Below are 576,716 nucleotides of genomic sequence, written 5' to 3' on the forward strand. Positions count from 1 at the left end.
GTCTCAGAAGAGAAATTGAAAATTATAGATAAAAGTGATGAAAACTATAGAAAGCTGAGTTCAGTTTATTGCAAGAAAGAACTTTGGAATCAAATCCCTGTCCTACAGGGTCACAGGCTCCATATGATTAGCTGGTTCAGAGAAGGACCCCAACCGACTTGCTGGCTATTCTATTCTATGTGGGGCATTTTGCTAAGTATTTGGCAGATGGTGGTAAAAAATACAGTTTTATCAAACTGTGGTGTAGTACTACTGGAGATCGTGTGACTTCTGCAGGATAGTTAGAGAAGGGACTATGTCAAAAATTTTAGACTGGCCATTTCTGAAGACTACTGAGGATGAGAACACTGTCACCCACATTCAAGTATTTTATCCTCTGCTGAACCCAAGGAGGGGTGATACGCTAACTCTCATTTACCCAGCAGGCGGCGCTCCAGCACTGGGGATCACATAGAAAGTCTCACTAGCGAAATGAGGACTTTTTAGTTAATGTTTGTTTTTCAGGCAAAGAAGGAAAGCTGTTAGGAAAAATAAACAGTTTATCAGGCATTGCGACAAAGACACTTGAGTGGAAAGACAAGCTGTCACTTCAAGGATAGGAAGAAAAATCCTTGCATTTGTAGAGGCATCAGATGCTGCGTGAGTGCCTGGTAAGGAAAAAAAGTCATGAAATGAGGAAGGAGAGAAAAACAGCTGAGATAAAAGAGAAGATTAAGAACACAGAAAACAACTGAAATCATCTGCAAGCAAGGATGGATGAATGCAGCCTTGGGAGTGGGATGTGGAGGAGGGCTGTACAATTGGAAAAAATTAAAACTCCTGAAATATAATTGAGAATCATTCTAAGTACTCAGCTGTACCATTTACTTCAGATGCCAAATTTCCTGTGTAATTGGTTTCAGTTGCCCAGCCCACATTCAGTTTTTGTTTCATAGCTTTCAATATTTTGAGGTCTTCAGAACAGAAACTTTTGCACCTAATGACAAGTGCCTGATTTCTGAGATAAGATTGCTTTACTGTTTTCCAAATTTTCAGGTAAGGAAAACAAAACAGCTGAATTAGGAACTAAGTTTCAGTTAAAGAGATTGGGGCAGGAACAGTAAATTAAAAGAAAAAAATACTCACTGTGAAAATAGTTGGATTTTGAAGTGTCTTGTGCTAACCTCTGACTGGGATTAGAGAAGATGCTCCCAATTTAGTCTTCACTTCCTCCCCTGTGCCATTAAAATATTTTTCTCAAGGAGAACTTCTCTACGTTTATCTTTTTGTATCAAATCAATTGTTTTGAGAATCTTTTTATAAGGTTTTTAATGCAACCTTGTTTCACTTCATTTACTTCAGTAGAGAGGTTTAATCAGCAGAATACCTTAATATTATTATGTTCACTTAGTATGATCATCTCTAGGTCCATCCATGTTGCTGCAAATGGCATTATTTTATTCTTTTTATGGCTGAGTAGTATTCCATTACATAAATATACCATAGCTTCTTTATCCAGTCATCTGTTGATGGACATTTAGGTTGCTTCCACGTCTTGGCTAATGTAGATAGTGCTGTTATGAACATTGGGGTGTATGGATCTTTTCGAATTAGAATTTCCTCCAGATATATGCCCAGGAGTGGGATTGCTGGATCATAGGGTAACTCTAGTTTTAGTTTTTTGAGGAACCTCCATACTGTTCTCCATAGTGGCTGCACCAATTCATATTCCCACCAACAGTGAAGGAGGTGGGGAACTTTTCCAAAGGCAAACAGCTGGCAAGTGGCTGAACTGGATCTGAACCCAGGTGGGTATGACTGTAAAGACCACCCACCACAAGAGGACTTCAGAACATTTGTCGCAGTTTGATTTGTTGAATTTTTGCAGATTTCCTTCAAACTGATCTTACATGACTGACCACAAGCAAACTTCTTAATTTCTGGATGTGATTGTTTCCATTTCTAAGGAGATAAGTGTGTCTCTCAGGCTTGTAGAAGAATTAAGGGAAACAGTGTATGTCACTGTGCCTATATAGTGCCTGAGCATAGTATGTGCTCAGTAAAGCTTAACTGCCTTTTCCTTCCTTAGAAATACAAGTATTTAAATCCAAGTTCATCTTAGATGTAAGTAAGAAGCTGTTAAGTAGAAGAGAGACACTCAGATTCCGGTTTGTCCCAGGGAACTTGAAGTATCTTAGTAGGAAGGAAGGCAGCCATTCTGTTTGTCAGTCAACAAGACCTACACAAGCCTTCTGCATTTTTTTAGGGAGTCTGCCACTATATTTGCCTCACGTCACCCAGCCCCTCTGATAGTGGATGTTGTGTTGTGTCTGTTGTGAACAACTTTTTCTCACTGGTACAACCAAAAGGAACTGGACACTCTCCAGGTGAGCCATTCAGAAGCCCTGTGTATTCCAATTACTCTCTTGGTTTGGAATTCCATCATTTTCCTACACACCTTCACGTGATAATTCCATTATCTGCTATTTCTGAGTCTTTTTTGGGGGGGGCTAATCTATCTCCTGCATTGGGTCACATTTTTCTGCTTCTTTGCACGTCTAGTAATTTTTTAGATGTTGACATTATAAATGATATTTTGTTGTGTGTTGAGATCTTGATGCCTAAGCAAATTGTTGATGTGTGTTTGGTAGGAAGGAAACTCACTTGCCGATCAGCCTGATCTTCCCTAGGCTTGCTTTTAAGCTTTGTTTGGTGTAGTCTACTCTACTACTGAGGCATGACAATTTGGGGGCCCCTCTGAATGCCCATGTATTCAATGAGTCCTCTCCACTCTGGCTGGGGGAACTCAAAACATCTCCCAGCCCTAAATTGGCTCTGGGAATCGCTCAGCTTTTAGCTACCCGGCAGTTGTCCTTTAGCTTTCTAGACCTTTACCTAAGTGCTTACAGATTAATATTCGGTCTGTCTTGAGAAGACCTCTATGCAGATTTCTGGAAAACTTTCTTTGCACAGCTCCCTCCTCTGATACCAACTCTGCCCTATAAATTCCGGCTGCCTCCGCTTCTCCAAGTGCACCTTTGTCTCCTCAACTTGGCGAGTCTCCCAGGTTCAGTCCGGGTTTACTTCCCGGTGCCAAAGTCCAGAAATTGCCTCTAGGCAGAAAACTAGGGCAACTGTAGGAGAGCTCACTCTGTTTACTTCCTTCCTCTCAGAAATCACGGGCCCGCCCTGTCCTGCCCGCTGTCAGCTCGCTGCTCCCAGGGGGAAGGCCTGTCCTGGGCCACTTACTACTCCCTGGGATGTAACGGTCTGCACACCCTCACTTGGTGGGGTCCTACTTACTCCACTTCTAAGGCTCAGTTCAACCAGCATCTCCCCTGGGAAACCTTTTGGATTTCCACCAGTTAGACTTAAGGGCTACACCGTTGTCTGCTTATTTATGCTCCATTTACGCCCCATCCCACCCCCACCCCGGACTGCGGTTACTTATGGCGTGGATTGCACTATCTCAGGGTCTCCCGCCCCTAGCAGGCCCTTCGGACACAGCAGGTGCTCAATAAACGCTCATCGACGAAATGGGTAAATTGCACGGAATTGTGTTTTTTGACTTTAAGTTTTGCCAAGAGTGCCCCTCACTCATCCTCTATGTCTAAGGCTCCTCTCTCCTGGTCCCTCTAACTCAGACACAAGTTAGCATAATCCTTCCCTCTTCGTCCGGACTCCATCTGCGCCTGCGCCAGGAGGTGGCCGCTCAGTCGGGGACTCTCCGCTCCGGCGGAACGTGGTGACGCAGGTGCAGTGCGTGATGCGTCACTTCTGACTGGCGGGGGCCCGGGGGGTTCCCCCCGGGGGGGGGCGGGGGGGGCAGGGAGCAGACGGAGGCGGCGGGGTCCTCTTGCTGCTCTTGCTCCTGAGCTGCTGGCAGCAGCCGCCTCCCAGGCTCGTTGGGGGCCAGGCCCAGTTCGGCGGTGTCAGCGTGGCCGTGGGGCTCCCTTGTGAGTGCAGTAACCGTTGCTCCATCCCACATCCCGTTGGAAAAGTGAGGTGTGAGTATTTTCCCTCAGTTTCCATACTGCCCTCTTGAGAGCTCAAATCCTGCACGGGAAGCCTCAGCTCATGGTTTCCCCGCTCGAAGCTGGTCCTGTGCTCCTTATCCCAGCGAGTGGTGTAACTGCCCGGCCGTTCTTGGCACCTCTCGTTCTCTTTTCCTCAGCATCCAATCCACTAGCAGCTCATGTCCATTTTACCTTTTAAATATGCCATTAATCATTCTGCCTCTGTTTTCATTGCTGCCACGGTAGACCAAGTTGTGCATCTCTCTTGTGAAGGCTTTTGCCACCCCCCACCACGTTCTGAATTTCCCCTGACCACCTACTGCCTTTTTTTTTTTTTTTTTTTTTACATTGAACTATAGTTGGTTACAGCGTGTCAACTTCTGGTATACAGCACAATGTCCCAGTCATGCATGTGCTTATGATGCAGGAAAACAGATGTGGGGCATGAGGAGGGCTGTGTCCCAGGCTTCAGTTGAGCTCCTGGGATGTGCCCTGCCAAGTGTGGGTCCTTGGCTTCACGCAGGAGAGAATTCAATAGTGAGCCACAGTTGACTAAAGGTAGATTTATTCAGAGAGATACATTGAAACGCAAGAGAAAGGCCACGAAGTGTGGGGGGTTGGGTGCTCAGATTAAAAGTAGGTACACACTCCATAGACAGTGTGGGCCATCTAGTAGGAGGAAGAGAGAGAGAGAGGGGTGGCTGCGGGGCACCATGTTGCTGGTTTTTACGGGCTTGGTGGTTTCATATGCTAATAAGTGGAAGGACCAGTCTAAGGAGGAGGGGCTGGGATCGGCCGTTTCCCACTCTTTGACCTTCTGTGGCTAGCCTTGGGACTGCCATGGTGCCTGTGGGCGTGTTATTCACCATGTTAATACATTACAATGGGCGTACAATGAATCTCAAGATCTCCGAGAAGTTAAGTCTCTTCATTCTGAGCCTCAAGGCGTACTGGGGGTTGAATCTTTCACCATTTTGATGTTAATTGCAGTGGCCTTCCTTGAATGGCTGTGGCCTGCCTCTTTCCATCCTACCTCACTTAGATATATTTGTTTTCATATTCTTTTTCATTAAAGGTTATTACAAAATAATGAATATAGTTCCCTGTGCTATACAGAAGAAATTTGTTTTTTTAATCTATTTTTATATATAGTGACTACTGCCTTTTAAACAATCCACTTTTCTACCTTGCAGTCAGACTTGATCTTTTCAAAGCCCACATTTCCTCCTAAACCCATTTCTACTCTTCTGAGTCCTCATAACAGAAAGTAGCACTTTTTGGTAGCTCTTGCCACGGTAGTAATTTTTATTCACCGGTATGATTCTTTGATTTAATGTCTGTTTTCTCACCTATTAGTTCTATGAGAACAGGAAATGTTTCTTTTTTGATGCTTATCACTAGATCTTCAATAAGTATTTGTATCCAATTGAAATGTTTTCTGAATGAGTATCCAATTGTCCCTAAAATATATCTTGAATAATTGTTCCTTTCTTTTTTTGTATGTGTTTAAAAAATTTTTAGCTTTATTTGCTTGTATTTATGTAAGTGTACCTATATATGTATTTTTAAAAATCACTTATTTTTTAATTGAAGTACAGTCAGTTACAATGCATCAATTTCTGGTGTACAGCACAATGTCCCAGTTATGCATATACATACATATATTAATTTTTATTTATTTTTTCATTAAAGGTTAGAATAATCATTCCTTTTTCTACTGACCCTAAGTAATTTTTTCTCATCCAGAGGATATTTATAATCAGTTTGTCAAATGTCATTAAAGAATCATATTAGGATTTTGGATATATTTGCATTGAGAATTTATGGATTGATTTGGAAAGGAAACGATGTCTTTACAAGAATGAGCTTTCACATCCAGGGGTGTGGAAAGTATTTCCCTTTATTCAGACTAACTTAAATTCTGGAGTAAATTTTTATAGTTTTATTCATGTAAGTCTTGGGCATTTCTTTTCAAGTATATTCTTAGACATTTAATAATTTTTGTTGCTACAGTGAGTGGAATTCTTTAAAATTACAATTTCTAATTGCTCATTGCTGGTATATAAGACTTTTAAAAATATGTTGTTTATTTAAATTACTGAATTCTATTATTTTCATAGTTTTTTTAGTTGCTGTGTTTGGGTTTTTCTAGGTTGCTTTCTGGAGTCTTTTCTTCTAGATTTTCTATCATTGCTTCTTTATTTCCACTGTGTATGCATTTTGTATTATTTCTTGTCTTATTAAGTTGGCTACCATCTCCATCCACACAATGTTTAAAAACAGTGGGGGTGAAGGAGCCAACTATAGCATGGTAGATATTTCTTGATGTAGTGAAGCTTATAGCATATATATTGTCCCCTCCTCTTCACCTCTTTCCTGTTTTCAATTTCTTCTCTGGTGTCTCTTCCTTTTCACTGTCTTATTAGTGTGAATTCATCCTAGTTTGCCAGGGATTTCCCCAGTTTTAGCACTAAAAGTTCCATAATCTGGGAAATCCCTCAATCCCAGGCAAACTGGGACATTTAATCTTCTTTGTTCTTAGCTTGTGTAATTTCTAAGGCTTAGCCTGAGGCAAAGACTTGATGCAGGTAGTTCATTTGGCAGGTACTGCCAAGGAACAGAGGTGAGGGGCAGAGGTGAGCAAGGGAAGAAGGAAAAGGTGCATTAATGAGGTCAACAGTGAGAGCCACTGGGACATGGTGCTGCCTAGAGCATTCTGACCAGTTTCAAATATCTCTCAGAATGATCTACCAAGGGATGAATGGAAGACTATTTACCCATCAGCTTCTCTCCCCCATCAGTTGAGCCTTGTGTGGGGTTGATAACTGCCCTGTGTGAGTGCTTGATGATGCCTCTGGGGTTTGGAATGTTGGAGCCCCAGAGCTTTCTTGAGGCCAGACACCCTCTGTGTGAAATGGGTAAAATCCCACAAGGATCTGAAATGAAGGTGAGGCTGAGCAGTGTGAGCTGGGCCCTGGGGGGTGCCTGGTACGTACACTAACCTCTGGCTTTGTCTTGAATCTGGCCTTTTACAATTCTGTCTCTGGTGTCAGTTCTCCTTGTGTATGCACATGTATGGGCTAGTCCCTGCGATTCCTTCTGAAAGTGGAGCGCAGAAATAGACGCTAACTTGCCCACTCCAGCCTGTCGTCTTCCTGTGAATCAAAGTGTGATTTAGATAGATTTCTCACTGGCTGATACATTGCTTCTTTTCCTCTTCTTTGCAGGGTGGAAGTAAATGTGTACAAGTACATGCAGAGCCAGAGAGCAAACTTTGGCCCTGAGAAGGCAAGCTAAATAATTGTGAGAAATGAGACGTATGGATTCAAGTGCAATAGACCGTGTCATTAATGACTTTGAACCTGAAGGAGCCACGTGAATACAAGTCTGTGCCAGCACAGCCATTAATCTGAGGCTGGGCTTGTTTTAAAGGGAAGGTGGCAATGTTGCAACCAGTCCAGAAGACAAGCTGTTTATAATTGGGTTGCCTTGATGCTACCTTCCAGGCTCTTTTGGGTTGAACTGGGGTAGTGGTGCCTTTTTTCCTTATAAAGAACTCGTTCTTTTTCTGTTCATTATTAAAAATTAAAATTACTTTATTACCAAAGTTAAGGAAATCAAATAGGACCAAAGGCTTAAATAACGATTCCCTGTCTTATCCAACGCCCTGATGCTGTGTTCATGTTCCTATATCCTGTCTTGATTTGTTTGTCTCTTATAAAAAAAATTATTTATTTTTATTTTTTTTGGTGGGGGAGGTAATTAGGTTTATTTATTTAACAATGGTACTGAGGATTGAACCCAGGACCTCGTACATGTTAAGCACATGCTCTACCATTGAGCTATACCCTTCCCTGCTCCATTTGTCTCTTGATTAATCAGTTTTAGTCATTACCTTATTGATTTACTGATTTCCTTTTAGGGTGGATGAGCATTTAGCTCTGGGAGCTGATGAGTCCTATCCCATCCCATCTTTCCTCTGTTTCCCTCTTCTGACAGTCTAGACAACATTTCTGGTTCCAGTAACATCAGTGTTTACGTGACTATGCCTATGTAAATATTGTTTACCTGTACATGTTGTTTACTGCTAAACCAAGTACTGCGCCAAGAGTACAGTTCCTTTCTTTTTAGTTCTTCCAGCTTTGTTAATTGCATCCATGTATCTTGCTGAGTTTTCTTTGTACCTCTTGCTGATGGGCCTCACAACCTTCAGCAGACAGCGCACTTAATCCCAGACCTCCCTCCTGGAGGCCACCACCTTCCCGCTCAAGCCTGGACTCTGTCCTCCTTGGACTTCCTTTTGTCCTACCAGTTTCCCTCCTCTCTTCTCTGCTGGGTCCTGTTTCCTGGATTCTGTGGCTTCCTCTGCCTTGATTTTCCTCCATGTCTCTCTGGAAGCTTTTATCATCTCGTCCTCATTCCTGGTGTTCTGAAATTCCACAGTGATGTATTATGGGGGTATCTTTTGTCATTTATTGGGCTGGGTTATAAATAGCTGTTTTCTGTCAAAAGATTCACATGCTCCAGTTCTATAAGTTTTCTTTTACTTATTTTTATATTTCTTTCTCTCATTTTTTTCCCCTTGTCTTTATTTCCAGAATTCTACATATTTGGATAGAGAACCTCACAGATTCAGCCTCTGATTCATTTACTCCTTTCTTTCCTTTTTGCTTATTTTATTTCCTCTCCTTGGCTTATTTATCACCCGGGCGAGCTCCCTAGTTGACTTTTCTAACCCTCCCATCACATTTTCAGTTTCGACTGTCATAGTTTGAGTTTCCAAGGGCTCTTTCTCTTTCCTGTTCTTTGTTCCTTTCTAAAAATAGCAGCCTACTTTTGGTTTATGGACGTGACAGTGCCTCTGCTGACTCTGTGTGTATCATTTTTAAGTTTCCTTTTCTACAAGTTGCTTTTTCAATGTCCTGCAGAGCTCAGTTTCTTCCAGTTTCTTTTTCTATGTCTTTGCTGTGTTCTCTGTGTTCAAGGCGTCCTTTAAATGTTAGGTACTGCTGAGCCAAGGATCTGTTAGAAAGAAGGGTGAGGCACTGAACACTGGCAGGGGGGCCTGTGTGCTGGGGCAGGCTTGTTCCCTGCTGGCACCCGCTGTAGGGTGACTGGGGGTGAGCTGGCTTTTCCACTGGGACATGTTGAGACATGTCTCTGGAGCTGTTCGGTTTCTCCTGAGAAGGCTCTTTCTACCCTTGTGTTGCAAGCTTTTGTCCTTGGCTTTGAGGGTTCTGGAAGTTGGTGTGGGAACGGGTGCTTGGGAGGAGCTCTCATCAGTCAGGTTGCAGAATTTCACCACATCCTCCACGGCTACCCCAGCACCTCCCCCCACCTCCCCCTGTTCCTGGTCTTCCAGAGTCTCATCCTCTCTGGGGCATTTCTCCAGAGGGTAGAACATTCTTCCCCTGCAGGGGTCAGGGAGGGGGAAGATCCTGAGATCTAACTGTGCCCTATGTAGCCTTTCAATCAAAACTTGTCTTTCAGTCTGTTATGTCCCCTGTGATGCACCACCCAGATGCCCTTCAGGGAAGGAACTGTTGCCCCAGGTGCTGTTGGCAGGCAGCCTGCAGCCTTCGTCCCCTTCATGGATTGCCTCAGCTTAAGGTCATGCCCTTCCCTGGTGGCCCACATCCAGTGATGGATGGAGGTGAGACATGAGGGCTGGCCATGTTAGCTGCACGTGGGATGGCTCTGAGGGGCTGGCTTGGCCCCAGAGCTCACTGTGGAGTTGACGAGGCCGCTGTTGGGTCTGCCTCTTGGGCTCAACATTCCCCTCTGCATGATCCCTTCTGCTGCTGTCGATCCCAGAGATGCTCTAAACTCCACCCTGGACTCTGTGTTCTGCAGAGGCAAACTGGTGACCAAAGCCTATGCTCCTCCGTGTCCTCCTCCCTGACCCTCTGCTGCAGCTCTGGGCACCTCCGGCAGCTGGGCAGCAAGTCCTTCCTTGAGGGGCACAGGGGAGGCACATCATTGGTCCATGCAGCTGCATCTGGTTCTCTCTACCCAGGTTACAGTATTGGCCTGGGGGCAGTTTACCTAAAGGTCTTTGTTGCAGTGATGGGGCAGGGAGTGGCCTATTCCACGGGAGGAATGGAACAAGCTTTGGAAATCAAAGAGCCAGGTTTGAATAATCCCCGACGGGCCACTTAAAAACTCTGATTTTGTACAAGTTACTGCACCTTTCTGGGTTTCATTTTCTCACATGTGAAACGTAAAAAATGATGCCTGTCTCTTAGATCTGTTGTGCCGTTAGAGTCAGTGATTCATGAAAGGGTCCTAGAACAGCACCTGGCACATGATGAAAGGCTCTTTTCCTACCTGGATGGCCTTCTACCAGTCCGTGATTCCAGAATCTTCCTGAGAAAGTATGAGGACTAAAAGCATGGTGAGGTATCTGGCTCAAAGCAGGGCTCATCTTGTGAAAAATGCTTTTGTGTCAGTTTATAGGAAAGTTTCTGGCAGTGTGTCATAGATCTCTGTCCTTGTCCTTAGAATGTTTTTATTTGTTAGTTTTAATTTTAAAAAGGTTTTTTTCTTACTTACACAAGCTATAGAAGAATATATTCTCTAAGTAATATATTCCATCAGATAAAGCGAAAATTACTCTTGACCATTGCCCTGGAGGTGATGGCTGTTACTGGTTTAGTGTCTCTATCTGTCTGTCTGTCTGTCTATCTGTCTATCCACTGTTGATCATAACCTAAAATTTCTTTACTTAAGGACATGTTCCACTGGTGGTACAGAAGATAAATTTTAGGTGGTATATCAACCCAACATAAAATAACTTTGAATCAGAGGGCGAGAAAGTTATTCCCTTTTTTCAACTCCCCCTTCTTTTTTTTGGGGGGGGGTAGGAACATTTAAGTTCTACTCTCAGTAATTTTCAGTTATTCAATACAGTTATCAACTGTAGCCACCATTTTCCATGTTAGATTTGCAGACCTTATTCATCTTATACCTGAAAGTTTGTATCCTTTTACCAACCTCTCCCTATTTACTCCATCCCCCAGCCCCTGGCAACCTTTTTTAAAATTCCACATACTAGCGAGACCATGCAGTATTTGTCTTTCTCTGTCTTGCTTAATGCCCTCAAGCTCCACCCATATTGTAAAAAATGGCAGGATTTCCTTCTTTCTTATGGCTGAGTAGTATTCCATTATATATGGTGTGTCTTTTATAGCACTTTTAAAATGCGTTTACATAATATATGGACGTATAGAAATGTATAGCTTTTGCTTTTACGAATACGGTATCGCACTTTATATACATTCTGAAAATTGCTTTATACTCTTAACTCAACCTCATATTAAAAAAAAAACCTCCCTCCCTCCCTCTCTCCCTACCTTCTTTCACTACAGAACTATTGCCCCCATTGCTTCCATTAGAGGAGGCAACAGGGGAGTAACATCCAGTGTTTCCTCCATCACAAACAGTGCTCTGAGGATGGCCCTCATCCCCGCTGTCTCATGGACCCAGGCTACCGCTCCTCTGCTGTAGGTACTGAGCCATGGAATTGCTGGACCAGAAGATGAGCGCAGCTCACATGTCAGTGCATTTTGCAAAACGGCCTCACCAAAAGCCTGTAATTTCTTTAGAGTGGTGAGTTTTGCCTCATCTTCTCTGACATTTGATATGATAAAACTTTTCAAATTTTACTAATCAAATGGGCCTCAAATGGTTTTCCATTGTTATTTAATTTGCATTTTACCGATTACTAGTAATTCAGTGCCTTTTCGTGTGTTTATTGCTTATATGTTTTTCTGCTTCTATGAATTGTTTATTCATTTATCGTTTTCCTGTTAGGTTGTTTGTGTTGTTTATCTATAGAATATTCTTGATATTGCTCCTTTGTTAGAAACATTGCAGTTTCTATAATCTGTCTCTTTTTAACCTCAATTATGATGTTTTTGTGGTATAGAAATTTAGAATTTGTTGTCAAATTTATGAATATTTACTTTTCATATTTTATATTATTATTGAGGTATAATTGACACATGACATTATATGAGTTTCAGGTGTGCAACCTAGTGATTCAATATTTGGATATATGGTCAAATGATCACAGTAGTTCTGGCTAACATCTGTTGTCATATCTTGTTTCAACATTTTTTTTTCTTGTGACGAAGACTTTTAAGATCTACTCTCAGCAATTTTCAAATACATGATATCATATTATTAACTGTAGTCACCATGCTGTACATGTCACCCCTGTGACTTATTTATTTTATAACTGGAAGTTTGTACCTTTTTACCCTCTTCACTCATTTCACCCACCCCGTAACCCCCTCACCTCTGCTCTGGCAACCACCGATCTGTTCTCCGGATCAGTGAGCTTGTTTTTATGTGTTATTTTTCTTGTGTTTGTTTTGTTTTTAAAATTCTACATATAAGTGAGGTCATAGGATATTTGGCTTTCTCTGTCTGACTTATTTCACTTAGCATTCCAGATTTAATTTACCTAAAAATCTTGTTTAAAAGAGACTTTTTGAAATCAAGGTTGTAAACACACTCTAGATTTTTCTTTTTCATTTTTTTAAACTTTAAATCTTCAATCCACTTGGAATATATTTTTGTGAATGGCAGGAAATCCAATCTTTTTTTTTTCCAAATTGATAGTCATTTGTTCTCAGAATTATATATTGCATATTCAGCTTTTTGCTACTAATTTTATATACCACATTTAAAAAATCATATACTAAATCCCTGTTACACATGTAGGTATCTTTAGGGTTTTTCTCTTTTTATACCATTGATCTGTTTGTCTATTTCTGCTCCAATTCCCCATTTTAAAAAATTTACCAAAAGTTTTATAATATATATTTGACAGTTAGTGTGGCAGATCCTCTTTTGGTGGTCTTTTTCAAAATTGTGTATTCTCGGACATTTTCTTACAGATTTTAGAATCATTGTGTCTTTTGTGAACATCTTTTGGGTGTTTTCATTTAGATTTCTTTGACTTTGTAAGTTATTTTGGGGAGCTATATGAGGACTGCTTTCATACAATAAATTCAGTAAATTTTATAGGTTTCTTTATATAGATATTATATATTTCTTGTTTATTTACAGTGATGATAGTTTTCATTGCTGTTGTAAATGCGGTGTTTCTCTTTTTCTCCGCCTATGGATTATTACTGATCTGTAGTAGTGCTATGGATTTTTGTATCTTGTATCCAGCTACCTTGTTGCAACTTCGTCAGTTAGTTCTGGTTTTTTTCATGTTACACAGTTATACTACCACAGAGCTTTTCTTCTTTTACTTTTCTTATTGAATTGGCCGAATCTTCTAGTATAGTCTTTAAATAGAGCAGTGATATTAGACGTTGACCTGATCCGAGTGGGAAGGCTTCGATTTTCACCATTAAGTATAATCTTTGCTTTGGTGTTTGATATTTCTTTCTGTTCTAAATTGCTGAGTCTGTCTGTCTGTCTTTCTTTCTTTTAAGAAATAGGTATTAATTTTTATCTCCTACTTTCCTGTCATCTATTGAAATGTTTATATGTGTTTCCTTCTTTGAATTGTTAATGTAATTCAGTGTATAATAGATTTAAAAAATGTGATTTAACATTGAATTTGTGGAATCAGTCATATTTTTTTCATTATTTAAATATTCTGATATGTATACATTCTGCATGTATGTTCATACGTGAGATTGGCCTATGTTTTCTTTCCTTGTATATTCTTTTACTGGTTTTGATATCAGTGTTATGCTAGCTTCATAATATTCGTTAAAAATTTTTCATCTTCATCTGTGGTTCGGACTAGTATAACATAGAAATTATAACCCTCAAGGTTTGACAGAACCCACCTATAAAATCATACAGACCTGACGCAATTTCAGGGCAGACATTTGGTTTTCTTTTGGTTGGTGTTCTATTTAGGTTTATACTTTCTATTTTATTTCTTCTTTTACTCAGGCATTTTGTAAGAGTTTTCATATTTATGTGGATCGATTTTTTAACTGGAGGAGGAGGAAGGGACTACCTATTTTTTTGTTTTGTGAATTTTAAATGGTGTTATGATAAGATCTGCATGATTGTTGCTTTTTGGAGTTTTTGAGGTTTTCTTTGTAGCCTGATAGGTAGTTTTTGTAAATGTGCCACATGTGTTTGCACACAAATTGTTGATTACAGAAATCTCTTTTTTGCATTTTTAGTTCAATTCTGATGGTTTTGGTACTTAAATCTGGCATATTGTTAATTATGTTTTATTTACTTTATTTGTAGATTTCTCAGTTTGGGTATGTAAAAGACTTCTGTTGAATTATGTTTTCCTTGTTCCCCTTCCCCCTAATATCTTGGAAGTTACATGTATGACCTCCGTTTTTCTGGAGGTTATCCTTACGTTGAAAACAATCAATTTAATTTTTTTAGAGGTAAACCCCAGATGGTCCAGAACTATCTTTAGAGCCAGGTACCCTGACTCTGTCCACTCTGGATAATTGCAACAGGAATAATTTAATTCCGCAAACATTTAGCAAGCACCTGCTGTGTGCTAGACCCTGAGCCAACCCTTGTGGATGTGGAAGATGAGTGAGCTAGTTCTTGCTCCCATGGGGTTTAGAGTCTAGGGGGGAGGCTGACAAGTAAACACATTATATCATCACATGGGAGGTGATAACAGAGGTACGTGCAGAGTAACGGCGGTGTGGAAGGGTGGACATTGCAGTGGTGCCCCCAGTGGACCACACCTCCCGTTCTGTGTGGTCTCCTCCCCTTGACTCTGGGCTCAATAACTAACCTGTGATTCGTTTCTTACCAGTAGAATACAGCAGAAATAGCACTGTGACTTCCATTTCATATTTTTGATCTCTCAGAAAATTTGGGCTGCGTTCTGAGAGAATTTCTTGATTTATTCACTGCTCCTCAGCTGTATCCATTGTGCTGTTTACTTTTATGTTTTTCCAAGAGCTCTGCTTGGTTCTTCCCTCAGTGCTTCTTTTAGTGTTTCTGTTTGTTCCATTAACTTTGTTTCCTTACGTGTTACTTCTGTTTGTGGGATTTAGTACCTCTTTTTCCAGATGCTCGCTTCCTATGTGTATTAGAATATTATTCCTTCTGTACTCATCTGAGTATTTGTGATTTCCTTTTTTATATGTCACATTGCCTTTAACCGAGAGGTAAGATGGGGTGCTGCTGCGATGCTAGTGCCCAGTGGTGAGCAGCCACGTCACTTCCGGGTCTCTCCAGCTACCCCAGGCACTGTGTGGCCTCTTCCATCCAAGCATCCATCCCTCTGTCGCACTCTGCTTGGCACAGGTAGTGTGTGGTGAACCACCTGGCTGCCTTATCTCTTCACCTCACCAGGCATGTGCTCAGTCGCCCCCTCCAACTCCCAACTTTCTCACTTTTTTTTGGCCACCTCCGAGCATGAGCCAGCCTCTCCTGGGGCTGCTCCCACCTTGATAGAAGCCCCTTCTCATGCATGAATTGTGCTGGAGTTTCCTTCTTTGATCTGACTGCATCTGCCTTCTGCCTTTGTTCCTGAGATGTTCATCTTTAAGAAAAATGACTTGGGAAAAAAATATAACCCGGAATTGAGAGCTGGCATGACAGAGAGGAAATTTTGATTGTTAATTTCAGCCCAGAATTCAGACCTGTTAAGATCATTTTGAAACTTGAGTGTAATAGAAATAAATGTAGTCCTTGGAATTTAGCTTCAAAAGAGCAATTACACCAGCATAGAATGAAGAAAACCCTGTTTGGTAGTAATTCATGAAAAAAAAAATCTAGAGCCCTTAGTTTATTATATGAAGTGAAAGAAGTGATAAAGGCCTGTGAGTGTGATTACTAAAAAAAGGCGATGCAGAACATCATCAAGATGGTGAAGTCGGGACCCCAGCCTCTTCTTCCCACAAAAGGCTGACAATTAGATAGCTGTCTACCAACAAAAATAGCTCTGGGAGAGATCAGGAGTCCATTTAAGAAACTCCAGCATCACAGTGGAACAAAAAACCCAGGAAAAACTGCACAAAAAGGGAGGGAGGAACGGCTTCATTTTGCCAGCATCATCCTGTCCATCCCCCAGGCTGGCACTGCTCAGCACCCAGAGGGAACTCCCCACCCAAGAAGAGGTTCCCTTGCCAGGAGGGGGAAAGCTGGTAAGCCACGAGCTTCCCCAGTCTTTTGGGGAAGTGGACCCACTTTAGTTTCACCCTATTCAGAACCGGGCAAAACAGAGAGAGACGGCTGGGAACAAGGAAGAAAGGCAGAGGCCACCAGTATCAGTCACACCGTGGGAGCCACTGAGGTTCCCAGGGCCCTGGTCTGCAGAGGACACCAGAAGCTTTGACGCTAAGGGAACCAGTGGCTGGCACAGTCCCCATCGGCCCCTGATGATTTCACTGGTTTTCTCCCTCCAGCTGCTTGATGTCTTCCACTGCCCCTTCCTTGCCTCCCCACTGCCACTGGAGCCTGGATCTGCTGATGGCCCTGGGGCAGCCCAAGTGCAAGACTCCAGCCTAGACCCCGGGGCTGACCTTACTGCTGTGTGCACACGTGGGGCTTGCGTCTTCAGCTGTGTACCTGTATGCTGCTGGCCTGACTCCCGTCACCAGCCCGTATGCCGTGTGTGTGCCCATGGTGTGTTCCTGCAGCCATGGACGTGCACACGGAAAGCCAAGGCCCCCACAGTTGCTGTGGGCCTGGATTTGGCCCTGTTCCCAGTCACTGATCTGAGCCACTGGGCTCACCTGCAGCCGGCAGCCAGCCAGGGCCCCTGTAATTGACAGTGTGCCTGCAGTTGGCCCTGGACCTTGCTGCTGGTCCTGCCCTCACCCCTTCATGTGTGTCTCCGCCACTACACAGGCACCTGTAGCTGGCTCGTAGAGCCTAGTGTGTGCACAGCCCTGGCTCTGCCTACCCTGGTCCTGGCCTCTGGACCTGGAAGTGCCACCGAGGACCCCAGCAGCCCTTGCAGCCACTGCAGACCGCCCATAGCAGTTTCTGAGGACCACGCGGTTGTCGATGCTGTGGACCCCAGCACCGAGCCTGAGACAGCAGGCCCCGGACCTGGAGCTGCCACACGCCGCTACACTTGGCACCCTGACCGCTAGAGCCAGGGCCACAGCACATGCCAACACCCCCCTCCCCCAATTGCAGGTGAAGGTCTTTTCTTACCAAAGTCAGCTCACAAAGTCTAGAAGAGGTAATACTTCTTCAGATGCACAAACACCTACACAAGGGTCCAGGGATCACGACAAATCAGGGAAACATGGTTCACCAAAGGGGTACAGTAACTGTGTTCCATAACTTCCAGTAACTGACCCCAAAGAAAGGTAGACACATGATTTGCGTGACAAGGAATTCAAAATAATTGTCTAAAGATTCCCAGAAGGCTAAAAGAAAACATAGGTAAGCAATTTAACAAAGTCAGGAAAACAATACAAGAACAAAACGAGAAGTTCAACAAGAGACAGAAAGCACGAAGAAGAACCAAACAGAAATTCTGGAGCTAAAGAATACAAACCGTGGAGACAGCCTATCTATCCCTCGATGGATGAATGGATAAAGAAAATGTGAGATATATATATGTGTAAAAATATATAAAATGGAATAGTATTCAGCTATAAAAAGAGGGAAATCCTGTCTTGAGTGCATTATGCTAAGTGAAATAAGTCAGACAGAGAATGACAAGTGCTGTGTGATCTTACTTATATGTGAAATTTAAAAACACTGATTTCGTAGAAACAAAGAGTAGAGTGGTGGTTGCTAAGGGCTGAGGGTGGGGGAAATGGGAAGGTGTTGGTGAAACGGGTAAGCTTTTAGTTATGAGATGAGTGAGTTCCAGGGATCTAATGTACAGCATGGTGACTGTAGCTAACAATGTTGTATCACATGCTTGAAAGGTGCTGTGAGAGTAGAGCTTTAATCTTCTCACCATAACAACAGCAACAACATGGTAATTATGTGAGGTGAAGGATGTGTTAACTAACCTTATTGTGGTAAACATCTGATATATATATATGTGTGTGTGTGTATTAAATCATCACATGGTACACTTTAAACTTACCCAGTGTTATATGTTAGGTATATCTCAATAAAGCTGGGGAAAAAAGAAATAAATAAAAATGGTAATGCAACTTTAGGTTCCATTTTTAAAGGTGAAACATCTTTTTTTTATCTTTAATAACATTGCTTTGTATGTCTTTTACTGAGAAATATTTGTTCATACCCTGGGCCCTTATTTTGTTGGAGTGTGATGTTAAATCTTTTTCATGTTGATTTGTGAGAGTTTTATATGTATTGCCACTTTGCTGTTGCTTTGTGTATGTTTTCCTAGTTGTGATCTGAAATTTTGTGTATGGTTACTTTTGCCTCCTTAGATGCTTAAAATTTTAACTGGTAGTCAAATCTGTGAATATTTTGTGTCATGTTTAAAAATGTCCTTCCCCTCCAAGATCATAAAATATTCTGCTATATTTTCTTCTAGTGTTTTTATTTTATTTTTCTATTGAAATCTTTTATTCACTTGAACTTTATTTTCACTTACGTGTCATACAAGGCTCTGTCTGTGTTCTCTTCTGAATGGGTAACCAGTTGCTCCAACGTCATTAGGATTTTTGTGCCTAGGGAATATTTTGAGGTTCTTTTGTACTTCCTGTTTGTATGCTCCTGTGTCAGATATAGTAAGGGGACTGTGCTAGCCTTGAAAAATGACAGGGGATTTTTATGGAAGAAACAAAGGAAAATTTGCTCTGGAACAGAGTGGTATGGTGTAAATGTCACATACCTCAACTCTTCTTAAAATCCGTGGTATCCCCGTGTTCTCAACATAAGCCAGACTTTTCTGGCTGCGCTTCCAGGCCCTTTATCCCTGGGCCCCTTTTCTCGGAAGCCTCATCTCTCTGCCCCCTGCCTTGCTCCTTCCTCCCACCAGCGTAGGAAGCATTGTGAGGGGTTTTTGTGGTGTTTGCTTTCTGCTGTACCTCCAGCACCTAGAACTGACACCTGGCACATCGTAGGTGCTGGTGAATATTTGTTGCAGGACAAACTTGCAATTCCTGGGGAAAAAACAAAACACTGAGCCCTCCAGACTTCCGCATGAGCTCTTCTCGCTCCTAGGCACCTTCTCCTCACACTCTGTGCTTAGATAAAGCTACGTGTCCTTTGGGACTTAGATCTCAGCTATTCTGGGGAAATCCTCTCAAGCCTGGGCTGGGTACCCATGGAACATGTCTAGCGTGGTGCTAATCACGCTGGTTTTATATGTGTTCACTTGTGTAACGGAAAGCTGAGAGGATCTTCCTGTCTAAAACTAGCAACCGGGTCCAATGTGGGTTTGCAAGTAATTCTTTCGCAGCATAAGGAGGGCTCCCAACAGTTGGGCCTCATAAGCCTCCAGGGCTTGTTGAGGGACAGCTAACTGGAAGTGCTACCACCAAGCACGGGTCTCCAGGTGCTCAGGGACCTGGAAGGGCAGAGGGGCTTCATTTTTAGACTTGGGGTTGTCAGCCCCGGAGGCAGTGCTGTGGCTCTCCCATCTTTTCCCACGGGTGCTCTCTTCCCTTCAGAAGCCACATAAAGATGCAGTTCCCAGAGGTCCCAACTCAGCGATTGGAGGCACCTGCAAGAACAGGAAGCTGGCATCCGTTCCCCGGAGGCGGTACTGCCGAGGCAGCAGGTCAGGACTTGGTGGCGGGCCTGGGCCTACCTGAGCAGGGAAAGGAGACCTGGAGAGAGACAATAGTGTGGCTTGAAGCCGCTTGCTGGTGGCCAGGGTGAGAGGACTGTCAGCCGGGTGTGGGACACCGGCAGGAAGCTGCTGTGGGACACTGTCGGGGGCAAGGACTGAGACGGGGTCTGAAAGAGAGTGAGCTAGGGCTGGGTGTCCCATCAGGAGCCCTGTAGGGCAGAGGCCCTCCCATGCTAAAGGACGTGCCCCTTGAGATGTGGAGCATCAGTTGTAAGAGATTCTTTTCTCTTTCTTCATCCTCCCCATCCCAGCACTCGGGTGGGAGAGAAAGAAGGTGCCCCAAAAGCTGTACCACCTCTCCTCTGCCCCTCACAGTCAGTCCTGCCTCGGGGGGAAGAGAGGCACCATTTATATTGGAGTTTTAAAGTGGGATTTTTTTCTTTTCTTTTCTTTTCTTTTCTTTTCTTTTCTTTTCTTTTCTTTTCTCTTTCTCCCTTCCTCTTTCTTTCCTTCCTTCTTTCCCTTCCTTCCTTCCTTTCTTTCTTCCTTCCTTTCCTGAATTATATTTGGTTTACAATGTTGTATCAATTTCTGATGTACAGTATAATGTTTTTGTCATCCATATATATATATATATATATATATATATATGTATTCCTTTTCAGATTCTTTTTCATTATAGGTCACTACAAGGTACTGAATATAGTTCCCTGTGCTCTACAGTACAAACTTGTTGTTTATCCATTTTATATATATGGGTCAGTATCTACAAATCTTGATCTCCCGGTTTCCCACCCTCTTCCCCTAGTAACCATATGTTTGTTTTCTATGTCTGTGAGTCTGTTTCTATTTTGTAAGTAAGTTCATTTGTGTCTTTTTTTTTTTTGATTCCACATATAAGTGATATCATATGGTATTTGTCTTTCTCTTTCTGTCTTACTTCACTTAGAATGACGATCTCCGGGTCCATCCGTGTTGCTGCAAGTGGCATTGTTTTGTTCTTTTTTATGGCTGATAGTATTTCATTGTATAAATATACCACAACTTCTTTATGTAGTCATCTGTTGATGGAACATTTAAAATGGAATTTTAATAGCTGAGAATGATCAGAAAGCTATGAGATCTGCCCGACATGTTGTGATGGGAAAGAGCACTGCGACATAACACAGTGGGGGAGAGCGTTTGGAAAACAAGAAAGCCATTTCATCTTTGTACTCTGCTTGGCCCACACTTACCAGTGAACTGATTCTACTTGTTCTCACACTTGTGTCTCTCTTGCTGTGGTCTGTAGGCTTCTGGAGGGCAAGACCTTATGGCCCCAGCACCTACTAACCTACTACATAGTAAGTAGTCAACAAATATTTGTGGGATGAGTGAATAAATAAATGAATGCACAAATGAATATAGCAGCATGGCAAAGGGAAGTGAGTAACCTGTGTAATTAATTATTTTTCATAATGATATACTAAAACTTATTATTGAGGGATGAATTGGTGTGGGTTCAATCAAGAGAGAGAAACCATATAGCAATTTGAATAGGGAAACTTTAGTATAAAGAATTATTACTATAACAGAGGATTGTGCAACGAGAGATCGGCTGATAGGAAGTAGAGAGACCTCTAAACAACGCAGGACTAGCAGATACAAGGAGCAGCCCCCACCCCGGGGCTGAGGCCCTGTGACTGAGGATGGGCCACCCACCCGGGCCTGAGCTCCAGACCTGGTCGGGGAGGCTGTGGCTCACAAAACGGTTGAGAGACTGGGGCCTCCCTGTTGGAACCTGCTGGAAATCTGCCCTCTAGGTGCCTGGCAGAGCTGCTCAGGGGAGGTTCACGGAAAGCACGCAGCTACAAAAGTGCTGAGGGGCTGCCGGGGGACCCGGCTGCTGGGTGCTGCAGGTCGGCCTTCAGCGTGGGAGTTGGGTGCTGGGAGTCAGCTGTACCGCAGGAGCGAGAGGCTGGAAGAGCTGCCCCTGCGGCCGGAATCAGACCCTGGAACCGCACCAGAACCAGGGAGGAACGCACCTTCCTCCTGCTACCTCTCCAGTGCCCTCTACACACAAAACTTAACATCCAGCCAGCAAGATGTTAAAGGGCCCAGATTCATTTTCACAGAGCAGGAAGGGAAGAGTGAATTTCCAGCTGAGAGGCAATACACTGATAACCAATGCAAGGGGGAGTTTATACATACACATTTTGCTGGCTCGCCCTCTGAAGCAGAAGCTTGTGAACATTTCTTTTTTGTCTTGTAGTTGAGATCACAGACGGTACTTTTTGGCAATGTCTGCACTTCCTAATTTCCTGAATTCTAAAGGCAACTTTCTCTTACCTTTATTCCCCTAGCCCCAGTGTTTTTTTTTTAAGCTTCTAATCTCCAGTATTAAATCTCTTCCTGTTCAAAATATCTAGAGTGATTTCCACTTTCCTGAATTAAATCATTACTGACAAATGTGTAACTTTACTTTTGTTAATTACTAGGATTGTACATTGTGAGGCGGGAGGAAGTTCTGTAGTTACATGCAAAATTTTACATCCTTCCCTTTAGGTCAGGTCCTCAGCCATCTCTTTTCTTGCCTTGAAAACCACTTCCCCTCCTTCCTGTAGAGTGAAAACCACGACAGTTGACTGAGCTCTTTTGAAACACTCTGTAATTTCCAAAGCACGTTCACGTGTTATCTCATTTGATCCTCAAAATAGCCCTATTGACAGAGGCAGGAAGGCAATAATTCATGTGCCCATCCATCCTGTCGACTGAAAATAAATGCACAACGTGAGAGTTGTGAGTTATGTTTTCTTTAGGGCAAAATGAAGACTGTAGTCTGGGAGACAGCCTCTCAGAAAGCTCTGAGGAACTCTGAAGACAGAAGCAGGGAGGTCAGTGTGTATATGATTTTGGTGAAGGGGAAGGGTAGCGTGCAGTCAGGTACACATTTGGCAGAAAGTTGCTGCTAGTCACGAGGAGCAGATGTCTCCATTCATGATTTTAGTGCTTTTCTAGACACGAGAAGATGAAAGAATTTGGGCTCGTAAAATCTTCTCCTTCTAAAAATATCTAACTATCTGAAGACCTGTTCTGCCAGTTTTTCCCGGAGCCCAGAGCGCCTCACTCCTGATCTCCACCCTGAACTCCTTTCAGGAAGTGCTGGAGGTCAGCGGCGGCAGCGGCTCGTGACTCCATCCTTGTAGAGGCAGATGGCGAGGGGCAGTTTCTAGCTGGCAGTCTATCTGCTCAAGAAATACTTATTGAGCCAGCTCAGTGTGCTCCGCATTAAGGTAACGGACATGAAAGATACCATCTTTGCCTTCCAGAATGTGCCTTGCAGAGGAAACTAGACAAGTGTGTTCTTCGACCCCCTTAAGCACATTTTCAGTGGTGTTCATAGAGCCTGACCTAGGCAAAGTTGAGTTTGGAGGAAATTGAGCTTTATTTGTAAAGCTTTTGGATTGGTTAAAAAAAAAAAAGGCACGAAATTACATGTGACTCACCGTCACCCTGTACCCGGGCATTGTGACCCCCATAATATAGCTGGGTAGACTGAGGCTCCAGAGGGATGAAATTTACTCAGTGACACACAACTAAGGTGAAATGGCAAGGCCTGGGTTAGAACCTGGCCTGTTTCTGCAGGTTTTGAAGACATGTTCTGTGATGGCACAGTAAGTCTTAGATGTGCAAAGCTTTTTTTTTTTTTTTTTTTTTTTGATATGGGATCTCTGAAACAGGCAAATAAGTTACAAGTGACTTTGGTTTTCTGTGTTACTTTTTGGTCTCTCATTGTTCCTCTTTTTCCTATTTTTGGCATGGTTACCTGCACTTGGCTTCTCATCTGCCTACACGAAGGTTGCGGAAAGCTTATCCCCTTCCTCAGGTTTGACTCAGTTGAGCTGAGATCCTTTGTCAGACTGCAGGCCTAATGGCCTACCAAATACGTTTCTGCTTAGGATCCTCTCTACTGCAGAATTTAAGACACTCTGAGCTTGTCTTGAAATACATACATATAGAAATGTAGAAATGCATGGAGATACTTTTATGACTGTGAAAAGAAATCGGGCCTAAATTAGCCTTTGCTGGCTTATGTGAACAGGAAAACACTTGAGAACAGAATAAACTGTTGTTAATCTAGCGAAACACACAGAAAGTGTTATGTTTTCTGAACAAGGCTTTCTCCTTGGTGTCAAGTAGATACTGAGTGCATTTCTTTTCAAAAAAAAATTGCTAAGAAAAGACAAGAACCCTCCCTTTGCCCGCTGAATGCAAAGTCTGCAGACTGGAATTTTGCCTAAGCAGCCTTGGTGTCTAAGCTTTCGTACAGTCCGTGGTGTTGGCTTCTTCCGAGGCCTCATCTTAATCTTCATGGGTTTCTGGAAACTGAAGCTTTGCCCAGGCTGAGGCGAGCGACTCTCCCCTTTCAAACGTTAATTTATTTCTTATTTTGAGTGACTGTTTCCAAACATAGACCACTTTCTGTGCTGCTTGTCCTCATACAAGGGATTATAATTCCCTCAGAGAGGATTTTACATGAAAATGTCCATATGTTGTAGTTTTAGAAAAAAAAAATATTTTGAGCAGTGAGCTGAGACTGGGTTATCGCCAAGTCCTTGTGCAGTCTGAGAATTCCACTTAAAATACAGCCAGTACAGGCAGTAATCAGGAGGGCTACACGTGTGGGCTCTGTTGTCAGTCTTTTTTTTGTTAATTTTTTAAAAATTAATCTTTACCAAGTTACCTTTCCTCCCTGAGACATAGTTGCAGTGTCTGAAAAAAGAGTAATCGAATGACTGCATTCTGTTGATTCTTACTTTGTGGTTGGCTTTATTCCTTTGATAACTATGTAAGTTTAAAAAGCTAAAGCTCTAAACCGTTCTTAGAAACAATGATCAGGACATATACGTAAATTTAAAAATGTGTGCAGTATATTGTATATATGTATTTACATGCAATATATTGTATAGTTGCCATCAAATTGTAACAATTCTACCTAGTAAAACTGAAAAATGAAAAAAAAGATTAAAAAGTAAAAGTTCTAGCCTCACACGCACACACACAAAGAAAGTAAGTGGTGTCTCCTGTTGGTCTTGTTGATCTAGGTTTCACCGTGGGGTAAAAATTATTTTACAAATTAAATGGCTTTTTAGCACCTTCCCCTGCCCTCCATGTGAAAAGTATCCTTGGCTAGTACCTGTTTGCCTTCCCAGACAGGCTCCTTGTTCCTCTCCGCCCTGCTCTGCCCTGCACGGCTGACAGTCGGGAACTTGGAGGGCTTGGTTGGGTTCAGTTGATGGGAAGCACCAGGGAGATTTGCAGGGTGGAGGGAAGTGAGGTCAGGGTGGTTTTTTCCTGCCCTTCTCTCTGGATTCTGATAACTGCTTTCTTCCCTTGCCCCTCTAGGTGTAGTAAAGGTGTCTCCGGCTAATCTGGGCTACTTACCCTTTCTTAGTTTCCCTTTATTGGTGGGGCGATTAGGATTGATGTCCATCTTTGTAAATAGTGCCTTTGTTAAACTCTGCTCTGCTACTCCCTGGAAGGGACCAGCTTCCCGCTGGGAGCGTGGCTGATGGAAGGAGTCCAGAGCATGCTTTCTCCAGTCCAGGTGTGAGTCCCGCTGAAACAGGGGACCTCCTGCCTTCCTTCTCTGTTCCTCCCTGAAGGTCGGGAATGAACTGCATCCAGTCCATCCCTGGTGCCTGCTCGTCCAGAGCCTGATGTGACCCCAGCCCACACTGGTGGTGTGGTCACCTCCACAAGGGACTTTAGTGGTGGGGGAGGACAGAGATTCTGCCCAAGAACCAGGGACCAGACTCACAGTGGCATTCTGCCCTCCTGGGTCTCTGGCCCTTGGGCGTCCAGGGCACATCAGTGACTCGGGCCTGACCCACGCCAGCTGCCCAGCTTGTGGTGTTCTTCCTCTGTCTCACACACTCTGCCGTCTCCCCCTGTGCAGGCCTGCAGGGCCGGGATGACTGTGACGCGTGCCCTTTCTGGTTCTCAGCCCTGCTTTGTGCAGAACCAGCCCAGCCTCTCCTGGAAATTCTTTACATGTTCCACAGAGCCCCTGGATAGAACTGTGATGCAGTACAATTGGTTTCTTCTATCTTATGCATTTAAAACATAATTCTAAGAAGATGTCTGTAGACTCCATGAAACTGCTGAAAGGGGCCATGGCACAGACGACCATAACCTGCTCCCTAGTGGGCAGCATCCGCATCGGATGAGAAACCTCTCCTTCTGGAGAGACAACGTGGGCCTGGGCATACTGCGCAGGATGGTTCGATGAGATGATAAATGGAAAGTGCTCGGTTTCCACTTGCTCACCGTCACTGGCTTGTGCTGTAACCTAGTATCTTACAAATTAGACACACCTCAGCTTCTCCATCCTATTCAAAGAAATAGTCTCCGCCAAGTGTCAGAAAATAGGAAAAAAGATCCTTTTCCTTCCCCAATTTTTCCCAGCTTCCCCCTCCACACACTGATATACCCCCGCCAGGGATTCTTTGGTTTCCAGGAGTGGGTCGGTATTTACATTGTCTCTCCTCTCCTTTCTCAGTCCCGACATATGATCCCCAACCTCCATCCCTGCCCTGTCTTCCAAGACCCAAGCTCACATCTGCCAGAAGCCAAGTGAGTAAGACACCTGACCATGAGACTGGGCTTGCAAGTTAATCTTGCTGTCATGCATTGGTGCCTGCTCTGTGCTTGTTATGAAACACCTGATCCAGGTTTGATTATTGCAGTTTTATCCATCTGAATTAAGCTGCCATGGAATGTACTGTATTTCTGACTTCTTATTTCAAGCCAGAATGAGATTCTAAAAAGTTGATGAAATATACTCAGAAGAAAACTGATCAGTAGCTTAGGAGAGAGGATAATGAGTTAATAAAAGAAGGAGACAAAGGAGAGGAGAGGAAATTGATTTCAACTTGAGTTAGACAAGGAATAGAAAAAACACATTTTGAGCCTTGAGTAAGTTTGTCTGTTTAGAATTTTTGTAGTAATTATAGTCTTGAGTTTTGTTTCCTAGAAGTTAAAGGATGGATTGAACAATGTATTATGAATCAAGAAAAGGTAAACAGAGTATTGTTTGGATAGTTGATACTTTAGGAAGCTGATTTTTGTTGTTTTAAACTTGGTCTGAAGCACATTTCTTACGAGTGAATAAGAGACCTGTGGGGATTGGTGGAACATATCTGAAAAGTGTTTTGTCCTTAGAGCAAAGCCTTTTATTGGTGGAGAGATTAGGATTGATGTCCTTTATGTAAAATTTTAGCTTGGACCCATTATATTAATATTGTCCTGAGAATCCATCATGCTGGAATCTCCAGTAGCTTTTACGTAAGGAATGTTAGGGCTTAATGAGCTTTTGACAAACCTGGCAGCTTTCAGAGGTTCAGTACCCCTTAGCCCTTCGGAATCTGGGCAGCACTGAGTCCATCCGCTCAGAGAATTTCCAGCCTGCAGTAAGATTTTTCATGCTTTACTTTGAGCTCCACAGTATAGTGACACATGTGTGGACTTTGGCATTAATGAACTTGGGTTCAGACGCTGGTTCTGCCACTTACCAGCTGTGTGATCTAAGAGGTTTACTTAAGCTCCTTGAGCCTTTGTTTAGACATTTGCAATAAGGGGATAAATAATGGCAACCTTGAAGCCTCTTTTTAAGGGTAAGAATTAATGAAAGTCAAGCTCTTCCTATGATGCCTGGCACAGAGTCAGCACTGAATATATGGTAGAAGTCATTAAGATTATCTTTATCTCCTGTTTCTCTACAATTTTTTCAACATTTAAATGTGTCTCTAAAAGGAACAAACACTGTGAGGACCAGGTTCTAGGTACACAGCTGGCAGAGAATGAATAATTGTTGAATTGGATTGGATGCGTTCCTTCCATTTTCAGGTGATCTCCAGCATCCCATCTAATGTCAACTTGTAAGAGTCTATGGATTGCCCCTTACGGACAAGTGGTGTTGCTTTTGGCAGCGGGAGTGTTGTGTGTGCAACCTTGTTTATGAGTACAGATCTGTCTGCAAGTTTCTGGGTGGGAGGAGGTCGGGTCGCCAAGGACAGGATGGGGTTGTCTTTCAGGAGAGTGTTTCGTCCTGAGCTCTCTTCTCTAAGGCTTCTGACACTGTTCCTCTGAGCCTGACCCGAGGAGGCTGCTGGGAGAGGCCGTGGGAGGGATCTTGAAGACTTTTCTGCCTCTGAACAGGGAATGTGTTTCACAAAGGGAGTAGATTCTGTTTTCTTTTTTAATTGAAGTATCGTTGACTTACAATATTGTATTAATTTCAGGTATATAGCATAGTGATTTGATATTTTTACGTATTATGCACCATGCAAAGTTACTACAACATTATTGAGTATCTTCTCTGTGCTGTACACGACATCCTTGGTGACTTATAACCAGCAGGTCATACCTCTTAATCCCCTCAACTGTTTTGCCCATCCCCTCACTCTCTCCCTCTGGCAACCACCAGTTCACTGTATCTAGGAGTCTGTTTCTGTTTTGTTATATTTGTTTGTTTTGTGTTTTAGATTCCACATATCAATGAAAACATATGGTATTTGTCTTTCTCTGACTTGTTTCATTAGCATAATACCCTCTAGGTTCCTCCATGTTGTCACAAATGGCAAGATTCCATTCATTTTTATAGCTGAGTAATATTCCACTATATATATGTATATATGTATATATCTACATGTCTTCATCCATTCATGTATCAGTGGACACTTAGGTTACTTCCATATTTTGACTATTGTAATCAATGCCACAGTTGAACATTAAGATGCATATATCTTTTCAAATTAGTGTTTTCATTTTCTTTGAATAAATATCTCCAAATGTAATTGCTGGATTGTGTGGTAGTTCTGTTTGTAATTCTTTGAGGAATCTCCATACTGTTTTCCATAGTGGCTGCACCAATTTACATTTCCACCAGCAGTTCACGAGGGTTCCTCTTTCTCCACATCCTCACCAGCACTTGTTATTTGTTGTCTTTTTGATAATAGCCATTCGGACAGGTGTGAGGTGATATCTCATTGTGGTTTTAGTTTGTATTTCCCTGATGATTAGTGATGTTGAGCATCTTTTCATGTACCTGTTGGCCATTTGTATGTCATCTTTGGAAAAATGTCTATTCAGATCCTCTGACCATTTTTTGGTCAGGTTTTTTTTTTGTTGTTGTTGTTGAGTTGTCTGAGTTCTTGTATATTTTGGATATTAACTCTTTACTGAATATATTGTTTGTAAATATTTGCTCCCATTTACTAGATTGCCTTTTCATTTTGTTGATAGCTTCCTTTGCTGTATAAAAACTTTGAAATTTGATGTAGTCTCATTTGTTTGTTTTTGTTTCCCTTGCCTGAGCAGATCCCCAAAAATGTTACTAAAACTGAATCAAAGAGCATACTACCTATGTTTTCTCCTAAAAGATTTATGGTTTCAGGCCTTACATTTAAGTCTTTAATGCCTTTTGAGTTTATTTTTGTGTGTGTGGTGTGAGACAGTAGTCCAGTTTGAATCTTTTGCATCCAGTATTCCCAACACCATTTATTGAAGGGGCTGTCTTTCCCCCATTGTATATTCTTGCCTCCTTTGTTAAAGATTAATTGACCATGGAAGCATGGGTTTATTTCTGGGCTCTCTATCCTGTTCCATTGATCTACATGTCTGTGTTTGTGCCAGTTCCATAGTGTTTTGATTTTTATAGCTTTATAGTATAGTCTGAAGTCAGGGTGCATGATACCTCCAGCTCTGATCTTTTTTCTCAATACTGCTTATGGCTATTCAGAGTGTATTTTTTTTCATTTCAGTTATTGTCATCTTCAGCTCTGATTGGCTCTTTTTAATTTATATTTATTATTATTATTTTTTGATTGCTTCTCCTTTGTATTTTCTTACACTATGTTGAAGTTCTCACTGTGTTGCTCCATTCTTCTGCTGAATTTGGGGAGCATTTTTATTACTGTTGCTCTGAACTCTTTATCAACTGAATTACTTATTTTCGTATCATTAAGATTTCCTCTTAGGGTTTTATTTTGTTCTTTCGTTTAGAACAAATTACTTGATCTTCTCATTTTGTTTGACTTTCTGTGTTTGTTTCTATAAATGAGATGAAACAGTTACCTGTCCTGGTCTTGAGGTCGTGGCTGTGTGCAGAGCATCCCTACACAGACTGCCTGTGCCTGGCAGCTTCGGCGTGAGGCTGGCACTGGGACTGGGTGTGGGCTGGGGCATTTCCCAAGGCAGGCAGCAGGCTGCCAGCTCATTGGGAGGACTGGAGCTTGATCTGGGCATGGGCTCGGGGGCTGCTGAGGCAGTCTTGGCAGGACGACGAGAGCCCCAGATGATTTTCAATCTGCTGCCTTTGCGCTAGGACTTGGGGTGAGTGACTTTGTGTGTGACCCCTTTGAGAATGGCGTCTCAGTTTCCTCCAGCCCCCAGGCTCTCCTGGATGTAAACCGCACTGGTTTTCAAAGCCAGTTATGGAGGTCCGTCTTTCTGATGCTGGACCCTGTGCCCCAGGTGCCCAGTTCGGAGCCAGAACCCCTCGCTCCTTAAGGAGGACCTCTGAGGTTGTGATATCCCCTCCTGTTTGTCAGTTGCTGTGCCGGGGGTGTGGGTCCTGACTAGATTGTGTCTCTGCCCCTCCTGCGGGTCTCAGTGTGGTTTATTCTTAGTATCTTTAGTTGTAGCGGAGCCTCTCTGCTAGTCTGCAGGTCCTCCGCAGAGAGGCTTGTCCTGTGCACAGCTGTGCTGGTGTGTCCACGGGAGGAGGTGAGCTCAAGATCTTCCTCCTCCGATACCTTCATCTCCTCTGGGAATAGCTTCTTGAATTGAGAATCTGTTATGAAATAATGATTTGAAATTAAAGAATTAAAACACTCAGTGTTGGTGTGGATTGGAGAAATAGGCACTTCCATGCCCTGCACGTGGAAACGTACTTCCTGACAGCCTTTTCTGGAGCCGAGCTCCACATCAGTATGTACATCCCTTTTGGCCCAGCAGCTCTACCTTTAGGCACTTATCCTAAGCAGGTATTTAAACAGGTACAGAAAGATACAAAGATAGATGTATGTGAGTACACCCCCCTCACATACATGTATGTCTATAATAATAAAATAATAGAAGCAACCTTAGTTTCTAATAAGTGAACATTAAGATTCCTCAATAAATTAGGATTTGCTCATATAATAGGATACTGGACAACTGTTTAAATATTATTGTCCATTTATACTTACTGACATGTAAAGAAGTGAATGATAAAGTTGTACCAGTTACAGATATTTAGCCTTGAACTCAGGAAGGTGAAAACACGCAACACTTTTGAAAAATAACTCAACTTTATCTTGGCTTTGAGCCTTCATCTCACCAACTTTAAACAATTTCGCCACTGATTATTTTCCTCAAACACTGAAGTGTTTTCTCAGCCATTTCAGATTTGAAGGTGGTAAATTCTGAGGACAAGGGAAAAGTAGAAGGAAAAGCACAGGCGTGATCAGTATGAAATTCTGAGTGGCAGACCTGGTTGGTAGATGGAGGATTGGGTGAGGCACGATTTAGGGTGAGACACACAGAGTATTATATTTTATTTTTAACCTGGGTTTTGGGTGCACAGGGACTAATTTTAGTAATAATTTTTGCAGAAGCCAGGCTGCAGGGAGTTGAGGGCATGAATATGGAGACCATGAACCTAAACCACTTTTTCAAGAGAAAAAAATCAATGGCCGAGGGGCTCATGGTCAAGGGAAGGTTGTCTTGCCGTGGAGGGGCACTGTCTCAGGGCTGGAAGGAGCTTGCAGTGGGAGTTGCCAGAAGGACCTTCAGGAGGCGACTCTGAGCTGCTGCTGGAGGAGGCAGCCTGGGAAAGCGGTAGAGACATTTGTGGTGAGTGGAAGTGCCGTCCTTACTGCTGTGCGAGATTTGGAGGGAATCAATGCAAATCCTGAGCACAAAATTCCTAATTTTTATATAGTAAGGCTTACCAAAATTTTCCTCTAGAATGAGCAGATTTCATCTTACTTAAGAAATCTTTTCCAGATCTGAGGCTGTAAATTGACTTTTCTGCATGGTCTTCTGTATGTTTTCTAGTTTTGCTTTTATCATTTAAGTCTTTCATTGAGCTAGAATTGACTTTCCTGTATAGTGTGTGGCAGTGACCTGATTTCACTTTATTCATTGGATTTATTTCCAGCAGCATTTATTAAATAGCCCATCCTTTCCCCACTAACTTGCATGGTCATTTCTAGTCTCTCCTCTGTTCCGTTGGTCTGTTGGTTCAGCTTGTTCTATCAAGGTTAAAGGCCATGCACATTTTATACTACCCTGACTTAGGTAATGTATGTTTGCTATTATAAGCCCTATTCATGTGGACAGCTTATCTGTAGATGTGGATGGAAGTTGAATTTTATTAGATGCTTTTGGATGCTTTTGATGTAACTATTGAGACAAACATGATTTTTCTTTTTTCATAGTATAGTGTAGCAAATTACATTAATTTGATTTTGGAATTTTAAACCAACTTATTGCATCCTGGGATATATCCAATTTGTCATTGTAAACTGTCTTTCTTATACATTGTTGGATTTGGATTATTAATATTTCACGTGGGATTTTAGCATCTATTTTGACAAATTTTCCCTCTCTTACTGCCCTTCTCAGATTTCTGTATCAAGGTTATGCCAGTCTCTAGAAATGAGTTGTGGAGAATTCCTTCTTTTTCTTCTTCCTGAAAAATTTTGTGTAAGATTTCCATGATCTATTCTTTGAAACATGAAAGAATTTGTCAAAAAAGTTTGGGGGCCTGATATTTTCTTCCCAGGAATGTCTTTTCTTTCCTTCTTTCTTTCTTTCTTTCTTTCTTTCTTTCTTTCTTTCTTTCTTTCTTTCTTTCTTTCTTTCTTTCTTTCTTTCTTTCTTTTTTAAATAGGTTTAGAGGGTTTTTAGTTCTTGTTGGATTAGTGCTGGTAAGTTTTATCTTAGTGATGTACTCATCTCAAATTTCCAATTTATTGGCATAAAATTATTTATAATATCCTCTCATCTGTTTAATTCCTGCAGCATCTGTAGTTAAGTGTTCTATTTCATTCTTGAAATTATTTATCTTTGTCTTCTTTTTTCTTGGCTAGGCTTGACAGACGTTTGTCTATTTTAGTATCTTTTCAAAGAACTGATTTTTAGTTTGTTGTTTCCTTCTCTCTATATCTATATATATCTGGATCTAGATATATAGAGATATATATGGAACAAAAGTGGAAAAGTTACATAACATATATTTATATTATATATACAAATGTATAATACACATATGTTCCATTTTACCTCATTCCATTTTTCCCTTCTGTTTAGAAGTTTTAGGTTTTATGTATATTATTTTGGTGGTTACCGTTTATATTTTAACATGCCTATTTAACACAGTCTAAAAGTTTGTATATATTTTTGCCCTCTTCCTGACAATATACATTGGTCATAGAATATAATAATACTGGTCATCTTCTCTCATTTTATATGTTACTGTTTTTCAGCGTTTTAGTTTTGTCCTGCCTTCTCTCTCGTTATCCATTATTATTATTGCTTTAAGCAGTTCATGTTTGTTTAGATTTCCTCACATATTTGCTCATATCTTTGACCACTCTCTTGAGTCTCAGATCTTGGATCTGTTTCCTTAGGTCTGAAGTACATCTTTTAGAATTTTCTTTATCAAAGGTCTGTTGGTGGTGAACTCATTCAGTTTTTGACCTTAATTCTTTCAAGAGACTGACTTTAATTCTTCCTTTTTTTGAAAGAAGCTTTTTGGGTATAAAAACCTAAGATGACATTTATTCTCTTTATGCACATTAAATATGTTGTTTCATTGTCTTTCAGCTTTCATTTTTGCTCCTGTGAATTCAACTATAATTGTCATTCCTGTGTAGATGATTACTTTTCTTCCTTTTTATGATATTCTGTTTTTCCTTGGTGTTCTGAAACTTCACTGATTGGTCTCAGTGAGAATTTCTAAAAACAAAAACCCTTGTTGTGAGGATTGCTGACTTTCACCAATTCTGCAAAATTCCCAGTCATGGCTTCTTTGAACAGCACCTCCTCCTATGTCTCTATTATTCCTCATGAGACTCTGGTTGGACATAGGTTGGACCCTTTTATGTTCTCTATGTCTTCAAACCTCTATTTTTATATTTTGATCTCATTGTCTCTCTGGGATGCATCCTGGTTCATATTTTCAAAGTTGTCATTTTCCTTAAACCCAGAAAACACAGTTACTTTTCATTTTGTATTATATTGTTCCAATAGCTGAAGTCTTTGTGGCATTAACTACCTGGTCTGTTGTTTTTCCTGGCTCTCACTCATGGTACATTGTTTCTCTGTGTTTTGTACTTTTATACTGGGAGCTGTTCGTTTTCCTTGAAATTTTATGGTAATTTTTTGAGGCCTGGGATGATGGTGTTACTCCAGTGAGGGTTTGTGTTTGCTTCTACATTTGCCTTAGCATATTGCTAATCCTGGGCTGACTTTCAATGTAATTCTGTACTTGAGGGGGGTTTGTGTTTGTGTGCATCACATATTCAGTGTGAATTTGGACCACAAAGCTATGTGAGAGCTGGTCTGTGGTAGTGAATTTTTTAAAAATCTAAAAAATTTTAGGCAGATAAGGATGAAACAAGCAAGTTTGCTTTATTCTCTGTTTATTTGCACTGAAGGATGTAGTTAGGCCCTTTACTTGGGTGGCCCTGGAGGTTTCCTCTCTTGTCTGCATCCCTATAGCTTTGAGCACCAAGGCTTTCTTTCCATTTAGGCTGTTGCTTCAATTCAAATGTTTATTATCTTTCTCGAGTACTACTATAATCGCTGCTTTGTTTCTTGGTCCAAGCCTTTCCCCCTCTTATTTTTATACTGCTCTTGCTACTGAGTCCAAACTCATTCTGCTTACTGCACGACAGGCCAGTGAATTGAGAGATGAGTTGTTGGAACAAGGAATAGCAACTTTATTTGGAAAGCTGGCAGACCAAGAAGATGGCAGAGTAATGTCCTGGAGAACCATCTTCCCCAAGTCAGAGTTCAGGCTCCTTTTATACTAGAAAAGGGAGGAGTGTGGTTGGTTGTTGCAAACTTCTTGGTGCAGGAATTCTTTGTTCTTGGAATCCTTCGTTCTTGAAGCTGTCCACGTGGGTCAGGTCATGGTGCCCCTGTAAACCTCTAACAAAACAAACGTTATTTTCTATTCTGCAACTTATTATCTTTATATGAGTGCAAAAGTGTTAATATCTAAGGGTTAGAGCCTTGAGAATAGGCTGTCCTGTATATTTCAGGCTATAGGAAACATTATTTTACAAAAGGTGTAGAACTAGCAACACTAAGCACCAGAAACAGAGCACAGGGTTAAAGCCAAAGAAACAGATCTAACATGGAGTCAGATTTGTTCTTTTCTATTAACACTGTCAGAGTGATCTTTCTAAAAAATATAATGGCTAATATGATCATCAGACAGACAGAGAAGAAACATTCGACTTGCAAGGCACTTCACAACTGTCTGTAGGCTGCAGCTGGAGTCTCCCCTCATCCACGGCAAAATCTCCAGCCCCTTATCTACCCTGTGTGTTCTATACTCAAGCCACGTAAGATTGTTTATCATTTTCTAAATAACCTTGAGCATCTTCTTGCTTTGCACATGCTGTGATTCCATCTAGGACACCTCCGAACCTCATGACTGGGACTAGGGTGAAGCAAGTGAGGTCTAGGCTGCAGAATTTAAGGAGACAGAGGCTCATGCAGGTGCTATACTGCTTCTGCCTAATGAACCACCCGATGAAGATGTCAGAGTCAAGCCCATGTGTCACCTGTTCGCCTTCCTACAAAAGGAACGTAGACTGTGCTAAATGCCACATTGCATGAGGACAGGAAGCACATCTGTGTGGCAGCATCACCAGTCTCTAGAACAGTACCCGGTGCATAGTAGGTGCTCAATTAGTATTTGGTGAATGAATGAGTAAGTAGGATCCGAGTTTCTCGGTGGCAGAGAGTAAGTCACATTCCTCTGTTTCCTGCCACCTTATAATTCATTCATGCTGGATCCCTGAGAGATGTTTGTTACTTGAACAGGTGGAGGGAGGGTCTGTTTACTCCCTCCAGGCCTGGGAAGTTTCTGAGTGGGCTCTACTCCTGTGACTCACACATTGTCTGCTTGTTTACAGCGCCTTCCTCTTGATGTTTTTAAATTTTTAAAAATTTTTAAATTTGGGGGGTCTTTTTTTGGGTGGGGAGAGTAATTAGGTTTATTTATTTACAGATGGAGGTACTGGGGATTGAACCTAGGACCTTGCGTCTCGTGCTGTTTCATGGCAGGGTGTGGGTACGGCGAGGCTGAGACTGTACAAGCTGGCTGGCCGTCAGATCACTTGGAAGATTTTAAGATCTACGTGAATTCTTGAACCCCTTTCCCAGAGTCTCTTTCTCCATTTTTCTGAGGCAAAATCCGGGAGTCTCCACTTTTACCAAATCACTGTGTGGTTCTGGTAACCAGTCAAGTGTGGGCAGCGCAACACCACAGCACCAACAGTCTAACTTTAATTTTCTAAACATTCGCTTGAGTTCTAACAGAATAGTGATAGCCACAGAGATTTCAGAATCCCTAATGTCTTACAAATACTTACACATCTGCAAATGCTTCTTAAACATGCCACGAGACATCGCAGAGTATGGAGTAGGAGGAGAAGACACGGCCATGGATAATACTTGTGTGGTTCAAATCTGATCTCTGTTTCCATCTTTGGGAGGATTCTCATGCCATCCCAGGTGATACCATCCTCAGTGGATGGACTGGAGAGTGTTGGCCAGTGAAGAGAGGAGGAAAAAGTTGGAAGTTAAGATAATTCCAGTTCCTACAGAAAATAACTTCCTCCTCAGAGAATGAATTCCACAAATAACTGAGATTGCTGATGGAATATTTCAAATATCTGAAGGAGAAACACAGATATCCAGTGTGACTCTCGACCCCACAGGGGTGTTTCGATCTGAGAGGCATCTTGCTGGCGTTTGGAAATAGTAGCTGTCACAGACGCACCACATTCAAAGACGTTAAAAATAATCCACCCCCTGAGAAGTAAACACCTAACCTCAGCCATTAGGAATTCCCAGTGAGAGACAGAAATAGCTCCTGTAGTTCCTGTTGCTTTTTCATTTCTGTCTCTACCATTTCATTATTCATCATTGCTGAGCAGTTTACTTGGTCTGTTTATTTAAAATGTGATTCCAGACGACAGGCAGCCGCCCCACTGTTCCCTTGTCTCCGCCCTGAGAAACAGAAATTATATAACTTGTTTTCAATTGTGCAGCCTGGGGAGGATTCACATGTTGGGCTTGGTGAGCTTCCAGGAAATAATTTTAAGTGTTTATCTAAAGTTTTATTCAGACTTTCTTGATCTCGAAGTTAGACGGGAAACCTCGCAGAGAATTGAGAGAAACGAGGCTGGGGGGGGGGGGCTCCAAGTGGAGCCGGCAGGGCTGAACTTGACACCGCATGGCGGTCACAACCTTGGGAAGCCGGAGGCTCGATTCCAGGGCTTATGTGGCTTTGAAGCTGCATGAGTGTCAGTGGCCGCTACCATTTACTGTTGCTGGCTGTAGCTGTGTCACAAACTGCCCTAACATGTCATGGCATAAGCTTGTGATTTTGTGGTCAGGAATCTGGAAAGGGCTCAGCGGGGTGGCTCTCGTGCAGGTCGCAGTCTGATGTTTGTCCTCCGAAGGCTTTACTGGGCTAGGTGTCTGCCTCGCCAGAGGGCTGGCTCCCTCACGTGGCTGACAGGCTGTTGTCTGTGCCCTGGGAGCTCTCTGGGGTTGTTCCCTGGAGCACCTCCATGTGTCCTCTGCATCGTGATGAGCTTGGGTTCGTCAGACTTCCTACGTGGGAGCTGACTTCTCCCAGAGCAAGTGTCCCAAGAGAGCCAGGCAGAAGATGATATCCTTTCCTGGCCCAGCCATGGAGAGCATTTCCATTGCCCTCTGTGGGCCAAAGCAGTCACAGGTCCACCCAGACTCAGTGGGAGAAGACATGTGCCTCACCTCTTACTGGAAGGAGTGGGAAGGAGTTTGTGGCCACTGGGGAAAAAAAACCCATTCACGTAAAAACCAGACATTAAATAAAACATACAGCTTACTTAATCCTCACAAAACCACTCTGAGGTAGGTACTACTATTATTCAGGTTTTTTGGAGAGGAAATCTAGGTTCAGGGAGGTTAAGTAATTTGCCCTCAGTCACACAGCTAGTAAATGGTGGAGGTGGTCTGTGAACCTACAACCATCTATAGTCACATGTTTGCTGCCTCTCTTAAGTTGTATAGTGTTTTAAAGGCTCAAACTTTGTCTCAAATCTGAATCGTTGCAGCTGTTCTAGGCAACTGGAAAATTCCACCCAGTATAGCGTCTTAGTACATGAAGTGCCAATTTGGGTATCCTGTTAGTGCATTTGAAATGAGGAGCATTCATTTGAGGAGGTGGTCCTTTGCCCTTAGGTAGAGAAGTGTTCAGCCCCTTATCTGGAGAGGGAATCTGGGCTGTATGACTCAAGTAGTCCAAGACAAGATTAGAATCTTGTGTGATACTGGGGGAGGAGAGGGGAGGTTACGGGGACTCCTCTGAGGCTAATAAAGGTGAAGCAGGTGTGATCATTGCAGGAGGAGGGCCCTGCAGCAAAGATGTGAACTGGTTGTTGTCCTGTCCAGTGTGAACCATGTCAGGTGTCCACATGGACAGATGGACAGATACGCCAAGTAGACACATCAAACCACAGAGAGTGTTTGGGGGTCTACCTGGCTGAGAGCAGATGCTGTCCTGAAGGACTCAGAGATAGGCAGGCCCTGGTTGAGAGGGGAGGAGGGCAGAGCTTGACCCTCAGAGAAGGGCAGTGAGCAGACATCAGGGGAGGGCCCCACAGAGCGCCTGTTATGGGAAGCATGGAGGCTGGAGGGTAAAGACCTTAGGGAAGTAATTCTCCTTTTCTTCCTCAATCTTTCCCTCTCTTCTTTCCACAAAGGTTTATGGAGTATTTGTGGATTGCATCCTGGGCCCTGGAAACAGAGTGATGACCTTGATAGACATCTTCGCCCTCAAGGAGCTTGGAGCCTAGGTGGGGGAGTAGAACCATTAAATTAATAATTACTCAACTAATACCCAGTAACCCTAGTGGTACGTTTTGGCAGCGACTTCTAATTTCCCCCTCCCCATCCACTCTCCTCTTCTTTTTAGCAATGACAGAGTAGCTCTTGCCCTAAAGGAATCCAGTAGTTGTATGAAAGAGTATAGTGTGAAACCACAGTGAGACCACTGCACACCTATCAGAATGGCCAGAATCCAGAACTGACAACATCAAACTGGCAGGGATGTGGAGCAAAAGGATCTCTCAGTCATTGCTGCTGGAAGTGCAAATTGTACAGCCACTTTGGAAGAGAGTTTGGTGTTGTTGTTTTTTTTTTTTTTAACAAAATTAAACATACTTTTACTATATGATCCAGCAATCATACCCCTTGGTATTTATATAAAAGCATTGAAAACTATGTCCACACAAAACCCTGCACACGAATGTTTCTAGTAGCTTAACTTATAATTACTAAACCTTGGGAGCAACCAAAATACCCTTCAGTAGGTGAATGGATAAATGAACTGTGGTACATCCAGACAATGGAATATTATTTGGTACCAAAAAGAAATGAGTTATCAGGCCATGAAAGGCCTTAAATGCATATGACTAAGTGAAAGAAACCATTATGAAAAAGCTATGCACTGTGTGATGCCAACTACATGACATTCTGGAAAAGGAAACTATGGAGACAGTAAGAAGATCAGTGGTTGTCGGCGGTCAAAGGGGTGGGGAGGGGTGGATGGGTGGAGCACGGGGAATTTTTAGGGCAGTGAAACTGTTCTATATGATACTGTAGTGATGGATACATGTCATTATACATTTGTCTAAATCCACAGAATGTACAACACCAAGAGTGATCCGGAATGTAAACTGTGGACTTTGAGTGACCGTGATGTGTCGCTGTAGGTTCATCGCTTGTAACAAATGTCTCACTCCAGTGGGGGATGTTGGTAGCAGGCGAGGTGATTCATGTGTCAGGGCAGAAGGTATGTGGGACATCTGCACCTTCTGTTCAGTGTTGCTGTGAACCTAAACTGCTCTAAAAAATAAAGTCTACTGAAAAAAAAAAGGCACAGTGTGCTATATGGCCAGGTGACTAGTAAGGCTACCTGATTAAAGGCTGGTTAGGACCAGCAGGTTCTGGTGGAAACAAATAAAGAGTTGGCAAAAACTACACATTTGCACAGTTTGTAGTTGTTTCTTTTACTACTGGCTTTACAATGTTCTTTGGCCAAGCCCTTTTCTTGCAGACCCCCAAAAAGCCTGGAATAGGGTTTCCAGATAAAATACAGAGGGTCCAGTCAAATTTGTATTTCAGACAAACAGTGAATGTTTTATAGTATAAATGTTCCATGCAATATTTGGGGCACACTTATACTAAATTTTTTTCTTTTGTTTACCTGAGTTCAAATTTAACTGGGCCTCCTATATTTTTATTTGCTGAGTCTGGCAAACTGAGCCTGGACTCAAGTCCCTGTGGGGCTCAAGGAGCTAAATCCTTACTTCTTGAGGTCTTTATATCCACAATGCCTGGCACATAGAAGGAACTCAATACATGATTAATTTAGCCTCTGAGATGAATAACGGTAAGTCTCTAAACATCATCTGAAATGTGAAACCAATGGAGGGTCAAAACTGTACTCTCTTTCAATAGTTTTAATTTGCCGTGATCAAAAATGCTTAGAGTTTTGATTTGTCCACACATTTTCTGAGATTATCTGTCAGTTTAGATGATCTTTAAAAAAGTAGATAAGATGGCAGAGTAGGAAGTCCCTGAGCTCATCTACTCCCACCAACACACCAGAATTACAGCTATTTACAGAGCAACTGTGAGATGAGAAAGACTGGAAGGCTAAGTGGAAAAGGTCTTGACAACAGAAGATACAAAGAAGGAATCACACTAAGATGGGTAGGAAGGGTGGAGATGTGGTATAGTCAAGACGCACACCTTTGGGTGGGTGTCCCACAAATGGGAGGATAATTACATTTTCAGAGAGTCCACATTGGGCTACCCAACCTGGGAGTCCTGCATCGGGAAGATGAACCCCCAGAATGTTTGGCTTTAAGGCCAGTGGGGCTTACTTTAGGGAATAACTCCACTTTTAAAGGATACGCACAAAATCTCACACGTTCTGGAACCCAGAGCAGAAGCAGTCATTTGAAAGGAACCTGGATCAGACACACCTGCTGATCTTGGAGAGTCTTCTAGAGAGGCAGGAGGCAACTGGAGCTCACCCTGGAGCCGCAGACACAGGCGGCATGCATTTTTGGGAGCTCGTTCTACCACGTGGACACTGGTGGTGGCAAGTGCCCCTGTGGAATCCTCCTAGCTCATTAGCATTGGGACCCAGCCCCATTCACCAGCCTGCCAGGACCAGTACTGGGCTGCATAGGACGTCTCCTTCAAAAGGCCACTTCTCCAAGGTTGGGAAAGGTAACTAACCTACCAAATACATAGAAATCGGAACAGCAAATTAAGCAGAATGAGGCAACAGAGGAATATATACCCAAATGAAGGAACAAGATAAAGCCCCAGAAGAAGAACTAAAAGAAGGGGAGATAGACAACCTACACCATAAAGAATTGAAGGTAATGATCCTAAAGGTGTTCAAAGAACTTGGGAGAAGATGGATGAACAGAGTGAAAAGTTAGAAGTTTTTAACAAAGAGTTAGAAAAAGGAAAAGCCAACCCGAGATGACAACTGCAATAACTGAAATAAGAAATACACCAGAAGGAATCAACAGTAGATGAGATGGCACAGAGGAATGGATGAGTGAGCTGGAAGACGGAGTAGTGGGAATCACTGAAGCAGAACAGGAGAAAAGAAAACAGAAAAGAGATGAGGACAGTTTTAGAGACCTTTGAGACAAAATCAGGTGTACTAACATTTACATTACAGGCATCCCAGAAGGAGAAGAGAGACAGAAAGGGGCAGAGAACACATGTGGAGACATAGTAGCTGTAAACCTGGGAAAGGAAACAGACATCCAGGTCCAGGAAGCACAGAGAGTCCCAAACAGGATCAACCCAAAGAGGATCCCACTGAGACTCGCTGTAGTTAAAACGGCAAAAGTTAAAGATAGAGAATATTAAAAGGAGCAAGGGGGAAAGCAACAAGTAACATATAAGAGAACTGCCGTAAAACTATCTGCTGACTCTTCAGCAGAAACCCTGCAGGTCAGAAGGGAGTGGCATGCTATATTTAAAGCGTCAAAAGGGAAAAACTTACAACCAAGAGTCCTCTAGCCAGCAAGGCTTTCGTTCAGATTTGTTGGAGAGATCAAAAGTTTTACAGGCAAGCAAAAGCTAAGAGTCCAGCACCACCAAACCTGCTTTATAAGAAATGTTAAAGGGACTTCTGTAAGTGGGAAAGAAAAGGTCACACCTGGAAACATGACAATTACGAGGACAAATCTCATTGGTAAAGGCAGATACACAGTAAAGGTAGTAAATCAACCATGTACAAAGCTATTAGGAAGTCTAAAAGACTAAACAGGCTAAAAGTAGTAGAATCATCCATATCTGCAATAGGTAGTTAAGGGATTCACAAAACAAAAAAGAAGTAAAATATGATGTCAAGACAGAAAATGTGGGAGGAAGGGAGTAAAAATGCATAGTTGTTAAAATGCATTTACACTTGAGGGATCAGCAACTTAAAATAATCGTGTGTGTGTGTGTGTATTGCTGTATATACACTTTTAAGATTCTGGTGGGTGTAGAGATCTGCTCATCTTGTGGAACCCAAGACAGGCCCCCTGTGTGAGTTCTCTTGCCACCTTCCCATCTGGAGGGGTCCCCATCTTCCATCTCTCCTTGCCCTCCATGTAAAAGAGGCCAGCTTACAAACCAAAAATGATCTTTTTCCTTGCCCAACCTCCTGGCACAGTGTTAGGTGACTCTGGCATTCTTTCTGGTGGCTCCTTTGCACCCACGAAAGCTCAGTTTTGTATTCTGTGCCCTGTATCCTCCAGGTCAGTCTCATCATCACTTGAAGTGGAGTTGCCCTCAGGATCCAGAACTGAAGTTGCCTGTTTTCCACTCCTCTCATCCTCACTTCCGCTGGCTTTTCTTTGCATCCTCATTGTGACGTCTTCACCTTTGATTCTTTGATTCTTTCCTGCTTTGCTGGCCCATTACATTTCCTACCAGTGTACCAAGCTGCCCGTTTTACTTACGTCACAGTGCCCAGGCATGGCTGCCTCTAGTCTTGGCGTGGCTGGACAGAGACTTGAGAGCAAGCAGATTGGTCACACTGCAAATGGCTATTCCTGTGCTCAGGGGAGCTCACTGGTCCAGCGGTCTTCCATCAAGACCGCTGTAGTATGACATTAAATTTTCCGTCTTGGTTCTTAATCTCTCTTCTAAGATGCAATCTCACTTCCATAATTTTTTTTTTTTTTACTCTTGAAATCAGCTGTCTTTACTTCCTCATTTCTCTTAAACGATGTGTTGAATGGGCACCCGTGTAGAGTACATATCTAAGACTTATTTTCACCACTTAATGTTCCTTTTAAGCCCTTCAAAAGGGGTATCCATCTTCTGCCAACAGATAAGGGAGGTCAATCATTCTTCCCTTCATTCTTAGATAATAGAAAGCCCTAAGTTACAAAACACAGCTTTGATACAGAAATCAGAACACCTGGTTATTAACATGTCAGTTTCATTCACGCACTTCTTCCCCAGGGAGGGCCAGCTCTGGGTGGGCCGTGTGGGTCAGGGGTATGCTCAGCTTCCCCCTTTCCTCCCTCACCTCCTCCTCACTGCACCAGCTGCTGTTCCTGACTTCGTGAGAATGGAAGGAGACCGGTAAGGAGAAGTAAGCAACAGGTACATGCGTACTTAACAGGCACTGCGTGAGGTGGCTTCCTGCTTTCTGGGTGGACAGATGTTTAAATCTGGCTCTTCTCGTGGGCACTCTGTGGACTCCTGCAGATCCCTTCTGGGCCCCACTGTTACCCTGTGATGCGAAGCTGCTTCTCCATAGATTGGTAGCTACTGGTTCTATCTTGACTTCTGCCTCCATGGTGTATCCTCTACTCTAGGCTTTCTGGGCGACTTTGGCCTGGAAGGCCACCCTCTAGGGCAAGATTCCTTTTACAATGGCCCCAGGCTCAGGTTCCTGCTACAGGTTCCACATCTGGTCCCCAGGACACACATCTCTGATCTGAGGAGGGTCAGTCATCATCCAGCTACGACACTACTCTGTAGCCACAGGATGCTCTGATTTGCTTATGCAGAATCTGATGCTCAAGCTCCGTGTCTTTTACCTGCCAGAATCACACGTCAGAGTCTCTGAGTGAGACCCTAGAAGTTCTGGTCATTGGGCTTTGGATGAAGGGTGTCTTCCCTTCCCACATTCATCCTCAAAAAAGTCTTCTCAAATTTCCACTCTCTTGATTCTTTTATATTCTTGATCTGAATGGCGATTACCCAGTTTTATAACTGCTATTTTTTTTTTTTGAAAGTGTGTGTCTAGCTGATCTGTTTCACACGTCTACCTTTGGCATCTGAGAGCGCCCACAGCTCAGGGTCTCAGTCACAACATCCAGTTTCACATGTTTTCCCTAGCCATGCTGGTTTGAAATCAGAGTCATCTCTGAGTCACCCTTCTTTTTTAACTCCCACATCCCATTCGTGAGTAAGTTGCACTGATTTTACTTCTCAAACCCTCCTGCTCTCCGTCACTGCCAACTCTCTACCTCAGGCTCTTGTTGTATTGTGCACATCAGCTGGTGGAGAGCTGGCAGTATGGCCTGGTGTGCTGAGCCTTGGTTAATCGTGTTTGAATTCCAGCTCAACCTCTTCTTACCTTGGCTAAAGTTACTGAGTTTCTCTAAGCCTCAGTTTCTTCATCCGAAAAATGGACATAATAATGACTACTTCATAGGGATATGTGAGAATTACATGTGATAATACATGTAGAGTGCCTTGAACATAATAAATGCTCAATAAATGTTAGGGGATGTGATCCTTATCACAACTGTCCTTGGATTGTTGTCTCCATGTCTAGTCTTATTCCTTCAGATCAACTCAGACACTATTACTTGTGGTGGAATGTTTACAGAATTGCCAGCAAAATTCCCCTCCCTCCATCCAGGCTGTGAGGGGTCCTCTCCCACACTGACTCTGGGGTTCGCTATGTGACCTGCCTTGGCCAGTGAGTCAATAGCAAATGCACCCCAAGTAGAGACTTGAAAATGGCTTGCTTGTTGGGACGTGCCCTCTTTTGCTGCTGGGACCCCTTCTGCTACCATGGAAAAAAGCTTGGCCAGCCTATTGGAGACGCACAATTCATGGGCATGCAGTACCACCACCCCCAGAGCTAGGCTAGTCTAGACTCAGTGGCAGGTGCAGCTGATGACAGCCACAGGCATGAGGATAGGCAAGAATAGAAGACCTGTCCAGCTGGGTGTGGTCCAAGTTGCCAACTCACTGAATTTTGAGCTAATGAACTATTGCTGTCTTAAGCCACTAAATTTTGGGATGGCATGTTACACAGCAGTAGGTAACTGATACAGTATCATGTTAATTATTTTAAAGAATGGCTCTCATTTCTTTGTCTTTCTGCTCAAATGCCTATTCTGGTTTGCATGAGGTAGTCTTGATGGTCTTGGTTTATATCTGTTGTCCTGGCATAGTAATTAATAATAACCTCTTTAACTCTCAAAATAATTTGGATGACAAAATAAATAGTTACCCTACGTCTGCTCAAAATCATTCCTATTGTCTGTTGTTTTATTATTTATTTATTGAAGTATAGTTGATTTACAATGTTGTGTTAGTTTCAGGTATACAGCAAAGTGATTCAGGAATACGTATATATATATATATATATATATACACACATATATATACAGATATATATATGTGTGCGTATATATATATGTATTCTTCTTCAGATTCTTCTTCATTATAGGTTATTGTAAGATACTGAATATAGTTCCCTGTGCTTTACAGTAGATCTTCGTTGTTTATCTATTTATCCCTCTCCCCCACCCCTTTCCTCTTTGGTAACCATAGTTTGTTTTCTATGTCTGTGAGTCTATTTCTGGTTTATAAATAGGTTCGTTTGTGTCATTTTTTTTAAGATTTCATATATAGTGATATCATATGATATTTTTCTTTCTTTCTGGCTTACTTCACTTAGAATGATAATCTCCAGGTCTATCCATGTTGCTGCAAATGGCATTATTTTATTCTTTTTTATGGCTGAGTAGAATTCCATTGTATAAATATACCATGACTTCCTTATCCAGTCATCTGTTATCTGTTGAACATTTAGGTTGCTTCCATGTCTTGGCTATTGTAACTGCTATGAACATAGTTCATAGTCATGCTATGAACATTGGGGTGCATGTATGTTTTCGAATTAGAGTTTCCTCTGGATATATGCTCTGATGTGGGATTGCTGGATCATATGGTAAGTTTATTTTTGGTTTTTTAAGGAACCTCCATACTATCCTCTATAGTGGCTGCAACAATTTACATTCCCACCAACAGTGTAGGAGGGTTCCCTTTTCTCCACACCCTCTCCAGCATTTATCGTTTGTGGACTTTTTAATGATGGCCACTCTTACTGGTGTGAGGTGATACCTCATTGTAGTTTTGATTTGCATTTCTCCGGTAATTAGCAATATTGAGCATTTTTTCATGTGCCTGTTAGCCATTTGTATGTCTTCATTGGTGAAATGCTTGGTTTAGGTCTTTGGCCCATTTTTGGATTAGTGATTTTTTTGTTTGTTTGTTTGTTATTAAGTTGTATGAGCTGTTTATATATTCTGGAAATTAAACCCTTATCAATTGTATCATTTGCAAATATTTTCCCCCATTCCATAGGTTGTCTTTTCTTTTTCTTTTTTTTATAGTTTCTTTTGCTGTGCAAAAGCTTATAAGTTTAATTAGGTCCCATTTGCTTATTTTTGCTTATATTTCTATTGCCTGGGTAGACTGCCATAGGAGAACATTGCTAAGATTTATGTCAGAGAATGTTTTGCATATGTTTCCTTTTAGGAGGTTTATAGTGTCTTGTCTTATGTTTAAGTTTTTATTATGTACCTTTAAAAAGTCTACCCCAACCATATTTGCTCTTGGTCTAGTCAAAACTGAGTCAAGTGTCAGGGGAGGGTATAGCTCAGTGGTAGAGTGCATGCTTAGCATGCATGGGGTCCTGGGTTCAATCCCCAGTACTTCCTCCAAATAGAAATAAATAAATAAACCTAATTACCTCTCCCTCATAAAACAAAACAAAACAAACAAAAAACTGAGTCAGGTGGATTTCTAGCAGTTCCCTACCTCTAGGCTTTCTTGAGTGTGCTTTATGATTTTTGATAAATACCTTTAATCTCAGGGCTGCAGTAGCCTGAAGATAGCGTCTGATTTTCTAAATCGGTAGAGAAATTAGTATTTCTTTAAATTTCCCCCTAGATTTTGTCGTAAGTAAAGCCATGAGAAATGGGAAGATTTTTGAAGAGTTGGGCAGTATGTAACAGTCCTTGTGACAGAGTCTCCTTGGCTGCTGTTGTATGGTAGTTCTTTCTCCCGTAATATGTAGAATTGGACCCTACATCGGAAGGTTAACTGAAATATTTCTTTTGCTTTTGTGCTTTTTAAAAAGCAATATAGTAATTCCCAATTTAAAGAGAGCAGAGTAAAATATTTCAGTTCCATCCTCTCTTACAAAATCACCTCAAAGCAATAAGGAGAATAAGAAATGGGCAAACTCCTTTATGTCGGGACTAGGAGAAGCAAGTTGGTGTGTCCTGCAGGTCAAAAAAATTGCAGATCTTTTCAGGAGGTCCAGAAATTGATAATGAAAATTCGATAAGAGTTTTAATGGGAAGAAACCTATAAAAGAGATAATTCAAGATAGTTTCTCAGAAGTGAAGGGCATAACGTGAATTTAAGCACAATCCTGACTGGTGCGTATCATTATAAAATTTTGAAATATCATGAATAAAGAGATGATCCTAGAAGGTTTGAGAGATTTTAAAAAGAAGTCACATATAAAGAATTGGGAGTAATATTAAACATTTTTTAAAAAAATTGGTGAGAGGAAGGAGATAATTAGGTTTATTTATTTATTAAGGGAGGTACTAGGGATTGAACCCAGGACCTCATGCTTGCTAAGAACATGCTGTACCACTGAGCTATACCCTTCCTCCCAGGAATAAGATTTCTGGAAACTAGAAGACAGTGGAGGAGGGTCTTCAAAATTCTGAAGGAAATAACATTCTAACTAGAATCCTATGCACACCAACGCTTCTCAGTCAATTGTGAGAGGGAGGATAAGGTCATTTTCAGACACGTGGAGCCTTAAGCATTTTATTTCTAATGTATAATTTCTTAGCAGGTATACCAAAGCAAGGGAGTGGACCAAGACCATGGACCCAGGAAATGTGGGGTTCAGGATAACAGATCAATAAAAGAATTTCTAATTTTATAATTAATGATGTCTTGAGCTTACAGCTGTGCAGTGGCCTTGAAAGCAGCCAGCACACTTTTGAGCAGGAGGCTATGGAAGATGTTAGGAAGGAAGTTTCTAAGCAAATAAAGTTGGAACTAATAAGTAACCGTATGCATCTGACTATGTAAAAAATACTATTGATAGAGGTTTTATAAATTTATTGGGGTGCTTCAGGGGGGAACTCATAAGAATAAAAATACATATGTAAATGAATAATAAGTCATTTATTAACGGCTGGAAAACTAGAAGTTGTACATGAAAGGAATTACAGTACAATAATTGGCTCAGTAGAAATCAATATTCATATAACCCTAATAAAATAAACCCTGAATGTTGATTTAACCATGTATTGGTTGTAACTGTTCTATGAGAGGAGGGAAAGGAATGAAGGATGTGAGAGACGTTTGCAAGGCAGGAAAGTTGAAATTTCGAGAGCTGAAATTGTGTCAACCGTAATAGGAGGTCAATAGATAGTAACTAACATGCATAAATTCAGAAATAGCAACATGGGCACATCATTTGAGAACATGGAAGTAAATATTAGAACAAAGAGTTGAAAGTGTTTAAAGTATTTCTTTGGGATGCAGGATTCATTAGTGGATGGAGTGGACCAGATGTCTCCTACTTTATCTTTATGTTTTATTTTAAAGCCCGTGACTGATGACTCTGGTCTCTGGATCATCTGTTGGTCTGTTTCTCTTGCCTTTTTTTTTTTTCTCGTGGGCCTGTCTGTTGGCATACATGAAAATTTTCATTTAATTGCCAGGCATTACATATAAAAAATTATAGCTGCTTGATTGATGGTGTCTTTGTCAAAAGTTTTTTTTTTTTTTTGTTAAAATAGGGGTACATTGTTTTTAGTCATTAGTTGACTTGAGGTTGGATTTCAGTGTTTGTAAAAGCCTTGGTAAGTTCAATTTTTACCTTAGGGTGTAAGCCTTTAGAGGTCCTAATTCAATTTGGGGATGTTTACTTGATAGTTGTGAATTCCAGGTTTTATCTTCCCGATTTTGTGAAACTGTTGACAGGTAGCTTGTTTTCCTTTCTCTTACAGGTTTCCCCTTGGAGAATTTCCTTGATAAATAACTTGCACCTGTATTCTTGGCTTGGGTGCTGCCTCTGGGATAATCCAAGTTAAGACAACATCTATTAATAAAGCAAAATTAGATGGACAGACAAAAATAAGACTTAGGGAGATGTAAACCGATCTCTCAACTATACTCAAGCCCAAACCAGCCCACATATTTCTGTGTTCTATCCTGAGGACCATGAAAAACTAAGCTTTATTTCATTTTACTTTTCTGATTTATTTTATAGCAGCTCATTTATTTCTGGATGAGCAGAAGTTGGGAAAGAAATAAAGGAAGAAATGCAGACTTAAATCCAATGTCAGATACTTTGGTTTTCGTTTGGCTCAGCTTAACTCTATTACGAGAAGCCGCAGTTAAGGACTTCCTTCGAAGTGTTTCCCGAAAGATAATTGACTTCAAAACAGTTGAATGTCTTACTCACACTTTCTCAACTTGCTGTGCACATCTGGAGTTTGCTTTTATATTAGAGAAATTTTTTCTTCCTCGTTTGTGCCCAGTTTCCTGTAGGATGGGCTTCCTGTAGGGTATGGGACTGATTATGATCTTGAAGCAACACTGGGACTCCCATAAATTCTGGAATATTTTCTTTATTATCCTTAGAGGCAGAATAATTTTAATGACTGTTTTACCCATACTTCCATTTTGACCTCAAGAAAAGCAAAATAATTTCCCTGAAGATTCGCAAATCTACATTCAAAGAGATGTAGTATAGAAGACCTATATGCAATTTTAAAGAGATTTAAAAATTGATTTTACACAGAAAAATATAGAAAAAACTAGTTTACTGTGCAAAAATCTTAACTTTGGCAAGGTGGTTCACTTATACATATACTTACTATATGTATTTTCAGATTCTTTTCCATTGTATGTTACTAAAAGAAATTGAATATAGTTCTGTGTGCTATACATTAGGTTCTTGTTGTTTATCTGTTTTATATATAGTAGTGTGTATCTGTTAATCCCAAACTCCTAATTTATCCCTCCCCTGCCCTTTCCCCTTTGGTAACTGTAGTTTGTTTTCTGTGTCTGTGAGTCTTTTTTTTGGTTTTTAAATATGATTTGCTTCATTTTTTTTTTTTTTTAGATTTCACATATAAGTGATATCATATGATATTTATCTTTCTTTGTCTGACTTACTTCACTTAATATGATCATCTCTAGGTGCATCCATGTTGCTGCAAATGGCATTATTTCATTCTTTTTCATGGTTGAGTGCTATTCTGTTGTATATGTATATGTACCTCACATCTTTATCCAGTCATCTGTCAATGGACATTGAGTTCCTCCGTGTCTTGGCTCTTGTAACTAACTAGTGCTGCTGTGAACATTGGGGTGCCTGTGAGACAAGTTATTTTTATAACCATTTTGCAGATGAGGAAACTTGGTCCAAAGAGTTCTCTAAGCATTTGTCTGTAGAAAAGCGAAGTATAGAGCCCAAGGTTTACTGACGTTTAATCCAGCTCTTTCTACCATTTCATAAGCTAAAATGTGGAAGCGGTGTGGTAGGTGTAGTGGCTAGAATCTGGGCTTTGAAATCAGTCTGCATGGCTTTAAATGCCATCTTCACTCTTTACTAACCATGGGGCCTTGAGAAAGTGACTTAGACTTTCTAAACCTAGAAAGTTTCCTAGTTTTAAATTGGGATTTATCTAAAATTCTTATGGAAGAGAAAGGATAAAGACCAGGTTTATCCTACCTGATAGTAAGACTACTTATAAAACTGTTGGATGAGAGTGGTGTAGTGTTGGACTCGGGATAGATAACCAGGCTGAAAAAGCAGCATTCAGAGTCTAGAAGTGCACCCGCAACGTGTGGGAACTTGTAGTAAGTCAAAGGTAGCAGTGAAAACCAGTGGGGAACCCACAGATGAACTATCTGTAAAGGGGCTCATGCCAGGTGAGATAAAATTAGGCAAATACCTCACAGCATATGCAGAAATAAATTCCAGATGCACGAAACCTAAATATTGAAAGGAAACATTTGAAGAAAACATAGAAAAATTTTATGATATTTGAGTAGGGAAGGATTTCTTACATAAAGTGTAAAAAGGACAGATACCCAGCCAGTACCAACACCCACACTCACACTCACACACACACACGCCCCACCCCCCAAGGAAGCAATAGTACATCCATGTGCATGAAAGCAAATAAACCAATGATTCTATGAGCAAAGGCAAGCTTGTACTAGGAGAAGTTATTTGCGATGCACATAACCAACAGAAGAATAGAATCTAGACTATACAAAGAGCACAAATTAATAAGAAAGAGGCAAACAACTCAGTAGAAGAGTAGGTAAAGAATATGAACAGGTAATTCAGAGAAGAGGAACAAGAATAGCCAATACACATATGGAAAAGTTCCAACCACGTTTGCAAATGGACTTACGAAAATTGAAACATTAATAAAATACCATTTCATACCCATCATATTGGCTGAAAATTAAGAAGTTTGATAACACCTATTATCGACAAGGATGTGGAGAAACAGTTACTGTTACACGTTGCTGAAGGGAGTACAAATATATATATATGTATGTATGTATGTATGTTAGTTTGGAGAAAGAAACTGGTAATACCTGACAAAGTTGAAGATGAACGTACTCCTGGAAGTGGAAAATAGAAAATGAACACATTCTGTTTCCCACTTCTAGGTATGCTCTACACCAGGGGTCAGCAAGTGATGCCCTCCCACACCCCCTGGCCAAGACTGGCTCACCACTTGTTTTTGTAACTAAACTTTTATTGGAACACAGCCATGCTCATTCATTTTTATGTTGTCTGTGGCTGTTTTCTACAAAAACAGAATAGTTCCAACAGAGACCGTTGGCCCACAAAGCCGTATTGACTCTTTGTCCTTTCATAGAAAAAATTTCCTAATCCTTGCCCCAGACGATAGAGGAACTTGCGCATATGCACACAGAAACGTGCATAAGGATATCCATTGCAATGGTTTTTGATAAAAGAATAGGATCTATCCTCTTTTTTAAGAGAATGGATAAATAAAATGTGTTTTCTTCATGCAATAGAATACTATATACTAATTAAAATAAAATAACCAGATGTGTATGAAATAACTAATGTAGGTGTCAGCATTGATAAATCTCAACTCACTGGTAAGTAGAAAAACACAAGTTACAGAATATACTCATTTTTACAACCACTTGCCCCCACCCTTCATGCATTGATCATTGGTGGGTGGAACTGGGACCACCAGACACTGGGCACCTCCCGATGTAATGCTTTAGGAACTACAGTCCATCTGTGAAATGTTCTTGACAAAAAAGATGAAACTGAATCTAACAAATTTCTAAAACTACCTTCCAATTACAGGAGATATGGCTGATAGAGGAATGGATTCATGTGACACTTCAGGGGAACAAATGGACATATTTGGGATTTGAGGCATTTGACAGGATTACTATATGGTTTCTACAAATCACAGGGAGAAATCAAAGGGAGAAATGGTGAGTATGAATGTGTGTGTGTGTTCCCTTTAGATTAAAAGAAACTCAAGAGAAATAACAACGAAAAGTAATGTATTGAAACTGTTTGCACTCTGATTCAAACAAACCAGCTGTAAGAGGAATTTTTAAGACAACTAAGGAAATTGGATTATGTTCTGAGAGTTATTGAGTTTTGATAGTTTTATTAGGAATGATACTGTAATTATGTAAGAAATGTTCATTTTCTTTCAGTTTTTTTGAGATATAATTGACATACAGCACTGTGTAAGTTTAAGGTGCACAGCGTAGTGATTTGACTTACATACATCATGAAATGATTATCACAGTAAACTAAGTGAACATCCATCATCTCACATAGATACAAAATTAAAGAAGTAGAAAACAAATTTTCCTTTGTGTTGAGAACCCTTAGGATATGCTCTTAACAGCATTCATATATAACATGTAGCAGTGTTAATTATATTTACATTACATCCTTAGTACTTATGTATCTTATAACTGCAAGTTTGTACCTCTTAATCTCCCTCACCTATTTCATTCCTCCCCCACCACCTCCCTTCTGTAAACTAGTTGTTTTTTCTCTGTGTAACTCTGTTTTTGTCTTGTTTTGTTTGTTCATTTGTTTTTTGTTAGATTCCACATATAAGTGAAATCACACAGTATTTGTCTTTCTCTGACTTATTTCACTTAGCATAATATCCTCTAGGTCCATTCAAGTGGTCGCAAATGGCAAGATTTCATTCTTTTCATGGCTGAGTAATATTCCATTTTGTATATGTGTACACCACATCTTCTTTGTCTATTGATCTATTGATGGGCACTTGGGTTGCTTCCATACAATAGCCAAGGCTATCATAAATAATGCTGTAATGACTATAGGGGTGCATATATTTTTTTCTAATTAGTGCTTTTATTTTCTTTGAGTAAATACCCAAAAGTGGAATTGCTGGGTCATATATTAGTTCTATTTAAAAAAATTTAAGGAATCTCCATACTGTTTTCCAGAGTGGCTGCTCCAATTTATATTCCCACCAAGAGTACATGAGAGTTCCCTTTTCTCCACATCCTTGTCAACATTTGTGATTGCTGTCTTTTGGATAATAGCTATTCTGACAGATGTGAGGTGATATCACATTGTGGTTTTGGTTTGCAGTTCGTGATGATTAATGATATTGAGCATCTTTTCATGTGCCTTTTGGCCATCTGTATGTCTTCTTTGGAAAACCGTGTATTCAGATCCTCTGCCCATTTTTAAATAGGGGTTGCTTGTTTTTTTAAATAATGAGTTGTATGTATTCTTGTATATTTTGAATATTAACCCTTTATTGGATACCTTGTTTGCAAATATCTTCTCCCATTTGGTGGGTGGCTTTTTCATTTGTTAATAGTTTCCTTCACTGTGCAAGAGCTTTTAAGTTTGATGTAGTCCCATTTGTTTATTTTTGCTTTTGTTTCTCTTTCCTGAGGAGATACATCCAAAAAAATATTACAAAGACTGATGTCAAAGAGCTTACCGCCTATGTTTTCTTCTAGGAGGTCTTTCTTCTTTCAGGTCTTGCATTTAAGTCTTTAATCCATTTTGAATTTATTTTTGTGCATGGTGTAAGAAAGTAGTCCAGTTTCATTCTTTTGCATGTAGCTGTAAGTCTTATTGTAGAGGCTGTCTTTTCCCCATTGTATATGCTTTCCTCCTTTGCCATAGATTAGCTGCCAGTAAGTGTGTGGGTTTATTTCTGGGCTCTCTACTCTGTTCCATTGATCTATTTGTCCGTTTTTGTGCCAGTACAATACTGTTTTGATAAGTGTAGCTTTGTGATATAGCTTGAAATCAGGGAACATCATGCCTCCAGCTTTGTTCTTTCTCAAGTTTGGTTTGACTATTTGGGGTCTTTTCGTTTTCCATAAAAATTTTAGAATTATTTGTTCTAATGCCATCAATATTTTGGTAGGGATTGCTTCAAGTCTGTAGGTCACCTTGGTTAGTGTGGTCATTTTAACAGTATTAATTCCTCTAATCCACAAATATCATATATCTTGTCATCTGTGTTATCTTCAATTTCTTTCATGAGTGTTTTGTAGTTTTCCAGGAGCAGATATTTTACCTCCTTAGTTCGATTTGTTCCTAGAGATTTCATCCTTTTTGATATGATTGTGAATAGGATTGTTTCCTTTCTTTCTCTTCCTGATAGTTCATTGTTGTAGTAGTTCATATAGAAATGTAACAAATTTCTGTATATTAATTTTGTATCTTGCAACTTTACTGAATTCATTGATAAGAAGTTCTAGTAGTTTTGTTTTTCGGTGGCATATTTTGGATTTTCTTTGTACACTGTCACATCATCTGCAAATAGTGACAGTTTTACTTCTTCTTTTTGCAATTTGGATTTTCAAAATTTCCTTTTCATGTCTGATAGCTCTGGCTTGGACTTCCAATACTACCTTGAATAAAAGTGGCTGGAGTGGGCATCCTTGTCTTGGTCCTGATCTTGCTTTAAGTTTTTTACTGTTGGGTATGATGTTAGCTGTGGGCTTGTCATAGATGGCCTTCATTGTGTTGAGGAATGTTCCCTCTATACCAATTTTGTTCAGAATTTTTATCATACATGGATGCTGAACTTAGTAAGAAGCTTTTTCTGAATCTATTGAGATGATCATATGATTTTTATTCTTCAGTTTGTTAGTGTGGTGCATCACATTGACTGATTTGAGGATATTGAACTACCATCGCATCCCTGGGATGAATCCCGCTTGATTATGGTATATGAAACTTTTAATGTATTGTTGGCTTTTGTTTGCTCATGCTTTGTTGAGGATTTCTGCACCTGTGGTTTTTTTTTTTTAATTAAAAAAATTTATTGAAATATAGTCAGTTTACAATGTTGTGTCCATTTCTGGTGCAGCATAATCTTTTCAGTCATGCATATACACACATATATTCTTTTTCATATTGTTTTTCATTATAGGTTACTACAAGATATTGAATATAGTTCCCTGTGCTATATAGTAGAAATTTGTTTATCTATTTTATATATAGTAGTTAGTATCTGCAAATCTTGAACTCCCAGTTTATTCCCTCCCACCCCCTTTCCTCCCTGGTAAACATAAATTTGTTTTCTATGTCTGTGAGTCTGTTTCTGTTTTGTAAATAAGTTCATTTGTATCATTTTTTTTTTTAGATTCCACATATGAGTGATATCATATGGTATTTTTCTTTCTTTTTCTGGCTTTCTTCACTTAGAATGATGATCTCTAGGTCCATCCATGTTGCTGCAAATGGCATTATTTTATTCTTTTTTAGTGACTGAGTAGTATTCCATTGTATATATATTCCACAGCTTCTTTATCCAGTCATCTGTCGATGGACATTTAGGTTGCTTCCATGTCTTGGCTTTTGTAACTAGTGCTGCTATAAACATTGGGGTGCATGTATGTTTCTGAGTTAGAGTTTCCTTCAGGTGTGGGATTGCTGGATCTATGGTAAGTTTATTTTTGGTTCTTTGAGGAATCTCCATACTGTTTTCCATTCTGGCTGCATCAAACTACTTTCCCACCAAAGGTGTAGGAGGGTTCTGTTTTCTCCACACCCTCTCCAGCATTCATTGTTTGTGGACTTTTTCATGATGGCCATTCTGACTGGTGTGAAGTGAGACCTCATTGTAGTTTTGATTTGCATTGCTCTGATAATTAGAAATATTGAGCATTTTTTCATGTGCTTATTGGCCATTCATATGTCTTCATTGGAGAAATGGTTGTTTAGGTCTTCTGCCCATTTTTGAGTTAGGTTGTTTGTTTTTTGTTATTAGGTTTTGTATGAACTATTTATATATTCTGGAAATTAAGCCTTTGCCAGTTGCATCATTTGCAAATATTTTCTCTCATTCTGTAGGCTGTCTTTTCATTTTGTTTATAATTTCCTTTTCTGCGCAAAAGCTTATAAGTTTAATTAGGTCCCATTTGTTAATTTTTGCTTTTATTTCTATTGCCTGGGTAGACTGCCCTAGGAGAACATTTCTAAAATTTATGTCAGAAAATGTTTTGGCTATGATTTCTTCCAGGAAGTTTATAGTGTCTTGTCTTATATTTAAGTCTTTAAGCCATTTTGAGTTTATTTTTGTGTATACTGTGAGAGAGTGTTCATTGATTTACATGCTGCTATCCAGTTTTCCCAACACCACTTGGTAAAGAGACTGTCCTTTCTCCATTGTATATTCTTGCCTCCTTTGTCGAAGATTAATTGACCATATGTCTGTGGGTTTATTTCTGGGCTCTCTGTTCTGTTCCATTGATCCGTATGTCTGTTTTTGTGCCAATACCTGCATTTTTGTTTACCAGTGGTATTGGCCTGTCATTTTCTTTTTTGTGTGTGATATCTTTGTCTGGTTCTGGTATCTGGGTGATGCTGGCCTTGCAGAATGAATTAGGAAGCATTCCTCCCTCTGCAGTTTTTTGGAATAGTTTGAAAGGGATAGGTGTTAACTGTTCTCTCAGTGTTTGATAGAACTCACCTGTAAAGTCAGCATCAATGTCTTCATGGTAAGAACCAGCTCCACAAAATGACTGCCACCAGTGTCTCTCCCCAGAGTGAGCTCCAGTTGCCTCCTGCCTCTCCAGGAGGCTCTCCAAGATTAGCAGGTGGGTCTGATCAGGCTCCTTTCAAATTTCTGCTTCTGCTCTGAGTCCCGGAGTGTGTGAGATTTTGTGTGTGTTCTTTAAGAGCGGAGTCTCTTTCTCACAGCCCTCTGGCTCTCCTGCAAGTCCGTCCCACTGACCTTCGAAGCCAAGTGTTTTGGGAGCTCATCTTCCCGGTCCAGGACTTCCAGGCTGGAGGGCCCGCTGTGGCTCGGACCCCTCGATCCTTGGGCTGAACCTCTAAAATTGTGATTATGCTCCCCTTTGTGAGTCACCTGCCCTGGAGTATGAGTCTTGACTATGCCATGTCTCCACCCCTCCTGCCCATCTTGTTATGGTTCCTTCTTTATGTCTTTAGTTATAAATAAGATCTTTTCTGCTAGTCCTCTGTCCTTTCTCATCATTTGTTGCACTGTCAATAGTAGTAATTCTGGTGTGCCCATGGGAGGAGGTGAGCTCAGGGTCTTCCTCCTCTGCCATCTTGGCTGCACCTCTGGAATGTTCATGTCTTTTAAAGATATATGTATTGCATGGAATACATAGCAGTGAAATGATATGACATATGCTATTTACTTTTAAACAGTTCTGAAAAAAAATGCTGGTTAAGCCAATGTGGCAAAATCTTGAAAATTATTGATGCTGGGTGATGAATTTATGGGCGTTTTCTGTATTACTCTCCCTGATTTTACAATGTTTGAAAATTTTCATAATGAAATAGGATCTATCCAAAATGTGGCCACTTCTTAGTCCAAGCCACCAGCCTCTCTCTTTGGCAGCAGTCTCCTAACACATTTCCCTGCTTCTCCCCTTCCCTGCCTAAAGTCTCATCTCAGTACGGCAGCCAGAGCGAGCCTTTGAAATAGAAGTTAAACCATGACATTCCTCTGCACAGAGTCTTCCAGTGGCTCTCAGCCTTTGGAAGAATGCTCTTCACTGGGTGGCCACCAGCGCTCTCCTGCGTTACCTCCCTGCCCCCATCCCAGAGTCCCCTCTCCTGGCTCACTCTGCACCCACCTTGCTGGCCCCCTTGTTATTCTTTGGACATCTCCAGCAGGCTCTCCCTTCAGGGCCTTTCCGCTTCCCGTTCCCTTTTCCTGGGTTGCTCTCCTGTAGGACGTCCATCTAGCTTCTCCTTTCGCCTCCCCAGATCTTCACTCAAGTGTCACTTTCTCAATGAGGCCAACCCAGGTGATCATCTCTAAAGCTGTACCCTTGTCTTCGAATCCTGGGCATACCCTCGCCCCCTTTTCCTGAGCTAATTTTATTCACAGCGCTCCCCTTTATTTGACATACTGTGTGTTTCATCCATATGTTCTTCTGTTGATTGTCTTCACCCTCAAGAATGAGAACAGAGATTTTTGTCTGTTTTTTTCTGTTGTTGTTGTTCCTGGCTTCAGCCTCAGTGTGCTTAGAACAGTGCCTGGCACCTACGAGATGCTCAATATTTGAAAAAATATTGTTGAGTGAATCTCATTTATTTTGCATCTTTAATGCAAGGAAGTATGTATTACTGGAGGAGGGGGCATGACCATGGGGCAGAAGAAAGGTCTTGACTCAGAGTGGGTTGCTCTGAATTTCAGATCTGCTATTTCCTAGCCAGAAATGTGCCTTTGGAAAAGGCACGTATCCTTTCTGAGCCTCAATTTTTTCATCTTTGCTTTTTTTTTTTTTTTAATTGAAGTACAGTCAATTATAATGTGTCAATTTCTGGTGTACAGCACAATGTCCCAATCATGCATTTACATACATATATTAATTTTCATATTTTCTCCCCATTAAAGGTTATTACAAGATATTGCAATTTGTTCATCTTTGAAGTGGGGAGGACACTAGTCACTTCTACTGTCTATGATTATTATTAGGATCAAAGTGCAAATAACTACTCAAGTGTTCAGAATCATTACTAGCAGTTATATATCAATATTTATCACTTATTGAACACATAATATGCTCCAGGCTCTGTGATGATAGTTTAATATATAGAGTATAAATATACAATTTCATTTAATTTTTGCAACAACCATGTGAGCTGAGTTAAAAAGAATTATACAGATGAGGAAACTGAGACAGGGGAGTTAAAATGAGTTTGTCCCAGGTCACATATAGTTAAGTGGCAGATCAGATATTTTATTTAGAAAGACATTGTGTTGCCTGAATCTTTTACAAGTGTGTTTCCAGGCACTACATACATAATAAAAGCAAATAGAATAAAGCCCAAAGCTTCCCCAAGGGACCCATTGAGCTGGGGTGAAATCCCTCTAGATTTCTGACTCTCATCTAAAACCTTGTGCATCCCTTGTGGGTTGGAGCAGAGGTTTCTAAGCAGAAGGTCTTATAAAACACCCCTGCCCCCAACCCTTCTGACTATCTACTGCACACAGAGATATGTGCAGCAAATGATGTATGAAAAACGTTTGTCATGGGTCTTTGTTTTCAATGAATGTGCAATTGGAAAGGCAAAATATATAATACAAAGTAAATATTAATATACTTGGATGAGATCTTAGCACGGGAACTTTACCAGCCTTTCTTCTCTGCTGTGTAAAATGTAGAATTTGGACCAGAAAATCTCTAAGGGGTCTTTAGTTTAGATATTTAGGAATTCTGTTATTTTTGTTGTGGGCTGTTCAAGATTCTAAAAAAATCATGAAGGGCCAGGCCTGGTATTAGACACCAAGTCGCAGGGACCCAGGATAGAATTCAACATACCTTTGGATCACTTGGGAAATATTTCTGTATATACAAAAGTACATGTATTCTCCTTGAATATAAGATTAAGGAAGGTGACTGGATAATTACATTTTTATATAATTCTCAGCTTAAAAGCAGGAAGTACCAATGGAGAAAGAAAAGGAACAAAAAAAACAGTGAACTCTGAAAAGCTTACACACAATCAAGGCAAATGCACTCTGCTGACTACAGACTCTCACTCTCTGACTAAATAGTCAAACACTTAGGAGAGACTCAGGGCCAGCTGCACGTAGAGATGGCTTTTTGCCTACTCGGTTGGGCTGAAAGCTTTCGGACAAGTGCTCAGGGCTTACAGATGAGAGGAAAGCAATGGATGGAGCACATGAGGGAGTAGTTAAAAGCAGAGGCATGGAGTAAACAAGTTTTCAACAAGACACTCTCATTGTTGAGAAGCCACTCCAGGCAAACCCTGCCTTTTACTTCCAGTGCACCACCGTGGGACACTTTAGGAAATAAAAAGGACCAGCAAAAGTAAACATTGAACCACAGCGCTCTTCACATATACCAGCTTCCTGTTCCTTTCTAGCCATGAATTTTTTTTTACTGAAGTATAGTTAGTTTACAATGTTGTGTCAATTTCTGGTGTACAGCACAATGCTTCAGTCATATAGGAACATACATATATTCGTTTTCATATTCTTTTTCACCATAGGTTATTATAAGATACTGAATATAGTTACCTGTGCTGTACAGTATAAGCTTGTTGTTTATCTCTTTTGTGTATATTAGTTAGTATCTGCAAATCTAGAACTCCCAATTTATCCCTTCCCACTCTCTTCCCCCCACTGGTAACCATAAGTTTGTTTTCTATGTCTGAGTCTGTTCTGTTTTGTAAATAAGTTCGTTTTGTCTTTTTTTTTTTTTTAGATTCCACATGTAAGTGGTATCATATGGTATTTTTCTTTCTTTTTCTGTCTTACTTTACTTAGAATGATAATCTCCAGGTCCATCCATGTTGCTGCAAATGACATGATTTCATTCTTTTTTATGACTGAGTAGTATTCCATTGTATAAATATACCACAGCATCTTTTATCCAGTCATCTGTCGATGGACACTTAGATCTTGCCATGATGTTTTAATCTACAAGGGCTCTGTGTTATAACATGAAAATGATGTTCTGCTTCCCCATTGTAAAGTAGCGCAAACTTGAAGAAGTATCTCTGGAAGAGGCAGGACAGCAAAGGAGTGAGTAAAGGTCGGAACTCTGGCAGGCTTAGTGTGTACCCTTGGGCATAAAACTTAACCTCTCTGAGCCTCAGTTTTCTCATCTGTGAAGTGGAGATAATAATGGTAACTACCTTGTAGAATTGTCATGAGGACTGAGGATAATACATTTCAAGTGTTTAATTGCAGACCTGGAACACTGTAATACTCTCTGAGTCAACAATAGATATAACTACAATTTTATAAATAATGGTAACTTCAAAACATTTTTTTTATTTTGAAAATTGCTTTGGTATAGAAATACCAGACAATTCTTCTTCAGCAATTGTAGAGAGTAGTTTTTGGTTCCTTTCCTCTGTGACTTTGGGAATCTTTAGATGTAGTCTGAAAATTACCCTTGGAAGGACTAACTCATGGATGGCTCTCCCCTGTCCCCCTGCCTCCTGTGGGTGCAGCCACCCTCCAGCCCTCCACTTCAGCACCATTTCCTTCAGCTCACCCCTACTTCTTTCATAGCTCTTACCATAGTTGTAATTGCATGGTGATTTGTGCCATGATTTGTTGAAAGTTAAAAACATGACTTTCATCGAAATGTACAGTGAGTATATGTCAAAGATTTAACGCAGGAGACTAGAAGCACGACGGGGCTGGTTCTCAGAGGTTGGTCAGTTGGGAAAGGCGTGTTGTAGCAAGTTTGCTACACTATAAGCAAAATAGGCTAATGCTAAACAGGCCAGTACAACTAGAGCCTCTGGAGTTATTTTTTGTACCAGACAAAAATCATTTGCCTCTCCACCAGACAAAAGTCTAAGTCTACAGGTTAACATATAGCTTCACAGGGGTGGCTTGTATCAATGGTAAATAATAAATCAAATAAAGGTACCTTCTACTAAAGAATGAAATAACCCCTGGGGTGGGGGCAGGGGCTGTTCAGCAAAGCCTCCATAGGACTTTGAGAAGACATGCCACCATCTTTATGCCTTATTTCCAGTATTTGGATTACTTTTCTTAACAAATGCCTATGTGCTCATTTTTATTCTTTAAAGCAATGTACTTACTACTTTTAATGGTGAAGCATTTCTCATGAAAACCAAGAATGAGAAAGCCCATTTACAAAATCATTATTTAGGAGTTCTGGCCAATACAATAAAATTAAAAATAAATGCAGTTGGGGAGGGGAGAGGATAGCTCAGTGGTAGAGCACATGCTTAGCATGCATGAGGTCCTGGGTTCAATCCCCGGTACCTCCATTAAAAAAAGTAAAACAAAATGCAACTGGCAGGAAGACAGAGTTTTCATAGTGGTGCTAAATAAAAATTAATAAAACTAAAAATACGCCATGTTATTGGTGAAAAGACAATAAAAGAAAAATACTGTTACTATAGTTGCTGTTTTACTTGTAATTTTATCTGAAAGAACAAGCAAGCAAAGTAGACAAGAAAATTCACAGAGCATAATACAAAATAGTATTTTATAAAAAAATTTGCTTTTGATTGAAGTGTAGTTGATTTACAGTGTTAGTTTCATGTGCACAGCAAAGCAGTTCAGTTATACATATACATACATCTATATATTTTCTTTTCAGATTCTTTTCCATTATATGTTATTACACGAAGTTGAATATAGTTCCCTGTGCTAGACAGTAGGTCCTTGACAAAATAGTATTCTTGACAGATATTCAAATGTTTGTAAACAAAACAAAGTGACGTTGCCTTAAAAATACTGAGATAACAATAGAAAGACAGAGAAGGTCCCTGACAGGGCTCACCTCCAGCAGCACGTAAGCTCCATGAGGCTGGGACTATGTGGTCTTGTATTCCCAGCCTTGCACAGCGCTTGGGGGTCTAAACCAAGCCTCTGGGTTTGGGTGAGGCCTGTGATGTCTCTGTTGTAATGTCTTGCTGGCTGTGCCCTCTGGGGTGTGCCTGGGTCCCCTGACCGGAGCCAATCCCCACAGCTGAGTTGCTCCTCTAAACCCACTTCTTGTGTCCTAGATTTTATTTTGGATTTTATTTTGGTAATAACAAAGGAGTAAATTTTTTTTTATTTAGGACAATAATCCAGTGATTCCTTTAGTACCATTATTAAAAAGTTGAAGTATAGTCAGCCTACAGTGTTGTGTCAATTTCTGGTGTACAGCATAATAGGTCAGTCATATATATACATACATATATTCATTTTCATATTCTTTTTCAGTACAGGTTACTATAAGACATTGAATATAGATCCCTGTGCTTACAGTAGAAAGTTGTTTACCTATTTTATATATAGACTCACCTTACTGTCATGATTTTATCAAGATTTACCAAAAACAGTTAAGGAGATGTAAATAAGAGGTTAAAGGGAAGATGTCATTTGTGTTTATGTAGTGCTTTATTTAGATAGTCTCATCTGATATATTCGCAGCCCTGGAAAGTGTCAGGTGTGGCATTTTATTTTACCCTGCTGACAAGTTAAGGCTGACCTGTTAATGTTTAAAATGAACTTTCCAGGGAGCATTAGTCTCTTATTTCTGATGCTAGCTGATGGGACTTCTAGGTCAGAGACAAAGGATTTTATTACTCACATTGCAGGAAAGAGCATACGCATCAGCACTTTGGGTCAGTTCCTTTTGCTCCCCGAGATCCAGCAGGGCCAGTGGATGCAGCACCAGATAGATATTGGATACATTGGTCTGGTGGGTTTGTGTCGTAGCTGGGAAACCCTGAGCTCTGGGAACCTTCACAGCAAGTCATGAGCAATCATGCTCTTAGTTCCAGAGGGAGACCTGGTCACCCCTCAAGGCTGGTCCCTGCAGGTACAGGCCTGGGAAGTGGCCCAGGTCAAGAGTGGTCAGGGTCTTTCCTTCTTGGCACACTCTGCATGCTGTGTGAGAGGGCAGAGACTCGTGGAGAATTGTCTCTCCCGACACAAAATACATACTACTATTCCCATCTCACAAACGAGAAATGTGGGGCAAGAGAAAGTCAAACAAATTGTCCAAGGACACAAGAGGCACTAAGGCGTCAAATTCATGTATATATTCAGAAACCCATGGTCTTCCCACCATATGCTGCTGCCCGCTGGGAAGGCTGTTGGCAAAATAATTATAACACCACATTGATTTTTTTACTGTGAATCAATAAGATAACAAATGCAAACTTGGTATTAAAAAATTACCAGGAGGTGGTGGGATCTCTGATGGATATGTAAAGATATTTATTCATCCAGTCATTTATGAATCTTAGTACAAGCATTCTATGTATCTACTCTATGGTAGGAAAAGATGCAGAGAACGAAGGAGGAGAAAAATGAAAAAAAGGAATACACTGCTGCTGAGTGGAATGTCTCAGTGCCACTTAGCATGATGGTGTTCTAAATTTTCAAAGTCAAAATTTAAGAACTTTGACATCCAGAAAGGGTATTTTTCCTGAAGCCCCCAATCACTTGCAATTGAAAGTCACTTCAGTCTTTTGCTTGTGACCTCTCTGGATCTTTGGTTTTGTTGAAGTTTAACTGAGGCAGTGTCTGTGGAAATTTATTACTGCATTAAACAAGGAGATACATTTTGATTCAGAAAAAAACTTCATCTCTTTTTTAAGGTCCAAAAGTTAAAAGACACTTTCGAATAAATTTTAACGTGATTCATCAGAAAGAGTCTTTCAATGTGAACTCTCTACTCATATAAAAGGACAAACTTGTTAAGTTCTCAAATGTCTCCAGGAAGATGGTTTCTGGTACAAGTTGAGAATGAAAAAACATTTAACCCTTTTGACATCACTTATCTAAACACAACATGTATCAAAAACAATTATGGTTGTAGGCCTTGGAGCAGAGAAATTCTCAGCTTCCAGAAAGCCTAGGGAAAATGTTATTTAAGTGTAAGACTCATCCATCTGCCCCATCCCCATCTCTTCTATTGATCTGATCTTAGGATTTTATATTCCTTTTGGATTGACCCCTAGAGATCTTTGTCTGGAGTCAAGTCTATGTTGAAAATTGAAAAGCGATTAATATGCTTGTGTGTCTCTGTGCACATGAACGTCTGGAGGGGTGTTTATCCACCAAATGTTGACCGTGGTTGTTGGTTCCTTTGGTCTGCTGGGCCTTTCTGCTCATTCATTCGACAGTTATATCCTGAGTGATGAGATATGCCAGGCACTCCCTGACACTAGGGATTTAGCAGTGAACCAAGTAAATTTCCTTCTTTCATGGTGTTTACCTCCTAGCAGATGATTTAAAAAAAAGACAAAAAAATGAAAACTTATTATGTTAGATCATGATAAGTGAAGAAAAACAAACTAGAACAAAGCCGAAAGAGAGTGAAGGAAAGTGATGGGGAGGGAGCTATATTTTATCAGTGAAGAGCGAGACTCTCCCTGATTGGGTGATGTTTGAGAAGAGACCTGGAGGAGGGAGGGCAGGGCCAGACAGAAGGGCACGCAGGTCCTCAGGTGTGGGTGGCCTCCAGCTTTTCAAGGAGCAGAAGCTTGGTCAGTATGTCCAGGCAGAGTGAGTGAGCTGTGGGCAGAGAGGACAGGGGGGACCTGGGCCCCAAACCACAGAGAGCCCTGCAGGCCACGGTGGGGTGGGATGGCCTGTCCTTGAGGGACATGGATGCTACTGGGGAATTCTGAGCAGGGAAGTGAATTGATATGATGTATTTGAAAAGAATCATTGCCGTCTGGTCTACAGTTTGTTTAGAATACACTAGACAGTGAGTTCCAACACCAGTGACTTTTATTTCATTAAGGGTTGAAGAAATAAATCACCAGAGTGTTGCTGGGTATATTTAAGAATTATATTCAGTGCTACAATAGAGTAGTAAGTGACACTTTCCAGAGAAGAACATAACCAAGTAGAGATTTAGGAAGCTTTTTGCCTGTATCTCCCTGATGGTTGCAAATCTCTGTTCCCATGTGCAGGTGTATGAAAAATGTAAACATTTTCCCATACGTAGACTCCTAGTGTGAGCTCTGTTCTGCTGGGAGTTCCCTCTTATTTCTGGGTTTCACATAAGTTAGGTGGCTAGGATGCATTCTCCCAGTGATTTTCCAAGGGTGGTGCCCAGACCACATCAGCATTACCTGAGAACTTGCTGGAAACGCAGGTTCTCAGTCCCCATCCCAGACCCAGGAACTCAGGTGTGGGGCCCAGAAATCTGTACATCAGCAAGCTCTCTAGGTAATTCCAAGGCCCATTTTTATATATATATATATTTTAATGGAGGTATTGATATATTTTATATATATATATATATATATATACACATACACATACATACATACATATGTATATTTTAATGGAGGTACTGGGGATTGAACCCTCTACCTCATGCATGCTAATCATGTGCTTTACCCCTGAGCTATACCCTCCCTGCAAGTGCCCGTTAATATTTGAGAATAACTCCTTTATGGTGTCAGGTCCTGGGTGGGGCAGCTGGTCTGTGTTGTCCTCAGTCACTGGGTCAGCTGAGACCTCCAGTGCTCCGTTGTTGGGCCATGCAGGACCCAGCACGGGCCCTTATTCCTGACTGCAAGCTGTCTCCTGTCAGATTCTCTCTCTCCCTCTTAGCTAATTTCTGTGCCATATGCTGTGCACGTGATGACTCTGCTGCTCTTGTTTCAAATTGGGCTACAGGAGGTTTTGTGGCATTGTCTCAACTCCAGCTACCTTGAGTCTCTCTGAACCTCACAAAATTATCCTATCACTTCTTTGTTCCTAGGAGGCTTGGGGGAATGCGTCCACACATGTCCATTTCTCTTATGGGGTCTTGCTGACTTCGTAGCCTTAGTTCAAGAATGGGAGGCCAGCTCCTCTCTGCTCTGACTGCCCCAACCTTAACTGAAGTTTCTCTTCCTACCATGGGCTCCTAGACAGGGCAGGTGCAGGCTTTCTTCTCAGGACCTACTGAAATCTGAATGCATTTCACTTCCCATCTCCCCTCAACAATCAAGAGAATGTTTTTTAGTCTCAGGCAAGAAAATTTGCCTTGTTTTAGAATGACCTCACCTATAGCACAAGCAATCCACCATCAAGGTAGAAAAAAATCATCTTGGGGAAAGACTGCAAATAATATCTTCTCTCCTTTTCACTGACAGAGCAACCATGTTGTTTTTAATAATTAATGGAAAAATATAATTAATACTGTGATAAGCCAAGAATTGGAAGCAACCTATATGTCCATTGGCAGATGATTGGATAAAGAAGTTGTGGTATATTTATACAATGGAATACTACTCAGCCATGAAAAGAATGAAATAATGCCATTTGCAGCAACATGAATGGACCTAGAGATCATCATACTAAGTGAAGTAAGTCAGACAGAGAAAGACAAATATCACTTGTATGTGGAATCTTAAAAAATGGCACAAATGAACCTATTTACAAAACAGAAACAGACTCACAGACATAGAAAACAAACTTACAGTTGCCAGCGGGGTGAGGAGGGAGAAGGATAAATTAGGAGTTTGGGATTCGCAGATACAATGGGATTAGCAGATACAAACCACTAGGTATAAAATAGATAAACAACAAGGTCATACTGTATAGAACAGGGAACTACATTCAATATCTTATAATAACCTGTAGTGAAAAAGAATGTATGTATGTGTAACTGAATTACTATGCTCTACACAGGAAACCAATACATGTTGTAAATCAATTATACTTCACTTAAACAAAAAGGACTGTGATTCATCTTCTTTTAAGAATTTTACCTGTATATGTGTCAAATGCCTCTCTAGTGGTTCCTAGATGCCCCACATCTGGGAAGCCTGGACTATATCCTTTTTTGGGGTCCTAATTATCTTACAACAATTAAAGTATTATTACCTGACATCAAAGGCACTATAAATATGAGTGCAAATGAATGATTGAAACTTTGTATTTGGTTTTGAGTTGATCTGGATGATCAAAACTAGGCTTTATATTAAGTTCTGAAATTACTTCTGCAATGAAACCAGAAGTTCAAGAATTTAAAAAAAAATTTATGTATTCTTAATTGAAGTATAGTCAATTGCAATGTGTCAATTTCTGGTGTACAGCACAATGTCTCAGTCATGCATATACGTACATATATTCATTTTCATATTCTTTTTCATTAAAGGTTATTATAAGATATTGAATATAGTTTCCTGTACAAGAGTTTTTAAATAAAAATTTTGTCTACTTCTGAGAATATGTCCTCAGAAACCCCAGGGATACTTGGGTTCAAGTTAAGAATATGCTTTCTCTGAATGTCTGGGGTCAGTGGTTTTATATTTATGTGCCACAGACACCATACTTTTGAAATTGTGGGGCCAAGTGCTCCCTCCTCCCGCCCCAGTTTCCCCTTCTGTGTGAGATAAATTTGTGCATGGTTTCCGGGAGACAGTGTGGTCTTATTTCTGGAGAGAAAGAAGCTGGCACTTGGACGTGAAATGAAGGAATTCCTGAGAATGATGAGGCTGATTGCAAATGAAATGTTTTTATGACAAGCTAGATGTCACCCATTGTTGTAAATATGTGACTCGTAATCACTGTTTTGGAGGAAAGAATTGCACCCGCACAGTTTTAGTCTTGCTTATAATCCGCAGTAATGTAGAGTGGCCAGAATCTAATCATGCTCGCTTTTGATAGACATTCAAAATCAGCTTCTTCTTGGCTGTAAAGTGTCACAAGGACACCACACAGAGGAAACAAAGAGGCAACAGCAGAACTTCACAATAGTACAAACCTCCTGCCCCGACTCTTTGTCCACAGCGCTCTTTTCATTCCCCAGAATCCTTCCCCCAGGGGACAACCATGACTTTGGCTCACACGAATCAGACTGAGTAATGTTGTTCTGAGATGCAGGAGAGGGATCAACTTCTTGCAAAATATTTTTTTTAAAAGTTCTGTTCTTCTCTAATCTATGAATTGCTGGAGAAACTTTTCAAACTGTCTGTTGGCTCTGATTTTTGGCTACATCATTACTCAAGCCGAGCTGATTAAGACTAATTTGGTCAAAATAAATTTGTGCTTGGGCAAACAGCTTGTGTGCAGAGTCTCAACAGATGCAATTAAACCAAGATTCATCTAATGATGGAGATTCTTAATAACGACTTTGGGATTCAACATAATTCTGATGAACCACCGGCAACATAATGTTCCCAGCATGTCAGGCAATCTGAGAATTTATTTGCTATATTTTTTTTCTCCCTTTAGAGTTGCTTTTTGATTCTGGCACATTATTCTCTCTGGTAATGGTTTCAAATCAGCCTGTCTGATTCGTGGCTGCACAGAGACGTCTTTCTCAGGAATTAGTAGGATGATTGTTGGAAAAAAACATCGAGAGACAGATGGTAGACTTTATTTTACTGGCTCATCTGCTCTTGCAGGGAATGATTATACATTCAAAGTACATGGCACCAGAAGTCGCATCTAACTGAGGTTCCTCTCGCATGTTTCCTTGGGGAGAACATAAAATATAGCATCAGGACCGCTTAAAACCTGGGAAAGTGCAGGGAGCAGGCCCCCGAGGACATGGTCATGATGTTGCCTGGGGCTGGAACAGAGGTCTGCAAGGTCACCCACTTTGGCACTTCTAGTCTTTGTACCACCTCGTTGTCAGGTGAGATGTAGTTTGTGCTTGAACACCCCGAGTGATGGGGTCCTCTCTACTTCCACTTTAGACAGTGCGACTGTGACAGAATTATTTCTTCTTTGGGGCTGGTATTAACATCTGAGTCATTTCCACTCATTTATTCTGGCTCGTGTGCTTTCGAAGCAACCCAGAACAAGTTGATTTCCTGTCCCACCTGGCAGGTGTCTTGGAGGTGAGCTAGAATGCCAATTCTTCTGCAGGCTGAATGTTCCCATCCCTTGGATCATTCCCATTTGCAGTGGATTGGTTCCTTGTTCACAAGCTCTCTGAATTAGAGGAACTCAAAAGAGAAGTAGTTTAGTTTAAATTTGCTTTACCTACTTACGTGCACAAATAGGATATTCGGTTTCGGGCTCATAAAAATGAAAGAGGTGTGTTAATTTGGCTTTAAAGTCTAGGGCAGGAGTAGTGGCCACAGAGGCCATCTCTCAGGTTTCCCATTCCTGTCCCGGGCAGCTTACCCTTGGGTCCAGGCCAGTCTCTCTGTGGACTGTTGACTCACGTGAAGGAGACTCAGTGGCTCTGCACTGGCCCTTTTAGACCTTGCATTGTCCTTCTTGCTCATCACAGACTTGGCTTATAAATGCAAGGGTTTCTAGAGAAGAGGTTTCCAGAACTTTGGTGGAGATTCAGGGAATCTTTAGAAGCAGATTTTGCTTTGAGGACTTCGGGCTGGCTGAACGGATAGACCCATTCCACCAGAGCCTGGTCTCTCCTCTCATGTTTTGGAGTTTCACATTAGGTGCCGTTCCCCGGGAAAACTGGCTTGGCAGCTCGAAGACCATTTATCACCCAGGACCTTTACCCTTTTCTCTCGTTCCTTCCCCTGGTCATCTCCAGGCTGTTCTGCTTTCATCCCCCTGGTTCTGAAGCCGTAGGTGGTGTGCCTCACCAGGTACATTCATCATGTAGTGCCCACCAGCCACACGGGAAATACTGTCATGGGGTGTCTTAGGGAAGAGACAGGGAAAAGATAATTAAGACTTGGTAGTTTTTTAGGGGGAACCTCAGGTGCAGGACTTGAGATAATCATCCTCCTCACTTCATGATGGTTAAAGCCACAAGCCTGTCATGACCCTTCTCCTGCTTTATTTCATTTTCTCTCTTCGTCTCTTCCATGTAGGTACCCAGTCTAATGTGCTTAGTATACGTCCTTGGTTACATATGGTTCGCATAAAATATATGGTGCTCCTTTGCATGCGGTTGTGGTTTACATCAGGAGTATGGTGGTGTCTTGTTTCACAGACGTTTCTGTAGGCAGGTCTAGTTCAGCGTTTCTGTTGCTACAGTGGTTTCCGTGGTAGGAAGCCCTGCACCAGGTGCTTTTCTCCTCTTCCCTGGTTGAGCCTGATTTCAGCTGCCTGGTACTGCAAAATCTGTGATGCTAGGATGACCTGTAGATCTGTGTGAGAATCTGGGGTGTGTTCCCAGGAATGGAGTCCTGGTTATGCAGAGTCATTGCCGGGAGGAAGAATGGAATGAAGCAATTTACACTCTCAACAGGATCTGAGGTCGTCATCTTCTAATATTCTTATTAACACTTGGTATTTTCTGTTTGCCTAATTTGTGGGTGTAAAGCGATGTCAATTTGCCTATTTCTGATTGCTAGTGAGGTGGGGTTCTCTCTCTCTGTACTTGTTAGCCATTTGGGCTGCTCCTTCTGTGAATATTCTATTTTTCTATTGTATTTCATGTCTTTTTCTTGTGGATTTGGAAAAACCTACCTGTATATTCCTGGTATTAATCCCATGACATTTCAGACATTGCAAATATTGTGAAAAATGTCTCCCTAATGTATCTGAGCTTGGTTGCTAATATTTGTCTTCAGACTTTTGCTGTCTTCCTTTAATTGCAGGTGAGAGTGAAAGTTGGATAAGAGAGGCTCTTACTGCTTTCCTGTGGAAAATTCCACAAGGACCTTCCATTTAGTAACTGAGCCTCATGTCTATGTGCAGTCTTAAATAAATGTATCTTCCAGATGTCAGCTAGAGCCCTATCTTCAGAGCCGGGTGAAATTGCATCGAAAAATTCTTCTTTCAGGTTTTGAAAGCAAATAAAGGAGGCCCCCCTGGATTCTGGGATAATGTATCAAGATCCCCTTTGCTCTGGAGTTCTGTGGTGCCATATCAGGACGCTAGCTGGAGATTGACACATTGTGAACTGACTATACTTCAATAAAAATGTATACATATACCAAAAAAAAAGATGATAGCTGAATATCTCCTTTAATTTATTTCTATAAGAAATTCACGTGCACCATACATTTGCCAATTTTAAGTTGATTATCTACAGCTGAGGGAGTTGTAGCATGCTGTCCCTTCTTGAAACCTAAGTGTTTGTTTTTATCTTCTCTGTAGCCCCTCAACCTCCATTGCTGTAATTTCTCCTTCCATTAAGTAGAGCACTTTGGCTCTCCCCAAACTTAATGACTCAGACCCCAAAATGCTTAGTGAAACAATGTGTCCTCCTGTTAGACTGACACCACTGGAAGTCAGTTGGGTTATAAATAGGTCGTGCAGAGAGAAATCACTCTTCATTACTGCAACACCAACGAGTGGTTTTGCCATAGACACAACCTAATGAGAGGCGAGGGAGCTGTTCACCAGGATGCACGTGTGCTCTGCGTTAGGGTAGGGGAGTCTCTTTGGAAGGGGAGTGGTAAACATTTCCAGAGCAGAGTTGCCTTTGCTCATTCTTCAGGCGCTACGTCTTTCTTCTGGTCTTACTGGTGCAGGTTGTGGAAAGGTACATGGATCTTGGGACCCTGTGTGCCCTGACACTTGTCAGCTATGTGATGTTGGATACGTTGCATATTCACATTGAGCCTCCACGCTCCCACTGTCAAATAAGGGTGCTCACACCTACTCCACGTGTGATGGATTAAAGGCAATGTAGAGGGTCCAGTACGATTCCTGACTTTGAGCTGGTGTTCATTACATGGTGGGCTCTTACTACACACTCCACTGTGGCAGTGAGGAACTCTGGAAGGGAGCACAAACACCCAGCCCAATCTCTGGGGTGGCTGCTGGGACTCTTGAGTGGAAACTAAATCCTGAGTGGTATTTTTGTCAAAGTGCTGGAGAAAATGAAGGTAAATTTCCTGAAATGTTCAACCGAATTCTCACAAAGCAGCTTATTTACCAATGAGTGTTCCTTGCCAGTTTTGGGGTTCTCTATCTTTTGAAATAATTTATTGTTACAAATACTCTATTTGGCTTTGACTTCAGGTAATGGAAAGAAATCCTAAAAGCTTTCTTCAAGGCTAAAAATGCTCATGCAAAACATTATAAAAGCCTTAGAATTCAAATAAATGTGCATATCTACAACAAATACGACTGTAGCTTCTTTCTGGGATTCAGGGTGAAAAGTAAGAAGTGTCTTTCATGTCTCTGTATCTGTTGGGATTTGTGGCCACAGGAATTTTCAAATTTGCTAACTTGAAGATGGTTTACTCTATGCGTCTGCCTCCCTCATTGCAATTAGTGCAAAAAAAAAGTCTAAAGAAAATAAAGATGATGTTTTCATTCTTTCCTAAAAAAGAAGAGTGTTCATTACAACACCATCTGACTTGACATTTCATAGTACTGATTCCAAAAATGTTTGCACCAAAGTGAAGTTTTGTATGGAAAAAAAATTTTCTATTGGCTTCTACAAAATTTCCAGCCAGCTGTTTATATGGAAAAAAAAACTTGCCCTTGACATGAGTCACCTGTAAGAAAAACTAATATCGTATAATTAAATGAATAGTCTTATTTAGTTGTTTTCAGCTACTGTATGAAAATGTATCCAAGTGGACAATTTGTATGACCAGTTTATACTACATGAAAAATTCCTATACATACAAATTCATGATACAGTGAAATATAGGTCTGGTTGTTGAGCTCTGTGATTCTCTGGTATGTGAGAACTGGTGCCCCCTTTTCCAGACAATCAGTAGAGCTTGTTGGTTGGAGGAACACCTGTATCAGATCATTGCAGGTCCTCTAAGCTCCATTTATCTGCCCAGGGTCTTTGGTTGTACCTCATTGCCACCTGGGCTGTCACCAACCTGTGGGAGTGGAGATCAACTTTCCCCACTTGGGGAGTTGCTTTTGCTCTGAAGCATGAGACACCACAGGAGCTGCCCTGTGGCTAGGCATGTACAATCTAGCAGAGGGGAGTCAACCCCATTTTGATAGTGGGAGGTGAGAGCTGGTAGGTAAATTCGTATTTCCCCACTCCCGCGTGAGCCATCCTGAGATGCAGTGGTTCATGTGGCCCCGGGAAGATGGCTTTGCAGGATCAGGCAGTCATTTGTGCTCAGTGTGGCCAGCTCAGCCATGCACCCTGATCTTTACTCTCCTTCCCTGCCTCGTTCTCTCTTCCCTCCATTCCTGTTTCCTTTGAAGCTGTTATCTCCAGTAAAACTATAGTGTATAAACTCTGCTTTCTGGGGAACCCAGGCTAAGACAGCTCTCTTCTCATTTTAATGTAACATTCAGGCAATACCATTTTACTGATACAGACTTCATTTATGATTTCCCAGTATGTGGTGTAAATGGATTCTGTCTTTTAAGAGTATAACATGGAGCATTTTCATCCAATAGTTCATGGATCCTTAGAGATACACACCCAAAGTGTATCTGTAGCACTCTACACTTCAGTAGTTAGTACTGCTAAGCTTTGCTTTGAGTTGAACAACATTTAATGTGTCAGAACTTGTATGCATGAATCTAATGATAACTCCACTTATTTATAAAGCCCTGAGTAGCTAAATATGAAACCAGGATGAAATATGAAACCAATATGAGCCAACTTTGGCCTCAGGCTTCTCTTCCTTCTAGGTTATTAGAATTGTCCAGGTTTGTGACATGACACCAACTCTGTAACCCAAATCAAGCCATTAGTTTGGGGTCTTCTTTGCCTGTGTCATGGGGTTAAGAACCAGACCTAGCTGGAATGTATGTGTTAGAAACTCTCCAAAAGAAAACGAATTAAGTAATTTGTTGGGGGAGGAAATGTGTTCATTAGGGTGGAGTTGAGAGGTACATAATGTAGAGAAGAGACAAATATAAAATTTATACGCAGTCCTTTGAGCAGAGAGTGGGAAATCTCAGAAAATGGTACTCTGAACAGATCTAGCTCAGGGAAATAATAAATGCTTGCTCTGTCTTAACCTGTCTTGGCCTCTTTCATGAGCAGGGTAGGATATAAGCAAACACTTCCTTTGGAGCGTTTATTTGGCTCATGTCCTGGCCAGTTGTGCTGAGCTTCCTCTCTGTTCAGGAGACTCTGTTGCTGCACAGAAAATGGATGTGCTTTCAGACTTAACTAGTGGTGTGGACATTTGTTCCTTTGCTTGCTTGCTGTTCCTCCCACTTCTTACAGTAGCAAGACTTAGAATTTTCTTTGAGGACCCATTCCTGACTCAACTCTCAGTCCAGTTTAGGTGGGGTTGGTCATCCCTCCCTTCCCCCACCCAGTTCCAGGATTTCAGAAGATGAAGCTCATTAGCATATCTGTCCTCCTCGGCGCAATGATTGGCTCAGGAGTGGGCACGTGACTCCATCTGGGCCAGTGAGGAGTAGGCTCAGGATTTTTACGGGAACCGTTGGGGAAAGGAAAGTCTCTTTCCACAGGTTTGGAGCTGTCAAGCTAATCTTGGAGCTACTGGGGGTTGCCATAAGATGAAAGCGTATGTGAGCACTACATGCAGAAATTTGTACAGAGGAAAATCTGTATATAGAGAGAAAAGGGGCGTGTTCTGATGTGCTGAGTAACTGCCCCCAGCCATGCATGACGCCATCTCACCCCTGGACTTTCCAGATATTAGGGACAATAAATTCCCATCAGACTTAAGCCACTTCGACTTCCAGCTTTCTGCTCCCTCATCACAGAAAGAGTCCTAACTAACGTGTTCAGGGAATTGAGGATTGAGACATATACTGATAGCTGGTGTTAGTATAATTCCATGTATACTATTCTGTAACATTTTGAGATAAAAAGATGAATGTAGTCCCTTTGGCTGCAGAAACTTCACTCTTCCCTCCTCATCCCATTTATGTGGCCCCTTCCAAAGAGATAGTCTCCCATTAGCCTTTTACTTCTCGCCCTCCCCCCATACCCCCTTCCTAGGAAAATTTGCTTATTCTAGTAGATGTTAATGAAACAGATGCCTTTACATTCCTGTTTTTCTTCCTTTGGAAGCAGCACGATGAGAGGAGCCGGCAACACTGTGCCTATTCTAGAAAATAATAATTTTTAAAGAAAGAGACAGGAAATTATGTCCGTTATAAGCTTTTTCTTTTTTCTTTTTTAGAATTGTAGCTTATGAGTTTATCTACGCCCGCGATAGTCATAATTACAATTTAATATCTGCATACAAAAGCTATGTAAAAATCCATTTTTTCCCAAATATACAAATTTTCTTTTCGGATAGTTTAAAACATTTTGATCACAGATTTCAATAGAGTTTTAGGCTGAAAAAAATATTTCCAATCTAGCAATATCACTTAACACTGTTTGCAAAACACAAATCTTCCGATGACGATAAATCTTTCCCTGTTCTGTTGTAGTTTTCTGTTTCTCAGGGCATGAAAACACAACGGGGAGAAGGGTGTTTTCTCTGAAGAAAGCCTTGATAACTAATTTAGCTTTGTAATCAAATGAAAAATGCCAATTAGAAAGAACTGAAAGAAAGAAGTGGCATACTGTCAGCTCATTCATGCCCTGATGTCTTCTGTGACAGCAATACACCTGTAATTAAAGTGTCTTCTTTCATCTTACATTGTGCTCCGTAATTTACATGCGTATTATCCGCATCCTGAGGACAGATTTATATCTGATTGTCTTGTGCATAAGGTGGGTCAGCTTTAACTGTGCAACAGAAAGCCACAGACAGCATTTTACCTGCACGATATTGCTCTGGAAGGCGGCGTTAATTAAGGTAGAAACACACTAGAAATGCACACTTTTTGCATTTGCAAACATTTGTACAGCACAGTAAAAATTCTGTGATAAGGCCAAACCTTTTTTTCCCCCTAGTCTCTTTTTTTTTTTTTTTTTGTGTATGTGTGTTTTTAATGTATTTTTTTTTTAAAGATTAAAGTAAAATGTTTCCATTGTAAAAAATACACACCGGGCAAATCCTTACCTGGATAATAAATATCTACATCACAGTACAATAAAATTTCTTCTCTATAAAATTTAAATATGGATTATGGTCTATCACTATCAAAAGAAACACGATGCTAATATTTCCATATTATTAAAATAACAGGAAAAATTACAAGCTTATTTTAGAACCTGATGCCATAGCCACTGGAAAGAGGCAAAGAAATTCAAATGTCTGTGAGCACTGTCCTTTTGAAGAGGAACTGTGACTTGGTTATTCACTGCCATTCAGTTTATGAAAAAGGTTTAGCCTTACAAATGCTGGCTACATTTCAAAAACCGTTAAGACCAATGTCATATCTTATGACTCATGCAGCAAAAGGTCAACGTGACACAAAGGGGTTAGAGTTCCGCAGAATAAAAATGGGTCATGGACAGTGACATGCTTTGAGGGCGTCAGCAGTTCATGGAGGCTGCGTCTGCAGGGGACTTAGTGTCGAAGAGGGAGGGGCCAGGCCTGCCCACCTGTTCACGGAAGGGCAGGGAGCAGGTGATGCCGGAGCAGAGCCGGGCTGGCAGTCCACCTGGATGGCTGCACTGCAGGAGGGAGGAGGGGCCACTAGGGCACAGGTGAGGGGCATCACTGGGCTGAGGCATCAACACGGCAAGTGTGTCATTGAAGACCGAGGCTCCTTTGACTAGGAGAAACTCGGAGGCGGCACGTGGTGTTTTGAGCAGAATCATAAAGACGAAAAGATCTTACTTTTTTCACTATTTCTAGAAACACTGCACATCTAATTGAAGAGCAAAGTACACTTGAGGGACACACACACACACACACACATACACACACACATACACACACACAAACACACACATACACCACTCATCCCCAAAAGGTAAGTGATTTATAAATAGGAATCCCAGTTGTACGGCGTGTTCTCTTCTGCTAGGATGTCTCCCCACGGTGAGGGGTTTCAGTCAGTCCACGTTTGATTTGAAAGTCTGGACAACATAGGAAAACATATTAAAAAAAAATCCAGAGCAAATCTCTCCTGATCGCGTCTAATGGGATGGAGGCTTGAGATGCATTGAGTACCTCAGTCAGTTCTGGAAGGAATGAGTCACTTTGACCACTGGGGCTGTGATCCTTTCAGTCCTTACAGCCTTTCCTTTCAGCCTGAAGTACTTTTAAGGCTTGTCCTCTTCAGCACGAGATAGCCAGCTTCAACAAGATTTTGAGATCCACAGTTTGCCTGTTTCAGGCACTCATGTAAGGAGGCGAGGACCCATACACGCATTTGGGGCTGGCTGGGTCATCAGAGGTCTGCCATGCCATTTGGCCAGTGGCCAATCATGGTTCATCCCTCAGGCTTTCTGATGCAGCTTTAGACCAGACTCTGTACTCACACTGAATCTGGGGGTGTCCGATTCCGGGGAAATCTCTGTCAAACAAACTGAGCAGCCTCTCCTGGGGAGACTTGCTGCCCGAGGGGTCTCTGAACCTCCAGTGCCCGCCTGCTGGCCTTCCTCTCCTTCTGAGGGAAAATGTGCCCCACAGCGGACAGCTTCTCAGAGTTACCCCGGGGCAGAGATGGTGCTGAAGCACTTGTGTTTCAGAGAGTACTTCTCCAAGGAGAGTCAACAGAGGGAGCTGAGATGTTACCAAAGTGAGGACCTTAAAGAGGCTGCTAGAGAAAACCAACCCCAAAAGTGTCTGTAGATAAGTCAGAGCAGGTTATCTGCCCGTGAACTTCATGCGCACAATTTTAACATCTTCACCTACTTCCTGTCTCTGGTTAGCAAGTTCCATAGCGCCGTTCTTGTGTTCTTTCCCCAGAAGCCAGTATAATTGCTTTAGCACATTAAATAGATACATTTCCTCCCAGGTTATCTCCGGTCACACTTGGCATTTTTTAATGCTGTTCCTCTCCTTTTTCCAAGGCCTCCCTGCCTTCCTCTAAATAACTGATGAGTACTATGTCAACTCCTGATTTTGAATCAATACAGAAATACACTTTCCTTAACTGTAAAGAGGGCGTAATCTCTGTCTAATGTAAAGTCACAAATCTGAATATGAAAGCGACCATCAAAAGGACCTGATTCCACTACCCTCCTCCTGAAATTGGTACAATATTAAGGATGGGAAAGATTTTGGAGTTCATGACTTACATATTTCAGGTGAAAAAAAACCAAGAATCAAGGTCATAAATCTACCCGTTGGCAGCACAAACTAGAACTCAGGCATCCTGACTTCTGGGCCAGTTAGAAAAACAGAATTAATCCATGTGGTTTTTAGGCAAGTTTCACTGATATGGCTTATTTTCCCACATAACTTCCAGGATAAGGCAGTACAAGGCGGGCAGAGGAGCAGTTTATGTCCCCCATGCCAGTGAAGAATGAGATACATTCAATTGCATGGGTTTATTCTTTGCCCATTTTCTGACACTGAAGCGATCAGGGGCACCATCTGCTTTCTGGACACACACCTCTCCAGCGTTTGTCACTGGAGGGGTGGGCTGGGCAGGGAAAGGAAGGTGAGGGAGGGAGGGTTCGTGTGCATGGTCTGCAGGTGTTTTCTGTTGAAGATCTGTCAGGGCAGTGCTGTCAGAGGGACGGAGTGGGTCAGTGGCTGGACCAGGCTTTGTTTAGTGATAGTCAACCCTCAGAGTCAGAGGGAAAAGGGGCCGAGGAAACACCTGTGAGTACAACAAAGAGCCTGGGGGGCTATGACCAGAAGGAAGCCACCTCAGACCATCAGGACGTGAGGAAGCTCTTGCTCTTCGAGCAGTGTCCTTCTGTGCTTCCTTCGCTGTACCACGTAACCGCACTCCTCTCTCCTCAGAAATCCACCAGAACAAGGCTCAGATTTCAGCTGGTTATCTCTCCTGGATTGGACTTAATCCTTAGGGAGATCTGTCGTCAGCTCAGCAAAGATGCAATCAGGTTGAAGAACTTCAAAGAGTTCGGGACGTAACGAATCTGGTGTCACCGAACAGTGAGGACATGCTGTAAACAGGTTTGATTCTTGTGGGAATTTTCTCTGAGCCTAACCTGTAAGAAGCCTTCTTGCAGTGTGAGGTAATACTATGTGAATTTTTGGAAACTGTTGAATCGCTGACATTAGTGAAGATGTTGAATTTCGTTGGGCTCACTGGAGGAAACCGTTTTCTTTGCTGGCTTCAGCCAGTCAGACATTGCACATCTTTGAGTCACGCCCTTGTTATGATTTGAATTAAGTCATAGGATTATAAAAATTATAGTGAAAGGACAGCTGATTTGGGGGAAACATATATTCCTATACATTCTAGGTTAGGCTGCTAGGAGAGAAAACAGCATGCTTTTGTACAGAAAAAATATGTTCCGATCTTTCCCTAGGAAGCCGAAAGCCACATTTAACCAAAGGCTGTCTGCGCTGTGCTAACTTGAGCCTTGCAAAAATCAGTATTGGATCAAGATGACCACACTGTCTTGGTTTTAAGTCTTTAGTCTTCTGCCGTGCCATTTTGCTTGCTCGAGTCTCTGACCAGGGACAGATGGGAGCTGGTGATGGCTTGGTGCTGGTGAATTAATGATTGTCCCCACCTGACCTCCACGACTGTAAAACCTTCAAAGCATCCATGTCAAAGGACTGGAGAACAAAATGCAATAGTTACAAGTACCCGCATTCAAGGGGCAATTTCATCCATGTCTACGCCAAGGACTACCTCCCTTTACCCCCAAACAATCCCTCCCAACACAAAGAAATAAAGGAACAAAAAAAAAAAAAGGGCTAGGCAATGGAATGACATGACACCCAGTAGTGCTGTTGGAATTATGAGAATGAGTCGGTCAGTCTAATCCTCAAACACTTCCAAGAACAACGGGGGGAAGAGTTCCGTGGGGCATTCCACCTTCATGTGCAGGAAGCGGCTGGCGTGGCAGGCTCCGATCATCCGCAGATCTGTCACCTTCATCAGGAGTTTTGGCCAAAAGTGAGTCACGTGGTGTTTTCGGTAATTGATATAGTGTTCAAAGGCCAGCAGGAAACTGTCTTGGTATTTTTCTATTCTCTCAACGCAGGCAAGCCCTGGGCGATCTGAGGGGAAGAAAGAGGATGGATGTCAATTCACAGCTGGAAAGGAGATGGTTTGCCTTGTCCAGTTCAAGCCGTTTGATCTGGGGACTTCCAACTCCTAGGAGTGGGCGTGGATGCAGTACGAACTCTGGGCCGTCAGGGACCCAGATATCAGGGAGTGGTGTAATTTACATGAGGGAGGCAATGCTTTGTTTAGATAAATGTCTCTGGTTTAGACCAGTCACCTCCTTGGGTGTGAAGAGCGATGCCTCCCTCCTGCGGGCTAGTAGGAGAAGCCTCACCTAGAGAGCTGGGATTCTCTGCGTCACGAGGAAGGATTTTGACACGTATGCACATGCATTGAAGGGAGGGATGTGAAAAGAGATTGGGAAGGTCCTAGGAGGCCTGGATGCCAAAGGAGGGATGTCAGATGGGAAGAAGCCCCAGTGAAGACAAAGCAGCACAATCTCCAGTTTGAGTCGTTCACGGGGCTGTAGCTAACCACTCTTTCCCTTCCCTTATGCCTTTGGTTGCTACTGTAGCAGCCTGGTGGTGGTGGTGTCTGAGGAAGTTCAAATGAAAAGAAAAGGGAATGTGAGCCAAGCTAGCATCACCCTGTGCAGGGAAGAGTCACAGTGGGAAGCTGGAGTTAGAGGATACCATGACGAGGTACAGCCTAGAAGATCTTCCCAGGTTTTGGGAGGACCACTGATCATCCCACAACACGTAGGAGAGGACTTGAGGCGGTTTCAAACAAATGATGAAAGGATATCATTAGAGGGCTGGATGGTTGGGGAACACCTAGGCTGCAAACGCATGGGTTGAAAAAGTGAGTACAGAGGGAATGTACCTCAACATAATAAAGGCCATGTATGATAAGCCCACAGCTAACATCATATTAAATGGTGAAAAGCTTAAAGCTTTTCTTCTAAGATCAAGGAACAAAGACAAGGATGCCCACTCATGCCACTTTTGTTCAACATAGCATTGCAAGTCCTACCTAGAACATTTAGGCAAGAAAAGGAAATAAAAGGCATCCAAATTGGAAAGGATAAAGTAAAACTGTCACTATTTGCAGATGACAATTCCAATTGCATCAAGAAGAATAAAATACCTAGGAATAAAGTCAACCAAGGAGGTAAAAGACCTATATACTGAAAACTATAGGACACTGATGGAAGAAAATGAAGAAGACACAATAAGTGGGAAGATATCCCATGCTTCTGGTTGGAAGAATTAATATTGTTAAAATGTCCGTACTACCCAAAGCAATCTGAAGATTCAATGCAATCCCTATGAAAATTCCAATGGCATTTTTTCACAGAAATAGAATAAACAATCCTAAAATTTGTATGGAACCACAAAAAACCCCAAATAGCCAAAGCAATCTTTAGAAAGAACAAAGCTGGAGGCATCACACTCTCTGATTTCAAACTATATTACACAGCTATAGTAATCAAAACAGTATGGTATTGGCATAAAAACAGACCTATAGATCAATGGAACAGAATAGAGAGCCTAGAAATAAACCCATGCATACATGGTCAGTTTTTTTAAATTCATGACAAAGGAACTAAGAATATACAATAGGGAAAGGACAATCTCTTCAATAAATGGTGTTGGGAAAACTGGGCAACCACAAGCAAAAGAATGAAACTAGCTCCCTATCTCATACCATACACAAAAATAAATTCAAAATGGATTAAAGGCTTGAATATAAGCCCTGAAACCATAAAACTCCTAGAAGAAAACATGGGTAGTAAGCTACTTGACATAAGTCTTGGTGATGAGTTTTTGGATTTGACTCCAAAAGTAAAGGCAACAAAAGCAAAAATAAACAAGTGGGACTACATAAACCTAAAAATCTTCTGCACAGCACAGGGAACCATAAACAGAATGAAAAGGCAACTTACTGAATAAGAGAAGGTATCTGCAAATCATATATCTGATAAGAGGTTAAGGTCCAAAATATAGAAAGAACTGATACAATTGAATAACAACAAAAAATCCAATCAAAAATGGGTTAGGGGATCTGAATAGATATTTTTCCAAAGAAGACATACAAATTGCCAGTAAGGACATGGAAAGGCTCCCAGCGTCACTAATCATCAGGGAACTGCAAATCAAAACCGCAATGAAGTATCACCTCATACCTATTAGAGTGGCTGTTATCAAAAAGGAAAGAAATAACAAGGGAATCCTTGCACACTGTTTTGGGGGATGTAAGCTGGTGTAGCCACTATGGAAAACAGTTCTGGAGGGTCCTCAAAAAAATTAAAATAGAACTACATATGATGGAGCAATTCCACGTCTGGGTATTTATCTGAAGAGAACGAAACCACTAAATTGAAAGCATATGCACACCCATGTTCTTTGAAGCATTATTACAATATACAAGGTATGGAAACAACCTAAGTGTCCACTGATGGATGAATGGATGAAGAAGATGCGATACACACACACACACACACAAACACACACACACACTCACACACACACACTGGCTGGAATACTATTTAGTCGTAAAGGATGAAATCTTGCCATCTGTAACGACATGGATGGACCTTGAGGGCCTTATGCTAAATGAAATAACTGAGACAGAGAAAGACAAATACTGTATGATCTCACTTATATGTGGAATCTAAAAAACGAAACAAAAACCAAATAAAAGCCACCAAGGTCATAGATACAGAGAGCAGACCGGTGGTTGCCAGAGCAGGGTGGGGGGTGGGCAGTGGTTAGGAGGTGGGTGAAATGAGTGAAGGGGGTTAAAAGGTACAGACTTCCAGTTACAAGATAAATAGGTCCTGGGGATGCGATGTACAGCATGGGGACTGTAGTTGATAATACTGTTCTGCATATTTGCAAGTTGCTGAGAGTAAATCTTAAAAGTCCTCATCACAAGAGCAAAGAATACACAACTCTGTATGGGGATGGATGTTAGCTGGACTTATTGTGGTGATCTGTTGGAAATATATACAAACATCCAATCGCTATGTTGTACACGTGAAACTAAAGCAATGCTAGATGTCACTTATACCTCAATAAAAGATTTTTAAAAAGAAATTTGTAAACCTGGATGAATTCCTCCTACAGCTCCAGGGAGCAGTGCCATCCCCCTGCCCAGTTCTCCTCAGCTTGTGGCTCTGATCCAGTTGACACTTCAAGTGTCCAGTTATTGAAATATCTGTATTCGTGAAACTCTATATGGGGTTCTGCTTAATCTGAAAGGAAAAATCAGGGCTAATGTGTCAATCCACCCTTCTGGGTTTAAACAAAATATCCTATTGTTTGGAATTCCCTGTCCAGTGCAATGTGCAATTTTGTACATTTTAATTTCGTGCTTTTCTTCATATTTGCTGCTGCTGCACTGTGGATTTACTCAACCCCTCTCTCATATACCCGCCCTCTTTCTCTTTGAGCATGCCAGAAGAATTCACCACAGGACCCTGTAACTTTTGATCCAAACAGAAAGTCAACATAGTATTACTCTGGATGTATTCCTTCAAAGAGGAAAAGTAGCCTGGATTTTGTGGCATCAGAACTCTGTCCTTTGATGAGAGGTAAAGATAAGGTGGTTATATGAACAATACAGAGAAAACAAAAGGACATTTTGATGATGCTCACATCGAACTAAACATGTTCACAAAGAAACATTTTAAAGGTCACAGACGGTGTTTAACTCCCTAAGTCAAAATTTCTTAAAGGTGTGTCTTTGGATCATTTCCATTTCACTCTCTGCTGATCACTCAGGACCAAGGCACTTACAGTGGTAACTCCCACAGAAGGCTTTGAAGGAAAGGCCTGAGAGATCGTGTAACTGAGATGCAGAACTGAACAACAGGGCTTAGAAGACGATGCTGAGGAGGTCGGGGCCTCAGAGCTCAGATGTGTAACTATAATTTGCCAAATGTCATGTCCTGTAATATTTTTTCATTAGTCATTAGGGTGGAGAAAATTTTAAAAAGTTAGTAAATATGTCATGTGATGGTCAGGCAGTGACAGTGTCATAAAAATAAGAGAATTGGGAAGAATCATTCAGTTAAGTGTTTGATACTTAGTAAATCAAAATCCATCTGCCTTAAATAGAAGATAATCACAAAAATGGATGCGTGGGAAAAACCTTTATTAAATTTTAGCTAAAGGTTCTTGCTGGAGACCTTGCCTGAGATCTGTTCTCTCTTTGTTAAAAGGGGAGGTTAGCAAGTGTTAGAGAGGTGTTAAGGACAGACTAGCACCAAACTGCATCTCTCTCTTTGCCTTACTTGGGAGGAGGTATAACTTGAAAGAAAATTATAAAAGAAATAGCTTTCTCCCCTAGTGTTCATAGCAGCACTATTTACAATAGCCACGACATGGAAACAACCTAAATGTCCACTAATGATGACTAGATAAAGAAGCTATGGTATATTTATACAATGGAATACTACTCAGCCATAAAAAAGAATGACAGAATGCCATTTGCAGCAAGATGGACGGACTTAGAGGGCATTATTCTAAGTGAAATAAGTCAGACAAAAAAAGACAAATGCTGTATGAGTATCACTTATATGTGGAATCTAAAAAATAATACAAATTAATCTATATACAAAACAAAAAGAGACTCACAGACATAGAAAACAAATTTATGGTTACCAAAAGGTGGGGAGGGATAAATTAGGAGCCTGGGATTAGTAGATACTAACTACTATATAGAAAATAGATAAACAACAAGGCCCTATGGTATAGCACAGGGAACTATATTCAATAACTTTTAATAATCTATAATGGAAAAGGATCTGAGAAAGAATATATATGTATATGTATAACTGAATCACTCTGCTGTATCCCTGAAACTAACAGAACATTGTAAATCAACTATACTTCAATCAGAAAAAGAAAAAGCTTTCTCACTATGTGTTTCAGTGTTACTTAAAACTGCCACTAACATCTCAGCCCCAAAATTACCTTATTGCTCCCTCCAGGAATAGAATTTCCACTTATTTAGTTCCATTTCTTTATTTTGAAGGACACTGAAGCCCAGAGATGCTAGGGGGTTTACTCAAGGTCACACAGGGAGTCCTTAGAAAAGTTCATGTTTTCTTTCTTTAAGAATAATTCTACGGAAGGGCCGAGGGCCCTGGTTTCTCACTGGCTGTCGGCTGAAGACTGCTTTCAACTTCGAGAGGCCACAAGCAGCTCCCTGTCACGTGAGCTTTCCTGACATCAGGCCAGCAAGGAGGGTCCCCGGAGGAAGTCTGCTTCCAAGAGGGAACCGTGTATAATACAACGTCATGTAATCATTTGGGGTGACCCTGAATTCCCCACATTCTACTGAAGCAAGTCACTGATTCTCAAACACTCAACGTGGGGGTTGGTACACGGGTGTGAACATCAGAAGGGAGGGGGGATGGGAGGGCCAGGCTGGAGCCTTTCCACCACAGCGTGCAAGACGGTTCCTTATTCTATTCTATCTACTTTTGTTTCTGTCTGAGGTTTTCCATAATAAAAAGAATTATTTCCTTTTTAAAAAGTCTGCCATAGCTAAATTTTCTGTAGCAAATACATTTCTAGAACGGCTTAAAACAGAGGAATTCTACTGAGTTAATCAAGAAGCATAACGTTATAAAAGATTCTCCTTGTACTTGTGACTGATATTTTTCCGTGTCTAAGTCAGTCATTCATGCAATGAACAGTTCTCGAAGGCTGCTGAACACTGGCCCGAGTGCTACGTGCAAAACAGGACACATCTCTGTCCCCGGAAACTAACCAGTCCCGAGGGAGAGGTGGGCGAGTTAAGCAGACAGCCATGGTGCAGGATGCCCAGTGCTGAGCACAGCTAGCCTCAGGGTTCTCTGAAAACGCAGGGGATGAGTCTGAAACCATCTCTGTGTCAAGACTGGCTTTCCTTACAGAGTTTGATGTACGCTGCATTCCCTGTTTGCTGTGAGGTGATCCCTGAAGAAAAGGTGTCATCATTATGACCCATTCTTCCCCAGTGGGCATCGGAGGCCGTGATCATGAGCTCCGGCAGGGGAAGATGCCTGCCGGTTCTTTACCCTCCCCCCCACCTAGGGGTGGACTCTGAAACCTGGGCTGGTGCTGGGACTTGTTGGGACCAAGAGAATGTGGCAGAAAGTGATGCTAGGTGACTTAAAACTGGGCCTTAAGGCATCTGCAACTTCTGCGTTTGTGTGCATGGGACCCTCCTTCCCAGGGCAGAAGTCCAGCTACCTGGCCAGAGGAGAGGCTGCCCGGGGAAAGGCCTGGCACTGCTTTGATGTCTCAGCCCCAAGCCTAGCCACTTGGATGTTCTAAGCCACTAAGGTTTGGGGAGCAGTGCTGTAAAGCTATAACCAACTGGAACTTAAGTGGAGGCTGAGCTGTGAACAAATCCTAGCTCTCACTCACGGCTTCCTCACCCAGAACTTCCACAGAATGGTGGTGGCCAGGGTTGGGGGGGCAGGTAGAGCTCAGTGGTGGAGTGCATGCTTAGCATGCATGAGGTCCTGGGTTCAATCCCCAGTACCTCCTTTAAAAATAAATAAATAAATAAACCCAGTTACCGTCCCCCTCAAAAAATTAATAAAGGAAAAAAAGAAAACTAGACCGAAAAAAAAAATTATTTCAAAAAAAAAAAAAAAAAAGGAAACCAAGGAAGGATTCTAAAAAAGAATGGTGGGGTCACTCCTACCCCTATCCTGTGCACACAAAACCGGAAGGGGGCAGGGTTGGCCACTGCCCCAACGCAGGCCGGGCAGTGGCTGTGGAAGGTGGACCGTTTCATGGGGACTATGGGGACCTCAATGTGGCCCTTCTGGTTCCTTCCCACCACACTGGGAGACTGCAAGAGCAACACACACCAGACAGCCTCCTTCAGGTCCCCGGCCCCTGGCAGACCCCCACTCGCTTGCTGGGGGAGCATGAGACATGATTCTGAAGGTGAAGGGGGATGGAAACTCACCAAGTGAGTCGAGTCAGCACCAGACAAGCCAGAGCTCTTCCGATGCCCGGGACTGAGTCCGGGCACACTCACCTGAAGACATCAGCAGCACGGCCTGAAGGAGGGCGACTTCCGTGTCATCCAGGTTGAAAGAAGACAGCGACATGCCCAGGTCGAAGATGGCATCGGACACCACCCCAAGACCCCCGTTCTTCAGCTGGCCCCGCGTCACGGCCATCTCCCCGTTCAAGGTTAGAGTCTCACTCTCCGGGTCGTAGCGCACAGCAGCGCGAAGGGACATGATCTCCATGCAGCAGCCTTTGAGGAGGATGATCTGGTCTTCACATGGCAGCTGAAAAGAAGCGGCCACATCAGCAAAGAGCAAGTGGACAGACAGATGACAGTGGGGAAGAGCACGTGGATGTTAGCAGCGACAGTAAGTGGTTCACCCCCCGTGATCAGCACCAGTCCTGCGCTCCGTGAGCCATGGCCTTTCCCTTCCTACTTGGCTGCAGACTTTCAACAACCATTCTTCATACTCCAAGTTGGTCGGAATCTTCACCGACGTGTATAACTGTCACATGTGAGACAGTGCTAACAATCCCTAACTCTGGGGGTTTCCATTCTAACACCCACTGAGACCTGCTTGCACTGAGCACCATTTTTGTCTTGTAGCTCTAGGAGGCACAGCGGACTCGGCTGTTTAGCTGGCAACTCTGCTGCTCTGTTTTCTGCAGCAAGTTGGCCCCTTGAGTCTCCTAAAAGGCACAGACGGGGTGTCCCCACCGGCACTGGTGATCCAGTCAATGGGATGATATACAAGAAATACTTTGAAAACAAACGCTGCACGGATCTGTGAAATCATTTTCCCTATGGGGGAGGCTCTGAGCAGAGGACCATGGTGTCCCTCAACCAGAGGGGTGCTACAGGAGCCATCGTGGGAGTTACCTGACCAGTCCTGGGTGGGGCTGGGTCAAGCTCTTGTGCTTACAAGACCCAGGAATGCACTGCCTGCAAGCTCCTCCCTGGGGGAATGGTGGGGTGGGGGGAAGGGGACACTAATATTTCCCATGTGTATGTTTCTTGGAGATGTGGGGAGGGGTCCACTGCCTCAGTGGAATCCTAAAAGCATCCTGCCCTGAAAAAAAAAGGCACAGAACCAGAAGGTTGCTTACAGATGCATGTGTCCCAGGGGGCCCAGAGATGTCACAGCTTTGCTCGAGGTCCCCCAAGGAGTTGAAGGCAGAGGTGAGAACAGAATTCAGGCCTCCTGGCTCCTAGAGTTATGTTCTTCTTGGTACCTCAGGCACCAGAATGACTCTACCCACTGGATCTTTCTGCCAGTGTTGTAATCTCAGTTTAAACTCATTTGATTGTCCTGTTAATTAGGATTTGTGATAATGAGATAACATTATGATAAACAAAACTTTGTCAAGAGAAATAAAAAAAAAACAGAGTTTGATTTTCTGGAGGAGGGAGAATGTTTAATTAAATGCCATTATCAAAACAGTTTGAAAGGCTACTAGTTAACGGATGTTTCTGATGAACTGGGCATCGTGCTAAGATTTACATGCATCAACTTATTTAATCTTTACAGTAATGCAATGAGGTCAATATCCCAATTCCAAATGTATTGACAGGTGTGGAAATCCAGGCACTGCGAGGCTGAGCGGCAGGCTAGGGGGTCCCGTGCGTGTTGGTGGGTGAGGTGAGGGTCGGAAGCTAGGTGTGCAGAATCCACAGCCAAGAGAAGAGGGGGGCTTGCTCTTTGAAGGGCTTTGGGTGTAAGTTCCCATAAACAACGAATATGTAATGACACATCATTTCTATCTCTTCATTAAAGCAGGTACAAATACTTTTTTGGGAAATATTCTTGACAACACTCGACTAGTTCCATTTAGGTTGCTATGTAAGCCTGAAAGTAAGACTACTGAATGACCTTTAGAATATGGGCTATTGGGTAGGGAGGATATAGCTGGTATAGCTTAGTGGTAGACAGGATGCCTAGCATGCATGAGGTCCTGGGTTCAATTCCCAGTACCGCCATTAAATAAATAAATAAATAAATAAATAAATAAATAAATAAATAAACCCACCCCCCACATCAAAATAAGTTAAAAAAATTAAAATATGGACTATTTCATATTTTTTACTAAAATAAACCTAATTACCTCTCCCCCCAAAAAAGTTAATAAAACAATTAAAATATGAGCTATTTCATATTTTTTACTAATTCAACCTACCCACCTTACTGTTTAATTTCAAGTTGCTTAGCTTTTTCTATAGAATAGAAGTCATTTCGTATTTAGTTCTGGAATCCATTCCTGTAAATTCTCTCCTACTCATTAAAAAAAAAAATGACTATTTGCTTTTCTTTAGGTTTGAATTTGTACTCCTCAATTACATCCTTGGGTTCCTGGCCCCGGGGTCTGGTAGGAGATAGGAGAGCAGTGCTTGGCTGGGTCGTCTCCAGGCAGAATGGGGACTTGGCTGAAGTGGGCAGAGGCGGGCGTTACTGCCCGGGCGGTGGTCCTGTCTGCAGCCCAAAAGCCCCACCAAGGGCTTGCTTAGCACCCGTTGCCAGCCCCGCCCTCTGAGTCTCTGCATTCTCCACGTTCCTGGGTGATGCCCACGTACCTGGTTCAGGGACCTCACTCTTAAGAACCACTGTTATCGAACCGCAAAGAATAATTACTAATCAGATAAAACCACTGATCTATTTTTTTAGCCATCACAAATGATGCAAACTTTGGCAGGCCCCTTCTTTGTAGCCAAGTCTGATTATAGATGAAGTGGAAGTTTTCCTTTGAAAATTTATTGATTCTTGATTAGTTCAAATTTAAATAAAAGCAGAAAAAGGATTAGTCAAGGATGGCTAATGGTTTGAAAACCAGGCCAGATGCCTTTCCTTTTAAGAGGGGTTTGTAGGATCCTGGTGAGATTTGTTTCGCGCTTGTGGGCAAATAATGTTTTAGCCACCTGCCAAAATGCTTCCATCGTGGTTATGCTCCAAGAAGGGTCTGCTTGGTGGAGAGGCGGGGGGGCCTCCCACAGGCTCTGCCTGCCTCCTGGGAGCGTGTCTCTCAGCTTGATTGGCAGGGATGACAGTGCCCTGAACTCTAGACGTGACCTTATGTGTGTTTTTGGTGGCTTTGCCAGTAATGATTTTAGATCTTTCGAAGCCCTTGGTTGGTAGGTTGGCGTGGATGTGAGCAGAAAATTACTGGGAGTGCAATTTGAACAGCAGGTGCATCAAACTGCCTCTGGAAAGAGACTTCTGGTTCCTGAGACCGCCTGGGATCTCCAGCCCATGCCACAGTTCATCTTCCTCTTTGGGGTTCCAAAGACAGTGTCAAAAGGCTGAACGTCCTCAGGAGGCCACAAACATCAGAAATATATGTATCTCTGCTGTCAAAGTAGCCATCCTTTCCCCACCCCTGCCAATTTGGAGATAACAGAATATCAGGGCTGAAAGAGAGATGGAATCATGACTTCGAAGCAGGCTTAAATCCCTGAGGGAAACATGAAGGGAGGCGCTTGCCACAACCCAAGCCTAAAAACCCCACGTGGAGCCCTCGCCCTTGTCAGGGACATGGCTGCCCTGGGTGTTTGTTGCTGGTGGGGGCGATGGCTTCTTTTCCTTCTTTAACTGACCTATCTCTCCGTGGCTGCTTTCCATGAGCTTTACATTTTCGATGGGTGTTCAAAGGGGAACACATGAGTTGATACGCTAGCTGAGTTGTTGGCGTAGCAAACTCAGAGGAGTTTCTTTTCAGACACTAGGGACTGAGAGATGAGGACTCAGCCCAGGGGGAGAGGACCAAGAACTGTCCAGAAAAACAAACTCAACCCAATGCACAGAAACGCAAGATGACACCCGGGGTGAGAGGAAACCGGTGTCCTCAGCACAGACGAGCTGTGCACAACTTCTAGAGGGCCCCAAATTTGGCAACACGTATCAAAAGCCTTAAAAGGTGTATATGCCTCGGTCCTTAAATTCTACTTCTAGGATCTGCCCTAAGAAATAGTTTTTTGAACAGGGCCTAGGTACCAGGATGCTCACTGCAGAATATTTATATTAGTGAAAAACTGGAAATGAGCCAAAGATCCTGTGAAAGCAGGTAACCTAGGTGATGGGGCAGCGATCCTTTGGAATACTATGTGGTCATTACACATTGTTTTGTGAGCGAATACTTAAATGACATGTTCTACAGTTGAGGGTAGAAAGTTCGGGGCTGCAGGCTGCACTCTTTCTTTAACTTGGTGCTGATTAGGTGGGTGTGTTGTCTGCGCCCTTATGATATGCGCTCCTGACTCTTTAATAAAAAATTTTACAAAGTAGTTTCACAAGTAGAAAATTCATTATGGCACAAACCATGTGATGTATTTCATATACATGTGTGCATATATGTGTGTATACACATGTATGTATCTGAAAAGAGAAAACTGACTCTGAAACGTGAGCATTGTATCTCCTGGTGGTGCTGTCGTGAATCATTACCTTTATGGTGCTGGATCAACCTCCAATGAATATGTATTATTTCTGTAATATCCTCCAAAACTTTAATAAATGTTAATTTAAAAAGAGACAGTCAAAGGCATGGGAAAGTCTACACCAAAGACAGATGCAAGTCCAAATTCCTTCTCTAGGACTCACCAGCCCCTCTAGGGTGGGATGTGAGCGGTCCCCACGGCAGGGATGCTGGCCGGCACACGTGGTACCGGGCCTCCAGCACAGTGGAGCCGGGGGTAAGGAGGAGGCACACAGTCTCTCTCAGAGAGGTCTGGGGGTCAGCTACCCACATCCTGAAGCCCTCTGCTCTTTCCCTCCAGGTATGGCTTCTGTGGAGGCTCAGGAATGGCCATGAGAAGGGTCCCCATTGGGGCCTGGGGTCTCTCAGTACCCAGCTGGGCTCCCATTACTGCAAATTCAGACACATGTGAACTGGAGGCCGAGGTAGGATGGGATCATTCCAGGGGAGGACACCTAGCTTCTTTCTGGGTGAGACCAGATTCACTCATCACGCAGGCAGCCTACGTAGGGGGCTCACAGTCATATGTGGCCCTGTCTGTTTGGTGTCTGCCTGGGTCGTCTTGGGCGTATGACGAGCAGGAGATTGGCAAGAGATTTCTCAAAGGGGAAAAATTCTCCAGATAACATAACCAACCCCATTTGACTGAAAAAAGGAAGGTTAGAGGCAGGATGGTAAGGGAATAGATGAAATAAAATTTCATCTAGCAATAAAATAGATGAAGCTAAAATGTATGGAACACCTACGACCCAGGCACTGTCCACATACGATCCCACTGAAGCCTCTCAAAAGCTCTAAGAGGTAGACACCACAATGACTCCCATTTTAAAGATGAGATAATCAAGGTCTGAAGGCATGTGACAATTCAGCGAGGACCCTGCCCATGCAGCTGACCCCAGAACCTGTGCGCTCAGCCCCTACAGGGTAGGACTAAAGTTAGGGATGGCGTGTCCCCAGGGGAAAGTCTCTGAGCTCTGGTAGAGGGAGGCGCTTCAGGGTGCCCTGAAGATGGGACAAGAAAGGGTGCGCTTATAAGAAAAGAGAGGCGTCAAGTACATTTGAAGATCTTTGCTCTAGGAGGGTCACTTCACTCATTCTTGAGGGTGAAGAAACAAGCACACAGCCATCTTGCTGGGATACGCCGTGGAAAGAATGGAGACTGAGACTCAAACCATGGCCCCACTCTTGAATAAGTGAACTTACTCTCTTTGATTTTAATTTTCCCCATTTGTAAAATGGGGTTAATTAAAGCTACCCTGCTGATGTTGTGCTAAGGACTGGATTTAAGGTGGCAGACTTGAGCACAGTATGCTGAATGAATGGAGGTTTGGCTGTCAAGTGTTCTGTACCTGGAGTCAGGTGGTGGCTAGGCTCTTCACCGACCTCACGTGGACAAGCTACATGAACGACGACTGAATAGAGGTGGGGAAATACACACGCAACCATGCATTTTCATTTTGTACTGACCTTGCCTTCACATGACTAAGTCCCTCCTAATTAGTATTAACTTACAAATAGTCCTCAGTATTCCTGGAAATCGATGGAACTATAAAATGAAAAATAATGAAGAAGGAAAAGCAATCTCCTCACCTCACAAAACATAGGCAACTTTTTGGCAAAATCCACCACTCTGGTAATTGCTGGTGTGATGATTTTTGTAAAATGGCTGAAGGCTTCCAAGTCGACCTTTCCACCTTCTGGGGCGTTTACTATTGGTGCTTGTCCAATGTCTTCCGGCTGAGGAGGGGAAACAAGGGAGATTTAAATGAAGAGGCTGAAGGGATCTTTATTTATCATCCTTCTCACGTGGCAGAAAATCTCTTCTGAACTGACGTACTACACAGTTTCCGCATTGTTTCTTAACAGACCGAAGTGTTCTGTTAATAACACTGCATTAACAGTGTCACATCCTTGGAGTTCTCTTGGCAAAAATACATGTCTTGGCTGTTGCTTTAATTGGCCCCCAGTGATAATGTTCACAGGATTGTTGCTGCAGAAATTGAGAGAGAGAGGGAGAGAGGGAGAGAGGGCGGGAGGGCAGGGGGGTAGATACAATAGGAATTTGGGTTCTGCTTCTGAATGCACAAAGGTGGCATCCATTCTGAGGGTTCTGGGGGGCATTCTCAGAGCCCTGCACACTCGGTGGGCGTCCTTGCATGCGAGGTGGGCACCGTGTGGGCGGTGATGGGGAGCCCTGGCAAACAGCGCCTTGGGGATTCACTCTTGCTTTTGATTCATTTTGCTTGGCTCGAAGTTCCTGTCTGCCCCACAGACTCCAGTTGGAGGAGGGCTCGCAGGTTGGGGAGGCTCCCTGCTACAGGCTCCCTGCAGGAACGGACAGGTGTGCACTTGGCAAGCCCGAGCGCAGAGTGGGGAGTTTGCCAGTATTACTTCTCTGCGCTCACCTGCCCAACCATCCATCGCCTTGCTGCTCAAAGGGTGGCGTAGCAGCGTGGGTGTCGACTGGGGACTTGTTAGAAGTGCAGAGTCCCAGCCCCCTCCCCAGACCTCACGGTGCCGACCCATCACGCCAGCAAGGCCCCCCAGAGACCACCTGGTGTTCAATGACCACCACGGTGTGGCCTCTCTCATGCATCTCCTGTGGTCACCATTGCTTCCTGCCAGGAACAATGCTCTCAGCCGCCCCTTCTTGTCCTTGTGATGATGATAACCACCATTTATCTGCAGCCTGCACGGGGGCCAGCCCCTCCGAGCTTGTGCATTGCCCTAGGTGGTTCTCACCGCATCCCCGACTGGCAGATGAGCAAAGAGCACTCAGGGAGGTTAAGGATGGTCCCCTGAGGCCAGGGTTGATTCTCAGTCCACCAAGAAGTTGTGAATAGGATCAAAGGAATTGGAGACTGCCTGACAGTGGCCACCTTTGCCGAGAGCCACCATGGACAGACAGACACAAGGTGCCTGGGGTGGGAGGCACGGGAAGGTGGGTGGAGAGGGCAGGAGGAGTTGGCTCTGGGAGCCGATGAGCAAGGCTGACCCCTCACCTGCAGGGTGGCCAGTGAGGGCACCTCCTGCTACAAGACTGTGACCTACCACCGAGGTCCCCAAACTTCACTGCGCATCAGAGTTACCCCAGGCTTTCTGATTTAGTAGGTCTCTGTCAGAGAATCTGGGTCTCCAATAACCTCCCAGGATGTGCTGATGCTGCTGGTCTGAGCCCACACTTGGCAAGTCACCAGGCTAGCAGTAACCACGTCCAGCCCAGAGGAATCCAGTTCCCATTTTTCTTCCCCCATCTCCCCTGTGGCTGCTCACGTCTAATTTTCAGCACGAAGAAAAGCAAGGATGACTCTTTCACACTCCTGGTGCCAGGGCACCAGGGTCAACCAGAGCAGCCCAGGCCCTCCCTCCAAAGGTGTGGGAGGACTTGTGGTCACAGCCTGGGGGAAGATTTTTAAATTGATTACATAACAAAGTCTGGCAACATTGACCTTTTTTTGGATTATCCGGGAGGTTCTTCTGTTTATTTTATTTTACTTTTTTAATTGTTTGTTTTGGGACCAGTGAGTGGATGGGAAAGAAAGCTGGTTTCTGTCTGTGTTTTCATAATCAATGACATTTTGGGGCAACTGTTGGCTTAGCCAACCCATGGGAGGCTACTGCTCTGCTGGTCCTCAGGATGCAGACGGGACTGATGGAATAATCACACGGACAACTTCCTCTCCCTTCCCTTCTCCCAACCCTGTCCTTCTCACGTAGACGGGGCTTGGGGGAAAGGCACCTCATTTCCTCCTTTGGGCAATGCAGCTCCCTACATTCTTCAGACTTCCTTGCTGGTCTTTCTAATTCCTCCCCCCCCAAAATGAGGTCCCTCTCACCTACCTTGTCCACTTGATAACTCTTTTATGAAGATCAGCTGATAAAAGAACAAGGTCACCCCCTCGCTGCCCCTAACCAGCACCCTCACCAAAGGCCACCACAGTGATGAATTTAGTGCGATCAGTAAGCTTTGCCTACTTTTGAACTGCCTTTAAACAAAATCAAACACTTAAAAAACAAACAAAAAGAACATGGTCACACATTAAAAAAGGTAAGGATGTAGGGAGAACTTTTTAAAAAATAAACATAAAATAAAAACATTTTAATAACAGTTTTGGTCTGGTTGAATCCAAACATTTTCTCATTGAACACTGATAGATCTAATCTGGTTGTATTGAATGGTATTCAGTGTCCTTTGAAATGTCTTTGGCTTCATACTGATGTTAATAATTTCCATTTAATCTGTGAGTCTGTGGGGTATTTGAATCACCATCTGTGATACTTCTAAAGGGTTGAAAAACAGGAGGGAAATTGTATAAGGAAATATGACCATTTTCTTTAAAATTAAATGCCCAAATGTAACAACCTCACAAGCTTCTCTGTTGACAAATAAACATCAGGGTAGGAAAAAAAAATTTACTTTTAAGCCTTTAGGTGTTTAATGGAAAATATAATTGCTAGAAGTAAAATTATATTCAAAGTAAAAGTCTTCTATTGTATCATTAATGTTTATATCCATAACAGATCTTAGATGCTAGGAAAAAATACATATGAACTGACACAAGTTAACGCATCAGGTATTAGAAATAAAAGTTGAGCAATGCAACCTTGTTTGTGACATCCCTGAAGATTTTTCACCCAGAAGGACAACACATTACTTGCTAAAAATAGTTGGAAGATATTAAAAATAGAGAACAAATATTTGGCATCAGTTGAACCCATTGGCTATCTTCTCAAAGCTGGTAGCCCAGTGATCCACTGCATGAACACAACCGCTCACACACACATGTATGTGTGTGCGCTCACTCCATCAGACTTGCACACTAAGCATGGGTCTCTGGTCTGGGGACTCACCAGTGGAGACTGTGGGGAGGCTTGCTTTTTACCCCTGCGGCTCAGACTGCCTGGGCTTCTGGCTGGGTCGTGTGCCCGAATGGACCTCCAGAGACGGCCCCGCCCAGCTCTTCACCTCTTGCACTTTTCCATCTCTGGGCTGCCATCCATCCTGACTTGTTTTCTTCAAAGCCCCCACTTCTGTCTCATCTCTGCCAATTCCAAATCCCACCCAATTCAAATTCTGTCCTCTCCTCGAAGCCTTCTCTGACGGCCTCAGTGTGAAGTGATGTCTGTCTCATTTGAATACACATGGCGGCCCATGTAACCACTCATCTGGCATTCAGGCACTTACTAATATTACTTTTGTTGTAGTCCTGTAGGTGCACATCTAAGTCAGGAACTTCTCAAGTGGAGGAACATGCCTCAGGTATCTTCGCCTCCTGTGTAGAGGGCATTGGGCCAAACGGGGTCCCCGATGGGCTGGATGCGGGGTGAGGGTGGAGGACTGAGCGAGTGAGTAGATGTCTGTCTATGCATGTACTCAACCAATATTCGTTGAGCAACTACTGCCGGGTCAGGCTTTGCTCTAGGTGCTGAGGTTTCAGCAATGAATGATGTATCCTCAAGGAACGTTCATGTCAGGAAGGAAGACAACAGATAAGGAGACTACTCTTTGGAAGACTTTAAGTTTGTGATGAGACTGGAGGTGGACATAATAATACGTGGGGATCAGGAGACAGGGTGGTCAGCCAAGGCCCCTTTGAGAAGTGATGTGTGAGCTTTAGCTCGAAGGATGTCAAGAGGGCAGGCTTCTGCAGGTGCAGAGGACATTTAAGGCAGAGGGAAAACCCAGTGCAAAGTCCCCAGGCCAGAAAGGAGGCTCACGTGGTTAGGCCCAGAGATGGCATGAGATGAAGGATGGGAGGGCCAGGGCCCCATAGTGATGGGCCTTTGTGGTCCATGGAGAGGCAATGGGCAGTTTTAGATGCGACAGGGCACCACTGATGGGCTTTAGACAGGGACGCAGCATGAGGAGATCTACGCTTTATTTTTACTACATGGAGAAGGGATGTGGGAGCCAAAGGGAGAGACAGGTGAACAGCAGCAGTGGTTTGGGCAGGAGCTGGGGTGGGTGGACTACAGGGGCGGTCATCGAGATGGAGAAAAGTGGGACTTTGAGACACATCTAGGGAGCCAAGGACAGAGATTTCTGATGGACTGGATGTGGGGTGAGGGACAATAAGGAATCCAACATGTCTCCTCTGGGGCTGTGGAGGGGATGCAGGCAGACGTACAGAAGGAGAGATTCAGGGGCGTGTGCAGGTGTGGGCTTCAACCCTAGCTCGGCTCGAGAGGAGGGTGTGGTGACACAAATTGAGAACTGGCTTTCTGCTTTGACTGTTTCAGCAGAATGGTTCAATGTGAGTAGGAAACGCTGCTGCCAGCTGACCTGTGCACGTGGCTGCCTCAGAGCTGAGGGCTTCTTGGCTTGAACCTGTAGCTCTGTGGCCCAGGCGAGGGGAGGGGGCCAGAGGGACTCTTCCTCTGAGTGATCACAGGGTGTCTCCCTGCACCTTTGTAATGGTGGACAAATGGCGATTCAAGGTCCCTGGGATATAAGGTGGTCCCTTCTGCTGGGATGAGCAGGGGCAGGACGGTGAGGGTGGTGGTGGCAGGGATGAGGCACACAGTAACCCTGTATGAAGTTGCCAAGCCCTTACATCTGTTACTTTTATATCACTGGTCAGGGCATAAAGGCAACTGAGCCTTAGGGCGGGGAAGTAACTTACCCAAAGTCACGTAATTAAACAGCAACAGAGGCAAGCAGTGCACTCAGGCTGTCTGGTTCCAACGTCTATCACATAACGACCAGACTATGCTGCCTTCTCCTCCTGTAACTGCAATCATCCTGGGCGACAGAAGCCTTCCTGACTTGGCTGCACCTGTCTGGTGACCTGGCCACGCAGACCACACGTGGCCAGGGAGGCAGAGAGGGCGGGGCCTTACCAGGAACTTCCGCTTCTGCTTCCAGTGGCTGCCCTGGGCGTTGGTGGCCACGTGGGCCTCGGTTACGGTCTTGATGAGCTCCCACTCCTGGTCGGTGGGCTCGGGCTTGTGCCCGATGGACCTCTGCAGCTCCTCCCGCCGCCTCTTCTCCCGGTTCTCCTCGATCAGCTTCCTCTTGGCCAGACGCTTGCTGTCGTCCAGGACCACTGCGGGCGGAGGGGGACACAGAACCGACACTCCCCAGACACCTGGCAGACCTGCGGGAGCCTCGGGCGGGACCGCCGGTGCGCAGACGGCGCAGGGGGTCCGCGGGGGCATCGCACGGGGCCGTCTCCTCCCTCGGCAGCAAAACTGCCATCGACCCCAGCGCCACCACACTCCCAATGCCTAGCCTGCTCTCCAAAACAAAGCTTGGTGTTGGGGGGACTTGGAACTGGGCATCCTAGCTCCATAGAGGGTGACCCTAAGTAAGAACGAAGCAGAGACAGGCAAAGCCCACCTTTCCACAGGTTCACAGGTTCACAGGTGGGTCTGTCTAGCCAGTCATCTGAATTCGCTCTTATGGTTTCTGTTCCTCCCCTAGGCCCCACAAATGATTCTCAGTAAGAAGAACTTCAGGTTAAAGAAAAGTTCTGCAGCAAGAAACCGGAGGCAGAGGATCCCTTCCTCAGAGGAGAAAGGAGTTTAACTCTTTATTAGTTTCCTGAAGGTAGAGTGGAGTCTGGCCTCAAGCCTTATGGGCACTCACTTTGCATTTCTCTCTACCTGGTCAACCTTCAAAGGTGATTAAAGAGCCCAGGCTATGGAACTGAGAAAAACCTGTGTTTGAATCCTGATACTACCTCATTCTAGCTGTGTGACCTCTGGCAAGTTACGCAGGCTCTCTGAGCTTTCATTTCTTCCTGTAGAAAATGGGATCAATAATACCTACTTCACAGGGTCTCAGTGCGAAAATGCACTCACTCCACATGGTCAGGGAACAGAGCCATGACTTTTATCATTTACACAAAAGGGAAATAAGAAAGGCAGGTGACAAGAAACCTGTACTTCTGTGCTTAATTTCCAAAATGAAACTCTTCTGCCAGACTCTCAGTAGCTCTCAGTGGCATGGACTCAGGTTTTACACTACAGAGTCATCATGTTTTACGACTGGAGGGGCCTCAGCTCTTATCTAGTGCAAATCCCTCCTTCACAGAGGAGATCATGACTTGCCTGAGGTCACACAATAAGTTCATGGCAGAGCCAAGGCAAGAGCCCCGACTCCTCACTGCAGTCCTACAACATCACTGTCCTAGGGTCATTTCTTGATGAAGGTGTGACCTGGTAGGAAAAGAAGAATAAAAGCAAGTGTAGTGGAAGAAGAGAACCAAAGATGCCCTGATAATCCACAAACCGAATAATGAAACCCCAGGTCACGCAGATGTGACTGGATCACCAGTCAGGGGAGCCCTGACGATGTGAGCAGTGGGGATGAGCCCTGTTGAGTCCTCATGGGTCACCTGTTAAAGGCAGAAGGAGTGGGGCTGTGCTCATAGACCCACTCCCCACGTGCTTCCATGGTGCCAGAGATCGTGATGTGCGACATGCATTATTTAATTGAATCCTGAAAACCACCTGTGGGGTTGGTGATAATTTCACACAAAGGAAACTTGAGGTTAAGCCCATTGGTCACACAGCTAGTATGGGGCAGACCTGGGACTCCAACAGGTTTTCTGATTATAAAACCCGAGCTCTTATAATGCCTCACCAGCGAGTAAGGTGCACTCAAAATTAATTTCCACCCAGTCTAGATTAACGCTGAGTTTTTTTTTTTTTTAACTTCATCCACATTCATATCTTTACCTTCTCAATAAAACAATGCAATGGACACAGCAGGTCCAGCATTTCCACAGAACCTTAGCAGGCGATTTGTTGGCAACAGATAAAAGCCTTTAAAAGATAAAGACAAGGAACTCAGCCAGAGGTGCGGACTAACCCAGGGTTTCCAGCCTAACGCCCTGACACAACCCTCCTCCTCTTGAGATTCCCCTTCCGTCTTCTTTAATGGGCAAACCAGGATGGTCCACAGATTTTTTTTCCTTTTTTTGGTTCTAGCTGAAAGAACTCTGTTTACCACACAGATGTAGCGGTGACTACATCCTCTTTGTGAGGAAAACTTCCATTGCTTTCTTTTTTTCCTTTCTCTCCTTCCTTCTTTTTCTTTTCCTCAAACTAAAAGCTGGAATCCTTCACTGATGTGCAAAAAATTTTATGCCAGTAGAAACCATTAACCCTGATGCCTGGCAAAAGAGAGGACACGCATTCTGAATGACATGATTCTTATTTTGTTATTAGATTAATTAAAGGGACTGGTGTAAATCCCTTGCACAGTGTGGGGAGAAGAGACTCTGACGGCTAATCTCACCACCATATGCTGTGGCACTTTGAAAACCGGGTAGGGCGACTTCAGCTTGGAATGTTTTTATGGCTAAAAATATAACAAAAAAACCAACTGCAGAATGAGTCATGCAGTAGCACTCAAGTTCACATTCTTCAGAAATTTCTGAACAAGATGTTTTCTGCCAGTGCCCCGACTCCACAAATGTCCACAAAATAAATCCCTGCCTCTGCTTTTTATTTAAACAACTAAAAAAAAAAAAAAAAAAAAAGGTGGGGGGGAAGGTAATTAGGTTCATTTATTTTTTTAATGGAGGTACCGGGGATTGAACCCAGGGCCTCGTGCATGCTAGGCATGCGGTCTGCCACTGAGCTATAGCTTCCCTGCCTATCTTCACTTTTGAAAAAATATCAGGATGAGTCCACGGTTCTCACCACATGGATGCTGTGTGGACAATTACACCATATTAAGGTGGATGGACAAGACATCTCATCTGTGACCTCTGTGCAAATGGAGTATTGCTGACTGTCCTGCAAGCATGACGGGGACAATTTAAGTGCTGTCCCTCACCCATCATCTGGATGCCTTGGGAGTCAGGAGTTGATGGGGAGGGTGGACTGGAAACCGCCCGGCCTTGGCTGGGAGTGGAGGTCCCTGAGGATGCTGGTGCCCTCCCTCTGTCCACCTGGGCTCCTGCCTCCTTCCCTGCCTGGTCGATCTCCTGGAACCAACGTTTTCCCTAGTCAACACTCCCTGAGTGTGAAGCCAAGGAAGAAGATTACTTACAATCTGTTGCCATGCCAACGTAGATGCATTTTTTAAAGCGACACTCCTGGCACTGATTTCTTGTCACTTTGTCTATGACACATTTTCCTTCATATTTACAGGAATAGGACGGATGGAGATTTTTCTGAATGGTTCTTCTAAAGAAACCCTACGTGAAAAAGAGAGACCCAAGACAACAGTTTCATATTTTCTAGAAATAAATGGCTCCAGCATTTTGTGTTTTCCCAACTGTGATGGATTGTTTTGGGCCCTGCCTGTGTTTGAGCTCGGCACTCAACCTATTCAAGTACAGGGCAGTCAGCCCAAAGGGGATCTAAGGAATTCTAGGTCTAAGGTGAAGGCGATGTCAGAGGCTCCAGAGTCAGCACCTTCTTGGCATTTATTCAAGGCTAATGGGAAAATCTAGTGTTTGCTTTTATGTTTTCTAAACGTTGAGTAATGCAAATAAATTCTATTATTTCACTTCATAGAGTGCCACAATTGTGTTGCTAATTAAGCTAGGAAGAGATTTGGTACACTTCATACTGGAGAATAAAAGCGGATACTGGTGATGCTCTATGTATTAATAATTTAATCGTTTAGTATTTAAATGGATGCATTAACTGCCTGTAGAGATTTAGTGTCATTCTTGTTTTTGACTCAAGATGGCCATGACCAGCTCAGCTAGCTCTTGAAACAACAGTACTTGGGGAGTAGAAAATTCCAGAGTCTACCAAATGCTTCCCAGAGCTCAGCGCACTGGCGCTTTCATTTCCTAGCTCTGTTTTCCTGAGTATCCACAGACATGCGCCCTAGAGTTCCGTGGCTCTTCGTCTCTCAAGGCACGGGAATACGCCACCTGAGGATGCCATGCCATTCCAGGCTTCAGCGACTTGCATGACATCCTCAAGGCTGTGTCCTCTGAGAACCTTTCTGGGCACAATGCTTAAGTCTTAACTGCCCTAATGTCTTGTAGGACGGCGGAGAGCACTGACCGCGAGGGGTGCGCTGCAAGGTGCCACAGACCAGTCTGTCTCTCCTACAACCTTGTGAGGTAGGTACTCTTAATATCTCCATTGTGGGGATTGAAAAACTAAGCCTTCACAGGTTAAATCACTTGCCCCAACTCACATGGGAAGTCCATGCTGGAACGCGACCTGGAACCCAGGAGGTGGACTCCAAATCGTACTTACTCCGCTGCTTATAGGATAGAAACTGAGTCCAGTTTTACTGTATTATTTAAATATTTTAGATGAACATATTAGAAATAGGCCTCTCCCACCTACCCTTCCAAAAAAACACACTGTTTCATATTTTAGTAGACCAGCAAGGCAAAACAAATGTTGGAGGATGCTGTCCACCAACGCTGAAAGGGACCTCTAGCTTTGTTGCATAAATGGGACTGAAATGCTGGTCGGTCTAGATGAAGCCCAAATGTTTCTCCTGTTTAACCTGCCTTGGCTTCGATTACGTGTGGATACCATGTGCACAGTCCTCGCTCAGACACAGGCGCTCTTCCTTATAGTGAAAAGATCAAAGGCAGGGTCTTATATTGGGCAAAGCAGAATAAAAGGGAAACGTGACAGCAGTAACTGAAACTAATGGACTTGGTTTTGGGGCATGTGTGCAAATCCCGTGCCATTTCTGTTGCTCAGAAGAACTGTGATACTACATTTGGCTTTGCATCCTTAAACACCGAGTCCTTTAGTTTGAATGATGTTCATGTACTGCCATGAGATTCCCTAAAGCACATACGGGGAAAGCTGTTGACATGTTGGCAGTGTTTCCTAGGTGTTCAAGGAGGCCAATCCTGCCAAAGCTTGGCTGTCTTGGCCTGCACAGAGTGAGAAATGAACTTTCCGTGGACCTCCCTCCTCTACCCCTGTTCCCCTCCATCCATCCACTCTTCAAGGGTTATACTTGTCTTGAAAGACAGAAGAAACCCAGAGATTCTAGCAAGAAGACATATGTCACAGACAGGGAGGAGGCGGGGACAGGGTAGCATCCTCCTTCTGGAAGAGGCAACGTTTGCCTAGAGGTAGAAACACCAAAGTCCAGGGCCTCCAGTGAGCACGTTGACAGCTGCTATGAAGACGGAGAAATTATTACTTTGTCTAAAGTCAGGAGACCTTTTCTCCCTCATGCTCTGGCGCTGGCTCATGTTCTGGGGGCTGGAGCGTAGTGAGGGTCAGACAACACTAGGGAGAGAATGAGGTGATACACGGAGGTAAGGTTCATCTCTCCAGAAAAGATGCTCTGCGAACTCGCAGAAGAAATGAATTATTGGCTTATTTTGAAACCAGTGTTGTAGCAGCCCTGCTAGTTGTAGTGCTGTCTTTTCTGTGGCTTATCTTGGCTGACTTATCTCGGGCACTTCATGGACCAAATCCCTTTTAAGATGTTGGCCTCCTCTAAGCCATAATAAAAGCATATTTTGACACATGATGAGGGACCACCTCATTTGAGTATATATTAAAGATGGTAGGTCCCTCAATTTTAAAAAATGACAAAAATTGACTTTTGGACGTGAACTCAGAGAGAAAATATTTCACACAGTCTACTTACAAAAAAAAAAACAAAAACAAACAAAACACACACACACACAAAACCCCAAAACTTTCCAGAGGTGAGCTGACAAAAGAGAACTGAATAGGGACATGTATTTCATTGATGATTTGTCGGTGAGCGGAGGTTTGGCTTTTATAAATCAGCATCAGACATGTTTCCTTGCATTTTGAGAAGAATTGGATCCCTTTGTTAGTGGTCCAAAGTGATGCACTAATCAGGGCTACAAGAGGCGGTCACCTTCCTAGTTCATTATTTGGGCAACTGTTACAAAAGCTTGGAGCCTGTCTTTAAAAAATGGTTTATGGTAGGGCAGTGTCAACATTCTTTCTACAAAAGATTCATAAAAACTGGCCCATCACAACTGACAAAGTACCTCCAAAAGATTTCCATCGTTTTCAGGGCAAACAGGGACAAAAAAGATTCTCACCCTACACAGTTGCAAGTCTGGGGTAGAAATACTTTTAAATTACAGGGTTGAATAAGGATGTGGAGCGTAACATTTTTCATCTTTGACCACTTTTGCAAACTGTGTTTCACTGGAAAACCTCTTTCGTCTTTTTCCAAGACATTGTCCTTACATTAAATGATCTGCATAACTGCCCTAGAGAGACCTTTTGATTTCATGATTGGGGTAGTCCTGGGAACAGGATTCTGATCTGAGACAAAGGTACCTCGGCTGAGAACTCTAGCTTTCTGCTCCCTGATTTATTCTTTCAAGTAAACCTCATTGAATCAGGCCCCAAACATCCTTGGGAGAGGAGGCTGGTGGATTTCTTGACCATCATGAAGACATACGTGAGTCAGGGACACCGGCTAATAGGCTTGATTCTCCTTTGTTTAAGTCAGTCACTAATAGGCATTAAGCCCTCTGTGAGGCACATGTGGTCTTTAGCGTTACTTTGGGAGCTGAGTTTTAAATGGAATTTTCATTAGAGCCTCTCCTAGAATTCAAAATTTATCATTAAAAACTGATTTGAAAGAATCTCAATGCTGCATAATCAGGTAAGTTAAAGCCTTATGAATTGGGGCTAATTTAGGGGGGAAAAAAGGCCCATTTGAATTCCTGAGCTTTTGGAATGAGAGAATGTATCAAAAATCATGCAGTTTTATTACTTTCAAATCAAGCCAATAAAATTGTGCTTTCAAGAGACAGTCTGCAAGTGTCTTAATTAATAAACAGGTGCAACTTATTTGTAATTAATTCCATTAAGCCCCTTAAGACATTATTTTCATAGACGTAAAAGCAACCTTTAGCCCAATCTTTGTTAAAAGATTACAAACTCTAGATCGAAGGGGTCTGGATGAATGAAAACACACTACACCACATTCCAAAAAATAGTTGCCTTAGGACCTTAAAATTGACCTCTTTCCAATGGGTATATCATCTGTACACTTTAGCCGGCGGAGCATTTCCTAATTTCATGACAGAAAGTAGGGAATTTGCATGGAAAAACTTCCACTAGGGAAATGAGACAGACCAGCATGAAACCGAGCTAACATGTTGAGTTTTGGGGTTTGGGGTCAAAAGTTAGGAGAAAAGGCGGGTAGTTGGAGGAAGGAAAGGAGAAGAGAAGGTGTGAGGTGGGTGACAGAGGAGGGCAGACTGAATTGTTTTATAAATCTGAATACAATTTGTGCTCTAGGGTATGCATCTTGTGATAATTTAGTTTAAAATATAAAAGGCAAATAAAATGTTTTACACAAAAAAATTGAAGTCTTCTCTGACTTACTACCCTTTTTTTAAAACATTAGCTGAACGCTGAGTATAGCATTCCTCGGGTTAAGCTTTGTTTACCTTTATGGTAGACTTTATTTTCTAGGCTAGATTGTTGGACCAAAGGATGTTTGCTAGAGACTCATCTTGCCCTTGACAATGAAGATGTCAGCAGGCGAGCTGAAGTTCACATTCAGGAAGCACTCTGACTGTGGCTCGGGGGTGGGTACTTGTCAAGTGTCTCCGGAAGGTGGGTCTGCAGAGCATGTAATTAGCTGAAGGATGACGGGAAATTACTTACTGGCTGCAGGCTGTACACAAAGCCAGTTTGGATAATTTCAGAACATAATTGAATCTAAGTAGCCTCAAAGATATATTCCCTAATGGAACCCTTAAAAGCGAGCATATTCACTCAGATTAACACGGGCAGAGCCCCCTGTCTCCTCAAACGCTGGAGATAAAACAGGGGGAGAGATGGCTGTTTCTGGGACAATAACATGTTCTAACATATCTATGCACTTTTTAACTCAAAGTGAGAATTGTATTAATTTCTTTTCATTTGATCAGTTTTCTCCCTGTCTAAACAACCAGATGTCACACTCTCACAAAATTTCATTTAGTTGTTTTCGACTTGGGGAAAAACCAAAAATAAATTCAGTTCTTGAACATGCCAAAAAACGAAGAGGACAACCAGACACCTGATCACAGGCCTGTCGGAATGTGGTTCTGATTTGAACTTAACATTGTGGAGGAAGCCGGGGAGGGGCTGGGTCTGGGCTGAGCTCTGCGCTCACGGCCCTGGGTGGTTACCTTGCAGCCTTCACACGTGATGCAGCGGTAGTGGTAGCCGGTGGCCTTGTCACCACAGACGACACATAGCTCGTCCTTGTCTAAGTAACTGGGGATGTATCCTGTGAAGGAGGGAAAGAGGAGGAAAGTGAGAAAATTATATGTTAATGTCAAAGACACACCAGGGCCAGGAGGAAGATCAGGTGAGGGTAAGAGTGAGGTGGATGAGGGAGGGGCAAGATCAAATTGTTTTATACCTTTTAATCCAATTTTTGCTTTAAGGTTTACATCTTGTGATCATTTAGTTTTAAATATAAGAGGTATTTCAGAAGTCCTTCCCTGACTTAATACACTTCCTCAGTATCTTATGTTTCTCTAGGATCTTCTCTCACACCTACAGAGTTCCTAGTAGGCTCAGGATTTCTGAATGCCTTAGAAATAGGTGTGCTCACTCTTGCTGTGCAGGTGGGAACAGGCCCGGAGACTGGTGGAGCCAGTGGGGGCAGCAGAGAGGCCGGGATTTGAGACACCTGGGGTGCTCTGGATCCTGGATAAGTCTCTTTCAAAGGCGTATTTCTGAATTTGTTCTTAGGAGACTTGATCCACTTTGGAATCAGTAAATTCAGAAAACTTTACAGCTGGAAAGGCCCCCGGGAGAGCAAGGACTTCTGAGGTGCACTGACCCTCAGGGATTTGGCTCACACTAGAAATTAGCAGCAGAAGCTAAACCCAGATCTCCTGACTTCTATCCCTGCAGCGTAAGTTATGGTGGTCTTTCTCTACAAATAGACAGTTAGCTTCAAGTAGAATGAATAAGTCCATGAAAAAAGAAAAGTTTCGGCAAGCTTGTGATATTATGATAACACAAAACAACAGCCCCGAGTAGTGTGAAATAATACCGGTTCCATTTATTAAGAGAAAAAGGAAACCCAACCATGGTAACTCTCTGTATTAGTGTACTGTTAGTTTATTAGTTTCAATTCCCTGACCCAGGAAACAAAGTTTAAAAACACAAACAGAAACTGTCTGCTGCCCCGCTGTCTTTGCCTCCTCCCTCTCCCTTCGACATCACGTCCAAACACAAGAGACTGATTCCGAAGGGCAAGTTCAGTTTCACAGGTATCCACAGTTTACCATAGAAGCCCAGAGCTTTAGATAAGACCGAAAAATCAAAGCAAGGCCTGATTTGTTGGAATGTGGACAGGGAGAGGCTGAGAAAACAAAACCATTCTTTCTCCTGATGGTGGTCTTTACGAAGTTCTTTGACTCAGGAAACCCTTGCTGGTTTCAAAAAAGATTAGCCAGGCTGAGATGACGGATGAGTTGCTATATGTTTTACCATGACATTTCCATAGATCTTTCATTAAACTAGGTCACAGAGGGCTTACTTTTCAGGAAAAAAGTCATTAAGAAAACAGAAGAAAAATGAATCCTCTTCACAAGGACTTTGCTCAGACTCTATTTTAGAAAAATGTCCCTTTTGGGAGGGAGGCAAACGAGATCAAAGTGAGATTTGGAATGCACAGGATTATCTTTTTAAATATCACAGCTTTTCTTAGTTTACTTTTGCATCATGCAAACCATGAGTCACCTGTTGAGTGCACTTCAAGGGTTTCAAGACTCTCATCAGACATTTTTAAAAAGAGAATTCTGAGAGGGATGTGGGCAGAGAAAAAGGGGTTGGAATGATTTGTGTGTTCATCCAATCACTCATCTTCTCATGAGTTTAGAAAACATTTACTTAGAATCTACTGTGTGCTCAGTGCTGTGCTTCGTACTGAGAATACAAAAACAAATAAGACCTGGTTTCTTTCTTTGGGAAACATATGTGTACATAACTAAGTTCTGTATTTCAGTGAGAGAAAAAAAGGTGAAGATGAAGGAAAGAACATGGAAAGATGCTCAACACCGTTGCAAGGAAATGCAAACCAGGATCACACCAAGATACCACTGACCATCCTTCTAGGAATGGCTATAATAAAAATGACACACAATAACAAATGTTGGTGAGGATATGGAAGAACTGGAACACTCATATATTGCTGGTAGGAATGCAAAATGTGCTTTGGAAAACAGTTTAGCAGTTCCTCAAAAGGTTAAACATAAAGTGATATATGATTGAGCAATTTGACTCCGAGATATAGACCTAAGAAAACTGAAAACGTGTCTGTACAAAAACTTGTATGTGAATGGTCAGAGCAGCATTACTCATAATGTTCAAAAGGTAGAAATAACCCAAATGTCCATCAAATGATGAATGGGTAAATAAAATGTGGTATATTTGTACAATGGAATATTATTCAGCCATGAAAAGGAATGACATACTGTTATATGCTACGAGATAGATGAACCCTGGCGGAGGAGTGTATAACTCAGGGGTAGAGAATGTGCTTGGCATGCATGAGGTCCTGGGTTCAATCCCCAGCACCTCCGTTAAGAAAAAATTTAATCACCTCCCTCTCCAAACAAAAACAAACAAGAACAAAAAGATAGATGAACCTTGGAAACATGCAATGAAAGAAGCCAGAAACAAAAGGCTACATATTACATACTTCCATTTGTATGAAACATCTAGAATAGGAAAATCCACAGAGACAGAAATGAGATCAGTGGCTGCCAAGGCCTGGAGAGAGGGGAGAATGTGTGTGGGGGTGACTATTAAAGGGTACAAAATTATTTTCAGGGTAATGAAAATATCCTGGGATCACACAGTGTTAATGGTTTACAACTGTGGATATACTAAAAACCATTGAGTGAAAAATCACTGTTTTGTATGAACACATTTTGTCCACTTTAAATGTGGGAATTTTATGGTATGTGAAATATGCCTAAATAAAGCTCTTATTAAGAAACAAAAAAATGAGGAACTATAAGAGGATGGTTCCCTTCAACACACATATATGTGGGTAGACTATGTGCCAAGGATCTAAAGACAACAAAGTTTTAATTTCTGGGGAAGCGCTTGGTGTTTTGGGGGAAAACAGATAATAATAGATCGTCTGCCTATAATGTGGTAGGCACTGGGACAGGGTATGTCCAAATCCCAAGGGGGAAGCTCTTTGAGAAGCCTTCTTGCCCCAGTCTAGGCTGGCTGCTCCTTTATCATCTACATCATAGCAACCTTTGAGCTTTTTCCTTCCTTACACCCCGATCTCTGATTCTCTCTAGGTTTTACAGTTCCAGCCAGAGGACAGGGATCATATTATCCGTGCTGAAGCCCCAGTGTTTAGCACCTGCTTCCTCTGACGGATGGCACCACAGTTTCTCAAGATCTCTGCTATCAGTTAATGGTGAAGAATGCAAGGAAGGAGAGTTACATCTGGAACCTGCAGGTGGCCAGACTTGAAGTCTGGAGGTCTGCCTGAGGAGGTGAAGATCTTGGCAAGGGTTTCTGAAAGAGGGGATAATGCAAACACATGGGCCCCAACTTCTGGCCTAATGAGAACTGCATTTAAAAGTTTGAATTTGGGGCCAGAAACCAAGATTCCACCCAAATTAAGACTAAGACATCCCCAAAGTTCATAGCAGCAGTATATACAATAGCCAAGACATAGAAGCAAGCTAAATGCCCATTGACAGATGACTGGATAAAGAACCTGTGGTATATTTGTACAATAGAATACTACTCAGTGTTAAAAAAAAAAGTGATAAAATAATGCCATTTGCAGCAACATGGATAGGCCTGGAGATAGTCATTCTAAGTGAAGTAAGCCAGACAGAAAGAAAAATGCCATATGATATCACTTATATGTGGAATCTAAAAAAAAAAAAAAAAAAAAAAGAAGAGGACATTAATGAACTCATCTACAAAACAGAAACAAATGTGTAGACATAGTAAACAATCTTATGGTTACTGGGGGAAGTGGGTGGGAAGGAATAAATTTGGAAGTTTGAGATTTGCAAACATTAAACACTATATATAAAAATAGATTAAAAAACAATTTTCTTCTGTATAGCACAGGGAGCTATGTTCAATATCTTGTAATAAGCTTTAATAAAAAGAATATGAAAACGAATATATGTATGTATATGCGTGACTGGGACATTGTGCTGTGCACCAGAAATTGACACATTGTAACTGACTGTACTTCAATAATAATAAAAAAAAGACTAAGACATCCAGATTCAAGCTCATGTAAGACTTAGTGATCTGGGCAGAAATGAAAATCACTATGTTGGGGCCAGTTTGGTTAAGGTGCCATCACCAAAAGAAGAGATGTGAAGTCTGAATTTTATACAATTTGCTCACTTCTCTACTTTGGGCTATGGAAACCACTGTTCATTACACTCGAAAAGAGTTTTGGTTGCTGGTTAGGTTCCTCTTTACGTGATCATAAACCCGAAATCTCAAGGTTGTATACCACTGTCTTCTATGTAACTGACGGTGCTGTGACTCAAATTTAATGAGAAATACTAACAAAAGCTACAGGAAAACTCACCAGGCATTAATTTATTCCAAATACGATTTTGGGGAGTCCATCCATAAGAAGAAACAACATAAAAATTCCACGAGGGCTATGTGTCCAGAGAACTAACTAGTTATCAAGGGTGTAGAATTGGGGCGAGAGTCATAATGAAAATGGTCAGAAATATTCTGGATCTAACTAACATTTACCAATGAACTTCCAAGGTCAGTTGTTAAGAATCAAAAACAATGTGTATATTAGTCCCTTACAAAGTCCATATTTTTAAAAATAAAAAATGACATAAGGAATAGGATTCATTGTAGAAAAACTGAAAGACATAAATTAGCAAAAACCAAATTTACCTATCAACTTTCTACCACAGAGATAGGAAGCAGCATTTTGATGTTTCCACATCTTAGATTAGTATGGTTGTGTGTGCACATGTGCTCATGTGCGTATTGAAACACAAACTTACGAAACACGAAGGAACTTTTAAATAACAAAGTGACCCAATTACTAAAACATGCACCTTCCTGGTAAAGGCAGATGGAGACTATGTCTTCATGTTGTTGGGAAAGCTACATCTTTTTTTCAAATTAAATTTTTTATTGACGTATAGTTGATGTATAATATTATATAAGTTACAGGTATACAATACAGTGATTAACAATTTTTAAAGGCTATATTCCATTCATAGTTATTATAAAATATTGGCTATATATTCTCCACATTGTACAATATATCCTGGTAGCTTACTTTATATCTAATAATTTGTTCCTTTTATTCTCCTGTTCCTATGTTTGCCCCTCCCCTTTCCCTTTCCCCACTGGTAACCACTGGTTTGTTCTCTGTACTTGTGAGTCTGCTTTTTTTTGGTTATATTCATAAGTTTGTTGTATTTTTTAAGGTTCCACATATAAGTGATCTCATCCAGTGTTTGTCTTTCTCTCCCTGACTTATTTCACTTGGCATAATGCCCTCCCAGTCCATTCATGTTGTTGCAAATGGCAAAATTTCATTCTTTTTTATTGCTGAGTAATAGTCCATTGGTACACACACCACGTCTTCTTTACCACTCATCTGTTGATGGACACTTAGGTTGCTTCCATATTTTGGCTGTTGTAAATAATGTTTCTATGAACATTGGGGTGCATGTATCTTTTAAAATCAGTGTTTTTGTTTTTTTCAGATATATACCCAAGAGTGGAATTTCTGCATCATATGGTAGCTTTATTTTTAGTTTTTTGAGAAACCTCCATACTGTTTTCCACAGTAGCTGCACTAATTTGCATTCCCACCAACAGTGAACCAGGGCTCCTTTTTCCCCACATCCTCACCAGCACTTGTTATTTGTGTGTTTTTTTTTTTTTGATGATAGTCATTTTAACAGGTGTTAGGTGATATCTCATTGCAGTTTTGATTTGCATTTCCCTGATGATTAATGCTGTTGAGCATCTTTCTTGTGCCTCTTGGCCACCTGCATAGGAAAGCTGCATCTCGACCTATGTGTGATAGTCCCAGCATGATGTATTTTCCCCAGCTTTCATCTTTGCAGATACATTTTTTTTAGGCTAATAAACTATGCTGTCATTTTATCAAGCATATTATAATGATAGCAAACTCTGTCTGTTGGTCCAACAAAGGACTTGGAAATTTTTTTTAGTTGACACTTGGCAATGTCTGATTAATTGCTAAGTATTATTTTGCACGTGAAATAGGTCAACACGTTATGTAAAATAGGTCAACATGTTAAAATATTACTAACATTATTTTTTTACCTTTTTTTGCTAGGAGCTTAATTACGATATAATTCATATCATACAAGTCAATGTTTTTTGATGTATTCAGAGGGTTGTGAAATCATCACCACACGCAATTTCAGGACATTTTCATCAACCCCAAAAGAAACCTTTGGAAGTCACTCCCTATGCCTTCTGTCCCTTCCACTCTTTCTGCTCTAAGCAAGCACTAATCTACTTTCTGTTTCTACAGATTTGCCCATTCTCGGATGGAATTATACAATATGTATTCTTTTGTGACTGGCTTTTCACTTAGCATAATGTTTTCAATGTTGATCCGTGATGTAGCTAACATTAATTTAAAAAAAAAAAACGTGATTCTCAGAGGGACTTGGTATGTGGAAGGGGAAAGTTGTGTACATTTGCGCTAGGAATCACACAACAGGCCGTAAGCTTGGCTTCTTGGTTTGCGCTGAATGCAATTCACTTGGTTTCCCACGAATGGGTAAAATCAGAAGGCTGGCTAGTTTAACTCTTCTGAGTGAATTATGAGAGCATCTCAGGTCCTAGGAGAAGAAACACTGGCACCGCTTGTCACCTCGGCAGACATGGTCCTCGGGCCTAGAATATACGGCAGATCGATCTTGATGGCTGCTGTAAAGTGGAAGGAGCAGCCCAGGCGGGTGGTCCGGGGGCAGGGAGCGGAGCTGCACTCAGAGACCATTTCCCACCTGGCTAATCTTACCGTCCGTGTAAGACCACGAGTCTCACACAACCTGTCCCGGAATCTAGAAGGAGCAGTGGTTACCACTGGTGGTGGGAAATGCTTTGGGCAGTTAAGAGAGGTGCTGATTCACGGTGTGGAACTATCAGCTTAGACTCAGCAAAAAACCCTGAGTGGTTTGGGTCAGGTGATCGGATGAGAATATAGTCTCACAGCCCTAAGGAGGCTAGACCATTAGCATGTTTAGTTATCCTTCCAATTTTATGTGGCACGTCCTCAGCTCATCCCACAGCTCAGGCCCTTCTGATTTAAGTCCCCCCTGTCCCCCACTGGCACCTTCTTCCTGATGTCATTTCTTTATATACTTAAAAAATCTTAAACAACTCATCTCTTAGCCTTTTCTCAAGATACAAATCATGATTCTTTTTACTTTTAATTCTTGGTATTAGATACCAAGTCTTCCATCAGTTAATATTTAGCCTTCTAATAAATACTATTTTCATCCATCCATCCATTTGTTTAACAACCATGTATGACCTACTGTATAAGACACGGGGTTCAAACTCAAAGCAGCATTAACTTTAAAGGCATTCTTTCATGCACCTGCGAATCTCCAGCAGAGCTGCCCAGAGGCTCCCATTCATGAAATCTTTCCTCAGAACAGCACCGTCTTTCTGCTCCCTGCCGTGTCCTCACTGAGCATCTCTGGTTTACACCTTGCCCTCTGGCTGGCTGGGGGGTGAATACACCCAAGTCCCAAGCCTTCAAACTCTAGAGCCCTGAGGGGCTGGAGGGAAAAGGAGGCGGAAGGAGAACCTGGTCAGAGGTGTTGACCCAGAAGAGGAGAGACAATGTGATGACAAGGAACTCTGGGTTTCTTGGGGCAGAAAATGGGGCAAAGCAAGTTTTAGGTTATTTCTTCTCACTCAAGAATTCCTGAAATTAAAATATATGATTTTTAGGGCTAGGCTTGGGCATAACACAGGTTCACACACAGGAAGTCCCTTACTAACCTTGCTTCTCCCTGTCCCGATAGACTCTGACCCAGAGGAGCTGACGTAACCTTTCAATCTACAATTAGAGGTAAAACATTTGAAGATGCAAATTACTAGGAAAGGGAAAAGACCGGCATGGTGAGTCAGTCAAAATTTTAATCAAAAGGCCACACACACAGTCTGCAGTGTTTAGCTATCAGAGTGTTTAAAAATCTGAGCCAATTTTTAAAACCAGGATTTCATATAAAACCCAGATTTCTTGCCTCGTGTGAAAAGAAATGGGAAGATCTGGCAATACTGAGCCCAGATTCTCACAGGGCGACAATCAACTGGACTGACAAGGGAGGCCACCTCTTAGTAAAGAGACCTGCTTCTTACACCAGCACCACGCCCTGGGGGGCCCCAACTCTGAGCCCAGAGGTCAGTTGCCCTTTACATTAATTCTTGCATTGTCTCTTTACACGTAAAGAAATATTTCACAGAATTTTTATCTTTGTCAAAAGGGGGGAGGCAAAAGTGATTCAAAGAAAAATGAAATAATGTATTTCTTTTTGGAGGTGAAAATTCTTACAACATATAAACAATGTGTGATGGTTGACAGATTTAATCAAGTGGTCCTTACAAAACAACTGTGCCTCTCTCGTATTCATGTCAGCTCTCTGGTGCTTGTAAGCACTGGAGTTTCAGACCTCTGGTACTAATGAGATCATTTCCTGTTTTAAAAGAGGGGCTGGGTTAGCAAGAAGGAAGGTCAAGTGTATTAGAAGAGTGGGTATGGGGCAGGGAGCACAAAGGGCACCACAGCTGCCTCTGATTTTGCTTTCAGAGTCAATTTGTGGCACTGGGCTTGCACAGAAGCACCCAGGGTTATTTCATGCCCTGCATGTTTGAAAAAATGGGCGTCTTTTCTTTATCTGAGAATCCATTCGGAATGAGGTTCAAGGCTGTGGCTCTAAAAATGTGGGCTAGCGGCTCTTCAACCTGGTGTCACATGAAGAGAAGGGGCAGTTGCATTTGTCACCAGGAAAACATCACTGTCATTACAAGCTGTGCTGGTCTCCCCAAAGGTGTCCCTGCAGGCTCGGTAGATATGCACGTCACAGGGTGGGAAGACAAGGAGGTTACTGCCTTCACATGCTTACGATCTAGACAAGAGTGGATATAATCAAGTCTCTATGATGAGGAGAACCCCATCCAGACCATGGGAATTATCCATGACACACACATGTAACTATCATGTTGTGTGTGTATATATATACACACGTATGTTCAAGCATATTCCAATTTGAAACAACTCAATATAGAAAAATCTAAACTTTTCAGTTTGAAAGCTGAGGAAGGATTTTTCACATTACAAAAAATCAGTTAATTCAGATGTTCTCTAAATATTAAGCTCTTTTAATGCAGTGGTTCTCAACTGAGGGTGATTTTTGCCCCCCAAAGGGACACTTGGCAATATCTGCAGATTACGTTGGTGGTCACAGCCGGGCGAGGGGTGAGGGTTGCATGCCACTGGTGTGTGTGCGTAGTGGCCGGGGTGCTGCTAAACACCCCACACAGCACAGGACATCCTGCAACAGAGAATACCTGGCCTCAGAAGTCATTAGTGCCAAGATGGAGGAACTCGGTCTAATACACATTATATATGATTTACTTTCTTCCAAAAAAAAAAGAGGTAATTTACACCAATGATTCAGCACTATTGTATTAAGCAAGGGATACCAGTCTTTGAAGTCAGGTCCAGTTGGGAGTGGGGCTTTTGTAGTGAATATGGTGCTGGTTAAAATAGAAAAGGCTGATGGGATGGGAGATGAGTTGGTCACCTGAAGGGATGCCGGCTGAGAAAGGCAGGGCACACACTGGGGTGCGGCTGGCAGTGGGTGGTGGCTGGGAAAAAAGTGTCATTGGTTCCGGGATGGGGCAGAGGGCAGTATGGCAGAGAGAGGAAACTGGCCGACATTTCTGGAACAGACAGTGTGAGTGGAAGCACAAAACCAGAATCAAAATGGGACTCTCTAGGGTAGCAAAGAGTTGTGGAGTTAGTGTTTGATCCAACAGGTCATGAGCTTTGAGGAGGAGCCCTGTGGTGGGTGGAGAGGGCAGGCAAGAACGGAGTGCCTGGAAGAGGAAGACCTTGTGGGTGGGGATCTGCAGAGAAGAGGACAGGACAGCGTGGCAGGAAGAGTCTGCAGACAAGGGACAGGGCGGGTGGAGCGAACCCTTGAAAGCATGTTCTGGGAGTCTCCTGGAGACCTGAGGAAATTCTCTAAAGCAGCTGGTCCAGAGGGCGCTGAGCTGAGCGTGGTACCAAGGACAGCGCATGGAAGGGCAGCAGTCACGGGAGTGGGAAAGGAAGGATGCTGATCCCGAGTGAGCACTGGCACGTAGTACTGTCGCCAGAGACTAACAGTTTCTTGCCTCACGCAGGAAAGAATTCAAGAGTGAGGTTTAGTAAAGTGAAAGCAAGTTTATTCAGAGAGATGCACACTCCACGGATCATAGAACGTGGGCCAGCTCACTCAGAAGGGAGAGCGGCTCAGGAGACAGACACTCCACAGGCAGAACGCGGGCCATCTCCAAAGGTGAGAGGGAGAGAGACCGAGAGGTGTGGGGGCTTTAGTTTGCAGTAAAAGCAGATCCACACTCCATAGACAGAGTGCGGGCCATCTCAGAAGGCAAGAGAGAGTGACCACAAGGTGGGGAGTTGTCAGTTTTTATGGGCTCAGTAATTCCATATACTGAGTAGGAGGATTACTCCAACTGTTTTGGGGAAGGGGCAGGGACTCTGGGTGCTGAGAGGCACTTGCATTTAACCTTTTGAACAGTCAATGTGTTTTGTATTAAAAAAAAGTTTCTAAATGGTTCTATTGTTTCCTGGAGTGGTGTTCGCTCTTAATACTATATGGGTGGCAGTGCCCGTTTGAAATCCTAACCTGATATCAGCATCCTTACAATTACAGAAGCATTGCAGAAACACCTGCAGTTGCATTAACCTCGTAAGTATTACATTTTAAAAACATGATGCCTGCAACACTGAGTTCTTTGAATGGACTGATCAGATATGTGTTTAAATTAAACCAGTTCAAATAGAGAGGAAGACTAGGGGTGGGAGAGAGTGGGGAAGGAAGAGGACGACCTAGGGAGGGAGCCGAAGAGGGGAAGCCCTCAGGGGAGAGAGACAGAGAAATTGAAACACTGCGATTGTTTCATATTCAAGTTCGTGGTTGGGAGTGATTATGGCAATGGACTCATAAAATTTCCCCTTTTTTGTTTCCTTTCCTGCCTTCCTCTCACTGGTCTGAGTGTGATCCTAGGGTTTAAGGATAGTTGTTTCTTGGGTAACATGTTTTTTTCCCCTGAGCAGACTTTGGAACCTCCCATTCCCAACTCTACTGTATAGCAAACCCTTCTTTAACTTTATTTTTTATTATCGTTTTTTAAATTGAAGTATAGTCAGTTATGATGTGTCAACTCCTGGTGTAGAGCATAATGTCCCAGGCATGCATATACATACACATATTGGTTTTCATATTCTTTTTCATTAAAGGTTATTACAAGATATTGAATATAGTTCCCTGTGCTCTACGGAAGAAATTTGTATTTTATCTGTTTTTATATATGGTGGTTAACATTTGCAAATCTCCAACTCCCAAATTTATCCCTTCCCACTCCCTTTTCTCCTGGTAACCATACGATTGTTTACTATGTCTGTGAGTCTGTTTCTGTTTTATAGATGAGTTCATTAGTGTCCTTCTTTTTTTCCTGGATTCTACATATAAGTGATATCATATGGTATTTTTCTTTCTCTTTTTGGCTTACTTCATGTAGAATAACGACCTCCAGGTCCACCCATGTTGCTGCAAATGGCACTATTTTATTCTTTTTAATGGCTGAGTAGTATTCCATTGTATAAATATACCACAATTTATTTATCCAGTCATCTGTCAATGGACATTTAAGTTGCTTCTATGTCTTGGCTACTGTAAATAGTGCTGCTATGAACATTGGGGTGCATGCATCTTTTTGAATTAGAGTTCTTTCCAGACATATACCCAGAAATGGGATTGTTGGATCATATGGTAAGTCTATTTTTAGTTTTTTGAGGAATCTCCATACTGTTTTCTGTAATGGCTTCTTTAACTTTAAAATAGGCCAAGGAAATTCTAATTAGAGATCGTATTTCTTTGGGGCTTAGCTCTTGTTTTTAATCCAATGCTCTTGATGTGGGTCACTTCAAACATCCCCCACTTTACCATTTCATTTCCATTTCTAATGTCTACACACTTATTCACATGCAGTCAAGAGAGCTACAGAGTGTGAAAAAAATTTAGATTTAGATTCCTGACAAGAGACAGAGGGGGCAGTGAAAGCAGATACAGAAAGGACAGCTCTGTGTGGAGTTTCTGCTTTGGTTATTAGTTTTTCTTTCTGTAATACTAGGAACGTGGCTGTCGAACAAGCACATGTGCCATCGAAACCCCGAAACTGAACAGGACACACATACCCCATCCTTGATCTTGGCTCAAAACCAGGAAATACTCTCTCTCTTGGACATGATAACCAGCTTCGATGCAAGCATACGAGGTTACTTTTTGGACATGCAATTCCTATAAAGATGGTACGGAGGATGTCAAGCAAAGGGTTCTGTTAAAACAGACCCAGAGACGAACTGGCCAAGCTGCCCGCAGTGCGGCCAGACTCAAGCTGTTTGGGGACTTTGGAATGTAATTGGAATTTCTGGTGGAAACAGCCAGCATCCCCCGCCAGAAAAAAAAAAAAAAAAAAGAAAAAGATATCAGCTTTTAGCTATGCTGAAATCTCGGCCACAAAGGAGAAGACATAGCACCCTGGCTGCCAAAGCCCTTCCCCTTGGTCTCATTTCCAAACTGCCTCTCCCCTGACTCCTGAGCTGGGGCCAGGGAGGAAGTGCGGGGCGGAGCCCACTGTGTGGGTGATTTTAACGTAACAAATCACCGCTTCGCTACTTGAAAGACAAAAAAAATTAGGAGCTCCTATCTTCTGAGTGATTTGCTAGAGTGCTTTTTATTTGTCCATCACTTTTAAAAATTTAAAAAAAATGTGTTTTCTCGCCTAGTATAAGAAAATTGACAGATATCACATTCTGCATTCCAGCCCCTCTCAATGTGGAAATTACACTGCCCCTTCCTCCACCCATTCTTAAAGTCTTTTAAACAAAAGTTTGATTCAAGCAGCTGAATTCTGACTCTGAATTCATGTTCTTAATACTTCAGGAGCTTGGTAACTTTCCCCCCTCTGGGCTATAAATGTAAAAACATCAGAAAACAACACAAAGAGAATGCAGTCACTCCAAAATCTACTATTAAGATAACCAGTCTTGTCACTGGGCTTCGTAGCCTTCCTTTATTTTGTCTCTGTGTACTTCTAACATACTTTTTTTTTTTTAAAACAAGATTACAATCATTCTCTACATACTAGGAAACTCCAATTAAAGGCTGGAGAATAAGCCACCCTTAAAAAAATGATGAAAAAGTTAAGACAGCTGCATTATTGAAGAGTTTACAGAGCAGGAGTGACAGCAGAGGCGCAGATGAAGCAATTATGAATTTCATGAAAATGGATAAAAATCCAATTGGAATAATGAGGCCTGCCCCACTGAACACCTGTTTATAGTCTTAATTTTGCCTTAAGGAGATATTACTAATGTCCGCCAACAACAACAAAAATCAATGATGGATCAATATGGATAAATGTGTTGGGTACGACCTTTTGTCCTAAGAGACAGTTAACAGCTGGGTTTAGTTTTACTGGGATTTACTTAAAGACGTGTAACAGTAAATAATGGCGCGTTTAAGAATATTTGCCTGCTTTGATTTAGTGAGTTTGGCAGGTGGCAGTGGCCTTTCAATGGCATATGGCTTTGAGAAATTACATCAATATATGCATACAATGTGTCTTAGCCTCCAGTTCATGCGTCAAGTTAATTAGGAGAGAATCGCTCGTTTAACATTTTATAAGTAAATATTCTCTAGGGCTGGTGGAAGAAAACGTGGTGAAATGACAAAAGAAAAAAGAGTAAAAGCTTGCAAAGTTTTGCAAGAATTTTTAAGAATAGCATAATGGCCAAATACAGAGACGGACCAGTATTTTCTTGACATCCTGCAACATTATGAACGGCATATTTAGGCATGTCCAATGAGGCAATGTTAACTTTTTTTCAAAGGTAAATTACTTGTAAGTATAATATTAAATGAAATAGAAAGCACATATTCAATCTGTCTGAAACGTTCCCATTAGGGGTCTGATATGGTGTGCCCCTTGTAATAACGAGAAATTCTGATGCTTTTTGAGAGGGTGTGTAGCTCAAGGAAAACGCAGATGGACGACTCTGAATATGTTTTATGTTGTTGTAATTCCCTTCACATTCCACATGTGAAAGTTACAGACTAGCACAGAAAATACAAACACTGCATGTGATCAAAACTAAAAGGGATATTAGTTGTAGTTTGTTTTCTTAGATTTGGTTTAATTGTTTTCAAAACTGGCTACTTTTAATTGTGGCGTCACAGTTAGAAAAGCCAATGATAATTTTTACAGGAGCCACAAGCAAATAAACCACATTATGTTTCAGGATAATTTCACAGAGAAATTCATCTTTGAAGATCAAAGGGCATTGCATTCTTGCGGATTATAGGAACCTATACATTTGGTTTCCTTTGCAATATCCTGTAGACTGTACACAGAAAACAAACAAACAAACAAGCAAAAAACGAGGTCCTGGCATATTTGCACTAGAATTTAAGCTATTTTCCAAAACATTTCTATCTGGCAGTTGCTTTTAAGTTCTTTGAGTACTTCCTGTTTGCCTCTTTTATTTTATTTTCTGGTAATACAAGACAGGCTCTACTGATAGAAAATTAACAGCACTGGAAAGCCACAGTGCCCATTAAAATAAATGGCTATTGAACTTGTTTGAATATTGGATATTTTGAGAGATGTTTCAGTTTCCTTTGCTGTGATTTGCAGACACGTTCAACTTTAGGGACACAATGGCAAGACAAATGCATCAGTTTCTTTTTGAGTTTTATATTCTTACAGCATGTACAAGCAGCTTCCTTCCAGCGTACGTGGCTACGTAAATATACTAAAAAGAACTTTTACAAATCCCGACATATCAGCATTAGTGCACTGGCCAAAAACAAAAAAAAATCGCTAAAATATTTTACCAGTTGGCTACAATAAACTTTTAATATGAAGTGCCAAGAAATGGTCAGATGAGTTTTTAATCTGAACCCGAGCTGAGGAGAATGATTGCACTGCAAATGCCACCGTGCCTGTCCACCGAGCAGCAGCCTTTGCATGTTTTCTTTAGCAAAGAAGCTGCCGATCTTCACTTTGGGCAGGTTATATCCACACACGCATACACGCAGACTACCTGGATGTGTCTACACACAGCTTCCAAACCCAAACCAGCTTGCATCGAGGAAGGAAAAAAGTGCTTGGAAATCCTTGCCGGCCACAGACCCCTTTCAATCACTTAGCAACCTCTCTTTACTTCTATTTTAAATGTCAAACGTTCAGCCTTCAAAGTCAACGATTTGACGAAGCCCATGCAAACCGCAACTTGAAAACACCACGGAAAGCCACCCGGAAACTTTGACCAAATGGAAGGAAAATGGTCCCTACCTTTTTTTTGAGAGGACGATGGCGACTGCCCTTGAGAAAAAGTAGGCTTTTCTTCAGGGAAATATTCAGGTTGGCTGTATTGATTCAGGGCCATGTCCAAGTCAGAGTCCTTGCTTTTCAGCAGGTTTCCAGGGTAACTACAGGTATAAGGCTGATTCACTGCCCAGGCCTGTTCCATATATATGTTGTTACTGGGCACAGCCTGAGCGGTGCAACCACTGTAACCTGGACTATCTTCGAAATACGCGTAATAATCAGTGGCCTGCATGTAGCAGTTGCTGCCGGCAGCTGGGTGTACCTCGTACAGTTCTTGCAGGCAGTAGTTCATTTTGCTCCCCTGGTTCAGTTTCTGCTTTACGTACACACGCACGCTATGCATGCATCGCCGGCCCATACACCCCGGGAGCCGGGCATATGCAGCGAGAAGCGTGCATCCATACACATGAAAGGAGAGGACAGATGAATAAACACCACCAGCAGCACGGCGACCCAGCCCGCGGTACCCGGGGATGGCACCTGATGTGCTAAAATCCTATTTAGATCGAGGTGTCTTTGGAGCTCTCCTGCCATTCAGACATATCGGAAAGCAGATTTCTGACTCTCCAAGGTCTTAAGCTGCGAATGCAGCTAATTCCTGGGGAAGAGGGCAGGCAGGTAGGGACGACCTCCGCCCCGGCCCGAGGAGGGACAGCAAGGAAGTCCCTGTTACTCCGAAGCTGGGAAGATTTGTTTTATATGCTGTTTTTTAACCCCTTTCAACATGATTAGAAAATGATTACTCACTGTTATGTCATTTCAGCTGACAACTTAAGCATGAAACATTATAAAGACATCTCAGAGAATATCCTTGGATACACCGAAAATCCTAAAATCAATAATCTAGTTTATTAGCACGGGCCAGAGAAAATCCAGCAGTAACAGGCCTGATGACTGACTCCAGGATATTAATCTAGTTGCACAAATGGTAGAGGTTACATCTGTTGTTGAATGTCACCGATTGGCTTCTTCTAAAGCAGGATCCGACCATCTTCCTAATGACACACAGGGCCCACAGGTTTTTAAAACACGCCAAGGAACAAAGAGAGAAAGCAAAAAAACCGGGCCAAGGAAGGCACGTCTGAAAATGCCACTGGTGCTGGCAGGCGAGTTCTCTTCCGCTCCCTTGCACTTGATGATTTGCTACATCATTAGCCTAATCGACACGAGACCCTGAGCTTAGCCTCCCTTGGCTCATTCTGTCTTGGTTGTGTTTATAAGCACGAGGGGGAGAGCGTGCCACCCCCTTAAATAAGAACACCCCTCTGTCCGAGCAGTCCCCGCCTTCTCCTCGAGGTTAACAGCAGTCCTCACAGTAGCCTGTGGGGCACCGTGTACGATTATCATTTTATTCCCATTCAAATCTGCTTGTGAGATGATCTCGCGCTTAATTGTGGTTTAAGCAGCATTCACGCGTTTGACATTTAAAGAGAGTGATCCAAGAGGGAAAAGGAAAATCGCCATGTCTTTTCACTAAGTTCGAGCATAAATATCAAATATCAAGTCAGAGCACGAACGCCTGCTAGGACAGTGACTGACGGGGTTTCCTCCATGTGGATCAGCTGAGCACATGTGTTCTAGAATGTGATTCAGAAAGGGTGGAGGCTGCTTTCTTTGAAGGTAGAGGTTCTTTCTCTTTCCACTGGAGACCCGGTTTGCAGGGCTGGCCTCAGAGCAGGGGCGGGTAACATGTGCATTTGGGTTCCCGCTGGTCCCCAAGTGTGTGACCTGTTGGTATTTCCCTCCTCAGGGATCACAGACATTGTAATATTGTAATATTCAACAGTGAGACCTCCGCTTTGGACTCAAAGTTCCAGTCAACTGCAATGTGGAATTTTGGGGCAGGGACATAGGACCGGAGAAAGGAGGGTATTACAGTCATTCAGCAAACATCTGTGGGGCATCTGGTAAGTACAGAGTAGGGAGGTGGGTGGGAGCAGAGATGGCGATTCAAAGGGTCAACCACTGTCCCTGCCCCCGAGTTGCTTCATGGCAGGTGTATTCCATATACAGTCAGGTGGACCATTGCCACGCAAGGGAGCCTGTCAGGGCTGACGATTTCAGACCTGTAGCAACAGGGCCATCGATTCAAGGGAAGAAGGTTAAGAATTAGAGAACAAGCAACAGATGAGACAAGGTGACGGAGAAAAACCCAGGCAGACCCGCTGGACGTTTAGTAATGAGACTCCTTGAAAGACTGCAGTGGAACAACAAAGCAAGTAAGGGAATTTTCTCCACTTTGCTACATCTGAACCCAGAAAATGAAATGCGCCATCCTAGAAAGCATAAAAGTTACCATGAGGAGTGAAGATCACAGCTCACGTTATAACAGTGTCTTTACTCTCTGGTTACTCTTAAAACAAATAAAAGATTTATTCAAAAGTGTTTTTAAGAACACACACACATCACATTACAATTCACATTTTCTCCCTACTGAAAATGTCAAAACATTTCATTGGAAGCAATGACTATTTTCTGAAATACCCGGGAAAAAGGATCCAGGCCTTATGTTTTTTTTTGCCTGATCTCATTTATTTATCTCCAATTTCCCCAAACTAATCTGAAAATTAACCTTTCAATAAAACAGTTTTCTTTCCTGGCAAACACATATGTTCCGAGGTCTCGCTCTCTCGTTAGAAGCTGCGTGTCAAATCCATCCAATTTTGCAGCTTTGCCCAGTCAGTGCATTTCCTGGCTCCTGATTTCACCGAAGGCACAAATCCAAGCAATTTCTCGCTTTTCACCAGTAACAGTATCCACGAAAGCCAGAGTCTTAAGTTCCCTTACAAAGCAACACTTAAAAACAATTCTCTGAAATCTCTAAGCGGGCTGGAAAAGCCAGTGTTACTCTGTCCCAGACCTGGATCTACACGCTGCCGTGGAGAATGGCCCTTGCAAAATCTTTTCTTCCTCTCAGTTTTCACCAAACCTTTGAAAGACCCGCCGAGAGCCAGCAGCATTTTTATTGAATTAAACAATCCTGAATTCCCTCAGAAATCTTTGAGTAGGAAAAAAGCTTTGAAACATATGTAAGAGAACCCACTCCTCTGCTAACTTTTATCTCTTGGGGAAGATAGTACAAACGTTTCTGAAATGCACTCTTTCTTGTACCCATTGGGGATTACTCTTAAAAAAAATTTTTTTTTTAAATTGAAGGGTAGTTGATTTACAATGTGTTAGTTTTGGGTGTACAGCAAAGTGACTCAATTATACACATACATATATATATTCTTTTCCATTATAGGTTATTACAAGATCTTGCATATAGTTTCCTGTGCTACACAGTAGGTCCTTGTTTATCTATTTTATATACAGCAGTGTGTATCTGTTAATCCCAAATTCTGAATTTATCCCTCTCCCCCCACCCCTTTTCCCTTTGGTACCGTTAAGTTCGTTTGCTATGTCTGTGAGTTTATTTTCTGGTTTGTAAATAAATTCATTTGTATCTTTTTTTTTTTTTTGTAGATTCCCAAGTGGGGATACTTTTTATAAAGGTGTGAAACTCTCATTACCGTTAGCTGGAAATGAAGTTCAACGCTCACACTGAAGTTGAAATATAGCCCCTCACACCCTGCCAGAAGCAATCACACGGCTGCCACTGGTGATCGATCTGGCCTGCTTCTTCGTGAAGTCGATAAAGCAATTTAAACATATTCTGGGTCACAAATGAGGTGAGCGTCAGTAAGGCTGTTTTCTTCTTTCCCTGGCTGACTACTCTAATTTGGTTACTTAGAAGACGCTTACGAGTTATTTGACCCATAGAGCATCAAACCGCCTGAAATAAACTCAGGAGGGCTTTAACAATTCTCATTAGAAGTGTTTCAATCGATAATCATTTGTTATATAAATACACCTCTGTCCACGGCTGCGAGGAAATAACCTAAAAGGGTGAGACTAACAATCTTGTTTTGAAAACCTCGTAGGTAAACAACAAGCTGTCAGTGTCTCTCAAGGAGGAAAATTGTTTCTCTCTTTTAATCTCTTTTCTTCTGTTTTCAACTGTGTTAATTCTCAAATAAGGCTGCACACTGGAATCACCCATAAACTTTAAAAACACTGGTGCCAAGAATCGTCCCCATGGGAACACAGGATGACTCCACCTCAGGAGCCGGGGTGGGCTTCCCGGAAGAGGTACCCTGTGAGCTGGCATTTAGAGAATACAGAGACTTCAACAGTGGAGGCCAGAGATGGGAGGCAGCTGAGCAGAAACGCCTTCGGGGGAGTGTCATCAGCTATACTTGCAAAAAAGGTGATTAAGTAAGATAATGAACATTATGCCACTGGTCCCAGACTTCTAGCTTCTACTCTAGTGATGGTTCTTACTCTGCTTTAGTAATAGAACCTCTAAATTTTAGTTGGCCCTTGTTTCTTAGTCTCCCTTACACCTGGGTGTGCCTGTGTGACTAACTTCTAGCCAATGAGATGTAATAAAAAGAAATATTGTAAGGCAGAATCTAAGAAATTTAGAAGACAACTTGAAAAGATGACTGGTGCATACCAATTGCTTCTCCTTCTTTTTTGTTATTTCTTCCTGCTGCCTGCAATGTGTATGTGATGGCTGGAGTCCCAGCCACCATTTTGGTCCATGAGGATGAAAGTCATATCTAGAGATGGCAGAAGAATAAACTAGAAGGAGTTTAGGTTGCAGAAATCCATAGGATCATCATACTAGCCTTCAGTGCCAACCTCTGAATTGTTTTTTTTTTTTTTCCTCAAGAGAAAGAAATCAACTTGTTATTTAGGTCAGTTTTTTTGTTTGTAAAATAGAAATAACAGTACCCACCTCACTGGTTATTGCAAAGATTGAGTTAAATATAAATAAGTAAAGCACTTAGAACAGTGACTGCATAGTAAGTGATATAATTATATATACATAGTAATAAGTATTATTGAAGTGCCTTAGTTCTATCTTGGAATATTTCTCTTCTCAGTCTACATTTTCACTAGATCAGGAGTCAGAACAAATACGGCCTCAGGACCTGCTTTGTAAATAAAGTTTTATTGGAACACAGCCGTGCTCACTTGTTTACACAGTGTCTGCTTCTGCATCTACCCTGCGCTACAACAGCAGCATGCCATCGCTGTGACAGAGACCACGTGGCCGTGAAAATATTTAGCATGTGGCAATTTAGAAAAAAATCTGCCATCCCTGCTGTAGGCGATCTCACCCCTCCTGATAGCTTTAAATAACAGTTACATGCGGATGACAGAATCCGAAAATCAGAACCTAGTGTCCTGCTATCCACTGACATCTCATCTTTGCAACAAGCAGACATCTCTGACTTCATTCTTTCTAAAACCCATTCCTCCTGTGGTCTTTCCATCTCACCACTACCCCCCTCCTGGGGGCTTAAGTCCAAAACCTTGGCGCCCTCCTTGACCCTCACACTCCCTCTCTACCTACATCCAGTCCATCAGCAAGTTCTCGGGTTCTCCCTCCAAACTATATTTTAATCCAACCCCTTCTCTGTCTCTACTGCCATCACCTTAGACAAAAACATCACTGCCTCTTCACCAAACTCCTCACATGGCCTCCTAACTGGCCTGGCCTCACTGTAATTCTTTTCTTCTTCTTCTTTTTTTAAATTGCAGTGTAGTTAGATTTATAATGTTGTGCTAGTTTCTGTTGTACAGCACAGTGATTCAGGGACATATATGTGTATATATATAAAACACTCTTTTCAAAGTCTCATTCTTTCTTTTTTTAATTTATCTTTCTAATTTTTTTGTGTGTGGGGGGAGGTAATCAGGTTTGATTTTATTTTTTTAGAGGAGATACTGGGGATTGAACCCAGGACCTTGGGCATGCTAAGCACGTGCTCTACCGCTGAGCTGTACCCTCCTCTTCATTCTTTCCTGATACAGCAACCAGAGCCATGGTTGAAAAACTGCACACTGGATCATGTCACTTCCCTGCTTAAAACCTGCCATGGTTTTTCACTGCATTTAGAGTAAAATTTAAACTCATCACCAAAAGATGGCCTTTCCCCGCCTCACGTCAACCCCTCTGCCCGCTCTCTCTCATACCGGCAACAGCAGCCAGAATGGCATCCTTGCCGGCCCTTGAGCACCCCTGCTCTTCTTGTGTGACTCAGGGACCCTGCACGTGCTCTTCTCTGTCTGAAACGCCTCTCCCTCTGTCCCTCCACAGGGCAGGGCCCTTCTCATCCTTCAAGACTCAGCGTACGAGTCACATTCTCTGGGTTTCAGGGGCCTTTTGACTCCATTGTAGGCTGAGGGCCCCTGACGCTCATCACATATGTGACATTAGTTGTTCTCCCAGAAGAAAGATGGGGGACTCTCCGGGCATCAACTATGTGCATTTTCCAAAACAAGATCAAATGTTATCTGTTGCAATAAATGGACTTTCTTAGGCTTGGAAAGTTCTGGGGAGACATCTGTCTGTCTCGAGTTGAGCCAGTTTGCTCTTTTATATTTTGCTGCTGGAGAACAGAGATAGACTTCTTTTTTTTTTTTTTTAAATTAATTTTTTGGTGGGGGAGGTAATTAAGGGGAAGTAATTAGGTTTGCTTATTTATTTATTTTAATGGAAGCACTGGGGATTGAAGCCAGGACCTCACGCATGCTAAGCGCACGCTCTCCCACTGAGCTATAGCCTTGCCACCCAGACCGGCTTCTTAAACCTACCTCCACTGAGCCTTGGAATTATGAATGGAGGTCACAACTACCAAACATCTCTGCTCTCAGAGAGGTTATAGAAAGTGTAGAAACATGGCGTGCCCTCTGAAGGAGCCACTCACATTGAGGAACGATCCTTTCACAGACATGGGGGGTGGGAGCCCAGGTCTCACCATATGAGTGCTGAGAGCGTACCTTAATGTAGGCGACATATTTGGGGGGAAAGGAAAGGGTGCAGAATAACTTCTTGAGCTCTGTTGCTCTTTGGATGTCTGGAATCTTCTGACTTGTTTCTTTTTAAAAAAGATTCCAAATTAGTTCAACTCCAGAGATGAGCGCAGGGCAAGCTCCTGGCACTTTGGGACCACTTGATCTTAAAGTCCCCCCCACCCTCCAAAGACGGAGGTTTCCCCCGGGATCCTCAGATATGACAACTGGAACTTCTGAGCTGTGTATTCCATATGCACTTTATTCGACGCAGAGGAAACCCCATCCCAGAGGGATAAGGTGGCTTTTGTCCCACCGTAGACGGTCGTTATTGGGACCAAAATGTATTCACACTTTAGGGCTGTCAGGTCCTCCTTTCCAGGTGGGACCTTTATTTTCCCAACTGACTTTAGTGCTTTAGGCTTGGGGGGCGGGAGGGAGGGAATGAAAGGAATTTGTCCCCAGCCTGAGGACTGACTCTCCTCCTCAGGACTTCTACTAAATGGTGCAAAACCTTGAGTGGCTAGGATCAGGTCAAACTAACCATTTTGGGAACTTTTTACTTCCTCTGTCCTAGATGTGTCAATTAGCATGACTGACTCTCCCCTTGATTATTGTGATTTTGGGGTCCTTATTAAATGAACACCATGGCTACTGGGTGAACACCCAGATGGTGTTCCCAAAGTGGTCCAGAATGTCAGTCCCAAGGGATGCTTTGAAGAAAAATCAGTAAAAAAAGAGGTTCTATGGTCAAGTGAGTCTGGTAAATTGTGTGTCCTTCTCTTGGAGATTCGCAGAAGAAAACTGCTGAACTTTGTATGCCTTTGCATAGCTCAGCATTTCCTGAACACCTCTCATCATGGAACCCTGTGTATCCGGTAACATCTGTTACAAGCGTTCCATGAAATATTCTTTGAAAAACACAGAACTCTGTTCTATTGCATATATGCTGGGGGTTGCTTGCAGGGCTGGTTGGACCCATGAAGTGCAGATCCTCAGGGGACCACATCAAGTCTTTGGGCTCTGGGATCAAGTTTGCTTTGGTGGGAATAGAAACTCAAAGCCTCCCTCTTTGAAAACATCTTGTGCTCTGAATTTGTTTTTCATTTTTCTCCTTCAATAACAAACAAAAACGTCTTGATAGTTCCAGCCGCTGATGGCTCTCTCAAGGATACAAGGGGAGGCTTTTGGGTTAATCCATCACCAGGCAGAATTTGCTTTTACAAAAATGTGCTAGAAAATGTGGCAACATGGTTTGACTAGCAGAAAGGGAATGGATTCTGATCTGGTGCAGTGGAAGAGAGACAGCTCTGATGAGAACACTGATGTGAGAACAGGACAGGCTTGGGGCCCAAGCTGATGGGAGCAACCTCAGTAATTGAACTGAGAGATTTTCAAGGAGAAGGAGGTGCTCATGAAGGCAGTCCTGTGGGCTTCCTCGACTTGGATCTTCATTCCAGGTTTGGAGGTTGTGTATTTTGTTTCATTAAGATGGAATGGTTGGGGGCGAGGGTACAGCTCAGTGGTGGAGTGCATGCCTAGAATGCCTGAGGTCCTGGGTTCAATCACCGGTACTTCCATTAAAAAAATGAATAAACGTAATTACCTCCCCTGACAAAAGATGAAAAAAATTAATAGAAGTTAAAAAATAAAATAGTTGGATAAAACAATTTAAAAAATTAAAAAAAAAAAGATGGAATGGTTGCCTGACCCATTCATACAAAAGATACCACCAACCCAGCTACAGCAGCATTTTACTAGATGAAACAGGTGAATGTATACGATGAATGAGTTAAAGAAAACAGCCTTTTGAAGTTCCACAAAGATTATAAAATAGACTCCAAAAGACCCCTTAGGTCAGAGGTTCTTAAAATGTGGTTCCTGAAACCAGCATTACCATCTCCTGGAACTTCTTAGAAACACAAATTATCTGGCAGGAATATGAGCAGGAACTCTGGGGGTGAGGCCGGCAGTGCGGGTGTGGACGAGCCCTCCTGGGGATCCTGATCCAGGCTGACGTCTGAGAACCGGGGCCCTCAAGGAAGGCCCGGGTGGTCCGTACCCTTAGGGCCCTGCCAACTTTCCCAGGCTCACTGCCCGTCACCTGGAGCCCTGGATTCTCAGAGCCCCTTTCTTCTGTTGCTGTTTCCTGCTTGCCCTGGAAGGGGTATTGGCTTTGTCCTTGATCTGAAACCTTTTAGGCTTAATTAACCCAGGAGAAATCTATGCTCCACGTGGCCAGCCCCACTCCACTTTTCCAGCCTCTCCTTTGCGTTCTGGTGACCAGTCACTACCAGCATAATAGCACTTTGCATACTTTAGCATTGCCACTCAGCAGCCGTAAGGAGCAGTGACTTCCAGTGTCTTTGGAATCTTTCAGTGTCTCTGGACATGATGCTGTCCTAATACCATAAGCGCTTCCCCTCACCCACCCCAGCCCCACAGCCTGCTGATGGTGCCCCAGGATCCTCTGCGTCCTGATGCCTGTCTCAGACACCTCCTCCATCTCTGATGAACTCTATCCAGTCTTCTTCAAGAGATCTCCCCTCTGCCTGCTTTTACAGTAGACTCTCCCTTGGCTTTATCCTTAACCTTCTTCTAACCACACATGTTCTCACCAAGTGACCTCATCAATGCCCACAGCTCCGACTCTTGCCCTGTTTGCTTGTGGTGCTTAATTGTGCTCCCCTAGACCTGCAGGTCCAGCCACCTACCCAACATCTCCCCCTGAATGCCTCTGCGGTGCCCCCCACGCTGAGACTGAGCTCATCTCAGATTCCGTGCTGGGGGTGTATAAACATTATCTTATTAATCCTTATGGGTGGTCCCTCAGGGCAGCCAGGACTATGCATGTTAACAAAAAATGGATTAAAAAACCATTCATTTGTCCAAAGTGGCACAGCTGGTAATTGGAAGAGTCAGGATTCAAACCCAGATCTGTTCCAGCAAAACCTGCCTGCTTTGACTTTTCCTTTTGCAGCTTATTTCTCTCTCTCTGGCTTCGTCACAATCTGGTCCCAAAAAGCTGACTATTCCAGATTGCCACTACCTTCATGAAACTCCTCACTTCTTCTCTTTAAGAGAAAAGTCGGTGAACCCAACAGGTGTCTATGCCTCTAACCTTACTCTGACTTTCCCTTCGTCTGCCACAGAATCCAAAACATCTCACCGATTCCTTCTCCCAACCCTCATCCCAGATTGAAATCACACCTTTTAAGAAAACGTTTAAAGCCTTACAGGTCCTTCAGAAGGTGGCCCTGGATTGTTTTTTATCCCTATCTCTTGCTGCTTGCTCATATAACCTGATCTCTGGCATTTCTGGTTTTGCTGAACAGCATCTCTGCATCTGCCTTGGTCACACATGGTCCCCCTTTCTGGCCTTAGCTCTCTTCCACACGGTGATCCAGGTTCCACGAAATGGCCTTCGTGTGGACGGTATCATTGAAACCTCAAACGATCTGGTAGGTAGACAGCATCATTCCTGTTTTAGAGATGAGGACACTGGGAGCTGGATGGGTTAGGGAACTCACCCAAGATCATAGGGCTGATCAGGGGTGATTTCAGTGCGGGTTTATTTGGCCGCAAGCCCCAAGCTTATTTCCAAAATATTGCATCTCCATGAAGAATCTTACCTTTCCATGCACTGAAGCTGAAATAATTATTTATGTTTATACCTTTGTTCTCTTAAAGTCAATGCATAAATTACAGATAAAAGTATAGTGCTTATTTCCTGGATATTTAAGTTATTTTAAGGATTCACAATAAGCATATAATAGTTGCTTAACACATGAGTGAATGGGAGTAGACAACGGCTGAATGCCCTAAAAATTATAATCCTCCAGATTGTGAGTTATGATGTATTTTCTCCATGGAAACAGGACGGTAAGTTGGAAAACGGGACGTGACTATAAGATATGCCTTGAGTTCACTGTCCTTATACCCTCGGTAGCTTACAGTGGGGTCCGGGACACCGCAGACTGTGATGAGCTCAGTCTCATAAAGAATGTCGAGGAGGCTCTACATCTCTGCACCTGACCTGCATGCCCGAGCTGCCTTCTGGGAAACTGCTTGAATAAATCAATGTCATTCTAAGTGAAGTAAGCCAGAAAGAGAAAGAAAAATATCATATGATAACATTCATATGTTGAATCTAAAACAAACAAAAGATAAACAAACTCATTTACAAAATAGAAACAGACTCACAGACGTAGAAAACAAACTTATGGTTACCCGGGGAGGAAGAGGGTGGGAAGGGATAAATTGGGAGTTCGAAATTTGTAGATACTAACTACTATACATAAAATAGGTAAACAACAAGTTCATGCTGCATAGCACAGGGAACTATATCCAATATCTTGCAGTAACTTATGGTTAAAAAGAATATGAAAACAAATATATGTACGATCCTCTATGACTAAAGCATTGGGCTGTACACCAGAAATTGACACAATATTGTAAACTGACTATATTTCAATAAAAATATATTTTAAAAAAAGAATCTTTAGGTTCTTACCACTTCAAAAAAAAAAAAAAAAAAAGACACCCTGACATGCAGTGATTCTTCACAGCTTATTAATTGTCCTCCTTGCAGGGCCTAGAAACTTAACTGTGTCAGACAGGGGAATTTTATATGCTCAAAATATTTCTAAACATTATTTTTTTGTGGGGGGTGAGAGGGAGGTAATTAGTTTTCTAAAATTTGTTTTGTTTATATTATTTATATGGAGGCACTGGGGATTGAACCCAGGACCTCATGTATGCTAAACATGTGCTCTGCCATTGAGCTATACCTTCCCCCTACAACATTCTTGATGGATGCTTAGTTCATCAAATATTTTCTTGCATATTGGAAAATAATGTATAGTCGGCTTTCAGCCTAAAGTCAAGATTTGTTCCATTTAAGTTTTGAAGTAATGGGTTGTAATGCTCAAAATTCCCAGAGACATTGGCGCGATTTCAAAGCCTCTTTTCCATAGCATTTCCAACGGATGGAGGAGTGTTGATGGATGACTGGCATTCCAGCACAATGTCTTGCTTACTAGAGCTCCCAGGTTGAAGGTTAAGGGTTATATTCTGTCCGATGTTTCCTAAGACCAAAGGCAAATCCGTAAGTTCTCTTTGTGCTTAGAAAGAGTGAGATAATACTCAAAAAGAGCTTGGGGTGGGGAGAGGGGTGGTGAGGGTGTAGCTCAGTGGTGGAGCACATGCTTAGCATGCACGAGGTCCTGGGTTCAATCCCCAGCACCTCCATTAACAATAAGTAAGTAAATAAATAAGCCTAATTACCCCCCTACCTCCACCCAAAAGAGGTCAGAATCCAGACCAAACGAAAAGCTTATGTACACAAAAGTAAATACAGACCAGCACCCTTAAGGCTGGAGATTGAGAAACAAAGTAAGGCTTTTAAAATAGATTTCAGACCCCCCTGTTATCAGCACTGAAGTCTTCTCTTTTCTAAGGTAACAGTGGAATCTTTGCTCTTTTTTTGACGAATAAACATTTGATTCGAAAGCAAGCCTTTCATGACTCTACTCTATGAAGTATGACCATCAGAGTCTGGGAAACATACCCTAACATTTGAGTTTTGGTGTAGCTTTAATTAGAGCATGGGCTAAGTAACGATGATGGGGTCTACTGTGCGTTATCTTCACAACCAACTAAAAAGGCTCGCGCAGGGGTAGGCATTTCCACTCATCTGACAGCAGGAAACTGAGGAGAGGTTTTCTCACCCTTACGTAGCTACTAAGGGAAGATGTAAGTACTGAAACTTCAGCTCTTGAATTGCTATTCTAGAACGTGCTTATCTTGCTTCCCCATATTGTTTTTTAAGATTTTTTTTAAAGATTTTTTTAATACTTCTTAAAAAAATTTTTTTAGGGGGTGGTAATCAGGTTTATTTATTTATTTTTAAATGGAGGTACTGGGGATTGAACCCAGGACCTCATGCATGCTAAGCACTCTATCACTGAGCTATATACCCTCCTCCTCCACACTGCTTTTCTAAATAGAGAATTATTTTAATGTTTTGAAAGTTCTGGACAACTAATTATGTGTTTCAACACACATTCTAAGATCACTGTGATGATTTATCCGTTTTTCCAAAGATGTGCCTAATTTAATGCTACTTCATATGTGTATTTTGATCAAAATGTTTGTTTCTCTACCTCGAGGAGAAAACAATGCTCTTCAACATTTTACTTTTTTTAAAAAGGATATCATATATGCTTGGCATGTATATCACATAGTCATTCATTTAATGTATTCTTTAATTTCTAATTACTTCTAATTTAATCACCCACACCAAGTAGATCCATTTCCTACTAATTTAATGTGTTAAGATGATTATTTCACTGTAATTCACACTGATGGACTTGATTTGAAAAGTTGAGTGCTTATTTGAGTAGAATGACTTCGACATTTAACAGCTATAGTATACTTTCTTTATTCTAGAATAACATATCGGAGATTAATTTTATGACAGATTTCCCTGAATAACAGGAAGAATGAATGAGTGATTGAGTCATCTGCATTTACTCTGCTTTTTCACCTTTAAGAACAACTAATGCAGTATCTAGACCCTGCCACGTTTTCAAAAGATGTATTCTTTGTTCATTAAAGGCTCCAGTTCCCCACTTACACTTGAAAGTATCATGAAGAATAATTAGAGGTAAAAAGTTCAGACAAAGTTCTCATCCATGCTACATCATGGATGAACTTCAAAAGCAGTATGTTAAGTGAGAGACATCAGTCTCATCGTATGATTCCACTTTTGTGTAGGGTCCACGAAAGGTAATCTGTATGGACAGAAAGCAGGTGAGTGGGCGCCCAGGGCTGGGTACAGGAATGAAGGGTAACTGCAAGTCAGCTTCTGGTTTCTCTGGAGGAGATGGAAATATTCTAAAATAAGATTGTGGTCATGGTTGCCCAACTCGGCAACTATACTAACAATTAGGGAACTGTACACTCACAACAGCGGAATTTCATGATGTGTAAAATACATCTCAACCAAGCTTTGCCAAAATAGATGTGAGATTACAAATAGCTCGAGGTAATTAAAACTGCTTGTCAAGCTAAGGAAAATTAGGAAGTTCACATCATTTATACACCAATACTACGTATGTTAGTTTTCTAGGTCTCATGGAGGATACACCATAGGAGGAAGACATGACTTTCCCCTGAAATTTGCAGCCAAACTAAGAAAGCATATCAACAAACAGAAGCCAGTATCTGACACCCTAGTACCCCCGGTGTTAAGTGAATGTGGAGGAAAATGGAGTTATTATTTGTGGAACAATGTGAGTTAGATTCCTTTTTTTAAGCTTAAATAATTATTTCTTGGCTTTTTTTTAAAAAAAATTGGGGGGTTAATTAGGTTTATTTGTTTGTTTATTTTTAATGGAGGTACTGGGGATTGAACCCAGGACCTCATGCCTGCTAGACACGCACTCTACTACTGAGATCTACCTTTCCCAGCTGCTTCTTTATTCTTCTCTAAGACAAATGCCAGCCAATAGAGCTTTCACTATTGCTTGGCCATCCACAGGGTTGCTGCTCATTTCAAGTCTAAGTTCACAGCTCTTCCAGCATTTCCATTTGGAAACCCCATGCAGGAGGCAGGGTGTCTCCCCCAACTTCCTTCTCTCAGCACCCAGCACAGCACTGGGCAGGTGGGACACACTAAAAACATTTCTTTTGTTTTTTGTTTTTGCTTTTCTTTTTATTTTTTAACATCTTTTATTGATTTATAATCATTTTACAATGTTGTGTCAAATTCTAGTGTAGAGCACAATTTTTCCGTTATACGTGAACATACATATATTCATTGTCACATTGTTTTCTCTGTGAGCTACCACAAGATCTTGTATATATTTCCCTGTGCTATACAGTATAATCTTGTTTATCTATTCCTCATTTTGAAATCCCAGTCTGTCCCTTCCCACCCCCTGCCCCCTTGGCAACCACAAGTTTGTTTTCTATGTCTATGAGTCTGTTTCTGTTTTGTATTTCTGTTTTGGTTTGTTTTTTTTTTTTTAGATTCCACACATGAGTGATCTCATATGGTATTTTTCTTTCTCTTTCTGGCTTACTTCACTTAGAATGACATTCTCCAGGAACATCTATTAAAAACATTTCTGATATAAATCACAATGAACTCACAGTCCCAGGGAATCTAACAGTCATGTTCAGAAGCCACAGGAAGACAGGGCAGAGTACAGTAACTCCTTTAGTAAAACTTCATGACAGTGTGAAGAAAGAAATTCATCCTGACGGGGAACAGAGAATCACGGCGGAAGTGAGATTTGAACTGGGCCTTGAAGCAGGAGGGGAATAAATGGGGATTTGTAAATGTTTTCAAAAATAGGATCTACTTCATGCTGATACCCTGAGACCCTTGAGATCTAGGACTGGCGAGGGGAAATTCTTCACTCTATTTCAGGTGTCAAAAACAGTCTAGAAAGATGCACAGCAGATACCAAGATTCACCTAAAATCCACTACAACCTTAGTTGTTTTGTGATTTACTAGATTGTGGAAAGAAATGAACGTCCAGGTCACAAGCGACTATTTTCTCTCCTTAGGAAAGTCCTCAGATGGCGGGGAATCTGCTTTCTCTCCTGCTACAAAGAAACGTGGCCTCCAGGTAAGCAACACCCTGTCACTCACACCTTCCTTAAAAATGTCACAGGTAACAGAGAGACAAGTAACTTTCATTCTTGAGACACGCGCCCTTCCAGCACTGAATGGGTGCCTCAGAGAGACGTGGGTGGTTCGGAAGATCGGAAACTATTTCTGAATCACACACTTAAATTCAGATTTTTATAGGAACAAACATCATGCGAGACAACATTTTTGTTGTTGTTGTTGTTCTTGTATTTTTGCCCAACAGGCATGATCTGATTCTAATCATGAGGAAGCATCCGTCAGACCCACACTGTGGGACATTCTGCAAAATAATCAGCCTGCACTCTTCACAGATGTCAAGTGCTGTGAAAGTGAAGGACAAAGAGAGCTTGTGAGCTGGTCCAGAGTAAACAGACACAGAGACGAAATGGAAGGTCCTGGCCCAGAAAACAAAACCGGTATCGGGAGCAGCTGGTAGTGGCCTGGCCCAGCCTTGCTTGGGGGAAATGAAGTCGAGAGCCAGAGACGCGTCCTCTCTCTAGCCCTGGTCTCAGCCTTGACCTGCCCTCCGGGGGTGGTGGGGAGAGGGGTGGGGAGGGACAATTTGTGAAAATTAAATAAAGCAGGTAAAGTAGATAGTAGTACGCATCCATGTTAAGTTTCCTGACTTTGATGGTTGTACTATGGTTTTCTAAGAGAACTTCTTTGCTTTTAGGAGACACAATGATGTATTTAAAATGGCATGATGTCTGTAACTTACCCTCAAATGGTTCTGAAAGATAATATGTATATACGCAAACACACACGTAGTATTCACACAACCAGAATGATAAAGCCAACGCGGCAACATGTTAACACTTGGTGACTCCAACTGAAGGGCATATGGGAGTTCTCTGCACCATTTCCACTTTTTGGTAAAGCTGAAATTGCTTTAAAATCAAATAGAAAGGAATTTGTAGGTTTGCGTCAACAGATCTTCCCAGAAAACACACAGCTCACTCAAACTTGAAGACATGATAGTCCCTTGCCACCAATTTTTTTCCAGTTCAACTCTTAAAAACAGAAACCAACTCAAAAAGTAAGCAGATTTTGGTGGTGATCATTTTGAAATATCTAGAAATACTGAATCACTGAGTTGTGCACCAGGAACCAGCATAGTGTTGCAGGTAAATTATACTTCCCAAACAAACAAACTCATAAAGAAAGAGATCAGGTTTGTGGTTACCAGAGGCGGGGGTGGGCTGCAGTGTGGGGAGGGGGAATTGGATAAAGGTGGTCAAAATGTGCACACTTCCGGCTATAAGATACGTAAGTACTAACGATGTAACATGCAACATGATCTGTATAGTTAACACAGCTGTAGGTCATATATGAAAGCTGTTTAGAATCATTACACTGTGCACCTTAAACTCATACAGTGCTGTATGTCAATCATACCTCAATATAACTGAAAGGAAAAAAATTTAAAGGAAGCCAATTTGCAGGCAAACAAGCAGCAAAGTTAAACAGCCTGAGATTCATCTAGGTAAGAAGGGTATGTCAGATTGACAAGTATTATCTTCTTACTTTTAGTGATTACCACTATTCTTAATATTCTTAATTCTTGAAGGCTTATATTCTTAATACTACAAAATATTGTAAAAAAAATCATAAGAATGAGCATTCACTTCCTTTGTTTGTGGAAGAAGAAAGACTCAAACATAGAATGATCACTGTAAAGTTAAGAATGAGCATATGTGCAACCAGAAAGAGAGAACAGGAAAGCACTACCCCCACGTTCGGCCCTAAATGTTAAATGAGATGGACCCACTGCAGACACTTGTCTCCTTGGAAACCCGGTCAATTGAAACTCCTGCCAAAATTAACATGTATTTCTTTTTCCCCCTTAAAGGCAGGAGCTTCTTTTACTTACAGTTTTGACCTTTAGTTTTATATCTTAGGCTTATTATAAGACGTTCTTTCCAGAGCTAGGCAAACAAGGGACCAAAAAAGTATCTTTTCATTAGTTCTGAGGCTTGGCTTACAGTAGCATGACCTTTGTAGCGGCACATTCTGGGACACACGTTCTGGGGATGGGTAAAACCTGCCACTGCCTGAATATTGCCAGCTAGACTAATAAACCATCAACCCACACAATATTCCAACTCATGTTGAGTGACTTCACATTATAGCTAATTGAGTTGAATAGTCATATTTGCAATACAGTTCTGTATTTTAAGAGGCGGTAAAGTTTAATAAAGGCAAGTCTTTTATGTAAACCAATACTGACAAATGCCACAGGGATAGTGGTTCACCAGAGATAATGGTTCTGTTTCAGATCAGTGCTCTGGACCATGGAGGACTTCCTACTCTCTTTTCCAAAGCCTGGCTGGTTCTGGATTTCTGGTATCTTTGCAGGTCAAGTCAAGAAGGCTGAACTGGTCCAGAACCGAGGCTAATCTCTAAAGACAGCTCATCATTAGCATCCGGCACAGAAGAGACTAACCATCCCTGAGTCAATACAAGTGACAAGGGCAGGTGAAGTGGCCCCCGGGAGACCTGCTGGTCCGTCTGCAATGCCACTGCCAGATGTGTGCCTGGCGTGGGGTCTCTGCATCTCTGAGGTTTTCAAAACCCAAAGCCTCTGCCCTGCAGAGGTAAGGACAGAAGGTGGTACTCATCACCAACACCTTCGGGGGAATACGTTTATTATGGCATGTGAGAACATTTTCAGAAGCTGACGGGGGACGAAGCCTAGACTTTCTGAGAACTGAGAACAGCCTGGAGACTCCGTTCCTGGGGGAGCTGGTCCAGACACTGAAGGAGGCAGCATAAGGCGACTGATTTCCCAATTTATCCTGGAGCTGGTGCTCTGTTTTTATGACGATCATAGGTTTTTGGGGCCAGTACTGATTCAGTGTATTTTCCGCGCAGGGGGAAATACGGGTATCGTATTGAAGAGCTACTTTAAAGTGGTGCCTTGGCGGATGTCCTTGGCTTCTTTGTGGCCACCTAATCTCTGATTACGGTATTTGTTGGAGAGAGTTAGTGATTTGTCCCAGGTTAAATAGCGGGAAAGTTTAGAGGCAGAAGCCAATCATAGACTTCTTTTCTAAACATTCCCTAGGTGTCCACTATGTGCTGGGCACCATCCCTAAGACTTGACACAGCAGGCCAGCTGTGTAACATCAGGATTATTGGAATGTCTTTTTTTTTTCAGCTTTATTGGGGTATAACTGACAAACAAAATTGCAAGATATTTATTTAAAGCATACATTGTGATGCTTTAATATATTTATACATAGTGAAATGTAGTTAATTAGCACATCCATCACTATATATATATATACATACATTTTTTTGTGTGTGTGAGAACATTTAAGTTTTACTCTCTCAGCAGACTTACATCATACAGAACAGTGTTACCTGTCTTGGAATATCTTGATAGACAACCATCAATATGCCATTCAAGCATTTGTCTAAATTTGAGTGGAACTTTGTATTTTTATCCTGTGTTCCAGGTTAGCTCCTGGCAAGCAGTGAGGTAGGTGATGTTAGTTTTCAAGGCACCGTGTCTGAGGGGAACGTCATGCCTATTGCTCAGCGCACAACCTGACAACCTGCACAATGCTACGTGGGAGTCTCGCTCTTTATTTTCTCTCTCGCTCCTCCATTTCCCTGTGATGCTTACCTCTTTCCTGGCCTCCTTCCGCTTCCACTTCTTCCATAGCCTTTACTGGATCTTGTCAAAGAGGAAAGGAATCTGACCCAGTTCTCCACTTGGAGATGCTAGTGACTTGGTCAGAGACCCAGCCAGGAGGTTTGCATTTTGAAAGACCACAGAGAAAGGGCCATGATGAAATTGTAGGCATTCAGGGCAGCCCGTGGGAGAAGGGAAGGACTTCGAATTCCATCGGTCCCCTATGCTGTCTCTGTAAGGCTGACTCTCCCAATAACACGTGTTCAACTTCAGCACAAGGTCAGTAAGTTAACTAACTCATGTTGTACCTGATTTTGGATGAAAACTACCTGTTGGGAGCATCACGGGATTTGGCTGCCGGGTCTGCTCCCACTGCATCCATTATATTCCCGGCTTTGGAGACTTCAGTCCTGCCAGTATCGACTTAGTGATTATTCTGACATGGGCGTTCTGCAGCTCTAGTACCTTATCTGCTCCAGGTTTCCAAGCTTCATTATGAGAAAATAACTTATTTATTGAGCACTCACCGTGTCCTATGAAATCATCTAAGAGCTTATTTCTTTCTACAATTCTGTGAGAGAGGGTCCCCCGTTTTGTAGATGAAGAAACAGGCTCAGGCAGGGCAAGTGACTTGCTCAAGGTTCAATGGCAGGTAAGTGGCAATTTGTGGCAGAATTTGACCTAAGGCTGAAAACTAGGTATGTGCTAAGACCCACCACTCCCATCTCGGCGGGTCCCACTGCCCTGCATCTTGCCCTCAGTGTAGACCAGTGTCTCCTCCATGGTTTGAGATTTCTTCCTTAGGGTGCCTGGAATTCTCTTGCCCTTTTGTGTTATAATAATATAATGGTAATATCTGGAGAAGATTCTAATTTGAAAAGACACATGCACCCCAATGTTCATAGCAGCACTATTTACAATAGCCAAGACATGGAAGCACCTAAATGTCTATTGATAGATGACTGGATAAAGAAGCTGTGGTATATTTATACAATGGAATACTACTCAGCCATAAAAAATGAAATAATGCCATTTGCAGCAATATGGATGGACCTAGAGATTATCATAGAGTGAAATAAGTCAGAAAAAGATAGATATCATATAATATAACACTTATATGTGGAATAAAAAATGATACAGATTCTTTTTATAAACCAAAAACAGACTTATGGACATGGAAAACAAACTACAGTCACCAAAGGGGAAAAGGTGGGGGAGGGGTGAGTTAAAGGTTGGAGATTAACAGACACACATTACCGTACATAAGATAGATAAACAACAAGGATCTACTGTATAGCACGGGGAACTATATTCAATTTCTTTCTTTTCTAATGGAGATTTCATTTCATTTTATTTATTTATTTATTTTTTGTGGAGGAGGTAGTTATGTTTACTTATTTATTATTTTCTTTTATTTAACAGAGGTACTGGCAATTGAACCCAGGACCTCATGCACGCTAAGCACGTGCTTTACCACTGAGCTATACCCTCCCCTCCATGTCTTGTAATAACTTATAATGGAAAAGAATCTGAAAAGAAAAAAAATATGTGTATATATAACTGAATTGCTTTGCAGTATACCTGAAACCAACATTGTAAATCAACTACATTTCAATGAAAAAATAATAATTTAATGGTAAAGAGCTCTGATGCTAGAGCCAGGCTGCCTGGTGCAAATTACATTTCAGCTCCTTCGTACTTTTCTTAGTTTCTTATTTAATTTCTTAAACTTTTTTTTCAAAGGTTTCATAATAGCTTGGTTGTTGCTGCGGATTCTCCTTCTGGTGGCTCACGCCTCTCCTGCAGCTGTGTGCGTGATGGTTTGCTCTGCTTCCCTTCATGAATGTTTATACCATTTGTCAACTGGTTTCAAGGCGCAAAACGGTGACAAAAACTGGAGGAAGGGGACACCAGGCTAACAGACTGTTCACATTTGAGGAACAGGTATCATTTAGTCTCTAAGTGGCAGGCACTGTGCTTTACATACATTATCTTTCATCTTTACAACAAATCTGAAACCTGGGTATTATTACCTCATTTAATATTAAGTGGACTCAGGGTCAAAGAAGTTAAAAAAAATTTGCCCTGAGTGTGTAAATTAAAGAGTATAAAGCCAACCTAAGCTTGTCTGACTGTAAAGCATAAGATCTTAACATAAAAAAAAGACACAAGTTATTCACTAATACACTCTTACTGTAAAAAATGTCTGCCGCTGTGTGTCGAGTTAATATTACCATCTTTTTTCATTTCACTCTTTCCTTTTTAAGGTATCTACTGTCACAAGGGTGATGTGTATCCGGGAAACTTTTTCTGTGTGTGCACACGCAACTATAGACTTTTAAAACTATATCTGGGATCATACTAAATGAATGGTTGCTTTTCCATTACATTTTGCTAAAACCACCCTTGTTGAAAAATATGTTTTCTAGTAGCTGCTTTAAATAGACCATCATTTATTTGAGCATTCCAATCTTTCAGTAATATAAACAAAGGTGCAAAGAAAACTTTTGAACACAGATCTTTGCGCCCTTGTGTGAGTACTTCCACTGGACGGACTATTCTAAGAATGACAGCTGGGTCAAAGCATGTCTGCATTTTACATTATAATAGATGCTGCGGAATTGACCTTGCAAAGCTCGTGGTCCCCCCACCGCGCCATGATGCATCTCAGTGAAAACCGAAATTGGGTAGAATAGAGCCCTGAATTGCTGAGGTTTGCCTTCCTTTGACATTGCTGTTCCCAGCTTCCCCTCCCCTTCTCTCCAACTGATGGCTTTTTTTTTTTTTTCTTTTCTTTTCTGGCCCTTCTATTTCTACCTGCCCTGGGCTCCTTATGGGCGCACCTCCCTGCCTTTGAAGGATCAAGTCTCAGTGCTCTCTAGCATATCCCAGAAGCTGGTGGAGAGCACTTACTCTCCCGTTGACGCTAAGGCTGCTCCCCAGTGCCTTGAGGTAGACGAATCACACCTGGCGCTCTCAGTAGGGACCGCCCTCCCTGATGGGTGGGGAGCAGGGGGCAGAGAGAAGAGTGGAAATGGATGGAGCAGATGGTCTACTACTGGAGGGCTCAAGCTTTTTAATCCTCCACCTTCTAAAGTACTCATTTACCTGAAGATGTCCTTGTATTTTTCTCAAGGACAAAGATAGCAATCCCCTGCTGAAAATGTGACTGTCTAACTTGAAAGATTATAATGCACACAGACTTGACTTTGCGTCTCTCATTTTGAGAACCCTTTGTTATTTGGGTAAATGAGAATTTACATCATTTAAAACGGTCATTGGTGATTTGATTCATTTGTTTTCTTCCTTATGAAGACCATGAGTTAATAGTCTGTGCTTTTGCTCACATAAGATATTGTTTTAAAAATTACTTTAACTCATCTAAATCTTGGGGACAGTTTTAATAAACTATAGTATATCTATAAGCAAGAATAATCTACAGCCAATAGAAGTCAGGATTCAGAAGAATATTTAACGACAAGGGAACAGGATGTATGTTTAAGCATTAACAGCTGGTTAAAAATGGTATGCCTAGGGTGATTCCAAGTTTGTAAAAAACAGATATGCACAGAAAAAAAGACTGAAATATAATAAAGATTTTTATACCGCTTGTCTTTGGAGGATGGAATTACTGATGATTTTAAAAAGTTTCCTTTTTTTAAACTTTTGGGAAATTTTCACTCTTTGTACATGGGAAGCTTTTATAGTGAGAAAAAGTAACTTTTTAGTAAGATGATTTTGACTATCTTTTCTTGCCTTCCTGGGCATCTGAGATGAAATTCTCTTGGTTTTAACCACAGAGCAGACCCACGGAGAAAGTTCAGTGCAATCACCAGATTGATCTTTTTTCTGATGTAACCAGGGAGGTGGGTCATTCCCTGCCTTGTTTCTCCCACCAGGTTCCAGTGTTTCAGGAAGGTCCCTGGTTGACCTCAAGGGCAAACGTGCAAGTGTGGAGGTCTGACTGCCTGGGTTCAGCAGGGCTGAAGGTCCAGCTAGCTACAGGGGCACGTGCATCTGTCTCGGACCCATCCTTGTGGGACTGGTGGGACCTGCGGTTCCTGGAGAGAAGACCAAAAGTGCATGAGAGGGTTCAGTGGAGAAGCTTTGTAAGAACTTGGATGAGGAACAGGGATCCAGCCAAACAGAGTGGGAATCTCAGAAGAGCTCAGGTCCCAAAGGGATGTGTCACTAGGCTAAGTGATTAAGCAGAATACTCATTTGGCAATTAAAATAAGCCAGGCCTAAAGGAAGGGCTAATCAGGAATAGGGAGACACAGAAGGCTCCCCAGGTGCACTCAAGGAAGGGAAGAAAAAGGGCACATCCCCCTGTGTCCACTAGGTGGCAGACCCCTTCCTTTACCAGTACTAAGACTTGTGCATATTCTCAGGCACTTTCTGATACTCAAGAATCACTCAGATTCCTGGGCCCCTTTCCAGAGCTTCCAATTCAGTAGTCTGGGCTGGGGCCCAAGATTCTGCATTTCTAAGAAGGTCCAGGAGCTGCTAGTGCCCCTGGCTGGTCAACTTTGAGCATCATCTCAGACTCTGGGAAGAGGGGAGGTGGGCCGGAGTATGGGGATGAGCAGTCAGTTCAAGTTGTGACAAAAACTCAAGGGAGGGGTGGCGTTGTGGTAGGAAGGTGGCTTGGGGAAGGGAGTGGGGTCACTTGCTTCCGGTTGGAAATAGCCTCTGGTCCTAGAACAGATTTGAATTGTGGGATCTGCAGCAGAATGTCAGGGCTCTAGGGCTCTCCATTCATTGAAATGGGTTACCAGTTAATTTCCTTAGAATGACTGGAGCACAGAGGAGCACACGTATATGCAGACTAAAATGACCGCGGTATTCAGATCAAAACGAAAAACAAGACATTAGGTACACACCAAAAATCAGTCTAAAGAAAAACATTAAGAATGCTGTAAAGAGTAAATCAGCAAATCTCAGACAACTTGAAGTGAAGGACCATTTAAAAAATAGCCAGTCCATCATGGCCCAATACGCGGGATTTGCTAAACAAGACTTTTGCATAGCTCTGGCCCTCAGTGGCTGACCAGGCGGGTTTGACAGTACCCAGCTGGACTCTACCCTGTTTAGTGAGATGAAACCACAGATCATGCATTTGAATGCCAGTGGCAGTGCTACTTGCCTAGGACACTTCTAAAGCTTCCTCTCAGTTTCTCTACCTGCATCAACAGAGAGAGAGAGGTAGGAAGTAACAGTTTGCATAAGAGCCCCCAGCCATGCTTGGAGGTGCACTGGTCTAGACCGGGCAGATTACTGATCTGGGAGATGGGCTTTTGCACAACTTCAGGGAGTCTATTTGTTCTTTGAGCTCCCACACTGCAGATTCTTTTTTTTTTTTTAATTGAAGCATAGTTGATTTACATTGTTGTGTTAGTTTCAGGTGTACAGCACAGTGATTCAGTTATACATATATATGTATATTCTTTTTCAGATTCTTTTCCATTATAGGTTATTACGAGCTATTGAATATAGTTCCCTGTGCTCTTCGGCAGGAACTTGTTGTTTATCTATTCTGTATATAGGAATTTGTATTTGCGAATCCCAAACTCCTAATTTATCCCTGACCCCCTGCACTTTTTGTATCCTTTAAGGGTCATTTTAAGAGTCCAATTATATTTGGGGGGATCCTTGAAATGGGGCTACTTGGAGATATTTTTGGTTCTGCTGCTATTTCTTCCAGGACATGAAGGACGATGTCCTGCACAGAGTAGGCACTTAATACACAGTGATGGGATGCATGCATGGGATTGTAGCCCAAAAATAAGAAAGCAGATGTGCTTGGGGGGCTGGAGAGAGGGCCAGGAAATAAATGCCCAGCAAAACAGAGCTCTGCTCACAGAGAATGTATGGAGGTAGCATGAAAGCAGAGTAGATGGAGGGGGGCCAACACCAAAAAGAAAAGAGCAATCAGTCAAGTTGTTTCCCCTGCCTCACTGCTCCCTCACCAAAGGCAGGTGTCCACTGGGAATGAGTGAAATGCAATTAATGAGGTTTTGGCCATGACAGCATAGGTTCCGAGCATCTTCATGCTGAAATAAGGCACCTGCCTCACCTCCTTGCCAACGTGAACCCTGGTTGCTCTGGAAATTACCTCAGTTGTTTTCCTTTTTTTTTTAATTATTACTTTTTTTTTAATGGAGGTACTGGGGATTAAATTCAGGACACTGTGCATGCTAAGCACGTGCTCTGCTACTGAGCTATTTCCTTCCCTCTGTTTTCCTTTTAAAACTAGAATCCTGTGGAAGGACTTTAATAATTTCATTATATTTTCGTATTAAACAATTCTCTGACTTTCAGCAAAAGAGAGCTAAATGAATCCAAAGTGGATTATCAAGCCTAACCTGCCCGAAACATCACCTCTCACCCCACACTCAACTGTCCTGGTTTCCTTTGCCATCCTTTACCAGGTGCACAGCGCAGCCAAGGGAAGATTTGTGATTTAATGATGCATGGCTAATAATAATGATCACAGTAAGAAGAAAGCTGCTGTTTAGACAGCATCACGTGAGAAGTAGCATGCCAAGTGCTTAAATAAATACATTACCTTATTCAGTTCTATCAATAATGCCATAGGTTTGCTCAAGGACAGAAAGTAGAAGGGCTTGGGTTCTAGCCCAAATACGTCAGACTCAAAAATCTGTGGTCTTCCCCACTGGATCATACTCAGGGTCTTGAATCCAAATAGCAACTCTTTCCTTTTGCTTTCAAGGTGAATCAACAAACTGGAAAGTGTAGAGTGTCGAGAACTCTAGATACCCCAGGCCAGGGAGGGTATAGCTCAAGTGGTAGAGAGGATGCTTAGCATGCATGACGTCCTGGGTTCAATCCCCAGTACCTCCTCTAAGAATAAAGAAAGAAATAAATCTAATTACCTACCCCTGGCAAACCCCTCCACAAAAAAAAAAAAAAAAACCCCAAGGCCAAGATTTCTCACAAAAGACGGAGACATAGATGGGCCCTAGGAATGAATGAATGAATACCAATTGTGAATAAATCAGATTTAGCTTGTGAGGTCTTTAGATCATGAGGACACTGCAGTTTCCTGTAAACCCAAGACACTTCACTATAAACCAAAGAGTGACATGGTTCTGATGCCAGCTCATAAAATCTAAAGATACAACCTGGTTACAAATTCTAAGACTCACTCTCAATTGTATTTGAAGTAAATGTACGCACACACACACACACACACCCCTGTACTATATTCTGACTCCTTTGAAAAAAACTTGTTTTACTCTTTTTCTAAATATCCTTTTCAATTTCTCAAATCTTTTATATAATATAGATGAGGGACAATTCCAACACAAACCCTCCCGAAGAGAACATAGTTTTGACTGTGTTCAAATCAGAGCTCATACCGCTATTTTATTATTATTTTTAGATAATCCTATCTTCATCGGAAACAATCTGCACATGCAACTTCCCAGGTCAACTGCTGGTTCCAAGGAGCCTTTGAAGTGTCTTTGGGAAAGCTCAAGGACCAGCAGTTTTTTGAGATGGATAAATTCAGTCATGTGTTTATGTTCAAGTTAGAACAGTTTGCAAAAGTCCTTCATGGGTCCTATATAGAAGTCCTTACAAACTTTCATGAATGTATCTTGGTATGTGATTGCCAGGTTTTTATACACACCATTTAAACCTTTATCATGAGTCAAAGTCCTTAAAGAAAATGGACAAAGACCTTACTTTTAAAAATGCTAAATTGAAGAATGGGGAGTCGCATGAACTTGGACTTTTAAAGACACAAATTGATTTAAGAAGCAAAGATTTTGGGGAGCCCTAAGACAATAAAGCGATCAGCACCAAGACATCTGTCAGGGCGGAGGGGACCTGAGGTAAAGACCAGTTAAATCTAATGCAATCAGGAACTTAGGCCAGTTGAACATTTTGTCATGAGGTGACAACCCCCTAACACCATAATCTTGCCTTTCAGGATGATGACACAGGACTTAATGAGTAAAAGAAAACAACTTCAGACCTCTCTTTTGAACATGAATTGTCTACTTAGGTTAAAGGTGGACTGTGAGATCCCATTAGCTACAGGCACAATTGGGAAAAGTAATGGCCACAGACACACATACACACACACACACACACGCACACACGCACATACACACGTGCGCTGCAAAGCAAGTAGTTATGCAATGATAGCAATGTCTGTTTCTACTCAGATTCGAAAACAGAATTAAAGCCAAAACTAACAACCCTCCTGCTAATTAGAGAAATAAAAATGTCTCCCCAAGCACCCCAACACAATATGAAACTGAAATGAATTGCTTTCCTTTGGAACCCACTTATTTATTTACGTTTAAAAGAAGATTCGGGGATAAAGAAACTTGGAAAGAGAGCAGCTGGGGAGCCCAAAGACACCGCGCACGGAGTCCAGGAGTCGAGCGCACACACAACAAGAGCTCGTTTCCTTGCTGCAACCCTGGATACCGTCTAACAAAAATCTTGTTACCTTTACACTTCTTCTCTTCCGTCTGGAAGGTCTGGGCACTTGGGACACTCGGATCGCTCACATCGTCCTGGTCCAGATGGAAGATGGAGCTGGTCCAGGGCGCCTGGATGAGATGCGGCGACGACTGTTCATTCTTCAGCGAGCTGCGCCTCTCCGGGGGGCTCTTCCTGCGCAGGCAGCCTTCGGACATGCCCACCAGCTTCCAGTCCTGCTCGCGGTCCGGACAACGCTTCGGCTTGTCCCAGGCTGGAAGGCCATTTTCTGGAGGGTTGAAACACAGGAGATGACGAGCTGTTGGCATGGCCAAGACTGGGTTGAGTTGGAGAGCTTTGGAAGGCAAGTTGTTTCCCAATTCTTTCGGGCTGACCGGGTTCACATGGCCCTCCGCTTGACGGCAGTGGTAAGATGCAGGGGGTACCAGCCTCGGGCATGTGGCCACCGCAGCTGGATTGCCTGTCGGAGTAATCAACACCTCCCCCCTGGCTTTTAGTGCCTAGAAAGACATCAGCATCCCCACGGGAAGGCTGCCCTCTTGCCCGTCCCGCTCCAACAGCAATGACCCTGGAGCAAGTTGACACCCATTTATGTGACTGCTTAGATGACCATTTGAGGTCTTGAGGGTCAGGGCTGGCCGTGGACACTTTTCAGAGCCTCAGGACATAAAACGTGCAGGGTTCGGCCTGGTTTGACTTGGGTTTTATCACAGGCTGACCTGAGGGGCACCCTGTTCCTTAAGTGGGACATGCCACGTGGCTGCGCAAGACTGACAAGTCCATTCTCCTTGCTACCCTCCACTCCCCAGAGCCTACAACAGCGGGAAGAGAAACTGTGTGGGTGGTTTCAGTGTCGTCCCAAACAGGCGGTGAGATCAGCTGAAAAGAGCAGATAGTGCTTCAGTGTGGGGCGATTTACAACCCTAATCATAGAATGAAAGACCCCAAATCTCTTTGGTTGAAGTAAAGGCAGTCAATGGCTTATGTATATAGTATTGTTTTCTCTATTCAGTTTATAGGGGCTTGAAGGTCTGCTCTCTAGAAAATGAGGAAAAAACCAGAATAATATAATGAATATAACTTTCTCATGCTAACCTTCCCTGGTGGCATGTTATACCTCCCTGAATATCTTTACTGAACGTGGAAATGAAGTAGAGAGTGAAAACAAACAAGCTAATATATAGACTTGTAGATGCATTCACATTAAAACACAGAGGTCATCTGGCCATCTGTATTTCCAGAAATTCTTAGGCTAAGGTCTGTCAAAATGCAAAAGCAAAAGAAAAAAACTAACATAAATAGAGTTCTACTTTTAAAGTGATTATAAACAGTGATCGAAAGACAGCAATTTATAAGTGACATTTTCTTTTACGTTGAAATAAAGGACCATACGTATGTGCATCAGAGAGACAAGTCCATCCTGCTCTGTGCAGAGTAACTGGGAATTTAAAGCTGCTTTCCAACATTTAAAATGAATTTTAAATTATTTACTGCAAGGCTTAAACATGTTTCAGGTTTTCACAAGCACCCTCTGTAAAGCTACTAGATGTCTCCAGGGATGTGGGGGAGGGTGGTTTCTCTAAGCATCTCATCTGTCCTCAGCCCCTTTTGGAAGCTGCATTTATCCTTCCTGGTCTTTGGGTTACTGGGTGGAAATCCTGGTACCCATACACTTGATTTCTAGCACAGGAGAAGACTGTGAGCGACTATGACAATAGAGGAATAGCTAACACACGATTTCTCCATCACAGTAAGTGGAAATGCTGCAATTAGCAATATCCTAACTCGGCCAGTAAGCAACGATCCCCTTTAAAAAAAAAATCTTACAATACTTTTGGAGGTAATGTTTGATCTTATTCAGAAAAGAGCCATGAAAATTCACCCTGTGTAAGGGGCATCGGGAGAGGTGAGTTACCCAGACCTGGGATCTTTCTCCTCAGTTTACATGCTGCTGTTTGATGCGTGGCGAATCAGAAAGGTCTGGACCCAGCTGTGCCGGCTACTGGTGCAATTACAGACACTTAGTCTCACTTTCCATGAAAGGAAAACAACAGATTAAGATCTTGGGAGACTGGATTGCATTTTGGACTACACATATCTATGTAGAATCCTTGCAGGTACCTATTATCCAGGAGGGGTTGAGGTTTTCATGATCTAAATATAAAGCCACTGAATGCAAGGGTCAGTTCTGGGCCCAGAGAGATTTATTTTGTTTCTACAGACGTGAAAAGCCTTCTCGCCCATGCGTGCTTCTATGGTGTCTACTCTATTTTCAGGGACTCTAAATCTTTGGTACCTCGCACTGTGTAAAGCTCCATTTTAAGTCATGTTCAGGTTATCATAGTATTTTGTAGAGCCTCCAACATTTGTTTTTTCTGCAGAAATTCTTAATATTTGGTATTCATTCCCCTGCCTGAACAGAAATTAAGAAATACAGCCAAACTGGGTAGTCGCAGCTTCCTAGTGAATGGAGCTGGGCAACATGCGTGGATGAGATGCTGAGAGTGACTCCACCCAAGGGGACAGTCATCCCCAAAGCTCAGCTGGTTAAAGTCCACTCAGCCTGTCCCCTGCGCCAGCAAGAGCAGGGATTTCTTCTAAGCAAGGGAGGCTATGTGTGGGGTGAGGTAGGGGATAGGATCGCCCTCTGTTTTCCTGAGAAAAGAAGCTGTGGTGGTTTGGGGAACGGGCTCCATTCGTGGGAGGCATTTATGAGCTCAGAATTACTGTCTGTAATTACATTCATGATAATGATATTCAGTTGCTTAACGGCAGGTTTATTGGTCGGGGCTCTGCTGGAAAATCTGGGGACTGAAAAGCCCTGGCTGGGTCATGGGAAAACTCAAGAGGGGTTTGTTTAAGGAGGATCCTCCCGGGAACAGCGGGCACATGTAATTCCTACGCCATTCCCAAAGAGGGATGAGACAGGCTCCTTAAATTCTGCCTGGGAGGCTGTGAACTGTCACCTCCACATTTGCTTGGCAGTGATGGTTTTCAGGGATTTTCTGCTATTTCTTTTTTTTTTTTTTTCCTGCTTTTTCTATGTCTAATGTCCATATCCTTCCATTCCCCCAAACTCAAACCAATGAGATATGTCTTTTTAGAGGGATTAAAAAATCTCAAAATATTAAATTTTCAAACGTTGGTGAGCATCAGAGTCACGTGAGATGGTATTAAAGGCAGAAAGACCAGGCTTCCTGAAGCCGGATGGGGCCAGGGCACTTGTATACTGAGCAAGTTCTCCAGGTGTTTCTGATACCCAGTGGAGTTTGAGATCCACCCAGTTAAGAAAATCTAAGGTTAGAAAACAAATTATTGACATGTTTCAGATAAGAGTGCAATCTCCTTCTCAGACTCTCACTGTTTTACTCAGCCTTGGACTAAATTTGCATTATAATTAAAACTTTCATCAATTGTTTTAGAATCTACTGCGTGAGGCATTAGAAGTCAGCAGTTAATTGGATGTTATCTTGTTGATTGCAGGCATGAACGTAAATAAATATTCATTCAAAAAGCCTGCTGCTCTGAGGATTATACGGGACACAAATGTGCACAGTAGTAGAAATACATTTTTATTTCTAAAGGAAGATTCTGGAGATGATCATATCTTCTGTCATATGAAGTATGGGTCTTTCAAGGATCTCAGCTAACATGTGGTTTTTAATATTTCATATTCTAGACATCAAGACGATTCATCAATTTAATTTGTCAGTTATGATGCAAATGAATAATTAAGTAGAATCAAAGGAAATGACATGTGAACTGTTACTAAAATAACCAGACACACACTGGCCTGTGTGTCTCCAGGGAGTTTAGATTTGAATGACTGAGTCTGTGTTCGATGACCATAATTCTAGCGATTGACTGACCTAAAGGGTTCTTTTGCAAAAAGAAACAAACATAAATCCCATTAACGCGACTACCTATATCTCATCTCTGGAAATTTCCTTAAAGATGATAAAAACCAAATCCATCCAGCAGAAAAGGGAGAATGATATGAACAGACTCAAATATTTCAGGACACAAAAGCAAGCTGATACCTTAGAAAAGTAGAAGGCAAAAGAAATAAGATTATAATAAAGTGTTCAGAAAGGGTCAGTGGAGCAGGCTGGGATGTCATGGCACCAACTATGAGTGTTTAGTTTGCATTAAAAGACCATCAAGATGAGGCACTGGGTCCCCACACCATATTCTGCATTCGGGGATGTATATATAACGTGCTTTGCAAACCCAGGGACTGGGTAGAATTACCACAGCCTGCTAAGTAGGCTGTCTCTCATTTCCATTTAAATATTTGCTTCATTGAAATGTAGTTGATTTACAATGTTGTATTAGTTTCTGGAGTACAGCGCTGTGATTCAGTTATATGTATACCTATAAATATATACATATTCCTTTTCATTACAGGTTACCGTAAGCCACTGAATATAGTTCCCTGTGCTCTACAGTAGGACCCTGCTGTTTATCTATTTTGTATTTAGTTGTTTGTACTTGCTAATCCCAAATGCCTAATTTATCCCTCCCCCGCTGCTTTCCCCCTTGGTAACCATAAGTTTGTTTTCTATGTCTGTGAGTCTCTTTCTGTTTTGTAAATAAGTTTGTTTGAGTCATTTTTTAAAAAGATTCCAAATCAACTATACCTTCAATTTAAAAAGAATGGGGAAAGTAAATAAATTAAGAAATAAATCCTTATAGCAAAACAAAAAACCAAAACAAACAGAAAAAACAACCTCCTGTCCCATAAGTTTCACCTTGTTGAATTCTCAGACTATGTACACATCAGCTGATTTACTCGTGGGGTCACGTAAAGCAGGAGACTAAGATTTGGCTGAGCACCCACTGTGGGCCAGGTACAGAGCTGGACGCTCGGACTCATCTTCATAGCGTCCCTGGAAGTACACAGAGCTATGCTGCTCGAGGGACAAGGAAACTGGAAGTCAGAGAAGCACCTTCATCTGCCCTTTCATGGCCTTTGTACGGTTACCTGATACGTTCTCATTGTTTGCCTTAGTTGGGTGAGTTGCCACAGATCTATTAATAGCTATCATTTGATTACTACTTTGAAAGTTCTTTATAAACGATGTTTATCATCTTGTTCAGTTTTTCCAATTGACTCATTTATGTTCACAGCGGGTCTCCCGGCTTTTACTCTCCACCACCTACAACCTCCCGTCCACTCAGCAGCCAGAGTGAGCCTTCAAAGATATACAACGGAGCTGATTTCTCTGCTGCTTAAAGTCTTCTGGTGACTTCCCATCAATACGGGAATGAAGACCTCATTTACCAGCCTACCCGGCTGAGCCCTCCTGGGGCTCTGCCCCACTCTCTGTCCTCTGGCCAGTGGGCTTCTGACCTGGGAAGCACCTTCCCACCCAGCATCTTGGCAGAAACTCTCCCCTGTGCCTTGAGTCCCCTTTCCGGATCCTTATGTAACCACTTCCTATTGTACCCCGAAAGCTGCAAGGATCCAACTCCCTCTTTCTTTTATATGAAGGTTAGATTTCCCCTTTTGAAGAACCTGTCAGGGTTGCATTTCTCCATGAAGACAACCAAAAATGAAAAGCCTGATGGGTTGGACCCATGTACGCCTTGGTGGAGGGAGGAGGCAGGGAGGCTGGAAGATCAATGTCCCAGCTCTTCTATACAGTGCCTGGAAGGTCTCATCTCGGGAAGATCACTTCTTGTCTCCAGGCCTCAGTTTTTCCATCTGTAAACTGGCAATGTAATATTGCCCATGGGATTTTTCTAAGGCGCAAATGAAATAATGCATGGGAATGTATTTAGTGATTAAGTGCAATTCAGGGTACCCAGTGCTGTAACTACCTAATCAATGCCATGTGTATGACCACATGGGTCTCTTTCTAGCCAAAGGGAAAAATACTATTAATAAAACAGTATGTTACTTTTACTAATAAAAAATTCCATATTCAATGGATATATCGACACCACTACCGCCGTCAAACACCACTGCCACCTCCACTCCCATTACCACCTGGTCCTAAACAGAACATTGTGTAGGCGAAGTTGTTTTTGGTGACCTCCCACTTCCTTTTGACCCCCTTTCTTCTTCCTTCTCCCTCTTCCCAGGTATTTGCTATTTCCATGCTGTCCTCTGGGTGCTCAGTCCCCACTGTGGGCGGATCACTTATTCACAGATCTCTTAGTAGCCTTGGGCAAGTCACTTCACTTCTCTGTACTTCAGTTTCCTCCTCTGTAAAATGGGAACATTCTCCTCTAGTAATGATTAAATAAGGTAATACACAAAAAGCTCTCTAAACAGTGTATGGCACATTGTAAACACTCAGTAAGGGTTAGCTCTTTCCTCACGCCCTGAAATGATCTCTGCCTTTGCCCCATCGTCCAAACTCAGGTTCTCTAAACATGATTTCCAAAGAACATCTCCAAAAGAAAGAAGTTTGACAGATGACTTCCCACTACCATGTTAATGGCTGGGAATCTGGGATGAGTCACCCCTCTCAGCAGATTGTGATTTTTTAAAGAGGATGCTTGAAAAGTGTAGGGCTATGGCCCAGGAATGAATGTCTAAAACTGGATTCCTGACTGCTGTGCAAGGCAGGTGGGAGAGACAGTTTGGTGAAGTCCATGTTCAGAACAGGATTAAGGCATTTCCGTTATGGCTGGCCTGACCGTCTTCACACCTGGCTTGCTTAGCTTGGTGGGTCAAACAGCACAATAGTGAAGACACAGATTTGATCCCTACGCAACCTTCAAGACCTACCTCATTGTTTAAGCTCTCTTGAACCAATCCATCCACCCTCGAACTTTTATAACACTTCCCCTGTCTCTCCCACCCTCCACGTGTGACTTTTTACCTTGTGATATAATCATTTACATACATGTATAAATTTTTTTGTTAACACTTTATTGCCTAGCACCATGTCCTATTTAATATTTATTGTCCCCTAATAATCTGGTAATTGCAAAGAGGAAACTGTCTCCTAGGCACAGACTCTATGCTTATTTTCTTACCCAAACGCTACTGGTGGCTTCATTACTATTAAAACCAAGTCAGTGCACATTTTCTACTACCAATAGTACTATCGGCCCCAAAGTGCTGGTGAAAATGAAAACTGTTCTGCTTTTTAGGGGCAGGATAGGAGAGTGGCTAAGACTCGGGGCTCTGCTAGTCAAGGTTCAAATTGTAGCTCTTCCACTTTGCTGTATGACTTTGGGGAAGTTGGATCTCTCTGCAGCACACCTGTACTGTCAGCTCTATCTCTTCTGTAAGGGAGGACTTACTGTGGCCTCCTAGTGTGTCAGTGGTACCCACACCTCTTCTTCCATTACTGGACTCTAATGGGCTTATCCATCTCTGAAATCCCGTAGCGCAAAGCACGGTGACTTAACATGACAGGACCTCAATATATATTATTTAGAAATAATTGAACATAATCTAGACAGGACAAAATACCCCTGAGTCTGAGCAGAGCACACACAGACTCTGATCTACCCAGGAATTTCTACCCACAGAACATCCATGGGAGACAAGTTAGCCGACTGCTCAGCGCTCTGCAGCAAAGGCAGTCCCACCAGAGACAAAGGCTGCAGCCCAGGCTGAGGTGTGCCCTGCGCACAGAGAAGACAGAAAGGGCAGCTAGGTGACTCCGTTCCTCCTGGTCCCAGGCTGGGTAATCTCACTGTTTTTATTTTGGCGTTTGTACCCCGTGAACACTCCGCCGAAGCCACAAGTGAAGTCCACGGTGTGCTCCCCAGACCACGTGTGTGACATTGCTCCGGAGAGATGCCACCGTGTGGCTCCGTGTCTCGGGCCATCTTCTCAGGATCTCTCCTGGACCAGCTCCACTAGTCTAGGTGCATCTGGAAGTGGGTGGCCGGCCACCAGGGGACAGGCTGCGGGCTTGACTCCCTGGGCCTTCGGATCTGCCTAGGGTGGCATCACCTGGCCTGGGAATCTTCCAGAGGGGCCTGAGGGTGCGGGGTCTGGGCCGCCATCTACTTCCATTTACAAAGGTCTCACGGGTGGCGCTTCCCCACTGGAAGCCATGAGACTTGTAAACTTAGAATATGTGGGCAAGAAAGGGAGATTTCTCTGAAAGAGAGGAAAGTCAAATAGTTGACTATTTTTAAAGGATATTCACCAGCACTGCCTTTGAGATTTGTGAGGGAAGGGTTACACAAATTTGCTGAGTCTCATGGTAACTACCCCACAGGGTCGGTGTAAGTATGACATGAGCCCAACATATGGACAAGGTCTAGCACTGAGCAGAAATGCAGGTGCTCACCGTGTTTCCTTCCTATTTTACTACTGATCATTATGGATCAAAACCACTGTTCCCAGTAGGCGAGAAGGGACCCAGTTCAGCGTGGGTCCTTGCCACACAGCCAGTCTGTGGTGACTTCCTCCTCCTTTGAAGAACATTGGTTATTTGATCTAATAACACACAATTGTGTATGTTTCTGAGATCTTACTGGTATCTGTTCATATTCCCAACATGAAGACTTGGCTAGCCCTTGAGATGGTGACCAGATACTGCTTTGATACTCTCCACAATTTAAACCTGCAAAATGGAATGAAATGTTCTGGTCACTGTAAGACGTATAAAGGAATGGGTCCCAGCAGGGAGGGGGTCTTCCAGGCCACTAGCTTCTAAAGGAATTGCGGCTGGGGAGAAGAAGAGAGGAAGGAAGCCACACGTATTATTATCTACATACACAATAATAGCAATAATACTGGTAAAATGTACTGAGCACTTACTATATGGACTAGGCACCATAAATAAAAACTATTCCTCATTGAGCATCTCCTGGGTGTCAGATAGCATCCTGAGTGCTTTTCACATTATCCCATTTAAGTTGCATAATGATATCAAGAAATAGGTATGGCTTCTGTCATTTACTCCAGTGAGGAAATAAGGATGGAGGGAAGTGTCTCTATTTAGAATGTTACAATGTACGGTAATTCTTAGCTCACCATTTACACTTGTGAGCTCCTTAACAGCTGGGACCACGGCTGGTTTAGCTGTGTGCCCGGCACGCAGCATGGAGCCTGGTCCCCCGACTGCTCATTGCCTGGAGTGAAACTGAACTGAACCGGGCAGCCTCCGCATCTCCCCGCTTCCCCTCCGCAGCCCAGTGGGAACTGGGCATCGGTGAGAGCGTCCTTCTCCCCTTTGTGCCTGTGCTGTTTTCCCGCTGCTCAGCTAGGTACCCTTCCCTGGGGTCTTCTCTCAGGCTCCACACTGTTTCCCCTCAATTCTCTTCCTGTCTCCTCCTCCTCTTTCCAAGCGCTGCGTGTCCGTGGTTCTCTCATGGTCTGGAGCAGAGGTCTCTAAAGAAACTGGATGCTGGGGTTTGAGAAACAAATAATGACCTTATGTTTATATTTTAATTTGAAAATTTAAAAAGAAAAGCTTTTCCTGACGTTGTACTGATGTACTTACAGAATGAATGAGTGAATGAACGAATGAATGAAATACCGAGAGTGAGGTAATAAATGTGCTCCGGCAACCCAGTCAGGGCGTATTCCTCTGGAGAACAAACGCTGCTGCACTCCTGAAATTTTACAGACAAGGACTGCTGAGGCCCTGCTCAGCCTTTGTCTAGCTACCTGAAACACAGCCTCGAGATATCTTCTTGTAGGCAGAGTCTTGCAGAATTGGCCTCTTTGTTCAGATGCTGCCTTCCGTTGCTCTGTGGTTTTGGTTTTCCTTTCCTGAGCGCCTGCCTATTAATTTTCCCTCTTGCTCAGCTTGGCCCTCTCTGCCCCTGCGTACTGGTGCACTTAAGTTTGCTATCGCAGAGGTTTTTCTCTGATTTCCCTGGCAGGGACTCTCAGTCCATTAAGTGAGGGAGATCTGGGACCTACTAAGGGAGAAACACATTTCCCCTTATCTGGCGGTTCCCACCTCTCCAGTTTTCTTGCCTATTCCATCAGGCAAACAGTATCCCAATGAAAAACAATCAACATAGTTCTGGAAGTCACAAATAATTATTCTGAAACTAGAAACTACGATGACCATCTCTTGATAATAAGTTAAAACCATGAAACACCTTTACAAGTCTGAGTTTAGAACCTTTAAATGGGACGCACATGAATCTCTTTTCAAGTTTAGCCTGAAACAAAGGTAAAGACCAAACAATGAAACACGTGCTCCACCCCGGTGGAGCTTCACAGCGGGAAAACATGGCAGTGACCAGGGCCACCTCATGAGGACTTCCCCACAGGGGGGCAGGCTGACCACTGGAACACGGACCAGAGGCCCCGCAGACTGGGAAAGGGCTTTCCGGAAAACACAGTGGAATCCTCCCTGAGGACTGGTCATTGGTTTTCCATAATTCAGATCGGATCTCATTAGAGAATCCTCAGGTCAGATGACTCAAACTTGGAGGTAATTACTCTAAAGGCCACAGAGATTCCATTTAGGATATTAAGAAAGCTACAGCTGTTGCAAAACAATTCATATTAAAAGAGCCACAAACACATAAAAGGGAACAGATGTTTGTTGTCAGGATTAGATTTTTCCTGCGTGAAAGTTCAGATCATCATGTTTATTCTTCTTGCCAATCTGAATTCGCTTTTTTATTTTTAAATTTTTTTATCAAAGTGTAGTCAGTTACAATGTGTCAGTTTCTGGGGCACAGCATAATGTCTCAGGCATGTATATACATACATATATTTGTTTCCATATTCTTTTTCATTATAGGTTACTACAAGATACTGAATGTAGTTCCCTGTGCTATACAGAAGAAATTTATTTTTTTTTAATGTTCTCTATATATAAACCCACATTTTTAAAGAAAACAGAAGGTAGCTTGTAAGTTTGGCCCCATTTTATGTTCCCAAACTTGAAATACACCTTCCAAAAGTAGGAAATACATGTGAATCTGTCCTAACTTTGGAAATTAGGGCTGGGATATAATATGCGGACATAGAACACATTTTGAAATTTACCGTTTATCAAATAGAGAGACACAATGTAACTCTTGGGTAATCAGGACGATTTTATTTCATTATTTATTTATTTCTGTAGTTTAAAAAAAATTTTTGACAGTATTTTTTTGGGGGTTGGGGAGGTAATTAGATTTATTTGTTTTTCTACTGGAGGTCCTGGGGGTTGAACCCAGGAACCATGCTAAGCACACACTCTACCACTGAGCTATATGCCCTCCGCACTAATCAGAACTATTTTATATATCACACTTTAAAAGAAGTCATTACTTGGCAGCAAAACACACCTATTCTATCAATGAATTACACTCAGGGATGAACAAAATGGACAAAAATATATCCTGGTGCTAATAAACTACAGTAACACGTAGGCCTATAGAGTTCTCCTCCTCTGAGTTTTCATAGGATCTCACTACCACTTTCCAGATATCGTTTTGTGCAAATAAGTAACTGGCATCAAGAGCAATGCGGATATTCCCTTCATTTACGGAGGAACCTTTTCTACCTGGAGAAGTTGGGTTTTCCCTTTTGTTCAGGAACAAGACGGCAGCCACGGGACCCACATCCTCCTCACCTATGGTTATGATGGCAGGCAAGCTTCTTCAGGGAGGGCAGGGCTCCGTGAGGGCGGGCACCTGGGAGATGTGCTCAGGCCCTCGGGATACCATTAACGACATGGAGGCCATGTTTCCTTAAGTGGCCCTGTGTGGAATGACACCGCTACCAGCAGGGTCTGTGATCTTCCCAAGGAGGATCTGACTTCTCTGCGTCTCACAGTCTCGTACCAACAGCAGAAACTGAGGGGAGGATGAAACTGCTTCCTCCCTTCCTGTCTTGTGGAAGATAATTTAGCCCTGCAGATGGGTCAAACTGCCTGGTGCAATCTGCTCTACAATGTTTTTCCAGTTCAGGAAAATCAAGAGAAGAAGGTGGAATTTCAACTGCCTTTTTTCTTAGCTCTTTGCCCTTCTCTTGAACTTTCTGATTACTCAAAATAGAGCCAGCGAAGTTGGAGCTGGAGAGGGTGTCGGACAGTGAGTCCCGGTAGGTCTGTCCCTCTCCAACCAGCTTGCCCCCAGTGAGGGCCAAGCGTGCCCCACGTCCCCTCTGTCCTCAAATGGCTTGTGAATATCTCAGGCCTTGTTACCCTAATGTGTTAGCATCACTGGGAGCTTGTTAGGAACGTGGGATTCTGGCCCCAGAACTGATGAATCAGAATTGGCATTTTAACGAGATCCTTGTGTTATTCACATACACACTGATGTCTGAGATACTCTGTCCTAGGGCACAGTCTCCGTATAAAGTAGCGGGGATTGGTTAAATGTGTGGTTACCCAATTTAAACTTTGGGTGGATTTAATATTTACTAGAGGGACAGAGAGAGAAGATTTTCCTATCAAGGAATCAGAGGGGAAGCTAGTATTTGATGGATTGCAGGTGAGGGGCAGTAAAGACATGTGCATTTAAGGTCTTTATTTCCTACATGGTGAGTTGGCAAGTTTGGTTCTTGAAATGGGAAAATCCAAACACAAAGATTTCTGATTATGAAATTTCCTCTCTAGAGACATCCAACAAAATAATAAAAGTAATAGCTCACACTGAACACTAGTGTTTACTAGATGCCAGGTACCCATTCTGAGCACTTCGCATTTAATCTTCACGATAACTCTATGAGGAAGAAATAGTGTCCTCATTTTTTAGATGAGGGAACAGGGGCACAGAGAGGATTAACAACATTAACAACCAGGAGTTAGTGGCAGAGTTGAGGTCCAAACCCAAGGAGGTCGAGCCAACCATGCCACACCTCTGCTGGTTGTGGGAAGCCAACACCAGATGACTGAGGTGATTGCCACAGGCCAAAGAGCTAAATTCTGTGGACTTAAGAGATTTGAAATAAAGAAACAAAAGCTCAGAGAGGTCTTGTTCCTGCTCAAAGTCACCCAGACGAGGGAAGTGCTGGATGGCACTTCTGATAATTCCTCCCATGATCTTGTAATTGAAAACATACATTTTTGGGGGGTCTACACCAAGGATTTATTTCTCAATCTCCACGCTGTTGCAAATTCTGACATTTTCACTCTATACCTCAAACAGTAAGAGCTGTTTTTCTCATTAAAACTTTTTTCTTCCAGTTAATTTACCAAACCAAAGACAGCTGTGCGGGGAGCGATTCCGAGTTCCCACACTGACTGCTGTGAAGATGTCCTCAAGAGGCTGATGTTTATGGTGGCACGGGTTCTGCCTCCAAGTGGCCCAAAAACTTAGGAAGAAGACAAAAACAAGCAAAACACCCAAGGTAAGGAAGAACTGATTTGTGTCCTCGCTGCCCAGCATGAAAGTTTAAAAGGCCACCTAATAATTTAAAACTGACAACAGAACAATTTCATTTTGAGTTCATGATATGTGAGGTGAGCCTTATAGAAGGCCTACTGTGTGCCAGATGTGGTGCACACAGTGTTTTATTTATTCATTAGAACAACACCATGAAGGAGAGGCTGTTATTTGCCTCATTTTGTGGATGAGGAAACTTTTGGCAGAGAGAGCAAAATATTGCCCAAAGCTATAAATAGTAAATGGGGAGCTCTTCTCATACCCCCTTGGTCACATTCTACAGGTGCGGTGATGGTAGCCCAGAGAAGAAAAACATTTGCCCACAGTCACAAAGCTAGTTCAAGGGCAGTGCTGTGTCTGGCATCTTCCTCAAGATGGACCACGCTGGCTTACTGGCAAGTGGGAAATCCTGTGGAATAACAGTGGACCATTGCTTAGCATAAACATCGCTTTGAGAGGGGCTCATTTATTTCCTCAGGAAGTATGGCTTCAGGAAGCAAAATCTCTCTTCAAAAAAGGATAGAATCAAATCCCGTATTTCTTTGGAAATGTAGGAAGGACATCATGTCCAAATGAACAGACTCATCTGATTCTGACCACAGAACCACAGATGCTTGAGATACAAACATTCCCAGCTTTATGAAAGTCTGGCCTGAGATATTTTCTGATCAAACAGTAACCAAAAGAAGAACAAACATTGTGCTGTTAGCAATTATCCCAGCTGTCTGGTATATGTCCACAGACGACAGCTTCTGCAGGAGGAGTCGAGCTACCAAAATGGTGGTGCCAAAGCAACCTCCAACCAAATAGGGCTGTTGGATTTGTGTGGGACAATGTGGCAAGTGACATGGAAGGTGTCAAAAAACGATCCACATGTGCTCCCCTAGCCGATGGATGGCTTTCTCCCTGGGGTTTCTCTGCCTACAGCTGCCTCAATTCTCGGAGTCCATTTGCCTGGAAAGATGAGAAAAGGCACAGTGGAGGAAGGAAACTGCCAGAGGGAGGAAGATGCTCTGAAGAAAAGCCCCATTCTGCACGTTACCTCCATAGGAGGGTTACTCAGTGGGTCCGTATACTGACCCCAGACAGACAGAGAGACCGAAGTTACCTCGAGCACCTACAGGGCTGCCCCTAGGCTGGCAGTCCTCATCCAGGCTTTTTGCCTCCCTGGAGACAGTTGGCAATGTTTAGAGACAGGCCAGGGACACCGCTAAACATGTCACAATGCCCAGGCTGGCTCCACAACAACTAGTTATCCACACCCTAATGTCAATTGAGCAGAGGTTGAGAAACGTGCCTGCAAAACTGTGAGGTGAGTGAGATGCATGGCCTCTGATTCAAAGTGCTCTTCCTCTGACTCCGGACACTGCAGTTCCTCCTCTAGGCCTCCTCCCATCTCCTCCCCGCCAGGAGGAAAAGCCTGATTGAATTAATACACACCAAGGTATGAATGACTGATGGATCCTGCACTAGCAAGAACGCCTGTATTTTAAGTGACTCGCTAATTTAATCTAACCTCGACTCCAATCCATGACATTTTAGCGAGGATGCCGTAACAACACAGACCCTTAATTTCAGTAGATGAGGAAGATGGTGAAATCTGCAAAGCATGGCTCACCTTTTTAAGTCACAATCTATAGAAACAAATCAGTGATGTGTTCCTATTGGGATACAATCATGACTACTTTGTTTTATTACAAGCAGTTATGTGCACTTGGTATTGATCACAGTTGCTTTCCAGCCAGGGAAGAAACACTGGAAAAAATTTCCTGTGCCCCAAACAAAGCTTATTTACTTTCTCTTCATTTCTAATATTGACTTGTGGATTTGATACCATGGGTCCATCCGTTAGGTATTTGAACCGTCCTTGTTTCCGTAAGTCCCAGGCTGTCTTCTCCTCCCTGGACTGCTGCGGACCTGTATCTGGATGACGTGCTGCGTAGGCTTTTATTTAAAGCAAATGAAGCAGACACAGCGTGAGCAAAATCATCAGAAGTGAACATGAGCTTCAGAGTCATTTCTTCTCAATTTAAGGTTTAGAAATGGAAGGCTTTGCAACTCCTTATGCCAGTGTGTGACGGTGCCAAGTTGAAGTACTCCTCCCGTGGCAAAGCCACACTGGTGTGACTTCCCAGGTCACTTTTCTTTGCTCTCCAGATTCCTTGTCCTCCTGACCAGCAGCTAGGGACATGTATGGTCGATTGATGTGCACCAATATTCCATGCCGAATTTCAGAGGCAATTAACTAGCTCAATTGATCCTCATCTTACGGGCTCTAAATGGTAAAATTCAGAGAATAATTGGGGCTAAAAGGGACCTCAGGGCTCACGCCAGTTCAAACACATCATGGATAGAAAAGGAAATTGGAGTCCGAGAAGGTGGCCTGGTTCCATCAAGGCCACTTTGATTGGTTACAAGCAAAACCAAGCTTGACCACCCACAAGTGTGCTGACTCCTAACACAAAGTTCCACCAGGAGCCTCCCACGTGGCACAGGGAGAGTAGAGAAGTCTGGGGTGAAACCGGGGGAAGGCAGGTAGCCCTCACCCAGATGGAACAACCTCCTTGCTCCCAGAACCTGCAGGCCCTGTCTTCCATATCTCTCATCTGGCCTCAGGACTAAGGCAGCTGCTGATCGTTAAGGATGAACTAATACTGGGCTGAAGCATTCAGATGGTTCCTTGTGCCAAGATAATCAGCAGAATTTCTAAGCTAGTACCCCCCTGGGGACTGACAAATGATGGTATTCTATGGAGGTGGGGGGTGGGCAACTCTGGCAACATGGTGTGACGTCAACCATGGGCTTGGAGGACAGCGTGAAAGGCCACAAGGGTGCCAAGCAGACCTGACCCCTAAACAGAAAGAGGTCCCCCAAAAGAGAGGGCGACAGGGATGATTGGGAAGTATGGTGAAGTGATCATTGGACGGACAGCCTGTTCCAGGCCCAGGAACCCCATACTCTGGCCAATTTAATTCTTGCCCTCTTGGCCAGTGCATGTGGCCTTTCTTCAACTAATTTGCATCTCATGGGAAATTCTTGTGATGGGTTAAGGCTTGACAGGGTCAGGAAAAACAGCATATTCTTAGTCTTGGCAATGTGGAATCTTGAGCATGCCTCTATTAATGAAACATGCTGTGGACCCTGTGGTTTGAAAGGAGAGAACATTTACCATGGCTACAACTGCCCTGCCTGAAAGCAGAGATTAGGCTCATCACAGGTCTGGTCAATATTTCCTGAGTGCTTGCAAGAGAAGGGACTGGGTAAGAAATCTTTGTCTGGAAAGGAGAGAATAGTTGGATGTATTATGCCAGGGAGGCCAGCAGTGAAAAGATTCTAGAAGTTTTAGTAATAGATTTTCAGTGATGTTTTCTTTCATAAACATCCTAAAAGGATATTTAAAATGAGTGGAATAGCCAAGACATGGAAACAACTTAAATGTCCATCAACAGATGACTGGATAAAGAAGCTGTGGTATACTTCTACAATGGAATACTACTCAGCCATAAAAAAGAATAAAGTAATGCCATTTGCAGCAACATGGATGGACCTGGAGAATGTCATTCTAAGTGAAGTAAGCCAGAAAAAGAAAGAAAAATACCATATCACTTGTATGTGGAATCTAAAAAAAAAAAAAAAAAAAAAAGACAAATGAACTTATTTACAAAACAGAAACCGACTCACAGTCATAGAAAACAAATTTATGGTTACCAGTTGGGGAAGAGGGTGGGAAGGGATAAATTGGAAGTTTGAGATTTGCAGATACTAACTACTATATATAAAATAGATAAACAACACGTTCATACTCTATAGCACAGGGAAATATATTTAATATCTCGTAGTAACCTATAATGAAAAAGAAAATGAAAATAAATATATGTATGTTCATGTATGACTGAAGCATTGTGCTGTACACCAGAAATTGACACAACATTGTAAACTGACTATGTTTCAATTACACACACACACACACGCACACACACACACTAAAATGAATGGGCAAATCTCAAGGATCAGGCCTGGAAAGTGGGCCTGGAAGACCCGTTTCTGAGTCCCACCCATGACTCTTTACTTCTTAGACTGCTGAACGGGTTGTTCAGGAAAGCTGGATGGCGTTTGGTCATGGGGTATATCAGATGTGCTTGAGCGAGATAACAAGACAGCTGCATTTGTCCCCTCACACTTTCCTGGCAGGGGTTGGGGCATTGGGCCTGGAGACATTGAGGTGGTGATGGTGATGATAATGGAGTGTATTGTTTACTACTTGAGCTCGCAATGGTCCAGCCATGGTGCTAAGCACGTTATTTCTTTTGACCCTTACATTAGTATTGAGACAAATAATGGTCATCCCCATTTCACAGATGAAGAAACTGAGAATTAAGAAAGGGCAAGCAACTTGCCCAAGGTCACAGCTGAAGAGGTGGAGCCACACTGGATCCCAAGGGGATGTGACCACAGGACTGTGCCCTTGGCCCCTCAGCGGCATTGTAAGGGGTGAGCAGTGCAGATATGGTTTGAGGCATTAGAAATGGTTGGCACAGAGCTAGCGGGAGTAAGAGGGTATAGACTTTCCTGGTTTGGAGACATATCATCCTCATATTTTGGCTGCCCCTCTCCCCTCCATCCTTGTCCACATTTAAAAGAATAAGATAAAAGTGAAAAAAGAGAAATTAAACAGAGCTTCATGGAAAGAATGAAGCAAGAGAGTGAAAGCCAGGCAGGTTTTCAAACAAACCAATCTAAAGTTCCCCTTGTCTTTTTTAGAAATTATCCACAGCAGTAAAACAAAAGCTGGGAGACGAGGAGTCAGGGAGGACCGGCGGTGAGGGCTCCTCCACGTGGGATCTCAGGGGAGAGTCTCAGCCAGAAGACCAGGCCTCCATGGGGCTGGGATGCAAAACCCCAAACTTTCCCTCTCTTGGGTGCCTGGCATGCTCTTCCTGACCCATCCACAAGAGGGACGGGCCCCTGCAGCCTCACTGCCCTCAGGGACCCACTTGGCAGCTCTGAAGACCCTCCTTCTCTGATCTGTAAAGGATGCTTTGTGATGTAAAGGCCACCTCTGTTGTTTCTGTTTACTCTTGTTGGAACTGAAACAGGATTTGTAAATAGCTCAAATTGTAATGTTTAAGCCCTTGCACCTTCAACACACCTCATGGAATCCTCACTCCATTAATTCCATTCCAAACAACAGGAACTATATTTCAATAATAATAATAAAAAAAACCCAAGACAAATGAAAACAAAAAGAAAACCAAAAAGCATCTGTGTTGTGCACTGCTGCGTAGCCAAAAATACGTTCCTTTAGGTTCATGGCCTTAGTTTTTCCACCTGTAATTTCAGGGTGTTGGATTAGCTGGCCTTTAAGATTCCTTCTAATTCTAAAGCTCTTGTAAGTCTTCTTAGATGTTCAAAAAATACGCATTGGTGTGTCCAACACTGACTTCTGGACACTGTGAGCTCCTCATAGGTAAGAACTCTTTCTTTGTTATGTTTATGTGCTAGAATCCAATCTCTTAGATGCTCTAATGTAAAATTTAATTAGAATTTTCTGTTGGGAAAAGCTCAGAGAATTTACTAATGTTCTGATTTATGCCAATGATTTCTTGATCGAATTTGGAGCACGGTATCAAATGATTGAAATTCTCATGAATATTTCCATTATGCATTACTGAGTATGATCGGCTATTTTATATTCATTTACATAGACTTAATCTTTGAAGAATGATTTTTGTAATAATACTGAAAGGCTTTTTTGATTGAAGGTAGTGCCAGCAGTAATTGGTATTCTGATGGCTTCATTTATAGTTCTATTTCGCTGAATAATACAGGAGCATAATTCCTACTTAGAGGTGAGAAAATTGGAGTAGAGAATATTCAGAATTTTCTCATTCAAAAGGTTCATAAAAGGAGTATTGGGCGAACTATGAGCAATTAAAAAAGTTTGAAAAGGCCCAGGGGAAATTATACAATGATACGAGGCAGCCTACGCCACTTTCGTGAAAAATCTTATGCCTTCTGGTTTTTGAAAAATAAGATTCTTTTCTGTGTATCTGTGTAGTGTGGGAACATTGGTCACGCCATCCTGCTTCTTAGAAGTACCAGATTATATGTGTTGTACTGGGGACTGAACCCAGGACTTCACGCAGGCTAAGCATGCGCTCTACCACTGAGCTATACCCTCCTCCCTAACTTTAAAAACACTTCTCTTTATTAGTAGCTACAGGGGGCTGTGTATCTCCTCCCGTTTTCTGCTATCACTCCCCGCCTCCTGTGATTACATCATGCTCCATCCTACCTCCTGGGGGGGGTGTGGAACCTCCAGGAAGATGCTGTGTGGTGTGAGCCCTTCACCCTGCCTGGCATAGGAACTTCTGCCTATTGAAAATGAAGTAGTAGTAATGCCAGCAAATGTTGTACGATGCTTATTTTATCAGAGGTTGCAGAAGGGAAGAGGCTGTCTTAAATATGACCTATTTCCTTTTGCCTGAATTATTTGGTTCATATGTTATATTTAGAGTACTACTTCATTAAAAACATCTTTCCATAAAATAATAAAGAAAAACAAAGGTACTTCTTGTCTCTCACTTTTTAGAAAAAGAAGGGCCTTACACAGTACAGAAAATTCTTTCAGGAAATCCTTAATAGGATGTGGAATTTGAATGTGACACGGAAGAGAAGGCATGAATTATGGGAACGCGCTGAGCAAAGCTGTGAGAATGTGACCTCACCTGCAAAACAGACTTTCAAAAACCTACAAACACTCATTTACATCTGTTTTTTTTTTCTCCATTATGGTTCAGTAATTCTATGGGCCATTTCTCACCGTTAAATTGACATCAGTGAGGGCCCGCCCTGGGCCAGGTACTCTCAGAGGAGGGCTGGTCCAGGTTGAGCCCCAGGGCGCCCCACCCTGCGTTAAAGGATTTACATACAGCCTCCACCCTCGCCGGGTCCTTTGGGAAGAGTTCAGTGTTGTCAGCACTGGGAGTTTTAAAAGCTTCCCAAATGGTCCAGACTGGGCACCATAATGCCCTGGGGACTGCTGACCAGAGAGTTACAGTCTTTTGTGCCTCAAATGGTAGTCACTTAATTTATATATAAAAAAATACCTCCGGGGTAAGGGGAGCATCCTCCCATCACCAAAAGCTCCATTCAACTGAAGCTATTCACTAAAGAGGCGTGGGATGGCCTTCTAAGCTCAGTGTCTAATGCAATCATTTGCAAAACTTGCAGGACAGAGAAACAAATTTCCTCATGACCGCTCATTCCTTCCACCAAAAACGCTGCCCTTGGAGCACATTCCTGAAGGACTCTGTGATAGTTCGATCTGGAGAGGCTCCTACGCTCACGGGCCTTTGCGGCGAATGCAATGCTGCAGCCCACCAGCCAGATGCCTGACTGCAGGCACGGAAGGCTCGTCATCCCCAGGGGAAAGTGACGACACACACCAGGTCGTCAAGGAGAGCAGAGCGTCACTAGTTACATCTGTTCGTCTCAGACGGCTGGTAGGTTCGATGTCTTTTCTAGGCGCTCAGATGAAATGTCAGAATGTTAGAATGAGAGTTAGAAAACAAATATTTCCTCAAACATATCCAATATGGGAAAAAAAGAAAAAAGCCAGAACACCAACAAACCCTCTAGATCAGTGGTTTTCAAGCTTCTGTGTGTATCAGAATCACCTGGAGAGCTAGCAAGGCTCCCAGAGCCCCAGCTTCTTAGCATTAGGTACGACTGTAAAATAGAGCTTCTTTTGCCTTTTTTGTAACCAAAAGTCTTGCTAATTCTGATATTCATTCCCCAAGTTTGAGAACAACTAGTTCTTTTTCCTTTTGGTCGGGGAGGTAACCAGTTTCTTTTTTTTTTTTTTAAATGGAGGTCCTAGGGATTGAACCCAGGACCTCCTGCATGCTAAGCATATGCTCTACCACTGAGCTACAGCCTGCCTACGAAGAACAGCTGCTCTTTTCTCAATACTTAGATGCACACTAGGATCACTTGAGGCGTTAAAAACAAAAACAAAGATGCTAGAGGCTCTGAGACCATCTCAGCTGGAACCTCTCGGGTGGGAGTCTATGGACTCTTGAGGGGTTCTACTGTCGCACCTAATGACAAGTACCGGGGCCCTGGTGTTTTTAAATCAGTCCCGAGGTGACTGTACTGGGCAGCCTAGAACCACTGTGTCCGGACCATGGTTCTCAGACTGGGTTATCCTTCAGAATCACCTGGACAGTTTTAAAAGAACAGTGAAACTTGGCTCCACACCTGGAGATTCTGATTTAACTGGTCTGGGGTGACACGGGCATCAGGGTTTTAAAAAGCTCCTGGGGCGATTATAATGTGCAGGCAGATCTGGGCAGAACAAGGCTGGGTCCTCCACCAGAGATGGGGCTCGGCTCTGATAAGCTGAGGGAAGACTGCTTCATCCACCTCCCTTGGGGACTCAGCATATACAATAGCATGATAAAGGCTAAGAGCTTCAGTTAAGAATGAGGAAATGAGACGTGATCACTATTTAAAGTCATTTAACCCGCGGCTTTGGGAACGGAGAGTCCAAACACTCAGCTGTTGGCTGCAGGGCCCTCGGGCAGGTCACTTCATGCTCACCTTCGCCGCTGGCATGTACAACGTGAGGATGGGAGAGAAAGGCTCCCGGCTCAGCATCAGCACCTGCGTGGGCTGCACCTGCCCTCTGGGGAACTGAACGCCCACACCAGCCTCCCTGCCAGCGTGGGAAAGTCCAGAGCGAGAACATCAAGATGGCCAAGACTTTAAAGTCAAGAGGGACAAAGCCCAAGCCTGGGACTGTCAGCTGGTGGGGGGGTGGGCGGTGAGGGTGGCACAGGAAAGTATCTCTTGGCTCATTGCAAACAAAAGAACATCACATATTCATTAGGGACTAGATTATTTTTGGGAAGAATTACGTTCATTTCCTTTGAAGGACCTTGGGAAAATGGAGAGGAAGGTGCGTCCTGACATAACAGAACCTGTCAGGTTATGGTTGATATTGGTGACTGTCAGCAGAAGTTCAGTAGAGAGTTGAGGGCAAGTCTCGGTTCCAGCAGGCTCGAAGGAGTAGAGCTGAGTTTATGAGAACGGTGGGTACTGAGGGGTGAGGATGATGGTGATGGCAGTGATGGTGGCGACAATGGAGGAGGGGGTGTGGGGACAATGGGGCCAGGTGTGAGGGTCTAGGAGAAGCCTAATATTGTAAAGGGGGCTTCTGGGAGGTACACAAGGGTTGTTGATAAGGAAATACATTTTTTCCCTCACTCTTGTGTTCCCATCTTCCACTCCACAAAGCCCTGTTTTATTGACATGTCAACTTCCCGACCACCTGGCTACAGCTCAAACTTGGAAAGTGATATTTGGTCTAGAAGCAATTGTGTTAGAGACCCCAGGAGTTTTGAGGGAAGAGTTTGACTAATCTGGCTGAAGTTGGTGAGATCTCATGAATTTGGTCTCTTTCAGAAAGTCCTTGACTTTTCAGTAGGAAGTTTCTCTTCCAGGAGGAGTTCAGGAAGCTAAAGAGGTGAGGACAGGGTGGGAGAAGGACAGAGACAGTCAGAGTCCAGGAGGCAGCTCCCTTATGCAGACTATGTGGCAAGGTCTGGCATCCTTTACCCATTCGTGTTATGTAAAGGGTCATCGTTCCTTCCGTTTTCTGAGGAAAAATAAATATTTGCTTTTGTGCTAAAGAAAAGGGTGATGTGCTAGTTGCAGAGGAATTCTCTGTTTTTGTGGTTTTCTTGATTTCTCCCTGTTATGACGGAAACTGGAGGAAATCCTGAACTGAGGGGCTGGTCATTTCTCTTCCCCAGACTGGACACCACGCAGGGACTTTCCCCCTTCCAGCCATTTGTGTGTGATTGGGGGGGGGGGATGTAATGGTAAGCATTTATGGTTTTCCTTTCCCTTACTTTCTAAAGTGAGTTCCTTAGAAAGGAGATCTGTCTATTTTGCTGAGTGGGGTCTTAAAAGGGGATGCAAATGAGAGAGGTAGAGCCGGGGGCCACCATCTCCAAGGGGCATGAGCAGGTGGAGTAGGGGTGGGAGGAGGGAGCAGAAGAGGGGGGATTCTGACTGGAGGGGGGAGGGTCTGCAGAGAGAGGAGAGGACCTGAGGTTTCAGCAGTTACCTGAGTAGTGATGAGGAGAGATGTCTGAGGAGGAATTTAAAGATTATCTGTGTGTTTTCTATGTCCATGAATCTATTTTTGGTTTGTAAATAAGATTTGTATCTTTTTTTAAGATTCCACATATAACTGATATCATATGATATTTGTCTTTCTGTGTCTGAATTACTTCACTTAGTATGATCATCGGTAGGAAGATCCATGTTGCTGCAAATGGCATTATTTCATTATTTTTATGGGTGAGTAATATTCCATTGTATATAAATACCACATCTTCTTTATCCAGTCATTTGTCAATGGACATTTAGGTTGTTTCCATGTCTTTTTGAATTAGAGTTTTCTCCAGATGTATGCCCAAGAGTGGGATTGCTGGATCATATGGTAAGTCTACTTTTAGTTTTTAAAGGAACCTTCATATCCATAGTGGCTGCACCAATTTTACATTCTCACCAACAGTGTAGGAGGGTTCTTTTTTCTCCACACCCTCTCCAGCATTTATTATTTGTAGACTTAATATGGCCATTCTGACTGGTGTAAGCTGATACCTCATTGTAGTTTTGATTTGTGTTTCTCTAATAATCAGCAATATTAAGCATTTTTTCATGTGCCTGTTGGCCACCTGGATGTCTTCTTTGGAGAAATGGAGATTCACGGACATAGAAACCAAACTACGATTCCCAAAGGGAAAAGGGCAGGGGAGAGATCAATCAGGAGTTTGGGATTAACAGATACACACATTATTATATATAAAAGAGGTAAACAACAAGGACCTACTGCCTAACACAGGGAACTGTATTCAATTTTTTGTGGAAATGGAAAAGAATCTGAAAAAAAAAGTATATATACATATAACTGAATTGCTTTGCTGTACACCTGAAACTAACATTGTAAATCAACTACATGTCAGTAAAAAACAAAAACAAAAACAAAAAAGATTCTCTGTGTGATTTGTATGCCTCCCTCTTGCCCTCAGGGCATTTTGGGGGAGACTGGTGTTTCTTTTCTAGCTTACCTGCAGTGAGATTTTTGTTTCTTTTTGAAATGCTGAGGAGGAGGCAAAGGGGCCACATTGCTTTGTGTGGTTAAACACCCAAGAAATGAAGGCAAAGTTCCCTTTTGTAATTGGCTCCACCAATGGTAGAGCTAGCTATTTGGGCAAGCTGGTATTTTTCTTCCTCCAAAACTATTTGTGGCAACATTGTTATGTATAAAGAGGGCTCTGTGGAATCCGAAGCCACATCTTATTTTTGGCCACAACTGGGGAAACAGGAACCGGGAATAACGTGAAATAAGCCTCCAGATGTCCTTTCAGAGTAATGATGCTACAAGTGTGCAAAGTGACGCCGAGCTCCTGGTTCCTGGAGCAACGTGGGGAAGGAAGCAGAAGTGCATCTGGCTTCTGGGGCACGTCCCTTGCCAGGGTGGCCCATCCACAGACCTGGGTGTGGCTGTCCTGCCTTTCTCAGGAGGCACAGGAGGACGGCCAGCCCTGTGGGGCTTCCCTCGTTGCCCTCTAAGGGAGCGTGGTTGGTGCATAAAGGGTGTATGTTGAGACAACCTTTGACCTTCACCAGTCACCCCTGTGTCTAAGTATAAAAGAAAACAAAGATGTGTTGGAATAGAAATACTAGCTGATCCCTGGGACCTGCAGAGCCCTGTCCCCCAGTGTCACCAGAAGACATTTCTCAGCTTGGAAACAAAGACAGGAATCATAAAACGACACCCAGTAGAGCTCACTACACCGACACTAAACATTTCTGTATGTCAGAAATGCCGTAGGTCATGTTCACAGTTTATCTGTAAATGGTTCAAAGTCAAAATTATATACCACAGAGACAGAAAGAGCCAGGGGGAAAAATTAAGCAAACATGATAAAAATGTTAACATTTGAGGACTTTGGGTAAAGAGTATCTGAGGATTCTCTGAACTCATCTCACCAACTTTCTTTGAGTATGGAGTTAGTTCCAAAGAAGAAAAATCTTAAAAAGGTCAGATACCGCCACAAACAAAAAGGAGAGACGTATACTAAAGTGGGAAAAATATTCGTAGCATTTATAATAGACAATGAATTAAATCCTTAATATACAGATTATAAGGAAAAGACAAGTAGGGCAATAGAAAAGTTAACTAACAGGTAAATTGCAAGAGAAGACATTTAAGCAGCCAACCGTGTGTGCACACCTGTGAGTGTGGAGTCAAATTTATTATCAATGATAAATATGTAAAGTTTTGGAAAACGCTGATAAAACCTGTGATAAAACTTTGCCTAATGAATTGCCTTTCTCAGAAATAAACAAACTACCCCAAACTCCAAAGTCAGAGGGTATATGATTACATGGACACTGCACTGCTGATTGGTCCAGTAATCTGGTTACAATTTGATAACAGAGAAGGTTTTTAAAGATGTTCAGTACCTTTCACCCAGTTTTTATTAAATTTTTTTTTTCACTTAGTAGAACTTATCCTGAGGAAATAATCAGAGAGGTGCCAGATTATGTACATGGTGGCTCATTAGAACATTATTTATAATAATATTATTTTAAAAGCTTGGCCCTCAGGGACCGTATCACTGTTGGGGAGGTTATTAAGTGGCTGTGAACAGAATCCTATTTTAGAAGAGCGTTTATGATGGGAAACGTTAACAACATGCACACTGGTGAACATCTGTTGTCTCTGAGTGGTGTCATTATCCTGCTGTTAACAACCTCTGGCCTTGTGAGGACCTGGTCTGCACAGGGTGTAAGACAGGAACACAACTGTGGTCCTGTCTCTGATGGAATGAAGTGGCCACGAGGAGCAGCTGAGAAGCTTCAAGGACACCTGAAGGGCCACCGTTGACAATGACATGGGCTTCATTTTTTAATTTTTTTTTTTGAGATTTAAAATGACATATTACTTTCTAAAAAACTCATCAAAGGGTAGTTTATTTAGTCCTTGCATTCTTAAAAAAAATTTTTTTTTAGGTCTTCTGCCCATTGACATGGACTTTACAATAAAATATTAGCTTTCCCCACTCGGATGTTTTGCTTGACTTTGAAAAATCTGTACATTAAGATAGTCTTAAAACACAGAAAACCTCTCTCCAGGGTGTCCTTTTTCTTTACATCCAACCATTAATGTACCCATGACCCTACTTTATGAAAATGTGATTTATAAATATTCAAATTTGAAATATAACCTAATCTTTAAAGTGGAGGGAGAAGTGGAGATGAACTAGTCTCAGTTTCTCACTTAGCAAATGAGGAATTCAAGCTTGAGAGAGATTAGGTGCCTTGATTGGTTATTATCCTTAATATGTAATAAATTGCTTCTACAAATAATGAGAAAAATATAAAACCCATAACAGGCATCTGGACAATGCATACGAACAGGTAAGTTATGGATGAAGACATAAAAGTGGCAAATAAACATGCAAAAGCATTTCAACCTCAGGAGTAGCGAGAAATGTGAATTTTCACCAGGCTCCACAAATGAGGACAAGTGGCTTTTATACAAAGTATCTATATTGGATTCTTCTACATTGTACAGGGTCGGGTGTGAGCCCTCATCTCCTGCCTTTTCTGTGGCTCCCACCCTCCCACCCTTACAAGATGTTGGGGAGGGTGAGGAACCCTCCCCTTCGAGCCCTCCTACCAACAACACAGATTTGCTTTTTATTCTCTTTGCAAAAACAAAAAGAAAAAACAAGCAAGCAAACAATATGAAGATCGCACAGAGAAAACACTGGGACAACTACTGAAAGCACCTGTCACTTCCTGCAGACACTCCTCCCAGGCCCCTGGGACATACTCAATATAATGCCTTGAGAGAGAAAAAGGAGAGGGCAAAGGTCACAGCCGGGAGGTGAGATGAACGACTGGGTCGCACAGAAGAGGCGCAGGTCACACAGCTGAGTGAGGCCTGTGGATTCGTAACAGTGTGACTCTATGTCACACCCTCACTCCCGAGAGCCAGGTCAGGGCAGACGTAACAGAACCTTGCTTCTACCTCTTCAGGCACATTTATAGGAGTCTGAGGTCTTAGTTCCTTTTTCGAACAAGGCTAAAAGCCTCTAACTTTGGTATTTAGAATTGTAGGCGTTCTATCTTAGCACAAACTCTCCTATGCTGTGAATCATGATTTTATGCAGACTGGAGCTCATTATAATGACATAAATGCTAGCAGAACCCCTCCTAGGAAGCAGTGCTCAATTCCAGACCAATAAAATACTGCATTAAGGCATCTTCTTCCTTTCCTGCAAGAATCAGTATTTTCTTTTCTTTTTTGGAGAGGGGAGGTAATTAGGTTTATTTACTGATTTATTTTTAATGGAGGTACTGGGGATCGAACCGAGGACTTTGTGCATGCTAAGCATGTTCCCTACCACTGAGCTCTGTCCTCCCCACAAGAATCAGTATATTCAATGAGTGACTTCACACAGCCTGAATTTCAAATTAGGTGGGGGCAAAGCAATGAGAACATTTTAGCAAGACCTGACTCCACTGTAGCTGATATGAAAAAGCCCCAGAAAATAAACGATTCTCCATTTGAGTTAATGCAGAATTTATAAATTTAATAAGAGCATGGCTGAAGGCTTTTTTATCTGAAAATACGGGTCTGCTCGGTTTTTGCAAAACAGATTCAATGTTCTTACTCCTGTTCATTGAAAAATGAGTTTTCTTTTCATAAAGGTTAATTGATTTCCTGTATTGCCTAACAGTAATATTACCTATTATGTATTTCAGAGAAGAAAATATGCATATTTGCCCTTTAAATTATGCTCCCAAAGCAAGCAAGCACTTCTGATGACTTACAGCTTTATCATGGTCTCCTGTTAGGGTTCTTAAAATAACATGCAGCCTGAGACCATAGCAAAAAATAGAGAGAAAAGGACACTGTTTTATTTCATCTACAAACAAGGAAGTCTAAAGTAATGATTTTCTCAGCTGAGCCCATTAACATATACTGAGCATATGTGTGTTTTGAGTAGATTTCTTTTGAAAATAGGACCGTTAGTTTCTATGCTCTGAAGCAAACACTGGGAAGCCAGAACTCCCTCCTCCACGGGGAGGCAGCTGGTTCCAGCCTGGGCTGCAGGGATTACATCCCGCACCCACAGGCTGGCTGACAGCTGGCTTCGTCCAGAACCGTCCTAGAGTTAGCTCGGATTCCTAGCTCGGTCCTGGAGATGAGCTGCCTCGGCCTGGGGTTTCTGCTTCACAATAACATGGTCTGGACTATCTGGGACTCTAGAACAGGGCTTGGCCAACTACAGTCCTTGGGTCAAAGCTGGAAATGTTCTAAAACTGGATTGTGCTAACGGTTGCACAACTCTATAAATTAGCCAAACACCATGCATTGTGCACTTAAAATGGATGAATTTTATAAATTATACCCCAGTAAAGCTGGATTTTTTTTTAAAGCACATACCTACAAAAGTAACAGAAGAAAACAGAGTAGGAAAGGCCTTAGAGTAAGAGAGGTCTTTTTTAACTGACCTGAAATCCAGAAGCCATGAAGAAAAGATGGGTAAATTTGACTACCAAAACAAAATCAAAGAGCAAACAATAACCAAAAAAAAAAAAAAAAAAAAAAAAAAAGAATCTGACAAAAAAATCATGGCAAGTTATACTATAAGCTAAATCAAAAGGCAAATGACAAACTAAGAGAAAATATTTACCATATATATAAAAAAAGACCAAGCTTCCTAAAAAGAGTTCCTAGAAATCAATAATAATAATCCAAAGGGAAAACAGGCAAAGGGTTATGAACTGTTTGGTAAATAAAGTTTTACTGAGACACAGCCAAGTCTATTTGTCACGTGTAGTCCACGGCTTTTCAGGCTACGGTGGCCGAGTTGGCAGTGGAACAGAAATGGGAGTCGGTGTGTTTTGGTGCCTGTTACTAAGAAATAAGATGAGATGTGATTCCGAGGCTGATTCACTTCTTAAGGGTGTGAATTGTTCTGGTTTGCCTAGGTGCTTTGTCTTTTAGCTGCATCAGGAACTCAAGTGTAGATGGGTGTAGAGGCAGGGCAGTGATGCTGGGTGATGTAACATTATGGTCATTATATAAGGCTTGTAAACTTGCACAAGGCTGAGGTCTATGGGTACCTGCCCTGTTGCCGTGGTAACCAAAGCAGAGGTTGTAAACTGCTAATTCATGGTTGATTCCAGACAGCAGACGTATTTGGACTGGCCCATGAGTCTCTGATCTTTTTATACATTAATTGCTTGCATTTAGAAGTGGGGATACTTCATTCAAAATTCTGGATTTCCAGCTTCATTTAAAAATTTGAAATCTCTGGACATACTGGGTTCCCTCCCTGCTTGTTGGTGATTGCCTAGAGTGGAGGTGTGATTTCTCTTCTGAGAGAACCTGGTTCTCCTGTTTTGTTTCAGGCATTGGTGTTCTCTGCCTGGTTCCTGGGGGCCTGTGAGTTTGCAACACTTACTCTGCGTGTTACAAAAAGGATTTGTGCTATGGCGACCTTAGGTTCCTTGGGGGTCATTCTGTCTCTCCTCTGTCCCCTGCTAAGAGTTTCTAGCTCACGTTACCTTACATGCGCTAATCATATTCCATTCTGACGCTACTGCTGAATGGAATAAACAGCCCACCTTGGACAATGCCTGGACGGGGGGTCACTGAGTACATAGAGCCGTTTATTACATTGATCTGAATCAATGTGAAGAGTAAATGTACTGAGTGTGTGTGTGTGGAGTGACCTTAGGATGGCTGAAAACTAGCCTTTCACTCTGAATTCTCATTTCCTCCCGTCATGTTTCTCGTGATGTTGCATCTCACGGTTTCAGAAGAACCTAGAAGCACATTTGTGGGGCTGTCGTCACAGGAGATGCTTGCATTTAGTAACACTCATTGGTTTGGAAATAATTGTTGCTGATTCTCTCAGACTGGTCTTTTAGGAAACCTGTGTTTCTATTTGGAGGGGACAAAAGTGGAGGTACACAAAGAAAAGAAAAGAAAACAGGTACCTGTCATACTGTTGGGAGTCATGGGTTAGTAATCATTCTGGACCCTTTTTTTCACTGACATCTCCTACAGAGAAAAAAGACAAGAAAAATACCGTGGGTTATAACCTGCATTTTCCATAAAATTTTGTTCCAAACAACATCACACGCATTAATTAGCTCGAGGTGACTTCTTACTTTCAACTCAGAACTGGGAAAACTGAAGCCCAGGTGGGCTGTGTGATACACGTAAGTTTACAATACTCCAAATTTTCATCTCAGATTTCCTTCTATATCTTTGTCTTTATAACAGTATTTTATTCAAGATCACATGTCTACTTTCCAATCCCAAGTTTTTAGGAAAGCACCAGTCCACTGACTTGTTTATCTCGAGTGGCTGAGACGTGTTAGCATCTTCTATCCAGATCCTTGCTTATTAAAATATGGTCTGTGGGCCAGCGGTTTTGGCATCACTGGGAGCTTACTAGAAATAGAAAATGAGGGTCCTGCGTCAAACCTACTCAATCAAATCTGCACTTGGACGAGACCCAGAGGTGATTCACATGCACGTTGAAGTCTTAGACACACTGCTCTAGAGAACGGAATCTGTATTCTCATCTTATTTGTGACTTTTTCTTGGTCCGTGCTGAGCAGCTCCTCCTGACCGCTGTATCAGTGAGATCCAAGGGTAGCAGACGGACTTGGCCTTGTACCAGGACCGATGCTCTGTGCAGGTCAGTGACCAGAGGCACCCGGAGGAGGGCAGAGTGTTGAAAGACACACACACAGATAAACCAGATGGCTGCTGATCATGGGTCGGAGTCGTTCCACATATGGCTGGGGACAGATTGGGATGAGGTTTCTTTTTATAGATGGGCCTCTGTATCCAGTGGTGGACAGTGGCAGCGTGGTGACTCAGGCATCGTGCTGAAGCCCAAGGCATGGGTTCCAGGGCCAGTGCTGTTACCTACTGCCTGTGGGATCACAATTTCTTCATGTGCAAAATGCAGAAGACACGACTTGCTTTACCTACTCCATAGGGCTGACGTTTCTGAGGTTTAAAGAGGGTGTGAGTGGAAGTGCTGGGTAAACGATAGTTTTCTGTGCACATAAAAGCCATTGGGTGAGGGAGGAAATACCTTTTTTTAAAAAAAAAACGTGTTAGCATCTTCTATCTAGATCCTTGCTTGTCCTTGTATAGTCAGTTACAATGTGTTAATTTCTGGTGTACAGTGTAACGTTCCAGTCATGTGTTTATATACACACACACACACACACACACATATATATATATATACATATATATATACACACACACACATACATATAATCATTTTCATTTTTTTCATTAGTGGTTATTACAAGATATTGAGCATAGCTTCCTGTGCTATACAGAAGAAATTTGTTTTTTATCTATTTTTATATATAGTGGCTAACATTTGCAAATCTCACACTCCCAAATTTATCCCTTCCCACCCCCTTTTCCTGATAACCATGAGATTGTTTACTATGCCTGTAAGTCTCTTTCTTTTGTAGATGAGCTCATTAGTGGCCTGTCTTTTTTTTTCTTGTTTTCTTGTTTTTTTTTTTTTTTTTGGAGCCCACATATAAGTGATATTATATGGCATTTTCCTTTCTCTTTCTGGCTTACTTCACTTAGAATGACAGTCTCCAGGTCCGTCCATGTTGCTGCAAATGACATTATTTTATTCTTTTTTATGGCTGAGTAGTATTCCATTGTATAAATATACCACAACTTGAGGGAGGAGATGTCTTGATGCTAAGTAATTGATTAGAGATGAGGAAGCATGTAGATTCTATTTTCTATATGGCCATTCCTGCTGTGTCTCCACATCGGGACCTACAGCACTGAGTTCATACCTTGATTATAGTTCTTGTCACACCTGCAGAAATCACATGTTTACAAGGCTGCCTTTCCCACCAGACTGTAATCTCTTTGAGCCAGGGACTATGTCTTTGTCATTTTTCTTTCTTCTACGTTGAGCAGAATGTCAGATACAAAATAGGCACTCAAGAAATACATGCTGAGTAAGTGAATAAAAATAAAATTACTGAGGGTCGGGGGAGGGTATATCTCAGTGGTAGTGTGTGCTTAGCATGCACCAGGTCCTGTGTTCAATCCCCAGTACCTCCATTAAAATAAATAAATAAACCTAATTACCCGCTCCCCCCTCCAATTTACTGAAGGTTGACATGGCGTGGTATAAGCTGCCTGACTTGGCATCTGGCAGAAAGGAGGAGTATTAACTACTAGCAAATGCATTCTTGCTACCAATGAACATTTCAAGGGTCACCAACACAGCTCCATTCTCATCTGACTGTCCAGCTGGGTTGTGAGTGAGAAGCCCAGGCTCTGAGACCCCCAGGGTGAGAGCTCAGATCACACCTCTGGTACGGAGTATCCATACCCCTCGTTCTTGGAGTCTAAGCCGCCATTAACCCCCTCTCCCCAACCTGTGGGTGCTGTTACATCCTTCTGAATGTTCTGGAGAGGATGAGGAACTTGGCTCGAACTGGGCCAACCACAGTGCTCCACCTTTGGCCAAACTGGGCAAGACCGGAGGTGGGCTAACATGATGCTTTTTCAGGATGTTTGGAGAAGGGAGGAGAGAGAGAAGGAGGCAGGAAGAGAAAGGGTTGGGAGGTAATTTATTCTGTCTCTGGTGGCAGAATTTATCAGGAGCTAAAACTCTCAAACATGTCTCTCTCAGCCACAAGGAAACAGCCTGTCTGAGGGTGAGGGAGAGGCGACCCTAACACTCCCAGAGGACTTGAGGAGAGGAGGGAGTGCTGTGGCCTCGAAGCCCTGCCTCTAGTTCTCCCTGAGGCCCAGCTGTGACCCCTCTGGCCGTCCTCAGCGCCCCCTGAGCAAAACGGTGGATTTTGCTGGGTCCGGCAAAGGAGGGGCCAGTCAGCTGTCGACCCCCTGCAACCGAAGAACCCCGACTGACAGCACCAGTAAGAAGACACAGTAACACAAATGTGCCGGAAGAGCTCTGTGCCCTTTCTATCATCTTGAAGGTGAAGCTACAAAACCCCAGTTATGTTCTTGCTACACCGACCATTTAAACATATCTTTATTTTCAAAATTTCACTTAGAACAGGCATGGGAACCATAGAAGGGCAGAGTGCGTGAAGCAGAAAGTATCCAGGGGCAGGAGGAACATCTTTCAAGGCTTTAAAAACACCGTTACCACCACCACATTCAGTACCGCCCGCTTCCGCTGCAGCCGCACAGCACCGCAGCGCTGCCACGCCGCGCCACGCCGCTGCCAGCGCCGTGCGTGAACCGGGAAGCCCCGTCACCGCCGTGCTTCAGCCTTGCCGCGCTGTGCGCTGCTGCTACCGTTGCTGTGGCATTAACGGTACGCCCCTGTTCCTACCGCCGCAGCGCTTTAGTGTTACTGCGCTGTGCTACGCTGTTACCGTTCCCACAGCGTTTATAGTGCCGTCCCGTTCCTGTCCCGGCAGGGCTCTACCTAGTATTTCGTATTATTTAGTGCTGGTTTCCTTCCACGAGCTCTCGAGTGTTAAACCATAGTTAAGTGCTCCGAGGCGCTGTGTCCCAGGGCTGTTTTAGGGTCACCCGGGACACGGGGCCAGGGTGTCAGCCAGTGCTGTGTGCGTGCGGAGGAGGGACGCACAGAAGGTCTTCGCTGGAGCCACCGCAGGGTCACAGCGTCCAAAGAGGAACAAAGTCTCAGCAGGTTAAAAGGAAAGGAAGCTGAGGTTTTCCCTTTTGGGGAGAGCGCGCGGGGAGCGGGTCGGCGGAGGAGCTGAGGGTGCCGTGAGCTGTGCTCGCGGAGGACTGACCGCCCCACCGTCCTGCTGTCCCTCTGTCCCGCTGTCTGCAGGGCAACAGCCAGCCTGCATGTCCTGCGTTGCCGCAGGCCCACTGCTCCTGGCAGGGAAGAGCCCACAGTGACAGTCTGCATCCCGGCCCCGAAGAGCTGAGGGTCCTTTAACAGTTTCACCATTTGAGCACCAGCTGAGGGGAGAGTGGCCTTCAGTTTCGTCCCCTGGGAAAGTGTTACTGAACCCAGAACATTCCTTTGACGTGAGTCATTCGTTGATTTGGTTGGTCAGTCCAGAGCCCTTGACGGAGGGCCTAGTCTCTTTGGGCACCGTCCCAGGCTTTGTCCAAAGACAACACTTGGGCCTGCCCACATGGGGCTTCCAATCTAACAGAGGAAGAGAATCACGCTAAAAAAAAAATGCAAAGTGTGTGCAGGTTTCACCTGAAGAGTCTCCTCCAAGCAGACCGGGAGCCACAGGAAGGAGACGTCATTTCCACCTGGGGCAATCTGGGAAGGCTTCGCGGTGGAGATGACCCTGCATCCGAAGGCTCTTCTTTCCAATATGCCTCTCCCTGGGGAATGACTGAATGCTTTATTCTCATTCTTGTGCTCCTGAGGGCCAGGGACCACTCTACAAGAAACGAGCCTTGTGTAGAAAAACTAGGCAACTCCCTCGAATGACGCAGGTTTTAAGCAGGGAAGTGATCCAATCCGATTTGAGTTTTTAAAGCTTCGTAGTGGCTGTGGAGTGAAAGCAGCCCAGTCGGGGAGCTGTGGCAGGTCAGGCAGGGAGATGAAGGGGGCTGGAACTCAATGGTGGTGACAGCGGAACAACTCTCATGACATTTAGGAGGAAGAAATAATGACACGGTGATGAAGTTGATTGGAGTATTTAACACGGGGAAAAACACTGGGTTTGCAAATCGATTCAGCCCAGAGGCTCTCGGCCCTCAAGGAATTTACAATCCATTTTACAAGCTGGCCGGAAGGCAGCGGCTGTTGGCGGGGAGCAGCTGAAAATGCGAGCTGCATAGACGGTGTGCCAAGAGGTGGTGCCGAGAACCAACAGCTCAGGGCGGAGACTTGCTCCACCCGCTCCGTCCTTCCCCGATGCCATCCGTGCCCCTTGGGCGAAGCATTCCCCTTGGAGGTGGGCATTCACTCCTCAAACATATAAAATGCATTTCTGTTTTAAAAATACAAGTGATGGAAAGTTGTTCTCGAGTACTCTGAAAAGGAAGTGGCATTATTATGAACTCTTAAGAAATATATATATATGAATACATAACTGAATCATTTTGCTGTACACCTGAAACTAATACAACATTGTAAATCAACTAGACTTCAGTAAAAAGTTGTTTGTTTTGGAAAAAAAGAGCAATAGGTCTAGGGACTTTGGGAGACATTGGGTTCATGCAGCCCCCTGTGGGCTGTGTGGGCAGATGGACAGTGGCCGGGCCATTCTACCCTGGGCTGTGACACTGAAGGGAGAGTGCCATGTAGAATGTCTGGGATGATGGGAGTGTTGAGGGGGGCCAAAAAAAGGGAGGGGTCACAAGGAGGTTTGAGAGTGATCTGCAGATACCTGTCACGTGCAAGAGACTTTCAGCGTGTCTGTGGATGGAGGATGGGTGGAGAGGCACTGCTGGGGACTGCTGAGGGACGGGGACTCTCCCTGCTCTGCCTCAGGTCAAAGAAGATGCACGCCTGGTATGCAGAGCAAACACACAAAGGAACACACCCTTCCTACCTTGGGCTGCTTTTGGTTCTCAGGGCATGTGAAGTGTCTCTAGGGCACCAATGTCTTTACTGTGCAACAAATCAGGGCCCATGCATGGGATACAGTTCCAGGGACAGGCCACTATGCCCCCTTAAAGTTCTCCTCTGAAGCTTCATCGCTTTAGCTTAGTGGATCTTAGCTAGTTGGGGGTGTGGTCTGCTCAGGGAGTGTAATGAAGGATCCAGGCAAGTGATCGGGCAGATACTCTTGTGGGATCCACAGACATCGCATGCGCCCAACCCATCTGCAGATGCCACTTTAAGCTTCAGCTGCAGACCTTGATCACTGTCAAAATGCAAAAGCTCATTGAAAAGACATAAGCTGATGTGAATATAATCTATTGAATAGAATGAAAGAGAGAACCAAGAGCTGTTCTTGGCAGGGGGCCAGGAGAACTACACCTATAAGCAGCAGATCCTTTTGTAGGCGGAAGGAGAAAGGTTTCTGAGAAGCAAGGCTGGAGGCCGGAGAGGCACCCACTAACCCAAGGGTTTGGTCCAGGGCTGCCCCGTTCACACCATCAGAAACCAACCCAAGCTCTGGCTCATTCGAGATGAACTGTTCGTGGTGCCTGGCTTTGGGGAGCTTAGGTGAAGAACCAACCTGAACCCTATGGGCAGCAGAGCTGAACAGGAGGGAGAAAAGGCGTGTTTAGAGGCATCGAGGAGAATTCCATCTGTATGAGGGGACCCGTAGTGACCTTGGAACTTGGCTTAGAAGAACAAGCCAGGTACCTTCCAGGCAGGGGATGAGACGTGTGGCTTATGAAATGACAGGAGGAGAAGGCACAGCATCCTGGCCAGGGGGTGAGATTCGGGGTGGGGAGGGGCAGGAGGTGGCCGAGCGTAAAGCTGCAAATGCAGTTTGGGGCCGGATGGTGGGGGGTCTGGAGAGGTTTGCTATAGAATTTGGACTTCATCCCATGGGAAATGGGGAGCCATGGAAGGTCCTTCATGGAGTGACGTGATTTGAGAAAGATAACAGTGCCTCCGTGAGAAGGGGGACTTCTCGGGGGGATGACCCCTCTGGTGGCACCTATTGGCATGGGGTTGTTGCTACTCTCCTGTCTTAGCGTTCAAAGTCACAAAGCTAGACTAGGGTCAGAGAGAACCGTCCTAACTCCACCTTGTCAAACACCAGTGCCCTGGCCCGGACCACATGCCCTCTGTCCCCTCATCTCTCCATGTCTCCTTTTTTACCCGAGACACTACAACATTGAAGGGACAGCTGTAAAAATTACCCAATGGAAAATCTTTCCATGCAGACCTAGTGAGTTATGGTTTAGACAATCTGCACATAATTAAAATGAAACTCGAATGCCCCTCGTGTCTCTACATCTACCTTTTCAGAGGAGGGCGTTTGTGGTCCTAGCTGGCTTCTTCTCCCTGGTTCTCAGGAGGAAGGGTCCGAGAGCATCTGAATGGTGAGATGTACAGGGGTCATCTGTTACCTTGTCAGCAGGTGCTCACAGGCAGCCCAGGAAAGCCATGGCGGGTGCCGGGTTGGGCAGGTGGGGGCCACTTTCACAGGCAAATCTCTTGTGTCTTTTTACAAAGTCAGATGCTCCAGCCCTGGGCTGCTCCAGGCTCCAGGCTGAGACTGTTAGTACCAGGCGGGACCTCGGAGGCAGACAGGCCCACCGTCTCACCTGGCGTCCAGCACACGTGGACACCCCGGACTTCCTAAATAGAAGGATGTTAGAGGTCGTGGAGATGTGAGTGGAGGGTGTAGCTCGGGGTGTGTCTTGAAGTTGTGTTAACATAACAAGCACTCTTTTTTTTTTTTACTAAATTTGTGAGGCACTGGGCATTGCTTGGGTTTATGGGGTGGGCCCTCGCCCCACCTTGCCCCCACGTTGGCCAGGCCACTGCCCTGTCTGTGCATCTGGAGACACAGCTGGGTGGAGGCGAGTGGCTGCACCCACCTGGGAGGGCAATGAGGTCATAGGTCTCCATTTTGCCCTGCTTTGAAAGCACTCTTCTACCTCCTGGAGTGTCTGTTTCTACCCCTTCTCATCAGAGCTTTGACCCTGACGTTTGGGAGTCCTTTGTAAGAACAAGTTCAACCCCAGGTATAAAGGACGGACGTCTGGGTCGGGAGACAGTCTGGACAGGTTTGAGTCTCAGTTCAGTCATCTGGACATCTTGGGCGGGTTTCTTAACTCTGAGCCATGAGAGTTTGCAATGTGAAATCACAATCCCCTATCCTTCAGCTACGATGAGGACCAAGGAATTTGAAAATGCTCTGTAAAATTACAAGCAGGACACCGACATTCGGTATTGGGAGATGCCTTCATTATTATGATCTGCTCATCTCATGGCCAGCCCCAGACATCCCTAAGGGGTGGGGAATTGGAGCTATTGTCTGGTCTCAGTCTTGAGATGCCCTGAGGTGGTTTAAAAGAATCATAATAGCACAGAAGCCCATGTCCCTAGACCCCATCATCACCAAGATCAAGTGGAGATGGGATTGCTTCTCTCTTCTCTGCCATTCTCCCCTTCCCAGACTGAATTTTACCTTTTGTGAATTTTTTTCCCTTTCAAGTTTATTTAAATTTGTTATGAAGAGCAAGGAAGATTAGGTACACAGATGAATTTGTACCCAATTCTATAGCATCCCAAATTCAGCTCAAGGTGTCCTTCGGTGAGGTCTTTGCATCTTAAAAGTAAATCTGGGATCCAATGAAGTGAATATATAATGGTTGAATTTCTGATGATAGAAATAACTTGAGAACCCAAGTAGAAGAGAACAGAGACAAGGGGTATTCAAGTCATACCACACTGTGATCTAACTTTTCCACTTGCTAAAACTAACCCTACTTAGGAGCACAGTATCAAAAATCAGTAAGAGAAAAAAAATTTAAAAGCCAGCACAGCTGGACTAGAGATGGGGCTGGTTAAAATGGACCATAAGACTGTGCGTTAGTTAATAGAGATGTGAAGAAGTAGTAGTAGCTCTGCCCTGTGTTGTGGCCCAGGTGTGAGTCCCCGTGGACCACCGGTCAGAGTGGAAGGCAGGGGCCGAACGCCTCTGCTGGGCGTGGTGGGAGCCTGGGGCCTCACATCAGAGGTATCAGCAAACTTTTCCTTTTCAGATTTTTGGCAGTCACTGTAAGTGTTTTGCCTTCAGGAGTGAGACAATGCAACCAGAACCTGTGGCTGATTTTTTGGTTCTTGGTAAAATGATTAGCTTTTTACTTCCAGCCCATCCCACCTCACCCTTTTTATTTTTACTCTAAGGTTTTAGTTCTTTTTTTTTTTTTTTTAAATTGAAGTGTAGTTAATTTACAATGTTGTGTTAGTTCGGGTGTAGAGCAAATTGATTCAGTTATACATACACACATATATATATTTCAGATTTTTTCTATTATACATTATTATGAGATATTTAATATAATTTCCTTTGCTATACAGTAGGTTCTTGTTGTTTATCTACTTTATACATAATAGCATGTACTGGCTAATCCCAAACTCTTAATTTATCCCTTCCTCCATTCCTTGCCCTTTTGGTATCCATAGTTTGGTTTCTATGTCTGTGAGTCTGTTTCTGGTTTGTAAATACATTTGTTTGTGTCATTTATTTTGATTCCACATATAAGAGATATCCCACCGTTAGAGGAAGCAGATAGCTAGATATGAGCAGAGAAAAGGGGATGCAGGCCAAATGGCAGAAATTGGGTAAAAAGGAGAGGCATAGGGCCAAATGCAGGAATCCATACATCATGTAAACAACAGGAGTCCCTGGGTAGAGAAAGAGAAGCGGGAACCTCTGGGTGGATAAGCGATCACACATTTTGGTGTGACAAGTGCTCTGGAGCCCGACAAAGAAAGGTGGGAAAAGACAGGAATCTCCAGTGTCCGAATGTAACCTTTTGCTCATTATGCCCTCATTTCAATGAAATTAGCCTTGCAGATTAGAAGTACCCATCATGCACCGAGGCCATGACACTTCTGATCCAAACTAAATAAGGACAAAAATCCCTCCTCCCTTCAGGAAGGTGGAGTTGGGATGAAAATCAGGGAATGTGAACCCAAGCCCTTCTCTCCCAATTAATATTATGCCCATTCATTTTTACACTCGATGTAACCAACTTGCCAAAGAAACTCAGGGCAGCCGCTCACCTGAGCCTGCCTGCTCTCCCCTTAAGAGTGTACTATCCATCCTTTAATAAATCCTCACTTTACTTTCTTAACCTCCACGTCCCATCTCTGAATTCTTTCTGCAGCAAGACAAGAACCTAGTCACCAGCAATAATTCCACCTGCCCCTTTTAGTTCAGGTTCAACTATCTCCTCTTGGGCTCATTTTCACTCTTCCCTTTAACGTATATCCGTGCCAAATCATTGCTCCTTCATCTTCTTCATCCCTGCTCTTCGTCCTCTTTCTCGGACAAAGTCACCAGGGCTTGGAAGGAGCATGCACCCTGCCACTTGTCAGCAGAATGACATGGGTGATGTCAAGTCACATCCCCAGATGGACCAGGTCATCCACCTCAGAAGGGACGGATGGATTAAATAGGAAAGATGCACTTGGTAGCATTCTTCCATTCTCACGGGTGAGGATCTGGGGCCACAGCCTGAGAAAAATCCTGTTTCTGCTTCGAGTACTGCGTCCTCTGGGGTAGGAGTGGGCTTCTTAGGGTCACAGTGGGCTTTAAAACAAACAGTCCAGCCCTCTGTGAATCTGAAACGATCTACCACGTCTAATTCAGTGTCATACCAAGTGAAACTTGGAACCATTTCTAGCCACATAATGTAGTGATAGAAAAGTCAAGGAGAAACCAGCCAGAGCAAGTTTTATGAGGCCAACTCTGGAAGGATCGACTGGACCGCTTGCTGTGTTTATAGCAGACTTCCCTCGTAGCTACCTTTCCTCACAGGTGGACCAGCACCTCCGAATGTTTCTAAGAACTGGAAGCCAGACTCTTAAGAGGAGGCAGATGGGTGGTTTGGGGAACAGCAGGAGAAACAACAGATGCCCTGTTGGCCACAGTTAAGTGGTTAAAACTGCCTCTGCTGACACCTGGTGGAGGGGAGAGCAGCTTCTCTGTGCCAAAGACAACAACGTGTGTGTGTGTGTGTGTGTGTGTGTGTGTGTGTGTGTGTGTGTGTAGGGGCTGGGAAGCACCCCTCATAACTATGGAGGAATGAAGGTGCCACACAGAACCACCAGATGCCGAAGAGTTTACTTGTGGTTGGGTGACTCACCAAGACACCCGCGTGGAAAACAACAAACACGAATGTGAAAATAAAACACTGGACCAAAGCAAACGATGTATTATTGACTTCTTACAAGTGTCTCATGACGAAGAAGACAGCAACAAACAAGAACCCACTCCATCCCCCTGCCCCAGATGGCTTCCTAAGAAAAGACTCTCCTGCTTGACCAATGATGGAGGTACCATCTACGTCCCGGGAAGACAGCGGCACCCAGACTGAGCCCAGGCTCTGTGGCCTCTGGAATCTGCAGGGAGCTCTCTGCAGATTTTTAACCCTGGGATGGAAAGAATAATCTTCCAAATGAGGAATCATGAAGGCTGCTTTGCCCTTAAAATCCCCTGAAAATGAAAATGAATTTCTCCTAATATATGTAGTTATAATTGTTTACTACTTCTTAAATACAAAACGTGGTGGTGGGGGGTCTGTACTGCAGAGGTCCGACAGAAACGGACTCTGTGAACCTTGTACCGTCTCCATTTCCCTTTCCATGCTGCCTGATGAAGGCTGACTTTATTGGCAAACTCGGTGGTTTCCCGTGAGGTGTGTGCCTAGCCCAATGCACACACAGCCTAGATTTTATCTTCCTTTCTTTCTTTTTTTATTCTTGGCTGGGGGGGAGGTAATTAGGTTTATTTATTTATTTTTAGAAGAGGCACTGGGGATTGAACCCAGGACCTTGTGCATACTAAGCACATGCTCTACCACTGAGATCTACCCTCTCCCCTAAATTTTGCCTTTCAACAATCTGTTTCAAAGGTGATTTCTAGGCATGCACCAGAGCAATTATTAGCCCAAATTCATAAGAATTAATCCATTGTGTTTAAGTCATGAAGAAAAGTTTGTTTTTGGGGTTTTCTTGTTTTTGTTTTTTAAAATCACAGGAACCTTGGTGAAGGATTGAATCAGGTAGTTAGGAAGAACAGATGGTAAGAAAGAAAAGAAGCCCCTAAAAGACTCATGTGGGTGCAATTTTCTTACAGTTACCCCGTCCTGGACTTTTAAGTTAAATTTAGAATGTGTATTTCCTTAAATGTGCTGGCTCAAATGTATGATTCTGACCAGAAAGTACAGTCAAGATACACCTCCTCCTGGGGTCGGTGATTCTAGAACACAGAAATTCTTTTTTCTAACACCTTTATTGTGCTATGGTTCCTGTACAGTAAACTACAGATGTACAATTAGGTGTACAATTTGATGAATTTTGATAGATGTGTACACCCATGAAACCACCACCACAATCAAGATAGCTAACATCTCCATCACTCCCCAGAAGGTGCAAATTTCGAATTCCCAATTTATCCCTTTCCACCCGTTTAACCCCTGGGTAGCCATAAGTTTGTAGCACACAGAAATTCTTAACTTTCATGGTACTCTTGGTGTGTCTAATTGTTTCACTGTGACCCCTCGTGAAAGAAATAAACATCCTGTTTACTAAGGAGGTCCAAATGGCCTAATAGTAGTATTTGCAGGGTGTCTGTGTTTTCCTCAAAAATTAAAGACATTCCATTGTGTTCATATGGGTTTGCTGTGGCAATCCCAGGGTGCCTGGGTACAGAGTTTGGGAACCATAGCTGCTACAGTGCTGGGAATCAGGGGGAAGTCTGAGGTCTACATGACCTCTTTCCAGCCCTCACTCTTTGTAAGCCCATGGCTACAAAATCTGGCCTTCCCTTTTCATCCTGCTGAGTAAGTCTGCCTGGTGTACGCAGTGGAGTAGAGAATAGAGAACGAAATCTTTGCTGGATTTAAGCTTATCTTGGGAATAAACAAGACTTGACCATCATTTAATAGTGTTTTCTGAGCCCCCATCATATGGGGAAGTTGTGAGGGAGTCTCTAAAAGTGAAAGAATGCAGCCCTGCCTTAGAAGGGGGAGGCGATAAGTCACATTATTCCTGGGAGCTGCGGGAACACCAAAGGGAGCCGAGCAGGGAGCTGGATGCTAATTCTAGGTGAAAACATGACACATGAGCCTGGGATGTTAAACACGCTAGGATACCTGTAAGAGTAGCTCAACAAACCTATAAATGGCTGGTTGCTGGCTTTTCTATCCTGTGCTAGTTCTGACTTATATGCAGCAAGAAGCTACATATAAAATAAAGCAGCAGTTCTCAGAGTTTGGGGAGCACCTGGAGGGCTCCTTAATACAGATTGCTGGGATCTGTCCGCAGTGTTTCTGATTTAATCCATCTGGTGGTAGTGTGAGGCCAGGGTATCTGGGAGTCTGCGTTTCTAACAAGTTCCCAGGTGATGGACTGTACTTTCCAGAAACCACATGTTGGGAGCCACCAGCCTACACCATTTGGGAACCTGTTAGGGAAACTGAGGTGCCATCTTGGTGAGCTACACAAGACACTGGGCAGGCCCTGCCTTGCCATTCCTGACCAGCCTAGTCAGCCTGGTCTAGAACATACCAGTGAAGAGGTGATTATCAAGGCACCCGGCACTATTGCTGGGCAGTTTCCTTCCCTGAAGGTCACTTGCATTTTAAGTAGGTATCCTGAAATTTGAGACCCTTAAGTCCTGTAGTGAAAACAAGACACAATGATGTGAAGGAGTTTTGCATTTTCAGAGAAGTTGGCTTTGTAAATGTCCATTGACAGATAGCTGGATCAAGATTCTGTGGTATATTTATAAATGGAATACTATTCAGCCATAAAAAAGAATAAAATAATGCCATTTGCAGCAACATGGATGGACCTGGAGATCATCATTCTAAGTGAAGTAAGTCAGAAAGAGAAAGAAAAATACCATATGATATCACTTATATGTGGACTCTTAAAAAATATACAAATGAATTTATTTACAAAACAGAAACAGACTCACAGATATAGAGAACAAACTGGTGGTTACCGTTAGGGAAAGAGGGTGGGAAGGGATAAATTGGGAGCTTAAGATTTGCAGATACTAACTACCACATATAAAATAGATAAACAACAAGTTTATACTGTATAGTACAGGGAACTATATTCAATACCTATAATGAAAAAGAATATGACAAGGAATACATGTATGTATATGTATGACTGAAACATTATGCTGTACACCATTGATGCAGAATTGTCTTCAATTAAAAAAGGAAAAAAAAAAAAAGCAAAGAGGTTGGCTTTGCAAACTGCTTACTTGTAAGTATGGGGTACAACCCTGGAGGCTCAGGAGAAGCTGTCCTTAATCTCCAGGAAGGGGTTCACAGCGGAATCAGAGGGGAGGCCTTGCTCCAGGGCTGGGCCTGGTCACATGTACTTAGAAAAGGCTTCCCCACTGATTCTGCTGAGAACTTCTGCTCTGGCCAGAAGTACAAGAAGAACTTAAGTACAACCTGAAGGTGGGGATGGGCCACCCTCCCAAGCCTGTTATCCTGAAGTCATCACCTGCTCACCCCTGCCCACAAACGTGCTCAGTGATTCGGAGTCACTGGCCACGCCCCTGCTGTCCTTTGTCCGGTCTGATTGCCACAGGCCTGCAGAGAACTTTTTTTCCTCCTTCTTGCCATGTTTCCTTGGGTAGCAACATGACAGCCAGTGTGGTTTATCCTAAGCACTCTGCTAATCAAAAACCATTAGCTACACACTAAAGGACCCGCTGTGGCACCAGCACATCAGCTGCACCTTACCTGGATTTCTGCACTCCTTCCACCCTCCCCCGCCTCTCCTGCCCCATGCACCTATTTCCTTGAGCAGAGTTGCCCCGTGTGGTTTCAGATTAGCAGCATCAGCCTCACCTGGGAGCTCATCAGAAATGCAGGTTCTCAGGCTGTACCCCGGACCCACGGAATCAGAGCCTCTGAGGGTGAGGTCCAGCAGGCTGTGTTTTCACAACCCCTCCAGGAACATTCATTAGGTACCGGAACCAGGGCAGCTCCACCTTCTGCTCACCAGAGACCATAGACACTCACTTGGCCTGCCACTGCTGAGAGGTGGCCAACGCTGCCTCTCAATCATCTCTCATTTCTTATGGGTTGTGGGTTGTGTTTTCCATATTCACAAATCAGCTTTCCCTAAATCCTCTCCAAGTTTTTTACATTCCTTTCAGTTCAGGAATCCAAAAACAAGAAGTGATGTTTTACCCAGTGTCTGTTTCCTGCTGGGGGTGGGGGGTGGGAGGAGGGGCATTTCTGCACAATTCTTAAATTCCCTACTCCTAGCATTGCGATTATTTTCTGAACAATAGGAGATTGCTGAGTCATGTTTGGCTCGCGGCTCCAGGCATCTTTTTTTCCTGCTGTACTTGTGCCGGGGAGACACAGTAATGTTCTATTCACCCCTCCGAATTAGAAATGCCAACAGCTCAGATATACAACCAAAGTCCTCCCGCCCCAGCCCCTTTGGCTTATTAAAGCCTTCCCACAAATAACACCTTTGGAAATATTATATGGTGTTGACCCTGAGTCATTTGGCTTTGGCCAGGGCAGTCAGACCTTATCTTTTTATTAGCCGCTCCTTGCACAATGCCTGGCACACTGTCACGATGATTCTTTAAAAAAAAAAAAAAAAGATGCCTGTGGAGTGAATCACATATCTACTTCCTGAGGTTCAAATCTTATCCTTCTATTCTGCCCTGATATAGTACAGCCAGCCCTCTGTCAGGAGTAGGGAGGAGCCTGGCTCTCTCATCCAGGCTCATGTTTGCATCCAAGCCAAAGAACAGGGCTTGACCTCCTCCAGGTCTGATGGTCCAGGAGCCCTATCTGGCCCCTGGCCCCGTTTGCGCACTGTCTGCGGTACCACTTCAGTCCCCGCCGTAGCAGTGAGGCTCTGGTCGCCTCCTAGCATGGCTCTGCCTGAGTTTTTGTCTCCCAGCTGCAAAGTCAAACCGGTGGGACCGCTTAGCTCGCCTAAAACTCTAATGGTCAACCCGCGCTGCTCGGTCGCATCACCCGGCGGCTGTGCTGAGTCCCAGCGCGCAGGATGCACCCCACGCCGCGTGGTGTTTGAGAACTCGGGCCTCGGTTTTGTCAAGCTGCTTGGGCCATTCGGAGGTGCAAGCGATGTTAAGAACCCCGGCCAGAAAGTGGATCTAAAATAGCACCCGGGAGGTCTGCCCACTCTGCTCTTGTTCCCTCCTAATCTCTTCTCAACAAGCAGAGTGGCCCTTTGGGGATATAATTCAGCTAGTTGCGGCCTCGCATCAAAACCCTGGCATGATCCCTGAGTTCTGCCCTGCTCGCCTCTCTGTCGTGTTCTGCTTCTCTCCCCATTTCAGCTCCACCAACCTCCTGGAACATGTCATCCGTGCCCCCACCAGACAGCCCTGGCACCAGGATTGTTCCTCTGCCTGAAATGCTCGTCTTGCAGATACCTGCTCAGTCCCTCCCTCACCTCCACTAAGTCTTGCAAACCTTAACTTCTCATGGATGTCCACCTTGACCTCCTGGTCCCTGCTGTAACCTGCCCCTTCCCTGTGCACTGGCCTTCCCAGCATCCCTTATCCTGCCCTGCTCTTTCTTCTTTCCACAGTATGTAGCATCATCTTTTAACACACTGCACAGTTTACTTCTGGTTTTATCGCTGTTTGTGGTTGCTTATTGTTTTGTCTCCCTCTGCTGGGAAATAAACTCCTTGAGGTCAGGGGTCTTTGTTTTGTTCACGGATTACCCCAAGTGCTCAGACGGTGTGTGGCTCTTAATATACACTTGTTAAATGAAGAACAATGGTCACGCCTGAAGGTGGTGATGAAAGGTGGGGGCTGAATGGAGGAGGGAAGGCTCAAGGATGCATGAAGAACATGAATTTTCTCAAAAATGACAGATTTTGCAGGAACACTTATCATTTGATTCTAATTATAAGTCAAGGGAAAGGACTGCCAGGCAATCTCTAGGTTAAAAAAAATTCACACCTTTAGAGACAGAAAGTGGGTTAGTGGTTATGTGGGGCTGGGCAGTAGGGGTGGGGCTGGTGCAGGGATGGGGAGTGACTGCTAGCGGGTTTTTTGCAGGGTAATGAAAATGTCCTCAAATGAGACTATTGTGGTAGTTGCACAACTCTGTAAATGTACTAAAGCCCACTGAATTGTGCACTTCAAATGGGTGAACCTTGTTATGTAAATTATGTCTCAATAAAACTTAAAAATGCTCACTTAAATGAAGCATCACAGATTGTCACATTTAAAGCTGAAAAAGAAACATAGGCTATTATTATTTCCTATCAGGCAGGTGGATTTTTTCTGGCTTGGGTTTGGACTCAGAGGTGGGAGTCTTCCTTAGCCCTTACTTGCTTCCAGAGACGTCTATTAGTCAATAATGTAACTTAAAACTCTTGATCAAGGTTTAAGTCAAGAGTAACTTACTTGGACTAAATGGCTTTCTCTTAATAATTTCAACACTTTCCCAAATTCTGGTCTTTTTTGGGACTAGCTGTTTTGGGAAAGAAGCAGCCACTTCGTATGAAACTGGTCTTTACATAGAACTGACACTTTGGAAGTTAGAATGCCAAGGAAAACTTCAGCCGTGCTGACATCTACCATCTACTGATGGGTGGCCAGCTGTGTTGCACATCGCAGAGGTGGGTTTGTCTGCAGCTGTGACCTGAGATCCTGCTTGGCTGCAGCCGTGTGAACCTCCCTCCAACTCGCTGATGCTCTGGTTGTCTAACCACAGGTATGGGCCAATAACAGCATGTTGTGATTAAAATGATGGAGAGCAGCAACTCTAAAGGACCATCCCCCCCCTCCCCAGGAGCTCAGCAGCACACCCCGTTAGGCTACCAAGGGGGGAAACCTTCCTCCGGCTCTTCTGCCCATTTCTCTGCTCATAGCCTTGACAACATGCTCACCCAAGCCCAGAGCGTCTGGTCCAATTAATGTCAGGAAGCTACCTGGAGTCCTGGCTTCAACATCCTCATTAGGGAATCTCTAAGATGTGAGCGATGCTGTGATACAAGGACTCTTGGGGACCGCTGTGTGTCCAGAGAATTCCCAAGGAGGAAACGGGCATTATGTCATTAATCACAGGGCTGTTTGAAGGAAGGGACACTCAGGGTTGTTTCTGCTCATTGATGAAACAGAGGGTTAGAGGGATGGAGAAACTTTGCCCTCCAGCTGGTGAGAGGAGGAGTCGAATGTCAACCCAGAGCCAGTGCTCTTAATCACTGAGCCATACTGCTTCCCGCCCACGCATCCCCGAGCTGGGTGCCTCGATGGGCACAAGGATGACTAAGCTGTCCTCCTTCCCGTCCAGTAAGCTCGGCCTGGTAGGGACGACAGAGCTCACACAGGCAGTTGTAACCGGAGGAGGCTGTACCTGGCACTGTCAGAAGCGCGGAGGGCCGTGGAAGTGTGCAGGAGGGAAAGAGCAACTAAAAAAACCCAACTCTACCAAACACAGATGCTCTGCAAATCCTCCCTCCAACCTGCACAGGGGTTACGCCGTCTTGCTGGTCCAGACCCAGGTATGAACTGAGTGTGTTTCTGAATGGGGCTTGTAGAAAGTGTAGGTGACTGGGCTGACAGCATTCTGACCTTGCAATCTGGATACCTGGACAGAATACCTACATTGGCTTGTTTTTATGTTATTTGAACAATTGTCCTACAAAAAGAAGGTAATATGACCTTTGCAGAGATGTTACGAGGACTGACTGAGTTCATACAAGGAAAGTGCTTAGGGTGGTGTCTCACGCATAGTAAGTGCTCGATATCTGAGTTGTTACTGTTATGCTTGGTTCATCAAGGGTTCTGGCAAGTTGAGGACTGGCTACTAGAGACTTAATTGCATGGGGTCCTGGTTATTTTGTTGTGCAGGAGAGAAGAGCTGGCAGGGGAAGCTGTGTTCGCTTCTCAGGGTAGTTGGGGTGGGGCATCGGGTGGGGAAGGGGGTGGAGTGTTCCCCAAGCGTCATTGCTGTCTGCTGAGAACTTGGTTTACTTCCTGCAGGGGGAGGTCTGTAAAAAGGGCGTCGTACTAGGCATACATTTGTCAGGGTGCAGTTTTTTATAAAATAATTCGTAACATTAGGAAAGCCTGGAATTTCCATCCTGTAGCGTGACACCATGTAAAAGAGATTTGTTAAGGGGACAACCTGCTTCTCTGGGGACAGGAGCTTTTGTAAAGTGGACTCTTTTAGGCTGTGTTGCAACAGTTAATGGCGGCCATTTGAATGGTCTCTGTTGGGATTTTAAGTGGTGCTTTCTTAGTGAGAGATCATTTAAATCAATATTTTTCACATCTACTTTCCCTCAAACACCACGTTTTCTTGGTCCAAAAATGATTTTTATAGATGTGAGATGGAACATTTCAATTGAACCATCCCCAGAGTCATCGTTTATTGTAAACAAGACCCACTTTCCTACCTGTTTTCTTGTATGAAAAGGAAAGAGAGTGGGCCTTGGTCACCAACTTGTATTGGTGGACTTACCTGCCATAGATAAAAATGAATTGTGTGATTTTTGGGGGAAAAACAGATTCATGTGATTTGAAAAGAAAGATTTCCAGGGAAAGGGAAATCAGCTAGTTTCTAAAAAAAAAAAAAAAATCAAAGAAATAATGCAGATCTCACCTGAAATGAGTATGAATGTGTGCCTGCAACTGCCTCTTCTTAATTCCAAGGCAGGAGCCACCACATGTGGCCCTTGGCTTTGCAGTAAGATCTACAACAAATCTAAAGGGTTTCTACTTGTGGGTTCAATAAAATTGAGCAGAGGAAAAAAAAGACAATAAGTACTTGGGGTACTTGGGTTAACACATTGCTGTGTTAATCACCATGTATCTTGCGCATGTGCATAGGGTTCCCTTAAAGGTGGGCTAATAATAATGATAATCATAAAGGCAATAACAGTCATACATCTGACATTTACTGAGTGCCTACTATGTGCTTTCCATCCTGCCAAGTGTCCTACATAAACCACCTCCTTTATTATTCTCAGCAACCTATGATGTAGGTGGTACCACCTAATCATAAAAGTTGGAGGATCTAAAATTAGGAGATGTGACTTCTGCTTTTTTTCCTTTTGTTTTATGAAGCGGAGGTAATTGGGTTTATTTGTTTATTGATATTTTCAAGAGGTACTGGGGATTGAACCCAGGACCTCATGCATGCTAAGCATGTGCTCTACCACTTGAGCTATACCTTCTCCACTAGGAGATGTGACTTCTTTGCCCAAGGTTGTAAAGATTTTCAAGTGGGAGGGCCAGGAATTGAACCCAGGTATTGTGCGTCCAGACATTTTGCTCGAAATGACTGCACTTGACTGCCTCTCGCAGGAATAAAGGTTACGGTGCTTTTTCACATGGATCATTTCATACAATGCCCACAACTTCAATTTATTATATCTTTTACAAATGAGGACACTGAGACTCAGATGTTAAATGTCTAAAGATGACCATTGGTAAATGGGAAAATCGAGACTCAAAGTTATGCCTCTTGACCTCTAAGCCAAGTGTGTTCTTGAAGAATCTGAGCTTCAATCTTTTCTGAGTGGAAGGTCCTGACAACTAATGGTCTATGTCACTCTCTGTGAAGGCAAAAACTGAGCAACCCTTGCACCTATGAGATATTTTTGAAAAACATGGTATTTCTAGCTCAGAATATCAGGTAGCTGAAATTTTAACATATAGAACACAAGGTCTGGTCAGGCTGACACAAATTATTTGCAAAGTCCACTCCTGGTGAATCTGAAACTCCCTCCCCTGCCCAGCCCAGTATCAGCGAGGCACATATTACCTAAGTGGACGCAAACATTTCTTGTTAGATGTGAGACATTTTCTGAGTTCAGTACAGGTTATGTGAATGTTCATAAAATTAGAAGTTCTATTAACAATCCATTTGATTGAGGATATTATTCCCATTATTTTGTGGTTGAGCTCATGAGACTAAGTCTTGGAAATGTACCAACTGGGTAGGAGGGTGTGAGAATGAATGGACCCTCCATGTACCACCAGGCTCAATCTTGTATTAATGCTCAGAAAAGTTTATAAAGGGATTACCAATGAATATTCTCTTAATAAAGAAAAGCTAAGGGATATCTGGAAATTTGGGACATCAATAGTTGTTCAAAGGAAAGGTGGAATGGTACAAAGGATAAAGCTGGCTGACTGTGACTTACCAAACCACAGAATTTCCAACCCCCAAACTGAGTGCCAGTTTGTTACCTGTCCCGTCCTCCCCACCCAGGTCCAAATACACCCTTCTACTCTCTACTCTGTGATTCTGGGACAAACTCTTTCCCACAATGCCTCCCCTGAGGGTGTTCTATTTGATTCTGCCAATAGGGGGCACTAGAGGGTGACTGCAAGGTGGGAAGAGAGGGGGCCCTTCCTTCCCTCTCTTCTTCGTGCCCCTGTGAGTCCCTGCCAGCAGTGGCTGTGGGCTGCAGACTCAGGTCTCTTTCAGCATTTCCGGAAGCAGTCTCTGCATACCACAGGGGTTCCAGCACAGCTGGTTGGAGCCCTTTCTTAGCACTCTGAGTCCAACGCCACAGGACTGCTCCTCTGAGCATGTGTGAGAAATTATAGTCCTCAAGCTGAAGGGTAGTCAAATGGAAGACTTCAAAGGATTGAATTAAAAAAAATACTTTTCAGCATAAAAATTACACCTGATCATACAGAAATGTTTGTGAGCACAGATAGTATAAAAGAGGAAAACAATTAAAATTAAAATCTGTCCTCCTAGATTTAAACCCTGATATTTTCGCATATGCTTTCTGTTTTCTCCCCTTCTATATTTTTACATATTAAAAAAAAAGGATTATTCTTAACCAGTACTTGGTTAGCATTATCACATGACAATATGAGAAACTTAACTCTAAGAGGGATGTGACCTGCTTCATCACAAGAACAACTTGTCTCTTCCACTTTGGGACTCGACCTCTTTGGCAGGGCTGCTCACCTCTGACCCAGAAACTAGAGAGTGGCCAGGCCTACAGGCGCCCATCTCTGCTATGCCTGTCATGCCTTCTCTGTTGGGATCATAAATTAAACAAGAAATCTGTACATATTCAAGAGGAATGATCAGTATATTATGAGCTTGCTCCTAGGGTGAGTCTGAAAAATGTTGAAGAAATATGGAACACAACAGACTGCCTTGTAAGGAGTGGCATGTTTGGCCGAATAGTGGCACAAATACTGTACTAATTACCCCAGTCTGCAACATATTTTGCTACTTCTACACTCACTCATTCATTCGTTCACAACTATTACCAAAATATCTACCAAGAGCAAGGGCAAAGCACTGTGCTAGTTGCTGGATTCATAGACAAGATACATTGCTGCCTTTTATCACATAACCAGAAGAACCAAACTCTGGGAAGAAGGCATTAAAATACCAAAAAGCACATATATCCTCTTAACATTTTTCCTAATTAATAAAGCATCTTATTACTACATACATTTGTTCTTGGCTCACTCACAAGTACACTTTCATCAGCTCCTTGTACCCCTTGAGAAGTTTTCAACTATGAGATTTTCTCAGATAAAACTGCTTAGAAAAACTGCTTGTTGGCCCAATTCTTCAGTCTCCATCTGCCTTAAAATTATTTATGAAGTAGAAAATATGACTGTTATGAATTTTTATGCTCCAAGTAACACAACACAGTAACATGAAATTAAAGTGAAGAATGTTCAAGGCAAAATAAATGGAAACACAATAGAAGATGAAGACCTTAACATACCTTGCATTCCTTGAAGGATTAAATAAATATAAAATAAGAAGGAATATTAAAATGTTGTTAATAATGTTAATCTAGAATTACATATCAAATGTCATAACCAAAAAGAGAGTAATTAGAGAATACCAAAATAAAAACAAAATAATTATAAAATGTGACTAGTGTTTTCTGAGAAAGAAATTTTTCAAGGGTAGAAATTAAGTAAAAATCCTAGAGACAAAATAATCTTCCCATAATACAATCAACTTAGAAATTTAAAAAAGAAAGAAAAGCAGACATATATAAAAAGAAAAACTGCAATTACTTGGAAATCAAGAAAATTATTTCCTAAACAAAACAACTCATCAAGCAGATATAACCACTGTAATATATATGCACCCAACATTGGAGCACTTAAATATACAAAGCAAATATTAATAGACCTGAGGGGAAAATTAGACAGCAATACAACAAAAGGAGGGGGCTTTAATACTTTACCTTCATCAATGGATAAATCATTCAGACTGAAAATCAGTAAGAAAACAGTGGACATGAATAATACTATAAACCAAATGAACCTAACAGATACATACAGAACATTTCAACCAATAGCAGAATACACATTTTTCTCACATTCTCCTGGAAAGATCATTCTCCAGGAGAGATCATATGTTGGGCCACAAAACAAGTCTTAACAAATTTAAGAAGGCTGAAATCATATCAAGTATAATATCTGACAATAATGCTATGAAACTATAAATCAATAACAGGAAGAAGATAGGAAAATTCATCAATATATGGAAATCAAACAACACATTCCTGAACAACCAATAGGTTAAAGAAGAAATCAAAGGGAAATCGAAAAGCATTTTGAGACAAGTGAATATGGAAATAACAACATATCAAAACTTATAAAATGCAGCAACAGCATTTCTAGGAGGGAAGTTTATAGTGATAAACAACTATATTAAGAAAAAAAGAAAGATCACAAACAACTGAAATTTACATTTCAAAAGACTAAGAAAAGAAGAACAAACTAAACCCAAAGTTATCAGAAGGAAAGAAGTAATAAAGATTAGAGCAGATATAAATGAAATAGAGACTAGAAAGACAATAGAAAAGATTAACAAAAATAGAAATTAAAGAAAAAGATAAACAAAATTGACAAATCTTTGACTAGACTAACCAAAAACTAAAAAGGAGGACTCAAATAAAATTATAAATGAAAAGAGACATTATAACATATCACAGAAATATAAAGGATAAGAAACTGCTGTGAACAATCATACACCTACAAATCAGATCACCTAAAAGAAATGGATAAATTTCTACATAATTACAGTTTACCAAGATGACTCATGAAGAAATGGAAAATCTGAACAGGCCAATAACAAGTAAAGAGATTGAAACAATATTTTTAAAACTTCCCAAAAAGAAAAGCTCTGGGCCATCTGGCTTCACTGGTAAATTCTACCAACTATTTAAGAAAGAATTAACACTAATCCTTTTCAAAATCTTCCCAAAAACTTAAGAGGAGGGAAAACTGCCAAACTCATTGTATGAGGCCAATGTTACCCTGATACCAAAGCCAGATAAGGACACTGAAAAAAGAAAATTACAGGCCAATATCCCTAATGAGCATAGGTGCAGAAGTCCTCAACAAAATAAGAACAAACTGAATTCAACAGCACGTTAAAGGACCATACATCTTGATCACGTGGGATTTATTCCTGTGATGCAAGTATAGTTCAACACCACAAATCAAGACATGTGATACATCACATTAATAGAATGAAAGATAAAAATCATATGATCATCTTAAAAGAGTCAGAAGAAGCATGTGACAAGTTTCAACACTGTTTTATGACAAAAACTCTCAACCAATTAGGCAAGAAGTATCTCAACGTAATAATGGCCTATAATGGCAAGCTCACAGCTAACATCTGAAAGCTTTTTCTCTAAGATCAGGAACAAGACAAAGGTGCCCACTCTCACTAATTCTATTCAATATAATTCTGGGAGTCCTAACCAGAGCAATTAGGCAATAAGTTAAATTGTCTCTGTTTGCAGATGACATAATCTAATATAAAAAGAACCCTAAAAACTCCACCAAAAAACTGTTAGAACTAATCAATGAATTCAGTTAAGTTGCAGGATACAAAACCAATATATAAAAATCAGTTGTATTTTATACACTAGCAGAAAACTATGTGAAAATGAAATTAAAAAACAATTCTATTTATAATAGTATCAAAAAATAAAATATTTAGAAATAAATTTAACCAAGGAGGTGAAAAATCTGTACCCAGAAAACAATAAAACATTGATGAAAGAAATGGAAGAAGATACAAATAAATGGAGAGGTATCTTGTATTCATGGATCAGAAGAATTAATGTTGTAAAAATGTTCGTTCTATCCAAAGCCACCTAGAGATTCAATGCAATCCCTATCAAAATCTCTATAACATTGTTTCAAAGAAATAGAAGAAATAATCCTAAAATTTGTATGAAACCACAAAAGACCCCCTCAAATACCCAAAGCAATCTTTAGAAATAAGGACAAAGGTGGAGATATCACAATTCTTGATTTTAAATTACATTACAAAGTTATAGTAATCAAAACAATGTGGTTCTGCATAAAAATAGACACATAGACCAATGGAACAAAAAACATAGCTCAGAAGTAAACCCACACATATATGGTCAACTAATTTCTGACCAGGGTGCCAAGAATACACAATGGGGAAAGGATTTATTTCTTCAATAAATGGTGTGGAAAAACTGATATCTACATGTAATGTGGATATTGAAAGAGATGGAAAGAATGAAATTGGACCCTTACACCACTCACAAAAATCAACTTGAAATAGATTAAAAACTTAAATATAAGACTTGAAATGGTAAAACTCATAGAAGAAAACAGGGAAAAATCTCCTTTATGTTGGTCTTGGCAGTGATTTGTTTGGATATGATGCCAAAAGCACAGACAACAAAAGCAAAAAAAAACAATACATGGGATGACATCAAACCAGAATGTTTCTGTACAGCAAAGGAAATCATCAATAAAATAAAAATCTATCTATGGAATGAGAGAAAATATTTGCACACTATATATCTGATAAGATGTTAAGATCCAAAATATATAAGGAACTCATATAACACAATAGCACAATAGCAAAACAAAAACAAAAACAAATAACCAAGTTAAAAAAATGGGCAGAGGGGCTGAACAGATTTTTTTTTTTTCCAAAGAAGATGCAGAAATGGGCAACAGATGTATAAAAAGTTTCTCAACATTACCAATCATCATGAGAATGCAAGTCAAAACAATGATAAGATAGCATCTCACACTTGTTAGAATGGCTATCAACAAAAAGACAAGATGACAAGTGTTCATGAGGATGTGAGATAAGCAAGCCCTGAGAATGTACATTGGTGCAGTCACTGTGGAAAACAGCATGCAGATGCCTCAAAAAACTGAAAATAGAAATACCGTATGATTCAGCAGTTTCACTTCTGGGTATATGTTCAAAGGTAACAAAATCACTATCTTGAAGAGATATCTGCACTCCAATTTCAATGTTATTGACAACAGCCAAGACATGAAAACAACCTAAGAATCTGTTGATGAATGAATGAACACAGAAAATATGATATGCATACAATGAAATATTATTCAGCCATACAAAAATCCTCTACTGTATGGCACAGGGAACTATATTTAATATCTCATAATAGCTTATAATGAAAAAGAATATATATATATGTGTAACTGAATCACTATGCTGTACACCAGAAATTAACACAACATTGTAAACTGACTATACTTCAATTAAAAAAAAGAAGCTATGGCTTGAAAAAACAAAAAACAAACCAAAAAAAACCAAACAGGAAACAAATCCTGACATTTGTGACAACATGTATAATACCTGGAAGATACTATGCTAAGTGAATAAAACCAGACACAGAAAGACTTTCACGTGGAATCTAAACATGTCAAACTCAGAGAATTAGAGACTAGAACGGTGGTTGCCTAGGGACGGATGTGGGGGAAATGGGGAAATGCTAGTCAACATGTACACATTTTCAGTTATAAGATGAATAAGTTCTGGAGGTCTAACGTACAGCGTGGTGACTCTAGTTAAGAATACTGTGTTGAGTGGGGAGGATATAGTTCAAGTGGTAGAGTGCATGCTTAGCATACACAAGGTCCTGGGTCCAATACCCAATATCTCCTCCAAGAGAAAAAAAAAAAACTAAATAGGTAAACATAATTAACTGCCCCATAAAAAAAAAAATAAGAGGGGAGGGTAGAGCTCAGTGGTAGAGTGCATAGTTAGCATGCAGGAGGTCCTAGGTTCAATCCCCAGTACCTACATTTAAATAAGAAAAATAAATAAAACCTAATTACTTCCCCCCCAAAATTAAAAAAAAAAGAATGCTATGTTATATACTTAAAATTTGCTAAGAGAGTAGATCTTAAGTGTTCTTGACACACACACACACACAAATGTTAACTATGTAAGGTGATGGATGTGTTCATTACCTTGATTGTGGTAATCATTTCATGATGTATACATATATTAAGTCATCACATTGTATGCTTAAAAATCATATTGTAAATCTAAGTATATATAATTTTTATTTGTAAATCATACCAATAAAGCTGGAAAAAATTCAAATGCACTATGCATTTGACATTAGATATGTTAGAGAAAAAACACAAAGAAATGCTGAGAGAAGAATTAATAACATCAGAAAGCTTATAGAATTAAAAAACATAACAAGAATGAAAGATATCCAAAAGCTGATTCTTTAGGAAAAACAAAACAAAAACAAAACAATATATAGATGAATTACCAGCTAACTTAATTAAGAAAAAAAATCTAAAAAGTTCATGTAATTAGGAATAGAAAGGGAAATTAGTTACAGATGCTGAGAATTAGAGCAATGATAATAGAGGAATAACTTTGTGCAAATAAATAAAAATTTAATTAATTGATTTTATTGAAATACAAAATAGCAAAACAAATAAAAGACAAATCCATATACAGTAATAATCGTGGGGAAAATAAACACCATCAAGGAATTCCCCTATTCCTTCTTTGAAAGTATGAAATCCAAATGATTTCCTGTACGGGTTATTTAATAGATTAAAAAAATGCTATTTAAACTTTTTGATAGCACAAAGAGAGAAGAAACAATCCCAAAGATTTTTGTGAAACCGGTGTAATTATGATACAAAAATATGAAAAAGACAGCATAAAAACAAACCAGCCCAGATCATTTGACTATATTTATGCCAAAATCTTAAATAAAATATCAAAAAACTCTTGAGAACAATTAAAAGATCAACATTTCAGACAAAATGGAGTATTTCCAGGAAAGCAAGGATGGCTCAATATGAGCAACACGAAAATTGCTCATCATGGTAACAAGTGCACTGAGTGAAATGTATCTGATTGTGAAGGATGCTGAAATGGCATGTGATAACATTCACTCTTTGTTCTCGATGACTTAAAAACCCACAGGGAAGGAACTCTATATGAATATTATCTTAACATAATAGTAAATGTATGGAAAATTTTGAAAAAAGAGTAGTGAGAAGAAATTAATCCTATTAGATAGTAAAATGTAGTCCAATCCCTTAATATTGAAAACAAGGCAGTATTGGTGCATGAACAGATACAGATCAATGGGACAGCACAGAAGTTCAGAAACAGACCCCAATATATGCGGAAATTGAGAATATGGTAGAGCTGGATTATTCAATTCATGGAGATGGGACAACCAGTAAACCATCTAAAGAAAAGCCAAAGTTGAATCCATAACTTTATAAGATAAATTGGTTAATTAAGTAGATGAAAGATTTAAATGTAACAAATCAAAGTCTTAGAAGAAACAATAGGAGAATCCTTCAACGTAGAGAAGACTTTCTAACTATAGCACAAAATATAGAAAGTACCCACAATCTCACTTCTCAAGCAGCTGTAAAATCCATATCTTGAACATCTCTAAAAGGAGATATATAACGTCTAAGTGTCCATTAATAAGGCCAAGGTAACAGACCATCTGATTATCACCCAGTGGAGTGCTTTATGAATGTGAAAGAAGAATGACAAAACTCCTTATGAGTTGATATGGAATAAACGTTAGGAAATATTGTTACGTGAGAAAAACAGTGTATAACTGTGTATATGGTATAAATCATCTGTGAATACAAAGGGAAAGCAGAACATATGAAAGTGCATGCAAAGAATGTCTATGGACGGACACACAAGAAACGAACAACATTGCTAGTCTATGGGGAGGAAACCGGATGAACTGACTGCAGACTTTTCAATGCATTTTGAATCCTGAACCATGTACAGAGTTTAGTAATCTGTTCAAAAGGATAAAATGAGTACAAGTGACTATAACACAAAGGTGGAAAAATTTGAGGGAAAATTCAGACTTTACAAAATTGAAGACCAAATGCAATAATGTGATAGTGGCAGAAAATAAATCATACAAAAAAGAGAATGAAAAGCACACATGCTCTAAAACGTGCTGGATCTATATAGAAAGGTACACATCGGTCATCTTGTCTGAGTAGGACTCGAGGAAGGGCTGTAGCCTCAACTGCCCACAGGGGGTACACATTCATTCATTCAACAGATATACGTTGGTGCCAGCCATGCGTCAGGCACTGGGGACAGAGCTGTGTACAAACACGGGAAAAAAATCCCTGCCCTGGTGACTTTTGATCTAGAGAGGTGCACAGGCAATTAAGCAAACGTCACATAGAGCAAAAGACAGCCAAGGGGGTGGGAGGTGAGTCATAAATAGTGAAATCAGGCAGGTGATCATGGCAGTGAGGGTGGGATCGGAGGGTGATAACAGGCACCTTTATAAAGGAGGTGGCACGACTTCCCTCCAGAAGGGGATTCTCATGTAGAGTTGTGGGAGCAGTTTTCCCAGACCTTTCAGTTTTGCCAGAGCTTCAGAGGACACCACAAATCCAAATTTGTACTGGAAATCTCCTGATTCTAAAATCTTGACTCAATTTTTAAATAAACCGCCACGATATCCAAATAAAACACATCTTGCTGGCCAAGGCTGGCCCCTGGGAGAGCCAGCGCAAATCTCTAAAGAAAAGAGATTGACTTTTAAAACAAACACATCAAACTTGTAAGCCCTGTCATCTGATGAAAATATGCATGGTTTTCGTTTCTTGAAACATTTCTGGAACTCCTCACTGAAAACCAGTTGGCTCTTTAGAGGTTTTTATTTTTTTTTAAATTCTCACCACATAAGAAAACCTGTATCATTTTGGACTTAAATCTTGTTTGGACCAAATGTTATTACTCAGCTTGATGCCTGATTTTATTCACCAGATTTGATTCTTCATAACATTGGGTTTTCAAAAAATCATATTTACACTCAAAAGCCCAAGGATGTGTTTAATAATAGTCTCTTGGCTTTGAAGGCAGTCCCAAAGAGGAGTAGCAAGTATTTAGAGCAAGGGCAGTGCCACTAAAATAAAAATGTTTTCTTCTTTTCCTTCTCCAATACCTATTGAAAAGGATGTACTTAAATCTGTAGGAGTCAACCCAAGCGTCCCAGTTTCATAGGCATTTAGTAAAAGGCTCAGTACTTTGGAGTCAGCTGACTGCAACAGCGTGCTGAGTTTCTGTTTTCTTTTGTTTTTGAAAAAGGGCTTGACTCCTTGGACAGGACTGAAGGCAGTTCATTCCCGGGATCCTCAGCATGCAAATACATATCCACCCAAACAAAGGCTTTGTGCCAAACACAACCAGCACAACAACATTTGTACGTTCCTGTGACCCATGGCTTAGTTTCTGTGGTCGTTTGATGACATTAGTCATGTAGAATCACAGTGAGGAAGAATGCAGAGCTTTTTAGAAGCCTGTGACAGCTTGGATTTTCCTCCCTAACAACCTGGATGAATCAGAAGCCACAAGTTTGCATCTGAGAACTCTTTGTGGTTGTTAAGACACACACGCTGCACTTGGTACTCCTGCTACATTCCCATAAAAATAGAGTGTCCCTGGGAACAGTGTTAAAAACAGCCTGGAGATGTCTGAAGTCTCGACTTCAACGACTGTCATTGTCAAACGCTTATGTTTTCCTTGCTCTTAAGGGAGAATTTGCACAACGTTCATCCCATCTGTCTAGTGCCTCTGCAAAAGCATGTGTCTTAGAACGAACATGTCATAATGGTCCATCTGTCCGTTCACCCTTCTTCCCTCCTCCTCTCTCCCTCTGTCCGTTTCTTTCATGAAATATTTATTGAGCAAGTACTATTAATCATCCACGATGCCAGGCACACAGGATTGCACAAAACAATTTGGAGTATCTGTCCTTGTGGTGCTTACTGTCTTTTGACAGAGAACAGATATTAATCAAGCTAACTCTGCAATTCAACGTAAAATTATAGCTGTTCTATTATTAATTCAATGTCAAACTCCAGCTATGCCATGTCATGTAACATAAGGGAAAGACTGAAATGCAGGATTTGACTTACGCCAAGTCTTAGACATGGTGAGTGGGACGAGATTCCAAGAAGCGCCCACTGGGATGAGATCAAAAAATGAGTAGGTGCTGCCCAGCTGGAATTGGAGAGAAAGACACCCCCAAAACTCGGGACAGGATGTGCCCAGGCTCTATCAGGAGTGAAAATGGCTACGGTGTGATAAAGGCTGGTGCCCGCAGAGGAGGGTGGGGGGAGAGCGAATCACTCTGGAGTCAGGGTGGCTGAGAGCGCCCTGAGATGGAGCCGGGAGGCCACTGAGGACGTGGGACTTAAGCACATCCCAGCCTGGAGGGAATCTGACGTTCTGACTATGGATGAAACACATCTAGAACATCTGCCAGAAAATCTAGATTCTTCTGGGGCCCTGACCCTAACACAGCTTGTGACAGCCGTCCTGTAAGGACAAATACTTCCGTTCCTGCGGCAGAATGAGCCTCGTGGTTGTAAGTCCTTTGTAAGTCCTTGCCTCTTTCCCTTCCCTGGAATGCTCTTCCGGTTTTACCCGAATCTGTGTCTCTTTAATTGCATTTTTAAGACCCCCAAATAAACTCTTTTTTCTTATTTGCAGCCTCCTGCAATTTTTTTTGTTTTTTTTTTTTTTGGTTGACAGAGGGTAGGGAGCACAGGATGAGACAGGGTTGGGAGGCAAGTGGAAGCTGGGCCAGGCAGCATCTTTCAGGCCTTAGACAGGATTTTATATTTATCCTAAGTCGAAATAGGTTGAAATATCTTAAGTGAAGGAAGTGGGAAAGATTGGATTTGCCTTTCAAGAATCGATTAGATGGGGGAAGGATACAGCCCAAGTGGTAAGAGCGCATGCTCAGCACCCAGGAGGTCCCGGGTTCAATCCCCGGTACCTCCTCCAAGCGGAAATCAATGAAGTAAACCTAATTACCTCCCCCTCAGAAAACAAACAACACAAGAGTCGATTAGATTTGTCTCTCAAGAATCACTGTGGCCATCTGTGCTGAGTCAGGAGGCCTGTGTTTGCACGTAGGTCAGTGGTGACTGAGGGTGTTGACACGGATGAGATTGCCTTAACACTGCAAAGACAGCAAGAAGCCGAGTGCCTACAGCCAACATCTGCGGGACCCTAATATTGAAAAGTGACGAGGGAAAAGGGGGCTGGGCAGTCAGCGAATCTGACCAGCAAACAAACTAGCAAGAGACTCTGTGAGGTGCAAAAACATCTCGGAGGGTTTTGTGCCATGAAGTCTCAGGGAGGAGTAACACGTCGAGAAGGAAAGGGTGGTCAGCGGTACCTAACGCTGCTGAGAGTCAAACACGATGAAGTCTGGGCAGGGGTCACTGGGTTCAGCAGTGTGAGGGTCCTCAGTGACCTTAACCAGTGTTATCTGGTGGGTGAGAGGGGACCTGGAGCCAGACAGGCTAGGTTGAAGAAGACGGGAGACAGGGACAAGGGCTCGAAGTCCAGCGGTGCAGGGGAGGAGATGTGTGTGGATGACGGCCACCCCCGTTATAACAGAAGAGGTGCACATGTTTAAAAACTGACGAAAATATGTAATATATGAGTGAGAGAGGGAAAGAGGAGGAGAACTGATACTGAAAGATTCCTGGGCGGGGAGCCCATCTGGAGAAGAGACGACTCTTCTACTGGAAGGGAGGGACGGCGGGCGGATGAGCACAGAGGTGGGTGGATTCGTGTGTTTGGTGTCAAGACAACCAGAGGTCCTGTGTGATGGGCTTTCTTTTCTCTGAAGTACGAGGTGAGGTTATTGTTCGAGAGTAAGGGAGGACCAGGGACTGTCAGAGGTTTATGGAAGATTAAGAAGTCCAAGACAGTCTTTACAGAAAGTGGAGGATTACATTGGACAGAGATGCTCAGTAGGACTAGGCAATATTGATGGCCCATTGGCGCTTGGTCATCTTCATTCATAATAGCACCAATCAGCTCTGTTCAGTGACTTTTTAACAGGGCCGGCAAAAGCCCTGGGCGGGAAGCTAGGAGCCCCAGGTCATTGGTCATGACAGCCATAAGTTGATCTCTAAATCCTCTTTCCAGCTGTAAACTTCCATGAATGGCCTCAACCGTCCCAGAGAGACCCCCTCAGTTTACCAAGATTTTTCTATTAATACCTTTAGTTTGAATAAAACAATGAAATAGATCTCTATAAAATTTGCATAAAAACACATCTCTGAAGGAAAAAAGAAATATAGGTCATTTATATGGACATCCTCAACATACCTGGTGTCTTAACATCTGAATCAGGGCTTGGCAAACTTTATATAAACAAGGCAAGAGAGTAAATATTTCAGCCCTTTGGGGCCAAATAATCTCTTTGGCAACTACGTGGCCAGGCCATGCAGTGAGAAGGCAACCACGGACCACGCATGAGGGAATGAACACAGCCCAGTAAAACGTTTATAGAATCAGGCAGCAGGCTGGATCTGGCCCCCAGGCTGGGGTTTGCTGACCCCTGATCTAAACAGTGGGATTCCAGTTTCTTTTATTGGGGAATGTTCAGTCCTCTTAACTGATCTGAAGAATGAAGTGCTTTCCACAGTTTACATGTGATGAATTACAAGGGCGGGGGGGGGGGGGGGATGCAGGATGTTAGGAAGGACTAGACCCAGAGACGATGTGGGGGAGGAGGGAGCGCTTACAGGGGCACCCGGAGATGGAGGTGACATTGCAGGGACAACAGGACCCTGTGGCTTGGAGGCTCAGAGGCTCAGAGGCTCGGAGGCAGGAAGAGGCTGAAGGATCTGCCTGCGGTTAGCTCCCCTGGGGCGGCCTAGTTTCAAAACTAAAATAAACTTGGGAGAGCCAGAGGGGAGGAAGGAAAGACAGAAACAAACAAGGAGAGAGCCTCACTGAACGTCTTCTCCCAACCAGTGGTCCTGGCCCTGGACTCTGGTGCCTGAAACTCCACGGTGTCGTCTCCCCCTTTCCCGGCCTGTTGCTCTGTCCTCAGTGTCGTGTGGTTAATAACCTCACACGTGCGAGCCCTGCTCCCCGAGGAGCCTGGAAGTGTGTGTGGGGCCACCTCTTTGGCTTTTGTGTTGAGTACAGATGCGTCGTGGCTGTGAATGCCTGTGGCCTTGACCCCATCGCTGGTCCTGGGGGACGGTCACTCACAGGCAGGACCTGGGCAGCAGGTGTGAGTCGGGAAGGAACAGGCACAGGGAGGCTGAAGAATCAGACTGTGGTTACCAGCGAGCAACAAACCAGAATTCCAACCAGCTCGTTTGGACTCAGGGGTCCTAGCTGTCTACCTCCCAGAAGGTCATGGAGGTTGGAGTTGGAAAGACCCCCACAGGTCTCTTGACTCAGCCCCTTATTTTTAGAGGTGGAAGTGGGGAAGAAAGAGGCTTGCCAGAGCCACTGGCTGAAAAGCTGTCTTGGCCCCTGATGCTTCCTTCTTGCTGTAGCCACTGAGTTCTGTGCTGCTCAGTGTCCAAATGCGCCCACCAAAACCCAGCGACTGAGCCACCAGTCACCTCAGAATTCCATTTCCAACACTGGGAGACAGGTCTGGGTACTCTTCCTACTCAAAGACAAATTGGCCACGATGGATGATTAAGGAGTCACTCTAAATCACCGGGAACAACAAGCAAGTGCCTGCCAGGGTGTTTTAAAACAGACACGTTGCACATTTCAAGGATGCCAGGAAAAGGAGTGTGGTTCTTTCTCTAAGCTTTAGAGCAAAAAAGCTTAAAGCAAAAGTAAAACAAAGGACCCTGTGAGGGAGGGCTCAGCCCTGAAGTGGACGGAAACAGAAATGAATTTGTCCTTCACTGTAGCAGCCGCTTGGATGCAAGAGGAACGTTATCACCTTAGGACTCCTGGGAGCATCTGCTTTGATCGGTCAGAGAGGACCTAGCTTTGAAAAACTGAATTAACAGCGACTTTTAGTCCAAGTTTTTCACGGCAAAGCACCCCAGAGCAGGACTTTCTCACTTTCCTTTTTTTTTTTTTTTAAAGAAACAAAAGCTTAATTCCTGGAAGTTATTTTCCATATCAGAGACTATAAGTTTAAGCTCTTCTATTTGTCTAAAGATGGGTGCAAAAGAACTGAGTTATATTTTTAAATGATTTGGTTTATTTTCAATAACAAGGCCTTGATTTTCATCTAAGCAGATAAAGTAATTAAATGTGTGAGTGTGTAAGTTTGAGATCTAATTCATCCACCATACAGTTTACCCATATTAAGTGTACAAGCCAATGGATTATAGGACATTCACAGACACACGCACCACAGTCACTTTTGGAACCTTTTCATCACCTCAGAAAGAGACTCCATATCCCTTACTTCTTACCTCCTTACCCCCAACCCCCGCGCCCCCGCCCGAGCTAATCAGTCACTATTTCCTGTCTATAGATTTGCCTATTCTGGACGTTCCTCCTACATAGAATCATACAATATGTGGTCTTTCATGACTGGCAAGTCTTTGTTTAAATGATAATTTTGTCCAGGTAGGAAAATATGGTGGGCAGGGGAGGAAATGAAGAAACAGTTCTTTCTGGGCACCTTGGGTGCCCGCTTCTGCCCTCACTGGTTTGCCATCTGACCAGCGAGGCGTCCCTTGTCACATGTGCTCTCGGGGCTCATAGACTGTGCGGTGGAGGCAAGATCGCAGACACGTCTCCTCCACCAAGAAGCAAAGAGGCCAGGCCTCCAGGCTGGACGCCGGACCTTAAGAACAAGAGGTCAGCTGGTCTCTAGGAAATGTACAGTTTCTAAGCTGGAAAGCAGTATTTATTTATAAAGCTCACATGTGTATGATAGTAGTCGTTTTATTCATGTATTCCTCCTCCAGATTTGTCTTTTATCTTGTCAACTCCAGCTGGACATGGCTGGAGAAACGACACAATCAAATGGACTGTCTCAGTGTAGACACATGACCGTGAACCTCAGAGGGTATTTAATGTTCCCAGGCGCTCGCATTGTATTCCCTACATCACGAACCCTCCCATTCTCCTGGATAACACTGATAATGCTTCAGACCTTCTCTGTCTCCTCCAACCTCCAACAACTTGTCCCTAATCCTCACGCTCAGCGAATGTCCTTCCAATTTCCCTGAGAAAACAGAAGCAGCCAGGAGAGGATTTCCTTCAAGCCCAGGACCACATCTACTCCTCAACTAACATATGGACTAGATGGGCCCCAACCTCAGAGCTTCTGAATCAGGAGATTTGCAGAAGGGCCCAAGAATGTGCACTTCCAATAGCTCCTAAGTGAGGCTGATGCTACTGGTCTGGGCCCACCCTTGAAGGACCACCCAAATGTGTCCAAAACTAGATCACAGACTTTCCACATGCCCTGCTAAAACACTTAAACGAACTTGTTCCATCCTCTGTCTTCCTCATCACTGTAAATAATGTTTCTAATTGAATCAGAATCAAAACATTCTTCCCACCTGGATCATTACTGTCATCTCTCACCTAGATTGTTACAATAGCCTAGTCTTCCTGCTTTCATTCTTGTCCCCAGCATTTTAGTCTCAACATGCAGCCCAAGGTGATCCTCTTAAAACATGCATTGGTTAACTCCACTGGTTGAACTGTATATCAGTTCATTTCACCCCTCTGCACAAACCATGCAATGGTTTCCTATCACACTCTGGATAAAAAGCAGAGTCCCGATGACCTCTGTTTTATCTCTTGCTGTCCTTCCTCACTCAGTTCACTCTAGTCTAGCTGACCTCTTAGTAGACCTGAATCACACCAGGCTTGTTCCTGCCGCAGGACCTTTGAACATGTTGTCAATTTCTTTCTTTACATTATTTATTGTCTGTTTCCCCCCTACTAGATTGTAAATGCCACGAGGACAGGCTTTTCCCTCTCTATTTTGTTCACTGCTCTATCTACAGTGCCTAAAACAGTGTTAGACACATAGCAGTTATTTCACATATATAAATTTGTAGAATTTATTTCTTGCAGATCTTTTTTTCAGCCAATTTAGCAGGTGGGTTAAAATTGAACTTGTTTTCTGGAGTATCTGAGCCCAGGACAGAAAGATAGTGGACACTAGTACATAGGGGCAAAGCATTCCATCTTTAGTTTCAAACATAGTAGAAGATGATTTTACTCTTCAGCTTTTTTAAAAATGAATTCCAGCCATTTATGTATAATATTAAGAAACTCTGCCACCTTCCAGTTTTCCTCTCTTTCTTTTGTTATTCTTTTCCACTCAACGGCTGTCATGACTCTTTGTGCACATTATTTAATCCTTACAGAACCACTGCATATTAAGGAGCATTATCTCTGATTATTAATGGAGGCACAGTTGAACAGCGATGTAAGGTGGCTTGCTCAAGATCACACAGCTAAATAAGAGGTTGAAAAGAAATCTGTCAGACCCCAAAGCAGACACTTTAAAATCTATATTATGCTGCCACCAACATGCATACTATAACAAATTATCCAATTTCCTAGCACTTAATTTTGGCCTTTTATCTCCAATTTTAATTATTTTTTTTAAATTAAAGCATAGTTAATTTGCACTGTTGTTAGTTTCTGGGGTAGAGTAAAATGATTTCAATTATACATATATATTCTTTTTCAAGTTCTTTTCCATTACAGTTTATTACAAGATACTGAATTTAGTTTGCTGTGCTCTACAGGGGGACCTCGTTGTTTATCTGTTTTATGTATAGTATATATAGTAGTTTATCTGCTTTATCCCCAATTATTTTTGAAGATGATACTGGGAATGATGTCATGACACACTAGATAGTAGATTTCATAAGAATTGGGTTACAGTTATCTGTTTTGCTGGTATTTCCTCCACACCAGCACCAGGGCAGGGTAGGTACTCCATACATGTTTACAGAATAGATTTTTCTTGAGTTAAACATGGACACAAGTTATAGGAAGAAATAAACAGCCAAGATAAATAAACTTTAAAATTAAAAACATAGACATGGATAATTATATTAATACATAGTTAATTACACTCAAAACATAGCTATCATTCGTGAGTTAAGACTTACCCCTGAAAGCTCTAAAGAATTACTGGGTCGTAAAGCAAGAATTTTCAGGTGTTAACTGACAGTTAACACGGCAGGTAATAAATACACACCAGGGATGTCCTAGTTCTTAGGATTTTGGAGCCACCATTCCCGGGAAGGTTGAAGAAATGTTGTTTTGTGCCCCCTTGGCACTGGCTGAGCATATTTACTGACAGCATTTCACACTCTCACCTGGAAGGGCCCTCTGCCTCATTTTACTTTTGGGGAAACTAAGGTATGAAGAAGACAAACGAATCTCTACATGATACATAGTAATTAGCATCAGAGCTGAATCAAGAACTCAGGCCCCTCTGGTGCTGGAAAAAAATGAACTGTTGTCCCACCTTTTCATTCTTTTTTTTCCCAAAAAAGTTGCAGACAAAGCTTGGACACAGAGAACCAGCTTTATTCTAAGACAGACTTGGGAAAGCTTTCTTTAAATGTCTCAGGTGAGTGCCTTGTTTTTCCAGCTAAGGATGCTTAAGCTAAAAGAGACAATGTATGAAAAACCCTTAGCACAGTGGTGGGTGCTGAGAAAACACTCACTGAACAGAAATTATCATTATTACACCAAAGTTGTTCTGCATTTTAAGTCATTCCTGTTTCATGTAGATTAGAAATGTACTAATCTGCCCCCTGAAAGTCAGTAAGTTTTAGATATATGATGCTTGGAGACCAGCCCCCTCCCCGCCACCTGGTCCCCAGGAAACAACAGACCTGTGGTTGCAAAAATGAAACCACTGTGTGCCTTTAGTAGCAATATCCTAAAAGTCCACAAGAGGGCAGTCCCCCTCAGAACAGAAGGGCACCAGGGCTGCAGGTGCTGAGAGAAGGGAATTGTGGGTGCTGAGGTAAGCTAGTAAAACCCATTAATCAGAGCCATTATTTTATATTATTATTTTAGGGCTATAATTAAGACACTTTAAAGTGATGAGAAGTACTATGAAGGAAATAAAGCAGAGTAATAGAGAATGACTCTACGGGAAAGTTAATAGAAACATGATCTGAGCAGAGAACCAACCCTTGAACGAGAAAGGATCAGCTACGAGTAGACTGGGGAAAGAGTGTTATGACCAAAGGAATCAGGGCCAAGTTGAATATGGTCTTGGCCTCCTTGAGGGTCAGAAGGAAAGCCACTCTCATTGGAAGGTAATGAAAGAAGGAGGTGCAGACGGAGGTGTGGAGGGGACATCAAATCCCACTGCAGACACAGTTGGGACCAGATACCAGGTCCTTCTGACCCAAGTTTGTGCACTGAATCCCTATGCTACTCTGAACTCTGCAGAAAAAGCCAAAGGGCACTGATCAAGGCAGCAAAAATGATACTTTTGAAAACAAATGAAAAAACAACTTAGGAAATGCTTCAGTGGCTTTCATTAAATAATGCACTAGAATTCACATGCCTTTAGAGGTTAAATTTATGAGGAACAAGCACTAAGAGACATATACCTAAATTTATTCAAAATTTTATGTCCCAAAAATTAATCTGGTACAGGATTTCTCTTTATCTCCCTTACAGCACTCGATAATAATCAGGGTTTATAATGATTATTAATAACATATTTAAAGGAAATACAGCCAGCGATTTATATAAAAGGATGTTTATCCCAGTATTAATGTTAATGAAAATTATAAATAGTATAAATGTCCAACAATAGGAGATTATTTAAATATATTAGCAAGCTTCCAAATGATTAAAACTTTTTTCCCCCAAAATACTTAAGACCATGCTAAGTGCTCATAGTGTACTGCTGGAGGCAAAACAAACAGCAAAATAAAAACCCAAATATGTAGTGTAAATCCAATTTTTAAAAACTATATACAGGTAAACAACATACTAAAAGAAAATACACCAAAAGATATGAGAATGAATGTGTTCTTTACAGTGCTTTCCTATATTAAATGTTTCCCAAAGAATACATTCTCTTATAATCAGAAAATCAGGAATGAAATTAAATATCTGCCGTGGAATTTTTAAACTTCATTTAAACTTCTCGAAATCTGTGTAGTGCCACTTATGTAATTTTTGAGGTGATGTAGAGAAAAGGCCATGGTGTGAAGTTGGACCAGGGGGGTCTCCCTCCTTTGACACTTAAAGGATGAAAAAAAAAATATGTTAAAGCAAATCAAAGCAAAAATTTTCCAGCAGCCACAAAACAAGGAGAGGCATATAACTCCATCCCCTCATCTTAAAAAGTGTGGTCCGGAGGACGAGAGCAGTGCCACGCCAACATTTCCAACCTCTGAGACAATACAGAGGGAAGAAGGGGACGGCTGAAGGCAAAGACTCTCTCGTCATATCTTTAGATTTGGAAAGTAGGGATCTGAGGGAGGTGCAGAGGGAATCCTGGGAAAAGCCAAGAAAAATGCCTTAGAAAAGAGTAGCTCTTGGGTATGATCACGGGACGTTGGCAAAAGCAGGGCTCTGATCTTAATTAGGGAAAGAGCTGAAGCTCGCAGCCTTGGAGACCCTGGTTTCTGACATCTAATGGGATTTGGAAGAGGGAGCTAAGCCCAGGGCCCCAGCAAAGGCGGCGTGCTGTACTGGTGCCTCCACATTTGCACGGTCGTGCTTTAGAAAAGACATTGGAAGCCAATACTCAGCTCACAAGCTGTACTCAGGGAGGAAGACAAAGGTAGATGATGTGGGACAAATATTAAGAAAAATTCATCTACACTCTACGAGAGTAAAAAGAAGGTCCAGACAGAGCTTCCTCCCCAAGCATCGAGAAGACTGAAAGATCCAGCATGAACCTATGGAGGCGGGAGGGAGGGAGGGACAGGGACAGTCTCAGACCCTCAGAAGGACAAGGAATTATGACAACAGTGACGTGTTGCTTCCTGACCGGTGGACTGTCTCAGTCATTTCCCCACAGGCATGACATGCTGCCTTCTTGCTAGTAACTGTTGTTGATTTGAATTAAAGTAGCAGAAACATAATGCAAGAGGAATTAAAGTCTTAATGATCTACTAATATCATCCCCAGGAAAGAGTCAACATTACCCCTTAGTCAACAGGGCAGAACTTCCCACAGCTTATTCAAATGAATATATATGAATATATATACACAGAAAATATAATACGACAAAACGTATGTATGTGAATTATATAAATGATATGATAAATAACACAATATATATGTTATATAATATAAAAAAATTAAATTATTTCTGATGAAGGGGAACAACATAAGCTTCTGTGTTCCAGCTCTGGCTTATTGACCTTGACAAATAATTTGAGCACAGATGCCAAATTAGTAAGAAATTAAGTGTAAATATTTAATTTTATATATATATATATATATATACACATACAGTTATGATTTATACAGCAATTTTGATCCTTCTTTGGTTGGCTTTTTCGGAATTATTTTCTGCCAAACACTCCTGTTTCTCTCTCTCTTTTTTCCAACATCTGATTAATGCTATTTAACTTCTTCTAAATGGGTGGTATTTATTCAGATTGGAAAATGAAAAGGAAATATTTTAAAAAATATGATCCATAGACTAGAGTTTTATATTTTGGAAACATAGAAGGTAGCAGATGGTTCTGTTGAAAATGGCAAGAAAAATTTAAAGCTGCAACTCTGAGGCAGTACTGCATTCTCCTTATTCATAGTTTGTCTTGCTTCACATCTTTGAAAAGCAAACAGACCATTAAAAGCCTCCATGATGTGCTAGACACCTCACCCGGTTTATTACTGCGTGGGGAACAATTTTATTAAACTTGAAACACATTTTAATGAGCGACAGGTATAGTTTGTTCTGCAAAACTACAATGACTTACTCACTCCTGACTCACTTTAAAGATGAAATACGAGTGTAGGGTCAGAGATGAGCTGGCAATCCCATCTAATTATCAAAATAACAAGAATGTAAAGGGAGCCACGCTGCCGTTTAATCACGGGAGCCACGCTGCCGTTTAATCACGGGAGCCTGCAGTCTTGGGTGCTAACATTATGAACGTCTATCTACAGGCTGGCTAGAAATTAGATACTTCCTGGCCCTTCCAGCTGGGGCTTAATAGAAGCATTGCTAGCATCCATGCAATTCTTGCAAGGGTCTGAAAACAAGGAACTGAAGTAGCAGCTAACGAGGGGACAGTTCATGAGGACATGGAGAGAGGTCAGACGGAGTCCTGGAAGTTGCACGGTGCTGGGACATTGTGTGAAATCTAGCCTCACCTCTGACCCAGGGGCTCTTGGGCAAGTCTCTGTGCCCTTTGGGTCTCCTTGTAAAATGCAGGGTCTTGACTAGTTTATTTCCAAAGTTCTTTTCTTCTTTAACATCCTTTGAGTATCAAACGCATGAACGTTCATCTAATCTGGCACAGAAATGTTTACAATTCTACCTATTTGAGACCCCTAACAAGGTTTACTTTTGATTCAAGAGGGTCAGGAAGTCTCCTTTTTTCAAAATACCTTCTCCCCTGGATGCTCTTGCTTAAGACGTTTTTCCTTTACGTCCTTAAGACGTTTTTTGAACGTGTAGAGATACACGTTCAAAACATAGCCCTCCCCAGGCATGTGTGGATAATAACTTGCCACGATTTCCTGTGAGTAAGTTTTATTGGATATTTTAGTTAATTAGTATACTTGAATATGAGTCATAAAAAACTCTATATACTGGGAGGATATTCAGTGCTGGAGCCAACGTGCAATTCTCTCTTTTATAAAATCAAGCTATAATTTCTTTTTAAAACCAGGATATTTACATGAAGCTGTAATGCATGTGGCTTATGAAGCAACCGAAGAAATCAATCTTTTTTCCCATTCTACTTCCCAAGATTTGCAGCCCTAGACAAGGAGGGAAAGGACAGTTAATGAAAGCAACGTTTGGATCCTTCTACACTGTCCATTCATGAGCTTGGCTAAATTCAGAAAGCAGACAGCTGTGGGAACCAGTGCTGTGGTGTGAGGTTAAGAAAGGGCTTTTCCAGGGCAAAGGGAGCCCATCTCTGATGCCCTTTAAGAAGCCACTCTCTGACCTTGACCTGGGAGGAACAGAATAGCTCTACTATTTCTTCCCAAACAGAGGTTCTTGTGATAAGAGAAGACATCCAACTGGGCCCAATTTGAATTCCTGGAAGCTCCTTACCAGTATCTTACCAGAATTGGTAAAAACCTAGTAACTTTTGAGTCCAAATGGGTCTAAGTTCCCCATAGCCTAATTTCTCAATCAAGTACACACTGTGTGTCTCAATGCATACTATGGTTACTATGACAACAACACTTTTTTCCCTTGAGAAATAAGCTAATTTAATAGTCAAAGTACAGGCATGTGGGTGGGATCTGGGGAATTTTGTTTCCCAGTAAAAGGTGGCAGGGAAAATGTTGATCACATGCTAAATGACACAGAGAAAAGAATAAAGGTCTTAAGTTAATGTTTGTATTTTAGCTCAAGATCTGTAAATGAAGATATATACATTCAAATACATCAAAAATTATAGAATACTTATGTTCAAAGCACAGCTAATAAAAATAAGGTCTACTTTCGTATTTCGAGCGGTGTGTAAATGCTAGCTTCATGAAACACTGGAGAAAATTTTCTCCTGGTAACATCCTGTTCACAGATACCAGGTGAGCAATTACATGAACTTAAAGTGTTCATTTAATATTTAGGTATCCTCCAGTAGTAACTAAATCAGTTTACTCATTGGAGTTTTTCAAGGGGACAGGCACATCATTAGAAAGATGCCCAGTGTTCAGTTTCTCAGCGATTAAGATTCTTTTTCGCTGTTTTGCCCATTTCATTCTAAGCCTGTGGTTTTAAAAGCTGTTTTTCTTTCCTTCATGTGAAAGCTACGGGAAGCCCAGTCAGTGAAGCAGAGTCATTCGGAGAAACATCAAAAAATAAAATATGTAGGAGTAAGCATAGCCAAGAATGTAAGAGACTTTTATGCTGAGGACTGTGAAACATCGGTAAAGGAAACTGAAGGTGATTCAAAGAGACAGAAAGATAGCCCATGCTCTTGCACTGGAAGAATTAGTATTGTTAAATTGGCCATTCTACCCAAAGCAATCTACAGATTTAATGGGATCCTTATCAAATTACCCATGACATTTTTCACAAAATGAGAACAAATAATCCTAAAATTCTTATGGACTCATAGAAGACCTGAATTGCCAAAGCAATACTGAGGAAAAAGAGCAAAACTGGACGCATAGTCTTTCCAGCCTTCAGACAATACTACAGAGCAACAGTAATCAAGACAATGAGGTATTGGCATAAAAACAGACGTATGTGTGGATCAATGGAACAGAATAGAGGGCCCAGAAATAAACCCACTGACTTATGGTCAATTAATCTTTGACAAAGGAGGCACGAACATACAATGGAGAAAAGACAGTCTCTTCAGCAAGTGGTGTTGGGAAAACTGGACAACTGCATGTGAATCAGTGAAGTTAGAACACTCCCTCACACCATACACAAAAATAAAGTAAAAAATGATTTAAAGACTAGTATAAGACAGGACACCATAAAACTCCTAGAAAAGAACACAGGGAAAACATTCTCTGACATAAATCGTAGCAATGTTCTCCTAGGTCAGTCCTCAAGGGCAATAGAAATAAAAACAAAAAGAAACAAATGGGACCTAATCAAATGTGTAAGCTTTTGCACAGCAAAGGAAACCATAAACAAAAAGACAACTTATGGACTCGGAGAAAATATTTGCAAATGATGTGACTGACAAGAGTTTAATTTCCAAAATACACAGCTCGTATAACTCAATAACAAAAAAATAAACAACCTAATCAAAAATGACCAGAAGACCTAAATAGACATTTCTCCAAAGAAGACATACAGGTGGCCAACAGGTACATGAAAAGATGCTCAATATTGCTAATTGTTACAGAAATGCACATCAAAACCACAATGAGGTATCATACTGGCCACACCAGTGACCTCATACTGCTCAGAATGGCTGTCATCAAAAAGTCTACAAATAATAAATGCTGGACAGGGTGTGGATTAAAGGGAAGCTTCCTATACTGTCAGTGGGAATGTAAATTGGTGCAGCCACTATGGAAAACAGTATGGAGGTTCCTTAAAAAGCTAAAAATAGAGCTACCATATGATCCAGCAATCCCACTCCTGGGCATATAACTGGAGAAAACTGTAACTCAAAAAGATACATCCCCACCCAATGTTCACAGCAGCACTATTTATAATTGCCAAGACAGGAAAGCAACCTAAATGCCCATCAACAGATAAATAGACAAAGAAGATATGATATATATATGCAATGGAATACTATTCATCCATAAAAAAGAATAAAATAATGCCATTTACAGCAACATAGATAGACCTAGAGATTATCATACTAAGTGTGAAGTCAAAGAAAGACAGATATCATGACATCACTTTTATGTGGAATCTAAAATATGATACAAATGAACTTCTTTACAAAACAGAAACAGACTCACAGACCTTGAAAACAAATTTATGGTTACCAAAGGGGAAAGAGGGGGATAAATTAGGAGTTTGTGATTAACAGATACAAACTACTATATATAAAATAGATAAACAATAACTTCCTACTATACAGTGCAGGGAACTATATTCAATATCTTGTAATAAATGACAATAGAAAAGAATCTGGAAAAAAATACATCTAAATCACTTTGCTGTACTCCAGAAAGTAACACAACATTGTAAATCAACTATATGTCAATAAAATTAAAAAAATCAATAAAATAAAAAAAAGAAAAATCTCAATTCCTTCATTTTTAGCAGAATAAATTTAATCTGGGATGATTCAGGGTCTTGGGCATTCAATAAATATTTATCGAACCAAAATTTTTGAGCATCAGAATAACAAATGATGTTTCACCATAATCATTGCACATTATCATTGCACTTCCCAGTTCTCTAGAATAAATCTGGTTTTTATACACTTCTTCTATGTGTATAAATACAAGGAGTACGGAGTGGTAGGTTGAATTTTAGTTCTTAGGTTTCCATCATTTGCTTCTCATAAAAATTCAATAAGGGAATTTACGGTTACATGAGGGTCCTAGCTATTTTAATTCTAGGTAACTAAGGTTTTACTCTATATTAATTGTGCCTTCTCTATGGTAGCCTGAATTATGCACAGAAAATTATATTCAATGGCTTGTAGTAACCTATAATGAAAAAGAATATATATATATGTATATGTGTGTGTATGTGTGTATAATATATGTGTGTGTGTGTGTGTGTGTGTGTGTGTATCTGAATCATTATGCTGTACACCAGAAACCAATACAACATTCTAAATCAAAAAAAAAAAAAAAAAAAGAGGGAGAGAGAAAAAACAGGTTGAAAAATTTAGGCACATGATTTGTTATACTACTAGGAGGAGGGGACCAGGGACTATTTGTATGAATTCTTCCTTTTTTAACTGGTTGGGTCATCATATTTTAGATTATATCTCTGAATATATTTTTGACAAACTGCAGTGCAATCTACTTGCAGTAAAATGTAGGGAAGGACCCAGCCCACAGCTGGTCCAGACAGAGGGGGTCCTCGGGAGAAGGAGGGGAACATGCAGTGACCTCCGTGGCTAGTTGGCACTGGTGCATCCGTGCCCAACGCGGGATGTGCTGGCATGGGGCTGAAGTGCCGCCTGTTAGCTTTCTCTCTCCCACTGGGTGCCTGTGTTGTTCCAGCTTAACCAAGGGTCACACACCAGACCCGATGCAACCTCCTAGAATAAAGTGTAAATAATAAGACCGGCCATAGGTATCTTTGTCACGAATAGTACCTGGCTGTAAAGTCAAGTCCTTCAGCAAAAAGGCAAAAGGCATAGTGAGGGGCAGACTTCTTGGAGGGCTGCACTCTGCTTGTTAGCATCCCCCCTCTCTGTCGGAGTGGGTGTTTGCCTCTAGAGATGTTCAAAAGATGTGCTTCCACTAAGCCAATATCCAAACAGGTGCAGTCCTAGGGATACCCAGGACAGCATGGTTTGCGGTCCGCTCAGCAGGGAAATAAAGGGGCACCAGCAAAAAGAGAGGTGACCCTGAGGAACATCAGGTGCACAGACAGTGCAAAGGACAGAGGAGTAGATACTAAGAAGGGTCCACAGGAGCTGTATCAGTGGGAGGCAGGAAGGAGAGGGGAGAGGGAAGCACAGGGGAGTAGGGGCTCTGGAAGTTCTGACTTTACACAGCCCATCTCATTTCTGAAGGAGCCAGAGAACGCCCTACAGCAAAAGAGAAGATGGGAATTATTTTAAAGTGTGTGTGGCAGAGCTAGGGTTTAGAGGAAGGCATGACATCACAAAGTTGATCTGCATTTTACTAGCTAAGATTAACACTGAGCAGATATAATGGTAAAAGACAACTTTCTAAAATGTTATGAAAAGAAACGGGGAAGTCCAAAACAGATAGAGCACAAGCCCTGGGAAGCTTGTTTTCCTGTCTGCAGCACTGGAGGGAGTGGACTGGGAGTCACAGGAGAGCAGGCGATACACCTCAGGCAGCCTCACGGTACAGACTCCCGTGACCACATTGTTAGTCATTTTTCCTTAAATAAGAAGTCTATTGTTTTATTCTTTTTGGAATTGAGGCATTCACAGTTAGAAAACAAACAGGCTTAACTGTTGTTTAAAACATATCCAAAGGAACCCAATGTCATTCTGAGGGAATGAATTCCCAGCCTGCAAGGAAGGTCTGCTCAGTGTTTCCCATGGCATGTCAGGCCTGGGTCATCCTCAGTTTGGTCACCACCATAGGATTTTGGACCTGGAAAACTCTTCAGGTTTATCTGATTCAACTCTCACACCTTCTACGAAAAAAAAATTGAGGCCTTCAAAGGGTGAGCGAGCTGGTACAGCTTAGATGGTTGGCTGGTGGAGGACAGAGGGCAAAGACTCTGGTTTCTCAGCTCCAGTTCTTTAAAATGAACATTTGCAGATGGTACTCATTCAAGTATAAGTTTCATCATTTTGGATAACAACTGTGCTTGATATTTCCCTCCAAATCAACTTACACTTTAAAAAAAATTAAATTTGTTGAAGGAGACCTGTCCATTGACAGATAACTGGATAAAGAAGCTGTGGTGTATATATACACAATGGAATACTACTCAGCCATAAAAAAGAATAAAATAATGAATTTGCAGCAATATGGATGGACCTGGAAATTGTCAATCTAAGTGAAGTAAGCCAGAAAGGTACGGAATTTAGTTCCCTGTGCTATACAGTAGGTCTTTGTTGTTAATCTGTTTTATATATAGTAGTGTGTATCTGTTAATCACAAGCAGCTCTTAATTTATGTCTCCCCTCCTCATCCCTTTCACTTTTGGTAACCATAGTTTGCTTTCTATGTCTGTGCATCTACTTCTGGTTTGTAAATAAGTTCATTTGTATCATTTTTTTAAGATTCTACATTTAGAAGTGCTATTACATGATATTCATCTTTCTCTGTCTGACTTACTTCACTTAGTATGATCATCTCTATGTCCATCCATGTTGCTGCAAGTGGCAATATTTCATTCTTTTTATGGCTGAGTAATACTGCATTTTATATATATATATATATATATATATATATATATATATATATATATATATATATAATGTAAATGTATATATATATTTACACACACACACATATCCCCCACATGTTCTTTATCCATTCATCTATTAATGGACACTTAGGTTGCTTCCATATCTTGGTTACTGTAAACAGTGCTGCTATGAACATTGGGGTGCATATGTCTTTTTGAATTAGAGTTTTCTCCAGATATGTGCCCAGGAGTGGGATTGCTGGATCATATGGTAACTCAATTTTTGGTTTTTTTTTAGGAGCCTCCATGGCGTAGAACCCTCCCCCAGACCCCCAGGGGTGCAGAGCTCGAACCTGGGGAACAAACAATACAGCAATGTTCCGTGTTGCACGTATTTTGTGACTGAAGGAAGAATCTCTAACCTTTGTGGTCTTACCTCAAAACTCAGTCTTAACAGGATATTTTAAAGGCTCCTTTCACTTTAAAGACTCAGCATCCTTTTTACTAAATCAAATTTAATACACCCCAAAGCACCTATACCAATTTCTAACACACACTAGGGTGCTCAATACATTTGTTAAAGGAACAAATTGATGATTTATAGTTTTAATTAGGCTTGACTTCTATGACAATAATTTCCTCCTTTGATTTTTTCACATGGAGAGTCTTTGCTTAAAATAAATTAAGTTGCATTACAGAAATTCTTTAATTCTTTTCTGAGGGTGCCTGGCAAAACTAAGTTTCATTATCTAAGACATCACGTAGTACAAGAAAGCAATTACTTGGACAATTACAGTCCCACAAATCTATTTCAGAATGAACAATTTCAATAACTAGGTAAGACAATGATGGAGACTTGAAAAGACTGTTGGCTGAGATGAATTCCCTGGACTTTGTGTCTTGAGCATTGGCAGGAGATGAAAGCACAGGACAGAAAAATGCACTATAATAATTGGAATTGCTTCTTGTTGGGTGTCAGTTACCTTTACCCCAGAGAGCCACTGATTGTTCTTTTTTAGGTTTAATTCTATTTATTTCTTTTTAAATTGAAGTATAGTTAATTTACAATGTTGTGTTAGTTTTGGGTAGACAGCAAAGTGATTCAATTATACATATACATATATACTTATTCTTTATCAGATTCTTTTCCATTATGGGTTATTACAAGGTATTTAGTATAGTCCCCTGTGCTATACAGTAGGTCCTTGTTTATCTATTTTATATATCGTAGTGTGTATCTGCTAATCCCAAACTCCCAATTTATCCCTCCCCCTCTTTCCTTTTTGGTAACCATAGTTTGTTTTCTATGTCTGTGAGTGTATTTCTGGTTTGTAAATAAGTTCATTTGCATCATTTTTAAAGATTCTACATATAAGTGATATCTGTCTGACTTACTTCACTTAATACAATCATCTCTAGGTCCATCCACGTTGCCACAAATGAGCCACAGATTTTTAAAGTATTTCCTGTGACTGATGTGGCTGGAAGAAGGCATGTGGTACAGTGGACAGTATATGGAACAGAGGGGTCTGGACTTCAATCCCCTCTTTGCCTCTGACTGTGGTATAAACTTGAAAGTTATTTATTCTGAATTCCGACTTCCTCCACTGTAAGATGGGAGTGGGGGCAGTGATGCCAACCTCATAATTCTGTAATACTGCTGATTGTACTGTCCCTGGCAAATAGCAAACAACACGTGAGGCATCTGCTTATGACGTCCAAGGGCTTGCTGGGGTTAATAATGAATAATTGAGCCCTAAAATTTTTGGATAAGTAGAATCATGGAGCATTTAAAAATTTACTCTACACTGTCCTTGGTAAGTGCCTGCAGGATTCTGTCTTAGTTCTGAAGAGAATTGCCACTAATTTATCATGCGCTAACAAGTTGCCTTCACTTAAAAGTGAGTGATACTGCCTTACTCGTAGTTGGGGATACATTTTTCCCTGGCAAAGAATTTTTGCTCATTTAATCACACTTTTCTCAAAACCATACCCATATGAGTCAAGGGAAGAGAACCAAACCAACTTCTTTTCTGGCAGAATTAAGCCGTGATTACATAGTTTCTTTTCTGCCATCGCATCTCATCCAGCTGCAGTCATATCTTGTTGTGACCGTGAAAGTCAACTCAGATCCTTGGTTGCTAAGCAGCTTCTCTGTAAGGAATTATTTTCTTACTTATACTGAAATGTTTTTCTGTGCTCATGGTCTTGTTTCCTATTAAAGTTCATTGAACTCTCATTTATTTTTAGACCATCTGGGTCCAAAACAGCAAAGAAAATTAAATGTTCCGTCTTTTAAAAATAAACCTCAGTACCAAATACTTGTTGGTGTTGACTCAGTTTCAGATGATTCAATAGATGATATCATCACATGGAACTCACTCGTCCAAATTCTGCTTACAACCGAAGAACCAGTGGGAAGCACTCCCCTGTATATGCATTTTGCTTTTCATAGAAAGAATGCAACGGTTTGCTCTGAACTGAACACACAGACACACACCTACCCCATAAGTCAACTCTATCCAGGAGCTGGCAATGGTAATTTTAGGATTTGCATGGGTGGTTAACTTGCAAATCTTTCGTTTATTTAACAAATACTGAGCACCTGTAAAGTATCAGGCACATATTCAAGTGCCTGGGATACATCAATGAACAAGACAGACATCCCTTCCTCATGGAGTTGACATAGCAGGTGACCATTTGGGAACCTCTTCAATAACTATCAAGAAGAATATTACATGAATTAATAGATCTCATCGCCACAGGCTATGGTTATAACTGGAGAATGAGAAGAGAACTATATGATCAGAGGCCACACACAGTAGTCATCACTCTCAAACCTGTGCCTGTCAGTGGTGGAACCCTTCCTGCTTTGCAGCAAAATGAGAAGAAAAAGGGGTGACACTCTCTATTGGACATGAGCACAATTTGTTATTTGTAGTTTCAAAATCCAGGAATGTCAGAGAATGGAAAGTTTTTTCATAACTTATTTGGGGGTAAAAGCTGCCCTGGTTTCATAAGGTGTTCTGTTAAGTCTTCATCAATTCAATTTAGTGTGAATATTCACGTTTCACTGCAAAAATGTGCATGTGTTTGATACAGTGTGGGATGTTTCCTCTGATGCCACAACACTACCTTCATACCTTTCTAGAACCCCATCCCCCCAAAAAATCTGAATTCTGAGATCTGTCTGGCAAGGACTTTGGATCAGGACGGTGGACCTGTCTGGAAATAACCCTTGTAAGGTTGCCCACCATATTTTCTTGGAAAGCTTATCTTTTTCTCCTGATACTGTCTTTCTGGATTTGGGTTTTTTTTTTTTTTTTTAATGCTCTTTCCTTTATGTGGTGAGAGCCAATAGTAGCTGTTGGTTTGCTCTGGTTTCAAATATCTTAATTTGGCAACATAGAAAGGTTGGCAGTCCCCTGTTTCTTTTTAAGTATGGTGCTCATCTGTGAAATGTGAAATTCAGGGTGAGACTGACCTAGAATAGCAAGCCTGCTTCCTAGTCACTCACATTCCACCCGCAATCCATCTGCCCTATTATTGATGATAGTTCTTTAAAGTGACCCACTTACAAAAGCTGAAATAAACTTCTTGAAAAAAATGGAAAAATCTGTATCCTTTGCCATCAAGAGGAGGTCACTGAAAAATGAATGTGGTCAAAACAAAACACTCTCTCTTGGTCCACCTAAAACCACCTGGGGATCTCACACGTGTTTCTGTCCTTGAAATGGGCCAGCAACAAAGCATTTCAGGTTTCTTTCTGACAGCTAACCTTCATCTCTACCAAGACAATTTAATTTCCTTTTGTTCTGACTTGGAAGGGAAAATCATCAACCTCTTTCCAAGTATTTCACATGTCCCACAATGATCATCAAGTCACATCGTGGATTTTTCCCCGCAACCTGGATCTCCATTGTTCCAGTGTAGCCCTGGATTCCCTTCCTCTTACAAGGGTATAGCCCGATGCTTCTCAAACTCTCACAGGCGCTCAGCTCCCCTGAGGTTCTTGTCAAAATGCGGACTTCGATTCAGCAGATCTGCAGGCAGGGGTCTGAGATAAGCTTTTCTCCCAAGCTCCCAAGTGATGCTGCTGCTTCTGGTCCCAGGACCACACTCTGAGGAGCAGTGGTGTCCATGGCAATGAGATTGACGGGACTGACTGGAGGGATGGGATGAACGAGGTTATGTTTGGAGATTTTTGCTGTTCTTCTTTGCCCTATAATTTCCAAGAGTGCTTTCCTAAGAGTGATTGGGAGAGCACAGCCTTAAATTATTTTTATTTCCATTCCGTAATTGAGTCTGCGGCAAACTGACTTTTCCTAATCTCTACTTCTCTGCATCTGATGGTACTTACACTGGCCTAATGGTATACATTGCACTGAAGCTCTGCTTACACGGACTGAAATTGTTTAGAGCAAAAACCAAAAGGATAAGCAATTAAGGTTAACTGGGGAAGCGAATCAGTGTTAACTCCTTTTAAGTTCCTACAGATTCATCCATAAATTAAGTTCTCTTTCTTTGTCAATTATATATGTGCATAATATTATCTTACTTTTCCAAAAAAATTATCTCAAGAAATCAGGAATGTATGTGGGCACGAGCAATTTGTAAGGCCTTTGTAACGACCAGTTTAATGACTCTCATTCCTTGTCTGTTTCCCTTTCCTTCCTTTCTTTCCAACATGGCCATTTCTCTTTTTTTCCACTATCATGATCAAAAGCATTTGTATCCTAGTTCTGACATACAAACAAGCTGAAATTCACAGGGTACCTGCCTTGAGGAAGTGAAGCAAAGATTCATCATATTTAATTCACTGCAAAAATACCACATTGTTGCTTTCCCAGTTAGTGGTTTTGGTTCACTGGATTTTAAGAAACACAGAGCTTAACAGGAAATTGCATGGCCAGCAAAGTTTTCACTCAAATATCTTACACTGTTTGCTTTTCCATTTATTTTTCTCTGAGACAGTTTTTATTTATTCAATTTTCCTTATTAGAGTATAGTTGATTTACAATGCTGTATTAGTTTCAGGGGTACAGCAAAGTGGTGTGTGTGTGTGTATATATATTCTTTTCTCTGATTCTTTTTCATTATAGATTATTACAAGATAGTGAATATAGTTCCCTGTGCTATAAAGTACACCCTTGTTATCTATTTTAATTGTGGTAGTGTGTATCTGTTAATCCCAGACTCCTACTTTATCCCTCTCCCCTTCCCTTTTCGTAACCATAGCTTGTTTTCTATATCTGTGAGTCTGTTTCTATTTTGCAAATAAGTTCAATTGAACTATTTTTTAGATTACACATATGCAATTTCATATAACATTTATCTTTCTCTGTCTGATTTCCTTCATTTAGTATAATAATCTCTAAATCCATCCATGTTGCTGCAAATGGCATTATTCCATTCTTTTTAATGGCTGAGTAATATCCCATTCTTTCTATCTATCTATCTATCTATCTATCTATCTATCTATCTATCTATCACACTTTCTTTATCCATTTATCTGTTGATGGACACTTAGGTTGTTTCCATGTCTTGGTGATTGTAAATAGTGCTGCTATGAACTTTGGGGTGCATGTATCTTTTCGAGTTAGAGTTTTCATCTTTTCCAGATATATGGCCCAGAGTGGGATTGCTGGATCATATGGTAGCTCTGTTTTTAGTTTTTTAAGGAAACTCCATACTGTTTTCCATAGTGGCTGCACCAATTTCATTCCCAACAGCAGTGTAGGAAGGTTCTCTTTTCCCCACGCCCTCTCCAGCATTTATTATTTGTAGACTTTTTAAATGATGGCCATTCTGACTGGTGTGAGGTGATATCTCACTGCAGTTTTGATTTGCATTTCTCTAAGAATTAGTGATGTTGAGTATCTTTTCATGTGCCTACCGGTCATCTGTATGTCCTCTTTAGAGAAATGTCTATTTAGGTTTTCTGCCCATTTTTTGATTGAGTTATTTATTTTTTTTGATATTGAGTTGTATAAGCTGTTTGCATATTTTGGAAGTTAAGCCCTTGTCAGTAACATTGTTTGCAAATATTTTCTCCCATTCCATAGGTTGTCTTTTTGTTTTGTTTACAATTTCCTTTGCTGTACAAAAGCTTGTAAGTTTGATTAGGTCCCATTTATTTATTTTTACTTTTATTCCTTTTGCCTTGAGAGACTGACCTAAGAAAATATCGCTATGATTTATGCCAGAGAATGTTCCGCCTATGTTCTCTTATAGTTTTATGGTGTCATGTCTCACATCTTTATTTCAGTCTTTTTGAGTCTCACAGCTTTATTTTCAGGCCATTTTGAGTTGATTTTTATGACTGACAAGAGTTTTTATACTCTCTTTTTGACCAGGTTAATACTTTTAAAATCTATACCATCTAAACTCTCTATGTGTACCTATTAGAATTTGGGCATCAATCTATTTTTCTTTATCTGTCCATCTGTTTACAAGTTGAGGAGAAAGTGAGAAAGAAGAGCAACCAGGCAAGTGAGTTCTAGCCCCACATTCACACAGCAGCAGCCTTTCTGCTTAGTGGAGTGACTCCAATCTCTGTGAGCCTCTGTTTACTTACCTGTAAAAGTGGACTACCTGCCTTATTGTGGGAGAATGGAATGATGCAATTCATACAAAGCACTTAACACAGAGCCTGCTTCATTGAGCTCAGTAAAACTATTCTTCTTCTAAGATCCCATGGGAACAGATGCAATTGTTCCTCCAATAAGCCCTGGGGTTTTCTTCTAAGGAAAGTTCGTGTCACTGTTTGTCGAATCAAGGCTTGTGGAACAACTGAGTTTTTAAAGGGTAGAGTTGATTTTTAAGAAGTTATTCTCTCAACTTACATTAAAAAAAAAAATAGTGCAACTTTGCCATGTACTGTCTTGTGGCCTAATCTTCTTTTTCTATCTAAATAGTGAAGCAATTGGACTAGAAGGTCTATAATAAGAAATATATTTTGCATTGCCAGGCCCCCCAGCCACATACCCCCAAACAGGGTCAACAAACGATATTTACTCTTTCTGTGAGAGACGTTTTATGGTAGCTTCTATTCTGATCTACTGTTTTGCATTTTAAAAAGCTGGATATGACCCACTTTGCTCATTTCATGCTCACTTGTCACAACTTGCAGTTTGGGAGCCCTGGACCAGATGACCTCTACACCTCTGCTTCTGCCAGCAGGTGCCACCTCCAATTCCAGCAGGTGGCTGTGAATAGAATTCTTTTGAGGACCAAAGTAGCCTTCAAGTCTAACATTCTATAACCAGAATTTTAGGACCAGCTGTATTTTCGGTTTAAAGCACTCTGTTTTTCCTGCTGTCATATAGTACTGTTTATGGATTGTACGTATATATATAATGGAATATAATTCAGCTATAAAAAAGAGTGTAATTTTGCCCTTTGCAGCAACATGGGTGGACCTGGAGATGATCATACTAAGTGAGGAAAGCCAGAAAGAGAAAGAAAAATAACATATGATGTCACTTACATATGGAATCTAAAAAAATGATACAAAAGAACTTATTTACAAAACAGAAACAGATTTACAGACACAGAAAATAAACTATGGTTACCAAAGGGAAAAGGGTGGGGGCTGGATAAATTAGGAGCTTGGATTAACAGATACACACTACTATATATAAAAGAAGTAAACAACAAGGACCTACAGTAGAGCACAGGGAACTATATTCAGTATCTTGTAATAACCTATAATGGAAAAGAATCTGAAAAAAATATAGATGTGTGACTGAATCTTTGTTGTACACCTGAAACTAACACAACCTTGTAAATCAACTATACTTCAATTAGAAATATATTTAAAAATTTTTAAATGTGATCACCATTTTTAGGGTAAAGAACTTTTATTAAAGGTGAAGGAAAAAGGTAAAAAAATAAACATATTTAAAAAATGCTCTGGCAGTTTGCTCAATGCATTAATAATCACTTCTAATTTTATGAAACTTTTAAAGTTGAACAATGCCAACAAGTCTCACCCTCTTAATCTATTAATGAGGTCGCTGAAATGGATCCTCCCCGAGGACACTGCTGGCCCTCTGAAGAGGGCTCTATTGTGACAGGAAGGCACCCTTGCTGCTACTTTACCTGCTGCTGAGAACATCATTGTCTGAGAGTTTCTCTTATGAACGGGAAGCAGTCAGGGAAAAAGAAGCCGCCAGTGGTCCTGAGAGCCTTGTTTCATGGACAACATCATGTACTGTCCATGTGCTTTTGGTCATATTTCTATTTCTGATTTGGCTCTGACCTAGCAGGATGGAAGTGCATATCTGGGTTCTTGAGAGCAGCCTAACTCTGTGATCGACTCCTGAGGGCTTCTTTTCTGCCACCTTCTTTGGACTTCCAGAACACCCTGGGAGAAGACAGTGCAGTGCAGTGATTCTCCACCTTTGACGTGCAGCTGAGTCCCCTGGGGACTTGAAAACAAACTCGCAAGACCAGACCCTGCCCTGTGATATTCCATTCATGTGAAAGCTTTCATCATTAGCGTTAAATAATCAAGTCAATTATTCATTCATTTATTTGTCCATTCATCAAAGAGTAAACATCTTCACCAGACATTTATGAGGCACTTAAAATAGTGCAGTGATTAACAGCTTGAGACCAAGGATCTCCCTGGGGTCAAATCCAGCTGTGTCATTTCTCAACATTTTGACCTTGATCAAAGTATCTAATGTTATACGCCTCAATTTCCTTATCTGCAAACAGGAATAATGATGGAACCCGTCTCATTGGTGGTGACGTGAGAAAATAAACTTAAAAACACCAGATACTAACTACTTATATATAAAATAGATAAACAACAAGTTCATATTGTAGAGCACAGGGAACTATATTCAATATCTTGTAGTAACTTATGGTGAAAAAGAATATGAAAATGAATATATGTATGTTCATGTATGACGGAAGCAATGTGCTGTACACCAGAAATCGATACATTGTTAAACTGACTATACTTCAATTATATATATATAGACACTTAGCACAGTGCCAGGACATGACAACCATGCAGTAAAGGTTGGCCATTATTGTTAGCATACTCTGTAGGGACCTGGGCTAGTCCTGAAGGTACAGAGATGGAAAACACTGCATGATTTAGAGCACAGACGTGAAGAGTCCAGCACCAATTAATACACAGAGTAAACGTGCAGGGCACACCTGGGTGAAACTGATGGCTATGGTGGGTGGTCAGGGAGGGAGAGTAGTATGTGCTCAGAGAAGCCTGGATGATAGATGTTGGAGTAAAGTTCTGAAGAAAGATTAGTAATCAACCACACTTCATGTAAAAAAAATTCATGATTTTCTCATGGAATTAATTATAAAAATTGTAGATACTGACAGGCATATGCAGAATAGATAAACAAGATTATACTGTATAGCACAGGGAAATATACACAAGATCTTGTGGTAGCTCACAGCGAAAAAAAATGTGACAATGAACATATATATGTTCATGTATAACTGAAAAATTGTGCTCTACACTGGAATTTGACACAACATTGTAAAATGACTATAACTCAATAAAAATGTAAAAAATAAAAAAGAAGAAATTTAAAAAATATATATGAATACTTTCAAACAAAATAATATTGAAAATGTTTAAGTTTTCAGTAATCATTGTTTTTGGTTGGGGGTGGGATGAGTTACCAATTCCATGGCTTTTAAAGGGAGAAGTTGCAGAAATATCTGTCAATCAAGGCTGGAGGGTGGTCTAGACTATTGGTCTCAATAGGGAATAATGTTGCCCTGCAGGGGACATTCGGCAGTGTCTGGAGACATTTTTTTAAATTGTCATGACTGGAGATGGGGTGCTACTGGCATCTAGTGGGTGGCGGCCAGGGATGATGCTAAAATCCTGCAACACACAGAACAGCCCCTGTAACAAAGAACCCCTGTAACAAAGAATGATCTGGATCAAAACGCCAATAGTGTCGACCTAAACCAGCAGTTCTCAAAATACAGTGGTCCCAGGACCACGTGGAGAGCTTGTTAAAACCCGCGTTTCTGGCCCCCGCCCCCAGAATTTTTGGTTCTGTAGGTCTGCGGTAGGACCCAAGAATCTGCATCTCTGACAAGTTCTCAGTGATGCTCATGGTGCTGGTTTGACAACCCTGGTCTGTATGCCCTCTGTATTCATTTTCAAATTTAAAATCTCTGAGTTACGTGAAGTTTTTTTTTTTCCCCATTTATATAACTTTTTGAGTGGAAAGCTGCCAAGTTTATATTTATGTCATTTGCCAACAAGGCTCAGTCAGTTAGTTACAGACGTGTAGAATTAAGACATTTACAAAATGTTCACAGTCATAAATGTGCTGCCCCAAATTTCAGCTTCTGCCTTTTCCTCAGTGGTTTTCTTGGTCCAAAGAAATGTCACATTTAAGTTCTAGGTATAAGGAACCCCTGGCACGTTCTCTGAAATTTAAGTTTGTTACAATAAGTCAGTCCTCTGCCATTTGCCAGATAACGATGCTCTCAAGGGATAACGTCATTAATAATGGATTCACTTGCCAATAACTGCCATGACATTTGTACCATGCATGGATACATTTCTATCCAGCTTGACTCTTCTTCTAAATAGGCAGAAGTCTAGTTGTATTCTTCTAATCTTAAGAGCGGTTTGGGGATTTCAGGTGAGTTAAAGGGGTCCATCGTGATGCTGGAACACAGAAGGTAAGCAGAACAGCTACGAGGACCAGAATCACAGAGCACAAAAGAGAAAAGCTTCGTAACACTTTGCAAGTACACTTACTCACCCTCTTACTAATTCATTCATTTTTTTATTTGAGAAAATATATGAAATATATCAAAGCTATTATGGTGTCTGGCTCATCTCCATTTTCAGAACTGGAAAAAGGTATGAAGTATACTATAAAGAAACAGGATAAGTGAAATGAGAAATAATTTGGGCATTGTGAGAATGGATTAGATTTGCTAAGAGAGGCTATGTAATGTACAAAAAAACCAAGCAGATTTCATTCTATTCATGGAATCTGAGAGCGTCCTGCCCAAAGGCAAGTAGGATGGAAGACTTGGCCAGCATCTCCAGGAAAAGCCCATTTTCGCTTCTTGAACAGACAGCATAATATTATCTTTTGCACAAAAGGATGACATATTTTTCATACGAAAACAACTCAGAATTGTGGAAAAGGAGGACATATTATATCACGACCCTCTATTTAAGTTGCAACATTTGTGCAAGCAAGTTTTTAAAAAATCAGTACCAGCATTGTACTGAAATTGTCTTTTAACTTGTCTCTCACCGCCTCCAGATTCTTAACTTCTTGTGGGCAGGAACCTCATCTCAAAAGGCCTATGATTCCAGCAGCCAGCACACAGCTGGTCCAGCAGATGCTCAGAACTGCTCACTAAATGAAGACGCACCGTCCATCCCTTATATCGACAGGGAGACTTTCAGCTTTTCCATGATGTAATTTGATTGGCACTTTGATTCTCTAAGTAGAGAACTAGAAATATTTATACTAGGAAAAGTAAACATGTGGACTTGTCTCAGAGAAAAATAAAAACTTCCAATATTGAAAAACATCTGGAAAGCTCATAGAGAAAGGAGAATCAATAAACACTGCAGATTCTGCAGACCCAGTTTTGCCTGTTCTCAGGCACTCTCTCCCTAAACATATCACAATGGGCTCTCATGCTACTTTTAGATCAGTCAGAACTTGGCCTTGTAGAACAGTCACTACAATGCACTGAAATGTTGCTTCTGTTCACCTTCACCCATCTCCTGGGCTTCAGGGATGCGGGGCTGTTAATCTGTGATCCATGGACCACAGTCCCTAAGGGGTCCAGAGATGAAGCTCTAATTCAGTATAATTAGTTTCCTTGGTAATCCTATGTATTGTATTTAAAAGCATTATTCTGAAAAGAAGTCTTCAGGATTCACCAAGATAGCTAAAGGGGCCCACGGCACAAAAACGGTTACAAACACCAAGCTGCCTTGGCTGACAGATGTTTACTTATCACCCTTCCTCCTCATAAGCCACAGAGCCAATTTCTCATACCACATTTATTTTATTTTCTTCCTGGAAGGTTGACTATCTAACCTTAACGACCTGATTATTTCCTAGGTCTCAAATGGAACCAAAATGCCCCAGAAAACAGTACTTCTGCCATCATTTAAGCAATTGTTAAATTATCATCCACAATTTGTCTAGAGTACAAGGAATTTTGCATTACATTGATCATTGAGGTTAGATGATTTTTAGCATTTAAAATTTTCCATTTTTAGGGCTATGCCTTGTTATGGGCTGAAGGTTTGTATTCTCCTCCCCCACACAATTTATATGTTGAAGCACTAACCCCAGGACCCTCATGATGGGATTAGCATCCTTACAAGAAGAAGAAGACAGAGAAACCTTACTATTTCTGAGCGCACACACCAAGGAAAGAGCACAAAGAGAGGACACAGCGAGAAGACAGATGTCTGCAAACCAGGAAGAGGGCCCTCACCAGACATGGAACCTGCCAGCTCCTTGGTGATGGTCTTCCCAGCCTGCAGAACTCTGGGAAATACATTTTTTGTTGTTTAAACCACCCAGATCCATGGTTGTTTTGTTATAGCAGCCAGAGCTGACTAAGACATGCCTCTTGTCATTTACAAGACTTTCTCAGTTTACGAGTACCTACCTGCTTATACAAAACAGTGACTCTAGAAAGAAAGCATTCCTTTTTTAATATACTATTTTTAAGCGTGGTTCAAGAAGATGCCGTGAGATGCAAAGAAAGAAATCCCACATGCTCCATTTCTTCACAGCCAGCCCTGTCGCCATCACTAGCTAAGAGGCAGGGAGGAATTTTGCATGCAGCCAACTTAAGAGATTTGGTTTAACATTCCAGTCTCAACTATTAGGTTTCTCTCCTCTAAGCATCTCAGAACTCTGAATCTGGACAGATAGCTAGGCAATTTATAGATCGAGCTGAAGACTCTCGGTCCCCTCCTGGGCTGAGCTCAGCGCCTTTCACTAGCAGCTTTGTCTATTCCTGTTGAAACCGGAACAGGTTCAAGTCTTAGTACTATGGTGTAATCAGAAGAAATAGAAATTTTATATCAAAACAAAATTTCCTCAGCACAATATCTCTCTCTTTCCAGGAAAATACTGTTCTTTATACCTTTCTTTACCTTTATTTCTCTGGTAAACAGTCATGTTTGTATCAGGAAATGCACAGTCACACTGCCAGCGTGGGATGGGGAGGAGCCAGGAGGAGCACGAGGCTGGAGCCTAAATGGCCCTTCTTACTCTGCCTTCAGTGCTCCTGCAAATTGAGAAGGTGAAGGTCAAGTTTGACAGAAGTTAAAGTTGGGTAAATTCCAATGCACAACACTCAACATTGATGAGATGTAGGCACTCAAGCAGCCCTTTAAACGCCCTGAAGTTGGTGGTGGAAATCCAGGCTCTTCTTGAGAGCTTCTGGAATATCCAGTGTAACGTGCAGACACAACGATGGGGGGGGGTGTCACACAGCCACCTTAGACGGGTTTCCTTTTCTTTTGCTTCCCTTTGCCACTGAACCCCTCTGCTTGGCTTCCCCCCATCCGGTACCCTGGGTTTAACCCCTCTCTCCTTTATTCAGATCCAAGCCCTGCATGTTTACTGTAAAAATCAGACTCCTGGGGCCACAGGGACTTAAACAGCCCTCCCACCTCACCACAACCCTGCAGAATGCCCAGGATCTTTTTTTTTTCTCTCTCCTCCTGACAACTTTCATGATGTTTTCTGGATGGTGTGGGGAACACAAAAGTATGAAGGAGAACACCATCGCCCCTTTCAGATTAAAAATGATGTTGCTTCGTAGGAAACAAAATTCAGGCTCCCAGGCGGAACTGATCGGGTCCACTTTCTGTTGTCACTCGATAAGTTCCCATACTACTCTGACATGAGCTTAAAAAGGAGACGTCAGTAGCCCAAGACCCAGAGGAGAAAGAAACATTTACTCATATAACAAATGAGAACTGCCAAGCACAGAACTCACTCTGCGCTGGTCTTGGATTTTCTTGACACTTACAGCTTTCACAAAGCTGTGCTGAAAAGGATTCTGAGTTGGGACTTGAACACATCATGGTATCAGGACGACCCGATACATGATTTCCTTCAGGTTTTAAGAACATCTTTTAGTTTGTTCCAAATCTACAAAACAAGTCTTCACCTAGGTGGCCAGAGCAGAGCAAGTTGTGGTCCAAGGTAATAAAAGGAAGGCTGGGGGAGGCCAGAGAAGGCTCAGTTCCTGGTCCCGGCAGGAAACGAGGCACGATCGGCAGTCAGAGCCGGGCTTTCTAAGTCAACATCGTGAGTTTTCTCCTCTACTGCTTGTATCTCAGTATCAGCATTCCTAACGACCTGGAGGGCAGGCCAACTCTCTTTTGAAAGCCATCCTGGAAGCAGAGTTCTAGAGCTCAAGTTTGTGGGATTCCATCTACCTCCTGAGAGCGGGCGGCAGCAATGTTTTTAACCCCTTGTTATTACTTGGTTGAGGCACTCTTCCATTAATAGACTTAATACCTGTTTATCCCACTGCTATTCAAAGTCTTCTGCAAGCTGCCAAAGGATGTTTTTACCGTGTTCCTAGCGATGAATAGCCCGGCTTTTTTCTGCCGATATAAGCAAGCCTGTGGTTGACTGCCAAACTTAAAATTCCCAGGCGGAGGCAAGTACACTAAAGCAGTGTTGTTCAAACCATGGGTCCCAACCCATCCGTGGGTGGTGAAATCCATTTAGTGGGTAGCAAGAAGCACCTTTTAAAAAATGAAATAGAGTAGACTGGAAAGCAGCAGGGCTTCCTGCGTTGACTAAGAGTAAGGATTGTTTTGTGAAGCTTTGGTTTTGAGTTCACAGACACACACCACTTGTTGGCTGCGTAGTTATGTAAAACGTATTTCTTACTGTGGACTGTGGTCCTCGTTTTGAAAGCCACTGCGCCAGAGCCTTGCCAGAAACGCTCAAAGAAGTGACTTGCTGAAGGAAATAAAGCCCTTCTGATTTCTGACCATGGTCCAGAGTGCTGGCTCGGAAAAGGGAGGGGACCAGGAGACTCACGAAAACTGGATGAGAGCCCAGTATGGGGTTTCAAGCCAGAGGCTGGCTGGCCAAATGGGAGGGTTGGCAAGTGGACAAACAAGGGTTTATTACTGCTGCTTATTAGCCGCATGAAGACAAGGAATTTTTAAAGAAATCCAGCACACAGACTTCAAGCACCAACTAGATCTCCAGGTATGTGACTTCCCTTGGAGAGAGATATTTCATCAGTGGCGTGGTTGATGCTTTGCACAGAGCTCTGAATGCTTAGTAAATGCAAACAAAAGTGTAAGTGTGCTTGAGATGTATATTCTATTAGGGTGAAATGTAAGACATTGCCATGATCTGGTCATTTTTCACCTACAGAAATTGCAATATTATAAGGTCCCACCTTCAAACAAACTGCATTCCAATTTTTCTTAGGGTAAAACAGCTAGTGTGTGTATATGTCCATCTATCTACCTATCCATTATCAATCTTTTTTGGGAGGGGGATGGGCAATAAGGATTAAAATGCAAGTTTAGAGAGGAGGGTACACCTCAGTGGTAGAGCTTGTGCTTAGCGTGCACAAGGTCCTAGGTTGAATCCTTAGTACCTCCATTAAAAAATAATAATAATAATAAATTTAAAAAACCAATTACCCCCGAAAAAACACCAAAAATAAATAAATAAAATTTTTAACAATGATTTAAAAAAGCAGAGGAGGTATAGCTGAGTGGTAGAGCACATGTCTAACATGCACAAGATCCTGAGTTCAATCCCCAGTACCGCCATTAAAAGTAAATAAACAAAAACCTAATTACCTTCCATCCCCCCAAAAAATAAATTAAAAAATGCAAGTTTGCTTTTCAGAAATGAAGCAGAATGTAAATATCACTTAAGCTGCATTTAAAGAAACAAACACTCCGAGTTTGGGGCTTTTCCCTCTCATGCTGAAAAATCTTAAAGTTTCTGTAGCTTCACCTACACATGTCCCCATCCCACCCCCAGTGAGGACCTTCAATGTCTTTCATAAACAACATCCTCATTTTTTCAAGGCAATGCTTATCTTCTCCCTCCTGGTTTTTAACTGTAGCAGACAGCATGCATTTTTCTGGAGATTACCTTCCTAGTAGAAAAGAAATGAACCAAGCCGTGCTTCCTTTTTATTTCCTCAGCCGCCCAGAAACGTGTCCACAAGGCAATAAAGTTTTCCACAATGTCTGAGCGAGAAAGAAACGAGCCAAGAAAAATCCTAAAACACTGGCAGGAAGAAAAATATTTGGTGCTTAGTTTTGTTTCTTTCTAGCTGGGAAGGAGGGGAAAGGAATCTTCAGAAAGTTTGCTAAGAGGCTCTAATTACATGCACTGCACGTGTCTCTCTTCGTGGGCCATGCGGCTCTTAGTGTGAGGGCTGCCTGTCTGCTCCGGGTCCTTCTGAAATGTCGAAATCGACACAAGAGACATGTTGTCAACAAAATGTTCCTTGAGGTCAGCATCATCCTCTAGGCGTGCTCCCTGTAAACCTCCAAAACTATATTCAAAGCCATTTTGAAACAAGATTATGAATCAAAGTTCCTCCTTAGATCCAGTCAACATAGTTTAATCGTTAAAAGTGTGATTTTTCTGACAACTCAATTCAATGCCTACTCTAGGAGACATGGTGCACAAGGAAGTGGTTAAAATACTCTAATTAATCAGAAATTGAAAAAAAAAATTCTTTCTGACTAGAGGAGCCTGGTTTTTCCAGCAATTGTTTCTCCTGGGCTGGTGTTCAAAACACTCAACAGCGGCAGAATCGCACAGCAATGACTAACCCTGAAGCCTTCACTTGGGGATCCCAGAGCGTCATCCGGCCCTAGAAGTTAATATTTTTCTATGCTCTTAGGCATGAATTAAAGGACCCTAAAATGGTGCTTGAAATTTTTCTGGCTAACTGACTGTAGGGAAACTGAGCTTAGCCCTTTGCACTGTGTGAGAACAGAGTCGGGGTGGTTACCTGTCCTGCTCACTGTGATTAACTGAGGAAAAGACATCAGCTGGTCACCTGCGTTTTCCTTACACATCACCACTCTCAGCCTCCCTCTGGGGGACCTCGCCTAACTCGTAGGGAGATCCACAAAATCATTTTCCTCCCGTGACAGGAGGTTAGAAGCCAAACTGTACACGAACACAAAGTTCAAGGAGACTCTTCAACTAAAACCCCACCACACAGCAGTTCAAGGACTTTAGAAGAAAGTCATTTTAAATACTGGGCTCTGCCACCTGCTTTTATTAGCAAATGACACAGGTCTCTGCTTGGACCCGTCTCGAAAATGAGGTGCAAACTTGCTCCCAAAGCTCCATCAGTCCCCCTGTGAACACATGGATTATTCCCTCGTCCACTGTCAGTAAGATGCAAATTAGTCCAGCATTTTGGCAAAAACTGTCAGAATTCCAAGTGCATATAGTTTTTGATCCCACAATCGCACCTCTTGGAATTTATCCCACAGACACATTCATTCATACGCCTGCAATATACATATATAATATATTCATTCATGTATATAGAAAATACGTGTTCACTGTGGCTTGTGTGAAATTACAACAGTCTAGAAACAAATGCTTATTAATAGAAGAACCAGTGAATAAGTTTTGGCACATCTAATCATTCTGTGGCTGTTAGAAAGATGAGAGAGAGTAACATGGGGTAAAGTTGTATCGAAAGGTACAGAAAGGTATCAAAGTTCCGTTGTTTAAGGAAAAAGTAAGTCATAGCACGATATGTATATATAAAATGATTCCATTTGTGTAAAAGATATAAGTAAGATCTATCTGTCTGTCTGTATCTCTCTATCTATCTATCTATCTATCTATCTATCCATCTCTGTCTGTCTATCTATCTACCTATGTAGCTATCCATCCATCCCTGTGTGTGTATGCAATATCTACCTACATCTCCGTCTGCAGGCATACCTATGGCTATGTAATGTAAGTTCTATGCATAAAAAATTTCTGGTAAGGTATATAAGGAAATGTTACTAGTGGTCACCTAGGGAGTAGGGCTGAGAGAGAGGGAGGGGAATTTTATGTCTTACTTACATCCTTCTGAACCCTCAATGTTAGTATTATTTTCACTATAAGCATACATTACTTGTATTAAAATACTTTTTACAGAGCTCCATGGTCATAGTTACTACAAAAATTATGCCTTTCAGCCCCCAGGGGCATTCAACATACAACTAAGTCTAATATTTGTATTTTGGGTGGAAGCAAGGCTCTGACCTGAGATGAAGATGTTGGTCCCTCCTCTGAGCTCCTGTGTTCTGCACCGAGTGCATTGCCTTGTTCCCAGCCCTCCTCCCTGGCTGGACAGGAAGCCTCCTGCTCGGGGCCAGGAACTGTCTTGCTGTCATTAATGAAGCCCTGATTCTCAGCACAGCACCAAGCAAATACTGGGCAGCCAGTATATCTTGTTGATAAAAAGCCAGCAGCGTCATCTCAACTACAGTTCTATCAGGGGCATCACATGTTAGGCTTAACGATCGATAAAGGAAAGAGGGCAACTGGTTTTGAAGATATTAGCAAAGTTTGTCATAAACCAAAAATTCACTAAACAAGGAGTAAGCGCCGAAGGGCTGCAGGTCCTTGAACCCACTCTTTGGAAGACTTCTGAGACTTGCGCTCTCATTGTCAGAGCGCTCTGGTTGTCAGAAGCCTTCTCTCCCTCTTGTTAAAGGTCAGCTACTTGGGCAACATGTGTTTCATTGAAATTTAAAGCTGTGCTTGCTGGAATCCAACCGTTTTGCTGAGAAATTCCGGGAAAAGAAGGATCTCGGGAAAATGCTCTTCTTGATTAGTTAAATTACTCCCTTTGCAGAATTGGATGGGGGGTAGGGAGTAGGGAAGGGGGAATCGAGAACACATGGCAAACGAACTAAAGAAAACAACTGCTCTCTGGAGTTGAAAACCAACAGAAAGCTGTGGAAAAGGGATTTCTGTCTTGGTGGAGCAAACTCTTCTGAAGCCCTGAGCCTGCCAAGCCAGGGTTAAGGGCTCTCCTGGACTTTCTTTGAAAGGCAGTATCTTGTAGTGGCTTTGAAGTCGGGATGTTTTGAGTTACTTACTAGCTGGCTGTGCAACCTCAGGCAATTTACTTTACCTTTCTCAACCTCAGTTTCCTTATCAGTAAAATAGGAATTATCATAGTCTCATCTCACACAGGATTTCTGAAGGTTGAATGAGACATTATCTGTAAGAAATTCTTCATAGTGCACCATAACGGTAACAGGTGTTATGGTTTTGTTTCTATAATACTGCAGGACACTCTGATAAAACAATACCAGAATACTATAAACGTGGGGTTTTAGTTGCAAATTTGGACCAGTTCCCTCTGTTTCCTGGTCCTCTCACTGATCTATGGTTCTCAGACCATGAAAAACTTGTGTCCTATAAATTACACTGAGGCATCTCAGTGCAAAAACAGATATTTGGCCAAAGTTAAATATTTTACTTTATTTTAAATTCAGAAAAATTTACCAGTTTTCTAAAAAAACACCATTTGATAGAATTTCTCAGTTGCAAAGTTTCTCTGTGTTTGTTTCTCATAATTTTTTTGTACCTTCTACCACTCACTGGTCTGTCCCAGAGTCAAGTGCAACATCTTAGTTGACTTTATCCTAAATAGGTTCATTCCTTTTGAAAGTGCTCTGCATCATTACGTTTCGGTGCTCTAGGAGTTTGATGACCTTCAGATATTCTGACAGCTGCATGGATTTGAGAATGTTGAGACATGACGTTGACTAAGTTATTGAGGTTTCTCTAGACTCTGGAACCTCTCTCACCAGCATTATGTGACCACACGCAGGGCCCCCCCCCCCCCCAGTGGGGCTGTGTCCTTGGGAAGAGAACCTTCAGTCAGAGAGAGAGCAAGGAAAATCAGCTAGAAACGCCCTTCTCCTTCTCACTAAGGACACCCTGCAGTGCTCTATTATTTCAGTTTAAAATTATGTATTATGTTGATGACTGGGTAAAGAAGGTGTGGTATATTTATACAATGGAATACTATTCAGCCATAAAAACCGACAACATAATGCCATTGCAGCAACATGGATGTTCCTGGAGAATGTCATTCTAAGTGAAGTAAGCCAAAAAGAGAAAGAAAAATATCATATGAGATTGCTCATATGTGGAATCTAAAAAACAAACAAACAAACAAAAAAAACCCGAAACAGAAACAGACTCATAGACATAAAATACAAACTTGTTGCCAAGGGGGCGGGGGGTGGGAAGGGACAGACTGGGATTTCAAAATGTAGAATAGATAAACAAGATTATATTGTATAGCACAGGGAAATATATACAAGATCTTATAGTAGCTCACAGAGAAAAAATGTGACAATGAATATATATATGTTCATGTATAACTGAAAAATTGTGCTGAACACTGGAATTTGACACAACATTGTAAAATGATTATAAATCAATAAAAAATGTTAAAAAATAATAAAATAAAATAAAATATTAAAAAATTATGTATTATGTTAAACATACAGAAAAGTATGAGAATCAACATAACAAAACCCAAGACACGCAACTTCAATTGATCAAATCTTATCTTTCTGCCATATTGCTGAATTTATTGTTTACCACTCCCATGTGCTTTCTTATTCTGTTTAAATATATGGTAATCTATTCTTTTACTAATTCAACTTTAGAGAAAATGAGGCCAGATTAATTCAGTTCTCTCAAACAGAATTTAGGCACATGGTACCGTTTCCTGAGCCTGGCAAGGCTGGTACTGTATCCTCAGGCCATTGAAAGGGCTGAGCTGAACTAGGCTGTGCCCAGGCTATGGCCAGGGCAGTAAAGCAGATGCTGTGGTAACGTTTAAAGCATCAAGTTCAGTTTACACTAACTGCTGATTCCCCACAATCCCTCCCATCCTACATGTTTCGGGCGATCTGACTTTGCCCTTCCTTGCATCAAGAGAAGAAGTTTGGCAGACACAAACCACTACGTATGGAACAGATAAACAACAAGGTCCCGCCGCAGAACACAGTGAACGATATTCAGTGGTTTGTAGTAACCCGTAATGAAAAAGATGTATATATGTGTGTATAACTGAATCACTACACTGTACACCAGAAACAAACATAACATTGTAAATCAACCACACTTCAGTTTAAAAAATGGGAAAAAATTAAAGAGATGGAGTTGATTTTCCCACCCTCTGAATTAAGGTGACCTTGTGTCTTGCTCTGATCCGTGGGTGTCTCAGTGACGCTGTGCAGCCTCTGAGACTGCCCCTTTGGAGGCCTGCAGCTCCTGCTTCCCCATTGTTTTGGAAGTCAGCCACTGTGTAGGAAGTCAGGCTACCCCGAGATGCCCATGACATGAGGAAGCCCAAGCTGGCCACGGGGAGAGAATCACAGGAGGTAAGAACTTGTTGTTTAAAGCCACTGAGTTTTGGGGTGGTTTTTATACATCATTGGATAAATGAAACACACTGCCTCTCTTACAGTTAAGATATAAGCATATAACTCAGCTCCGGCCAATGAGATGTCAAGGCAGCTTCCCGGAGGTAGCTTGTGTGTGTGTTGGGTGGTGGTGGGGAGGTATCTGGAAGAGGTAGTTCTTCCTGTAATGAAGACACATGTAATTACTCCATTTTTAGTTTTTTAAGAAACCTCCATGCCGTTCTCCATGGTGGCTGCACCAATTTACATTCCCACCGACAGTGTAGGGGGGTTCCTTTTTTTCTAATCCTCTCTAGTATTTATCATTTGTGGACTTTTTAACGATGGCCATTCTGACTGGTGTGAGGTGATAACCTCATTGTAGTTCTCGTATGCATTTCTCTTACAATTAGCAATATTGAGCATCTTTTCATGTGCCTACTGGCCATCTGGATGTCTTCTTTGGGGAAATGTCTATTTAGGGCTTCAGCTCATTTTTTGATTGGGTTGTTTTTTTTTTTTATATTGATATCTAAAAACAGAGTTACCATATGATCCAGCAATTCCACTCCTGGGCATATATCCAGAGAAAACTCTAATTTGAAAAGATGCATGCACCCCAATGTTCACAGCAGCACTATTTACAATAGCCAAGACAAGGATACAACCTAAATGTCCATTGACAGGTGACTGGATAAAGATGTTGTATAGATATAATATATATGTATATATACAGTGGAATATCACTCAGCCATAAAAAAGAATGAAATAATGCCATTTGCAGCAACATGGATGGACCTAGAGATGATCATATTAAGTGAAGTAAGTCAGATAGAGATAGACAAATATAAGATGTCACTTATACATGGAATCTAAAAAAAGATACAAATGAACTTATTTACAAAACAGAAATAGACTCACAGACATAGAAAACAAATATGGTTACCAAAAGGGAAAAGGGTGGGGACGGGTAAATTAGAAATCTGGGATTCACAGATACACACTTCTATATGTAAAATAGATAAACAACAAGGAACAGCATGTGTGTACATATATAACTGAACCACTCTGCTGTACGCCTGAAACTAACACATTGTAAATCAACTATACTTCAAAAAATGTTTTTAAAAAAGGAGAAACTACTTCTCTTCTTGGCTTTGGAGGCAGCTGGGCGGGCATGAGACCTGGAGATGTGACAGCTTGTGTGGCTCTGAGGGGACGAGCCTGGGATGAAAGGTACTGTGTGGCACACAGCAGAGCAGCAAGAGGTCATCTGGATGATATAGTCACGTTGGAGGATGAATAAACTCTAAAACCAACCACCTCCATGGTTCCTGCTTTGTGAGATAACACACCTCAAAGTTGTTTTTAGTCTGGAATTCCGTAATTTTCCATCAAAGAACTCAAACACTATTGATATGTGACCCGGTGAATAGAAAGGAAACTTCCCCTTAACACGAGCTGTAAATTGCTTTCTAACTAACACTTTGGCTCTCAGCGCCATCATCCAAGGTGCTAAAAGAAACAAGATAGAGATGTCTTTGCTCAAATGTATGAAGATAAACTGCCTGTGAGTTCAGGAAAACCCCTGTTAGCTTTCTGAAACACCATGTCCAAAATGTGTCCCTGTAACCATGACACCAACTCACATTCCTTACCTACTGGTATTTTAAATGTTGCCCCAGGTCTGCAGACTCACCATCTTTGGTTTCTGGAAACCCAATTTAAATGTATAAAGGAATCTGATATTCTCTATAGGGGGTCAAACCCAAATCATTCTATTACTGAAACCAGCTCAAGATATAAGAGACAAATTTGAAATACATACAAGAAACATTTTGAAAAGCCAAACAATTCACATCCATGAATGACGTTTGATGGTTTTAATTCTAAGTATGTATGCTAAGAAAATGCAAACGTGCATTTTTACTTTGGGAATATTTTAAAACACAATAATACGTAGTTACTGTGCATAGCAGGCAGTTAAATGGCTACAAGGGTGTGCAATGAGGTACTGATTAGCACGCAATTTCCTCCCCTGATATTAAGTTGAGTGATTAGATGGTGCTTTGATGGCCACATAGCTTAGCGTTTTGACTTAGGTATAAAGACAAGTTTTGTTCAGAAGTTAAGTTTTCCATTTAAGATAATTACCATGCCATGAACTTTTTCCTCACAAACTTTATTTCAGTCAGTTTGCTTAGGATAACCACACTGAATGGCTAGTTTTTACTTTTGAATTCAACCGAAATTTGCTAGCCTTCCTCATTTTCTTTGACCCACACAAACAAAAGCAGTGCGAGTGGGCCAATCTCACAGCACGGAGTGTTTGCTGTAAGATCAGCTTGAGGTTCCTGAGGTTTGAACTCCAGGCCTAGGCCTATCGTGTGACCTTGGGCCAGTCACTGAAGGTCTCCAGCTGTCAGATTCCCCATCTGCAGAAGTATCCAGGGCTGTCCAATAGAACTTACTGTGAAAATGGCAATGCTCTGTATGTGCTCTGTCCAATATGGTAGCCGTTAGCCACACGTGGCTGCTGAAATGCGGCTGGTGTGACCAAGGAACTGAATATTTGATTTTGTTTCATTTTATTAACTTACATTTAAACTACACAGCCACCTGTGGCCAGTGGCTGCAGTACTGGGCAGCACAGAGAGATGACCTCGGTCCCTTCTTATGTCCTCCTACCCCCCACCTTCCACTTAATTTTCTCTTTCCTACATTCACCCCTCCAACTCTCCACTGTCTTCAGATTTCACTTAGAATTAAAGGTCAGATACGCCTCCAGTAACACTCCAGCTTAGAGTCAAGAGCTTAGAATTAACCTGCGGCATTAACTCGCTTCTTGAAATGGAGAAAAGGACCAGATCTCAAGAGCTCTTTGATCTTCCATTAGAGCCCCGTTGGAGAGTCAGGAGTTATTTGGATGGGATGAGAGCTGACATTTGTCGAGTCAAAAGGCAGCACTGATGTGGCTTCCTATTTTAGGGTAATGTCAGCTTCAAGTCAGAAGCTTTACTGTCCCGAAGCTTCTGCTAGTAAAGATGGCCGTGTGGTCAGGACGGGCAATCCATTTGCCAAACGCCATCTGCTGTAATTACGTGGTGTGATTCCTACCAGCTAAGGCTGAGAGCGAGTCTGAAGCCAGGAAGATGAGTTAAGATTTCCTCCTCTTTTAGGCAAAGCCCAGGTCTCGCAGAGGGGCCTGGCCAGAGGTGAAATATTTATAACAGACTGTGCCCATCGTACAATCAATGTGCGAACAGTGTGCTGTAAGACACAGAGGAGAGAGGAAGCTAGGGGAGGTCTCAGAAAGGAGGGACCACGGGAAAGGTGGTAACGAGTTTACTCAAAAGTGTCAAGGACGGAGGAGGGTGTTTCTGACGGGGGGAGCTTGGCTCCTTCCGGGATGTGAGTTATTCAGGCCATCCACAAACTTAATGTTTGAGCTTCAGAGAACAGAGCAAGACCTGACTGCCGATGCTGCCGCCTCTCCCCAACGAGCTCATTAACTAAGTAATTTCTCACGGAGGGAAGACGATTCGAACTTTGGGTTCTGAATTCTGCTTATTTCCAGAGGAAACTTCCCTTCCTTGGTAAACGAGAGGCCCACCCCTTCCAGTGCCACTCAGCTTGACCTCCTGGATGTAGTAAAGGAAGTTCTAAGGCCAGGTGAAAAAAAGAAGTGTTCCAAAAGTACTGAGAGCCAGGTAGAACCCAGGGGTTAGAAAGGAGGGGAGGAAGTAGGAAGCTGTATCAACAGCCAGTCCAGTCATTTGCAATGCTGATTTCCCTATCAAAACAGAACCAGCTAGCATCACCAGAGTAACTGGATCCTGGCATAGAAACCTCACTTCTGAGAGTCTAACGCTGACCTCTGGAAGCGGAGACATCGCGTCTCTGAGAAGTCTGTTTGCCCGCATTTCCTTTTCCTACAGTGAAGTCACTGGGGGCAGATGAGAGCTACAGGGCTGAGTCTGCCTCGCTGGTGGGCTGCGGAGAGGAATTTCTGCATTGCTGTGATCATGCTTTTTTTTTTTTTAACACCTTTATTGTGGTATGGTTCTTCTACAGTAAACGACACATATTTCAAAGATACAATTTGATGATGTATACACCCTTGAAACCAGCACCACAGTCAAGATGGCTAACATTTCCATCACCCCCCAAGAGGTGCAAACTTGCTCATGCTTTTAATTGCAGCATTTGGTACAAGCAGTTACGTTACCCACCGCCCCTGCCATTTAGTAATTTACAGGCTAAAAAGAGGATGATGACCCAGATGGGATATTAAGGCCCTATAAACAAATACATGCTTATTATAGAAACATACAATAATATTTGCCTCCTGTGAAAGCCACAGGCCAAGGTAAGTGGGGGGTGGGCACTGGCGGATCTGGCTCCAGGCAGGTAAGTGATGCTCAAGTTCCTCACTGTTCTCACCTGCTGCTGATAAACACCTATAGGAGGTTTCCAAGCACCTTCCCTCTGTTTTAGGCAGCTGTTCACAAATGTTGCTGTACACCTGCATCATCTGTGGAGCTTTTAAAAATCTGAGTGTCCAGGTCACTCCTCAGAGCAGTTAAATTAGAAACTCAGGGGTAATCCAGCCCTCAGTATTTTTAAAACGCCTTGGGTGATTCCAGCACGCAGCAAAATTTAAGAGCCTCTGCTGTAGACTTCAGAGCAGTGGTTCCCAATTTTGGAGTTGAAAAAATACATATCCCCAGACCTACTGAGTCACCATCTCTAGGGTCAAATTTTGACCTTCAATTAAAAAAAAAAATCAAAGCCAATTTGATGCCTGCCCTTAGTTGAAAACCTCTGATGTGCACATGAAATATGAGGAAGATTAAAAGAATAGGGTCGATTAAAGACCAAGTAGAGGATATTTACTTTCTGGGAGATCTCTTTTCCTTTTTGCTTTTCTTTTCTTTTCTTTCTTTTTTTTTTTTTTTTTTTTTTGGTTTCAACTTTTTACTAAAGTGTAACACACTCATAGACACACATGCACAGATGGTAAGTGTACAAACCGTGGAACCAGAACCCAGATCCGAACCCCAAAGCTGCCCAGTCACCTGGGACCCTGTCCGCAGGTGACCCCCACCCACCAGGCACCACGGGAGCCACACGCCTGATTTCTAACATCGCTTCTTTGTTTTAAAGTTGTATTTGTTTCCATCATCAAATTGCAGGAGACTTGGCTTACTTAGATGCAAATAATTATTGAGAAATAATTAGGATGGCAATAGTAGTTTGAGGGCAAATGCCGAGTACATCTAATATCACTCCTGTTTTTGGTTATTTAAAACAAGTTAGAAGAAAATGAGGAAAAAATATTTTCCTGGATTGTCATAGATTGTTAGTTATTGGGTACAACCTCCCAGCACTTTGTAAAATCCACCCTAAACCTTGGGACAACTCTGCAGAAGTAAGAACCACTGTCACCTCCACTTAACAGATGAAAGCTCGGAGACTTAAAGAGCAAGTAAATAGCCAAGATGAGGCCGCAGGCCACTCTTACTCAGAAGGCCTCCCCGTGCTGCACAGACTCCCAATCTGTAACCCACTGGGAATTTAACCTCCTATAAATATCAGCATGAAGAAAGCTCTCTAGGTATTCGCAGTGTGAAATTCTGATCATGGACTGTAACTAACGTGGCTGCTGCTTTAAAAATCCATTCCAGAAATACTTTATGAACTGTAATTCTCATGTCACACAGATGAGCTTTTAGTAGGATAAGATGAAAATATAGAAAAAAACTAAGAATTCTGCCTGATGCCTAAGGGTTCTTTAAAAGTAAGAAGCACCTTTAAGAGCCCAACTGGGCAGCCTCTAGCCTTGCCTGGAGGAAGGAGTGTGAGTGACTTGATCCTTGGATGCTTTTGCAGAGATCTGACGTGAATAACTCATTTCTAAGTATTCTGGAATTGGTATAGACCTGATGCTCCATTCTATACAGGATGCACACAATTCAGAAAGGATCGATAAATCTCTAATCCCAGGTTTTCATAGATTACCAGGTAGACTGCATTTCCCCACAATTTTTTACAAAACAATTCCTATGATCAAAGAAACTTTCCTCTTTTTTTCCTGCTTGTTAATAGTATTGGCTGAATTAACGGCATTAAGAAATTTATCATCAGTCCATCTGAATTCTACACCAAGATTCCAGGAAGCCTTGAGGTTTCTGGGCAAGAGAGCTTTTATTTAATTTTTTTTTTAAAGCAAACATACCAGAGTTTATACCTTTAAATGCATTTTTTTTTCTGGAGGAGGAAGCAGTGTACCTTTTTTCAATGTGTTCCCATTGCTCAAAATATTCTGGGGGAATTACAGGAAGCAGGGGGCAAGGCAGCTTTAAGCAGCACATCCCAACACTGCCTCTCAGTTTCTGGACCTAAACGGCACAGGAATTTTCTCAGTCAGCAGTGACTCTGTCAAAAGCTACTGATTACATCTCTAAATCTGTCCAGTCAGATCACAAAACAGTATTCTCACTGTGCCTCAGGGAGGACAGAGCCAAAACACTGTGCTATTCTTGGATGGCAGCATACACCCACAGGATCCAGGAGCTTGAGAAAGGAGCAGGGGGACCTCCTGCCTGAGCCTGAGCGATGGAGACCAGGGCGGCTGGGGACCCGCGGCTGTGCTCTGTGACCACGAATCAGGGCATCAAGACGTTTCTACAGGATCCCAAGCGGCATGGCTCAAAGAAGGCAATCTCTTCCACTTAAACCCTCAAGCATGAATTCTGGTGTGATCCACCTACCAATCACTCCGCCCGTAACAAAAGCTGGCACTTATCCTTCCACAGACTCCTCAAAGCTCTTACATATACATGTCCATGTGGTAGGTGTACCACAGTTTTTTTCAATCATTCCCCAGTTGCTGGGCCTTCATTTTGTTTCCAGATTCTTCCGTCCTTCACCGCAACGATGATGCAAGAACATTCTTGCACACAAAACCTTGCGTATGGGTGCTTTTATTTTTATGGGCTCATTTCCCAGAAGCTGAGTCATGTAATACATGGTATGTGTGTGTTTTTACATTAATAGTTTGCTTTTGGAAAATTCACAAGACCACAGCAGGGTACACACCCACCCCCTACCATCGCTCCATCTACCACGGAGGTGGATAACCAATTTGATGGGAGGGACAATAACTCAGGGTAGTGGCTGAAAAGTAGCCCCCCCAAAGGTATGTCTATGTCCCAATCCTCAGAATATATAAATATGATCTCATTTTAAGAAGGGGTCTTTGCAGATCTAACTGAAGCTATCTAGATGAGCTCAGCCTGGATTACTTGGGGGGCCCTAAATCCAAAGACAGGTATCGTTGTCCAAGAGACATGCAGCGAGAAGAGGAAGGGACCCTGTGAAGAAGGAAGCAAGACTGGAGTTACGCAGCCATAACTCCAAGGGAAACCTAAAGCCACCAGACCCTGGAAGAGAAAGGACAAGTTCTCCCCAAGAGCCTTCGGAGGGAGCACGGTCCTGACCTTGATTTCTGTCTTTTCACCTCCAGAACCGTGAGAAGAATATATTTCTGTGGTTTTAAGCTGCCAAGTTTGTGGCAATTTGTTTTTGGCATCCCCAGGGGACCAACATACTCATTGTTACCATAAACTGATGTTTTTCTGAAAACTACTGAGGTTGAACATATTTTCCTGTGGTTTTACTGGCCATTTGATTTTGCTTTCCTGTAAATTGACTATTTGGATCTTTCCCCCACTTTTCAAAGGTTGTTTTTTCTATCAGTCCTTATGAATGCAGTGAAAATGCAGACATTCACACTCTGTCTGCCGCATGTTGTTAAGAGCTCTAGTTTACATCCGTCGAGTTTGTTTATGGCACGTTCGGTCACAGGATGAAGACTGATGACATGGTCCAGCACACTCATCTTTTCCTTTTTCCCTTACGAGTTACCTGCCTGCTGATTTTAAACATGTCTCTGACATCTGAGTTATACAAATATTCTCCAAATTCTCCTTTCAAATGTTGGTGGCAGGCACAAAGATATTTCCCAAGGATGTCCAATGTCCTCGTCCCCGGAACCCGTGAAGATGCTCCCTTCCATGGCAAAAAGGGCTCTGCTGGTGTGATGAGGTGTACAGGTCATAAGACACGGAGAGTTTCCTGGATTATCCAGTTGGGGGGGGGAGCAATCTAGATCTGAGAGTTCTTGAGAGGGAGATCCTTTCCCAGGTGTGGTCAGAAGGAGGCATGACTATGGACGAAACATTAGAGAGATGCAGTGCTTCTGACTTTGAAGATGGAGGAAGGGGCCACAAGCCAAGGAATGTAGACAAGCCTTGGGCATGGGGAGGAAAGGGGTTCTCCCTCAGAGCCGCTGCAACAGACTACAACCCTGCTGACACCTTAGCCCTGTGGAACCTATGTCAGACTTTTTACCTGCAGCACCGTCAGGTAAAACATTTGTTTTCCTTAAGCCATGGATTAAGTCAGTGAGTCAGTGATTTGTCATGGCACCAAGAGAGAGAGAACACATATTTATTGCTCAATTTAAAAAGGTGCACCCTTATCCATCTATAATTTACTCTACTTTTTTTTTTTATTGAAGTATAGTTGATTTACGCTGTTGTGTTAGTTTCTGGTGTATTGCCTAGTGATTCAGTGATACATACATATATATCCATTTTCATATTCTTTTTCGTTACAGGTTATTACAAGTCATTGAATGTAGTTCCCTGTGCTGTACAGTAGGACCTTGTTGTTTATCTGTTTTGTATACAACAGTCTGTATCTGCTAAACCCAAACTCCTAATTTATCCCTCCCCTGCCCTTTGGTAACCATGTTTGTTTTCTATGCCTGTGAGTCTGTTTTTGTTTTGTAAATAAGTTCATTCGTATCATGTTTTTGGATTCCACGTATAAGTGATATCATATGATATTTGCCTTTCTCTGTCTGACTTACTTCACTTAGCGTGCGCATCTCTAGGTCCATCCACGTTGCTGCATGTAATTTACTTCAGAATATGTTAGCAAGTAGGAGTACAGCTTTGTTTCTAGATGGACTCTCCAATCTGTTGTACCATCAATGTGTTTATTCCTTTGCAAATATCATGTTGTCCTGATACAGTCCCTCCAATATGTTCAGGTACCTGGTAGGCAGATTAGCCTCCTCTGTTTTTATTCATTTTAAAAATAGTTTCCTTGGGTTTTTACAGTATTATTTTATGTTCTTCAAATTATGATTTCTTGTTAAAGTTCATTCCGAAATATTTTATAATATGTTGTTAGGGCGACAATTACTTCTCCATTTGTAATTGAGAGCTCTTATAAATAAAGGGCACCAACTTCAGCCCTGTCTCAGGGCCTTTGAATGTGCGATTCCCTCTGACTAGACTTATCCCACTCCTCTGCATGGCAGGCTTCCTCACGGACTTCAAGTGTCTGCTCAGATGCCAACATATTTTCATCAGGGAGGCCTTCCCTGGTCACCCCACAGAATACAGCACAGCCCTGCCCACCAGCACCCCACCTGGGGTGCACTTACTAACTCCCTCTCCCGCTTTACAGCTTTGTCCATAGCCCTTGTCACCATCTGTCTTATCATTTCCTCATCTGTGGTTTATTTTCCATTTCCACCCACTGAGATGTCAGCCCCATGAGGGTATTTTCTCTCTTCCATTCACTACGACATCCCTGGGGGCTAGATGAATGTGTTGGGGTCCGGGGGGGGGAATCCCCCAAATTTGCCTCAATGGCATATTGATTATTTTGAATTAAAGTTACTTAAGAAATGGTCAATGGAAGAAGAACACTCTGACCTTCCTTTCTAAAAGCAAGTTATAAATCTCTCATATGAAAGGTGCCCTCCCTGAATCTAGACACAGAAGGACACCCTTATCATCTGAGATAGGGAATTCTGGGCTGAGAAGTCTGTATAAACAAATCTTGTTGCTTCTTTAATTTACTACCTCAAGCCCAAACTCTGTGTCAGCTCCTCACTAATTAAGCACCCAAAGCCTAAGTTTCTTAGTCTTGTCAATTCTTTACAAATGTATTTGCTTCTCTGTCTAAAAAATAGAAAAGCGTCCTGCTTTGGCCACCTCTTAGATCCCATTTCTACGGGCCCTCCAAACACATGAGTTAGAATTTGTTTCTTTTCCTCCTGTTAATCTGTCTCAGGTCGATTGTGTGATTAGTCCAGCCATGAGAGCTCAAGAGGGCAGGGACGGAAATTTGCCCTCCCCAGCAAGTCCTTGGCATTCATTCAGTCAGTGTCCGATAAATATTTGTTGAATGAACGTCTATAAGGAAGACCTATTGATTTTTCAACATTTATTTTTAATCCAATCACCTTGTCAAATCTATCATTACTAATAGTGGTAGTTTTTATTTTTTACTGGAGTCTCTTGACTTTTGTAGAAGTACAAATGCGTCATCAACTAAAAAGGGTACTGTTACTTTTCTGGTTGCATGCACTATACTAAATAGCCCTTTTCCCACTAAATTCACTGGAACCTTTGAAACTCTGATGAGTAATGTTAGTGGAAGCAGGGATCCCTATCTGCAGAAGACTGCAAGGACAGTCTCAGTTATCCCCACACCCACGTCCTCTACCACGAAACTGAGGTGCCCTCATTCTCTGAGTCTAGGCTGAGCCACGTGGGTGCTTTGGTCAGTGGGATGTTAGCAAGTATGATGCAAGAAGAGGCCTGAAAAGTGCTCTCTGACCCTGGGCTTGCTCTTGTTCCTGTCACTACCATGACAGCGTGCCTGGGCCAGCCTGCTGGAAGGTGAGAACACGCTGTGCAGAGTCAAATTTTCCCAAGTATTCTAGCAGAGGCCAAGGCAGATCAGTCTGCAGCCAGCCAGCCAGCCAGCCCCAGATATGTGAGCAGCCCAGTCAGGGTCCCAGAACTGCCTGGATGACCTGCACCTGACCACGGTCCTCGCGAGCCCAGCTCAGAGCCCCGATCTCCACGACTGTGAGCTACTTACATGGTTGTTATTATTTGCCTCTGAAGTTTGGTAGTTGTTTGTGTTATAGCATCATTGTGACCACAGATCACTCTCTTAGGCCTGATTTTCATAAAAAGACCTTCAGAGTTTCACCATTTAGAAGTTTGTTGTTAGTTTTTGGTGGATAGTCTTTCCCAAATTTAAGTAAAACAGAAAAGGAATTAAGGTTTTTTTATGGAAAAAGGCTGAATTTTACAAATGCCTTTTTCACATGTATTGATACAATCTTTTATCCTTCAATTTAATGATGAGACAAATTATCTTGATAGATTTCCTTATGTTTAACCATGTTTATATTTGGAAACGAGTCCCCCGTGGTCACAGTATATTATCCTTTTGAGATGACTTTGGACTTCACTTGGTAATATTTTATTAAGAAGTTTGCACCTACACCTATAAGTGAATTGGTCTAGGGTTTTTAAAAAAATTTTTTGTCTGTATTTTGTTGAACAGATTTAGGAAATGATTTGGGAATTGATGCAGAAGCTCAAATACAAGAAAGAATATAAAGATTTGAAAAACATAAGCCACAGAATCTACATTTGTGCACAGAACTTGCATCATAATGGCATATTAATAAAATACAGATCACAAGGCTAAAAAGACAATTTTAACGGACTTTAAAAAGTAGATTCTTTAATAGATCATAATCTTAGATCATAAGCAAATAAATTTGGTATTAAATAATAAAACATTAGCTAGTCAATCTCAACTACTTGAAAAAGAATCCTTCAAAATAACTCTAGGATTAATAGGGAAAGAAAAGTTAAAAGTGTAAACTAGAACCAATGCAAAGAATATCTATTTTTCTACCAAACCATGATAGCTTCAGGACTGAAAGACTTACAATCAATGAACATAGTACTCAAGCTAAGAAATTCCATGAAGGACAAAAGAACAAACCCAAAGAAAGTATGAACAAGAAATTAATAAAGATAAATACTGAAGTAAATGTAGCAGAAAACAAACTTAGTAGACAAAACAAATACATTCAAAATCTGGTTCTTTTATAAAATATATAACCACCTCATAAGTATGACTGAGGAAAAAAAGAGAGGAAAACATTAGAACTGAGGGAAGAGAGAAACACACACACCCCGATTAAAATAATTATAAGAAAATACTATGTTTAACTCCATTTCCATGGATGTGAAAATCTATAGGGAGTGGATTATTTCTTAAACAAACAAGGAATTAACTAACCCAAGAAGAAGTAAAAAAAAAAAAAATCAATTAAAAAAAGATTTGAAACAGTAATTAAAAGTTTGTCATTTAAAACATCATTTAAAAGGGGAGAAAAGTACCAGGATTAAATAATTTCACAGATGGAGTCCAACTAACTTTAAAAAAAACAAATAATGTCGATGCTATTTAAACTATTCCAAACCAATGAAAAAGGTAAATTCCTAAATTATATAGATCAGTGATTCTTAGAGTATCTTTCTTAGAGCAGTAGCTTCTGGAAACTTGTTAGAAATGCAAATTATCTGGTCACACCCCAGACCTACTGAATCAGAATCTAGGGGCTTGCAGGGGTAGAGGGGTGGGAAGGTGGGGAAGGTCCTGGAATTTAAGGCCCTCAAAAGCTGAATTCTGAAAACCACTGCTGTATATGTACCTGGCATCCACTTGATACACAACAGGCCACAAAAGTTGCTTCATTTTCAGGAATTTGCCTCCTAAATTTACCTACTCTCTGTTCTTTTTCTCAACATCGATCTATCTTCCAAGCATAATATAATAAACTTTTTTTTTTAAATTGAAGTATAGTCAGTTACAATGTGTCAATTTCTGGTGTACAGCACAATGTCCCAGTCACGTATATACATATATATATTCATTTTCATATTCTTTTTCATATCATAAACTTGCTCACAGAATTCTTCCCTCCCACAAAATACATTTTTTTTTTGCATAACAAATTTCTTCCATGTATAGATACATCCAGACATTTATGATTACTGAGAAAACCATTTCTTTGGCGTGCAAAGCGGATGGAGGTAAGAACGGGTAGATGGGATGTGGGTGGGCTGTGTTGGTGGGAACCGGCACGCAGCACCTACTCCCTGGTGCGGGGGTTTCTGCTGGCAACAGAGGTTGTGCCTGTGGGGTGAGGTCAAGGGCAAAGGTTCAAGTATCAGTATTAGTATCTGCTTAGGTGTTGGTAGAAATAAAAGGTGGTATTCCGAACTAAGACAGGCACGGGCGTTGGCATGTTGCATGCTAATTACCAAGCAAGAAGAAGTACTTTTTCCCTGTAAAAGTGAACAGGCTGCAGTGGGTTGGAAGCATTTAATATGCTTTAATAAGGAGATGAAGAGGTATGTGAAACGCATACCACAAAAGCCAGGCATTTCACATCCATGTATATCATTTCCCCCATATCTAGTGTGAAAATTATTTATTATGAATTGTAGTGGTTTTTTTTTTTGATCTCAAGAGAGAACAGAGTTGGTTCTTTTTTTATTGAAGTATAGTCATTTTACAATGTGTTAATTTCTGGTGCACAGCATAGTGATTCAGTTACATATTCTTTTCATATTATTTTTCATTATAGGCTATTACAAGGTATTGAATATAGTTTCTTGTGCTATACAGTAGGACCTTGTTGTTTATCTGTTTTATATATAGTAGTGTGTATCTGCAAATCCTGAACTCCCAGTTTATCCCTCCCTCTTCCCGTTTCCCCGCTGGTAATCATGTTTGTCTTCTACTGAACTCTCGTTTTTTTTAAATGTGGAAAGAAAGGGCTAGAAAATACTGGGAACTTGCCCCAGGACACCCGATTCTCTACAGCATTCATAATCAGGTTTGCCTTGCTCGAATCCTGCTTTGGCTCCTTCTAGTAAACCTCTCAGAAATTTTTTTTCTTAGTCTGAATTGTCTCCCAAGAAATCTGAGTCCATCTCCTTTCCCAATGGGCTAACTCCTTCAGACGAGTCTTTTCCAACAGATAACACACTTCCTCCCTCTGTTCAGTTAGATGTGCTTCAAAATCAAAGTCTTTCAATGATGTTTTTATTGCGTTGGCCCAGAGACTAACACAATCATTACACATGCCATATAAAAGAAACCATTTTAATATTAACACCCTTTCATTTGGGGATTAAGAGTTTGGGGTTTGCTTTGGCGTGCAGAGGGAATATTGGTTACCTGTAATTCTGGTTTTCAGGAAGCTCATAGCTGTAACAGATAGCAGCTCTCTGAATCTAAATTTCCTGGCACATCAGAGGCCGGCACTGGAAAGCTCAGGTTCCCTGCCTCTGACCACCCACGGGAGGAGGCAGGAATTTGTCAACAGTGTGGTCACCTCTACAAAGCGCCCTTCCACCCGAGGCTCTGGGTCCTCACCCTGAGACCCAGCGCACAGGCCAAGATGATTCGGTTGTCATAAATAGAGACTCCCTGAGAGCAGAAATTAGAAACGGGGCTGAGGAACAAGGGAGAAAATCCTCCAAAACAGAGGTGCATACGTTTTCTTAGTATTTGTCTGCTTCTAACCGACTACCTTGGCCCCTAGGGATGGAAGCGGCTGGGTTACCAAATTTTCAAGGTGATCAGAATAGCTGTTTTTTTTTTTGTTGTTGCTGTTGTTTTTGTTTTTTTAAGGCAAAGCAAATGGTTTGACAGCTGGGGAAAGACATAAAATGTTTGTTAGGCTTAAACCCTCTGCTTCTGGTCCACAGCTCAGAGTCCTTGAATTGATATATTACTCGAACCTTGCAGATCATAACACATAACCTTGCAACTTGTAATCCTGTAGGGCTTTGGGGCTCTGATGATACTTCTAAAGAGAGCTAAAATCTATCTGCATGCAAACAGTTCTCTTTACTTTCCTACAGTTAATTGACAAAATTTAGTAATCAAATAGGGAGGCGCATTATTTCTTGTGAGCCAGTTAATTACCCTATCATATCTGGTTCTAAGAAAGGATCACATTCTTAAAGCAAACTATGATTACAGATTGTTCTCCTTTTCCTCACAATAAGGAATGAAAATCTCCTATAAGAGTTCTTGATTGTTTTGTAAATACGACTAACAATTAATTATCAAATACGTACGTTGCTTGTACAAGAAAAAAATGATGAGTAATATACCTAAGGTCTCTCAACTCTCGTTTCTTTTCTAGTTTTTCTATGCATCTGTTTTATATGTGGATGAAACTGCACCATAAATTCTGATTTTTGTCCTTTCCCTCTAACATTAAGCATTCTGTTATGCTATACTCTCTTCCTGAATAGCACTTTTAATGTCTTTAAATAGTCCACCACATAGATATAGCTTTTATATATTTAACATTCTCCTATTGAAAGACACTTGGTGGATTTTCAAGGCCACAAATAACATTTCTGAGTCGAAATCTATTTCTGAATCTGAATTCTTTTTTTAGGAAAAATTTCCTGCGTATTCCAGGAGATGCTCAAATGACTGCTTCAAAGAACATGAACATTTAGTAGGCTCTCGATAGGACTGCAAATGACTGTGTCTTCAGCTGTTGGTGGGAAGGATCCTGTGGAAATTTCCCTGTGACTGTGCTCTGTCTACACTCAGAGTTTTCCCTGGATTCTCATTGTTTTGAGCTAAAGTCTAAATATTGTCTCGAGAGTTTCCAGACCACTGGCCAATGGCCTGGGGTTCCACAGTCCATTGTAGTGAAGGCAGGGCCCTGAGTGTGGGTTGTCAACCGCCGAAACAGCTTTTGTCACCACTGCCGCAGCCTACGTGGATCCTGCCCACCTCGCAGGGAAGGCGGGAGGCTGAGTTCTGAAGAAGCTGCAGGCTGTAAGTTGGCAGGAAGGCAGAGTAGGGGCAGCTCAACAGGACTGTAAAAGGAGCTTCGGCAGTTGCACTGAGCAAGATGGCAAGGAGATAGAGGACGTTAACATAATAATGATCACATCAACCACACTAATAAGTTTGTTACAAACAGAGGCATAATTACACTCAAAGTGCTGGCTTTTGAATTTGGGGTTCTATGAGAAAATTCGAGAGCCTCGGGGGTGCAGGATTAAGGTGGTGCAGAGGTCATAAATTGCAATGCTTGGTTTGAGGTCCTAGACTATAAAATCACCATTGGATACAGAACACCCCTATCTTTTGAAATATATATCAGAGCAGATATTCTAATTAGGCAGAAACCACTCTGTTTTAGATAATTAGGCAGAAACTATTCGGGAGTGAATGAAGTCTTTGTTATAAAGCCAAGTAGAGGAAAATAAATTTCAGGCATGTGGAATCGATATTCTTAAAAAGGAGATGGCCGACTGTTTTATTAATAGGTAAATCGTAATCTTTGGCTTTTGTGTATCTGTGTATTAGGAACCCCACCCTTACATCTTACAATTCTTTCTTATCTTCAAATTCACCCCAGGGTAATTATTTGCCCATGGTAGAAACTCAATACATATTTGCTGAATTTTAATTGAAGGTATGTTTTTCTTTCTATGAGTATTTGAATTGGGGATTTTTTCCATGTCTTTGAAGTGAGACCTGTCTGTGTTAATGGACTAGGTTCATGTTCCCCTGTTGTTTCTGTAACTCTATTAACCAAGTTTTCCAGGGGTGGGAGAAGGGTACAGCTCAATGGTAGAGCGGGTGCTTAGCATGCACAAGATCCTGGGTTCAATCACCAGCACCTCCGTTAAAACAGAGAAAGTTCAAGAATTTTCCTTCCGAAGGAGGAAGGAGATGGACTGTCCATTTCCTCTGCCATTTAGGTGGTATCGAGGTCCCACAAGAATCTTTGCACTCGCTGTTTCCTTTGTCTGGGAGGCTCGGCTGTCCTGCCAGCCCCCTCCTCTTGGCGGGTCCAGCTGGAAGGGTCCTTCAGCAGAGAGACCAGTTCTGACCACACAGCTGACTCTGGTTCTCCCTCCCTGCACTTGACATTTTTGGTTATTTTTCTGTCTTAGATCTTTAGCCTGTTCACAGCATGCATTACAATTAAAACCATTTCATTGATTCATTTAGGTTAAAAATGTCAGTATTTTTCAAACTTTTAAAACTCGTAACACGAAATGTCTGATTTATACCCTGGCATATACATACAACTGGAATGACAGTTTGATGAACTAACACATTTAAGAGCTACAGTGGAACAAGGTCCACTTTCTTCATTCTATTCTAGCTTGTTCTTTAAAGAAACAATCATGAAAGACGTTTGTGACCAACTGAATTGATCTCATAATCCAATAACAGGGTTCAACCCAAAATCTGAACTGTTGGATTATTTGCTTTCTGTCTCTTTCATCTGACTACAGAAAAAGTACGCTCCATGAGGTCAGAGAATAAATATTTGTCTTACTCACTTTTATATGGTTGACACTCCATAAATATTTTTAAACAAATCAATACATGAAAAAAGAATAAATAAAGTCTTACTAAATTTATCTTCCTTATTTTGGCATACTTGACTCTTTAAAAATAATTACTTAAGTGAAAGCTTCCTTTCTAATAAGATGATTTTTGAAATCCAACCTAACGTTTGGGAACCCAATAGGTATTTCATAAAGATGTCAATATCACTGAGTTGCTCCGCAATCCCAGAATTTGAAAAAGCACTTGAAGAATAGAAGTTTTATTGGAACTTTTGTAATTTGTAAGATGTGTTATAAAGCCGCTGTTTAAATAGATCAGAAAACTCCAGCCCCTTATTTAGTACTGTTCTGGGTGGAGAAGGGATGAGTCAATAAACAAGTGACAAGAGAAGCTACAGAGGAAAACAGAGGGAAGGTCTCCCTTACAGACACCTGCCTCTGCTTCCCAAACGCTGCAGGGTGCTGGACAGCGAGCCTGCTGCCCTGAATGAAAGCTCTGTATCACGTTTCTAGTCTACCTGCAGAAAGTTTTTCCATGTGCCTATTTAAAATCTCTCTTTGTCAATCTGATACCCAATCACGCTACTATTGTTCGATCTTTGGTAACTAAGGAAAAAAGAATTCCGTTCCAGAGTAACAAACTTTTCATGTGATTTAAAAATTGTTGGTTTCTGTAAGAATTTTCCATGATAGAGAACTATGTATCAACAATCTTTGCAGAAATGAAATAGAAATGAAATAATGTGCTTTCACTTCCTTTCTCAAAAGGGAAAGCAAAATGGAAGAGAGATCTTCCCTCACCCAAAAATTTTTTTTAATGTAAATAACTATTTCTGGTGAAACTTTAGTGAACATTCGTTTGCTCTAGAGCAGTGCTTTTCAAACTTCAGCGTCTCTCAGTATCACCTGGCCTGCTTCTTAAACGCAGGTGACTAGCCCCGCACCTAGAGTCTCTTTCTCCCAGAAATCTGCATTTATAATAGGTTTTCACATGATGTTGATGCTCTGGTCTGAGCACAATGTTTTGAGAAACACTGCCCTGAACAATGATTCTCAACTGGGGCAATTTGGTCCCCACCTCCGTGGACATGTGGCGATGTCTGAAGACACGTTTGATTGTCATGATTGGGTCTTTACTGGCATCGAGGAAGTGAAGCCAGGATGCTGCTAACTATCTTACAATGCACGAGACAGCCCCCAGCAGCAAAGAATTATCCGGCCCCAAGTATCCATAATGCTGAGGATGAGAAACCTAGCTGTACAGGAACTCGCTTTCTCACGGAAACACATTTAATACGAGTTTAAATAACAGGTAAAACAAGAGCTACTCATTTCAGAAGGCTTCAACTAAAGTGGAATGATGTCACAGAAATTAAAGTAATTGGATGGAGTCTCAGGAAGGTACCTACTGTCATCTTCCTCTGTGTCTGTCTGTCTCTCTCACATTCACATGTCCGTGAAGCTTATAAAACACCTGACAGTCCAGACATTTACTCATCCAAAATGTAAATGAGACCTGAGTAGGGCCAAAGAGGGATGTGAAGCCAAAGGGGATGAGGAAACACTTTTATCCCCCAGGGGGCTGCAATCACCTTGTCCAAAGCAGGTAAGATTCCCGACGCACCTTGATGGTGGAAAGTATCAACACAGGTGTCACAGAATAATGGCGTTGGAAAGAACCCTGCTGTTATGTAGCCGACTCAGTCTTTCTCTTTAATATTGTTTATTGATGACAGAAGAATTGCTTGGTGTCTCGGCCAGGGCTTAAGCAACATTAAGGAGGAGGCAATGATTCTCTGAGGAAAATTCTCGTCGCTTCTCTCCACCTTTCATAGACTTCCCACCATCTATTTTCAGAATTTACAGAGCCCACATAGCAAAGAAAACATGCTCACACATTAAAAAAAAAAAAAAAAAGAAAGGTATCTACTCTCTAGTGTGACTTCTCCCCATCTTCTCCCGAGTCTCCTTTCACACCTGAGCCCATCTTAGCCAGCAGTGCCCTGGGAGAGGGTGCCCATGGTGGAAACACGGGGAAACATCCTTTTTGCTCCTGGAGATTATCTCCAAGTCTTTCAGATGATCCTTTCTACATCTCTCTTCTGAACTTTTCTCAGTTCTTCTTACCTCTCTGTTGCTTCACACCACCATCATCTCTCTTCTCGATTACAGAACAGCCTTCTGGTTACCCTGCTAACCTCTCATTTGCCCCTCTCTTCATGCTCTAGCCAGAGGGAGCTCTCTAAAACACACATCAGGGGATGTCACCCCGCTGCTTGAAACCTTTCATTTGCCACTGACAGGGAGGAAGAACTGAGGGTGACTTGGAAGGCTCTCGGTCCGCAGGCCACCGCTTCCCCTTCATATCTGGTTCCCCTCCCTCCTCTCCTCCTCCTTCTTATCATGGCACCACCATCAAGAATTTTTCTGGTTTCCATGAACATGCGATGCCATCCCTAAGTCCTTTCTCATGTGCTGTTTCCCCTGCCAAGAATATCGCTCCCTTGCCTCTGCCCTCTGTCCCACATCCACTGTGTCCAGCCTCAGCTAACATGGCTTTTTCCCTGGGAAGCTTTCCTTGCCCTCCCAAGTCAGAGTTAGGCAGCCCCCACCTTGGGTTCTCAGGGCATCTTGTAAAACTCCTCATTGTGATTATTTTCTGTTGTCATCGTCTGCGCCCCCTGGTAGCCTGAAAGGTCGGTCTCCACATCTCCTTATCTTATAGCATTGCAGCTCCAGGACTTGGCACACAGTAAACACTGGCCGTACTTTTTGGTGGGGATTTAATAAAATATATTATCCTGGGAAAGCATTTCATGAAGCTGGCGTGGGAGGTAAATTCTAAAATACACAAGGAGCCTTCCCCGGGGGTCCCTGAAATCAAACCACGCTGACATTTCCTACATCTATGCCCACGTTTGTGTGGCCGAATCATGACTAAATGAAGCTTTCTTGTGGACTGTGAGCTGATCTCTTTTTAGGGCCTTCAGTCACTTGCACATGCTTTTTTCTCTGTTGTACGTCTAACTGGATCACAGCATCGCAGAAGGCAGTGTGGCTGGACCACGGTGAGCTAAGGGGAGAGGGATGGGGGTGGGATCTGTGAGGCTGGGCCTCACAGGCTGTGGTGACGAGTGAAGACCTCATTTTCTAGCTCAGTGGGAAAACTCCAAAGAGTTCAAATCGCAGGGGCGACTTGATCACTCTGCCTGCTTTACGGAAAACGGGTTTGAGGATGGGCCCCAAAGTGGAAGGAGCGAGTTGAGTTAAGAGACTACTGATGCGTTTCAGGGGGATGATGGTGGCCTGGTTCCGGGTGATAGCAATGGAGATGGTGAGAGCATGCAGGCTCCAGATACATTCTGGAGGTAGAAGACGCAGGAGTTGCTGAGAGTTTGGACGTAGGGGTGAGGGAAAGAGAAAACAAGGAGAGAAAGCAAGGATGACTTCTAGGTGTTTGGACTGAACACCCAGATGAATGATGCTGCCACACACTGAGATCGAAAGGCAGCAACTCCTACGAGTTTCCAAGACCCAGCTCAGTTCTCACCTCCTCCATGAAAGATGCCATCGACTTCAAATACAACCTTCCCTCTCTCCTCTCAGCGACTTGGGGAATCCTTGCCTGTACCACTCACCCCTGCAGGAGCGTGTGCTGAACTCCCAGCCTGGCCTATGGTCCTTGTAGGTGAGGGACAGCTCCGCCGTCCCATCCAGCAGCGCCAGGAACAGAGCTCTGGATGTAGCAGGTGCACCACACCAATTTGCTCCTTGGTGAATTAAACATGATTCACATCGCAGCAAATACTCTGGACCAGTTCCCTGGAGCCGCCAGCTGCTAAGAATATCCTGCCTCCCATGGGACTAAATGTTCCTATCCTCTCGTTCACACCCCACTGGATGTTTTAAGATGCCCATTACCAAAGCGCTTTGAAAAAACTCTGTTCTTTTCTAGAATCTCAAAGATAGGCATTTAACAGCTATGACAGACTCTGTGATGGTTTAGTATTATCACTTTTCACCCGATGTACAGTTGCTTTTCTTTCCCATTATTAAGTGTTACCTAAAATTGCAACCTCATTTCCTCTTCTATGAAATAGAAATTCAGGATAAGTTTCTTATTGAAAACTCTTTGAAATACCCTCAAGTACCTTTCATTTTCTACAACGTTCATTCACACTTGGGTTAGAGTGCTTTCTTTTTTTTTTTTAATTTTAAGATACCATAATACCACCTTTCAATTCATCTGAAAAGTTTTTTTAAAAAAATATAAATCTGGTACATGTTTGGAGCTAGACATTTCTGGTTACTTCCCACACAAAGCGAGAATGCGGTCCCGCGTATTCTTAACAGTGAAGAAGGAACATAATTATGAAGAATGTATGCACAGGAAGGAATTAAGCTTTCTCCTGCTCTTTCTTTCAACTCATAATCTTTGAGAATTACTTAGAAAAGTTCTTTTTGGCTCAGCATCCACTCTAGTACTGGGACAAGCATCTTATATACCCTTTGTCACTGAATGATCCCAACCACCCCGAGGCAGCTGTGACCTGCACTTCCCAGTGGAGTGAAGGGATAGTTAGCAGAATAAATAATTTGTCTGAGGATCCACATCTAAAAGCAGCACCGCCTGTATCCAGGCCCCGGTCTTGGTGAGTCTGAAGCTCCCCCGATCATTCACGCAGATTCCAGGGGTGGAGTAAATCCCCTGATGAAGAGCCCGGTTCCACTGCAGCACCTGCCAGACTCTCTAAGGATTCTTTCTTATATCAAACCAAATCCTGAAATTTCCATTCACTGTCAGTCCTACTGTTGGAAATGGGAGTTCTTTCATAAGGTTCCAGGAAATCCTCAATATTAGGTGCCAGTTTTGTGTTTATCTAAGTGCACTTTCTGGGAAGAAAGCCTACGTGTTTTTTTTTTTTTTTTTTTAAATCAGATTGTCAAAGAGGTCTGTCCTTCCCTTCCCCAAAGGATAAAACCCTTTTCCTCGGGGAAGAGAGAAGAGGCAGTCTCCTCACTCTGGTCGTCCTCCTTCTACCCAAAACAGCTGTGATCCCTTCTGCAGCCCTTTCTTTCCAGACTGAACACCCCCAGGCCTTCCCACCTTTCCTGTGGAACATGGAGCATCTCCAAAGCCGCACCTTCCCTGGACCACTCTCTGTTCCCTCAGATATGCCACTTGGGGGAACTCAGTGCCCCTCCAAGTATGGCCCTAGAAACTGACTACAACTGTGCATTCACACATGCATTCAATCTTCTAGTTAAGATCATTTTTCTTTTACAAATCTCCTTAAAATTTTTAATGTTTAGAAAACACAGCAGTATAATCTATATCCTTTTATTAACCTCTTTACCCGTCAATCCTCCACCAAGAAAGCCTGAAATCCAGGGCTTATATTTTCTTTGCCTTGTCTTTTAACTTCAAGAGAAATGAGAAATCTTGGAAAAGCACATTTGTGGAATCTCACCCTTAGCAATGATATATTAGACTTTTCAGCTAAGTTGGCCACTGGAAGCCCACACCCTGAAGATGGACAAGCCTTGACCCACACATAGGAATGGAAACAAAACCCTCTTCAGCATCCACACGGAGGGCGTCACGGTGACACTTACCCTGCTCTTCTACCGGCTGTCAGGACCTGCTGACATTTCCACACCCTCGGCATAATCTGCTCCTACTCTGCTCCCAAGCCAGGAGGAAGGAAGGCTTTCTAAGCAGATAAACTGCTCAGAACCCACAGCCACATCCCACACTTATGTGGCTGAGAGATCCCAATTAGACGCCCTTGAAATGCATCTCAGATGCCAGTGCCGACCGACGCTGAGCTGGCGTCATGACTGCATGGGTTTTGCCACATAACACTCCCCCCGGACAGACAGCTCATGACTTGGGGCTGTTCTCCGCACCTGGGATTCCACACCATGCCTCCAGCCCGCTACCAGGAGCCAGGCTTGCAGAGGAAGATGAGCAAGGCTTGTGGTAACCTAAGCCCCGGGTGAAATGAGACTCCTATAACACCAGGAGGCTGCCTGGACAGCTAACAACTGACATGCTACCTTATCCACGTCCCTGGGCTGCTGCTGTGACCATGAGACCCTCTACCCCCCTCCCAACTCCAATCCACCGCCAGCCGGCGCAGCCTGATCAGCAGGACTGCTAATCCACTAATGATGCTGCTTTTACCTGGCAAAGGGGACAAGAAAAATGTGGTTCAAAATAAAGCTTGTGATTCCCGAATATCTGAGGCTTCCTTGGGTTGGAAGCCATCGAGATTCAGGCTTGTGAGGCTGAATTTCCAATGACCTTTTTTTTCTTTAAAAAAAATGAAAAGCATTATTCTGAAAATGTCCCATACTGCTGCACTTGTTTGCTGCTGGGGTGCTGAGCAATGAATTTAATTTGCTTTCTTGCACTCTTCAGAGAACATGTTTCTGCTGGTGTGTAAAGTCTAGAAGCTGTCTGCATGCCAAGGCAATGCCCCTTAAATGAAGTCTTACATAAGCCTGACAAATTATCTGTGGATAGAAGGAATCTCCATGGGCTATCACAGAGCCATGACAGCAACTGCCAGGGAGCCACCAAAACAAAAGCCGGCCGAGAAAATTCTTCCAAAAGCCTCAACCGTATGTGGACTTTGCCACTAACATTTTACCATGAGATATTATTATTATTATTATTATTATTATTATTATTTGAATTGAAGTATAGTTGATTTACAATGTTGTGTTATTTTCTGGTGTTCAATTATGCATATATATATATATATAATTTTTAAATTCTTATTTTTATTGAAGTGTAGTTGATTTACAATGTTAGTTTCAGGTGTACAGCAAAGCAATTTAGTTACACGTATACATACATACACATATATATATTTTCAGATTCTTTCCATTAGAGCTCATTACAAGAAGTTGAATGTAGTTCCCTGTGCTATACAGTAGGTCCTTGTTGTTTACCTATTTTATACATGGTAATGTGTATCTGTTAATCCCAAACTCCTGATCTATCCCTCACTGCCTCCCCCTCCCCTGACCACAGTTTGTTTTCTATGTCTGTGACTCTATCTCTGGTTTGTAAATAAAATGTGTATCTTTTTATATATATTCTTTTTCATCACAGGCTATTACAATATCTGAAGTAAGGCAGAAAGAGAATGACAAATACCATGAAATACTTTAAAGGTACTGACATGTTTTCTGTTTTTTCCCCTCCTTCCGTGCTTTCCCCTTCTTTCCCCCCTCCTCCCTTCCTTTTGGCAAACATCACTCTCTCTCTCTCTCTTCCTTTCTTCCTCCTCCCCTCCCTTGCTCTCACCTGTCCCCTCCCCTCTCATGTCCCCTCTCTGCATGTTTATAGTTCACATGCCATAATTTATTGTCAACTTCTCCACCTACACCATCTTCCTAGATTCCAGATGCCCCGAACGGCTAGCTTTCTTCCTATGCTGGGTTACAGCAGTGACAAGTCTCCGTCAGCTCTCTTCTCTATGCAACACCGCAGTGGCGTCCCAGTGGGTACCAGATGAAGCCCAGCTCTCCGGTCTGCAAACGGGACCCTCCGCCCCCGCCCCCACTGCCGCTCCTCCGCCAGCCCCGCCCGCAGCGCCTCGGGAGCCCGTGCTCCTTAACGCCCCCCACCCCCGGCACACCTGACCCCTCCAGACCCCTTCCCCTCTCGGGCCTCGGACAGCTGCCCCTCCTGTTCACACCTTCACACGGGAGCCGAGCCTGTGTTTGAGACCCAAGCCCTCCCGCTCCCTTCCCCAGGCTTCGTTACTGCCTCCCTCCTCCTGGAGTTAACACTGCATGGCAAACTGTTTTTTTATTTCCCCTTGTTTCCTCAAATAGGTTAAGAGTTCCTGGGGCAAAGGTGCTGCTGACTCACCCACCCGGCAGTTGCTCAACAAATGTTTGCTGAATGAACTTTGTTTCTTTGAGCTTCTCCTCGCTATGTCACGCGGAAGAAGCCGCCGCACGGTGGTCACCAGAACGAATGTGCGGGTTCGAATCCCGCCTGTGACTTGAGCGCGTCACCAAACCTCTCACTGCCTCAGTTCCCATCTGTGGGTGGAGATACTACGCTCCGGCTCTGGCGTGGTGGTGAGGATTAAATGAGCTGCTGTGTGTCATGTAGAGGATACCGCCTGGAACGCGGGAGGGCATACATGTTACATGAGAGTTTGTTAAATACAGCGGAGGTGATTCTGATACCCTACGTGCTCCTCGGCTGTGCTTGACCGAGAAGGTTTTGGACGTTATCAGGACTGACTTCGTTTGGATGAGAAGATCCTTGATTAGGAATGTAAATGTCTCACTCCCTCAAACAAAAAGACAGATGTTAACCCCTAGAATAAAATTCCAGTCCGCAGGAAAAGTAAAAGTGGGCATATGCCACACTCAGGGCTCTTGCACGGGCTGGGGAGTTGGGTCTGGAAGGCACATCCAAAAACAAAAACAAAAACAAAAACAAAAGACTACCAGTGGAGAAAATACAATAGTTAGGCTATCACATATGAGAACGCAGACATTGGTTGCAAACTGTTTAACAGAAAATGTGTTCGGGTCCAGGTAAGAAGTTTGAAACAAGTCAAACATCATGCAATTTAACTTCAAAAGATGAGTGGAAGTCCCAACTCAGAGACAACAGCCAAAGGGAAGCCTTTTTGCTTGTACGTAAACTGAGAAGGAGAGTCTCTGGGATGAAATTCTGCAAAATATATCTTCACCTAAGTACACCCTCCATGGTCTTGGCTGCATCTCCTGCCAATGTCCTTCCACACAAGCCTTACACTCTAGCTGCACTGACAATCCTGGGGACCCAGACAGAGGCTCACCTCCACGCCTTTGCATTGTAGGTACCTGGCCTGGGATACCCTCCGTCTGCTTTCTGAAACACTCACTTGGGTTCTCACTCTTCCTGGGAAGACTTTGCTCTTTTCAAGCACCTTTACTCTGGGCTTCAAGATCCTTGAACAGACACATGTCTCAAAGCACTCATTCCTCATGACACTAGTCTGCTCACTTGTTCTCTCCCTCACTAGACTGTGAGACGTTCAAGAGAGGGACTGTACTGAGGTCCCTCCCCATTGCTTCCTCAAAGCTCAGCATAGCTCTCGGAATAAAGTCAGTGCTCCATAATGGTTCGTTGGGTACTTATGGAACAGGCAGACCGCCCTGTGTCTTTCGGGGCAAACTCATTGCCTGGTGCATATGGCAGCAATGTGGGGTGTCCACTGGGCACTATTGATCAGGGCTGTATCCTGGGGATACCACACAAGGGGTGAGGCTGAGGGATTTCTACATTGGACAAAGTTGGAATGATGCACAGTTCGGCATCGTGTCTCTCAGGAAAGAGAAATAGTTAGGATTCCTGAAAAGGGTTAATAACTATAACATGGGTGGTAGATGGAGCTAAGAATTTAAAAGCTTCATCATGAACTTCAATACTTTTTATGACTCATTTGTTTTAGGTGAAAATGCACCTTAAAGCCACAATGAGACACCACTAGACACCCATCAGAATTACTAAATTAAAAAGACTGACATTACCAAGTGTTGGAGAGGCTATGGAGCAACTAGAAATCTTATGTGCTGCTGGTGGTACAACCAGTCTATACAACCACTTTGGGAAGTTGTTGGGAAGTTCCTAGTAAACATGCACCTACCCTACGACCTAGCATTTCTACTCCTGGGTATTATCCAAGAGAAATACATATGCTCATCAAAACTGGAAACAACCCAAATGCCTACCAACTCGAGAATGAATTAAAAAATTGTAGTATATTCACATAACCAATGCTACTCAGCAATAAAAAAGAATAACATATTGATACCCAGAACAATATGTGTGAATGTCTCAATTCAGCAAAAAGTGTCAAATACAAAAGAGTGTTTATGTAATTTCATGTATAAGAAGTTGAAGTGGAATAGGTAAAAAAATGAATCAATGCTGATGGAAATCAGAACAGTAGTAAACCCTGAGGTAAGAGTCATGTACTGATGGGGGAGCAAGGGAGGCATGAGAGAACATTCTGGGGCGTGGAAATGATCTGTGTTCCCTTCTGAGTGGTGGTTACATGGGTGAACATCTATTTAAAAACTCATCAAGTCTACATACATTATTAGTATATGCATTGATATCTCACTAAAAAGTTGTAAGTGGATTGACATATCGATGACAGCTCACCAGAAGCCTAGATGAATGTTAAGGGAAAAAAACACTCTGTCATTCATACGATCTCAGACAATGGATTGGATGGACCCTCTTTGGTTCAGGGAAAGAGATCATCACTGAACAAACCCTAACAAACACCTCGGCTGAACTGGAGTGGCTGTGGAACAGAGAACTGGGGTGAATTCAATTTGTTCAAACAAGGGAGAGTGAGGCTGTGTCTTTCCCAGGAGATGGTACCTGGAGCATAACTCCTTTCGGGAGACGAGTAAATGAAGAGTTCAGCTGAACTCTCTATAATGGGATTTTTGCAGCAGGGACCTTTTCTCAAACATAAACCTTCAATCATGTCATTTCCTTGGGGGAACACCGTGTGAAAGTCATTTTAAACAGAAAAGTTACAACTATCTGGAGAGTGTAAGCATGCTAAATCCCCAAAAAGGGGAAATAAAGCCTTTCTCTAAAGTCTTTTTGCAAAGATTTGCAAGGATGTGAGATGAGCCAAAAGTGGTCAACAACCTGCAGTCCTTGACACCTGCTATGTCTGCCTACCTGTCCGACCAAATAGAAATACGTGCCCCAGGAAAACTCATTTTCTCCTCATTACCAAACAGGGTCTTGGCCCCAACCCCGAGTTGAACTTGACACCATGTGGTGAACTAGAGAATTCCCACTTTTTTTTTTTTTAGCATTTCTCAACTGGGGTGTTTCAGCATTTGGGGCAGGACAGGTCCTTGGGTGCAGAGCTGTCCCTTGTACTGAAGCCCTAAAGGCATCACAGCACCCACTTCATTGTGAGGTCAACAAAATGCACAAAGGCAGTTCCTGACGAAGAAGCTGGTGTTCTGGCTGAAGACTTAACTGGCATCTTGTTGACCTAGTCCACCCTGCATAAGTGTTCTGATTGGTGTATCGAGTGTTAAATAAAATAATAATAACAGTAATAATAATAATAAATGAGTCAACATTTGGAAAAACAGGGCATTTCACTCAAAAGTTCAAATTTCCAGTTCCTTGAGAAATGACTCATTTAAGTCACCTGCCCAGCTTTTGCTGACAGTTGAATTTGTAGCCTGGGCTTGAGGTCTGTGCTGCAGGAGGTCAAGTGGCCAGTTACTGGCTGCTTCTTCCATCTGTCCACCTGGCCTCACCAAATGGACTGTGATGCGGGAAGCCAGCAAAGATGGTGAGAGGAAAAGCCCATGGATTGAAGGCCTAGAGCAGACTCATCTGAGCCATCCCCCCCGGGTCTCCTTCCTTCATCCCCACATTTCCAGCCCTATTTCTCCCAGGAAGACCGAGCTTAAGATCTACCTCCTGGCAAATAGAGTCAGGGAAGAAAATTCATCAGCAGAGGCAAAAAAAAATCACAATTCTATTGTCCATGAACCATGCCAAAGAGAGTGACTCTGCCCAATTTTATGCTGCCAACCCTTATGCACTGCACAGACTTAACAGCTCAATCAGTTATGTTACTATAATAATCCAGTAGTGTGCTCTGTTTCATCCCTGCACCCTCCCAGAGCAAGCTTTAGAGCAAGTGTTCTCCATCCGGTCTTCATACCCCTAAGTAGTGTGTCCCAAAGAGTGATAGGAAAGATGAATTTAGGAGGTAGGTCTATGGATGAACAATCAAAGCAAATTAATAGTTAAATATTTTTTACAGATAACTTTTACTTTTGGCAAATGGCACAGTTTTTGTCTACAGAAATGATTTAAAATTTTCTTTTTAAATAATTTATGTAACCCTCAAAGGTCAACATTAAGTAAAATTATGAGATTAGTGATGGAATTATGGCAGTTTGGGTTTATTTTATGACAGGAGGTCCACGGTAGCTTCAAGGAGTTCATGAGTCCCCTGAAAGTTTATGGGGAATGTGTGCTGGTGTGAATTTTTCTGGAAGAAGACCATAGTTGTCATCAGGTTCTCCTAAGCCACTAGCCACATGTGGCTGTTGAGCACTTGACATGTGGCTGGTTTGAAGTGAGAAGTGCTGTCAGTGTACAATATACACAGGATTCCAAAGACTTTGCATGAAAAAGAGAATGTAAAATATATCAATGATTTTTAAAATTTTTATGATTTTATTTCTAAAATTGAAGTATAGTTAATTTACAATGTTGTGTTAGTTTCAGGTGTATAGCAAAGTGATTCAGTTATATATACTTTTCAGATTCTTTTCCATTATAGGTTATTACAAGATATTGAATATAGCTCCCTGTGCTATACAGTAGGACCTTGTTGTTTATCTCTTTTATATATAGTAGTGTGTATATGTTAATCTCAAGCTCCTAATTTATCCCTCCCTCCAACCTATTTTCTCCTTTGGTAACCATAAGTTTGTTTTCTATGTCTGTGTGTCTATTTCTGTTTTGTAAATAAATTCATTTGTATCATTTTTTTCAGACTCCACATATAAGTGATATCATATGATATTTGTCTTTGTGTGACTTGATTTTTAGATTTGTTCCTTGTTGGAATGCTATTTTGGCTATTGAATTGTATAAAATGTAATATTAAAATACATTTCACTTGTTCTTCTTTTTTGGTGTGGCTACTAGAAAAATTTAAATTCCATATGTGCTTGCATGCGGGACATATTTTTAGTGGACAAAACTGGGTTACAGCATAGGGGCAGGGAAAAAAATCTCAGAAGTCTATGAGAAATTACAACTATGAATATATTTTAGAGTATATTTATAAAGTAAAAAACTAGAGATGAATTTGGAGAAAAAAATGAGCTTTTATAAAATACTGGTTTAGACAGAAACAATGATATAGGTATAAATTTCACTTTGTCCTCTTAATCACTTAGCTAGAAAAGGAAACCCATATTAGAAGCTTAAACCCTTTTATCTTTTCAAATCAAAACCATAGTTTTCAAAGGTTCAAACAAAGGATTTTAAAAAGTTCATGGGAAAAGTAGGTAAATGAGTTAAGTATCATTTTTTACTAATCTAATCTACATGCACCAAATAACAAAGAGTTTATTGTATTTGCCTTGGGCCAGGGCCAGCTCCCACCTCTGTCTTGCGACCCCTCCTAGAGGTAATTAAAGTGTGTAAAGTCTTTTAGAGTAACTGTTGAAGCTCCTTTTTTGCCTGAAGCTCCAGGAAGGCAGCTTTCTGCTCTGGGTCTTCAGACCTTGGGGGCATCAGAATCTGGCCTCTGCTTTTCCTTTTGAGCTGAAAGCTAGCTGCTTCAAAATACTGTTGCCCAGGAACAAAGGAATATTATTGTCAGTTTTTTCTCTTCTATCATTATTATCAAGGTTTTGATTCATCTAGAACATTCTACCGAAAGACAATTTTTTTTTTGGCGGGGGAGGAGGTAATTAGGTTTATTTACTTCTAGAAGAGGTACTAGGGATTGAACTCAGTACCTTGTGCGTACTAGGCATGCACTCTACCATTTGAGCTATACCTTCCCCCTGAAAGACACTTATTATAAGAGTTTGTATTTTCTGAACAAATATCAGTATAGTCTCACATTCATTTGATTACATAGTCTTGCATATAATCTATTACAGAAAAGATCAAAGCCTTTAGCTCCATCTCTTTTTCCTAATACTCTGCCACCTTTTGCAATGCAAGCACTGTCTGTGTGCTATTTAATGGATCATTCCCAGGTACAGATATGGAACTCATCAGTGAATTTAGCCATAAGTACATTTTTCTTATGAGCATTGCATTCATGCCCACTTGTCTCCCATTCACTCCACTTCCTACTCCCCCCAAATCTTTTAAAAGTCATGCTATTGGTGTCTAAGATTTCCACAAAATAATGCCATTCATTCGGATGAGCGTTAAGTGGCCCACAGATAAAGTTACCACTGTGTTTTCCTTAACAAGTTGCCTTGTCCCAACAAACTCAGGCCCCAGGCAACAGAAGTTCCTAAGCATAATTTTTGGATCCTGTTCTCTTTTTGTTTCCCGGGAACAGCATTTCTGCCCTTTATAACGACAACTGCTCCCCTAGCCAAGACAGGAGCTGGTAATGACTCTGTTTCGTTTTTGAATGTTCTTAGGGCAGCAGCAACAACAACCGCACAACGTGACTAGCCACGTGGGTTGCAAGAGCACTGAGGGGGGACTCAGCTTTCTCCCATTTTTCTGTGTGTAAGAATCCCCCGGGTATCTTGTTAAAGTGCAGATTCCGATTTACTAGGTCTAGAGAGGACCCTGAGCCTCTTCATCTCCAACCAGCTCCCAGGTGGTCCCAGTGGGATGGACCATAACCACACTTTGAGCAGCAAAGGAGTGCATTGCCAGGAAATCTTCCATCTCCAGGATTCAATAATCTACATGACCAGAGACCAAGAGCTGATATAAATAGGGGCAGATTCCCCTGAGGACCTCTGCTAGATTACTCTAGAAGTCATAGTACCAGCTGTGGAAATTTATCTAACTAGGAGGATTTAGAAATTAAGTCTGAGAGTCTGCCACCAACCCACTTCGGAATCTTGTAGTGGATCAACTTACTACCTAGTAGTTCTGTCAGACGTATATTTAGCTACTTCATTCCCAGAATCTCTCTACAAACGAGCCCCTCTCCACCCCAGCGGTACTGCTGATAATGCTGGGCGTGAAACCCATCCAAGTTTATTCAGTGACTAGTTACACAGAGTAGCTATCTTGAATCCTTATGCAAAGAAGAATTTTGCTAAATAAATATTTGCTATTCAATTTATCTGCTCTGCAAATACAAATGCTCCCATGTGAAGTTTGCTTAAAGTGGAACATATCTCTCTCATTCCATATCTGATAAGTATGAAAAAAGTAATTTATATTCACAGCAAACACAGAAATTTACGGATCCTTCCATCACATCAATTGTCTATCAATTCCAAGTAAGTACGTGTACTGCCAAGTATTTGTTGCTGATAATAAATTCCTTGGTGTAGTTAAATTCTAAAAAAATGATGAGGTAGCCTGAGTGAAAGTCAAAATGAAACAAAAATATGATTTTTTAAATGGATGATTTTTTCCGCCTCTCTTGACTACAGGCAGATGATTTCTCGCTATATTAATTGAGTGTTTCACACAAACCATGTGCCAAACTCTGGCCAGGTGCTTACGGGGAGGGAGTAAGGAGTGAGAAGATAGATAATTCCAGCCTCTGCCCCAGCCAGGCTCGACCGAGTTGGGTGAGATAGGCATCTAACTAGGTGTCTATGACCTAATACTGCTATAAAATAGAGATATTTGCAAAATGCAATGCAGCTCTGAGTCCTAATGAAATGCGCTCTTGTATAGTCTATAGTTTTAAGGAAAAAAATTAGCATGCATGCATAGGTAACTTTTCAGCAGATTTTGGAATTTAAACTAATTTACTGCAAGAGTAGAAGGGAGTGAATGGTCCAGGTCATGGAAGTGGAACTTGATTTCTTTTTTTTTTTTTTCGCACATTAGCAATGGGGTAAACTTTTATTTAAAGGGCCAGTGGGTCAAACACTGTTGCTCGAATAGCTCTGGTAAATGTAAAATGTAGTGGGCTTTGTCTCACATTAAAGTCCAAGTTTGTACTGCTGCAGTGGACCAAGTTTTAAGACATCCTCAACTCTTTGTAATATTTATTCCACTTCCAAGTAAGTAAGTAATAATAACATTACTACTAAATAATAATAACTATAATTGCAGCTGAAGCTAACATTAATACAGTTCCTTAATCTGCCAGACACTCACTATTCTAGGCATTTTGCATATATTAACTCATTTAATCTTTATAGCAACCCTATGAGGTACTGTCTTCATTTTATGGCTGAGAAAACAGGCAAAAGAGGGTGAAATAATTTCCTCACAGTCACACAGTAAGTACGTAGCAAAACTAGGAGCTGAACCTGTGAAACCTGGTCCTGGAGCCACTTTGCCACTCAAGGTGTGGTCCGTGACCAGCATCATGGGCACCCCAGGGCTTTGTTAGGAGCACAGAGTCTCAAACCCTGCCTAGACGTCTTGATTCGGAATCGGCACTTTTAACAAGATTCCCAGTTGACTGCATGATCATTAAAACTTGAGACAAACTACTCTAAACCACCATAATATACAGCATCTGTTGATAAGACCAACCCCCTACCATCTTCCAATTTAACATGAGCCCACATTCCGAAAGGTTTCTACCATCACTCTACCCATCTCAGTTACCTGTGGGCATCTGACCTGCCTCCGCTTCACCCCGTGGCCTGAGTCAAAAGTGGGTTCTTTCTAGAACAGATCTATTAGCACCAAATATTTCAGCTTCTTTAATGAAGATCTGAGGAGTCATAGAGAGGAGTCACTTCACTTCTGCTATCTCTCTGGCCCTCTGTCCACTGTTGTTCATTCCTTCATTCATTCCCTCTCTTTCTGCCTCTCTCTCTGTCTCTGTCTCTGTCTTCTGTCTCTATCTTCCTCCTCTCCCTGGAGTCACGGCCAACTCTCCCCTTGCCTCCAGCAACACAGTTCCACTCTCACCCAGATCCCTTGGAGATTTATCTTTTTACTTCCAAGTGCACTGGTCAGAGCATTTCCCCAGATAAACACAGCTCCCTTCCTTAGAGGAATTCTGCTATTAGTTGTTACTAGACACAATTTTCCCATCTTCTTACAGTTACTTCCGTTCTACCTCCTTTTTTAAATTGTGGAATATGATATGCATACCAAAAACTGCATATGTATTAACTTTTTTGCCTTCAGCTTCTACACTCTTTTGAGTTTTAATGGAGAAAACAGTTGCTTTTCATTAATAGCACATTCAATAAAAATCTGAACCACATCATTTAGTAAAATGGCCACAATTAGCAGCTCACAGATCCAGGATACAAATGAACTGAGGCCAAGCTTAAATGAGAAAAGTAAAAGTCTCTGTTGGTTGCTAAAAGGCACATACTGACTCTCTGTTTCTTACTGCCAATCATCAGAAAATCGAGTAGGTTAACGCTCTTACAATAAGTATGCTCCAAAGTTGTGCCTACCTTACTGCAAAATATGCATTGCATTATTTCTGATTAAAGGAAAAATACAAAATATACCTGATCGTATTTTGGATGAAATGGGGACGTCTAGATAAGACGAATAAAAGGATAATTCCAGCAGCATCCTTTTCCGTCATGGTCTGTGTCTTAATCCACGCACTGTTTTTGGCTGTCTGTCTCTGATCTTCTTTCAGGCAGTAACAAGAAGTAGCAGAAGAGAAAGAAGTCAAATGTGTAATCTATCAGGTGAATTCTGTTATTTATGAATCACTGTCATAAAAGATTTGCTCAGAGAGAAAAGTTATGCTTCTTACTAAATGGTGGTCCCTAGACTGTGCGCTCATCACAGCTCCCTCTGACCCTGTTCTCACTGCACTGATAACTGAGGGCTGGCATGACACCTGTCATATCAAATGCTTTCCCTCAAAGGAAGAAAAACAGCCCTGAAAAAAGTGACGGGCCCATCCTCCAGTGATTGCTAATGGTTTCAAAAGAGCTGAGAGCATGCTGGCTGCTGCCTTTGGATGACGGGTCTAAATCTTACTATCCTTGCTAGATTTTCCTCACTGATTAATTTCAACTTTCAGATTATGTTAGTGCATCAGATATTTAAAGTAGAAATAAAAATGTTCAGACACGTATTAAACCATAATACAGCAACTGTCCAGAAATGAAAACACCCACTGCCTACAGCAACAACAAAAACATGAAAAAATCCGAAACCAACTATTAAATGTTGGAAATGAGTATTAAGACTCTTAAGCCTCCCGCTCCCTTTCTCCTCGTCTATAAAAGAAGTCAAATTCTGCTTATTCTTCTGGGCCTGATTCAAATTCTAGTCCCTTCAGTAAAGATTTCATACGTCACTGCAAGCACCATCACCTCTTTCAGTCCTTCTGTTTTGAATATGTAATCTGCCCCATTCATTTTGCCAAAAACATAAATACTGAATTGCTGAAATTATTGTTTACCTTTTCCTGCATATGTATGTTGACTCCCCAGTTAATTTTAAGTGTCTTTGGGGAAGTATAACTGGCGGTACTTTTTGCACCTGCAGTTGGCATAGCATGGTGCTCTGCATGGAGAAAAGCTTAATAAATATTTTACAATATATTTTCCCAAAGGGTGGTAGTAACTCACTATTCCACCTATTATTAACAGGAAGCACAGTCCCAAACCAGAAATTATTGTGCTTTGGTAGGATCTCCTAACATCCCAAGAAAAAGCTGTCTAATCAATGTGGTCCTCTTAAGTGGCTGGCATTAAAGGGATTCATGACATAAATCAGCACAACACAGAAATCAACAACTGCAAAACTTGTGTTTAAAGTAAGTGAGGTAGTTTGTACATTTTGTGAAAGAGGCGAACATTTTTTGATGAACAATTTTGTTCGTCCAAATAAATGTTAAAGGACCTTCCTCATTCTCTGACTTCTAATGGATGCATTTAGGGATTAAGAAATTTGAATATTGCTTCCAGTTCAACGAGAAACTTGTTATAAAACTGTTGGTAAATTCTAGGGGCAAAGGTTTAAAATATTCATTAGTAGATAATAGAATGGTCTAGTTTCCATCAAGCTGTTCTAGGTTCTCGTCACACCCTACTGTATGAATTTAAAATAGGATTATTTAAGGTAGACTTATAAACTAATGATACAGGATTGAAATAGTTTGAAAAATAAGATGAAATTGACAGTTTTGGGGAAAATACCTAGTTGGAGCCTCATCTCACACTATATATTCTAGTGAATGCCGGACCACGTAAAGAGTTCCTTTTAAGAAAACTAAAAACTCAAGAAAATACAGATTTGTTGGTCTCTCCACGGGGAAAATATTTAAGCATGAAAATAATGATAGCGACTGCAAAGAAAAGACTGAAATATTTATATGGATTATATTTTGAAACTCTAGGACAATAGATAAAAATATAAGGGCAGTCAATACTTATTTAACAGATATTTATTAAGTATATGCTATGTGCCAGGCATTATTCTAAGTGTTTAGGTATCTATCTATCTATCTATCTATCTATCTATCTATCTATCTATCTATCTATATATCTATCGTTCTAAGAGACAAAAGTCTGTACATCCTTGCCATCAAGGAATTTACATTCCAGTGGATAGAAACTGACATTTAACAAAACAAATAAATTATATTATGTTCCTGGAGAATGTCACTCGAAGTGAAGTACGCCAGAAAGAGAAAGAAAAATACCATATGAGATCGCTCATATGTGGAATCTAAAACAAAAACAAAAACAAAAACAAAAACAAAAACATAAATACAAAACAGAAAGAAACTCATAGACATAGAATACAAACTTGTGGTTGCCAAGGGGGCAGGGGGTGGGAAGGGACAGAATGGGATTTCAAAATTTGTAGATACTGACAGGCATATGCAGAATAGATAAACAAGATAATACTGTAAAGCACAGGGAAATACATAAAAGATCTTATGGTAGCTCACAGTGAAAAAAAATGTGACAATTAATATATGTATGTTCATGTATAACTGAAAAATTGTGCTCTACACTGTTATTTGACACAACATTGTAAAATGACTATAACTCAATAAAAAATATTTAAAAGATTATATTATCTGCAGGAAGGTGGAAAGTGCTTTGGGAAAAAGAAAACTAGAACCAAGAGGGAGGATCAGAAGTGCCAAGGGTTGTGCTTGCTGGGTGGCTGAAGCATTGAATAGGGTGGCCAGACATCACTGAAGGATAAGATTCAGATAAAGACTTGGAGGCGGTGCGGGAGTGAGCCCAGTGGATACCTTGGGGGATAGGTGAGGTGTTCCAGGCACAGGGAATAGCCACCTACTGCTAGAGTAAAGATGAAGGAAAAAGTGGAAAAATGCAACTGTGACACACGAGCCAGGAAAGAGATGATATCCTTAATAGAGAAGAGAGTTCTTGAAAATCAGTTAAAATCAGTATCTTGTAGAAAATGGGCAAATGACATGAACAGACAATCTTTGGATAACAGTCAACAGTGAAATATGTCCAATCACACAAGCAACCAGGACAATATGCATTGAAGTAACCTCACTATTGGGCAATCCAATTTGTGAGGATTAAATAATGTCTGTAAGGAGGTGATGAGCTGGCCTCGCTTCTAAATGTTAACGGAAGTGTCAAATGACACAACCTTTTCTAAGATAGTTTGGTTACATTTATCCCCAGACTTTATTCTAGAAATATTTCCTATGGAAATAATCAGATATTAAGACAAAATTTAGGTGAAGGTATATGTACAGCAGCCTTGTTTATAATGACATATATATCTAGATATCATTCAAACTGGTTTCTAGCCCAGGATATATCCGTGAGCATTTGATGCTTCCCAATAAATGTTCCATAAACACCTCCAACTCCCAACATCCAAACTCATTTTCTCCAGCCCCAGTACCATCCCCAAATCTCCTCCTCTTGTCTTTCAGTGAATGGTACCGATGGACATCCAACACCTAAGACACAAACCTGAGAATCATCCTTGATGGCTTTTCTCTCACTTCCTGAATTCTATCATTCCCATGTTTTATCAATTCTCCTTTTGTATATGTATATATATTTGGTAATTTTTTTCTCAAATCCATTCCCATAGAACTGCTTTGGTGCAGCTCTCATCAATTTACACCTTGGCTAATTAATGGCTGCTTACCTGGCCCACAAAAGCCAATCTCAACTCCATCCCATCTGTCACATCATCGCCATAGGTCTCTTTCTAAAATATTAACCTGGATCAAATCACTTCCTTGTTTCAATTTTTAAATGGCTTCCTACTGCTGTCGGGTTAAAATCCAAACACCTGAGGCAGACTTGTGTGAGCTGACTCCTGGGCAGCAGCCCTCTTGTCCTGCCAGTCTGAATTCTTTACTCTGTCCATCACCATCTACTTGCAAATTACATACCTCAGTTCTTTCTCTGTCTTTGTACATGCTACTTCCTCTCCTTGCGCCCCACCTCAACTTTACTGTTCCCCAGTTGACTTCTCTTCACCTTTCCAGATTCAACTGCCAAAAGACAAAACCTGGGCTTTTAGTTTTGGTCAGTCTAAGTCAGTGCATCTCAAAGTCAAGCACGCATGAGTCCTATGGAGGACTTGTTCAAGTTTCCTGGATTCTACCTCCAGAGCTTCTGATTTGGTAGGTCTGGGGTGAGGCCAGAGAACCTGCATTTTAACAAGTTCCCAGGTGATGCTGCTCCAGGGGCCACACTTGGAGAACCACCTGTGTGGAGAAGTCTTCCTTGAGTTTGGCTGATGGCTCGCTTTTTCAGTACTTTAACAAGTGTTTGCTATGTGAGTATGCATCTATTCCAGCACTTGCATTAGGCTAGGTATTCTGCATAGAGGTACGCAGATGGTCTCTCTCTCTGGTGGGAAGGAGGCAGGGCTGATGCATACAGTTTTGCAGGCTGGACACCGTGTAAATGGTACCCACTGTGATACTGCAGCTCGGCCAGAGGTGACGATCCTGGGAGTCAGAGAAACAAGCCTACGGTTTACAGAGCAGTATAATATGTGCCATGATACAAAGATGCATGGTTTTCTTTCAGACATGAGCAGAACCTCCAAACGCAGATATGAATGGGGGGCCGGGCATCAGACAAGACTTCCTAGAGAATGAGATACCTCCCTTGAGTCTGGAAAGGTGCTGAGACGTCATCTGGGAAACAGTAAAGGTAGAAGGGGGCAGGGAGGGGGAGTAGCAGGTGCGAAGACACAGAAGCATCATATGTGAGTACAAGCAGATTGTTATGAATGGAGGAAAGAATTTCAAGGGCTCTCATCATGTTACCTTATATGAGGGGCATTTGTTTGATTTTTAAAAGTTTTAAAAATTCTGTAAGATGGCACACATTCAAAGGGTATATAAAACAATATTACAGACACATATGTACCCACAATTCAGATTTGCTCTATTTGCTTCATCTCTTTCTTTATAAGAAATAAAACATAAGAAACCCTCATGACTTATCTCCCTCTCTCTCCCTTGTCTTCACCAAGCTAGCCACTATTTTACAGTTGGTGTGTTTTTCCCATGCATTTTTTTTTGTACTTTTATTACGTCAGTGTACAGGCATTTACTTTTTAATGAGAGACTCTGTCCAAGATGTTACAGCAGAAATTACAGCGCTTGCCTCGGCAGGCTTCCTGAGAAGACACGGGGAATAGCAGGCAGCCAGTGCCCAGGCAGACCCACCCTCTCTGATGTGCGGTGGGAAAAACAGAGCTCACACTAGCTTTGCAAAATGCCATCAGAGGGGGTTAAATCAGAAAACTGAGTTCTGCTTATTCAGCTGATTTTAAAAGCTGAAATGAAAAGTTATTTTGCCTCGCAGCCAAAGATGTCAAACACACAGTACCTAGAAAGTGGTACTGACAAACTCCATCATTTTTGCCCAGCCTCGTGGGGAACATACACAAGAAGCATGTATATACGTGAGTGCACCGTGTACCATGGATGAGAGGACTTCCAGAATAGCCATGCTGGGGGCCTGGTTCTCTCCTACCAGCAGCACAGATGGGCTTTGATTTTGTCACCTGCAAAATGGCCCGGAACGACTGGCTGCCCACCGGCTTAACTAAAGGGATGTGACAATGTTTGGAGCTTAAATTCTTTCTCATTTGGGAACCCATAAAGAAAGTCTATGAAAATATGGCTATCAAATGCATGATGCTACTCCTCCTAAAATTAAAGAAAGGAGAGAGAGAATGTGAGAGATCGAGACAGTGAGAGAAGGAAAGAAAGAGAGAGAGAAAGGGGAAAGAAAAGCTGGTTTTCTTCTCCATCCTGACTTTCTTGCTTCTTCTGGCTTGGTTTCTTATGATAAGATCTTAGTTATCTTTCCTTCGCCTCTTATTTCCCTTAAAAATCTATAATTTAGCCCCTTTTTACTCTCCCTTTTTCTTTTATTCAGGGATGCCAAAGTTTGAAAATCCTTGCAATTGGCAGTATGGGGCCTTAGAAAAGTTTTATGCTGTTTGTGCTGTGTGTATTTATTTCTGTATTATTTATCTATTGTCAATAGACTACATCATTCAATTTTTTCCAGCCAATTTTCTGTATGGAAGAACACTACAAAACTGTTTTTGTTTATCTAGATTCTGTTTCCTAGAAGATTAGCTGAATGTCTTTCTTGGGTTGCCATTCATATATAAGTGCATGTATATATATGAATATATACATGTATATGTGTATATGAATATATATGTACATATAATGTATTTTATACACATGCACTCACTCCACAAACGTACACATGTGTGTGTGTTTGCTGAAACATAGTTTTGAATTGCACAGCTAATTAATGAATACATTCTCCTTGGTCAATGCAGTCTTCACAAATTCTGCCACACGGATCTCTTCTCTCCTGTCCCTAATGCCACCTCAGTAATACAAAGCTCAGTACCACAAATTGGCATCCTCAAATCTGCTTCCCATCATGCTGTTCCCTACAAGACTTGTTCCTGTAAAGCGCCACCCTGATCATGCCTCTCCAGAATTGAAAAGTCTTTAATAGCTGCCTAATTGTGACCCATCTGCTAGATGCTGCCATGGTATTCTTTTATAATCAAATGTTACTTTACTTCTGGAGGGTAAAGTACCCAAGCTACATTTTCCAGATTCTTTTGCAACCAGGAGTTGGTAGATGCGATTGTAGGTAGAAGCTGTGAGGTGGGAATTCATGTTAAGGCCTCCTAGACAGGAAAAACAGCTGGTAATGGGTGCCTTTTGTCCCCCTCTTTCCAGCTTTCCTGCTGCTGAGAATTAATGTGTGAGGGCTAGTGCTCCAGCAGCCATCTTGACCCAAGAGGTAACCTTGAGGATAAAATATACATTTAAGAGTAAAAATACAGAAAGATAGAAGGTACCTGAGTCCCTGATGATAACAGAACCACCACTCACCTCCCTCACAACTGTCCTGGGCAGAAAAATAAATGTTTGTGTGTTTGTCACTATTATTTAAGACTTTTTTTGTTATGCACAGGCCCAAAATAGTAGTCTACTCTCTCCACAAATTTGGCTATTTCTCCTCTCCATCCAAGGTAATATAATGTTTAGTTTCAATCCATTGCTTCTCTTCTTATTCTAGACAGAAAGATGTGTGTTCAAGCCCAGCCCTGCCATGGTGACAGCCACCTCCTCGGGCACTGCTCCTGGCCTTCCACCCTCAGTTTCCCTGTCTGGAAAAGGAGAAGAATCATAACATGCACATTAAGGTGTTTGTTATTTTTCTCTCTCCCAGTTTTTTAGTTGTGACGAGCCCAGTTGTACCAATAGGAAAAAGAGTTGTGAGAAGGAGAAGGAAAATATCAAATCAGGTTATTTCCCACTTGTTCACAGCCCTTGGAAGCAGTTTAGTGGCTGAAAAGGTCCAGGTTGCTGATTTTTAAGAGTCAGTGGGAAAAATATCAATAGATTGGACTTCAGTTAGTGACATTTTACTCTCATTCTCATGAATAACTGAAATCTGACTACATATATGCTACATTTTCCTAACACCCCTTGCCCTGTAGCTTACATGTATTTTCACACACGCACATTTCAAGAACATTGGCCCTAGGAGACTCATGTGCCCCAAATCACTGGATTGGAGAAGTCATACAATTTGTCTTGGTCCTTGCCATTTGAATAAATTGACTCTTAATGACTTGAAGAACCGGTGCCTTTTCAATAGACGATGAATTGCAAAAAAGCAAATTCTGTTCAAACTCTTCCTACGTTGTGCAATTTCATTTCTGTTCTTGTGCACATTAAATTGAATTGGTTGGATAAAAATCTTGCTAAATTAAATTTGATTCGATGGGGACTTTTGCATGCATGTGCGGGCCAAATGCGGTATGTGTGGGTTAAAACATGTCCTGGTTACTTAAAATGATCTTTTTACAGCTGATTCCGTTTTTCCATAGCCTCATTAGTGGTCTAAATTTTTGTTAATGTGGATCCATCTTATGAGTGAAATAGGCCTTGGCCTTTTTTTTTTTTGGAAATCACAGAAGTAGCAGTTAGTTCTTTCTGAAGAAAAGTCACACAGCCCTGAAGTTTGGAACACTGGTGCACAGCCCGCCCCTTGGGTCCATCCGGGGCTGGTTGAATCCACGGATGCGGGACCCGGGGAAGTGGCGGGTTGACTGTCCTGCACCATTTTATCTACATGAGGGACTCGAGCATCTAGGATTTTCATATGCTGGGGGTCCTGGAACTGCTCCCCCAGATTCCCAGGGACGACTGTATCTTTAAAGCCTTCCTGCTCCTGCTTCACGTGACCCTTTCTTACCATTTCCCATCACTGTCATCATTTCCTTTTCGAGAACATTCTCCTGGCTCTTCCCAGCCCAGTTTTCTCATCAGGATCTAAAATGCAGGGTTGGCCTCTGGGTCCTCTCTGCCTGGGCCTATGACCTTAGCAGTATTTCAACCCAAATCATAACCTTCGATGTTCATGCCAGACTTCTAAAACGTGCACACTGAACAATTTAAGTAGAGTTGGTTCCAAGTATGTCGGGGGAAGGAAAGTCATTTAAAATTTTTTTTTTTATTTTTTGAAAAGTGACATTTATTTACTTTGGGTTTTTTTTTTAGAGGAGGGGTAGGTAATTAGGTTTATTTATTTCTTTATTTTTAGAGGAGGTACTGGGGACTGAACTCAGGACCTCGTGCATGCTAAGCATGCGCTCTACCACTGAGCTCTACCCTCCCCCAAGGAAAGTCATTTTTAAAGGGCCCAAATGCCTTAGTGCAGGGATGTCAGTGTCCCTTCAGGCCTGAATTCCACTCTGTCACCAGAAGTTCCACTCCAGCAAGATATGTGACAAGAAAACTTCCATTTTATAGGTCATAAAAAAGCATTCAGAGAAGGAACAAAATATTTAAAAAATTATGAGCAATTTCCTGGAGTTTACCAATAGTACATGTCAAAGTCATGCACGAATCAAGCAGCGTACTTGCAACGTCTACTCTCAGAACACCAGTAAACACACTTCAGCTGCACGATGGGCTAGAAGACCCCAAAAGGGATTCAGTGCATTGTTGTCTGAAATTCTCTGAGATGTTTTTTCTGTTTTTCATAATTACTGAACCAAGAAAGGGTTGGAAAACCATCGTGGTCTCCTGTCTTCTGTAACTTTGCATAATGACCATAGACCCCATTCAATAAACAGCCACGTAGCTTTAAGAAAGACCATCAGAATTTTCAGTATTTAAAGAAGTTCTCAGCATTTTCATCCACAAATCAGCTAATATTTTGGCCTTATCCTCCTTCTTTGTTTTTATTACATATGGTAAAAAGCACAGGAGAGTTTTGACAAATGCCAGGCAGCCCACACTTCTGTTGAGATAAATATTTCCATCACCCAAGAAAATTCTCCTGAGCCCATTCCCCGTCAACCCCTCCTCTCCACGAAGTAACCACTCTTTTAATTGTTATCACCCGAGATTAGTCCTGCCTTCTCTAAAACTATGTAAAAAATGAATCCAGTATACTTTTTTAGTGTCTAATGTCTCATGTGCTAAGCATCTATAAAATCACCTCTTAGTTTCCTTATCCGTAAACTGAGGGGCTTGCCCTGTAAAAATGGTGGCAAGAATTCTGGGGAGGTGTAGGTGAAGGTTACCTGGAGAGGGGGTGGTGAGGGGACCTGAGAAGTCACCTTGGTTAGGGGTGTGGAGGGAGAGAAGGCTAAAGAGTGGCGTTTAGGGCAAGCTTCGTGCCTTCAAACAGAACGGCTGTACTTTTGCATGTCTTACAAATCGGGTTTCATTGAAAGATTGCATTTGGGTAAAAGTTCTTTGTAAAAAAAAAAAAAGTCAGAGACCTGCAGGTCTAGACGATCCTTACTGATCCTTTTCCCTGGAACATTCTATAAATTACAAATAGTGTTTCTGATATGAGAGCTGTGACTGGTCCCCTGGAGAGAGGGCTGGGAGACAGAGGCAGCCAGACTGGGGGCCCCCAGGGAGGGCCTGGGCACTGAGCCCTGTAATATTAGCACTGGTTACAATCAGATAGCGCCACCCCAGCCGAGGCGGCCGGACAATAGGCCAGAGGCCCTGGCGATGGGAGACACAAAGACAGCATTCAGAAGACCCGACTCCCTCACCCGCCAGCGCTGCTCCAGACGCCACAGACCCTGGCCCAGCCGGAACGTCCCCTGACCGCCAGAGAGCCATTTTTCATGCTTAGCTTTTCAACTGCTAAAAATAATAAACACAGAAAGGGAAGTGTTGATACAACCTTAACGGCGGAGACAAACTGAAACTGTTGTTATAATAATGTAAACAAACTTGGTTCCAAATGACATCTTCGTGCTCCCAACAGGCGGCTTGAGACTTCCAAACATCTGGAGACCAGAGGGAGGCCCAGTGGGCTGGGCAGTAGGGGAAGAGGCTCTGCCCTGCACAGGTGCTCACATCCTATCAGACTTGCTCTAACCAAGGGTGATCTCATCCTTTTGCCTTTCTTTTTTTTTCTTTTTTTAAACCATTTTAGGACAGAGAGATTGGAGAGGACTATTGCTTCTTTATCAAGCAGTTTTCCATATAACAAATTAAAAATGGGCTCCTTTCACTCTGACCAATTATGACTTTTCTTCCTCCAAGTGAATTCATAGCATCCTTTTCTCCATTATGTTGATTTTTGATCCAGTTCATGTTCTATATTTCTCCCAAATACCTACAGAGTTCAAAACTGTGTTCAGTAACAACAGTAGTAGTGCCACAAATGAGAAGACAATTCCCATAATGTTAAAAAGCGACAATCATAAAGACCACGAATCTGCAAACAGCCAAGTCAAGCCTGGCATCTAACCTTCCGATCCATGAAATCCAGGGAGGAACTAGGCACCCACGCAGGACGGCCGACGAGAGGGGAACTGCAGATCTGGAAAAAACGAAACACAGGAAGATAAATAGAAGTGTGGTTTTTTTTGTTTTTTTTTTTTAAGTTCCCCAACATTTGCTTAATCTGCCACTGCTCTTCCTTCTATGTTTAAACAGAATCTGGTTTCAGGGCTGCCTCTGATTTTGAATAGATGCAAATAGACTTAGACAAAATCTCATTCCCAAGGGAAGGCGGCTTCAGAGAAAGGGGCTTTAACATAAGGGTTGTTATAATGCATTATAGGCATTGGACAACGTTTGTGGATCCCAAAGACCTACTTATCTGTGCACAGGACTCCAGGGTTTTGGATTCCCAGGCTGGGAAGATGGCCAAAAGGTAATGGTGAATCTTAAACATCTTAGGAATTTTGTGCTAAATAGGGGTCCAGCTGGGTGTCAGAGGGCAGTTCCCAGGCTAGGTCCTAACAAAGACCAGCGTGGGTCGTGCCTCTGGCGAGACGTCAGGGTGTGTGGCTGAGAGGAAGCTACGGAGCTGTCCGGAAGGGATCAATGCGATGATGCTGGGGACACTTCCCACGGGTGTAAAGCATGGAAGACACAGTCAAGCTGGCCCCAGCCTCGGTTCCTGCAGGAAATGACGTCGCCAGGTGTCTCTCTGCACAGCCAGTGAGGAACTGCGTTTTCAGTAACTGTGGTTCCACAATTGTTGTTGTGGGGAACTTAGACATCACAGAGGAGCAGAGGTTGGCGGAACAAATGTCTGGGTCCCCGCTACTCAGAAGGGACCACTGACAATATTTTGTCCTAATCAGCTATTTTTTTTTCTAATTAAACAAAATAGAGCACATAATCTTCTTGACAACCTCACTCCAAGGCCAGACCATGAATTTGTTTGTATCTTTCCAGAACACAATGCTTTTCAACATTTACAAATAATATGTGTTTCCAGGACAATGAACAGTGTTTGCATGTTTTTAATTCACCTAGGTGATCCAAGTCTGTGTACCTGTATCTGGCCTTCTACACTTCGACTCAGTGTCACGTGTGTGAGCTGGCCACTGTGACGGCAGCAGCTCGTGCCCTCTGCTGCCACACTAAGTCTCCGCTCAGTCACTGCCGCTCTGCCCGGGACCATCAAAGCACTTGTCCTGTCATTAAAGTGTGTGCTGGCAACGTGGATGGACCTAGGGATGATTGTACTAAGTGAAGTAAGTCCGACTGAGAGAGACAAATACTATAATGATATCATTTCTAGGTGGAATCTAAAAAGAAAATACAAATTTTGCTTACAAACCAGAAAAGGATTCACGGACATAGAAAACAAACTGTGATTACTGGGGGTGGGGGAAGAGGGGCAGGGATAGCTTAGACATTTGGGATTAATAGATACACTTTACTATACATAAAATAGATAAACAACAAGTACCTACTGTCTAGTATACGGAACTGTATTCAATTTCTTGTAATGAGCTGTAATGGAAAAAAATCTGCATATATATGACTATATATATATGTATAGCTGAATTATTTTGCTGTATATTTGAAACTAACATTGTAAATTGACTACACTTCAAATAAGAAATAAGAATTTTTAAAAAGTGCGTGGTGGTTGTGTGTGGATGCGCACGTATGTGTGTATGTACGAGTTTCTTCTGCAACTCCATCCAGAGCATCTCAAAGTGCTGTTCTTCTGCAGTGTGACTCCATGCAGAGTGGACACTCAGTGTGTTAAAGGCAAAATGGATTTGTTAAAAATTGATTGGCTTATTATTAATTTTCCTTTTCTTTTTAAAATTTATTTTTCATTTTTTAAAATGTCTTTCCTTTTTTTAACCCTCTTTTTTCCCCCTCCCCCACCCCTCCCTTTTAAAACAACATTCAGGAAGACTTTGGGCTTGTATTGATCTATTTTCTTCCAAGTCTCTCTCCATTTGCTTTTGTCATAAATCTCAAATCCCAAGTGTGTCGATATCATCTCATTGTTTGCTAGACAACCAGAAACTCTGATCGTGAGATTGAAGACCACGGCATTTAAGAAGCACATTCTAAAAGCATTCTCAAAGACCATGTTGGCAAGGCCAGGAAGAAGCTTGTGTTTGTAATTGCTGTGGCTTTAGGGTGACAATGAGGAGATATACACCACTACCCTTGACACTAATATCTCAAAACAAACAGTGCCTTTGTATGAAAAACAATACTGAACCGCAGTGTACTTTTTGAGGGTACAATTCTGATTAAGACTTTGAAGACTGTATGTGAACCTGACTCAGTGAAAACCACCTAAACTTTCTCACCTCATAATTAATAATAATGAGTATTTTAATATAACACTTCTGAAACACATCTTGTGGGCAGGCTAGGCTAATCCTCTTACCTAAGCTCACTTAACTTAATCCTCACACTGATCAGATGAGGTAGGTATTATTAATAACCCCATTGCTCAGATGAGGAAAGGAGAGGCAAAGAAGGTTCCAAATTTTGCCCAGACAGTGAAAAAGAGGCTAGCCAGGAATCTCGCTCCGGCAGTAGGTGGTCAGAGGCCTCATTCTGAATGACTGAGAACAGGCTCAGGTTTCAGGAGAAAACTGCCGAGGAGAAAACTGAAAAACAGTGTCACGGAGGTGGCTTCCAAGTTTTTCTATAATACAAACAGACAGCATCTCTTTCATGGTGTGGCTCAAACCAAATTAGAGTTCTCCGCAGAGACAAATTCAAAGTGACTTCCTAGTGATGAAGGAAATTTAAAGTAGCAAGGTCAAGGCCCAGACCTTTCCAACTTAAACATCCCCATTTTTAATTCTTCGTGTCTTTAGAAAACAGGGATCTGTGAATTTGCTCGTGGCTCAAAGGAGGTGGCCTGGTTTGTTGACACAAAATTCAAGGCAAAAATGAGAATCGCTCCCTGGGACAACTTTAGCCCAAAATGTGTGTTCTTTACACATTTTTAATTGGGACACAAATATATTAACAGTGTGGTTATTCTGTACTTTCAAAATTCTGTTTTGTAACTGATTCCTATTTATATTTGGGATACATTAATTTCTGGGCATGAAGCAGTTCATTTTGTTAAGCCATCTGACCTGAGGTAAGGTTGGCACCATTTCCCAGGACTGCTCCCAATTAATGCAAATTGAAGGTTAAAGTATAAATAAAGTCCCTTTAACTCGGTTTATTAATATGTTATTTATAAATGACTCTTTACTCGGTCTATTTTTTTTTTCAGTCTGTAACTATGTACAAATGAACTCTACAGAACAAACTAGCAAATACATAACGTGTATTTTATTGCAAAGTTTTCTTTTAAGAAGAGTTACTATGATGGCAAAAATTTAATGTCATCGTTCTATTTCTTTGGTCTCAGGTCTCTCATCAAATTCTCTGGAGCCTGGGATAGACTGATTGCATTGCATTCACTGCCTACAACTTCAGCCCCCCTGGCAACTACCCTTTTGCCATGTAACTTCGCAGCTCCTCTCACTAAAGAGGTGGAGTCGATTTCCCTGCCCTCTCTGATGCAGCTTTTGGTCACATGACTTGCTTTGGCCAATGAACTGTTAGCAGGTATGCCGCATGTTGAAGTTTGAAAAAGTTCTTGTTATGTTTCTGTGTCTTCTTTGCTCCTCTAACTGCCATGAGGACACGCCTGGACTAGCTTGTCATGGCTCAGAAACGTGGAATGGCATTGACTCATGTCTCAGCCACCACTGTCCCAGATCAGCCTACGGTAGCCAAGCCCCACACATATTAATCAGCCCAGGCAAGCTGGGCAGGGCCACCCAGCTGACCCACTGCTGGACACAGATGTATGAGTGTATCCAGCTGGAACTCAAAGAACCACCCAGCCAATCCTCAGACTCGTGAACTTATAAGTGCCAACTATTTCAAACCATTGAATTTTTTTTTAATTGCAGTATAGTCAGCTTACAGTGTTGTGTCAATTTCTGGTGTACAGCATAATATTCAGTCATACCTATACATACATATATTTGTTTTCATGTTTTTTCATTGTTTAAGTTACTACAAGATATTGAATATAGTTTTCCCTGTGCTATACAGTATGAACTTGTTGTTTATCTGTTCTATATATCTATCAGTTAGTATTTGCAAATCTCTAACTCTCAATTTATCCCTCCCACTCCCTTCCCCCTGGTAACCATAAGTTTGTTCTCTATGTTGAGTCTGTTTCTGTTTTGCAGATAAGTTCATTCATGTCTTTTTTCTTTTTATAGATTCTACATATGAGTCTTATATGGTATTTTTCTTTCTCTTTCTGGCTTATTTCACTTAGACTGACGATCTCCAGGTCCATCTATGTTGCTGCAAATGGCATTACTTTACTCTTTTTTTTGTAGCCGAGTAATATTCCACTGTATAAATATACCATGACTTCTTTATCCAGTCGTCTGTCATCTGATGAACATTTAGGCTGCTTCCATGTCTTGGCTATTGTAAATAGTGCTGCTACGAACATTTTCGAATTAGCGCTCCCTCTGGATACATGCCCAGGAGTGGGATTGCTACATCGTATGGTAATTCTATTTTTAGTTTTTGACAAACCATTGAGTTTTGAGGTAATTCATTACTCCTCCAAGTCACGCCCTGCAATGTGACTGTGCACTAGATACAACTGATGCAGGACCTACCACTGGTTTACCCAAAAGACAGATGCCCACATAGAAGAGAGTTTAAAATTATGTAATAAAATTCATCAAATAGCCACCAAATGCCAGCTGTTTCAGTCAGGTTCAACCAGGAAAACACAGAGTGATCTAAGTATTTAAATAGAAGGACTATAGTGCCAGGAACTGATTGCCCAGGAGAAGGAAAGCTGTGAAGGCAAACGGGAGACTGAGGCATCTGGGAGCTCAGTACTGCAGAGAATCCCTGAGCTACAGGAACAACAAGCATGGATGTGTTGATGCTGGAGCCCAGGAGCCAGGGTCTGCCCCCTGCCACCACCTCTGCAGAAGCTGAATGCTCCAACGGCCTCCCTGGTAGGTTTCGAATCCCCAGAGGAGACGCAGCTGTTATTAGAGAGCCTGCCTGGGGCAGAGAGTGTGAGAAAGGAACGGCCCAGTTTCCCCCTCTGCCTTCAGTCTCCTGTTCTCCTTCCAGGGCCACCCAGATGGAGGCCCCTTGACTCCAGAACCTGGACAGCCCAGGCCTTGATGGCAACCTTTCAGTCACACAGGGGACGGGCAGGGAAGGGATCTGAGGGCAGACAGGCAAACCCACCACCAGGATGGACGAGACACCACACAAGGTGCTGAGAGCTCCGCCTGCACAAATAACTGAGAACCAGAACACACTCTGGGCTTGAAGTTTAGAAAATCCATCAGCAGGCGGAAGTGAGGGAAAGGGTGTGCAGGTAGCAGCAACCGTGGGACCAGAGTACAAGCAGTACTGAGGGAAACAGCAAGTGTTCTGGTCAGGCTCAGAAGGCGGTGTACTTGGGAGGAGGGTTCAGTGAGGCTGCAAAGAGGGGGCTTGGAAAGTGTGGATCCCAGTCCAAGCACACTGGGCTTCCTCCTGTTCTGAAGGCAACGGGAACTGAATAGGTCCTGAGCAGAGAGTGGTATGATTCAAACTGTGCATTAGAAATATTACTCTGATAAAAGCTTGAGGGGTTGACAGGAGGGAGACAGCTAGACCAGGGATCTGTAATTAAGCGTAGACCTCAGGGAATTAATTCACAGCCCTCCTGAGCAAACTGGCAGGAGTCTGTGTAAGATTCAGTTTTCTGAGAGATGGTCCATCGCTTTCCTTTGGTTTTTGATGGAGCCCATGACCTCTTACCCGATCCAACAATTCTAAGCACCAGAAGCAGGGGAGCGATCTAGAGATCTCCTATACTAATTCTTTTAATGAGGATCAAAAACAAAACAGGGGCAGTAGGAATGGAAAGGAGGAAACAGATAAACATTTGTAAGGCACTATCTGAAATAATCTCCATGAATGTGAACAGAAATGAAACAAGAGCAAGAGATACTAAAAGTTTTAATTCTATTAAGTGAAGTATAATGTATACAAATACTGAATCACTCTGTTGACCACCTGAAACTGATATAAGATTGCAAAGCAACTTTACTTCAATTAAAAAAAAATGCACAGGAAAAAAAAAAGTAAAAGGTTTAATGCTGGGCTACACCTGTCTACTGTTCCTTTCCTTCACCCTATAAAATGGAGAAAGTAACTCATGTTTCCAAGATACCGTAAGATTTACTGAATTGAAAAGTTCCAAGATAAACGCATGGCTTAATGTCACCATTGGCCCGTTCCCATGCTCGTCAAGGAAAATACTAATTCAGCACAAACTTTCCTTACTGCCGAGTCCAATGCCAATCTCTAAACCCCTTTCAAATAGCACCCCAGGAAGCCACTGCCTTTCTCTAGGGCGACTGTCTTTATTGATTGTATTGACTGTTCTTTGGTTTCATAAGGATGAAGTACCAATGAATGGATGCTCTCGCCAGAAGGTAGGTATTGTATATAATTGGGCCCACCCTCTAGATCTTACCCTAGTTCATAAGTCCTCTTAGTGTTAACTCAGAACAACTAATACAGATTTGAATTAAGCTGAATTAGGAGGAAAACTGCATACATGAAAACTTATTCTATTATCAAATTATCAGGTTAAGTTTTTAAATCCCCACATCACATCATCACAATCCACCATTAGTGACTTCATTGTCTGGCAAAGTCTTAACTTCAGTCACAGGCAAGCTAGATGTACAGTGTCACCATGAGCCATCTTTTAGTCAGAGTATGATGATTCTTGGGTTGGTATTTGAATGCCACCATGGTCGCTTTCTGACTTAGGGTGCTTTCCATGTGACATTTGAAAAGAAGTGTCATTATCAGAGTTGCTCCCTATACAGGATCATAATACAGACAAATTCAGATAAGCCAAGTTTTGTTCTACTTGTTGTTTTGATCAGCAAGAAGATAACTGCTGTCCATAACAATACAAAGATTTTCCATTCACCTCAACCCCAGACCCCCAAAGTTTGATCTGTTCAATTCCAGAGAAACAACTTTTGAAAAATTGTCTGTATTCAAAAATACTCCCAGAAAGAAGAAAAAGAAATCTCTAAGGTAAAAAAAATTCCCAGCAGTAATTATTTGACCAAGACCCACAATAAGAAGTTTGTTTTAGTCCATAACACATGTCCATATATTTAGATGTGTGTATGTGTATCTAACTAAAACAAAATTCCATAAGACATTATTCTCGCTCACGTGACGTACTCGGATATTTTCCATTCCATTCAACACTATTGTATTCTATTCTTTTTTATATACTCTTCCATTAAAAAAAAGGTTAGTAATAACCTGCTAAATTGATTTTATTACCCACTAATAGGGCCCAAGCCACAGTTTGAAAAGCGCTCCAGTAGCAAAATAGCTAAAGTACTCGGACTTTATTCACCAACGTAAACATATCCACAAAAGACCAATCTTGAGCAATTTAGCAGAGAGAAAAATCTATTGGCTCTCTCTCTAGTATCCTGGATGAAGCCAAGGTTTGCTGAGCCAACCTTTGTACTTCGTGGTTGACAATGACCGAACACTGAAAGGCAGAGATCAAATCCTCAGTCTCCTTCTCAACATAGCTCTTCCGCTGGGTAATTTATACCGTGCAAGTATCAAGCTATTCAGTTCTGCTGTCACTTACTGTTCTTTTTCCAACAGCAATGGAAACACAGGATCGGTTTACTGTCTTCTCTCTTTGGTAGAATTAGATTATTCTCTCTCCTGCCCCTTTGAACAAAGATTGCATTCATCCCTCCAGAGAACCACCCCCGGGGGATCTGCAAACAAAGCATGGCAGGGAAACCGCTACCCACAAGGAGCAATAGCAGAGGATGTCCGTCCGGATTACAGACCAGAGCGAACTTCGTAATGATTCCTTTGACTGAGTGCGTACAGTTGGAAATTGGAGCAACATAATTAACTGGAAAAACAAACGTTTAAAGGCTTTATAGCGCCAAAGTCAATGGTACCTACCCAAACAAGGTTACTTACTAAAAAATTAAAACTTTTCCCTCTCTCTAAAAGGAAAAATAAAATGAACAGATGGTACAGAATCATCCTATCAGAGTATCTTTGGAGGCTTTCTTGTGAGTACTCTGGTACTGGAATATTCTTTCTTACCTGTGACTTTGTGACATTCACCCACGTTACTGTGTACACTTCCCCACGCCTCTACTCGCCCAACTAGTAAAACATTAGTGAGTGTATCATTCACGTTCTTTTATTCAGCATCTCTTCTTCCCAGAATTTATCTTACATAAATGATGATAGCTATATCCAAAGCCTCCTCAGTGACAAAGATGCTCCTGGGGTGGTATCCATGGTGGCAAAGGGCTCAGAGGATGGACAACTAATTGCTAAAAGTCATCATCTTTGGGTGGCTAGGTTATTGTGATGTTCATTTTATTCTGTATACTTACCCATATTTTCCCAAAACAAAAATAAGACAAAGGAACTGAAAGGAACACAGCTGTGCTTGTACTTGCTACTGAGACACTGGGGAACCTCCAGGTAGATTTCCACCAGGCCAAAGGCTGCCCAAGTGTGATCACGCCCTGAGACACACTTTAGGGATCTCTAGGGTCTATGTCAGGTTCCTCAATGGTAAAATGGGGACAGTAATAATACCTAATTCACAGAGCTGTGAGAGGATTAAGTTAAAGTAATTAAATACTGAAATGTGTAAAGCGTTTAAAACAGAACCTGGCATGTATAAGCATGATGTAAGTGTCACTGTTATTTTTACGCTGACCCAGGAAATTGGAAGATATTTACCTAGCTCTATACTGAACCCAGTGCAAAGGCCCAGGAAAAGGTGGGTTTGTTCCAAGGGCCCTCAAAGTAAAGCTCTGCATTTGGAGAATCAAAATGGAGCATAAAGTAACTTTGGGGGTAACGGATCTGCCCACTATGTAGATGGTGGTGCTGTTTCAACAGTGTATATGTATGTCAAAATTTACCAAGTCGAGTATTTTAAATACATTTAGTTAATCTTATATCAAGGACACCTCAATAAGGCTGTTTAAAAATGAAGATGAAATGAAACCTTTTCAGACAAGCGATGATAAGAGAATTTTCACCAGCAGATCAACACTAAAAGAATATTAAAGAGCTGTACTTCAGGTGGAAGGAAGAAGATCCAGACCGGAACTTGGAAACACAGAAAGGAATGATGAGCAACTGAAGTGATAAATACGTAGCAAGTCTAAACAAATATTAACTGTTCAAAACAATAATTGTAATGTCATGTAGTTTTAAAGTGTATGTAAATTTGAAATGTAAGCAATAATAAAAGGGTAGGAGTAGTAAATAGAATTAGAATGCTCTAAGTCTGTTGCATTTTCTGGAAAGTAGTCAAAATCCTAATTTGTATAATATTCTAATAAATTAATGGTACAATTTTAATTTCAGGGTAAGCATTAAAAGACAGTAAAAGAATATATGACTAAAAACGCAATTAAGCAAAGTACTTCATTAATTCAAAATAAGGAAACAAAGAAGAAGAAAAGAAACACTGAACAGTTGGGGCAAATAAAAAATCAAATAGCAATATCATAGATTATAATCCAAATAATAATAGTAATTGCATAAAATATAAGTAGACTAAACACTAATGTAGTTGCACTCATTTTTTTTTTAAATCCCAGTTAAGCGTTGCTTAAATGAGACACATTTTGGATATAAGAACACCAAATTTGAAAGAATAATAGGATTGGAAAAAATACATATAAATTATATTAATATCAGACACAGTGAACTTAATGATAAGAGATATTGCAAGAGGTAAAAAGGGATATTTCATAATGACAGAAGAATCAATCCATAGGAAGACGTAACAATTCTAAATCTGAAGGTACCTAATAACATAGTTCCCAAATACATGAAGTCATCATTGTTACAACTAAAAAAAAGAAGTAAACACATCCACTGTCAGTGTGGGGGATTTTGATGAACCTCCCTCAGTAACTAGCAGAACAGTTAACTGAGTTAGTATTTAGATCTGGATAACGTGATTAACAAATGTGACTTACTCTATTTAGAACATTGTGGCCAACAGCTACAGAATATACAGATGGCACACCGGCCATTCACCAAAATTTACCATGTCCTGGGCAACAAATAAATATGGAAAAATTTCGAAGATCAAAAATCATATATAATATGTTCTCCAACCACAGTGGAATTAAGCTAGAAATCAATAATAAAATAGTAACCAAAAAATACACAAACGTTTGAAGTTAAGCAATATATTTTTAATTACCCCATGTGTTAAGGTCAAAGCACAATGAAAATTAGACAATATTATGAACTGAAATGTGAAGAAAACGTGGCATAGCAAAAGGTGTGAAATGCAGGTAAAAGTGTGATGAGAGGGAAATTTATGTAAGTAAATGAATCTGTCACCTAAGTATCTATCTCAAGAAGTCCTAAAAATAACATCAAATTAAAGTCAACTAAAGTGGAAAGAAGAAAATAGTAATTAGAAGTTAATGATGTAGAAAACACAGAGTTGAAGGAAATAACCCAAGATGAAAGTTTCTTCTTGGAAAATAGTAATAAAATCTATAAGCCTCTAGCCAGATTAATCAAGAAAGGCAAAGAGGAGTCAAAAGTTACAAATATGGAATGAAAAAGGGAAATTATAGATTCTACAGACACTAAAAAGATAAGAGGATTTTTAAACACTTTATGGCCGTACTTGAAGATGTTGATGAAATGGTTTAACCCACCCAAAAATATTTACCAAAATAGGAAAAAATAATACAAATGTGAATAGTCCTATATCCATTAAAAAACTGATTTTGTACTTAAAAATGTCCTCATAAAATATTCTCCAGGGCTAAACTGCTTTACTGGTGAGTTTCATCAAACACTTAGGGGAGAATCACACCAGTCTCACATTGTTCTTTCAGAATATAGGAAAAAAGGGATCATGTCATAACTCATTACATGAAATTTTATGAGGCCAGCGTCACCTTGTTCCCATAATTGAACAAGACATTACAAGAACAGAAAATTACAAACTAAAATCCTTTATGAACTTAGGAGAAAAATTCTAAACAAAGTATTAACAAACTGAGTCCTGAGACATTTTCAAAAGGATAACACATTATGAGAAAGAGGGATTTATTCTAAAAATAGAGGGTCGGTTTAATATTGGAAAATTAATCAATGTAAAGCATCCTACTAACAGAAAAATGAGAAAAAAAGCACATAATTATTTCAATGGATGCAGAAAAAACATTTGATATTCAAATCTCTTTACTGTAAAAATTCTTAGCAAACTGGAATTGGAAGTAAACTTTCTCAGTCTGATAAAACCTACAACAAATATTATATGATGAATATTGAAAACTTCCCTCTTAGATTAGGAAAAATTCAAGGTTACCTCTATAACCATCTATATTTAATACCATATCAGAGGTCCTAGCCACTGATATAAGAAAAAAAGACTGAAAAAAAAAGAAATAAACTCATATTTATTCCCCAACATCATAACTGTATAGAGAAAAGCTAAAATAATCTACACAGAAATTATTAAAACTAGTAAGTGAATTTAGCTAGGTCACTGTATATATAAGATAAGCATACAAAATTCAATTGAAATGCTATATACCAATAATAAACAGTCAGGAAATAAAATTTACTAAATTATAACACTTTTTTAGCATAAAAATATAAAATACCTTAAAAAGAAATCTAAAAAATGGTATGTAAGACCTTTACACAGGAAACCACTTAATCTTACTAAAAATAAAGTGGAAGGCAAGGATATATGATTACAGATTGGAAGAACCAATATTGTAAAGATGTCAATCCTTCCCAAATTATTATAGATTCAATATAATCCCTACCAAAATTGCACAAGTATTTTTTAGTGGAAGTTAGTAAACTGATTCTGAAATCTACGTGGAAAGCAATGAATCAAGAATAGTTAAGGCAACACTGAAGAAGAACATGAGTGGATGCTGCACCACCAGTTAAAGTAGTATAAATCAACATTAATTAATAGTGTAAGCCATTGATACAAGGATAAACAAATAGATCAAGAGAACTCAACAGAGAGTCCAGAAACAAACCATCCCATATACTATCATTGATCATAAAAGGTGACACTGCTTTGCAGTGAGAAAAAGGGTAGAATTTTGAGTAAATGGTGGTGGGTCAACTTCACATGATTCAGAAAAATCATTCCAGACGGAGAGTTGGTCTAAATGTAAAAGGCAGTGTAGGTGAATATGTTAATGATTTTAGGGTAAGCAAAGCTTTCCTTAAACAGAACACAAGGAGCACTAACAATAAAGGAAAAAGAAAATAAAGGAAAGAAGAAACAAACAAAAAAGGAAATATATAGCAATAAAGAAAAAGTTAAAAATTACGTTAAATTAGGAATTTCTGTTCACCATTATGAGTGAAAAGTACAAAATAATATTTGCAATATACATGGCTGACAAAGGAATAATTTCAGAATATATATATAGAACTCCTCTAAAGCAATAAGAAAAAGACAATAACCAAATTAAAAATGTCCAAAAGACTTGGATAACCTCACATGAGAGAATATTTATGTGCAAACAAACATATATAAAAGAGCTCAATCTCATTATTTATCAGGTAGATGCAAATTAAAAACACAAGGAGTTAGCTGTACACACCCACACCACCCCCAGATAGCTAATGTGAAAAATACTGCCAATACCTAGTGTTGGAGAAGATACGGAGAAACTGAACTCTCATATACTGCTCCTGGGAGTATAAACAATGACTGTTCATAGTATCTCTTGAAGTTGAATACACACACACAAACACACACACACACACACACACGTATGTATATATTTAGGAATCAGCAATTTCATCTTCAAATCCATCAGAAATTTGTTTTCATGTTCTCCCAAAGACCTGAACAAAAATTCCATAGCTGCACTTTTTAATCATTAGCCAAAGCTGGAAACAATTAAAATATTCATCATCAGTAGAATGGATATATGCATACAATGGAATATAAGTCAACAGTGATGGAAAAGTGATGAAAAAGTCTCACAAACACAATATTGAGAAAATTAAGTCAGACACAAGACGTACATTCTACATGAGCCCTTTATATAAAGTTCAAAACGAAGCAAAATTAATCTGTAGTTTTAGAACTCAGGAGAGTTCAGTCTTTTGGGGGAGACACTGAAGGGGGCATGAGGAGATCTCTTTCCTGTCAGTGTTTCATTTCCTGATCTAAATGAGTGTTTGTTTATGCTTGGTGAAAATTTTATCAAGCTGTGTACTAATGACTTGTAGACATAGCAACCGTCTTAGTTAGTAACCACCATTTTTAATGGAGCAGATGTCTGTGTTTTACTGGAATGTTTTAATGGAATGGATGTATGTTTTGCCTCAAAAAATGAATTTATTTATAAAACTTTAAGAAATATCACATACTTCCCAGTTAGCATTCATAAGAACATGGACAACCATGGTAAGGAACTGTCACAGGACTAAGGTACCCATCAGGGTGAATTTCAGACATCTTCTAGAGTGTAGAGGGGATGCTATCATTTACATGGGGCAGAGGAGGGAGGAAGGCTGAAAGAAACAGCCTTAAATTACTAGCGTTTTATGTAAAGAGGTTGTTTAGCATGTTTTCATTTTTCTCGTTGTGAAGAATAGCAAAAACTTTTTTTTTCTTGTGCACTGTCATAGGAGATGAGCAGTAAAAATTGTATAATGTTTCCTCTCTTCCCATTGGCTTCTAGAAAACTCAGCCCTAAATGTGTGCATACCTGCAGGTCAGTAAGAAATACATTTTATATTATCACCCGATATACAAACACACACATAAATTTGAAACATACATTTTAGTAAATAATACTTTTACTTGGTGCAATGCTCTCCGATTCTTTCTATTAAATTAAAATGATGGTCACTCAAATGATTTCACGGGCCATTAACGTCTTGCAACTAACTTTGAAAAACGTGTTCCAGAGCCCTGGCAAATATCAGGCACTCCGTAAAAAGTTATTGAATGTATAATGGTATATATATGCATATTAACCTAATCTCCAGATCATTATTAGTATCTATCTTTGCTTTCCTTTGCTTCTTGCTTTTTCTTTTCCTTCCTTTTCTAATTTATGTTAACTTATTATAGTACCTGTATCTTTATAAGCTGTCATAATCTTATCCAAAACAAACCTTCAAGAAATGCTTTCAAAGTCACATGATAAATCAGCCAGCGCAGAGCCAGGAGAGAAAAGGTCCTCCCAAGGTCTACGAGAGACACTTCCTGTCCCACCACCGTAACAGTGTCTGCAGCACTAGAGCAGATGGCTACAGCAACCGAGTGACGGGAGCTCACCTCTAACCTCACCAGGAACAATGTACACTCCTGCTTTCCATGAAGTTCTCTTGCATTTCCGATAGCTGGGAGAGAGCGAGCCAGCTCATTCTGAGAAACACAAAGACACTTTGTGAAAGAGGAATAAAGGGTTCTACAATTGACAATGAAGAACGGTGTGAGCATCTCCGTGCATCTCTGTGATAAAGGCGTTCATGGTGTTGAGTTTCCTTTATCTCTCCTTTCAGGGTGTAAAGTCTTTCTCAGGTCATTGAAATGGTGTGTCTACAAAAGAACTAGCAAACATGTTGGAAGGAACCAGTCCAGGCATGTGAGAATAAACCTTATCTTTCTAACACAGGAACAAATTTCACCTGAATGAAACTTTTATTTTAAAACATTCTCTCAGGTCCTATCGGACAAAATTTCCCCTAGAAAAGGTTCTTGGATCACTTTTGGGCAAGCTGCCATCCCGGCTTATCTTCCATGTCCAAAGAAAGGAAAACATGTTTTGGGCCAAACACCATGGTCCAGTTTGGTGATGCTGTTTTTGTGAGGATAAGGTTGTAGGCTAAAGAGGGATGTAAACATGACTGGTCATTCCTTTAGCAAAAAAGGATCACGATGGATCAGTTCTTTCCTGGGACGTGTAGCCTAGCTAGGCTGTGTTTCTGCTTTAGCTCCAAGAGATCACGGATGCTCCCAAGGAAATAACCAAAAATGCAGACCAAGATTTGAATGCACAGACATCTACACAGTATTTGCCTTAGTAGCATGAAATCAGAAGCAGTCTATAAGTTCCAAACTGGAGGGAACACTTTTAGAAAGGAATTGTGCAGTCATTAAAACTAATACTTACAAATCACAATGTGAGAAATAACCACAACGAAATGTTAAATGTAAAAAAACGGGATGAAAACCTATATATATACAAAATACGAATTCAACCATTTTTAAGCACATATATATTATATTTGCATAGAAAAAGGGTGGGAAGAAACACTCCAAAACGTTAAGAGGAGCTACAAACACTGGCTAGTGAAATCAAAAGTGAATATTAAATATCTTTTTTATTCTTTTCTTTTTTCCCCTCCAAATTTCCACTGTAGGCAGGGATTGATTTTAGAAAAAGGCTATTGTACAAAATGTAATGATGTACTTCTTTATAAATTCTAGTTTGTTCATTCACTGATTTATAGATATCTGGAAACTTTATCCTTTTTTTTTAATGACAACTTTAGGAGTTAAGTTTCTAACTTTACACGGAGAATAAGAAGATTGGGTGCATTACTGAATCTTATGCAAAGAAATTTTATGCAAAGAAAAGGAAAAGTGAAACTTGGGTTCTTACCCTCTAAACATATTTGCATGAAGGACGACCAACTTAAAAAAAATCCCTGTTTCTCTAATACAGATATTTTTCATGTGGGTTCTGCGGACTCATGTAACACTGTAGCTTATAAATAATGTTAAAGGCTTAGATGACCTATCTGAAAGCCCACACGCTTAATGTGAATGTCACCCATGCTCATGAGTCCCTTTGGCATAATTCCCCCGTCCTACAGCAACTAGTGTCGTCCAGCTGGCTACAGACAAAAGTGAGCAACAGAGTAATCTCTGCAGCTACTTGAAAAGGAAATGAAGGTGGTACAAGGAGGCTGCCGGTCTCAGGCTGGAACCATAGGAGAGTCACAGTTCAGTTAGTAGTCATAGCAGGTCAGGATGGTTCACCACCGATGGCTGACTGGTTCACCGGCAGATTCAGGGAGGAAAAAACTAGGTGAATCTGTTCTATCAGTCATTTCTCTGACTTTGTCTATTTGACAGGTATTTCCACATGGGGTAAAAGAAAACTCTTAAGACCTTGCTACTAGCAAGCCACCTAACTGATTAAGAAATTTTTTTAATCCCTTAATTTAAGTAAAACAAAATCTAAAAAAGCAAGTCCATAACGCAAATTATAAACACTGAGACTTTGGTGACAAAGATACCTCAATCTCTTGCTAAACTCTGCTAGATTTTGGAAAACAATTCCTTAGCATTGTGGATGGGTACACGACCTGTAGTTTGGCAGCCTTATGCCCTACCCTCTGTTAAGGTTTCTAAATAAAGAATCTTTATTTTTAATTACCAAAAGGTTCACTGTATTTGCTTTTTCTTTCCTAATGGAAGTGTAGTCAATTTACAATGTTAGTTTCAGGTGTACAGCAAAGCGATTCAGTCACACGTATACATACAAATATATCTTAAAGGAACTTCAAGCGTCATCACAAATTGCATAAAAACTCATCTATTTTGGGAAAACATGAGGCATAGAGAGTCACTAGGACCTACCCACTGGGTCTTCTGGTCTATCATGGGAAGGCAAACTTTTCAGCACCTCGGGACCTTCTCCAGTCCTCAGGCTGAGACACTTACTACTGACTTTGAAACAGACGCTTGGGCCATTGAGAGAAAAGGGAGGTTGGATGCAAGAGAAGAGGGGGGCCACACTTGTGTTCCGTCTGGTTTTCTGCTCTCAGGGAAGGGGTTTCAGTGTCAACCTGTGAGTAAAAGTGCAGAAAGCCAAATTTGCAGGTTTGATAAGAACTTTGGGTTTGGAAACAAGATTACGAATGATCGCCTGAGACTGTGAAGACTTTCCTGAGCAATCCCACATCCCCAGGCCCACCCCAGGCAGCGCCAGGCCTGGAAGCTCTGGCTGGTTCTCAGTGACTCTAAAGGGAAGAGCTCACAGAAGGCTCAGAATCTAAGGGTGAAGCGTTTCTCCATAAGTCCTCACTGGCAGAAATAAATCCATGAATACATCAATAGGAGAGAAATGAACGTTCTTTCTCAGAGTAGAATGCCAGCCAATAAACACAGAAGGAACAATGCAGTCAGAAAACCATCAATGGATGTTAAAACTAGTGGGTAAAAATCTGTGGAGGAAAATGGTCTTTTTATAGTTTCAAGGTACTTCCTCCGAAATAACATACTAATTACAAAGAGGAAAGCAGTAACCCTGCAGGGGGAAGACCTCACAGACGGCACTTTAAGGGATCAAAACTAACATTAGCACTCGTGGAACAAACTGACATCGTGTGTCCTGAGAAGCATGCAAGCTCACTACTGCGGTTTTCCTTCCAAAAAAGGCACCGCCTGAATCTAATATAGAGGAAATATCAGAAATCCAATTCTACAAAAGAACTGGCCAGGAACCTCCGAAAACATCAAGGTCAAGAAACTACAAAGAAAGTCTGAGGAGCTGTTTCAGAAGAAGGAGACTTGACAACTCAATGCAACAGGATATTGTGGAACAAATCCCGACGGGGAAAAAATTGCTACCCAGAACATTCTTGGACAATTGACAAAATTTGAATGCAGAATGTAGATTAGCTAATAGTATCATATCGAAGCTGAATTTCCTGGGTTTGATAACCATACTGTGGTTATGTCCGGGATTGTCCCTGTTCTCAGGAAATGCATGCTGAAGCATTTAGGGGTGAGGGCGAAAAAGACAGCAAGCTGGAGAATAGAGATTTGATGATACAAAACCAGCGTTTTCTCCAGCCTGGAATTCTTCCCCAGCCCTGCGAGAGCTAGGGCCCCCTGGGGGAGGTCATCTGGGGGGTGATGCTCAGAACACTCGGCTGGAGGAAGAAAGGAGGTACACACCCTGCATAACACACACTACACATACCACACACACACACTCCAACACAGACACACACTCCAACACACACACACTCCAAACACACACACATATACACACACACCACAATACACTACACACACCACACACAACACACTCCAACACACATACACACACCTCACATACACCCTGCATATACACCACACACACACTCCAACACACACACACATACGACACACACACCACACATACGACACACACCACACACATGGACCACATACACACACCACAGACACACATACTCCAAATGCACACACCACACACACTCTACACATACCACACACTCACCATACACAACACACATACACACACCACACACACACACACACACACAGACCCCAGGGACAGCTTGGGGATTTGGGAGAGTTTCTGTAACCTCAGGAATGTTAATGTCTACAGGAGCTTGGTTTATCCTGGAAACTCCTCTGCCGTAGCTTTGTCATGGTATTGCTGCTTTCTGGGATGAGGGGAGGGCTGATGTTTCTCATAAATTCCTTTTATCTGTTTGCTTGTTTGTATCTGATACTTGGCTTGAAGGTGTCGTTCTGGTGACACCTGTCCCCAGGGTTTGTGACGGTGAAGGGCTGCTGTTCCCAGCTCCTCCCACGCCACGTGCCCCCCAGTTCTCTCTCACTCAGCCGACCCCCTTTGGCCTTGTCGAGAGGGCTTGTTTAGAACAGGTTGCCGGTGCTGGCACAGTTTGCAGCGTGCATGTGACTCCTTCTCTAAACGACGCCTTAGGAAATGAAAATATTCCTCCTGATCACGGCCACCTCCAGGTGAACCAGTCGGAGGAGCGGGGCTGCGGCCAGGAAGAAAACCAGGACTGGAAACTTAATCCACTTGGAATTCCAGACACATAACCGTCAGCCTTATTTTAGACAATAATTTAAATACCAGTTAATCTAGACTACAGAGGGATCTTGCTAAAATCCAGATTCTGACTCAGTCCGTCTACGTGGAGCCCGAGGGCTTGCATTTCTAATAAGGACATGCCTGCGCTGCCAGCCTGCTTCTCAGAGACCAGGGTCTTACTAGCACTGTTTTAGCAACTTCTGCCAGAGCAGTGAAGTTTTCTTAGGCCAATTCTTTTTTTTTTTTTTTAATATTTATTGTTGTTTTATGTAATTATTTTATTTTGGCAGGGGGGAGGTAATTATTTATTTTAAGAGGAGGTACTGGGGATTGAACCCAGGACCTTGTGTATGCTAAGCATGCGCTCTACCACTTGAGCCGATTCTTAACATGAGAAAATGGAAGCGTAGCATGAGCAGATCACTGTCCCAGGGTAACAAGGCAAGTAGGTGGCAGGTGGCACTTAAGCTCTGGCCTCTGTCAGATAGCCCTGCCCTAGACTCAGTTTCCCCTCCGTCCCCAGGTGTCCACAGTAAAGCCTGGCAGGAGGTATCTGAGCTGATGGGCCACATCTTCAGCCACGTGGACGTGGACAGCAAGCGGGTCCCTGATCCTTCCTAGGGGATCTAATGAGGGCAATTCTGTGATTGCTGCTTCTTTGATTTGTTTCCAGAAGATGCTCTTGCATACTTCCACGATTGCACTTACACAGTCCCAGGAGGTTTCTGAACCCCTTGAAGTCCCCTGTGGGCTCCTGCGATAGGAACAGGTGGTGTACGGGCTGCAGGAGGATGCCTGAGATCTCACAAAACTTCAGTGCTCCAAGAACATGACAAGGAATACATATGTACGTATAACTGAACCACTATGCTGGACACCAGAAACTGACACATTGTAAACTGACTATACATCAATTAAAAAAAGAAAAGAAACATATACACACACACACACACACACATATATATACACACACACATAACTGAACCACTATGCTGGACACCCAAAATTAACACAGCATTGTAAACTGACTGTACTTTAATAATTAAAAAAAAACTTCAGGACTCCAGAAATGGTGGCCATTTGTCCACCAAAGTCCCTCTGTGTCCACCCACCCCTTCCGGAGGGATGTATAAAAGGGAGTCCTTTCTTACTTGCTTTTCAAGCACCTCTCGGCTACTGGGACTGCTCAGGTAAATAAATTCTTAAAAGACATTTTTGCGACTCTATCAACACCTTGAACCCTTATGCAGTTAAAAAGCTCTGATCCCAGCATTTTAAGGTGACATTAGCAATAAAAATCCAACCCAATGTGAATTCATGGTCAAAGTCATTAGAAGGGCTGAGTTAGATATGACGGTGTCACTTGAATATGCAAACAGGAACAAACCACCATGAAAGTTCTTGAAAGCTTTTCTCATCCTGTGCTCATGTCAGAGTCCTTACGGCAAAGACAGGCTCCGACGGCCACTGTCCTAAAACACTTCTTGTCAGGAGATGGAGTAAAGAAATGTGGAGACAGAGTAAATGATCCTTTGACAATATAGGACAGTTTCTGTTTTTCAAAATGTCAGCACGAGCTGTTAATTTCAGTGACCCCCCCGCCAAGAATGTAACCAAAACATAAGGCTCTTCCTGGGTTTGGGGGACCCGACCTGAAGGATAAAGTAAAGAAAATGGGCTTTTAGTCCCGAATCAATTCAGTCTTTCGTGTTCCCCCTCATTGCTTTTCCATTTTCTTTTTCCTTTGGTAGAAAACAGTACACAGAAGAACGGCAATATCTCAGGCTTGAAATCTCAGTACCTAAGGGGACGTTTAGGGGAGATTTCCAAGATGGTGGAGCAGAAGGACGCACAGTTCACCTTCTCCCATGAATTCACCCAAAACTACACCTACACATGGAACGATTCACATAGAAGCCCAACTGCACTTTGGCTAGAGTATCTCTTTCATCTGAAATACAAGAAGAATCCTCACAAAACCAGATAAACAACAAGGACCTACTACAGCACAGGGCACTATATTCAATACCTTGTAGAAACCTATAATGAGAAGGAGTATGAAATGGGATATGTGTATGTAAATGGACGACTGAAACATGATGCCGTGCACCAGAAATTAACACAACACTGTAAACAGATCATACTTCAATACAAAAATAAAAACTAAATTAAAAAAAATAAGATTTGTTTCTACGACCTGAAAGAAAAAAAAAAGGAATGTTTAGGCATAACGGCATTCAAATTCCTCTTTTCATAGTTGAGGGAGGGAGGAACAGAAGGGTGAAGTCATTTCTCGGTCTTGGCATTGTGCCAGTGCTGGAACCCTTGTCGCTTTTATTGTTAGAACAGATATAAAACCTACGTGTAGCTTAAAAAATACCATGGAGAGTGAGCCTCCCTAAGCTGGCCGCCATCGCTAGACCTGACTCATCCTCCCAGAAACATTCCTTGCACACACACGCAGAGACATTTGTCTGCTTTTTTTTCTTTTTTTTTTCGTAGAAGAAGGATCATAGGCTAATCTATCTGGCTCATTTTGTTTGGCTCTTGGTTTGAACTTTCTTCTTTCATATTGATATATTCAAATGTCCTTCCTTCTTCTAAATGGGTTACGCAGTGTTCCCTCGTACTTTCTCCATGTATGCTGTACTAAACACTCCTCTAATAATGTACTTTTAGGTTGTTCGCTGTTCTTTAACACAAGCAAGACTGTGCTAGTTGAGTGGATTTTAACTGCCTAGCATCTTCCCATATACGTCTCTTCTTTTTCTGAAAACCTCCTACATTAGCGGCCACTCCTCATCATCCTTTGTCCCCTCACCTTGCTTTTGTTTCCTCTGTGGCATTTATCACCACCTGAAACAGAATGCATTTGCTTGTTCATTTTCTGTCATCTGTATCTGCTACTAGAGAACAATGTCTGGCTTTCGGCAGGTGCCCAGGAAATACTTAATGAATCGATGAATGAATGCTTTGCATTTTTTACTATTGGGTTAGTGGTCTTTTTCTTATTGATTCATAAGAGCTCTTTAGCTAGTCATTAAATAAGTCTTTGTTTTTCGTTTGTCTTACTAATGTCGGTCCCAGCATGGTGCTATTTGCTATTCAGCGTTGTTAATAGTATTCTTTTTGCTGTAAAGAAATGTTTATTATCTACTCGAACATAACCTGTCCGTCTTTTATAGCTTTAGAGTTTTAAGTCTTGCTTAGAAAGGCTCTATATACACCAGAGTTATTTTTAAAAACTTGTCTGGTACGTTCATGGTTTGTTTTTATGTTGGAATCTTTGATTCATTTGGAATTTATTTTGGCATAGGTAGTGGCTATGTAATCAGCTTTGTTATTTTTTCCCAAATAGTCAGCCGGTTGGTCCAACATTAATTAAAGAACAATTCATCCTTTTCTCATTGCTCTGAATACCATCTTTATCATATACCAAATTCCCATAAATGTTTACGTTATATCTGATTTCTATCCTGCTCTGCTAATTTGTCCCATCTCTTCCGGTGTTTGTACTAATTCATCTTCATTCCCCTTGCATTATGGTGATTTTTAACATCTCTTTGTCCTCTTTCCACCAGAAATTTCCTGTCAATTCTCATGCAGTTATTTTTTTCATAAGAATGTCAGAAGCCACAGAGCCAGTCAAGCCTCCGTCCAAAAAATTATCTCACTATTTTCTTGAGATCAGGTTATTTTATGGATTAATTTAGAAGGAGATGACATCAATACAAGAACTCTTGACTCCTGAATGTTTTTGATGCTCTCCTGAATTCCTTGATATACACAAATGAAACGCAATTGTCTTCAGTGGAAGGACGACAGCTCCCCCCCTGGGCATGCCACCTCGGCAGGGATGCCAGGAAGGCTGGGCTCTGCTGGGATTATCTCGCGAGACCCTAGATGTGGCCTCTCTCATGTGCCAGCTTCAGGGGAGTCAGACTCCTTAGATGGCGGCTTAGGACCCAAGAGCAAGTGTCCAGAGAACAAGAGGGCAGCTGCGTGGCCTCAGAAGTCATAGTGCCCCTTCTCCAGTATGTTATTGGTCAAAGTGCCCACATGCCCACCAACTTCAGGGGAAGGGGACATAGATCCCCACCCCACCCTACTTTTGCTAGGAGAAGGTCAAGGAATTGGGGCCATGTTTTAAAACCTCCATACCTTCCGTTAGAAGAAAACTGGGCGGCTTTCTAATTAGTTTAATTACTTGTGACTTTTCTACAATTTTTCTTCCACTTCTGCCTCTGGAAACATTGACATGATTCAGAACTGGAAAGGAATTAATTTTTGAAATGAGAGTGTCAGTTGAGTTACATTCTTTGCCAGGTACCAGGGGACCGCCATGTTCTTCACCTGACACTGGCTTTCTCCGTCCACTCTTTCTGCTCCCCACCCCTATACCCGCTGTGCAGCTTGCTGGTGGCCCACTACCCGAGGGTGGCAGGAGCAGAGAATGTCAACTCTAATTTGTCAATTTTTTAAAACGTGCTATTTGGCACCAATCTCGCATAAAGTTGGAAAGGGAATTAAAATGAAAAGTAAACGTCTTGAGGATGAATTGTGAGATTCAACCACTCGTTACAAAGAACATCAGAGCTGACTCTTCCTTCTACTGGTCCATGGCCTTATTCCAAAGACCCCTAAAGACATGACCCAGTAATTCCCCATGTACTTTCCTGGTCCTCTTTTCTTCTAAATTTCAGCAACATTTACTGAATACTCACCGTGTGGGTAATTTATACAGGTTTATGATTGCATTTAACCCTAACTTCAAGGGTGGGAACTGGTAAGCCCATTTTAGAGCCGACAACATTGCTGCTCAGAGTGATTCACTGAATTGTCCAAGCATCACAGAGCTGAAATGTAGCAGAGCTATTCCCACATCCTCGCCATAAACAATGCGGCCCCCCTTTCAACAGCATCACCATCACCTGGGAGCTTGTTTGAAATGCAGCACTAACCAGACCTACTGCATCGAGAGCCGCATTTTAACAAGACCCCCAGGTGACGCAGACTCACCTTAAAGTTTGAGAAGCACCACACCCCCACAATATTCCTGCACATGGAATCCCATGGAGAGCTATGAAAAATACTGATGCCTGAGTTCCTTTCCCCCGTAACAATTCCAGTTTGATTGGTCTGGGGTGCAACCTGGGCATCGGAGTTTTCAAAGCTCCCCAGGGGGTCCTAACCTGCAGCCCAGTGAGAACCATGGCTTGACACGGCTCACTTGGGACTAAGCACATCTTATATCTTGACTGCTTGCTTATTATCATCTTTATACATGGCCTATGCCCCCAACACGAATGTATTTTATATGTCAGCTCTCTTTCCAGGGTAATTTCTTGCACAAAATATGCACTCAGTAAATATTCGCTGCTTTTGCTGTTACTGAAAATGGTGCTTTAACTGGTCTGCTGCAGGGGCTTGGGCATCAGTATTTCTGACAAGGTGCCTCGTGATTCTATTGTGTAGTCAAGGTTGAGCACCACTGGGTTGGCTCCTGCAGCTCCAGCTGATGGTTGCTATGGAGAAGTTTGGGTGGAGGAGTGCCAAATGTTCTCATTTTTGAAGACGAACCTTAAAACCCAGATTTTATAATGTCAACAAATTTAGATTTTCGGAAAACTTGTGTGCAAGGAAAATAATCCATGCCTGCAGGCTGCTCCTGTGAGTGCCTGTATGTCTGTGTGTGCCTGTGCAGGGATATAGGAAGTTCAATAGACGGAGTCATTCACTGGGGAACCATGACCCCCTCAAAGCCTGAGGATCATAAATGCCACCCCTACTGCTGCCATGAAAACAAAAATGCCATCATCATTGCATAACCATCCTAGCTTCAAAAAGAGTCACTATATTGTTTCCGTCAACGCACATAATACACATCTGAACTGGAGACTGCTGAGCCTTTTGGAGAATAATAATTTGTGCCTAATTTTGTGTTCTAGCAGTGCCGAGATGTGCCAACAGAACCGGGGAATGTGTGACAACAAGAGGGGGCAGGAGGCACTTTGTGGTTCTGGAAAGAAAGGCGCTGTGTCACCATGAGGCACGATTTCCACCCACTGCCAGAGCACCGTCTCATGATGAAGCAAAACCAAGGAAAAGAGACCCAAGAAGAGAAGCCGGGACCAGAAATAAAGGTGTGCAAAGGAAATACCACAGCCAGAAGAAAAGTTTTCCATTGCTTTCCACCCCGCCCGTGGCTCCCTCTGTCTGGATTTGTTTGCTTGGATAATAAACGGCAGGGCTTCTACTGAAGCTGCAACAAGGAGGCTGAAGTACTGGGGGCTTGGACCACGGAGCCCACAATGTTGAGAGAAATGTTCAAGGTGTTGGATTTGCTGGCACCAGCACTTTTTGCTGATTCGACTTGGGTGCGAGATGGCAGAGGGCCCCAATTCTAGTACTAATAGCCCACATTTTTGTGTTTGTCTCATGGTCACTACGGAGCCAGAGGCAGCGCCAGCATCGAGTTGAGTGATGAGGAGGAGGAAGATACCACCATCGCCATAATCGCAGCAGCTGTCAATTACCAGCCGCTCACGATGAGCCATGCACTGTGCTAAATGCCTCCCCCGTTACGTCTCATTTACCCTCAACACGACGGCCACAGAGACTCTTTTAAAAGACAAGTCAGATCTCGCTCTCTTCTTAAAATTCGCAATTTACTCAGCGTAGGGGGCAAGGTCCCTTCCACAGCCTGCAAAGCCCCACATCCATCAGCTGCCTACCTCCCCCTCTACTCCTCAGCTCTCGGACCTCACCTCCTGGTCTTCCCTCTCCATCCATTTCATCCAGCTTCAAGCAATGCCAGCTATTCTCAGACACGACGCCTTTGCACCATGGGCCCCTCCGTTAGGAACCTTTTCTCCAGATATCACGTACATCGTTCCTGCCATCTTCTTAGTGAGCTCTTCTCAGACCAACCTGCTTAAAGTAGTGTCTCCCCACTCTCACTCCCCCTTTCTTCTTTATTCTCTCCATAGCACTAACCACCTTCTAACATCCAGAACTTTACTTATTGACTTTTTTTTAATTGTCTTTGATCTGCTAGAAGGGAAGTTTCATGAAAGCAGAAGTTTTCTTCTTTTGTTTTCACTGCTGTATCGCCAGTGCCTCAATAAATGCTAGGCCCGTAATTGGGACTCAGTAAATATGTTTAGAGTGAAGAAGTGAATGAAGTGATTCCTCATAACAATCCTAAAAGAGAGGTACTATGATTATTCTGTTTTCACAAACGTAGGAAGGTGAAAGAGGTTGCTTTTGCCCAAGATCACGAACGAGAAAGCGTTAGAAAGAAGATGTGAACCTAGGGCCATTTGACACCAAAGCTCATAATAATTCATGGCCTTGTGTGTTGTTGTTTTTACAGTTTTGGGCCTTTTGGAGGAAGTACTAAACGCAATGATTAACATCCGGAAGTGGAGCCGTATTTGGTGCAATTGGCAATCAATGGAAGCTGGTGAGAGAAGGAAAGACTATTCTCGTTCCCTATGATTAGGGTCATTCTTAATTTTTAGAGCGGCCGAAGCTGTTTCTTGAACGACCACTTGTTGAGAAGTTGGATCTTCCAAAGTAATATAGTGGTGGGAAGTAAATCATGTTTCCTTGGGGTGGGTAAGCCAAGGGCCACTTTGAACCTTAAATTGCTTAAGAATTTCATCCAGTATGAGCCAGCTGCAGGAATGTGAGTCTAGTGACACTGTAGGAAATTAACACATGTCATGCAAATGTGTCCTCAGGGGTCTTAAAGGATTCTGCAGAAGGCACGTTCACTCAGCCTTGAAGACCACTCCAATACGCCTTCATCCAAGAATAAATTGGATAGAATCCAACTCGTGCCAAACACAGGACGCCCGAGGTGGCTGCATGTGCCTGAATCCTTGGGGACACTTGGTAAACATTAAGCAATCTACTTGAGGCTGAGCTTTCAGTGGGTCAAAGTACTTAGTGCATGAGGCATTCATTTCTATGGAGTTTGCTCAAAACAAAAAGTGAAGTTCAAGGAAGAGAAGAGGAAACAAAAAGAAGTTTTCAAGCACTTTTTGAAAATTGTCTGCAAAAAAGATGTACACACAGAAAAGACCTTTTGGCCAGTAAGTGATGAACTAGATGGATGAGCTGTTCCTTAAGTTTCTAACAGAATTCAAAGACAGGAAATAAACTGGTGACTTGACATTTTAAGCTCACTAATTTCAAGTGAGGAATTATAGAATTTCTAGAAAAATCATGTGTGTGTTTTGCAAGCAGAAAAGTCTGAACTTCTATGCTAAGAACAAAGAAATTAGGACAATGTGGCATCATTCTGCCTTCTAATATACATAAATACCCTTAAACAATTGAGATTATTTTTCATTCCTTATATAAATCCCTAACTGTCTACTTTGTTACTAAGAATGGATGGAGCCAGGAAGTAGCAGAAGATTGAACCCATGTAACCAGAATGACTGCTTGGATTGCAAACATGAAAATCCCACCTAAGCCTTATTGAAACAAAACAGATACGGGGTTCAGTGCTTGCACTCTTAATGCAAATGTTCATTTATTTAGGGATACTTGGCAAGCCAGTATTCGAAATGCGTATGTTAGTAGAAAAAATGAATCGGGGGATAGAGGGAAGTTTTGGAAATGGTAACGGGGAGCACGAGTAACACGTGAACAGACACACACCAAAGATCAGCTACGGTGAAGTGTTCCCACCAGCATCCTCAGTCATCTGATATGTTACTGGAGTGATGACTTGATGGAGCCCAACTAAGCAAGATAACGTAGTGCCTCAGGATGGAAGGAAATAACCTTTTCTAAATGTCTGCTATGTGTCAGGGACTTCCCATTTCAACTTCAAGAATAGTTAACATTCAGTACGAGGCTTTAGGAATGAACTTCCCACAAGTTATTTCTAGTCCTTACAATGATCCTATGAAGCAGATGTTGTTAGCTCCATTTTACAGATGAGAAAACTGAGGTTTGAAAAGGTTAAATAACATGTTCCGCATTACCTAGTTAGAAAGCAAATCAGAATCCAAACCTGCTTCCGATTCTAGAGCCCCAAATCTTTCTGTTTGGTCACCTGCCTGAAATAAGACATAACAATTTTGGGGGGTGGTAATTAGGTCAATTTATTTATTTTGTAATGGAAGTACTGGGGATGGAACCCAGGACGTCGTGCATGCTAAGCATGTGCTCTACCAGCGACCTATCCCCTCCCCCTGTAGACATAACAATCTGACGTGACTTACAGTGCTCCCTAGGGCAAGGGCTACTGAGAGTGTTCACATGAAAAATTACAAGGATGAAGATAAGCAATTAAGAGAAATCAGCCACTGCAGGTTATACATTTTATGACAAACCCCTGAGAAAAGGAGGCCTTGAAAAACCCTGTGGAGATATTTTGTATTTTTAAAGAAATGTTCCTGTTGCTTCAGAGAAATAACAAACAAGCAAATTACATCGCTATTGCCTTGCAGTAAGACAAAGGCTCAATGATATGTAATCGTCTATGTCCGTACTTTCCATACCAGAAAGGGCATTTATTTTTCTGATTTTATCACCCTGGTATCTTATTTCCAGATGTGCACAGAATATGCCGGAAGTGGAGGGTTCTCTGTCTCCAGCATGTTAAGGGTAAACCACCTCATTTAGAAGACATATTTCCAAGCCCTGTGTTTATAAGAATAATCAGCTATTTGCCACATGATTAGCCTGACCATTTTTTAATCCAGGAGCATGATTTCCTGCCTTCTTCACCAAGAGTTACTGGAAAGAGGGCACGGTTCCAGCCAGGAGCCCTGGCGTCAAGGTCACCCCTGCGAACTTGAGGCGCACAGGAGTGGGCAGCGACAGGCCCAGGGCAGAAACAGGCGCTCGGTCTGCCCACATTCGGGAGCTGACAGCCCGCGGAGAGGAAGCGATGGATGCCACAGAGTCTCCAGCCAACTCTGTGTCCCTGGACTTTACAAAAACAAACCAAAGCTTTTCAACCAACCAGAACTGCTTCAGCAACTTTAATAACTGCCTGAAAAGATGCCAGGGTGGTTTATCTTATCAAGATAAGGTACTTGGTAAAGAGCAAATCCTTGAATTGTCATATTTATAAATGGGAATCACAAAGAAATACGGCCATTGTAAACAAGGTGATCAGTTATCATATGATTGTCTTTGTCAGCTAGAAACATTAATCTGATCTTCTTAAAAACATTAATTGTATTTTTAAGAGTTTGAACTTTAAGAGCTTAAATAGTGCACGATACAATTACTTCATGGAAGTCTCATCTAATGACACACCTTCTATTTCTTATGCCTTATATTTCCTTCCTTAGTGACCAAACATTTTTACATGGCTTCTGGGAGTTCATGAGATTGACAAAATCATTGAGTACATTTTTCTACTCATCAATAATCTCAATGTACTGGCAAAGCAATATAAAGAAACTTAAAGTGCTTTTGTCACATTTAATGAACCTAGAAGAGCAGGAAATAAGTTCTAAGAAAGGGTATTTTGACCTCAACCACCTTTATTGGCTAAAAGCCTGTCTAATGCATTTGGAAGGTCAGAGTTATTTGTTTAATTGGCTACTTCCAACATTCTTCAGTTGGGCTGGGTATATATTAGTTGCGTATTGAAATCTACTATTGCCTTTTCCAAACTGAAGATCAAAACGTGACTAACAAGTTTAGGTATATTTAGGATGGGGGAGGGTACAGCTCAAGTGGTAAGGCGCATGCTTAGCGTGCAGGAGATCCTGGGTTCAATCCTCAGTACCTCCTCTAAAAATAAAGAAATCTAATTACCTCCCCCCACCGAAAGAAAGTAAAATACATACATACACACATACATAAAAAAGTATAGGTATACTTAAATAAAACGGGAGGAAACATTTAAAATTGGAACAGTTCTTGGAACACCAGATCATGTAATTATACCTACAGTGTTTCACGCTAATCCAGATGCGTCAGTCAATGCAGAGATTAGCCCTTAAAGACAACTCTATCCAGTTCTAGTTTTTGGCAGCAGAGGTGCACACGAGGTGTCAGTGGAACGTAACTCTATCAGTCATGCTTGAGTCACAGCTGCCTCAGTCCCTGTAGAACAAGCACCCTTCACTCGTCCTAACTGTGACCATTATCTCCCTCCTGGTGACTTAGACAGAAGGGCCAATCTAGACCAGACCGAGGCGAGCTGGAGCAAGCCAGAGTTCCCTTTCCACTTCCCCTTCACCTCCGAGCTTGGGGAAAGTCATGCCCAGCTGGCAGCAATGGAGTGAGGCTGAGACCAACCTCTGCTGCTCACTTCCATCACCCTCGTCTTTGCCCACCACCCTGTCAGTCTCTCTACTTCCTGGAAGCACGTTTACTCTGTTTAAAGAATCTAGAGTTAAGGTATTTGTGTTGGCGTTCATCAGGTCTTTAGTTTCATATCCATTTTTTTCTGTGACTATTCCCCAGCTCCCCTTCTAAACAATGCTCCAAGCATTTACAGAACAGAGGGCGCGTTCACAATTCCTTCAACGAATGTGTACTGAGCCCTGATTGTTCGCCAGGAAGTGAGCTGCGGGCTGAGGATACAATGGTAGCATCCTCACCTTCAAAGAACTTTCAGCTTATTGGAAAGAACATGGCACTGTTCCAGAACCACTGGAAGGGGTCCAGGCAGAACTCAGCAATGAGCCTGAGGAGGCAGAGAGCGTTCACACATGGGAAGAGGTCAGAGCGGTGGTTAAAGACCTGGTCAACTCAGAGGAAGGGATGGTAAAAACACTTTTATATATTAAACAAAGATTCACTGCACTTTGGTTGGAAACTGCAGCCAGGGGTGGAGACCTGTGGTCTTTATCAGCCACACTGGGATTCACACCCCTCAGGCTCACTTCTTCATGCTACAGACCACCCATCAGGCTTGCTCTTGTAGGTCACTGTGTGGTACAGGAGGCCAGCCTTCGGGCCGGGTTCAAGTCCTGCAATGCCATTTAGAGCTGAGAGACAGTGGACACGTTGCTTGAATTCCTGGTTTCTCATCTGCAGTAGGAACTCTAGGGCGAGGAACATGCTTTGAAGATTTCCACTGTTGCCAGATATTCTGAAGGACTTCCCACAGCAATACAACCTGACTACAATGAGCAAAATGTTTGAAATTCTGCAGGGCTTGCAGAAAACCTCGAAGAGGTATGATGAACTAAAACAAGGAGAGTGAGTGGGGAGCAAATGAATGAACTGCACTTGCCGTGGGGCGAAATGTTGAGCTAGCATTGGGATCAGAAGCAAAAGCCTGGGGCTCAGTACAGGTCGGGGAGTTAAACACGAGACCTACCTTACGCCAAAATCCTTACAGGGACTAGAGTAGCCTCAGCACAGAAACAGGTGGAGAGCTAGATTTGCTCTGTGGATCCCTGCTCTGAGACAATAATAATGTTTAACATAGGCAGCTGCTTTATAATTTATAAAATCATTTCTATATATTATCTAATTTAATGTGTACAATTCCTGTAAGCTAAGTCAAAGGTAGAATAGCTTTTATCCTTTAGACACAGCAAATCATGAATAAGACAAGCAGAAAAATTAACATTAGGTATAAACCAAAGAAGATTAGATACGATGCTATAGCTTCCTAGAAGGAGGGGACAGAAAGGTTGAGGAAAAGTCGAAAATGCTCTATGGTGCCACTACCATCATCAACTGAACTATCCACAAAAATGAAATAAACTGTTTAGACCAAGTCGTGTCTTGTTTCCTTTCTTCATCTATGGATGTCCTTTACCACAGAAGGCAGTGAAAGCTGTGATTTGACACACTGCTGGCGGCCACCTTAGCTGCACTGTTTCCCTGGCAATGGCCAAGAAAACAGACAATTCATGTACACCTGAACTTACAGTGTTCGAGCATTTCCTCTTCTCATTTTGTATGTGCAGGAGTGACTTCCTTCATTTGGTGGGACAGCATTTTAGACCTGGACTGTAGCTCAGAAACCCCCTCATTTAACTGTTGCATTTTTAGGTGGAGTCAGGAGAGGTTCAGAGGGACAGATCAGACTATGAATAGCAGTCCTGTATTGGTTGTGGAATATATGGTGTGTTGTCAATATCATGTCACTATCACTTTCCACGCATCATAACCCTATAAAGACAAGCGCACTGGCTGACACACATGAATGCTGGTGCAGGGAGCAGAGGGGAAAGAAGGAGAGGGAGTTCGAAATTTGTAGATACTGACAGGCATATGCAGAGTAGATAAACAAGATTATACTGTATAGCACAGGAAAATATACACAAGATCTTGTGGTAGCTCACAGCGAAAAAGAATGTGACAATGAATATATGTATGTTCATGTATAACTGAAAAATCATGCTGTACACTGGAATTTGACACAACATTGTAAAATGACTCAATAAAAAAATGTTTTAAAAAAAGCCATAATCTGTGTAATTTCAAACTATAGGAACGACCTCTTTAAACACCTATTACTATACCTTGTGTATAGTAAATTGTAAAAAAAAAAATTTGTTGAATGTAAAAAATAAACCACAGTTTTTCAATTCAAAAATAAAAAAGGAGAAGGAAGAGACATCATCGTGTCTGCCGGGTGAGGTGCTAGTGGACCCTTTCCATGCAACAACATCTGACTTAATTATCATGACTCTGCCAGGAGGAGGCTGTATTCGCATTTTGCAAAAGAGGATGTGAGGGCTTCAGCAATGCATCAGCCAGCTAGCTGGTGACTGGTGGAGCTGAGGCTTGAATTCAGGTCTCTACTGGCTTCAAAGCGCCTTTTACTGCATACCCTGCTTCCATCACATCACAGGGAGTTCTGCATTGGGGAACAACTGCAGAAAGGAAAGATGAGGAGAAAATGGCAAAATCAACTTCTGTTGTAAGACATCGGATGACAGATATCCATCCATTTGTCTGAACTCAACAACAGGGCAGTATTTTACTCCAGGCTTGAGTCATTTTTAACATTCTCCTCCTCTAAACCACAACGTTTTTCCAGCAACAATCACAATGCGAAACAAAGATATTTCACGTTCCACTAAAAATTACACTTACCAAACAAAAATATCTCAACTCACAACGGACACGCTGTTTCACTGTTTCAAATTTAAAACACAAATAAAAATGCCAAGTGGTCACATAATAAGATAGAACTGAAGTAGCTCAGGAGCCGTTTCCTGGACTGTACATCACGGAACTATCATTGGTTATTTTTAAACTATTTAAATGCTAACCACGTAGTGCCTCAAGGGCTGGAGATTCAAACACTACTAAAGCCCTGAACATCATTCAAATTTCTAGGAAATAACTCTGGAAATCAAGATGTGCAGCTGAGTCCTGTAATCCTGGGGCTGACTGAATAGCCGCGAATTCTCCAAATTAACTTTCCTATGAACTTATGTTTATTAAAAGATAAGGAATAAAATGTGCTAGTTTGAAGCTGACATATATATTCCTATAACTCAACAGTAATGGCAGCAATTGCTTACAACTTAGATCAACAAGGGGAAGTATGTCATTACTGAGATTCTTTAGAACAGAGCATGATGATAATGAAGTAAAAATGAAAGCAGCTGACTTTTCATCGGTTTCGTTATTGTTTTTAACCAGGCCCCCCCCCAACCCCCGCAAGCTGGCAGGGGGCTGAATGTTAGCTTTGGTCCCCCTGGCTCCAGTTTTACTACAAGGAACTGCTGGTTAAGATCCTAACTGAAGTCACCACTTAAGTTTAGGCCATGGTACCCTTTGACTCATTCTTTAAAGAGGTTAGTGGCTCTACGTCACTTGAGTTGTGTTGGCGTATTATTTTCAAAAGAGCCCCAGGAAAGAAAGACTATGATTAGTCCCGTATGATGGATGAAGAACAGAGGCTGAGGGAGGATAAGCAACTTGCACGAGGTCAGGGAACCAGCAGGTCTAGGGCTGGAGCCCCAAGGCAGTTCTAACTTTGCATCTATTTGCCTAACCTTTATAGTACGTCTGTGAGCAATAAAGAGGCTAACAATTCTAAGACAAACACAACTTCAAAGTGATAAATTTAGCTTAAGATTAAAGTACAAAAGAAAAAGGACGGGTTTGTCTCTGCACCACTTGTGAGAATATTTTGACCCAAGAACCCTAGAGGCCCAGGGTGGCATCATGCAGCCTCGGTCCATGACAAAGAGAAAGGTTATGACGAAAGGTGCAGCCATTGAATGGAAGATAAGGCTCAGGACATGATTCCTATCCGGTCTTCCATCAAATGGTGAAGGAGATCACATTCTTTGAAGGATACTTGGTAGAGATTTTATGTTATCATCTTATTAGTAAGTATCATTTGTCTGTAAATGGCTTTACTTGGAGATTTTCTGTTTGGTTTAATTTGAAAGCCTCTGCAGAAATTTCCAGCAGCGCAACGATTATCCACGGTCACCCTTTCATCCTGATCCTAGTTTGGCTGGATAGGTGTTACCCACAAAGTCAGAGACTGCGTAGCATCTTATACTTCCCTCAAGGAGAAAGCCATTCCCAGCCCCTCACCTGTGCTGTGTCCAGCAGCAGCTTCCTCAGGGCTGGAAACCAGGGCACTTTGGAAGCTGGTGCCCCACAGAACCCCTTCCGTACCCCGTGGTTCTAACCCTGGGAAGTGCTGGGGGCATTCGTCCTTTACTAGTCTATGGTTCCGTTTTAAAGAATGGCTTTAAATGCACTTCAAAACAGTTCAATCTACGTCTGATACTTACAATCCTTTTTCTTACGACACATAATTTTGTGTTTCTAAGATCTGCTACGATGACACTCAATCTGTTTAATGGTGGAACATGGGTTCAGTTCACACTCATCATGCTCCTTCTCTGTCTTTCCAATAAACCCTGGAAATGACAGTCCTGCCACTTCACTGGCACTGTCTTCACCCCAGGTTCTTTCACAAAACTTTGGACTTCCACAGCAAATCTGCGAGACAGACAGAGCCAGTATCACCTTCCACAGCTAAAAGATGAGAAAATTGAGGCATAAAATGTTTAGGAGGAGTCCTGGTCTGTAATTCGAATCCTTCTACTTATGGCATGCTGGTAAAACAGCTCTTAAAAAAAAAAAAGCTCCAGTTTATAGCATTTGCTGATTCGCAAGTGTAAATAATTCCCCCACAGCCACTTCAAGGTACCAACACGATGCTACTGCGTGTGGAGCTGGGAAGTCACATGGGAGGCTGGTTGTCTCGAGGCAGCACTAGCTCCAGCATGGACTCCTCGGCTCCTAACCCAGCGCCCTTTATGTGCTGTCATGGTGTTAACTGAAAACCCCTATGGGCGGCCAGGAGGCGATAGCTCAGTGGTAGAGTGCGGGCTTAGCATGCAGGAGGTCCTGGGTTCAATCCCCAGTACTGCCATTTAAATAAATAAATAAGTAAGTAAACCTAATTACCCTCCCACCCCCACCCCCACCCCCGAAAAACAAAACCTCTGTCTAGCCCAAGGCACTGGAGGGGAAGCCTCAGGCCGATGAGCACATGTGTCCCTATGGGAACCTCAGTCACAGACATTCCTTCTGCAGACCCTGGCCTGCTGGAGGCGGTATCTTCCAGCTGAAGATCTCCAGGCATCTTCCATGCCTGTCTGATCATCCCCATTTTACAGACAGGGGGACCAATGTCCTGGAAATCAGACGACATGGAAACCATGCTCCAAGTCACACAGTATACTGAGGACCTCACTACTGCACCAGGATGCCTCACTCATCACTGTGAAAGAGACTTCTGAAAATGTGGCAGGAAGTTCGGGACACTCGTCCAGAAAAATATGAGAAATGGGAACATCGTAGGGCAACAGACATCCCACAGGTCTATGTGGGCTGTGGTTTTCAGACTAGCTTCATAGAGCCTCAGGGGCCTAGAGGTCTTCTCAGGGACATGGAAGGAGGTAAGACATACGGGGGGAAGACTCTGGACCCTCCCATCCAAATGTGAATTAAAGCACTCATCTACTTTATATGCTGGTTGTCAGATTAAGATTTTTTTTTTTTGAAGAAAAGTTTCTGTGACTTAAATTTAAAAAACTGGAAAACTGCAGCAAAGACCAAAGTCCACACTGTTAATTTTCAAACAAGGCTCCTTGGTGTGAGATACTGGGCCTCATAAACCAAAGGGGGCCTCCTGGCTGCTCCTTTCCCATGGTCTGGTGAGATAATGTATGTGCAAACACACTGAAGAGAACGAGGGGTAGGTAAGCTGGAATCAGCATGGGTCCTTTAGCCTCCATCTGATCCGTGGATGGCAGCCTCACTGGTGGTGTTTCTGTCACGTGACCACCAAAACCATCCAGGCATCCCACGTCCTCAGCTGACGCCCTGGAGACCAGCCAGGAGTCCCAGCCCGGCAGCCTGAGCAAGCACACGAAGGTAGCCCCCCTTCACACACTCACTGGGGTGGCATGAGCACAGGCCACAAAGACCGATGACAAGCCCTTGTGCAAGACAACAAGGCGGCTCAGAAGCACAATAAAGCACCAGGTTGCCAGACCGACAAACCTACAGGTGCCTTATCATGCATGGCTTATGGAAAACCAAAGAAAGAAAGAAAACCGTTTTCATCATTAGTCAAAGTAATTCAACTATTGTAAGTAGAAAAGAGACACAGGGCATGTGCCCTATCAAGCAGTATAGACTGAATCTGCACAACAGCGTGTTAACTTAGGGTCTACTCATAACAAATACTACGTGCTAAATGTCTCCCGAGACATCATCATAAGCGTACAGTAAAGGTAGACCTAATAATGAAGGATATGGTTTTGAAAACAAGCATTCATCCTGAAGCTCCAATGGAAAAGTATGTAGAAAGAGAATACAAATACATGTGGAGTCTAAAAAAAAAAGACACAAATGAACTTATTTACAAAACAGAAACAGACTCACAGACATAGAAAACAATGGTTACCAGGGGCAAAAGGCGGCGGGTGGAGGGATAAACTGGGAGTTTGGGATTTGCAGATACTAACTCCTACATATAAAATAGATGAACAACAAGGTCCTACTGTGTAGCACAGGGAACTACATTCAATAGCTTGCAATAGCCTATAATGAAAAAGAATATGAAAAGGAATATATATATAACTGAATCACTATGCCATACTCCAGAAATTAACACAACATTGTAAATCAACTATACTTCAAAAAAAATAGAATACATATATAATTGTTCCTGTGATGCTTTAATAAAGTATATGTATACATGTATGTGCAAAGAGTTTTAATATATGTTTGCTTATGTGTGCATAATTTATAATGTCCTTTTTAAGATTAATTAAATGCCGTATAACTTCTTGCTAAAACAAAATGTCTTTCAGGCTGACACTATTATTTCAAAAGAAATAAAGGCATAAGGGGCATATTTTAAAGGCATAATTTAAAGAATTATAAGATTTTCAAATCACATAAAATAACCATGAAGGCAAGCATTTGTGGAATCCAGGTCAGAATACTATGTATAGTAGGATGAAGGCTCCTAAGTGTCTTATTTTTCTCTAGATTTTAATGAGAATATGAAATGAATGCAAACATGAAAAGGGAAGTGAGGATAAAATGAAGTTTTGGTTCGTCAAGGCCTGCCTGTTTCACTTTCTTCTAAGAGCACGTGCACTGAGACACAATGTTTGAATCCCTTTGGTTGCAAATGAATGTAAAACCTTGAAGGCAGATGTTAGTGTCTTACTAAAAATCCAGAACACAGGCAGTGATGGAAAACATTCCTCTCTATTACCCTCAAAGCTTAAATTTTGCCATACTAGCCAGGCACGTAAAAAGTTAATCTTTAGCCAAGCTAGTGTGCTTAAAATAGTTCGTCTATTGTTCTCAACAAGTTATAAACCTGGATTATGAAACTGTTAAACACTAGAGATAGAAAACTCAAATACACAAATTCTTTTGCACACATTTCCCCCTCTGCTTTACTCTCCTTTTGCAAAGGCTCAGATTTTATGACTGAGGGATTAATAAAAAAGAAAAAAGAAAAGCGAACTTCTATAAGGCAAAGCCACGTGTTCACAGACATATTTTAAAGTGGCATCCGTTGTCTTCCTTTTAAATAATAATTTTGGATTTGGTTGATGTGTCATATTAAAATGCTTCTAGTTCAAACATTCTATTAATATTACATTTAGCTATACTGAAAAAAAGAAAAAAAGCTACTTCAAGAACATGCTTAAATGTCACCTAGTTCTAAATTTGGCTAGTCTCCTATCCTGCAACTGATAGAAAATAACAAAAATCTGGAAAGTATTCTCAATATTATCATTAGAACCCTGAAAAGTTGGTACTTTTACCCCATTTTACAGACAACCTCAAGCCCAAGGATGCTGAGGTCTGCTGGGATTTGAACCCAACTTCAAGTCCATTTCTCTTCCCCTTATTCCAAAGCTGTTTCTACAGCTGACCATATCCCATTTAAAAGAAAATAAAGAGATAAATACGTTTTAGAATTTACAGAAATATAGAGAAATTGGGAAAGCATTACTAGCTTTTCACAAAGGATTTACCCCCAGATTAAGTGACCAGCTCCCATAACTCACTTAAAGAGGCCTACATTGTCCTCAGTATTTTTAGGAAACTTTCTGTGAATATAAAGCAGCCTTGCATACAGAGCCAAGCTTGGTGACTGATCAGATCTATTTGTGCTTCAGCTGCAGTAACGCACCTGGCTCATACGGATGAAGGATGTACATAATGATAAACTTGGACCAAGTATTGTAGCCAGTTTCAGACACTGGACAACAGACAGTGCATGACCGCTCCTTGGGAGGACGGAGCCTGGAGTTGAACTCGCTTGGCTTTCTGCCTCGGGGCACTTGTCACACTGCAGCTCAGGGAAGTGGAGTCTAAGCAGAGACCAGCTGAGTAGAGGAAACGATCTGGGTGGCAGATACAGCGGGACCTTGTGGGGCAGGGAACTGAAGAAGCTGCAAGGCAAAAGAACTCCAGAAATAGGCACAGATGTTCCCTGGAGCCTTTAGCCAAATATTAAGCAGAGGGTACCTGAGGCCAAGCCCAAACAGATATTCTGTGAGAAGAGTTTTTGAAGGTTGCACACTGCCAGGAAATGGGTACCAACCAGTCAGAGAAAATAAATCTTGCTGAACTCTCCCAAGATTCAGCTGAGACCTCAAAATGGCAATACCTTAGAAAGACTAGTCCCAGAGCAAGGGCCACTCTAGATTTGCCTCAGCAAAGCCTAAAGCCAAGCCTCGACCAGCTCCCACTCATCTGCCAGAAGATGAAATGCCCGCCAGGTAAAAATTCATCCCTCTTTAAAGGAAGACAACAGGCAACGTTTTCACATTCTCACGGCCACGACGTCCACCATCAAGTAAAAACTCAGTACACTGGAGTTCTGGTTGACATCGGGAGTAGACAGCTGTTGCTTCCTCCTGCTTCACATGTCGTTCTCCTGCTTCTAGGAACACAAATGTATAGCAAGAGGATTTTTCCCCAATAAGGAACATATTCCATCTGGTTTAGCCTGGGCCCTCCATTCTCACCGGTGGCCAAGTGACCAGGAGAGATGGAATGTCCTACATTTTGGACACAGGGATGTACTCATGACCCAAATTGGACCAGTGAGAGTCCTCTCTGGTACTTATCCCCTAAAATGTGGCCAAACTAGTGTGATGTGCAAGTAGGGGTGTTGATGACATCACACCTGCTGTACCAAGGGAGGTTGTTCAAGAGATGAAGTAGAGATGCAGCCATGATGAGGTCATTCGTGCCCTAGGATTTAGTTGTGTCAAAAGGACTTTGCAAATTTGGTCGGTGGGATTCAGAAGTGCTAGATAATTAAGCAAGAACATTATTAAGCAATGTGGGCTCTACCCTGAGCCTCATATGCTCAGGACAGCAGGTGTGCTAGGCTGTGCAGACTGTGACTCAGAATGTAACTTACTGGCGAGAGAATCAACATTTGATAGCTGGAAATGGATAGTCCTGCCTCCTTGTTAAAGAGCTGCATTATCTTAGGCTAATCTCTTACCTCCCCTCGTCCCCCTCAACTCTGTAAACTGAGAAGGGAGACCTTCTAGGGCTCTTTCTAGCTACAAAATTTCATGAGTCTATGAAATAAGGGGCTTTCTAAAGTCAGCTAGATAACAGGTTCGTGCTGATTTATAAAAGTGTCTTGTTCAAGCCGACAAAGAAAGGGTATGAGGTGAGAGATACAGGAATCCAGTGACCAAGCTTGAAGAAGAAGCTCATATAGTCTCCCCAGTTTGCTGACTCTCAGACCAAGTTTTCTGCTTGTGTTTGCAAGGTTGAACTAAACCAGTTCTTTCATCGCACAGCATAGGCTCAAGAGGAGCTCAGTGCGACGGAAGCGCAGACTGAATCGCGCAAGGGGGTGACTGTCTTCCCTCAGTCCTGTGTCCTTCGAAGATTTTGAACAAATCCCCTAACGCCTCCTCCACTTTCTAATACGTAAAATTACACTCGGTGATTTAGCACTGATGTTATGAATAAAAAGGAGTAAAGATTGTGCAAATATGTGGATAAATGTAGTAAAATTACATCTTTTTGGCCATCTGTGCATTTGTTAGAGTCGCCTGAAAGTCCCACAGTGAACAGGCACTTGCTCTAGACCCAAAGGTAGCTTCTGATTTATTTTAATGAAAACATATGTCTATTGGTAGAGTCTCATTGTATTTGAAAAGACACAACACCGCTCACCTTTTAGCCTTATGATCAAGGAAAGGCTAGTTCTTAAGAAGTGAGAAGACGAAAATATGAATGAAGACAAAGCCAAGCACCTATAAAAATACTGGGTATCTATTTTCTGACCCGGTGGCCTGTCAGTTCTTCAAGACTGAGTGACAATGGTCCCCGAGCCTTTCCTCGTTCAAAGGGGAACAGTTGAGAAGGGCTTCAGGGAGACACGCGGGAGGTGCCACAGGTAGGAAATAAGCAAACTGAGAATTTTGAACCCCAAAACTCATGAATTAATATGTCTTAATTTTTTTCCCTCTTGGTAAATGCTATTCTAGAAAACATTTTATAAATGAAAATTTGGTTAAATCGGTTTCACCTTCATTTGGCTTTTTATAAAGGATAACAGAAAAGATCTTTTTTCTAGGTAAGAGGTAAGCACAAAGAACAAACTCAAATTTGTCAAAATTCCACAACTCAAATATAACCATTTTTTAAAAATTGGGTATATATTTTTTCAGCCTTTTTGGTTTGTTCGGTTTTTAATGCCAGAATCATTTGAAAGCATTTTATAATCATCATCTCACTGAACCCTTATAACAACTCGATGAGGCAGATATAAATTCTACTTTATAGATAGGGTCACACAGCCCCATCTAGTCCTGAAGCTTGTGGTTTTAAGCACTGCACTGCCTTGGATGCATATGTGTGTGTGTGTGTGTGTGTGTGTGCGCGCACATATATATGTATATGTGCATGTCTCTATGTGCACTCACATATATATATGCATAAACACACACACACGTGTACATATATGCATCCACATATATATGTATTTACGCATATACATTTATGTGTTCATTTCTACATTCGTACATGTGCAAATTTTCACAATTGTACCCTATACGTTGTAACTAATAGATTGTATTTTGTCATTTATTTTTCTTACAACTTATCAAGGAAAGGTTGCCAATTAGGTCAAAAGCCACTAACTGAGAGATAAGAAAAGTCAGCTGCTATTTGTCAGGTATGGAGATCCAAGGGGACAAACATCTTGAGAATGTTTTCTGACCTGAAAAGAGACCAAGCCAAGAGAAACACCCTACTCAGGCTCCTTGATGTGGAAAGGTTTTGGCGCTATAGTAGAATGTATTTGCGTGCTTGCTTATTCGTTTTGTCTAGGAGTGGAAAGTTACCATGAAGCAATTTCTATACAGCAGGAGGATTCTGGGACACGTCTCCATAATTCACAAAGCTGACTCGGCAAGTACACGCGACATGTCTACCGTGCCCCACAAGGCTGAGCATGGTGCATGATGTTTTATAGACGTGAAGTCTGATTCCCACACCGCATCACACAAGCGCTGAGTGATTAAATCAGTCTGGATCCTCACCGACTCCTCAACAGTTCACAACAAACTAATTTCATTCTCCTTATCCACATTTTTTTCTAGTTTCCCCCATCTCTCTTTTTAAAAATCACTGTCACCACCATTATCCCAGTTTCTCTGGCAGAAAATTTGGACCCACTTTTACTCTCTCCTCTATTCCTCCCTCCTACACGAATACATCAAATTCTGCGAATTCTTTCTTTTTTATATCCTGCCATTGGCTCCTTCATTTACCTGCCCATATCTTTAACCTTGGTCAAGGTCCTTACAAGTAGCACCATCATTTCACTATAAGCAGCAGTAGGAGGAAAAGGGGACACTCCTGGCAATCACTCTGGTACGACCAGTTTACACCTGACTGCCCAGGGCACACCAGATGCACGTTCATTTTCTGTGAAATGCCCTCATCCACCTTCTCGTCATCTTCACTGTTTCCTGCATACACGGCCGCGTACTCATCCCTCAACAGAAAGGGCAAGCTTCCTGCTAAGTTTTTTAAAATCAAATCCAGACTTCATACGACATTAGATGAACTTCCTGGTTCCTCCATCAGGTCTTTATCATCTGACCCCTCCCTAACTCTCTACGTTTGCATCCTCCTATTCGTTTCCAGTTTCCTGCTCTTTCAATGAAGTTGTGGTTCTCAGTGGTCCCCACACATCCTGGGCATACTCACCCGCATTTCCTCATTTGTACCTTCCCTACTCCTCTCCACTGCAGGATTCCCACTCCTCGTGAGTCTGTCTCACTTCACATACCAGCTCTAAATGCCTGGCCGTATGAACACATACTGTACCATTTTGGTGCTCAGAACAGATCATCCTAGACTTTTCTTTTGTCTGTGTGTCCCATCTAGACAATTAATAGAGTAATTTACAGCTTTGAAGAACTTTACAGCTCACAAAATACCTCTTTTTTCTGGACTATATTTTTCCAGCTTTATTGAGATGTAATTGACATATGACATTTTGTGTACATTTGAGTGAACAACATGATTACATATATGTGTATATTGAGAGATGATTACTGCAATAAGATTAGTTAACACATTCATCATTCCACACAGTTACTTTTTTGAGTGTATGCTGAGAACTTTAAAGATCTACTATCTTAGCAACTTTCAGTTATACAAAATAATATAGTCACGAAGCTGCACATTAGATCCCAGAACTTATTTCTCTTATAGCTGAAAGATTATACCTTTGATCATTTTCACCCATCTCCTCCAACCCCTGTCCTTGGCAACCACCAATCTATTCTTTCTTTCTGTGAGTTTGTTTTTTTAGATTCCACATATAACTGAGTCATACAGTATTTGTCTTTCTCAGTCTGACTTATTTCACTTAGCGTAAGTCCCTCAAGTTTCATTCATGTTGTCACAAATGGCAGGATTTTCCCCTTTCTTATGATTGAAAAAAATATATATATGACATTTTCTTTATCCATCAATAGTACTTAGGTTGTTTCCATGTTTGGCTATTGTAAATATGCTGCAATGAACATGGCGGGGTGCAGGTATCTCTTCAAGATAGTGATTTTATTTCCTTTAGGTATGTACACAGAAATGGAATTGCTGGATCACGTGGTAGTCCTGTTTTCAATTTTTTGAGGAACTTCCAAGCTGTTTCCATAATGGCTGCATCGACTTCCATTCCCACCAACGGTGCATAAGAGTTCTCTTTCCTCCACATCCTCACCAGCACTTGTTATCTCTTGTCTTTTAATAATAGCCATTCTAACAGATGTGAAATGATATCTCATTGTGGTTTTGACTTGCATTTTCCTGACAATTAGTGATGTTGAACACTTTTTCATGAACCTGTTGGCCATTCGTATTTTCTTTGGAAAAACATCTACAGACATGCGTTTGAGAAATTGTGGGCTCAGTTCCAGATAGCCACAATAAAGCAAGTATGACAATAAAGTGAGTCACACAAATATTTTGGTTTTCTAGTGCACATAAAAGTTATGTTTACACTATACTGTAGTCTAAAAAATGTGCAATAGCATTATGTTTGAAAAACAATGTATATACCTTAATTAAAAAGTAATGCTGTTGGAAAAATGGTGCCAATATACTTTCTCCATATGGATTTGCCACAAACATTCAATGTTCCAAAACACACAATATCTGCGAAGCACAATAAAACAAAGCACAATGAAACGAGGTGTGATTGTATTCAGGTCCTTTGCCCATTTTGAAGTCAGATTTTTTTTTTTTTTTTTTTGCTTTTGAGTTGCGTGAGTTTCTTATATATTTTGGATATTAATCTTATACCTGATATATAATTTACAAATATTTTCTTCTCTTCCTAAAGAGATTTTGATAGGGGTTGTATTGAATCTATAGATGGCTTTTGATAGTATAGACATTTTAACAATATTAATTGTTCTGATCCATGAACACAGAGTATCTTTTCATTTATTTGTCTTTCATTTATATTTTTTAGATTTCCTTCACCAGTGTCTTATAGTTTTCAACATACAGATCATTCATCTCCTTGGTTAATACTTATTCCTAAGTGTTTTGTTATTTTTGATGCTACTGTGAATGAGATTATTTTTCTTTATTTCCTTTTCAGATAGTTTGCTGTTACTGTATGGGAAAGTAGCTGATTTTGTATGTTGGTTTTGTATCCTACCACTTAACTAAATTTGTTTTTTTACTAATTCTACTTTTTAATGACGTCTTTAAGGTTTTCTGTATATAAGATCATGTTATCTGTAAACAAAGACTATTTTACTTCTTCCTTTCTTATTTGGATGCCTTTTATTTCTTTTTCTTGTCTGATTACTCTGGCTATGACTTCCAGTACTACGTTGAATAGGAGTGGTGAGAATGGGCACCCCTATCTTGTTTCCTGTCTTAGAGGAAAAGCTCTCAACATTTCACCATTGAGTATGATGTTAGCTATCCAGTAACTTTTGTAGCTGGATAATGCTGGCCTTGTAAAATGAGTTTTGGAGTGTTCCTTCCTTTCAGTTTTTTGAAAGAGTTTGCAAAGGACTGGCATGAATTCTTCTTTAAATGGCTGGTAGAGCTCACTGAAACCAGCTGGTCCTGGGCATTTCCTTGTTGGGAGGTTTTTGATTACTGATTGAATCATTTTACTCATAATCAGTCTGTAGAGATTTTCTATTTCTTCATAATTTAGTCCTGATAGATTGTATATTTCTAGGAAGATATCCATTTTTTTCTAGGTGTCCAATTTGTCGATTTATAATTGTTCATAGTAGTCTCATGATCCTTTGTATTTCTGGTATTGTAATATCTCCTTTTTCATTTATAATTTTTATTAACTTGAGTCCTCTCTTTTCTTCTTGGTTAGTGTAGCTAAAGGTTTGTCAGTTTTTAAAAATCTTTTCAAAGAACCACCTCTTAGTTTTGTTAATGTATTTTTATTGCTTTCTTACTCTTTATCTCATTTATTTTTGCTCTAATCTTTATTCTTTCTTTTTGTTAACTTTGGGCTTAGTTTATTTCCTTTTTAGTTCCTTGTGGCATAATGTTAGGTTGTTTATCACAAAGCACTTTCTAGTATATTATCTAATTTGACCCTCAAAAGCAGAAAAGGTAGCAATTACTTGTTCTCATTTTGCAGATAAAAATTTTTGACCCCAAAAGCTAAAAGATGTAGCCATTATCACACAGCCAAAGTTCTCTTCTCACAAATGTCATAAAATGAATAAAAATTTCAAACATTAAACAACAACATTCAAACAAAGGAAGAAATACAATGTAGCAAAATAATATTTTAAAGATGATGATCAGGGAAAGAATGATACAACAGTGTAGAGATCTAAGAGTAATTACTCTCTAACTCCAAAGCAATTCTAGGAGAGGAAAGCAGTTCTAGGAGAGTTGAACAATTTGGGGGGAACCTCACAAATGTCCCAGAATTCAGAGGGCAGCACTCTGAGGGGTCAACAGGCAGTGTAGGCACAACTGTTTTTACAGAAAAAGCTTCAAGAGTAGAAGTATTGGCTCACCACCATGATACTGACTCACCTAAAAGGAGAATGACTCTTTGGAAGGAGGAACTGAAGCTGGGGAAGTAAGTGCATGGAGCTGTCTCTGTCAAAATCGAAAGCTCCAAAAACTCTTTCCAAAGCACAGCATAGTCTGCACCCAAGGGTTCTCATTGACAGGACTAGACTATGTCCCTTAAAAAAAAACTGCCTGTATAAAATGCTAAATAAAACTTCAAAACAAAGAGCAGAGCCTAAATTCATCAACTATTACTATCCATGCGTCCCACCTGTATCTCTTTCTCTACCTCCAAGCAAAGGTAAAATCCTAGTAATACGCAGTCTTCAGACTTAAGTTCTAAGGTAAAATAAAAGGTCTCAGAGAAGATGGGATGATAAGTATGGTTCATGGATACAATATTTGGAAAAAGAGATGGTCTAGCTAGCGTGTCCCACATTAATATAAGAAATATGAAACAAAATGGCATAGCAACTATGTAGGAAAAAAACATAGAAGAAATAAAGGAGAGAGGGAAAAAGGGAGGGAAAGAGAAGGGAATCAAAGACTGATGAAAAATGCAATCTTAAAAAACACCTCAAGAAACAGAAGAAAAATTCTATAATGAATACTTTGCATCATAGAAGACATTAAAAGTGACGAGTTTGATGAAAGAATGAAACAAAGATGAGATGCAAAGATAGTAGAATGAATAGAAGAGAGACACAGTGGGGCTCAGAATACAAAATAAAGATCAGAACATCACTTCTGGAGAACTATTAAATAAATTAGATAAAAAAATGGTTGATAAATTTTGTTAAATGCCTTTTTGGTATCTATGGCATCTATGGTGATGGTTACATATATTTATGTATTTTTACCTTTTTGCTAGACAAAGAACCAATATCCTTAATAAACAAAAATATTTTACAAATAAAGAAAAAGATGAGTAGACAAGTGGATAAATATTACAAACAAGCTGCTCACACTAAAAATAAGTACTAATGGCCAATAAAACACACACACACACACACACACACACACATGCACACATGCACATACACTCAAACTTATTTTAAAGGAAGGCAAATCACAAAAAGATTTAGGACTGATCAGGCTGGTAAAAATTTAAAACTTTGTTAAAATTATTGACGGATGGGGAACCAAGTAGTCTCACAAATCATTAGTGATGGTATAAAATGCTGTAAACTTGTTTTAAGGCAATTTAAAGTATCTATCAAATATTTAGTGTACCATTTTTTCCAACCCAGCTGTTATACTGGTGGGAATTTCATATTTGCCTAAATCTGCAAAGACAAATGTACAATATGTTATTTTTAAATTGACTATTGTTTGAAATGCTTCCCCCCAAATTTAAAAAAACACAAAACCAAAAAACAAGCAATCTCTGTTTCTTTATCAATGAAGTACTTGTGAAAAGAATTATAAGACATTTATATCATGAAATACAGTGAGCTTGTTAAAAAGACATACTGAAATTGGGGTGGGGGTGATAGAGGAATCTTCATGACATATTATTAAAAGAAAAAATGCAAAGTCAGAACCATGAATGTAGGATAATCCCACATATATAAAGAAATAAACAAACAATACCCATTTCTCCCTTATCATCTACATCCAATCCATTACTAAATCACGGAGAATTTATTTTCCAAAATACGATGAAACGCCTCCATTTTTCTTCAACCACATGCTCATTCAAGTTGCCCTTGTTCCCTCCCTACACTCTGCAGTAGCCTCCTAATTGGGGTCTAATGAGATCTTCTCCCCTCTCTTGCTCAGTGTACACTTGAGCCACTCTGCACATCTTGAACAAGCTGTGGTCCTCCTGGCACACGGTCTTTGCACATACTCCTCTCTCTCTTTCTGGAACATTCCCCTCTAATCCAACTCAGTTTTCCATTCTTCCTTTGGATTTCAGCACAAGTGTCTCTGCCTCAGAGAAACGCACATTCTCTTTTTTGGTTGCCTTAAATTTACAGTTATATATTGACTTCCGTGTGACTAATGTCTATTTTCCTCTGCTAGATTATAATCTTGAGGAAAGTTGATAGTGTATCTAGTTTTGTTCATTATCGAATCCTCAACAAGGTAACAGACTTAGAAATTAAATAAATAAATATGTTTTTTGCTCTATGTATCTGTCTATCCAATCGTCCATCCATCCACCCACTCATTCTACAGTTGCATGCAAAATATGTTAGGAACTATTAGCCATGGCTGTTTTCTAGGGATCGGGGCTGAGGGAAGGGATGGGAGTGAAAAGTAAAAAAGACTCACTTTTAACTTTATATTTGCATTTGTTTACATTTCCACAAGGTATGCTGAATAAAAAAATTATCATAACAAAACTGTAACTTCCTTGTAAATGACGTGATCAAGTGTATCGTAAACACTTCTCCTTCAGTCAACCTGGGTAATTAAATAGTTTCTTCATATCTTGTCGCTAGGACTATAATTATAACTCTGACAAACCTTCTTATAAACACAATCCTCTTTTCTTGCCAACTCAATTCAGTTCTATTTTAAGTAAACAGAGTAAATAGTTTTTCTCACATGCATTCTTGTGTGTGTTTGTATACTCATGAAAACACAGTTTTTTTTTTTTTTTCTCATTAAAGGTGTTAGAAAATTCCCCAGGAAATTCAGTCACACTGTGATAGTCTTTTCACAGGAAGGAACAATGTGTAGGAAACAAGATTCTCTTGATTTTGATTAATGAATAAAGGAATCCCTTTAACCTCATTCACCTTAGAGCATCTTCCTTGGATGGCACTACCAGCTCCTACAACAGTCTGAAAAGGCAAACTCCCAACAACCAGGGAAGAAGTTTTGAAACTAATAACCAAAGAGATCTTTCTCGGTCTCTGTTTCTCCTTAACGACGGCTAGTCTCCCCCCGATGCCTTTTCAGTCTGGAGAATTATCTCAGTGGCAGCAGCAATCCGGGTCCCGCCAAGATCTGCCTCGTTTGGACATCTTCACCAAACATCCTTTCATTCACCAGATTCTGTTAACAAAATGAACCTCAAACCTCAAACTTTGATTTCTAAATGGGGGCAAGTCTGGACATGGAACACAATCAGGGAACAGCCCTGCAGAACAGGAATAAAACAAGACCATTCCGTATTGTTTTCAGGTTTCCCAAATCATCAAGTGAGAGGGGTGATTGCTGTCTGGTCATTTATCAAACTTTGTATTCTTCTGTGTTGGAAACTCACAACTCTGAGAACTTCTGCAGTTAGACATAAAGGTTAGGATAAGATGAAGAATTATAAGGTATTATTAACATAATATATATTGATTAATGTAATTATAAAGAAATTTCATTCGGGTTACACCCACTAGAGCACTTGAGGGTGGAGGAATGGTGAGAGGATAGGAAATTTTAGCAGAGACTAGATTCTGTGAAAATGATGAAAACCTATGACCTCCTTTAGAGGACGGAAATCCATAAACTCATTCACCCTTGGTATAATTTCCACCCTTGGCATCACTTATCCTGTGTATAATTAGAGTGCACCTCTTCTGATTGCAAAAGCCTAAGCGTTAGTCACTTGAATAGAAAGAGTTCCCCGTACACAAATGACCTCTGGAAAGAAGTCAGGAGTACTTCCTGGTGCTCTAACACATGCCAGTAAACACAGTGCAGGACTTAGTGATATATAAGCATTGCACTTAAAACCCATGCATCTCTGACCAATGTCACAGCAGTCAGAGTCAAGGTCACCTCCAAGGAGTGATATTGACAGGGAGGAGACCTGAGGGAGGGCATGTTCTGGGTGCTGGAAATGTTCTATAACTTGATCTGGCTGGCTCTTCCCCAGTTATATACATATGTAAACATTCATTCATCACACATGTATGATTTGTGCACTCTGTGAACGTTACACCTCGATCAGAATAACATTTAAGTAAAGGTTCAAGTGTTTTCTGGAAGGCTAGGGAAAGAAATCTTTAACAAGAAAAATGACACAACCTGATTGTCATTTTGAAGGTCTAATAAGAATTTTATGGTATAACAAGAATTCTCTCATAAACGTTTTATTTTTGCAGTTGTCCTAAAGATGGGGGTCCCATGAACAACTGCTGGAGAAAGAGAATATAATTTGAAATGCTGAATTTTTATGAATCATCAGAGAAAGACACCTGACTGCCAGCCTGCTACTTGGGAGAATAAAACTAAGTTGAAAATTTCTGCAACATAAATTTGACATTTCCACTTCCAGCTAGAGGAGCACCCCACTTATTACACAGTTCCCGGAAAAAATCAAACACACTACAATTTGCACACACACACAATCTCTATGCACTGGAGGAGCAGGGAGGGGCTAGATGGAGCGCCTCGCTGTTTAAATATTGGGGAACTGCTTCCTCCTTTTACATCCAGCATAATCTGCCTTGAAATCCTTGGGATGTTGAACTGTACGTAGTAAAAATGAATCCTGCAATTATACTGTCATTAGAATAAAAGGAAAAATCTGCACTTTAAACAAGTCAGAATTAAACAGCAGACAAAGATGATTTAACAGAAAAATGTTTTAAAAAAAATGAGTGGCCAGCAAACAACGGAGACATTTGTCTCCACGGAGTTCATCAGTGGCCATGGGAAGTCGGGGCTGCGCTCCCACGTGGAACTGGGCTGCTGAACTGCCGGAAGCTTTTGAGATAAATCATCATGGGTTAGTCTTGCCCTTCTCCTGAAACATTTCACCTCATCTTAAACAATGAATCTTACCCCAAAACTGAAAGTTCATATACTTCTTTCACAGCCCGTGGCCACAGCAGTGGCTCTTTTCTTATTAAATAATGTGATGTACAACATGACTTTTTAAAAATCGCCTTCTTCACCCTCTCTTTAAACGTTTACTTTCAGTCTTCTCAGCCTAGACGTGTTTTCTTCAATAACCTCAAAGCCATGCCATCCAAACTCCAGAGTCCATTGAAACCTCTAAGTGCAGGTTCCTGAGACTCCTAGAAGGCAGAGACTTTTCTGAAGCCCAAACCTCTATTTTCGCAACCAGCAACTGTGCTCATGTTCTCTCTGCATCCAGCTTGACCTCATCCCATGGTCCCAACATCCCAAACTCAAAACTGGAGTTGATGCAACAACCACGCCCCTTCCTTCCCACCTCCAGTAAGTCTCTTCTTTTCATTTCCTGCCATGTGCCCTGTCCTCATCCTGCTTACAAAGAGGCTCATCAACATTCCGGGGCCCCCTCCTCTATATCTACCTGTCTCCAGTGTCTCCATTTATCCGTCTCCCCTTCCCAGTCAGAGTCACTTTTCAAAATATAGCTCTGATCACGACCTTGCTCCCAACCCTCTTTGGCTCCTCATTTCCCAAAGAATAAAACCCTAACTCCTAAGCTTGGTATTTCAAATCATCCACAAGGAGACTATAATGTAATTTGGTAAACTTAACCTTCAAACCATGCTGTCATTTCTGGACCTCATCTTCTGCATTTCCCCCCAAAATCAAAGTATCATCACACATTTGAAAAACAGTTCCTTCAGTTTGAATGCTTCTCCCTCTCCTATGTTCATTTCCAGGTCAATTTCAAGGGGGAGAGAACATGATTTGGGGATAAGACACCAGACTTTGGCTTCAGACAACCTCAATTCAAATCCCAGGGCCACCACTTTCTTGTCATCAACTCTTGGACAAACTGCTTAATGTTTCTAAGAGCCTCAGTTTCCCCTTCTCCATACAAAGAGGATAATGATAACGGTATTTATATTGTAAGACTGTGGAGAGGACTAAATGAGTTAAAATGAGAAATGAGGAAGAACTTAGCACAACTCTCATCCTTAAGCATTCGTATAAGCTATTACTTCTGTTGACATTATTGTTACCATCATTGCTACTGACTGCAAGAAGATTTTCCTACCTCATCCACTGAAATCAAAGCCTTCCTCCTCTTTGTCCTTCCACAGGACACTGTCCATGCCTCTAATTACATTTGTCACAATATGACATATATGAGTTATTGATAACTGTCTACCTTATTTCAAGGAGGAACAAATTCCATAAACAGTTATTAAGTACTGCTGAATACCCACATGTTCATTATCAATAGTGTAGACTCCTGCTTTGCCTTTTCTCCTCAGTCATTCCATCACTCATTCACGTCTTCCCAATCTACAACCGATGAAACCTGCAACCTGGACAACACGTTAGGGTCCTCACTTCCCCACTCCTCACATGTGCTAATATTCACTGAGTCCTGCAGAGCTACCTCCTTGACACATTTTATAACCTGACCCTCTCTGGCCCAATTGGCATTGCCTCGGTGAACTGTTGTTCACTGAGATTACTATGATTTTTCCTAACTACTGGCTTTAATCCAAGTGGCCTCCCAAGCTAATACCTTTGACCACCCCTAGGAGGGCCCCCAGCACTCTGTCTGCCTGTTTATGTACCTGCACTGGCGAATAAAAACCAAGTCTCTTGCATACAGGGATTTGCTTCATTCAAAGTGATAGCTTAGCACAAGGCACACTGTAGACTATCAAAAAGCAAGTGTTGCAAAAATGAGCACGTCCTTCTATCCCACTCCATCCCCATATACTTAGGTTGAACCTCTATGCTTACAAATGCTCCTGGTATGGACCACAGGCCACAGTAGTGCAGCTCTGGGGTTGGATCAAGGGGCTCAGAATTCTTCAGGGGGTTTAGGAATTCTGTGGAAAAATTTCTGTGGAAGACATCCAGATCAGCAAGAAGTGGGGGAGAAAGCAGGCTCAGAGAAAGGATAGGACTGAAAGGAACAGCAATGAATGTGGGAATATTTCTGAGGCATGAGATCAGACCAGTTCAAAGATGACTGAGACCTACTCCTTGTTTGCAGAGGCCACACAGCACATGCAGAAAAGCCACCCTACCACTGTGATGGATGCTGTGATGACCACCCAGACCCGCCTCTGCTCCCTCAGCTTCTGGGAGAGCTGCTAGCCTCGAGAGATATTCCTTTAGCTGAAGAGAATCTCATGCCTCAAAGCCACGCCCCTTCCCAAAGGAACCCACATCCAATGACTCACATAAAGGCCTGGCTCTCTCATCCAACTTGGGGTGGCTCTGCAAGGCCTTCCCGGGTTCAGAGCTCCGTGCAGGTTGGCTGAGACCTCCATGAAGACTTCATTGCAGCTCATCTTCTCTCTCTATCCAAAGCTTTTTCCTTCTCTTTCCTACTGAAGGTGTTCATCTCAAGAAGACCTCCCCTTCCCCCAATAAACTGTCTCCTGGCTAAACTCTGCCTGAGAATCTGCTGCCCAGAACCTAACCTGTGACAACCAAAGATACCATATGACAGCACATACCATAGCTCAGAGAAAAAGAATTACTGGCCAATGGGTCAAGTTTGGTCCCTAGAATTGTTTTGTATTGACTTTTCAGGGGTTAAAAATTATGAACTATTTGTCAACATTTAGAAAATTCTTTTCAGAAAGCTGAGGGCCTGGCAATACTGGGCCAGCAATGGCACGTGGCCCTGAGAGCCTGAGTTGAGGGATGTGTGCCATTTAGATGGCGCCTGTGTGGTCCACCTGCTCATGTCCTACCATGGCTCTGCATTCATTTCTTGTAGCTGCCCGGTCCTGAGGACATTTGAGTTGTATGGGTCATGACTGATTCTCATATTCTAGTCTCTAACCTCGGGGCAGGCTGCTTTCCTGGTCAGCTTACTTCCCTCCATAACTTATACCTCATCTGACTTTTCCTGTCAGTTTTTTCGCTGGCTGGGTCTGTATAATAGTCATCGTGCTCACTCTCCTCCAGCAGATGTGCTCGGTGGGTGAATGTGGCCACTGTTCAAAGCATGCTCGATAAGTGAATAGAATGAAACAGAAAACTCCCTTCACCACACTGGGACAACCATGAGCAGTGTCTACTTTTCCAGCATATTTGGAGGAAGACTCAGAGTGACTTTTGGATGGATGAAGGTGTTTTCCTGACATGCTGAAAGAAGTTGGACTCTCCTTTTCAGAAGACATGACCATCCATGGGTTTCCAAGGCTTTGTAATGAAGACAAGTTAATGGCGTGATTTAAAAAGCAGAGGTGGTTCCTCAAAAATCTAAAAGTTAACTTACCATAAGATCTAGCAATCCCACTCCTGGACATATATCCACAAGGAATGCTAATTTGAAAAGACACATGCACCCCAATGTTCACAACAGCACTATTTACAATAGCCAAGATATGGAACCAACCTAAGTGTGATGATTGGATAAAGAAGTTGTGGTATATTTATACAATGGAAAACTACTCAGCCATAAAAAAGAATAAAATAATGCCATTTACAGCAACATGGATGGACCCGGAGACCATCATTCTAAGTTAAGTAAGGCAGAAAAAGAAAGAAAAATACCATATGGTATCACTCATATGTGGAATTTAAAAAAAAGAAAAGAAAAAAGAGGACACTAATGAACTCTTCTACAAAACAAAAACCGACTTGCAGACATAGTAAACAATCTTATGATTCCTAGGGAAAAGGACTGGGAAGGGATAAATTTGGGAGTTTGAGATTTGCAAATGATAACCACTATATATAAAAATAGATAAAAAAACAAATTTCTTCTGTATAGCACTGGAAACTATATTCTATCTTATAATAACCTTTAATGAAAAAGAATATGAAAATAAATATATGTATACACACACATGACTGGGACATTATGCTGTACACCAGAAACTGACACATTGTAACTGACTATGCTTCAATTTTAAAAAATACAAAAAAAAAAAAAAGTTAAAAAAAGATAAAAAGCAGAGACAGGTAAGCAGCTTACATCACAGGACTCATGTGCTTGGCTGAAGTCACCAAGAGCAAAGCCCTGAAGGACTTAGCAGTGCCGAAAGGTCCTGGCTGTGCTGCCCACATGCAGGTAAACGGCTTAAGTAATTGCTGTTCTTGGGCTGTTAGACAAAACACCTAGTCGAAACTGTACAAGGACAAGCGCTCCCACAGAGGAAAAATTATCAACTGTTGTCAGACAGAATAACATGTGACTGCCGACATTTCACCTTTTATTATTACAGCAATGCTTGAAGAAAGAAGTGTCGTGCAGGTTGTCAGCATTTCATTTTAACCCCCTCTCGGAGGCGGTTAAAAATTCACTCATGCTGAAATCTGCCTTTCAGGTTCTCAGCCAGATTTGTGCTTTGTTTCTAATCCATTGTTCTCTAATGGAACGCACGATGTAACGCAGGGGCAAGGGTTTTTCCAAGGATCTTTCTCCAAACTGCTTCCTACCTCAATTCCTTTTTCCCGGCTCGCTCCACTGTCTGCCAACAGGTTAGTTTTCACAACAAAAACAACCCAAAAGATATGCTCAACTGAGGGACAATTAAAGGCTTCTGGCAGTGTTTGTAAAAATAGCTGCAGCAATTAGCTACTCTCAACAAGTAGGAATCTGTTCAGCGGTGCTCGCTAAAGGCAACCGCTGTCCTGGAGCGCTGCAGGTGCCTGTGGGAGACGCAACTGAATCAACAGGTATTGTGGTAGCTCTCGCTGAACAAAAGGTAACCAATGACAGTTCAAAAAAATGTCTTGGTAGGAGTGACACAGAAGTGACAGTCTGGTAGGAAAGAGGAACCAGAGGTCTCATCCCCACTAACGTTGTTTAGACGCCGTGCTCTTGGCACTCAACGCTCTCCCTGGTCCCCTAACCAAGCCATCTCCCCCTGATGACAAAATGCCAGGGAACGGGGAGAGAACCGATGATTTATTGGTTGATTACTATGTGCCAGGCGGAATGCTAGGCACTTTATAAATCATAAGATACTGTGAAGATACAAGAGGCATGAGGTGCCCCCTCTCCTCTCCAGCTGAAACTTACTTTAGGTGTGTCTATACCTGTGCATAAATGGCTTGAAAACACTTCCAAGCTTGCTTTGTTTATCTTAAGCGAGAGCGGCTGTCCAGCAAGACTCATTATGTCGATCAGCCGCTGAGACAGCACCATACAAAACAGAGTGCTTACTTTTGTAGACATGCTGCCAGCTCTGATAGGTGTGTTGGGTCTTGCATGTGCCATCTTTCCCATGACAGTGGTCCCAGAACCTGGGAAGGTGCTATAATTAGCCTTTTTTTATTCTCAGCATTTCTGCAATACGTACCATTTGTAAACTCCTTAACAATCAACTCTAGTCTTCACGTCTCACAAGAAATCAGATAGCTCAACACTTGTCAACTCTGCTTTATGGCCCTGCATCCTCAGGCCTAGAGTTCAAAGAAATCACAGGTAAGGCAGCCGTCTCAGACTTAAGACCATCACAGCTGCTCTGTTTTTATCCAGCCTCTCAGCCTGGTTGCCCAGCTTTCCCTGAATATGTGCGTGTGTGTATATATATATGTATGTGGGTATGTATATTATTTTTAAACTCTTGGAATTAAGACAATCATAGTAAGAATATTGGCCCCAATTCTCCATTTTTAGCAAGAAGAATTCACAGCCTGGGCTTTTGCCAAGGATTGCTGGAATAATTTTGGCAGATCTAAGATGGCCCCATAGACAACATCCCTTAGCTGGTGGAGAAGCAAAGCTGAACCTGTTCAGGGGCTATTTAACTCTCCTGTGCCTGTGGCAGCAAGGAAGGAGGGGGATCCCAGGCAGAGCCAAGGCGCATTGTCCGGCTGGGCAGAAGCAGCAGTGGAGCATGCGGGGCAGGTGAATGGGCAGAGCTGGCCTTGGGAAGCTTCTCTGGGGAGCAGTGGACTGCTCCCCACAACGCATGTGGTACACCAGAGCCACAGGGAGGGGAGGCCCAGGTGGCTCTGGCTTTCCAGTTGGGAATAGTTAGCCACTGTCTTAGAAACTGGGTAGTAAAATATGGTCAAAGTTATAAAGAAAAACTACAGTTCAGCTTTGGAAAAGGTCTTGTGGAGATATATCCCTCTTTCCTTGGAGACAGGCTGTTCTATTTACCATTCTTGAATAATGCAGTCACCCCAGATTCATGGCAGTAAAAATATTTATTATCCCATGTCATCATCTCATAATCTCTGATACCTGTTGTTAAATCCAGAGATGGTGATTCCTTACTAAACTTTGTTTTTAAACCACAGCTTCATGGCTCCATAGTAAATGTGCAATAACTGCTCAAAATATTTCATTTTTAAACTATGATAAATGCTGCTGCTACTAATATTTCTACCTGGATCAAGAAGGACAATTGTCTCAACTTAGAATATATTTATGAACTGGGGATCTTTTTCTAACCTAATTCCAAACCTAACTGGTTTCTAATAGTCTGTTTACTCCTCTTTAAACAGTTTGGGTTAGCTGAGCTATCTCCCATTATCAAAAACAAATATTTTTCCCTCTTGTGCTCTCACCTTCCCCAATACATCTGCACTGTCTTCATCACCACTATCATTATAGTCATCACCAACATTAGTTGAGCACTTTCTATACGCCAGGCATCATCCTGACAATTTTACATGAGAGCAGTCATGATGCAACTGGGACATGCGGATCTGACTCCAAAGCCAGACTCCTTACCACTAGGCTCTAGGAATCTTCTTGGGTACCTTGTTGCCATTTCTGAAGCACAATTGTGTCCGTCTTTTCATTTGATTCTTACAACCACACAAAAGGTTTTATTTTATTTCTTCTAAGTCTCAGAAAGATACACACTATTTTATTTTGTTGAATTATTAAGGGTTTGGCTATATTTTGTTCCCAGATGAAAATTCTAAATTTAATTTAAAGTAACACTATGAACTTCTCCACCTGAAAAAGTTAAAGTTATATTCAACTGTAAATCATCCTCAAATAACTCTTCACTGTTTCTTTTTTTTCCTGTTATAAAGCAAAGTCCTACATTTTCCAAGGGGATATGCTGAACTCCTGTAGAAATAGGGAGTGTATTTAAATGCATCTTCAGTTACAACTGACTGCATCACAAAATCAAATAGTTTGGAGTTTACATATAGTTGTATGAGTAACATTTGTACTTATATGTCTAGATTTATATATACCAGACTAAATTTCAGAAACGATTTTTCAGAGGTTTGGAACATATACTGCTTGGAATTTCTGTATACCTCTGCTCTCTCTTGATATGAAAAATAAGTAGTTTATTCTATTTTTTAATATCTCTACCTACATCCACAGAGTGTTAAGAAAGGACATCTATGATAACGTGGCCTTGTGAAAATAAATACTAAATTCCTTATTGAATTACTGTTTCTTTTGATAGTCACTCAATTATAGTTCTTAAATTCACTGTTCCCATTTTTTGACACATCATCATTAAGGAAAGATCTGAGTTTTTGCAAAGAACAACTGGACTGAATTCCATGGGAATATGAATAATAGAGATGCCACTACATGAATGTGTACATTGTTCTTAGAGTGAAATCCTTCTTGCCTGTTATCATATGGATAATCTTTAGGACATTCTTGGGAGGCCCAAGGCAGAAGATCAGGACATCCACATCATACAGAGACAATGGAAGTGCTGGAGAGCATTAAACACTCAAAGTCACTTGGAGAACCAAGCCAGACCCCACACATCCTTCCAGTAACTTCCTCTGTGCAAGGCCTCACACGCTTGTCATGATAAATGCTCCCTTCCACTGACAGTCAAACAGATATTCCTGCTGAACAATTAACTTCCCAAAAAAGCATCTCAGGGAAGCTCGGGCTTAGTTCCAACCTTGTGGCCAATACATATCTACATAAACAAGCTCTGGGGGCACCAGTGGAGGTTAGTGCACAGACAAGCTCATAATACATTCCAGTGCTTACTGCAACCAAATGATGGACTCAGAATGCTGCATTTCATCTTTACATATTCAGATCAAAAGAAATAAATACCTGTTGTTTCAAACAGCTGAGTCATTCACTGGAGTGCTGACTTACCACCAAAGTCATGGACAGTGGTGATGTCTTTCTTAAGGTGGCAAGAAGACCCCATTAAGTGAGGTCCTATAATGTGCCAAGAGACAAGGGCTTCGAGACCATTGAAGGAACAGAATGATACGAGAGAGGGGTCTGACATGTCCAAGCATAAATTCAACCTCCTTTTTGGCTAACAGTCCTTTGAATCCTTGGATTTAAGGCCCCAAAATACGAGTTTTGCAATTGGGGACCTACCATGTCTTTGGTATTGGACGAGAGGAAGAAATAAAGTATCTAAGTCTTGGTGTGGAACAGGGATTTACATTTGTTATTTGAGTTTGTCCAGTGAGGACCATAATTCACATTTTTATATTCCTATAATATAGAAGAGGAGAATGAGGCACAAATAATTTAAATATTTCACTGGAAAACCCAGATTGTGTTATAGAGCCAGGATTTGGACCCAGGTCTACATGATTCTATGCCTATTTTCCTTGCTGCCTTCTTGGGACAAAATCGTATTTGCCCAGGGGATTTATGGGAAATGATGGAAGTTTTAGCACAGTCCCCTAAAGCATCCATTAGCTTGTCCTCCTTAAGCTCAGCAGTTAGTAAGCCCTTGTCATGTATGTTCCCTTCCTAAATGAGCATGCAGAGACTGTGCAAGATGAACATCTGTGCATAAGAATCAATACTTTTAGAGCTGAAGAGAGGGGAAGAACTTGACCTGTTTCTAAACTTGGGCTCTCAGTTCAGTGGCTTGACTGGTGGTGGTTTCCCTACCTACTGGTATAATTGTTCTCAATCCCACCTGCCACCCACACAGCAGCACAGAACATTCCCCTCTACTTTGGACAAAATTTCACTCAAGGGCCTTCTAGAGGAATGGTTTATCTGCTGTTTTCTTTAGCATTTTCAGCTAAGACATTTTCATAACCTTCCCAGAAATAACTTCCAACTCACAAGTCTCAGGAAGGGTCCTTCTTTCATTCAAACAGGAAAAAGCACAAAGCAATGAAACATCCTCAAATAGTACCATAGCATCCAGCTAGGTGTTTCCTGGCTTACAGGTCACACACTGTAATTTAAGTGTGTTTTGCATGGATCAGTGCAGAAAAGTGAACTTTACTCCTTCTGAGGGCTTTTGTGATTTATATGACTCTTCCCTTAATTCCTAAGTGCCTCCCTAACAGGGAGTCCTCAGACCAGAGACTGTGTAAAATTGTTCTTTGGTAGTTCCAAGTGTGTGCTTATGCTTTCAACCAGCGTGCAGGTTTACTGAGGGAGAGCAGCAAGAGAAGCTGGAATTCTCTGGTGATTCATCTCTGGTAGAAGCACCCATGTGCCAAGCCCCATGAAGCCCATCACACTGCTGATTTTCAGCAGGATGTTCCCTAACCATCAGTGAGGAGGCTATTTTAAAAACTCATCCTAAGATATCCACATACAAAGAATGAAGTCAGACCCCTTCCTCACACCATACAGAAAAATTAACTCAAAGTGGATTACAGACCTACATGTAAAAGTGAAATCTGCAAAACTCTTAAAAGTAAGTGTAGGAGGAATTTTTCATTACCTTGGGTTATGCAAAGCTTTTTTGGATAGAACACCAAAAGCCCAAGCATCAGAGAAAAAAATAAATTGATTTCATCAAAATTAAAAACTTTTGTGCTTCAGTGGAGACCTTCAAGAAAGTGGACAGCTCACACTGTGTGGAAGAAAGTATTTGCAAATCACATTTCTATATATGGAACTTGTATCTAGATGATATAAAGAACTCTTACAAGTCAGTAATGAAAAAAACAAATAACTCAATTAGAAAATGGGTGAGGGACTTAAACAGACATTTCTTAAAGATATACAAATGGACAATAAGCATATGAAAAGATGTTCAACATCATTAGCCACAGGGGAAACACAAAGCAAAATTACAGAGATACCATTTCACACCCATTTCTTAATGGCGTGTGTTTGAATGGTGTGTGCTGAAATCGGCCGTCCTTGACTATCATCAAAAGGAGAAATAACAACAAGTGGTGGCAAGGATATAGAGGAATTGGAAACCTCATGCACCACTGACGCGAATGGAAAATGGTGCAGCTGCCTTGGAGAATAGCCTGACAGTCCCTTAAAAGCTAAGCATAAAGTTACCACAAAACCCAGTAATTCTACTCTTAGATACATATCCAAGAGAAACAAAAACATATGTGCATGCAAAAACTTGTGCACAAATGTTTGTAGCAGCATTATTCACAACAGCCAAAACGAAGAACAACCTAAATATCCACACAATGGTGAACAGCTAAGCAAAATGTGGTATATCCATGCAATGGGATATTATTTGGCGATAAAAAGGAATGAAGTAATGATATATGGTACAATTTGTATGAACCTTGTAAACATTATGCTAATTGAAAGAATTCAGTCACAAAAGGCCATCTATGATACGACTCTGTTTACATGAAACATCCAAAATAGGCAAATCTACAGAGGCAGACGGTTGGTCAGTGGTTGTCCAGGGCTGGGGTGGGGGAGGAATGAGGAGGGACTGCTGATCAGTTGTTTAGGAGGGTGATGGAAATGTAAATTTGATTGTGATGATGGTGGTACAACTCTGGGAATATATTAAAAACCACTGAATTGTACACTTTAAATGGGTGAAGAGTATAGTATGTGGCTATATCTCAATAAAGGAGCTTATTATATATTATATTAATATATACTTAACATATTTATTTGTATATTTACTATGTATTAAAAAATTTAATTATATATCTTTTAAAAAAACAACATTCTAGACCTTGGTTCTCAGTCTTGGTTGCCCCTTGAAATCACCTGGGGGTACTTCTCAACTCCCGAAGCCTAGGCCACATCCAAGACCAATTATGTCAGAATCACCATGGTCAGGACCTTTAAGGTCACTCCATAGCAGAGACCAACACTTATGAGAAGAAGCTGACTGGGTGGCCTCACCCCCTGGAGGACACCGAGGAGAAACATTATGCTCCCACTGGGTGGATACCTGAACTTCTGATTTCTTCTCTCTTCACAAGGAACTGTATGTTCATGTTTCTGTGGTTCTTATTTTGGAATCTTTGTAAAGTAATGCTCACAGGTTTATTTATTCTGAAATAAAATGCATGGAACCAAACCATATACCTAATATTTGAGGAGTTTCACTTTGATTCTTTTCATCTAAAATCCCCAAAAGGGTGAGAAGGGATAAGTTGGGAGTTCGAAATTTGCATCTCTTGGGGAGTCACGGAAATGTTTATCTTGATGGTGGTGGTCGTTTCACAGATGCATACATCTATCAAGTTCATCAAATTGTACATCTGAAATATGTGTAGTTTACAGATATGATACCACAATAAAGTTGTTTAAAAAAAATAAATCCCCAATTATTTTTTATTGGTCAAGATGGCAGAGTGGTAGGACCATGAGCTTGCCTCTCCTCGTGACTACAAAGAAACCACAACTGACTGCTAAACAATCATAGGAAAAAAGACTGGAATCTAGCAAAAAAGACCTTCAAATGGAAACATAAAGAGGGAACCACAACAGAATGGTAGGACGAGTGTGTCTGAGATATAATCAGTCCCCATACCTCCCGGGTTGGCGACCCACAAGCTGAAGGATAACTGAGTGGCAGAGGTCCTCCCACAGGAGTGAGAGTTTGAGCCCCACGTCGGGCTCCCCAGCCAGGGGTTCCAGTATTGGGAGGAGGAGGAGATCTCAGGACATCTGGTTTTGAAGGCCAGTGCGGCTTAACTCCAGGAGCCCCATGGGACTAGGGGAAACAGAGACTTCACTCTCTTGGGAAGCATACATAGAATCTCGAGTGCGCCAGGTCCAAGGGCAGAGGCAGTGATTTCATAGGAACCTGGGCCAGGTCTGCCTGCTGGTTTTTGGAGGGTCTCCTGGGGGTGTGGGGGATGGCTGTGGCTCAGCCAGGGAACATAAAGGCTGGTGGTAAACATTATGGGAGTGTTCATCTACATGAGCTTTCCTGGAGGCTGACATATTGATTGGATCATTAGCACCAAGACACAGCCCCATCCAACAGCCTGTAGGGAAGCCTCAGGCCAAACAACATACAGAGTGGGAACACAGCCCCACCCATCAGCAGACTTCCTAGGCCACCAACGCCTATAGACAAGGCCTTACTCACCAGAGGTCCAGGACCAAGCTTCACCCAGCAGTGGGCAGGCACTGGCTCCTCCTGCCAGGAACCCTGCCTCATCCACCAGGAGCAGATACAAGAAATAAGAAAACAACAACCCCAAAGCCTGTGGAAGGAATCCAGAAACACAGGCCAGACTCTACACTGTGACTGGCTGGACCCCGACCCTTGGGTGACAAGAGAGGAGTGTCCTGCTGGGACGCATAGGACGTCTCCCACAGAGGGCCACCTCTTCAAGGTCGAGAAATGTAACTAACCTACCTAGAAATACACATAGAAAGATAAACAATATGAAGTGGCAGAGGAATGTCTCCCAGGCCAAGGCACAAAATAAAATCCTGGAAGAAATAAGTGATGAGATAGGCAATTTATTTGAGAAAGAGTTTAAAGTAATGATGGCCAAGATGTTCAGAGAACTCAAGAGGAGTATAGATGCCTAGAGCGAGGTTTTTAGCAAAGAGTTGGAAAATATAAAGAATACCCAAACAGAGTTGAAGAATAAAATCACTCAAATGAGTAACACACTAGAAGGAACTAAAAATAGACTAAATGAGGCAGAAAAATGGATCAGTGAGCTAGAAGACAGATTAGTGGAAATCACTACTGCAGAACAGAAACAAGAAAAAAGAATGAAAAGAAATGATAACAGTTTAAGAGAACTCTGGGACAACATGAAGCACACTAATATTTGCATTATAGGCATCCTAGAAAGATAAGAGAGAGAGAAAGGACCTGAGAAAATTTTGGGAGAGAAAATCACTGAAAACATCCCCAACTTGGGAAAGGAAACAGTCACCCAAGTCCAGGAGGAATGGAGGGTACCACACAGGATCAACCCAAAAAGGAACACACCAAGGCACATAGTCATCATATTGACAAAAATTAAGGATAGGGAGAAAATATTAAAATTAGCAAGAGAAAAGCAACAAATAACATACAAGGGAGCTCCCATAAGGTTATCAGCTGATTTTTCAGCAGAAACACTCCAAGCCAGAAGGGGAGTGGCGTGATATATTTTAAGTGATGAAAGGGAAAAACTTAGAATGAAGAATACTCTATCCAGCAAGGCTCTCATTCAGATTTGATGGAGAAATCAAAAGCTTCACAGATAAAACAAAAATTAAAAGAATTCAGCACCACCAAACCAGCTTTACAACAAATCTTAAAGGACCTTATCTAGTCATCAAACCATAATAAAAGAGAACAAAAAGAAGAAAGAGGGGGGAAAAAAAAAAAAAGACCTACAAAAGATTTCTTTGGCAGTTCAGGGTCTTTTATGGTCCCATATAAATTTTGAAATTGTTTGTTCTAGTTCTGTGAAAAATGTATTTTGACAGGGTTGCACTGGATCTGTGGATTGCTTTGGGTACTGTGGCCATTTTGATAGTGTTGATTCTTCCAATTCAAGAGCACAAGATATCTTTCCATTTCTTTGTGTCATCTTCAATTTCCTTCATCAATGTTTTACAGTTTTCAGAGTGTAGGTAACTTCCTTGGTTAAATTTATTTCTAGGTATTTTGTTATTTTTGATGCAATGGAAATGCTTATGCCAGTTATAAAATTCTGGTTTTTGAAGTGAAAAGAAAAACAAAAGTGAATGAAGCACTGCAAATGGCAAAATATCCTTTCTTATGGGTGAGTTATATTCCATTATGTATATATATACTGCTTCTTTATCCATTCATCTGTTCATGTGCACTTAGGATGCTTCCATATCTTGGCAATTATAAATAATGTTGCTGTTAATAGCGGGGTATATGTATCTTTTTGAATTAATCTTTTTTGGTAGTTGGCTTTATTCCTTTGACAACTATGTAAGTTTAAAAAGCTAAAGGTTTAAACGTTCTTAGAAACAATGAACAGTACATATATGTAAATTCTAAAAAATATGTACAGTATATTTTTATATGTATTTACATGCAATATATTGTATATGTGCAGTCAAATTATAACAATTCTACCTAATAAAACTGAAAAAAAATTTTAAATTCCCAAAACCATTCATTTATCTTTGGAATAATTCAACAAAAGAGCCCCAAACATGGAAGCTGGGACTACTGCTTTGCTGGTATCAATACCAGATAGAAAATGTTGAATGACCAAGTGAATTCCCTTTAAAAATTTACCAGTGCTTTCTTCCCTGTTTTTAAGCACCATTGAGAATCAAAACACCAGTCTATGTGATTTAAAAAATAAAACTGACACACTTTCCAATCTGTAAGTCAGAAGTCAGGGTAGCAATTAGAACTCAACATAGAGACTGTCACTTAAATTCCATTTTATGAGGGAAAGACTGAATACTTAAAAACATTCAGCTATTGTTAATATAATGAAAAGGCAGCTACTATCAAGTTTTAAGTAAATAGATTAAAACTTTACAGACTGAGGGCAAACAGACAGCTTTTTGGAAGATTATGAACACTGGATTTGTGAAAGAAAAGAAAAGTATTTGAGGATTGATTTGGCATGTTCAATACTTTGAAAAAACACAGTCTGGAGTAGCCCATCAAAGCAGTGTGTTATCAAGGATATAATATGTAAATTGGCCGTTTAGTTGCTTAGAGATCTGCTCCAAGTTTCTCCCCTAGAAGCACTTCCCTCTTTCTTTTTCTTTTGCCGCTTCATCTCTGGCCTGCAATAATGGATCAACCAAGAAAGCGTTCCTTGCAATCACAGAGGAATTTTTATCAGTGTTAACATGTGCAATCAAGCTGGCCCCATGTGAATGTGCATTTTAGTACGTACAGCAAATCCCTTTTTAGATAGGATTGAGCTCTTCCAGTTTGAGGTGGCGGTTCCATCCTCAAAGGGGAGAGAAGCTCACTTGAACAGGGCAGAGCTGCTGCTGGTGCAAGAGAAGCCTCCTCTCCAGCCTATCGAGGGTCCTCCACATTGTACTACATCTGATTACGTGGCTGCTGCAGGAATGGTATTGGGTGGGGAGACTGAAAATACTTGATGGTAGATACCAGCAGTTAGCTCTTGTTTTTAAAAGAAAATGGGATTGAGTTGGGAGGAATGAAAAAAGGAAAATGTAGACAATAAAAACTCAGATCATACACACTATTATATATAAAATAAACAACAAGGACCTACTGTATCACACAGGGAACTATAGTCAGTGCCTTGTAATAACCTATAATGGAAAAGAATCTGAAAAATAATATATCTGTGTATATACATATATAACTAATCACTTTGCTCTACACCTGAAACACTGTAAATCAACTATACTTCAATAAAAAAATTTTAAACTTTTAAAAAAAATTTTTTAAAAGAAAAAATAAAAAAACAAACAAAAAAATCACCCCAAACTCAGATCATTGAAAAATAACCAAAAAATCCACATTTATATTTTTGTCAGTATTTTGCTCTCCCAGTCTACCCACAAGATACAATGATGGCAAAAGTGACAAATTTGGGGTTATGACTCCTTTTTTCAGCTGGTAGACACCCTGGCAAGAACTGTATTACTGAAAGGCAAGACCACAGACATCATTCGTCTGATGCAGAGCAACATGAAAACGCAGGGCCCTTGTTCAAAAATCAGCAAGGATTTCAAGACAGTGACAGGAAAGCTTTGGCCCAGGTACAGAGGCCTGCAGAGTGTGGGGCCGGCATGACCACATGGGCTGCAGCGCAAGGAGCCAGCTCTGCTGCAGGGCAAGAAAGAAGGGAGGTGGGCATCTATGTAACCCATCCCTGGATCTGCTGTCTGCTCGCGAGTTTCGCTCCTCTTGGCAGAGCGCACAGCTTAGCAGTGGCTTGTGTCACTTTCTCATTTATAGAAACCAACGCCCAGAGAAACTCAATGACTGTCTAAGGTCATGAGCTGAACGAACCAGAACTAAATCCCAGGTATCCTGACTCCCACACCAGCATCCTCTCCCCTACGTGGTGCTATTGGTCTCCAGTTTAGATGTCAACAATCAGGAAAGAGTAAGCACAGAAAAAGCAGGAGGGGCGGTGAGGAAGGACATTACCTCATCAGAACTTCCTTTTCAGCTCTTCTGTGCACAGAATAAAGTCAGTTTTCAAAATCAGTTTCTAATTCCTTTTCTAAGTCAAGGCTTTCAAGTCTTAAAGACATCATCTGACAGCTCTGAACACTGAAGCTGTGTAGCTTTGCTCCGAGCTCACTGGAACACTTGGAGTTAGCAATCGGAGACCAAAGAGGTTATTAGTGGATGGTTATGAGGCAACACGTGAGTAACCTAATCAGTGTTCCTGTACAAATATTTAAAATCAGTCCAAGATAATTTGAACTTTAATGCGGAGCTAACCAGACGCATGTGTAACCTGAGCCCAAGGTTCTAATAAGTTACTGCCTTTTGGATGTCCTTCAACGTGAGGGACATTTTTAGAAAGATTAGCACTTGAATGGAAACAAAGACTGAGTTTAAAAATTTTTTAATTTTAATTTTTTTATTGAAGTATAGTTGATTTACAATGTTGTGTTAGTTTCTGGTTTATGGCATAGTGATTAAGTTATATATAAAAATATATATATATATTCTTTTTCATTATAGGTTATAAGATATTGAATATAGTTCCCTGTGCTATACAGTAGGAACTTGTTGTTTACCTATTTTATATATAGTAGTTTGTATCTGCTAATCCCAAACTCCAATTTATCTCTCCCCTGACTTTCCCTTTTGGTAACCATAAATTAGTTTTCTGTGTGTGAGTCTCTTTCTGTTTTGTAAATAAATTCATTTGTGTCATTTTTTAGATTCCATATATAAGTGATATCATATGATGTTTGTCTTTATCTGACTTACTTCACTTAGCATGATCATCTCTGAGACTGACATTTTCAATAGGGTAAACATGAGATCTGGACTTTTTTATACTTTTTTTTTTGTTTTGTGTAAAAAGCAAAATGCATGTATTGTCCTTGCTCAGGTACATGTGTAAATTTAGTATATCAAAATACACTACATGACCGTGCAAGGACGTGGTCATTGAAAGATATGTCACAAATCAAACATAAATGAAGCTTTAACAGCTTGTGAAAAACACTCAACCAGGTGTGCAAGAGTTCAAGGTAGCCACAATTAAAAAACAAACAAACAAACGAAGAAACCAACCCCTTCAGAGAGGCAAAAAAACAGCTGCCCAGCTCCTCGACAAGGCACCGATTTTAGGGTCTGCTAGATCTCCAGTTCAAATCCCGGCTTCATCTCTATTTTACTTTTTTGAGCCTTGGCTAATTCATCTGCAAAGCAGGGTTGATACATCCTGCCAAACAGCTGAATCCGGGGCTTCCTAGATGTCTCAGTGATCTCTGAAATCTGACTCATACACCTTTAATTATATCTTACTGAATTACCCCTCCGAATTTTCACTGGGGGGGGGGTTAAAATTAGTTTTGCATGTCTGCTTTCCATAATTTTATGATCTGTAGGTAGCAACAAGGAAAAACAAAATATTTTCTGGCTTGGATAAATTTTGGCATAATTATAGGTCTGGTGTTGGGAAAATGAGGACCAGATGAAAACGGTGCAGAGACATGAGTAACCCAAAGTGTCTGCGGCTGCTGCCCTTCCATCTCATTAACCGCCAATTACCGTATTCATTATTTAACACAAAAAGGAAAAACACAAATGGGGTTTAAAAAAAAAAACCCTTTTATCTAGACTCCAGTTTATACTTGGCCTCCAAAGGCAAGATTAATGCAATAGGTTGAGAAAGGGAGTAGTTAGATTGAGCAATAAAAACACTTTTTGATAACATGTGAGCCTATAAAAATGGCTTGCCTGAATCTATTAGCCAAAGATAAATAATACCCTGCGGGAGGAAAATAAACAGCTTTTTCTGGATCACAAAGTCTGGTATGTTCTTAAAGACCCAGCTTTCGCTGAAAATGTAATACATCCATTTAAAGAGACATTTTCAAAATTCATGATTTCATAACATATGTGCATCTGAAATCTTGTCTCCCTCTAGCAAGGCTAGGTTCAAGACTTTGGTCAAAACACAGAAAGAAAAATCGCTTCTTATTTATTTTTGTTATTTCATTATTAATCTTATTATTATTACTATTGCTTCTGATTATTAGCACTATGGCCAGTAATGCTGTTACTGCTACTGTATCTATATGCACATGTCCAAATGGACATCGGATAGAAATTCTAGTGAATAACATTTTATTGTTCAGCCCCTGAGTGTCTGGCTGGCTTGACCTCAGTGCAATCAATGGACCAGCAGGTTCAGTATCACTTGGAAGCTTGTTACAAATGCATGTTCCTGGGCCCTACCCCAGACCTGTGGAATCCCAAGCTCTGGGGTTAGGGGCCGGGAATACGTGACTCGCCAAGATTCTGATGCTCGAAAATCTGTGAACTCTGCTCAACAGAGGAAGCGACCCAGGTGCCAGAAAACAAAGGAAGGAGGGATGAGAGAGAACGGAGGATGAACACCTGGAGCCGCCACCTGCAGGCTTGACCTTGTCTGCATCAGGCAGTCTGCCAAGGCCAAGGAGAAAGCAAAGTCTGGGGAGGGTTTCCGGATGTGGTTACCAAGGCTCTGGCCTTCAGCTCCAGGCCTCCGAGAGGAGAAGCACCACCAGAACTGTCCCCAGCCACTGTCTGTCTCTCTTGCTTGCTGAATATTGAAAAGGACAAGGCACCTTATTTTTCATGCATGCAGGCACATCAGATCAAATCAGCTACAGTTGCTAAATTAGTATTTCTTAAGGCATGATGTCTGCGTATTTCAGGGTCTCTCTGATTCCTAGTCCCACCAAATCAACATCTCTGAGGGCTGCAACAAACTCTCAAATGATGCCTGTGTGGTGTCAAGTTTGGGAAATGTTCTACTTTTTTGGACTGACCTGATGTTTAGTTTAGGATAAGGTTTTGAGGTTTCAAGATATATCCTCTACCTATCCTATATCCCTCCCTTTTTGCTTCCTTCCTTCCTTCCTTCCTTTCTTCGTTTCCTTTTTGTAATAACATGTTTCCTCAAAAACACAAATTTAAAAAACACACACAAAGAAAAGAAAAATTAGTTTGACTCCTATCCTCCATTTTGATAAATATAATCATATAAAAAAACTCTAAACAAAATTAGGACGTAAAATAACATAATAGGCCATGAGAAGATATTATAATATTTTTAATTAATTGCCTATTATTAAACCTCTAGAAGCTGTTGCCCAGATTTCCCACTCCATAAATAACAATTTAATAAGCAACGTTGTAAAAAAAACAATCTTTGAACTTATTCCTAATGGTCAGTTCTTAGAATTGAAATTTCTGGTTCAAAAATTACGTCTTCTCTTGAAGTGTTTCACATACATTGCCAAATTGCTCGCAGATAGAGAGGACCCAGTTAAGAAACATGTTAGGCTGTGAATTGGTACAATTTAGCAATACAGAAATGAAAAACTGACCAGGTGCACACTTTTAGACCTGGAAATGCCATATCATGGCATACAACCTAAAGTGACTCCTGTTTAAGGGAATATTCACAACAGTAAAAAGCTGGAAATAATCTAAATATCCATCAATACAAGAACAAAGAGATAAAAATAACACAGCAGGTGAAACATACGAACTAGATGATATCAACTTAGAGCTCCCTCAAAAGTAAAATGGCATAATAGCAAACGAAAAAATCTTGGTAAAGGCATACATACGGAATGGAATTATTTATGTAAAATAATAAAGAATCACAAAAATATACTGTTGCGTTTACACACACAGGGAAAGCATAAACCTTGTAAAGAGAAGGAACTGTAACTTCAACACAGTGGTTCATCCCCAGAAAAGAACCCATCTTCCACTGGGGGAAGAAGGGAAAGGGTTTTATCCAGACCTATAAGATTTTATTTTATTAATAAACAGTTTTGAAGCAAACAAGGTAAAATGTTAACATTTGTCAACTCTGGGGCATAGTTCTCAAAGTGTGTGTGAGGACTTCTGGGGCCCCCAAGTCTGCTGCACGGTGTTCCTGAGCTCAAAATAACTTTCATAATAGTACTAAGGCATTATTTATCTTTCCCACCATGTTGACATTTGCACTGATGGTGCCCAGTCAGTGGTGGATAAAACGGTGGTGACTTAGCACAAAGCAATGCAGAGCAGCGGACTGCATTTTCCACACCACACTCTTGCACAAACACCAGGCAAAATAAGACAAGCCAGTTTCACTCAAAATGTCCTTGACGAAGCAGTAACATTTATTTTAATTAAATCCCAACACTCAAACGAAGTGGTAAAATAGCAAGTAAGCAGAAAGCACTTCTGCTGCATGTATGATTTCTGTCTCCAGGAAAAGCACTTGTGCAATTGAATTGTGAACTGAACTGTCTGCTTTCTTCATACATGTCATTTTTCTTGAGAGAATGAGTGAGAGACAAATGATGGTCATTCAAACTTGGGTGAAAAGTCTGTCACCTCAAAGCAACCAATTGGCGGTAGTTGTTGCCCTTGATAAAATGCGAGCTTGCAAATGAAAATTCGAATTTTGGAAAGCCAATGTCTACCACTGCAGGCTTGGCAGATTCATGATAGTTAAAGACTGTTCTGAGATCAGTGAGAAATAACAGAATTTGAATATTGTGCAATCAAATGTTTCTCCATCTGGAAGGTCTGCATTATTTGATGACTCCCTATTTTCCAAAGGGTCAATGCATGATGTTACAAAAATTATGCGTGAGTAAAAGATCCACTCAAAGTGCAAAATGAATGGATTTTAATGACATAAAGCATGGAAAGTTCTGTGACATGGTTTCAGATTCTACACTGCAACTACTCTTTTAGAAACAACCATTTGTTGAATTTTGGTGTAATATCAAAGCTGACTTTTCAGTTATCAGAAAGGCTGTTAAAATACACTTCCCTTTTCCAACTACATAACTGCTTGAGGACTGATTTTCTTCCCATACTTGAACACAAAAACATACCATAACAGAATGAATTCAAAAACAGATATGAGCATCCAGTTGACTTCCTTTAAGCCACTTATTCAAGAGATTGGCAAAAATGTAAAACAATGCCACTCTTCTCAACATTTTTTTTTTTTTTTGCTTTGGAAAGTGTAGTTATTGTCATAAAAGCGTTATTTATGTTAACATGTAAAGGGTTTATTATTGCTGTTTTAAATAAATATTTTAAATATCTGTTTTAATTTTGAATGTAAACATTACAAAATTAATAAACAAAAGTTCTTTGGGGTTCTCAATAATTTTTAAGAATGAGTCCAAATCATTTGAGAACTGCTGATCTAGGGACTAAGTACACAGATACTCATCTATTATTTTCTAAACTTTTCTCTGTGTGTCTAACTAAAGATAAAAGAGTGAAAAAGCCTACCAGTGGCATATGAGGACATGCAGGAGTCCGTATTTTTACCAAGCTTAAGAAGGATCTCTAAAGAAACAAACAAATCTTGTGAATCTGAGAGTAAGAAAATATTACGTCATAATTTTAATTTGCCTTTCTTTCATTGTGTGAGTGTGAACAATTATATATGTTTTCCAGTTGATTTCAACTTTTTTTCTGTGGGTTGTCCTCTTTCTTTTCATCTATCATATGTTTGTTGAGCATCTTGCATGCACCATACTTGCTTTTAGGTATATCTAGAAAACAGCAGTAAACGAGTTACAGAAGGTCTACTGCAGAAATTGGCACATGACTCTCTGTGGGCCAACTTTGTCCCACTTCCTATTACTGTAAATGAAGTTTTACTGGAACACACACATGCCTATTTGTTTATACATTGTCTGTGGCTCCTTTTGTGCTACAAGGGCAGAGCTGAGCAGTTGCAAAAGAGACTGTGTGTTTTTACAAAGCCAAAAATATTCACTATCTGTCCTTTTCAGTAAAAGTTGGCTGGCCCTTGATCTTGTGAGTTCTATAGGAATGTTGCCTCTTTCCTTCATATTTGTCAGATTGCTTTGTATATTAAAGAAATCTTATCTTGCAGATATTTTCCCATTTATAATCTTTTAATTTTGTCTGTGATTTTTCTCACTGTGTAGAATTTTGATTTTTATGTAGAAACTCAATCAGTTCTTTTCTTTTGATGCAATTGTTCTTAATCTTTGGGAACGCTGTTTGTTAAATGACTCATTGGCTATTTTTGCTTTTTATTTTATCCCACATAAATTTTAAAATCATTTTATCATGTTACTGAAAAACTTCCCAGTGATTCTGACTTTAGTTGCATTAAATTATTGTATTACCTTGGGGAGAATGCAATTTCTAAAATAAATGATTCTTTCTGTCAAAGAGTATAGACCATTTCTCTGTTAAATCTCATCTTCTTCCAAATTATTTTATAATTTTTTTCAAGGTAATCTAATAAATTTCTTTTTATATTTATTTCTAATTATTTTCTGTTCTAGGGTTGCTACTGTGATATGTGGATTTTTCCTTATTTTTTACATTGATTATGGCAATGAAGTACACTTTACTTTTCTGTATTTACTTTTTAAGTAGATACCATACTAAACTTTTGACAGTTCTAATAGCTTTTTTTGTTTGTTTCAATTGATTCTCTTAAATTTTTTATATAGACAAATGGAGATTTGTTTAACTTCCCCTTTCTGATTACTTTATATACTTTTATTCCTTATTATATTTGCCAGACTTTTGAACAAATGATAAATTTTTAATTTTCTTGCTTCCAATTTTAATGAAAATATGTATAGAATTTTACAACTAAGTGAAATATTTAATCTTTGATTCAAATTAATAATCTTTCTAATTTTTATGTAATTAGCCTTCTATATCTGTTTCATTAAAGAGTTTTCACCAGTAATATATATTAAATCAAGTAGTTTTGGGGAGCATCTATAAAAGTAATAATTTTTTCCTTATTTAACCTATTGATAAGATGAATTATAATAACAGATGTCTCTAATAGTAAAATTTCTTGTGTTCTTAAGAACCAACTCTTTTGGTCATAGTCTATAATTGTTTTTAAGGTTTGATACATTGAATTTGCTGGTATTGGGACTTTTTCACCTATGAAGTTGATTTATAGGGTTTTGGTGTCATCTTTGCAAGGACTATCCTGATTGTAAAAGAAAAAGAAATTGGAATGGTTACATCTTCTATCCCTAGAATAGTTTACAGCTGTTAAGATGATAAATTTATACAAATTGTAAGTGACAAAAGGGGGTACATAAAATGAAGATCATGAGAATAAGATGTGGTATAAATTTGCCCCACTAAATAATATAGAATGACATCGTAATTACCCAGTGAAAAACAGAGACCACAAAAACAATTAGAGTCAGATTTAGATTATAATTTCTTGGTAAATGGGGACAATGGTGAAGTGTCTGCACCCCTACAAGCAACAACTTAGAGATAAAAGAATAAGGGTCTCCTCCAAGCATTGAAATAATTAATATTTCCCTAGCTCCACGGGAATAGCCACTGGATCGAGACCAACTACGGAGCTTAATCCATGATGTTAACACATCCAAAGAAAGAAAAGGTCAACTCTTGGAGCATGGCCACTTTAGATAAACTGAGCTCAGAGAACACAGACTTTGGCAGTGGATACTGGGCACTCTCCACAGGAAAGACACAAAAAATTCCAGAGCTCTAAGCATCCAGTCATGAAAAATGTATCCTCTAGTGGTGGTGTAGTCATTTCCTCAGGCTTTGCCATGCCCTGGAGAAATGTCTTTCAAGATTATGGTCCTTTGCTGATTCCGTACACACCATCAACTTTCTGCTTCGGAATTCAGCAGTCTCTACTGATCATGCAAAAGTCTGCAGGAGTGTAGATCACAAATGCTTTTCTGCTAGGAAACATTGCCCCTACATTTTCATGCAAGATTCACTCCCGTGGATATTTCCAAGGGATATGTAAGTAATACTAGACCCACCATCTGAAACTATATTCCTTTCTGATTTGAAATGCTATTGAGTTAGTGTGGCATTTTGAGAAGGATAATTTCCAATATGTTCTAATTTATAAAACAATAAAATAATTTGCTACCTTTAGTACTTTGAACATTAGACACAGATCACATACAACACACCTCATTGCTGGTGGCAATCTATTCACGTGGATCTGGACCCTCTCACTGGATAGCTGAGAACTGCTGGGTGAAGTAATTCCAATAGCATTTCTATTCCATGAATCTACAGGCCATTTAGTCTACCTATAACTTTCTAACAGTGTATAGAATTTCTTCAGGGAGTTATCATTTGGCCCCTGTTTACTTTTTCCCTTGGATTACACTTTTGCCCATTAGCCAAAAGTATCAAAGAACGCTGAAAGAATTCTAATTCTCATTTTCTGTGACACTTGCTATTGGTGAACAACTATTCTAGCCTTGGCTCTCATAAGAGAATTCATGGATAAAAATATGTTGAAAATATTTTCAGTGGATGCAGAAAAAGCATTTGACAAACTTCAACATCCATTTATGATAAAAACCCCTAATAAAGTCGATAGAGAGGGAACATATCTCAACATAGTAAAGACAGATTTATAGCCAACATCATAGTCAACAGTGAAAAGCTGAAAACCTTTCCTCTAAATTCAGGAACAAGACAAGAATGCCTATTCTCGCCACTTTTATTCAACATAATATTGGAAGTCCTAGCCACAGCCATCAGACAGGAAAAAAAAAAAAAAGGAAGAAGCAAAACTGCTACTGCTTGAAGATAACATGAACTATATATAGAAAATCCTGAAGATATCACCAAAAAAACTATGAGAACTAACAAATGAATTCTGTAAAGTTGCAGGATACAAAATTAATACAGAAATCTGTTGAGTTTCCATACACTAACAATGAACCATCAGAAACAGGAAGTAAGAAAACAATTTCATGTACAACTGCATCAAAAAGAATAAAATACCTAGGAATAAACCTAACCAAGGAAGTAAAAGACCTCTACTTGGAAAACTATAAGATATTGATGAAAGTAATTAAAGATGACATAAACAGATGGAAAGATATTCCATGCTCACAGACTGGAAGAATTTATATCGCTCAAATGACCAAACTACTCAAGGCAATCTACAGGGTCAATGCAATCCCTATTAAAATATCACTGACATCTTTTAAAGAATGAGAACAAATAGTTCTAAAATTTGTATGGAAACATAAAGGAGCCCAAATAGCCAAAACAATCCTTGAGAAAGAAGAACAAAGCTGGAGGTATTATACTTCCTGATTTTAAACTATACTATGGCTACAGTAACCAAAACAGTATGGTATTGACACAAAAGCAGACACATAGATCAATGGAACAGAATAGAGACCCCAGCTATAAACCCATGCTTATATGATCAATTAATCTATGACAAAGGAGGCAAGAATATACAATGGGGAAAAGATAGTCTCTTCAATAAACGGTGTTGGGAAAGCTGGACAGCTACATGCAAAAGAATCAAGCTGGGCTGCTTCCCCACACCATGTACAAAAGTAAATTCAAAGTGGATTAAAGGCTTAAATGTAAGACCTGAAACCATAAAACTCCTAGAAGAAAACGCAGGCAGTATGCCCTTTGACATTAGTCTTAGCAATATTTTTTTGGATTTGTTTCCTCAGGCAAAGGAAAGAAAAGCAAAAATAAACAAATGGAACTACATTAAACCAAAAAGCTTTTGCACAGCAAAGGAAACTATCAACAAAACAAAAAGGCCACCTACTGAATGGGAGAAGATATTTACAAACAATATATCTGATAAGTGGTTAATATCCAAATATACAAGGAACTTATACAACTCAATATCAAAAAAAGTCTGATTAAAAATAGGCAGTGGACCTGCGTAGACATTTTTTTCTAAAGAAGACATACAGATGAAAAGATACTCAACATCACTAATCATCAGAGAAATGCAAATCAAAACCACAGTGAGACATCTCACATCTGTCAGAATGACTATCATCAAAAAGACCACAAATAACCCATGTTGGTGAGGATGTGGAGAAAAGGGAACCCTTCTGCACTGTTGGTGGGAATGTAAATCAGTGCAGCCACTATGGAAAATGATACGGAGATTCCTCAAAAAATTAAAAATAGAACTAATATATGATCCAGAAATTCCACTTCTGGGTATTTTCCAAAGAAAACAAAAACACTAATTTGAAAAGATATATGTACCTCTATGTTTATTGCAGCATTATTTACATTAGCCAAGATATGAAAGTGCCCACTGATACATGAATGAATGAAGAAGATGTGGTATATACAGACAATGGACTATTACTCAGCCATAAAAAAGAATGAAATTCTGCCATTTGAGAGAACATAGCTGGACCTAGAGGGTATTATGCTAAGTGAAATAGGTCAGACAGAGAAAGACAAATATCCTAATTCCACTTATATGTTGAATCTATAAAACAAAACAAATGAGCAAACATACCAAACCTGAAACAGAGTCATAGCTATAAAGAAAAGACAGATGGCTGCCAGAGGGAAGGGGGTTGGGGGATGAGTTTAATAAGTAAGGGCAGTTAGGAGGTACACAGCTACACAATAAACAAGTCATATGCATGAAATGTACAGTGTGGGGAATATAGTCAATAATAATGAAATATCTTTATATGATGAAGGTGGTCAAAAGGTACAAACTTCCAGTTATAAGATAAGTAAGTACCAGAGATGTAACGTACAACACGATTAATATAATTAACCCTGCAGTACATTATATATAAACATTAAGAGAGTAAATCCTAAGAGCTTTCATCACAAGAAAAAGATCCTTTTTTCTTTTTCCTTGATGTTGTATCTCTATGAGATGATGGATGTTCACTAAACTTGTGGTGATCATTTCGTGATGTATGCAAGTCTAACCATTATGCTGTACATCTTAAACTTACACAGTGCTGTATGTCAATTATATCTCAGTAAAACCAGAAGAAAACCTATTTGACCCACACACAAGTTACTTGTATCAGTAAGGTCCATCTTTAAAGTTATGTCTTTTGTACATGATTAAAATTATGTCATCTCTTAAAAAAACACAATAGAAAGAAATCTTGAGGATAAAAATGGATACAATAAATATTACTCTGTCATACTGAACTCAATGAACTTGCAGACACTTTTTTTTTTTTTGGTGCGTGATAGATATATTTTGTCCTAAAGGACAGAAACATCAAAGAATAGCAATTCTATCTCAACCATTAAAGGTTTTTCTGCCTATTTTCTTTTATAGAACAGAAGTGTATCTATCGATTTGCCGGTGACAAGAAAGTCACACTGAAACAAATTGGTCTTATTTTTAACTCAAGTATTCAAACATCATGCTTCTGAGAAGAGAATGACGTTCGTTTTGTGATTTGCTGTCATTTGGCATCTCTTCCAGTATCAGATTGAATGAAACAATATTGTACCATTTTGCTGTTGTGATCACACCAAATTTTTGGCATATGCTTAGTATCTGGCTCTAAGTGCCTGTGTGTCACCAGGTCCCCACATGGACTCAAACTTGAGTGTGTGCGTGAGCACGTGTGTGAGCATGTGTGTAAGCTTGTCTGCAGTCACATTTGGACATTTGTTTCTTGCTAATAGAAACCCAAGCCTATGTTTGAGACCAAGTTTCCATTTCCATCTGACACATTTTCTGTGATTAGATTCATTAAGAAATACAGCAACAGCATTAAAAATTAGAAGGGCTGTGTATTTGTAAACATCAACTGTGGTTAACCGCAAAGACCTTTATATCAACTAAAATGTGTCTTCTGGAGACATAATCCAACCTACAAGACACATTTTCATTTACTTTATAGCATAGTTCAGATCATTCCAGAAGAAAAAAACCTTCTCCATAAAGAAAACAAATACGGTGAAATAACACAGCTTATTTGAACGTTAAACTATCCTCTATAAAAATGTCAACCTAACTGGATTACTTCCATCAATGCTGCAAAAATAGAATCAGCAAATGAAACTTTGATGCTGGCAATTGAAAAAAAAATATTTTTTTTGGTATTTCGTTCTTGTGGTTTATGAGGTTACTAAAACATTGGATGTAATTATGGTTTGACATTTTCTATCACTTTTTAATTTATAGTCTTCTAAAGGAAGTGGTGTAAATTGCATTCTTTAAAACATCACTGAACACGTTTTAAGTTCCCATAATATCATCCTGAGTGAAAAACAATTACTCAAAACATGAACACGTCTCTAGCTACAAATTTCAGACCCATGAAAAACAGAGGAATGAAGGCCTCGCTCCAAGTTAAATGAGCGCAGACAGGACACTTTCCGGAGGAACTCAGGTTTGGGTGACATGAAAGGTATTTGGGTATCGTGTTTTTTTATTTGTTTTAAATGAAGTGTGATGACAGAAATAAAATCACATTGCTATTCTTGGAAATAAAAAGGAATACAAATCTTTATGATAATGGTTTCTGAGAGGCAATGTAATGTAGCAGTTAAGTGTGTGGGCTCTGGGTTCATACAAACCAAATTCAGGTTCTGGCTTGCATTAGAGGAGAACATGACGCATTTTGAAACAAGAAATTCTGAATACAGCTCTTAATGGTAACGGAGAATGTGGTACCCAGGCAACTGCATCTGTAGAAATCAACTTTAAAAAAAAAAAAAGTATGCCTGGAAGCACAGGAGCGTATGCTTTTTTTTTTTAAGCATTTTTTATTGATTTATAATAATTTTACAATGTTGTGTCAAACTCCAGTGTAGAGTACAATTTTTCAGTTATACATGAACATATATACATTCATGGGCCCTTTTTTTTTCTCTGTGAGCTACCACAAGATCCTGTATATATTTCCCTGTGCTATCCAGTATAATCTCTTATATATTCCACATTTTGAAATCCCAGTCTGTCCCTTCCCACTCCCCACCCCCTTGGCAACCACAAGTGTGTATTCTGTGTCTATGAGTCTGTTTCTGTTTTGTATTTATGTTTTGTTTGTTTATTTGTTTGTGGTTTTTTTTTAATTTTAGATTCCACATATGAGTGATCTCTGTGGTATTTTTCTTTCTCTTTCTGGCTTACTTCACTTAGAATGACTTTCTCCAGGAGCACCCATGTTGCTGCAAATGGCATTATGTTGTCGGTTTTTATGGCTGAATTTTAAACGTAGATTTCTATGTTTGCAGTTGTGTGAGTTCTCCTGTTTCTAAAAATTTTAATATTTATGGAGCATTTCTGGGTGTTGAGCCTTGTGCAAAGTGCTTCAGTGAAGTAAGTCAGACAAAGATAACCATGATATCACTTATGTCTGGAATTTAAAAAAATGAGACAAATGAACTTATTTACAAAACAGAAACATACTCAGACATAGAAAACAAACTTATGGTTACCAAAGGGGAAGGGGGAAGATAAATTAAGAGTTAGGGATTAAGAGATACACACTGCTGTATATACAATAGGTAAACAACAAGGACCTACTGTAGAGCACAGGGAACTAGATTCAATATCTTGAAATAACCTCTAATGGAAAAGAATCTGAAAAAGAGTATATGAGTAACTAACCGAATCACTTTGCTGTCCACCTGAAACTAACACAACATTGTAAATCAACTATCCTTCAATTAAAAAAGAAAAAAGAAAAGAGCATATGCTCCTGAATTCAGTGGTTAAAAAGCAATCCTCGGAAATAGCTGTCAATATACTTGTACTCAAGGCTCAATCTGTTTGGCTTTTCCACTGTTATCCGCTTCAGAGTCAATATATTTAGCAGACCTTTGATGAGGTGACGTGAATATCAGTTTCTAAAAGCTGGTTTTTGCATAGGCCATCAAGTTGATGGCTTTCTCATGAATGCATTTTGAATGGAAGAGCTGGAAATCAAATAACTGTTCATCACCAGAATAGCTACCCACCTTACTGAAATAAGTCCTATGGATCTCTTGATAAGCCAGAAGACACATTTAGATAGCAAGGAGAAACGAAAACATTATAAATGATATTAAGCTCTAGAAGTTCCCTATGGGGACAATGTGCTCAGGAACTGGAGAGGATGATCAGAATTCAAAGATCAGAGGAAAATGAAAAGAAGCAAATGTACCTTAATGCTGGAACTAAGAGTATAAACCAAAGTGGCCAAGCTTCACTTGGATGTGTTACTATATGGGCAGTTTAGTAGGAATAATGCAAATATTCCAAAAGCAGAATTGAGTCCAATCTTTAGAATGAAGGGTAGATGCAGAGGACCATATTTCCATGGATATGTATATATTTATTCCAATTCCAATTATATATAAATTGCAACATATATATTGCATATAAAACATAAATTAATATTAGGAAAATTGCTGGTAAGGGTCCTTCTTAATATCCCTTTGCCAATACAAATCCATTTCAAATGCAAGTAAAATTCAATCTCCATTTCAATACTTATAAAAGTCTTCTCCTTCCAATACAAAATTGCCTGAGTTAGCCATTCTAAGAAATCACATAGTGGCAGGAAAACGTGTGTGTGTCAACAATCATCCCTCTAAGTGAATGATTAGAAAATAATTTCATGAGTGGATAAAATGTACTGACTTCAAATATCTGGACAAAACTGAAAATCTGAAAATAAAAATAAGTGTTGTTTATCTTTCAAAACTGTAGCTGTCCTAGTTGTTAATTTCAAAAAAAAAAAAAAAAGAAAAAATTAGAATGAAAAAGTCGTTGCCTCAATGAGTGACCCTGGCTGCAAAGGCAGCTGTGATTTAGAGAGGACTCTTCCTGCCGTGTTTCTGCCGTGAACCGGTGTAGGAACACAGCATGGAGGGCCCATGGTCATCAATGAGCGTGACCTTTGCTTGTCCAGGCGCCATGGTCCTGGGAGTGCTGAGTCGGCAGCATTCTCTGCTCTTGTCTTCCTTTTGGCTGTTGGCTGAGAGTGGTGGCAGGGTTAGCAGTTCAGTGTGCTTGTGTGAAGCTGGGTTTTTCTTCTGTGAAGCTAATTGAAACTGCAACATTGGCCTCATTACCATCTTGTAAAACCCCTCTGAACTAACCAGCTCAGACAGCCATGGTTATGTGCTCAAATCAAAGGCAAGATGATGCAAAGAATTATGGACGTAGCGTTTAGGCCATTCTCTAAACATCAAGATATACGATTAAAACTGAGGGCATAATTCATTTACATCTGCCAATATGGTGGTCAGACTGACAACTTTTCAAATTTACCATTAACACAGGCTAGGGAGGGAGGGGTGATCCAAAAGAGACCTCTGAGATGTTTTATTTTGAGCAGTCATAATGTCATTCTTCTTCCTATGGTCATGTTTAAGTCACATGGACAAGCAGAATGCCCTGGGGTTGATTTTTTTAAGCCCAATGACAGTGAACCATTGTGTGGTTCATTAGATTGCTCTAGGTTCAACCTGACTGTATTAGTAAGATTACCAAAAAGATGATAATAAATGAACAAAGGTTAAACACATTTATTATGCTGCATGCCTTCTGACTACTTTGACCTAAGTGAATCATTCTCAATGCAGGCAATTTTTTATGAGAGGGGACATTTGGCAATATCGGAGACATTTTTGATTGTCACAAATGGAGCAGGGAGGGGATGGTGTCACTGGCAACTCGTGGGGGAATGCTGGTAAATATTCTACTGTGTATAGGACACAAAGGAGAATTTTTTAACCCACAATGTCAACAGTGCCAAGGTTGAGAAAGCCTGATCTAAATAACCAAATCAGAACGCAGGGACCTGGGGTCTGATGAGCTGAGTAGAAGCTGGTCTTTACTGTGACTGAGGGCGAGAAAATCAGCATGCTGGAAGTATTTTTGTCAAACAGTTTAAAAGTTTCAAGGACGCTTCTAAATATACTATATCCTCTGGCAGGGGGTTTGGGTAGAGGATAGGAACAGGAGAGGGAAGGATGTAAACATTATATATAGAGAGTACTCCATCATAATGGGTAAAAAATACATGTGCTAATTTATAGAAGAAAAACTGATATACATTACTGGCAAGATGATTTATGTGCTAGCCTGTTGGCTTTTATAACATGCAATGACAGTACTGTATGTAAACAAAAGACTTCCATGATTAGAGGTGAATGATTACTGCATGACCTGATTTGCCTAGATATTAAAATATACCTTAAAATTTCAATATAAATCTCTTGTATTGGCCAAAAATAGACAAATGGGATAGAAAAAAACATTCTACTAACAGACTCTAGTTTATATGAGAACCTTTAAAAATGAGAAAGAAGACAAATCAACAATAAAAGGATGGATTATTCAATAAAAATGATTTTGAGATAATTAATTATTTAGAGTTGCAGACAACTTAGTTGTTATCTCAGCTTTACTCCATATGTCAAAGGAAAAGTACAGATTGATTTTTAAAAACTAGGAGAAAATTAGATAAATAGTTATCTGCGACAGCAGGAGAAATACAAAGGAAAACCTCAATAGAATGTCCCTGTGCAAGATCATTTACACTTTCGTTTGTTAAAACCCCCACAAATCAAAACTTGTCAAAATTCCAAAGCAAACCACAGGCTCAGAAAAACATTCATAACACAAACTCTCTAGAGTTTTCACTATTTTTAACTATATAGAGTTCATAGAAGATCATGTTTTAAAAAAGCATCATCCAATTGACAATCGGGCAGAGGACACAAAATTTTAGAAAACAAAAATACTCTGGTTAAAACATACAGGAAAGCATCTCATTTCATTAGGAATACAAATTAAAATAAGACACCATTTTCTGCCTACCAATTTGCAAAAAGAATTTTTACTTTAAAAAGGGAGGAGCAGGTAAAGAGACTTTCTTATACTCCAGATAGAATGTAAATCGGTACTACCCCTCCGGAAGATGCACAAATAAGTTCATAATTATAGCTTTTGACCCACTGAACTCACTTATGAAAATGAAGAGGGGAAAAAAAACTCAAAATACAGAAAAAACAGCTCTACATACAAAGATGCTTCCTGCAGTATTATTTTAAATAATGCATCTCTTCCTAATCTCTTTAACATTCAACAGTTGTGATAGTTCATTGTGATACATCCACTGATGTAGCAAGAATTCTGTGATAATTTGAAAAGATATTTACAGAGAATTTTCATAAAATGGAAACGTGCTTGGGTTATAATATGAGGTTACAATTTTCCTTACGGTAAGTGTTGAATGTAACCCCTCTAAAAGATGTGTCCAGGTCCCAATCCCCAGAACCTGTGAATATTATCATATATGGCAAAAAAAAAATGTGCTTAAATTAAGGGTCCTGAGAAGCAGGGATTATCCTGGATTATGCAAGTGGACCTTAAATATAATGACATGATTTCCTATTAGAAGAGACACAGGGAGTTTAGATAGAGACATCAAGAAGGACGAGGTGATATAAAGATGGAGGCAGAAACTAGAATAATGACAGCCTCAAGCCAAGGAATGCTGGCGACCACCAGATGCCGGCAGAGGCAAACAACAGAATCTTCACTAGAGCCTCTGAAAGGAGCACAGCCCTGCTGACACCTTGATTTTGGACTTCAGCACTTAGATAAATTTCTGTTGTTTTAATCTGTCAAGTTGATAGTGATTTGTTAACAGCAGCCACGGGAAACTTAAATGGTAAATTGACACTTAACCTTTTAAGAAACTATCAATTCTCTCAAGTGTTTGTACCACTGTACACTTCCCCCAGCAGAGTGTGAGGGGCAGTCCCTCCACTTGCTCACCAACACTTGGAATGGTCAATCTTCACTTTAGCCATTCTGATCAAGGTGCAGTGGTATCTCATTGTGGTTTTAACTTGAATTTCTTTAATGACTAATAATGTTGAGCATCTTTTCATTGGCTTATTTGCCATCTGTATATCTTCTTTGGTGAAGTGTACGTTTACAACTTCTGCCTGTTTTTTATTTTGGGTTGCTCATTTTCTTATTATTGGGTCTTGAGCGTTCTTTATGTATTCTGAATACACCTACTCTATGAGCCAGCCATTCCATTCCAAAGTATTTACCCAAGAAAAACGGAGGCATGTACCCACACAAAGATTTGTATACTAATGCTCATAGATGTTTTATTGGTAAAGGCCAAAAACTGGAAACAATCCAAATGTGCATTGGCAGGTGAATGGATAAACAAATTGTGTTATCCATACAATGGAATACCACTTGGCCATAAGAATTAGTACTATTAGAACTACTGGTACATGCAACAACATGGATTAATCTCAAATAATTATGCTGAGTCAAAGAAACCAGACAACAAACATGATACACATTGAATGAGTCCACAATTCTAGAAAAGTCAAACTAATCTATAGTGACAGAAAACAGCTCTCTGGTTGCCTAGGGATGGGTCCTGTGGGGAGAAGGGATAACTAAGGGAGAAGAGGAAACTTTGGGGGTGACAATTAAGTTCATCACTCTGACTGTGGTGAAGACTTCCAGATATATACATATGTCAAAAGTTATCAAATTGTAGATTTTAAATATGTGCAGCTCATGGTATGTCAATTATATACCTCAATAACTTATTTACAAACCAGAAATAGACTCACAGACATAGAAAACAAACCAAAGGGGCGGGGGGGAGGGATAAATTAGGAGTTTGTAGCATATATACACCACTATATATAAAATAGACAAACAACAAGGACTTACTGTATAGCACAGGGGACTATATTCAATATCTTACAATAACTGTAATGGAAAAGAATCTGAAAAAGAATACATATATATATATATACACACACACACACATATATATGTATATGCATAATTGAATCACTTTGTTGTACACCTGAAACTAACCCAACATTGTAAATCAACTATACTTCAATAAAAAAATTATACCTCAATAAAGCTGTTAAAATCTTTCTATGACTCAGTTTCCTCACTTATAAAAAGGGATAATAATAGATCTTATCTCATAAGGTTGTTTCAAGGGTTGAATTCTGATAGTGTTTGCAAAGCACTCTGTTCAGTGTCTTACATACAATGAACACTCAAAAATGCTAACAATATTTCTGTAAAAATGGTATATAAACTTTTCATACCAGTGAGATCCCAATATGCTAAAAATATGCTTAGAAAAAAAAGACTGGAAAGAAACATTCCAAAAGTATAAGCTATTTGATTTGAATTGTGGAATTTTGGATGATTTTGTTCATCTAAGTTTCCTTTATTTTCCAAGTTGTTTTTATCCAGTAAAAAAGTTTCCTTAAGAAAACAGTATTAATAATCTCCTAACAAAACAAAGCTCTGATAAACAAATCAAATGGCATGAAGCATATCTGTTTCTTGCCTACTCTTACCCCTGGTAGCCCTGTGCTCTTCCAAATGGTGAGTCCAACCTGGAGACAGAAACAGTGGTGTGTGACCCCTGGGGCCATGAATTAGACCTGGCTGTGCTCAGCTGCAAGGAAATCCTGGTTGGTCCTGAGTTGGATTCTAGCTCTAAATTAGGAGAGTTGTAGCTGGAAGAATCAAAGAAGAGGGTAGGAGGAAGAGGAGGAGCAGGAAGCAGCTGGGGGTAGCTTGTCTCACTGGATGCTTCAGAGGAAAGTCACTCCTTTATGAATGGAAAGCACCACCCAAAAGCACCACCACTACAGTTCTCACCACCATCATTGGTTTGATGACTCGGGGAGCATCTTACCTCCACTTCCTTTTTCCAACCATATCCCTCTCCACTCTGCCGTCAGTGCCCATGCACGCAGATTGCCTGTTTAAAACCCTTCAGTGACTCTCTGTAACTCTTTACATCATGTCTCTATTCTCAACACGGCTCCTGCCTGCCTGTCCAGCCTCAAGTTGCGCCATTCTTCCCTCTTCCCTTCTGTCTCTCTGCTCTTGCTCCACTGGCTTTTCAGGACATCCAAGTTCTTTGGACTCTCCCATCTTAGTAACATCACATCCTCCTTGCTACATACCATTAAAGCTTCCCTCCCTTATGGCTTTTATTAATTTTCTTTTCATTTAAGGCTCAGCTAAACAGGGAACTCTTCCTTGACTCCCCTTTGTTGTACTCTCTCATAATACTTCTGGCTAAAATTCAGCTCATTGTTCAACGGGTCTTCCTAGCTGGTGAGCAATCTGAGAGCAGAACCATGTCCGTGTTGCTCAAAGCAGTGGCCCTTAAACATAGCAGAGCTGTAGGTACTTATTACTGGTGATTAAGAAAGGGCTGGTTCAGGCTCCCTGGCAAAAGTATCACGGGTGAGGAGAAAGACCATTGAATCACTAGGCTACCCACCTGCCTTGGGCAAGTCCCTTCTTTCTGGTTTAACAATAAGCATTTATAAAATGAGCCTAAATTATCTCCTAGGTCTCCTCTAGATCTAAAATGTAATTGGATGAAATTGAGGTCATGTTCCATTGAGTTAGAATGACTTCTTGAATGAATCAGTGACCCCCTCATGTTCTGATTGCAACCAGCAAATAATAACTTGCTAGTAGAGAAAACCAGAGCAGCATTACCAACAATTTGTCATTTATTCCTTAGAGACTAAAACGTCAAAATGATGGGCTTCAGTTATCAGTTTCTCTTAGAGTTTTTTCCTTCCTACAAATATTCTAACCCTTGGTCCACATCATTCTTCTATAGGCTATAATGTACAGGAAACTCTAAGGGGGAGGGTATAGATCAATGGGTTCAATCCCCAGTACATCCATTAAAAATAAATAAATAAACCTAATTACCTTCCCCTCCCCCCCAAAAATCCCCCTAAATTAAAGGAAAAAAACCAGGGAACTCTAAAAGCAAGGATGGCCTTAGTTTTTTTTCCTATTGAAATATAGTCAATTTATAATGTGTTAATTTCTGGTGTATAGCATAGTGATTCAGTTATATATATATATTATATATATATATATATATGTGTGTGTGTGTCCCCTAGCTGGGGACCCAGAATTGGCGTCAAATAGAAGAAACACATGAGGCTACACTTTCCCTACATCCCTACGGTGTATTTGCATTTTCGAATGCAATGGTAGGGAAGTAGTAATGCACTTGAACAGTAAATGGAAACACTGAATTCCACCAACTCAACCCTGATGGCATTAGTGCTTAGAGAGAATTCAAGGAATATACTGCAGAAATGAAGCAAAATAGACAGCCAATAAAATGAATCTTTATGAAAAGAAAATCTGTATTTCCAGGAACAAAAAAGCCGATTGTTGCCTGCAAATTCTTTTTCTTGATTCAAGGGACAGTAAGTAATCACTCCCAGTGTAAGTATGTCAAGTTTACTTTAACAAAGTCAATTTGAGAGGAAGACCAAAGTTAATAGTAAGAACTTATTTGGTTTCCTTCTTCCTCTGTCTTTCCAGGTATGCTAAGTAAACAGTACATATCCGTGTCTTAGAAACTCTACAACACAATACAGGGAAAACAGGTTGAAATAATTGTGTGGTAATTCAGACCAAGAAAAAGTTACATAAATAAAACTTTTTCCATGGTCATCTAAGCAGAACTACATTACATAATGTTAAAAAAAAAAACAAATACACAAAAAAATTGCTGGTTCAGGGTATGCGTAAATGTTTCTAGAGAAATCAGTTTTGAATTTTGTCTTTGAGAACACTTAAACATGAAGCAGTTATAATCCCTGACACTAAACTATCACTTAATGGGGCAAATATGGAATAGTCAGCCCATCAGTTGTATCCTGGGTACAGACGCATTATATTTGCAGGAAAATAAATAAAAACAAAGATTTCCGTGAGTACTGTATTACCAATGCCCTTTACAAATGTAATCCATTTTGGTAGAGGGAGTGATTTCCTACAAAACTGTGTTAGCCAGTAAGCCTACCTAAAATAAAACAGCATTTGCTGAAATGTATTCCCAAAAGGCTCAAATACATGTATTCAAGAGCTAAGTATTTTTCACGGTATAATTGGGGGACAATTCTCCATGGGTCTTTCAAGTTTCTGCAAGTCTTGTGAGAAGAGATACTGATTGCCTTTGTTGCAGACCAGCTTTTCAAGGATGTCTGTGCAGTGAACAGACTTGGAGGAAAGAGAAGGTCTCTTGCTACATTAAAGGCCAGGTATGCTTAGAGCCTATTACAAAAGATTTGAGTGCCCTAAACTCAGGACTCCTAGTAATGCAACTCACTTCAGGTGTTACCTGGACCTCTTTGCATCACCTTGTGGGAACCAGGACTCAGGGAACAGACGCAAGAAAATGATGATATTATGGCTACTGCTAATGCTATGAGTAACAAGCTCTCCTTCATCTCTGACCCAAGAGTATCGTGTTTTTTACCCTTATTCACTAAACTGTGGCAGACTAACTTTTTAGCTTGCCAGTGGGCTAAAAATTTCAGACCCTTCACAGTTCTTATCAGGTTAAGTCTCATAAAGAATCTATCCCTTTTTGATTTTGAAGGATTGAGTCTAATGTTAACTTAATGCTCTCTAGTCAAGTTAACTATCTGTCTAGTTTTGGATAAATATTTGTTTGTCTCTCTGAGGAAAAGGCCTGGATCCCAATACTGCAGAAGCCATTTTGGTTTTGGTACTGTTATTGGGGTAATTTTTAAAGAATCCAATAAATATTTAGTTGAAAGAGAAAAAAAAATCAGTCCAAGAAATCTGAACTATAAGCCATTAAGAAACTGCCATTCTCATATAACAAAATAAAAATTTGTTTCAAATTAAGGGGTTCCAGAAACCCACAACAATAGATGTAGAATTATAAAATACAAACATTTTTTCAAGTATGCCTTTGCTATGAAAATGTTGAATGGATAAGATGGATTTTTTAATGTGATCTTATCTTATTTAACAATACTTGAACTCCATTGGATTTTGTGTAAAATAGTTGATGCTTAATGACTCTAGTTTCTGAACCAATAACCTATAATCATATTCTAAGAAGTATGCATATGTGTTCAAAGTGGTCCATGGAATGAAATATTTGAAATCAAAATTGTATCAGAAAATTAGTTTGCCAGACATTCAAAAACACAACTGCAAAATTCCAGGTCAGTTATGCTGAGGCATATAAAGAGTATGTGAATGACACTGCCTTATAGAAACATAACTTCTTCCCTCAAGTGCTTTCATATGGATTAAAGGATCTGCAAGGCATAGATACAGCAAAGGAGATAAGGATGCAAGTTTAGAAGAGACAAGATACTTGAATCCAGACAGGCCAAGTTCACTACTAGGAAGTCACATGGAATAGAATAAAGTAGCCAGAAGGAGCCTTCCCCAGAATAATATGTATAAATGGATGGCTGATGAGGTGAAGATGTATTCAGGGCCTCCAAGTGCCTTCCAAAGTTCACTGGGGGCTGCCTTTTGGGAACCGCATTTGCAGGATGAAGAGCTAATGAGCAGTGAAAAGAATGAAAAAGAGGAGAAAAAGGACAAGAATCAGCTAGCCTTCCCTGGGGGCCTACGTGCGTAAAGCCCTCTGATGGTAAAAGACAAATCCAGCTGTTTAATGAGTGGTTCTTTGGCCTCAACCAGGACTCCCCCTTCAGAACAATCTGCGGCATTGCTCTAATTCATCAAGCAACCTATTAACCTCGTCTGACTTTTAAGTGAACTCTCTAGGCAAGAAGGGCTAAAGTGTTTTTCAAATTCTGATACTTAGATCACTTGGATCAAAGTCTCTGGGTTGTTAAAAGTGCCGATTCCTGGGCATGACATCAGACCTCCTGAACGGTCTCCTTAGGTGAGCCCAGGAGCCGACATTCTAATTAGCCCCTCAGCTGAATTGGATAACGGGCTGAATTTTGAGACTCAGTGGACTAGATCGAGTTTATTTCTGTGGAGAAGTTGACACTGGACACTGGTCTGAATTTAATGGTTTTGAACATGGACTCAGTTCAATCAAAAACTCTTTTTAAATAGGAAAACATAACATTTCTTTTGTCTTAGAGAAAAAGTATTTAGATGAGCACAAAGGGCAGTTCTTAAATCTGTATTTATGCATATATATTTACTCTTCATTGTTTCATTTTGTAAACCAACCACACACACACACACACACACGAACACAGAATTATGGCTAATTTATTTGATTGGATGGCCCTCAAAATTGAAGTGGCCTATTAATAAAGCACATTTTCTATAGTTTAAGTGGGGATTCATTAAACATCTATCATTGTGTGTTTATGTAAGTATGCTGGGGAGAACACCCTAAAGATGTGAAATAAATGAGGGAGGACGGAATGTCAATCCCACCAGAATGTTTCTGTCTGGCCTCTGATTCTGGAACTGGGAAACAGTTCTTAAGTTTCTTGGACGTCTTGACTTTAAAAGACAGTTGAAGATAAAGAGCTTATGGGAAAGTTTCCCATCACTATGTTGGATCGACTTTGCAAATCTGTCACCGGGAATTTAGCCACTTCTGCCTCTGAAGCAGAGCTGTTCTTCCATCCCTTCCATGAGTCTGCTGTAATTAAACTAAAATCCTTAAGCCTTGGCTGGCAAACCCGCCAAGAACCAACTGCCCACTGTCCACATCCACGGCACTAGAGCAGAAAGTGAAATCCACTACTCAGTCTCACTCACCCCTCAGTGGTTCATAGTCCATACAACTGAAAACACTCTAGCCTTTGCCTGACATGGCTTCCCCAAGTGGAACCTGGAAAACTTGTATTCATCCTTCAAATCCAAATTCAAACATCTTCTCATCAGTAAAGTTCCCTCTTCCCCTGCTTCTGGAGAGAGTCTATGGCTAGTCAGCATTTTCTCTGTGTTCCTATCGCCACCTACAAGCTTGTGGGCAACTGTAGGGCAGGAACTGCGGGCTGACACGTAAGGACAGGTTCAGGCCCCAAATATTTCTGTCGAATCAGTTAACTACATAATTAAGTCTGCCTTGGGATCACCTAACTTTTGGCTTCTCCTCAGGCAGGATCCCTGGACTGCAAGCTAATTCTAGGGGCCAGTGATCCCAGTTAGAGAACACTCTTGTCTTTCTGAAAAGGTTTCCTCATGGAGGAGCAGCTGAGTCTCCTGTGAAATCAACACTTGCATTCACAGAAAAATGACCCCTCCTGAAAATAGCAGTGTCGATTAGCCATGCTTCAAAAGAGGAAGTCATTGTAGCGTTGGCCCCTCTCCCATGGATGCCACTGACAGCGGGTGACACGCCAGCCCTTCAGGCTGTTTTCCTGGTTAACCCTCACCACCACCTGGGTCGCTGATCATGCTGGTTCTATCATCATACAATCTCACAGATGAAGAATGAGGGATCTAGATGGAGGAGGTAACCCACCCATCATCCCAGGCCTGGGTAAGCGGCAGACGCGGATTCACTCTGGTTGCCTGGTCCAAAGCCAACACAGTCGTGTGACTGTCTGAGGTGGAGTTCTTTTTCTCAAGGCCTTTATGTGTTTGTCTTATTTCTCCCTTTTTCTTCCCTGTTCTCACCTATGCCTACTTGTCTAATTATCTCCTGGAAGCTGGTCATTCTTCTAGGAGATGCCAGCCTTCAATCTTTGCTGTAGTCTCCTATGACCCTGTTCTCCTTCCATGGTTTGCACATTTATGTCCACACACACACATGTCAAAGGTATGCGGATTAAAAACCAGATCATTTTTCTGTGACCTTACGTAGAGTTACTTGGTTAAACTACAACTCTGAAACTTTTTAAAGAAGGCTTTATTTGCCCTTCAGTTTTACATATCTAGATCCCCCACATTGAACCCTGAAGAATTTACTCACACTGTGTAGTTATAATCTTTTTCGCAGCACCATTTGCAAAGTGGCTTCTTGGTCGAGATTCTGATGTGATAAATGAAAATATTGCCAGTTTAAAAAATTACCCAGTCTTATATGGCATGCTCCAACTTCAGTATACACAGACACAGTCACTGAGGACACTTGTGAAAATGCAGATTCCTGGGTCTTAGCCTCCAAAGAATCTGACTTAGAAAGTCTTGGATGGGGCCCAGTAATCTGTACTTTAAACAAGCTCACTAGGTGAATCTTATGCAAATGTTTTGTGACCCACATCCTGAGAAATCAAGAGAAACTCCACTATTTCACTTATATAGGACAATGCCCTAAATTTTCTAGAATCTTCTCAGCCAACTTATGGGTCTACAACTTTTCTCATAGGTACAATAGTTAACACTGACAGAAATGGCTGTTCAGTCATCCAAGAAATATTTTTGGAAAGTCTATGTTAAGCTAGGGATGGCCACTATCCACTAGATGGGATATGAGCCCCATCTGTCATTCTCCAAACACCCAGTGCCCATGACAGCTATCATTTATCAACGTGGCGCTCTGGCAGCTGAGCATAGACCCATAATCATGAAACCACTCGCAGTCAACTGTAGAGCAATAGCTAGAACACAGCCATCAGGTCCTTGACCACAAGGCATTGAAACAGAAAGCAAAAGGGTTAAATCATGATTGAGAAACACTAGGTGAACTTACAGCTCCTCTCATCTCCCTCCTCAGCAAGCACCACCTCTCCCAGCTTGGTGGCAGATTCACTGCCATCCCAGACAAGCAACTGGGCCTACTGAAGGCAGACAGGGCCAAAGGCACGTGGACAGGGTGAGAAAGCCAGCCTGCTCAAGGGGAAAGGGTCCTTTCCCTACTTTCTTTCCTCTCCTCCCTCTCACTTAAGGACCTGCCTCTAAATGCAAAGCCAATCAAGGCTTCCTGCTTCAGGCATAAAAAAGAATTCTCCTTAGGGTTCTAATTATGATGGAACCTTTTTGACCACAGCTGTAAGATCCTCCTCTTCCAATTCAGAGTTGAGACTCTGAGAAGTCAAATGACTTACCCAAGTTTACAGAAAGCCAAATGTAGAGCTCAGGTCTCTGGACTCCTAGTTTGTTACTCTTCAAAGATTTAAGAACCTTGACGCAATTTGTTTATAAAAATAACACTGCAGAGTCCTTTGTCCAGTAATACTGCTGTCATATCTTGATCATATTTACATATCGCAGCTTCCATCTTTGGGAACCTTTCATTAGGTCAGGCTCAACCAAAAATAAGTTAGTAAGTTTTGCAGAGGGCAATTCTACATTACTGAAAACTTTAATCATAGCTTAATCTATTTCTGCAGAGGTGGAAAATCACCTCATAATAATAAACCCATGAGGAGTAGGTATATATGTATATTTTTATCTCACCCCTGGAGCAACCTGGAGGGGTTAAAGGAGTAAGACCCAAGAAGTCAGGCACGCTTGGCCATGAGTCCGAGCACCACCTCCTCCCAACAGTGGAACCTTCTGCAAATGGCCTCACCTCTCAGAGGAGAACCTGTTTCCGTGTTTATAAAATGATGAACTTATTTACCTCTGATAATTATTCTGGAGTTGAAATTAATTAATGAGTGTGAAAATGACATGGATACACACCCAACAGACAATTGGTGCTCAACAAACCTGAATCCTTCTCTCCTTTCCCTCTGCTTTACATGTGTTATTTTGGAGAAGTAAGGCGGGCCGTTCCTTCCACACTTTCTCTCCCTTGAGTGTCTCCCAGAACTGGCCACATTAGCAAGGCCCAGGAGAAAGTGAAAATGAGAGCCACTTGTTTAAAAATTATTAGGAATTTGGAGGTAGTGTGGGGCCATCCTGAGCGGGACCTGAGCGACAGCCGGGGTCCCACCCCTGCGGCCAGCCTGGCTACCAGACTGTCTCTGTGCTGAGCCTTCTCTCATCCTCCTTTGGCCTTAGTGAGCGGATGCTGCGGTTCCTGGGGGCTCTGGGAGCATAAACAGGCTCAGGAGTTTGTGGGATTTGAATTCTGGCCCCACTACTTATTCTCTAATGAACTTTCCGCAAGTCAGCAATCTAAGGCTTGTTCCTCTCCAGGCAATGAGTCTAACAATGCAGATTCTTCACAGGGCCCGGCTGCGGGATTTTAAATGAGAAGGATCGGGAAATGGCACCTACCCGGCCCACCCTCCAACAGTGGCTGTAGTTATCATGTCTTTTCTTCCTTTCTATACCTCCCAAATCTTCAGGCTTCACTAATCCAATAGTCATATTTACGACAATTTCCCCAGAAAGTGCTGCTCCGGGCCCCGCCCCGGTGTCCATCCCCCAGAGCAAAAAAGGCTGCAAATGGGCTGAATCTGCATTCTCCATGATTTTCATGGACAGCTCAGAAGGAAGCATTCTGGATTGCCCTGATGACAACATAAAATGATGAGGATGCTATTAATAAAATTAATGAAAGTAAAATAGCTGAAGTCTGCAGGAATGATTTCCTGCATCACTTTCCCATTATTCTCTCATTGGATGCCTCCTTTCCCACAGTCTACAGACCCCAGGTTCCCATCTCCATTTCATAGATCCCAGGATATTTGGTGACATCCCTGAAGACACACGCTTCTCTGATATCTTAGTGCTTATCTGAGTCCTGGTTCAGGGCTCCTTCTACCCATATCAACAAAAATACAGTTAAAGTAGCATTTACGTGTCTGTCTCTTCTATTCCTGAGAATAATGTTTTACCACTTTAATGGATAATAATTATAACAACGATTTTGTGTAGTTTCATAAAAAAGTGAAATGGCGTATGGTAGTAAATAACTCGTTAAACATTTAAGTATCTTTGGGGACCTTGGCAAATTTTTTAAGGCTGGAAATTCTGCTGTCCGTAATTGTTCACAAAGCCGGTATGCTATGCTATCACATCCAGAAGAAGTAGGCGTTCAAGAAACCTGGTGGCATGGACGGAGAATTGCTCAGAGTAAAAGGCACAGGAGTGAGGAATCATGATCATCTGAATTAAGGATATGGGTTTGATCTGAGTGGTAGTTCTAAGAAAGTTACCATTTTCCCAATTTTGTTTTGGGGGTGGAGCAGTGGGCTTAAATTAGTAGCCACACCAGCCCTGCACTGCCTGCCTCTCAACTTTGCAGGAAAAACAAATAAACCCCTTTTTACTTCACTGTTATGTTGGGTTTGGGATATAATTAAAATGAATTTCCTCCCCAGAGGCAAACTTAAATTTCTGACTTTTTTTTATGACAAAACAGGAACTAAAAGAGAGGCATGCATGAATTCACCATTCTTTTAGCTGCTGTGGAGGAATTTTCACATCTCTGGCCTCCACTTAACTTTTGGGATGTGACTGTATTGGTAGGTCTGACTTTGTGAAGAGTGAGAGTCTCCCATCTCAGCCTCCTCTAGAACACAGCAGTGAAAGGATGGTCCAGAAGACAGTCTCCAAAGATGGCCACCATCAGTGTTTTCCGTCCCCAATGCACACGCCACTCCCCCATCGAAGAGGTAGGGTCCATTTCTCCTCCTTTTTACATTAACCTACTTTGACCAATAGAACATGGAAGAAGTGATGTGTTCCATCCTAGGATTTCTAAGCCCAAGACTTAAGAGATTTGGGCACTTCTTTCTTGGAAGCCAGCTTCCACGTGAGAATTCTGACCACCCTCCCACTACCACGCTGGGAGAACACCCAAACCAGCCATGGGGTGAGGCCACAGGAGAAACACCAGGTCACCAATAATTAAGGGAAAGCTTCCTGAAGCTTCTAGACCAGCCCAGCCGAATGAGTGATCCCCAACCAACGCCAAACGGAGCAGAAGCACCGCCCGGCCAGCCTGGCTGACCCACGGAACTGGGAAAAACTGCAAATCGTTGTTATCTGACACCACCAAGTTGCAGGCTGGTTTGCTATAAAACAGTAAATAACTGATATAGCTGGAAAGGGGTCATCTGCAGTAGAAGGAGGTCAAGAAAGGGAGGATTGATGAGAAAAACCTACTCCGCTACCTGTTTGCCTGGTTCCCGATGCCCTGGCTTTGTGAGTTTTTAAAAAGGGGAATTAACAACCATTACTTCCATAGACATGTGAAGTCCGTGTTCCCAAGTATTAACCTACGATACGCATCTGGAACACAGCTTATTCAGTGTTTTGAATTCATTCGCTGCACTTCTTATTCATTCACTGCACTTCAGCACCCATTCCTGACCTTGAAGTATCAGTGTTCATTCACATGTCAGACTATGGCTCTGTATGTAAAGCAGACATGTGATCCCAGGTCAGCCCTAGCCTTTCCAAGGGTAGCGCTGTATAACTTTCTCTCTCTATATATACAACTCTCTGTGCACTATACCCAGTGTCGTGCATCTAGTGTGATGATGGGTAATTGTGTGTTCATCAGTACTTTTTGCGACAATCTGTTTATTGAATCTGATTTCATTCTAAAAGAAAAGAATGAATCCCCAGGTCTATATAGCTTCCCCAATGAAAGCCTTTATTTACTTCAAAACAAATGGTTTTCAGAGGAAAATCCTCTGTTCCGATCCAGCAGAAAACAGTTGTTGGTTAGTTACTGATAAAAGTGCTTTCCAGGGATAGATTAAGCATGCCATTGGAGAATCATTTTACTAAAACTACCTGCTTGGTTACTAAGGATCTTCAAAGTATTTTATAGTGCAGTTAATCAAAGACAGAGGGCTTCAGTTTTGTCATTTCAGAAATTAAGGCAGGATTAAAATGGTGGCTTGAAAGTGTGGTGGTGGCAGCGATTCTCCACCAGTTGGAGGGCTAGAAGTACCTGGAATCGTTCCAGTCCAAGACTCAGAGGTTGGACCTAACTGTTCTGGGGTAGGCACCAGGCAACAGGATTTTTTTATGTTCCCTAAGGGATTCTGACATCCCGTTATGATTGAGTACATGGTTGAAACACTTCAGGCTTTGGGGTACTTCTTAGAAATGAAACTTTTGGGGCTCCATCCACACCTACTAAATCAGAAAATAAACCTAATGAAAACAGCTGCGCTATGTGATACAAATTCAAAGGGCTAAGGAGAACTGACTCTGTCCCTTCTTTGTTCCTCAATATCTACTTAAACTTCCATAAATATAGAACTTTTCTTACACTCGTTAAAGGAGCTCATTTTTTAATAGGATTGTAAAAGTCTAGTAGCAACATTTAAAAATAAAATTAAAATGCATTATTTTATTTATGATTCTTTAATTTACTTTTTTTGTTATACCAGAAAGGAAAAGCAAAAAGAATAAAAATGGCTACATGACTGCTTTGAAAATAACCTTCTTAGCATTCTGATATAAATTTTCTTTTTTTAAAAAAGAGGATCTTATTGTCCATACTGTTTGATAACCTTCTTAACCTGCTTTTTCACTTAACACATCTTTTACATACTACTGTATTACTCAGTGTTTTTAGATGTCACACTTTTATAGTTGCCTATATTCCATCATAGGAATATGCCAAATATATTTTATCAAACTGTTAGCAGTTGTCTCAGATTTTCGCTTTCTCTGATTATTAAAAAGAAGTCTTTGTTCACATTCATGATGCCATCCTTAGGATAAGTCCCTAGATGTGGTATCCATAGATCAAAGTGTATACACCCTTTAAGGCTATTGATGCGCATTGACAAATTGTCCTTTTACAAAATGCACCATTAGCAGTGGAAGAAAGCGCCAATTCCCTTGCACCATGAGGTGATGCTATATATGACCACTTTGTCTAATCTGTGATACTTTAGCAGGACGTACTCCTGTTATTCTTTAATGAGGTTAAATCTTTGTGTCACTTAAAAATTTATAGCCCATTTACATTTATTTTTATTCTTTATCCATTCTTTAAAAAATTGCGACTATTCAGTTTTCTTCCTATTGAATTTAAAAAGCTTTTTACATACTAAGGATTCCTTTCATCAACATTTGGAGGCAAAAATAGCAAGCACTCAGTTGAGCAGCATCAGAATGAGTTAATTTCAATTCCACGTTAATTGAAAATAAATTCTAATAGTTTGGTTGGATTACGTTATTGTAAATCTGTATTTTTACATGTAAAGAATCAGTATATCTCCTTTTTTCTAGGACTGCATGACACTGAACAAATATCGTCCTTCTCTGATGATTCAGTATCTTCTGGTGCCTTATGGTGATGGCTCTGAACTTTCCATTGTATAAAGAATGGGATTCAGAAAGTCTGGGTCCTGGTTCCACAGCTACGGTTTGTACATCCTAGACTAAGACAAGCAATTTAACCTCTCAAGGCCTCAGTTTCCTCCTCTTAAAACAGAACTAACAAAATGACCTCTGTCTCTTATGGTGACTGTGAGAGCCAGTAAGCAGGTTAAGCACACGGATTTCAGAGACTGACTATCTGGATTTGAATCCCCATGCTGCCCTTTAAAAGCTATGGAATTTGGGCAAATTCTTAAACCCTTTGGGCTTTAGTTTCCTTATCCATAAAATGAAGATAAGAATAAAATTTATCTATTCAAGTGGATGCAAGGACTAAATGAATGAAAATATACCTAGCACTTTAGAACAGTGCCTGGCAGCTAGTAAGCACTATGTATTTTTTAAATGTTTTTTAAAATTATTTTTTAAATTTTACTTTTGGGGGAGTAATTAAGTTTATTTATTCATTTTTAATGGAGGTACTGGGGATTAGACCCAGGACCTCATGCATGCTCATCAGGCACCCTACCACTGAGCTATACCGGCAAGCGCTGTGTATTAACACAACAATCGTTACAATTAAATAGAAGAACTTCCACGTTACTCTTAACCTGAGCCCCACACAAAGGTCAGTGGTGGGCTTCTCACTGCTGTAAAGGCCACCACAGTCTTGGCAGATGTCAAGAGCTGGCCTGAACCTCCCCAGGATGCACTCTGGAAAGGAGTTTCTGCATAACGCTCTGACATCAAATCATCAACTTGCTTTCGGGTGATTCACCTCTTTCTACTAAATGTGGGGTGCCAGAAAACCAACTTGTTCTGTATTAGCTGGGTTATAACTGTTCAAGCCAACAAACAGCAAAGGAGAGTCGGTCGCCTTGCTTCCATCCAGGAACTCACCTTCGCAAAGAGGCAGCCACGGGAGCGCTGGAGCCAAGGTGCCCTGAGACAGGTCTGCACCATGCTCCCTCTCACAAAACAGAGCAGAGCATTGCATGGAATTTTAGACGTCTGGTCTAGAGTTGGGTTAACTAAATTCCATGTTCTCTGAATTATGCTCTGCACCACCTAACAAGGAAACTTCGGGTCTGAACTCTGAATATGAATCATACTTAACACAGAAGATGATGAAAACCAACTCTCAGCATTTTGGTCATTTTATCAGATAAGAGTCCCACTTTTGTCCCCATGAGTTACACTGCGGAAAGGAAAATATACCCATATGGAATATGCTTGTGAATCAAAAACAAAGCCAACGCCCAAAATACAAATCAAAAACACTGCCTAGAACAACAGGCCCCAACTAATGAATTAAAATGATTGCTGGTTTCTTTAACATATTAAGCCCATCGATGCTTGCCAAAAAGCCCTTGGCTAGCTGAGGGATTCAAGCTGCATTGTTCAGCTCGAGATTGAAATCCTTCCATTCATCACTGACATGTGAGAGACAAGACAAGGCTTTGACAGAAGAGGGGTGAGGCGCCAGATGGTTTCCATCTGTATCTCCATTGATCATACAATGAAAACCCACCTTCCCCGATCAGAGGGCAGCGTCGTACACGGGAAATGAATACCCAGTGTTTTTAAAGGAGCATAATCACCCTTCCCAACCACAGATGCATAAATATTAATGAACGCAATCTGGTTCTAAGCAAATTTAGCATGAACTTTCAGCAACCCTCCCTTGACAACTTCCTCCCTCTTTAACTGAATTAAGCTTCGAAGTTCTGTGATTAAAAATAGCAAACCCTACACTGAAGTTAGATCTGAGACTGAGGAAAACCTCTCTCTTCCAGCTAGTAACCAGTTAATATAGTGCATAGCTTTGTGTACTTTTTTTTTTACACCAAAAAAGGGTCTCAATTTGAATGAGTGTTTAGCAAGTGTGAATAATGAGATATAGAATCAACACAAATGTGCGGGGAATTGATTAGTAATCTATCGTGGATGCCATGTCTCCTTCCAAAAGGACTTGAGCAAACTTAGAGATTGTTACACCCAGCACCAGGAGCTGTTAAACAAGTCAATTTCTGCAAAGGCCTGGACTACATTGTATATTAAACCATTGAACCTCAGGAGAAGAACAATGATTCTCTCTCTGTCTACGTATTTACACACACACACTTTTCTTCAAACCTAACAGAGAACGTTAACTGAGTATTAACACAGTTTTAATCACTAATATTCAAGATAAAATATTAGAGGCCTTTTGGAAATGTTTTGAACTTGCATCATTAGTATTTGAATATCTCTAACCAAGAAGACTTTGTAAGTCTTCTTCCTTCTTGACTCACTCTGAGGCTTTTATCAAAAATATCAGAAAGAGACTAAGATTTGAAAATTTCCATTAATTCCTTCTGTTGCTTCCTTTCAGTTCAAACAAGGAAAATTTGCATACTTTCTCTAGCTTATGTGTCTTTAATCTGTTGAAGCAAGGCATTTTCCAAGAAGCATATTCCACATTTTCACCACTAATGTTTCCCTGCAGATCAAAGTGGTCAGAATCCTAAAGTGAAAAATGTCAGCTCAGTCCAAAGGTAATAAACAAAATTAAATCCATATTCTCAGCTTTAGTCCCTCATGTGACTTGAAGAGAACGATCTTTTTTCTTCTCTTCTGATATGTACTGTTCTCATTTTGTCAGTAAACAAATTTCTATTGAGTACCTACTGTGTGTCTGGCATTGTGTAGGCACTGAAGATCAACACACTGGATGTTATTTCAGAGACCTCTTTCAGATATTATAAAGAATGTTCCTTGCCACATGGTAGCAGCACCACATACAGAACTGATGGGTGTCTTCAACTCTAGTGATCAAAATCATCTCTTAGCCCCCAGTTTCCTTTTGGGAGTAAGCTCTTGGCAGGATCAGTTACCAGTGTCACCAGCAATACCGGTGTTTATTTAAGGTTCAGCTTCACCAAGTCTTGGCAAGCTTTCTTCTACCTCTCCTAGCACAATTTGGTTGTCAGCTGCATGGTCACGTGTCAGAATAACATCAATAAAGCTGGAGTCAAGGATGAGCTGAAGCTTGCGAAGAAAACGCTGAGTATGTCAAATGCATTTTGATTATGTTCAGGACAAGAAGAACAGGAAAGGCTAGACCCATGGCTTGAACCAGATGGTGCAGAGTTAGCATGTGACAAAGAGGAAGGAAAACAGTCCTTCTCCCTGCTGGCTTTTGTCATTTTCATTAGGAAGAATGACTTTCCAACTGTAAAGAAGAAAACGTAAATGGTTCATTTTAGTAGTAAACTGAGACAATGAGAAGATGGAAAGTGAGTACCAAACTGTGTTTAAGTCTCTAGACTCAGATGCATTAGATCTTTAGAGGTAATAGAGTGAAACAAACAAGCAACACACAAACTGTTTTCTTGTTGTTGGATGTAAGAAAAGTAAATTTTGTCTTGATTATCAAAAGACGGATTTGAGGGCAGTTGGGGGAGAAATGTGAGTATGGGGAACAACATCATACCCATAAAACCTACAATACTAGAAGTTATATTTAAATACATGGCTTATGAATACTATTGAAATAAAGTGAAATGAGGTATTCAGTAAAGAGTAGCAATGGGTTGGGAAGGAGACATAAACAAATATATGATATATGATATGTGCTACTGACAATATGCTATAATGTTAAATTATCGTTCACATGCATTTAAATCAAGGTATTTATACCAATGGTATCATGTGCCTATTTCAGCAAGGTGCTTAACAAAGTCTTGCAAGATATCCTGGAGTAAGATGGTAGAATATGACCTGAATGACAAAGCATGAATACATGAGTCGAACAATAGTTAATGAATTAATCAACGTCAATTGAGCTTTTGAGCTCTCATCAAAACTGCATTGATTCGGATGAGGACAGAGAACATAATCGTCACAGTTGAATGGTTGTTGGGTAGTTGAGATAATATAGTCATGCATACTAAATGATCTCATAAAATCAATCAGATGAAGTTTAGAGGGCAAAATATAAAGTATTGCATATAAAAAACATATTGCATATATAAAAACATAACTGGGAAGTACAGGGTGCAGAATTGGAGGAGACTTGGATGACAGAAGTTTAGAAGAAAAAAATGACTCACCAGAGTGATATGGCAGCAAATATGAATAAGAAATTGTAGTGAGATCTTAGAGAAAGAGTAACAGGACTTATTCTTTATCCCCTTCATCCTGGTTTTCCATGGTCACCCTGATGGGACTTTATAACATTCTCACATGTGCTCTGGGGAAACCATCATAAACAAGAGATAGCCCTGTTTGTTTTGTTATTGATCCACTATGGAATCTACAGAATGCTCCTGAGAAACTGGCTGACCTTGGACATAAGTGAATTCTGGAGTGAAAGATGCAAGATCCTTAGGGGAAGGTAGAAGAATGGAAAGTGAAAGAAAGAAAGGAAAGCAAACATAAGGTGTTGACACAAACTGTCCAATAAAATAGAATAGAAAGACCAAAAGCAGTCTCACACAACTGAAAATTTAACTTACAAAAGCCTTGGCACTGAAGACCAAGGGGGAGAAATCTTTACTACTCAACAATTTATGCTAGTGTAATTATTTTTCAGATGAGAAAAATAAAATTGGATCCCTGTCTCCTACCATAGAATACAAAAATATATTCCAGATGAACTGAACACTTAAAAATAAAGATAAAATGTTAAAACATTTAGAACAAAATACAGAAGAGGGAGGAAAGGATTGATTTCTTACACAAAATTCAAAACTTACTAGCCATAAAAGATGAGATTGATACATCTGACCACATTAAAAGTGATCATCATGTGACCATATGATCTGGCAATTCCACACCTGGCATATATCCGGAGGAAAATATGACTTGAAAAGACACATGTACCTCAATGTTCACAGCAGTACTATTTACAATAGTCAAGATATGGAAACAACCCAAAAGTCCATCAACAGATGACTTGATAAAGAAGATGTGGTATATATATCTACAGTGGAATACTACTCACCCATATAAAAGAATAAAATAATGCCATTTGCAGCAACATGGGTGGATCTGGAGAGTGTCATTCTAAGTGAAGTAAGTCAGAAAGAAAAAAAACTACCATATGATATCACTTATATGTGGAATCTAAAAAGAAAAGGACACAAATGAACTTATCTACAAAACAGAAACAGACTCACAGACATAGAGAACAAACTTATGGTTACTAGAGGGTAAAAGAGGTGGGAAGGGACACATGGAGAATTTGAAATTTTGCACCTCTTGGGGAGTGATGGAAATGTCAGCTATCTTGATTGTGGTGGTGGGTCATGGGTGTATATATCTATTAAAATTAATCAAATTGTTCATCTGAAATATGTGTAGCTTACTGTACAGGAATCATACCATAATAAAGATGTTTTAAAAAGTACAAACTTTCAGTTATAAAATAAGTAAGTATCAAGGATTTAATTTACAACATGATTTTTTTGTACATATTTTTTATTGAAGTATAGTTAGTTTACAGTGTTGTCAATTTTTGGTGTACAGCATAATGCTTCAGTCATACATGAACATACATATATTCATTTTCATATTCTTTTTCATCATATGTTACAAGATATTGAATATAGTTTTCTGTGCTATAGAGTATAAACTTGTTTAACTATTTTATATATATTAGTATCTGCAAATCTCAAACTCCCAATTTATCTCTTCCCACCTCTATCCCTCCCCACTTCCAGTAACTGTAAGTTTGTTTTCTATGTCTGTGAGTCTGTTTCTATTTTACAAATAAGTTCGTTTGTCTTTTTTTACATGATTAATACAGATAATGATACTGTATGTTATATATGAAAGCTGTTAAGAGTGTAAATCTTGAGTTCTCATCACAAGCAAAAAAATTTTTTTCTATTTCTTTCATTTTGGATCCATATGAGATGATGGATGTTTTTAAACTTACTGTGGTAACGAGTTTATGACATACGTAAGTCAAGTCACTGTGCTCTACATATTAAGCTTATACATTGCTGCATATGAATTATGCCCCAATAAAATGAAAGAAAAAAAGTTACCATCATGTGAAATGCAAGCTATAAATTGGAAGAACTTTGCAACACCTAAAACTGATAAAAGATTAGTATTCTTTTCCTTCTCTCCCTCTCTCTCTCTTTCCCCTCGTGCCTCCCCCACCCACACACACATCTGTAAACTAAGACAGAAGAAACAGAGGGAAAATATGAACAGCATTTCACAAAAAAGGAGGCGTCAATGGTAAATACGTATGAAAAGACATTCAACCTCATGAGAAATCGAGGCAATACTTTTTCAGACCACGATAAGAGAAGTTTGAGACAGGTGAAATTTAAGAGCCTGACATTAGCAAATGTTGTCCAGGACATGGAGCAACAGGAACTCTATCGCAACACTGAAGGGTGTGTCAACAGGTTCAATTTCTTTGAAAACTAATTTTGATTTAGCTCGTAAAGAATGCATCTACCCTCTGACCCAGCAATTCTACTCCTAGAGAAACTCTTACCCACAGTCACCAAGAGAGCTGTGCAAGAAAATTCATAGCAGTATTGCTTGTAATAGCAAATCACTGGAAATAAACTCCTTAACAGGAAATAACCCAAACTTCTATCCATAGAAGAACATGTAAATAATGTTCACACAACAGAATATTCCACAGCAGAAGTAAATGAGCAAATTCTAGCCTCACACAGTAAATAGATACAGCCTATAAATACAATTGTGAATGCAAAAAGAAAAGCAAATTATAGGAAATTATACATGGCATGCTACTATTTTTACAAGGCCCACAGACAAGCTAAATTTTAAAATATTTTTATTTAGGGAGATATATATATATACACAATAAATCAAAAAAATTCCTAATGATGAATGTAAAATTTACGAGAAAACTCAGTGGAGGGAAACATGAAGTAGGACAAACAAGGAACAATATAAACATAGTCAGTATCAACCCTATTGCAACGTCCTCCTTCCTAAAGTGGGCATTGATTTCATGGGAGATTTATTTCATTATGAAGTTTCATAGCCTGTATGTATGTTATAACATGTGAATATTTATAAATAAAATAAATTAAGGAGAATAGAGAGAGACATACGCACACTCACCAAGGAAAGCAGGCCTTCTTAACCCCAGTAAGGCTGACCATGCAGCATTTACAGGTGATCAAGGTGTTAAGGAATATTTTGCTTCTTTCTCTGGACTTCAAGTGGGTTATTGGTCAAGCTACAGCTTAAAATGTGTTTCTTTCTGTCTTTCTGGAAATGGGCTGGTCTGTCCAACTTGCCATTAATAATATGCCAATAGAGCAATATTACAGAGGCATACTTCCCCATAAAGGGAAGGGAACATCTTAACCGTATTCAAGACTATTAAATTCTAACTGCAATACCATGTTCAATCCTTGGAACCATATTTTGTGAGAAGTATCTGACAAACTAGAGAGTTTCTAGGGGAGGTTAATGTAGACATTGGGATGTCAAAAATCCATTTCACATGAATGCCTGACTAAATTTGAACTGAGAAAGAGGAATGATTAGAAATGAGATAGCGGACTTCAAAAATGAAGATGAAATGCTGTCAAGTTTAAAAAACTTTAGCTTTGTTCTGCATATAGAGTGGCCACCCACTACCAATGGATAGAAATGTATTGAAGCTGATTTAAGCTTTGAAAATTAAAATATCAGCTCACAGCAGTCAGCAGGATGACTAACTTTGGATCATGGCCTATTATAGTCCCAAGAATTACCTAGAGCTGTTAAAGAATGTTATCCTTTAAAAGAAAAACAAAGCTTAGAATCTTCTTCCTTCTAACAGATTATGTCTTATAATTCAGACCATAGGCTTAGTATATTTTTGGTCTAAAAATCTACTCATACTATATCATATTTATTCCTTGTTACTCCGTTCCAGAGACGTTGGTAAAGAATGAATGACTCTGGTCCTATGGAACTGACTCTATGGAAGTTGGGCCTATGCTTCTTCAGCTGTAGAATAGCACCTCTCTGAATAACAGCCCCCAAATACATCCATGTTCTAGTCCCTGGAATCTGTGAATGTGTTACCACATACAACAAAAGGGATCTTGCAAATGTGATTAAATTAAGGATTTCATGATAAGCAAGTTGTCCTGGATTATTTGGCTGGCCCAGGATAATCACAAAAGTCCTTGTAAGAGGGGTGCAGGAGGCATCAGAGGCAGAGGAAGGACTAGGTGATGCTGGAAGCAGAGATTCGAATGCCGTGCTTTGAAGACAGTGGAAGCAGCCGTAAGTCAAAGAAATAGGCGGCCACTAGACGCTCTAAAAGTCCAGGAAATGGATTCTCCCTTTAGAGCCTCCAGAAAGAGCCAGGTGTGCAGACCCCTTGACTTTAGTCCTATGGAACTCATTCCAGAATTCTGACCTCCAGATTGTAAGATCAGGCATCTCTCTTGTTTAAAGTCACTAACTTGTGGTAATTTGTTACTGCAGTGTTACTGCAGAAATGAACACATCATCTCATAGAGTTTTGGTGAGGACCAGATGAGATACATCGATCAAAAGTTCTTGGCTTCTATGACTGTTACCATGCACCTAATTTACTCAAAATAAAGGTTCAATCTCACGATCAGCTGTATTAGTGAGCCCACAGTTATCTTCCCTCACAAGCCATTTTTGTATCTTTGTGTAAATTAACGAGGATGGAGAAGGATTCTGGGCAGGAGTCAGGAGTTCACAGCCACTGATGGTGAGGGTCCTGACTGATGCTCAACTTCTCCAGGCCTCAGTCCTCAGCTATGATTAGATGCTAGATCCTTAAGAGCACTAAGATTCGATGAATACTTAGGCAGTCCCGTAAATGCTTTCTGAGTCCTCCCTCTCTCACCCTCTCTTCTAGTTTAACCTGTAGCTAATGTCTGAATTCTCGAGTCCCGAGGGTATCTTTGCTCTGGGCACTGATTAACCAGGCAGGCCTAATTCCATGACTAAAACAAAAAAAGAAGACGAAAAGAGGTCAAGCAGTTCCTAGCTAAAATTCATGCTTATTAAAGGTATTCAATGTTTTACAAAGACTGTTCTTAGCAAAACATCCTGGCTTTAGGAGTCCATATAGATTTCCCCTGGGGCCTTCTGTCTTTAATTCAAGGCTATTACTTTCAAGAACAGAGGTTGCTGGCCATTCCCACCAAGTGTTTTGCCCAGGCTCTTAGCCTCCAAGTGGCAGGACGTTTGACACACTTTCCTTGTTGCTAAAGGTGTAGATAACAGTACTTGGGAATCAAAAATGACCAAAATAGAACAGACACCAAAGTGCTGTTGAACATAACCTTCCTTTCATATCTCTGCTTTTTTCCAACTTGTCATGGAGAGAAGGTCTGTGAAAAAGCTTTGCCATCTATAAATTATTCTGCAAATGCAAAGCATTCCTTTTCTAAAAAAAACTCAGTGTGGGGTTAGATGTCATGATAGACATGGACAAACATTCTGTTACTCCAATGTGAGAAAATCCAGGAAACTTTCTAAAACAGCCACGGAAGAAGAACAGATCTTAGCTAGAGAAGATGAGAAGGACATTTTGCAGGAGGGAAAAATGATATGTGCAAAGGCAGAAAAGCCTCCTCTACAAATAGAAAGAAATTAGTGTCTCTGGCACGTCGTGGGGATGGACAGACAGTAGCAGGAAAGGAGGCTACGGTCGGCCTCTGCCCAGCTGTGGATGCCATGCTGGGCATCTGAATTTTACTGTGAAGAGTTCAGCAGTCAAAAAGACACCTATCATCAGGTTTGTGGCATGTTCAGATTTGTTTTTTAGAAAAAAAAAACAAAACCGGTAGAGGTATCTGAGATGCTAGAGGAGAGGGATGCCTGGAATGAGGGCTCTGGGATGGGGATGGAGGTAAGGTGTGGACAGAGCAACCTTTCATGGAAAACATCTGGATGTTGGGGGGAAGAGGTCAGGAGAGGCCGGGAGATTTCCCGCGTGGCTCAGTAGGTGCATGCCAGCATCGTTGGCCAAGTCATCAGCAACGGGGTGGGGAGCATAAGAGAGCAGAGTTTGGAACCACAGACACTAAACTTAGGACACTGGGTGGATGGAAGGTGAAGAAAAACTCAGAACACAAGGGAATAGAGCCACTTAGGTCAAGTGAGGCAAAGGATAAAGGAGGTGTGTGGGCAGAGGGACACGGGAGATAAACAAGGAAGGTCAAAAAAGCAAATGTAGAGAAATGAGCGGGGAGGGGCACCCGTCAGCTGCACAGAGTGAGTGAAGAGTCCAGAAGATTAGGGACCGAAGAGGCAGCGCAGAGCCAACACCACCAGCTTCACACACCCCTCGATACCGAAAGGCAGAGGAACACCTCCAGGGTCAGGTTTCTTAACAACATATATCCTCATTTCAGTCTTTTTGAGTTTTAAAAAATATATCCGCTTGAGTAAGTTAGAAAATTAATGAGAGCAATTAGTATTTTTTAGCTTCACCCTGAGCCTGGCTGTCAAAAGTAATAAGAATAATTTTCAAGTGATCAGGAAAGCAACCTGCATCTCAGACATGGTGGCACCGCCCTTGAGCACTGATTCTCTGAGGGTGCCGTCCTTGGTTTGGAGCATCCGTTATTCGCGGGATGGGTGGCCCTGGAAGATCACATCTATCCATCTCTGTTCAGCTTCTTTGAGCAGCTCTGTGCACTTTAAGTATAATTACAATAACGTAGACCTGCTCACATGATGATCAGAGAATCAGCTAATCAACACTAAAAATAGATCCATCTAGAAACCTCTGCAGTTCCCACATCTGGCCGGTGCAGTAAAATCCACTGGAAAATGGACACCCTTCAGTCTCATCGCACAGGGTTCATTCTTGAGAGATGAGTCAGTCGCTGCGTCAGTTGCACCAGGCCCTTTTTCTCCACTAAGCATAAAAGGCGGTAAAAGATCTTCGTTATTTCTCTGGATTTACGCAAAGCCCTGCTGTCTACATGTCCCAAGTCAGAAAGCAAATACAGAGAAGGAGCGGAACAAACTTTTGGGCCCAAAGAACAATGTTCAGCAGGAAATGGGTTCCCCCTCCTCTGAACTCCTACAGAACTCTGTCCCTCCCTGATGGTACAGACCATCTCCACCTTAAATAGCTTTTATTTACATTCAAATCTCAGTCCCCCCACGAGCACAACTGCACCTTAATACAGTATCTGAATAATACCTCATGTTGGTCCAGAGCTTTACATTTTCCTAAGATGCCCTCATAATGCACCACCTCCCTTGGCCTTCATGAGCCTGCCCGGGAGGTGGGCGGACACACTCTCCTCACTTTCTACACCAGGACATTCAGACTCAGAAAGGTTAACTGTCACGAGGCTGTCAGCTTAAGTCCAGAGCTAGGAATTATGCACATTAGTCTATAGTCCCAAACCAGTCCTTCTTCCCCACCAAGCTCTTCTGCCTCCTCTCCCACATGCCACATCAGACGCTGTGATCAGCCAGGTGCCCGTTGTGAGAAGGATGTCCAGAGAAAAGAACCAAGGAGCAGAAACATACGGCAGCTAAAAAGAGAAAAGGGGATGGAAACCGGCGGACCCGCATGTTTTTCAAGCCTGATAACCCCTGGAACGCTGTTGCTGGATACACGAAGCCTCTGACCTCTTCACCTCCATTAGAGTCAGAGAGCATCGCCATTCAGAGAGAGAACAAAAGTAGTTGTGTGTGTGTGTGTGTGTGTGTGTGCGCACACACGGGTGTTCGCTCACACACATTGTGCACTTTCAGGGACAAAGTGATATTATGCGATACTGGAGTGTGGGGGCCCTCGGAGGCCATCTCTTCCAGTGTTGCCAGAAAGCCAGAGCCTGCGGGGGGAGCTTCTGGCAAAATGACCTTCTCTTCACTCACACTCAGTCCCAGTGTGTGAACCTGGAGAAGTGATATCTCGGCCCAGTTACTAGGACCGGGTAAGAGAGCAGATGAAAAGGCAGATGCTCTGTGTGCAGAGGGGCAGGAGGTTAGAAATCATCCAAAGAAAGGCAAAGGCGGCGTCCTGGATAAGGATCCTCAGACATAAAACCTCAGGTGACAATTCCCGTGTAAGGCAGGGCTCTTACGAGAGCAAGTGAGGGAGTGAGGGAGGTGTGATGGGGCAGAGAAAGGCAAGGAAGATGTAGGTCAGAAGAAGTCAGCCCCAGGAGACCTGCAGCCTGCATTCCTCCTCAGAGGCTGTCTTGTGCACAGACAAGGGGACTGAGAAGGCACAGCTCTGCGTCAGCCTGTCATCGGCCAAGGGCTGACCCTGGGAGGGGGCCATCACCTCCCAGGCATCCTTGGATGCGGCAGATGTCATCAGTCGTGGGCAATTCTATGGGGGAGGATGCAGATGTGAGAAGCTGGCAGGCACTGGGGGTCTGGGTGGTGTGCTAACAGCACCCGCTACAGACAGCGTCTCACACCTGAAGAATCTGCATTCCTAACTCATTAATTAGAGAACTAATTAAGAGGTGGATGCCTTCTTCTGGAGAATTTCGGCAACCCGGGGGAGCCAATCCTCTACCTAGAAACATACCGTGTTACTTCCTTCTTTATAAAACCATATACATGACTTCCTGTATTCTACTTTTAATGAAACTTTCCAGGCTTTTAGCTATGCGTATTGGTGTCTTCTGGTCCATCACTGACACACTGTGACAATGCACACAAAAGACTCCATGAATCTGCCTTCCTCTACCCAAACCTCTATTTGTACATCTCAGGGATCATGGGCTCAATAACTCCAAAGGCAGCCCAGTCTATGTTGCTATTAAGTACATACTTTTACATTTCCTTAATGTACAGGGAAATAGAATTTTGCTTTTCATATAAGATTAAATTATATAATGCACATATATATTTATATATATAAAGCAAAAATCTACTTCCCTGTAACTTTCACTCACCAAAGTCTTGGAAAGGAAGTCTCATCCCCAGATAACTTCTCTTCCACAGGGAAAATATCCCTGCCCAGTTATTCCACAGTATTGTACGTGAAGGCAGGTCTGCTCACCCATCTGATTCTTGCCCAGTGGAGAAATTCCAGTTTGTCTTTGACCCCATTGAAGAGGTGCCCAGAACTCCCCAACCCTCTAGGAGTGGCGTGACCCACATAAACAAAGGAGGACTATTCTTGCTCTGTACACAGCAGTTCAATGAATAGAGTTTAAAATTAACTTCATGATTCAAAGAAGCTCACACGCCCCAATATACCACTGACTTATACCAACTTGCTAGCAACGAATGTACATATTTTTGCATATGCTGTCTGTCTCACCCCATCCCTAGTTTTTAGATTGATTTATTTTTCTCTTTTCTTACTTAATGATAGGCTTTTATACCTATTCAACTAAAGTTCATCTTGTTAGAGTTGGCTTATCATCATTTCAACCTGAAATGATCCCTTTGGAGCCTAGTTCTGTTACTCAAAGTACATGCTGTGCTTCCAGGCTTCATGTCCATCACAACTTTGATAAATACACAATCTGTAGCCTCACTAAGATTATTGCTATAAAACAATACCTTGATAGGGTCAAGGGAGGACTCTTATAGTCTACAGTTAGTGACTACCCTCCCAGGAGCCACTGTAGCTTTCCCATAGCCTAATTCATGCTGTTCCAAGACCCAGTCTAGCAGGGAGGCTATAGCTCAAGTGGTAGAGTGCATGCTTAGCATGCATGAGATCCTGGGTTCAATCCCCAGTACCTCCCTTAAAAAAAAAAGACCCAGTCTAAATTCGACAATGAATTTACTTTGTCAGATATGTATTCTGATATGTTGAGTTTTGAAGAAAGCAAAATAATTAATTTTTAATAAAATATAGGCACTTACATTAATTTAGTAGAATATAAAAACAGACTATGAAGCTGATAATAGTTTTAGGAATAAACATACTCCAAGGAGACAGAAAATTGTTTCCTTCCATTTAAAAGAGGATGACAAGGGGGGAGGGTATAGTCCAGTGGTAGAGTGCTTGCTTAGCATGCACGAGGTCCTGGGTTCAGTCCCCAGCACCTCCATTTAAAAATAAATAAATAAACCTAATTACCTCTCCACTAAAAATTAAAAAAAAATTAAAAATAAAGGAGGACAACAAATCTGGGGAGGCCAAAGGTGGGTCCTGGGTGGGGACACATGGACTGCATTCGTACTAAGGAAAATAGGTGGTAGGTGATAAGAGAAGACAAGACTAACAGACTGCATTATTTCTCTACTGCTGCGTAACAAATGACCATAAACTTAGTAGCTAAAACAACAAAATTTTTCACCCAGTTGTTTCCATGGGTCAGACCATGGGTCAGGTAAGCTCAGCCCCCTGCTCAGGATCTCATCAGGCTGAAATCAAGGTGTTGGCTGGGGCTGCAAATTCATCTGAGGTATGGGGTCCCCTTCAAGGCTCACTGGTGATTGATGGAATTTAGTTCCTTGCATCCTCGCAAGATTGAGATTTGCATTTTCCTGCTGGCTGCCAACTGGGGGCACGTGCTCTGAGCTGCTAAAGGCCCCCTGCCATCCCTGGAAGCAGTTTGCTTCCTGAAAGCCAGCAGCAGAATCTCTCTCCTCCTTCTGCTGAGATGGGATCTTATGTAAAGTGGTCAAGAGAGTGACCACCCCATCGTCTTCACAGGTCCCATCCAGAGCAAAGAAAGGGGATTAGGGAGGCATGCACATGAGGGCATGGGAATCTCAGGGCCGTCTCAGATCCCCACCTCTCACAGTGATGAACAGGGCCAGGCACAGTGAAGGGCGGTGGCAGGAGAGGGGCCGGAGAGGCCCTCTGTGCCCTGATGTGGAGACTGAACTTTCTCCTGGAAGCAGTGGAGGCATATGGACCGATGCCTCTCCCTCAGGGGAGGTACAGGAAAATGTTGCAAGTGGCAGAGGTTAAGAAAGTGTTCTAGGATTCACAGAAGTCTAAGAGAATAGCATCGAACGAACCGAGGCAAGAAACATAAAGCACAGCGTGGGCACCTGAATCACCCGTTCACAGTTTATCACCTCACTTGGGACAGGACGACGTGAGAAAGCAAACCTTCAGCTTGCTCTGTGGCTGCTATGACGAGCTGTGCCCGTCCCACACCAGACAGAAAAAAACAAAAATATTTCGCATCATTCTAGAACCTTCTCCAAACAGAAGGATCCTATTTAAATCCTAAAATTAAAAAAAAAAATTGTTAAAGACTTGCTCCTGTTCTTGTACGTTTCTGGCTCCCTCGAGAAAACATGTTTCTCTCTGATTTTGGAATACAGCTGTCCGTGGATGTGAGGACCAAACAGATAGGATGAGCATGTATGTAAGGAACTGTATTTTTTCCAATATGGATTTTGAACAGGTTCACTGTAATGTCATGGTCTGTTTTTTTTTTCTTTAAATACCTGCTGAATCCTTTATTCAGAGTGTCTAGTTCTCCTAAAGGCTTGACCCCACTCCAAACATTACAAATAAAAACACTTTATGTTCAGTTTTCCTTTGAGTTTTCCATTCACAACTTTGTCCACTGTAACCTTGAGGACAACCACAGTATTTATTATTAAATATAATGGTGACAATAGCTAACTAAGACCTACTTTACTGCCTGGCAGGTGCTGTTCTCAGAGTTTCACATTCTCACACTCAGATGAGGAAACTGTGGCGCAGAAAGTCGAAGTGACTTGTTGGGGATTACATAAAATGTTAATGGTGGAGCTCAGCTGTGAACACAGGCAGAATGGTCTGCAATAGTTCCCAGCCTTGGACTGAAAACAGACAGCAGCTACTCTCTGAAAGGGGCCGTTTGAGGCACTCGAGAAATGATCGCTGACAACCAGTGACTCCCTGTGAGGTGGCAAAGTCAAAAGTACATAAAAATTAAAGTCTGATCACTGTGAGGTTATGTTGCAGGTATGAAGGGCACAGAAACAGTAGGATAAATAAATCCAAAAGGTAGTTCTTTAACATAAATCAAATAAATATCAGAATTCTACAATCAACCAAGAAAAAAAAGAGAAGCACAGATGTTAAGATTTTATAAATCATGAATGAATACTGTGCTCAACTCTACACTTATTATTTTAAAAATACTAACAAAAGGATGATTTTTAGCTATAATTTGAATTACTAAAATGGACACAAGCATAAGCAGACACACCCGAAGAAACCAACTGATTAGAGAAAACAAACAACAAACATAAAAAAAGAAATCTAAAAAGCTGTAAAAGCAGTATCTGTTTCAAAAAATAATCAAGGCATAGAAAATTCCACAAGAAACTTCTTTCAAATTCTCAAGGAAAATATAATTCTCATAGGTCCAAACCACAAAAAAAGGTAAAAAAAATCCCCAACTATTACATGAAAGTGTCATTTTGATGTCAAAACTAACAAGACAGCATACAAATTCAACTAAAGACCAAATTATTATAAAAATTGATGCAATAATCTGAAACAGACACTGAATACAGCAGTGAGTTAAGAAAACACTTCCTCATAACCTAGTGGGCTTTACTCCAAGAACCAGAAGATGATTAAATACTAGGAAATTTTGTATTACAGTACATCATTTTAATAGATCAAAGGCAAAAATTACACAATAATTTTTAAAAATACGATAGTCTGTATCAAGTCTGGTGAATTGTAAACAATTCTCATTAGGTATTCACAATATCCTCACAAGAGATTTATATTAGTATCCTCAGGTTACAGTGTAAAGAACTGAAATTGGAAGACGGAAAATACCTCACTCAGTGATACACAATTTCAGAAGAGGAGGTGTAATTCGAGCCCAGGTCTGTCTCGCCATAAATTCTATGATCTGACTTTCACATTACGTTCTCCTCACAGAGGATAACTTACCAAAATAATCAAAAGGCATTTTGTAACATTTCAAAACCCCTTTTTGATTAAAAAAATACTCTCAGCATATTAGGAATGTAATAAAATTTCTTTAACATGCATGGAAAAACCTACCCTAGCTGTTAAAATCAGAAACAAGGTAAGAATGGAATATCATTAAGTATATTTAACACTGCTGAGGAAATTTGGACTAATGCTATAAAACATAATTCTGGAATAAGAGGTAAGCTCTTTGGAAAGGTAAAAGAATCATTATTTGGAATAATAAGGCTGTTTACCAAGAAAACTCAGGGGAACTAGGTGAAAAATGATTATCCCTAATAAACAGAATCAAACCCAAAATACAAAAATCAATAGCTTTTATATAACCACCAATTAGAAAGCAATAGGAAAAAAAATCTCAAATATAATTAAATAAAAAGTACATAATATCGAGGAATAACTTTAAAAATATGCAGAGCTTGTGTGAGAAAACATTTTTTTCTGTCATATCAAATGACTGGAAAAAACAGGCAGATTATGAAATGATTAAAATTGTAAAGATACAAACTCTTCCAAAATAATTCAGTTTGTACATAATTGCATGTAGATATATTAGATATTTTTATTTGAAATTTAATTGAACATTCACCTTGAAGAATGCTCAGATGATAATTGCTAAGGTACATTTAAAATACAGAATAGTGAAGGAGTTAGGGCTTACCATATCAGAAACAGAAATGTGCTACACAAACAGGGAACTACATTCAATATCTTATAATAACCTCTACTGAAAAAAATATGAAAACAAATATATGTATGTATATGCATGACTGGGACATTGTGCGGTACACCAGAAATTGATAACTGTACTGACAATTGTAACTGACTGTACTTTAATGAAAAAAAAGAAAGGTGATATACAAAATATAATATGGTTCTGCTATAATAACCAACAGATGGTTAAATAAATAGAATAAAGAGCCCAGATACAAAAACGTATATACCAATGTAATTAAAGATAGACTTAATCACAACTCAATAAAGAGAAAAGGGATTATTTAATAATAAGTGCTGTTGGACTATTTGAATAGTTAAAATTATATCTCTACTTCATCCAATATGTCAAACTCAATTACAGATGGATTACATACGAAATTAAAAATAAAATTATAAAAGATTATGAAAAATACAGGCTGTTATTTATTAGATATTGGGCCAAACAAAGAATTTCCAAATAGAAGTAGTGGAACACATCAGAAAGTATAATAGATCTGACTGCAGGAATAACCATGAAAAAATTCATGTATCAGCTAGCACAATACTCTAAATTCCAAGGCAAACACCAACCTAGAAAAATAATTGTCAGAGATGTGACATAAAAAGAATCATTAATAGAAACTTCATGAGCAAAAATGAAGGTCTCAGTGGATAAATGGGCAAAGAACAGGGATCCACAAGTTACATAAGAATTGCCATAAATGTCCGATAAGCACTCAAAACTTTCTCAAGTGATTAATGCTTATTGCTGCTGAGTGTGAGGAGAGGAAGATACTCTCACACATTGCCAGCTGGAGTGTAAATTAATACCTTTGACCGTGTCTAAGACGAAGTATAAAAATATTCATGCCCTTTGATTGCATCTACTATCATGTAGAAGCAATTAAGAGGATGGCAAAAGATGAATGCAAAGCATGAACACTCAGCTAGAGTTATACGTCCCAAAGTGCAATATTATACAGTCATTAATTAATCATGTTTTGAAGACTGTTTCATGCCATGAGAAAATGAAAATGATGTCAGTCAAGTGAACATAAGTAAGATATAAAACTACATCTAGACGATGGTCCTGATTCTGTAATGCAAAAATATATACAGAAAAAAAATTGGAAGAAAGTGTACTAAAATATTACAGCGGTTATCTCTAAGTATGAGACTAGGTCATTTTTATTTTCTACAATAAACATCACAATACAATTTATTTCTGAAAGAATATAAAACGCACATCAACGATTGACAAGAGAAACAAGAAGCTGGACACATGAGATACAACCTTCTATGGAAATGAGAAGTCTTCCTTTTGTGTCCCTCTAATTTTACTGCACTATCTTAGGGAACCAGTGGAGTGAGCATCTCCGAAGCCACCTCCACTTCTACAAGGCATCCCGGAAGCCATCTCTCCATCAGATCTGCTGATTTCTTTTCTGCGTCTTCCACTCCCACCTCCTCCCACTCGACTCTGCCAACCTCCATCTTCCTCCCACTCAAAGTCTGGCCACAGCACAACAACCCAAACCCAGGAGGCAGGTCTGGAGGGAGGTCAGCCCGCTGAGTGATTATTGAAGGAATGATGTGTGTTTCTGCGGAAATGCGTGCTGCCTCTGCTAAATTATCATTTCATAACACTGCCCACATTGGAAAGACTTTTCTCAAAAAAACCTATACTCTTAAGAATGCTTGCAAAACCTACTTGCAGTGACGAAGCCAGACATTCATTTCTCCTTCACCAGCGTAATTCAGGGGGCTTTACTAAAACCATTTAATTCTGTCTCTTAATGATACGCAGGAAATATTTATTGGGTGCCATCTAGGGTTCTGGGGAATATAATGTGGGTGTGGGAGGCTGAATAATGGTACCCAGAGATGTCCACATCCTGACTCTGGAAACTGAATATGTTATATTACATGGCAAAAGGCACTTTAAAGATGTGATTAAGGAAAGGATCTCAAGATGGACAGTTTGTTCTGTACTATCCGAGTGGGTCCAGTATAATCACAAGGGTCCTAGAAGGGAAAGAGGCAGGAGAATCAAGAGGAGGAGGTGTGATGACAGATGCCCAGGTCAGGGTGATGCAGGGCCACCGGTCAAAGAATTTGGGCGGCTTCTAAGAGTTGGAAAAAGCAAGGAATCAGATTCTCCCCTACCGTCTCCAGAAGGAGCAAACCCTGGCTGACCTATTTTGACTTTTACTTCCAGAATCATAAGATAATAAATTTGTGTTGTTTTACACTACTAAATTGGTGGTAATTTATTACCACAGCAGCAGGAAATGAATACAGCGGGATTCAATGAATTCTAGAGCCTTCCTCTGCCGCCTTACTGGACACATCATCATTAAAGCATTTCTTGTTTTTTGCCCAAATTTTCCAAAGTGTGTGACGGTGAATGCAAGTCCTGAAAGCTCTTCCACAATTTCAAAGATTTCTCTAATCAGACAAATACCCGTATCACCCTTTTGGGAGTTCATAAGGTACTTAGCTTTTAAAGACCGAGTCTTCATTTTCACTTTGATTAATCCAGAATTTCCCCAATTTACCTGACCATCAGAAGCTTTTCAACATCTATTTTTATCAACAATGTTAACAACCACAGATTGCTTTGCTTACCTGCTGTGTGCCAGGCTCTAGGCTGGGCTTTAGGTTCCAGGGATGAACCCAACTGTTTAAACTACTTCTGGTAATTTAAACAAGTTTAACAAACCGGTAAACTCTATCCATCCCTATGACACTTGAAACATCCTGTATTTTTAGCTCTCCTCGTAGGCGGTATTTTTATCTTACCCAACAAGAAGTTAAGTTCCCAAAGGGCACGTATATGTCTTTACAGACCGATTTTCTGTAGCATTTCCCCCCCAGGGAGCTCATATTCCAGCTGATGAGACATGCACACATTCATATGAAAAAAGACCCTCTGGGAAGGCAGGTAGGGGATTTCTGTTATGTAGCTCAACTTAACCCAGAGTATATCACTCAAGTTTCCTCCTCCCTCAGTGCCATGGCCACTTCCTCCCCGCCACCGTTTCCCTCTCCTTCTGACCTTAAAGTCTGAGGTTTTGATGGTGATATTTCTTTGATGTATAAAATATCGTAGTGGTACCGTTGGAGCTTTGGGGTCATCACGGTATCAAGTAGTAATACTGTTAGGGTATTAATTACACCCCTATTTTCCAAAAGGGAATTCGTCACAGTTCCACACACACTACATTCAGGTCTAGCTGCAAATGACTGCCACCACTGTTCTTCTTGCAAAGTATTTCTTGCAACTTTCCAGTGTCCCATCATCATCGGGGACACAATTATGCAAATATTGCCTCTGGTTTTATAAGAAATCAAGTAATTTTACAGCTTTAAAAAAATTTTTAAAGCAAAAGTAGATGAAAACTTTTAAGCAACATATATTTTAATTATAAAATTAGCAAGCATAGCACCCCCTTTCAACTCAAATCAATGGAATTTCAAAGAGCTACATATTTATTTTTTAATCCAAGTAGGAAAAATCCGAAGCACTTAATATATGTTATAAGTTATAATAAATACATCACCAGAAGAAAAACCCACCAACTCTTTTTATATAGTATTGAATATTCTATACAACCTACCATCTTGTAACAATTAACTAAGTTTAGCCATAAGAAAAAAAATAGTTAACTCCAGAACTTAAAACGATCCCCATAACACAGACAGCTGTAAATGAAACCGCCATACACCTAGGGAGACAGCTTTCTCATGCCACGCCTTTCTTTGCAGTAATGGGGAAGGCTGGATCCCAGAGGAAATCTTTTGTTTTATCTTGTCCTGTTAATATATTAATTCTAAGTTCAGTTACCAGCTGTCTTTTTTGGTTATATAACCATGTGCCACAGGGATATCTTCATTTCTTCTGATTTACTTCTACTTAGCCCATGTATAATCAGTGTCACTAAGACTCTATTCTTAGGGGGCATAATAGTGGTCAGCCCTCATGTAAATTTAAAGTCCTGGATATCACACATCGAAGGACTGAGTCCTGGAGGGGAAGGGATTGGGAGGCGGGGGGGGGGGGGCGCCGGATGATGAATCAGTGAAAGCCAAGAGAACTGGAGAGAGTCGGATCCTTCTGTGCTTAGAATTTGTCAGCAGTTAGTAATGTGCAAATGGGAGATGCGGAAAGAAGGATATTCAGTGGTCCCCTAGTGGTATCACAGGATTTTGAACTAAAAAGAGACAAGTAGTTGCTTCCTGGACCCAACAAGATTGCTGCAGGTCTCAGGGAAGGAGCGCATTGGTCTTCAAGACTGCTTTGCTCGGTGGTAAGCAGTTCTTAAGTACCTGCTAGATCCCTGACACAGAGCCACAGGGACACAGCATCTGCCTCCTTGTTCGGAGAAGTTTCACTGAAGATCAGTAATACCAGCTTGAAGAGTCTAAAGCTGGTAAATCACCTGGACCACCCAAACAAAACAGAAATAGGGGAAAGGCAAGATGGATCAGTCAAGTCTCTTTCCATGAAAAGAAACAGAACCCCAATTTTTAGAAACTAATGGGAGGATACTGAGGTGTACTGAGACTCCGAGGAAGGTTGGCAGGAGCCAGGGAGCCCAGCACCGCCCAGACACCCACAGGTTTCCATCATTCATCCCTGCTTGTCCTTGTTTCCTTCCTTCTTTCCAGTGGCAGGTATGTTCTCCACAGATATGGCCAATCACAGCTTGGCTCCTCCCAGCTCTAGCGAAGTCCCACCCAGTCGTCCCTAATCACACAAACAGCTGATCCTTGGTGTCCAAACACACAAGTTAACTGTGCCTCCCTCACGGTGCTTTCGAGTTCAATCAGACAAGTGTTCATCCCTTTGGTGAAGGTACCTTGATTTCTGATAGGCAGCTTTTCCTTCTTAGAGAAATAAAGGCATGTATAACATACCGTGGTAGAATCATGTAAATAAAAATGTGTGCAAACAAAAAAGACTGCAGGGAAAGGCACTTCAATTCTAAGTTACATCTGAGAGATGGATTTATAAAGGATTTTCCTAGTGTCTTTTCTCCAAATGTCTTGTAATATAATTATCTTAATAATGAAAAAATTTCATTTGTATATTTTTAAATTACATAAAAATTTGGAAATGCCTAAAGGGTGTCTAATTCTGAGAAGTGACAAATGTAATCTATATTTTGACGGTTAAACATAGCAATTTTTTTTACAAAAGTTTTTCCCTTTTAAAAATATAAAAGATGTATCTTTTCCTATGTATAAAAAATAGAAAATTATTATTAATTTTGAATGCTTTAGAACCTTGAGAATTTAAGGAAAATCAAGTTAATATTTTCATGATCTAATTTCAGTGATCGACAAAGGGATATAACTTAATAACTGAAAGAAAAATACTTGCATGTGTGAAATAATCACCATTACCATATACAAACATAAATCAGGGGTCAAAATGCTGTTGCAAGATCCTTTAAAAAATGTTCATTAGTCAAGTATTATTCTGCCTTATAAAGGACAGAAATTCTGACACATGCTACGACACGGATGTACCTTGAGGACATTGTGCAAAATGAAATAAGCCAGCCACAAAAAGCAAATATGTTATGATTCCACTTATATGAGGTACTTGGAGTAGTTAAGTTCATACAGACAGAAAGTAGAATAATGGTGGCCAGGGGCTGGCAGGAGGGGGAACAGGGAGTTACTGTTGCAGAGTTTCAGTTTTGCAAGATGAAGTGTGTTGGAGATGGCTGGTGGTGATGATCACACAAGGCAAATGTACTCAATACCCCACTGAACTATATACTTAAAAATAGTTAAGGTGGGGGGAATAAAGTTTCCCTTAGAAAAACTGTTATTGATTAACTCTGAGAAAGGCAGTAATACTGCCAAAAGAGATTAAAAATGAAATTTACAATGTTAATAATATTCATGATCATTGTCAATAACCCTGTACACAATTTTCCAGAGACAATTGTTATCAATTAGAAAAGCTAAAATACACAGATAATCAGGCCTTTTCCTGACTCCTTCCAACAGATGGAGGAGCAACCGTAAGAGATAAGTCTTTATTAAAATAGACTTGTTTACCTCCCATATCTTGCAAGGGCCACAACCTGGAATTTCATTTCCATAACTGAGACCCGCCCCCCACTATGCCCTGTTAAGTACCTGTCGTAAGATGACAAAATCTATAAAAAATAAAAATCTTAGTCTTTGAATGTTTACAACAAATTCAGCTTGTTGGACAATGTCTGTAATCCATCTAAGATCTAAGATCATCTAAGCAATCATGACAAGAATAAACGATGGTCAAGAGTTAGCAAGTCCTGGGGACAGAATCTAGATTCAAGTACAGGAAGGTCCTTTCGGAGAAGACAAGACCCGAGTTGGCTCTGGAGGAGGACGAGAAAGCAGGCCAGCAGATGACAGTGAGGGACCACGTGCCACAAGTTAAAAATAAATGACAGAGGAGCCCACGCAAAGACAGGCCAGACAGGGATGAATGTGGAGAATGGCAACCCGACCAGCCAAAATAAGGTCAAGGACAAACAGGCATCAAGGCAGGAGGAAGTGAGAGCAGGAATGGTGTGAGTCTACACGCACAGGCCCAGTTCAGAATGTGAGAGAGGGCGGTGGTGGGGCGGCACACAGCTGGTGGGGGCAGACGGAGCAGTTGTTGCAAAGCCGGTGAATGAAAAGCGAACAAAAGACACACAGACACCCAAAGACCTTTAGAAATGAGGATTTCCCATCCTTGAGTGCAAGCCACTCACATATGCGTCTCAGCAGAAGCGCGGGTGAACACAGTACCCCAGTCATCATGCATTTTCTTGACTTTGAAACTGCTCCCAACTGTTTTCAGGGGTTTACACATGCATGACCCATTTCCGAAACCGGGGCAGGCCACTCGCACATTAAAATGCAGGATGCCCTGCCGCTGCCACATTCACCATCCCCAGGAACGTGCGATGGCTGATTGACAGAAATGGGCTTTCGGCAGGAAATCCCCAGGACCAAGTAACCCACATCGGGGAACACCATGGGAGAAAAGATGGCAGCACTGTATTTTAGCTCCACGGGGAGCTTATTAATAGACCAATGTGTAGTCCAACAGCTCTAATTTGCAGTGGAATTTTTTTACTTCCTCTCCCCAAAACTGAACATCAGGTTAACTGTTTTCTGCAGAACACCTGTCCACAATTCTGAGACTACTGGTTTGAAGAGGTAAGTGAAGTTTTTCAGAATAGGGTAGCCAGTTTAAAGAATACTAGCCTCATCTTTTAGCTAAATACTACAAATAAGAGAGTATCTAAACTCAAAGGAGGCAATATATTGGTGAGACTTTCTGCGTAAACGCTAGTCTTAGTAACTACTGGAATAAAGGGGGGAAAGAGGAAATTAAGTTTGGGTGGATAGTAGGAGTTTAAACAAGATACTAGTTTGGCTTTCAGGTTCTCAGTGGGACTAACTGCTTTGACTTAAAATGAGTAATTATAGGGATTGAAACAAGGTCATCTAAGCACTCAAATGGACATGATAAGAATAAATGAGGGAAGAAAAGAAGGGAGAAGGAGGGAAGGAGGGAGAGAAGGAAGGAAGAAGGGGAACAAATTAGACCCTTTCAAACGAAGTATCACAACTTACATATTTAATATTCTTACTTAGACAACTGAAATTCTTACTTACTTCTTTAAGAAAGAAAACTTCTATGGGTATACTATACAACCGTAGCTCAGGGCCCACACAAAATTTACTCATAGACTGAAAAATCTTTGCATTAATTCTTGAAAAATAAAGATTGAATGTGGAAAAAGCAGTATCTGCAGAGGGGCAGGGAACCGGACAGCGAGAGAGAGCTACACAGACACCATATTTACAAATTGGCAACCCAACAAAAGCTTAAAAATCCTGATGTTTATTCTTATGCTTTTGAACTTTTAATTGTAAATCTCAAAGTCTGACAGATAATTTATTCCCCCAAAAAAGGCATTTTCTTCCCCCTTGCACATTTGCATGCATATGCTACAATTGTTCTGAAGCATTCTTTACTTGGACTCTGGAAAGGGGACCACCTGATCTACCCACGAGACTTTTTCAGTCTCAATTCATGGCAACCCTCGCACTTATTTTTCATAAAAATTCAAAGATAGGTTTCTGGGTTATGTAAGAATGAACTTCATCCTTTTGAACAAATTACACCAGGAGTTATAAAGCAGTAGGTAAATGAAAAACTGGGTTTAAAAAAAAAAAAAACAAAAAACCAACCACCGACCAAATCCATAGCAGGCTCAGCTCTTTTTGAGAGCGAGATTAAGGTGCATGCAGTCAACTGGTATGAAGGTCGCCAAACAAAATGTTGCAATCTTAAAGCGCCATTGACATGCAGCCCGTGTTCAGCAGCAGCTTTGAGTAAGCAATGTGACTCACTTCACTCATTAGTCTCAGCCCAAATCATTCGCACGTGGACGTTATGGCAGTATGTTGCCTTTGCAGTAAAATGTCTGAAAAGTTAGAATTTTTTTCTCTAACTTGAAATAAAAACACTTAATATAACTTTTTAAAATTTGGCAAACCTTCCCCTCCCCATTCCCACCTTTTGTTAGAGGAAAAGTGACCTGAAAGCTCAAAATGCCACAACTGATTTCTTCAAGCTAGGTAAGCACTTTGACAAATCTGTCCATTAACTACTTCTTATCTGCCGGCGGACACTGTTGAAATGAACAAATTGGTTCAGTTGGAAATTTTCTGATTTTCACAGGAAAGAGCTGAAAGCCACAAGCCACCAATGCACCATGTGTACCTTTAGCTTTCTAAGTCAAAATCGGCAGGAAGTGGTCCTTGCGGGGGACCTCCATTCATCTCTCACCTGCTGCTGACCTGCAGTTTTCCTGTTGGCAAAGACAGCTCCTTGCAAAGCAAACAGCTCCCCACTCTGCATGGAAATGCTCATCTTCTCAGTCCATACTGCAAGCACAAAACTCCCTGAGAGTCATTTAGGGAGTGAATCAGACTTACGGCCGATAAGCACAGAGCTGACCTTTAAACTCAAGCCTCTAATAGAACATGGGGATATTTCACTTGCTGTTTGCTCAACAGTTCCAGGGTCACGAGGGTCTGCGTTTACTGGCGGGGTTGGGGGCGGCGGGCAGCGAACCCAGGAACCTGGCTCCAGCTCCCACATTGCACCTGATAGAAGAGGGTCGTGGCTGGGCTTAAAGGCTCCAAACCCCAGTCTCAAGTGTACCCAGGAGCACAGCTTAGAACACGTTCTTTAGCATCTAGAGAGTTCCCCGGAGTGCACAGGTCTGCTGCCTGGCTCTTAGCTACCAGCTTTGGAAGAGATGAGAAAGAGTCTTGGGAGCCCAGGAATGGAAGCTGTTTTTTTCTTTGTTTTCACTTTGTCATAGTGCCAAACAGAGTGCCAAGATCCCAGGCAAAAGGAGAACTCAGTGATATTTATCCTGGCTTTATTAAAAATATATGTTACCATGGATTTTTTTGCATTTGCTTTGATTTTTTAAAATATTGCATTAAAATAATATTTCTCTGACTTACCAAGTTTGCTGGCGCCCAGAGCAAGCACCTCACTCACCTCACCCTATTCCAGGCCCTGCTCTGTCCCCCGTTTCCATCTTAATCTGAAAATGGAAGCAGATCCAGGCAGAGTGGTTGAGATGCTTGCAGTTGAGACAAGAAAGGAATACGAGCCCAAAGCTCACAAGAAAAACCTTATTGAGCATCTTCCATGTGCTAGGTACTATGCGAGGGATCTTATGTACATTTCTTTGGTCCTTACTTACAGGGAAAATACATTAACCTCCCCCTGAGGAAGTTCAGGCTCCAAGAAACATTCTTTCCTCTGTTGTCCATCTCACAAACTGGCCTTGCAAGCTGTGTGGCACTTAAGATAGGGATAAATTAGGAGTTTGGGATTAACAGATACAAACTACTACATATAAAATAGATAAACAACAAGGACCTACTGTATAGCACAGGGAACTATATTCAGTTTCTTGTAATAACATATAATGGAAAAGAATCTAAAAAGATACGTATATTGTATGTATAACTGAATTGCTTTGCTGTGCACCTGAAACTAACATTGTAAATCAACTACACTTCAATAAAAAAAAAAAAGAAAGAAAGTTGTCTGTGATTCCTCCTCTCCAACCCACTGAATCAACCACCATCACTTGTAACTCTTCATAGTCATGCCCGTAGTAAGAGGGGGAGGAAAGATTAAAAGATGGTCTGTTTGATGACAATTTCCACACACTTTTTGCCATATCTGCCACCTCTCCAAGGAAAGTCGGGGTCGCAGTGTTGTTTTAATATCTCACTCCTAGATTGGCCAGTCCAGGACAAGGTTAAATTATTTCCAAATGCTGGCTCTTCTGCAAATTTATACAGTACCATTTAGTGTGATCTTGAACTTAAGCGCTATCATCTGGACCAGGAGTCTACTCTGAGCACCAGATTCCAGCTGCCTGATGTCTCCACTTGGATAGCTCATGCACGTCTCAAACTAACATGTCCACAACGAGAATCTTGGTCTTCCTTCCTCTCAAACCCTGCTTCCCTCTGGCTTCCTGCATCTCAGGCCCTGTCACTATCACCCAGCTGGGACTCAAGCCAGAAATCCAGCCGTTCTCTTTGACACCTCTGCCCAGTTCCCCATCTAAACCACGACCAACACCTATTCTTCTGAACAGTAAAACAGTATCAACAACTACGCTTATAAAAGCATCCACTACATGCCAGGTACTCTGATGATATATAGCCAGCATTATTAACTCGTTCAATTTTCATAACAACTCTAATTTGCCCATAGCCATACACAGCTAGTAAGAAGGGAGGTTAGTATTCTAACCTAGTTAGTCTGGCTCTAGAAAACACACTCTTAACCATTCCACCCTATCTCCAAAATAATCTCAAATCCATTCACCTTATTGGTTTTCCACTGTCCCATCTTAGTCTAAGCCACCAGCACTATCCACTCAGGCAACTCCAAAAGCTTTCTAAATGGTCACTTCGGTTCTATTTCTACCTCATTTCCACACATCAGTCTTCATGAAGCTGCCAACATGATCTTTTTAAAGTTTATGTCCGATCACGTCATTTCCCCTGCTAAAACCCTTAAAACCATTCAACTATGCTCTGAATGAAATTCCAACTCCTCAATGTGGGCTACAACTTCCTATGTGGACTGGTCCCTGCCCACTTCCTAGATTTCATCACTTTTGACCTTTCTATCGCACTAGCCTTCGTGCCCTCCCTTGGACCTAGCAGATTCTTTCTTGCCTCCTGGGCTGGCTGGCTCCATCTAATTCTCCATATATCCTAGGGTCCTTCCCTGACCCTCTCAGCCTAAAATAGGTCTCCCCATTATTCTCTCTAAGCACCCTCTTCTTTTCCTTCATAGCAACTTTTAAATTTTGTATCTCCACATTTATTTGAATTTTCACTTGCTTATTGCCTGTAAGCTCCATGAGGCATAGTCAAGGTCTGTTTTATCTACCCCCTTACTTCCCGCCCCAACCCCAGAGTCTGAAATACAGATGGTGCAATTAATTGCTCAGTGGATAAATTAATCCTGGGATAGCTCTTTTAAAGACTTCAACAAGCTGACTGAAGAAGGCATTTGAATAATGAACATCATTGATTTTAGTGAGAGAGATCCTTAAAAAGGAAAAATACATATATATGTTATTATATGTTTTTATTTCCAACATGTGAACGAAAATTACTAAACCATATATTCAATATTCAATATTTGGAAAAGACATAGAAGGAAACAATAAAGGAAAATCGCTCAAGAACTATTTTTTTAAATCTTACAGTATATACAGGTTTTTAAAAAATTTCTTGTGTTGTCATCATGACTATCAGTCTCAATAAGATGAGAATCAGACTGTCAACTGTTCTTATTTAATCCCAATACATGGTGGAGCTCCATGCAAATCTATTAATGATAAGCTATGGGCGATTTTAATCACATATCCTCTGACCACTTATTTCCCTTTATAACTTAGTTAGAGATTAATTTCCCCATTGGCGCCAACTTCTTATCAGGAAACAGCTGGACCATCCATTGTACCATTTTCTTTGGTTTTCCTTTGTCATAGGTGTTTTAGGAATAAAGATAGATTCTTCATGTCTCTGTATATTAGGGAATTATTTGGCTTGAGACCAAAGTACCTGTTCTTTAAGATTCCAAGACTTCTAAAAAAAAGGAAATAAAATGCATCCAAAAATTAAATTTGAAGCAGGAGAAAAATTTTGCAAATCATATATCTGATAAGGGACTTGTATCTAGAATATATAAAGAATTCAAAAATAAAAAGACAACACAGTTTAATAATACACAGAATATGAGGCTATTTCTCCAAAACAGATATAAAAATAGCCAATAAACACATGAGAAGATGCTCAAGATCACTGGCCATAAGGGAAACTGCAAACCAAAACCACACCAAGGTATCACTTCATATCTACTAGAATAGTAATAATCCAAAAAAAAAAGAAAAGGAAAATGTTAATTGTCGGAGAGGACGTGAAGAATTGGAAACCTTATACACTGCTGAGGGGAGTATTAAATGGTGTAGCACTTTGGAAAACAGTCTGGCAGTTCCTCAAAATGTTAAGTATAAAGTTACCATATAACATAGCAATTTTACCCCAAGGTATATACCTAAGAGAAATGAAAATGTACATCCACACAGAAACTTGCACACAAATGTTCATAGCAGCACTATGCATACTCGCCAAAGGTGGAACAACCCAAACGCTCATCAACTGATGAATGGAAAATAAACTGTGGTATATCCATGTAACGGAATATTAAGCAGCAATAAAAAGCAATGAAGTAATAATACATACTACAACATGACTAAACCTTGAAAATGTTAAATGAAAAAAAAAAAAGCCAGCCATAGAAGACCACATATTGTATGATTCCTTACATATGAACTGTCCACAACAGGCAAATTCTTAGAGACAGAAAGAAGACTAGTGGTTGCGTAAGGCTGGGGGCAGAATGAGGCGTGAGTGGTAACCAGTACCAGGTTTCTTTTGGAGGTGATACAGATGATCTAAAGTTAGATAGTGATGGTTGCACAACTCTAGGAAGAACTTTAGTGCACTTGAAATGAGCGAATTGCTTTGGTATGTGAATCATATCTCAATAAAGCTATTATAAAAATGATGGGATACAGTTTTTACAACACTTTAAAACTGGACCTATGCTTGGCATTTACAAGGGTAGGTGGGGCTTAACTGAAGAGTATAATTTCCTTTTAAGCACAGAAGACGGGTTTTAGATGAAACTTTCTTATAAGGAATTTACAGTCTCCCTCTCTTCTCATTAATTCCTATCTTTGTCCTTGCTTAGAGACAGACCTGAAATCACAGGGCCAGGCTTATAGAACATTAGAATGGGACAAGATCAAGAGATAACGATTTTAGAATTAAGTAGCTAAGATCCAGAGAGAATAAATACCTTTTCCAAGATCACAAAGGTAACGAGAATCAGAGCTTTCCAGACCAAAGCTTTATTTTTAGTTTTCAGCAGCACCCTACAGAATGGAGTCATGAATGGCATTTTCCAAAGTGGCCCCAGCCCAAAGTTCTCCACAACCAAGTCTCCTACATGGGAAAGGAGTTCCATTCATAGTCTGAGAACAAGGATGAAGTTTACACAGCACTCCCTACTTCATTCCTTCAACAAGCATGGACTGAGTGTTTGGCCACGTGCTAGGCACTATGGGAATAAAGATGTCCTTTTTTTTTTTAAAAAGACAGCAGAAACTACAAAGTCTGTTTTTGGGTCTCTAACATCAAGAGTTAGGTCTTCATGGACGTTGAGCACCGGGGCTGATCACCTCCATTCCTCAGGTGCTAAGTAGAGATGGAAGGCCAATGTGATGTTGAATTTGACTTTGAATCCTTTCTTCAACCTACTCAGCAAAACTCTTCTGTTCCTACCTGTCCTTCTTTATTAAACATTTGCTTTTTTTTCAAGTGAGCAAAGGGCACACTAAATTTTTACTGTTATTTTTTATTATTTTTGTTTTTTATCGAAATATAGTTGATGTACAATGTTGTTTTAGTTTCTGGTGTACAGAGTAGTGATTTAGTTATAAATATATATACATATTCTTTTTCATTATAGGTTATTACAAGATATTGAATATGGTTCCCTGTGCTCTACAGTAGGACCTTGTTGTTCATTTATTTTATATACAGTAGTTAATATCTGCAAATCTCAAATTCCTAATTTATCCTTCCCCCCACCCCCACCCCCCAAACCCTTGCTTTTGAGACCCTGAAAGATCTCACTCAACTGGGGGCTTTAGTTTATACCATGTGTCCTTCTGTCCGTGAGAAACGTGAATTCTGAGGTGATTTTGTTTCTCAGTGTGGCTGAGAGTTGACGACACAGCATAACTTCAGGTAAATCATTACTTGTGATTCAATTTAAACACTGGTATGAACATAATACTTGAAAAATAATCAAACCAGTCAATCTGTTTAGATAAGAATTTTGACCCTCAAAGTTAATTTTTTACTTCTATATTCCTTCGCTACCTCCCCTTTCTAATTCTCCTCTATTTCAGAAAGTCTAAACTGCCTAAGAAAATTCTGGCTTCCTTCCAAGGAGGTATTTTATTAACAGGAGGAGAAGAGAACTGTGTTCTGAGAGTCAATGAACTCCAAGAGTGATTTTTACTACTCCATTTCGTCTGGCTGATGAGGGAAACGGCTGTGCTGGGCCCAGTGCTGGTTTCAGTGGACTGGACAATGAGAGGATACTGTTTTGACATCACAGTTATTACTCTACCCTCTGAAATCTGTTTTTTTAAAGCACTTTATCAGCCGCTTCACTGAATTTCTCTGCAAACCGTTACCTTCTCACCTAAGCCAGTAAAGCCATTAAGAAAGCAAGCATACAGTCCTTTTAGATTCTCAGCACAAATCATTTAAAAATAAGTTAAAAGTGTTTTTGAAGCTCATAGGAATGTGTTCTTTCAATCTGTTTTGGTTGTCACCGGAAGGAAACCGTCTTCAAAAAAACCAGGTTCCTCTCCGCTTTGTGGGACTATGAAATAGACTTTCGTACATGATAGTGATAAACGTGTTGAACTGTCTTCCTCTCGTTCAGTAACCAGTGTGTATACCACCCAGGCTTCTTAACAATTCTCTTTCGTACTTTTTAATCCCTTCGGCCATTAGTTAGCATCCATTTGAGGTAGAGGGTAAAGGGGCAAAGGTGGTGAATTTTGTGACTCCACGTAATTTCCAATTTGTTTGTCACTCTAGAAATAGTTTTGGGAGACAGACGATGAAACTAATGCAAATTGTGGTGTTCGGGGTCTTTTGGTGTCAGTAATTGTCAGATCTCATCTGACTGTGATTTGTTAGGCTTTACTGGACTACATACTCTTTGACGGAGAAGGAGGGAGGGAGGGAGGGAGGGAGGGAGGGAAAGAAGTCTCAGCAGAAGGACCTTTCTGGTCTTAACACTTCTCTAAGCTGGCAGGTCTGGTTTCCCGCTGGGGACACCGCCTTTTTGAGAAAAGCTGAGCAAATCTGGAAACTGCAGTGAACACTTCAGAGTTATCATGGCGGCAGCATCTCAGTCACTGCTCTACTGCTTTACGGCAGAGCTTGGCGGATGTTCACCGACCCCCAGGGCATCTTGTCAAATGCAGATTCTGGTCCAGCAGGTCTTGGCTGGGGCCTGAGACACTGTGTTTCTAACAAGCTCCCAGGGCCTGGCCTGTGTCTGACCCAGGGCCCACATCTGAAGAGTGAGGTTCTGTAGGATACTAGTGCATGCTCTGGCTGCTAATAATTCAGCTAGTACTTTCAGTTTCCTCCACCAAGCCTTTGACACATGGTAAAATTGACCGAGTCAAGCATCCCCTCCCTCATAGCACAGTAAATGTCGTATCGGTGGCCTGAAAGGATGCATGGTCCTCTGTGAACACCCAACTTCCTCTTGAGGAAGGATTTAAGCGCCAGCAGAATTAGACTCATACTGTTCAAGAAGAAAGACCAAACTCCAAACCAACAGTAATAGCAAGAAAGACGATGTTCCAGCAGACCCTCAGATGCCCAGGCAGGACGGCCTCTAATCCTCAAAATGTTACCTATTATACATATTCTAAAAAGACAAGAATTAATGCACTTAGTTTATGTCAGTACTTATCATGTAAATATTAATTGAGAATGTATTTATTTGTGTTCTGGGAGTCTCAGTATCACCTTTTACTTTCAAAATACATTTCAGTCCATAGAGCAGAAGAAGTTAAATTTTAGCCATTCAATTCTAAGCAATCACTGCAAACCGCGTACATCAGAGAGTAACTCACGTTTCACCCGCTGTCCCCACGGCTTTGCTCCCACTTCCCCTACAAATAATATTATTCTATGTATTTTAAGGAGATTTTATTTAGCATATTTTCTTTTTTTTTTAATTTGTTTTTTTATTGAAGCACAGTCAGTTACAGTGTGTCTGTTTCTGGTGCACAGTGCAATGTCCAGTCATGTATATTGCACGTTTTCTTAATGGCATTTTGAATGTATTGGGTAGTGCACTCTGTCATTTTTACAGCAAAACAGAAAAGCTAAAGCAAGAGGCTTATGCATCTGATTTACCTATTTAAAATTTAGCAGAAGTTACCATTTCTTTTCTTGTGTTATATCACAGTAAGAAAACCAATCCTCTGGTTTAAATTATGAAGCAAACACCATCAGGGGCATCATAGAGTTAGAGATGATCAGATAAATTGCACTGAAAATCAGTTCACTCCCACTTACATGCGTTAATGACGGACATAGTGGCACAGACGATTTTCAAACCACTGGGTTGGTTTTATAATATTTGTGATTTTTTTGTACCACATTCCTTTTTATCTTCTTAACATGTACAAACTAGTATTGAAATAATTGGTTTTTGTTCCTGTAACCTACCCTAATCTAAGCAGGGAGAACATGAAGGCTTTACTTCACGTTTCACTAAGTAATTGTTGGCCATCTTGAGAGTCAATTACGTGGCTGTGCAGTAACCTCGCAGGAATTATCCCTTAGTAATGACTCAGTGTCAGTTCTGAAACACTCAGGGGTCCCACCAGCACGGACAGCTTCCAGAAAAAAATGAGGAACAGGTCTTTGTTTCCATTTACATAGTCTACCTCAGCAAAATGCTGTGATTTTAGTTGATAAAGCACTTCACGTGTCCTCTTACAGGGCTATTTGTATTTCAGCAAAAGATTCCAGAAGATTGAAAAATTGTAAAGACTCGACTGTAGGGGTCTTCAGGCTAGAGACTGTATGTCCTGAAATTTGACTTTAAATTATCTTTTCAAATAGACCATTTCCTAGGCAACAGTACAGATTCTCAAATGGTTCTACAGTCCCCAAAAGGCTAAGAACCATTGCTAATAAAGGAATTTAAATCAGTAAAAAGAAAAAAAAAAAGTGTCAGAATCGCTTTGAAGAAGTCGACCCCAATCTTGGATTTTGGAGTAAGGCAAACTCTCCTTACTCCAAAGTGAATGGGTTCAAGTCTGCATTCTGTCAGTCACTCGCTGTGCCACCCCAGGCAAGTTACTTAGCCTCTCTGAGCCACAGCTCCTTTCTCTATAAAGTGGGGCTAAAATTAGTGCCTACCTCACTGGGCCTTTGTGAAAACTGAGTGTAATGTCTGTAAAGAGCTTGGCACGTAGTCACCACACTGCATACTCTCAAGAAGTAGTAGCTGTTACTATAATTACTATGACTATTATTTGTTTTATTAACATTATAAAATACACTCTGAAGGCAGAGGCTTTATCTACCAAGTAATAAGGCAAATTACTCTAATGCCTCTTGCAGTTGGCTAATAAAACAGAGACGTGGCTAATTAACAACAATTAAATCATCTTTGACCAAGTCAGAGCTAAGTAGATTTTTTTCTCTAAAGTGATCTGACTTTATTCACTTTAACTCTAGGAGACCTAATCCAGTGACATGAAATAACTCTGAGTTTCAACAATCCACCAGCCTTCCAAAAATTTCCTAAATTATAGGATAACTATGATTTCTATGTTCAGGGGTTTCCAGACATCATGTGAAATAAGCCAGGATTTATATTCAGCTACACTGAAGACAACATATTTGTGCTAAAGAACTGGTACCTTCTCAAATGGCCATGAACGGGACTTCTTAGCTGCTAAGTACATCTATAGCACAGTTTGCCAGGCAACTATTAACAATAATTTTAAGGAACACTGTTCAACGACATGGAATAATGTTCATTATACATTAAGCAAAATAGGCCATGCACAAAATTATGTGAAGCCTGATCCCATTTTTGTACAAAGATGGCACAGAAAAATGCCTGGAAGAAAATACACCAACATTCAGTGGTGGGTGGTGAGATGATAGTGAATCTTTACAAAGAGTGTTCATTACTTTTGTGATCAGAATAATAACAAAAGGTATTACAAATATATAGGTAAAAATTAAAAACTTGTCAGCAGTGTGATATCCCGGAAAGGGTCCTAGATGCCACGGACTTGGGTTCTAGTCTAGTCACACAGGCATATGAAAATGATGACCTCAGACAAATTACCTCCCCATTTTGGAGCCAAATACAGCTCCTTGAAATTGAGAGTTTGAATAAATGTCTCTTTCCAGCCTGACATCCTAAAATTCTGGATGCGTGGCCACATGTTGCAGAAGAACTTTTTTGTTTTTCAGGCTAGCCCCCAAATGCTAAGTGGTGTCACAGAGGGACACTGGGATGGGGTCCTCTCATTTTCAACCTTTCCTGTACTGCTGACTTTTTAAATAATAAGGATTTTATTCCTTTGATAATTAAGAAAGATAAAGGGAAAAATTATTTGAAACAGGTAAGGGGCTCAGCAGAAATATGGGCTTGCAAACAAACTGAACAATTTGGTACATACTGTACCTTTAAAATGGGTTAACATTTTATTTGACCTAAACAAATCTGTCCAAAAAAAAAAAAATCACACAATTGATAGCCACAGTCCTAGAATAAATGACTCAAGTCAAACAGAACAGACTCTTGTTATGAGAAGGAGATGGTTTTCTTAAGAAACGTCTCAGATGTGAAGTCCCTTGAAATAAACAGAACTATCACTGGTGGCATCTTGGCAGCAAGGCATCACTAAGATCACACCCTGGTCCAGACTATTAAATGTCAGGGAAATATCTCTGTGATTAAAATTGTTTTACAGTAACAAGCAGCAAGGAAATCAGATTACTTGAAGCCTCAAAATCCAAACAGAACCAGACACATTTTAAACAGCTACCTTTGGCCTCGTGTCTAAAACAAATGCACTACCTCCCACTTTCCACGAGCCCTGCAAAATAGAGAGGGGAGAAAGCTCTTCTCTCCTCCTGCCCAGATTCTTCCCCTGGAACTAGTGGGCTCTTCAGCTGCCAATGAGCAGTTTCCTCGAGGTGCTTTTGAAAGGGCATTGAAAGGCGGCAGCGATGACCCAGAAGCCTGGGAAAAATACCCAGTTTCTCAGGCTACCAGCCCCACCCCCTTCTGGGCAAGGCACCCAGCTGAGTGGAGCTGGTACCCAAAGCCCATCTGGTCTATGCATGAGCAGGAACAATTTCCCGCCCACGCTGTGTAACCTCCCTCCCCTCACGGCTGTAGGACTGTAGAATTACACAACCTGGCTGCTAGCTCTCCTGGCCAGAGCAGGGGCCCAACCACATTATCTATTGGGGCCCAGCTATTGACAAAGAGATTGCTTTGGCCTCATTAGTAAGAACATGGCGCTGTTTCTGTAGCAAGGGCCGGTTAAGAGGGCAGGAAGAAGTATCTGAAACCTTAACAGAATGTTAAACGGATTAAGATTTCTGCATAACCTTGTTAGTAGAAAACGTGTTTGAGGGAGGTGGGAAACGGCTCTCTCTTCACACCGTCTCATTTTAAAATTTGATAATAATCTTTAAAGACTCTGCTGATAGAATCTTTTAAAAGGCACAGGTAATTATGTGCCTGCTACATGAAGCGAGTTGGAAAATAAACGATGTTGCTTGGACAATTTTCACTGATTAGAAATTGCTTCAGGAATATACTTGATTTGGGCCTAGAGTCTTGTTGTGGGCAAACTACTTCCCAAGAATTAGACAGACTCAGCAAGCACTGCCAACTATTGCCTCAAGAAATGGGTTTGCATTAGCTTGGTAAATATGGTGCCTCTTGACATAAATGCACAGCTAAATCTAGGTCATTAAACTCCGGACCAAATGATCAATGGTGATGACACAGTCGTTTCTTAAACCTCAGCTTAATATTTTAATCTAGCTAATAATCTTGTTACTTCAGCTTTAATTCATGTTTACCTGATGTATCTATTTCCATCCCATCACACTCCAGTTTTCTGAGCCACTGTGTTTTAGGTATGGTTTGCAAAGGGTCTAGAGCTGAAGCTCATATTTTGATGCAATCTGGCAATCTTTGTCTTCAAACTGGAGAGTTCAGTTCATTTACCTTTATTGTGGTTAAGTATATATCTGAATCTATTTCAACTGCCTTAAGTTTTTGTTATCGTTCTTTTCTATTGGCCACACTTCTCCCTCGGTTTTTCTTCCCTTCTCTCCCTGCTATCTACTGAATTGATTGATTGAAATTTTCTTTTATTCCCCTCCCTCCACAAAGTTAAGTTCCAATAACTTTGGAAGTTATTCTGCTTCTACGGAAGTCATCCCCAGATTTACATATCTACGAAAATTTAAAGAAAACCATTACCCCTATGCTTCTCTAGACTAACACAAAGACTGTGGAAGACTATTATTTCATTTCCCCCTCACCCTCTGCTATTACAGTGCAGTGGTTAACATCGATATTATTTTTTACAAACACTCATCACAAAGTGTTAACTATTACTGTTGTTGTTGTTGTTTTACCAACAGTGCTTATCTAGAGTTCCCGCTATGTTTGCCAGTTTCTTTGCTCACCATTTTCCCCTGCAGCCTACGGTTTTTCTTGGTTCAATTCTCTTCTCATTCAAGTGTATCTTTTAATAGTTCTTTCAGCAAGGTTATTCAGCCCAGTCTTATTTATCTGATTAGGTCTTTAATTTACCCTCAGTTTTGAGGTCTCCCTTAGCCAGTACAGAATTTGGGGTTGACGATTTCGCTTAGCATTTTGGAAATCACATTCTGCTGGCATCTAGCATCTACTGTAGCTGAGGGGAACTCGGCTGGCTGCTTGATGGTGATTACTTTGCAAGTGGTTATCCCAACTCCTTTTACATCTGATTGGCTGCATTCTCATCAGAATGGGTCTCAGTGTGGATTTGTTTTTATTTGTTCTGTCCAGGACTTAAGAGTTTTTCTTTAATCTGAACTTCCATGTCCTCGCTGTATGATGAGTGACCACATCAGTGCTGTCTTCAAATTCAGTCATTTTTTCCCTCATCTATGTCTAGTCTGTTCTTTCACTAATATGAAAAATGTCTTTTGGTTTTTATTTTTGTCAAATTTATACTTACACATAGTTTTAAGTATCAAATAGTTTTATAAGATTGGTTATGAAAAACTCCTCTCCCGACGCCTCTTCCGTGTAGATAAGTCTTCTACGCTCTTTCATTTATTTTTGGAAAAGAAGGTTTTACCTCCTCGTTCATGAGAACATGACAGTGTCAATGCAACATTTCAGTTTCAGGCATGCGGATGAGAGTCCGTTCATCTGTCTCTGTGTCCTTGCGCACCCTTCTGACTTAGTTTGTTAGTGGGTTCCTTCTGTTCATTTTTCCTGTCTTCTCTTCCCGATATTTCTCTTGTTAAGATGTCGGAATGACTAAACTGCTCCTTTCATTATCTTGGGTTTTTTCTTTTTCTATTTACAATCACCATCTTTTTCTTCTCCTTTCCAAGAGATTTTCTCAACTTTATCCTTTACTTTAAAGATTGATATGGTTGGGCATAATTGAGGGTGCCCCTGATTAAATATCTTTAGATCTTCTTGAGTTGCTCAGATTTCCCAGAAAAAAAAAAAAAGACTCTTTTCAAACTACTACTTACAGAATGAAGGTCTGGGTGCTAGGGTTCTGGAAACCCAGTGTGGCAGGAGGTCTGGGAGTCATGTGTCTGGAATGTACACATTTACCTGATTCACACACACACAGACACCCATGACTTTGCCAGTCTGACTTCTACTAATTCTTCAAAACAGGTCAAGCAGCACCTCCTCTGGGAAGTTCTCCGTGATCTCCCCAGTAGACACCCAGACTGAACCATCTCATAGAATCCAGCTTCTGTAATTGCCTAGTTAGACGTCTGTGCTCCTTCAGAACCAGCTTTCTCCACTGTGGATGTATGGGCTCTTGGCACAATTACTAGCATATAATAAGCTCAGTAGATTGATGAGCTATTAAGTAATTCCAGAGGCACCCCAGTTAAAGGAGATGCTTACACATGGAGGAGTCACACAGGACTTGGGGAAACACTTCAAGTCAACTCGACTGTCACAGGCCTTTGGCATCAACATGAGTCCTACCCCTAATTGCAACTCCCCAACAAAACAGGGCACCCCAGATAAGCTGTTCACCTCAGCAGTCTGGTATTCCTTACCATATTTATATATGTATACCAGGGAAAGCATTCAACCTACTTCTTAGGAGCACCATGAAATAGCTCTGAATATAATCAGTGTTGCTTTCAAATATGAAAGTTTCAGAGACGTGCAAAAATCAAACTGTATTGTTACTTAGGAAAAGAGAGGTATAAGGAAACCAGGCAACTTTTTTTTCCTCTAACTTTTTTAGAGGAAAGTGTTGAAGAGCAACAAACTATGAACAGGTGTCTGTGCTGGTAAAGACTGAGGTATGAGTAACAAACAGGGAACAGGCTGGGTAACTAACTTGTATAACTGCCTTACCTGTGCTTCTGAAGAATCTTTCAGAATCTGCAGAAATCTTCCAGTGAGCAAAGGGAAATAACCAAACAATCTGATGAAGACTTCAAATGAATGAAGTCAATGTTTACACAGTCACTGAATTTTAAAGTCAGAGTATCAGTCCATCCTCTCCCTCAAGATGTGGGTGTTGTGACTGTTCCTATAAAGGGCCATTTGGGCCCTAAGAAACATTCCCAAGCTGATGCCCTGGCACCATTCCTGGACCCCATAACTGACAGGTAGGTTTTAAGACTCTTGAGTCAGTGTGACTCACATTAACTTTATCCACTGCTCCTAGTTTTGATTCTCACAGAAATCTACACACCAGGCACAAGCTAGATGCACTACAAATACTATCTCCTTTGACTCTTCAAAACAACCCTATGAGACAAGGATTGTGTCTATTTCAAAGATGAGGGAACTGAGTCTCAAAGAAGTTGCCTTTGTTACTAGGGACTCAGCCAATAAACAGAGAGGCAATGTCATGCAGCATTTATGAGCATGGACTCCACAGGACTGCCCTGGGTCAGAATCCTAGTTCAAACGTTTACTAGCTATGTGACCTTAGGAAAGTTGCTCAACCTCTCTGAACCTATTGTATAAGATTTTTTTGTTATGAGGATTAAACAAGTTAATATGTGTAAATCCTGGTACTTAGCACCACAGAAGTATTTGTTAGATGTATAAAAGGATAGCAGAATTATGAATCAAATCCAGGTTTTTCTGGTTCCAAGGATACATTCTCAACCAAGACTCTTCAGTGTTAATTGTTAATGTTAACATGTTAATCTCTCAAGAGAAGGCAGCTACTCCATCCCTGAAGTTTTTTCTCTTCTCCATAAGCTCTTTTTTTCCTCAATGGCCCTTAATATTACCAGAATGGTTCCCAGAATTCTTTCCATCCTTTGGGCTTTTGACCTAACTGAAAGCGTGGGACCCCAAATCACTTCTGTACTTCAGAAAATTACCGAAACCTTCCTAGATTTGAGCAAGGTTATTCTTCTAATGCAGCAGTTTCTCTGCATCTCCTGGGATCTTGGTCAAGACATAGTTTCCAGCTTCAATCTAGACTAACTAAATCAGAAACTCTAGGGATGGGGCCCAGGAACCCGTATTTTAACAAGCTCTCCAGGTGATTATGCTGCAGCTCAAATTTGAGTACCATGGCTGTCCTGGAATTCATGGCCCCAGTAGAGGCTGAGGTACTGCATTGCTTATCAGATCATGCTAAATCGATGATTAATGGTCTCCTAGAATCCAGGCCTCCAACATGTATCTAGTGCCGTGTTGTGGTTTTAAATCCTCCTTCAGGCCAGCTTGATTTGGGCCCGCTGCTCCAGCCCCTCAAGGCCTCTCTAAATCCATACTCTGCTGTTGGGCATGTTGGCTCTGCCCGCCAGCTCTGTGACCTCTGAACATTTGATAAGCATGTCATTCGTGTCTCCATGGTGTCACCCACAACATCCACACAGAGCTGGGGCAGAAGGCCAGAGGTCCTTGGCAGGTCCTCCTCCTCCAGCCTGATCTTAATCCATGAAAACATCCCATGTATATGGCTGCTCAACTCATGAAATTTCCTAACTATTAGCAGCCTGCGTATCTTTACCTTGTCCAAAGGAAACCATGAGACTAGCTTTGCTCTAAAACCATGAATTGTAAAGGTTTAAAAAAAATTCCTTCTGAGCAGAGAAGCTTCGGATATTCTTCTTAAATTTACCTTTTTCCTACTCTTCCTTTTCCCCCAACCGGGACAAAGTGTCTTGGAAGCAGGTCTACCCCAAAACTTTCACATTAAATTCATCACTCTGCTTACACCAGTTTTCTTTGAACTTTACGCTAATAACGTCTTTTCCTGGTATTCCTACTCTTCCCTATAGTCCTCCATGGCAGGCTTTTTTTTTTTTTTAAATAAATATTTTTACAGAATTGGAAATTGAAACTCAGAGAAGTTCAGCAACCTTTCCTAACATCATATCAGCTGGTCCAGTGGAGATGCCCGTATTTATATGCAGATCTGTCCAGGCTCATGCCTTACCTGCTCTGTCATATTAATGCCACTATGGCTGTATAGGCAGGATAATTAAAGAAAATGTTTAGATGATTTCTGAGACCATCTTAAGCCACTGCTGACACCAGAGAATACTCAGTTCCATTACTGATGATCCAAACAGCACATATCACAGCTGCTAGAAAGGTAACGTCCTAAAACATCCACGGGGATTTAGCACTTGGCTCCCTTCGACAAGAATCCTCTAAGGTATGAAGACCCATCTGGCCACTGTTCGTCTCATCCTGAAGGCTACCAGCCCCTACAAAGGGAAGACAGCTGTACAGGGGGCTAGAACATGGAGCCAACACTCGTCTCCTCCCGCTCTCTCTGGCAGGCTTCAAAAAGTCAAGTCCTGGACTTGTCAAAGCAAGTGACTCATCTCTCTGCGGGAAGAATGCCAAAATCAACTATACAGAAGATTTCTTTCTCCACCTCCTTAATTCTTGAGGACCTTATAGTCACTTAATGTAATGTAAGCAATTAGGAACTTCCAGATTGGGTAGACAGTTGAGTAATAATGGAAGGAAACACTACTCAGGTCTTCCCACAGGCAGATTTCAGGGGAGCCCGATCAAACTGACTGAGGACGACTCAGCTTCACTTGATGAAATAAGAAACACAGGCTCTGTTGATCTTCCAACTTCGGTTTTGCACTGCTGCGCCTTCTGTGCCAAATTTGCTATCTTCCTAGCTTGGCAGACCCAGCAGAAGCTTGGCTGTGATCTCCCATCTGCCTTATCTTCTTATATACAATCAACTTCCTTCCTGTTCTCCATGTCAAGGGGCTGGCCAAAGCTTCCTGAGAGGCTGAGTATTGTAACTGAGAAATAAATACCCCACGGAGTCCAAATGATAAATTACACAAATCAGTACAATTCTACCATTTTAAAACATAATAGGGAATATCGTCTTCAATTTTATTTTGAGAACCTAGCATGTTCTTGAAAGAGCTTCACTTGTTTTGATGGTTCGATTTTTAAAGTACTATTAATTATGTATTTATACATCTGAGTCTCAGGACTCGGAAAACCAAAGAGACAAAGTTCCCTGTGTGCTTTGTTTTGTGTGATACCACACTGAACGTGCCAATCTGGAAACACTCTTACATAGTCTCCTTACTCACAAATGATTTTTCTGATTTACTATCGAATAGAAAACGAAAGGGTCTTCAGAACAAGTACAGCATCCCTTTAAAAGCACAGAACTGAAGCCAAAGGCAACATAATGGGACAATGTCTTGAGGATTTAATCTTCCTTAGGTATGGACACAGGATAAGAAAACACATGGCATTCAGGCCATCACTCCTACTTGTTATTCCACAGCAGGTATTACTAATCTATCAGAACATTCTACTGCCAAGCTCAAACACATCAGCCACCAAAGCCTACTTCAGCCGGCACAAAACGATCTGACTTCCAGGCTTGGTGCTAGATCTACTAGAATTTGTAGAATTAATGGCTACTGTTATGATTCAGATTTCTTATGTGGAAAAGAAAAAGATACAGTAATTCAAATACACAATACTTCCAGCAAGGATTCTGTCTTTAATACCTCATTAAAACAAACAAATAAACAAACAAACAAACTCTGTTTTCATGGAACCAAAGACTGCTCTTCTGCAGACCACGCACACTATGTATAACTGACTGTGGGACTGGAAGAACAGGGAAGGGTTTAAGCCTCAGGCACTTACAGATGGGCACAGCACAGATTTGACGGTGCGGATTTGTATCAGTGCATTGGTGCATGTTGAAACATTTATTTTTCTTACTAATTTGAAAAGTGTATATGTGAAATTTGCCCAAAATGCTATAGAGAGAAGAATGACTTAACACAATGAACTGTACTTTTTAATTGAAAGAACATACTTAACATCTATGATAAATCACAAAGGAAAACCACTACATTAGTATGTGGCTTTCTACAGCTAATGTTCTAAAAACAAAATGTTCTATTTGGCATGGACCTCAAGATTTGTAATGTTCTCATTAGTCTTGAGGGCAACAGTGCTACTTTATGCATTTGTAACCATCATGCAATAAGAAGTGAGATCTTTTCCAAGTAAGCAAAAAATTGTTAAAAATACATTTTGACAAATATGAATAACTACAAAGTTGATATTATTCAAATTAATATTTTATTTCTTTAAGTAAAAACACAATTTATGGAAAAAAGCAAGCCACAATACTGAATCACAATTTATTCCATTTAGAAATAAATAAATGAAAGAAATTGTAAAGAGCGACCATTTATAATGTTTCCAATATCCTTTCTCATATTGGTTTCAAATGATATATATTTAATATATTCAGTATATGTTCAAAATATATATGTTCATATACACTCAAATTATATAATTTGAACATATATACATAAGTATATATTCTCAAAGAGTTGTACACTAGCAATGAATTTTGGAACAAAGAAAACAGGATAGTTTTTTTTTTTTAATTTTTTGGTTGGTTAGTTGTTTTTTCTGTTTGCTTTGGTTTTTTTAAAGAGGGGAATCCCCCGATTTTTTTAAGTGAAGGTACTGGGGATTGAACCCAGGACCTCAAGCATGCTAAGCACGCGCTCTCCCACTGAGCTGTACCTGCCCCACCCTCCCCACAATTTTTAAAAATGAGCAAAACTATGTATATTCACACCTGCACCTGAGAGGGAATACTAGTTTTCTCACCTTTTACAGCATGTGAAATTATTTTCAAATCCCCCCCCAGCACAGCAATCTTAAAGAATACGGACATCATCATTTTTTTTTCAACTTTAATAAAGCAAAGCGTCTATAGAGTTGACATACTTACTATAGAAGAAAATAAAGAAAACATTTTCAACTGTTCCTTAAAAGAATATTTGAAATCATGTTTCATGAAATGCTGCTTTAAATAACTCCCTGGCGTCTTTCTAAGGCCCCACTGGGGTGAACAATCATTTCAGCAAAATCGGAGGCAGGGCAGAGGAGGGAAGAAGGTGAGACAGGAGCCAAGAGGACCGAGGCAAGCCCAGGACCAGCTCTGAAGGTTGGCCCCCTATTCTGGAGGGCAAAGGCACTTGCACTGAGGACTCTGTCTGGCAGGATCCTGCCTGCAAGAAAGCACTTCCCTGTGACCTGGCTCATGCTGGCATTAGCACCCTCCTTCACAGGGACCTGGCCTCACCCCCCACACTAGTTCTTTCCCACACGTGGTGAAATCTGACTCCCAAGGTCCTGGCGCCTTGGCCGCACACATGCTTTCCTTCCTTCTGCCTGGTGTTTAATACCTTCAGAAGAGTTAAAGCTACAAACTTCGACAAGAACGCCCTGGAAAGCTCCATGATACACATCTCTTTTAATTTTTCTTTTTTCACTCTCCCTGATTGAAGCTGGCAACCGCTGAAAAAATTCAATGAAAAGTGAAATTGTACTTTTCCAAATCTGCAAAGCTAAATGAGTATTGAAGAAATGTCAATCTTGAAACTCCCAAATACTTTGTTTTTGTAAGTTTGTAGCAGTCACAACTCAGAGGATACAGAAATTTAAAACAGCACTGCCACGCTGGGGATACCCTGTATTTCTCATAGCCTGGGGGTTTCTTTGGGGTTCAAAATGATTATTCCTTTCCAGGTTAGGGACATCCTTCCGTCTGCCTACAGGTGAATTTTCCTGATTTAAAATGAGCTTCTCTTTAAAGGTATCTTTTGCAAGATTTTGAGGCATCTTCTGATAGAGCATTGTTTTTGAAACTGAGTGTAAATTTAAATTCTTAATGTCATTAATGTGTAATTGAGATAATTTTAACATTCGTATATGCTAGTTAGACATTTTACTTGTTCAGGAATCTGAATTAGGGAATATAATCTCACCATCTCAGGGGAGAGTCAAGGGGCATATGTCCAAGGTCTGAGGTTTTATTTTAGTTTAAACACTGACATAGAAAGAGAGAGAGACATGTTCATTTTGGGGGGTTTGCTTGCTTGCTTTTTTTTTTCATCATAACCCCAGCCAGAATTCTATTTTGTTATTATCATGACCCAGCACATACATATAAAGGTGTTGTGCACGTGCGCGTGCATTTTTTTTAATAAAACAAATGTTTCAAAATACTTGATTTACTCTAATACCTTCTATCCTAGTCTTTTTTACTGAAAACTTTTGTTGATTGTGATTCATTATGTTGATTCGAAGCCTGCTAACATGCGGATTACTGAGTTTAAAAAACAAGAAACTTAGATATAATGGGTTAGTCAAGCCCCCAGGGTCCCCCCACTAATGCGGTTACACACTTGGACGGCATGTTTTTACTTAGGGTGAAGTAACAGGTGCCAGTAGGACAAGAGCTCGCCTCCCGCTGAGGTGCGCACGTGAACCCTGGGATCTGGCTGAAATGCAGGTTCTGGTTGAGCAGGGCTGGGACACCAAGATTCTGCCTTTACCACCATTTTGAAGTGGTGTGGATGGGCTGATTGGGGACAGCAAGGTCTGAGAAGTGGGGGTGCAGAGGAGTACGGCTGCGCGGGACACACCACCACCCCACAGCCATGTGGCCACGACCAGGTGTAACCGCTCCCCGGGTGGGGCCCACCCAGGCAGTCCCACCCTGCAGCACACTCACTGCAGCAAAGAAGTCCTTACGCCTTCAACATCCTCTCCTCTGTGATCTGTACTCTGCTTTCTTTCTCAACAACCAACTCTCAGCCAAGAAAGCTGGGGGAGGGGGGTGCCAAGGCAACCCTGTTTGTGATGGCCTGGAAACCCCTTGGGGGGATGACCTAAACATGTGCACCACGACTTAGTCTCAACAAAGCACGAACAGCAAATGTGATGTCGGCAAAGCAGAGTGTGAAAGATTTATTACCGTTTCGTTTCAGGCACTTGTTAAACTGTGAAACCTGCTTGTCGAGGTGGACTGCACTCGTAACATACTTCTGAATGTGACCGGGGTAAATCCTGTAGTTCAAAGCGTGATTTCATAACTCTAAATCGTAGCGTTTGAATTCCCACACTAGGAAATATTGAGCAGGAATTAGAACTGTTCCTGGTACAATACTGGCTTTCTGTACTTCCAGCCTCCAGAATTTGGAGTGTATGTGTTCTGATAAAATGAAAATAGTCTTAGTTTTGGTGAGGCTGTCTTTTGTGTAATCATTTTGTGTACCTCTCTGGAGGGACAAGGCAGTGTGCTCACCACGGCACCCAAGCACGTATCTGGCACGTATTTGGTGCTGGAGAAATGTTTGATAAAAGAATGAATGTATGAACATAACTTTCAAAAATGTTATATCTCACTTTATTAGCTGATTTGCCGTTATAGTATTTGCTTTATTATACTGAGCAGGTGGCTTTAAAAGGGAAACAGGAATGAAAATTTGGCATCTTCCAAACTGCAGCTGTTGACAATGCGGGTGGGGAGAACACGGAGGAAGGGAGGGAAAAGACAGACAGACCGGCCAGGGCAACGAACGTTGATTTCCGGCTGGAGGAGGGCATGGGCCGGTGGAAGAGATGGTGGTATCAGAATCAATCTCCCAGAATTGGGAATGTCTCTCCCCACCCCCCATGAAAAGCAGGATCATAGTGAAGGGTAATGATCACTGATGTGGAGCTTGGGGGAGGGAAGGAGTAAGAGCTGGAACTGAGGTCTAAGAAAGTCATTTTCAATGGTGACAATTGCACCTCTCAGGGGACACTCGGCAACAACGTCTGGAGACATTTTTAATTGTCATAATTCAGGGGTGGAGTGCTAATGACTTCCAGTGGGTATAGGGTGGGGGTACTGCTAAACATTCTACAGTGCACAGGGCAGAACCCCCCCAACAAAGAATTATTTGTCCCAAAGGTCAATAGCGCCTAGGTTGAGAAACCATGCTCCAGGGAGACCAAAAAAAAAAAAAAAAAAAAAAAGGCATGGTAGAGACAAGAGCAGAAGCTCTTAGGAAAGAAGAGAATGCACTCACCAGGACCACCAGGCTATTCCTGGTGACCAGCAAGACCTCAGAGAGGACAGCAGTGAGGAGAGAGATGAGGCTGGGGCAGGGTCGGGGAGGGAATCTGGCTGTGCCTTCTGCCTCACTGGATCCCTCTCTGGTCAATCCTGAACCAACTGCTGGTGGTGTCAGCTCCACTGCTCCAGCTAAAGGCAGTCTGTGCCTCATGAGAAGCAAACAGAACTCTGAGAGAGGCCAGTGGTCTTTGGGTGGAAATGGGGGTCACAGGCTGCCCTCCAGGGTAATATGCCACTGACAAGAAAGGCTTACGTGTAGCAAATGCTGCTGGTGCCCTGATCCCAACCCCACGGGCACCATTTTAGTGCCCATCAGCTTATCTCCCGACTGCCAAAAACTACATTCCTTTGCCTGGAGATGTGCTCTTGGCTACCCAAGTGGTAGTCCTGAAATGCCAGGAAATCAGTCGCCTTCGTATGCAGTCCTCGACCATTGCCTGACAGGTTTTGGTGAGTAAGTACACACTCCCTTGCCTCTTGGGTGGGGAACAATGAGACATGTGTTCCACACCGTCTCCCAGAGCTCCCCGGCGGGATCGAGCTCCAGGCGCTCACACTGGTAACTGGTCTGGTAACACCTCTCACCCCTGTTCTGGCTTCTTCCCCACTCTCCTATGGGTGTTTTCTTTACCTTCCACCCAAATAACTTGCACTTGAATTCTCATCTCAGGGTGTGCTTCTGGGGAACCCAAACTCTAGCGGCGAGTCTTCTGAAGGAATCCTGGGCTGGCAGCCGCTTGGTCCCAGTTTCCTCTGATGTGAGAACTCTCTGGGTCCTTAGGAGCCCTCTCTTAGAGGGGCGGGTCTTCCCACCCCCAGGTCCTGAGCACAGAATCATTGGGCTCCTCGCCCCACTCATTTCAGCCCATCAGAAACACAGCTTTGGGCACGGTCCCCTCTCTCCCGTTGAGGAATAGACAGACCCACACCTTTCGCTCAAGGCTGGCAGACAACGCGAGCACAGTCCCTCTCAGTCTCAAGCGACCCTGAAGTCAGACTTCTGCAAGAACTCAAATAAGTAACACGTGACTCCGAGAAGCGGGTCTCACTCTAGGGCTGGGAGGAGGCAGAGATGAAAAGAACGGCTCCCGTGGCTCAAATGAACTTTAAAGAATTACCAGTGGGGATTTTAAACCACAGAGGAGCAAAATGCAACAGCTCTTTCACAACCCTGCCAGACAAAGAAGAGAAGGGGACTGTGAACCCCCTCGGGGAGATGTTAAGTCACTCATCTTCCCTGTCATGGGACTTCTGGGATGCTAAAGACCTCCAGAAGAAGCTAGGAGCTTGAGGAGCTCCCCACGCCAGCAGAAGGCCGGCAGACAGCGATGCTGCGGGCACTTCCTGACAGCCTCCCGATGTGGCCCTGCTGGAGCCCGAAGCCATTGCCTGGGAATGTCCCGCTGTCACACAGGCTGGGAATCAGGCACCAAGCTTCCGGGCCCGTGCACAGTAAGCCATTCTTTAAGGATGCTTCTTTCCAAATCCTCAGAAGCCACTCTTCCTGGGTTGTGGATGCTTGCTCGCTTTCATCTTCGCAGAGAACGTCCACTTTGGGGTCCTGATTTCTTGCCAACTTAGGTGAGACGATGGGAAGATCTTCTATCTCGGTGCTCATGCGTGGAGAGCTACCTTTTTTTTCCCCCCCTTTAAGGGAAAAGAACAGCAGAGCTTTTCTGCAGGACAACCTATTCCCTTATTTATAATGCAGGACAACAGCGCCTTGTAAGTGTATATTCTGGTTCATCTGAGGACACACGGTTGTTCATTTTAAAATTAGATTCATCCTAATTATACGAAAACAGCCTGCGTGCGGTTGGTCAAAACAGCAGGGAAGCATTACTCAGCACCTACCTGCCAGGGCTGCCTTCTAGACTCCACTGAGCTTGTTCAACACACAGCCCCTGCCCTCTTGGAACTTCAAATCCAGCAAAGAAATAGCCATCTCACTGGCCAATATGAGGTTTGGACAGTGACCAGTGAAGAAATGCATGCAGTAAGGGACTAAACTTGTAATATTCCCTTTGGACGCAGGGGTGAGGGAGGTGTCATTAAAGTGGCATGTTTCAGCAGAGCAGAACCAGAGATAATGTGGATCTCAATCCTAATTAATCAGGGCTTGGGGAGCCTCTTGAATAGGAAGCTGGGTTGAAATAGAGGCATTGAAAAATTATGCATTGGACGTTAAGGGGCAGAAGTTTGATCATCGACAGTCAAAAAGCATCAGAGCGAGAGAGGCAAGTAGATGCTATGAAACAAGGAAGTAAGCTCCAACGTCACATCCAGTCCAAGTGGGAGAGCCAACTCTGTGTTCGAGAGGCTGGAGTCCTGGGCAGGTAACCGAACATCTATTCTTCTTACATTCCGCAAACACTGAGGTTTGCGAAGTTCAACGACTGACCATGGAACATATCTCTTGAGGCTGAAAAGGGCTAGGACATCTATAAAGAGGAGACTGCTACCAATCAACACATTGTAACAATGTTAAACTGCAAAAAAGAATAACTAATGATGCATAATAATCACAGAAATTCACAGGGTGACTTCCCAGATCTCTCTGATTTCCAGTCTTTCGGACAACAGAGCTCTGTACTTCCGAGGTGCAAGTTTCCTTAACACAATCAATTTTACAACTTTTGTAATAGTAAGATGAGAATAAAATTGTTTCCCATGTCTTGGGCATTCACCAGGTGCTACAGACTGGCTAAGCAGTTTATTACCATGATCCCATTTAATCTCCTCCACGATGCTGTGAAGTAAGGACCAATATTATTTTTGTTGCACAGATAGGGTGACTGAAGTTCAAAGCAGTTAAGTAACTTGCCAGAGAGACCAAAAGCTAGAAGCGGGCAAAGCCTGGCATCCAACTCAATGCCAGTAGGATGTCCCCCACCTCTCCTGTAACTCCTGAACTCTCTCCAACACTCTAGCTCTCAACCAATCCAGGACCCAGGATCCCCAGTTTTCACCCTCCCTACAACACACATAATCTTTAGAGGAAAGTGTCTCTCCTTCCTGCTCCATGACAGAACTTTAATATAGGATTTGACTGGTGGCCACGCTGCAAGCTACCCTGAGCCCCAGGAAGCCCAGTGATGGGCCAGTAACAAGCTGGGGATTCCTGAGAGAATTACTCCCTTATGATAGAATATCAAGAATTAGCGGGATTCTAGAGGGGGAGGGTATATAGCTCAGTGGTAGAGTGTGTGCTTAGCATGCACGAGGTCCTGGGTTCAATCCCCAGCACTTCCATTAAAAAAAATAAATAAATAAAATTAATTACCTACACACCCAACCCCCCCCAAAAAAAGAGTTAATCTGGATTCTGTACACGAGAGGCCCTTATCAGGATTAACTTCTTCATATCTCAAATTTTAATTTTCAAAAATATTGCAAAATATTTTACAAAAGTAGACTGGTGGCGTCAAAGCCCTCCCTGGGGTAATATAAAGGCAAACAATTCTTTCTTTTCCTTTGACATGTCCTCAACATGATACGTCTTATCACTGGTGGGTCTTATTTCTTAATAATCCAAAACACACTAGCACTTTGCATTTCCTTATTTCTTAGAATAAGACATTTTTAATAATAATTAAATGGTAAGTTTTCCAAAAGGTAAAATACACAAGGTTAGAGGGAAAGAGCTCCTTCGTTCTTTCACTGACCTCGCTTTTATTATTCGTGCCCCTCTTCCATTTCCTTCACCAGAGGCACTTCAACGAACTGGCTCAATATTTGATAAAGTGTGTTTATAACTGGCGAAGAAAACAAACATCCTTTTTGACTAAAAAAATAGGGTTCTCTCTTGTAGTAAGGAATGATAAGTAGAATAAATACTAGGAAAATTGCTATTTTTAGGCAAGATATTTCATAATGAGGCATTTATTTAAATGGGCTAAGCTCTGTAAGATGATTCCGGGAAAATGGCTTCAGTATCTCCGTCAACACACCAAGAATCAGCTCTGGCCTCTGCCTCCTGATATCTCTACTTTCAATTTGAGTTTCCTTTAAAAAAAGAAATAGTAGCACATTCATGTCGCAGCAGTAATACCAGGCTTGATCAGCCAGCTCGCCGTACTACGAACATACGAACCACCCAGATCTATCAGGGAAGTCAAAATGATGGTCAAGGACTGGAAGGACAGGTCAGGTCTAGCTGGCTCAAAGAGGTCCCCAAACGAGTGAGCAGGAAGTGAGGAACCAGAATTAGGTCAGAGAGGAGGATGGTCTTGCACCAAAATCCAAAAAAAACCCGTGACTACCAAGACGTCTCCATCACTTGGAATGCCTTCGAAAGTACCCAGACAGTGATGTGAGGCGACCCTTACCAGAAATGAAAAACAGAACTGAAAAACAACAGGGTGGCAAAGACGGCTCACTGATCACCACGTACTCTGGCTCCCCTTCCACAGTATGGAGTCATCACAGGAAAGCAGCTGTGAGGCGGGGACCTGCTCTCTCTCTTTCTTTCTCAGGGGTCTGATACAGTGAAGACGTGACCTTGGATGCCCTGAGTTGGAGACGGAGGAGCCCAAGACCAAAGCAATGGGGACTCCTTTAATCCACCCAGAGCAGAGCCGCCAATTAATCAGGAAGAGCAAATTTCAACTTCCCGTGGGTGAAAGATAAACTCCTATTTTTCTCAGCCACTTTGTATTTTTTTTAATTTCCTTTCAAAGTGTAGATAGTGTTTTCCTAAGCAGTACGTGTGGCAAGAAAAAATTTGTCTCCATCACTTGAAATGACGTATATCATTTATTTTTGCATTGAATTGGATAGAATCATAGTTTTTAAGGCTAAAGTCGTATTGCCTAATGATAGTGGCTACTGGCCACTAATGGCTCATTGAGCCCTTGAAAGGTGGCTAGTTGAAACTGAGATGTGCTGCAAGTGTAAAATACACACCAGATACTGAAGATTTCATACAAAAAGTAAAATATCTCATTCTTATATTGATTATATGTTAATAATTTTTGGATGTATTAGGTGAAATAAAATATACTATTGAAATTAAACTCACTGGTTGCTTTTTACTTATTTATAACATGGCTACTAGAAAATTTTAAACTGCACGTGTGGCTCACATTATATTTCTACTGGACTCTGGCTGGGCCAGCAGGTGTTAGAAAGCTCCAACCCACCTTGTGTTTTCATAAATAAAGTTTTATTGGTACACAGCCATGACTATTTACATATTATCTATTGCTGCTTTTGTACTACAGGGCTGTGTTAAGTAGCCCTGAAAAGCTGAAAATATTTATTATATGGCCTATTATAGAAAATGTTTGCCAATGCCTGGGCTAAAGATAACTTTGAAATTACCAAATTTATTTACTCTCACGGTTTCATGACTAAGGAAATTAAAGTTCAGATAAGTCAAGACTTGTTCAAAATATTTTTATTTTTTATCAGGTGATATTTCCATAATGGCACTATCATTCACTCATTCATTCAGACTCTCCACCCATTCGAATTTTGATCATTAAAGAAACAAAATCCCTATCATTTAGAAAATCAACACTTAATAGCACAGAAATCCTTGAGTAACTGTCAGCTACGAATAGGCTGTGAGATAGTTTTTAAATTAAGCTTCATTTGAAAACACTTCAAAGAGAACCTATCATGTAATCTGCTTTCAAATTAAACTTGAAGTTCCCCTAAATGTAGAGCCAGCTTGCTAAAAATATGCATTATTGAAATTAAATTTTAAAAAATTTTGCCACATCTTGCAGAAAGTGAAATCTGTTCCCAAAGACTTCACGGCAACATGTAACTGCCTCAGTGCCAGCAGCTCTCATCTCTCGGCATATTATTCTAGAATCTCTATCTGGGTTCATCACCTCCAGTCTCTGCCTCACTCAAGACCTATCCCTTAGGATGTGCTGAACATCCCTTAGTCTCTTCATGCTGTCAAGATAAAGTCCATCTTCCTTTTTTGGCCAGGCCAGTCTTCACCATGTGGCTCCCACCTGCTCCAACGACCTATTTATTGTCTTTTGCACATCAGACTAGGCTCCCTGCAATTTCCCAAATGCTTCATGCTTTTACCCCACTTCATACGCTCGTATAGGGTGTTCTCACTACCTAGAACCCTCCCTGCCCTGGACCATGGGTCCCCATTGTACTTACTCCATCACAGAGCTTACCAATATTGTAACTGATTGTAATTGTTGAAGTGTGAATTCTGCCACCACTACAGATAGCTAATATTTAGGAACACTTATTTGCAGGTCAAGTGCTACATTATTTCCTTTAATCTTCACACATTATAGATGAGGAAACAGCACCTGCAACGAAGCCAGGTGAAGCCGAGATCTGAAACCACACATTCGCGCTCTGCAGCCCTAGCTCTTAACTCTACACCAGCGGTTTCCAGTGGGGGTGATCTGGCCTCCTCTGAGACATCCAGTAATATATGGAGACACTTCTGATTGCTGCAACTGGGGTGTGGAGGGGAACTACTGGTACATAGTGGGCAGAGGCCAGGTATGCTGCTAAACATCCTACAAGACACAGGATCCGGCAAAGCAGCATCCGGCCCCAAATGTCAATAGTTCACAGGCTGAGAAACACTGCTCTAAACTAAAGTAACTCCTGTAGGTTGACCTAGGAGACCGAGCATCTCTACAGCAAGAATTCTTAAATGTTCACCATGGTGAACCTACCATAGAGCCTGGCACCCAGCAGGTGCCCAAGGCATATATGATGGGTGGGTGGATGGATGGATGAATGAATGGATGGATGGATGGATGGATGAATGGATGGGTGAGTGGATGGATGGATGAATAGATGAGTGGAGGGATGGACAGATCCCAGGAGAAAAGAAAACAAGTTTACTTATTTTATGGCTTAGTTTTTATGGCAACATCAATAAAGATAGATCTGAACACATTCTTAAATAGCAGTAAAGGAATATGCATGTAGAGTACATTCCAGATGATGCTGTCAGCTGAGTAATACCTGCCTGTATGACTCTATAGTGTGAGATCAAATTAATAAGCCAAAATGCCTGGGGTTACTTTTTTTTTTCAAGAGTCCCTGACAACTACTCCACTACAGTATAAATTCATATGTCCATCATCCACATAGGCCACAATTTAAATTGTTTTTAAAAAGATTTCCTGTATAAGGTTCCCCAGGTTTAAAAAAAACAATAAATAATAATAAAGACAAATAATACAAGAATATACAAGCTTATGCTTTCTTCTGTTGTAACTACAACTCAGATACAAACATATTCTAGACTTCCAGATGCTGGCAGTGGAGTAGAAATTACAACGAAGCTTAAGTGAAACTGAAAAAAGGAAACAAAAATGTATATGGAAGAAATAAACCATTCTCTGGTGTATGCAAATTAATATACCTAAATATCAGAAGTGAAGTCAAGAAAAGGTGTATTTTATGATTGTAACATTTTTAAGGTAATGGCAATTTAGTGTGATTTTTTTACATCATTGCACACTTCAGCAATGGTAGCATGAATCCAAACAGCTGAAAGATTGCCTATGGAAGATAGATTTTTTTAAAGTGGAATGGTATGAACTATTCCTCACAACCTTTTGCACTGAACAGTAGCCATTTGTGGTTTTAGACACACACACAACAACCAAAGAATATGATGATCAAGTAAGTTTTGGAAACTGCCCTCCTACTTGGAGATTCATAGCACACAGAAGCATAAAAGTAGGCTCTGAAGATGCTGGCATTAAGTTGTTAAACTCAGGATTTCCCATACAGTAGCATAAGTAAAAACTAAAATAAGATGAGGACCTGCCAAAACACTCAGGACTATGGAGAAGGACTGAAAGTGATGACAGGACTTGCAGCTTGGGACATCGGCGTGGCTGTGGCATTTCTCACCATGGGAACCACAGCTGAAGCCAGAGACAAGCAGTGCCTTCTCCCCTGTATGTGAGAACATGACACACACTTGTCACAGAGGCAGGCTCTGCGTGTGTGGACATGCAAGTTAAGGAGACATTTATTCACATGGGAGGGGAATAAGAAAAAGTGGACCCAAACCCAGGAATGTCATGATCGCTCACACCAACCATGATTTTTTGAGCACCTACTCTGTACAAACCGTTGCTGACATCTGGAGAAACAGTCTTGAGAGAATCAGAAGAGGGAAAATTATGTCTGAATCATCTTGAGAACCACTGACCAACCTGTGTCACAGAGTCAGAACCCTCAGAGGCCCCCTCAATGCCGTGATCGTACACCATGCCACGAAAACCACGGCTCTCTCCTCCACCCTCCTCATCGTAAACATTGCTGAACCTCCAGTCACACGACCCTATTTCCCCAGTTGAAGGAGACACACCCACTGTCAGTCAGCGCTCCTCTGTCCAAGCTTTTGCTTTCATCAGCTTATTACTCATGACTTCCCAAATAAACCCCTAAACTCTTGTCACAGAAGAGAAGCCATGGTCCTTAAAAGCTCTTTTTTTTTTTTTTTTAATTTGGAAGTTGAATGAGTTACTTAGTTCAGATTAATCCTTTCCTAATTGTTGGGGGCAGGGTAGAGTGCATACTTAGCGTACACGAGGTCCTGCACTCAATCCCCTGTACTTCCTCTAAAAATAAATAAATAGACTTAGTTACCTCCCCTACTAAAAATAAAATATTTGCTCTAATTGTTACATGTGCCCAATCTACAATCTACTCTCAACACACACACACGTGCATACACATCTATGCTATTATACATATTATTATACTGTTATATACACATTTCATACATACACACATTATTATATATTATGTATATATAATATATAATATTATGTATATTGTATATATACGTGTGTATGTTTATGTTAGAGTGTCTGACTGTCATGATGGAAAGGCTACAACACGCTTTCTGGAACAGAAGCCAGGTCCCTGGGTCCTAATTCCAGGCTCTCCTGACTTGCCATTTTGGAAAAGATACTTAAGTTCACAGCAGAGCTCAGTTTCTCACTCAGTAAAAATAGTGCTGCCCAAGGAGAGCTGCCAGTACATAAAGTCTCCCAAGTCCCTTGAAATTAGGACAGTAAGGACCACACGGTAGCAGCGTTAAACATGGATCGCTAGTCTAGCGGTCAGCTGGCCCGGTTCCCGAGAGGAGAATATGGAAATCTATGACTCGTGACTCAGTGATTTGGATATTCTCCGTCCTCCCCACTTGCTTAAATGCCACCATTGACTAACACGTTGGGAACTTAAGGCGGAGAGCGAATATCCTTCATCAGAGACTCGCCGGCCTACACATATTCAACCCCGCAGCATGCAGGTCCCAAGAGAATCCTGGGTGAATCCTACTGCGATTTACACTGATACACGTGGGCGACAAGCAGCACAGAACAATCACCTCCTCAGATCAAAAGAACTTTGTGTCATCTAGGGGGCAACATGGGGGGCCCCAGGAGGCACGGCCATTCCATCACCGTGCAGACTATTTCAGAATCCTTTTGCATTAATAAAGGCATATTGTCTCAGAGGTCACTAGGCTACATGCTGAGATGCAAAACAACTAGCAAAGCCAGCACAGAGTACGTACACACATTTTTGTAGACTGAAGGAGGAATCAAATCAAGGGATCAAAATGACTTGAAATCCAGCACGGAGTTAACCTGCCATCTATTGCTTAACTAGCTCGCACACTAGAACAAGCCCTTCTGGCAAAATGTTCAGCCGTGTTGTGTACATGTAATCCAGGAAGCAAACATTTACTGTGGGCAAAACTAAGTCAGAAGATGACACTTAATGCAGTATCAGAAAAGAAAGAGATGCACCTCCCTTCTCCTCCTCCCATTCACTCTTCCAAGGAGCACTCCCCTGTGCCCAGGTGTCAAGGTCTTTGCTAGGTGCTAGGAGTCCAGGATGAACAAAGCCACGGCCCATCATCACGGTTTAGAGGGGAAGACAGAAACGAAACCAAAACAGACAAACAAACTGCCCTGCAGGGTGATCACTACACAGTCTAAAGCACAAAGCATTGAGGCCACCGGTTCAGAGAGGTTGAAGGCCATGAGGTCATTTTCAAGTACCTGGCTGTCCTCGGTCCTCTCCAACTGCTCCAGTTCAAAGCTTGGCTGAGACACTGGATATTTGAGAAAGTCAGCCTACAGAACATGTTAACCATTCATTCCTCTAGGTTTGCTGAGCTCTATTTCTGCCCTGGGGACAGCGTCCAGAATCTCCACCGCTGGGCCGTGGTAGCTCAGGCCCTAAAGGTAAAGTCCCACTGGGTGACTTTCCATTATTATGCCTTCTGCCTTTTTCTTCCTCAAGGTTTGATAACACTTGACCATATAAAGAACTTTACTTCGTTTTCTGTAGAAATGAAGTTCAAGTATTGGCCATTATATGATTTGACATTTCATAGGAGTTTATACTAGTTGCCAGGCACCATTGCAAGCTCTCTACAAATGTTACCTGATTTATCCTACAACTTCAATGCACACCTGCCACCTCCAGTCCCCCTTTTTTTCTGTTAACTTGGCTACTGAGAAGCTCAGAGCTAAATTAGATCCTGAAAAGCAATAAGCACTTATGATTTCAGTTAAATTATCTTTACTCCTCCATAAGATTTTAGTCTTTCTTCCTTTCCCATTTTTACCAGTCTCATCATTTTGTGTGATTTTTCCTATGCATTTAACTGAGACACATTTCTGGAAGTCAATACTCTCTAAACAAAACCAAATTACCACAATCATCAATTGTAATTTCCTTTTCATCTCAATTGCCAAAAGCAATTCCATGAATAGCTAATTTGAATATGACCCCTGGTGTATTCTCACCCCGGTCACTTGAAAACTCAGACAGTGCAGTATTTCCCACAAGCCTCTGGTTCAGAATCTGTTTATAAATGTGCAGGAAGGGAAAAGGGGAGTGGTTGAATGACTTAAGTTACACATGGGGTAACCACCAGCTTATTTCCTAAGCTACTACCAAGGGATATTTCTATCTTGCATCGGGTCCCCACAGTTTCATCTTGCTCCTTCCCCAACGGCCACTTCTGTTGACCAGCTATACTACCCCACGCCCTTGGTCCCCTCAGGGCTGCCAAGGCCAGAGGCACTGCCAGAACCTGCTGAGTGAGAAGGCATTGCTGTCATCCAGTGATGTCTGTTGCCTGGAATTTCACTCTCAGCACTGACAATGCCTCTGGAACTCACAAAGATTCTGCTGAAACCCAGAGAGTTGAAGGTCAATGTCTTTAGGGATTCAAGGTAAATCAAGGTAACACGTAAGACAAACAGTTGCTGAGGCTTTCCATGTACTCAAGGCAAATGTCCCCAGGAAGAAGTTGCAGAATAACTCTGCACTGTCACTACATAAAATGGGACTAGCTTTCATGTTAAAAAAAAAAAAAAAGGAGAGAGAGATAACAAGTGAACCATATATACATGGCACACACACACCTACACACAGGCGCAGATCTTGGCAATCCCAGTGGGTACCCACTTAGTTGTATAGTCAGGTATTTTTGGAAACACAATGTTCGGGCACAACTATTCATTTATTCAACAAATATTTATCCAGCACCTACTGTGTGCCAAGCACTGTTCAGGATGCTAGACAATCAAGAGTGAACAAGGCAGTCAAGACTCTTTCTCACGGGCTCTGTATCCTAGACAGGGGAGACAGGTACTTAAGAAGCCATCAATTGAAATGAACAATTCAGATTGCAAGTAAGATCAAGGAAGGGGGAAACAAGGAAATGGAAAACGATGTGATGGTTCTGAGAGGGAATGAGAGACTGCCTTTGCTCAAAAGGTCAGGGAAGCGCTTTTTAAAAGGTAACACATAATCTTACAATAAAATGACAAAAAGGAGCTCAAGAAATCAATCACTTTTACTCTGATTTCCACCAAAAAGATAAGCTTACTAAAAAAAGAAATGTGCAATCCCATTTCTGGTTCCACATACCCCAAGCTTCAAACAACTGCAAAAATCCCAGACAAGGAAAGGGACCCACAATTTTCTCTGCTATTAAGAAAATTTTAAGAAACTGCCTTCCCCCAAAGATGGTACATTAAAAGGAAGTTGTCTTAATTCTTCTCAATAGTAGAATTTGCTACACAGCATTTAAAGGGGGGGAAATGGAACATTTATTTCTCTTTCAAAGTCAGTTATAAAACAATATGTCGATGTCGATAAAATTATGCCTTTGCATTGTAATGCCAACAGGAATTGCTTCATTAAAGAAATAGTCTGTGGCTATATTCAGTAGCATTTACTTGCACTTGCTGAGAGAGAAAGGCAAATCATATGTACTAGCTGATGATACCACTTCCAATATATAAGAAAACTTCGAAATTCTTTAAAAACGAGATTCTCATAGTATCTGTTTAACGTGCACAAATATTAAGTGGCTGTTCACCAATGCCTTCTCCTCTCATACTCCAGACAAATCACTTAGTATTGAATTTCTGTTAGAGTCAATTAAAACACTTAGCCAACTGGCATGAAAACTCCTGAAAACACCCCTTGATCAAAATAACTTTCATCAAAACACTTTTTTCTTTAAGGTTTCCTAGCCCCTATCTTGTTTCAGAATAAGAGAGTTTAACAGAAGTCAATGAGAAGGCAGAGTAGTCACCATGAATATTCAGAATGAATCATGGGATATTTTGACTAGAATGTAATTTATATTACCTTGTAATCTATTGCGTGCTATATATTATTGCAATGTAAATAAGCATAGTAAACTAAAAGAAGGCCAAATAATATAAAGATGTTGCCCCAAAGGTTTACGTTTATCAGTATTAGAAGTTGCTGTTTTCTGTTATTAATAACACTGTCCAAGGAATGCTTAATTTTTTGAACCTTATAACAGGTCTTTAAAACTGACTAGCACCAGTAACACGCTAAGAGAAAGACTTCGTTTCATTTATTTACTGATTAAACTTAGTGTTCGAATCATCACAAATTCTAAATGTGTGCTGAGAGGGGGAGGGTGGAGAGTCTGAGCTCCTCTGTTCAGGTAAACTCTTTTTCTTTGACTTGCTTTACGAATTGTTATGCTTCGAGACCCTTCCTTTAAAATTTCCAATTTGGGGAAAATTGTACATTTAACTTTCAATAAATTAAAAAAACCTCACCCACTCCCATTAAAACAGATCAGAAGGCTTAAGAGTCAGCACTAATAACGACCTACAATGGTCACTGGGAAATCCTCCTGCAAAATGACAACTGCAGCTGAGAAGGACCAAATCCACCGGGAGCAAAAACTCCCCTCAGTGAGTCCTGCTCCGAGGGGTGGCGGGGGTGAGATGCGGAGCGCCCAGCTGGCACAACTCCTGGGATCAGAACCAACTCGAGTCGGCCCAGGGGAAGATGCTGCGTCAAGAGAAGCGAAGCAAGAAGCGCGACCCGGAGGCGAGCGAAACCGCCACCGATGCCCCGAGGAGGCGGGGAGAAGCCGAGTCGCCAGGCACTGGCGACGGCGCACGCAACACGCAGGATTATTCTCCTCTCCCAGCGCGGAGTTCCGGGGCAGGAGAACAGGGGGATGAGGGGCCCACAGTCCCTTTAAACCGCCTCCCCCCACCCGCCCCAGCCCCAGTGCCTGCCAACCTTTTCCGAACCCTCGTGTCACAGAACTTCCTCATCATGGAAACTTCCACTCGGTTCGGCGCTGAGGATGCCAAACTCCATTTCACAAGGAGGCTGTCAATAGCCTGGCTCTGGGTTTGAGGCACACGGCCGCCCCAGCCACCCGGCTCTACCGCTGCCCACGCCGTGGCTCCCCGAGCGGTGTCCGAGCGGAGAGGAGGGCACCTCCTCTCAGAGCTGGGGCGCGAGCCCCGGGAGGCAGGTACTCTGGCGGCTGACACCCCACCCACCCAGCCACCCACCCACGCTCGCCCGCCCGCCCGCGCGCGCGCCCGCCCGGCGTCGCCGCTCGCACCCCTCGGGGTTCCCGCGACATCCTGTCGCCCTCCCGCCCACCCTCTGGACTCCGGGGACTCTCGCCCCCTCCCCCCGCACCCCCGCCTCCGCGCCGTCCTTCGCCAAATTACCGGTGCCCTCGAGCCGGCCGGGTCGGGCGCCCCTGCCCGGGGAAGGCAGCCTGCGGGCGCTGCCCGAGCCCGGGAGCAGAAGGTCTCCTTCGCCAGCGCACTCACATTATTCATGCAAAGTTAATCCCCGCCGCGTCACGGCCGCCCGCCCGAGGATGTGCGCCTTCCTTGGCCAAGCCCCGCAGTCTCCACCCTCCTCCGCCCCCTCCTCCCGGCGGCGGGGTCCAGGGGAGCGCCGGCGACGGGACGTCGCGCGAGTCCTGCAAAATGTCAACTCCCCGGGCGAAGAGAGGCGGCCGCAGCCAGGGCCGCACCGGCCCGCCGGGGCCGCTGCACTTTTATAGGCGCAGGAAGCGAGCGCGGCCCGGGCACCCGAGTCCCCGCCTCTCGGGCCCGCGCGCCCGGCCCGGCCCGCCCCGGCCCGCTCCCGGGCGCTGCCTTCCCCCGGCCCCGGCGCCCGCGCCGCGGCGCGTCTGCCAGCCGGTGACCTGGTTTCCCCTTCGGCCCGCCAGGCGGTCCGACTCGCGCGGCGGCGGCCAGGAGCAGGCCAGCCGGGCTCCGCCAGGGGCGCCGTGAGGAAATGGCCTCCCGGCCGCGCGCCCCGCCGCCGCTGCCCCGGCCGCCCGCCGGCCCCGACGCCCCAGCCCGGCTCCCACCCGGCGCTCGGACGCGCCCGCGGCTGCGAGCCCGCGCCCCCTACCCCGCGCGCCCCACCTCCCCCCCGCGCCGGCCAGCTCGCCGCCTCCGCACCTGCCGCCCCAGGTGCGGGAGCTCCCCCTCGTCCCCGTCCCAGCTGTGCCCTCCACCCAGGGAGTGGAGGTGTCGCGGCGGTTTTGGTGGCCGCGCGTCCACCCACCCGGCTGTGTGCGCACGGAGGTTCGGGCGCGGGCGTCATTCCTCTAGTAGGCAAAGAGGGAGGAATGGGGGACGAGGGACAGGGGGCTGGGGAGGAGGTGACTTCCAGAAGCACGGGCTTCTCTTCGCCCGCGCCGCCGCTCTCCTCCCTCCTTCTCCGAATCACTTGTGGCGCGTGTCGGGCCGACGCGGCACTCTGGCTCCTCTTGGGGCCTCGCACCCGCCGGTTGTCCGGCGTTGCCAACTATCGCCACCCCACCCCCCACCCCCTGGAATGGAAATTTGGAAAATACCTGGCGTAGGCTGAAGGGAAATACACCACCACACCACCCTGCACATCCTGGGAGGTGTGCGCAGGGTGGAGACCCTCCACAGGTTGCAGAAGGGCCGCTCTATTAATTTGTCTCTGCCCTGGATTTGTACAGCGAAAACCCGGAAGACAAAAATAATTTATACTCCTGAGAAGTTCTGCCCCAGGCAAACATGAACTTCTAAAATCCCTCTCCCACCGCCCCACCCCCGCTCCAGTCCTGAATGCCAAGGGTTCAGGCTGGAGAAAAGGAAGCAGGCTGTCGCGTTCTGGGCTAGAAGCATGCGTGTGAAAATACTGGATACCCAGAAAACTAAAATGTAGTCCGCACGAAGCTATAGTTCTAAGCAAACTATTTTGACGACGGAGTACAATGATTCTCTTAAAGATAATATTAAAATAATTCCGACTTCATTATTCAATATACACATTTATTTAGTATAACAAAGAGTTTTGATAGAGCTAGGGCTTTTAGCCTTAACTGTCTGAACAATGAATAAATGATTTATTGGGGAGTTTTCTAGATTTCCAGCCGGTGACGTGTTTTATTCCCGCTTTTCTGAGAGTCCAAGGGAAAGGGACCAGAAGCCTACTGACAGCATTAAGGACCACAATTGTTAAGAATCCAGAAACTGCCCTGAGTTTGGGTGCCGTATTTCAGCGCACGTCCAGAGGGGAAGTCGCAGACCCCAAGCCTCCAGGGCGAGAGGGAGGGACCTTTCCTTTCAGACTCCACCAAACCTATTTCCCCTCAGTCCTTGGCCGTAAATCCGTGCTTTCTTCTTCACTCACACACAGGCTGCACCCGAGGACTTTCAGGTTTTGTAGCTGGAGCGAAGTTGTTCTCCTTTTGCAGGGAAGTTCCTGGGCTTGGCTCCAAAGCTGCCCGGGATGTTTTGGTTGCTCCGGAGGAAAGCTGTGGAGTCTGCACCGTTTGTTCTAAACAGGCGGCCCCCTGGTGGCTCGCTGTGGGTGAAAAGCTGGCCACTGAGGGAAAAGCCTGCCCAGACGGGTCACCACAGTGGACAGCCGGTCATCTCAGGGGCCATGGAGCCACTTAAAACAACTTTGTAAGGAGGGGAGATGGGTGTGGGCGGGGGCAGTGATGCCAGTCTTCCTTCACCAAGGTGGAGGAAAGGCCTCAATCCGCTGGAACTCCTCAGTTTTTTCTGTTCCTGAGATTAAGTTGGACCTAAATTCCTTCTTAAGTAGGAAACATCATACAGAGAATGAAGTATAGCAAAAACTGTTGCTTCCCTTTGTTCAAGTGGCTTTGTTTTTCTGATCTCATTTTGCCTGGAAACATCTGAAATAGAGAGTAGATTAAAGCTAAATAAACAACATGGCATTATTCAAACAGTTCATGAAACAATATTGTATAACAATAAGGGAGGGCAATTGTAATGCAGCGTTATTGAAACAACATGAACTACTAGGACTGTGTTTGAATCGGCCCTCTGAGGGCAGTCTTACAGGCTGCATGATGGTGGAGAAGGGTTACCAACAGAACGCACCACTTACTTTTCTAATTTTACACAATGGAGGAAAACTGATTGAAGGCAGAAAATAATATTCAAGCTTTAGAGCGTATGGCCCCGTGTTCCGACCTCGCTGATCTGAGAGGCCACACCAAAGCTGTTTTCATGACCCATGGTCACATTTCACCATAGCCATTGTCATTAGCAGGGTCTACAGGTTTCAAGCGGTTCAAGGAAGCAATTCATTCATATACTCATTTATTCATCAGTTCTGGGGTAAGGAGATAAATAAAGCAGAGGCTCCCACAGGGCTGGGGTTACACTGAAGCCAATGAGGCTGGCGGTGCAAGTCCAGGGTCCAAGCTGCTATTTATTTAAAGTTTTGACACATTGTTCATCATGGATCATTGTTGCATTCATTTTGATCTTGAAAATATGGCATTACATTATAATTTCTCAATTAGCGAGTCTTTTGGTGTTCTCTAAAATTCGGCACTCAAGGCAAATGCCTTATTAGCCTTGTCCTCCTCTTCCCTCTGCTGTGGCGTTAGTGTTATGAGTCTAATTAGAGAAGTAAAATTCATTTAGAATTTTATTAATGTTGAAGATAATTACTATATACTAAGGAACTTGAATTCAGGGAGTTAGAGGTGTAGATATGAAGGGAGGGGAAAAAATTGGGAGATTTTACCAAATGAAGTTGCTCTTAAACCAGTTCATTAAAGATGGACCAGATTCTGTTGCCAAAACATGGCCTCGATATCCCACTTATCCAGCTGAGACTTGAGGACAGAGTTTTGGAAGGCGTAGAAAAAGCAGCTTTATTTCTTTGCCAGGCAAAGGCGGTCCCAGTGGGCTACTGCCTCTAAGACTGTGAGCCTGCTGGGGATAGAAGGCAGCGGGTTTTATAGTAAAAGTTCAAGAGTTCAAGGGGAGGAGCTAATTTCCATAGAAGTCACATACAGGATAACAAATTGTTGCAAAATTGTTCTTGTTTTTGCAGATACAGTGGTCCCCTTCCCTCTGTTGGGTATGAAGTTCACCTCCGGCTTTGGGACTCTCTTAATATTCTTGTACCTAGAACAAAGGGTGCATAGGAAGGGGCTCCGTGCAAAAGAGCTCTAGAGAAAAACTTGTGCAGTTTAAAGTCAGGCTGATAAATGCTTTTAGCCCTTTAATTAGGCTGAGGCCTGGGTCCTCCTGCTTCAGGCTGAGGCCTGCAGCTGGAACAACAGGATGCAAGGAAACCACAAGAGGTCAAGAGGAGGGCACTGGGGTCAAGAGCAAGGCACTGAGCATGATCCCTGTTCAGAGCATCACGACGGGTTGAGCAGACCATTCAAGCCTCCCTCCTCGCCAGCCCAACCCTGGTCTGCAAGAGCAGGAGACAAACCCTTTCAACCATGATACAGTTAGGCAGGTACAAGCACCATTGCAGGGATCAGATGGTCACCAATGATGACACAGGGTCCCGCTCAGTTACAGCTCTACCAGGGAGTGTCGGAATTGGGGGCGGTACCACCCCAGGGACTGGAACCACTGGTATACTTTCATTCATTCAACAACTACTTCTCAAGCTAACTGTGCAACCGAAGGACCCAGCCCTGGAGCTTCTGGCTCTATCTGTCCTTTGTTAGTTCCTGGAATTTATTTGGCTCTGAGGGCCCCAGTGACTCTGGTCCATGGCCAGCCAAATAAGAATGCCAAGTCTGTCCCTGCCCTTCAGAGGAAAGACAGTCTATTAGAGGATATGACATGTCCAACATTAACTCTAAGAGTGAAGGTGCAATGAGAAATGTATAAATATAAATTGCTGGCTAATTGCTGGTGAGGAGGCCACAACAGCCCAGGAAGAATGGGGGCATCAGGTAAGATCTTCTACAGGAGGCACCTAGGGAGAAGCTGGAGAATAGAGAAGATGCTACTGGCTGTATTATTAAAGGGCCAAATGAAAAATGAAAATGCAGTGTCCTTTATTCAAAAAGTAGGGGGGGAAATGTACCACTAAAGATGCAAAATATAAAGCTATCTCCTTTCTTCCATATTCTCTCTTTGGAATGGTTATGATCTTTTAAATTTGCTATTTAATATCATTCTAAGTAAAGAAAAAGAAACATTTTAAATTATTAGCATCCATTTTACTGTTCATCTTTAGATTATGCAGTGTTAGTTTTAACTGAAAATATGAGAGCATTTAACCCATTGCAAAATCGACACAATTACACAATCTGTGTTTTCTAGCAAGTTAAGTGCATGTATACTTTGTAGTTTGCATATACAGTTGTGTTTCATTCTTACCAGAACAGTGGAAACCCAGCACAAAAGCAACTCAGTGCTTTTACTTACTTCTTGATACGTGCTGATTCTCCCTACGCTCTGTCTTTGACTTACTGTTGAGTAAGGAAGAACTGAAAGGAAAAGGACCTGCGGGTGGCCCTCTCCTCCTATGTCATCATGTTCAGAGTAAATGGCTACCTAATACAGAGAAGGAAAATAAGGGAGAAAGGACATGATATGGTTTCTTGGTTTTTACCTTTTCTGGTTGGGGTGGAAAGTGTGGCCTCTTGAGGTGGTCCCACTTAGTGGTAATACAACACACTTCCCTTGTGCCTGATTTGAGTTCTGCTGACCTCTCATACATGGTGGGGCCATCAGAATTCTGTGCTCAAGGGACACAGAGAAGGCCAGATGTGAGTGGAGAAGGGAAGAACTCAGTGGACACATGCATTGGATGCATCTCCTCTGCTCATGCACGTGTTCCATTGCCCCATCGGACTTCACTTACAAAATACAAGTTCAAAGATAAAATGACTAGCAGTTTCAAGAGAGTAAAAAGAGTGTTAAACTAAGTGCCAGGGCCTGAGCATGGGGCCCCGTGTGGCTACACAAATCGCATGCCCATGAAACTGGCCGGGGGAAAGAACTAGTTTCTTTGTTGTGGTAGGAGGCTAGGACGTATTGGAGAGTAAGTAGACATCCTGGCCTGGCTGATGACAGCCAGGCGTGTGTAATATAGCTGTTCCAGGTATTGTCCTAAATACTTCACATATTTTTAAAAAATTTGCCTAAGAGCTCTGTGAAGCAGTATTGTTATGCACTCCATTTTTCAGAGGTGGAAACCAAGGCAGAAGAAGATCAAATAATTTGCTCAAGGTCAGGTCAGGGCAGTTGTGGCAAAGGCCGCTCTCTTAACCAGCCCATCGTGCTCCAGGTATGCAGGAGAGGGACTCACAGGGCAGGCACCTTAGTCTAGAATGTGTGAACGTGTCTAGAAATCATGAAATGTCTCTCTAGACCCTCACTTAAGGGGCTGTTGTGCACTGGGACAATCTGAAGAGGCCTAAATAAAACACGCATGCCACCAATTAGAAACCTAGAAAATTCCACAATTACATTCTCTCCCCTTGTTTTCCAACTGCAGGTAGCAGATTCAGAGGTCCCTGGGCAGGAAGTGGTAAACTGCATGTCTGGACCCCTTCATCACCACACAGAGGAGAACGAATGCTCACACTGAACTGCTGTGGAGTTTGGAAAGTCGACTTCTGTTGTGTTAAGCCACTGAAATGTGAAGGTTTATTTGTTGCACTAGTTAGTGTTCTCTCAACACACTCATCAGCCAAGCCAAACTCTGCCAGAGCATAAACCACCTTTGCTTTTAACAGATACCGTTAAAATAATAATGAGATAGGCTTAAAATGAACTATCAACATGTGTAAGGCTCCAAAACCAAATGTTATGTTAAAAAAAAAGTTCAGTGACAATTTTTTTAATTGAAATGCAACTTATGGAGTAGTAAAACAGACAAGTCCTAAGTGCTGTTTGATGAAATTTCATGTTTTTATACCCTTGTGTAATCACCACCTCGACAAAATAGAAGACATTTCCAACAACCCAGAAAGGGTCTCTGTATCTTTTCTCTCTTGGTAACCACTCGCTTCTAGAGGGAAATGCTATTTTGACCACTGTCACCAGTTACTAGCTTTGCCAGTTCTTTGTTACCATATAAATAGAATCACGCTCATATCTGGTTTCTTTTACTCAATGTAATGTTTCTGAGATAAATCCATATTATGGTGTGGATTAGAAAGGCTTTCTCTCTCTTTTAATTTCTATTTGATATTTAATCAGATATACATAAGATATCTATATGATATTTAATATATATATACACATATATACACTTACTGCAATTTGCTTTTTCATTCTACAATTAATGTACATTTGGGTTGTTTCCAGGTTGAGACTATTACGAATAACAGCTATGAAAATTCTTGAACAACTCTTTGTGGATATGTGCACTCATATCTCTTGGGAATATGTTCAGGAGTGGCATTGCTGTCTCATCTTATATCATTTCTTAATCAATCTATTAAGGCTCTCTGAGGTGTTAGCAAAATTATGAGCAACTAGAAGATGGGCAATTAGCGTTTGCTGACTTTTGTTCATTCTTACAGTTATCACAAATAAAATATTTAAATAAAGTCATGTGGAGTCTAACTTGAGTGAATAAAACTTATCAGTATCTGAAAAATCTCAAAATAATCCTCAAAATAATCTGAAAATCCTCAAAATAATCAGTATTCAAAACTAGTATTGCCTTATGTAGCAATTACAAGCTCTGTTTGCAGCCACCAATCAATTCCTATGAACTAAGCCACATACTAAAAGCCTATGCAGAAATGAAGATGCTCATTAATTAAAGTGCATTCAGAAAAAGACGGGTGGGGGAAAGGGAGGTAAGAACTTCTAAATTAAATCTTAGTTTTTAGCTGCCGGAAAGCTAAATTTAAGATGAGCTAAGTAATTGCTGATTGGACAGTAAAATCTACGTTCATTGTGAGCACACGAAAGTAAAGCACATCGTCAAATTCTTTGCCAATCACAAAAGAACTCTAGTGGTTCAAGACACATCTTCCCCAAAACATAATTAAGTGTACTTCCTTTTTTGAGTTATGTTTATATGCGTCAAAAGTGGAACTGTCATTTTTAAAAATTCAGTGAAAATATTCTTTCTGTTGAGGAAGGGAATAAAATGTGTCTAACTCATTTTCATGAGGTATAAACAATAACACATATAATATGATGCCTAGGATTATGGATTTGCAGATTCTTAAAACCCCTGAATCGTATCTGCTGTGACCATCATAACTTCAAATTTATTTGCATTTGTCAGTTTAAACCAGATTCTCAATTTGAGGTCAATACAGGTCTTATGGGCACTTCTTATTTCCATGCATTACAGCTCTCTATTATAATAAACTTGCCTGGTCCCAAGTTTACAAAGCATTTTTAAAAAGATTCATCACATAACTGCTACAGAGGCAACTACAGAGCATGTTTTGAACATCTGTAAATGATACATTTGGAGCAAACAATCCAACCTAGAACGGGCAGAAAAAATTAAAAAGGCTTGAATTGCGATTTATGCAGATTTAGAGCAAAACCTTCCACTGTGGTTATGTCAGGTAGAGGACTGGCTAAGGATGTGAGCTCCAGGTCTGTGTCTTTTCTGAACACTTTGGGCATTTACTTAGCCTCTCTGTGTCTCAGCTTCCTTATCTGTAAATATAGGGAAGATAACCACACCTGCTTGGTAGGGATGGTGTGAGGAATAACTGTGAGAGTAGAGGAACAGTGTTGTACACAGAACTTGGCACATAGCAGGTGGTCAGTGAGTAGGACCTCTTATTTAGGAACAAAAATAAATTGATGGTATTTGAAGAGGTAGAAAAATGCCAAAAGCTAAAATCTTTTCTTAAAGATATTTTTTAATAAATTAATTAACTCAACACAATTTGTAACAATATTTACAAGCTGCCCAGGCCTGGTCTGGCACTATTACAGGTTCTGGAGAGACAACAGAGAGCAGGATAATCAAATTCTTCCCCTTGTGAGGCTTCACGTCAGTGAACAGGATGTAAATTCCCTGAAAGAGGCGGGACACTCTTATCTTGGCAAAGACTGAGCACAAACCAGATACATGGCTGCATTCAGACTTGCAGAAATAATATCTTCTGGTGACAGACTCCTTTGCTGATTTACAAGTTCTAGCCTTTAATGATGATATTTTGAAGGAAATGACTCAGTCCTTAGAAAAATCTTTTCGTGAATATTTTTTTCCATAGTGTTTCCTAACTGCAACTAAACTCTTAAGTTAAAATGCCTTTCTCTAGCATCCAGTTTCTAGAATGCCTGGATTTTTTTTTCCCCAAAGCAGATGACAATATAGTCATCCAGAAATCTCCAAATGCTGGATGTGGCACTGATCTGATCTGATCTGAGCCATAATCATAATTACTTGCATTACTTTGACCTACTCACTCCTTTTCTGGTCATCGCATTCGTATAAATAAATGCAAGGGATTGTACTGAGTAATTCCTAAAACCCCTCCCGGCTCTTCATTTCCAAAAGTAAATGCAATGTCATCCTCAGTTAGTGATCAGAGAAAGACCTTTATTATATGGAGAGCTCCTTTTTTTTTTTTTTAATAATATTTTTGCATTTACTGAACTAAAAACCTGGGAAATTTAATTTTTTTTAAAAGCAGAATCTGATATTATTCTCCACTTCATGGGGTAAAAATGGTGGCAGCTTCTTTTGGGAAGAGAGGAAAGCAGTTCTTTGTTTACATATGTTTACATTACATACATAAGTCAAATGGCAGGAAGTGTTATTTGCCTGTTTGGATAAACTGCAGGTTGATTTGGCTTCACTGGGATTTAATTAATTAATGGCAAGAGAATCTAAAACTTCAGGTCATCAAATGTTCTTTCTGATAGTTCTTTCAATTATTCTTACTCATTACTGCATTCATTCATGACATTCATGACATTCATTCATTCGTGACATTAAAAATGATGGTGATGAACAAAAAAATTGAACCTAGACCCAAATCTTACACAATTCACAAAAATTCACTCAAAATGGAGCATAAGTCTAAATGCAGGATGCAAAACTATAAAACTTCAAAAAATAACATAGGAGAAAATCTAAATGACTTTGGGTACGCCCATAACTTTTTAGAAATAACACCAAAGGCACGATTTACAAAAGAAAAAATTGATAACCTGACTTCATTAACATTAAAAACTGTTGTCCTGTCAAAGGCAATGTCGAGAATAAGACTAGCCACAGACTAGAAGAAAATGTTTGCAAAAGGCATATCTGATAAAAGGCTGCTGTTCAAAATATAAGAAGAGCTCTTAAAAATCAACAGTAAGAAAACAAACAACCCAATTTAAAAAATGGGCCAAAGACCTTAACAGTCACCTCATCAGAGAAGATGTACAGATGACAAATAAGCACATGAAAAGTTGCTTCACATCTGACATAATCAGGAAAATGCAAATTAAAACAACTAGACACCACTACCAACCTATTAGAATAGCCAAAATAGAATGCCAAGAACTCTGACAACAGCAGATGCTGATGAGGATGTGGAGCAAATGAAACTCTCATTCATTGTTGGTGGAAATGCAAAATGGTACAGCCACATTGGTAGATAGCTTGGCGGTTTCTTACAAAACTAAACATATTCTTACCATATGATCCAGCAATCATGCTCCTTAGTAGTCACCCAAAGGAGCTGAAAATTTATGCCCATGCAAAAACCTGCACACAATTATTTATAGGAACTTTATTCATAATTGGCAAACTTTGGAAGCAAAACAAGATGGCCTCCAGTAGGGGAAAGAATAAATTGCAGTGCATCCAGCAAATGGAATAGTATTCAGCACTAAAAAATGAGCTATGAAACCATGAAAAGACATGGAAAAACCTTAAATGCATATTCGTAGAAGTGAAAGAAGACAATCTGAAAAGGCTACCTACTGTATCATTCTGACTATAAGACATTTTGGAAAAGGCAAAACTATGGAGAAAGTAAAAAGATCAGTGCTTCCCAGGGGTTGGCAGCAGGGAGAGGGATGAAATTGTGAAACACAGATGATTTTTAGGGCAACATCTCTGTTTGATACTTTAATGATGGATACATGCCATTATATATTTGTCCAAACCCACAGAATGTACAACATCAAGAGTGAACCATAATGGGAACTATGGACTTCGGGTGATTCGGATATGTCAATGCAGGTTCATTGATTGTAACATTGTAACCAATGTACCACTCTGGTGGGGGGTGTTGACAATGGGGGAGGCTATGCATGTGTTGGGGGCAGGTGGTACATGGGAAATGCCTGTGTCTTTCCCCTCAATTTTGCTGTGTACCTAAAACTGCTCTACACAATAAAATCTTAATAAATAAATAATAATAATAATGATAATGATGAAGTATAGTTCTTCCTATGAGGATATTTGAGTTTTCTAAAGAAAGTGATGGTCATTCCCTCTCGACTAATTTTTTTAACCCTTTTAATCTCTGAGCATAAAAAAAAAATGAATTATTGGATTGACTGCCATGAAACTATTCTAGCAGGAGGTGACTCCTTCCTGGCACATTGATGCCCACTTCTTCCTTCTTCCTTTAGGCTTCACTGGAGTGTTAGGAAGAAGGCTTTGTGGCTGTTGAGGTCAGAGGAAACACCAGTAGTGAGAAATGGGGCTGAACCACTCACATTATTGCCCTCAGACCCATTAGTTAACGTCCTTGAGCCTCAGTTGTTTTCATCTACAAAATGAGAAGAATCCTCATTACCAAGGGGATTAACTAAAATCTCACTTTCAAAATGTTGACGTGAGTTCTTGGTTCTTGGATGCTTGGTGGAGTTTAGTTTTCCTGTTTATGACTTTTTTTTTAAATTTTATTGATGGATAGTCAGTTACAATGTGTCAATTTCTGGTGTACAGCACAATGTCCCAGTCATGTCTGTATATACATCTATTTGTTCTCATATTCTTTTTCATTAAAGGTTATTACAAGATATTGAATATAGCTCCCTGTGCTCTACAGAAGAAATTTGTTTGTTATCTGTTTTTATATATAGTGGTGATCATTTGCAAATCCTGTTCATGGTTGATGTTGATGCTAAAAGGCACACGAGTGGTAGGCAGAGACCTGAGACCAAATGTTCTCAAGAAAGGCCGTGGTGGGAAGGTCATAGGCATGGCCTCCAGGGCCCTGCTCCACTCCTTACTATGTCTTTGTGGCTGTTTGCACAATCAGTTTGCCTTTCAGAAAAAAAAAGACCATATGAAGAATAAAGAAAAAGATGGTTCTGAGGGTTGGCTTCTCCAAGTCTCAGTCATCTGTAGCACAGGAATATTGGTTTCTGCCTTTTCTGCATCCTGAAATCAAATTGTGAGGTTCTAATGAGATAAAGACTGTGGAAAAGCATCTCCCAAGTGTACAGCATTCCATTTTTAGGTAGTATTTTTATTATCTATACTTCAGTAATTTTAGATTATATTTTTTAGATAACATACTGTACTGTTGTCTGGGGAAACCCACCAATACAGAGAGAGCTGGGTTGAGATGATATGCTTTGACCTGATGAATCTCAGGCTCTTCTGCAAGCCAGAGGCAAGGACACAGGGACTTTGTGAATTTAAGTGATACCCAGTCTGGGTTCAAACGGAAACCAGTGTACCTCCACAAGTGAAGCATGACACATGAGCCGTTTCCTCTTCTTGTTTTGACACATACTTTAACCTAAACTCCTCAACTCTTAATGGTTCTTTTTTTCCCCCCCATTAACTATTTTTAAATGTGACTTTTATCAATAATTCAGTTGAAAGCTCAATTCCGTTGGGCCTAGTAGGCCTGTGAAGGACTGGTGAAGACTGCCACCTATAACTTATGCTGTGAGAGTGACAAGGGCACTGGTTTGCTACCACACCAATGGCTATTAGGAAAATTAGCCCTTGCTATTCCTCCAGCACAACAAACTCAATTCTGCCTCAGGGCCTTTGCATGCACTGTGCTGAGCTCTCTACCTAAAATTCTCTTCCCAAATCCCTCCATGATTTCCTCCTTCACTTCACAAAGTCTCTGATGGTCAGAGGGGCCTTTCCTGAACTTCCCCTTCCTGCAGCATCAGGATCACTTGGGAATTTGTTAGAAATGAAAATTCTGAGTCTTCATTTGAGACCTACTGAATCAGAAACCCTGGGGGATGGGGCCTCAAAATCTGTATCTTAACAAATCCCCAAGTGATTCTGATGCAAGTGGAAGTTTAAGCACAATGCTCTAGCCCTTAACCCAGTTTTGCTCCACAAAGTCCTCATTACCATTTGATATTATAGTAGCTATTTCTTTCCTCTACTAGAATCAAGTTCTCATAGAGAGACTTGATCACTAATGTATTCCCAGCACTCAGAATAGTGCCTGACACACAGCAGGTTCTCAAAAAAGACTTAGAGATGAATGAATGATTTGCCACTTCAGGGCTGGCACAACTTACTGGAACAGACTACGGTACAGAGCATAAAGTGTCAATGCATCATCTGAATTTCCATCCTGAGTGACATGAACAGGTGGACAACTTAGAAGGGATTCAGAGCAGGAATCATGTCACTCATTTTATCTAATTCTACCAAGTCAGATTCACTAAAGGCCCTACAGTTTGCAAATGCTACATCTCTGACCATAACCTCAATCTCACAGTTCTTGTCTAGTCCCCTACCATTATCTTCAGAGCAGGGTTTCAGCAGTGATGATGCCATGACTGTGATGCCAAGAGGTCCTAAAAGTTTGGGAAGTTGGGGGCGGGCTTTAAAATTTTTTAGCAGATTTGGTTGTTGTTTTTTTTTTAACTGCATGATTTCTTGGAATATTTAATGTGCTAATTTGTTTCACAAATCTCTAAGTGCAAAATGCTTTAGAATGCAGTGATCCCCAAAAGTTGGATCAGCGAGTCCGTTTTTCATACTTTGGACCATCTTAAGAGACTAGTGAGTTCAACAAACACTGCCAACCTCACAATTACGGCCATCTGACATGCCTCGTTGGTCAGTCCCGTAGTAACATGTCACCTCTGACTTAATTGGGTTAGTTAGCTCTTGCTGCCTAACAAGCCACCCTCAAAGGTAATGACTTCAAGAAGAAACCATTTATTGTTTTTCAGGATTCAGGGGGTTACCTGAGCAGTTCCCTAATTTGGGTTTGGATGATCTATGTTCCTCTCACACATCTGGTGGTTGGCAGCCTGGTCAGCCTGGGGGCCCTTGGCTGTGGTGGGTCAGCTTTGCTCCTGGTGGTTTCTCATCTTCCAACGTGCCAGCCTGGGCTCTGCACATGGTGATTTCAGGGTCCAAAGACCAGCGAGAGAGCAAACTCCAAAGCACAGCATTTTTCAAGTCTCTGCTTATGTCACATTTGCTGAAGTTCCATCAGCCAAAGCAAGTAAGTCCCATGTTCAACTGAGACTGGAGGGAAGGAAAAACAGGCTCTACCTGTCAAGGGGAGGACCTGCAGTGTCACGTTGCTAGGATATAATAGAGACAAATGGCTGATGTTCAGAGGCACAAAGCCAGACATCTGGCTTGAGAAATTTTAAATGAGAACCCACCTAAGACCCTTTCATTTTCCACTTGTATTTGAGCAACATCTTCACAGGTCCCTCCTTACCTCTCCCTGGCTCTTTACTCTGCTGAAGGCGCCATACCAGGAATTTTTCGGTATCAAGCCTAGCCAAATTGTTCTGCATGGCTTCAGAGATTGATACCAAAAGCCAAGAGCAAAGGTCACTGTGCATGTGGAGCTGTGAAATGGTCTTGGCATAACTTATGCCACATACTACAGTTGGAGTTCACCCTTGTTTTATGCCACAGACACAGGAAAAAAAAATAGACTGAGGCCAAATAATACAATGTATTTGCACATGGCACAAGGTGTTCACCTTATCACAGCAAATGGAAGGAAACATGCTTTGACAATCTCTGTGCTCTTGGCAGCGAGGAAAGAAGTGTTCACACTTTGAGTTATGGGGAAGTCATTCTGGCTTACAAATAAGTTAACGTGAATTTTATGCTAATTAAAATAGCCTTTTTATTGGAAAGTTTAATTGAATTATTAAAAGGATGTTCTTGGCTTGTTTCTGAAACTGCTCGCAGTAACCTATCTTTGGATGGAGATCAGATCCCCCATGACTTGCACCCAGGAGATTGTGCATACTGGAAAAGATATCATTTAAACACAATTTTTTCTGCAACTTAGATGGGAAAACCCTTATTAGGTACTTTTAACTAGCTCATGCACAGTGAAACTGAAGGGAGTTGACTTTTTTTTTAATTGAAGTACAGTCAGTTACAATGTGTCAATTTCTGGTGCACAGCACAATGTCCCAGTCATGCATATATACATATGTTTTCATGTTCTTTTTCATTAAAGGTTATTACAAGATATTGAATATATTTCCCTGTGCTATAGAGAAGAAATTTGTTTTTATCTATTTTTATATGGTAGTTAATATTTGCAAATCTTGAATTCCCAAATTTATTCCTTCCTACCCCCTTTCCTCCTGATAAACATAAGATTGTTTATTATGTCTGCAAGTCTGTTTCTGTTTTGTAGATGAGTTCAGTAGTGTCTTTTTTCAGATTCCACATATAAGTGAATGGCATTTTACGGCATTTTTCTTTCTCTTTCTAGCTTACTTCACTTAGTATGACAATCTCCAGGTCCATCTGTGTTACTGCAAATGGCATTATTTTATTGTTTTTTATGGCTGAGTAGTATTCCATTGTATAAATATACCACAACTTCTTTATCCAGTCATCTGTGGATGGACATTTAGGTTGTTTCCATGTCTTGGCTGTTGTAAATTTTGCTGCTCTGAACATTGGGATGCATGTATCTTTTCAAGTTAGAGTGAAGGGAGTTGAATTTTGAATTTATATTTTTCACTTATAAAGTGCCTCTGTACTGGACTGGTCCATAAAGAGCTGGTCCATAGAGAGGACTGATAAACTCAAACTCACTTTAAAACATCCATCAAGGCAGGACGAGAAGAAGATGACAACAGGGGTAGACAGCTGACCCACCAGTTGAGACCAGGATCATAAGATGCATCCTACTAGTTCAAGTGAACTGATTGCCAATGTTTGTCTCCCTATCAAAGTTGAAAGTTCTTATTTTTTTTCTAGCTATACTTTTGCCCCAATATTCAGGATGGAAAGAAAATCCTTTAGTAAAGTTGTCACAAAGTATAGCTACTGAGATAAGCCCTTCACAATATGTCTCACTGACTTTTCCAACGTTCCCAATGTCACCAGTCACCGGCCTAACCTCCACCTGGCCTAAACTTCAGGTTCACATTCTTCAACATATTAATATGTCCACCCCTTGTCTGATGCTATCCTCAATCCTTAGAGACCAAGCACAACTTGCCCCAGGACCCCCTTGCCCTGTTCCTTACTCAGTTGAAAGATGTCTTAAAGAGAAAAAGGCAAGTAAATTATGCCAGCAACGACTATATGTTAAATGCCGTGCAAGTGACTTTTGGAAAGTCTACAAGAAAAGTGAGCCATGGTTTAACAAAGTATTGACAAAACTTCCAGTTTATGAGGCTGTCAGTGAGAGAACTCTTCCCCAGGTTTTGTCCTGTTATATGGTATTGGAACTACTCCACCTTCCCAAGGAGGGGCACATACATGTCTTAATAGCTGACAAGTAGAAGGTTTATATCTATTAGGACATTGTGTTGCCCCATTGTCTGTACATCAGGAAATAGAGAGGCCTCCTTTCTCTCTTCATTACAGAGTGAAGAGATCCATGTTAGCAAGATCCCAAGATACCTGGTGGCAGAATCTTTTGGGAATCTCAGTCCCTAATGCAAGAGTATATGTCAACAAATCAGAATCGATCAGTCACCATTGGTCAAATAGCTGGGAAGACTGCAAAAGACATTTCAGCACAACAGACACCCCCAGATTCCTTAGTCCAAGTAGTATTAGAGAATAGGGTTGCCTTAGATTTTCTACTGGCTCAACAAGGAGGTACTTGTGCTACTGCTCTTACTACTTGTACTTATATCATCACCTCTGGAGAAGTTGAGAATGACCTAGAAAAAAATTCCCCAAAAGGCAAAATGGCTACACGATGTAAGAAAAACTGATCCTTTAAATGTTCAGTTGGCTCCCCTCAGGAATACAGTTTTTTTCTGCTCTGCTTTACAGATGATTATCATTTTCAAAATATGTATTATCATTCTTTCCTAGCTATCAAGCTACTCATGATATGTATCACTGCTTGCTTTAACGCTACTGCTAAAAGCATATGTATAATGTTTATGTGACAATTCTATATGGTTATGAATAGAAGGCTTAGCACCATGGGACATGATGGACCCAGGGCAGGCAGCAACCATGCATGCTTTCCATCAAAAGATTTATGATCAAGAAGGGGGAAGTGGTGAAAGAAACTTTCACAAGCTGAGCTATGGGAAAGTCATTCTGGCTTATATATACATGAACTTGAATTTTATGCTAAATAAAACAGCCTGTTTGTGGTCTATCAAACATACATTTTACATCTGCTTTAGTATAGAAGAAAAGGGCATGTTAACCAGAAATAAAGAGTGCCCATGTTAAAAATAAAGATTAGATGCCTCCCTTCCTGGGACAGCAATGCTGGTCCTCCTTGGATGATAAGACTCCCTTCCAAGGTGCCAAGGCCACACTGACTTGCTGTGTATGTGCTGATCTATTTTTTTTAACCTTGAAGAAATGTATCCCTGACTTATTTGATCTTCTTTGTTCTGACAAGGTATAAAACGTAACATACGCTATAAGAAACCAGGTGCAAGTCAGAATAAAGCAACGAGTAAACAACAGAATGAAATGGCAAGAGACTACACCAGAATGTGTTCTGAAAAAGAATAGAACTAACACATTGTGAAATTCATAAAATCCTTTATCCTGTAGGATTTAGCCCCATCAAGGTTTTCCACTTTTTTTCTTTTATCATGATCCTGTATTTCAACAAAAAATAGTTTAGAGGAACATCTAATTTAAATCATTACCATGTTTTGAAGGCTGTGCTCTACGAGCAGAATACAAAGCAGAGAGAGAGCATATACTTTCACAGGTTCAAGACCATATTTAACCATCAGCGTATGTACTCTTAGAAAAGGGAAGAACACATTTCCTGGTGTGCGGTGCTGCCACATCCTGATTTCACAGCATATTAAAATTAGGAATAACAAATAAGATGGCTTGTAGGCACTAATGAACAAGTGGTCATGATTCACCATAATGGAAATATTCATGCACTTGTGTTAATGAGATATAGAGCCCAAAGGACGAAATGTTTCCCCTCTTCTTATATCCTAAGTGAGCTCCTCTTTTAGGGCTGCTTCATCCTCACCTTTCGGAAGGATCATGATCCAATATGTAAACTTCAGACTCTCAGGGGTTTTCATGTGCCTTCTTATTTAAAACAAGATTCGAGAAGAGCCTTCCTCAGTCTCAGCACTACTGATGCTCTGGGCTTTGTTGTGCTTTGCATCATAGGGAGTTGGGCAGCATCCTTGGCCTCTACCCACTAGATGCCAACTGCACATCCATCCACCTCATCCTCCCCTTCCCCTCCCCCTCCCCAGTTTCTGACCATCTAAGTTGTCTCCAGACTTTGCCAAATGTCCCGTAGGGGGCAAACTCATCCCCAGTTGAGAACCACTCTTCCACCTTCCATTATCAGAAAGTTTGAATTTTTGCTGCTGAAATGATTTTCTAGATTAAGAAACTGCTTACTGGTATGTTTCAGCGACTGACAGAGAGCAGAGAAAATGTGCAGTTTATTAAAACACATTATTTCATCCATTTTCATCCTAAAGCCATTTAGTTGACTCAAAACCCTAATATTTTCCTCAAAATACAGGGAGAGGAAAAAAAAATCTGCAAGCATGACATTTTAAGTTATATATTTCTCACAAACTGCCCAACAGATGGAAATGAATGTATCAAGAAATAAGATGATTTTTACAAATGTTGCTACAAAAAAAAAAGCACATTCACTAATTATGAATCACCTACAATTCTTTTGTTTGACAATAAGTTCCTAAAGTTGCAAAGTAAATTAATAACCTAGGAAATACACAGGACCCCCAAAATGGATCTCGGTATCTTGCAATAACATCTCGTTACCTTTTATGGATGCCTCTGAATACAGAACCAGTGTCTTTAAATTTGTAATTCCGTATTTCTCTTGCCTTGCCCACATGCTATTTCATCACTCAGTAGAAACATAACAACATAAGACAATTCATCTTTTCAGAATACATCAGCAGGTAAATTACCTAATGAGGTTGAAAGGATTCTTAAAAGAGGGTTCCTTTTCTCAGGTTGTGGATTAGAGAAAGTGGTGCATACTCACCGCTGCTGCCAACGTCATGAAGTCACAAGAGCAAAAAGGACTTGGTTTACCCAGCGAAGGTCAGCTGCCCAATAATGAAAAATGAGCAGGGAGTTGGTAATGTGCCTACGTGACCTATGGCTAGTTAGCAAAATGTTTACCGCAGAAATAAAAGCCCAAGTCAGTGAAATACTTAGAGGTCATTAGGGATGATAAATGAAAAACCTGTCAGACCCAGCTTAGCCTTGACTGAAGATCCTCACTGACTCCAGGAGATAAGTGCACATTAGACAGTCTATTAAGTAAAACTGATGTGTGGTTAAGAAGGCCTGCACTAACAGGGTGCCACCCAGGGAAAGAAGGCGTGGAACAAAGCAATGAAGTGACAAGAGAAGCATTTTTTTAGTTTCCTCTGAACTCTTTTCTAATTAAAACAGTTTCCCATCTGTCATTAGGCGTTATCTCATAGGCCACAGCAAAGGAGAGATTAGGGCCTGTAGGGTACGTATGCACATATGCATCCAGGACAGTTGGCTCAACATCGAGCTTCTAACCCAATTTAATTGAACAACAGATACATTCAAGCAGAATATACAGCATTTTGCTATTTCACCTTCTGTTCCTTTGCAGCAGCCTTTTCCTAAGTCACCTTTGGATAAAACAAGCACAATTTGCTCTGGAAGGCAGCGCTCACCACTATACCACCAATGCTCAATTTACTCTGAAATGCAAATAGTCACTGAAAAGATGGCTGAGCCTTGTGGTGACCTAGGACAGCTCTGGAGCCAAAGTTTGGATAATTTCATTCCTCTGGAACATACACATAAGAGAAAACACCCTCTGAGACCCTTACACCAAACCCCACAAATGGTCACTTACGTTCTCCATTGGTCAGCTTCCTTTTTTTTTTTTAACCCTCCCCAAACTTCTTTATTCTTTTGTTCCTTTACTTTTTATTTTATTGCAGTATAGTTGATTTACAATCTTGAGTCAGTTTCAGGTGTACAGCAAAGTCAGTTTCAGGTGTACAGCAAAGTGATATGCAAACTTTTTCAGATTTTTTTCCATTATAGGTTATTACAATATATTGAATATAGTTCTTTGTGCTTTATAGTACAGGGAACTATATTCCTTGTTGTTTATATATTTTATTTATAGTAATGTGTATCTGTTAATCCCAAAGTCCTAATTTCTCTCTCTCTCCCCTCCCCTTTGGTAAACATAAGTTCGTTTTCTATGTCTGGGAGTCTATTCCTGTTTCGTAAATAAGTTCGTTTGTCTCTTGTTTTTAGACTCCACATAAAGGGATCTCATATGATATTTGTCTTTTTCTGGTCTGCTTACTCATGTTGCATTTATATTTCTTATCAAGTTTCGTTACTGGTTTTACATACTTTTGTAGAGTTGAAAGAACAATCAAAGAATGGATTGAAGAAAGAAGACGTATGTGAAGGGGTAAAAGCTAGGTGGGCAGCAAGGAGTGTGTGTTGGGAATTAGTTTGCTAGAGGGGAGGGTATAGCTCAGTTGGTAGAATGCTTGCTTAGCATGCTCAAGGTCCTGAATTCAATCCCCAGTACCTCCAATAGAAGTAAGTAAATAAATAAAAACCTAATTATCTCCCCCACAAAATAGCAAAAAAATTTTAAATAAATATTAAAAAAAAATAAAGTTAATTTGCTGTTATCCTGTTACTAAAGACCAAATACTCTAAGGCACTTGCCTACCTGTGTTGGACATTATACCACAGAGCCATAAGAAGTGACCCTAACCTTCAGAGAATCGCAGACTTCTGGACTGGGTGGGAAACTCAAAGTCTACCCTGCCCCCTCCCTTCCAAACTTTCAAACTCTTTATTCTTCCTGCCATATAGTTTCTTGCCAGTGCTTTAACCCCCATGGGGAATGGTATTATGTTATGCTCTGGCCCAAAACTTTTCAACCAAATTAAGAAAGAATAATACAAGGCTGAGAATTGGCTGGCACTCTGCAAGAAACATCTACTCAGGGTAACACCGTTCTCTCTCAAAGCACATTGATACTGCCTGGTATTCCCGGCTAGTCAATACCCATACCCACAACACTCCTCCCGTTTACCAGTCCAGCAATCACAACAATAAAGGGAGTAAGGTTAACTGGAGATGCTCATTCTCAGGGAACTCACGCTGACCGGCAGTTTCACCAGTATATCTTCCAGGGTCCTGTGGCTGTTCCTTTAGAAATACATTCTAGAAATGTTCAGGTTGATCTTTTTGTTAAGTCAAAGGCCACACTTTCTCATCCCTTCTGAAATCAAGATGCACTACTTGATGACTTCGCTCAAAAATTTTGTCTTAAATTGTATTTAAGAGCCCCTACTCACAGAGAGAAGAAGAAAAATGATACATTTATTTTTAAAACTTTCATCCAAAATGGATAGAAATAAGATAGTATTCCATGGGAGGTCAGCTTCATTTATGCGGAAAATTCACTTGCCGGGGACTATTCTCCCCTTAATCATGCCAGTTACAGGAAAGAATTCTGTAGATCAGTGGTTTTCAGTGTGGTCTTCACACCTGTTAGAAATGTAGACTCTTGGGTCTCACCCAAGACCTCCTGACTAAATCAGAGTCTCTGCAGGGTGCAGCCCAGCAATCTGTGTTGTAACAAGACCCCCAGTTGGTTCGCTGGAGTTTGAGAGTCACTGCTACAGAAACTAAAATAGAATTGGGATAATGTAGTGACAATGGGATGATGACGACAATGATCTTTATAATGGGTAATCTTTTATGAACACATACTGTGCACTTAAGCCTTGCACTATGCACTTTATACACTATCTCATTTAATTCTCATGAAAGCCCGGTGAAGTGCTGTTATCCTATTTTATAAAGGAAGGAATAAAGTTAAGAAAAATTAAGCAGTTTGCCCAAGGTCAGCCATTAAGCTGCAGAGCTGGGATAACAGTCCATCTCCGGTTGATCTCACACACACACACACACACACACACACCCAGAACCTCTGACTCTTCACTCTTACACCATGATGCCTTCCAGAATCAAGAAAAAAAGAACTCTCCCAACTTCAGTTCTTCCCTCAAGCCTCCCTTCCCTCTTTACTGCCACTTCATCAATTGCCTCTGGCCTGAGGACCATATTAGAAAATCCCCCTTGGCCCACCTTCTCAGCAGCCAACCCCCTTCTGCTCCCTCAGCTCCGCCCTGGCCTTCCCTTCCAAGATCCATGGGAAGTCTAGAGACACAACGTCCAGAATAACTTGAGACTGGTTTCCCTCTCAAGTGCACCTGAATCCTATATCCCCGCTTCATGGGCCACCACCATAATCATAAACTATGGTTCGGAAGCTGGAAGAGACTCTTGCTGGACACCACCTACACCTTTGCTACTAAATGTGATCCTCAAGCCAGCAGGGGCCTCATTCAGGAAACTTATTGGAAGTACAGGGTTTTAGCCTTCACCCCCAGCCCCTCAAAGCTGTTAAACCAGCGTCTACATTTTAACAAGTTCCTCAAGTGATTCTCTGCACATGGATATTTGAGAAGCACTGGTTTATCTAAACCTACCCCCTTATTTTACCCGAGGAAACTGAGACCCAAGGAAATGGAATGACCTAGGCAAGGTTACAAATCTAGTTAAGTTGGAGGTGCTCCCTGGTTGAATATGCTTTTTTCTGTGTCCCTGCAGCCTTCAACTACGTGCCACGAAAATATTGCTGTTGCTGCTGCTGCTGGGGTTAGTGAGGGCTCCTGGGTTCTGGACTTGTGTTCATCACTTTACGTGCATTATTTCATTTACTCCTTTACCACAGCCTGTGAGTTCAGCGCTATTATCATCTCCTTTTTTTTTTTTTCTTTCCTGATGGGAAATAGAAGCCTAGAGAAGTTTAAGTACTTGCCCCAAATTATGCAAAATAGTGAATCAGAGATTAAAACTTCTCCATATCGTCTGAGTTTGAAACCATGCTTGTAGCTACTGGGTGTAGACTGCATGTATACCTCTGTCTTTTCCTATGATTTTGAAAGTTTTTACCTACCTATCTAGCAATTTATCTACTATCTGTCTATCTACCTTCCTACCTATCATCCTCCTCCTCCTCTATCTAATTGTTTGGGGAGAGGAGAGTGCATAAGATGGAGTGTTTCTGCTTGAGGTCTCCTTTCCATTCATTAATCTCAGTGATAGTATTACCCAGGCTGTCACCCCAGAATCATACCCCATCCCTCCCTCAAATAGAAACCAATTACTCTTACCTAAGTATCAGGGGGAAGCTGCAGAGAGAAAAAAGCAAGAACTCATTAGAACCAACTAGGACCAAGATGGCAGAAGATCTGACTTCCAGTGGGCCTTGAGACTCCCTATAGGCTCCCTATTGTAATACATTAGCCTGGTAAATGACACCTTCCCCCCACCAGCACCATGACAACAACTGGAAAAGCCCATGCAAGGACTGAAAAGAGAGAGCTGCATCAGCCCCAGTTCCATACCACACCCCTCTTTTGATTAACTCATGGATATTTCTCCCACTCTTTCCAAATCCCTTCCTTTTACTTCCACCCTCCTATATATTTGGTGTCCCTGCCTGAACTGGGTTGAGAAGTTGATTTGGGAACTTATCCATTCTCTGGAGGTTCCTGCTTCTCCAGCCTTTGGCCATTGAATCAAACGGGCTGTTTCAGTCTCAGGATTGGTTTCCTTATTGGCTGTGCAAATTCGATCGGAAAAAGAACCTCCCTGGCCAAGATAGAGCGTCTCACCCAGGCTAGGACACCCGTGCGGGTCCAGCTGACAAATTCAGTAGCAACAGCAGTTCTTTCCTATAGCTCCTTAGAAAACAAAGCAGAAGACCCCTCACCGTAGACTCACATTCCATCCTTTGCAGCTCAGTTGTCCGACCCCGGTCCTTCTTCCCAGCCCCCTCCCCCATCACCTCCGGAGCCCTGGCTTAGCGGTCACTTGTACTTACAGGCTGTGACACCCTGACCACTGGGGTGAAGGAGTACTTCTGTTGCTTGGTCTCCCTCACGTGAAGCACTCAAATGTTGAAGAAAAAAAAAAAAAAGCGTTTAAAAACAGTTACTACTGAGCTTTACCTTAGAGAAACTAATTGCTTTTGTGTGGCTTTCTTGAACACCCAGCAGGTTAAGAGTTTGTTTCCCGTAGAAACTTCTGCATTCCAATCATCTTAACACCCGAAATATAACCCAAGAGTAAATCAGAAACAGTCTTTGTTATATTCCAATATAACTATAAAAGCTTCACTTCTCTACAGCACCTTTAAAAATGTGTTCGAATGTTTCAGAATAAAATTTTTCTTGCAATAAGCCAATGCATCCTCCTCGTCCTATGCACACTTATTTGGTGAGCAAAAATAAGAAGAGAAAGCCCAAACTGGTAAAAAGCATCTAAATTAGAAGGATTTTTAAAAATTTGAATTTGAGGTACCATTAAGTATGATTAAAGTAGTATTTCATTCACCCAAAAGCAAATTTTTACACAACTTTTCGGTATCTGACTATTATATATAGTGAGATGAACTGCATACACTTTTGCAAGAGTCACTGCAAAGTTAGACAGTAAACAAATACTTTAAAACCCATTGTTATGTGAATCATAAGTAACACAACTGCACAGATCTGTAATATCCCCAAAGGAAAACAGCCAGAATCTTATGTATATCTGGAAACAAACTTTGTTTATTGGTGTTCTCTGCAAAGAATATTACCCATGCATTTGTGCATGAGTGTACGTGCACACACACACACACACACACGTGCGATATTTGATTCCAAGTATCTTCTGTTAGGCTCCAACATCCCCAGGTAAGAGGCCTGCCCTATTCATGTTTTAATTCCTCTAATTATGGTAACACGGTTGTTGGGGGGTTTTTTTGCCTTAATAAATATTTACAGAGCTGAATACCACACCTTAACTACATCTATCTGGAATTTCTGTTGTTGAACTTTGTGTAACAGGGAATGGAAAAGATTCGTGGAGTTTGTGGGTTGTTTTTTTTTTTTTTTCGGTAGGACTATAATTTTCAATCTCCTGATTTTTGTGATTTTTTTAAAGAGCTGGTCATAATGCTATATAGTTCTCTGATTTTATTTCTTTGGTACGAAAAAAGCAAAATGAATGCATTGTGATTGAGCCGTGGAGCCTGGCTGCTTGCATATGTAATAGGGGTTCTAAATTACCACATAAACACAGCTGCAGCTTCTCAGTCTGGAAGCTCTGAGAAGCATGCCGACTGGTGAGTGTGGGTATTTGGAGCTCTGAATTTAAGAGCATTATTATGAGCTGCAATAGACAATCATCCCGCCTTATTTAAATCTCTGGGCAACTGTAAAACTGGGAGTTCTTGCTTAAATAGTCAGGCTTCTTATCTCTGCTCGAATCTGAACAAGCAAGTTTCAGCTCGTTATCTTAAAAGCTGACAAATTGTACTTTATAGTATGTCACTGGCTACTGCATTTATAAAGTTATCAGAAGGTTAACAGTTTTAAAATGGCCTATATTTAAATTATCTCATTGTCAAGTTCTTTCAGAGGCCAAATAAATTGATATAAACCACGCTTTCTTACAGGAGAAATAGCCCCATGCAGGAAAATAGATGAGAATATTTACATCTCTATGTATTTATATATACATCCACATAAACACACATAGACACACATACATTTGTATTTAAAGCTTTGTGTCTGAATTTTAGGTTGAGAAGCAATGAGGAAAGGTAAATTTAAAAGATATATTTTTCTCGCCAGTTTTCAAATCACCCTTATTTGAGGGGAAAAGATACCTGTAAACAGTAGGCACCTTGTCTGCTAAATCTGTTATTGAAATTAATTTAACAGGAAATAGGTCTCATAATTTAAACATAAATTTAATGTTTATAAACATACATGTAAACATTATGAGATATATTTAAAAATAAGTTTATAAATGTATATAAGATTTCATAAAATGTATACTTTCCATGCCTTCTTTTTCATATTCCTTAAATTTTTAACAGAATTAACAACTAACTGATGGAAAACAGGTAGAATCCTATTTCATGCCAACAGTTCTCTGAAGTATTCAATTGCAGTAAATCAAATCAGGAAAGCTTTGCATACTAAATGAAATGAGAAATATCATTGTGCTCTAATATGAATTAAAGTAATTCAACAGAAAACTGCAATTAAGAGTGAAAGTTATCATTTCATCATTTTTCTACGGCTAGCTAGATTTATGAGGAGTCTAGAGACTGCGGTCAGGACTGGCTAATTCGCATTATACATGATCTACTTTGTTGTGTGACCTTGGCAAATTATAAATCCTTCTTCCTGTGGGTACCCAATATTTTAGTGGGTTTTGTTCTACAGTCACTTCTGGAAATTCGGCCTAAACACTGAAGTTAACCAGAACAACATTGAACAATAAACACTAATTGAATAAACAGACAAAAAATAACCAAACACAGAGTAGGCGACCTCTCCCACCTCCCAACTGTCTAAAATCAGATAGATCTGGGATGATCATAATGTTGAATAATTCCTGATTTTCTACTCACCATCAAAAATGTTTGTAGATTACACTGTATAGCACAGGGAAATATACACAAAATGTTATGATAACTCACAGAGAAAAAAATGTGACAATGAGTGTGTATATGTCCATGAATGACTGAAAAATTGTGCTGAACACTGGAATTTGACACAACATTGTAAAATGATTATAAATCAATAAAAAAAAGAAAAAAAAGTTTGTAATTAGGCATTATTTTTAATCGAAGAAGTGTTTGTCTTTTACGTTTACTTAGAAGAAGTGATAGTTACTCCTAACACTTTTCAGATGACGTGGTGAACTCAAACGACCATAAGAAGTTTACATTTTTCCACTGTTCTAACATTTTATTTTTCACAAAACAAGTGCATCAAATACACAAACCAGCAAAACAGCATGTTTGATTGATTCTAGATAATCCAATGTCAGCAAAGAGAGTCCTAAGTGTCTTTCAGCAAAATGTGTTTGACAAAAAAGAAATATAATCAGTGCTTTTGACAAATCAATAGATGTAAAAGCCCTCATTGTAAGAGAAGGGTACACAGAATCATAGTACTCCAGAGCTCGAAGAAATTATAGTGGTTACTTGGTAGGGGTCCTCTTGTTGGACAGATGAGGAAAACTGAGACTGGAAAGATGGAAACCATTGATCTTGAATTGTTGGAGGCTCTTAAAAGTGCAACACCTGTGTCTAATTTGGTGTTTGTGGAAATTGTGGGTTGTCCCTCAATATCCTTTTTTCCTTATCCCAACTAATAAAATTCCTGTCTGTGCACAGAGCTGCCCAGAATGAAGACTCTACTTCCCAGCACCCCTTGCAGCTTCTCTGGGTTAGGTGACTAACACTAGGCAATGGCTAGAAATAAAAGTGATGCGTGGCTGCATGTGGGAAGTCTTATGTTTTGTCCCTTATTTTGTATTCTTCTCCTCTGCCTACTGGCTGGAAGCATCATGCCGGCGTAGTATAATGGTCAAAGTTGGAACAGCCGTACTTGGGGAACCTTGGGAATGGAAGTGTTGCCCGGAGGAGCAATGATGTCACAGGAACTTGAATTCTGAGGATTTCCTGCAGGAGAGTCCTGAGCCTCGAGTGTCTAGACTTTTCAATGAATGAAGATAAAAAGAAAAAATCTGTCTTATTCAAGCAATGTTTAGCTTTTCTTTTTCTGTTCCTCCTAGTCAAACTCAATCCTAACTCCTATTCTGCCGTGACATCAGAGCCTGGTACAGTGGCAGACATGTAGGAGCTATTCAGCAGATGTCTGCAGCAACGTGGGAGACACCCCTGACACCTGCCTTCCCCCCGGGTCCAACCTAACGTTGGGCTTTTCAGTTTTGCCTCCCAGCATCTCTCCAGTCCATGCACTGGTCTTTATCTGCCCCCACATATGAACGGAAGCTCCTGCCCACTCTTGCCTAGACTCGAGTGAATTCTTCTGAATGATCTAAACCACATCTCATCCCTTTCCACTTAAAACTTGGCATTTTGTTTCATTTAGGAGAAAGACCCCAGTCCTTGACATGGCTTATGGGCCTCATTTCTCTGGCCTGATTTCACACATCTACAGCCTTGCTGTCTGAGCTCTCTGTTTGCATCCCAGTGAATGAGCATCCAGGACTCTTCAGGCTGCCCCTCGGCTCAGCCCCAGGAAGGACCTCCCAAGTCTGCAGAAAATCTCCCCAACTCCCAGACTTCTCTGTCCCCACACTTAGCACAGTCAGTCTCTCCCACTCAACTGTGAGTGCCATGAAGGCAGCGACTTCAATGTTTTGCATTCCATTATGCCTCCAGTGTCTAGCATGGTGCCTGGTATACAGGAGATGCTTAATCAGTATTTGCTGAATAAGTAAATAGTATTGCAGAATCCATTGTTGGGATTTGGAAAAATCAAGGAGTTGGCAGTGACTGAGGTTTAAAAGACAGAAGGAGTGGGGAGGGAAACTTCAAATGCCACAGTCTAGTTTTTGGGTTTACTCTACAGAATGATCACCCAGCCCAGCTGATTAATCAGATTCTACAGTTTGATATACATGCAACTGGATGGACTTAAAGTTTGAAGCCATGGCTTCCTCATCTCTGTTCTGAGCCTGAAATTTAACAATTAGATCAGCAGTCCTCAAAGGGATTCAAAGATCCCTTCGGGGTTCCCAACACCATTTCTGAGGATCCAGGACATCCTTCCTTTTCTGATCTGGGTGAGGCCAGATTTTCTCTGTATTCTTCAACCCTAAAAACATGATGTAGCAGATTAGATGCAGAAGCAGTTATGAGTCTCCAGCTGTTTTCTATTAAGCTGGACATTAAAGAAATGTGAAAAATGCAAATGCAAATAATGACATTCTTTCCACTAAATACTTTCTTGTTTTGGAAAAATATAGTTATTTTAATAAAAAATGTGTTATTTACTTTAACATGTAATGGTTTGCCATTGCTATTTTTAAACAAATTGATTTGAAAAAATCTTAAACATTTCTGTTTCATTCTAATACTATAAATATTGACAGACATAATCCACAGAACCAAAGCTCTTTGGGGTCCTTAATTCTTTTTGAGAGTATTAAGAAATCCTAGGACCAAAACGTTTATGAACTGTTACATTAAAGAATCATTTCTTTTGTTTAAGATTTGATCTTTCCTCAAAATGCAAGAAAGTTGGAATATAGCAGGAAAAAGAACTTGGATTTGAGGGGTTGGTAGCTATGGACTGGTAATCAGGGGCTGTCTCTAAGTATGAACTTAGGCAAGTCCACTAACTTCTGAGAGTCTGTTTCCTCTTCTCTAGACTTAGGGTAACACCTCAGTGGGTTATTTTGAGAATAAAGAAAAACACGTGAAAGCTCTAGGGATAGTGTGTCTCAGAACAGGTACGTGTTTGGCGTGCAAATATATTAAATTTCATTTTCAACTATACATTGGTGTGAGTTTTAAAATCTGTTTTGAAACACCTTTTTTAAGGGTGGGGAGGGGATATGTAGTACTATGCAGTGGAAGATTAGTAACTTAACACTCTAGGGGAAAAGAGCCCTGTTTTTTTAGTATTTACTAATTTCCATGGCAGTTGGGAAGAGATGGACTCAAATCAGCTCTTGTGAGTGGGTGTAAGCCAGCTTCTGGGGCCTTTAGCAGGAATAGGAAGGAGACACATAAGGCAGAAAAGGAGTCTGGAGGCCTGAGGTCAAAATTTATGCCAATGCAGTATTTTGCCTTAAGTCAATCTTTTAACATCCACAGTTCCAAATTCTCTTTTTGGCTGGATTGAATCCTTGAGGTCACCAAGAGGGGACCACAAAGACATGTATATCTAACTTAGCAGCCACAGATTCTCATAATTTTACCAGTGGAGTAGCTACTTGGGGAGGCATGTTACCCACGGAAAGCCTGGTTAAAATGAGGGAGCATTGACTGGTTTAATATAGGTGTCACTTGGGAACAGATGTACTGCCTTGAAATGATGCTGCAGATGGTAGATCTCAAAGGGTACCTCCCCACCCCTGCCCCGGCCCAGCAGCACTGTCTCACCTGGAAACATGTTAGAAATGCAAATTATCAGAACTTACCCAACCCTACAGAATTGTAAACTCTGAGAATGGGTCCCAGCAATGTGTTTCAGCAAGTCCTTCAGGTGATGCTACGTGTGCTTTTAAGTTTGAGATCCTTAAAGGGAAGTTTGTGGCCCTAGGAGGTAGGAAGACCATGGTGGCTCTTTGTTTAAATTTTTTAAATTGAAGTATAGTTGATTTACAATGCTGTGTTAGTTTCAGATATACAGCAAAGTGATTCCATTCTATATATTATTATTTTTTCCATTATAGGGTAATACAAGATACTGAATATAGTTCCCTGTGCTATACATTAAGTCCTTATTGTTTATCTATTTGATTTATTTATTTTTATTGAAGTATAGCCAGTTTACAATGTGTCAACTTCTGATGTACAGCATAATGTTTCAGTCATACACATACATATATATTCATTTTCATATTCTTTTTCATTATAAGTGTTAATCTATTTTATACATAGTGGTCTGTATATGTTAATCCCAAACTCCTAACTTGTCCCTTCCCCCTCCTTCCCCTTTGGTAACCACAAGTTTGTTTTCTATGTCTGCTAAATTCATTTGAATTTTTTTTTAATTCCACATATAAGTGATAACATATGATATTTGTCTTTGTCTGACTTACTTGAGTTAATATGATAATCTATAGGTCCATTCATGTTGCTGCAAATGGCAGTATTTCATTCTTTTTTATGGCTGAGTAATATTTCATTATATATGTATCTATAAAGCACATCTTTATCCAGTCATATGTCAACGGACTTTTAGGCTGCTTCTGTCTTGGCTATTATAAATAGTGCCACTACGAATATTGGAGTGCACATCTTTTCGAACTAGAGTTTTCTCTGAATATATGCTGAGGAGTGGGATTTTTCGTTTTTTAAGGAAACTCCATACTGTTTTCCATAATGCCTGCAACAAGCTACATTCTCACCAACAGTATAGGAGGGTTCCTTTTTCCCCACACCCTCTCCAGCATTTATTATTTGTAGACTTTTTAATCAGAGCCATTCTGGCTGGCATGATACCTCATTGTAGTTTTGATTTGCATTTCTCTAATAATTAGCGATACTGAGCATGTTTTCATGTCCCTGTTGGCCATCTGTATGTCTTTGAAGAAATGTCTACGCTTTCTGCTCAATTTTTGATTGGGTTGTTGGTTTTTTTTTTGTTTTTTTTTTTAAGCTGTATGAGTTGTTTGTATATTTTGGAAATCAATCCCTTGTCAGTCGCATCATTTGTTTTGTTTATGGTTTCCTTTCCTTTGCAAAAGCTTTTAAATTTAATTAGGTCCCATTTGTTTATTTTTGCTTTTATTTCCATTACTCTAGGCAATGGATCCAAAAAAATATTGCTGTGATTTATGTTAAAGAGTATTATGCCTATGTTTTCCTCTAGGAGTTTTATAGTGTCTGGTCTTTAGTCCATTTTGTGTTTATTTTTGCATATAGTATTAGGGAATGTTCTAATTTCATTCTTTTACATGACACAGTCCAGTTTTCCCAGCACCACTTATTGAAGAGATTGCCTTTTCTCCAATGTATATTCTTGCTCCTTTGTCATAGATTAATTGGCTGTAGGTGCATGGGCGTATTTCTGGGCTCTCTGTTCTGTACCATTGATCTATTTGCCTGTTCTTGTGCCAGTACCATACATCTTGATTATTGTAGCTCTGTAGTATGGTCTGAAACCAGGGAGTGTGATTCCTCCAGCTGTGTTCTTCTTTCTCAAGATTGTTTTGGCTATTTGGGGTCTTCTTTGTTTCCATACAAATTTCAAAAATTTTTGCTCCAGTAAGACGGTAGTGTTTTGGAGTTTCCTGGGCATCTCTGATGTCCTAGGTGAGGCTGGGGGCAAAAAACTGCCACTGTGCGTAGTGGATGCTGCTGGTTCCCCAGCCAAAGCCCTTTCACTGGGCTGCTGCACCCACTTCTTAAGCTGCTGTGGGCTGGGCTGCTAATGGCTCTGGACAAACACCAAAGACTGGCTGACACTGGGTACAGAAGGCTTCCCCTTTGCTTCAAAGTGAGACTAACTCAGTGATACAACTCACATTCTCCATGGAATAGGCTAAAGCCAGTCTCCGGTTGAGACCACATTCTTGCTCAGTTTTCCCACCTAGTCTATCCTGCATCCCTCCTCGTCTCTTGAAAGCACTTTGTACAAAAATTGCTCCAACGAGAATTTCAGTCATAGGCTCTGTTTCCAGGGAACCAGTGTTGAGACACTGGATTTCAAAGTCAGACAATTCTGGGTTTGTAGCTGGATTCCCCTAATTAACTAAGTGGCTATAGGTGACTTTGGTAAATGTCTCAGTTTCTTTATGTGTTAAACGGAGCTAATGTTGCCCGCTTGAAGGGTTTCTTGTGGGAATTAAAGGGCCCTGGGTAAAAGCCCTCAGCAGAGCTGAGGGTGGGGTAAACTGCCCCGAGCTGCCTTTGATCTTTCCCTGACTTGCCCTTTGGCCCTGGGCATATTCATGTTTTCGAGCTGTCTGTTTCCTTTGTGGGAACTCCGTGTGTGTCTAACACCAGGCTGCCTCATCAATGACTGGAAGTCAGAAATATTTTTTCAAGTGGTAAAGTACTTGGCAAAATGTACAGCTCAGGCATGAAGCATAATGAGCATTAATTATACAGCCCAGGGTGGAACAGCCCTTGGGAGAGAAGTGTCTGGGAGTTCAGAGCCTAGGAGAGATGGGTGGTCCTGCCAGGGCCTTTCCTGGGACTTTCCTGCCCAAACAGCAGCCCCGTAAGCAGGAGGAGCTTGCAAACTGCAACCCGGTCTCCCCAAGTCTGGGGAGCCCAGTAAACTGGAGGCAGAAAAAGGAGGGGAAGGGTTCATGCCTGTGGCCTGTTTCCATGCAGAGTTCCTTCTTGGCTTTGACGTCTGGACTCTGTTGTCACCTCCTCATAGACGCCTCTCTGATCAGCCCATTTTAAATACACTCATTGTCCAGTTTTACTGTTTTCTTAACACTTAAGCACCATCCGGCATTAGCCTGTAGAGGTATTTGTCAATGTGCATACTGTTGCTTCTCTGCTAGATCTCTCCGAGGATAGGGGGATCAGTGTATTCTGTGCACTGCACACAGTAGGTCCTTCATAAATCCTTGGTCTCAGAATCCCAGGAATTCTTACACATTGGTGGTGAGAGGTAAATGGGTCCAGTGATTTGGAAATATCTCTGGCTGTGTTTAAGGAAGCCAAGCATGTGCCTTCTTAGGACCCAGCAATTCCACTCCTAGGTATGTATCCACAGAAATGCAAACGTGTCACCAAAAGACACGTTCTAGAATGTTCACACCAGAACTTTCTGTAATAACCACCGAACTGGAAGCTACCCAAATTTTCTCGAAAATAGGTGAACAAATTGTGGTATATCTATACAACGAAATACCAAACAGAAAGGAAAACCTTCTACCAGAGGCAAAAACAGGCATGAATCTCACCAACATAATGACCTGATGTTGAGTGAGAAAGAACAAGACACAAAAGCACACATTGTCTGATCACGTGTGAAGCAGGAAAACTGACAAAATCAATCTCAGTGTTAGAAATCAGGACATAGGTTGCCGCTGGGGGTGTTTGGGGGAGTGGCTGGAAGGAGCTGAAGGGGCATCAGGGGTGTTGGGCAGGTTCTGTGTCTCCGTCTGGCGGCTCCGTCTGGCGGCTCGTCACACAAGTACGTACAGTTCGGGAACATTCATCCACTGCGCCTTTTATACTGCGGTATATATACAATAAAATTTACATTAAAACAACTGCACGAGGGTCTGCCCAGTAGAGTATGCGAACTCTTAATAACATTTACTTAAAAAAAAAAAAAAAAAGTGCTGGGAGCTTGGAGCCATGGAGTTGGACGCTCGCTCCGGGGAGGAGGGCCCGGACGCTGCGTTGGCCCTGGCGGTACCCGTCGGCGGCGCTGCGCTCAAGGCTGCCCGACGCGCGCGGAGGAGGGTGAGACCGAGCCTCCAGGGGCCGCAGGGCCGGCCCAGGGGACCCGCGAGCTTCAAGGCCGGACCCCTCCGGGGTGCGCAGCCCGACGAACCGCGCGATTCTCCGCCCTGGAGCGCTCACGAGGCCCCTGTGGGGGCACCAGCGCCCGCTCCGCCCCGCTCCGCACCAGGCGCCCTCTGCGCGTCCCCGGGGTTGCCGCGGCCGAGAGCACGGCGCGCCCCTCTCCGCGGGGCCGCGGCCGCTCCGGACGGCTCTCGCCGGGGTCCCGCCAGGGTCCCGGAGAGGGCTCCGGGGTCGCGCGGCGTTTGGGGTGGGCTCGGCCTCGGGAGGGCGGGGCGGCGCCTGTCCCCGATTGACCCCGCGGCGGAGGGAGGGCGGACGCTGGCGGCCGGCAGGGACGGCCCGGGGAGGAGAGGGAGGAGAGGGAGGGAGGGAGGAAGGGAAATGGGCGACGGAGTCGGGGCCCCGCGGGCCGGCGCCTCGTGGGGAGAGGGTGGGACGTCCGCCGAGCCCAGAATCCGGGCGCGGGAGAGGAGCCTGAGCCTAGGACAGGGGTGCAATGGGGCCTCGGCAGAGAGCGCTCCTCCTCCCCCCCATTCCAGAACCGGGCCGGGGGGCGCGGGACTGGGGCACCCCCGGGCTCCGGACGTAGGGGCGGGAGAGAGAAAGGCCCCGGCAGCTCGAGAGCCCTGAGCGAGGGAGGGGTGGGCAGGGGAGGGGAAAAGCGGCCTGAGAGTCGGGAGTGGGGGATGGGTGTCAGAAAAGACTGGCGACAGTCACGCGGAGACTCTGAGTCGCCAAGTTTCGCTTTAATGCCCCTGGGCTTTAGAGACCAGCGGCGCTGGTAGCGCGTGAGCGGCGTCTGCTCTGGCGATCTGCTGTGTTCTGGAGGCCTGACGTCAGCCGGGCGCTTCCAGCCTGGCTGGTGATTTGTATCCCCACCATCTCCCCGTACCTGCCTACCGTTACCTGGTCACTAGGCCTTTGCACTGGCCGGCGTTGGGGTGGGGGGTGCCCGAACACGGTGTTGAGAGCCTTCCAGGCTCCGCGGAGGGAGGGCCCTCACCTGTCCTTCAAACTGGGGGCTTCGGCTCTGGGTCGGAAGCGGGTAGTTAGGGGCAGCGGGGGTGGGGAGTTGCTTGAGCTTGAGGCCGGAACAGCAGCACATCCCGAGTTTCTTTCTAAAAAACAGAAAAGTTTCTCTTCCCTGGGCCTAACTCCCCCTCCCCCTCCGCCCCGCCCCCCCCAACCGAATCCCCCTCTCCCCTGGGGTCAGCGAGAGGGGAGGTACAAAGGCCGGATTGTCCGCAGGATAGCTGATTCTGCCCCTCACTTTAATTTACAAAGCATCATCAGATGGCCGCTTAATTTCCCAGTCATCACAACGGAAGGAATCCTATTCTGAGTTTTTCTGAAGTGATTTTAATTTTCCTTTGGGCAGCCAGTGATCACTCCTGAAAACGCCACGGATTAAAAACAAAGGAGAGGACACAAACTGGAGGGCCACAGACAAAGCAGCTCTTGGCCTCTTTCTCAGGGGCCAGTCTCGGCTGGTTCTCAAAGACCAGAAACCATTAAGCATTTTTCGCTCTGGGGAGATGACAAAAAAAAAAAAAAAAAAAGATTTTACTAACACATCTCTCCTCTATTTTTACCCATTTCCTTTACTTGGTCCTGGTCCTGTTTTTACTTGGCCAAAGAAAGTAATCATCTGCCTGTATTATATACTCAGATTTTCCCCTTAATTACAAATTAAGGGGAAAAAAAAAGAATGTGAAGTGTGGGGGCACAGTTTAGAAACTATTAGAATGATAGCAGAAAAGAAGGGTACTGGAATGACTTTTGGGAGACCTGGGATCTTTTCTCTACCGCTAATTTGCTTGTCAGGTGACCCGTTTTTCTGCCTCTGTCCTTTCAGTAAGACGTGGGTAAACCACAGGTGACCCCAGCTCGCCAAGCCTGCTTTTCTAAATTTCTTTTGAGGGAGATTCAAAACCTTGATTCAAATACATTTCCATTAGGTGTATGGCTTAATATTTAATTCCTTCTTGGCTTTAAGCTGAGGAGTAGATGTCTGAACGTACATTTCCTCATCCTAAATCCCTTTTATCCTCTGCTAATGCTCACAGTGCAGTGTTGATGTCTGGCAGGCTTTGTGTTCAGTTTGTACCATTTGCAAACAGTGAGAATTATCGTGGAAAAGAGGGAAGGATGGCTGCAGGATTTCTTGGACCTGAGGATCTCACACTTCTCTTAGCATTTTCATTCTAATTAGCACACAACTTTTAAAAGTTGGCCTGAGCACAGCAACACTTTCACACATCCGTACTAAAATCCATGCTAATCTTTCCCATGGGATGTAATTCAGTGGAATTGACATTCTAATAAAATACTGGCAAAGGCACAATCACAGTTTGCCTGTAATGCGTAATTAAAATAGCACTACGCAGTTGCTTAAACCTCAGATAATGGCTTCCTACATATTGTTGGTTAAGAGATTTCAGGAGTTTTCTTCCTGGATGTTAATAGAACATTATAAAGCTACTCTTTTTAGAAAGGTGGACTGTGATCTCAGTTTGACATTGCTAGGAATGCACTAAAGCCTAAGTGGCTTTCAGATGGGCCTTGGGCAGTTACTTAATGCATCCAAACTTGCCTTCAAATTTGCGTTTTCTGGTAACAGCTGATTCGCATCATTGGCATAGCTGTACATTGGCTTGAAGACCCTTTGAATCTACCGTATCTGGCATTTGGGAAATCTTAACTTTTCTAAAAGGCTGAAGACGGGAGGCCTTCCCTTGGATAATGCAGTTCAGATTTTGCTATTTTGTTCCAAAGTATTTTACATTGAATAAGCAACCTTGATTTAGCATTGTCATGGATGACATGCTACAGAAATACGATGCAGTTTGGGTTCCTGCATTTCATGTAAAGTTTGTGGTTGCTAAATGGTTGATGCTTTTTAGGTTATTAATTAATCTGTAGTCAAACTGAACAATTTTACCACTGACAGTTTTTGTTTTATGGCCAAGAAGATCTGAAATTTTGCCAAAGGAGCTGGAGAGAAAGAGTGGCCTCTTTGTGGATTCCTACATGTCTTAGGTGAAGATTGAGTGGCTGTGCCCCACCTATATTGTGAGGACATTTTTAGCAGTCCCCTTAGCTGGGTGGATTCACTCATGAGGCACAGCTTTATTAACAGTGTACAGAATTATTAACAGCCTCTGACTTCCGGGATAGAACACTTCAGAAAATGGGTGACTCTTGCTATTAGAATTGGGAATGGCCATATCATTTATTGGGCCATTTAATCCCCTTTGACTCACATGCGAACTCTAAACTAAGTCCATCCTTCAAAATGGAGACATTAACTAAGAGTGAGACCCCTAAATTAGGAAGCCCATCGAAGTGTAGGTCCTTGCCTGCTGGCTGGAAAGAATTCACATGCTAAGGCAGAGGGACAGAGCAAAACTGCTTTTATTTCTCAAAAGAGGAAAAGGAAAGAAAGTGCTCGAACTAGGAAGAGGCACTGGAGTGGGGAGCCATCAGCCAAGCTGACTGGCAGAGAGGGCTCTGGCCTGGGTCGGGCCATGTGGGCTTTTGTGGGAGACTTCTACCACCATGTCCTCCCTCCGGGTATGATGGAGCCAGTCAGTCCTTGTTTAAGCTTTTCAGTCTTTGTGTGGGCTTTTCCTGTTGTCTTCATGGCAGTTGTCAACTGTCATGGCACTGGTGGGTGTCACTTAGCAGCTAATACATTACAATGAGCATATAATGAGGCTCAAGGTCCACTGGAAGTGAAATCCTCCACTATCTTGGACTGGGCGGGTTCTGTCAACTGAAATAAATGCACAACCTAAAAGTTGAGAGTTATGTTTTATTCGGTGGACAATTTTGAGGATTCAGCCAAGGATGACAGCCTGTCAGATCGCTCTGAGGGACTGCTCCAAAGAGGTAGGGGAGGAGCTAGGATATATAGGAGTTTTACAACAAAGACCAGGTAGTTGGAATATTAAAAGATTATTTGTTAACTAAAGAAGAACAGGCATCTCAAGTTAAAGAATTTAGTGCTTTTCTATGTATGGGAGGAAGCAAACACTTGGGCTCATTGAATTCATTCCTTTGACAAGCACCCAGCTATCTAGGGCCAGTATCCTGTCCTTTCTTATTCTGAGTCCCCTCAGGGTGCACCACTGTGAGTGGCTGCAGAGGCCGGGCTGCAGGCTTGTCTTCACTTGGTGGGGGCGGGGGGTGGGGGGGCGGTGGCAACCGCTGACGGCTTGATGGCTTCAGCATTCTTTGTTTACTGATACAGTTTGCAGTATTTTTCATTCACAGTTCTAACCAGTTCTTGTTTCTTCCCCAGCTGCCTCCTGAGGCTTAGATAAGAGTAATTGGTTTCTATTTGAGAGAGGGGCAAGGGTGTGATCCTGGAGGCGACAGCCTTGGTAACAAGAAGGAAAGTTGTTTTTAATCATGATTCCTACAATTTGGTGGACCCAGTGTCCGTCCCCCCCACCCCCAACATCTCCAAAGATTCTGTTCAGCCGGGAATGGAAGGAGTAATCTCAGTTAATTGTTGAGATAGGTGGTCAGGGTCCTTGGCATCCTCCAGTGCCTGAGAGCTTGTCCAAATCAACCTGCCCTCATATGACTCAAGGAGGCCTGGGAGACTTCACCTTCTCTAAAACAAGAGGCAGGGGTTGGGGAGTGGCCCACAGAGTCCTGCTCCCTCTCAGAGACAGGTCCTAGGCGCCCAAATCAGTGAGATGGGAGAAGGCTGAACCTGAAAATGTGTTCCCCTGGAAGCAGGAAGCTAGTGTTTGTCTTTGAACAAGATGCATATTTGGGTAGATTGCTCTCAGGCAGATGAAACAAGATGGCACTCAGCACTCAAGACCAGGAACCAAATGGGAGAGAATTCAAGTCTAGTATCTACAGGGCTTTCATGCTTAATAAAATCCTTATGTACCTTCTTGGGGATTCTTAACATCAGAAATCTACACTCAGCCCCCTGTTTTGGCTGTTAAGGAAAATCAGGTCTGGGAGACAGAAGGGGAACACATATCTCTAGGAGCTATGCAGAGTGAACAATAGTGGAGAAAAGTTCAGCTCAAGAGAGAAAGCACATGGAGAGGTAAAGGTGGAAGGCTAAGCTGGACCTTTAATTAATTGAACATTTCTTATTTGTTTTATAGTGAGAACCCCTGATCCACAAGACCAAGAGTATTTTACATGTGAATCCTGGCTCTCTGTCGGTGGTTTTATTTAGTCAAGGTAGATTGTGGTAACAAATAGATCCCAAAATGATGGCACAAGAAATGGTGCAGGGAAGTTGTTCTTGGCTTCAGTACAATGGTGGCTATATTCCTTCATGCAGTTATCCTGGGACCCTGGCTTCTCCCTTCCTGTGGCTTCTTTATCCCCTAATGGCTTATCATTTTTTGCATCTAGGTGAAAGAGGGAAAAACGGGTGGAGGGGGGCACTAACTTCTGTTGACTGAAAAAAAAGTACAACCTAAAAATTGAAAATTATGTTTTATTCGGTGGACTTTCTGAGGACTTAAGCCCAGAAGACAGCCTCCCAGATAGCTCTGTGCACTGCTCTAAAGAGGTAAGGGAGAAGCCAGGATATATAGGAGTTTTTGCAACAAAAATCAGGTCATTGGAACATCAAACAATTACTATTAAAGAAAACCAGACATCTCAAGTTAATGAATTTAGTGTTTTTCTATTTATGGGAATATGTGAGAGCCTGGGCTCATTGAAATCATGCCTTTGATATGCACCTTAATGATCAGGATCAGGGGCTAGTCTCCTACTTTTCTCCATCCTGAATTCCCAAGGGTGCACAGTTGGGGGTGGCTGCAGTGGCTTCTGGCTTGGTGGCCTCAACATCCTTGGTTTACTGATATGGCAGGCGACAGTCTTCATTCACAGCGCCTCCTCTTGGTCATAAATTCAACTAATATGTGGGAGAATATCATGACCAATTTTGTCCCATGGTGCTAGGAAGGCTCATTCCTAGATCGGGCAAAGATTCTGTCGCTAGGCCATTCAGTGGGTTAATTTTTGGATCAGGCCCTAAAGATAATATAAAATTCTCTGGATTGCCTGTCTTACGAGTCTGTTATGATCCAGGAAATGTTTTTCCTTGTTTTTTCATCCCATATCTGGAATTGCACTATGACCATTATTCTGTGCCTTGAGAATTTTAGCCGTCATTAATTTTGTTAGTGGCCTGGTTACAAATTTGTTAATGGAAGAAGCAATCTTACAAAATAGACAGGACATAAGTAATATAGCTAGTAACATTAATAAAGTCATAGTGCTTCAGAGAGAGACACAAAGCATAAATAATTGAAAACAAAGAATGCAAATTAGAACTTAGCTGTAATCTGGTCTCAGTAAGACCTCAAGTCCACAGGGGAGCCAGCTGGAGAAGCCAAATTCTGGAAGGATCAGTTAGAAAAAGATAAATATTTCATCCTTGTTTACAAAGGTATACTTTATCAACTTGTTGTAGGGCATTGTGTAAAAGGAAAGGTTTTTCTGGAAAACAAAAATTAAAAGCAGTATATTTCACAAGATATAAATCATTTTTATCAATTCATTCAGCCCCATGTAGTTAATTCCTGTTGATCTGGATTAAGTCATCAAGTTTCCCATTAGAGTTTTGTAATTTTTTCACCCAGTTTGGTGGTATGATCTAAAAGTTATCAGGAGCTTGTATTTGTCAAGAAGTCCCTTTTTATGAACCTTCTTGAAGATCTTCACTTTATAAAAACATCAGAGTAAAACAATGACTGTCTATAAATGACGGAAGCCTTAAATGGCATGGTTAAAGATCTGATTACAGTGCAATTGATAAGAAATTTGGCTATTTCTGTGGCATACAACACGTTTAAGTTAATAACTAGAATTAAGACTGCTAACATTACACCAGGACGTATCACATTTTTAGGAATTCCATATAAATTTTGGAATATCTATATTAATGACATTTACCCATACTATATAATTTAAGGCTTATCTCCAATCATTTGATAGTGCTTCTCAAGTAATGTAACATACCAAATAAGCCTAATTAGTTTAGCATCCCACCCTGAGATGTTTCAGGGTTCCTTTGAAGCATCCCAGAGTTAGTTGGGAGTCAAAAGAACTTTGGTAATTTTGATGTTTGGGAATTTTGTCAAAAATATCAGAAAGGTTTCAAAACACTTGATCAAATAGGGGCATAGGTCACTGTGAAACAATATTTATTCTCTTAACAAAAGTGACAATAAAAGATTTTTAAGGGAAATACAGATCAGCAAAGAAACCCACAATCTGTTTTCAAAAGTAGCATTCCAAGAAAACTTTGTTCTCTTCACAGAGAGAGGAACCAAATCCAGTCTTGCATCAGTCTACTTTTAATAACAAAATCCATTCACCTAATTAAATTTAATCTAATCCCAGCCTGACCATGTACAAAGCTCCTTTTCAGGGCTCACTTTGTATAAATCTTCTACAACTTTCTGTATTCATATTAGTTTGTCCCTTGTTTTTACGTCCAGAAACAAGATCAATCTTTCCCTTTAAAAAAGTGTATTTTCGTTCCTTATACTTTCTTTTGCTGACAACACGCATCCCTCTTTTCTTGCATCCTGATATGTTTCCCTTGTTATCTTTAGTAGTTTTAATTGCATATTATGTTTTTTAACCCTTAAAAACCTTAATCTCCATCCAAAACCAACAAGCAGCAAGTAATTGTGAAACGTTTGTCTGATCAGCATTTCCTGATTGGAATAGCCCATGACCTCTTGAAAAATATATCTTCTCATGGTATAATTTCTTTTTTCTTTTTTTACTGTGGTACAAGATGTATGTCTAATAAACCCCAAATATCTTTAGTTTTCTTCTTGAGAGAAGAGTTTTCAGGTTTAAATTTAACCACTTTCGTCTTCTTACATTTACCTTTATTTTATAATTTATGAAAATATCACTTAGTTAATTTTGTTTCTTGCTGACAAATTCTGTAATGGAAACAACATAAACTTAGTGACCTTCAGTAAACCTAGGCACGGTAAAAGTAAGACACGTCTCTATTGGTTAAATCAGCAAGTGTAAGCTAGCTTTCATATCAGACATTAATTTAATATTGAATATTTCCTAGATCATGTAAACCTGAAATTCATTCTGGCCAGTTTCTTTCGTATTTAGAAATATTTACTTGTAAGCACATACTTTAAGTCGATTAAATAGAACTCTTTTATATGTTTAATTTAGACAATATTTTCCAAAGGTAGAGACATCTCATATAATCTATTCACAGATGTATATATAAACAGACAAAACTAGAGATCTTATAGCTTCACTTTAAAAACTTAGTTCTGAATCAGATATTACAAGATAAACTTACTAGTTACTTGTAAGAGTTGGAATAAGTTAAATTTGCTCGTATGACTAAGGCTTTACTATTTGTGAAAAGACTTAAGATTTGTATTTGTCTCTGATAAACCCATAACGAGGCTATGAATTAGATTTTGGGTGAGAGAGCCTTTCCAGTTTTCAAAGGCCTTTTCTCCCTCCTTCCCCCCTTGGTTTCAGGCTTTATCTGACTGAACAAATTAGGCTCAGGTTATTGTGGGCTATTTTTACATTTCTGATTTGCAGAGATTAGCAAGACAAAGACAACTGCTTTTCACTCTCCAAAGAACTGGTTTGTTACCTACGTGATATTAAAAGATAAATTTGCCCAAATACATTTTCTTTCATTTGCTTTTTTATATCAGTGAGATTTCCAACTGAACTGAAAATTAAGAGTTCTGTGTTCTAGAACTTCAGGGTTTACGATACCGTGCCTCAAAAGCTTACATCAGGCATTCAACAAAGCCTCTCTTTCTGCGTGCACAGGTTGGACCCAGAGAAAATCTCTATTATATGTTTTTTATTAGCCCTTGAATATTAGTTCCCAGTTTTACTTTATATTGTGTGGCTCAGGTTACCCTATTGGTTTCCTTTAGTATGTGTAATTAGTATTTCCTGAGGGGCAGATCTATGCGCCCTCACTGGGGAGGTATTCCTCGGTGAAACGTCTATCCCACAATATAATTAAGCCAAAAAGATGTAACCATCTTACATAGAGCCCATTTAAATATACCAGCTTTTATGTACTTTCATCTCAGTTCTATCAACTTTTAAGCCTTTGGCTTTCATTTCCACTAGGACCCAATCAACAAGTCCTGGTCTTACAAGGAGTCTTGGAGGTTTTCTTTTCCTTCATCCCCTGACCACTTTCTCTATTCTGTACAGAAGCTCTGGGTCCCCAGTGAGGATTTGAACCAAGGAACTCAGGCCCTTTTGTCAATCTTTTAACTTGATTAATTGGCTTAACGCTTGCCCCAAGTAATTGTTCAGATATCTCAGTGTAATTAAATATATATATAGTTACACTGGGGTAGAGGGAGGAAACTTGTTTGGCACCCCTTAATGTTGGGGTCCAGTCGGGGGGTCCCTTTGACCCATCCAACTTTAGATGGTGTTATATCAAAGCCTTTTATTTTAATCCCATTAACATCTGTTTCATTTATCCCAGTTCTTAATAACCATCTAGAGATTTCTTTATCCCTTTGGGATTGGTCCGTTTAAAATTTCCGCCTTGTTGGGAAAAAGTCTCTAGACATCCCCTTCAGTTTTTAAAATTTTCCTGTTAATGAACCTAATTAATGTTAATTATTCTAATGTTTTTACTAGCATCTGTAAGATCTATTCAGGGCAAGCAGAGACCACAAATAAGTCTTCCCAAACCATTTTTTTGTTTGTTTTAAATTAAGGGCATTCTCAGGTTAACCATTATGTATATATATTTTTTCCACCTTCTAATTTGATTTTTTCCCCCATAGGTACCAGTAAAACAGCTGTTTATAGTGACGGCTCTCTAAAAATTTACCAATTTAGAAGTTTCTCCAATTTAAAGTATCCATCATCTGGCCATTGATGAGCAGATCTTACTAGTGACTCAAACCAATAAGAAGCAAGAGGCTTGCCCACAAGAGAGTGCAAAAGATGTAGCCTTCAAAGATCTATAAAGTTCACTTCCAAAAAGAGCCTAAGGAAGTAGAGACCTTCATAGTACAGGCTGATGCAGTGAAGGTTAAGGTGGTAAAAAAAAAAAAAAAAAACCCTGGAAGTTGGTAAATTCAGGAAAGTCCCAGTTTCTTTGATTGGCTGCCAAATGTACATCACTTGTGTACCTTCCAGATAGCAGAGAACAAGTTCTCAAAACACACACACACACACACACACACACACACACAACTTTTAAGATCAGGTAGATCATTTATGTCTCAAAAACACCTGAAGAGAAATGCAAGTTCCCTCTAGATGGGCTTTTGTTTCTTTAAGGTCAGAATTCTGAAAAGATGTTTTAGCAAGCTCGCTGTCTTTAACTCAGCTGCATACGCAATAAAATAGCCCCATCTTAGTTATTTTCAAGGTGAGCTTTTCTTTAATCTCCAATTAAGTAGGGACTCACAAGTGTGCACTCTGTAAATATGTGAATTTGTCTAGGGTGTTAGAGGTTGGTTTTCTGATGCCCCTCATTTCTCAGTTTGAGAGAATCTATTTCCCATTTTCAAGTTGAATTTGTCACAGATAAAATTTACTAGTGAAATTTTGTAGAAGGCGAATGCGCTGCTTGTGAGCTCAACTCCTCCAGGTTTTTACCCCATAGTCATTTCAGCTCCTCTTACATGGCTTGGGTTCTCCATCCAGTTACAAGACCACTGTGGGTGCTCGGATCATGGGATGGCCAGTTCTTATGTGTGTCCCCAGCAGAGCAAGCTGTTAATTAAAATGAGTGGTTTTCACTAGAGGGACAGCTGCACAGCATGAGGACTTGCCTCCATCACTCCTGTAATTTTCACGGTTGCCTGAGAGAGCCGTTGCTGGCTGGGAGGAGGTGTCTCTTCTTCTGAGCTGAAATATTTCTGAGCTGAAAAGTGAAAATGTAATATTTTCACTTTTATCCTAACAAGTTTGTGTGAAGGTAGCCAATTTGAGGAAAGATACCAGGTCAGCCTCCTACCTAACCACTCAGCCCAGACTGCTCAGTATCTTTCAAATGAGCAAATCTCAATGTCTTTCAACTGGGCTTCCCCAAGTATCTTTCAACTAGGGGGTCACTCCCCAGTATCTTTTAACTGGGGAGCCAGGTACCTAAAGCTTTAAGCTGAAAATGGCACACAGAGCTTTTGTTAACATTTTTGTTAAAACTCAGCCATGTGACCTCCACTTCCTGTGAGAAGCCTCAGGTACACAGCCTAGCTGTATGGAGGAGAGGAGGATGTGGATTTGCAGTGGGCAGGAAAGCCTGGGCTATACCACCCTGTTTTTCCAAATGTTGCAGTTGTAATAGCTAATATGAAGTAGTGATGCAGGAAGAAAAAATGTGGGGCGAGAGGATAGCTGTGTCCCAGGTCTTGGTTGAGCCCCTGGGATGTGCCCCACCAAGTGTGGGTCCGTGGCTTCACACAGGAAAGAGGTCAAGAGCGAGCCACAGTTGAGTAAAGGTAGACTTATTCAGAGAGATGCATACTCCGTAGGCAGAGTGCAGGCTGTTTCAGAAGGCAAGAGAAAGGCCAGAGATGTGGGGGTTGGGTGCTCAGTTTAAGATAAAAGTAGATACACCCTCCACAGACAGAGTGGGGGCCGTATGGTGTGGGGGAGAAGGGAGAGCGGCCATGAGGTGTGGGGGTTGTTAGTTTTTATGGGCTCGGGACCTTTATATGCCAGCAAGTGGGAGGTCTATTCCAACTACGCTGGGGAAGGGGCAGGAACTCCCAGGAGTTGCGCCACCGCCCACTTTTTGACCTTCTATAGTCAGCCTAGGAACTGTCATGGCACCGGTGGGAGTGTCATTTACCATGCTAATCATATACCATGATGAGCATATAATGAAGCTCAAGGTTGACTGGAAGTCAAGTCTCCTCCATCTTGGGCCTCAGAGCCCATTGGGAGTTGAATCTCCCACCATCTTGGTGTTAATTGCTGTGTCCTTCTTTGAATGGCTGTGTCCTGCCCCCTTCACTCTTGTCTCATTAGTGCTTCTTATGTGCTAAGGGTTTTGTATACATTTTTTCACTTAATTCTCACAACAGCCCTATGAAGTAGGAAGCAGTATTCCCATTTTACAGATGATGAAACTGTGGCCTTGGAAAGATTAAAGAACTTGGATAAAGCTGTACAACAAATGGAAAACCAGGATTCATACTTTAAATGGTGCTTGTCTGGAAGGTCAGGATTCTTCTCCAAGCTAAAGAATTGTCATGGACAGGGAAGTGGAGGCAGAAGATTAAAAATACTTACCCCACTTTTGCAAAGAACTGTTACCTCTTCCTCCTTCAACAAGCCTCCCTCTGGAGATGCTGCCAGGAGCAAGGCTGGTGGAAGAATTGGAGGGAGGTGATTAAATCACCTTAAATCTGTTTTAAAATCTCCATTTTCAAAAGCTTTCTGTTTCTAGCAATGCTTGACTCTGTGAGAAACACTAGCCCCTTTCTGGAGCCAGCAGAGTAACAGAAAGCAACTTCTAACAGACTGGCTGGCTTGCTAAGGTAGCAATTGTATTTAAATTTCAGTATCAGTAACGCTAGCTGGAACCACCTAACGCAAAAGGAAGGAAAGGGTATCAGGGCACATTTTCGCTCCTTCAGCTGCCCTAGGGGCTAGAAAATGGAAAGTTTCACATGACAAGAGTTTATTTTGCAACTTGAAATTTTCCTCATTAAGGCAGCCTAACAGAGCCTTATAGGAAAGCCAATACAGCAGTAAAATTATGAAGTGAATAAATGGTCATTTTCAGGGTGTCATAAGCTCACCTACACCGAACATAAATGTTTTACTTGGAACACTCCAGATTTGTTTCATTATAGAGCAAATGTGCCATGAGCACATTAATTTTAGATTTGAGACTTTCTGAAATTAAATAGCAGCTAATAGTGTCCACATAATTTCTCTTTTGTAGGCAATGCTTTCTCCGGAAACAAACCAAAAATCATGATCTGAAAAGCAGCTTCAAGTTTGTACGTACCTGGATGCAGAAAGTTAAGAAACATCTACTTTTAATCAAGCCAACATTTTGAAATTTAAAATTTAGAAATCCTTTTAAACAAAGTCAGCCTTTTGGATTATTTGTTTAATGGATAATGATGCATATGAATTCGTAAACTATGAAATTCAATTGGTAAAGATGTAGAAGTGGAACCAAAATTGTTCTTTAAGGCGATTTTCTAAACTTCCCCATGGAGTTCTGTTTATCTGACCTGGCAAGGCTGCTGCATTTCAATTCAGAGCTTCTTTTGCATACAGAAGTACAGACTTGCTGAGCTGAGCCAAATCCGTCTATCCAATTACTGGGTGAGAGAGCTGACTGTAGCTTTAGGCAAAACCTGCGATCTGTGAAACTCGGTGGTATCAGTGACTGCCTAATGAAAGGGAAGGACTAAAGAGCGTAGATGTTACTTGAGTGATGCACAGATGCACAGCTCTTGCCGCACATAACCAGCTTCACATCTAACACCAAAGAGCAATGAAGTATACAAAGCCTCGAAAAAATATCATTGGATGTGTCTGCAATAATTTTTAGGTAGAAGGGTTTACAATGGAAACAAAGTCTCAACAATGTGTCGCAGACCACTTAGCTGAGCACCAGTTTGAATTCTTTCATTACAGTCTGATTTAACTGCTCTTATTCTCCATATCTGACTACTTTAGTGACTTTGTAACAATTGGCAAAATCATATTTTGCTGTAATTTATACTATTTGTAAAGAGAATGCATTCAAGGGTAAGATCTGATTACATTATGTCACACACATTACAATAATGATTTCAATTTAAGATAAAAAGTTAATCTCTATAAAATAGAATGTTGAGAGAAAGAAGCCAGATATCACAAGTGTACACATTGCATGATATTATTTACATAAAATACAAAGACAGGATAGAGTTTATCTATACTGTTTGAAGTCCAAAGAGGGAGTATCTTTGGGGAGAGAGGAAAGCATAGTCGTTGGAAAGGTAGACCAGGTGGACTTTGGGATGTTGCTAACGTTCTCTTTCTTGATCTGGGTCCTGGTTACACAATTATTGTCATTGTTCATTTTGTGATAATTCATTGATCTCTATACTTATGATTTGTATACTTCTTGGTATGTGTGTAATAAAGCCTATTAAAAAAGTTAAAAATGTTAATCTCTATAATGTTACATTAGTGTTTTAAGAAAGAAAAGGTTAATAATTATGAGTATGGGAGAGGCACTTTTGAACCAAACATTTCCTTTGTAGGTGCAAAATACAGAGCCAGTCAAACAAAGATTTCTTTCTAAAGACATTGAGATTGCTTCTCATTTTGTTTTTTTTTACGGAAAAAAAAATGGTTTAATATATATTGGATTGCAGTGGGAAAGTGAATTCTCTTTTCTCATGCATGAAAGTACAGGCAAAATAAAATCAGGGCAGGGTACACTTAAGAAGATATTTTAATTCATGTTATCAGTATATCTTATAGGAAACTAAAACCTCTGTAAGCAAGGTTTTGCTGGGCCCAGCATTTTTAGTGGTAATGAAGTTTCATGGCCATTATCATAACCATCTGGTAATCAATACCTCGGATATCTACTCCAGTAGAAATAAAAACCCTGTTAAAATGTCTCCACTTATAATTTTTTTTTGTAGGGGTGGGAGCAGATAATAGATAACTTAGTAAAATGTATGTCTTCACAGTTCAGCAGGCATACAATTTTTTATCAGACAATGGCTTAATTTTTTATTTGTTTTAATTTCTTTTTAAAAGACAGCAAGAAATTTCATGTGAGTTTAGCCTCATTCCATAGTGGCAAGGCAGATGGCTTAGTTCTTCATTCTTATAGTCATTATACCAATGTTTACTGAGTGCTTTCTATCTGCCAGGCCATAGGGAAACAGTGATGCAGGAAACGGGCTTTGTCCTCAAGTTATGGTCTAAGAGAAGTACTTAATTATTCACTCAACAAACATTTTAAAAGTGGCTACCATGTGCCAAAATCCCAGTCTTTGTAGGGGTCTACATTCTCCCGGGGGGAAAACAATGAACACAATATTTGAAGGCTTTCTCTATATTTAAAGTGTGTTTCTTGTACACAGTATAGAGTAGGATCTTGATTTTTTTTAATCTGGTCTGACAATTTCTGCCTTCCGGAGTGTTTAGTCCAGTTACACTTTCCATCAGTGCACATTTCCTATAAACCAGGGCATTCTCCAACACACTTACAATACCACCATCAAAATCAGGAAATTAACATTGATTTATTATTGCCACCTAATCTTCAAAACTCCATCAAGTTTTGCTAATTGTCCCAATAGCATCCATTGTATAGAGCTAAAGGGTCCAGTTCAGCATCACCTGTTGCATTTAGTTTTTATGTCTCTTTAGTCTGGAGCAGTTCCTTAGTCTTTCCTTAATTTCTATAGCCTTGACACTTGAAGATTAAAGGCCATTATTTTGTAAAATTTCTCTTTGATTTTTTTTCTCCTGATGTTTCCCCTTGCAGTTCAGATTATGCATCATTGGCAAGAATACCACAGAGGTGATGCTGCATTCTTACTGTTTTATATCAGGTAGCACACGGGTTCAGTTTGTCCCTGACTGATGATGTTCATGTTGGTTACCTGGTTACGAGGGTGTCTGCCAGGCTACTGTGAGGTTACTTTCTCTCCTTCATGACTGAGAAGCATGTTATGGGGATTCACTTTGGCACTAAGCAGATGTCCAGCTCCTCATAAACTCTGAATTCATTCATTCTTTTCTTTATATCAGTACTGACTCATAGTTTCACAATGTCATCAATAGGATATAATCAATGATTGTCTTTATTCATTTTCCTGCTTAAAATGATTTTGTTGATTTTCTGGTTGGCTTCTGGGACCTTCTGACATGTCCCCATCTTTCTTTGAGCATGTCCTTCTGTTTTGGTATAACAAAAGTTCCAAGTTCATCTATTGTATCTCCCGCCCAGTCCTGGAAGCAGCCATTTCTCTCTTTTCTTACGCTCCGCCTCCAAGTTCACATTCTGGGCTCTGCTCCTCTGGGTCCTCACGTTACTCCCATCTCCAGTGCTCTTCACTCCTGTCTGCGGATCTGAGTTTCCACAGACTATCACTTTCCTACAGCCTGAATCTCTTCTCTTAACATTTCTTCTAGAGCAAATCTGATGGTGGTAAATGCTCTCAGCATCTGTTCATCTTGAAATATTTTTAGTCTGCTTTCATTTTTTGGAGGGATATTTTTGCTAGATAGATGATTCACGGGTGACAGCTTTTTCCTTTCAGCACTTTGTTGATGTTGTAGCATTGTCTTCTGGCTTGCAGGGTTTCTGGGGAGAAGTCACTGGCAATTCTTACCATTGTTGGAAACGAGTCTCTCCCCCCACCTGTTTGGCTCCTTTTAGATGCTTCTTCTTGCATTGGTTTGGACACTGGAGTAGAAAGTGCCTAGGTATAGTGTTTCTTCTTCTTTGTTTCTTCTTCTTTTTAAAAATATTGCTCAGGATTAATTGAGCTTTTTGGATCAATGGTTTTGTAATTTTTTTTCTCAGCCATTATTTTTTCCAAAAAAAAATTTTTTTTGTCCCTATCCCTCCCCTCCTTCTGCAAACCTACTTGTGAATATACAAGCCTGCCTGGTACCTTCTCGCAAGTCACTGGCTGGTGGGAAGTCCCAGGACTCCCAGCCCTGTCCTGCTCTAGAATCTGTGTTCAGCTCATTGCTCTGCCGCTTGTTTCTTCCACTCTTTGTGGAGTTTTGTCCTCACGTGCACAGCCTCGTACCCAGTTAATGACTAATGGGATTTCCTGGAACTTTCTGGAGCTCCTTCTCTGCACAGCTTCCCTCTTCTCCAATACCTTGCCGTGCAAACTCAAGTCCTCTCGGCAGCCCTGAAGTCTAATCTCTCTCTCAGTTCAGCAGGACCTCCCAGCTCTGCTGGGACTGCACCTCCCTGTACACCAGCCTGGACAGTGACTCCCTGGCAGAAAGTCAGGGCTACTGTGGGGCTCACTTGGGAATTCTCCCTCTCCCGGGGACGCTAACCCTGTGCTGTCTATTGTCTGGAATCCGAATCTATTCATTTCATAGATTTTTTTTTTTCCATTTTATGTCAGTAGTGCTAATTCAATACCAGTTACTCTATCATGGCCAGGAGTGAACACTGAGTAAATTCTACGGCATGCTAGAAAGTAATAAATTTTATGAAAAAAACCAATAAAACAAAGTAAGGAGGATGTTGATGCTGGGTGAGCGAGAGGCCATCTTAAGTTACAGACCAAGGTACGGGCATTATAATTCAGCATGATGTGTACAAGCAGAGAAGACCTTAAGCATCCTCGGAAGTAGGGGCACCTGAATGACCCCGGGGACCAGGGAGGGTGGCTCAGAGCAATTCCTATCTAGTTGAAGACCTGAAGGATCGGTAGGAGGTAACTGGTCCATGAGCTAGGATGTGAGAGGGCTGGCAGGTGCTCCAAGATATTGGAAGCAGAGTACTTTAAAGACTCAGGGAGAGGCTCAGAGCACACACTGAGTTTGGCAATGGTGTTTCATGGCTGGAGTTCTTTCATGCGATAAAGCAGAGACCAAGTCCTAGAGGGCCTTGGCAGGCACACTGAGAAGTTTGTGCTTTGTCCTATGGCTTTGGAAAGCTTTTAAAGGATTTTAAGCTATTGTGAAACTTGATCATAACCTCTGAATCTCCACATCCTTGTCTGGAGAATGAGCATGTTAGATATAATGGCACTAATTGTTTCTTTTATAAATGAGTCTACTCTTTATATGAAAATTCAAGTTTTGTATCTATATCAAAAGCCAGTGTCAAATGCCTAATGTATGAGGTCCTTGAAAAGACACTGCTTTTCAAGCAAATTTGTGAGCGATAAAGTGATCTCAACATTATAAAGGAAGTTGATGGAGAAACGCTAAAAACAGAACACAAAACCTTTGATTTCTCAATTATCACCATTAAAAGGTGTATAAGATTGAATTATAACAGAAGGTAGTCAATTGAATTATGGTATTTATTAGTACATTAAAAAAAAAAACCTAGACAGTGAATAAAATGTTTATGCTGAAGGGTCAGTAGAATCACAAAAGAAAGGAGAGGAAGAGAATGAAAAGCAAGGCAGTAAACAAGAAATCAGTCTCTTTATTTCCAAGCCAGGTGGGCCAGTTAGAAAAAAAAGTTGCTTTTAGTTTTTTTGACATCATTCTTGATTCAACTCAATGCAACATGTATTTGGTTTCATGCTAGTTACTAACGGGATGAAAAAAGATGACGAAGACTGAAAGTGTTTGTCAACTTTGGAGGAAACAGATGCTTCTAATTATTTATTACAACCAGCAGAATAAAATGAATGACTTCCACCTTGACTTGGGAGAAAAAAATTATGAACATTGAACTATAGTAAAAAGCACACGAAAGAAATGCTATGGGAGAGGCACAAAGAAGCTCCCACAGGAGACACAGGGCTAATGAATTCTGAATTGAGGAGCCAGGCAGCTTTCACAGATGGGAAAGGGTTTGGAATATATTGCAGGTTGAGTAGGTCTTGGAGAGTTGGACAAGGTAGAAAGGCTATTCCAGGGAAGGTACGGAATGAAGGATGTGCCAGGCATTTATAAGAAACATCAATATTCTTGAGTGATTGGAGCCAATGAGAGATACTGTTGCTGCCCTGCCCAGAGCCCCTTTGAAGGTCATCCCTGTCTCAGCTATAATGAGATCACAGCTCTGCCCCCTTCCAGAAAACTGTCCTCAGGTGACGGAAACCACCTCAACAGAGAACTTATATACTCCCCTTGCCCCATCTTCAGTCCACAGACAGTAACTGACTGGCATCAAGTACAAAAGAGCAACCCCTTCTGCCTCAAGGTGGGACTAATGGTGAACTTCCTGTCCAGAGCAACCTGGAGATCAGGTTGAGGCTAGACTCCAGCTAGGACCACATGCTTGCTTGCTTCCTTCCCTTCACCTTCCTACTTTCCTTGATTCCTTTATCCTCCCCAAGTAAGATGCATCTGCCTGAAGCCCTGTCTCAGCCACTGCTTATAGGCAGTCAGAGCTGGGGTGAATTGAGTTGGAAAGTGGATGGAAACAGCTGGGGAGGATCTCGAATGCCAGGCTAGGTTTAGATCTTACTGTCCATGCAGTAGGGAACCGACCCCTGAAGGTTTTTGAATAGGAGGAGCCATTGTTCTTTAGCAAGATAAGTTTGATAGCAATTTATATGAAAATGAGGTGAAAACACTGCAGAAGTAGAATTTTTAAGACTTTGTAAATGATTGGATGTGAGAGAGGAGGTAGAAAGAGGGAAGAAAAGAGGATGTTGAGATTTCTAGTAAGAGCTGTTGACGGTGAGGTGCCAGAGGAAAACCAGCATGAAGGCGTCCAGCAAGCAGTTGAAAATTCAACTTGTAGCTTAAGGTCTGGATTGGGGTATGTGTTCAGGAATCACCACTCATTAAACGAATAAATAGTTATTAAGCACCTCTGTCTTTTACCCACACAAAGGCAAATCAGACATTGTCTGGGGAGGACACAGAGATGTTACAAATATTTCCGTACAAGTGGTTAATTGTTGTAGTATACTGGATACAACAGTGGTTGGATAATTTATTAAAACCAATAGACAGTTCACGTAAGAGGTATAAGCCGAATAGCCAAAATCAGTGGTCTCCTCCTATACTTGTAATAAGTGAAAATGAAAGTGAAAATCAGCCTAGTCACATTGACCACAGAAAGCACCAAATATCTAAGGCTCAATATAAGGTACAAGAACTTTCTGGGGGGAAAAAAGCAACTATGACATTACAGAGAGGTGTAGAGATCTGAATAAACACACAGGCAAACCATGCTCCTAGTTCGGAAGACCAGTATCATCTGCTCAGTCTCTCAAATCCAATGATATTCCAACGGAACTCCAATGGAATTTTGGAAGATCTTGTCAAACTGCCAAAAACAAACACACAGACACAAGACAAGGACAAACTTTGTGAGAATAGACAAGAATATTTTGAAAAATAAGAATATATATATACACACATTTATTTATTGAAGTATAGTCAGTTTACAATGTTGTGTCAGTTTCTGGTGTACAGCACAAACCTTCAGTCATATATAAACACACACATATTCATTTCCATATCCTTTTTCACCATAAGTTACTACAAGATATTGAATATAGTTTCCTCTGCTATACAGTATGAACTTGTTGCCTATATTCTGTATATAAAAGATGCCTTTTTAAACAGGTATGAAATCTAGACTCCATGAAGAAAGTGATTGTAGATTTGATAGAATTTATAATTCTGTACTGTTATAAACTAATACAAAAGAAAAGCAACGAAATGTATCCAGTAGACCAATAGTATTGCTAATAATTAAAGAGCTCCTACACAGCAATGAAAATATACTTTATCAAGTGGGCAAATGATAAGAGCAGGTCAAAAATATAAATGGCCAATAAACACGTGGAAAGAAACTCAGTTTCACTCATAATTACAGAACTGAGGGTTAAAACAGATACCATGTTTTTCCATCAAAATGACACTTTGTCAAACCTATTTAGAATTAGTACTTTGTTGAATGTATTATAAACACACATCCTTTCACTCATTTGTCACTTGTCATTTGACTTTGTTTACTGGTTTTTTTTTGCCTGAAAAAATGATTAAGTGTTCTGTGTTTTTTTTTCACCAAATAAAACAAACTTTGCCTGTGTGGCTTCTGGATTTTCATCTGCTTTCTTCTAGGTATTTTAAAGTCTTATTAAAAAAAATTAAATTTGTTATTGTTCTAGAATTAATTTTATTGTAAGGAATTAAGCAGTGATCAAGTTAATTTTCCAACCATCAGTCTATTTTCAAATACCTTTTATTAAATAATTCATCTTTACTCCATTAGCTAACATTTCCATCTTTATCAAAGACAAAATCGCCTTACTCATTTGGATCTATTTCTGGATTCTGTTTCATTGCTGTGTCTGTTCCCTCCACTATCACTTTAAATATTATGATTTTAAAGATTTTTAAATGCTGACAGTGCTTGTCTTTTCTCATTACTCCTGTCTTTTCAGGTTTCTCTTAGCTATTCTCACATATTCATTCCTGTCCAAATGAATGTCAGAGTTAATCCAATATTTTTATTTTTAAAATTAAAAAAATTAACTTCTTTTTTCTCAGCTTTTAAAAATATATTGATAAATAAAAATGACATATTTAAGGTGCACAATGTGATGATATTATGCAAATATACATACATTGTGAAACATTTACCACAATCTCATGAACACACACATCACTTCACATACTTTCTTTTTTATTTTTTGTGATGAGGATGCTTAAGATTTACTCTCTTAGCAAATTTCAAGTTTGCAATATAGTATCATTAACTATAGTCCCTGTGTTGTACCTTAAAGCCTCAGAACTTACTCATCTTATAGCTGAAGATTTGTACTCTGACCAATATCTCCCCATCTCCCTCACTCATAGCCCCTGGTAACCACCATTCTAGTCTGTTTCTGTGAATGAGGCTTTTCCCTGCCACATATAAGTGGGATTATATGGTATTTGTTTTTCTCCTGCTGGCTTATTTAGCACAATGTCCTCTGGGTTCATCCGTGTTGTCACAAATGCATGATTTTCTTCTTTTTAAGGCAGGACAATATTCCATTACAAGTATATTTCACATTTTATCTATCCCTTTGTCCATCCACAGACACTTAGTTTGTTTCAACATCTTGGCTATTGTGAATAATGCCGTAATGAACAGGGGAGTGCAGCGATCTCTTCAGGATGCTGATTGTCTTTCCTTTCAGAAATAAACCTGGGAGTGGGATTGCTGAATCACATGGTAGTTCTTCTTTAATTGTTTGAGGAATCCCTAAATTGTTTTTCATAGTAGCTCTGCCAATTTACATTCCCATCAGCAGCGTACAAGGGTTCCCTTTTTTTCTGCATCCTTGCCAACATTTGTGATCTCTAGACTTTTTGATAACAGCTATCCTAACAGGTATGAGGTAATATCTCATTGAGGTTTTGCTTTGTATTTTCCTGATGATTAGTGACGTTGGCCACCTTTTCATGTACTTGCTGGCCATTTGTAGGTCTTTGGAAAAATATCTATTCAGACTCTGCCCATTTTTTAATCAGGTTACAGTTGACCCTTGAAACAATAAGGGGATTAGGGGCACAGATTCCCTCACAGCTGAAAATGTGTGTTTAATTGTGCAATTGGTCCTCCATATTCTCAGTTCTGTATCCTCAGATTCAGCCAACCATGGATTGTTAGTACTGTAGTCGTATTTATTTTTAAAAAATCAGAGTATAAGTGGACCTGTGCAGTTTAAACCTGAAGTGGGAGGAAAGGGGGCAGGGCACAACCACTGAAGGAATGACACAGCAACTGAGGACAGGACAGACTGGTCAGAACCAAGATGGCAGAAGATTTGACTTCCAGTTGACCTTGAGCCTCAAGGCACAGCCACAGGGCCATGACAGTTCCTAGGCTGACCATAAAAGGTCCAAAAGTGGGTGAGGGCCCAATTCCTGGGAATCCCACCCCCTTCCCCAAAGTAGTTGGAATAATCCTCCTGCTCATTAGCATATGAAATTACCAAGCCTATAAAAACTAACAACTCCCCACCTCGTGGTCACTCTCTCTTGCCTTCTGAGATGGCCTGCACCCTGTCTACGGAGTGTGTGTCTCCTAAGCCATTTTCCCTCCTGAGTGAGACATATCCCACTCTCTATGAAGTGTGTATCTCTCTAAATAAACTTGCTTTCACTTTATCATGTCTTGTTTTTGAATCCTTTCCTGCGAGAGGCAGGAATCTATTCTCCCACAACAAACCCATGTAGTTCAAGGGTCAACTGTATGTATTTTGTTATTAAGTTGTTACTAACCCCCTATCAGATATCCAGTTTGCACATCCAGTATTTTTAAAGCCCTGCTCCTCCCAATCCTAAACTTTTTTGTAGTTTTCATGGTGATCCCATCAAATTTAGAAATTCATTTATTAAGATTCCTTTACATTTTTGACATTTTCTATCCAATATCAAGATATACATTTTAAGTTTATTCATCACCTTTATGCCTCTCAGCAGAATCTTAAAACTCTCTTTTCTTCTCTTTTTTGGGGTGTGTATATGTTCTGCACAAGTCATTTGAAATTTATGCATGGCTTCTGCTACTATAGATAGTACTCTTAAATCCATTATGCTATCTCGTTATTGTTTGTATAAAAAAAGCTGCTGACTTTTATAAAATTATCTTGTAACTAATTTACTAGCTTCTTACCTGGCTTTTATCAGACACAGGTTCTGCTTTTTTCGATTTTTAACATGAGAATTGTTCAACCTTCAAAGACCGGATAAATCCAGTCTATTTAAATGGTTCCAAAACAAAAAGAAGAAACACTTCCAAATTCCATTCACAAAGCCAGCAAACAGTATTTCATAGATGTCTCCTTCAAAGGAAACCACAGATCAGCCTTGTTAGTGAAAAATTATGCAAAAATACTGAATAAAATCTTTTTTAAAATATTCTCCTTCTGTTGATAATCTTAAATTTTCCGTGCATACTGGGAAATCCTCTGCAAGGAGCTAAGTTTACTTTAGTTTTTGTGTTGATACCTTATACCTTATCTTTCCCTTCCCTAAATGCATTGTTTGGTATCTTGCAAACAAGAGTAGGCTGAAAATTTTTTGTTTGTTTCCCTTGTCAACGGTATTTTTTTCTCTCTCTTTTTTTTTTTTTTTTTTTTTTGCTATTAAGCACGATGCTGAAATGAAATTAGTATCAGGTCTAGAAAGTACCACTTGCTCCTATTTTTGCTCAAAGGTCTAGTTTGGCATTATTTGAAGCAATAATTAAAATTTATCCTTGTCCTACTAATATGCTATTTTAATTCAGTAAAGTTTTTAATATGAAATCATTCTTACAGTCTTATCTACCATTTTTATTTTTCTGCTAAATTATGTTTGCTTATACTTTATTTAGTATTTTTGCATAATTTGCACAAGTGAGATTGATTTTTGTTGTTGTTGTTGAGATATCTGTCTGGTTTCTTATCAGTATTTTGCTGATTTAAAAAAAAAAGTATTTTAAAGGGTTCTTCTTTATGTTTTGGAGCAACGCAAATAGCCAAGTTTTACCTAACTTTCAAAGGTTGAAAGAATTTCTCTCCCCTCAACTCCTTCTTAAAAACCTATACCTGAAGGAATTCCGGCAGAAAGCCCACTGAAGTTGGCATGGTTTGACTAGATGTGGACTTTTCACTGATTTTTCTTCTCTTTTTAGTCTTCTAAATTTGGGGAAATCTTGAAACACATTTTGTATTAAATATAAAAGAAGGAGAGGAAGGGGTGGGGAGTCACTCTGTATAGGATGAATGGCAGTTATTAAGACTGTCAGCAGGAAGATTATGCAGGCAGCTTTGTGAAAGTCCAGGAAAAAAATGATAAGGACACAGGACATAGCAACAGCCAAAGAGGAGAGGGTGAAGAGTTGATAGTTAAAGACTTAAGGCTGGATGAATTAGCAGAGGGAGAAACCGCAGAGATAAGACGGCAGAGCTGTAGTGAGAACCTTAAGAGAGTGCCAAGCGCTTCAAAGGCACTGACAGTTATGTGTGGAATGTCTGAGGAAAGACACTCAAGGAACGTGTGCCTAGAAACTCAGGTCTCAGCAAAGCACACAGGAAACATCTACAGAGAAACTGGAAGAAAAGGGAGAGGACACACTGGCCTGAGCCAAGAGTGAAGGCAGCTTCCAGAAAAAGGAGACGGTCGTCTGGGAGACTTGGTGCGTGGAGGTCTGTTAGAACACCAGGATTGCGGGCATCTTTTGAGAGAGCACTTTGAAGAGAACGGTGGGGAACCAAAGTATGTGGAAAAGGGGAATGGTTTTCAAAATAAATTAAGTGAAGGGAACCAGAGACTTACATGGTAACTTAAGTGGTGTCTGGGTGGAGGGAAGGTTTTCCACAAAGGGAAGGAATTGGAGCACAGGGGATGTGCAGCCCCACATTGTTGGCTAAGTAGACTAGCTTCTTGTTGCTCTGGATTTTTTGGCCGCCATAATTGCTGATCAGAAAGTAATTTATTTCACTACTGCACTGGATCTAGCTGAATTAGTAAGCTGACCTGAATAACTCAAGAATACATTTTTTTCATAATCTAAGAAAAGGACTCCATGTTGGTCTGAAATATCAGGGTGTGAATGAAAAATATTGCCAGCCCTATCAGTAAACAAAGGATGCTGTGACCATCAGCCGCTACCACTGCCCTGACAGTGAGCGGAGGGAACTCAGGATGGAGACAAGCAGGCAGCCGGGCCTCTACTGCCACCCCCAACAGTGCCCCCTGAGGGAACTCAGGGGAAAGAACAGGACACCGGCCCTAGACAGCTAGGTGCATGTCGAAGGAATGATTTCAATGAGCCCAGACCTTTGCACCTTCCCATACATAGAAAAGTACTTAATTTCGTAACTGGAGATATCCGGTTTTCTTTATTTAACAGTAATTTTTTGATGTTCCAACTACCTGGTTTTTGTGGCAAAACTCCTATATACCCTGGCTCTTTCCCTGCCTCTTTGGAGCAGTCCCTCAGAGCGATCTGAGAGGTCCCCTGGGCTTGGGTCCTCAGAAAGTCTGCCGAATAAAACATAACTCTCAGCTTGCAGGTTCTGCATATTTTGGGGGTCAACAAGGGAAATGGTCTTCTGAGCATCATAGCGTTCTGACTGTAAGCGGTCTATTTACTGGTGAACTCTTTATTTCTGTTTTTCTCTTTCTCCTTAGCAGTGCGGCCGTGGAAAGTTTACGTTAATGCCTCCAAAACAAATAGAACATTGCATACCTTGAGGTTGAGCGTTCACTTTTCTTATTGAGAAGGAAAATCGAAAAGAGGCCAGCTGCTTTGTTCTTGGAGAGTCACACTCCCCAGCAACTGTGTGCAAAGCTGCTTTTTGCCAATTCGCAGGACTTCTCTTGGCCTCTCATTCTGAAAGTGTCCCGTCTTTGGAAGTGGCATGGATGTCACTTGGGGAAGTGCAGCCGTGGTCACTGACCTTGCATTTTTAAGCGATGTTTCCCGGTGAAGGCGATTCCATATTTTTGATAGAAAATACTACCAGTATCATATATGTTTCACGCCTGGGGCTTCCTGAAATAAGATACGTAGTGCAAGCATATTCACAGTGGTTTCATACAGGGTGACAGGCTAACTTTCTTTGGGAAAACAACAACTTAAAGCCATAGGATATAATCATCTACAAAACATCATTTGGATTATGCAGAAAACAGCTGCTGGGGTTTGTGAGGACCTGAAACTATTCCCATGCAGGCTTGTTCCTTTCCTAGGTGTTGTCAAAACAAGCCAAGGGCTTCCTGGGAGACAGTTTGGCAGGGTCGACATTCTTCTGACGCAGTCACACCCCTTGGTGTTTACCCAAAGGAACAGAGAACTTAAATCCACACACACAAAACCCTGCACCCAGGTTATTACAGCAGATTTATTCATCATCGCCGAAAGCTAGAAGCAACCAAACATCCTTCAGAAGGTGACTAAGCTGTGGCATCTCCAGACAAAGGAATATTACTGCGTGCTAAAAAGAAATGGACCATCAAGACATGAGAAGACATAGAGGAAACTTAATAATGCATATTCCTAAGTGAAAGAAGCCAGTTTGAAAAGGTGACATACCATTTGATTACCACTACATGACATTCAGGAAAAGACAAAACTAAGGAGACAGTAAAAAAGTTCAGTGGTGGCCGGGGATTGGAGGGCAGAGGAAGGGGCGCATAGGCAGAGCACAGAGGACTTTTAGGGCAGAAAATAGCCTGTGTGGTTCCATAACAATGGATTTATGTCAGTATACGTTGGTCCAAAGCATAGAATGGGCGACATCAGAAGTGAACCCCAGTGTAACTGGGTGATTATTTTGTGACAATGTAGGCTCATCAGTTACAGCAAATGTGCCACCCTGGTGGCGAATGCCGATGATGGGGGAGACAAGGGGTCCAGGGGAAATCTCTGTATCTGCCCATCAAACTTGCTGTGCCCTTAAGTTGCCTTAAAAAACAAAGTCTTAGTTAAAAAAAAACCCAACAAATTGTAATATTTTACCAGTAGTCTGATCTTTAGAATAAATATGCAGAAACTTCTGTTGTCTTAAGTCATCCCAGCTTGTGGTAATTTGTTACAGCAGCCCCTAGGAAACTGTCAGATGACATAACATAATGCACATATTTTAAAAGCCATGACAAATGTCCAAATATTGAGAAGTGAGTTAGTTAATTGTGGTATATCAATAAAATGTTTTATTGCCTATAAATCTGACAAATATATGGACTTCAGAGAGACACAGAAAACTCTTTGCTAAGTAATAAACAGCAGTCAATGACTGGGACATTGTGCTGTACACCAGAAACTGACACATTGTAACTGACTACACTTCAATAAAAAAGTTTTTTTAATAAAAAAAATGTACAGACCTCTAGAAAGTCTAAGCCATCAAAAATAAGTATTTCCTACATCAGAGAAGACTCTCTTTTCAATACACTCATTAATTTGCCATTTATAATCTACCTGAAAGTCTATTTCTCTATTCTTAAGAATAAAGAGTTTTAAGGAAAAAAAAAACAGCAATCACATGGTATGTACACAATACTTACAAACATATAAGAACCACGTATATGCAACAATAAAGGTTTAGAAAAAATCTTTATTCTTACATAATTGGTGCAAGATGGTGAAAGATTTCTTGTTTATTGATTCTTTTAATAAAATTTTAAACTCATTGTTTAACTCACTGGTTTTAAATTTTTATATTTGACACATCAAATATAATTTAAATAAAAATTTAAAAACAATGAGTTACAAAAATAGTTTGACTTTGGAGTCACCTATAACTGACTTAAACTGAGATTTGAGCCAAATTTGGTTTATGCATATAGATTAATTAATTTTCCCCTTTGTGGTGCTTTTAAGCCTAAACTAGTAGCATATATTGTAAAATGACACAAGTGGTCCTTTAAGGAATTAGGATTTGTGGGAAACTTCAAGATCTATAGATTACATTGACTCTTGAAAATGCTGAAAGTCCTGCTAACTGGGGCTAACACAGAGTGAAAAACAACAGTCATGCCAGGCAACTTAGGAGCCAATAGACACAGAAGCTGACGACGACTCTTCTTGTTTTTGTAGACTCTAAGCTATAATTAATACTTCAAGCTCACAGAATACGCGGGATTGGAGGGTTTGGCTTCTGGAGAAATATTTGTAGTGAAAGTTAAGAAGTTGGTGAAACAGCTTATTAAACTAGCCCATCCCATATAAATACTGTAGTCCATGTAGTGATGAAATCGTGCTGGAAGCCTCCAAGAGCGCCTTCAGACCAGAGTCAAGTTTCCATTGTACAACTGTAGCTGGCTGTTTTTCAAGCCAGCTGACCTCTTACTTTATGTGGGTAAAAAAATAAACAACCAAAATGTCCGTCTATCTATGAGGTTGTTTTTGGAAATTAGTTTGTCATGTTGGTTAGTCTTAGAGGTATCGATGAGTGGCCAGAGTGGAAGCGTTAAAATACAAGCCAATGCCATAAGGAATCCTTGCAATGTTGACCAAACCCACGTGAAACACAGCTGCCATCTGTCTAAAGAGCAAAACAGGAAGTCATTCTCTGAAGGAATAACTTCCCTCTAAGGGAACCGCCCATGAAGAATCATTTTACATGGTAATTTATATTTCCTGTACAAAACCACCAGCATTTAAAGCAACAAAACACCTTGTGAATTTTCTAAAAAGATTTTTCTTCTTATCAGACCACTGGAAGAAGATGGATGTTTGATAGATCACCATACAAATAATCAAACCATCTACTTCACAATCTTCCAAGATAATGCTATCCATGAGAGAAATAATGCAAGCAAAGGGTATGCCCCAGATATGGTCTTCCCTCCCCACTGGGAGGGAGTCTTCCAAATGGCAGTACAACCATCTCTTCTTGGTAAAATCTCTCCTTAGAGACTGAGGAAATGAAAGCACAGAAAGAATAAATAAAGCACCACCAGAGTAGAAGGGAAAAAGTATTCATACATTTTCTAAACTTCGGGTGAAAACCATGGTCCTCAAACTTCCCAGTCCTTAGGGTGATTTAGACTCTGGACAATTCTTGGTGGGCACATCTCTCTGGGAGCCCTTGCAGGAATTGTTTGGCCTTATAGGCATTGGAAGGAGGTCCATGAATGGAAAGTTTTGGATCTGAATGTTAACAAGCCTCCCTCCAAAGAAAGACGGTTCTGAGTCATCAAAGGGACATTTTCTAAGCAGAGATGCAATCTTAAAATTAGGGCTGTTGATGTGAGAATGTACAATTGTATTTTTCATTTGAATCGCTCTAAAAAAATCCCTTCAGGCCTCGTACCTAATGTTAAGATGATTGTTATGTTCCCAGTGTTATTTTTCACTTTTCCCAAATAAGCGCGACGCTCCTAAGAATACAAAGAAAAAGAAAAGAAGGCAATTGCCCACACCTGCCCAGATGCCTGTTGTGCGATGACCTCACTTCACTGATCATTTTTCCCACTTGAGGTGCTACTGCCACAGTGATGTCACCCCTGCAGGTGACACTAACCAAGACTTTAAGAATATGTTTCTCTATGAGCAAGGATTTTTTTGATTCCCAGCAGAGCTTATTTGAGACAGACAATTTCTAGACCTTTACATATTCTCCCACTGGAGCATGAAAAGTGGGCGATTTCCTGTTAGGATTTTGTAACCTGAGGAATTTTATTCTTTTCCTTTATTGGCAATTTCTGGGGAAGATGATTCTGAAACACATTTTGCTGATTATCTAAGAACTATTAATTTCAGGTATGAAAATTCCAAATGACATTTATTGACAGCTAAGGCTCTGTCTGAGGTTCATGGAGCTTTAATAATGTCTACTTTGTCCAACAGCCCATGAGGGGATAAGAGGTGGTACACTCGCATAGACTCCTGACAAAGAAGTCAATTTAAGTGAGATGACACCACTGACGACACTTGTACCACCTCAGAGGATTTAATTCTCCTTATCTCCAGTGTTCAAACAGACCAAAATTACCATGTCAGTCAAAATTAAGAATCTCTCTGTTCTCTTAGTCTACATAACTCTTCAACAACAAGCTCTTTTCACATTTTTGGCTGGCTCCACAAAGCGAAATGTACTTAATGAACTGGGGACTGACCAGATGATTCTGGTCCCAAACTCTGCATATCTTTAGTACAGCGAGCACTAGAGACAGGCCACCAACAGAATATATCTGAAAATAAACCACTGTCGAGTCCTAAGTAACTACTCTAAGTAGACTTTTTGAGGTGAGGAGACACAGAGCTGGTCCAGGCTAATATTCTCACATTGCATGTGAGGAATTGCAAGTTCATCATTAGCTGGTTCTATCCAGTGATGATGATGATGATGATGATGAGGAGGAGGAGGAGGAGGACGATGATAATGATGATGGTGATGATGGTGATGATAATGGTGATGATGATGATGATGGTGATGATGATGGTGATGATGATGGTGATGATGATGATGACGTCAATTAACATCTACTGAGGGTCTGTACTGAACAACATGCTTTCCAGCCATTGTTTTATTTAACCCTTCCTCTAGCCTTGAGTGTGAATAATCTGCAACAGAAGGAGAGAACTGTCGGTTTAATTGTGGTATATTTTACTCTACAGTTTAAACATGACTGAATTATTATTCAGCGAATCCTGAAAATGAAGCCAGATAGGGAAATATGTAATGAATGATCACTCACAGAACCAAACTTCTATGATTTCCTGCACAGCTGCTTTTGAGCGTCCAGGGTTCTGTGGAAATTTGACCTTGTACCAAATACTGAGGAAATGTGAACAGGCAACTTCCGAGCTAATTTTTATAAATGAAGAGTTCAGAAATGAATAATCACTACATCAAACTAATTTTAATTTACCTCCTTTCACCCGGTGCCACTCTTCTCCACTGACTAATGCACTGTTTGCTATTTAGATCTGGATGGGAATTTCACTAGTTAGATGGCTTATTTAACTGAATGCTGTCAAGAGTAGTTTTTCTATTGGATTGAATGTAATAAGTAGCAATAAAAGGAGTTTCAACTAGAGAGATGGTGACATACTGCTCATTAATACACATGGCAGGCACTCCCCTAATTACTCTCCAAGTATTATCTCATTTAATCTTCACAGCAACCTATGAGGTAAAAAAGATACTATGATCGCTGTTTTGTAGATGAGGAAACAAGAGTCTCATAGAACTTAAGTAAATAGCTCAGGGTCACAAAGCCAGTAAAATGTGGAGATTTGGCATTTGAAATCTGTTCTTTACTTCTGAGTCCTAACAACCTGTTTTAATGTTTATATTATTTATTGATTTTTATTGTTCTGGGATCTCAATAACTTCTCTGATGTCTTTGATAATGTCAGTACCAGTTTCTTTAGAGCTGTCATTTCCTCATACAGTCTCCATTTCTTCCAGTTTGCTCTTTTCTGGTTCTTTTTGTCTCTGGCTTTTATGTTACAGCAAAGGTTCTCAACTCTGGGTATAATAAAAGTCACCTAGGGGACTTTAAAAAAAATTACTGACACTTAGGACCAGTCAAATCCAAACCTCTGTTACTGGGACATGTTTCTTCAAAGTTTACCAGTTGAGTCTATGTTCAGATCAGGGGAAATCCTTAGATGTCTGTATATCTGTGTTTAAGAGTGGAAGACTAGAAGGCTGGTTGGAAAACTTAGGCCCAGATGGTTCTACTGGTGAATTCTACTGAACATTCAGGGAGGAAATATTACCAAATATTTGTGCACAAAAACTTACAGAAAATAGAGGATGATGGCTCTATTAAACTCATTTTCTGCGGTCAATATCACTTTGAGACTGAGGTCAAGCAAAAGCACTAAAAATACATCCATCCTTATATACCAGTAAGTGTTGTGAATACCCACACAGATTCTTAACAAATAGGTCCAGGAATGCGAAGTTCACTTAACATTTGAGAATCAATCAATATAATTCACTTAATAAAGGAGAAAAATGAGTGTAGAAAAATGTTTCAAAAATTCAATATTCATTCATGATAAAATATTAAATCAAATTAGAAAAAAGGGAACTGCCTCAATCAGATAAAGGGTATATATAAAAACGTACTGCTAATATTATATTTGGTGTTGAAAATTAAATGTGTTCTCCCTAAGATCAGAAACAAAGTGAGAATGCTGACTCTCAGGCCTTATATTCAACGTTGTACTGGAAGCCCTGGCTTTCAAAGTTAGCCAAGAAAGGAGATAAAATGCAAAAAGACCTGGAAATAAGTAAAACTGGCTCTATTTGAAAATGTCATGGCTGACTATGTAGAATATGCTACGGAATCTCCAAACAACTACTGTCTACAGCTAGGAAACAAATTTAGAAAGGTTACAGGGTAAAAGGTCATTTTTTATATACTAAAAGCTAACTGTAAGTGCTTAGCATAAGAGTGGGGCTGGTCAACGTTCAGTTTCAGTAGAGGGTGGTCTACTTGGCTGTTTACTGGGACATCCCAATGTAAATATTTTATATCCTTACTTTTGGTTGGCTGATTTCTCAGAGAAGAGTTTTCTGTTCTGAAGGTTGGGACTTCCAGCATTCAGTAGGCATATTTTCACTTAATCCCTGTTTTTTTGGTTCAAAGATTATACTCTCAACTGCGCCTGGCATCCCTGCTACAAAGACCTTTCGTCTACCCTCTCTTAAGAATAAATTTATAGTCTTCTGCTAGAACCAGGGAGGGGCTCTCACTCCCCAGCACAGAGTGGTGGAGTCTCTGGGAACTGCTGATGTCTTTACCCAGGCATTTAAATTTCAAGCCTCTGTCTCCCTCACCCTGTTCCAGAAGCACCTGTTGCTACCAGCGTCTGAGTCCTCTGAGAATTCTGGGGTGGGGATGAAATCGGTTCTCAGTGTTCCCCGTTGCCAGCTTGGGCTTCAGTCCTGCTAAATTAATCACTGCTCACCCATCTGCTTCCCCACTTACAATATTTTTATTCTTCCTCTCTCTTCTCCTGTTCTCCCAACCATTTATGTCTTTTTAAGAAACCTCTTCACCATCGTCTTCCTAAAGGACAACATGGACACTTCCAGTGAAACTGAAATTCAAGATCACAGACTGATTTAAAGAAATGACCTATGTTATAAACAATTAAGTTGTCTTATTACCTTATAGTAATACTTTATACATACATAAGGAAAGAATAATCAAGCACCTTATTTGTAGATTTTAAAGTAACAAATGCTTCACATGGAAAATTCCATATCGAACCAGACAGTTTTATTATCTAGAGGGGAAAAAAAAATACGATTAAAAAAACCCGAAAAGAATTTCTGGTTTGCCCAATATGAATGAGGTATTTTTCACTTCATTCTGCCTCTCACATAAGCCATGCATGTATAACTTATGTTTTCACAGTAGTTTGAAAGAAATTGGGTGTAAATGCAGCCAGGGTTCTGAGGAAGTAAAAAACTACATTTTAGAGGCAGTACTGATTAATTTAACAAGCCTTAAGTGATAACCGCGAGGCAGGCATTGTTCTGCTGCTGGGTTTAGAGAAGTAAACAAAATGGACCCAAATCCCTGGCCTTCTGAGGAGTCCATTCCAGTCAGTAGACTTCTGGGATTAAAACGGCACCAAAAAAAGCTCCCTCAGCAAATTCTGTGCAATAGAGTACCTGTCCTAACATCTGTGGGTATTTTTTTTATTATACTGCTATCTGTGGTTTTGATGTCTGCAGTGGGGAGATAAACAAATTGGGTTCTAATTTAATTAAGTTCTTTTGTGGTTGCTGTTACTGGTTCATTATAACATCTCCTTCTAAAGGTGACTTGAAATAGACTTCCAAGGTATGTACAACGTAACAAAGCAAGTTCAAGTATGTCAGAGCACTGAAGCAGAGCAAGAATACAAATAGGAAAATAGAATAAAGCTAAGAGTGACAACAATGTCCCGAATGTAGGTAGAGAAGACCCATTCCTTACAGGCCCAGGCCACCCATTGTCCTCTATGGTTTTTGTTTTTTGTTTTTTTTTTGGTAGGCATTTTAAAGATAAAAACATTTCCCTAAGTCGAAGAATGAATCAGTGATCAGGTGGTATAAAAATATGGGAACTTCTCCTATGGAGCTTCGTGAAACAACCTTCCTTAGGAAATGGAACAAAACACTTCCTTACTGAAAAACACAGCAATGAGTTCCACTGGACTATCACTTTTACACTATGACTAGATTCCAACCATATTGGTACAAAGCAGAATTTAGTAAGAGTTATTATACTAGGAGTCTAAATTAAGAAAATTCTAGAAAGCTCCACTACATGTTTATTTGAAAATATGTGAATTTTGCATTCACCATGAAGGTGTAAGAAATCTACTAATATTTGCAGTTGACAAAGTATTTTTCATAGGCATCCTCTACCAAGGCAACTTGCCAGCAGATATCAGCATGTTCATTTTAACACTGAGCGAATCATCCATATTAAATAAGTTACACAAGATCTCCTCACCAGGGAATGGGAAACCGATATTGGAATAAAGAATTTTTAATTCTAAATCTTGTCTTCTTAACAATATACCAATCTATTGTTTTGCTACACTTAGTTGACCAAGAAAGTGCTAACACACACAGTTGTTTATTTCTTTTAACTTTCTACAAACTGTTAAGAGCATAAAGTCCACTAATATTGAATAGACATTGATAAGGTGTACATGTAGCAACTATCCAAATCAAGATACAGAACATTTCCAGCAGCCCAGAAGGTTCTCTTGTGCCCTTTCTTGGTCAACATGTATTCTCCCAGAGGTAAACAATATTCTGGCTTATATTATTATTGATTAATTTGATCAGTTCTCGAATTTCATGGAAATGGATTCATACTGTGTATAGTCTTTTGTGTCTGGCTTACTTGCTCACTAAATGTCTGTGAGATTCATTTATAATGTGTATATCATAGCTGGGTCTTGTTCTTTTTTTAAAAACAGCTTTATTGACATCTATTCTACAAAAGATGAAATTTACCCATTTAAAGTACACAGTTCAGCGTTTTCTAGTATATTCAAAGAGATATGCAACTATCACCAAATCTAATTTTAAACATTTTTAACATCCCCAAAGAAATCCCATACACATTAGCAGTCATTTCCCATTCCTGCCCATCCCTCTTTCCCTCCCAAACCTGCCCAGCCCTGAGCAACCACGAATCCACTTTCCATCTCTACAGATTTGCCTGATCTGAACATTTCGCGTAAGTGAATTTATATAATACATGGTCCTTTACCACTGGCTTTTTTCACTTAGCATATACTTTTTTCAAGAATCGTATAATATCAGTGATTTTTATTGCTGAATAATAATATCACATTTTGTTTATGCATTTGTCATTTGATGGCCATTTGGGTTGTCTCTACATTTTGGCTATTATGAATAATGCTCTTTTGAACATGCTTGTTCAAGTTTTGTGTAGACATATATTCTCATTTCTTAGGGTCTATCCCTAGGAGGGCAATTGCTGGGTCATTATATATGATAGCATTTTGTGGAACTGCCAAACTGTTTTCCACAGTGGCTGCAGCATTATCCGTTCCCACCAACAATGTAGGAGAGTTCCAACTTCCCCACATCCTCCCCAACACTAGCTACTAGTCATCTTTTGGAGTGTCTCAGGCATAGTAGGTGTGTGGTAGCATCTTGCTGTGGTTTTGAAAAGAATGCATATTATGCTGCTTTGGGATGGAATGTTCAATATATATATATTTGTTAATTCAATCTGATCTAATGTATTAAGACCAGTGTCTTCTTACTGATTTTTTGTCTGAATGATCTGTCCATTAATGTAAGTGGGGTGTTCAAGTCCCCTACTAATATTGTGTTACTGTCAGTTTCTCTCTTTGTGGTTGTTACTATTTGCTGCATGTATTTAGATGCTCCCAATTTTGGTGCATATATATTTACAATTGTTGTATCTTCTACTTGGATTGATCCCTTTATAATATTCTTCTTTGTCTCTCTTTTGAAGTCTACTTTGTCTGATACAGTTATTGCTACCCCGACTTTCATTTCATTTCTATTTGCATGGAATACTTGTTTCCATCCCCTCACTTTCAGTGTGTGTGTGCCTTTAGATCTGAAGTGAGTTTCTAATAGGCAGCACAAATATGAGTTTTACTTATTTTTTAATCCATTCAGCCACTCTGTGTCTTTTGATTAGAGCATTTATTCCATTTACATTTAAAGTAATTATTGATAGATACGTACTAATTTCCATATTTTGAATTATTTTGGTTTTGTTACTATAGTTCTTTTTTTTGTTCCTTTCTTCTTCTTTGCTCTCTGCCTTTGTGATTCGGTGCCTGTCTTTAGTGTTATGTTTGAGTTCCTTTCTCTTTTTTGTGTGTGTATCTTAAATTTCATGTGTGACTGCTATGAAATTCATATAGAGATATGTGTTGTTATATATGAATCTCATGGTAACCACAAAATAATCTTTAATATATGTATATATTAAATAAAATAACTTAATTAAAATATATATTTTAAGTTGATAATCTCCTAAATTTGAATGCATTCTAACCACCCTACATTTTTATCCCCCTACACTTAATGCTTGTGACATCATGTTTTGCATCTCTTTGTTTTGTGTATTCCTTAACTACTTATTGTTGATACATGTGATTTTACTACCTTTGACTTTAACCTTCCTACTAACGTTATAAGTGGTCAATCTACTACCTTTACTATATGTTTGTCTTTGCCGGTGGTATTTTTCCTTTCATAATTTTCATATTTCTAGTTGTAGCCTTTTCTTTTCTGCTTATAGAAGTCCCTTAACATTTCATGTAAAGCCAGTTTAGTGATGCTTAACTATATTATCTTTGGCTTGTCTGTAAAGCTCTTTATCTCTCCTTTAAATCTGAATGATAGTCTTGCCAGGTAGAGTATTCATGGTTGTCAGTTTTTTCCTTTCATCACTTTAAATATACTGTGCTAATCCCTTCTGGCTTGCAAAGTTTCTACTGAGAAGTCAACTGGTTGTCTTATTGGGAGTTCCTTTGTATGCAATTAGTTGATTTTCTCTTGCTACTTTTAAGATTCTCTCTTTATATTTAACTTTTGGCTTTTTGAATTATAGTATGTCTTGGTGTAGATCTATTGAAGTTCATCGTTTTTGAGACTCTCTGTGCTTCCTGGACTTGGATGTCTGTCTTCTTCTTCAGGTTAGGGAAACTTTCAGTTACTATTTCTTCAAATAAGTTCTCTGCCCTTTTCTGACTCTCTCTTCTCCTTTTGTGACCCTTATAAAGTGACTGTTAATATGCTTGATGTTGTCCTAGAGGTCTCTTAAATTATCCTCATTAAAATTTTTTTTGGTTTGTTTATTTTGGGTCATTTCCACTACTCTGTCTTCCAGATTGCTAATCCGTTCCTCTGAATCATCTAATCTACTGTTGATTCCTTCTAGTGTATTTTAAAATTTCAGTTAATATATTCTTCAGCTCTGTTTGGTTCTTCCTTATATTTTCTATTCCTTGTTGAAATTTCCATTGTGCTAATCCATCCTTCTCCTGAGTTCAGTGATCACCTTTATGATCATTACCTTGAACTGTTTATCAGGTAGACTGCTTATCTCCACTTTGTTTAGCTCTCTTTCTAAGGTAAATTTTCTTGTTCCTTTATTATGAACATATTCCTCTGTCTCCTCATTTTGCCCAATTTTCTGGCTTTTCCCCCCTATATGTTAGTTAGGTTGGTTATGTTTCCCAATCTTGGAGATGTTCTACAAGGCCCAACAGCAAGCTCCTTTATGTTCACCAGAGCTATATGCTCTAGGGGTGCCACCTATGTGGGCTGCATGCACCCTTCTGTTGTGGTGGGGCTGGTTACTGTGGGCACCTTGGCATGTGGGGCTGGCCTCTGGACCACTTGTCTTTGAGACCATATCTCATGCAGTTGCTGTGGACTCAGTTGAGGGTGAGGCAGAATTCCTGTTCAGTTGGCTGTGTGGCCCAAGGCTCAGGGATGGTGCTGGTCTGCTGGTGCATAAGACTGTGTCCCTGGCACATAGGCTAGAGGTAGGATTCCAAAATGGTGCTTGCCAGTGCAAGTGTAATTGTGATAGAACAAGCTCCTAAATATGGCTCCTGCCGTTGCCTCCATTCCTGGGAGAGATCTCAGTTACCCCTTGCTTCTTTGGGAGGCTCTACAAGACCAGCAAGTGGGTCTGAACCAGGCTGCTTTCAGACTACTGCCTTTGTGCTAGGACTCGGAATGTATGAGATTTTGTGTATGGCCCTTTAGAGCACGTCTATGTTTAAAAGCATAGTTCTCTTACTCACCTGAACATTAGCCCCAGTGATTTTCAAAGCCAGATATTCTGGGGGCTTGTGTTCCTGTGCAGGATTCCTGAGCTGGGGAGTCTGATGTGGGATTTGAAACCCCTCGCTCTTTAGGGAGGACCTCTATGATTGCGAGAGTCTTCCAGCTTCTGTCCTGCTGATCCATGGTGGGACTATATTGTATCTTTGTCCCTCCTATCAGTTCTTTGCACTTCCTTCTTCATGTCTTTAGTTGGGGAAACTAATTTCTGCTAGTCTTCAGGTTGTTCTCAAATATAGTTGTCCTGTAAGTAGTTATAATTTTGGTATGCCCATGAGAAAAAGCGAGTTCAAGGTCTTCTTACTCAACTATCTTTGCCACCTCCTTCTCTTTGCTCTTTCTTGAGACTGTTTTGGATGCATAAAATTTTTAAATTTTAATGAAGTCAAACTTACCTATTTTTTCTTTTGTTGCTGTGCTTTTGGTGTCACATCTAAGAAATCATTGCTTAATTCAAGGTCACGGAGATTTACTCCGATGTTTTCTTTGAGGAATTTTATACTTGTAGCTATTACATTTAGGTATAGGGTCCATTTTGAATTAATTTTGGTGTATGGTATGAAGTTCAGGTCTAAAATTTCTTCTGTATGTAGAGATCCAAATTTTCAGGCAACATTTGTTTAAAAGACAATTTTTTTCCCTATTGAATTGTCTTGACATTTTTATCAAAAATCAATTGACAGTAAATGTGAAGGTTATTTCTGGACTCAATTCTGTTCTATTGATCTTTGTCTTTTTAAATACAGTATCACATTGTCTTGATTAGTATAGCTTTGTGGTAGGTTTTGAAATCAGAAAGCAGAAAGTGTGAATCCTTTCATTTTTGATTCTTTTTCCATTTTTTTTTTTTTTTGACTAAACTGGGTCCAGATTGTCAACTTTTTCAAAAAAGAGAGCTGAGATTTTGATAGGGTTGACACCAGATCTGTGGATCTAATTGGGGAGTATTACCATCTAAATAATGTTGTCTTCTGATCCATGAATGTGGAGTATATTTCCATTTATTTGGATCTTCTTTCATTTCTTTCAATACTTTTTATGCCTTGTACTTCTTTTGTTAAATTTTATTTCTCATTTTTTTTATTGTTGTTACTTAAAATGAGGTTGTTTCTTAATTTTATTATTTGTTTGGTCACTGCTACTATATGGAAGTACTATTGAGTTTTTAAAATATTTATCTTGTAAGCTGCCACATTGCTGAATTTGTTTATTATTCAACCTTTTTACCGCTGTATAATATTCCATTGCTATCCTTTATTTTGTTTAGTTACATATAGATTATTTTCAGTTTTTGGATATTCTGTATAACACTGGTGTGAATATTTTTGAACATGCTTTTTGGTGGACATAGATACTCATTTATCTCAGATATATACCTCTAAGTGGAATTCTGGGTCATACTGTAGTAAACAAATCTTGGGTAAATATTGTCAGTCAGTTTGGATGATTTGCTTTTGCTTCCATACTTTGGCTGTAGCAACAGCCAGTTTGAATTATTTACTAGTGAATATTTATTAGTGATTATGACCTCTATTTTTTAGTGATAGCTGGTGTTTATCAATATAGAAAAAAATGGAGATGACTACAAAATACTGGGTTTAATGTGATGAGTGTTAAGGAGTGTTAGGAGGGTAATAATATGATTCAGAATAAGAGGAGAATGTGTAGCTTTAAAACGCACATTCGATAGACTTTTTTTTTATAACAAACTATAGAAAATAAAAATTGAAAACATTTCTTAAGGATGAGAGAGTCTGATTTAGTACTCATTTATAGCCATAGTTTAAACAAAAATATTATACTAGCTTCCTTCCTACCTGCCTAGTTTTGGAGGTGAGTCATCTCCTCTATAGCTAAGTCTCATCTGAAATCTAGTCTTCAACTTTGCCTTAAAAGTAGTTAAAAGACAAAGTAGTTTAACTTAAATGTAAAGAAATAAGTTTAAAGGTGTAATCTAAACACGATTTTTCCCACATTGTGCTTCTTCTCTGATGAAAGGGATCAGAAAAATGAAAAAAACATTTTTACTGGAAAAATTAACTGAAGATTGGTAGTCAGATTAACATTCTCAAGCTTGAACAAAATCTTGGCCTATTTGGGGGAACCTTGAACAGGTTATCCAGAATCTTTCTGCATGGGGAGATAATGTAAAAAAATAATCATGAAAATGTCTTTTAAACTTTAATTTAACCAAAATTGGGTAAAACTATACATTTCAGCTTTGGCAGGATTTCCTCTCTTAATGAGCAATGAAAAGAAAGCCAAATTTGAAGAAAAATTGTTAAGGATATTTAAAGTTTGAGAAATTTATTTTGTGGGAACTTTACAGAACATTTTGATTTAGTATTTTTGGATACAGATGATGGATTAAAATTCTTTCTTTTGAAAGTGAACATAGTTATGATTTGAAAATTTAAAAGTTTCTTGAATTTAAGGGCATTGTTTTTATTATCATCATTTATATTGGTTTTCCTGCGGTATTTTCTACCCTCCTTTTCCTAACCTTTTCTTTGGTTGTTTTAGGGTCAGTGTTTACAACTTTCCCAGGATGTTGACCCCAAAGTTTTGTTACCCTCCTCATTTTCTAACAGCTTCTCTAGCTCTTTGTTTCACCTGGAACTGATGAAGATTCCTAGCACTGAAATTTAGCTTTTGGACCGTGAATTCCATTTATCTCCCTCATTGTCACCCTTGCAGAACCTGTTCTCTCACTGAAAAACCTCCCCTTCCTTATTTCCCACCTTTTTATTACTTACCTGAGCCTTAATGTATCATTGAAATTGATGTTCTTGACAGCTACACAGAAATACTTTCTCCTTTGGCTTTCTGTCTTGTGAGCTTTGCTGATTCCCAATTTTTGGTGAATAACAAAATCATTTCCTTTAGCGGCACGTCTGGAAGCTGAGTTTTCCTGGAGAAGGTGATATGGCAGTTATGATTGGCTGAATATTCCCACAGGATCAGTTAACTTCTTCTGATTGACTCCTGTTCATAGAGCCTCAGTGTCCCCATTAAGCCATGACCCAGTTGACAATTACTTCTCCTCCTGCTTACTCTGTAGGAGATGCTTTTCCAATCTTAGCTTCTGATTCCCCACATGGGCCCCCTCTGTCTACTTTTCTCAAATAAGATATTTCCTTAACTTGCCACCTCTCTTATCTAAAACCTCTTCACTTATCCTCCCATTTTTTCCCTTCTATCATTGTCCTTCCATTATTCTATCATCTTTTTTTCCATCCCATATGAGTTCCTACTTAAGTACCTTTGATCTCATCTGCATGTTTTGAACCCTGCTACACCATTGCCCTTTCTTTCATGGTCAATTTCTGGAGCTCACCTACTCCTTTATCTAAGGAAATATTCCTTTCTCTAAGACAGTGGTTCCCAAGTGACAGTGAGTTGTCCTTCTGGGAGATACTTGGCAATGAACGGAGATGTGTCTGGTGGTCACAGTCTGTGGCAGGGGGTGCTATTGTCTCTCACTGATTAGAGACCAGGGATGTTTTTCCATATCCTACAATGAACAGGGCAGATTCCCATAGCAAAGAATTACCCAGCCCAAACTGTCATTAGGGCCAAAGCGAAAGGGCTTTGCTCTAAGCCTAATAATTCAAGCTGAAGTTTTGCTTCTCCAGGAAACTTAAATATGTTTTTATGACTATATTTACCTCTTTGAGTTCTTCTTTCCTCTGTCTTCCGCATTTTCACTAACAATCTTCTAGAATGGAAGTCAGTACGTGGTTTCCTTAATGTCCACTCATACCACTGAATAGCACATGAGACTGATAAAAATTATTACCCATCAGAAATTTTTAGGATCTTTAACAGACTCAGAGCTCCTCACAATGACCTGGGGTGAGAATGAAGCAGCTAGGAACACTTCTCTCATCGCAACTCACGAATTCATTATTAGCCACAGAAGCCTAGGACCTTGAACTTAGATATTTAAACATTTGCTTTAGTGTGGTAGATAAAAAATTATCCTTGCTGATTTTTATGTTGAGAAATACTGGGCAACAGCTCTTGAAGTGAAATTTATTAAGAATACATTTAAAATCCAAATGTGTAAAATAATTTTCTACAACATATGAATATTTGCCAGAAATAATAGAATCAAGTAAAAAACAGTCACATTATACAGATGGGGCCAGATCTGTAAGATTTTACTGTGGATGTGACTCCCCACCATGAAGCCATGGTGACCCTGAAAACACCAACAGATACAGCACCGTCAAAACATTTGCTTCTCTTTAATATTAAAGGGCATTTAATAGGATATTTTTAATGCATACACACAAAACAACAAATTTCTAGTAAAATGAAAAACCCTAAATTATTCTTCTATTCTGTCACTATCAAAGGCAGTTAAAGTTGCTTGGCATCCCTGACATCAAAATTGAATTATTTTTCTTCTTAGGGGAAAAATATGAAACAGCCTAGGGAGAAATCTTGGATAAAGTCCTTCATCGTAATGTAGAGGGTAGCTTGCAAATCTTCTGCAGATTTTTAGTTTTAATTTCAGCTATATATCCAGGAACTACTCTTATACAAATCAAATTCTACAATGAAACTACAGTTTGTGATGAAGAGACTGGTTCTGAGTTTAGACATTTCAGAACGTATAATGAAGATACTACATTATTTAAAAAATATTAATCATCAATTAATCATTAATTAATAATGATGCCATGTATTACAGCTATCTAAAGAAGGAATAATCAAATTTACAGATGACCACTTCAGCTCTCTCCAAATTATGCATTTTTAAGAATTCAAAATCAAAAAAATAAAGAAGAGAAAAATAGTTAAAGAAGTTAAACAGAACTCTTGTTGGACAGTAATTGGAACCCAGTGATTGGAAGCTCTTGGTGCAATGTGTCCTACAAAGGACTTTTTATTTTTATTTATTTACTTTGGGGGTTGCTTTTAAAGCTCTTTGCCCTTTCAGTGCTGCTTAAGGAAACACAAGCGGCAAACCGCTGTTGAAATACTTTCCTCACTGGAGGAAGACGTGGGCTAAATTATATCTTATTTCAAATTTTAGGAAAGAATCCTCTCATTGTTAAAGTCTGATTTTTCTTTTTCTGACAACATAAGATAATTCCAGAGGAAAACACAGTTTGTGTGCATAGTTCAAGGAATCTGATTTATTGCTGTAGCGTGTCTTACCATTTCCTACTTAGCGTATGTAAGTCAGGAAGCAAACGGCACCCTCAGAGCTCAGAGGATTTAACTGAAAAGTTTAGAGGGACTATGTATAGATTCGTAGGAAGGTCTAAGGGAAGCAAAACAGAGGTGGGAAGGATCAGGGTACTAGCAACAGCCGGAAGGCTGCACGGGCCTTCCACCAGAGGAAGCTGCTAGTAGAACGCGGAGCCGGGAGCCTGGAAGCAGATCCACCCGGAAGGTGCTGCCACGCGGGGTAGATGAGCCCTGCTTCCCAGGCTCCCGCGTCAGCTGGCCTCCCGCTTGGTGGGGCGATCAGAAGCAGCGATGGGAACGGGGGCAAGAGGAAGGGAGAAGCCACAATGACTCCCTCTGTTTCCTCCAGGCTCCAGCTCCTGCTGGGCGGGTCCATCCACCCGGGTCCGGCGGCTGGAGGTGAGCGGCCCCGTCCCCGCTCGGCAGCGGGAGCCCGGTCTTCCTCTTGCTGGTCTCTGAGTTGCTCGCTGTACCATCTTGCTCTTCAGGTCTTCCAGCACGTTTGAAACCAATCCACGGCTTTAATTCTGTTAATTTGAAAACCTGAAAATGGTTTCTCTTTCCCTGTTTGATCCTGATAGTTTATATTTTCACTTGCGATTTTGAGCCACATCTTATTTTACCTCCTGTTATCTGTAGTCTATATCTTATTATCTATTTGGTTATTGTTGATTTAGAGGGATGGCTTTCGAAATTAAAATTTTAATTTTTTATATAATTTTTAAACGTTACTTTCTATTCACAGTTACTACAAGATACTGGCTCTATTCCCTGAGTTGTACAATACAACCTCCAGTTATCTTACACCCAACAGTTTGTAACTCCCACTCCCCTTATATTGCCCATCCCGCCCTCCCCACTGGTAACCCCTAGTTTGTTCTCTGAGTCTGCTTTTTTTTTTTTAATTGTATTTGTTAGTTTGTTGTATTTTGGGGAGTCTACATATAAGTGATATCATACAGTATTTGTCTTTCTCTGTCTGACTTATTTCACTTAGCATAATGCCCTCCAAGTCCATCCATGTTGCTGCAAATGGCAAAGTTTCATTCTTTTTTATGACTGAGCAGTATTCCAGTCTGTGTATATATCACATCTTTATCCAGTCATCTGTTGATGGACCCTTATGTTGCTTCCATATCTTGGAAGTTGTAAATAATACTGCTATTAACATCGGAGTGTATGTATCTTTTCAACTTAGTGTTTTTGGCTTTTTTTTGGGGGGGGGTTATATATCCAGGAGTGGAATTGTTGGGTCATTTGGTAGTTCTATTTTTAGTTTTTTGAGAAAACTTCATATTGTTTTCCACAGTGGCTGCACCAATTTATATTCCCACCAACAGTGTACAAGGGCTAGAGAAATGACTTTACAGCTACCAACTTGGCTGTACTGTTGTTAATTTAAATATTTATTGATTCTTCTGTGTTTTCAATGGAAATAATCACATCTGGGAAATAATTTTCATATCTCATTTTTTTTTTGCTTTGCATATGCCATTGGACAAGACCTTAAGTTCTATGTTTGATGGTAATAACATTCTTTTTTTGATTATAATCTTAATTGGAATGTGTCTATGGTGTTTCCATTTTGGCATGTTTGTTATAGTTTTTTAGATATATAGAAATTTAGGAAGTTTCTATTTCTAGTTTTCTGGATATTTTAATAAAAAATTGTTGATAAACATTTACCATTACTTTTTCAGCATCTATTGAACTAATCATACAATTTTCCTTCTTTAATTCCTTACTAGTGTGTATTGCATGGATGGATTTCCTGATATCAAACTTTCTTGCATTACTGGGATAAATCCTACTTACCTTATTTTTTACAACGTTGTTAATTATATTAGTAGAAGGTTTTGTTCTATCTATCTTTTATTTAATTAACTTGGGATCCATGTTCATAAGTGAATGGGATATTTAACTATCTTGTCATCATTCTATCTTATTGAGGTTTTCAAAATTCTGGCTTTTGATTTTACTAATCTTTGTGATTATTTCAGTGTGTTTTTTATTTCTTCAATTACTTCACTTATCTCTATTATTGCCTTCCTTCTAGTTTCATTGAATTTCTTTTATTGTTCTATTCCCAGCTTCCTTTGTTATTCCTTTTTTCCCCAATGTTTTTTGTTTTGTGCTGTGTGCATTTACAGCTGTACATTTCCTACTACACATTGCTCTAGCTGTGGCCTGAAATTTTTGATAAAATGTTTGTATAGTTTTCTACCTCTTAATGATTTTAGATTCCCCTTATGAGTTTTTTTGCTCTGGTGGAGGGGTTACTTAGTAATAATTATTCAGTTTCTATACATATGAAGTTTAAAAATTTATTGGTTTGTTATTGTTCTTCAGTTTTTTCCTAATGGCCAGATGATATAATAGGTATGATATTAATTTTTTAAATAATTTAATTTTTTCCAACTTTAAGGAGGTATTATTGACAAGTAAAAATTATATAAATTTAAGTCATACAATGTGATTTTAAAAAAAATTTTGGAGGGGGGATGTAATTAGGTTTGTTTGTTTATTTGTGTATTTATTTTAATGGAGGTACTGGGGATTTATCCTAGGAACTTGTTCATGCTAGGCACACACTCTACCACTGAGCTATACCCTCCCCCCTACAATGTGATTTTTAAAGGTGTACTACATAATGATTTAATATATGTATGTGTTGTAAAATGATTGCCACAATCAAATTAATTAACACATCCATGACCTCATATAGTTACCACTTTTTTGTTGTTATTGTTGAAGTATAATTGACCTACAACACTGTGTTAGTTCCAAGCACACAGCACAGTGATTCAGTATTTACGTTACAAAGTGATCACCAGGGTAAGTCTAGTTACCGTCAGTCGCCATACAAAGTTATTATAACATTATTGACTGTATTCCCCATGCTATACATTTCATTTCTGTGACTTATTTATTTTTTAAATGGGAGTGTGTAACTCTTAATTTCTCTCACCTATTTCACTCATCCTCCCATGCCCTGATATTAATTTTTTTTAATTTATTAAGGTTTTCATTGTGTTAGTCAACATAATTATTTTGAGTGTTCTCTATTACAGGAAATCTGTGTTCTCTCTTCTCTTTCTTGGGTGTCAACTTTCATATAGATCTGTATGTTAGTTTTGATAGTTATATTTTTCCTGTCTTTGCTATGTTTAATTTATTTGGTTCCAAGAGAGACATGTTGAAATCTTCAATTCCAATTTAATTGTTGATGGATCTATTTTTCACTTTCTTTCTCTCAGTTGTTGCTCTACATTTTGTGAGTCTATATTCTTCGGTGCATATGTCCACGCTTTTCCTTTTTGCACCATATACTGCTGCTCTTTATCTTTTATGCCTTGATCTTTATTTTGTCTGATATTAACATTGTTACTCAGGCTTACATTTGATTTGCTTTCTGGTTTATTGCTCTTGATATCATAAAGGTACTCCCCTATATTGGTTCTAAAGGTTTTGAAATTTTGCCTTTTACATACATATGAATCATTAATCCATCTGGAATTGATTTTTGTATATGGTGTGCAACAGGAATCTAATTTTACTTTTTTCTCCATGTAGTTAGCCATCTATTTTTTCCCACTGATCTGAAATGTCAGCTCTATTATATAACAAGTTTCCACATACATGTTGTACTAGTTCTGGACTCACTAGTCAGATCTATTTGTCTATTTTTGCACCAAATACATTGGTCTTAGTTACTAGCTTTTTTGTTTTTTGTTTTTACCAAGTCTTGATATCATGTACAGCAAGTCCTCCTAAGTGTTTATTTTTTCCCCTCTTGAGTATTCTTTGTAAGTATCATAGTCCTTTGTTCTGCCATATAAGTTTTCAAAAGAGCTTGTTGAACTGCTGAAAATCTTGTTGCCTCTTTTTTAGAATGCCTCAGACTAGCCTCTTCACAATATTGCATCTAGTGTTCGTGAACATGGCTGTTTTCCTTTCTTGCTGTGGTTCTCTTTAATGTGATTCACCTAATTTTTATAATTCTTTGCATAACAGGGATTCATTTACAGCACTGAGCTGGCATCTGTTCCTGCCATCACTGCCTAATTCTTTGTAGGGCTCAAGTGATAAACACACGACAAAACACAATCTCCTGTATATAGTCCTAGTCAGCTTGAGCTGCCATAACAAAATACCATAGACTGAGTGGCTTAAACTACAAAAACTTATTTTCTTACAGTTTTTGGAGGCTACAAGTCCAAGATGGAGATGCTGGCTGATTCAATTTCTGGTGAAAGCTGTCTTCCTCACTTGCAAACAGCTGCCTTTTTCACTGTGACCTCACATGAGGGGAGGGAGAGAAAAGGCGGGGAGGAGGGGAGGGAGCGAGAGTGGGAGAGTGAGCTCTCTGATGTCTCTTCTTGTAAGGACACTAATCCTTTTGGAGCACAGCTCCACTGTTATGACCTCATTTAAACTTAATTACCTCCATAAAGGCTGTGTCCTCAAATATAGTCACAGTGGTAGCTGGGGCTTCAACCTATGTGTTTGGGGGAACGCAGTTCAGTCCACAGCATCGTGCTACCAGGCTCTTCCTCTTACAGTGCGTTGTTTCTCAGGACTAGAAGTAAAAGACACCACCGCTGGCACAGCTCTCCACCACGCTGAACACCGTCCTGTCTTCCACCCTGCTGTGTTCTGGCAGCTAAAGTTTCAGTATGATTGTAAAGTGCTTGAAGGGTATTCCTCTGGAAACCTGGAAAGGCAGAAACGTGCAGGAAAATGTTGCCCATTTTTCTTACCGCCACAGGTCCATTGGAGAAAGTGGAAAAGAGATGAAGTATTTACTCCATTCTTTCCACTCTTTTTAAGCAGGAAGGGATGGTCTACCTCATGGGGCAAAGCATCCGTTGGCCACACTCTGGTTTTTCTCCATCCAGTTTCATCAGTTTTATGGTTAGAAACTCCTTCCAGACGCTAGCTATAAATCAGTTGTATTCATTTTCAGCATTGTTGTAAGCTTTTCTAACTTCAAAGATATTTAGTTGGAAGGCAAAGGGACTAGCTCAACGCCCTTCTAAATGGAAACGCCCAACTTTACCGGTTTTCACATTAAATAAATTTATGTTTTTTGGCCACCAAAAAATAAAAACAAAACACCCAGAGTGTTGAAATTGGAATTTTTATGAGTGTTTAAATAAGATCCATATTTGCAATCATAGCTATTTCCCCTTTTTGTGGGCCTCTCATCAACACTGTGAAAATCCTAGAGGCCAAATAAATGAAGAGAAGCCTGCCAGAGTCACATACTATATTGAAATGGGTTTGGATGTTTTTCAAGATTTTACTATTTTTCTCTATTTATCACAAGAGTATAACAGTTTAGTTAAATGCTTTCCTGAGGGTGGGCTCTTTTGTGTTTTGATCAACAGCAATTCTTCTTCAGTTATATATGATATGATGTGATGTTAATCTAATGCCAAAATAATATTTCCATAGTTTTCCAGTGTTGATAATAAACAATCCATACAAATGTGTTTTATCTTTCATATTTTGAAGACTGAGATAGAGTTCTAAACTGAAAAAAATTTATCTTTTTAGGGGCCAAAGTTTATAAACTCCTGCCACAAGACCTTGCCTTATTATAATGATGTATACGTGTTTTAAGAACAAAGACTTAGCATTCAGGCACTTCTGTTTAAGGTTGAGTGAATAATTAAAGCTTTCTAAATTTTAGCTTTCTAATACATTAAATGGAAAATATAACGATACCTACCTTATAGAATTTATATGACATTTACAATATTTATTTAGCATAGTGCTTGCCATAAATGAACATTCCCTGAAAGTTGACCATTTGTTAACTATTATTGTTCTTGTGAATTATACTAAAGATTAAATGGAGTTTTCTAGTTTTGTGTCTTCTAAAACAGTAGTTTACAAACCAAATGATACTACATACTGGTAAGCTGTCTACACGCTAGATCCCATAAGTGAGAAAAAAAAAAAATCTAAGCTTAACTAGTTTTGTTGAGGGAGTGTCTTGGCGAGGAACTGAGAAAAATCATAAAATATGCCTGTTCCTTGAAATCTTAGAGGATAATGGACAAATCCCATTTTGACAGTGTTATTTTTCCTGTATTGAGAATCGAAGTACGTACAACTTCTGGAAACATGGCAATCAAAGGCCATTTCTTTGTACTTTCCATCCTAAACCAACTAGGAAAACGCAATATAAGCTCTTATTAAAAAGAAGTTGGAATTTTGTCCTATTTTGTCCTTCCAGGAATTTCAAAGATCTAGTTTTCATCCTAAACGTCTAGTTTCTATCTCAAATGACAAAATGGAAAAATTTTTCCAATAAAGATAATCTGCTCTTTTTGTGCTAATCCATTGTTCAAAGAGCAACATTGTCATGCATGACTTTTCTCTTCTGAATAAGTCTCCTGACTGAAGGAGCAGTGGCGATGCCCCAGGGTAGACCCACACATGTGGGTAATTTGTGCTGTAAAAGAAAGATGGATAAAGGCCCCTGTTGGCCACATCTCCTCTCTTCTTCTGCCCTCAGCAATTAAACAGTCATGCTCCAAACATGCACACCCTGCCAACATGTACCTGAACCCAGCCCTTTTCATGGGACGTTGCTTTAATAATCGCCAGTGACCATTTGATTATGCCTCATTGGAATATTGTCTCTACTCAAGGGATTTATTAAATTATTCCTACAAATCACATACATTGCTGTTCTGGATAGCTAGTGCTGTGTAACAAAGTACCTCAAAATGTAGTGGCTTAAAACAACCGTTTTATTTTTTCATGGTTTCTGTGAGTCAGGAATTTAGACAGGCTTTTGTGGGCTGATTCTTGACTCAAGTCACTTGTTGGAATTGAGCTAGTAGCTTGTCTAGTCTGGGTGTCCAAGACATGCCAGCTGCCTTAACAGAGTGGTGTAAGGCCCCTTCATGTGGTCTCTATAGGAGAGTACGTGGCTTTTTTACATAGTTGATGGCTTCCCTAGAATGAATGTTCCAAGAGAGGATGATAGAAAGTGGAAGACTTCTTCTGCCCATGCCCCTGAAGTCACGTAGGATTACTTCCACCTCTTTCTTTTAGTAAAAGTGAGTCACAGGCCCAACCCAGATATAAAGAGAGGGCGAGTGAATACACAAGACCATGAATCCTGAGGATATGGTTCATGGGGTGACTATCTTGAGAGACTTATCTCTCTGAGAGGAGTGTAGATAAAAACAATTCTTTCAGTCTTGATATAATTCCAGTGATGCTTTTGTAGCCCTTATAAACTGGCACCTTGGAAACCACCTGGTTGCCCTACTCCTTACCCACGTTCTTTTGAGGCCAATGACCTGTGTTAGTTGCTGCAGGGTATGTAGGTGTCTTCTCAGTGGGAATTTGGTAATCTGAATTCATTTCAGAGCCTGATTGCCACATGTGAGCTGATAAAAGAAAAAGTTTGCAACACTGATCACCAGCTGCACTCCTACTCTGGTGAAAATCTAGCTGGAAGACTCAGCTAGCCCTCTTCATTGCCACATAGCTTAGTTTGACCCCGTGTTTAATATATAACATCCCTCCGGTTCTATACATCACTGTAATTCAAATCTTAAATAATTGTATTGCATATGCTGATACTTCCGTCCGTGCTATTTGTTATTGAAATAGCCTTCTTCCTTTCTCCCTGCTTCAGTACTTCCTCCTGACAGTCTCATCTATGATAAATCAAGTGACCCTTTAAAAATCCTGACAGATCGTGACACTTCTCTGCTTGGAGCCCTTCAGTGGCTGCTCTTTCTTAAGTCAAATCCGAAGTTCTTACAGTCATTTATGAGGTCCTATGTAATCTACACCCCTTTCTTTCTCCCTGTTCTTATAGATTTGTTCATTTATCCATTCATCCAGCAAATATTTACTTAGTACTTACTATGTGCTGGATGCTGTTTCATGTGCAGGGAATACAGCAGTGAACAAAGTGGAGAAAAATACCTGTCTTTGTGGAGTCCCCTGCTTGCTCGCTCTTCTCCATCCGTGTCGGTCTCCTGGCTGATCCTGGAACATTCCAAGGATGGTCCCATCTCTAGGTCTTTGTGTTTGCTATTCTTTCTGCTTGGGAATGCTTTTCTCCCAAACATCCACATAGCTTGCTCCTGTACTTCATTTATGTTAAAATACCACCTACACAGAGTCTATTTCTTGACTTCTCTATAGAAAAATAGTAGCTACCCCCATACCATATTATCTTCCCCCTCTAATCTTCTTAATATTTATCACCCTATGACAAAGTATATATTTGATTGCTTGCATGTTACCTGGCTCTTTTGAGTAGAATAGGTCTGTAAGGACAGAGCTTATCTGTGTTATAGCCCCGTCTGAATCATAATAGGCATTCAGTAACTGCTTATTGAGGTGGAGAGGGCACAGCTCTGTGGTAGAGCGCATGCTTAGCATGAACAAGGTCCTGGGTTCAATCCCTAGTACTTCCATTAAAAAATGAATAAATAAATTTTTTTAAAAGTGCTTGTTGAATAAATTTTTGGATTCAGCAATATGAATTCTGTTAACAAAACCCCCAAATAGCTCCTCAATAATTACAAATCCCCTACCTGCCTTTATATTTATCTAGACCACTCCACTGCAGATGAGATTGCATTCGATGATTTGAACCCTTTCTCTCAACGTTGACTACATTATAACCAATATTTACCTACAGTAGCGCAAGGAGAGAGGCAGCACTAACCCTGCTCTGTGGTTACACAGAACGATGTAAGGCTTCATTTGAATTTCGTTAAGAGAAACTGTATGGGAAAAGGATCTTGAGTTACCATCTATAGATTATCCATATTTTTATATTCATACATCATGCTCACTCCCAATTTATTCTGTTAGGCAGTGAAGCAGCAGGTATCAATGTCCTTTCATTAAAAAGCTACCCAAATTAAACCAGCACTATTTAAAGTCACATTGCATGAAATGGGCCATCATGCATAGTGTAGTAACAACTCTACAAATAAAATGGAGACCAGAACAGGATTTTAAAAAAAAATTTTTGTCACTAGAGATTCTTAAATTGATCAGTTTAGGCACAAAAACCCACTTATTTGTCATTCAGAGAATTTAGATAATGCCTTGCTATAAGCCATGCTGCTTATGTGGAGAGATTCTTTTCAATCTTTTCTACCCTTAACTTTTAAGTTACATAGAATTTTGAGCTATTGTAACAATATTAACTCAAAAAAGCAAAAAAAAAAAATATTAATGGATGCTGAGTTCTTCTGGTAGATCTGAAGCAATAGAAAGTAAAATGTAATCATTACTAATGAAAGACATATTAATATCATTGATAATTTCATACAGGGTTCAAAGTCAAGGCCACAGGACCAATCTGCCTAACCCTTATTTTGGTTCAGCCTGAGAGCTAAGAATGGTTTTTTATATTTTTAAATGGCTGGAAAAAATCAAATAAAGAACTCTGCATGACACGTGAACATTCTATGAAATTCAGATGTCAGTGCCCATAAGTGAAGTTTCACCCGGACACAGCTCCAACTGTGTGTTTACATATTGTCTGTGGTGGCTTTCATGTAAAGTAGACCTGAACAGTTTCAAGAGGGATCATTTGGCCCCAAAAGTCTAAAATATGAACCGTATGGACTTTTTCAGGAAAAGTTTACTGACTCTGAGTTAGTACACTGATCTGAAATTTTGTCGGTAGACCATGTGCCTCAGAATTAACAGAAAAAAACAAAACAAAACAAAACAAAAAACCAAAAAAAACCCAAAGTGCAAATTTGTTGTCTTGCCCTGAGACTTCTTGCCCAGTGTCTGTGGAGCAGTGTCAGGCTCCAGACCTACGAGTCTCTGGTGGGTAGTCTGCAGCATGGGTGGGGACCCCCCACCTCACTGCACGTGTCCTTCTAGTACAGATTGGGTGGGATTTTTCCCTTGTTCATCACATCTCACCCACTCTGGACATCACTGTAAATAACATTCTCAGAAGGCAAACTCTCTGGTTGGTAATGCCAGCACACATTTTTCTCAGGGTTTGTTTACATCCTTAGAGTATTTTTAGTTACATGTTTATGTTAATACGAGAACTTAAATAGGGTAATATAATTTAAAGAGACAAAATCCATAAAGTGATATTGCAGATTAAACTACTTGCCACGTAGAACAGATTAAGTGCCAACATTGCTAGTTTCACGCTAGTTTAGATTTGAAGTGAAGATGGTGTTGAATCATGAATTGTGCCTGGAGAAGAAAGAAGATTGGGCTCATGTATTGGATAAAACAAGGAAATCTGTATTTCAGTGTACTACACAGAAGCAAAGGTGTTAATCTATCACTCTGTATCAAGTCTAAGCAAGGAGTTTTGATCTGAGTCTTTTAAAATAGAACCAGAAATGCACCAAGTACCTAGAAGCCCTCACAGACAGGGCTTGCTTCCAGATTCCCTGTGTGGCTCTATTTAATTTGGCTCTTCTATGAAGATATTTATGTTTTATAATGTCATTTACTTTTTTCAGGATTTAATTATTAAAAGTCTGGCTTTTAAAATAACGTTTTCTTAGTGTAATAAATACACGTTATTTTATATGATTTGTATGCCTTTTTAAATAAAGGGCGAGAGAGTGATCACTAACTCTCTTCTCGCCATTTCTCGTTCTGAAGTTGCGTGAGAAGAATTTGCACTTCAGTTCTGTAGATTCGTTTTGCTGTTGTCCTCTGGTGTCAGGCAGCCAACATTGCCACGTTGTCTGAGATCTCCCTCAGTTTGATCGATGCAGACTTTCTTTCTTCCTCTTACCAGTCAAAGTATCTGGGTCAAGTCCAATATCCAGTTCCCACCTCCTCCCTGGCCACACACTGCATTCCTCATACTTTTGTCTGTGTGTTCACTAGTTTTCATTCTAGAAATATTTGCTGTGCAACTTCTGTGTGTCCAACTATGTGCGAGGTCCTGGGGATACAGTGATGAAGGTGATGGCTGTAGCTCTGGTACTTAACACTGCTTAAAGGCTACACCTGAGACAGACACTTAAAACAATTAGGGTCAAGTGTTTTAAAAAAGGAAGACAAAGTCCTGAGGGAGCTGACAGCTTACCCTACTAACCTAGAGTTCAGATATTTTACCCCAAGGCGTTAATATCTGGTGATGCTGCGTCACAGCTCCCACTGGCACTGCCATTTAAAAAAATAGCTCTTTTTATTATTGTTGTTGTTGTTATTATTATGTAGTTAGTCTTACTACTTCTTATTTGCAGAGTGCAATGATATCAACTCCATTGTGATTAAATAAGTTCCCTCTGTGTCTTAATCACGACTTCATTCGGTTGTAAAAAAACAGAACCCAGCCTGACCCGTTTAAGCAAAGAGGCGGAAGCCACAATAGTAGCTGAGAGCTACGTTGTACAACCAACCCAGGGACAGACGGAGGTGTAGGCGGGTTCACGGACAACAGGAGCTCTGAACTTGAACCTCTTCCGCTTTCCCTTTATCTCCATGCTTCTCATCTAGGTTCCTCTATACTCTTTATATCATATACTGCTTCTGCCATGATGGCAGAAATAGACTATTTTTTTCCCAGTTGAAATCTGAAAAAGCTCAGAGAAGAACTCAGCGATCATTTCTGGACCATTCCCATATGGCCATGGGAAAGGCTGGACACTTTCCACTTTGGCCACGTGATGGAGGAGGGGAAGAGGTCACGGTTCCCAGGAGAAGGCAGGGGTGATGAGCACATGACACTATAAAGATCTATTTGCTATACTTGGAAGGCAACCCACTAAGGTTTCCAAGTTCCAGGCATATATTAATATTTGGGATTCAAGAATAAGACATCAGAATTCTTGGAATTTCCAAAATTATACATCATTTTGAAAAGACATTCGGTGTTCTTCATACTTTTAAGATTTATTATTATGGCTATCTCTAAAGACTTGATTAATAAGAAATATTAAGTTTGGAAGCTATTAGCCAAGATCCATAGCATACTGTGAATGTTCAGACACTGGAAAATGCCAGCAAAATTTAATAGGTAGTATTCAAATAATGTAACATTTAGATCTTCTAGCAAGGCTAACAATGCCACGCCAAACCACGTGTCTGAATTGCCGATTTAAGGCCTTATTTTGTTTCTTGTACTCACTGTTCATTGGAACACCTTCGGTAGGATTTGTAAACGCATTCTGTGCATATACTGTGAACACACAATGTGGCAACAGCTCCAAGCCAGAGTATTTGATTAAACTGTGCTTTTTTTTTTTTTTTTTAATGTGGCCCTGTCCTGGTTCCTGGAAAAGCCGACCTTGACCTTCAACTTCAAGTGTCAGCTTTTACTTCTCTTGCTTTCAACTTGATGTCTGTGAATTTCTTAGAAGCAGTAAGGTCTCTGTGTTGATTGTTAAGGTTTAATTCTTGCCAGAGAATTGTAATGATTTCTCCTGACTTCTCAATAGTTTCTTCTTGAAATTCAGAATTTGTGAAACCATTTCTCATGACGCGTTGAGAAGGGATTTCTATCTGAAAACACTGCTATTTATACTTAATTTCTGTAGAGAAATGTGTTTCAAGTTCCACATTGAGAAATGTGTTCTCAAGTTTCAAGACTGATTTATCACTGTGAAAACTCTTGAAAATACCCTTTACTGGCAAAGGGGCTTTATAACATGGCCTATGCAATTATTCTTCCTTTCTCTGGAGCAGAGATGAAACAATTATTTTTTTTTTATTGAAGTATAGTTGATTTACAATGTGTTAATTTCTAGTGTATGGTGTATTGATTCAGTTATACACATATATATATTCTTTTTCATCAGAATTATTATATTATTACCTATTGCTGACAGGCTCTGAATGCCTCTTCTCAAAAGAGTTTCATATGTAATTCAGCAAAGTAAGGGAGGCTGCTCTGCTTTGTGAGTTTCTTAGATAAACTTTGTCCAGATGTGATGCTCGCTTACAGTTTTAACACTGGTGTTGGAGAATAAGGGATAAAAGAAACATTTTCATCAGTTTTTCAAGTAAGTTAAGAAAGTTTGACACAATACTGGCATACCCATCTGTGCCAGGGGACGTTATAAAAGGGGTCCAAGCATCTTCTTCCTTTGAAGCATTCATGCCTGTGTACCTCCAGGGCTTGACTGTGGACTGGGGACAGATTCCTCTGGGGCTGGCCATTAATTCTGGGCATCCAAAGTGTTATAAATATTTGAAAGAAGAAAATAATCCCTCTGGCAGAGGGCTGAAAGGCAGTCTGGCAATGTGTCGACTTGGGGAGATTTTCGTGAGAACTGAAAATGAAAGAAACAAAGTGACAAGTCGCTGACACCATGGGATGGTTCTAATAGTTCACTTGTGTGTCTACCAAACACATGGAGTAAACCCTAAAGGACTGAACACTGTAAGAGAGGAAGGCGTGAAGTCAGGTACCTGGTATGCAGACATTCAGCAGATGTTTGTTGCATTGCGTTAAAGTTGGGGCATCCTACCCTGATCCATGAACCAAGACACAACTGAAAAACTCTTAAAAGCTCATCTGAAGTCGTTCATAAGCCAGGACAAATGAACGTAAGGCTACGTTACCACAGCAGACACTCAACCCATCACCGCCTTAGTAATCACAATCCTTACTCACCTAGAGTTTTCAAGAACAGCAATCACATATGAGTGATATCACATGGTATTTTTCTTTCTCTTTCTGGCTTACTTCAGAGATTGACACATTGTAATTGATTGTATGTCAATTAAAAAAAAAGAAAAGAAAAAATATAATTACAGGTTAAAAACAAAAACAATCAGAAACTGACTTCAGCTTCTATTCAGAATCTAACATGCCACTGACTCACCCAACTGCATCAAAAATACTATGGTGAAAAACACGTTCAGGATGATCGATTTTAAGCACTGAAATGACTGACATCATAAATAAGATGTGTCTGCTCTTGAGGTTTTTATGAAGATAAGCAAGTGAAAAAATTTTTAAAGCGTTGAAACAAAATGAAGGTTGTGTAACCAGAAAAATGAAATGATGCAGAGTAACCAAAACTCAGTATGCTGGGTGAATGCAGGCTGCTTTATAGCTGGTTACCCAGGGGAAACTTGGAGTCATGCTACCATTTCAGCTTTGAAACCTTCTGGATTTGCAGAGAGTTAGGGAGATTACTAAGATCTGACCTTTGTGGCAGAGTCAACCGTCCCTCTAAAATCCAACCCTCCCATTGATACAGCCTCCACCAAGCTCCTCCGTGTCTTGGGGAATTTCCACTGGAACCACACGATTAGTGGTAGATGAAGTCCTTTGGGAAATGTCCACCTAGGAGGATCTGAAGTGTGATTCTTCGCTCCAGCGTGTCCTCTGGGGTCCTCTCAAGTGTGGTTTAGGGTTATGTGAGCCATCTCCTCTGGCTTATCTCCCCTCTCCCTGTCTCAGCAGCAGAGCTGCCTGGGCGGACAGTTTGGTCACACAGGCTTAGGGCTGCCGCAAGAAGCAGCCCCTTCTAGAGTCTACATAAAACTCCGGGCGGTCACTGGACTGGCCAACCTTGCTCCCTTCAGCGCCCCGCATACCCCTACTGGAAATGAGTCAGATGACAGCAGTCGGACAGCCCATCCACAGTCAGGAGGAGGCCAGTGGGAAAGGCTGGAAGTCAGGAATGGTATCTCCCTTCCAAACCCAGATTAAAACCAGAAACCAGAGAAACTCACAGATAATTTTCAGTTCCCCAACTCCTTCAACCTAAAAGCAAGTAAAAACAACTAAAATAAATTAAGGAAGAAAGAAAAGAAGGAAGGAGCTAAAATAATATTTCCTGGGCTAAAGTGACAAAGCTAATATGGAAGAAACAATGTTTGAGAATGACGACGAAGGCAGCCCTTCCAGGAAGCAGCAATGCCTCTCTACTAGGAAACTACCCAGAGCATGCCCTTAGCTACTTTTTTAATAAAACTTGTTATTAAATAACAATTTAACTTGTTATTAAAGATTACTATTGTCAGCATATTTTTTTAAATGGTGGTAGTGAAGGAGCTATGTTCGTCAAACAACAAAATAATGTGGCTTTCTTTTTCCCCCACGGCAATAGTTAATAAAATATTACATTATGTTTGTATTATTTTATAATATTTTATACCACATTAAAATTATCTAGTTGGCTACAGAATTTTTCCAAGGAGAAAACCAGGGGGACAAATTAACCACAGAAAGTATATTTGTAACATAGAAAAAAGAAGAAAAAAATATATTAAGTTGAACACTTACTCTCTACAGAAGGCATCATTGATCCTTTCTGTGCGTATAGAATATCCTCTCTGGCTATTTCAACCTTTAACTCACTTACAATCCAGCTATATCTTGGTGCCCCATCCATGTGGTCTCAGCTCCCACATTTCTGGGCACTCCAGTGACAGTGTTCCTAAGATTCTTTCCCTCTGCCATGAGAATCTGCCCAATCAGTGAGCAAGGCCGACTAGAAATGCAGGTTGGTAACACTTTCTGGGAGCCACCCTCAGCTGATGACTGAGGCAAGTTGGTGGGAACACAACCCCATGGCTGCCTCCTCAGTTAGGACGGTGCTGATACTACACAATTAGTCAGAGTTCCCCAAAGGACTGGTCACCTGTCCTCTGTAGTGGTGACCTGTGGTCACCTGCTGAATCAACTCTTCTGCCACCTCCTTGCCTTAGGGCATGTTTTGTGGGGAACTCATCCTAAGATGTCCATAAAAAGACCCGATATCTCCCATTCTAACACCTTTCTCCCTACCACTCCCACCTCCAATCGTCTTAGGGAGCCTCAGGTGGAAACGGAGCACTTCACTGCCTTCTCTCTTCTGACTTGTACTTGCCACAGCCTCACCTGCAACCCCGCGCCCTCCTCCCTCTCTCCCTCATCCTGACCTGACTCCTGTCCTCCACCAGTAAGCCACCACTCCTCCTGGAAATGATAAACATTGCTAAATTTTATTCTTTAAAAAAAAAAAAATGAAGCTGCACTGATTAAATAGCAGACAGAAAAGCCAGGTTGTACGCAACAAGTCAAGAGGCACCTTTCTCAATTCACTGAGACACGCATTTCTGAGGAACATCCGGAAATCCAGACATTTCCTTTGATTGTTGCAGCTATGATAAAAGTCAGCAGAGCGAGTCTCTGATTCTGCACCCACCGCCCACTCTTCCCCACGCCAAGATAATACTCTGTTTAAAATACTTTGCTTTAACGCTTATGATAGATTGCTTCTGTTGCTGCTTTCTATTTATGCCTCCAGTCCAGCAGTTCCTGGAACTCTTGATGTGTAACGCTTAAACCAACTGCTGTAATTCTCAGCAAAACTGGCAGCTCTCTGTGGGTTCTCTAACTGGGAAAGTCTTTAAGACAAAGAACTGGGTAAAAAAAAAAAAAAAAAAGGTGTATTAAGGAATGTATTATTCATTCCTAAGCTGGTACAATTTGATGTAAATCAGTAAGAGCGGTCTTCCCCCTGATCTGTCCTATATGTTGTTTGTTTTCCAAGGTGATCATTTTTTAAACTTTTTGTTCAGTGGGGACCATGGCTTTGCAATGAGCTGCGTTTACTCTCCTTGTCACCCAGTCATTTCTTTTCTTTTTTCCTTTTTTCTTTTTTTTGGCAGGGGGAGGTAATTGGGTTTATTTATTTATTTTTAATGGAGTTACGAGGGATTAAACCCACGCGCTTGTGCATGCTAGGTATGCACTCTACCCTCCCTCCTTCCCCTAGTCATTTCTGTTCCCAACACATGTCATTTTGGACAGACCAGTGGCTTTGCAGAATTTTCCAAAGCAAAGTCCTAGAATATCTGCATTAGCACCACGTGGGGTGCTGGTTACAAAACAGATTCATCCGGCCACTGTCGTCTGACTCAATGCAACTTTGGGGAGAGTCCTACTGATTCCTATGTACAGAAGTTTGAGAACAACAGGTTTGCCTATTCAGATTTGACCAAAGGGTTCAGATTACAAAGGCTGAACATAAGTTTTCTTTGTCTCTCCCAGGGCTGAATCCATGGTGCTGACCACGTCAGTTGGCTCTAGCTAACTAAGCTAATGAGCTTTTACATCAGCACTTATTCTGAGGAGTGACAAAGACTTGTGCTCATCTCTTGTGCTGGAAAGTGAAAAAAACAAAACAAAACAATGAAAAAGATTGTTTCCAAAGAGTAAAATGTACCAAGGTTTTCTAATGGAAAAAGTATGACACGTGTAAGCATAACACTTTAGGCAGCAGGAACAAGGATCCTATTTTCTCAATTTCAATAAACTGTTCCCTTGGGAGCAGGTCTTGGAGGAAAGATGTTCTAGTTTCTTGACTTAGATGATAGCGAAAGATCAAGGGGATTTGTTTGCATTTGTATTGCGAAAGAAACATTTTTTTTCTTTTCCTAACATCTATGTGTTTGGTGATAGCTGCAGCTCACGTCTCTTGTGGTCTTGTGTGAATGCTCTTGGGTTTTCCATCTGTCAAGGCGCTATTAAGTAAATTCAGTCTCTTTAGAAATAATCATTGTTTCCTGGCCCTGGATTTGGAAGGATTTCCAAAACAGATGACAGAAGTTTGGAACAGAATCATACTTGGCATTGTCATGACAGGAGTCATTATGGGCATATAGAATATAGCTCAGCTCAGGACGGAGGGATTTTGCTTTGGAATCCAGTAGTGAACGTGTCTGGGGATGTCAACAGACCATCGTGAGAAAACATACAGGACTCTGGTGAGTAAACGAAGACCTTCCTCCTGGAGTACAGATCTGGTGGTAGGATCGGTTGATCTGTGTAAGAACAGAACAATAGTCATGTCTTTTACAAACTCTCAGCTTTCACAACAATGTACAAAGTACGTCTCTTTTGATGAAGACATTCACATCTGCTGCTGATGGGAGGGAACAGCCAGTGGCATTTTCCCGTAAGTGTTTACATTGTTCCTTGGGCATTTCAGGGCATCCTCACATCCATATAAAGACATCACAAATGATACCCTTCGTGCCTCTGTATTACTTTATGTCTTTATGTCAGCCCTGGTTCCACATGAGAGATGTTTACTATGGGAGTTCATTACCAGAAATGCAGTTGATGAAAGTCACATAGACTCTTGCCCTCTGAGTGGTTTTATTAACCCCACTGTCGTTCCAACCTAGTAAGTTATACACTCTCAATCTCTGCATACCTGGCCAAGAATTTTCCAAGACAGAAGATCTGGAAATGCTTCTTTGTCACTTAAATACCTGGCAACAAGAATGAATAATATTTTGCACAGCTTTTCTGTTTATGAGTCATTGACCCAAGAAGCATAAAGCAGTTTTTCAGTTTTAAACTATTTAAACCTTTTGTAACTCTCTTCCTAATTAATGTCCATTATGTTTCAAAATCCATTTCTGTGGGTTTATTAATAGCAAAAGTATTAAATGAAACCATAGAAACCTCTGGAGGAGAGGTAGTACTATTTCTTTTTAAAAAACAAGTAATTCACTTAACTTCTTTTCTAGTCAAATCGAAAGCCTTCAGTTTAACAGTTGGAAATTATTGTTTAGTAATTTATTTTCTCCAGCTTTTTGTCTCTTTGAACTTCCACCTCTACAATAGTCTCCCAGCTCCTTGAAAAACATTATTGCAACCAGCCAATCAAAGGAGCTTTTAAACAAGCTTACAGATGATATACATATTTTAAATTTCCTGCCTCACTCAATATTTGGATTTCTGAAATATTGCATTAAAATATCATCTTTGACATTCTCTGACATAAATCTTATTAGTGTTCTCCTAGGGCAGTCTACCCAGGTGATAGAAATAAAAGCAAAAACAAACAAATGGGACATAATTAAACATATAAGCTTTTGCACAGCAAAGAAAACTATAAACAAAATGAAAAGACAACCTGCGAGAAAATATTTGCAAGAGATGTGACTGACTAGGGCTTAATTTCCAGAATATACAAACAGCTCATGCAACTCAATAACAACAACAACAACAACAAAACAACCAAATCCAAAAACGGGCAGAAGACCTAAACAAACATTTCTCCAATGAAGACAAAAGGCCAATAGACACATGAAAAAATGCTCAATATCATTAATTATCAGAGAAATGCAAATCAAAAGTACAATGAGGTATCACCTCACACCAGTCAGTGTGGCCATCAGTAAAAAATCCACAAATGATAAATGTTGGAGAATGGGGAATCCTTCTAAACTGTTGGTGGGAAAGCAGTTTGGTGCAGCATTTATGGAAAACAGTATGGAGATTCCTTAAAAAGCTAAAAATAAACTTACCATATGATCCAGCAATCCCACTCCTGGCATTCCCAGAGGGAACTCTAATTTGAAAAGATGCATACACCCAATGTTCATAGCAGCACTATTTCCAATAGCCAAGACATGGAAACCACCTAAATGCCCAATGACAGATGATGGGATAAAGAAGTTGTGGTATATGTATACAATGGAATACTACTCAGCCATAAAAAAGAATGAGACAATGCCATTTTCAGCAATATGGATGGACCTGGAGATTGTCATTCTAAGTGAAGTAAGCCAGAAAGAGAAAGAAAAATATTATATGATATCACTCATATGTGGAATCTTAAAAAAAAAAAACACAAAGGAACTTATTTACAAAATAGAAACAGACTCACAGATATGGAAAACAAATTTATGGTTACCAAGGAGGGCAGGAGGGATGGAGAGATAAATTGAGAGTTTGGGATTTGCAGATATTAGCTACTATATCTAAAATAGATAAACAACAAGGTTCTACTGTACAGCACAGGGAACTATATTCAATACCTTGTAGTAGCCTATAATGAAAAAGAATATGCAAAGGAATATATATGTATATATAACTGAATCACTATGCTGTACACCAGAAATTAACACAATGTTGTAAACTGACTATACTTCAATTAAAAATCACCAGTTTTAGAAAGCAGTTTCCATTTCTCTATCGTGGATCTCATAATTTGGCTGATTTATTTTTTGTTTGGATTTTTAAAACAATGACTTTTAGTTTTTCTGCCTCAGTTTTATCCTAAACCCAACCCCATGGACCCATAGCATCAGCCTCACTGGGAGCTTGTTAGACATGCAGAAGCTCAGGCCCCACCGCAGACCTGCTGAATGAGAATCCATATTTTAACAAGATTTCCTAGGTGACTCTCGTCTATATTAAAGTTGAGAAGCTCTCTTCTGGCCTCATCCTTCCACTTTATTGGTAGCATTTCCAAAACAAAGGAACATAGAGCTCGGTTTTATAAATTATTGTATCAAAAAAAGATACCCTCATACCTGGAATGTAGTGACTCCTCAAGGTGGGAGCACCTGGATGGTTGCATTTACTGCAGAGCCTCGTGCTGGCAAGCTCTGCCTGTGCTCAGGGCATTCAGTGCTATGATGCTGACGTGTGACACCCCCGTCCCGCCCACCACCTGTACCGGAAGTGGAGAAAATTGAGTGTGTGGTGAGGAAGCTTACAATCGGAGAAGAGACTCACAGGTAAACGGATAAATATGACACACTCTTGCCAGTACAGATGTAGAGGCAGGACAGAGGAGTGACTCATCCTGTGGGTGGAAGGTGGGGCAGAGGACAGAACAGGAAGGCTTCTCCAAGAAGATGATTTGATTTTCAGTGTTTCACCCCACGGGCGAGTTGGAGGGTGTCCCAGGCAGACAGACATGAAAATAGTGAGGCATATAAACATCTCTAAGGACATTCACATGGTTTGGTTTTGGTACACGTGAGGATGTGTAAGTGGGGGTTACACGGCAGGTGGCAGGGAACCCATGGAACATTGGAAAATGAGACCAAATCATAGACAGGGATGCCTGTGAGTCCCAGGGAGCTTGGCTTTGGTCAAGGGGGCCTGATGAATTTTAAACAGAGGGAAAACACAGCCAGCTGGATGTTTTTAAGAGGTCATTCTGGATGTAGTGTAGAGAGTGGATGGGAGGCAGAGCCAGGGGGACCAGTGTGGAGGTGGCAGCAGTGGCCCAGGTAAGAGACATGATTATCTTCCCTGAATCAGTAGTTGTGGGGATGGACAACTTAGAGTAGAATCCAAAAATCAAAGGAGGAAATCCTTTTCTCTCTGCCACCAGCCTCACCTTCAAATCTTTTGGAGACAACAGTTCTTTGCTGAGTCTTTACTTAGTTGGAGCAAATGTCTCCAGGTCTTTGAACTTCTGTTCACATGCTGTGGTTTTGCATCCCTGTACAGGTACTTTGGTGTATGTATAGCTCACATGCATTGCAGTGCCAAGAACTGAAGAAAAGGTAAAATTGAGTAGGGAGAGAGAACTGAAAATGACTGGGTCCCTAAACATGCCAGGTAAACCACAGACATCGGTTCATTTAGTTCCCACAACCCTATTAAGTAAGTATTATTACCTCTGTTTTAGAGACGAAAAGTCCTGGGGATTAAAGGTCTCCTTTGTGATTATCAGTGACAGAGTGGAATATCTGAATTTGCACCCAAAGATCTGTGATTCACATCTTAAACTACCTGCATGGCAAGGATGCCTAGAGTCACTTAAATGAGCATGTCTCCCAGGGTTTGCTGAATGTGCAGGCGGCAGTCAGCTGCCTTCCCTGACGACCTGCTCTGCCAATTGAACAAGTTCATTAGAAGCTGTAGACAAGCAGAGAAGACCCCTGAGTGACCAGGGAGATGACACAAATCCTCTATTTGTTAAAAAAAAAAAAAAAAAAAGGGAGGGGGGCCTCCCCTGCAGAGCTGGTTTACTTTGTACACAATTCTCACAAGCTGGGCATATGGTTCTGCAGCCCCCAGACAATTAGAAACAGCAAGACAAGAATGAGTGGGAAGCAAGCGGGATCTAATAGCTGACAAGCTGACATCAAGGGAGGAGATGGGAAAATGGAAAAAGCCAGAGACATAAAAAGCCAAGAAGCCTCTGTAATAGTTTTGGTCACTGGCACAGAGGCAGACCATCCCACAGACATTATTTACTAATTCCTGAAGGCATGAGTGTATTACGCACAAATTATTGACCCTAGGCGTCAACGTCAACTTTATCTCCCACCCGAAGGAGGAAGTACCAGTATAACATTCCAGGCCAGACGGTGTTTTTTTGCCTCTGGATGAGCCATTTCAGGAGTATGACAATGAGCATCTCTTCTCTGGTTAGAAATTGTTAGATTATGGAAGATTCTTGTAGTCTGCTAAGCAGAGTCTCACTGAGTGATGTCTACCACTTGGCCAGTGTTCAGTGCTTTTTTTACATGATAATCATCTAAATATTGGGTCACCAGTGTGGAATGGTAACCAGAAACTCCCAGACTCAGTCTCCCCAGAACTTCCCCTTTGTCTCCCATCTCCTTTCAAGCCTGCTCCAGAGATGATCTTCCATCCCCCCATGACATTTTCAGTCAATCTCAGAACATATGATACTCTCTAGTCAGGTTAAGCTGTAAATCCAGGCACAATCTTGTTATTTTATTGAAGAGTCCAATCAAATCTGTTCATTGATCCTTCACTTTGCATTGGAAGTAAGTCTTCCTGCCCTCCACCCTCCTGCCTCCTGCCTGTGAGTGCCAGGTTTTTCCACTCTACTGTGCATCTCCCCTGTTCTGTAACTGCTGTTTCCAAACATGGAGCTTGAAGCAGGGAGAGGAAGAAAAGTTAAGGGGATCAGGAAAGTTCTTACTCAACTGATACCACCCTGCACAGGCTCCTAAGTCTCCAAGTTGAAGGTGCACAGGAATCCCATGGGAATGTCTTTAAAATGAAGATTCTGAGTCAGTAAGCCTAGGGTGACAACTGAGATTCTGCATTTCTGATAAGCTTCTAGGTGATACAGATGGTGCAAGACCATGGACCATACTTTGAGTATCAAGGATGTAGAGATTCCTCTGCTGTTCCCTTAATGCAGCTAATTAATGCAATTCCTTTAATTCAGGTAACCCCCTTTCAACTATAGCCCCTGGTGGTACATGCCATTGACTTTTACTACTGGGGACCCTCATCCTGACAGTCCACCCCTTTGGGCAGAATATCTTTTACTATATTGTCATTTTCAGTTGTTTATACCTTTGACCTTCATTTTCTTTTCCTTCTCCCCTCCCCTTTTTTGATACATATTTTTTTCTAATTGAAGTACAATCAGTTACAATGTGTCAATTTGTGGTGTACAGCACAATGTCCCAGTCATGCATATACATATATATAGTTCATATATTCATTTTCATATTCTATTTCATTAAAAGTTACCACAAGATATCGAACATAGTTCCCTGTGCTATACAGAAAAAAACTTTCTTGTTTTTTAATCTATTTTTTTATATAGTAGCTCACATTTGTAATTCTCAAACTCCCAAATTTATCCCTTCCCACCTTCTTTCCCCGGTAACCGTAAGATTGTTTACTATGTCTGTGAGTCTGTTTCTCTTCTGTAGATGAGTTCATAGTGTCCTTTTTTTCTCTCTCTCTCTCGTTGTTTTTTTTTTTTTATCTTCCACGTATGAGTGATATCACATGGTACTTTTCTTTCTCTTTCTGGCTTACTTCGCTTAGAATGATGATCTCTAGGTCCATCTGTGTTGCTACAAATGGCATTATTTTATTCTTTTTATGGCTGAGTAGTATTCCATTGTATAAATATACCACAACTTCTTTATCTAGCCTTTGACCTTCATTTTGACCTGAACACAGAGGACTGTAACTTCCCAAATGATGAGTCAGGCACCACCTCTCTTTCCTCTAGATGTGGGGATGGCATATAGGGCTAGCTCTTCCCACAGAGCTGGTGAAGACCACGTAGTAGGCTCACTATTGGAAGGAGGGGGTTTAACCTGACAGTACAGAGAAATCGCTTCACAATTCCTCTATCCTTATTTAATGATCTAATGCTTTTAAATTCCCAGTCTGGGTAAAGGGCCATGTATCCTGCAGCCAGTTCTAGATACTTCTTTTGAACATTTGCATCTCAATGACTATGCTCCCAGCTAACTTTGGTATCTCATAAGCTAGAACATAGCCTTATGTTTCTCTTCTCTGTGACAACCATCTTATGTCCACAACATAAAGTTTCTGAAGATGCTTTTTCATTTGTCAATATTCTACCTAAAGTAAGGTACCTAGAATCAGGTACCACATGGAATCCGGCCAGCCCAGAGTTCATTAAGGTGGTGTGTTTCTGTCCTCTACTCATTTGACTTCATGAACACACTTGGCAGTTGAATGTCTATGGAAGAGAGAAGGGAGATGGGAGGAGTCAATGATAAGGGTATAATCTTGAGCTTAACTGTCTGAAAACTTGAGATACCATTAATAGAAAATAAAGAAATTAAGATAAGAAAATAGCAGAGGGGTGTTTGTATTTCAGACATATTGAGTTTGAGGTGCCAGAAGGACACCTATGTGGAAATGTTCAGCACGTGGTAAGAAATTGGAGACTGGAACATACTATTGTTATGTCTAGAGATAGAGATTTGCAGATCATTCTTGTAAAGATAATATCTGAAGTCTAAAAAAGAGAGCACGGATGCAGGTTGAGCTCAGGGGGGAAGGTTCAAGCCTAAAGACAATGAAGGCTCACACAGATTCCAGAAGAAGGCAACATATTCTCTAGAACTGAATTGTTACCTACGTAGCTCCAAGTGTTTCTTTCCCTGGATTGCCGCATTGTCTGAAAGAGACATCAGCTTCATTTCTTAGGATTCTCCCCAAAGAGAAGTGGACAGGTTGCCACCTAGAAGGGGGTCACATGTTAGCTGACTGATACATTGTAAGGAAGATAACGACCTGATTAGTAACCATTGCCACCCGCTGCCTCCCAGGCCAGAGTCCGATGAGAACAGAACATGGGATTTTTGATGCCTGTGAGGACTTAGAGGTGAGGCCTGGATCACTTGGGAGAAAAATAGGCCCGGGCAGCCAGGGTTGGGTGGACCAGGGTGCAGGAGAGTGTTTGCAAACATGACACGGAGACTCAAATTCACTGCTTTCTGAAAATAGCACATATTCAAAATGAGCTTATTATTTTGTTGAATAATCCTCACCTAGCCAATGATTTTATAAAAGTTTATGTATTTCAGTTAACAATCACTTCACATTTACTTTTTCTTCCCTTTCTTAAAATTGGATTATATTATTCTTTATTATATTATACATTTGTTATCTATAGTCGAAGGAGTAGAAATGGCTGTTTTACAGTAAAGCATGAAGAAATAATTTAATAATAATAATAATAAAGAATCTTGTTTTAAAGGATATCCACAAATTTCTTGTATTTGTCTATTTCAAAAAAGTATTTACTTGAATCTGACATCAAACATTAAACTTCAAAATATAAATACCAATGTTTTGATTATTGTTTTAATTTCTACAAATAAAGTACATGAAATAATTATAATTGAATAGTAAGTGCATAAGATAATTAGTTTAATAATTTCATAGGAAAATGTGTACTATTAAGTATAAATATAAAGTGTGTCTATATATATAAAGGATGTATATATTATATATATATAAAAAGCATGTAACAAGTATAAAATATATACATTTGGTTTAAACTCTTACAAGCTGTCATATTGATTATATAAGCAGACTAGTGACATGTAAATTATATACACATACATGATCTTTACCTTAGATATAGTAATATGTTCCGAAAATTTTTCATTCAGACCTACTACGTCTTTTAAGACGAACACATTCAGTAGCATAATTTCTGGTGGAAACTTTTTTGAGCACTACACAAGCTCCATAAATTGTAATGTAAGGTAGCTTTGGACATGGACTGAAAGTGCAAAGATGAAAATCAAAATTCTAAGGTTTCTTTAGTAGAATGTGGGGATGTACCAGAGATTACAATGATGTACCACAAACTTGGCCTTAAATAGCCAGGTTTTTAATTTCCCAAATACCAGAGTCAGGGTTGAAAACTCACATGTGATAAGGGCTACGTGATTTAGCTTTTAGCCAACTGGAGTTCTTAGCCAGCCTGGAAAGTTTTAATGGAATAATTAATATTCATAGTGATGACTTTCAGGATAAAAGTCTTAGCTACTATTTCTTTTATACCCACTATGTGCCAGAATCCTTAATATAGTTTCTAATGTAATATATTTTCTTATCTAAGTAACAAAGTATTTCTATGAAATAGGTTGAGTTAACCCCATGTGACTGATGAAACAAATGATGTTCACGGAAATTAAAAGTAATTTTTCCAAAGTCACATGGTGAGAAATAGGTTTCTCTTTGTTCTCCTCTGTCCCAGGAACATTGACATTCCAAGTTTTATATGCTCACTTTTGGAAAGCTGATAATCCATAGTTGATATTATCTTTGATAAAACACAGTACTTCATGAGCCCTAGTTGCAAAATAAATGAGTCACAGGTATGAAATGTACAATGTGGGGAACAGAGTCAATAATTATGTAGTATCTTTGATGGCGCATATTGCAAATAGACTTATCGTATCATTATGTTGTATAATAGGAACTAACATGAGCGTTGTAGGTCAATGACGCTTCAAAAACAAACAACAAACTCATAAAAAGGGAGCAGATTTGTGGTTACCTGAGGCCAGTGGTAGGAGGAGAGGGAATTAGATGGAGAGCAGTCAACAGGTACAAACTTCCAGTCATAAGATAAATTAGTACTAGGTGTGAAATATACAACATGATAAATATAATTAACACTGCTGTAGGTTATATATCAACATTATTAAGAGAGTAAATCATAAAAGTGCTCATCATAAAGGGAAGTTTTTTCTATTTTTTAAATTTTTTATCTATATGAGACGATGGATGTTCACTAGACTTACTGTGATCATCGTTTCATGATGTGTGTTAAGCCAAATCATTATGCTGTACAACTTAAACTTACACAGTGTCGCATATCAATTATATTTCAATAAAACCAAAAGAAAAAATACAGAGGATTTCATTTTCAATAAAACAGTAAGAAAAAAGTAGAGGATTTCATTTTCCATCCTGTTAGCTAAGAATGTTTATTTGTATTTATGTATACTGGTTACTCCTTCTATGCAAATGTGACACTACCACGGTCAGTAAAGCACATGCTGCAAATGGTTTTTCCAGTGTTTATGGTAGGGTTGGGTGGAGTTATTCATCCAGTGTCTAGCCATCTCCCCCTCAGAGTCCTCTAGTGACCAGTAGGCTTCTTGAGATGAAGTCTAGGGCTGACAGCACGGCTGGTGGCCATGGCTACAGCCAAGCTCAACACTTACTTCATTAACTCCATGCTTACGCACGTGTTCTCTCTCTCTCTCTTTCTCTCCCCAACACACACACACACACACACACACACGAGAAGATTTAGGGTTTATATTTATTGTAGATTTGGGATATGTTTGGGAAGTGGAATCAATAGAACCAAACATTTGCCATTTGCCTCCACTGATTTTATCTCCCAAATATCTCTGAAATCCTCTCCTCCTTCCTGGTTCCACAGGTCCCTCCTAGTCCAATTCACCATCACCCCCTTCCTGGACTTCAGCAGTATCCTAATTGCTCTCCTTGTTTCTATTCTTGCCCTTGGCTCCACCAATCCATTCTTCCCTGTGCAACCACAGTGTTCCTAAAATGCCAATCTTACCTCATTTCTCTGCCTAAAATCCTGCACTGGCTGCCCACTGAGGGTCGTCGGATTTGACCCCTGCCCACCTCCACAGTCTACCTCATCTGGAGCTTTCTTCGCCCAGAGTGCTTTGGCTTGCTTGGGAGCTCTTTTACTCCCCAGCCTCAGGCCCCAGGGGCGTGCCATTCCTTGGTTTGGAGCACTCCTTTTCTCCATTTTTTACTGGGTAAACATCCTTCAGAGCTCTGTCTAAATGTCAATTTCTTAGAGCAACTTTCTGCGATACCAGAGTAGGCTTGACCCTCCGTTTCTGCACTCTCATAGCACTCTGTTCTTTTGCCAGCATTCCCCGTAACTGCAGGATGTAATTAAAGAATAATGTGTTACTGTTTATTAAAGTCTGTCTCCTACACTTGTTGTTAACTTCATGAGAGTCAGGTCTGGCTCTTTCTTATTCTCCACTGTTTGCCACCTCTTACTTAGTATAGGGCCTGGCCTTTGTAAGCACAAACAATCACACATTTTTGCCTATGCTACAGACATTAAGCCTTTTACCCTTTAGTCATACAAAATGACTGTTGCTGGCCTATGTCTTAAAAATGGCTGCAAACTATTGGGAGATTGGATCTTTTAATATAAAGAATTTTTTCAGATGAGCTCAGAAATTCATCACAAAGGCTGATCCACCATAGTCAACTGGACCTCCTTGAGTTTGTGTCTGATCATCTATTAATTATGTGACTTATTGATAAGAAGTAAGGGTGCTCCAAGGGCTTAGCAAGGGAAAGTATTGAGTGAAAATCAGGAACAAAGGCAGCAAAAAGCCATGAATGTAAGATGGAGGTGGCATAAACTACTGAGAGATAATATCAGACAGAGAATAAAGACAAAGATGTTACATGGGTAATTATGTAAGGAAGAAAGATGTTTTCTGAAATGAATTCCATCAAAGAGACTATAAGGTTAGAGACAAGTTAGCAAGTTTAGATTGGAAAGGGTGACTGAGAAAATTCAGTAATTAATTTTTCTTCCTTCCTTTCTTTCTTTTCTTCCTTCCTTTTTGCCTCCCTCCCTGCCTCCCTCCCTCTCTTCCTTCCATCCTTCCTCCTTTCCTCTCTTTAGCAATGAATATACTGCTCATGAGTGGAATCATTTTATAAGCACTGGGATAAAGGTCAAGGCACAGGCAATGTTTATAGAGAAACAGGGGTTTCGATTAGGCAATTTGCTAGTAACACCTTCAGTAAATAAATGTGAGAATAATATGGAGTGTTTATAAGACAGTGAGTTTTTAATCAAATCCACTCACTAAGGAAGCCATAAAGTAATCTGCAAAGTACTTTGAGATAATCAATGACTGTGTAAACACAGTCTCACCTTAGCAGCTGAAATTATAAAATGATCTGTTTTAGAAAATTCCAACTCTGGCATTTTATTTCCCTTGAGTGGTAACAATAGATTGATTTATGAAATAATATTTCTTAATTTGAGTTGTTATTCTGTAAGTATACAAATTAGCTGTTAGTTAGGGGATGGATACTGCTAGCAATAATTTCATTTTTGCTTTTGAATTTTATTTGAAAAAAATTTCCAGGTTCAGAAAATAGCTTTTTGTGAATCCATCTGATGTGCAGGACACGGGTGAGCTTTAAGCCTGTGCTTTTGGAATCATTCCTGTGCCAAAGCACATGCAGAAATTCAGCATTCCTGAAGACAGTGACTGTGCTTTTTTTTTTCCCCAAGGGTATGAACACAAAAGAAAGAGCTATGCTTAGTTAAAATGAGAAAGAGAGAGAAAACAAAAGCCTGGGAAACATTGAAAACTTGATATTCTCAATGTTTGGTATATTACTGGAGATGAGTAGAGAATTCTAACAGTCTGGGTTTCAGCTTAATTTCTTTCTAGGATCAGAGGACGAGCATGAACTTCTCCACTAAGACTCACAGTTCAGCTCCCTTTTGTGTAATCTACTTACTAGGGACACCTTGCTGACCTGGAGGTCCCCAAGGTTCTGAGAAATCAGAAGTCTAGATGATTCTGGCTTTGAACTCACACAGGGCTGGCTATGAGTTACCATACTAAAAGCCCAAGGAAAATCCATCCCACGTCCATGACGAGTTTATCTCTTGGTTAATAGGATGCCAAAGACTATGTGGGGAAGGGGAAGACAGCACCAAACTTTTTCTGTCTAACCTGGGGGCTCTACCTACTGTCAGCAGAGTTCACAGAATCAGAAGCCCACCTATGCTTGAGCTGCATGAGGTTTTTAAACTGGCCGTTCTGGTGTTGAGGGAATCCCACATTTAGCAGACAAATACTCCCCATGACTTCGATGGAAATGAAGTATCCACAGAGGTTTAACCCAATCTATTGTTCTTTAATCAGGAATGTGTCATAATGTCCCAGTTTCCTGATGTAATTTCAGGGGAATTAAACTGGAACAACTAGAAATTACATTATTAATTATATTCAATGTCAACTGAAATTACTACCTGATATAATCTTGCTAACAAAACATGTGGATGAGAAGCTACTCCCAGCCTCATCAGTTAGTAGGCCCTGGTAGCCTACTCCCTCACTATGGGTTGGCTAATCAGGAAACACACACACACACATACACACACACAGATGCATTTTTTTTCCTTCTAAAAAAATCTTAAGTTAAAAGTGATTTTAAAGACTGGGTCCTTGCCTCTCACTCTTGCTCTGTCCTGGGTTCCAAAACCTGAAGTATTTAAAATAATATTGATTCTCAGGCCCCATCTTGTAGAATCTGAGTCAGTTCAGCTAGAACAGGGCCTGGGCATTCCTGTATTTAAAAAGGGTATTGTCTGTTGGTGGGAATGTAATCTGGTGCAGCCACTATGGAAAGCAGTATGGAGATTCCTCAAAAAACTAAAAATAGACTTACCATATGATCCAGCAATCCCAATCCTGGGCATATATCCAGAGGGAACTCTAATTTGAAAAGATGTATGCACCCAATATTCATAGCAGCACTATTTCCAATAGCGAAGATATGGAAACCACCTAAATGTCCATCCACAGATGACTGGATAAAGAAGTTGTGGTATATGTATATAATGGAATACTACTCAGCCATAAAAAAGAAAGGGATAATGCCATTTTCAGCAACATGGATAGGCCTGGAGATTATTATACTAAGTGAAATAAGCCAAAAAGAGAAGGAAAAATACCATATGATATCGCTTCCATGTGGAATATTTAAAAATGGCACAAAATGAACTTATTTACAAAACAGAAACAGACTCACAGACATAGAAAACAAACTTTTGGTTACCTTAGGGAGAAAGGGTGAGAGGGACAAATTGGGAGTTTGGGATTTGCAGATACCAACTACTATGTACAGAATAGATAAACAACAAGGTCCTACTGTATAGCACAAAGAACTGTATTTTATATCTTCTAGAAACCTATAATGGAAAAAAACATGAAAAAGAATATATATGTGTGTATGTGTGTATAACTGAATCACTATGTTACACACCAGAGACTAACCCAACAGTGTAAATCAACTATACTTCAATTAAAAAAAAAGTTGATTGTAATGAGATCCTAAGGTTGAAGACCACAAATAAATGCTATTTCATTCCATCTTTCTGGTTACCTTTGAAAGTAGACTTTGCCATTACATTGTTGCTTATCAAAAATCTGACATTCAGTTTAAAGCTAAGATTTGAACCCATGTATGTAGGATTTTTTAAGTCTTTGCTTTTCTCATCAAGTTGTATTTCTTAAGACTTCTAATGAGATCAAAGAATTTTCATAGAAAGATGCTCATAATTGTTGAGAGACAAAAGGAAAAGAAAATTCAATTATAGTGGTTAGGATAAACATAGAAGAGTTATTTAAGGCTTTGCAAATTCTCTGAAGTTCTATACATTTGCCATGCTGGGAAGCTTGATGCATCTTCCTTGATTACATAATGTCACATTGGAAAAGCTGGCACTGAAGTATTAAGTTCCTCTTGTCCTCTCACCAGCCCAGTATGTGAACTTTGTAAACACTGCACAAAAAGGTGACATTTCTGAGTTTTCACTACATGCATTTTAACTTTATAGAAAACAACATTTCCCAACCATTTTTTTTTGACATTCCATCTCTTCCATAAAAAGTAGATGAGATGAACTATCATAGATCTACTAATCACTGTGGCTGGCTATTTCCCTTGAATCTCTCTGCTCCTCATTTATCTTGGGGGGATGAGAGGGGGATGTGGAACCGATGAAATATTATCAGAGGCATCTTAATGCTACTGCATCCTCGAAACACAAATAATATCCTGACGGTAAAGGTCTAAACCCGAGCCTTAGGTAGGTCAGTTTTATCCAGATCAAGCAAAAAAGTTCTGCCCTCCTTTCCTACCCATTTTCATCTGCTCTCTGGCAGAGCCTCCTGTAGCAGATGTAGTAAAACTGTGTAGAGCTGCCAAGATGTTTGATCAAGTCCTTGTGACTGCTGTGGCTGTCGCCTCAAATTTCAGATTCAAAACCACAACTTTATTACCCCATCCACCAACGATCAAGTTCTCTGGGGGAAGAGTAATTTGTATGGACAAAACCCCTAAGCACTTAATGGATAAATCATCATGCCAATCTGCTCAATTGCATTGGCCCGGAAAGAGTTTGCTCGTTGGATCTTGTTCTTTTTTGCTGTTTATTCTTTCAGTAACAACTCACTGAATGACTCTTTCTTCTAAGAGACTCTTCCCATTGTGCTTTTTTTCACAGGGCAATCGATTATAAACTGGAAATATTGGGGGGTGTTTATTGGTTACAAAGAGTGGAAACTCACTCAGGCTTGTTTTGACTTACATTCAAAAGTAAAGTGGAGGAGGCCAGAAAAGTGGGAAGTAATTAGGCATCTCTCTCTTGCTCTTGAGCTCTCAGACCGAACGACCTCTTGTGTCTCCAGCTCTCTGCACATCAGACCAACACTAATCAGGCTTTCTTTGCTTGGATGCAGCCCAACATGGCAGCCACCCCCAGTGACCACCAATTCAGAATGGACAAGCCCTCACAACCCAGCGGCAGTGCCCATTTCCACTCAATCTGCTCAGTCTCTAGGCTTCTGAGTTCATGTCTTCTTGAAAGGTCTCTGATGGGCTCAATCCATCTGTGACTATTTCCCGAGGTCAGATGTCTAAGTCTGGCCCAGTCTATGTACCTTACCTAGGCCTACCCTTCTCCAGGATCTAGAGATTCAGTATAAATGGTGGGAGTGTGGGTGGGAGACAATGGGAGAGCATCTAATACATTGGTGAACATGAGGCATCCTCTGGGCGTTTTCCTGGTGGGTATAGGTGCATACTGAGTGGGACTGTAGGGCTGGGACCAAACTGATGGTGCACTGGAAGAGGAAGAGATGTCCTTCTCTGTGACATTGTGCCATGCATGGCACAGGCAGGGAGGCAGAGCAGGAGAAAGGGGGCAGCACCCCAGAGGTTTCCATGCCTCTAAGACATACACCTGAAGTGAAACACTAGCATTCATAGAGTTCTTTCAGGGGGCTCTTCCTTACCTGGTCCAGGGAGCAAGCTTTGTAGAGCCTCTGCAATGTGTTTGGAGGATAGACAGGATAGCCCCAGGAGAGAAAGAGGCTGAAATCCACAGAAGGGAAGGCACTGAGGTTTTCTGCAAGGGATCCTAGACACTGGGTACAGTGGTTTGAATAGTGATCCCCAAAAGACATGTCTGCATCTTCAACTCTGGTACCTGTGACTCTGATGTTATTTGGAAATAGGATCTTTGCAGATGTAAGTAAGGTAAGGATCTCAAGATGGGATCACCTTGGATTAAGATGAGTCCTAAGTCTACCCTAGGAGTCCTTCAAGAGAAGACAGAGACACAGGGAAGAGGCCATGAGAAGATGGAGGCAGACTGAAGTTTTGCTGCCACAAGACAAGAAACACCAAGAACCACTACAAGCTGGGAAAGGCAAAACAGGATTCTCCTAAAAGGACTTCAGAGAGAGAATATGGCCTTCGATTTTGGACTTTTGGCCTCCAGAATTGTGAGAGAATAAATTTCTGTTGTTTTAAGCCAAGAAGTCTGTGGCAGCTTGTTAATGGAAGCCCTAAGAAACTAATATGTTGGGCTTATATGACAGGTCCACCTTCGCCTCTTCTGGGAAATTGAGTTTCAGCCAAGAGAGAGAAGAATCGGGCACTAGAGGATGCTGCCTTCAGTAGCAGCTCCCAGACCATGAAAGTAAGAGTGTGAGACACTGAGCACTGCAGATCAAGTGGGGTGGGGTGGGGTCCCCATCTCAGTGAGGATATGGAGTCTGAGCCAGATGGGATGGAGGAGGTCTTTGCTCCGCCTTAAGGTGGAAATGCTAAATTGAGACTGTGAAAAGATGACCTAGGTTCACCCCTCATGGACCCCTTGTGTGCACTTGTATAAGTTCCTCACTCTCTAGGGGCCTCAGCAACAGCAACCATGCACAAAAAGATTGCACAAAATAACTTCTAAAGGTCTTTGTGATTGGGGCCTTCTGATCCCTAGGCCTATGAGGTTAGAATAAGGGGAGAGTCAGGTCTGAGCCTGTAACACTTTGTCTTGGGGACTGACTCCTTCAGTTGGATACACCAGTTTGATGGAGACATTTGCTGTCTCCACCACCGAGTCTGGGATAGAGCCTCAGACTTGATCCTCCTCATGTCTCAGCTACTATCTGGGACCAATAGTGGCCTTGGAGGATTTGGCCCTTGAGTTCACATGCATAGTCAATATCCCTTCCTATCTCAGGCTTCTGGGGACACTTTGAGCACTCCAGCCATAGAACCCCACAGGGACCTTGCTGGGTGTCCCATAACGTGTATCCTCTTCCAGGCTCAAAGCAATGCTGGAATGCTTCAGGTGACTTTGGAGGTTTATGGGAATGAACTACAAGGGTTCCACCTGGGACCATTTTCTGAGGTACATTTCAGAGCTGTACTCTATAACATGGTAGCCACCAGCTGAATGTGGCTTTATAAACTGAAATTAGTTTAAATAAAATAAAGTTAAAAATTGAGTGTCTGAGTTGCACCAGCCTAAGTCAGTTGCTCAAGAGTCACATGAGGCTGTTGGCTGCCGTGCTGGACATCGCAGAGAGACATTTCCATTGTTGCAGAAGGCTGTATTGGCTCGCAGTGCTCTAGATCAGTGATTTAAAGCATCTGAAATCTTGTTAAAATACATATTCTGATTCAATTGATCTGGGATGGGGCCTGATATTCTGTAAGTCTAACAAGCTCCTAGATACTGCCAATGCTGCTGGTTCATAGACCACACTTTGAGAGGTGAGGGTTCACATCACTGTGAATTGATCATGGCCATTTTGCTAGCTGTATGCTGGAGCTAAGGAGTGGGGAGGGGGAGACCCTTCCATCTTCAAGGAGTTGAAAAGGGACTGGGCTAGCCTGGTTGGAATAGATTCTTCACCGAAGAGAAAAATGGAAAGTCATTGGCTGAGTCAGTCAGGCCCTGCATGTCAACCCAAGAGATACAGACTTTCCTCTGTAGAGCAGGCCTTCTCACTAAGGTGAGAGATACAGTAGTCCAGGTGTTGGCAAACTTTTTTTGTAAAGGGTCAGATGGTAAATATTTTAGGCTCTTGTGGGCCATTACGTGTCTGTCTCAATTACTCAAGTTTGCTGATGTAGCATGAACGCAGATATAGACAATATGTCAAGAAATGAATGTGGCTCTGTTCCAATAAAACTTTGTCCACAAAAACAGATGGCATATTAGATGTGTCCCATGGGGCATGGTTTATGGACCCTCGCACTAGTGGGTCATGATGGGAGCCTTGAGTAGAGTTACAACTTGTCAATTAGAATTTCTTATATAACTTGGAGCCTGTTTCAGTCACGCTTGTTATTAGTCCTTACTAATAAGAATAAATGTTAACTATTAGTATAATTGGTTTAATTTCAGTTTCAAAGCAACAATTCCCTAATGCATACAATAAAAAATTACATGGATATTGAAGTCAAACTATGATATGTAGAAACTGCAAGTTGCCCAGAAGCACAAAGTGCAACATCTGGACAGTCAATTCAAAAACCGACGTCTATCCACCAGCTGGTGCCTTCTATTAAAATGTTCCAACAGAAACTAATGATCTGAATGCCAGGTTGTAGAATTGCTTTATTTACCATGAGGGTAAACAAAGACTTAGGGAGAGTCACTGGTTCAACTTCCACAGGTGATGGTTGGCCAGTTTAGGATGAACCAGGGGCTCCTGTTTCCTGAACAGCATGCAACCCTCCCCTGACGCTATCTCTACAGAGTGGACAAAGCACTATTCAAATACTGTAAATGCAAGGTGTCCTTCCTCCAGAAAAAATTCTCACCGAGCCCAGGGAAATGGTATGAATTGTGGCTGCAAACACAACCACTGTTATAAGACATTCACTGAACATTTCATAAACCATCTCCTCATTTTCTTAGACTTTTGGGAGACGGATTTGGATGATAAACGTCTCTCTAAAGAGCTATCCAAGATATTTAAATGAAGTCTTCAGTCATTCTGTAAGAATTTCTCTGTGACAAGCACAAAAATCAAGATTATTTCATTTATAATTTTTTTCTTTTAAAAGAATAAACCATTCCATACAACAGTTTTGTTGGAGGAAGCACTGATTAAGATATTAAGAGGTCTTAGATCCAAGGGAGGTTTGTTGAGGCTTTTGACAATTTAGCTTTCTGAGATCTGAATTCCAGATCACCTTTACCCTCCCCTCCCCTTTGCCCTTCCCCAATTCTCTAAGATTTAATTGGAAACACATCATCCTCTCAAAGACTTGGCTTTCTTCATACGGTCCAGTTTGCAGTCATTCAACCTGACGATCATGAGCTTCAGAGCAGGGCATTTTAACAGGTTCATGAAGGTGCTGGGGTTTGAATGAAAGAGCTATGGTCCTGCGACACCTCAGTGAGCCACCCAAGACAAATTATATCAGTCCTATTTCACAGATGAGACCAAGGCATCAACATGGCCAACATCATTTGGAGGGTGGAAGACTGGCCTCCAGCCCATTTGTCTCCAAGACCAGGCCTCCTTTCCCACACTGAGTTGTGGCTCTGGTAGCCCTGTCATCTTCCAGGTGTCCCATGAGACCTTGGATGGTCTCAGAGCCCAATCATGATGGAGACAGAATGTCCCAATCACCTCATGTGATGAAGAACTCAGGGTCCAGATACTTTGTTTTGAAGTAAATAAAGTGATATTTCTTGAATTTCAGCTTGTAAACGGATATTTACCCTTGGTATAAGCAAACAAGTACTTATGGTGCAAAAATATTTGTTTCTTGTCAGTGGAGATGTCTTTATCTCAATGAATGGTACAAGATAGATGATCAATTGGCCAGACCAGACTCTGGAGGTGTTCTTTGATTCTTTATTTGCCCTAATTCATCACAATAGTTAATTTTAAGACAGTGCTTCAGTGTTGGATTTTTTCTAAATCGCAAAAGTAATAAATCCTCATTAGGATAAGTAAAATACTATAAAAATATATAAAGAGAAAAATTAAACTTCGTCTCTTTTGGCTTATCTTCCTTGGACCCTGAGATGATGATGATGATGATGATGATGATGATGATGATGATGATGATGATTTATATTTTAGGTACTTTTTTTTAACATTTTTTTATTGAGTTATAGTCATTTTACAATGTTGTGTCAAATTCCAGTGTAGAGCACAATTTTTCAATTATACATGAACATACATATATTTATTGTCACATCTTTTTTCACTGTGAGCTACCATAAGATCTTGTATATATTTCTCTGTGCTATACAGTATAGTCTTGTTTATCTATTCTACATTTTGAAATCTCAGTCTGTCCCTTCCCACCCACTGATCCTTCGCAACCACAAGTTTGTATTCTATGTCTATGAATCTGTTTCTGTTTTGTATTTATGTTCCTTATTTTTTTAAGATTCCACATATGAGCGATCTCATATGGTATCTTCCTTTCTCTTTCTGGCTTACTTCACTTAGAATGACATTCTCCAGGAGCATCCATGTTGCTGCAAATGGCATTATGTTGTCAGTTTTTGTGGCTGAATAGTATTCCATTGTATAAATATACCACCACTTCTTTATCCAGCCATCTGTTGATGGACATTTAAGCTGTTTCCATGTCTTGGCTATTGTAAATAGTGCTGCTATGAACATTGGGGTGCAGGTGTCATCCTGAAGTAGGGTTCCTTCTGGATATATGCCCAGGGGTGGGATTCCTGGGTCATATGGTAAGTCTATTCCTAGTCTTTTGAGGAATCTCCATACTGTTTTCCACAGTGGCTGCACCAAACTGCATTCCCACCAGCAGTGTAGGAGAGTTCCCTTTTCTCCACAGCTTCTCCAGCATTTGTCATTTGTGGACTTTTGAATGATGGCCATTCTGACTGGTGTGAGGTGATACCTCATTGTAGTTTTGGTTTGCATTTCTCTGATAATTAGTGATATTGAGCATTTTTTCATGTGCTTATTGATCATTTGTATTTCTTCCTTGGAGAATTGCTTGTTTAGGACTTCTGCCCATTTTTGGATTGGGTTGTTTGTTTTTTTCTTATTAAGTCATATGAGCTGCTTATATATTCTGGAGATCAAGCCTTTGTCAGTTTCATAAGCAAAAATTTTCTCCCATTCTGTAGGTTGTCGTTTTGCTTTACTTCTGGTTTCCTTTGCTGTGCAGAAGCTTGTAAGTTTCATTAGGTCCCATTTGTTTATTCTTGCTTTTATTTCTATTTCTTGGGTAGACTGCCCTAGGAGAACATTTTTGAGATGGATGTCAGATAATGTTTTGCCTCTATTTTCTTCTAGGATGTTTATTGTATCTTGTCTCATGTTTAAGTTTTTGATCCATTTTGAGTTTATTTTTGTGTATGGTGTAAGGGAGTGTTCTAGCTTCATTGATTTACATGCTTCTGTCCAGTTTTCCCAACACCATTTGCTGAAGGGACTGTCTTTATTCCATTGTATAGTCTTGCCTTCTTTGTTGAAGATTAGTTGATGAAAATGGACCCTGAGATTATTAATTTTACATTTTGGTGTGTATCCTTCAAAATATATTTATGCCTATAGATAGAGCCTGCCTACCCTCCTTTCTTGAAAAAATATTATACTATAAATATAGGGGGAAAAAACAGCCATAAATTACTTTTTTTCTTTGCAAAATTTGCTTCTCATTGTTGTTTTAATTTTCCAAACTAGAGTGATAGTAAGCATTTGTCATCAATTTGGTCACTATTTGTATTGCTTATCTTTTGCTCATTTTTGTATTTTACTTAACAGTGTGTTGTAGCTATTAATGTATTGGGGTATCAACCACATGGGTAGCAAATGACTTTTCCCAATCTAGCACTTAAAAAATTTGTGTTTATGGCATCTTTGCTATATAGTTTTTCATGCTGATGTGTAGTAGTCAACTTATTTTGTGATGTCTTTTTTTGTGTGTTACTTTTGTGTCACCCACCCTTAAATTATCCCCCTCATCTCTTATACTTTCTTTTTATATTAAAATATTAGATCTTTATCTGTTATTTCTATTTACATATGGTGTGAGGAAGGGGTCTGCTTTTACTTCTTCCAGATGGATAGGTATCTAAACATCCATTCTTTCCCAGTGAGTTGGAATAGTGGGTTTATCATATATTAAATTTCCATATATAAAATATATAATTCACGTGCTGCTCATGAATTTGTTGGCTCATCTGATAGTCTCTTCCCACTTAAAAGTCTGCAGGGCAGAAACTTCTACCAGCTCCTGACCACCATGCCATGGATGAGCTCGTTAGGTAATACATTTTCTCATTTCTGTCTGGAGCCTAAAGGACTCAATATATCTTTTAGGAACATAAACAAATGTTTTGAACAAAGCCCTCTACTTTCCTGTGACTTCCAATAAACACCAGCTTTCCATCTCAACGTTCTGAAAAGAAGAAACAGGAAGATCCTCTCTTAGGAAAATGAGCAGCAGGGCAGCATCTCTGCTCTCAAACGCTAAGTCCATCTGGCTTCTTCTTCCTCACTGCATCCAGGCCCTCCCTAACGTCCCTGGTCCCAGGCGCCCCGGGAGTCTTGTCCCTCCCACACAAGTGCTCTCGCCGCCCATTCAACTCACTCTAACCCAAATCTCCCTATAAGTCAGACACTGCAGAATGTAAGGGGTTCACAAAACTCAAAACTTTTGCCTTAATTGCACTGAAAGTTAGAACCAGAAATGAAGCAAAAATTCCCCATGAATCTGAAATTCTGTTGTGAAAACATTTTTAAAACTTGGATTGATAATAACCTCTGAACTCTGATTCCTAAGGTAAAAAAATGGAATAATAATGATCATAATAATACACCAAAATGGATACAATTGCTTTAAATTGTTTTAAGTGAACAAAAAAAAAATCCCCACCGCTTTCCCTCTCTTCCCTCTGCCACTTGCCTGCCCGCCCCCGACCCCCTACCCCGTTCCCACATAAAAATAGATTTTAAATGGGCAGAGAAGATGTCCTCTGAAGCTGAAGCTCCCAGTGTAGACAGCTCATGTCTAAAAACACTAACTAGAATAGGAAAAAAAAAGTAGCCTGAGTTTCACACTCTTAAATTCCTCTCCAATGCAGTAGAAATTCCTTCAAGATAGCTTCAGAACACAACAGCTTGTGAGGGAGCCATGCGGCTGCGAGCCAGAAAGTTGGCACCCAATCCAGTCCATGGCCTTTCTCCACCAGCCCTCACCTGGAGACCCCTGGATGCTAGAATCACCGAAAGGTAGGTTTTCGCTACCACAACGCTCTTCTACAAACACTTTGTTCAGAGTGGTTGAATTGGACATTTCTGGTGACTAAACCCCTTCTAAGTGACGTGGGAAATAGGTATAAACTATGCATACAGACTCAGACTCAGAAAAAGACCCCACCTCGGTCTCCTCTGAATCATGGGGACTCTGTGAAATGTATTGCCCACCAGGGAGAAAAGAGCCAAACAGATGGTGCAATTTCATGCTTTTTCTGGAGAGTTAAAAATATCCTCAATCATGTACTTAGAAATTGGCAGTAACTGAATTTTTGTTATTCCATAAGTTACACCAGACAGAAACTTTTTTAAGCAAAAGAGCACGGATGTCTACCACGAAGCAGCTCATGATCTCTGGTTGTGCTGAGCAACAGTAGAACCTAGAAAATTCATTCTTAGCTTCCCCGGTAGCTGGTATACTATGTGCCCTAAGGCTGCCAGTCAGAGGCATTGAATCTGAGACCTCAGTTTGGGAGTAAGCAACTTGAGAAGGCAAGTGTCATCTGGATGCCACCACAGTGACAGCAGAAGCCTCCAGCCTTGGGGTGGCCATGATCGGAAGCCTGAGTGTCTGTCCGAGGAGTGGCGCTGGGTAACAGTGGTGGTGGTCCTCAACTCCGCACCAGGCCAGCTATGCTGCAGGCTTTGAGGCATTGCTCCTGGAAGCTTAGCTTGAATACGTCTCTCCTCCTCACAGGAATTCTGTGAGATACCTAATATAGTTTTCATGAGCTCCTTTTCTCTTTCATAAACCAGAGGCAGCCTCTGTGGCTTGCAATTAAGAATCCCAAGTGAAAAAAACACGTATGGCTTTTACTCAGGTATATTGGAAGTGAGAAATACCCTGGCTTATTGTACTCGGTCTAAGTCATGGATAAATTTAACCTGACAGAAGACGTGTACGATGCCAAAACTGCCGCTGGGGGAGGCAGGTCTTCCCTGGGCCCCTAAAGGAACCCACCGAAGCTGTACTGTGACTGATTAACCTGCATCCAGAGCTCTAAAAGCCTTTTCCTGGAGGGGGAGTAATCTCGCTCAAAATATCTAGTGTCCCCCAGTTCTGGAGAATTTCTGGGCTGAGAATATAATTTCTTCAGAGATGTGAGCCTTGCTTGAAGCCCTGCATGTACCCAAAGAATTCTGCATTAATTATTTTGGGTGTTGTTTCTTCTTCTATATTAGATAG

General features: G+C 41.1%; 1 protein-coding gene and 1 long non-coding RNA gene across 8 annotated transcripts; one reads left to right on the forward strand and one right to left on the reverse strand.

Moving 5' to 3' along the window:
• Window positions 1–76,190: 76,190 nt before the first annotated feature.
• THRB (thyroid hormone receptor beta) lies at window positions 76,191–458,779 on the reverse strand. 7 transcript variants are annotated; one of them, XM_031434127.2, is made up of 10 exons: window positions 458,658–458,779; window positions 296,218–296,289; window positions 181,139–181,202; window positions 150,783–151,043; window positions 107,608–107,708; window positions 102,537–102,684; window positions 99,374–99,579; window positions 94,124–94,270; window positions 88,095–88,353; window positions 76,191–81,100 (listed from the first exon to the last, which is right to left on the reverse strand). In XM_031434127.2, exons 3-10 carry the CDS (start codon window positions 181,158–181,160, stop codon window positions 80,859–80,861), a joined length of 1,386 nt encoding a protein of 461 aa, XP_031289987.1. In that variant the 5' UTR covers window positions 181,161–181,202; window positions 296,218–296,289; window positions 458,658–458,779; the 3' UTR covers window positions 76,191–80,858. The 7 variants fall into 7 exon arrangements, with proteins under 7 accessions (XP_031289987.1, XP_031289913.1, XP_064347191.1 ...); XM_031434053.2 differs by lacking the exon at window positions 458,658–458,779 and adding an exon at window positions 457,615–457,778; XM_064491121.1 differs by lacking the exon at window positions 458,658–458,779 and adding an exon at window positions 457,510–457,629.
• Window positions 274,810–275,822, forward strand: LOC116147434 (uncharacterized). The gene is made up of 3 exons (XR_004131044.2): window positions 274,810–274,899; window positions 275,396–275,457; window positions 275,684–275,822. It is a non-coding gene; the product is annotated as an uncharacterized LOC116147434 (long non-coding RNA).
• Window positions 458,780–576,716: the final 117,937 nt, after the last annotated feature.

This window comes from Camelus dromedarius, chromosome 2 (assembly GCF_036321535.1).
Source record: "Camelus dromedarius isolate mCamDro1 chromosome 2, mCamDro1.pat, whole genome shotgun sequence".
Classification (NCBI taxonomy): domain Eukaryota; kingdom Metazoa; phylum Chordata; class Mammalia; order Artiodactyla; family Camelidae; genus Camelus; species Camelus dromedarius.

Bases quoted from the DNA above. Each gene is read 5' to 3' on its own strand.
- THRB (XM_031433895.2), bottom strand. From the start codon at position 123,443: ATGAACTACTGCCTGCAAGAACTGTACGAGGTACACCCAGCTGCCGGC. The intron at 99,580-102,536 runs GTAAGTAATCTT...CTCCGCCCGCAG, and splicing joins CGTTGGCATGGCAACAGATT to TGGTCCTGGACGACAGCAAG. The intron at 94,271-99,373 runs GTAAGGCCCCGC...TCCCCTCCTCAG, and splicing joins AGCAGAAGCGGAAGTTCCTG to CCGGAAGACATTGGACAAGC.